Below are 576,716 nucleotides of genomic sequence, written 5' to 3'. Positions count from 1 at the left end.
AGGTTGTTCTGATTCCATTCATTGTTTGTTCGGCAGGTGCTGACCTGAACAGCCGCTGTGGGATTAGCTGAAGTTCGGCTCCACGGCTGCACTTTCGATTGCCATGCTAATCAGCAGGCTTTCTGTTTCCCAATTGCTTTTTCCGCTGGATGGCCTTTGTACACCTACATAGCAATCTCCCTCAGGTACCTATAAGGGTGGACTGGAGGAAGCATAACATTTACATACCATGTGCACTGAGGCTGGAAAATTAGGGGGCAATTATGTAACAATTGGCCATGTATAAGTAAGATATCAAACAATTATTCAGACTAGATATTGCTGCTTTCCAGGTAAAGAACTATCCATCCAGGTCTCATAGGACTTTGATCAAAGAATAGGCAATCTTCTGCTCCAGTTTGCATTGGAACGTCCAGAGTGATTTATCTTTTTTGCTGTAAACAGCATTGCCTGCACTGCGCTGTGGTGTATGAAAGATTCAAGGATTAAGATTAAGTCAAAGATGCAGCTGTGATAGCAGCCTGCTGAGGGAGGCTTGATGCTCAGCCTCACCAGCATCCTGGTCACTGCCAATCAAACCCAGCCATAGGCGATGGTGACCTTCATAGAAAAAGTGCACAGCTTCTTAAACGTTGTAAATGATGTAAACAAACCACAGTACCTGTCAGTCCTGTGTGAAACCAAAAGTCAGCGTTGTTTTAATGTAACGTTACACAATTTTTTTTTGCAGTTGTCGCACACTGGCATCATTCTCATGCCATATTTAGTTCTAAACTTAACCACCCCCACGTAAATCACTCAAACTAGCTCCTAATCCTGACCCTAACCCCCCTTTTTTTTTATCCAAAACATGAACTTTTTTCTAAACCTGACCCAGGTTTAGAAAAAAGTTTGTTGCCCAAACCTGACCACAACCGTTTCACAACATTAACCATGTGTCACCATGTATCTCTGCTGTGTGTCACATAGATACACAAAAGGGTGTCCCATCCGGCGCTGTGAGAGTAGTGGCATAGTGATAATTCACATCTATTCTAGTTTTAAATACATTCTCAACACAAATAAAATGATTCAGGGCATTTTGTATTACAGTGCAACACTGAAAGTGTAAAGGCAACTCTTATTGACATCTACATTAGTGCTCAATGAGCTTGTTTTTTAACCACAGACAGTGGCTATTTTTGTTTGTGTTCTAGTATAAAAAGGTTGACTTGGGTGAAATCTGAATTACGTCTTTTCTCCTCCTTTTTTTGTCCCTTAATGTCAGACTGGTGACATTTCTCTGTAAGGTTCTCTGAAAAGGTTGTTTTGGTCCAATCACTACCCCCTAAATGTTTCCAGTCACCACACAACCTTCTCACAGGAAAAAAAAAAAAAAATTATTTTTTATTTATTTATTTTTTTTTTCCACAAACTTTTTTATACAGGTGTTGGTACTTTCACTCCTTTGTCGCTCTTTTAACACACACATTCTTCATACTTGAGAAGTTGTGTCTGGAAAAAGCAGTACTTAATTCCGTTATTGGCACAGCCTTGAAATAGGAGACACATTAATGTCTCTCTGTGGTTACAAACAAAAGTTTTTCACCTGAAATGCATTAGCATTAGAAGGTTACCATAACAAGATGAAAATATGTGAAAGTGTGCCATGGCAAAATGCTGATAAGACAGTGGGATTAATTTGGATTCATGGTAGGGATGAGCTCTTTCTTTATCCCTTGTTCTACTTCCATCCTGTCTGTGCAGGCCTAGGATGTGATTTTGTCAGTGAAGTACAACTGTGTTCCAACTTTTTCTTTTTCAGCCTCACTAACATGGCTTTAGGTATGGTGATGTTGGACCGTCAGTCTGTATGTTTGACTTCTGGTCCATAAATGCAAATATTTTACTTCACAGTGTAATATCCCAACAACTATAGGATGGATTGGCATTAAATTATGCACAAACATTCACATTCCCTAAGGCGTGTGTACTCAGGACATTGATGATTTTCTGACTTTTTATCCAGTACCAGCAACAGATCATCAACATCATCAAATGTTGATCCCTTTCAGAGTGAGAGTTGAGTGACCAGTTAGAGCCTAGCAGTACAGTGAGTCTCAAAAGATGTAAACAAGTAGCTCTAGCAAAAAGAACTTGTTCAGCATTTTAGAAAATATACTAAGCCAATTTAATTTGTTGTGGCGAGTAAGGTGAGTTGATACCACTCTCACCTCTATTCAGTAAAAAGATTAATCTACAGCCAGTAGACGGTTAGCTTAGCGTAACAAGAAGATTTGAAACACCGAAACAGCTAGCTGCTATACTCAACATTAACGAACAAAAGTTTTTACACTTCAGTTTTTGTTTAGATTAAATTATTAAACGCTGACACCTTATTTAGTAAACTTTAGATGTGTTAGCTGGCAGATTGTTACTTTTGGAAAGAGCCAAGCTAGTAATTTCCCCCAAGCTGGGGATGTGGGCATCTTTTATCCCTTTCTAAAACCCTGATGGTCCAGACTAGACGGCAGGGTGCCACCTTTTAGGTAAAGGCTATATGGAAAAATTCAGCTGAGATGTAGAAGAAAAATTATAAACCTATGACTGATTAAATGATGGCTTCTCTTTACAGACAGACAGAAACGGTGGAGGGAAGCTGGAAATCAAACACACTAACAAACAAATACTCTTTGTTCAGGAAGAAAGCTGTGCTCTTATGTTGATCTTGCTCTGATTGGTGTCTGATGATCTAATAACTCAAAAGATGGATTTCTGATAAAGAAAGTGTGGAGAAGCTCATTGTCACCTTAAGGCAGGGCAGGAGAAGTGACAAAATGTTCTCATTATGAAAAATAAAAGGAAATGACAAAATACACAGCGCATAGAATTGACGGTTCCTTATTAATCTTTTTCTTGGGTGTTTCCTTAGCCAGGGTCATTATTCCATGCAGAAGGAGGGATGGAAGCAGCTCCACAGTGCTGCTGTGCAATATTTCCAAAGGAAGAATAATGGGAAGGATAGGAACAAGCGTATAGATCTAGATCTTGGCACAATGGAGAGCATAAAGACTTGAAAAAAGTTGAACAAAAGCAGCAGACTGTAGCTCTCTGTCTGGTTGTATGCCTAATTGTATGCCCTCAGAACAGCATAGATGAGCCATACAGGAAAAAATAAATTAATTAAATACTATTGCGTTACAATCTGGACTGTGGCTACACTCTCAAGAGGTGTATGCTTAATTTCTTATGGAGCTGAATATATCAAATGCCAAAGTAAGGGTGTGAAGGTTAAAATGGTAGATAGGTGTGTATCATGTCCAACTGCACAGAAGTTGCAATGTAGCAGAATTTGTCTCTCATCAAAAACCTGAAATATGTGTTTTTCTTCACCATAAAATGACCTTTCTCTGATCTTAATCAAAGAATGATCTTGATCTTGATCTTCCTACCTCTTGGTAGGAATGCAAACAACTCAAAGACATATTAAACATGACAGGCAGACTCAACCAGACACTGCTTTCTTGCAAGAAGTCACAAACCCAAAATGTTTATACCAAAAACTCTGCCCTACACCTACCAAACTTATATCAAACAAATGAACTATATTGTTAATAATACTCACCAGTGTAATATGCATAATTTGCATTGGCACGGTACTTTTAAACTGGCCTGAAATCACCAACCTGAAATGATCACAAATCTTATCACATTCCCTAAATAGTATTTGCCCCAGGTGAGCATGGCTTCAAAGCAGCCAGTGGCATGTCTGCCAGGTTGTTTTTGACAGGCAGCTATTGCAGCGTCCAGGTTTTACTGAATAACACTTAAGAATGGGTCCCTTGAGTGACTTTGGCATTTTAGAGCTCATTTTCTGGCAGAGTACAGATATGAACAAAGGTAAATCAGGAAGTCATTATGAGGCCAAGCCTTGTCAAAGTGTTAAAAGTGGGAAAAATGAATAAAATAACAGCAGCATCCTAAGATGGTCAAAATCAGAGCAGCTCTTCTTCAGAAACACCATTAGCCACCAGCTGTTTGCCTGTCTGTTACACCGCTGCCACGCAATCTGCACACCTTTCATGTGGAATAACCTTGTTTATCCCATCTCTTTCAATAAGTTCACAACAGCTTGCCTAATGATTAAAAAGAGACAGAGGAACGAGACTGGAAAAAATTGAAAATGTGTTATCTTGACTGCTTTGTGACCACATCCCCAATTTGGTCTTTCATTAATCATACAGGGTGTAGTTTTTGCAGCGGCCGTGGGGCACCAGTCTTCAAAATCTAGTCAGTTTCGAGTCAGAGAGAGACTCAGGAAACAGCAACAAATATTTGATGGGCAGAATTTCTTTCATTATTAATGTTGGCTTAAATTGTTGTGCTTTTGAAGTGCCTTTGATTCTGAACTGTAGGTTATGGAAAATGATGAGACTATGTGCAGGAATGTTTTGCCATTTTGACTTTGGGCTTTTTTGCTGTCTTGCCAAGAGTTAGATGAAAAGATTGACAACACTCTAATATTTTTATGTTAAGTGCAGACAGCCAATCTGGCTCCTTTCAAAGTTAAGAGAAAAAAAAAGAGAAGAAAAAAACTCACCAGACCCTTTAAAGCTATCTGCTTAACATGTTGTATATTGGTTGTTTAATCTGTACATAATATGAAATCCTTAATTTATAATTTCACACAGAGCTGATGAGCTTTAAAGATGCTGGTTGGAATTTATTTGGACAGAGTCAGAATAGCCAAATTGCAAATCCTATACTCACCGTGCACTGTTCAAGTAACCTGGGCCATTTCATAATTGTAAAACTAAGATATTTTTAAAAAAGGTAGCTCAGGAAATACAATTAAATATAAATATAGTGTATCATCATCATTTTTTGCCTGTAACAAATCTGATTAAAGCAGCTATCATATTCATTTTGGTGCAGAAGAAACAAAGGCTGGAGGCTGAAGATAACATTATCTCAGAGCCTGACAGGGCAAAGAGTCTCTTCCTGCGGGCAGCTACCTCCATCTCACTCACCCCAGGTCTTGGTCTGCAGCTGCCTATACTGGAGAGCGGCGTGAAAGCAAGGAGCACACATTCTGCAGCTAAGTCTGGGGACCAAAACATCCCCAGAAGTACACTGCACACCAACTTACAAGCCACAATAACAACAGCAACGACAGCAACAGCAGCAAAACCCCTGTCTGCTTGACTTGAAGAATTTCAGTCGACTGAGAGGATTCTGACTGATGATTTGAATCCTTGACTTTAGGAGGTAGCTCTAATATTTGTCATCCAACATCTGTCATTCAACCCACATTTTTTTTCCAGTCAGAACCAAAGCTGGAAATAAAATTAAGATAAAATACCACCCACCAACTACCTTTTTGTGGGTCACCCACTGGGTACGACCGAATGCAGGACTCTAAGCCAGGGTAGCTTTCTTCTTTCTTTTTTTTTTTTTTTGTTACCACTCTTTGTGCAAAGCTAAGCTAACTATGTGTAGCTTCATATTTACCATACAAATATAAGAGTGGAATCAATCCTATAAACTAACTCTTAGAAAGAAAGGAAATGAGCCCAATTCCACAATGTCCAAGTGTTGACAATACACTAACAATTTACTAATGCATTAATCACGATGCCATTAAGTTATTAAGCACGTTATTGTACCGTTAATCGCCAGTCAACATTCCCATCTTTAGGAGGCTGCATAAGACTGAGTTTTAAAGCTAGGGCAATGATGCTGGAATCAAACGAAACTAGAAGACCTTCAGAATCAACCATGTCACGCTAGCTTCTCAGGAAGGGGGCTAAATAATGCTCCAAAGTGGCATGGCCATTTCACAGGGGTCCCTTGACCTCTGACTTCAGGATATCTAAATCAAAATGGGTTCTATGGGTACCCATGAGTCTCCCATTGCCCACTTTGTGCTAGTCCCTTGTAGTTTTTATTTGCTTATTTTGACTCTGTTTTAAGACAGTTTTGTTAGAATTGCTTTACCTTGTCAAAATGACTTAATAACTGTTTTGTAATGCAAAACAATTGAATACAAAACACATAACTAAAAAATGTGATCAATTGCAACCAAATATTGAAATTCTGTGATTATTTGTTATTAAAAAAATAACTGTTTGACAGCCCTACAATTTACTAATATGCATTTTTTACTGCATAGCACTGAGGATCGAATGATTCAATAATAAGTGACAGCAATTGTATTTGTATAATGACTGCTATGAAATATTCGAGCAGCGGGAACAGGAGTTACCTAATAACTGCCATAGTCACTAATCAGTGCCTCATTATACACGTGTGCATCAGTAAGGTTAAAACAGAAACAGGATTTCCTTGATCAGCTGTTACTAAAGGCATTAAAAGTTTTGCTTGATCAAAAGTGTTTCTAGAACAACATGAAAAAAAAGACTTCTATGAAGAAAAGTTGTCTGCAGAATGGAGGTGGAATAGAGGAGTCGTCTCCAAGGACCTAAGCAGAAAATAAGGGACTCCTTATGTTGCTCGTGCCTTTGCTTGGCAGCACTCTCACGTCTCTCCCAAAGCACTGAACAGAAGGGGGATAAGAGGTAGAAAGTCTTTAGCTGTGGAAGAGTTTTCTTTTTTTTGTTTTGTTATGATGGATAGTGCAGACTGAGTGCCGTGATGTGTGTCTTTGGGAGTGCTCTGTTGTGACCAGTGGGGTCGCTCATCGATTCCCAGCCATCTCTACTAAACCACTAATAAGACACTTGGCATTTTCCCTAGTGCTACATTACTCCCTTTGTGTGCTTCCTCTACCTCTCTCAGTTATTGGAGAGGCTGGAAAATATGTGTGTGTGTCTGTCTAAGTTTAGCTGAGTGTGTCTGTCTATGTCTGTATCTGTATTCCTGCATCCATATGTGACTGTGTGTGATAGCATTTAGTCTGTTATGTGAAGTGCGCGCACGTGTTCACAGCTTTGTGTACGTGCCGGTACGTACATATGCGCATATGTCAGGAAAAGATAGATTACATCACATGTAGCTGCACCACAACAATGCAGAAACACTGATGGGGAGAGAGAAGTCCACTGTGAGAAGGGAGGTTTAGATGAAAATGTCACCTTGAAAGCCGGTCGGGGGTTTGGTTTGGTGTGGTTTGATTCCCTCGGTGAGACCCAGAATGTCATCTGATGTGGAGGAGAATCACCAGCGAGTCTAGTCTGATGTCTAAGGAGGAGGATTAGATGCAGTGTTGGTGATGAGATCAGCTCAGACAGATGGAGTATTTACTCAAGCGAGAAGTTTGGGAAACCAAGTCAAATTGACATGGAAGCTCACTGCACTGTGTATTCATTCTTAACTTCACTGCCAACTGCTGAGGAGCTGCTGCAAGCTGGAACTGCTGTGACATCAAAGACATGAATAAATTAGGTATCATGTGTTTGATATATTCGGCAGTGTTGCTAAGTTGCATTCGGTAATTCACACTTTTTTCATATTTATCATGCAGCCCACTTAGCGTATTAACAGTTTGTCCAGTGTGACATTTTGTTTCAGGCTCCTAAGTGTTTTAGCGTGATTGTCAGAGAAGCTGAGTGCTGCAATTATCTGTGTTATCACCAAATAACAAAAGTGCAACTACAACAGAATGTCAACGAGTTTAATAGCCACAACATTGGTATTTTTGCTTTGGTTTGCTTTCATTTAATACATCCGCATTTACAAAGTCCAATCTCAAGCAGAGAGAGCCACTGACACGAGCATGAAAAAGATATACAATAACCCCAGGCTGGGTGTCTCAAGGCCAGCGACCTCCATGGTAATAAATTTGTCTGAGGAAAAACGATGACAAATAAAGGCCTTTAAATGTTCCTATTTTCTCTACACAACATGTCAGAAAGAATTGATGTCTCGCTATGCGGTGCCACAAATTACCCCCTGAGAGAAAAACAGCTCACTGCAGACAGCTGAGTGTAGGGGATCCACTCCCTCTGGAGAAGTCATACTCAGACTGATAGGCTTGTGTGGAATTCACTGAACCTGACTGCACCTTCCACCCACAGGGCTCAACTCCTTCCTCATTGGTGCAATGCAGACACCTTAGGGGAATATTCCTCCCCAGCTACCTTTGACGTCTTTTCACTTGTTTCGATTTTAGAGGTCTTGCTGCCAACTCAATTACAGATGGCTTTTACACATCAGCATTGTGCCTCTGTGGTGCCCACTCTTATTGTAAATCTGGGGGGCAATATATTCTATTACCATATATAGGTTTTTCTATTCGGGAATCAAAGATGGACGGCATCAGATTGTAAATTGAAGCTTGATACCCCCAAGCTAAGTGCCTGTGAGTGTTTCTCTGTCCACAAATCCCCTCCTGCTCCTCATGTGTGTCCTGCAGATTGGTATGCTCCACGCTCCAGACTGGGCTTCATTAACTGATAGCAGCAGAGATGGAGATATCATGGAGACATGAGTGTGGAGAGAGAGCAGCCAGATAGAAAAGTCTCCAGGGATGCATCACATTCACATTACCTTACCTTGCACATCTTAGAAGTGGCACATATTCCCTCTCCCACACCCTAAATAAAACCTTAATGATCATTAAAAGACAGATATACAGATGAATCTAACTGCAAAAGGGGGTTAATAAGGCTACTGATCAATACTGGTGACTTGATTGCATAGCACAGTGTTAAATTTCTTGTTTTTTCGACTCACTCTCTCACCTTCTTGCTTGTAATTTACTCCTACTGAGAGCCCTATACGCACAAACATTTGTAAAGCAGCATTATTATTCAAGTGTTTTCCACCTTGACATATTGATGACCTTTTCACCCTCACTTTAGTTGAGCTCCTGCTCTAGGTATCTGCATTTCTTCTCTTTCTTTGGCATCATTTATAGACCACTGAAAGCTAAGAGCAGAGAGTCACTGTTGGCATTTGAACTGATGGCCGAGTGGTTTGTGAATGCCTGCATTTTGACCCACATTAAAAGATTTCTTTATCCAAAGAGCACAATCTTTAACATTACAAGTCAAGATGCATTCTGCCCACCTATCTTAGGCATACAGTAATTTCATCTTGCCACGTCAAGGTCACAACAGCCATGTTGCTGAAAAAAATATTGATTCAAGCGTTCCTTAAAGGGCAGCTTCGACATTTTCCAACCTGGACTCTATTTTCCAATATTTTTGTGTCGAAGTGACTAATGGGAACAACAATTGACCACTGGAGCTGGCAGCTGCACAACGCCTGCAATGTAGCCAGATGGGGCAACTGTGCACCATCACTGTACATCCCATTTAAACAGGTTATTTTGCCACAGACAGGCTCAGATTGTTATTATAAGTGTCTGAAGTATCTTTTTGCTTTTCTCTTTATCAGGACTGTTTGTATTTAAGTATCGGGGGCCAGACGCCTTGTTTTGAAATCTTATAAAACATATACTACGCCTCAAATAAACCATCAGCAATCAAATTCAAAGGCCACATCCATATTGTCAGCTGAATAATCATCCATGACATTAAATATCTTTTAGATAACGGTAAGCCATGCTTTCTGTTCTCCAGGACGACAAACTATTCCCTCTAACTCACATCTCCTGAGTTGTCTTCCTGCAACTGTTCCCCTCTCATAAGATTTTAGAAGGAGACTTCTTGAGTGGGACTAACACACAAAAACCATTCCCTCCAGGGTTTCACAGTGTTGCAAGCACAACATTTAACATAAATTCAGCCAATATCTGTGAATTCTGTGCGACCTTGCAATTTTGTCCAAGCATCACAACTTTACCACCAATTTGACAATTTAAAAACAGTTTAAATCTCTTTTCAGTGGAGCGACCCGCAGGCTATTGATCCACTCACCCTCTCCTTGCTTCTCTCTCACTGTTTATAATGAGACTACTGCTGCGCTTGTGACAGAGTCGCACACAGTGATAGAAATAACTGTTAGCATCAAATAGCTAGCCTTATCTGATGTTTAGTAATGGGGTCAAAATGGCATCAAGCCATTTTGGTGTTGCAATGAGCAGCACTCTAACATAAACACATGAGCCCTGACCAAACATCACTATGTGATGAGTTGGGAGTGAGAATGTGTTGGGCTATCGACTGCCGGCTGCACCAAACTCTTTCTCAATACTGGACCAATTTTAAGAATTGTTGTTCACACCTGTCACCTATACACAACAACTTGGAAAAACAGGGGGCTGCTTGAAAAATACTGGTTACCCTTTAAGGATCTATTAATCTAAATATTTTGTTCTTATTTTTTATATCTACTGTGTGGAGAGGTTCCCCTGTGAATTAATAATAATAATAATAATCTAGTTGTTTTGACATATGTCTCTCATAATCATGCTTAAAATTTGTCAGAAATGGCAACTCAGTGCTGAGCAGAAAACTGCAAGAATTCTGGATGTGTTTTCTTCCCTCAGGTTAAACGGCTGACTGCAACTAAATGTCATTAGTCAGAGAAAAAAAAACCTGACAAAAAACAAATACATTAGAAGTGTTAACACAGTGTATATGATCTGTATTTATGATTGCTCAAAGCATGCAGTCTCTTCTCTCTACAGTCAAACCCTCTGACCATTACTTTATGCAGTTGGGTATTTGTGTGATTTATCAGGTAATTGGTTTGACTCAGTTAGTCTCCTGGGACCATTACAGAGGATTACAGACCATTACCTTTACCAGCTGTAAGATGTTGTGTCATTCAGCTTTTACAGCATTTAAATCAAGTATTTTACCATGCACAGCTTGTTTTAAAGTGGTAACTACTAAGTGTTTTTATGGAAGAGATATTTCCAACTTGTGAAATTTCTCTTTATTAACTGTTGCAGCCTGCAGTGTTCCAGAAGAGCAGCTGATGCAGAGGGCCGATATGAGGCTGAAAGAGGACCTAAGGATGCCTTTATTATGTTCCCAAAACCTTGCTCACTGTTCAGAAGGGGAGAGTTCATTTAGTCAGGGAACTTCAATGTTGCTTTTTATGAGGCCTGGAGGGGCTGCTCTTTTCATTTTCCTCCTGCATACTTAAGATTCCAACACTTTTGTTTAGAGGAAAAACATAAAAACATGCAAAGAAAACGATACAGAGTTTCTTAAAATCTCGATGGTAACACTTTGTCTTAAGTGAACAGGTTAATTGCGACAGCTCAGAAAGGCACTAATTGCATGCTTACTGTGATAATGCCCATTATACTCAGGATTTACTATCTCCTGCTTTTACAAGGGCAAACAGAAGTATTGGCAGGATGATTAGTGTTTGATGTCTTCGAAATGACATTCATCGTTTCAAATATCTTGAGGCAAAATGTGGCCGTAAAAGCAATGATCATAACAACATCTCAATAATGGCGACCATAAAAGCCAGCACCAAATGAAAGGTCAGCGTTAATGGCTGCCGCGCAATATTTTGTGTCACTCAAAGAGCCCAGCCTTGATGCTAAATCTCTCTAATAAAGACAAGAACCTCGTGAACAAATTCCTATTCTCAATTACTGAATAACTTAAAACTGTTCATCTGGAGACAACTCTGGCCAGGAATATATCATTTATGGGAAATGGTTTTGCAATTGGCGAGAAATGCTCAGAATGAGCTCTAAAAGCATCACAGCAGCAATGAGGATTCTACTGGGAGAACGTATCCCCTCTTAATAATTACACAGAAACACAGCAACACTGCAACAGTAAATAGCAATGACATGAGCTGCCTTGTACACCTTTATGATATGGATGGATGTCAAAGCCAGCTGGTAGCCAAACAGCTAATGAGTGAGCCACTGATGGAGAAGCATGAATGAAGCAACTGATACAAGCCAACTAATAAAATGCTATATTTACTTATTTTAGACTAATCTCAGATATCATCAGCCCTGTTTACAAAGAGTTTGCACTGTGGGTCACTACTAAAGCTGCCTTTGCATTTTTATACAGAACCAAACATTGGCTGCATCATTCCGTTCCAGTGTGTGATTTAAGAGAGCATGCTGGCATCATGGAAGCGAAAGAGGAGTGACTTCAGTAGTGCTTTCTAATTCAATAACAATCATTTAACATCTCGGTTACATGATGGCTGATCTCATCTTTTGCTCTTTGGGTAAGGAGCTCCTGAACCTCACTGTTTTCCCAATTTGTAAATATTAATTGCTGCTGGTCCTTTTCTTTGAGTTAGCTGTTAACTGCTGCTAGCTGCTTTTTAAATCTTACGCGTTGGGTCACATAACATGCACATAACATGTTGTCAAAACGTCACACCCATACTGCACGTGATCCCATCCTGCTGGCTGTCCCTTCTACAAAGACCTTGATTTGGTGCTAATATTACTTCCATTGCCAGCTCAAAGGCGAGACAGCTCTCTCCCTCCATTTGATCATTCCTTCCATACAGAATGGCAAGGTGCAATATTGGTGCCTTGAACAGACAGTGTAAAAGGGGCTACTGATGGTTAAATAAATTTAAGGTAATAATTGTTTTACAAACAAATGATAATAATTACAAATAATTAGTAATGCTATCATTAATGTTTTAGCTCTATGTTGCACACATTAAAACATTTTATTTACTACATTAAGTATTTATTAATGGTAATTATTATTAGGATAGCCAATACAAAGTTTAAATTTTTATAGATGCACTGCAAAGAATTAATTAAACATTTCACAAGAAATTGTAATAATCAGTTGCAACTTTATAAAAGCATCCAAATATTATTTATTATTATAATAATAATGTTTACTAAATAACATCAACAAACACTAAATTTTGCCAATATTTAGAAAAAAAAATTGTTTGTTAAAATTAAAATAACTATTGACTAAAGTTAATTAACTATCAATTTTGGTATTGCAATCATTGTGGTTTCAGATTGTAGTTGGAAAATGATCGGTTGCATACAGGTAAACAGTCTGTGTGGAGAACAAAAGAGGTGAAATGAAATCTCAGAAACCATCAGCTATCATCTGATGTTGATTTTGCTTTTCGTTAGCTTTTTTCCAATTTATCTGTAACCATATATAGATGGTACAGATACAGATATAGATATCTGTTCATGGAGATTAGTTGAGATGTTGTCTAGACTTGCCTCAAGCTGCTGATCAAACTGTAATTAATGACCGGTGAACAGAGTAGAAAGTGTTGGCCCAGGTATCCACTGGCTACACTGGAACCACAACAATACTGGACATTACCCCCAGAGGGTAAATCATCCATAGATGATAGCTGATGCATTCTGAGATTGATGTTAGACAAGCGTCAGTGCTATGTTGTCATATTTTTTATGACACAATGTCAAAATTATCATAACCAAAGAGAAAATCAACTACAGCATTTTTTCTCAAAGGGTGTAACCTATTGTCAGAGTCATTAGAGGTAAGGATAAGGTAGATAGAAAGAAAGGTAATTAAGCAGTCCAGGGTGAACAGACAGTGTCCCCATTAAGTTTTTTCTACTAGTAAAAATGTGGCCTAACAGAGATGATTCAGCTATTAAAGATGCCAGTGAATTCGTGCTCGTCAGTGAGGGTTACCACCTGTCAGGCAGATGACAGCCCAGAAATGATTCTAATGGATGCCAATGACTTTTTGGGATTTGTTTTTAATCAACAACAGAGTACACAGGGTCCCTCGGAAGGATGCAGATCTTTTTTCATAATCGTCACTGTTGCAAATAATGGCTGTGTGTGACAGATTAAATAGGAGGTAGTGAGTCCTTGGGCCTGGCAGGAATGCTGCGAGGAAAGTGCCAATTTCATTTTCAGGCTGTGTGCAAGCATCTGGCCACTGACATTCATTACTGACAGCATGTCATTAGAAGGCCAATTTTCCCCACTTTAGGAAACTTTCAAGCGCACGCTGCAATACAGGCTTTTTATTCAGAACACTGCAACAGAGACAGTCATTGAACTCAAAAGTTATACCTGGGAAGAATGCTCTTTGTCTAATTTTTTCTTTAGTTAAAGCATCTTCTTTGCTTCTTTATTTAAAGCTGTTCCATACAATTATATAAAGAGCGCATCTAATAGTGTGTAATATGAAAGGGGTTGCTCTCAGTGACAAACACATAGAAAATTGTAACCAACCTTGTTGATCCCTTTAGCACTACGAAGCTGTTTAGCTTCTTTTAGCTTTTTTTTTTTACCTGCATTGGCAAACAACAAAGTTAGCGACTATTGTGGAGTATTTCGCATCTAATGACATACATAAATTTCTCAGGAGTACATTAAAAAATACATTTAACTAGTACTTGAATAATATTTGACTAACATTTTGTAAGGTTGCCAGACACAACTCCAAATGAATGCTAATTTTACTCTGTATCTACTGGTTGTTTAATAGGTGCTTTTTCCTATTATGTCAAATATTTGCTTGGAACTTGTTACACTGCCCCCAAGTGGCCAAAACATTAAAGCAGGTTCAGTAGTTTCTCATCCCAATTACACAGAAGCATTATGTTGAAAGAGGAGGAAAATTATGGTCTTCTGTTAATTCATCTTAACATTTGTTTAGATGCTGCATACGTACCTCAATACTAAATTGAGGCCTATGAACATCAAATGTGTAATATGTATAGTTTACCGTCAGTAAGTCAGAAATATTAAGCCCATTCTCATTCTGAACACATCAATTGCCGCAGCTTTGATAGTGCTTCCGGCATTTGATCCTGACGCCATAAGGCACCGCTGAATGGCATCAGTTGACAACGCCGTGGCATCAAGTATATACTGCCAGACGGGTGGATGGCCAGACAGACAGCACCTACCACGTCAGCCTTATATACTGACAGGCTGCGTAACTTCAGAACACGGACAGACAGAACTTGTCGTGTGTGCATGATATGCTACATGACGGTGTTGATATAGATCGCTAATAGGGGAGGCAGACAGGGTGGTGGATGGGTCCAACAAACTCAGGGCTCTCACGCAGAAGTCTTGTGTTCACTTCCCATTGTAATGTGATGTTATTTTTCTGCACCTTACCATGAGCCTCTTTCCCCTAATCTAACCATTTGTGCTAGCATGTGTGTTTGATGACATGCAAGAGTTGGTTGCCAAGTGCTTGTGGGGGCATCCCGAAACATAAAGTGCAGACGCAGAAGGACACCTAAAACATAATATGTAGATGCAGAAGTCCATGTGACACCTTGGGATGGCGAACATGTTGGAAGTAATTGAGGAGTTGAGCTTAACCATTATTCTTTTTTTTACCCCCATCTAAGGTCCGATTCACCATAGGAAATGTTGGCGTTGAATATTTCTTCAAACCATGGATACATAACATTAGCATATTACTATGTTGCAAATCCAAATTCTCCATTAGATTAGTTATTGGCATAAAAACACTTGGTTATAGTTCAGAGAAATCATGTTTTGGCTCCCGTTAGATCCCGTTAGATCCCGCTCAGTGCCTAAAAAACACGGCAATGACTCACTAAATCACAACCTGTTTTGCTATTCGTTGTTCTGGAACATTGGTTTGTAGCAGTCTGCAGCTAGGCAGGCATCTCTCCTAGGTAACACCATCCACCTTCCCCTCCACCGCAAGATGACAAAGTCAGTAACACTGTGTCACTTTGATATATGTTGATATATGTAAGAAATTTGCATATGTGACCAAATTGTGGTTTGCAGACATGAACAATGGCAACATTTTCTTCAGGCAACTCAGCTATCAAATATTGAAAATAATCATTTATTCACTCACTACTTAAGTGTGTCTATTATAATAAAATTTGGACAAAAATAATTGTTGGGTTCAAAGAGTTTTTGATGGTCAAAAAAATTGAGGCCTCTATTATAATGACAATGAGGTTTCTCTGCATGTTTCTGCTGCACAATGTTGCTATAAAAACTTTAATATAATAGCAGTGAATAAAATATTACATTACATAACTATCCAACCACTGATCCATTAATTTTCTAAAGCCGGAAACCTGAAAACAAACATGAGTTAATTTACTCTTTATACTATTTATCTTAATAATTAATGAGAAAAAAAAATGCAGATGTTTTTCAATTCTGCATCCTAGTTCTGCAAGTAGAGATGTGACGTTACCCTCCATTGCAGCCCCACTTTGTGATGTGGGCTAATATGTAAGACCTTCTCATAAAAATCTCCCTTAGCTGCTGTCAGTTCTATTTCTGTAAATAGAGCTGACTGTATTAATGTTGTGTATTATCACCAATAATTTTTGATTTTCATTTACCATGGACTGCTGTCATACATTGATTAATGGTTGTGTTTACCGCCTCTGCTGACACACTTTTGCAATATGGGACACCAGGTGGGAGATACAGAGCTTCCAAAATATCCCACATCATACTTTTAATTACCACTCTGAGGCGGAGGTAAATGTTTTTTCTCCACCAGCAGCTTGTGCAAACACTTGATCGTATGTGATGTGAATGTAAGTCTCTGCACGGGTGTTAATTATGAGCTTCTACAGTGCTTGAAATGGTCTTTGAAAAGGTTTTGGGACCTAGTGCGCCTGTGCTCTTTGTAGCATTTGCAAATGACCCCCTCATCTAGATGCTGGCATCTCCACAATGACATTCGAACTGATAACAAGGGGCAGATGCACACACTACACTGTGTCAGGAGTCTTTATTTAATAGCAGAGTCCTCCAACAAACAACTGGGGATTTACAAACAGCTTCACTGGTCTCAGTGGAGGTCATTACAATGGGGATGAGCAGCGTCTCCTCGCAGTGTAAAGAGCATCCATTGACAGAGGAGCAGAAGAAAGTGAGGACAGAAGTAAGAGTGCGTAGAAAGCGAGGACATGAGTGTGCATAGAGAGCGAATGAGGGAGGGAGACGGCTATAATTGGAGACACACATAACAGTGTTGAGAGCACTGGGGACATGAAAAGAGGTACAAGGTTGGCTGATGGAGCAATCAAAAGGACTTTCTGAGAAAGCAATACCAGCTTGCTTTCCAGTTTGTATGCAGAGCAGTGCATCTACTCACATGATCTGGTAATGTGAGTGGAACTGACGCTCATCACCATCACTGTTGGCCTCCAGGAACATAATAGATTGTTTACTGCTGTGTTGTTGCTGGGTTTTAATGTGCTGTGGCAAACCTGTGAGTTATGTTTGCTTGAATATGGGCCAGTTATGCAATTTTCCTTTACAACAAAACGTCACTCTGATATATACTTTGAAGCCCATGCGACTAATAACTTTCTGATGCAGGATTCAGCCTTGTCTCAATTCAGTTCAATTCAATTCAATTCAATTCAATTCAATTCAATTCAATTCAATTCAATTCAATTCAGTTCAGTTCAGTTCAGTTCAGTTCAGTTCAGTTCAATTCAACTCAATTCAACATAGGAAAAACATGCAACAGGTATACAAAGGATATGAAGTGAGCATTGAACTTCTTTTTGTAACCAGTGAAATTACCTGCTGGCCATTGGAAAAAGTGCAGGATTAGGGCACCTACACATTGCCTTCACTTTTCAGACCCAGAGACAAACCCAAGAGTGACACTCAGGGAGTATTGATTGCTTAGATCATTGCTAATATTACTGTACAACGAGAGAACACAAGCAACATGTGCGGATAGAAGAACAGAGAACAAAGACACTGTAGTAAAATAAAATAGTGTTTCCACGTGTTCAATAGTAATGGCATAGTAGCCGCAATAGCCAAAGAATGTAAGCGGGAGTTAACAGTGTTAAAACAACACAAAAGGCTGTGCTGGTGGGAGTGTGTTGCTTCAGAATCAATCAGAATCGGCAAACATTTTATCTCTTGTCATGACAGTTTCATGGTAAACAGTAGAAATGTTCATGTTACAAAGCAATCTACCCAGAATGAGCTTTTGCATATATTTGATTTGCTTTGCCAGATGGTGTGTTGCAGCAAAAGTTGAGCCTGGTTCAACTTTTTTGCCGGGTGACTGCCCTCTGCGTTGGCAACCCTGCTGTGTTGTCAGACTGGTCTCATTTAAATGAGCTGGTCTGAGCTCCGCCTAATGCATGCAAACCCTGCCCACATTACCTCCAGACCTGCTTGCTTTTCTTCATGTAGTGAGTAAAACCGACCTTGCAAATTCTGCTCTGACTGCACCTCAGCTAGATAATTAAAATGAATCTGATATGAGACATCATAACCTTATTCTCAAACTTAACTGAGGTATATTGGTTTCATTTTCTGCTATTTTCTGTATATTGAATATCTAATGTGAAATATGCTTTGAACCACAGACCCTTCCCTTTGCGTATTGAAGGATCTGAGTGTCAGTACCGCTTAATCTTTGTCATATTTCAATGTATTATTCCAACGATAATCCTTTACCAGTTTTATTAATTTGCATGTCATAATTGGTTTGCAGCAGTGAATGCTGTAGGTAATTGCCAGTAACCAAGCATCCGAGCCCCCCGCCAACTCTGAGACACACAAATAAATGAATTGATGGCAGAGTCATCTGATGTGACTCAAGGTGAGCTTTCCACTTCACAGTTTGTGCATAATGCATGTGTGTGTGGAGACGCAGCCACAATCCTATCTGTGTGTGTCAGACAACGATTCCCTGTTGAGGCCTTAATTGCATCTCTCGCTAATCCCGTCGCTTGTCAGGGCTGCTGCTGCCGATGGCCCTTTACAGAGGGATAATCGCCAGGCTGATTGGGCAAAACAGTGCGCACCTGTCTCCCTTCGACAGCAATAGCAGGTTGATAAAAATGCCCTGTGTTTCAAGAACTTTGATGTCACTTTGAATTCAGATATCCACATTACTGAGATAAGACAAACTGTTTAAAGGATCGAAAAGCTGACATATCTGATCCCAGAGGTCGTAAAATTCGAGGCATTTGTACAATGGAAAAATTTGAAATTGACTCTAATGTTTTAACGGTGTTAGGCAGCTATCAGTTGGGTAAACATGTTATCTGATTTCGGCTGTATTTTATTTAGTTTATTGTGTGCAAACCCATCAACTTAACCGAATTTTCATGGTTAGTGAGACCAGATCACTTGGGGAAAGTTTCCCTCTTAACAAGCCATGCTGGTGACTGACAGACACAATCCTTTCAAAGGACAAGAGTTCAAGTTATTTTTCGAGGGTGTTCGTACAAACTTGTGATTCATTTTGGTTCTGCTTGGTTTGGCTCAGAGCTGTGTCTACAGAGACAGTAAATTTACTTCTTTTGCCAGAGAAAAAAGTGTTTTTTGAACTTTAACTCAACCTTGAGAGTTAAGAGAAACAGTAAATACAAAAGACTGAAACCTGCATACAGAATGTCCGTTAACTTTCTCATCCTGAATAACAACTCTTTTGATATGGGACCCATTTTAATGGACCTGATCTCATCTAATGACCCTCTACGAGTGAAGTGGCTCTATCCGTATTGTAGTGTGTCCCTTTATTACCTAATGTTAAGTGAATTTCAATCATCAGTGGATAAGGTCAAAACTGGGGCTTTCGAAAGCCCACTCTGGTCCTGGCGGGGGCCAATCTCCAACCTTTGATAACTCTATGTGCATTCTTCATAAGCAGTTTTTGTACTGTTGATCTACTGTTCCCTGACATGACCATGAGAAATTTATGACTTTAATGCAGATATTAATAAGTACTTTGCCAGACAAGTGGACTTGTTGGCCTTTTCCCTTGACTTAGTACTTCAAAATACTACACAATTGACTCTTTTCAGTATTTTAACAAACTTTTATCAATCTTTTATAGGACTTTTATTGACAACTGGTCCTACTCCTCTGTGAATTCAAAGGAGCCCTTGTTTTTTTTGAGAGCAAACTCTGGCAGGATAGAAATTTGGCCATGCCTATCGATTAGTTTTTGCTTGATTTATTTAGTGATAGTTTTTTTTTCGATCAGTCGACTTACCTAATGAAATTTATTAATAATTCTAAAAATTATTTCTTTATTACTCAATTGATATAACACATCATTTAACCCAAAACAGATATCAACATTTTGTCTCATTAATTTTTAAATAATTCCATACATCCTTTCTAAAAAGAAAAAGAAATATGGTAACAGTAGTATCTTTAAAACTAGTCTAGTAGCAGTAGTAGTAGTACTAGCAGTAGTATTAAAGACCCTATTGTCATATGCCTGATCAATAAAATACTGGACCTCAAACTTAAAACAATTGCTGTGACTCATACATTAATTTAGTCACTTATATCACAGCTGCCCTTTCTCCGAACTGGAGAATCAGTGTGTTATCTTTTCGTACTTGACTTAAAACAGGATTATAACATGGTCTTATTTATCACTGGAGTACTATGCAGTTTAGATAATCACTGGCAAACATATTTTTGCATCAGTGTTGGGCAAGGAAAATCACTGAAATGATTTACAGACTTTCACAGCAGTCAAAGACTGGAACAACAGTCACACACTGTAACAACTATCTGTAACATTAGTTGAAACAGTTTTCTCACTTGTGCATGGCTGTTAAAGTAAATGGAAAATATGAAAAGTCTGAATGATAATGTGACACACTGTACTCTTAGTGGTGGTGCACGAAGTTTAAGTGACTACTACAATCAGAATCATGTTCTGCGTGTTGATAATCCTAATGTATCACACCTGGGTGGGGACAAAAAGTAAACTGGACGGTATTGTCTGCGGCTGCCTTTACAAAGCACTCAGGAATGCTTCCTCTTTAGGTTTCTGTGCAGAGCAGCTGTTCACCTGTGAAAAGCCACTTTAACCACAGCTGTGGGCTGCAGCCTTCTCTCTCGTGGACTACATGCTCTGGCCAGGTGCTGCTGTGTGCAATGTGACATCCCAGTGTGTTGCCATGTTTTGCAAACCAACGTATTCCTGAAACTGGTGATGTTGATAATATCGTTAAATCACCCAAGCCCTAAACATTCAACCTACTAACTGCACTGATGACACTTTTTGATGAGCTCTAACTTCTGTTGTCTTCTTGGGGGATTTTTGTTACTAAATCTTAGAGCAAACACTGTTTCACACCTGCCATGGATCCAAAGAGACTTTATCTCACCCTACTCAGCTGCCTATGTCCTCAACAAGAACTCACACTCTTCCCAGGGCATAATGCCAGCATCTGGTCTTGGCCCTGACCCTCTGGCAGAAGGGTCAGTCCTACAGCTGGTTCCCCCTCTACTGCCAACTCTCTACTTACAAACTGTCAAGAAAAAAAGGCAAACACATAGTCTTCAGCCAAAATGTAAAAGATAAGGAAAAATTCCCACAGATTCCGCTAAACCATCTGGATGTTGACACAGACATTGTCCATGTGGGATCAAAAAGCATTCCCAAACAACAGTCGGAGCTGTTAGAATAGGACTTTATCCTTCTGTTGCAAACATCTCACTTCTTTTGCCCTAACTTGGCTGTGGAAATAGAACTCATATGTGTGTGCTACATTGCCAAGTGTTAACTATGTTTAGCAGATCTGCAGCCCTGGACTCTGCAAATTCTTCAGCTTATTCTTGTATAGCCATGGCTGTCCACACTTTAGATGCCTTGCAATGGATTATAGCTTTTAAGGTGAAGGAATCATTAATTCAGATGCTGCTAGAGATGAGTGGTTGGAGCTGCATCGCAATACAAAGAGCAGAAGTGTCACTTGTCCCTGCAGCAGTTGATCCTTGTTGCTGATAGCCTTGCTATATAAGTCACAAGTGTGGCCTTGCATGAAGCTGCTGACATCTATGCTGCAGGTTATTCCTGTTAACACTGCGGGTTCAGAGAGCTTCCAGTTACTTAAAGACCAAAACAACATCAAGAATGACGCCAATAATGACTCACTGGTCATTTCAACAGGCATTGACCTGCTGGAATATGACTGTTGAGTGTTTTATCTACAGCCATACAGCAATGCATCATATTCTATGAGATCATTATATGTTTGCAGTGCGGCTGTCATGTGAGAACCACATTTCTCTTAAAAGTCAACTTTTAACGGTGTCAGGAGAACAGCTGTGTTTCTAGCTTTGTGAGGACGCAGTTTCAGGTATTTCAGATTTGTACTGGTACAGTACTTGAGCAAGCCCTGTGGGTAGGCCGACATTGGCACGGACCTAGTTAGATGATAAAGAAAGATGAAAAAAGATGGGGGAACACACAAAGGTGATGTTTTAGCAACATGTCTCCTACAACACATTTTTATTGGCCTTGGCTAATAGGCTTTGGAGCGAATATGATGCTGTCTGGATTGCATTCATTGGCAATGTTTTGCTGAGATATACCACAACAAAAAGCACATTTGTTTCGTTTTCTGCACCTCACGATAATCACAACCTTTTTTCACCTATGTGCTTTGAGTTTTCTCAATGAGAGACACCCCAGGTGAACAGGATAAAACTTTTAACTACAAGATGGCACCATGAAACTTGTATAATATGCAAATATGGCCTTATCTAATAAAATATGCACTGATCTGCATACATTTCCAGAATTGAAATTTGAACTATGATACACCAAATGTGTATCTTTTTATGTTTTCTTTCCACTAGTGGGTAAGAAGACATGTTATGGAAGCAAAAAAGACAAAAAATCTCAAAACTGATGAGTGCATGAAAAAACAAAGTTTTCATCTACAATGTGTTAACATATCCAGAAAGCATGCTTTAGATGCCAGGAGTAGAAATTGAAATTAAATGAAGTATTAATGTCTCGCATTATGTCTAAGAATAACACTTTGCAGATAAGTTATGCTGCTAAAAATGTGTTGTATGTTGATACAAAATAACTAGGCATATCGATAAAAATGAGAGAGAGAGAGCGAGAGAGAGAGAGAGAGAGAGAGTGCATATACAGGTAGACCTACATAAAAAGCATCTTTAATGCATTGAGAGCATATCATTTCTGTCTTTACAGTTCTAGTCACTTCAATGCAGCAGTGCTGCGACTGCAGGGCATCACAGTTTGACGTAAGAATTCGTGGTTGTTTGTAGCACTATTCCTATTTAAGGGTTTTATGGTGGTTTGTACCACTGAATGGTAATTTTATGATATTTGGTACTTTACTTTGGTGCCTTCAGTTCAGCTTTATGTCTGTGTTCTTTCAAAACTTTTCATTTTTTCAAAGCAATGTTTTTTTCAGAATTTCCTCCTCTGAATTGGATACACTCACAGTCATTTCTGCCTTTGTTTGGACTTTGTCAGGCTATTCTCTACAGGTAAAAACAACATCATATCCCATTTGGAAAGGAAACATTTTGAAGCAAGAGAGGGAGAGAGGCTCTCAGAGTAAGTCTGCAAATATTCAGCCATTGAGAGAAATTGAACAAGATGAGGTTTCAGAATGGAAAATAATTTGATCTGGTAAATCTACAGTTATTTTGTTTTTGATGAAAGGAACAAGGAAGCAATTTGCTCAGCTAAAACTAAAACAAAACAGCAGGAAAAAACTAGCCCGACTCTGTCCAAAGTTTAAAAAAATAAACTACCAACACCTCTGAAGTTCACAAACATGTTCAGAATAGTCCTTCAAAGCTTGAGTGGTGTGAGTGTGCCTTCGTAAGGGACCATTGGTAAAGGCGGGCCTGGCGTTAAGGGGGGTCAAAGGGTACAGAAGACCCCCACCCAAGGCCAAGGAAGGGGGAGGGGTGGGCATGAAAGGGTCTATGGTTAACCATTAAATGTGCCGAAGTACAACTAACAAAAACTGAGGGTTTTCTGAATAAAAAGCACTAATGTTTACATAAAACTGTTTTTGATGGATCATTTCTAAATTCTATTCTATGATTTATATTCATTTATGTACTAATAATGACAATCACTGACACAAAAAAAAGACACTCCAACTGCCAGTGAGTCTGCTTTCTTTTAGAACTTTTAGAAGTGAAGTGATGTACTCCTGCATGAACTGATATAATACTGTCTGAGGCAGATAGTGTTCTAATGTCAGAGTCTGCTTCCTTTTCGTTTCATTGTCAACACCACACATTTGTGGATATGAAACTTGGCCAATAAAATGATAAGGTTACTAAGAGCCTGAGACATTTTGACCAGTTAAACAAGTGAAGGGATTTCATTTTCCCTTCAAAAATATGGGATGAAAAGTACCCATATAATTATAACTTAACACACCAGACTGATTCAAAATTCAAGATGACTTTTTTTGTCATAAAGATACATTTGTTGCATATAGGTAGGAAACTCTGGTAATGGTGATAAGTCAAAATTAGACAGGAGGCATTTTTCTAGACACAATTTCAGAAATATGTACAAAACAAAACAGGATGGGCGCTAAAAATCTTGGAAAAGAATTCTCTTGCATAGCTTTTTTTCCTGTTTGTTTCCAGCCTCGCAGATTGTGGCCAAATCCAATATGGCAGCGACGTTGATGTACAATCCAGCGAGCACTGCAGCGTCTGCGTATATATGTCTATGTCAGAGACGCACTGAAGATGCATGTGCCGTAGATGCTAAGATGTGAAGTAAGCTACAGCCTGTCTAGCAAATTTAAAATGCCTCATCAAAAAAAGAAAAGCTATGGTACAGAGAGAACAAGAAGATGAAAGGAGAGGAGAGGCAGTGGCCAAATGTCTGGTCAAAAATTGTATTTTTTTTTTAAATAGCAGCAGTTATGAAAGAAAGAGCTGAGGGCGAAGAGTTGGGCAGACTAATGTTAGCAAATAAAACCTGCTGTTGCCAGCTCAGTTTTAGAAGACGGATATATCATATTAAACTGGATGACCAAAAGCATCATTTTGGGGGGGGGGGCATCAGATAACTTTTTAAAACACTAGGAAGTTGTGTTATTTGATTTGGCTTAGAGGAGGGACTATCAACTTTAACTCACAACTTTGTTTTAAAAGCATTTGTCATAGCTTGAAACTATGAAATGTGGTACTTATTGGTGTGGTGAGGGTCATGCATTTTGCCCCAGCCACCCCCAACTCTGATAAATAAAGTACAGTTCCTTACATTTTTTAAACAGTGTATGTATTTCTGTGCACTGGGGTCCGTAAACAGTGTTGGAATTGCAAAAAAAGGTATTGTTTGATTTTACTTATTATAAATCATGCCCAGGTACCCCCAAAGTGCCCAAAATTCCTAATGGGTGGCCAGGGTAGAGGGGTTACACTCACCATTATTAACAGAGCACCTTGTAGAGCCACAGTGTTTGACCTCAAGCATCCACCTTGACAAAGTGTTACAGCTGGACAGTTTGAGAAATGTCTCCAATAGATATTAGTGAAACATTGAGCCTCAGTGGAATTTAAGCTAGTTACTTATGAATGTGACAAATTACCTTCAGAGAGGTCTTGGTCCCTACACATTGATCAATATACACAGCAGGTCGATACTGGCCGTGACCTTGTGATTTCTGCTTGGTGGTTTTTCAAAGGTCATGAGGCAGAGGTCACACACGAGCACATACCTCAGAATTGTGACACATCAAAGGTCAAGTGAGGTGAATTTTACAACAAAGTGACAGTTTTTCAGTCTGCTGCTTGGTTCTATGTCAAGTGTACATATTTATTTTCATTTCTTGAAGAATATTTTTTTTTCTACATTACTTTTGTGATATTTTATTCTTTTATGAGAGCCTCTGTTTGAACCCCATGAGACCGCTATGATGTCCCCAGAGTCTGAAACAATGTTACTCTTATTCAGTTAAACCCAAGAGGATATAAGCCAGACCACTATAGATTTCTAGCCAAAATAAGGTTAGGCCAAATAACAGTGAGGTGCAGTATAATACAATATTATGTCCACCAGTATCAATAACTACAGGTATGAACTTAATATCTGAAACATTCAATATGACACAATGATAAACAACAGCCTTTATAAGCATCTTTGAAGGTAAGATTTATTGCTGTTGTATATACCAAGTGCTCCTTTCCTTGTAAGTGCTATTATAATGCAGAATGACTACACTAATAGCCTTGAAGTGGTTTTGGGCTCATTGTATTGAAGTGTAAAGAGGACCTATACTGCACATTTTCAGGTTTATACTTCTATTTTAAGTTTCTACTTGAACATAGTTTACATGCTTTAATGTTCAAAAACACCATTATCCTCAAACTGTCTGTGCTGGAACACCTTTATTCAACCGATGTCTGAGACACTCAGTTTTGTGGCTTTTGTCTCTTGTCTCCCAAAAAAGCCCAGTCAGTCATTCCCCCAGTCTTTACATCCGGGGGAATGACTGTAACAGAGAATAGTACACTTTCTGCCATGAGAAATCACAGAGCAAAGATTCTTAATACAACCAGACATGCTCTAACAAGAATATGATCTCATGCTACTAACATCTGCAACTAAGAGTGTAGTGGCTGTGAATAATCACCAATATGTGCTTCAAATCACAATGAGATATGTTCCAGCAAGTATACAATCCAAAATACAGGAGAAACTATTAACAACGTCCGCAACCAAGATTACATGTTTGCCTGACGTTATCATGTAGCTACATGTAGCAGTGTACTTTCAGTGGGGGAATAACTGCAACCAAGTATAAAGCCCTTTTGATTGTGAAAAAACACCAATGTAAGCTTCTAAACCTAAATCTTTCAAACAGGACATGTTCCAGCATTAGTTATTTGATACAAAATTGAGGAGAGATTTACAACATCAGCAACCACGATCACATGTTTCTCTGACTTTAGCATGTTGCTACATATAGCATTATTAGCTGCATGAAGTAAACACTTGCAGTAATGTTCCTGGAGCTGATCACCATATAAAAAAATATGTCATGAGTCGATGTGAGCTTGTCTTCAAAGTTGAAACAACACTGAAAACAGAGAATTCAGAATGGTCTGAAGCCTGAGGTTTTTTGCATGCAATCTCATTATTGGAAACTATGGCCACGATTAACATCAACATCCAGCTTGTAACATTTGAGCCTGTGTCCACATGGTGTCTTTTTGTAATTGTTCCCAATAAGATGACAGTGTATGCAGCCATATGCTGTTGCTTATAGAAAAAGCGCCACAACCAGCATCTTTTTTCTGACCACTCTTTTTTTGTGCGGCCGCACCGAGTGCTTTCAGTTAAATATCTCTGAGGCACTGGTGATGTCACTGCCACTCCTATAGCTACGCCACTGTCACATTAATGACAGGAAAAAAAAAAAAAAAAAAAACAAACATATGTAGGAGCAGATTAGCTCCTTGACACTAAGTGTTGCTAGTTACTTTTTAATCAACCCTCTGTTGTATTCGCATCTCATTAACAGCATATGCATAACTAATGTTAATGTCAAGATATTGTTGTCATAGAAACAAAACCCATGCACAGCCATTCATCAAAGAAAAGTGCTCCCCAGCCCTGCTACCGTTTTTCTGCCAAAGAAAAACACTAGGTGGGCAAATGCCTTTATATGACAGAAGACAACAAACAGACAAACAAATAAACAAAAAAAAAAAAAAAGAAGTGGGCCCTCTTGATTAAAAATCTTTATATCTGCCTTCAAACTGTGATGCCACCAGTATCTGCTTTTATAAATAAGACAGCAGTCTGACTTGTTGTCTTTTCATGCATTGCATATTCACAGCTGGTCTTAGCCAGGGGCTAATCTAGATGAGGTGTACATTTTAGTGTTAAGTAGCCTGTATTTGCTGTGGATTAAGTGGCAGTGTGTGTGTCTGTTATCAAAGCCAAATCTTCAAAGAATAAAGACAGAACAGCATATCCCAGAGGCTCAGTGTCAGTTCTTTCAGTCCCTGTCAGCCACTATGAAAACATTTGCAATAACATCATCCTAGTCACGTCTTGTTAGTAGAAAAAAGGCATTCCACCATTTATATGATGAAATAATACTACAGAGATTAAAATGCTGCTAAAGACTGAGAGCGATCTCCAAAAACAGTACCACCTGAGACGTGATTTTGGGGATTTATGACACAAATGTCAAACAATTTCTTGTGTAGTATCTCTAGTGACAATCATGTGTATTTTTAGGTGCAAGTGGTACTTCTTTTTTTTTTCCTTAAGTGGCCATCATTCCTGCGTACATCTTCTCAACCGGGTTGTCAGTCTTCATAAATTGTTACCTCAGTGTATCTCCTGAGAAGCTGCTCATGCTGCTTGAGTGACACCATAAAATGAGCAGCAAAAGCTTTGTGGTTTGACTGTCAATTTTTATGTTAATGGTAGGGTCTTATGCACTACTTACTGTAGACATCAAGCGAAGCAAAGCAAAGTCCCATCTGCAGATGGTGATGATAGCGATATAAACCTTCAGAGATGCACTGACATTATTTACCGGCTCTTAATCACCGAAGTCTTCTGTCTGAAGCTTCACACAATGTGCTGTGTATTTTTTTTTTCCTGAAGGGCTGTGTTAGCATTCTGATAGATTCATAGCAGCCAAATCCTGCTTTAAAGCCTCTGTAATAGCATATAATGAAGCAGCGTTTTGAGTATAATGAGTCCTAAAATATGCCAGGCAAGTTAATAAGGTGTCACAGTTTGTGGCTGCTGGTTTATATCAACCTCGTGTTTTTATGGCTAGTACCCACTGCACTCATCATGTGATACTGATACAGAATAAGAACAAAGAAAACTGCATTAAAGTGTAATTCTTGCCACCTACGTCTAAAGCCTGGGGTTACACACTTGGGCCTCTGCACAAGTCATGACACAAAAGAGGTGAAATGCAATCCGGGAACTTGTAAACCACAACTGCTATAAATATTCTCTCTGGTTGTAATTAGGTTTTGATCTTGTTAACAGTCAGAAAAAAGGACGTGGCACATTACACACATCTGACCGCTTTTGCCATGTAACTGTGAGAAGAGGTGACCTCTCTAGGGGAGCGCAGAGAGAAAAGAGTGGATCTTATTTTTTCTTTCCATTTCCTGCATGAGTGGATCTGAGTGCAGTCTTTGGTCTGCTTTTGTCTCCTCTCTCTCTCTGCTGTTTCTCTCATCTGCTCCCTGCCTTACGCTTGACATTTCTTCTCCATATAGGTCAGTCTCCATAGGAGGAAAGGCGAGGAAAAGAAAACACCAGGACAACAACAGGAAGCAACTATTTAGGCAACCTGTGATGCTGCGCGCAGCCAAGGAAAAGGTGCTAATTGCTTGCATCGGAGGACTATCTATGCTTCAATTTCATTTCTCTCTTCCACACACTCCTGTGTTAGTTAATTAGGAAATGAAGGATCATGTTTTTGTCTGTTGAAGAAAAAAGTAATGAAAGACAGAAACACACAGAGGTTCCCTGATTACACACAGAGGTGTCTTTTAATAGAATAGGAAACTGAAACGCAGACCAGATCAAATGTGATTAGCGGCATGTTCTATGAGAGTTGGCAAGTGAAGAAAAATACCTGTTTTGGAACTAATGGGAGGAAGCTTCATGAATTTTAAGTGAGCACAAGGCAAAAAAAAAAAAAAAAGAAAAAATTGCGACAGACAGAGAGGAAGAGTGTGCAGATCAGATCAGTTCTACACCCTCTCAATCATCCAGCTGTGAAGTCAAACACCGGCGCCTTGAGATAGAGTCATTTGTAAGATAAATAAAGCTAGATGCAGCGGTCTGCCCTCCTGAACTAGACAAAGGAAGAGTAGCTGGGCGTCTCTCTCTGTCATCTGTCGCGGGGCCGAAGCTCAGCCTAGAAACTATCAGGAAGATGATGTGTCTCTAGAGACAAAGACGCCTGGGGAAAGAGGCAGCTCTTAATCATCTGAGACCCACTTCTCTGGCATTTCTCTCATTGTTACGGGACACTCTAGCTTATGCACACATACCGCATCTCCTTCTAATGCTATTTGCATACTTGCAAATCCCGACAAAATGCAATTCTGTGCTCCCATTTATTTTGGACTTGAAGACAATGCCTTCTCTAAACTGAGAGTGTTAGTTATTTCCTTTCAGGGCTCTGCAGCGGCTGTTATTAGGCAGTATAATAGCTCTCCGAAGAAGGCAAAGGCCTACGTGGCTAATTAGAGACGTGGACTCAAACATGGCTCATCTCTTCAAATAGAGTCTGGCATGCTTGAGTGGAGAATGACAGAGGGAATCCATCTCCAGCCGTCTCCCCCCCTCCATTAGGTCTGTATGGAAGCAGCAGCCAGCCACTGTGGGCTATTTCAGCTGGGCAGCGGAGAGCAGCCAGGAGGATGATCATTTGTTACCAGACAGTGAAGAGGCTCCAGACCACACTGAGACAGGAGGTGAGGTGGTATGACCTCAGGCGAATCTGACAGACACCAACTGTGAGAGGAATTAGATGTGATATGTGATCAATAAAGAGCATGTTTTTGAACTGTCTGAGTGCACAAAAACATACTAAAATTGGGAATCTGTCAGGGTTATATATCATTACTCCTATTAGGATGCACTATATGATTTCCTGGAGTCACATGCTTTTACCAAACTTGTTGAGCTGTCTCTGTTTTGTGGTATACTGCTCTTCCTGTGTGCTACCTTGGGGTTTTAATTAGTATTTGTATTGAGTTAGTATTTGGTGCTGATAACACAGGGGTGTAACAACAAATCCTTGCCCCTATGCATAAGCAAATCTCTGCGGGCCCCCCTCTCTTCATCTCTTAATCCCTGTCTCTCTGATGCACCTAGTGACTTTCTTTTTTCTTTTTTTCTTTCTTTTAAAAAACTCAGTTTGCTTTCTTTCCCTTTGCTTTCGTTCTCCCTTTTCTTTTGCAGAACCTTGATTTCCCTGTCTAGAAGATAAACATGACAATACATGCCGGTGATCCAGCAGCATAAGCAATCACTCACATGGCTCTAGCTGCATTTAGAGATGAATTCTAATGCCGGGGTGGACTAAACTATTTTGCGCTTTAACGCCGGGTTCATGTGGCAGCACTGTAAAGCGTGTCTGTTTATGTATGTTAAATGTGATACAAATGATCTGATTATGATAAATGATAAAATATGCATCCTATGCTTCCATATATATACTGGACTTCCTCACATGTAGACCCCAGAGTTCAGATTGGCAGTCACACCTCCTCTACATTAGTGCTCAACACCAGAGCCCCCCAGGGCTGTGTGCTCAGCCCCCTTCTGTTCACACTGTACACCCATGACTGCACTCTCAGACATCAGAAGAAGTTTGTAGACGAAACCACCATCATCTGCCATATAATAAACAATGATGAGAGTTCATAGCAGGAGGAAATCAACAATCTTGCAGAGCGGTGCACAGAGAACAACTTACTGCTCAACGTCAGCAAAACCAAGGAGCTGATTGTTGACTTTAGAAAGAAAGAGGCAAAGACTGTCTACATTAGTAGAGCTGAGGTGGAGCAGGTAAACAGCTATAGGTTCCCTGGAAATCACTAAGAACCTATCTTGGTCATCACACATCACCACCCAGCTTAAAAATGCACAGAAAAGGCTCTGCTTCCTACAGAAACTTAGAAAGGCTAAATTCCTAACTTCTACAGAGGAGCAATAGAAAGCATACTGACTGAAAACATCACAAACTATCATTGTTCATGCACGGCCAAGAACAGGAAGGCTCTATAGCAGGTGATTAAAACTGCCCAGAACACCACTGGTTCCCATGTACAGACTATCAGTGACCTCAGTGAAGTGAGGTGTCTGCACAGAGCCCAAAGGATACTAAAAGACAGCAGCCCCCAGCCACAGTCTCTTCACCCTCCTGCCATCTGGAAAAAGATACAGAAGTATCTGCTGCAGAACCACCAGAATGCGGAGCAGCTTCAGTCCCTGTGCTGTGAGACACCTAAAATCCTCCTTTGACTCCAAAAGATGTAGCAAGAGTTAATGACACAAGAAGTAGAGAAGCAGAATCACTTACTGGTGTGGGGAGACATGCTTCTGGTGTGGACAGCCAGGTGACTGCTGACTGGCGACTGCACAACAACTGACATATCCAGGCATTTCAGTGTCCAGTGTGAACCTGGGGTAAGGGGCGAGAGGGGCCTTAGAGAGCTTTCACTATTTTTTTTATACAAAGTTCAGTCATACTAGGACTCTAGGTAATCAGTCCCACTCTCCCCACCACTACAACGCCTCTACTGATATGGCAAAGCAACATATGAACAGGCATTTTCAACAGACATCACTTATGTCTTAGTAGGAAAGCACAGGTGTTGTTCAGATAATAACATTACCGATGGCTGTGCCCCTTTTTAGGTGTCCCAGGAAACACCCCATGAAGAATACAGATACTAAAACTGAAGCAGATAATTGAAATTCAGTCATTAATTTTATTATTGAAACTGTCTGTGTGTTTGTCTGGCTGCCTGTCTGTCTAACAAACACTTTATTCACGATGCAATTAAGATCTGTATAGTAGTTGTAAAGCTAGAATGATAATATTGCATGAAACTAGAAGATCTGAGGTCAGTGGTGTCAGATGCTATCTTCTTAGGAAGGGGGCTAAATACTGCTCCAAAATTTTGGAGAAAAAAAAAAAAGCGGCACAGTCACTTCACAGGGAACCCTTGTCCTCAAGAATCTAAATGACAATCGGTTCGATGTGTACTAACAAGTCTCCCTTTTAAAGAGTCCACTGCAGATTTTGTTGTTATTACATTCCTAATTGAGACAGTCCGGTAAGAACTGCTTTACCCTGTCACAATAAACTATTCATATAGCAAAATGCATTGTGTTTGTACATTTTTTAATGATACAACCTTGGGTCTATTTTCAACATTTGTTGCAATTCATTCTGACTACAAGGTAGTATTTGCTCACTGCCATTATCTTCAAACACAAAATAAGCCAGGAAATAGCATGAGTCCATTCTCATTCATGTTTTAGTCTTTACTGTGGCGGCCTATTGGGGGCAGTAAGCCCCCAGAAACAGGCGCTATTCAGTTAGTGAGAAGCAAGGATAAGTATAGGGCAACCAGTCTCTCACACTCTTTCTCTCTCTCTCTCTCTCTCTCTCTCACACACACACACACACACACACACACTTACAGGAAAATGACTAGCGTCGGAGAGAGAGGGGAGAAAAATCCTGCATTCATTGTCAGTTTAGGGACTCAATTAATAATGCCTGAGATGAAGCTCCTCTCAAATTCTAACCTGTTAGGTAAACAATCAATGGGTGAATGTGGGAAGGGAAAAAGCTGCCCTCATTTTGGCTTGTTTGGGAAAACAAGGGGATCCAATAAAGGCTCCAGACACAAGGTGGAACTGCAATTAATATTCCTGTGCTGAGAAGTGGGCTTGATTTTAGGCCGGTCACGAGGACCTGCTGGCCGCCTCTCTCCCTCTCTGCCTCACACAAGTCAGATAATTACCTATTTAGATTTCACCCTGACAGCCTTTGTACCGCGAGAGAGGAAGAGCCTCAGTGTGGGGATGATAGTGAGAGAGAGAGAGAAAGGGCAGCAATAAACTCAGGAGAAATTAATATGCCATTGTTGAACACGTGTAAGAAATGACTGTCTGTCTTCACAGAAGTGGATTCTTTTTTCATGTAAGTGACTATGTAGAGGGGAAATTAAATTTTAAACTTGCCAATGTTTTAGAGGACATTTGTTGTGTCACTAAAAGACGGCTAACAGGTGTACTTTGATGAGTGGAGAGCCAGCCAGACCAATTGGATGTTGATGGCTGCTTCATCTAAATCAGTGGTAAAAGAGGGGACATTTGTTTTCAGTAGAGAGGGCTATTTATCAACGGTGATTGATATCCAGCAACACTGGACTGCCTCAGGCTGGACTCATCCATCCAGTGCCAATCACGAAGCTTTGCCAGAGAAATTCACAGCGCCTTCAGCACTTGAGTCTGGCTGCGACAACAGTCCAGGCACACTCCTGAGACTTTACCTCTGTACAACACTGATGTGTTTCATATGCCGCCGTCTGATATATTGACGTTCATTTGAACATACACATATTAAGACACTGTAAAACCTAATAAGTTGATCTTACTTTAAGAAAGCAAAAATATTAATATTCATTGTAATTTATGTTTACTTTATATCTAAGTGTTAAGTTTATTTGAAATTTAGCTGTATTTACTTAATTTTGTTGAGTTGTTGCGACTTAAAGATGACAAGTGAAATCACCTTTTTCTTTCTAATTCTTAGCAACTTCAGTAAACTGAGTTAGTCTAACCTAACTTGATTGTGACAAAGAGGATTTTGTAAATGATGAAGTTAAGAGATCTGCAAGTTCTGTTTTCTTTTTATGTTTAAGAATATACAAACAAGATGGTCTAGTATGCAACCAGCAGAATACAGAAATATAACAACTTGATTTATTGAAGCTGCTTAAACTTAGAAATATTAATTCAATTAGACTTGTCATTTTAAGTCGCAACAACTTCACAAATTAAGTAAACAAGTACCTTTTAAGTAAAATTAAAAATCAGATATAAAGTTAACAAATTGAGATTGATAGTTATAAGTACTTTTCAAGGAAACTGGCACACTAAATGTTTATTTCAAAAAGTAAAATCAACTTGTCAAATTCTACAGTGCAGTTTATATTGAATAAAAGATTTGCAATATGGACTGAAATCATTAATCATGTAAGATGTTGTATATTATATTAAAAACGCTAGTCCAGCATCAGTGTATGTGCTGAGGGATATTGCCAAGAGTGTTAACACAAAAAACATTCTTACAAATTAGTTCATAATTATAATCAAACCCCGTCAAATACAGGCCAGCCACCTAAAGAAAAGAATACAGCTACCATGAAACACAAACTACGACTGACTGTGTGCCGGCCACGTTGGCTGCCACCTGCCAATTAATGAGAAAGAGAAAAGGAGAAAAGAGCTTTCATTCTCTTTTTGTGACTCAGTGTGTGTGGTCTCGTTCTCCTTTGGTTTGCTTGTCTGGTCATTTGTATTTTTCTCTTTATGGTATAGGGTCAGGTACAGTAATTCTGCAGTATGCTCTACACATTTACATGAAATGTGTATTTAAAGGGAAACTACATCCTAGTTTTGGTAAAGCTAGTATTATTTCAGTAGTTCTTTGATTAAATCAGCGTACTGTTGTTTGGATAGCTTGTGGGTTTGTTATAAGTTATTTATTTTGTAATCATATTATCCAACCTCTCTTGCCTTTTATAGAAGTCACTTGGATACTAAAAAACACCCTCTTTTCAACAGGCACACATTCACTTAATCCTCACAAAGCAACAGCTCGAATGTCACCTCTTCGACCCCCTGCTTCAGACTTGTTATTTTTAGAATTCACTTGTTATTGTCTTTTTATATTGGTAATGTAGGTCTGTAAGTCATGGTGCCATAGCATCTAACAATGAACAAACTAAAGTTTCTGAGAAGTACTGCTGTCTATGACCAAAAATGTAGACAACATTATGTAAACACAGCTGGATGCAGACTTAACTTGGACCAAATGCAAGCGTGCTTGTTACATTGATTAGAGCTTAGGGTAAGAAGGGATTACATCTCCAGAGGACTCCTGAATCGATTTTGGCCTTCATTGTGTGTGTTGTTAATGACTGAGAACTTTCAGCTTGTCAGTAAAAAAGAGCCGGGGCCATTTACAAAATAAAACTGACTTGTGGATGATCCATTTTTGTTGCTTAAAGAAGGGTTTGTGTACTGCAGTGAGCTCATTAAATAAAACGTTTTTTTCTCTTTCTTTTCACACAGTAAGGCAGTTAGGCAAGTTAAATTACTTACATGACCTGCATGTTAAAAGACAAAAATGTTACATTTACATATCTGCTATTTTTTCAAACTGAAAGCAGCACTGCAAAATGTGTAGAAGTTGTCCAAAATCCAAAATGCCCAAAATAACTAACATGCAAAGAAACAGGCTTTACATGTTTGAAGGACAGACATTCAATAAAATACAACTTTTAAGAGCCTTATTCAATAAGAACCAACAATATTCTGACAATACACTGTTTTCTTCACATGGTTCTACATATGTAGAACTGCAATGTAAACTGCGCAGCAGAAAACGTGAAAATGAAACAAAGCACAAATTACTTGAGCACAATAATCCAATTACGGCAATTATGGTACAGTAAATGTGATCACTATTGTCAAATAAATAAAGCTGGCTGCTGTGTGACAGATGTCATTTGATATTTTGAGTGGATAAACATCATGAAAACAACACCAACTAGACTTAATAACATCATCTCTGATATAATGTGGTACAATGGGAAATAAGCAAAACTCCAAACACTATTGCTCCGGGAACAATCCTTCAATTTCTTGCCTGTCCCATTCCTTTGAAAACTTTTCTTTTTCCTTTTCTTTTTGCTCTTAATTTAGACAACTATGCAATGAAGGTTATATAACAAAAGTTATAGACCCTCTGGGCCTCTGAGCTGGAGAGTTAGCCACACACACACTTCTTAGGACTCTCACTATTCTTTCCTTCAGTGTGTTAATGATTCACATGGCTTTTTAATGCATACATGTAATTTCAACACACCATGTTTGCATAATGATCAGAAGGTTAAAACTATACATCCACCCGAGGCCAAAGAGCAGAGTCGTAATCAACCAAAGAAAATCCTGGTCGACCGAATTTCTACCTACTCTTCAATTAATGAATTGGTTGATGGCGGAAAAAAAGTCTGCATGTTGCCTGTGTTCAATTAAAAAAAAAAAAAATCTATTATGATTCTACATAGAAATATAAAGCTAAATAAACTATTAAAAAAAAAAACAATTCAGTTTAAGAATTTCTTATTTTCTTTTGTATTTTTGTCATATGCAGATATGCAGTGATGATTGCTGGGTAACGTATGTTTTCCGGTGTCAAGTCTGAACATGTGACAAGGGAATACAATATACTGTAATGAGTTTGGGCACAAAATCTGTCAAGACTGACAAGCTGAGCACATCTTTAAGCTGAGCGAGCAGTCAGGCCTTTAAAAAAAAAAAAGTGAGAAAAAACAAGAAAAACAATGGGAGAAGGTAGCAAAGCTCCCATAGATTAGATTCCTTTGTTGTTGTTTTTTAAAGCCACAGATGACCCAGCAGCAGATAACGATCCAGATGGAACATCAGGTGCTGATAGCTTCCTCTTTGACCTCTCTACCAATACAATAGCCTAAGTTACTTATTAGCGTATCAAATCCAACGCATTGTTGGTTAAATATATAAACTCCTAGTAGAAGGCAATGTGTTTGTGTGTTTTATAAATAGTAACTAGTGTACTATAGAGCCCATAATAATAATAATAATAATAATAATAAATAATAATAATAATAATAATAATAATAATAATAATAATAATAAATAAATAATACATTTTATTTCAAGGCACCTTTCTATAAATTATATTATTTATATTAACATATATTGTTATTATTATTATTGTTATTATTTATTATTATTATTATTATTATTATTATTATTATTATTATTATTATTATAGGGCCCATCATAAAAGCACGTGCCAGGACCTGTTGTAACTTCCTAATGTCACTGAATGCAATGGATTTTTCATCTTTAATGGATAATTCTAAACCATAATATACAGCAGCAACAAGAAGATCATTTTAGGTAGATGTGAAGTTGTATATTATGGCTCAGCAGTACACGTGTCGCATGGAATTAATGAAATGAAGTGCCATTAATGCCAGGTTAGTTCAGTATGATGGTGCTCCCCTCCACACCCGCCATTAGGGAAGTGGGGGGTGGGGGCCAAAGGGTACAGATGACCCAATCCAAGGCCACGGGGGTTAACCATTTAACCATTACAACAATTTATTTACTGACTTCTATCACTGGCAACATAATTCATGTATTTATATGATAAACAAATAAATTGTTTTCATTAAAAAAACCCATTTCAACTTATCATCTGATACCCCACCCCCTGCACTTACTGTGAAATGATGCAGTTCATCTGACAGCGTGTGTCAGAGACGCACAGAAGACACGTGCCGCAGATGTAAAGATGGAAAGCGAGCTGCAGCCTGACTAGCCAAGTCAAAATGACTCACCAAAAATCAGGGGTCTAAAAAGAAAAGCCAGAGACAACAAGAAAATGAAAGAAGAAGAGAGACGATGGTCACATGTCTGGCCGAAAGAAAATGACGAAGCAGATATGACAGGTGGAGCTTGCGGTGAGATGATAGGCAGACTGCTAGCAAATAAAACCTGAGGGACGATCAACTTGGTGGTTATATTTTGTATTCAAAACTCACAACTGGATTTTAAAGGCATGTTTTCTTTAAAAATGTCAATATCACACCATGTATCATAGCTTAAAACTGTGAAATGTATTAATTTATAGTGAAGGGAGGGTTATGCATTTGCTTATTCTGATAAATAAAGTACAGGTCCTTATCATTTTTCAAAACAGTGTATTCAATATTCCTGTGCACTGGTGTCCCTAAACAGTCTTAGTGCTTCATTCATTAGAGGATATTTTTTCGGCCCAGGACCCCCCGCCCCCCACCCCCCCAAAAAAATATGGTGGAAAACTTTGTCCTTCTGCCCAGAATTCCTACGTGCACAGGATGCAATAACTTTAAACATGTATGAAGTGCAATGAACAATGTATCTGTTGGCAAGATGGCTGCTTATTGTAGACACTAGAGGAAGACACTGTATGTTTTCACTAAAAACTCATTACTGCACTTGGAAAGTGTTTTAACAGCATCCATATGGTGGAGATTGAGCATCTGCCCCTTTAATTTGATCTTATTTAGCTTAGAACAGATTTTAAAGTTGAAGTATTTCTTTAAAGCATTTTTTTGGCTTTGGTCCCCTTTTAAAACTCCATCTCTGAATTTTGATCTGTGATCTGCTGTTAGCATCCTTAAATGTGGTTGTCTAAGGTTTTGTAAAATAAACTCAACTTTAGTCTACATAGATGCAACCTTCATCACAGGACACTTCAAGGACTCATGGAGGCTGTGAAGCAGCATTGTGAAAACATGCACACAATTTATTTTCAGTGTCTATCTGCTATGTAGTATAGCAAGTTTAGCAGAATAGGTTTCAGGCATTATCTGGATGATAAAAACAAAAACAACAACAAAAAAAAAAAACAGTAAGCAGGTAATTCTCTTTGCACTGCCTGTATCCAACATAAAACCAACAAAGGAAAAAATTGCCTGCATAGAATCCACGCACAACGCTCCTACAGCCATTACTGTTGTGGCATGTTATTTCTTGAGTGAAATGGACAGTTTTATTTTCTATCACTGTGTTTACTGGGTTTTAAAGCTCCTCAGCAAAATATTCACACAGTTCAAAGCAGGTAGCTGTAGCCAAATTATTCAATAAGAAATAATGATGATGGTGTTATTCATTTAACTTAACATTACCTTATACAAGGTACAAGGTATAAGTTATACTTATTTGTCATTTTTCTTAAACGTGGTTTAAGAAAAAAATGAAATTAAAGTTGACTCTTTAAGTCTATTTACAGCAGCTGGCAGTCTCCCAGCCTGCAGAAACAGATGAGGTGCACACTCCACAGCTCAGCATTAAACGTGTTTTAGCCACTTTAAAAAAGGCCTACCTAAAAAATTAAATATCAGTCTGAGTGGATGCTGTATTTGGAGTGTTTTCTACGTCAAGTTTTGTTTCAGTTGGATTGTGTAACAACCGCTAACAGCACTTTCTGAACAGGTGACCGGCAGAGCGACTAGAGCATCACTGTAGTGATGCTTGCAGACCTCGGCACAAGCGCCTTAGTTCTGACCGCATCACTGTTGTGCTCCAATGACGTTAAAGCATCACCTCTTGTGTAATATTGCTTAACTATTTCATTCAGCCCCACTTCAAAAATCCAGGATCAGAATCAGAATCAGAATCAGAAAAAGATTTATTGCCAGGTATAGTTAACACAATACGAGGAATTTGTTCTGGTGGGTTGGTGCAACATAAATATATAAAAAAAACAAAAAAAAAAACACCATAAAATGAGGACACAAATATAAAATATAAAAAGTACGAGTCTAATAAAATATAAAAAGTACGAGTCTAGAACTATCCCTTTAAACTTCCAGTGTGTAGGATTTCTAAGGATATATTGGCAGAAATTGAATAAAATACAACAATAATGTCTTCTTTGGTGTATAAACACCCAAAAGTAAGAATGGTTGCTTTTTTGTTACCTCAACTTGAGCCATTTGCATCTACATAGAGCGAGTCCTTGTCTATGAAGACCGCTTCTGAAACTAGTCCCCAACAAATGTACTATTTTGTCTTATTTGAGTAACTTTGGCTAAAAACTACAGTACCCAGCAGTTTTAGGAAATTACTAAGCCTTTTTCAAAAATCATACCACATATTTTTGAGCTGGTTTTAAAGATTTATGTCTTCAGCAGTTAGAAATGTGCTTGGGCTTAGTGCCACAGATAGAGTAGACAAGATATTGAGATATGGAGTGAAATGTTGTTGGTTTTGTCTTTCTGTGGAATTTGATAACAAGAAAAATATAGCATAACATTAGTGTTATCTTTGGAGCAGAATTATACAAACATTTTGGTATGCCAAGCAAGCACTGTATGGAGAAAATACAAGGTTATGTTATTCATTTTATTCATGATTAAGGTCTTGTAGGAAGTTGTTTTGGAAGTCTTCCAAAACAAATATGGTTACCAATCTTATAAATTCCATTCGGTTAGTTTCTGTTATCGTCTCCCCAACCATGAATCCACCTACAATTAAAAAACATCTGCAATAATTAAAATCTTGTACTGAGTAACACAGCTGCATTACACAATTTTTTGTGGATCATTCAGATAGAATGAGACTAACAAGCAACATCTGCCCGATTCTGCATCTGCTTACATTTTAATGGGCTAATGGTTCCATTGGAGTCCATGTTATATTAGTTTATCACACTGTGCCTCAAAGTCAATGGGACACAAATGCTCAGATGGGGCGTCATTTCAGGTAATGGCACAGGCACAACACCTACAGTTCTCCTCTGGTGTCCTTGGTATGACATCTGTTTACTCTTGGATCAGTATGGCATGACTATACATAATAGCAGTCTAACTGACAATATAAGTACGCATAAGCAAATGTCAATTCATTCCATTCAGATACGTCATATGAGGAGGAACTTCAAGGTCCATCACCCAGCTTTACCATTATATCCTCAGTTTATTACTGTGGAATTCCATGCAGCTGCCCTCCATGCCTCAGTCCGACACTGACAATTTGCTTGCTGAGAAAATTGAATTTCACTTTTTCTACAAGAGGCTAAATTTCTCTGTGTAGATTATAATGACAGATCACTTCTTTTTATTGCAGAGTAGATTAATTCAAACTACGTACCTATCTGTGAAACACCTTGGCTCACAGATCTTTTGCAGTGTCTGCTTAAATTAGGCTTTATGCATGACTTTGAAGTCCTGATGTTATCTCTCTATTCTTTTGCATACTGTGCAGTGTACCTTGCATGAACTCTGGCTGTGAATATAAAATATTGTTTCATTTCTTTTTATCTAGGAGAATTATTCCCAATACATATTTAATCTGTTTAGTTATTTTGTAAAGCTGTGAAAAATAAACAGTTTGGAATTAGAGAGCTGAAGCTCGGCAACATTTCAGTTTAAATTTGACCCTCTAGCGGGGCATCCTGGTGGCCTTACTATGATACTTAGTTCAGTTCTGGCCTGGGACATTTATTGCATGTCGTCCCCTTTTCTCTTTCTCAATGAGGACATTTACATGCACAAAATATTGTGTTTTTTGCACTTATTACGGAAAAAAGACAATATTCCTACTAAGCTGTTGGCTATTGAAAATAAATACTCCATTAATACTACAGTTTACATGCAGCCATGCCTACTCCGATTAACGTGCCCTCACTTATTACGTCAAAATATGGAAAAGTAGCACAGCTGGAGCTGCATGTGTAGCTGCGTTACATCATAATGGGATTTTTTTCCTAGCAGTCATAGTCTTATTTGACTTAACCTTGTTATTTCATGTTTTACCTCCTTAAAAAGGATTGTGTTATGATATTTGCATATATCAAAAAACCTCTTGATATCCAAGTCTTCCATAATGTTGAAAAGCAGGTGTGCTTCTCCTTCCAACCAGAATTGTGGGCTTTGCTGCATGTTTTTCTACATGAAAACTGTTGGCGAGTTGGTTTGTGTATGTTGTATCCATGACAACGCACAGAGCTGACCATACCATATAAGAGGCTGTGTGTTGTATACTGTGGTAAAACAAGATCAACAAAACAACTAAGACACATATTCTGAATTAGCTGTACATGTCCAAATAATGCTGTCAAAACCCAAATAATACTGGCATATCCCACATCTTAACTGGAAAATGCTAGACTTGGAAAACCGCCTAATTCTGATTACTTTAACAACATATTCTGTCCTGGATCAAATTAGATAATAAAATAATATTTGGAATAATGGAGGATTATTGGTTTGTATGTCACCACAGCAGCGTTTCCCATCTGTCTCTACTATCAATAGAAGGCGGACACCAAAAATATGAAACCAGGAACAGTATAAGGCTGACCTATATATACCCTTGAAAAATAAAATGTGTTTTGGTTTATAGTATTCCTTGTTGGAAAAAAAATAAGATTTTTAATTCAAGCTTCACTCTTAGATTGGCCAATTTAATTTGTTTAGCACGTTCTTTGCTGCGAAATTAATAAATGATTTAGTTTTATTCAAATGGAAAGATCATTAGTGGCCGATGATCCAGACATCGCAGAGAGTGGCTTTTAATTGCACCACTGAAGATGAATAGAGATGAATATCGAAAAGAAAATGGTTAATGTGTAGGTGATAGAAATGGTATTTGACAGATGTAGCAGCCCCCAGTGACAGGTGGTGTGGATATTGACAGGCAGGCCAGAGAGAAAAGACATAGAATTACTGCTGCTGTACGGTTGTCTCATCTGTTCCTCCGAATTGATGCTGCAGATGCTGTAAGTTGGAAACTGAATTACTAATGAACAGAGTCAATAGATTTTAGGATCCAATTTTCCCAGAATAACCTTAGATTGTCCTCCCTGGGTATACTGAATTTAAAAGTGTGACAGTTGTTCTCGAGAGCTGATATTGTATTAATCAAGGCCAATATTTGCTCAAGAGAAGTATTTTTACTTGCATTACCTTTATGTTCTCTGTGTGTTTATATTTGTTTCTCTGAAGCTTCAATGTTTTTAGTAATTTGACAACATGTAAGATGAACCATCAATAGACATTTTAAAATCCTTCTGTGTCCAAAGGTTTATTTCTACTTTGGCTAAAAGCTGACGTCAGCTTGTGATCGATTTCTTTATACGGCCATCTGCTTCAGGCATAATACTGCATGTGTTTACATTATATAGGCTACACTGCTACATGTAGCTACTCATGTTGTGTTTAGAGGCTTTTATTGTTTTTTATTATTGTTTTTTTTTTTCTTTTTTTACAGAAAGTGCTGCTATTCTCTGTAACCATCATTCTCACGGCTACGGTGACAATGCAGAGACACAGAGACACAGGAGAACCAAAATGCTGACCAATCAGAGCAGACTGGGCTTTTTCAGGAGGGGGATTTTAAAACACAGGCACTAAAATAGAAAAAATGCTAAAACTAAGGTAAATACAGGTGTTCCAGCATAGACAGTATCAGGAAATTGAAGTTTTTGACCATGAAGCATTTAAACACATTACAGTGGAACCAAAATATGAATTACCTGAAAATGAGCATAATAGGTTCCCTTTTATCAGATAATCTCTGATAAATAGTGTTCGAACATCTGTTTGCTTTATAATCTATGTAGGGCAGGACAGTATGCATGTTTAATCATTTTAAAGGGCCCCAGAGGTTAAACTGCATATCATTACAATATGATAACCCCAACAATATCCAATAAGTGCCCTTTCAAGAGACATTTATTACCAAACAAAAATGGACAGTTTAGCAAATTAGTAACTTACATTTTAACTATGTAACATTTTTTGTTACCTTCCTGCCAGACTCTTCTTCTACTGGGAAGTTATCAAATATATCACATAGGTGTTAAGGACAAAACCTATTCCGGAGAGAATAAAACTTCTGCGGCCTTTTACTTATTTGGACAGTTTAGAGTTTCAATTTTCAATTTCTGAGGAATTCTCAATCGATTTTCAGAAAAATAGGGCTTCTCAAAGCAACGTGTGGTGGAAACAGAATTCATGCTGCCTTCAATCGCTGAGGGAGAGAATCAAGAGAGCAGGAGTCAGGCGGCAGTGTGGATGTGTACTGATTGAGAGCAGAGACAGCTGATGATAGCTTATCAAAGGGCGAGGTTCCCACCATCCAGCCACTCTGGGGAATGAGCTTCTTCTGCTGGGATTTCTTCCCAGAGCACGGGGCTGTATTGGGATTAAACATTTTTTAATCTTATTTAGGTAGTATGAGAATGAGCCACTCTGATCTTCATTTCCCTCTAAATGAAGTGATAGTGAACGGCAGCCTAGATCATCTCAGAACATTCTGAATATAACAGAGGAGCCATTATAAATTCTGTTCTGTCTGTTGTTGTATTATGAGCAAACCCTGAACTGCAACAGACAGATGAAAGTGTGGCATTGTGTGCTTTTTGTTTTTCACATTTGCAAACAGTAGGATATTAATTGGGTTTGGAATCTAGGATTTATATTTGTAGGAGTTGTTTTCAGTGACTTACTTTGACCTTAAAAAACATTAAAAAAAAAAAAAAAAAAAACTCCTTGGGAAACCTGATCTTGCTGTCGGATGTTCCTCTATGTTAACCAGCTACTGCACTGTACAGGTACAGTCAGTTGAAAGTTTTAGTCCTTAAGACTTTTTAAATCAAACCCTGTCTTTGATATTATTTATGGCCTGCATTATTTCACCAACAGCCATTCAACGTATTTACATTCTGCAATAACCTCTCTATATAGTAGTTTTCATTGCTGGTGGCAGACTCCACCATTCCCAAATGGGACTCAATTTGCCTACCTACACACAAGGGATTCAGTGGCCATGAGGCATGCATATAATTCAGGGCAATTTTATCTCATTGAGAATGTATTTATAACACGGGTCAATGCTAACAGTGATCACTTGTCAAAAAAGCATCTGCAAAATAAGACACAAAATAAAAAAATCTAGACATTTTTCTGCATTTTTTTGATCTCTTTCTTTTCTTGGATCTCTTTTAAATATTGCAGAGAAAATGAACAATAAGGAGCAGCCTCAGTGAGCCATTAGTTGAAGAGCTGCTTGCGGCAGGCTGCACAACTTCAGCTCCTCAGCAAGGTAAACAAGTGCTTTTACTGTGCTTGTTGGAGGACTATTCATGCCGTGTGCTGCATGAAATCAGATCACGGTAATCCCCAGTTAAAAAAAGGTAATTATTGACTGCCATTTTAATCGATTTTTTTTGGCTGCACTGTCACCAGATTCACCAGTTGGCCCTATGTTCTACTTCTGATAAAGTAGTGGCTAAAAGGTGTTGATGCATGTCCGCCTACCTCTCCCCCCCTTGTGCATCTCCCTCTGACTATCAATAAAATCATTAAACATGACGCAAAAATAAAATTAAAATTAAAAAAAGGAAAAAGGCAGTGGCTCAAGGTGTGTGTTCATTGCCAGGAGAATTCCCAGAATTCTTGGACCTGCGTTGTGTGGTGTAGTAAACTACACTTTCTGTCACCACCAGTCTTCTTCAGAACACAGTCCTTTTACCAGACACTAAAAAATGACTATTTTTGAGCTGTGACCAGAAAAACTGCTAATGAGAGCAGGGAGGGCAAAAGCTGACAGGTGCAAAACCAGAAACAACGAGCTGAAAAGTGACTATATACAAACTAAGGTGATAATTCTTCATGGGTAAACTAGAAAAACTAGTTGGGGAGGAATATGGAAAGACTATGTCAGATTTGTCAAGGTAGTGCACAGTTCTGTGTGTATCTAAGAAAGGACAGCACTGTACAAACAGTTATTTGTGCTCCCTGGTCACACCTAGTTTATTCTTGTGTTTCTGTGTTTTGATTTTAAAATTTTTGCATGAAATCTCAGGGGTATTGTGCTGGTGGAAATGGCATTATGTATTCGGGAGGTGATTTGCCTGAAGTACCTTACCCTTGATTATTTGAACAACAAAGTATAATCATTCCACTATCAACAAAAAAGCGGAATAATTTCCATTCGGCAGTCAGACAAAATACTAAGCCAAAGCCAATCAAAGGGATCTGCTACAAAGGAACATAGGTGGTAGTGGAAATGAAAACACTGCTCTACTTTCACAATGTTTGATGGTGGTTAATGAAGCACTAGGGGGAGATGCGCCAGGGTTAATAGAATAGCAGACATTGTGAAGGTACTGCTATCCCCAACATGAGCTAAAGAATGTAGCCAGTATTTATATTAGGGACGAATAAATATTACACGATATTATCCTCACTGTGGACTTTGACCAAAGCACATTGAAAATTATCATGCAGTAATAAGATCTTTTGAGCCTTTGAGACAGCAGTGTTTGATAAGGAGGTTTCCATCATACAGAAATCTTCAAAAAGACAATGGCAAACAGATAATAGATGGCATATTACATTAGTGTCCCAGCACTCTCCATGCCTATCAGCAAAAATCAAAGGTGACCTCTGTATTAGTTTCAGCTCTGTCCTCTGCACTGTTAAACAAAAGACTGATAGTAATGTGATACAGAACATCCAGAGACATCATTGATGGTACTAAATGGAATGTCTGGCTCCGTCCCAACACTCACACTTGTGGTCTGTGGATTCTTTCCAGGTTCCTCCTTGTGTTACAGATTTCCGGTAATTACCAACAGCACTGAAGTACCCATTAAGACTGCAAAGTGTGAGGTGTGGAGGGTTTTCATAACACATTGGGACACACTGGGTTAATGAGGTCAGCCCATCCTTTGTGCGACAACACAGCTCGTTGTCACTTGAGACCCTTTTTTTTTCTTCCCTAAAGAAAAGTGCAATCAAGACAGAGCAACAATAAAGATTTCCTGTTACAGTCAAGCAAAAACAAAACAATACAGCCAGCTTACAATTAGGTTTGGATTCATGCACAGTTCACCACAAATTATACTTTTAACAAAGCTGGATTGAAAACAAACTATACAGTTGTTGTACCCGGGCCAATGGGTTCAACAAGTTCTGCCGAATTACTGCAGAACTGATGGTTTCTGCAACATCTGTGACTATACTTTCTTGCCAAACAAGTTGATAAAGTCATTATTTTAGGCAATGTGAACTACAGTAACATAGTCGTGACTGTGCATTAACCAGTTCGCCTGAGGGGATCCATTTTCCCAAGAAAGTTCAACAGTTGACTAAAATTTTGACTGAAATCAAAACAATCGCCTCATTATATTTGTGGCCTCAAAATGCTTCGCTCTGCCTTTCCACATACCTCACTGAAACTACCATCTGCCGTGCCTTTTCCTGTCTCCTGGCCCAACTCTGGGCCAAACGGCTGCTCATCTAATGACCCACTGTGCGTCTACAGACTCTGCATGATGGGGAGGTTTACTCTGCTGGTGTTTGCGGAAACAATGCAATGCAGTATTCTGCCAGTTTCTGAATCCATTAAGATTAAAACAGCATTTGATCTTTTATTCCTCAGACTTTCAAGGAGGTGCTGTTGTGAATAGTGGGTGAAATCTGCACCAGAAATTTTTAAATTGCATGAGAGCATTTGATGTGGTATAAATGCTTCTGAATGGCTTTTTTGTAGCATCCAAGACAAATGTATTGCACATTTTTTTCCTCTATGTCGATGCAGTTACTTAGTGCTGAGGTAAAGGGACAAATTTCCTCACTTAATAGCACTGTATTTTTTTTTTTAATTTTCATCTTCAATGACCTTATGTTTGAGGGGTGTTTGATTAAAAATAGATTTAATAAAACCTTTGGCCTTTAAAATGTTCTCTGCATGTCTATCAGTGAACCAAATATACGAGGCCTGAGCTGCAGATAACCTTCAACCCTAACTCTTCAAACACTACAGCAAGTCATTCTGTGAAAATAAGAGCCAATGTTAGTTTTTCATTTTTCAAAATATCTGAGGGTCAGTGCTACTTTCAATTTTATTTCCCATTTTGTTAACAGGAAACCGATGTTTGGACTACTTGTGAACAAGCACATTCTTGCAGGGAGCACATGTTCCTGAGGTAACGGCACTGTCCACGCTATCATGGAAGGCTTCTGACATACAGTACATTGCACAGATGGCAACACACTGTGTTACCAGATGATGACCTTGATCCCTGACAAACTTTTCTCGATGTTGAATACACTTGAAGAGTCTTTGGTGTTGCCGATCCCATGACCAAGGTCGTAGTTTGTATTTCTTTCTAATTTTTTTTCCTTGTAAGTCATTCAGACATTCAGCATTAACCTTACAATATCCACAAATGGAACAATGAACACGGCATTGAAAAGTTCTGTGTTTATAAAGCCTCCAAAGGTAGTGTTATGGGACTTCTTTCTATGTCTCAGTTTAAGTAGTAGTATACAGGCCATGAAAATAGCTGTCCATGGTGCATTTCAGCACCATGGACAGCTACTTTTTTGTGTCAATGTCTGCCTAAGGAAGCAGATGGATTTATCTTGTATTTTACTTGCACTGGTTTTCTTTGCCATATCAATTTATTTCTAACATGTTTTCTAGTATGTTGTTTGATCCTTTTTTAATTCTTTATTTGTGGCACAAACCAATGTACATTTGATTCTATCAGATATAACTGTTTAGATGTATTAGAGGACTTAAAGTAAATAAAGAAGTGACTACACTTGTAAACACCTTTTAACTGTCATAACATATTGGACCCCAGTTGTAATTTAAGCTTTTACCTATGATCTTGACCATGGCAACTCCATGGCAGATCTCACATTATGTAGCACCCTGTAGGAAACTGTTGCCCTGAAAAACATCCTAGCTCAGAGGCAGGAAAAGGTGTAAAAAAAAAAAAAAAGGCACAAACACATACCAAAATTGAAAATGTTGCTAAGGCAACTGTGGAGCTGGGCTAGATGAAGAGAGAGACCAGATGTCTCTGCTGCAGATGGGTTTTGTGTTGGGGGAGCAAATTGATTGGCCATATGAATCTAAGGGCTGACATATTTCACTGCTCCATCTCCAGTTTTTCGGTTCAGTTTGGTAGAAACATAGCGCTTCATTCATTTGCAGCATCAGCAGAAGATAAAAACATGTAAGAGTGGACAAATGGATATTCCAGTTATATTATTGGTTTAAGGGAGCTGCGGCCAAGGTACGCATGAAGCCAATGGTTAAATCTCTATTGCCAGATGTTCAAGTGACAAATAGATGATTCCAGTATCTAACTAGATATAATTCTCAAAGTATGCCATGACATATTTAGAAAAGTGGAAACAAAGGTCATACTGACAGTTTCTGCTGTTCATAAATGTCAGCTTTCATTCAGACATTTTTTTTTAGCTGTAGTTAGTAACTAATAAAAATGAGTTTTTGTCATATTTGCTGAAACTGTCACCATATCCACAAAGTGGTACATGAGACAGATAGTCTGAGGGAGTGGTGCCTCTAATGGTGTTTGCTAGAATCTACTAGCCTGGTAGGACCATCCTGATGATGTGATCTCAACATTCTGTGTCTCCCTCTTTCTCAGTCTGCACTCTAGGCCACCCTATACACACTTCACAATTACAATCCAGTCAGGCCAATCAGGAATCCCTACTTTAGCTGAAAACGTAGGCAGCCAATTAGGGACTGTGTTTTAGTTGACGACGCCTATAATGTTTCCAGAAGCTTATTTTAGTGGACTGTTTAGCTGTAAAATAACCCAGCCACCATGTTGAGAAAAGTTGAGCCAAAATTACGCACTGCCCACTGGATGGAACAAATAAATATGGAATATATATATTTTTTTAAAAATAATAAAATAAAATAAGTGAATGAAACCTAAAAGCAGTTGAGGCAAGATATGAGCAATGCAGTAACAAATTCTTGAATTATATTTAACCAGCGTTGCCTAGTTTGACGGACCAGTTCACGAGCACTGATTGACGTGATTGACAGCTGCATTAGAGAGTCCTCTGTTTTGATAAGTTATTTTCCTTCAGCTGCAGTACATTTTAGTATATTCCATTAGAAGCACCACAGGAAGGGGGAAACATTTTTTTTTCATGGCCTGTATGTATAGTACGTCTCATGCTCTACTATATGGATAGAGCGACAGTTTCAGCAAATGTGACCAAAATTCTTTTAGTTGACTTTTATAAAATTTACCAATTTTAGCATTAAGGAGGCTCATGGCAGATTTTTGCAGATCTTGGAGGTAAGCACTCTTGGGGAGTCTCTTGGTTTTATGACTTGCGGCAGGAGCAGAACCGAAGTGGGCACTGATGACCCAAAATAATGGGATCAGAGCCTTCCAGACAGAGTCCTATAGTCCAGCCAATGCATCTCATCAGATGTGAGCCCCCTCTCTCACACAATCACATACTGCTGGGTACTCTCCATGCATGAGGAGAGGGAGTGAGGAGAAAAGGTGAGAGGTCTGGCTGAGGGGGAGCAGGGCAAGGCAGGGATTGTGCATTACAACAGGCCAGAGGAAGCATGGCTTAATGTCTGACAGGTTTACTATTCCAGTGTCCCCTGCAGTAGTCTATCTTGTCCTTGCCCAAAGTTAAAGTAGCCATTGACAATGATGCAGGTAGAACCCTGATGATGGTTTCATTTACACAGAGGGATGGGTCTAATACATGAGTTAAGCAAAACCAAACTAAAAAGATGTACTGTCCTTGAGCTTAATGTACAGTCTGTGTGATTATGACGGCAGTCTTATATCAATAAATATTCTACCTGTCCTTAAACCTGCAACTAGCTAAAATGAAGGGATAGTGACTGTGACACTGGAAGTCTGAAAATGAGTTAGCAATTGTGAAGCTGTCCAACAAATATAATGCCAACTCTACAGTGGTCTTCAAGTGAAATGAAATGCAGCACCTGTGTCCCCTGAGGTTTAAAAGACTGCATTTTTCATTCCAGGCTGTGTGGTAAGGGTCTCTTGCAAAAAATGTGTTGTGCTAGATGTATGCCCTAAAATTCTGTTTCCCTGGACGTGTATACTTGTCTTGACATCAAATCATTGTTGGGGAGATGTTTATTAAATCACTCGCTGGCAGGAAGCTAGATAGATGTCTCGATTACTTTCTTTGAAATTACTTGAATAGTAAAAAGAAAAAAAACAGTTTACCATTTGAACCATCTGTGATAGTTTTAAGGAAATATGAATTGTTTAGTTGGATCTTTACCTTGTGTGGAACTATTGGAAGTGGCTGACTTTACCATCCTACATGATTAGTAAGTTTTATTTACCATACAGATGTGAGAGTGGTATTGATCTTCATTTAGCAACCGTGTGACCTTGAAAAAAGGGAGGTTTCCCTAATTAAAGTGGGGAAATTTGAGTTTCAGAGACTTTGTTTCCTGCATCCTGGTGACTTTTAAAGAATACAAATAACAAAATAAAGGTAGTATCATGATGTGAGTATTCAGAGAACCCGACGGTGTTGATGTAAAATACTGTTAAAAATACAGACCCTAATCTTTCTGTAAACATTATACTGGAGAGGCTGTATTAAGGATGTTGTGCAGTCAGTGCACAGCACCTGCCCTGGAGTTTATGCCCAGGCCGCACTACATGAGTGAGTAGTGTGTATTCACACTGGCAGCGTTTGTTGTTGCTGCACTGCTGCAGAGCTGCCTCCTGTTACAGCTGCTGTATTTACACAAGTAAAAGCACATACTACACTCATTAATGAAGCCCTGCAAGCCACTGCATCGTCAACAACACAGCCCTGCAAATGTTTCACAGTGAAATGCCTTGTGTCAACAACTTAAGTGATTCTGTCGTCAAAAACACTGTCAGATGGCTTTTTACTATTGTAGTCAAGATGTACAAAGGCTTGGCCCATGCCAGGGACTCACACCAGGCTGTCGTCCCGGGCACACACCCCCCTGAGTCCGGGATACCTAAGTGAGGCGGAACAGAGACTCACAGTCTCTGGAGGACAGTTCTGTACCCCACCATGATGAAGTAGGGCAAGCTGGGACCCCACAAACCCCCTAAGAATGCCTAAAACCCCCAGCTAGAGCATCCCGTCAGACATCTGCATGTGCAACGGGTCAGCATGGAAATGAGGTGTCCACTGGCTGCTGCGCCTGACTCATGCTATTCCAGTGGGGCGCCCTTCTCCAGCCCTAGAGGGTCAAAGGAAGAGGAAAAGAGGGGGGGGAAACCAATGGTAGGAAATACTAACACAACATTTTTATACACGCTATACAGTGCCAAAGACAGGTGGTGATAATGAGAAGGAAAAAAAAGTTGTGAAATCTGTCAAAAATCTTGAGAAATACATGAGAATTGTGACCCCAAGAGGAAACCTGGAGAAGGCAATGAAAAACCAAGTCTCCCAGGGAAAACTAGGGATTGGCAAGTATGCTCATTCACCTCGTTGTAAATGTAAAATGAGATTTTTAAAATGTGAACTGTAGAATCCAAAAATGTGTTCCCTTGATTAAATAAAAAGCCTTATCAGGTCTATTTTTCTATCAGCTAAAATTAAGCAAGATCATCCCAAAACCTCTGAATACCTTCTATTATAAAGCAATATCAATTATCACACTAAATGCAATTAGACTCACTTAACAGATGCACTTTGAAAGAGGCAGTACTCGAGTTTTTGTTGGCAGGAGATATTTACCGTAACAGCAAGCACAAGATGTCTTCAGTGGTCAGCATTTGATTAATATTTGACATTTAACTATATTTGGAGAGGCTTTTAGGCAAGAGTACAAAGGAGCAATTTGAGTTACTGCAATTAATGTCCATTTTGAAAATGATTCTCACCCTCCCATACCTATGAACATAATGTTCCAATGGCTAACCTTTAAATGCAAATTCATACAAGCCTTCTGATAACAAAGAATCTTTTTGCTATATTTTCCATGCAGATGACAGCTACCACTTCATCTCTAGATTCACTGTAGAAGCAACCCTTAAATTCTTAATCACACTAATTAAGTGCAATTAGACAATGGGGATGTGAAATATTCATGCAGCACTTAACTTAGCCTTTCCCTCCCAACAGGATATAACTCACAAGTCCTTTAGTGGGAGCTGCAAAGTGGTCCTTGAGTCTGGACAGTGTCTAAATGCATAGTGGACAAGTTTCTACAAGACACTCTTCAAAGCCTGAATGGGGGCATATGGGCTCTTAGATAGTGTGTGAGGTTTCTACATCATGTACTCAATGATAATCAAAAGACAACATGAGACACAAAGTGACAATATGCCACTTGGCAGCGGCAGAACAGAGCGTATCATTGTGTATGCCGTCTTTTCTGCAAAGACTAACTCCCTTTTCACATGAAAGGTGGAGTGGCCATCTGACAATTTTGGCTCAGTACACCCCTCTGCAGTGATGTGCTACTCTCCCAACACAGGCGCAAAATGGATGGATCTGTTAATAGTGCTGTCCTCATATTGTAATACCATCTGTTCCATGGCAGGCCGTCGAGGGGTTTGACATCAATTTGACTGTGTGGAATGAATTTCCATGCTCTCTCTTTTCTTTCCAACCTTAAAATCTTTCTTTGTTTGCATCTTGGGAGACTACGACTCGACAAGAAAGAGACTTCTGTGTGCACGTTGACAAGTTCAGCACTCCTGTTAAGGCCAATTCCAACACATGCTGCAGTGCAAAGAGGTGAAAAACAACTTTAGGTAAGGGCCTGTGAATTTTCTTTATGTTTATATGTGCTGCATAATACTGTGCTTTGTCTAAAATCTGACCTTAGTTGTAGCTTTGAATGCATTGCCAACCTTCGGAGAACGCTTATGAAAAATCTTACAGGGCTGCTTGCATTTTGTGTGCGAGTTTGTTTGTATTCTATTATGAGCCACTAAATGCTTATTATTGTGTCTGAAAGGACTAGAGGTCAATTTTTCTCCTTTTCTGTATTGAATTGAAAACAGCCAGATAATAGATTCTCTCCACACAGTCCTATAAACATAATTTATCACCAGGAAAGCAAAAGAAATTAGGTTTCTGTGCAGGGTGAGATAAACAAAAGCACTGGTATTACATGATTACCACACATATCGATAGGTCGTCTGACCTCATCCTGGGAGGAAATACTAGGGAGGAGTCTGTGGGGGGGCTTCAGTGCCAGCAAAGACATCTAACAAACTCTTTTCTTTCACTTTCAATAGCATCCAGTCTATAACACTTGCTTTCCATAGAGCTGCTATGTCTAAAAAAAGTGTCTCTCTGCATGAGCGGTCTCACTCAAGAGGGGTCGGCTGATGGCTAAACTGTAGTCAAAGCCAACGGTGGAACAGACAGATGTAGTGTATGGCAGACAGGGTGCAGAAGACAGGCAGGTTCATTTCACCAAAACTGCTCTGGGAAATGGCCAAAGACCCTCTGGAAATAGACTGCTTTAATGCCATGATACGAGACACGGACAGATGCACATTTGAAGCCTTCAGCAAAGCACTGATGATAATCGGACTTGCCAAGTTGTCAAAGCAGTGCGCAGAGGGGCTGACATGCACAGGTTGGTCAGAAAAACTATTTTGGGGGAGACTGCCCTGTCATTTCTCTTTTCCAGCCATTAAATCCTGCGATAACCCTCAATTACTTTGTCTTTTATAACTTTCACCTAATTGTCATGGAAGTGATCACACAATACAGCCACAAGTCAACAAGAGTTTAATTAAATGGTGTGATTTTTGTATGTTTTTTTTTCTTTTCCACTTTCTGTCTGAGTATACGTGCCGCGAGGGACAGAATGAGGCAAGCCTCTGCCCATAAGCATTAATTGTAGAGTCTCACAGAGTCTTCCTTGACATGAGGAGGAATATTGCGAGTAGGAGCAATGGACTGTGTCATTTTAATGCCCAATTTCAGCTTGAGCCTAGACCTCCCGCCAACCAAATCAATTTTTTTTTTTTTTTTTTACTGCTGAGCCTTTGTTGATGAGTTATGTCAGACAGAAGAAGCAATAAGCTTTAATCAGGAGCACATTGTGTTCATCCCTGACACATAAAAGGCATTTAGAAGTCTATAGATAAATTCTGTAAGGGTGGGTTTAGTGGTCGAAATGGCCAACCGTAACTTGAAAATACAGTCGCCCTTTCCTCCACTGCAGCCAAATATGTCACTGACTGTTCAACCTCAGAACATAGTTTACAAATATGCACTTTCTTTTTGGTTGCATGCAGATGATGTTAGTGCAGTGCAGTGTGGCTTCAAGCAACTGTAGCGTTATAAAGACCAAAAAAGTACACATAGTGTGGGTGGAAGGTGAGGTGGATGGGTCAAACTAATGCCAGACTTTCATCTGGGAGACTGGTGTTTGTGTCCCAGGTGAAACCAAACATCAATCAAGTTATTTTAATAACTATGTGTGCTAGTATGTGTAGCATACTATGCTGGTGATATATGGAACCTGGCTTAATGTTCAGTTCAACGAATGTATTTGTTCTAATCAAATTATGTTTTCTTTTCTAAACCTAACAATGTGACATTATAGCCTAAACCAAAACCTGTACTTCATTGCCTAAACTTAAGGAAGTAAACCAAAAAAAAGGTTTTATCTTACCTATATTCAAAGGGTGGTTTCATATATAGGACCCCAGCCTGGATCCCATTACACTTGACCCCGAAGTCCAGTTCATTTGATTAGTGTTAACACAAGTGTATTGCAGTTGGACACTGTTTGTAAACCAAGATTTAAAAAATCAAATCAAAGAGAATATTCCATTCACCTACTGGTCTGTTTCTCACCTTACCTCAGTAGTTTTGTTTGTTTTGCTATACTGAATCATACACTGAACCACACAGGACATAAACAAATGTGCCTAGCTGATATTTCAAGTGGTTGCATCTTGTTTGGGTGTATTGGCGGAATGCAAACCCACTACATGCATACCGCAACCTACTGTGTCGGAGTGTGCACATGTGCACTCTGGCACAAAATTATGTTGCTAATGTGAAAGCTTACTGGTATAGAGAAGGGGAGGGGGGAGCAATCGTGCTCGGGCATGGCAACAATCATGCCCAATGTGAAACCACCTAAAGTTTATTTTAGTGAGGCTGTTTACATTTAATGAGCAGAAACTATATATGTCCTGTAAAGACAGATGTTTTTTTTGGAAAGGACAAAATGCATGTAATGAGCGTAAATTGTCACACCGTCCTTCCCTAGCACCTTCTCCCTGAGGGATAGCTAGAGCGTCATAGTTTGACCTGTAGGGCCACTGGCAAGCACTGGTATTTGAAGAGTTGGAAGTGAGAGCGTGTTGACACAAAAGATTGCAAGCAGTTTTCCAAGGTACTCTTTCCTTCATGTGTCGGTGTCAGTGTAAAAGCCTCGCAGTCGTGAAACCAAAGCTTTTCTTGTGTTTGCTCACTAGACGACCCTAGCACTATACTCCCTCTTTCATACATGGAAATTAAGATGCAAAAACACCACAGCACCAATGCCTGCAGGGTTAATGAGAATGTGAACAAACACTTCAACACACATAATGTGACACCCAGTTTTTCAAATGAAACAAAACTAATCAGATTCTGCAGAGCTGACTTCAAGCTGTGCAACCACGGCGAGTTCAGAGCCAAATAAACTCAAAACTGAATTCTCAGATGAGCCAAGTCCATTTTAATTAGACTGCTTGTTTTAATTAGAGCAATGATGAACTTCAAGATTATTGTTACACGTAAACACTGTGTCAGATGAAAACACACAGAGGGGCAATGCATAGATGGGGCAGATGGAAAGATTCATTTAGACTGTGGTCAGCTGAGAATATGTTATATTGGAGCGCTGAGCACATTGTGAGAATACCTATGAATAAAGGGCAGAGGAGGCACAGCGGGGCTGAACTAGGCACAAAAAAAGTGTGCAGCTTCTGGACATTATGGGTAAATCCCACAACTTCTCTCTTTATTGCCAGACAATGACTTTTTAAAGTTTACAAAAGATTTTCAGTAAACATATTTAACTATGCTTGAGAGAAATGTAAAGAATGCAAGTTCTCTAATGAAACTACAAAGTCTGTTCTTTGTCCATGCCCTCTAGACTGATACATAGAAGTCTTTCCTGATCTAACGCATAGGCTTGGTGGTACCTGTTTTTTCATACCTTCCTGGAATGTAGGAATGTTCTGGAGAGTATGGTATTTACGCTATCAGTGTGTGGCGCTAACCTCATTTTAATTATTAAACAGAGAAACACAACCATACACCTTTCTAAATTCATGTTTCTCTCTTTTACTGAAACTATGAATTCTGCATTGTAGAAACTGTTGTTTTTTTTCTCAGCACCCATGTTACCATGTTAGAGCAGCCATGCTCACAGCACATCTAAAAAAAGAGTCTCATAATTTTTGTCCTCATGATGCTCACAGTTTTCAGCAATAACGGGCAGTGAACATGACTTTTTGATAATTATATTGACTCCATACCACCTTTTACTACAGTTTCAAAGTCTTTATCTGTCACAGATATGAGGAAATAGAAATGTATGTGTCTTACTCAACCTTTCCGGTTTCTCTTTCAAAATAAAAGCTGTCTGGCAGTGTTTCTGTTGACAGAATCCCTTCAGTTGTTGACACACAGCATTTTATTTTGAAACATTTGATAGACCTTGTTGTTGACAATGCAATAGCTTGCAAGGCTCCATAATTAAGTGGAGTATGTGCTTGTGATTGTGGAAATAAAACACTCATTGCTCACGCGTGCGGTGCGGGCCAGGCGTAACCTCCAGGGCACATGATGCATACTGCATACAAATCATCTTCAATGCAGCCTCTCCAGTATGATGTGAATAGAAAGATGAGGGTGTGTATTTTTGACTGTATTGAAAATCATTCTGTTGCTTAGCCTGCTGCCCCTGCAAGCCAGCCTCGGATAAGAAGATGACAATGGATGGATGGAGGGACAGGGTTTCTAAATACCATGATACCGCCCATGCCCACTAACCTCCCCCACACACACACACACAAAAAAAAGGACGTGACAACGCTATGGGTAAGGTTTGGTTTCCTGACACCAGTCAAGACCAAGATAGGACACAGGCTACCTACAGGAACCTAGTTGTTTTACTTTCCTAAGAGTTAATATTATGATTCTTAAATCCAAGGAGCAAATTCAATTTAATGCAAGCAGCCAAAACACAGGCAAGGCTCTGTAAAACGAAGATGTCATGTTCTCTCCTGATAAATTGGTGGAGCTGCACAAAGGGAGTATTCTTCCCAGCTAAAGTGAGTTTGATGCACAGTCTTGGGAGTATTCCTCAACTGAAGCTGAAAAGTGCCTCATGGGAATAAATCAGGACACATGGGAAAGCAAAAAATGGGAACTACTGAAAGCTGTATCATCCTACAGAAAGGATGGACATTACACATTGAGCCAGCGGCTATATCTGTGATATATTCTAAAAGCATTGTTTACACAATTTATTCCAGCACAATCATCTCACAGTAGACCTAAACTGTTTCTTTAAGAGAGGCATTAGTTCTTGGTGGAAGTCACTCGAGTATTTCTATTACAGGTGTTGCACTGAAACTCGGTTGTGTTAACTCGCTCTCTTAAATGCATTAGATCAATCAGTGCACTGGCCTGCACAGAAGTTAGAGCAAGAGGAGATGGGTTAAAAAAACCAAATGGTTTACTATGGTTAAGAGTCCTGGGAAGTGTTTTCCTGCATTAGTATAATTGTTTCATTAATTACAGAATTACTACTTTCTATCAGTGTTCTGTTTTCCTTGCAATTTACATATAAATTGTGTCATCCATGTAGGTTTGACAATGATTAGTTAAAACAAAAAAGTGTCAAAAGCGAGCTTAAGCTTATCTGATATAATAGTAATAAGGGTAATTTTTTGACTGTATGGTTTTGTCTTATCATTCTTTTGTACAAGAATATTATTTTTAAGCAAAAAAGCTTCTCTGAGTACACAACTTTTAAATGCTAATATCATATGGATTATACTGAACTGGCTTTTGCATCTAAAATATTTTCAGGAATCTGACTTATTCAGATTTTGTGGGACAAATTATGAATTTTTATTTATTAGCCAACATCAGGTACAAAACTGCCAGCCTTGTGATTAAAGGACTACCTCCACTCTACCTCTAAAACAACCCGGTTTCACTCTGAAGTCATCACATGGTGAGGGTCGGGCGGTGACCATCCATGTCAGCTGATACTGTGTTAACGGGCTGCTTAACCACGAAATATTTAGCAGCACAAGAGCACCTTTAGGGCAGGTGGGTGGAGAGGTAGATGGGCCACTCAAACAACCAACTTTAGTGAGGGAGTCTGGGGTTTGCGTCTCGTGTGGATGTGTGTGTGTGTGTGCAGTTGTTGACATCACGGTAACGGGTTGCATCATCCAATTACTGAAGCGTCATTCTGGCACATTATAGCTTGAAGTGGGAAGGATATCTAAAACATCATAGGTTGACGTGGAAGGTCACCTGACCAAACGTTACTATGTGATAAGTTTCAGAGTGAGACTGTGTTGTCTAAAACAATAAGCTTAACAGGTTTTTGTCCAGATAATTAAGATTAAACAACACTGTGAGACAAAAAATTCTTCAGAAGGGAAATTTTTGGTCCACATGTCCATTCTATTGTTAGTGTAGAGATATACTATGTGTGATATTGTGTCCGCCAGTTTTATATCCTGTTCAGTATGTAAAACCCTTGAAATTCCCATTGGTGAGAAATGTTTATTACAAATTTCACATCGCCAAATCGTTGATAACAATCAATAATACCAAGCCTCTAAGATATATTTTGATTTGTGTAACAGAAAAAAATTGTACTTATTATTTTTAAAAAACAAAATAGACTGCCATTGTAATTACATTATCCACTGAAGAATAATAAAGGTTACACAGATTTACATTATTTGGGATTGAGCTCCCATTATGTTAAGACCCTATTCTGTATTCAGCTTACACTGCAGCTGGACTTAGAACAAGTCATTCCCATGGTGTATTGTATGCATCTCATGCTGAACTGAGACCTTTAATTGGCAGTAGTGGTAACATCCTGTGGAAGCCAGGCATCACTGATACGTATCAAGCTGCAGGGTGTTGGTTTCATCCAGCAGATTTTTTTATTGGAATTGGCTCTGACATGCAATGCTGTTTCATTAGTCGCCAACTTCTGACCATTGGAAAGAATAGACAATCCTGTCAATTATAATCTGATATAAGGCAGATCAGATATGTCTGAGGATGGTGTCAGCAGGGGTTAAATTGGATTTTGATGGGTTTTGGAAGCTGAGGTTCTCTGGGGATAACAGAAATCTATGCCAACATCTGATTATATTATATACGCTTAGAGCTGATAATATTTTTAGTTAATTAATCATAAACATGAAATGAAAAATATCTATTTATATCTCATACTTCAGTGAAAGTAATAACTTTCCTGAATTATAGCAGTTAAATATATCAGCAGAGAGATATTTGACATCAAGATATTTTAAGAAGTATCTTACACATTTCCATACAATGTTCAATTGTTTCTCTCTTTCACTGCAGTATGTACAGGGTTCCTTCAACACAAAAGTCTTTTTTTAATGCCACAATCAAATTTAAAAACAGATTACAGTAGCCAATATTGAGGGAAAAAAACATGTACTAACATCAATTACTTAAGGGAATTTTTTGTTTTTCAAATGTTTTTGTAACAAAAAAAATGAGTATTTGGTGATGTTAATGCAAGAGGGGTTTGTTCTCACCAAGTCATATAAAAACTTGGCAGCATTCTGGAGCAGCCTCGACACAAAGGGGGCTGTTAGCCTTATGTTACTGCTCACTTGCCTCTATTTTTTTGTACACATTTCCTCAGTATAATATAAAGAAACAACTAGAATAGAGAGAGTTGTTCCCTCTCTCTTTTTTTATCTTGTGTGTCTTGTTTTTTATTTTTTATTTTTATTTTTTTTAAAGTTAGCTATTATCTTGAGCACATGCACAAGACATTTTAATTCCAATTAAGGCCTTATTTTTCAAACAATAGATTCAATGCTTTTTAAGACTTCTTACGGATCTGCAGGAACCCTGTACGTAACTCTTTTATAACGGCTGCCTACTTCTGAGAAGAATACCTCTGTGTTTCCGGTTTTATAAATGTTCAAATTTATTTAAACTACTTATTCAATTAAAAATAGATGCAGATAAAATCATAAGAGGGAGCAGACACCCTGCCATAAGTTCAGTATTCAGTGAGCTCTCTCTCATTCACATTTAGATTTATTCATTTGGCAAAGAGGTACAATCCTCTTCCAGACCTGTTTGAATAGTGAATAGTTTTTGTTTGAATGCTGATGTTTTTGACCTGAATGGCATTGAATGAGTTCAAATGATGTTCTTGAGTTTTTACACTTTATTTTTGTCAGTGTAGGTACTCAAATCAAGGTGAACCACTGGCATTTCAGATGATGTGCTCATCACAAAATTTCAGATGATGTGCTCATCACATGCTTAGCTTTATCTGGTCCCCAAGGCACAGACGCATTTACTGCAATGATGAGTCAGACTGGTATTCCTCGACAAGTTGAATGCTCATCAGGTAAATGCCGGTAGCGGCTACTCCAGGTCTGCCATCTGAGGCCTGGCAGGTTTTTCCCTCTTTGATATGCAGTCAGTGAACCATTGGAGATCACCAGCTGTTTTCCATCCTGTGCTTTTGTTTCTTTGTGCCCAGAAGAACTCCATAAATTCTACCACCCCATCCACAGGATGCGTTTTTGCCAGTTGATTTTTGAACATGCTTGGCATTCTGAATTCAGCAGCAGATAATCCCGTGTGTGCGGTGGTGCTTTTGCTCGATCGTATTAGTTAGGCACCTGCCATCAGCCCCGGGGCCTATGACTTATCAGCCTGACATGTTATTGTATTTACACAGGGCAAATAAAGGCTGGACATGATGAAGTAAATACATGGGCACATAGGTGCAGTTGTTAGCTGGATAGGTTGGTAGTTGTCTCCACAAATGTAAAGTAATCATATATATAATCATATGGCTGTAGTTCCACTATAGCTGTTCACCAAACCTTGTATGTTATGTGCATGAATTATAAATGTCAAGTGTCTTATGGATGCTCCTGACTAGTTGTAAACTAGAGATTAACTGAGCTTATAATGCTATCTAAATACACCTGTACTCACCTATGCACACATCAACAATCAACTGTAGTAATGACTCACAGTATGCTATAACAGTCTATGCAGTATCATGAGTTATGGTACATACTGATGAATCTTCAATAATGTATGTTTCATCACTGTTTCATTGATGGCATTAAGTAGAGTCTATGCTGCATCATAAGTGAATAATGCCAACCATGTACTAGAATACTTTAAGATACATTTAAAACACTGAAGTCTGGCATTCCTTCACATCTAAAGACAATGTACCAGAAGTCAGAGAGTTTTTAGTCACAGAATCAGATTTTGCAAACATGGAATCTGGCAGTGTTACTTTTTGTATAGTTGTAGCTCGAAAAAAAGAGAAAAAGTGGACAGAATCTGTTGCAGCCCTTGCAATCCCCAGTGAGTGTGCTTTATGCTATAGCTTACGCTAGCCACTGTCCCCATCTCAAACAGGCTATTTGCAAACTAAGTTAGCCACTGGAATGTTTGCTATTAGTAGGCCAAAACTTGCTGAATTACTCCTAGCCATTCATCACAGTGCATCAGTACAGTGCATTAAATTGATCAGGGAATCAAACTAATGTGTTTGGTAATGCTGATATGGTACTAGACCCTAACCAACCTCTAACACGCCATCTGATAATTTATGGTGATGAATTCCTCCTAATCCTGCGCCATTTTCCAAGTGGGCAGCTGGTTTGATGCATATGAAAATATCAAACTGCTACAAATGACTGAGCTTTGTGTTCTGGCCTTGAGTCATAACACTAGTTCTCTCAGTGGTGAACCCTCATTTAATTGAATCTAAGTGAAGACAAATACAATTCCAAAACACATGTAGCTGGAAAAAAATTAGCAGCAAATTACTTTACTTACTCCCCATTAGTGTGTCTTACTGGAGGGCACGGGTGCATAAAACATGAATTATCCAGATCTCCTCCGTTTTTGTTAAAGCCTGACCTCCCACTCATCCCTTTGGTGCATTGTTTCAGCAAATTCTGACAGCATATAAACCTGTTTATAAACCAAGATCAGTAACACATGACTGCTTTAACTGCTCAGAGCCACCCTAAGGACATTAGAGAAAGTGTGGGGTATAGAAGCAGGAGTCATGGGAAAGGCAGGAGAAAGGGTCAGGTGTTTTAGAAAAACAGCACCTGTGATTCTTTGTAGTAAACAGTTGCATTTTGCTGCTGGCAAAAAAATAACACAAAGACTACCCATTTCCATGTTGTCAGTATTTCCACCTGCAGTATATAAGGAGATTATGAGAAGCGGTGCACATTTGGCTAAGAAAAACAGCACTTCATTTTGAGGACTGATGTGGTTGGCTGCGTTCTGCTCTGGGTGCATTTAAATGAGGACTGTAAGCCACGGCAAAGTAGCTCATCATCACCAATTACCTACATTGACAGGCCGTAGAATTAATTTTGCTCCCTGAAGAACATGACATCTCTCATTCTTTTCTTACAATACAATTAGTTTGAATATAATTCAATTCAACGTGTGATAGTTAGACCTACATATCCTCAATGTCACTGCACTTTTACAACAAATCAAATTTGACTGCAAGGCGAATGTGCGTTCAATAGGATGAAGAAGTAATGAGAGAGTTTCTGGCTGATTGTGTGAATGGTCTACAGGATCCCTATTAGTCCCGTGATCTTGAACAATTTAGTGAGAACATGTCTCAGCTACATCAAGATGAAAGGGAGCAGCGACTCCACACCATTAGACAAAAGTCTCTGGAGATGTTCAGTTGTCAGTAAATAGGCCAATAGAGTGCTGCAGTAATGAGTCTTAAAAGCCAGAATTGAGTTAGCATTTTAGTACTTCCGGTCCCCTTGTCTCTAAGTGTTTTTTTGAATGGGTTCTTGGTTAGATGCCTGAAATAAGGTCTGTGGTTAACACAAGCTGAAAATATTATCATGTTTTGTTCTATGCCATCAAAACACATCAGTCAATACTCCAATCATGAATTTTGAAGCTCTTAAGTGTCTTAAAAAGAGGTTATTGCAAACAAGTGGCTAAATGGGACTACAGAATGTCACCCCACAGAACACAACTTTAGAGCCTCTTTGTAGCGATAATAACCAAGTCATGCAACTGTGTAGTTTGTTTCTGGTCAAATAATAGCTTTTAACTTCTGGCAATTGCACCTAAGCTTCAAAAATTGTAAAAGTGATGTTCATTTGTAAAGATTATCCTGCTAAACAAAACCTGTAAATTATAAACTTTTGTTTGCCGCAGAGCTTATGTTATGCAAAAATCCAAAATTCGATAGAAATCCCATTGGTTTTTCATTAAAGGAACCAAAGCGATGTTAACTTCTGGGCTGGCAGAAAATAAACTTCATCTCTGAACCACTCTATAGACCTGTAGTAATACAGGTCATTGTCATCGTAGAGCTAGAGTGGTTTATTAGCATGCATAAGTACAGCCAAAATTAACATTCTGGAGGTAATAAAGTCAACCACTCACTCACTGCTGATAGACCAACCCCTGAAAGTCCCTCTCAGTTTTATTGCATATTGGATTCTCAATCTAATTGTGCTGTAATATTGTTTTTGCAAACAAATACTAATTGAATTGTTGCTGTAAAATGGCAGAATAATGAAAAATTTGCATGACAGTTTGTATGGTGTGCACCCTGTTGACCTAGTGAAAGACATGAGGCATACATCAGAAACTACGGCAACATGTGGGCTACCTAACCTACTTATAAAAGCTGTTTATTGACATGCAGCATCAATTAGCCTAAACAGTCCTTAGTAGCTGCTCACAGTGTTTTTGCACCATACTATAAGTATTTCCAGTTTTATTTTTGTTGCAGGTCCAATGACCTCTTACTAACAACTACCTAAAGAAGTTTGAAAAGGGGGTGCCGGTGGCTCAGTGGATAGAGCGGGATCCCCATGTACAGAGGCTGAGTCTGCGCCGCAGCGGTCGCGGGTTCGACTCCAGCCTCCACCCTTTGCTGCATGTCGTCCCCTATCTCTCCCCCTTTCATACATGCACTCTGTCCTATCAAATAAAGGCTAAAAAAGCCAAAAAATTTTTTTTAAAATATGTAAAAAAGAAGTTTGAAAGGCCCAAGACACAATCAGACCAGAGAGTTAGCCAAACATGTTTAGAAAAACAAAACAAGCAAATAAAATAAAATAAAACAAATAAAAGCAAAACAACAACAAAAAAAGTGCCGCATAGCCTACTAAAATTCTGTGCAAGTATGACGGTATGAAAAAATAGATACTGTACAAGCCTAGTGACAATTTATTATTAATAGCAAAACCTGTACTGTTTGAACAGTTGTATTATGCCAAAATATCACAAAGCATTACAATATTTTTCAGTTTACTCTGCTTGGCTCTTTCACAATGTATTTGACCTTATGAAACACAATCCTGTTTAGACTCACAAATTCAATTCACTTCGCTCCGCTTTGAGACCTGTATTTATACCACATACTCTTCTTTGTCCCGTTTAGATGCTTTAAATAAATTCAAATTATTTTCACTCCTATTATCATCTATATGAAATACCCTATCTACTCATTACCCTAGTAGTACAAACTTTGCATATAATCTCACAGGACTCTCACATTATATCTTCAAGAGATGCATATTCTATGCACAGCAAGAAATATGGAACTGTCAATTTCTGAAGCACTTTACTCTTGGGAATAACTCCCTTAACCCTCGAAACTGCAGTCACAATTTCAAAAACTAGACAAACATATGGGCCTAAAGAGTCTGGTGTTAGAAAAATGAAATTGCCTTCTGAAGTTGATCTTTTAATCACCAAAGCAACTGATGCACTAACACAAAATCAAGGGCATCTCAAATGTATCATTCAGTTATTGAATGTTATGTCAACCAGAAATACCGTATCACTTGCAGTGTATCCACCATCAGTTAAAAGTTCTTTGCATAATTAACAGCATTAATATAGCAGCATACCACTATTTACAATGTAAAGACACAGTGGACTAATGCCATCTTAAGCAAGGAATGAAGTCATGATACCATTTTGTGTGGCGTAATCTGAGATTTTCTGTGGTTTGTTGTCATAAGCCTGTCTGGCTGCACATGCATGTTGGTTCATTGCTGCTCGCTTTGCACTGTGGTCATATGACGGTTACCGCTAATATCAGGAAATTGTTGTCAAAGCATAGCACCCACCATTTGGTTTCTCCCAAGGTTAACATCATTAGCTCTGTTAGTACTGTTGCTGTTCGTGGAGTTCGTACCATTAGCTGCTGGCTGCTGGCTCAGTCACCTCAATGTTGAGAAACGTGTCCAGACAACTCTGTATTTCACAACCTGTTATATCCTGTATATACCTGTGTTTTATCTGACTACCTGTTATAGTAGTCAGATAAAAACTAGGCTACAGTGATAAAGAGACCATGGGCAAGTGCAACGTGTACCTCAGAAACAATGTCATCACCAATGCATTGAAATAGGGTTTTGAATAGGTTTAAAAAAATTAATAAATACATAAATAGGGTTTGCTATGACAACGGAGGCATGTGTACATAGAGCAGCCAGTAGCTCTTCAAATCCTTGCTACTTTTTTGCTTTATTTTTCTATTCTTTTGATATTTTTCTAGGATAGAGTTAGCACTAATCAATATTGGGAAAAGTTGTGTCAGACTAAATGCAACAGATCTCAAGAGGATCCCCACAAACGGCATATGCTGAGTGGCCAATCAGGCCAGAGGGGAAAAACCAAACCAAAAGCACTTGACGAAGACAGAGAGGAGAGTCGACGTCAGGGCAAGGCTGACCCGCCTTGGACCGAGAGCTGTTCCTCTACCAAGCCTTCTTCTGGATAATGTCCGGTCACAGGAAAATAAAGTGGGTGAGATGACACTGAGGTTGACTCAGCGACGGGAGATCAGAGACTGGTCTGCACACATCTTCATAGAGACATTGTTAACCCCTAACATCCCGGAACAAGCTATTGCACTGGATGGCTGGTCGTTGTTCAGAGCAGACAGGACACAAGACTGAGATGCAAATTCAAAAAATGCAATGCAGGAATTAAATGACGCCACCAGCAGCAACATGCCTGAGCAACCGGATCATAGTAGCTGCTGTTTTTAATCAATTCATTCTTCAACTCTAAAGATGTAGCAGGATCAAGGACAAATGTAATTTGGTTTTTTAAACTTTGTTTAAAAAATGACTAAGAAATCTACCTTCTACCAAATCAGTAAAATCTTCTTGAGACTTGTAGTTAGTACATTCTGTGGTACCTAACAGCATCAGTTAATGGTTCCTTAGGAGAAGAAAGGAGTTTATTTGTGCAGGAAAGGAATTAAAGGTAACATTAAGTGTGTTGTGTTGATACTGGCCTGTCTTAGTTAAAATTGGTTTTCAGCAGGTTCCTCTTCTGCTACAACTATAAAAGATATGAGATCTTAATCTGTGGTTGCAGGTATGCCCTTCCATCAAGTGGTGTTTATATGTTTGTTTGAAATGAATAAAAGAGGACAATGCAATGTAATATGGATTTTCCTAGTTAGTTAGTGTGAAAAATCTTAGACCATAAATTGTTTTTGTAAGGCAGTGCTGGAGAAAGCGCTTACAAAATTGAACTAGTGATGTGTTCCAGTGTTGTGTTGTGACTTGGAAGTAAACATGTAAGGGTGGAGTTTTTTTTGTTTTGGATCTGAGAGTAAAATGTATATATTGCTAAAAAATGGAAGATGTTTGCAGTTCTGTGGTTACTGTGAAATATGTTGACCAAATAGTTGATCTTACTAAAACTCAGTTACACTGTACTATAGCTTATGAACAATCTCTATTGTTGCATTTTCACTTCTTGGAAACCATTTGGAAGACACCACTGCATTCTGGAGAAAAAAAAAAAAAAACAATTTCCTTGACTACTTTTGAAAAGATTGAATTTTCATATGCATGAGTTGTAAATTTGGAAAATGTGAGACTGATATACAAGCACTGCACAGCTGAAATACGGTAATACAGAGTTTACAAGGAAGAGCAAAGAAAATAATATTGTGAGACAGCTAGGCGGTAATCATAAGACCATGAAATGGAACCTCAGCACTTGTGTGTCAGCTGGGCAATTTTCCACTGTCTGAGGTCAGACAAATTCAGAGAAAGCATCCTCCTGCCTTTGTGTAAGAATTTTACAGGAAAATAATTCTTCTGTAGATCACACAGGGTTTTTTTGGTTGCATATGTCATAACCTTCAGTGTCTTATTTGTGTTCAAGAACATGTTCAAAGCAAAAAATAATTTCTGTGTGGGTGTGAGTGTGTTGTGGGTACTGGCAGAATACATATTTATAGAATACTCTAATTGTAATATGTGTACTGTAAAGAGACCATCTGCCCAATCCCTGCATACTGGATCTAAATCTCTACACATTTGCTGCCAAATTATGAAAATTTGTTTTTTTTTTATTCATATGTGACATGAAATGTCTGCCAAAAGTATTGTGTGTATAAGATCAATTGTGTTTGAAAAGTGTGTTTGTGGTTTCCCATGTGATGTGTAGCGCATCACACCAATGGACCTTTGTGGCAGGGATGCACAATACATAACTGGCTGATTATTAGTTGATAACTGGAAATCTACATTGTTATTTATAATTCTGATAATAAAATTATAGCCTAAAGATAGAACTGGTAATACAAAGCCAAATTGCTCTCATTGACTTTACTGGTGCAACACTGACACTAGGCTTGTGACGTACGTAATATTTCATACCTTCATACTTTCCTGAAATTTCACCGGGGTATACAGTATATGATGATATGATATGATATGTGTGTGGTGCTACGCCCAAGAACGAGTGCGCTGCTTACTTTCAGCTTTTCATACTGATAAATACACAAAAGAAATCCACAAAATGTTAAAGATAGTAATATTCTCACACCTATTTTCCTTATTAAACAGAGATACACAGCTGTACACCTTTTTATTCCAACAATCTCCAGCTCCACTTTGGTCAAAATAAGCCAAACCAAGTTCGATGTAAAAAACATGCCGTTGTTCCCCATGGTCTTTCTCTGCAGTTGCGAGCTCACGTGTTGCATGCCATGCACTACAAGACGTTACTGAAAAACACACCTGGATTTCTTAATACCTTTGTATAATGTAATACTGTGACATTACCAAAGCCTAATCTACACCACCAATGAACACAGAGAAGAAGAAGAAGAAGAAGAAGACGACGAAGAAGAAGAAGAGCAAGTGCAGCATGCTAACTAGAGAGCCTAATGCCAATGTGGACATTTTTAATAATTTTAGAGGTAGAAACAACATGATTGTACTGGGGTTAGGACGCAGCGCTGAAATACCATCCCTGGAGCCACTACCTTTCCAGCAAGAGATAAGTTCAATGTCTGCCAGTGTAGCTGCCGTCTAGATCCAGCAGCAGCAACTATCATCCAGCACTGAGTTTTTATATGGTCACAATAAACCACACAGACAGCGTAATGGCACAACTCTGTCATTAAACCTGTTCATAACTGGCAGATTATGTTTTCTGTGTGATGCTAACAGTTAGCCCTGTCACATAAATAAATCAATGTATGGAAAACAAAAAGCATTTATTTTTGTACTGAGAGATGCACTTCACTTACTTACTTATAATTTGTTGACACGTCTGATTTGACAGTTTTGTCTAAGCATTTCATTTGGAATCTTAACGCGAAACCTCATAAAAGCCAAAATAATATGTTTGTCAAGTTTTTTTGATGTACTTTACTACCAAAGGAAAAAAACAAAACAACAACAACAATATGGCCGATAATAATAATAATAATAATAATAATAATAATAATAATAATGATAAATGAACATTTAAAGAGTCAGAACTGTTTTGTTTTGTGCCAACATTAGTGATGTTAGATTTGGTTAGGTCAATAACCATTCAATTCTCAATGAAAATATCAAAGCCCCTATTGCTCTTTGTTGGAAATTCAGGTGGACACGGCTGGCTAGTGACTCTTCCAGCAGCTCATATAGATGATGGATTATTGTGGTGTGGTTTAGGATCGAAGCAATGACGGCTCTGCTGCCAAGAGGAGGCAATAATATTTGTCAGGGTTGTTGATTGATTTCTCATTTTAATGCCACAGTTTCAGGCCTTAATCTCAAGGTAACATTTTGTGGGGAAGTGAAGCTGTGGAGGAGAGCCAGGGCTGACATATTTGTACTTTATCTCTGGGCAAATCACCATTTGTGTCATTACATTACTGCACGTAATGGTTTTACTGACGAGCAGCACAAGATCCTGCCAGCAGAGAGACGCAAAATGTTTTTTGTACAGTAATGGCATTTCAGTCAAATTAACTAGAACTCTGAAGTCACAAATCCAACCAGTATTACTGTGAATCTAAAAGGAGCTTTAAGACAAATCCATGCGAACAAAGCTCTTGTAATGTCAAATGCTACATTTGCTTCTATTTAGTCAAAACTGTGGGGGCATATCTACAGTTCATAATTTATTACTAATCACACCTGTCAGGATCTGAAGGCTGCAGTCATGGAAAAAGGCATGTTGGACGGCTTAAAAGCTAATTACAGTCGGGATTTGTTACTTGAGTCATCTTTGACTGCTCAAGCCTGCAGACCCTTCTTGCTTTATTGCACTTAGAATGACATTTATATTGTACAAAAAGGTTTTAACAGGGTTTTTTTTTTTCAAAGCATGCTACCTCAAATCAGCACAGTTGTGAAAAACCTATAATTTCCCCATCACTCTGATGTACCATTATGATCATAAACAAACTGTCAAAGATTCTGACATATTAAGATTTTCACCAAGTGGCAGCTGATCACAAATATGTTTTGTAATAGTTTTATTTCATCATTCCTGGAAATATGATAAATAAAATTAATGAAAATGCGGCACACTGGTAAGGTTTTGATTTATCCATACTAAAATGCTTTGTTGGGGAAATTAAGTTTTCTGATGACATGTTTTACATTGTGTGATACAGTGTGACTACAGTGGGAAAAAAAGGCAATGAGCAACTTGGTAAGAAATATTACACACATTGGGAGAAATTAGTAGATTTAGAAAATTGCTTTTTAAAAATTTAGGAAAAATGTCTTGGGGGAAAAAAAAAATATATTCATGATGATCATTATTATATATTTAAAATTATGTGACAATATTTTTACCTTTTTAATACACTTTATCCAGGTCATACCTTTGTTTGTTTGTTTTGTGTGTTGTTGTTTTTGCCCCTTTTTTAAATCTAATTTATTTATTTATTTATTTTACTCATTTCTGGCTAAAAAAATTTGCCCCTTTTTACATGTAGTGCAGTCACTGAAAAGCCATCACTGGCTTGTATCCCTTGGTAACCATTGAGAATAGATTGTCCTGCCCCTTAAATTGGGGCCTTTAAAGTCTCTATAACCACTATTACAAAAAAAATACAATTAAATGCAATTTAAAAAAGAACAATGTATCAAATGCAAATGTGAAGACAACGTGGAAGGGGTTATTCAAAACAGAGAGTTTATAGAGAATAACCACCTGAGCTGGCAGCCTCCACTGCTTTATAGAGCTTTAAAGATTAGTTTAGGTTTGGTTAACTTTTGCTCTCTTGGTGTAGCTTTTAGCAGCAACAGCAGGGCCAGAGTGGCATAATAATTCAGGCCGGGTATCTTAACATGATCCCAGGCGAGTGTGCACATATTCATTATGAATGCCTAAATCATTTTGTGAAGAAGAAAAAAAAAAGGAAAAAAAGTTGATTGCACAGAATAAAAGCTACAGGAATTAATATTTATATATTTAATTTTTGTAATTAATTTTTTGAGTCATCATCAACTTTTTTTATTAATGACACTTCTAATTACCCTTGCTTGTGAAAATAAAGCAGCATTTAACTTCACTATCCTGCAGTCATTTTCTCCTTTCAATGCCCTCCCTCCCAGCACTACATTTTCTCTCTCGTCTGCACTGTCCATCTTTTCTCAGCCACACAGTGGGGGTTGATGATCTACAGTTCCTAGTGACTGAAGCTGCCCTTCGTTATTTTCACTTTGATTTACCCATTTCATTTTGTATTTCTAACACTGGCATGATACTCCAGTGAGCTGGCCCGGCCACCGGGAGTTCTCCCAGTGCTCCCAATGGCCAGTCCAGGCTATATAAACAAACACTATCTGCCCGGCACTAAAAAAAAAAAAGATACACATTTCTCTATTTCTTTCTACAACTACCTTGAAATAGCAATAATTTCACTACATTATAGAACAAAGTTTAACATAACAGCTGTGAATTAGTTGTGTTAGTGTAGCATTATTTCTTAAGACCATAATGCTGTTTGAAAAATATTTTTTAAAAAAAATTTAAAAATAGTGTAATCTAAAATGTTATAATACTATACAACTGCAGAATACATGGAAAGTAACATGTCAGCACAAAATGTGTGTAAGATCCTACCCAAGAGCAAATCCCAAATAAGAAAATGTCAAATGTCAAAATCTACAACTGCATACGTGGGTGTAAAGGATACATTTCTCTTAAAGAACAATTGTTAAATGAGGTCCAATGTGTATTTTAGTTCTAAGACATTCTGATGAAAAAGTCTGCAGAAGAGCGGAAACTCCTACAGTGTTACACCTCACATTCTAACTATGTAAAAAGCAATGATGCACCAGCACAAAACACCAATATGTGTATTCATCTCATTGAGTGTTTAATCTCATGAGTTTTATCCCAGTAGTTGTTGTTATTATATATAATAATATTTAATCCTTAAAAAGGCCTCACTTCCTGGCAACCCTAAATATAAAGAATTAGTATCACTGAGCTGAATTTGAAGGGGCAATACACATCTTTCATAGATTATTAAGATTTTTGTTGACCTCCCTTTGATCTCAAAGTACTTTCTGCTCCACTCTTTCTGTCTAGTTCATATTTTTATGCTTTATTTCCAACAGATGCTTTTAAATTTTAAACAGCAGGTGTTGCTGCAGTCTGGGCAAAGCTTTAACTTCCAACACACATAATTGAGGTAAGCAATGGTTTTTCCCAAGCCGTTACCTCACCCACCACCAACCCTTGTTAAATACCGTCTGATCTCCAAGTTGAGCCCCGACTTATTTATGTGAAATTAGTTTCCATGGTGTTTATCTCCCCATTCGGACATGTTTGCTCAGTCACACCCCTCTTTGTTTTTTTTACATCTGAAAAATAGCAAGACTCTGAAAAGAGATATACTACAGACAGTGAGATCTGAATCTAAGAAATGATTTACAAAGTTAAAGCATAAAAGCACAATTTGGTCGTTCTTGTAAATGAGGACAATTCTCAAGGTAATAACACAGCAATTACTGCCGTCCCACATTATGGCAGTTGGCTACCATAATCATAGTCGCGCTTTTACTTTAAATATACAGCTGCTTATTTCCTCCTGATATTAATGCTAAAACCCGAATGTGACTTTAGAGACACACTACAAAGGCAATTAGAGGAAATGACCTTTTCTTAAAAAAATCTGAAGATTTATCACAAATTAACATGTTGCATCGTTCAGTGTAAGCTCAAAGGTGCTTTTCAGGTTCATATTTTTATTTTGGGGTCCTGCTACAAAAAGAAATATGCTTTAAGGTTACAAAAGACAATACTTTTCTCAAACTGTCTGCTGCACCTCTACCTTGTCTGCAACTGTTTAAACATAGTTCAACAAGGCAAGGTTACACGTTTCCCCAACATTTGTCACAAGTAAGATCTGTTATATCTCTCTTTTAAATAATGTTAGCTTGTTTTTTTTTGCATAAATTCTACAAACCATCTTTCTCTGTTTTACATTTGTCTTACAGGTGCATTTGGGACTAATTACTTACACTTACAGAGCCCAGTAAGGACAAAAGCATTTGTTATGATGGGATATAGAGGTAGCGTATGTAGGGGAGACCGAGGATGGTTGTACCATGGGGATGTTTATCAGAGTTCCACTTTCACCAACAAGGGATGACCTAAAAGTAATTTAAGTTATGTGTTTCTTGACCTTCCATGTAAAATTTCATAACTACATGAAGAAGTATGCAAAAACTACCATAACGCTGAATTTCAGATAAGAAAGTAATTTTCTAGACCAGATCATATTTTGATTAGTATAGATATTGTTAGAAATAAGAATAGGGTGACTTGTGGGCAAGAACAGCAGGTTTCTTCTATACGTCTTTCAAACCACCAAGCTACTACAGCTGCTATAATTAGCTTAACAATGGCTGACAGGGTGAGCAATATTTGTAACACCTTTCAAATAATTGTCAGAAGCATCCCTGTAAGTAACATTTTTTTTTTTTTTAATTTTCTGTCTCTTATACATTCTTTTCATGTCAAGACAGTGGGTGTGAAAACCGATGGTCTGTCATGTGACACTGAGCAGATAATACAGGAAATAATGAAACCTCAAAGAACAAGGATCAAAACAGCTGCCCAGTGTTTGCTATCACATCAGTCAAAAGGTCTTTAACGTGCAATTAGAGGGTGTCCTCACTAGTTATTTGACTGAGGCAGCGTACTTTTATCTTGGACTCACTCCATGTTAGGTATAAAGAATATGAAAGGTAAAGAATAGCATGGTAGACTTCAGTGGAAATAGGTTAGTAATGTATCAGTTCTGAATGTGTATCCACGTACTATTTTTACTTTATTTTAGGTCAGGAAGTTTGCATATCAACAACATCAAACACCCCTCAGTTATGGGATGAAAACAACATGGTAGGTCCTGACTGGTTCTCAGGCTTCATGAAAAGACAGCTTAACTTGTCCAGGAGAAGTGTGGAGGCAACTAGCTTGATGCGAGCTACAAGCTTTACCAGTACAAATGCGGAGGAACTTTTCAAGAAGCTTTAGGACATTACTTAGAGGCACATCATTGATTGATGCAATATTTCGAATATAGACAAGACCAGTGTTACATGTCCTGGAGTGCAGCAGGTTGGATCAGTGACTTCTGCTGTGAGGGATGCCTTGATTGCAGTAGCGTGTGCGGGGTGAACACTTGAAAATGACCTCCCACTTTCTTTGTATTCCCAGGTAAGAGACAACGATCTTGCACCTTGGACCACCTGGTGGTGCTGAGAGCTGCATGGCTTCAGACTGGATTCAAGATAGCACTTTATGAAGCATAATAAGGTCAGTCCAAAGAAGATGTTACCTCTACTTGACAACCACAGATCACGTTTCAGTCAAAGCTGGTCATTAATGCAAACAAGATTGTTTTTTACTGCAAAGTTCGTGGTCACTAAAAAAGCTTTTCTAAAGTTAAAATGATCCCCACCACAACTAAACTGGTAATGGGGCTGGTTGTAACAATGAAACTCCTTATATTTCACAACAGTTCATGAACGCTGTAATACCGCTGAAGAAAAAAAGTAGTAGACAGATAAGGGTACTTTACACTTTCAAAATACTGCATAGGAGAAGTCAGCAACCTTTCTGATAAAGAGCGCAATTTTTATTTGTTATTTTTAAAAAGCAATGAAGAAAACCATTTTAGTAACATACTGAAAGTCTGTAGTTCTGAATCGTTACACCGGGCCAACAAAGTTGGAACTGCTGCTCCTTCAGTAAGGTTTAGCAGCTTAACCTACAGCTTTGCTGATATGCAAAGACCATTGCTAAACACAGTGATTTCTATATTAGACCCTAAAATACAAATTGGGTCCACTGTGGTCTAATGTTGTATTTATACCACCACAGCAACAACATACACACTTTCATTATGACAATATGGTTGCTACATTGCAGTCCCTTACAGCCTGTATTCCATGGACCTGCTGAACCTGGAGCTGAGGCCTGGCAGGAAGGTCTATTTACGGACATCCAAGCTGTCACCTTGTCCACCCTGACGTCATCTTGTTGAAAAGTTGTAAAATAAAATCCAAGCTCAGTGTTCACAGCATAATGAAACCTGAGCTTTTGCATTGCAGGGAGCATTTTTACATGCACTAATGTCAAATTTTTGGAACTTTGACTATGTTCAACATGGATAACCAACACTAAAACAGTATATAAATGAAAGAAAATCATATGTCTCCTTTAAATGGTTGAACTCACAATTTAGATCCAATATTTCCTTGACATCTTAGTGGCTTGAAAGGGGTTTGTTCCAAACCCTGTTTGGCTCTACAGTCAAATCAATGAAATAATGAAATAATGGTTACATAACTTGCCAAGGAATGGAGAAACACAAAAGGACTTTCTACAGATCAACAGTTCCCCATTAAATTGCTTTACCATCCAGAGGAGTGATTAAAATACCCAGCAAAGCCAATTTACCCTAATAATAAAATTCTGTCAATAGTACACAAAACATATTGTCTACTAATTATTTTGTCACCACAGTATCTCTTGAGAGGGTGACTTTTTACTGTAAGTTTTAAAGTCTCAACACCAACGTTTTGAATTTCATTCTGCAAGGATGTAAAGTGGTTGCTTGTATCCAGACCTTTGAATCTGCTCACTCCACAGAGCTCTAGCCGACTGATTCATCTAGCATCATAACATGAAACAGAGGTTTCTCGGTTACAATAGAAAAACAACCAATGAACACTACGGAGGAACTAACACTGTTGTCAGGGGCTGTGTTTAGCCCCTAGTGGGATATACGTCACTCCGCTCCATTCTTAAAACCACGGCAGAACAGGTATGTTGGCATGGCTACGCATCAGTGTGGGGATTAAATTACGTTACATTCAGGTGAATACATTGTTAGGGGAAATCGAAACCATCTACCCCACAGAAATCAGTTAGAAGGGATGCAAATTAAGACTAAAGACAGAAATGCTGTGTACAAGTTGGTGGTTAAGTGGTCACGTTCAGCTGAACGTAAGTATATTCAAGCATGCAGACAAATATGTACAAGTATGATGCACTTGTATTATTGTATATGCATATTTGACACTGTCACTCAAAATTACTTTGGAATCAGACTTGTACAAAGATCTGAATATGCTATATTGTCTCCATCCTTCAGGCTCAACAATGCATTTCTATTGTGCTCTGTTCTTTTCTACGTGGCATGTTCAGCTGCCCCATAACGATCAGAAAACTACATTTCAGGTTATCTGAGCTATGGGGAGTAAATTGTGCATCTCTAATGTGTACATTTCCTCATACACCAAGTAAATTACCTCATCGTCCATCTATAATTATGATAAAGATGTGTGTGCGTGTGTGTGTGCGTGCGTGCGTGCATGTATGTGTATGTTCTCTGAATGATTTGGGGAACATTTGTCTGATCCTTGGTATTCCCAAATATACCACCAGCCAGAAGCCTCAATACAAAACAATAAATTAAGAATTAGATGAGGGAGCCGGAAGAAACAAAGGTTTCCACACAAGGAGTAGCGTTGATTTATTGCTGGTTTAGAAGGTGCCCCCCTGAGTTAAACCATGGTAGGATAGAGGAATAAATCTCCCCTGATCTGACTGAGCCTCTAGACTCAAATATAACAGTTCGTTTGGCCCCAAAAGTCGAGTCAGCTAGCCCTGGGCCACTTGCAGTATTTAATCTTCAGCCCTTCGGCTGAGCTTAAGCATGGATAATCCAAGCCTACATGGACATATAAAGTCCACTCACCATTCAGAGAGACTTGCAGATCCAGGAGGCGTTTCAACAGCCACCTGTGGCTCTTTCACAGCTCTCTGCAGTTCTTAGCATCAGGTAACAGTTCATAGTAAAGTAAACAAGGTAAGTCAGAAAGAGATGAGTGGGCAACAAGCCAAGGAATTAACAGCTAATTAATGAATAGCAGCAAATAGTTGCTAAATAATAACTGAAAACAGACTGCAAGACATTTTGTTGAGGATCCAGTGACTCAATGATTAGTTTGTAGATATCTGTGATAGATTGTTCTCAGTTAACACTTAATCAGAAGCTAAATTGCATATAAAGTAGTAGTTAGGCCGACTATTTTGTACTGTGCCAGAACACGGTTGGTACCCCCCCGGTCAGCGTTTAACACCAGTAATGTTGTTCTGTGTCCTAATATACTTGCACATGTACACATGTAACACTCCAACACAGTAAATGGTGTTATGCACATAGTTGGTGGTAGGTGGTTAGTATATATTATTTTGATTTCCACAGTGCCTTTTAAAAAGTGTGGACACGACATATAACCATAACCATCGTTTCAAATGATGGTTATGATGACCTATCACCAGGAATTACAGGGGTTAAATTTTGTAAAAATCCCAAAGCTCATGTAACCCACAGCGATTAAAATCTAGATCTACCTCTGACAGTATCCATAAGCCATAGAATGTTAGTGCATGATATGACACTGCACAGCAGGTCCTGAGCACCTCTGTTACAGTGTTGGTACACTAATAAGGATTCTGTCATGCAGCTGCACTCAAACACAGCGGTGCTTTGAGCTGGCATCAGCATGCTAACATGTTCACACTGACAACAATAACATGCTGATGCTTGCAAGAGTAATGTTTACAATTTTCACCAACTTATTTTAGCATGTTAGCATGCTAACGTTTATTAAAACACAAAGTACAGCTGAGGCTGATGGGAATGTCATCAGTAGATGCGTGCTGTACCTGTGTGATCGAAACTTAATTATCTTAAATAAAGTTCAATGTGAACTGACTGAATCATCGTCACTGACCATATCAGCAGCTTTTAACAATAAAGCTCCCCTCGCTGGTGGCTACGAGCACTTTTGGAAGCTCAGCTGATAGTGGTGATGCATTCACTTATCTTAGGAAAAAAGTGCACAACCTACATAGTGACTGACTACTTATCTTACCATGATGTTAACCATATGCATTTCTTGCCAAAACAAATGAAATAAACAAAAAAAAGTGTATGCTAAAAAAGACTGCATGTAACAAGCAAAAAACATGCAATCCCTGTGATGACAGAAGTGTATTTTGATAAGAAACAATGCATATAACCAGTATAAATAGACAAGCCATCCCAGAATGTCAACAGCAGAAGCAGGAGGGTATCGAGCCTGACACATTTAGACATGAAGGTCCACTGAATAAGCGTCAGTATTTGAGTAGGGATAAGTTGGATTGCCTGACATAAAAAGTTCTTAAAGGTGAATAAATGTGTTCAAAAAATCATGGATATCCATCAAGTAGTTGTCAAAATACATTTTTTAAAAACCATATTTCTCTCAGGGGATCACAAAAATCCATCAATGTCCGTGCAATCCATCCAATAATTGTTCAGTCTGACGAAGTATATGACAGTACCATGGCTAAAAACACCACTGGTTCAACAGTACCATTAACGGGAATGAACAATTGCAACTTACTGATAATATATAATTGTTATAGGTTAAAAGGCATCTTCTCAAAGCTTTTTCTATTTTTCCCAAACGACATCAGATCACAGTGACTGCACATCAGCATCGCCATGCTGAATATATGAGTGACATCTATTTCAAAGAATACACCCACTTGGACATGAAGCCTTTTCACAATGTCTCATAGTGTACGCTCTTCTCTTGACCTCCACTGATAGGATATGAAATACAGTCATCCACCTGTCACTGAAAACCACCATATAATATGTGCTTATTCATGCAGGTATGCTGGCTTTGAAGTCTCCTGCTAATTGCCATTTCCTTTTGAAGCTAGTAGGGCTTATATCCTTGATAAATTAAATTCTCAGCTTAGATTTCAGATGGAGTCATTTCATCTTTGGAGAGCAGCCGGTTGCGGTTTTCGCCCCCACCTTGGCCCCACCTGGGAGGACAGTCCTCGGGGTTTAATACCATCCTTCTCCGATTTCTGTTGCCGTATTTTATGCTAATAGAGGAATGCAAATATGGTGCCTGACAACAATTTCTGTCACAGTCCTCCCAGGTGTTACTCAAGGTTTATGACCCTAATCAAAGTGCGTGCATGTAAGACTGTGTGTGAGGTAGACTGAGGGAGACGGAGAGACAGACGCAGGGAGAGAGAGGGTTGGTAATAGAATTAGGAGTGATTGAGTTTAGTGGCATGCACAATCCTAATCACCTCACATTTAAAAGACCCCTGAGTAATTGCCTTGGTTTGCAGTTGGGCAGATGGATAAGCAGCACAGTCTCACTGGGCTAAATGTCAAAGACGGGCAGAAATCCCTCGAGCATCACTCCTACACACACTCGCTGTTCTTCAGAAGGACACTGTGAAGGACAAACTATGCCATGTTTTTAATTAAAAAAAAAAAAAGGTTTAAAATATATGATATAGTCTATCAAACCACAATGAACACACAATTCTACTTATCCAGTAGTGTACACTTGTACACTTGTACTGTACTGTTTCTTTGAAACATTTGTTTGCATTGCATTTCATCAGATGCATTGTCCTTGTGCACTTGCTGCAGCTGAGAGACAAAGAGCCTTATTGCAAGTTTGCAGTTGGGTTTTGTTTATGAGAACTAACGTGAAATCCAAAATAGGGTAAGTATTTTGTCCTGAATTTTTAACCTTAACACACACCCACTTGTTTAAAATGCAGAGCATCTGCCTCTGCATACAAATGTTCCCATGATTTAGTCTTTGTCTCCACCTCCCACGGCTTCCAGCATGTCCCAAGTGGATTTTCATGCCTCTCTTTTAATTCACCTATGCACCTATGTTGGCGATCACGCTGGTGATTAAAATGTGTATTATTTGCTAGATTGCCTCCACATAAAGGGTGTGCTTAAAAATAAGTAATATCCCAAAAGAGCACTTTGAGGAGAGCGCACTGGCCTGATTATCAGCAGCTAAAAGCCCTTGCTTCGCTCTTATTCCCAGGGAGCATGACTTGGGGAGCTCTAAAGGACAGGCAGAGCCATTATATTCATGAGGAACAAAGGAGAGGCAGAAGGCTGGGATTCATAGCACGCTTTTTAACCACACAGCTTCTCTACGAGAGCCACTGTCTCAACACTAAAGCTAAAAAGGCACAGAGCATCACAGAGGAACCAGCATATGATACAAAGAGATCCAATCACATTGATTTAACATGCTGCTGCCTTTAAGTGCCGCTTATTAGAGGAGATACAACATTCATGTTATGAGGATAAAATGCTCTGCAGAAACAAGAGACTTTGAACATCAACTGAATGGATCATAACACTTGAAATATGACCTTTGAAACCATTCATGCAAACGTAATATTAATACTACATTATGCAATATGCTGCCATCACTAGAAAGTCACTGTAGTGGTCATTTTGTTCAAACAAAAAAAAAAAAACAATGCTTTTGCTTTCCCTGCAAGCGACCTCTTGTGAGAGTTCTCTTTATATAGCAAAGGCAGACGTGGTGTGACACTGTTAGACTTTGACAAAACACCCGAGGGGGGAGTTTAAAGTGTGTGACTTTGTTTGACATGGGTCTTGTACCAGAAGTCTACATTAGTTTCTTTTAACCATGTAGGCAATGTTTTCCTAATCTAAAAGTAAATATTCAGGTTTTCAAGTCTATCTTACAAAATACAGTACTCACAAAACATATAATGTATATTGAGGGCTGGGCAATTAATGAGATTTTACTTTCGATTATGATTGGGGCTTTCCCCCATTTCTAAAACAAGATAATCAAGATAAAACAATGTTGTGCCACATGACGAGTCTGCCAATGTTGCTACCGTTTTGTCTTTTATTTTGTAAATCAAGTACACCCTCTCCCCTTCTTGGCCCGTCCCTCCAAAGTCCAAACAGAAGTTTCAGCAGCAATTGAAAACAGCAAGTCAGAACGCACCGCCTCTTCAGTTGTTTAGAAACTTGGGTGTCTCATTTTGGTTTCAGATTGTGTGTGTAGCAAAAGAAAGCGCAAGCAACGAGTGCGAGCTGGGAGAGAAAACGTGTGCGAGCCAATGATGGAGATAGCTACTGGAGCGGAGAGTTTGACGTTAAACGTAGCGGTGCAGTGTGAAAAGCTTTCATTGTTTTTCAGGTTAAAAGTTCAAAGAAACACAGTATTCAAAGAAACACCACAGCAATTAATGTATGATGTTCTCAAAGCCAATGTGCGATCATACAACATAAACGTGCTTTTAATATCAATCAAAATAATCGTGATTATTATTTTTGCCATGACTGAGCAGCCCTCCTGTATATACATTTAAAGAGTCATAGGCTGCTGCAATGCAACTGCCAGAATGAATGTTAGCATTGTAAATTTCTGCCGAGCATGGGTATGTACTGTTTGTACATTATTATGTATTGGATATGTGGAAACTTTATATTTCTTTCAACAACGCTGTAGTTAACGTGGATATGTTTAGGTACAAAGACTATTTGGTTATGTTTTGAAAAAGGGCTTGAAATATCCAGGTTTGATGACACAATCACGGCTGGATGCAGACAATGTCTGGCTAAAACCAACCGGTTTTAGCTGTTTGTTGGTCTCAAAGAGTGGTCTGAAGCTCGGCAGCTGCCTCACCCAAGGAACTGAATGTTTATTTCACTACCATAAGCCCTCTCCAATGTCATTTCCCTAAATTTGGCAGTACATTAAACCAGTCTCACACATGCACAAGTCAGTTATGATTACAAACTGCTGTTAGGTCAAGACGCTGGTGACGATGATGAGCATGAGAAGCTTTCCTGAGAAGCTTTCTAATGGTTTGTGCAGACATTTTTTAGTTGTTAAAACCATTTGCTACATTAGCTTTATGGGTAGCTGGTCATAGTCCATTGCGCAGGTAAAGATGTTGGATGTGGAGGTCCTGAGCTAGCAATACAGACAGCCTATGACAGTGAAGTATACAGTCAGTTCAAGGGCAACAGCTCTGGTGGACAATGGCACTCTCCCTCAAAACCTGCGACATCTGTGGCATTGTGTCGTGTGATTAAACTGCACATTCTAGAGTGGCCTTTTACTGTGACCATCCCAAGGCAAACCTGTGAAGTAATTATGCTTTTATATACACATTTCTATGCCACACCTGTCAGCTGGATGGATTATCTGGGAAAAGGTGTAGTCACAGACAAATTTAAACAAATTTGTAAACAGAGTTTGAGAGATGCATATATTGAATTCATAAAACGTATTCCATCTTTAACTTGAACCTACGACAAATGGGAGAAAAAAAAGTGTTGTATAATTTTTTGTTAAACATACATGTAATTACAACTATGTCACTTTAGAAACATTAATATGATATGTATAAAACGTGCAAATGTATATCTGTGGTTTGCAGAAAAGTACATTACAAAAATTTTCTTCTAGGGGACTGGGCTGGCTGCTTGACCATTTCTCCTCTACATCTTAACCATTAAGCAATACCTTTGTAACATCACTATACTGTACTGAGCAAAAATACATTCCAAAACTCAACAAAAACAAATACAAAATCAAGTTTCTTCATGATTAAACCATGTGGTTCTCAAGATTTTTCTGATAAGTCCCCCTTTGGAAGCTGCGAAAATAATATTCTCTGTAATGGCTCTCCGTGGGCGCCCACTTGACAGTTTGAGAACCACTGAGTTAAACTAACCAATGATTAAAGGTAAACTTTGGGCAAGCTCTACTTGGGAAAGTGTCTAAATACAAAACTAAATACTAAAGGCTTATAAATATGGAGTCTTTTATTTTAAGATTTCATTAGAAGCATTCAAAGATTTCAGAATTAAATTAAATTAACTGACCCACAGTATCTGTTGAGGCCTTATGGATGCTGGTTACCATCGCTTCAGAGTAGATGCTGCTTCAAAGACAAAATGTGGACAAGATGAGTGCCGAGATGGGAGGTTGGAAGCAAATATATATATATATATATATATATATGTATGTGTGTGTGTGTGTGTGTGTGTGTAGGTGTGATTATGTATGTACATGGATGGATGTGTATATATGTGTATATGTGTGTTTTATAGGTTTGTGATCATGGTTGTGTGTATACTTTATTTGAATTGCGATGGTGGCGGTGGTGGTGTTGTTTTACCTTGCTCTCTTATATTGTAAACGTTGGTATTGTGAAGCACTTTGTAACTCTGGTTTAGAAGAGCACTATAGAAATTAAGTTTTATTGTTATTATCATTATTATTATTACATTATAATCCCTCGCTTTCATTAGTCACTGAGAACAAAGCTGATAAAAGGAATACACTTAATAATTCTCTCTAATTGACATTATGTGACCAAGGGCTGTAAATCTTGATATTAACATACAGTAAATGACTACACTTGTTAATATACAGCTCAGAATTATAGCAATAACAAGTACCACATGCTAATGACAAAAACATATTTTACACATTTCATCAGACACAAAGTTATTTCCACACTTACATACATGCAAGCAGGTCTGAAAGAAGTGTAAAGAAGGGGAGGTATGGGCTGCGGAATAAAGTCACCAATTACATGGCTCATGACATTAAAATGCTGAATAAAACGGCTCTATATTGGGCTTGTCATAGGCGGAACTGACAGAAACTCTAGCAAAAAATGAGCCACAACAAACCAATCATGGGAGGAGTGTTCACTAGAGCCATTGTAAGATGGGTTTTGGTAAAAAGCCACTGTTTTGGTTGCTTGAGTTGGGAGGACAGGAAGAGATGTAATTTACAAGTGAGTGCACCATCGAGGAAGAAAGAGACATCTGAGCAGCTCTTGCTCAGACCTCAAAGGTGTTAATAAAAAATGACCGAGACCTTCAGTAATGTGGTGATATTTTTGGCTATGCAGCATTAACGCTTTAGAACTCCCATAGGTGAAGACCCAGTGGCCACCGTGCAGTGCAGGGAAATTTCGGCCCACATTAATTTTCACCGGGACACCAATGAATCACTTCTGAAGGCATTGTGAGGAAGCAAGCAGTGTTGGACTGACTCATGATGTGAGAAAAGGAAGGGTCAAAGGTTGAGGTTTTTTTTTACTTTGTGCAAATAAGGGTGAAATTTGCCTGGAAGCTCTATGCTGATTTGCTAAAAGTATTAAAAGGAATGTGGAGGATAATTATTTCACTTTCTGAGTGTCTTCTTTTGTACAACCTTTTTCTCCAAGATTGCAGGTTTAAAGAAAATTGCTGCTTGGCACAAAGTCTGTTAAGTTCTTGGAGAAAGTGGTGAGTTGCTTTAAACAATGCTTGCTAACAAGAAATACTTATTACAATTATGAGCTTTGACATTCCCGCTGTAACAAGAGCGAGGTGGTGGAGGATGTATGCCAGGTTTTCACTTCAGGTGGGTTTTAATGTGAGGGACAGCTCACCCTCAAATACAAATACATGTTTTTGGCTTTTCTGTAGTTCTATTTATCAGTCTAGATTTTTTTGGTTTGAGTTGCCAAGTGTTGGAAATGTCGACTGTAGAGATGTATGCCTTCTCTCCACTATAATATAACTAGATGACAGCTTGTGGTGTTCAAAGCACCAAAAAAACAGCAGTGAATCTTTTAAGAAATCAGAACCCGGTTACTCAAGGTAATCCACACAACTTGTGTTCTTCTTTACTGACTGGCCGATAACTTTACTTTATAGCCAATGAAATTCCTAACACAACATTAATAGATGACAAATACGTGTCATCTATTACCCATACATTTATGTATTTGAGGCGGGTCGCAACTATTACAACATCTGCCTTTACAAATACATTTTTTATTTCTAGAGCTGGACCATTCATTAGGAGCGCTGATGTGGTGATTCATTACACCACACACTCCCCCCACACTTCAAAACTTTTCTATGACATGAACCCATAATTTAAAAAAAAAGAAAATTTCAAACATACCAGAATCAAACTCTTGTAACATATTTTACTAGCATACATGGAGGGAGAGATGGAACATGGAATGCCGTCAGCTTGAGAATTTTAACATGGGGGTCTATGTGGATTGACTGGCCTCTAAAGACAGCCTCAAGTGGCCATTCAAAAAACTGCAGTTTTTAGCACTTTAGCATGGGGTTTATTTTTAAGTCCCACAGGTTGCTGCTTGTGTGTAGTACATATCTGTTGCTACGTCTTATAAAGCTTTCTAGTCTAGTGGCTTCATCTTAACCATTCCCTGTACAGCTTGTATACTTACAGCTTCTAGTTGAAGTTGTTGCTGATAGCAACCTTTGGTGCGAATGCTGCCATAATGTTATTGATTTATGAGTATCAGCGATTGGTGTTGAAACAAGCCTAACTTGTCAAGATAGAGGAACATGTATACGGTTCTGACTGCAATCATCTGGGGATGCCACTGTGCAAATTATTGATCATTATATGTTTCCAGCAGTGCATGTTCTCTCTTGGCAGACTGCGCCTTCTATGATTCACCTAACCACTGGCATATCCAAGCCATTATCCAGACTGAAAAACATAGCAGGATGGCTTTCCAAGGCTCCTCTTCCTCTAATTGACAAGACAAGACTTCAGCTGTGTCTGACAATAGAGGGCTGAGAGAGCAGAGGGTTTGTCTGTTGGGAGCAATGAAGTGAAAACAGGAGAAATTTGGGAATCACCATGCAGTACGTGGGAGATAAGGCACACGCTGATCACCCTCCATTTGCTTTAACTGCTTCACATTTCCCCATATTAGAAAACCCGGACATTTTGTAGGATATACTGTTTGGTTAAAATACTCTTCTCAGCTGAACGCTGTTCGTAAGGATCATTGGCACAGCTACCCAGAGACTTCCAACCTGCTGCATGCATCTTGAGCTCAGCAGGGGAGCACATTTTTACCACCCAATAGATACTCTATGTGCGGTATGGTATTCCCTAAAAAAAGCACTAGGTGAAAAATACCAACTCTACAGTCACATAACACCACATCCATCTCTACAAGTGTTTATTTTATAGCTGGTGCAGGAAGCCCCTGCGGTGATTATGTACAGTGGTGTAACCTGAAGCGTATGGAGCACAACCTATTTTTGGGAGTTGACTTTTTTGCTGATGGTGACAATTGCTCAGACAAGCTGGTGTTGAGGTTCAAAGGCCACCATATCTCTCGCTCTCCTGATTCGTCTTGCATGGATTAAATAGGCTTCTTCTCTGGCTGTCTACCCTTATCACAGAATTGTGCTGTGCTTGCATTTGCACAGCAGCACCTTCGTTTATGCACAGCTACGGTATCAAATTTTAAAAAGCAGTGGGTTCTGGAGGTGACAACAAAAGCATTTTACAACCAATTATTGTCTCTCACTTCAGGGTATCACTACAGTGCTTGATGCCAGAGTAAATCTGCTGTTTCATTAGGTGCATGTGTGATATAATCTAGACAAGTGAAATTTAGTACTGCTCTTTGCCAGTGAATTGCAATGTTTATTTACAATAATTTCCGTTTAAACACCGCGGCGACACGTACATATAATCAAATGGCACTGAGTAAACTCTGCCTTAACTGATTAGTTTTAAGCCACTTAGATAAGGTCCACCTTTTAAAAAAATCAATATCAGTTAATAAGTGTAAGTAGTTAATAAGTTAACTATACGCTATATTTAGAATTTTTTCACTGCTTTACCTTGCCATTAGACAGCCATTACCGAAGGGGATTGGAAGCTGTTATATCAAAAAACACCAGACCCCATTGAGAAAAACAGTTATTAAACTCTACCGAACAACAGAGTAGCTGGTCTACCGCTGCCTCGATCAGCTGTTGTGTGAGGTAAAGCGGAGCAAATACTTAAATATAGTGTACACCTAAAATGATTCTGATTTTTTTAAGTGGCTAAATATACTTTGTTGCAGCCCCATCCACAGCAGTACCTTGTTTAGCTTCAGTGTCCGTAGATTTGGTTTATCAAAGCAAAGCAACACAGTTAATGAAATAACACAATAGAAACATCAGACACGTCAGACCACAGTGTTTAACTCTATATCTTTATATGTTACAGTAAAGACTGAAAATGACAACAGAAATAAAAAAGTTTGCCTAATTTAAATATTTCAGTAATTCAAAACAGTAGCCAGTTTTCTAGGCGGAAGTGACTTTTGTTGTATGTTTGACATCACAGTGATTTATTCAATAGGGTTGGGACAATATATACATTTTCAAACTGGTTTGATATTAAGCCGAACACTACACTACACTGGTGCACCAAATTTTACTATATGTTGTCTCACATGACTCACCTATGAATGAGTGTAGAAAACTTGTCCTGCAGTGGTATCAGCTCAGCTGCAACAAAGTGATCCGCAACTTAAAACAAATATCGGCTAAGGGTGTAAAGTGGGGGGTGGCAATGGCCCCTTCACCTTCTTCCTTCCACACTACTTGCCCCCCTTGCCTTTACTACACTCATGTTTGAACCTTGCCTTTAGTGTGATCTCAGTCTTTAGTGTTTCATGATCCAGGGGCATTAAGTGCGAATCGCCCCTTCCCAACTTCCTACCCCACTAGTTTTGGCCCTGTTGCTTGGACCACACCCATCATTAAGCTTGGCCTTCATTGTAATCTTAACTAAACACCAGTGAAGTTTTGTGACTGCATCTTGTAAAGGTTGATTGCTATTGCAGTGAAAAAACCTGTCCATAGACATAGGACACCTGGGGAAATACTCAAACCCGCATGGGTGGTAGTTCCTGCTGTCATATCAATGACACACACATACACAGAGACTCACAATGTGAAAACAATAACAGCCAATAACAGTTTTTTTTCTTTTCTTTTTAATACTAACTGCTATGTCTCATCTCATCGCCTAAAAAAACATGAACTTTCCAGTAAACAAACAAAATGTGTGCTGTGAGTACCTCTACTGAAACTTGATCTCTTTCATGATGCCGGCCTTAGCTCGGCAGTTAATTCTGCTCAGCCCACCAGATACTAGTGGTTCCTTTAGTCAGCTAATAAACAAATATAATATTATGTTAATCACATTGTCAAATTGCTTATTACTAATGCATTACAAGTTGGATTTAGAGCCGTGACACCGTCGGCACAGGTTGCTGATAGGCCACTTTTTAATTCACCATGATGAGTCACAATGACAAATGCTGGTCTGCATAAAATCAATCTGGTTTAAGCTTGTACACTCGATCAGACTGGCAAAACCAAAAATTGACTAAACTCTACAGTGAAGATTTTAAAACCCTAAGTATGAGAGCAAATATGAGGATCCAAAGCAAATATATGTAATACCTTCAGGCATTTAGTGCCAATTGAACTTTCTGTGCTGTACTTGTTGTTTAACACAAGCTGAACTTTAAAGCTTCTTTAAATTGCTTTCCTTGGTAAATTCATCGACCACTGATTTAATCTAAATCCAGGCCTTTGGACCTTCCATGTTCCTTCTCTTTATCCAGTGATTGCTTCCTGGCAAATGATGATTAACACCAATAACAGAGGTGAGAAAAATAATACCTTATAATGACTTAACATACAACTCATGTATCTAATTCAACTGGGTATGCCTGTTCTTAGTCTACAGCTATTGAATGCATTTGATTTTACATGGTTAATTTACTTACTTTATTTATCAAATAGAAATCAATCTGTAATTTTTAACTGTGTAATTCACACAGCATTTGATTTTCACTTAATACATACCCAGCTCTATTCCCTGATGAACACTTGGAGATGTAGGAAAAGATCAGGATAAACTCCCTCAGAAAGACAATGTTGACTTTGAGCTGTGTTTTTTATTTTGTAAACCAATGTAACCTTTGGTTATATCTGGATCTTGACTCATGTCATCAAATGATCCACATTCACTGATGCTCCTCTCTTCACTTTGCTTACTTCAATGAATCATACCACGGCCGTCTCATCGCATTATGTATATGTGCTCAACAGCAGGGTTGTTTTGTGCACCGAAAGAAATTTTAATATGATTTTGTCTTAAGAGGGATAAAAAACTGGGAGATTCTGATTAAATGTGCTACTGACCAACAAAAAATCATCACAATTTTAGCCACTATACAACAAGTTTCTTTCCATTGGTGTTGACCTTTTGATGATGCTGTATTTTAAAGGTCTTCATTTTACTGCTAACTACTGAGAAAAAAAGGTACTAATGCACTGACTAAAACACTCTTCAGTTTGCATCAGTAATTCTTTTTACTGCAAAAACAGTTCTTCGCTTTACATCTTCTTGACTTGTCACACGAAACTATTATAATATTATATATCATTTAACATTTTGAGTTTACTTAAATCTCACTGGGGAAAGCAGCCAAATGAGCAAACATGAAAATAATAGCGCTTAAATGGTTGGGAGTTGTTTTTTCCCTCACTGATAGTAGCAAATATTTAATTTCTAAATCATGTTTTGGAGCTTTACTTTAACAGGCAACATGTCCTATCGTCCATTGAATGAGAAATAATTTCACAGTGAGATACCCGACCAATCTTGTGAACTGCATCGGTGAGGTGGGTTTAAGCTTTAATTAAAGGCATTATGATGAAAACCAACAGACATGATGCTAGTATGGACCTGGAATTTTAAAATAAGTTGTCACACTGTGCCTTTCAGGACAGAGATAACAATGTTGCATCGGCGCGTACTGATGCCACATTTGTTTACACTTCCGGCAAACTACAATGACTTAATCCCTGTTTTGCGCCCTTGCCATCTCAGGACAGCAAGCTGCCGGGACGCCAGCGTCTGGCCATGTTTCATATCAGCTGATCTAGCACAGCTACGGTTTGTTTGCAAAGCCTGCCCTGTGAGAATGATAAATTGAAGTGATACATGTGTGGTCTCACCTGTACGACTCTGGAGTCTCTTGGGTGAATAACTCGACTCTGTTTGTGTGTGTGTACTGAACCTATCTTGTCTCCTGGGGGGAGTTGGGGTACTGGGCTTGGTGGGGCCTCAGGGAAGACATTATCACCCACCCACCTATCCCCATGGGTTGTAGTTCCCTATATCTCTGCCAGAGGGGCTTGAATGTCATTTGTTACTCCTAGCATCTTATTATGTTTCCTTCTGCAGGCGTGGTTCTATTGCTAATTTAAAGCTGGCAAGTTAAAAAAAAATCACATCAGTTTTTCACAGTCTCTTTATATGTGCAGTACACTTTTCTTAAAAGTGCTACATCATGCATAGCTAGATGTACCAACTTCTACAGATGAGCTAATTGCCGTCGACAGATGTTTGGTTCATGCTGAGCAGTTGGAGTCATTGCAGTGAATTATTAATTTCAAGTCAGTGAGCTGAGCATTTAAATTTTCCACTTTTGATTTTTTTGTTGAGTAGTCTGGCAGGCAATGGCATTGTCATCTATTGCTACAACAGCTATTAGCCTATAGGCTGCACACGTGACCAAGTGAGAGAAATGGCATTCCAGTTTTGCAAATATTGCAACACATGGTGATGTGTGCACCTCAAAGTTTGTTGGAAAAATTTTAACTACTGTCTTGCTAGTTGCTTATTTGTTCACAGCTAGTATGAGAGAACTGAACATTAATCAGGTGGACTGGGACTCCCAGTTTGGCTGACTTGACTTTGTATTCCTCGTAGTATTTTATACTAAATTATTTAAATGAGTAAATCAATGGTTTGTTGGATAAGACAATGTCACGCACTGGGATCTAAAGAAGCAACAGCAGAGAGCATCCCTGAGCAACCGCAGACAGTGGAACACATTCTGTGTGATGACGGGAGGAGCAACCTTTCCCTTAAATAGCAGGACATTGCTGTCCTGCAGGCTTTTCACAAAACACTTAAACCAGTGAGTGAATTCACTGATATTTTGTCAGGAGAAAGCTTTATCATCCTCATGCTTGAGCCACGCAGAGAAGATGTGTTATCTGTGTCAGACAAGGACGTTCAGTTAACCAAGAAAATAAAACAACCTTAAGGCTGTATTCAAAAGTAATTCTGTGTGCACGTTGATGCACAGTTGCACTTCCTTGACCTTAATACCATGGAGGATATGTGTCTTAAAAAGATGCGGTTACAGGCTGATGGTGGAACTGAAGAATCAAGTACAACCAGCAGCAGCCGGTCCTGTTGCAATCAGAGAGGACAAGGGAGAGGAAAAATGTGAACAAGAGACAGCTTTGAAAACAGATAACTAATGTTATTAATCTTGTGTTGCTAGGTGTTTTGGGGCTTTTCTTTTTTCTTCTCAGAAGAAAAGATCTCAGAGATCACAGAGGAAGATCTTATTCAGCTGTCATTTCACTGTGGTCCAGGGTGTCCCCCAACTATTTGTGTTCAAGTGCTACAAGCTCATGTTGGAGCGAGTGTTCAAAAAAAGTCTGTCAAACAATATGCTCAAGCTTGATAATGCACATAGAATAATTTTTAGGCTTGCAAGTATGAGTGAATCAAGCCACAATTTTTGAGGCTGAGAAATGAAACTAATGCAGAAGTGCCAAAACCTGCAGTTCATCGAATTGCCACTTGAGGCTGGCTCCAAAACAGAGTAAATCCCCAATGACCACATAGATAAATTAAACATTATAGCCTGGTACAAAAACGGTTTGGACCTCTAATTTCAACATAGACAACAACTGTACTGGGGCTGAATTTTTATATACCCTAACTTGGCTGTTCTTAAGCCCCAAAATACGCATATTTATGGGCAGGGCTGCTTGCATGTAAATGTGGTCACTTCTGGCTCCAAAAAAACAAGATTGTGTCAGCCATAATGCTGCACTCTAGACGCCAAAACAGCAATCCACAAACCAACAGTTTACATCACAGTCGCTACATCCATCATTTATATAGTCGAAGGTTTGAGCAGCCTACATGGTCTAGATCAGTGTCTTAGGATACAATATTACAGCATATTACAGCAGATAATTTTCTTCCACTTGAAGTTAAGGTTTAATAATTTGAAAACAGTGTGATATATAGGTTTTAGAGAATTTCTTTGCACTGTTCAGAGTGTCTGACTGTCCTCAAGTTTTACATTTAATGTCAGTTAATATTCTAAATATGTTGGGTTGTTTTTGTTGTGTTCAGTGTTCTAGCAAATATATTGCTAAATGTATATATAAATAATCAAACTGTATAATTATTTTTTTAATTGTACTGTCTAATATTGAATATTTACCCAAAGGCTCAATGAAGCAGTCACTTTGTGGTGGAAGACCAATGCGTTGCCATTACGCTGCTTATAAAATTAGCTGACAATACTGTATATTGCTGTACAATCTGGGGGAAATTTTAAGGTATCAAAAATTAGATATAGTGAAAAATAGCAGAATGCAGTTAGGTACACGGTTCTGGCAAGGTTCAAAACAAACAAAACACAGGCACTCACAGATAAGTAGTTTTCTCATTTATTGTGGGCAAAGACGAATGCATTGTCAGATAGAAGCCATCATCAGCATTACACTGATAATGGCTTCTAGCTGAGGCGCGATCAAAAACTGGATAGCAACTATCGCTGTTTACGAGCAACAAATCACAACACCTGGTCGTGTCATCTATAAGTCCCACCTCACTGATTGGATAACCTGCCACAAATACAGAATGTTGTGATAATTTAATAAAACCATGCCTTCCATGTCTGGTCGTTAGCCTCTCCATACATTTGACCTCACACATCTCCATCACAGCAGTTTGAACACTTCAGCTTGACAAAGCGGTGAGCACAAAGAGCATCCTGGCAGCTATTAATCCTTTTGCATCACTCATTGTCAAGCCAGAAAAAAAAAGGGTTACTGATGCCTCCATTTAGACAGCAGGGATTTCTGCCCATACAGAGGATTTAAATCAGAGCCTTGTTATTGAAGCCCATTGATTCACTGTCATCATAATCTCACCTCAGCAGAGAGCTGAGCTCCTATTACAACACATTTGGAGTTGTTTGTTTACCCAACGATTAGCCTTCTGGGTGCACAGATGACAGAGTGGGAGCACAGGCATTATTGAACATATCGCATGTACAATACCTGGGAGGTGAAGAGATATTGTAATATACTGATCCTCTCCAAGTGGGGTTGTGGTTGAGTATTGTTCTGTTATTGCGGCTGCCCACTAGAAGTCTGGCATGCTGGAAATGCACACTCTTTTCTATACACAGTGGTTGCCTGGTCTAAATATTAATGTCTCCTTTTATTGCCAAGAGCCTTTTTTTTTTTTGATATCATTTATGACTAGAAGAAATAATGACTCAGTATGTTGGTTTTAATAACGCCGTCTACACTAATTTCGAAAATGCAAATATTCATTTTGACTAATATGATTCTTTTCCATAATTTATATATGTTGACACAATATTCTAGAAGCACTATGATGTAGAGCTTAAGAAGACAAACCTATGACTTAAATAGGTGCTGAGTTATACTGGTTGAATATAAACAGTGAGCATGCTAATCTGCACTGAAGAAGGATGGAAGAAGGAAAATGGAGATGCTGTGATGAAGCATGGCAATGCTTTGTTGCTTTATGCAACCACCCCACCCAAAACACACACACATACACACACCTCCAACTGGATGCATTTTGCATGAGAGCAGATCTGTCCCCTGTGGATGGAAGTCCCACAGTAAGCTACAGGCTTCTACTCCTGTTTAAATACCATTTATGTCTCATTCTCTACCCCCCCCCCAAATATCTGACAGTGTCACATCATATCTTAGTCAACCTGATAAGACACAAGATTATCTTCAATCATCCTGACCTTTCTTTGATTCAGGTCTTGTCCAGGATGGCGTGTAGGCGGAGAGGGGGGAGCACGCGGCGTCAAAGTGCTCGGGTATGCGGCCTGAATGCATGAAGACAACACGCCTGCTCCATTACCCCCTCTGTCACATTCTGTTTCATGTATCAAACTGATAGTGAGGCTCGTTTGGCGATGAGACATGTAGAATTATGCACTCTGCAAAGATGGACAAATAGAGCAGACAGATCTGTTATGCTTGGATATCAGGGGGCTTGGGTTCTGTCAAAACACTGCCTCATTCACTTATGAACTCCTTCAAACTACTGTAAGTTACCACGCTTGTCCAGAGAACGTTGTTTAGTCTTTAAATTAACGTAGAGTGCCGGCTGCTGCATGGGTCTGTGCTTTGAAACCAGCAACCAATTTTAGCACATATTTGCCTCCACTGTAAAGGGAAACACTGGTATTTTTCAACCTGGACCCCATTTTATCCCAGTTTTTTGTAAGTGACTCGTAGGAACAATGATTTTTTTGCCATGAGTGAGAGAGAGTGCTGCAGCCAGCAGTGGTAAAAACAATGTACATTGTAATCAACATATGTGGCAGGAGGCCCTGCCAATATGTGTCCATGTTTTAGCCACTGTTAGGCTCAGATTGGTATTATAAGTGTCTCACAACATTACAGAATGGACGCTACAGAGAAATCAAACCATTTTTCTCACCATTCCCTTGATCCAGTCTGTTTTGTGTCCAGGTCCCGGTAAAGGAGAAGTCTTGCCCTGGAATCTCATGAGGGATAACTTATTGCAGAGAGAAAAAGGTGGAAATGTGAGTGAGAGATGGAGAAAGGAGTGCTGATAACAGTGAGTTGTGTTTGAACGTCGGATTTCTCTAAAAGGTCCATTTCTTAATGTTGTAAGAGGCTCATAATAACAATCTGAGTCCAACAGCGGCAACATAAGCAATTTTGATGGCCGTAAATAGAGAGCTCCAGGGATGAAGTTTCTCCAATCCCCAGAAGTAAAAAGCTAATGTTAGGCTATAAACGAACCATACTACAGTCTCACTGACTTAACATTCCGACCACCACAAGGCGGTAAAGCCATGCTCGGCGTGATAACGTTCTGTCATCTCATTTAATCACTTGTTAGCCAACGCCTTTTACGACATTTTAATCTTCAACTTCTATGAGCGGGATATCTACTGATGTATTTTATGTCACAGAACAAAAAGTGAAAATCTCTTACTCTGAGGGTCTTGAAAGATTATGAATATGATAAAAAATGCTGGTGCTGGCTGGCAACTTGAAATGCCCTAAATAAATACTCAATACTCTGGTAGGGAAAGTGTTAACCTTGTGTTAACCACAGACCTTTTTCAGGCTTCTAACAAAATACCCATTCAAAGAAACCCACTGACTTGGAAATGAGGAAACCAGGAGTGCTAAAATGCTAACTCATTGCTGGATGTTAGGACTCCCAGGGCACTGTATTGACAGGATGCACCTGCCCCGAGTGGTCACATTGTCGCCTGTTTCTTTGTTGCAGCTCTCTTTCGCTCTCTCTCTCAATACTGGGCCCATTTCTTAAACTGGTGCTACCACAAGTTCCTTATGCTGCATTTACAGGGAATCAGGAACACTGTCGACGGTAGACTTACAACACTCACTGGACAGCACAGGAAAAAAAAACAGTCCGAAGAAATGGCAAATTGGTAAAACAAAATAAATGGCGATATGCTGCAATGGTGATTATTTACAAAGAATGGAATTTTTTTTTAAAAGATTCTGCGTTGATTATTGAATGTTATTTTTCTAGTAATGTCCACTATGTCCAAATCATCCTTTTTTAACCATTTTTCAGCTACTTAACATCCAGTCATACATTTCACCCAGAAAAAGGCAAAAAGGCAATTTTTAATCGTCAATGGCAATGCTGTCTACTATTACTGTTGCTGGTGTTCTCTGCTGTCATTAACAACTTTTACCGTCCTGCTCTCATCCACTAAAATGATAACCTGTTTGCCGTCTCCCTGATTCCATGTGAACGCAGTATTAGGCACAAAAACAGTGTTTCCCTTTAAAGAGCTCTCATCCTCCATACTCTGAATGAGGGTCCCAAAAGACATGCTCTTGCGCTCAAAAACCATGAACCAGGTTCATGTTTGCTGAACAGAATAATCAAGTATCCTCACAGGAGTAATTAACTTCTTATGTATAGTGATGAATAAATGATGATATTTGACCCAATTAACTTTGGCCCTAGAGGAATGACATTGAAAGCTCTTGGGTGACCCCGATTACTTATTGAAGTTTTAGATTACATAACATAATTTTCTGTATAATAATTGCGACCCCCCGTGATTCTGGCGCAGTCAGTGTTTTCAGGAGTAATCCTGCCCAAGCACTAGGTAATAAAAGAAAGCAGTCAAACATTTAAAATTCAACAGAAACATCAGCAGTGGGTGCAGTGTTGTGCTTTCAGCAACAGTCATTTGTAGAAAACTGTTTGATGTATTAGTATTCTATGTGAAAGTCGCTCCTCATCCAAAAAGACCACTGTTGTCTTGTATCGAACCGCATGCCTTAATGATGTATTATTCCTCCCCCTCCCTGCAATTGTGATAGAGAACACCTTGAACAACACTGTGTGCATCCTCGTATGTTCACAGCATTAATCTCGCCTACAATTTGGGCTGGAACCACAGCTGTGGCGGACAAGAGATGCACTAGATGGGAGGTTTCAAGTTCAAGTACGTGATTGGCTCCATTCTTAAAATTAAATTGCATTTCAATCAAATCACACAATGAAAAAAAAAAAGAAAACAGAAGTGGTTATTCTACCAAGCAATGATGATGCTGCACAGTGCATTTATCATTTCAATGTATTTATTTTCCTCGAACTTTGGTTGTTTTGTCTGCGTCATTTAACACCAATCACCAGTCACTGTAGTTTGGAGCATATGCTAAGGATGCTCATGCCCCTCAGGCTTACTAAAATTGTTAGACCTAGTATGATTGCTGTCAGGCAATCTCAACAAAACTCCAAGATATTGAAGAGAAAAAGCAAGACTCAATTTGACATCCAGACCTGAAAGAGGATGTGGAACACCCAACTGTCTCCTTAGCTTTGATCTACAGGAGGTTTGAGAGTTGACACGTTGGTCTGCCAGTTAGTCTAGTATGTCACTACAGAGGAATAAAAAAAGAGCTGGAAAGATGCTGTAAGTGTCGGCGTACTCCCCTTGCATAAATTATTCCGACAGCAAATTCTTCAAAAGATTGTTGAAGTGATTCCAGGATAGAGCTTGTCTTTTCGGTGCTTGAAAGAACAGGTACAGTTTCAAACGGAGACAAAACCTCTAGAAAGTTCTCTCTGCTGCAGGGAACGTCATGGTTTTTGTCTGCTGTGAGATGAAAGGAAAAGCAGCAGGGTTTCGATCCAGACTCAGCACGCCACCAGGAGTTAACCAGGCCATTCCTCCAAAGCTCATGTCACCAAAGAGATTAATTGGCTCGGGTCTCTTCAGAGTATTACTGATTGGCTCTCACAAACACAGAGGCCTTTATCTCATTGGCTCAGGCACTGCCTTGGGTAGAATGAAAGACTGGGACCTATCGGCAGCCCCAAAGTCCAACTTAATATCTGACAGCCCTTTCATGAGTCTACTTTGTCTCCCGTCCCTTCTAGTGTTGTCTCCGGCTTTGTTCGTGTCTTTGAGGGGAAATCTCTGTAATGCTATAATTTGAGTTTCAGCTTATTTGCCAGGATACAGATTCTGTAGGCACCGTTTTGCATTTAACTGCATGTCATCTGGTGCTACCAGCTAAATTTGTATTTAACATATTCAGCAATTATTCTCTTTTTTGACATTTCTAATGCACTTGCAACACTTGACAGTTCAAGGAGAAATACTTAATTAGCACTGATAAAGAATAAGTTGACATCTTACTTATTAGGGCAATGAGACAGCCATGACCAGCTTATATGCTGATAAATGTCTAACAGTGCAGGTTGACAGTTTATGCATTTGGAAACGGATAAGTTATTCACCCAGCAATCACAAAAGAGAATATTATTAGCAATTATTATATTAAGAAGGAACAAGTAAACTGCTAACAAGAAAACAGCTGATTTACTTACTATAATCCTACTGATACAGGGTTGAAGGGTTGTTTAGGGTTATATTTTAAGATGAGATACGATCAGCCTTTATTGTCTCCCTTAGGGGAAATTTGTCCTGGACAAATGCCCTACACATATTAATTTCACACATACCCTGCACAGGGTCCATTCATAGCAAGTATTCATAGCACACTCAACACACACACACACACACATACACACCATCTCCTGCTGTTATGTAGTCTGATAGTGGGACTACTGAAAATGTATACCTGTTCAGCTTACAGTTTGGTAACCTGTACCTTTTGCCTGAAGGCATCAGCTCCGTATAACATACTCTGTATTTAGGATGTCATTAATATCAGTTGTGATTTTTAGGCCCTACTTCATCATTTTCTCCTCAAATACAGTAGCTCCTGGAGAGGATGGGGGCAGAATGCCACTTATTTTTCCTACCCTTCTGATCAGGATTCGGAGTTGTATTCTGACTTCATCATTCAGGTCACCATGTCGCAATGCCATAACAAAAAGTAGATTCAATGGCTACTCTGTCAAACAACAAGATAGTATTTTTGTCAACTCCATGGAGTGTAACACATACATTGCATAAATTTCCTTCCTCATAAAACATTTTTTTAACTTTTTCTTTTTTAATCTTTTTTTGCTGTTTGTTTACATCCAGGTTTACTGGCTTGCAGTCGTCTTCTTCACTGCCTTAATTGGCACACTGCTGTGTATCTTGGCGTGTGGCCACCACTGTAGATCAATGGAATAGTATGAAACCACTGGCTGAATGTATAACACGCCATCTGCACATGCATGTACATCCTTGTGTGTGTGCATAATATAAATACAACGACACACACTCACAAACTGCTTCTTAGCACTAGTAGAGGTCAAAGACTCCACAGGGTACTTTCAGGCTGTGAGGAGAGAAGGCTGCTTTGTTTTCAACTTATTGTACTTGTTATTACACAATACATATGGGAGGTAATGTGTCACTACTAGCTGGACTATGAATAACTAAAATGCCAATGAATTATTCAGTATCTGGCACATTCATTATTAACAGTATGAATGATAACACTTTATATTAGAGAATGAGAATATTGTTCTAAATAATGTTTAAATACAACCCCACTCGAAAAATAATATTTAAGCGTACTTAAGCAGCGTTTTTATATTTATTTTTCCAAATTTTTCTTTTAGAGTATAATCAACAGTCATGACATATAGTTAATACAAATTTTATTTCGATATAAAAAAATATCCCCTTGTCTCATAACTAAGTGAGTACTGATTACCTGAGGATTTATTTTTTCAACACAGCTCTGGTCAAACATCCACCAGGGGCAGATGTCCAGCTTTTCTTCTCTTTTAATCTCACTTTACTTTTGTTTTTTATGATCTGCATATTAAAGAAGTTCAAATCTCACCATAATGTAAACGCTAAGCCCTTTGATGGTAGCTAATCATACATCTAATTAGCCAATGAGGTCGGCTACATCTGAAGGATGCTAAACAACTCACAGCCACGTCAGCAGGGTTTGCATTCATTTGGAGAAGTTGTCAACCTACTGGACAAGTCAACAAATATGATGATGATTTAATTTTGCTCCTCATTACTATATAACTCCTTTACAGTGCTATTGTATCCTGTTGTATTGCACAAGTAGGCTATTCAAAGAAATATATATTTCATATTGACTGACTTATTTACTTTGGATGGAATATCACGCTGGCAAAAATTTCCACACACTGCAATAATCACGAAGGTATTGTTAGCATACTCTGGAATGCTTGGGCTTCCACATACGGCCGTTCTTAAAGCAGAAGCTTGTGGCTGTATTCCAGGCAGCTCATCGTCTTGTCAATGATTTTGAAACATGAATTTAAAAAGCTTTATAATGCGGATCTTTTTGTCAAAGAAGCCAGAGTAGAAAAACGCACTGTGTTTCTCCAGACAACAAACCACAGGCACATCTAAAGCAAATCATGACCTGGCTGCATGTTGATTGGATATCTGGCAGACATATTGGTCTGAACCTTTTTTGTTGGATTTGTCATTAAGTTGTTTGTGAAAGGAAGTGAACCAGACATTCTATGTGCCAAGGTACTCCTTTTACAAGAGCCACAGGGATGCGGCAGGTATTGACCTCCACATTGTGAAAGTCACACTCTGAGATTGAAATGTCAGCCCTCACCATCGAAGCTCGACAATAACCATAATGACGACTTTGTTACCACAGCCGTTAAATGTTCATCAGCTGATGGGTGCTGAAATCTTCCCTTGGTAATAGGAGGTGGGGGCAGTGCTGATAAGAGCTGCAAACTGCGATTGTTATTGATGCACAGGCCCCTGGATGAAAACCATCAACCTCCCTATTTGATGGAGATTGCACTTGATGAGACGTTAGGCCATAGGTGAGTGAGTTCACCGACAGGGCATTTGTTGACATCACAAAAAAAAAATCTCACGAAGGCAGTCTTTCAATTACTCTGCAGTAAGAGACGAGCAAGGATTTCCAGCTAATCGATTCTCGTCAGTGATGGCATCCAACTCCAATGATATAAAATGCTCGAATAATCTATTACAGAAGCATGTAAGTGAACTTCCAGTGTTTTTTTTTTAATAACTTTTCCATTTTACCAAAAAGTCCACAATATAAAAGAACAAAAATAAAAAAAGCCAAGAAATTCTGGAGGAACTGTAAAAAAGGAGCAGCTGATGTTAACACACATCAGTCTGCAGCCCTCCTCATGTTATTGGAAAATGGTGGAAAAATACACAAATAGAAAATGACAAAATACACACACAAGAATAAAATAATGTAAGAGCTCTGACAGCAAACGCCCAAATAATGTGATGCTGTGATGATCAAAAAGAAGCATCAGGACTTCCATCAATTAAGACACAATGCTGTGTATTTCTCTTTTGTTTTATCTGTCGTCAAACAACAAACTACAGCATTGTTATAATATGATGTGCCATTCTAGCACTGAATACTTGGAGTTCACCTGTAATGACCTTGGTAAAATAGCAAGTAACAGACAATAAATTTGGCTCAGCACAGGTTGGCAAAAAGCTTTGTGTTTTTCCACATAATTTCCACTCTTATCTGGTAGCAATAATGACAAAAAGATTCGAGCCTCTTTGGAAAAAGGCCTTTGCTCCTTGTCATTCACATCAAGTGCTTTGGGTGGGGGTGCCCTCTCTGCTGGGATAAGGTTATCTTGAATGGAAGAAATCCTAGGAGAGACAATATTGATCCAGCCCACAATTTCACACAAAGCTCTACATTCGCCATAAAAATGTTGGCAGGAATACTGTCATTGCTTCTCATTTGGGGCTTAACACAGAGATCTCAGGAGAAGCTGGTCATCAGCTTTACTTATTCAATATTCGGTCTCCCTTTGGGCCATATCTTAAATGTCATCATATGCAAAGGAGGATTTCTGAATGCCCGGCTGTATAAATGGAGCTGATAGGGATGAACACTCACTTCTTTATCACTCAAAACAACTATCGAATGGATTGCCATGAAATTTCGTACCAATATGTCCCCAGCAGTATGAATTTTAATATCTTTGGTGATCCTGTGACTCCAGTAGTGCTGCCACTAGGTCAAAAAATATAACTTGTGCAAAACTAAACATATTCCTATCATCCTCAGCTGTACTTTGTGTTTGGCAATAAGCTAATGTTAGAAGGCTAAACAAAGACGGTGCACATGGTAACATGGCATGGCAACATTAACGGACAATAGGGCTGCACCTGATTCAGAATTATACCAGTTGAATTGGATTTTGCTGTTCAATATGACAGACATTCACAGTATCGTTGATGGACAAAAGGAGCAGCTGCTGCACAGGTGTAGGTGAAAGTAAAGTTTTAGACCCAGCACAATGAATGGATTTAAGTTTCACTTTAACCACACTTGACGTTGTCCTGCTCCATCTGTGCCCAGATTGTACAATGAATTACCAAATGGTAGGCCTTATATAATCCAAATGAGCTACCAATGAATGCTTCAAAAAACAGAAAATCATTACGGAGCTGCAAATGCTGTTATAATAGCAGGCAGCCACGAATAAATTAATGTGTAGGAAACCCTGCTTTTAAAACATTTTTAAAAAACTCTTGCATACTTATACTTATAGTGTGCCAATGGTTGCACACCGTTGCACAGTGTGCCAATGGTTGCCAAGGCTGCCAACCCCTAAATTAACTCAAAGCACCACTGTGTTCAAATACAGCCTCAAAGAATTTTTATCATGGCTGTACACTCATAGTGTTTTTTCCTCTACAAATTGCACAACTATAGAACAATGAACTCTTTAAAAGTGATGTTGCGATCTAAAAAGCTTTATGGCTTTATTAAAGCAGGCCTTGAAAGAAATAAAACTATGATCAAAAGAGGGAGCCTGGCAAATACAACCCCAGTGCTAAAATGTTGCAGTGAATCAAAACTAGGCCTTGTCATCATTTTTTCATTGTAGGAATATTTATGTGACATTCACTTCAATTATACAATGAAAGATGCATTACAAAAATGGAAAAAATAACTTGCAAGAGCATTGCTGGGTCCCAAGTAAAACGACTGAAAACCCTGGGCTTAAACATCATTGTTAGAGCTTTAAAGCAACACAATGACATTTTTTTTTTCATGGTGGTTAAATGTATGAATTTTAAAACTAAGACAAAAGAGAAAAGGACATCTGATCTGCCTTGCAAATAAGACAGATGAGCCAAAACCTGCATTTCTTATCTTGGAGCTATTAAAGAACATGGCAATAAAGAATTTAATGCCATTTCAACCCCTAACTTTGGACTCCATGTGACCATCTGTCAGTGCAACCAAGCCGTATACCCTCAGGTAATTTTTCAAGGATCTCCCCATGGCCATGGATCAAAGACTCAAGGGAATTTCATATGGAGAAATGTATTCTACCTGACCTTGAGAATCCCGGTAATTTATTCTCAGCTTTCCAAGGAAGTACCACAGAGAATGACATTAACATCCACTGGGTCAAGGATCACATCGCAGTGCATAACGCTGCCTGTGATTTTCTTTCGTGAGATGTATTCAATTGAGATAATCTGTGCGGATGTGTAAGACTAAGGTCAGATAGAACAAATGGAGGCTCAACACTGCTGATCATTTGTTTCAATATTTTACAGCCGCCGAGTTTTACTCTCATGTTTTTCAGTGATATTGTCTCCATTTATAGCTCCCACAGACGTAGGTGTTCACACGTAGAGTTTAGTCTGATCAGCAAATCGTGCTGTCATGCTTTCTTCACTCCAAGTGTGTCCTGCCTGTAGCAAATGTGCTTGTGTGGACAAAAATGTGGGCTGACTGTAAAATAGAAATTACAGCTGCAGGTCATTTTCTAGTTTAACCAGTAAGTTTAGATGATCATATCAAGCCTCGAAACATGGACCCTTTCTTGTTTGGTTTTATTGATTGACTCGAATTTTTTATGGCTACATACAATATGGATAATCACTAACTTTCTGACACAAAAAATGTCATTTATTCAAGCCTAAAACAAATATCACTGAAATATTTACATCAAATTTCTACTTTGTTAAAATGCAACCATGTCATTTTGAGCATTCTTAATAATGATCTATATCGATCCATGTTTATATTTAATACATCAACGTAGCTAACAAAAAAGTTAGATGGGAAACAGTGCTCTGTGGTTTAATAAGCCCTGTGTAAAAAATGCAAGTGCGCCATGAAACATTGTCCACAAAACAAGATGGATGGCTATAGGTATCACACCCTGTAGTCAGAGGTAGTACTTCTTAGCTTTAAACAGTCAAAGACTTTTGTTTTGTTGTCTGGCCAAAGCAGAGACATAATTCAATTGCTGATGATTCAATATGTCAGTAACTGTTATCATTTCAGCCACCAAATCAATTTTACATGGTGGCCAAAAGTGGAATTACAATGACCAGGTCCATCATGTGATGCCATAAACTCACAACCAGGATTGCCATTAAGAAGATTTTATGAATTCTTGTCAGATGATCAGATGAATAAGATATTCTTTTAAGTGTACATTAACTGGAATGTACCTTTCTGACAAGCAATGAAGCTCATGAAAAATGTATGTAACTGATTAAGCAACTACACAAACCAGCAGGCGCTGGCTGTGGCAAAGTGTTTACAGTAGAAACTGTGACCTCCATTCCTAAAAGAATCAGGTGGATCAAGGTTATGCTGTAATCCAGATCAACTACACCAGAGTACGATTTGAACTGTTCTTTCAAGGCAAAATTTGCTCCTCATTCCTCTACCATTAGTTCATGACTGCTTATCACAGATAAGCGTCAGCCAATGGAACTGTGCTTCCAAAAAAGCCAGTAAGCGTGTCTAATCCTATTATAAAGAGCTCAACTGGGGGAGCTGGCTAATAGCCACTCCAGCCAGAACCAAACCCTGGAGATCCTGGTGCTCCAGTAGACCCTGCAGATCTGGACCAGAGAGATGAAGAGAAGCTGAACAGCAATCTGCACATGGTCTCACGGGCTATTCAGCGAGTGCCACAGCGGAGCTTCACTGGAGGCATCAATAGTCTAGTTGTAAATACAAGATGTGTGGCCAACACTGGAGGCTAGGATGAGATCATGGAAAGGCCCAGACGGGGTTAAGAAAATGATAAACAACACTTAAGGCAGAAGAAGGAATTAAAGGACAAACAGCCAAGGCCAATTAGACTAAGACAGCAGTAATGGCTGAAGAGAAAGTTTGAGGCTGGTTCTGTTTACCATCCATCAGCTCAGCCGCCATCCTAGTTCTGCTGGAAAATGCATCAGTACTTTCAGATATATATTAAGCAATTATTTGTTAGAATGTTCAAGCAGTGAATTGAACATCAAATAAACTACCATATTTAGAATAACATACAGTACTGTTGTACACAGGCTTATGTTAAACCCTAATAACTATTTTATGGATCAGATTACTATGTAATGTGAAAGTCCCTCTGATAGCACTTTTCCACCCTAGCTCTGGTTCTTGAACCGGTCCTGTTCGGGAGTCTTGAGGCACTAGTCCTCTTTGGTGAACCAGCCCTCATTTTTGCCTGTCTTGAGTTGACAAGTGGTAACAACATTTCTAAAGACGGCCAATGTGTGTCTGTTGCTTCAGCACTTTCAACATAACTAAAAAGGTATCAATGTATCAATGTTAGGTTTACAGCTTGTTCTGCTCCACCACAATTGGTTAAAATCAATTCAACCAATTCAAGCAGGTTCAAATGCAACATTTCTTATACTTTTTTAAAGCACTGTCACAGAATTCCAAACTGAACCATTCATCTTCACGATATGCACAATGTTTCCTCACATTCTATTACATCAAACAATCAGACAATGTAAACAGGCAGTAGTTTGACCAAAAAAAAAAAAACCTCCAGCAGCGGAATCAGAGCAGCAGACTGTTTGTGCAGTGTGGGAAAGATGAAATTAACCAACCTCACAATGGATATGCCCTTGATGAATTTCAATTGGCCTAAGAAATATGAATTGGCCATTTTAAAGTTCAGACATGCACATGGGGCTCTAATTCAAAATTTCAATGAACAAAAACAAACTTTGGTGCGACTATCAACCGACCTGTCATACCATCAATCATTAATTGTCACTGTAGTACAAAACTAATTCCTGTTCAAAACCTGCATGCGATGAGGACATTGTAATCACAATGGGGTGTCATCTAATGACAAGAAGATAAAATACAACCCTAATTCCCTGGCGACCAACTAACAATACTATACTTATTGCTTGATTCAGTTTTTGGCTCAGCTCCTGTACTGTATCCTGTTACTGTGGGCGACTGCTTCACACAAACACACAGAGGAGAAAGGCCTGAAGCTTTAAAGTTGCAGAAGGATGTCTTCCATTTAATTTTTTGACAATTTGATATGAAAAGTTACTTTTTCATTATTTTAAACAAGGGATAACAAAAATAAATTATTACCAAAAAAAAAAAAAAATATACATATATATATATATATATATATATATATATATATATATATATATAATATTTCACATTATTTCCTATGGGGGATGTAATGGCCTACAGTGGTGTCTCACTTTGGTCTGAACTGAAATTTCTTAACAGCTTTCGGAGGGACTGCAATGAAACTTTGATGGCACGTGATGCGCGCTGCATGCAAAACATCCTCATTACAAACTCTCCAGTAGGAAGGTAATAAAAAAGATGGTCCGAATTGTTGACAGTATTTAAAGTCACACTGTTGGGATTTCTAAATGCAGTGGTACACTATAATACTGGTATGACTACTGCAGAGACATTTTTCATGGAAATGAATTCCAATTGTAACCTTTCCCACTAAAGCACAAAGCCAGATGTTAGTGGTTGTTAGAGGACTTTTTGTCCAGTAAGAAAGGGGCTTTACTGAAGTTACATCAAATGTCCAGTCTTTAAAAACCACAGAAAAGACGAGACTGCACTTTGGTTCACACTGAAGCAGAAGGCATCACTACCTACTCATTAATTACCTTTTATAACTCAGGCCCTGAAATGCCGTACAGTTAATGATCGATTTTTCCTGCTCTCCAAATGCCTTCCTAAATGTCCCTGCTCAAGAGCATCACAGAGATAATGCAGCAAATGACTCTGAGTTTGGAGATAAGAGTTTTCTGATTGGTTAAGATGATAACTGCAGGTATACTGTATGCATATGCACCACCATGTATTTGTGTAAGGCCCTAAGCTATGAATGGGTCTGCTATATTTTCTCCTTTTCATTAGGGATATAAGGAAAACAACACCCACTGATGTTTAGAAAACAGGAAATAAGATTAAGGCAAAATATTTACAGACCTTGTCAGCAGCGAAATGCTACCACTATTTATGCTGCCAGAAGGACAGAGAATTTTACTTTCTGCAGAGTACTTGTCTCATAACACAATGCAAGGACTGCATTTGCATGTTTCAAGGGGTGACAATGTCATTTGCATAAATTTAATGAGTCTTTCAGAGGAGGGAAAAAAAAACGTGGACACCTGCGGAAACAAGCTGACATTGTTCAAAGGCCCTTTTTTTTCCCTTATTACTCACAATATTGGCCTTGGCTTGCAGACAAAGCACTGTTACACAGATAATCAGGAGGTTTGACATCTCCGTCACAGAAAGGTTGTTTTCTTTGGAGAAAAAATGTGCACAGGAGGTGGAATTTCATCCCCTGCTAAATGGATGACATAGATGGTTAGGACGATACAGGTATGAGGACTTGTTTCTCTAGGAGGGGCTCGCAATCACCAGTCACCAGGGCTAGTGTGCTGCCGCCGCCAACCCGAGGCACCTCAGCTTGTGGTATTTTGATGAAAGCAGTTCAACTGTCAGCAAGCAAATGGGCAAACTAATTACGAGTGTAAGCTGATTTCCTGGTTCAGCCTCTCCACAGCAGTTGTTCTCCCCAAGCACTGGGTATGATTGTTAAACTGAGAAAAGGTACATGCTCTGGACAGATACACCAGAGACTGTGTAAATGAATGGGACTGAGTGTATGGAAATGAAATAAATGCGCTCCTCTTAGTGGCATTGGCTCTTTGAATTCCAATGAGGGGAAGATGGTCTCTGTGGCAACGACAGCTGGGATTTACATCCTCTCTGTCAGTCAGGCTTCTAATGTGGATCTATGGCGCTGTGCCACATACGGTAGCACAGACCTTTTGTCTTCATATCGGTAGATATGAGATGAAAGTCTGCGCAAGCACTTAAAGGATGGTATTTGTTAAAAAATTTGGGCTCTACTTTATCATGGCCATTTACATTTTCAACAGCTCCTCCTGTTTGTGCAGCTTTAGTCAGCAGCATATTGTCCTCTCTCCTGAGTCATTTATTAAATACTGATGAAACAATGGTGACACATAAGCTCTCCTTTGTCAGGCCCGAGCTAAGTTAATTAATTAGCAATCCATGCCGCAGTGCCAGGAGGTTGTTGATTGTATCGTTCTAAGCCGTCATCCTGTGTAAATTGACTGAGATTGAGATCTAACAAGGCTTTGACCTGGATCCCTCCCTAACAACATGATGTGTGAAACATTGATGAGGGGATTTAGTTGGAGGAGGCTAGAGGACATGTTATCTTTAGCCATGCCATCAGCTCCATTAGCTTGGAGGAGCGGATGTAGCAGTGGGCGGACACTCATATATGTTTTTTTTTATAGCTGCTGATTGTTGTGCAACCTTGAAGAGACTGACCTTTTTTGTTTTAAAGGGATACTTTGCCAAATTTCAACCAGCTTTGTGTCAAAACAATGTTGGTAGTATATGTAGTTGAACTGTGGTACAATTTTCTTCACCTAACCAGTGCCTTTGTATCCCTCCTCCACCTACATTGAAATGTTCGCCGGCTTTTGGGGCTGTTGCTCAGACTAAAGGCTACATTTCATATTGCCCTCGGTTGCCTGCCACCAGCCGCCGCCTTAAAGTGTACAAAGCTGATCACAAGACACACCCGCCTTTTCTCTCTCTCCCTCTCTCCCAAACTCGGACTGAAATCATATCAAACAATAAAACTAGGTAATACTGATCGAATATGAATCAAGTTCACCTTACTACGCTGCCTATTTCTCATTTTAAATGTTTTCAGAGTTGGCAAAGCGGAAGTGGGTGCCAGACTGCTTCCTGCACAGTGAAAACGGAGGCTGAAAAAAATGGACAACAAACAGTAAAACGTTGCAGCAATGATCAAATAGAAACCATATTCTGTTACTGAGTTGTATATTTTTCCTCCTCAAATTACTTCAGAAACATGTTTTAGCTTACTGTTAACTGTAATAAGACATCCAACCGGACGCCACCAGTGGGAGTGTAGCAGTCTGGTGGTTGTAGGTTTTCGACCCTTTGAGCAAAGCATCCTTTCTCTCTGTTTTCTCTGGTCATAGCACCAATTCGAAAAGTATTTGCATTTTTCTGCTGCAGAGACGAGCTAGTTTTATGTGAGGTCCTTCATCATATTTGTGAAATACTTCTTTAAAGTTGTGCTTTCACACCCTTTGCCTTAAAGATCCCAGCATGCTAACTGAAACACAATTAAACCTGGTTTTAGATTTCATATTTCAGTTCTAACTTGTCTTCCACTGTGTCCTAAGTTTGTTCCCATAGCAATACCCTCCTCTAAAATAATCCAGACAGCAACTCAATGGCTTTGAGCTGTGTAAATTGTCATTCAACTGTAGTAGGCGAGCAACAATATTCAAGAGGCGTCTAGTGACCTGCTCATTCTATTAATGAAAACACAAGCAAAAATGCAAAGAGGCAATTGGTTCTATATCCTCAGCAGAAAAAGTGACGTTGGTGGTCATGAATGCATTGCCACCTCCATGTGCCACCCACTGCTATAAGGCACAGTGACTGTGAGCGAGCGAGCCCCGTGGGCTTCAGAGTGAGGTTAGAAGTCTGTTCACTCTCATTTCACATGCTTTTGGACAGAATAACAAGCACAGCAGCTCGGTTCACATGCTGATGCACGATTTGATGCAAAATGTCATATTGCAATCAAACACTGTGTCTGAATCCAGTGCCTGGTTCCTACTGGTTACGCTATTTAACGTAAGCGAGGACACAAGACATAGCTGTTGTACTTGACAGTGATACTTAACCCACAGCAGACAATGAAGGTGCCAGGTGGCCTATAGACTATTTTCTAATTCACATTGAATTAAAGTGCTTCAAATTAGGATTGCTGGCAGGACAGGGATTGTTGGCAGGATATTTTAAGAAGTGAAATGTCAACATAATGTGGTGCGAGAGGATAGCAGCAGTATCATAAAAGTCAGCAAAATACATTAGTTGGGCACCACAGAAATCTGCACCAAGTTCCATGCCAATCCATGAAGCAGATGTTGCGATATTTGACAGGTAAAGTGACTCTGACCAGCTTGTGGTGTGAGAAGAAAAGTCTGATGTTCAGCAAATTCAAGTGTATTCTATGGGGACCTTACATATCTGCTGTAAATTTAACTGCAATCAAACAATTAGTATAATAATATTTAACTTTGAACCACAGATGTCAACCTCATGGAGGGACTAGAGGAAAAATCATGTCAATCGGATTCATCCTCTGGGGAACATGAAAGTCTCTATAAAAACTATTATGGCAATCTATCCAATAGTTGTTAAAATATCAAAGTCTGGACTAAATTTGTGGACTAACAGATGGCTTCCACAGAGAATGGAGAGAAAACTTACAACAAGAAAGGCACGCAACAAGAGGTTGTAGTTTACTGTAGAGACTATGGCTCTCTGAACGAAGGATAGTTCACAAGTTAACGAGCATGCTCTGACCAACTTTAAATGTAATAGAGAATGAACATATTTAACGTTGTTAGGTCCCATGCACATCCTTCCTAAGGTATGTATACTGCACTACATAGGAATAAAAAGAACAAATTTAGGATTCAAATGGTTTATTCCTGGAAGTTTTTTTTTTCTGGTAATGAAGAAAGGCTTTTGTAAGGCTTTAATAGGCTTTCATTTAGTATGCGACCCTTACAAGTGTCTCTGATTTACTGTGTGCACACATGACACAAGGGGCCAGCGCCTCTGTGAGTATCTGTCACTGAAGTCGCCTAGTAAGCTTCACTGTCTGACGTTAATCATGTGCTCCCCTAATTCATTACAGGGTATACACCTGAGTGATGAATACTCCAGGAAATACTAATGACGGTTTCTACTGTTATTATTTAATGGGCTTGCCTGCCTCACAGAATGCGCTTGCATCGTATTATTTTAGTCAGTGTGTGATTAGCCTCCCATAGGCTCCGGTTTCTAGCTGAGCAGAGGAATTCCCTGTGCTTCCCACTGAGAGACATCAAACTGAACTGGGCCTGATTAAACAGCCTGCTTGAAACTTCACAAAATAACTTGAACAGTTTAACCTCTGAGGAAGCTCCACTGGTGATTAATTCTCCCCCCTTTACACAATTTTAATTGTTCACACCGGGGGGGGAAGTTAATGGGACCATAGGCCACAAACCCAAAACCTTGTTCCATTCAAAGTGATGGCCATGCCTCAAGGAAAACTGGGAAATGATTTAGAATTGCTGCAGCATCTATATATGGCATAATCTCACAGTATCATGTAGGTATGTGATTCGTGTTGGTTTACAGAAATCACACCTCATCATAAATGAAATCTCTTATACAATTTTGACCTTAATGTCTGGCTGTAATCATGAAATTTCTTGTGAGTAAAACAAGAACAAAATAGGAGAAGAAAATGTAAACTCATGAATAAAAAAAAAATGATGTATACATTTTAACTTTTTTTGGGCAGCTGGCAGCACTGTGACTTTATGAGAGCTGGGGACAAACTGAGCAGTGTGCAAACCCTGGCTTCCTGCCATGCTACTCTACAATCAACAGCCCATATGGTGGAGGCAGCTAGTACACAAAACCCACAGTTTACAGAGCTACTTATGACACATTTTGTTGTGAGAAACAAACTGAAGTCAAGATGACATTGTGCTACAAGTGTGTGAGTTAGTATAGTCAAGACTTTTTGGGGGGGTCTCAGTTCTTGACAAGCTTCATAGCAAACACTCTGCATAAGGGAGCATGCTATGATGCTAATTATACAAAATAAACATGCCCGAAAGTTTTAAAAGAAAGTGGGGTTGACATTCCAGGCTTTGAATCTCATTACACTGATGACCTTTCACTAGTACTTTCTAATTATATTGATGTGTCAGCATTGCTGGGAAGAATCAATCAGGTAAATAAGTGTATTGGCTTCATAGAGAAACTCTGAAACATCAAACTCCAATGTGTTTAAGGCTGCAATTAAATCTGTATGTCACGACTGAGTTGGCCGAGTAAGAAATCTCATGACACTTACATCTAAATGTTTACCTTGTATATGTCAATATTAAAATTTTGAAAGTATTGACGCCTTGCCTCAAAACCAGACACCACTAGAAATAGTATGGACACTACAGTGACTCTGAGGTCAGTCACAACATCACCCAAGCGCATAAAGTGCTCGCTGGATCTGCGAACCCCACCTTAAAACTATACACTTTATCTTTTTATGTTTTTGGACACTTTAAAAGCTAGTTCATTTAAAGCATACTGAAAAAAGTTAAATTAACTAATTTACCTAACTAGTTTATTTTAAAAATACTGACATGTTATTCAAATGTAACTTACTTCACGTACAAGTAAATATGTTTAATACATATAATACATAACAATGAGTGCTATGAATAGCTTTGCTCAAGTTTGCACTCTAGTGGCCTAAAAGGTGTTTAATTTAGAACAATACTCAAAAACCTAAAATACAAAAGGTTAATTTGATAGGTCGTACATTTTAAGTAACCAACTCAACATGAAGCTTTCAATTCCCCAGTGTAAATCGAAATACACATTATGTTGTCTATTAATTGGAAACTAAACTTCCAGATGGACAGAGCTCCCACATGTCAGTCCCCGGTGCTGCAGCTTTGCCGTATTAGCAACAGGTGAGTGAGAATGAGCTCCAGATTACACAGGCACTATTTGCATGTTGATGAGTGGCAGGTTACTGGAGTGTGAGCAAGATGAAGGCCTTCCAGCTGGATGCTGTCACATGTGAGAGGACTGTTAACAGGGCGTGAATTCAAACACTAACAACTTGTAAATAAACAGCACACAATGCAGAGGAGGACACTACTTGTTATATATATATGTCACATGTGAGAGGACTGTTAACAGGACGTGAATTCAAACACTAACAACTTGTAAGTGTGTGTGTGTGTGTGTGTGTGTGTGTGTGTGTGTGTTTGTGTGTTTTGTAAGAGGAAAAAAAACTGAAGGAACTGTTGGATGATTTAAGTTACAAGAGCAAAGTGTTGCTTAGTCAAGGGAAATGGAACTGTCAAATCTCATTTAAATACTTTAAAATTTTAAGAATAATTCATAGAGACAGCAGGGCTTTGTAACTGTGGGTTATTAAAGTATATATGACCTCATTTGGAAAAATAATGAATCGATCATGATTGTTCTGATAAAGTCTCCACGGTTTAAACTGACTGCTTTTTTTTTTCTTCTTTGATGTCCCTGGATTTAAAGCTCTGAGTTAACTCTATGCTGACACACCTGATAAGCGGAAGACCTCCACAGAAGGAACAGCCATCAAATACAAATTATCCAGCATGGGAAGTGAGGTATTTAAATAGCAGAAGTTAAGGGCATTATATTTCTCTCTACTGATGTCTAATAAAGACTACATCTCATTTTGCTTTCTTTGTTTTGTAAGTTTTGAAAAACAGGGTGTTGATTGCACTGATTAGTGTGATAAACCTGCCAACTGTTGGGTTAACATTTCATTTAACTCTGTCTTCAGAGCCTGGGTAATTACCATGCATCTTCCCATTGGAAATTTGAGTACAAGAGCACACAAAGCTGTCCTGTATAATAAAAGGTGATGATTGGTTTAGACCAATTAAAAACAGTTAGAAGGCAAAGCCTTTGTGAAGTCCAAAAGCATGCATACATACATGTATGATTTAGCAGCCTTTATGATAAGCACTCTCATTCTTGCAAAGGGTGTTCTTTTTGACAAGGCTACCAGCTTTTTATGTCGATGATGCATTTCAATAAAACTCTTTATCAGGAAACACCATCACTTTAGAACTGTCAAGAACTAAATAATCCTTTAAATTCTGGTAGTTAGTGCTCAAAACGTAAAAAACGATGTAGCATTGACATTAAATGGCATACTCTCATGATATTTTCAATCATTTTATGTGCAATTATAAATTGCTTTTCCAACAACAGCATTTGCAGTATGAATGCATATGAAGAGTTTCCATTCACAGATAAAGGCTGTAGATCAATTTTCTGAATGCCTTGCTATAAATCACAAACAGTGATTGATTAACGTATATAAAAAGGTGCATTTGGATGATAATATTATGTACTTCTGAATTAAAATGTGAAATGTAAAAAGTTACGCTGTCTTACAACGATGTAAACCTCTACAAAAAGGTATTCTGATAATGATAAGCTCAGTACAGCACACATACCAATGACATTACAAAAAAAAAACTGCAGCAATTTCTGTATTCCTATGGATACTGCAGCATCATGATTTGCAGATAAGGATGGGACATATGGACATATGTCCTTAACCTCCTCCTCCTCCTACATACCAGGACTTCACTTAAACTTTGGCCACATTCAGTTGGAACCATAGACAATCTAAAATGATATGGTACAAAATAAGGAAAAATAACAGATCCCCTTTACTGGCTTTAATGAAAATGTATTATATTTCTGCATATACATCTTATTCAATTATGTCTGTTCTGTTGGGATATCTTACATTTACGCATTTCATGTTATCCTCTATTAACCACAGCTAACCATTTTCTTTCATAATGCATCATGAGAAGTGCTTGTCCAGACATATTTGAGTATATGTTTGATAGACCCTGATAGTCTGCAGCTGTGCTGACCTCTGGTTCAAAGATGAAACAGACTCTGGCTAGGATCATTTAAACCTGCTACCCCGGAGAGTCCATCCCAAGATGGTCATTTGGACGATTTTCAAACGGTCGAGAGATGCCTCCGGTTAATTAAAAATTAACTACAGATGATTAATTGACACCATTTATAAGAGGGCCCTAACAGGCCAGAATTTGCGTGAGTTGAGGACTGGTATTTTACTTATAGGAGCCAATAATGATATCAAAAAAATTATGTTTGAGACCTATTACAATTTTAATTACTATTTTTGCCCATGATTGATTATCCCCAACTGCTTTTCATTGTAATATTGGTATCAGTGAAAGGGTTTTACATGTATGTATGTATGTAATATAAAAAAATAATTAGTGCATGATTTCTATCTCCCTTATCTAGACCTACCCTAAGCCCTATCTCTGTGTTACATTCTGTCTCTAGAATTCACAGACTTAATCTTCTTAAATGAAGTTATAACTGCAAAAATCTTATCTGCAGATGTGCACATATTCCCTTACATGAAACGTCGCCATTTTCATTATTATTCCCTTTTATTAAAATTACTATTTTACCGAAACTACATTTAAGGCAGCATAGCCTCTGCCTCTATCTTCTCAATAATTTCACAGATGTCTAAATAAGGCTGATTAATAATTTAACCACCTTCCCTTCCTCCATCCCCTCTTTACCCATCTTCTGTGATTTCTCATCACTGTCATTTTGTTAGTGCTAAACTCTTTTCCTTTTCTTCTTCTCCTCCTGGCTGCATATCTAACATAAGATATACTAGACGATTACCTTGTAGCAGCCAGTCGAACCCTAAAATCCCCAGAGTTCCTCCCAGCTCATTACTGATGTTTTGACACTCAACTGTGAACTGTGTTTCAAAACATCGCCAGCAAGCTTAGAAAAAATTCAGGGATGTTGCTCTGTCACTTAGAGTTCAATGTGATTGCTCTGTCAAAACAAGCACAGACTGAGCTGAACTGCAGCAAAAGTGGGTTCACTATTAAGTTACATTAACATCCCTCACAGCAGATTCATAGGAACACAACACTATGATTGTGTAAGGCTGCTTGTTTAGGTTCATTTCCACCACCAAACAGTAAAACATACATTTTAAATATTTCAAATATACTATTCAATTAATCTCTAAGAAAGCGTGCATCTACTCATGGACAACAGACTTGTGCTTGTGACAGCACAAGATGAACACATGCTACCAGAAAAATTCTAGCCTTTTGCTGGATGTGTCACACACTTACTGCCCCATGTAGCACAAAACCTTCTTTAATTAATGTCTGCAACGTATACTGACAAATACACATGCCTTGCTACATCTGTGTGAATGCAAGATTTAGGTAAAACATTTCAAGCGACACCAGAACAATGAAAAAGACCCTTCATACCTGTGAATCACTCTCTTCCATTTATAAAACATATAGTTCCGGATATAGTTCCAGTCCTTTGTTTTGATTGGCTGAGCCACATTTGAAGTTGATAAAAAAATACTTCACAGCCACACCGCTGTCACTGCATAACAACACACTTGTCAGATCAAGTGTTGATAAGTGGCTGAAAGAGGTGGCCAGGATAGAGGAAGAATATAAAAAAAAATAGGGGATGCTCAAATAAACGAGAGAGGAACTGCAGAGCTGGTAAATTCAAGAAATAAGGCCGGGACCATTAAACAGACCATGTGGTCCATCTACCGCTGGAAATGTAACAGAGAAATACACAACAAAAGATCCCTCTAGCAAGGGTAACGGAGGTAGACTTTCAGAAAACCGAGCCCTCTCAGGCACCAAATCCAGTGTCTTGTCAACAAAGTCTGGTTAGATGCGCAGCTGCAGATGGGACACAGCATTAAGAGGGCAACCATCAACTGAAGCTTGAAATCATTCATAATCCGCCAGGATGAGAACAATCAAAAATATGTAATGCTGTTGTTCAATGAATATACAAAACACCCAAAAAGATACCAGTGGATAAAACAAAGAGAGCCTGCGGGGATTAAAGTTTTAGCAGCCAAGGAACCCGCTGTGTCCTGGCGCTTCCATGAAGAAATACCTGTCATTACTGCGGCCCAATCCACCAGCCTTTTATCTCCATCCAAAGTGGACAAACTACACCAACGATTTATGATAAGTTAACGATGTAACATTCAGTAAACTAGAGCCCCTGGGGGGTGGATTTCTTTGGCTCCATGTTGCCACAGTAAAGCAGTCGGCACTTTCCGCTGTGTCTTGATGTTGCTTGGCAACCATTTTGCTGACCGTTACTACAGAACTACATCACTTGGTGGAAAAATGTTTTTTTTTTGTTTTCAATAAATTACTGAATCTTTTTGTTGCTGTGTTTATTTTATGATACATTGCCAGGTATATGTCAACTCTTTTCAAAAAGCAACAAGCCACATGAGGCAACGGTTTACAGTACATTTAGGCTGATTTAACATCTTTTTGTGTTTTTCTTTCTCCTTAAAACCATAGAAAAGTGATGATCTTTTCGTCCACATCCACCCATACCACAACAACAATATAACCATATACAAGCATGGAATAAAATGAGATGTCCTACCTTAAACCAGATGTTCTTTCCTCAGTAGTTTCTGGTCAGAGGCAGATATTGTTTAGTTAAAATAAAGGTTTCTGGAGAGCTTCGGTTTTTCTGGAAGAAGAACAAAAATACTTCATTCACTCCAAAGGTTATGTTATATTCCTTCAAAAACACACTGACTCAAACAGAATTACTTAAGATCTTAGTGAAATTGCTTGGACAAACACTCTATGCTCCCTTCAACTTCAGAGAGCAATGTGTCTCCATTTTTCAGCACATTGTGAACATCACAGTTATCAATGGATATAATAGAAAAGACACCATCCCCAACTCATTCTTGTTTTAAACTCTCAAATACTCAAATACTGACATCTGGACAGTGGCCCAACACTTTCAAACTATAATGCTCTGGGTACCCCCCTCCAGTGTCCATGCCTTTTCAAAACAAATTTAAACCAGCATATAGGTTTGATTTGTTTTTTAGGTTTAAGAAGCAGAAGTATCATGGTTTGGGTTAAAATCCAGGTTGTTTTCACAAACTATTTGTACATTTTCCCATGAAAAATAAATGCACCCAAATTCGTGCATATCCCATGTATTTGGAAGGGCTGCAATCGTGTGTGCTGACGGGAGTAAACAAAGAAGCGGTCCTGAGCAGTGATGAGGCAAGCTGATGCGGTGGTTCAGTCACAAAACACCACACTTTCCCCCAGGACTTGTCCTTGGAGACGCATGTTCAGATCCATGTAAACTTTGAGTTAACTTTGAGTCTTTTTTTTTTTACAGTTACAGTGTCATATGCAGTATACAGTACACACAGCTTTAGGTCACAAAGTCCAACAAACATCCACTAAGATACCACAGTTATGTTATGCATCCCGGTTATGAACATCCTGGTTTCTGTAACCTTGATGAACCCTAATCCCCGTTTCAAGAAGCCAAATTACGCCTCGGCACTCAGAGATCAACACTGTGGCCCTATCCAGGTTTGCAGTCCCTGTTTGCTTAAGTAAACAGTAATCTGTGTTGGTACAGCTGCTATCAGAAGCTGTAAACATAATTTTCTGAAACACCATGAACATGATCAAAGACAGGATAAGAATCCAAACCAGGAAACTAATGTGCATGTAAACATAATTACTGACTCCACTCTGTGATTGAAACACACACAAATCTTATAACTACATAATCAAATGCAGTACAAACAGGTTTTATAGGTGACACATTTCCCTGAAAACACATCAAGGCAGTTCAGTTTGATGCAAATTATAATCAGCCATAAGTGATGTCAACTTAAGATACAGCCATAAGACAGCATTTAATCATGTATCCACTGAGAAGCTAATGAAAGTAAAAATATAAAGAAATATGCTAACATTGAGGCCTTTTGAACTCATTCATGTCATATCGGTTTAGAATACACTGTGACAAATGTATATATGTATATGCAATAATTCCTTTTTTTTTTTTTTTTTTAGCATTATGATTTTTTTTCCTTCAACTGTGGAGATCCCTTAACACCTTCCAAAATGATGCAGTCCAGTATGCCACCATTACTAATGTATGCCTCAAAAATGACAACCTTGTGCTTTTATTATGCTTTTAAAATAATTTGCAACAGCTAAGAAGATTTTAGGGGTAACGAAACATTGCAAGCAATTACGTCAAACCTGCAGCAAAAATGCCATTTATTAATGTCCATTCCTCTAATATAATACATACGCTCATCATAAGGCATTATTAAAATGTAATTAGAAGTGTGGTTACCTTTAGGCCTGTGATAACAGGTTTTTAAAAATGTTCTTTTTATGTCATCATGACAGAGTTGATTCGACAAAGTTGTGGGCAAACAGTGGCTTTTTTAAACATCCAGGATTTACAGAGCAACTTCATTCATTCTTCATTTGGAGTCCACTTTCATGCAACCTGATGAATATAAGTTCAATATTCACTGCATTTGGTCCCACTTCTTCTTCAGCAACATCTGGCTAAGCTGCTAAATGCTCCGGTATGTTTACCAGCTACTTGCTTTCTTTGCCTGTCTGCTGTTTAATAATGAACAGGTAGACTACAGTGGGTTTGTGGAGCTATTTTGCTGAACACAGCTGTCTGCTGTGGCTGAAAGCAACCCAATAACAGCAGTGAAGATGAAACAAAAACAGCAAAGTCAGACAGCTAAACAATGAGCACTGTATCAGTGAAATGACACTTTTGGAACAGACATTCAGTTGTTGAGGAAAGCTTGAGAACATGTTACTGAGTAAAATTAATATAAACTGCAATTAAGCACAAAACTTTGACTGAAAATGTGCATTTTTTTTTTTTAAAAAGATTATTTTTTTGGCATTTTTTGCCTTTATTAGATAGGACAGATCAACAGTGTGAAAGGGGGAGAGAGAGAAGATGACATGCAGCAAAGGGCCATGAGCTGGACTTGAACACGTGGCCGCTGCGGCAAGGGCAGTGCCATCTTTCATGGGGCGCCTGCTTTATCCAGTCAGCCACCGGACGCCCCAAAATGTGCAAATTTTACTTTATTTTTTATGACATGCAGTGACGCAATAACAATAACAATTGACTAAATAAGTAGACAATTAAAATTTCTCCCACATGCAGTTTGACTGTCAGTGAAGTGATTACACTGGATTCATTTCTGGTGCTCCCCCTCATAAACATTAACAAGACTAGTAATATTAATGACTTAGCTACATCACTATTAGACGAAACACCATTTTCAATGCATTTATTGCTAACAAACAGCACCCCTTCCCTCACAAGGTCTGTCTGAGCTCTACTCAGCAACTGACAAGAGAGAAGATGAAGACAGCTTACACATCACCACAAAAACTTTCCAGTTTTGCTCCACTGGTTGTCTGTACCCATTTTTTTAAACTTTAAAATGGGTCAAGCAACCCGTGAACAACAACTGTGGATGACAAATTGGCCCATTTAATAATGATGGTAGTGGAGCCTCCGCAGGTGAAAACACTTGACTGGGATCAGCCAGTTGAGTTTTCCGAGCTAAGGCGAAGTGTAACCCTCTCACAGACCAAGGAGGTTTATAAGAGAAGTCATGGTGTCATAGACATACACAGTGAACTGGTCTGCTGTTTAAAAGACTCAGTAACTGGCCCACTATCATAGAACATGGGGAATGATTGATCCGTTTCAATGTGGCGTCCCCAGTCGGCCTTGGGTCAGAATATTTTTGAATGAAAAATAAAGATATGGGTGAGAATTACAATTCTGCATTTATTGAAAATGTCTGTAAGAAAAGACCGCAAACAAATGCTTTCTATATGCAAATGTTCTATTGAATATAAGTGTGCCGAAAAGTTTGTCAAAGTGTCAGGTTGAGCACCCCCAGAGAGGGAAAAAAAAATTAAAATAAACATCCAAGAAGAGCTTGAGTGGACATCATTTACAACAGTGTAATTATATCTGTCAGGTGATGCTATGTGGCCCAAAAACACCTTTACCTGTACATTTACATGGCAAAAGAACCATCTGAAAATCAGTCGATACATTTTTTAGGTATCAAAACCCTCTTTCAATGACTTGTGTCACTTAAAGAATTCGATCCATTCAGTTTATTAATGTTGGAAATGTATAGAAAAGCTGCATTATGTTTTATCCCCATTTAAGTTAGTGAACTTACCTAAAGAAGCTAGCATGGCCACTGTGCTTGCTCCATGGGCCAGACAACGCAGAAGCAGTGCCGATCATTAGAGTGATTTTATTCTTAGCGGTTTAAGATTTTTGGTTTCATGTGCCACTGACCAACTGTTTTATATCCATAGAGTTATTTTTGTTGTGCAGTCCATTCCTCGCTCACTATGGCCTTACTGTACTGTCCTGACAGCAGTAAGTTGCTCATTGTTGCAAATGCAACTGTACTGGGTGTTAGAATGAGTCTGGTTAAGGCGATTATCGTAATGCATCTTAAGCTGTTTGGTGAATACCAAAAGTAACATTAATAAACATTTTATTTTGAGATACATTTAACTACTCTGTTATCATTGAAGCCACTTTCTTCCTGTTGTTTTATGACAGAAAAAAATGGCTAATGTTAGTCTCATTTCAGTAAAATTGTTAAATCACTTGAAGCTGACATTATCACTGGGGGCAAGATCCTGGAAGAGGCCATTTCCACACACTGTTTACTGGCATGATCACCTTTAGATGAAATTGAGGTTATGTAAGGAGCTTGCAGTCGGGCTTTTGCGCCTTCATAACAACTGACTTGAAATGTCTCCAATTAGATTTTATTATATGTAACATAATTACCGAATATAAAATGGGAACCTTTATGCTGTTGCCGAGCAACAAGTCGCTAGATTATAACACTATGCCTGGAGTGCTTGAAAATACACCAGAAAGACACTGAGTATTTGAACATGCCTGGGACTGTAGAAGTACCTGGCCAGGTAATGTAGTGGGAAATTATTATTATCATTACCTTCAATAAAGTCAATGCTTTTGACTTCTTGGACATAATGACTCACACCACTACAGAACAATCTAAGGTTGTAGCAGTGACGGAGTACACGTAGTCATTATTCAACCCTGAACTGTTTCTGCCGAGCAGGAAAAAAACACCATGACAAAAGCACAACACTGAGGGCCTGGTGCAGCAGTAATGTTCACATGCTGGCCTTGCTATAAAGGAGTTGGAAAATGACAATATCAAATATGTTAGTGTATATATGCCATAGGGCCCCATATAAAGCATCTAGTTAAAAGTAAGGGATTCAACAAGCACCTTTTCATTAGAGCAATACAAGCTGCTTTGCTTAAGGAGTGAGAGGTTTTCTTGGGGGTGTTTTTTTGAATTTGTAGAACTGAAAACACCTCATCTGCTGTCAAAAACTAGCTAATCACCTCTTCCAAATGTACATGCATCAAAAAGCTTTGTAACAACATGGTTTAATGTCTGAAGCAAACAACACTTTTTTTTACAGTATTGAGAGGAACCATTGCCCAAAAGAGAATAGCTTACCAGCATATTAAAAAAAGTATGCATTATTCTCCTATTACAGTATTTTGTGGCAAAGCAATGACATACTGTGCCTGGCTGGGGAAACGCACTGCAACTTAAGAAAACACAGGCAAACAGACAAAACACTCACTAATTAAGAAAGCATCATCAATTTGAAGACACATGCAGAATTTGGAGAGTGTGCTGCAAATACCACAAGAAAACACATTTAAGAAATGCACTATAATACATCACAACACAACAGAAGTGTTCTCAGAGGAAACTTAGTAGTAATGCATACATGTAAACGTTTCGGCGACGGTTTGTGACTTACGTTACTGGAGTCGGCTAACCATTTGTGGTGTTGAAAAATGAGCAAAAACTTCACCCCTCTGAAAAAGATGGTCTAACTAGCTGCCACCTTGTTCAGTGGTTTGTGTATATGATAGGCAATACAGTAAGAGAGTGTAAGAGCTGACTTCTAAATAAAAGCTCTGTTTCAGTGAATCATATTCATTCAACAAGTCAGCCAGTCTGCCTGCCATATATAAATGATTAAATAAATACATAAACAAATAAATATATGAATGAATCAATGAATTAAAAGAGAAATAAATAAATGCACAGGTATAAATTAATACACAAATAAATAGAAAAGATAAATAATTACATGTAAAAAATACAACATAGTAACAATTGAAAACTGAAAACTGCATTGCATGAAGTCAGATTAATTTGTTCTTTAATGGTAGTAAACAAGCACGTCTGCATGTCCGCATCACTATTGTCCTCTGGAAAAACATTTCCATTGTGTTGTGATGTATTGTAGCGCATTGTGTTGCATGCATTGTGGTATTTGCACCACTTTCTTCAAAATAACCTGAACAAAATCAATAGCCCTATTCTTTCACGGTATGACCAAATACAGGAAAAAGTTGTTCATTGTAATGAATTAATGTAATTGTCAATGGAATATTTCTTGTAAAACCATGTGATTCACACATTTAAATTCCCTTGTTAAACGGAGGAAAATGAAAATAAAGAATAACCCTGTGTATGGTACTGTATCGTGGGTGCACATGTTGAAGATAATTTGTATCTTCATTCTGTCAGTAGACACTCAAGAAACTGTTAGCAAAACCCTCTGCCCAGTAAGTATCGCTTCACTCCACAATCTGATTGAACTTTGACACATGAAAAAAGAAAACTCTCGAAAGTGCAGACAGTTTGATTTTACATCAAAGACTTTGTGTGGACTGCTGTTTTTGGCCCACTAGCCATGCTAGCTCCTGCTGGTTATGTTTACAAACCTACCCACACTATTTCCTTATATATATTGCACAATATAATAAATCACAAATTTGCCTCAAGGGGCTTTAGAAGCAGTACAGTATACAACAACCTCGGCCCTTCGACTTAAGCTCCCCCCTCAAAAGAAAAAAAAACCTTACTAGGAAATAAACAGAGGCAACCTCTGAAGAGCAACGGAGGATAAGTATAGACTAACAGTAAATATTTAGCACAAATGCAAATTTACATTTTTTTGGGCCAGTCTTAATTTAGAATTAAAGATTTGTAAACTGAAATAAAACAATAATAAAAATATACACAAAATGAGATAATACATAATAGCTTGTTGGTAACCAAAATTAAAGGGTCGCAACGTGGTTTTTTTGTGAACAAACAAAAGTCTATATTCAGTGTTACTCATAAAAATGCATTATGTGTATCTTCAAGCTGTAACAAATGTATCGCATTTTTGCCACCACCAAAAAAAAGACAATTTATAATTTGCTTCTATTTGCAAAGAAAAGTTGCAAATACCATTTTAAAAAGTATTTTCAATCCTAGATTTTTTTACATCCATGTTTTGTTGCTTGCCTGTTTGCAAATTGTTGCGTTTGTGTGTGTGTGTGTTACTGCCACTTGCTCAGCAGTGAAATAGTGTGTCACCACTGATAAGACTTGCATGTGCACTCTACAGGGAACCTTTAAAAACAGAAAAATGCAATAAAACGGTGAAAAACTACTTCAGCCGCCATGCTGAAACTCCTTGAGAGGCAAGGATATCAAGATCAAGACAGTAATTTCTCCCAAACTGTGGAAATTAAGTGGCAGTTAAAATCAGATCAGAAAGTTTCCTCTCATAAGATCGGGTCGCTTCGTGAGCGGAGAGTACCTAATTGACCCGCTGTCCATTATTAACGTGCTGAAAGCAATGTAATCACCGCTGATGAGACCAGGAATTCTTAAGAATCTGTTTATTCATCAGCATGTCCCTCAGGGAAGACTGTATTTGATAGTGTCTGTGCTCACTTTCTGATCCTGCATGGCAACCACTGCAAGCTTCAAACAAACAAACAGAACTTGAGATGCATCTGTAGTCACTGTAACACAACAACATCCTCAGAGGGTAAGGATAGAAAGAAGACATGAATGAAGTAAAGAATAAATAAGAGGTACACAAAACTAAAATAAAAACAGAAGTAAATATAGAAAGTATACAAGAGCAGTTTCAGACAAAAATTACTACAAAAATGAAAGTGGTGTGATTAGCAGTAGGGTCAACAAGTCAAGCATATTTAAAAATACACCAGACTCGAAGCCTATGAAGCTGAGATGAAAAGAAAAATGTATTTGTATTCGTTTTTGATCACATTCCCGACCATTTCGTGTATTTGACAATATATGACAAAAAATGTACAAACGATCAATTTTTTTGTATTCTATTTCATCCTACTGTAGGCTAGAACCAACTAATTTCAAGCAATAACATCATGACACCCACCTATCAATCAATCTGCAACTTTGAGCCACACAGAACTACGATGAAGTTAGCCAGCCAGCAACAGCATGCTGAGCCAGTGTCTTTTGTTGAGATACAACCGATGTTATTTTATGGATGCAAACATAGTACTGAACGACAGATTGCACAACAGTGATTCACCTCAATATAATAGCATTAGGAAACATACAACCAATCAACTTCAGCCCTCAACTTCAAATATTTCCTTTGCCTTTTAACAACTTTTAATATTTTAGTGTGTCAGCCCATTATTAGATTTAGCCTGCTACTCATGCTACAGAGCAGTGGTTCCTAACTGGTCCAATCACAGGGCCCAGATTCCTCTTTAGTCATTAATTAAAGGTCCACACATAAACAATTAGCACATATTCAATTTCATATCATAAATGTAAACAACACGTTGGCTTAGAGCACAAATAAATAAAATACTGAAAGAATTAATAAAAATGCCACTTCAAAATAACACTTTGTACTGGAAATTTTACTGCACTTCAAAATAATGTTAGTTTTTTTTTTACAAACTAAACACACTCACATGTCACCTGCGGAGCATTCAGAATGGACACGCAACCCACTTTTGGGACCCCGACCCACCATTTAGGAGCCACTGCCATGGAGGAGTTATACAACGACTGGAAGAAATAACTTCTATTAATTTATCTTTTAAATTGAGTGTGGTGGAGATGTCAAAAACAATGTGCCATAATGTGTAGAATGAATTGTCAATGCTTTAAAACAGTTTAGATTGTTTTTTAAATGGCTTCATTATTTAAAGAATAGAGAAAGGTTTTGGGTGCATTAGGTTTGTACATTTCCTGGTTAGATTGTGAACCAATGGCAGCTGACTGTGCGCCCATGTCAGACAAATGCTTGGACCTCATTCTCTTTCTCTGAATGGGCCCATGGGGATATATGAGACCTTTTTACACACTGACAAGGATCAAACACTGTTTATCAATCATTTAACATGGAGACTGTAAACAAATCCATACAATTCGCTTCATGGAAAAATTGGCACCACTTCACAGATGCAGTTGGTGCTGTAAGTTTATTCAATTCACAGCAGTCCCATTAGATCAGCTGCAGTGATCAATCACATAAACACATTCTTACTGAGGGAGTGTTTCTGTTCAGTAAGACTCACAGGTTAACACACATCTGCCCCTCTTAACCCCTTTGGAGGTCTCTGTTTAATCCACTCTTTTTCTACTCCAAAACACATATGAAGGATTCAAACTAGGGATACACTGTATGGTTCGTGCTCATTTTCAGGTAATTTGTTTGTACTTTTTTTTCATTTTTTTGCTTATTTCTGGGTCATCTCTTCTTAAGTTGCTTATTGTCTTCCTCCCACGTTTTTGAAAGAAATGAAGCCTATTTGCCCAGGTTTCAAAGGGTTAAACAGTCATTTATTTTACAAGTAAAGTATATACGAAAAACTTCCCAAATGCACTTTGGTGTTTAAAGAGCATTCTTCCAAAGAACTGAAATGAAATGCGTCAACATAATTTGTCAAAAAAAAACATATTAATGTGTTTTACACAAGTAATTGAAAAAGGAAGTTAAGCTCTTCCACTTCCCTGCAAGGACGCTACAGACTACTGCTGCGGGTGTGTGAGCTCTGCGTCAGAGACAGTTGGTGAGAGTCCATCCATACACACACAGTGACAGGGCTAACTGTAGCATCACACGGCTAACATTACCTAACCAATAATAATGGGTTTAAAGACAGATTGAGCCTGTTTGGTGTCAGGTCATTGGGACCGTTAAAAGGCTCTGTGTTGGATGTGAGCCTCTGCTTCTGTGGTAGCTCGTGCTAATGCTCCAGAGACGGCTCTTAGGTGCTGCGTCTAACCTTTTTAAAGGCAGCTGGAAAATTGCTGATCTAGCAGGGAGCTGGTCGCTGTTAAATGGGAAATAAAAATGTCCTGTTATCAGCTGATAACTTATCAGCCCGATATATATTGTGCATCCCTAATTGGAACATCGTTTAGGTTGAATCTAGATCAATGTCTGAGCTGGGAAATGGAGGAGTGAGGACAGGAGGAAGCAACTAAATGAAATTAGCTATGGCTGAAAAGGACCCACAAGGTGAAAAATGAGTCTTTCAAACTGAACTTTGACTGAGCTCTATTTGTACTTAAGAAGTCCTTGGAGTGTGCTTCTTAGTAGTTTGTTGCTCCAAGAAACTCAAGCTCCTGCATTTGTAATGCTAAGAAAATCCTGAACTAGTAGCTTAAACAGTGCTGGACTTTAATTCTACTCATCTACAATCCATTTTAGGCAACAAATGCCACCATTGACACATTAACACTGGATTAATGATTAAAATTGATATGCATAATTACCTGTCAGACCTCTACCCCAGTTTTAATCTTTTGTATTGAATGTGTCTTTGTTGACGCGATCATTATCTGCTATTTAGCAACACACAAATGATAACATCTACCCTGGCAACGCCAAAGCATTTTTCTATTTGTCCATTATTGACTCAGTCATGACTGATTGATGAGTGACTTTTCATGGCACTGTGAAAAAGTTGTAACTGAAACATGTGCTTTATCGCAATTCATTTTTTAAAGCCTGAGTCAGTAAGATAAAGATGAGAGGAGCTTTAATTTATAACACTGTGTCAGTGTGCTGTCATGAATATTCAACAGATATTCATCAAAAAAGGCCTTGAGAGCTTCAATGAGCAATCTAAAATTTACTTATTTGAAATAGCCAAATGAAACAGAAGCAAGTTTCTGAATGAGATGCCTCAGTGATGAATACATCTTTCCCCTCTGCTTTACATCTTCAGTGACAGGGTCTGGAGAATTTAATTACCAATGAATTTGTTCATTTTTTTCCCTCTTTTTCTTCATCTCTCTTTGAGTGATTGCTGGTCGTTGCTTTCACACCAGAGGCTCATTTAATCAACACCTGTACTCAAAATGCCAGTGTGGCACAGGGCTACGGGTGTAGACGCTCACCTCATACCATTGTACAGAGCTGCGGGGGCCCTGGGTCCCCCATCAAGTCAACAAATTCTGAAAGGGAGGCATCACAGGAGTTCCTACCTTTGTGCCAACAATACTGTCTTTCAGCTGGGCTCAGAATACAAGATGCTCAGGTCAATTTACAAATGGCTTGCCCCTCCAACAATAACGACAAAAACAACAACAGATGGAAGGAGTGTGGACAGAGCAAACTCTCGAATTGTAAGTCCGCCCAGATGTTTGATTTATTTCTTAACTCGGTGCTGAGCCTTTGAAATTTTCGTCTCTGCTGCCACTGATCCAACATATTTCAGCAGAGTGGAATTTTGGTGGTGGTGCTCAAAACACTTAAAAGTTACATCAAAAAGCAAAACGGCAACCAGTTTTTAGGTTGTTTTTTTAAATAAAATATGGATGAAATGTTGGTTTAAAACGTAGAAAAAAATATTTCTACATCATACACTGTATGCTCTCTTGTATGTAAAAAATGAAATACAAAATTTAGTTTTTTTTCTCCCACATTTAAGTTTATGCACATAAAAGATTTGATTTTACCAACTTTTGGTCTCCCATCACAAATCCGAATTAGTGAGCACTAGTCTTTTTCCAAGATAATCTATCTGCTTGGCAGACGTGGCATGCCAAGATGCTCATTAAACAGCATCATTATTACAAAGGTGTGCCTTGGGATGATCACAATAAAAGGCCGCTCTTAAATATGCAGTTTTATCACACAACACAATGTCACAGATGCTGCAGGTTTTGAGGGGGCGTGCCATTGGCATTCAGCATAGTTAAGGTAAATACAGTAAACAGTTTATAAATATTCAAGGATAGCAGCTATGAAGTGTTCTGTTTCCACATAATACTAATTACCTCAAGCTACTAATATTTAACACCACAAATCACAAGTAATCTAGAAAGCAGGCTGGTTTGTCAAAGCTTTTCTCAGGGGCAGATCCCCTGCATTTTAGGCATTATACTACTTGTACTTGTGCACCTTGTGCCAGGCTTTTATTGGGCAATTTACATTAGATAATACAACCAGGATCCAAGCGCCAAATAAGGGTAGATTTTTCATTCCATGAGTAAATCTCAGAAGACCATCCAACACACTGGCAAGTAAATGTTTGTTTTAAAATAGTCATGTATTAAACTGAAAGTATCTGCCGCATTTTGGTGTCATGTAGGGGGGCACTGCTCTGCTGCTTCTTATCTATCTGTGTTACACAGTCACACACACACAAAAACACACCTGCGGTGCAGCAAAACCTGTCTGCCTGGAGCATTACTACTTACTATTACGGCACCATTTAGGATTTTCGGAAATCAGCTGATCCACTTAGCTATGATTTGTCACCGGTCCACTGCTAGCTAGCATTGTGCACATAGTTAAAAGGTTTATTAAATAAAAACATAGAAGCCCTGTAGTTTAATCCAAGATGGCAAACTCAGCCTCCCGCAATATTAACAGCAGCACATTAGCTCCACTTCCTCCGTTCTTACCTTTCACAGTAAAAGCACTAGACATATGCACAGCATCAGCGATTACCAGAGGGGACTTATTCACATTCTGAGCTGTGGTGATGTGGTACTGCTCTGCTTCAATATTTACAAACAGGAGTCTTCTTCAAATCCACTAATGCCAGAAAAAGAAATGGAATAGCAAGTATATAGCTGATTCCCAGTAGTTTATTATAAAACATACTATTTTCAAAAAGGCTGCAATGGCCTTTTCAAAAGACCAAATGGTGAAAAATGCATAAACATGACAATTTTCCTTTATTATTTCCTCTGTGCTTGGCTTCATGAAATCCCATCTTTCTTTAGAATCCACAATCACACAATAACTCTCAACCTGAGCACTTCCACAGGCTGTGCTGAGCCACACCGCCACTGATGCATAACAGAAATGCAAGCCTAACAGCACAATTTCCTACACTTTCAGCTAAGTAAGGGTTTACATCTGCTTTCCCCTTTTAGTCCCTCTCCATCACTGAAGTAATAATGCATAAGCCAAAGAAAGAATGAGTCAGAAAACCAAAGCACTAGCACAAAACAGAAGAGCTGAAATGTTATTACACCCTGGACAGGTCGCCTGTCAATCACACTGCTGACACGAAGAGAAAACAACCATTTACACTTACACCTATGGGATATTTAGAGTCACCAATTAGTCCTACATGCATGTCTCACATTAAATTTTCGGGACTTGGCGAGAAACACAGCGGAATTCATAATAACGAGGAAATTAATCAAATTCTGTGCTATTCAGCGATATTTTACAAGCTACTGTAGTTGTCCTATTTCAGGGAGGTGAACCATACTGCACCACATGGTCCCTCCACCTAACTCACACCTTGGAGATTACTGAGTTGGGAGGACAGCAGACAGCAGCACTAGAGACAGACTTTCAATTAGCAGCTGTAGCAAACTGAATTCAGCCAACAAAAACCCAGACTCCCCGCCGGCTCGAAAAGCGTCTGTTGCTGCTGTTACACAGGTTAGACCCGGTGCTGCCGTTGGCCACCAACCTGCTGTGACTGGGTTAGCACTTTTCAACTGCTGAAGCAAGTCCGGCTTCCCCTCTTCAGAGATATCGTCCGCACTCCTCATGCAAAAGCAGTCTAATAGGCCATGAGGCAAAGAGGAGCGGGGTAGCAGCTAGCTTATTAGTTAGTAGCTAATGAAGTGAGACCAGCTAATCAAGCGGTAACCTCTGAGGTTGAAAAATGAAGCTAATGGAGAAGCCCATATTTAGAGCAGGAATAAACATTACAGCCTGGTACAAAAAACTCTCTTGGTCTCTATAGCTTACTCCAACATGCATGACAGCAGTATGTGGGGAGAATTCTTTATAACTCACCTGTTTACATTTTATTATAAGGCCCATAGTATATTTGAGGGCAGGGCAGCTTAAGTGACAGGCTGCCTGCCAATAGTGTCCTCGTCAGATCCTCCCCTTGCTGCTCCACAGCCCCAGCCTCTCAACAAACATGGTCACTTCCGGCTCAAAAAAAACCAAATTTGCAATGGCCAAAATGCCGAACTCATCAATTTAGCTATGTTCAATATTTATGTGGTCTATGCTGCGAACACACACTCAAGTTTTACTCTGCCCACCTTGAGCACCACCCCGAACTGCACAATGTAGCAAGGGTCTTCTCTATGCTTCTGGACTATGTGATTAAGCCATTTTGAACCAAGGACCACATTGCTGTAAGGTGACAGTGCTAAACACTGCACCACCATGCCTTCGGAAACAATCATTATTCATCAAAAATAAATAAATAAATAAATAAATAAAACACATTTGAGCTGCATGTGTGTTGCACAGTATTTATTGGATATGAGTCTTGTTCAAGGCGCTCTGGTTTCATCCCAGATTCCAAAGACTTGCAAGTTTGCTTCAATGTAGACTCTTAATTTCCCAAATAGCTGTACCCCATTCCTTGCCTCATGTGTGCTGGGATAGCCCCTCTGCAACTCTGCACAAGATAAGCGCGTTTAGATAACGAATGGATGGGGGGACTTTGAAATGGTGCTCAGCAGTGAGTGCATTGCTCAGTATGTCCATATTCAAGTAATGAAAAAAGCCGGGCATCTCTCCCTCCTCTCCTCATCCCTGACTGTGATGTTAATAATACAGTGTGTGTGTGTGTGTGTGTGTGTGTGTATGTGTGTGTGTGTGTGTGTGTGTGTGTGCGCGCGCACTCACTGTTTCCAGGTGACACAGTGGCAAGCGAAGGCTCATGAGAGTGCCGGTATTCAGTCGCTGAAGCGTCCCCTATTCTTTCCTCAAATCCTCCTCTGAAACACAACATGGGGTGTGTTTTTGGTCACCTGTGGAGAAATATGTAAAGTGGCAGAGACAAAAAGTCCTGCTATGAAACTGATGCAAGAATCCAGTAGCAATTTCATATTAATTTCTGTCTCCACAGGTACTGTACCCTGAAGCTGATATGGTAATGAGATTACACTTGTCTGTTTCTATTTGATGTTTGGAGTGTGATCTGAATCAGAATTTGTTCTTCATTACTGTGCCACTAGTGTAGAAACCTCACACAAGAGTGGATCTGCAACAGTATTTCTACTGACATTGTGTATAACCATTCATGCAATTTAATTAATTCTTTAATCCCAGTAATTACTGATATTGAACAATCCTAAAATAAATAAGAAATGAAAATGCCCCTGCCTCAGTGGTTTTCAGGGTAGTGCAAATATTAGATATTAAACACATTACATTCATTATAAAAGAGAAATGAAGGGTAACATTTGTTTCTGTATGCATTCCATATTAGCTTTGTGTATAGGACTTTTCAAGAGCCAAACCGATTGTACTTCATTGTACTTCACTTCCATTAAGTTAGGGGACTCAAAAGATAGAAAGCCAAAATCAAAGCATTAAATGACTTTTAGTACCTACTGTAACACGGATCAGGCTACTAAAGTGCTGGTTGCATTTGGGGCTTTTTGTTACACTCTCCCTGGTCCAAATGTAAGTTTCTATTGCAAATATAATAAAAACCACAGCAGAAATAACCCTTGGTGACATCATTATGAGTCAGCAATTCGACTTTTAAATGGTGGACTTATAGATTGTACTAGAGGTAAGAGGGAAAAAAAATGTTGTTTTTTTTATACAGAGTGAACTGTTCCTTTAACTTTTATTAAATAATTAAAAAAGGAAAATAAAAGAAAAAGAAAAGAATGTGGGATGAAATGCACTTTTAAGATAATAAATATTGCTATAAAAATGTAAGTCCCAATGCACATCAGGTCTAAGGGTTTGTTCTTGTAAGCACAAAAGACTTACATGCATAAACAACACTTCTGACAAAGTGGTACATGCACACTTGTCTTTCATGACGGGCCATTAAAATTGAGTTGGCTCCAACTCCATGAATGAAAAATGGTGGTTCTATGCAGCAAACACATATTGCATGTTGTAGTCAACAATGTGTGTTTGTGTTTAATTGGCTTTGTCAAATCATTGTAATTCATTCAGCCTCCAACAAAAGGGTGCCATAGCAGTAGAAATGAACTCAAATAAGGCCAATTCATAATTCGCCACTTCATGTGATAATGCACCACTCTATGTGATTATTTCCCAGATGCAATCTGAGCAACGACATCAATCGTTTTCTATAATTTAACACCATAATCAGACACAGTAATCATAAACAATCTGTTTGTTAATGCAATTTTTAAGAGATGGAAAATTAAAGTAAAAATGAACAATAGCCAATCACTTTATCAAATCATCCGTACATGACATTGAGAAGGGTCTTTGAGGCTGCTGAAATGACTGTGTGGATTAAACTAATATGACATACCACATATACTTTCACTTTTTGAAAATCGTAGTGCATGGCATTTATCTAAGAAGAGAAATTTAAGATGTATTCCTGTATTTACAACTTCCATATTATGTTATAATGCTGTTATTGCTATACATCCTGAGAACCATAATTGTCTAATCAAAATTTCATGACAATCCCAGAAAAAAAAAATTGGCACTCTAAGTTTCTGCAAGCCACAAATAAGTTACATTCACACGTTGAACACATATCAGATCAGCATTTCTAAAGTGAAGTAATACAGTTTGTGAGCTGACTTTGTTCAGCAGGTGGAGTGGATGGTGGATGGCATGACACTTATGTGAGTGGCCAGCCAAGCTGCAGACCACTGTGGACTACAGCATAAGACCAACAAACAACAAAACCAGTTGTTTTTTCATCATTGCTGTGTTTCCAGTGGCTTTGTAGGCACAAATGAGTGTATTTGGTAGTGACTCGTGGACTCGTAACTCGTGGCTCTTTTTGATCATCTTTCAAGCCCCTAGTAGAGAGGGTGCCACAGAAACCAGTTGTTTTTAACCAAGACATTACTGTTGTACAGGCAGACTTCAGCCACAAAAGTGCTTTTTATTCTAACCACATTGTATCCACTTCATAATAACAAGCAACTGTAATGTATCTGTGATCTGCTGACATGTAGAGCAGAGATGCAGAGATATTTCAGTCTGTATCAACACAGTAAACAAACCAACCGAAACAACTGGCATGGTCATCGTCACGCCTCTAACTTCTTATCATTTACTCAAATGTCAGCTTAACTGTACGACCATGCCTGCTCTTGATAATTAGCTTTAGGTACGGCACTTTGGAAAACACCAAGAGTAAATCCCTAAAAGCAACGCAGACTGCAAAAAGTTACATATTTTACAAAAGTATTCCATCAGAATATTTTTTACAAAATGCTACAATTACATAAAACTTTTACACAAGGAGTTTCAAGTCCAGAGTCTTAAACTGTTGGTCACTAAAGCAGATCCACAAAAAAACAATGTCAGTGGTAAAGTTATATGACTAAGATTGCAGCAAAACCTATAACTGGATTATTTCTGAACAACTAAAACCCAAAGACCCCTCCTCTTTTAATTAACTTTGTGTGTCAGGCCATTGAGGTGGAATCGCTATCATTTTTAATAACAACTACAAACATTGCCCTGCCACTCATAATTTTTTTTTCTTCTTTTAAGCCTCATGGGTTTTATTTTAAATGGCCAGGATCCTGTACTGTTTGTTGTATTTTATAGGCTGACTCAGGCTAATGCTGGTTTTATTCAATCATTTTCTGAGCTTCTTTCATTTATTATAGCCAAAGAGTTGGAATCCTTGGTGATTTTAACAAACTAGTTTGTTGTCCCTCTATGACTTATGTTACTGCTGATTTAAGCACCCTCTTTAAGTCTTTTAATCTTGAACAGTCTGTTAAAAATCCAACCCATCATGAGGGACATACCCTTGACCTTCTGCTGTTTTATTGTATTGGTGTCTAAATAATATTGAAATGCTAAATTTTAGTGTCTCAGATCACAGGGCTGTGATTTTTCATATCTTGTTCCCTCTTCCTGCCCATAGGTCATCACCCTATCTGCTCATGGTCTTTTAATTTCAAGTCAGCCAAACCCCCCCCCATTACTGGCCATACAAGGGCAGCTGAGTGAATATGAAAGAAAGACAAACTCATGTCATCTCTTGATATCCAAAGAAAGCTTTCTGATGTTGGCCTGTCAGTGTGCAGTTAAAGAAGCAAGGTATTCTGATTTCTCCAGTTTGATTCATAGTAGCTGCAACAAACCCCAGAGTTTTATTTCAGGCAATCATCTCAGTGGTTAACCCTCCCCCTAGCCAGCATACGGAAGCACTGACTGAAGTATATGAGCTCCACCATTTCTTGAATAAAATAGATGACATTAGGCTCCATATCACACCTGTGACCAGAATCTCCTAATCTCCACTGAGCCCCCTGCCAGTATGTCTCATTTCAAGCAAGTTTCATTACTAGAATTAGAGCAGTTAATCTCCCACTTAAACTCATCCACCTGCCAATTAGATATTGTTCCCACTAGATTTCTGATAGAGGTTTTTCAGACTGTTGTCTTTTAATTATCTTACACATATATAACTAATATCTTTAGCAATGACAAACAAGGATTATATGCCATGCACAGCACAGTAAGCAGCTCTACATTATTAATGATTTACTGCTTGTAGCTGATTCTGTGGCTTGTTCAGTGTTCCTTCTGCTCAATTTGAGTTCCAAATTTGATACTGTTGCCTTGCCCCCCCCCCCCCCCCCCTCCTTTTTGCAGTGTTCCCCAGGGGTCAATTCTTGGTCCTCTTTTGTTTTCTACTGCTGTGCTTTCCTTGTAGGAAGATTGTGAATTAATTCATTATCACAGTTTTGCAGATGACACACACAATTTTACACCTGGCTAAATGGTGGTGACATAGACACATTGTCTCATATTATGGCTTGTATCTCTGATATCAAATGCTGGATGCCAGAAAACCTTCCAAAAGACCTCAGAATGTCTGAGGTCTTCTGAGGTCTTTTTACTGACCTATGACTTGAAAAATAATCTAGGGAACACGTCCTCAGATGTCATGCATTCTGACCACAATTTGGGTGTGAACCTAACCTTGACTTGACTTGAGTTTTGTCAAGAAAACCTTGAAGAAGTTATCCACGTTTACATGTTGTCACATCTGGATTGTTATTCCCTGTAATTGTAGTTCAGCCAAAAGGCTCCCTATCATCTCCAACTTGTTTAAAACTCCACCAGACTTTTGGCTTATCTATAAGACCCCACAGAGGTCATACCTGAGGAACTTAGGTTAGCAAAACCCCGCCTTTTTTTAAAAATGTCTCCTCAAAACCTACCTCTACGAAATGGCCTTTTACACACTGTATACAGTGAATCTGTTGTTTGACTAGTTTCTCTCCCTTTTCTATCACTTGTTATCCATCAATGAAGTGCTTCGCACAAAATTCCAAATGCACTGAAAGTTCCACCAAATGCATCATAAATATGTTGGCTGCTCACAACTCTAGTGCAAAAAACACAGGGTAAACTATGAATGTCAGATCCTTTTCACCTCATATACAAACAGTTTTTAGAAATGACTGTATACAGAGAAGGATGGCATGACAGCTCCCCGAAAGTAAAGCCAAAACATCTCGTTCGCCTCCTAGTGGAGGGTTGCAGTAAAGGTTCTAAAACCTGCCCCCTTCATGTTAGCAGATGGAAATGGGTCAAGCTAAAAAAAAAAAATTAAAAAAAAAAGACCTAGCTACACATCAAATAAATGTTTTCCAAATACAGTTTCGGTCTTTTCAGGTAGTTCTTATCAAGCTGATGTATGTAAACGTTAATTTTTTGGAGGTGTTTGATTTTTATTATTTGATGCTATTAAAAGGTGATTTGATGTCACAATTGACAGCTGTGTGTGTCAATTTGTGAGCTTTGTGAACAATAGTCCAGATTGGAACTGGGTCAGGCAGGAAGATGATTCTACACTTTCAAATCTCTACTGTGTAAACTATGTCTCCAAATGGATCCGGGACATTTTGGGTTCATGTTTGCACAACAGGAGGAAATGAAGGTATGTTGTCCATCCTTATATACCGTCCTTGATTTTGAGCATCATGTGCTGTAATCATGTCAAATAGTTTTTAAGTAGTGTCAAAAACAAGAGACACCAAATGATAGGCAGCTGCAGAGTTGAAATCTATAGCTTTGCATTTATGCCAATTTTGCTGTGTTAAGTGTAAATTTATTGCATGATCTCTCTGTGCATGTTTTATAAACTTCTGAACATTTTTAGACAAATTAAACAGTAAGCGTATAAAACACAATATGTTTCACTCACATGAAAATATTTAAACACTCTTTCAAAGCAGTATTCCTAATTGGTTTAATGTCAGCTGAATGTAGCTAGCTAAGGGCAACAAGACACTTGGGGACTTCACATGAAGTAAATAACACATCATTACTGTTTCTTCATCAATTGAAATACTACAATCCTCAAAAGGATTCAGTGGAATGGCTGTGATGCCCACAAGGCAAAGAGGCACGTATCTGTGCAAACTTAATATAAAATGATGGATTGTGAAACAAATTGGTTTAACCAAAGAGAGCCAAGTATACAGTTTTTTTCTCTATGAATTTTCTAAAGCATAACCACCGATCATAATGCCTGCACTGTTAAGACAAATTACTCTGCCCCTACAAAATTATTACCAAAGGCATGAAAAAATGTAAAGGCTATAAGGTAAGATTTTTTTTTAATTAGGATAAAAAACTGAAATGATTAATGTATCTTGTGCATTAAATTGTTTGTTTTTGGTCAGAACATAAATATATTACACACTGTTGAATTGTACAAGTTCATACAAGCTCTTAAGGCTTATATGAAGCCTTAGGAGCAAGCACAGAAAGCTTTGCTTCCCAGCCCAATTACATACAGTTTAGAGAATAAATGTGAAACACACCTACATCTGCCATCAGAAGTCCTGGTTACTGCTAATTTTATGCCCAAAAGAATGAAATAATGGGACTCATTACCCAGCAATTTTCTCTCAAATTTCTTGTGAAGAGAAAAAAAAAAGAAAAGTCAACTTAAGTTTCAACAAACACTCTTAATCATCCAAATCGCTCTACTACGGTTTGCTGAATGATGAACCCCACTCATAAATTGGACACACGTGGCCGACTGTTTATTATCATACAGTAGGTAACACCCCCTACACTCTATGTGGGAAAATGTTGTGCCGTGTGCAAATACTCTAGCATAAGCCCACGAATTGGAAAAGTGCCACCAAAAAAAGGCTGAAAGAAGAAGAACCTCAGTCAAATTGGCACAGTGTTAAAGAAACTTGAGCAAAGCAAAGGTGGTTTTCCAAAAGGTCAGTGCTGGCACTACAGAAAAATAAAAAACCCAGCAATGGCAAAACATTTCTGATGCTGTAAATGCCATGTCAGCAGAGGGACACACAACAACTGAAAATGGTTTGACATGAAAATAGAGGAAAAACCCACATTGCCCAAGCCAAGCACTCCATGACAACTGGAGGAGGACAGGAAAAGGTGGCAGTCTCGCAAGTACACTAAGAATTCAAGAAATAATTGGAGAGGTGGCACTGACAGGTGTCCAGACAGACACTTCACTTGGCAGCTCAGGGTGCATCAGTTTCTGAAGCCCTCAACACAGACAGCGAACCACTGCTACGTCCATAAGGGTCTCAAGCTCCAACTAGTGATGCATTTACAGACTTATCAGTAGCTAAAGATACATTTTCCATGTACATGTTGAAAATCTACTGTATAAATGCCTTAAATTTAAATTGAAGAGCAGTATGTAAGCCATTAAGAAGCCGAAGGCGTGCAGTATCATCCAAAGGTTTCTAAAGTCTTATTTGGGATAAATGGACTAATAGGATTTATTTAGCCTGCAAATGGAATGTTTCAATTATCATGATTAATTTAAAACATATAGTATTCTAAATTTGATTATTATATTCCTCAAATTTTTGAACCTATGTTTCCTTGAGATGGACAAACAATTTCTAAACATAATTTTTCTTTTCTTATCTTTTATTCCATCTCTAGCTCTTGACCACCCATACAGTTTTCACTTAACTCTTACTTCTCAAGAGAAGAGTGAAGCTAAGATAACATTGGTGATTCCCAGAAATCAATAAGTATAGTATAAGTTTATTAAGTATAAATAAGAAATTTGTTCATATATTGCATCCTTTGTTCGGGCCCATATTTTTACACACTTTATCTTAATCTCTTTATCTCAGGTGGAAATCTATGCCCTGGGGTTTTAGAAGCCTTGTGCTGTGCTCATTCATGGATTCTTTGAAGTACTCAATCAGATATACATTTGTAAGATGTGTTTAAATTGCAGATCAGCAAATTATAATTCATCAGAAATTATAAATCTCAGTTGCAAACATTAAAGGAGATTATTTAGGGGGAAATAATGTGAAAAAATACTCTTTCAATGTTCAGTGTTCCTTTGAACCCACCCACTTATACAGAGCTAGCTCCATGCATTATAATGGCAAAATTGCTAGCTGCTTCTCGTATCAAATGGGTTATTAAACTTTTTTTTTTTTAATCTCCTGCAAACAAGACAAATGCCACTGTTTCTTCTTTCAGTGAAAATATACTGAAAATAAACAAACTTGCATGTTTGCTTAACGTGTTTGCTACCTTAGCAGGAAATGTCTGCTGGTAGGTAACTGTTTGTTTATGAAAACACAGTAGTTCTGCCTGCGTTCCGACTTGGTGCATGTCTGCAAACTGTGCAGTGCTGCGGCCATCATGAGGTGATGGGGAAAAGCAAAGTGAACTCGCTTGCTTAACCAGTATTGTGTGGAGAGCCACAGATAGCATATTTTGAAAGTCAAGCTGAGGGCCATTTAAAATTGGTCTGCAGGCCAGGTTTGGCCCCCAAGCCTGACTTCGGACATGCCTGTCATAATTCCTGGCTGTCACGCAAGGAATCAAGAGATTAGCGAGACAAAATTTCTTTTACACGGCTGCAGTCTGTACATCAAAATTAAGTTGAGGACTTGTAGTTTTTAGCTGTGTTACCAAAGGCACTATAGCAACACTTAATATCTAATATCTCTGAATTTGTATTCTTCAAATATGTCAGAAATGTTTTGCGCCTAAGGTCATTAACTCATTTTAAAATGAGCAGAGGCACTTAAAAATCTATTCTTAACCTCACTGGAAGCTGGTGTAGAGAATTCTGAGTAGAAAATGTGGTCAGCTCTTTTGGTTCTTGTTAGAACTCTGGCAGCAGCATGTCTTTAATGTGCTGCAGTTGTCAGATGTTCTTTTTGGAAAGCTCAAACAAGAGACCTTTGCAAAAGTCCCGCCTGCTGGAGATTAAAGCATTAATGGGTTTATTTAAATCTTGTACCGACATGAAACCTGTAATTCTCGTTATTTGTTTTAGATGATGAAAGGCTGATTTAGTTACTGCCTTGATGTGGCTTCTTACGCTGGGATCTGAGTCTATCCAAGTTTTCTTACTTGGCCTTTAGTCTTTGTAGACCTTGAATAAACACAAGCAATAACTTTGAGTATTTCCTTCTCTGTCTTGTCTGCATTTAAAGAAAACACCGTTTGATCTAGTTGTTTACTCTCTCTAAGCACTGACACAAAGTACCACAGTGATTCAGTGAATGTGCTAAGTAAATCGGTGTCAGCTATTAAATACCCTTATTGTCTCGCATGTTTTGGCCAAATGAGAGCCTAGATTTTGAAAAACAGAGGCTCAAAACCTTTCAAGATTACATGGTGATGCAATCACATTTAAATATATACAAGAGTATCTTAATACGTTGTTTTATTTATACACAATTATCTAAAAAAATCATCCAGAAGACAATCAGATTTATCCTGCACTTAGTATGTGTTTCTATTCTGTCACATCCAAAACACTGAGGCTTTTTTTCTAGCCACACTAATGTGAGGCAATTGGACACATGCTGTTAAGCAAAGCAGCAATATATCACCATTTTTTATGTGTCTCTCCAACCAACATTTGTGATGTTTTTATACAGGGTTGTGCTACTCCTCCGAAGACTAAATTGAAGTTAACACTGACCCATTTCTAAAACCTTTTGAAGGACACATTGAGAAACAGACTCAGAGCATTTCCTTTGGAAAATACATGTTCTACCAATTTCACTTTACTTTGAAATCACATGGAAAGTCGCAAAACTCATTTCCAGCAGAGTCAGAACTTGAAAAAATTGGCAGTGGCAAATAACAGTATAGTAAATAGTCTTTTTGCGCAGGCACTGTGATGTTTACATAAACAAACCAACAAGGGAAGATGAAAGCAACAGGAAATAGTTAATGCTATACATTTATTAACACTTTACAAATAAAAAGGGAACAAAGCCCATTTTCAAAATTCATACACGTTATTCCTATGTTCTAAGACAGTCCAAAAATATTTGTGAACATGAAAAACTCTCTCCCAAATATAAAAACTGGAATGTTAAAACATTAATTTGTGATGTCATAAGGTTCAAAATCTGAAGCTCCTCCATAGACAATGAGTTGGGAAATATGTTATGGATGACACTGAGAGCACCTAGGTGAATGTTCTGAGTATATGGGTATGTTTTTTATATCAAAACTAAGAACATGACAATTGAATAGAGCTCATTTTGGGAATAATAATGAAAACAGAAATTCTGTAGGTCCACACAATCTGGCTCCCATTCAGTGTCTAAAGAGCAGCTCCAGACTTAACACTTGACGACATCACAAGTTTAACACTTGGTGTCTGGCTTTGAGAGAGAGTAACTCGCGTCTACACAATTGAACTTTTTCTGGCCATGGAAATATCATATTGGAATTCTTGATTTAGGTGGTGCTCTCCTTTAGCTGCTTATTTCTTTTTTGCTCCACTAGCAGCTGTCTGCTCTGAAAGCATCCGTGTCTCTCTCTTTTTCAACCAGCATACACACTACTTGTGTGCAGCTTAACTGTCGTCATACCACTGTTCTCCATGTATGGTGGCAGAGAGGCACGGTCGCTGCATAAAGAGCAGGGGCGCAGGGGATTAAGATCTGCAGGCCCTTTCATTACCAAAAGACGAAACTCGGCTTTTTCATCATTCCAGAACTGAGATGCTGTCACTGCTGCAATTTTGTTACCTCACTAGGCTAAAGATGCATCTGTGCAAGTAGTCAGCAACTCTAAATAACCAGGATAAGAAGTCTACGTGCAACAATATGATGGTGTCTTCCAGAGTACTCCAGTAGTTAGGGATGTTTACCAAAACCCTTTTAAAAAATCCACGATTGGTTGACATCGAGTCACAGTATTGATAAAATCCTGATGATACCCATCCCTACCCATAGCATATTCAGGTTTCTCATGAACAGGGTAAGGGCTTATCCAGGTTTATGAAAATGGTAAATGGTGTTAACATGCTCAAACACATAAACGGAGTGGAAAATTTAAAAAATCTGATCCTAAATGGGGTATTCATGTCCATGTAAAAGCACTCACATTATTCACATGAGCTTTCTCTGAAAAGATTTTTGTTTCAGTCAAATGACAGTAAAATATAATAGCAGGCCCCCTTTTAACTGATCTAGCTATGAACCTCTTAGGAACCCTTATGTTTAGTGTGTGTAACTCTCCTGTCTTGAAATGTGTAAATTGACATCATATTTCTTGTTCTGCTGCCTCAATATTAACACAGTGGTCTACTGATCCTCAAAGGATGATGGGATAAGATTCATCTATTTCACCAAAAACATAATTTTCAAGGTTACTGGCACATAACATCATGATCCAGCCGATTCACTCTTCAAGAGTGCACTTTCTGGATAGTCATCTCCTTCCTGCAAATTAACGCCATCCAAGCATGTTGTACCTTTTCAGTGCTTTGCTCTCTGAGGAACCAAATGCCCTTGATAATTAATCTTCTCTTCAGACAGAAATTTTTACTGATTTGAGGTGGGTATTCTAAATACCAATGGGCTTTTAAGGTTTGGTTCTATCAAGTGGCTAGCAGATTCAGAAGTGGGCTGATGTGTGAATTGAATATGGAGTGTTAATGCTCAAAGGAGAATATGCCCTAAATTTTGACATTGCTTGCTGAAACAGTTACCAAGCAATAATAACTAGTGTGAATACCATTGTGGGTGTGTCAGAAGTGCCAAACCCACACTATCTCTAATGTTTACTACAAACTGCATTTCCATTTAATGTATATTTATGTAGGAAAACTGTAGTCATCAAACTGATACATGCAACAAACAGAAACGTCATATTCACCATATTTCCACACATTGTTTTGATGTCACACTGGCCGTCCTTTAATGACATCATCTTTTTGTGACGATTTCTTTTGTAGTGGTTAAAAAGCACCAAACTATAGGGTTAGTGCCAATGTTCATCTCAATGTGCTCATCTCCTCACATTTGCATAACAATAGTGGATGCAAATGCACATTCATTTGCTTTCACTTTTTGCAGATTTCCTGAAAATCACGTTAAAAATTTGCACTTAATTAGGATGGAAACTAAACTTAAAATGTTGTCTCCAGGATAACTCAGGCTGTATTATAATAATAAGTGAAAGTAATTTATCTGTGTCGTCCTGCCAAAATGAAAACACCTGCCACCACAAATAAATTCTCTATTTTTCGCTGTTGGAATACTTATACTGTTTGGTTATTTATAGCTCCACAGTCTCGCAGCGAAGAGTGTATTGAGGTGGACACAGACCAGCAGAACTTCAACCACATTTAAAAAATTAAACTTAACAATTCATTCTGCTTAATCAAAAGTTTGCATTCACTCACAAACAGCTGCTCCTCATTTATTTATTTGATCAGTTCCGTCGCGAACGTATCGACGGATCAATTATCCACCCCACAAGTGACAAATTGCTGCTGAGCAAAGAAAGGACTCATGGAGAGCTCTGCCTGCGCTACATTCATGGACCCACAATAACCTCCAAATTAAGAGAGGTAACACAGAATGACACAAAGGGGCATTTAAAAGAAAAGGAACAAAAAAACTCTTTTTGGGAAAAAACTCTACATCCTTCTCAAATGTGGAAAACATCACTGCCCTCATAGTTTCCTGATTATTTTATGATAGCATAGCTACAGCAAATAGAGGGCTTAAGAGGGCAGAGTTGAAAGTTTTACATAACAACAAACATGACTACGGTGGAATAGGTCATAATAGTGTACCTTTTAACAGAGGCTGCATTACAGACAATGCGTGGTCTGTGAGGCCATTTAGTACATCCCAACATGTGGACATGGAATTCTTTTCACCATATTACTGATTCATTCCATTCCTCCATTTTTAAAATGAATTTCTCATCTCTTACGGTCATATCTTTTGAACTATGCTACTCTGCCTTTGTGATTTCAAGTGGTAGTGCTCCAGTTTGTATCTATAAGCTTTCAGAAAACATTCACAAACACTGACTAAATGAACGCAGATGGAACAGATGGAAGGTTCCATCCATGTCCGTACACACTTCTAATGTTTGGCATAAATGAGCCCTTAGAATGAACCTAGAAAATGGTTTGCTGGTTTTTCCTGCCTTCAGCAAGCAAGGCTGTCTTTCACCCCTCTGTTGAGGATTAGCTTTAAACTTGGGTTGGCTGTCAGGTGTGGTGCAAGACTACCTGCAAACAGCCTGAGCGCCCCACACTTATTGTGTCAGACACACACATTAAGACACATACACACATACATACACACACACACACACACTAACACATACACACACACACACACACACACACACACACACACAACGCCAAACAAAATGGAAGAATGAAAGCAGCACATTAACTTGTCCCAGCTTTCAAAAAGAAGCTGGTATGAAATTAGCTGTTTTTGATGCAGGGACCTTTTCAAGCACGAAGGTGCTAAAACCCTGTATCAAGCATTAAAAAATTAACACGTGAGAGCATTGAATGCAAGCCTTACAACACCTTTGGTCTAAGCTTCTTATTTGAATCAGTCAACTTTTATCCACTAAGCAAAAGAGGATACCGTTTCTTCCCGCACTCTCTACAGCAAGGTCAACAAGCACCTTTGGGTAACTTCTCACAAAGCAAAAAAGCTGTATATATCAAGGCTTCTCTATTACCTTGAAATACACAGGTGCTTGTATCTCTGATTCATGAATCACAAAAAAATACAGCTTCATGTCACTGCTGCTTTGTTTTTCTTAATTCATTATAAATCTGCAAGAAAGGGCCGGTACCTTATTTCTTTTTGAACATTTAATAAAAGGGTAATCATCTAGATTGCCCCCTTCCTCTTCTGGCTTTTACTCCCATGTGATTTGACATTTACAGATATTGCCTCATATTGAACTTTGATTTAAAAAAATAATAATAATAATAATACTCGGGTCATCGAGAGCAATAGTTGTGATTTCTCTCATGATGCTTTCACTATGAGATGCGTTTTACAAAATCTTCCCTCTTGGAACAGAAAGAGACTATTGGCATTATAGACATTTGCTAATTAGTACTGACTAAGCACAGCTGAGGCTGATGGATAATTTTGAAAGTAAAATATTGGACAAACTGGGGCGCCCTGGTGACCTACTGACTAACCAGGATTGCCACCGTGGTTGGAAACTACAGATTAGATTTTGATGAACCTTATATGTATTATAGGTATGTAATGTACCAATATGTTCTAAATGTATCTGAAGTATGTTCTGGCAGTTTCAGGGTTACATTTCACAAACAGAGGGCTACATTATTTGTTTGTACATCTACGCAGTGATGCAGTTTCTCTCTCTCTCTCTCTCTCTCTCTCTCTCTCACACACACACACACACACACACACACACACACCACACACACACACACACACACACACACACACACATACACACACACTTTGAATCAGACTTAAACAAACATAGCATGTCTCGCTTTAATATATGGGCTAGTTTAAGTACAGAGCCAAAACAGACCATTCCTTATGAATTTCTCTCTGTATATTAGTTTTTGGCCCAGAGGAGGACCATATCACTATATGGGGAATGTTTGTTTGGTGTTGTCTTTTGTCTTGAAGAAACAGCCAGCATTAGAGGTCTCATGTCCAGACACAATGTAGAGAAACTCTCTCAATCCTTCATTTCCAGCAAGGTGGATTTGTGTAACAGTCTATTCCCAAAAAGGCTGTTAAGACCTTTAGAACTAATCAGCCAAGAGACCTGAGTACATCACTCCTGTTCTTAAAACATTTAGAAATTACTTTAAAGTGCTGTTAGTTTATATTTCACTCAGCAATCTCACACAAAAATATATTTCCGATTATCTCCTTTAAGAGCATAAATCAAATAGGGCCCTCAGATCTTTAGAAAGCAGTCAACTGGTGGTGCTTTAACTAAAATCTAAACAGGGTAAAGCTGCTTTTAGCTTCTGTATGCTGAACACAGATGTACAACTTACTGATGCATACCCCAGCCACTTTCAAATATAAAATAAAAAGTCTGCTTTTCTCTTGTGCCTTTGATTGATTGGTTTCTTTACTGCACTTTTACTATTCCTTTGTTATAGTTGGGGCGACTTATAACTTCATACTGCTTTGTAACTTCACAGTAACTGGATTTCTGATCCATTACCTTTTGTCTATTTGTATTTAAATTTAATTTATTATAATCTTAATTTATTTCATTTAGGGTATTATTATTATTTATTATTATTATTATTATTATTATTATTATTATTATTATTATTATTATTATTATTATTATTATTATTGCTTATTGATTTTGAAATCCATTGTAATGATTTTCTTTGCCTATGTAAAGCATTTAGAACAAGTTGAAATAAAGTTGCCTTGTCTTTGTCTCATGCTTCATTCTAACCAGACACAAAGTCAGCATTTGCATGTTCTTAGGACTAATTCAAATGCATTATTATGTCATTCTACGTATTTACAAGTCAACAATGTGCACTATATAGGGTTCACTATATATGTAGGTAGAAATAAAGTTGGGTTGTTTTTTTTTTGTATATTTGACTATATTCACGAGGGTTTTTTTTTAACTTTTTAAATCAAGTGAGATTGCCATTGCAGGTTTCAAAGTTAAAGCTCTGCAAATCTCAGTGTTAGTAAATATGAAAGAAAATGCCTTACTTTATATACTTTATATTTACTATAAAGCAGCTATAGGCTCTGTTTTCAAACAAACTTATGTGATTAAAATCCAGCTTAATGCAGCAGAGCATCTTCCCCTAGCTGAAAATGGCCATTTACTATACTCATCATAACACTGAGGGAATGCCCAGTAAGAAACTTTCAATTATTCAGGTCCCTTGCAGTTTTTCTTTCTATCATTCATATTTCAGTTCATATGCCAGTCCATGAGTTCAGATTCAAATCCAGATTCTTGATCTTACTGACTTTTGCTAGATGTGAGTAAAATATAGTGCCAAGTCAAATGCAACTACACAATGAAAAAAATTCCCAAGATCATTCATGTATCCCATATGGCGCCTGCAGTGAGATGAAATATGCCATTTATCCAAATGATTGCCTTTGCCACCATATGCCTTGGTTGTCATGGTTACTAAATTAATTGCAGTAAGTGTTGTATGCTTTCACTCTCTGTGGTAGGGTGTTAAATTAAGTTTTAATATGGATAAGTGTTCGATTCGGAAGTGGTGTTGCAAATGGGCCCATATTATGATTAATTGGGGAGTTAAAGGTTAAACTAAAACTTAATTAAAGGTTATAGTCTAATAGAAATTCCTGGAAAGAAGTTGTGAGCTTCAACAGATGTTTGTTTCCTGGTCAAAAAATGCCCTAGTTAAAGGGCTACTTATGTTTCCTTTGCCCCAAAACAAAATTACCAGGTTTCTGCCATTACTATGACTGATTAATCATTTTGAAAATTTCATCAATTCATTAACTGTAGATCTTGATGTATTTTCAGTTTACCCAGAGTGCAGCTGTTTAATGGTTTCAATGACTATTTTGCTGTAAAAGATTGTTAATTAAGCAAAAAACAGTACAATAACGCAATTTTATTTTTTATGTTTGATTTTTTTTATTAATATTAACAGTGTCTCATTAAGAAATGATTTTTCTGACTAAACCAATTTGTGAATATGAACTGTTCTGCAATCACAGGGACAGAGCACAGTGGGACTGTAGAAAAGAGGGCATAATAGCACCTCTTCTTTGGGTCACAGGATGCTAGAAATAAAGTGCAACTGACTGCAGTAAAAAGTTGAAACAGAGTAAACTTTTGAAGAAACGCAACCCAGCATTAGCTGCTGGTCAATCACCGGCAAACAGACTAAAAGGGGCCTGCAGTCCACAGGGAAAAGTTAAACAGTTCTTGACCATATACTGTAGGCTGAGGCCTTTGTAACCACCAGGGTTTGATTCCAACCTGCCACTCTTTGCTGCATGTCATACCCCCTCTCTCTTACAACTTTCCCGTGTTGCTCCAGCTACACTATAATGAAGGCAAAAAGCCCATTTAAAAATAAGTTCCACGGTTTTTCGATTGATAATTATTATAGTGAGTAACAGAAATTAAGTATTTATTAACAGCTCATGTGTATTATCCCACAAAAAAAGTGCTTGCGTTGTTTGCGTGTACACGTGTGTGCACGTTAACCAATTTTGCAGTTCCCACTAGACATGCTCCATGACCTGCAATCAGCAGCAATACTATGGTCCTCTAGTTAACTTTCTCCATGAGCTGCAAACTAGGGGTGTCAACGTTTACAATTTTTTCTACACGTGTAAACGGGACTTCTAACCGACGTGTACCCGGTTACACGATTTATGATCTTTTTCTATCGCAGTTGCGCTATATAACCACTAGATGGTTCTGTCTCCGTTCAAATATCTCCTAATCTCATTAAATCAAAGCCATTCCAGTAGTTAGTTATCGCACAAAAACGTTTATTCAGCGAACAGAACTTAAAAAGTAGGCAATCCATCTCACCATTTAAGGCTTAGACCTACTTATGACAGAAAGTAAAATGAGTTGAAAATAAAATCATCAATTTTGACAGACAAGAAAACGTACAAGTGAAAGCTGGAAAAGGTTTAACCTTCTTTTTCAATCAATGTTTTAACTATTGCTCACTTTTGTACAATATATTTTTTTAAGCTCCGCTTGTTCATCGCTTGTTGCTTGTTGTCCATGCGGCCCCGAGTCAACTTGAAGTGACGCGACACTGGCTGTGGCTGCGTTTTTTTTTTTTTAATATCAACGTAACATTGCCACCTGTGCATCTATTATGTATGCGGATAACTGCATTAGTGGGAACATTTAAGTGTATTGTTAGTTAATGTTATTATCTTAAGCTTTCAGGCAACATTATCACCCCTAAAAATACTATTGCAGTGTTTCCTCTAGGATTTTTTTCAGCAGTGGGGGCAGGCTCTCCAGGGAGCCGTGGCGGCGTAAACAAATGACACTTGACTGCAGATTTTAGTTTTATGCCCAGCATAATGCCCCTTTTTATTGAATGGTTGGCATGAAAATCGCTTTTTAAAGGCTGAATGTAAAAATACATCATGGCGTGTATATCGCTTAATGCTATCAATTAGTTTACTCACGTTAGCGACACTGAGTTGAGTTGGCACCGGGCCCAATTAACTTAAGCTACGTAACCTTAGCTGGCCATCAATATTTTGCGAATGTTTATTTAACTAATAAAATCTATTATAAGTTTTCTTAAGCTAATAAGTCTACCTTTTCTCCGGTAAGTTTCATGCTGTTTTCAAGCCGACACTCCTCTGACTCTCCGACCTGATGCCTGGATGCGAGTAGCTCATTAACGTCGGCACCAATTAGTTCTGTTGGGGGGTGGGAGGGGGCGTTGGTATCTACCCCAAAGAGTAGATACGGAGCAAGATAGTTATCTGCATCAGCACTCGCGACACCCAACGCAGTGCAGGACTGTGCTGTGATGCGGCGGTGGTGTATTTGCAATTTAAAAAAAAAAAAAACAACCAAAAAAAAAAGACATTTGAAGGAGCGGCGGGTAGGATTTAGGAGTGGCGGGCCGCCACTCTTAAATGAGTGTAGAGGAAACACTGTATTGGTGAGAAATGAACGAGGAGGAGGAGAGGAAAAAATGACGTGTAAACGGTTATTGATTTTTCTGAACGGTTATGATTTGTTATCCGTGTACCCGTTTACACGTGTAGATGTTGACATCCCTACTGCAAACACATCTGGCAAAAAGCACACTAATAAGCTACTACAAATACATCAAGGATATATCATATATGAAATTTGTAAGCTGTGTCAAAACAGAGAGCCAAAGAGTGAGAGCGCGCACGCACGCACGCACGCACACACACACACACACACACACACACACACACACACACACACACACACACACACACACACACACACACACACAAACACAAACACAAACACACACAGCCGCAGTGCCTGATATGGCGTGAATGCCTTGGATCATCAGCTAAGAGCTGACTGTGTCGTATGGCTACTAGACTGCCACCAGACGTAAAGCTCCACACAGGGTGCTGCAGATGGATCAGCACATCACTGAGGGTAAACATTTGTACCAAGTGTTGCTTGAGGAAGGCCCAGATGATCAAAGATTGCAGTCAGCAGAGTTACAGACCTGCAGGCTTCAGGTCAGCTAAATGCCTTACAGCTGCTCAGTGGAACAATACGGCAAAGACTCTTCCCATCACAAACATCCCGATTAATGCAGTTTACTGCTCATATTCACCACGCTAGCACACTTATTTGGTGTGTAATATCATATTTCATTGTTCTTTAATATTCCATTGTACTGCAACCGTATTATACACCAGCACGCACTGGGATTTGCATCTTATTTAAAGGCGAATTTAAAAGGCACAGTGTGTATAGACTGTTCTATGTGTAATGCGTATTTGTTCAGTACCCTGAGCCTCATCCATAGCAGATCAGTTGGACCCTCTGTAATTTGCATATAAGGCACACAAGGGGACAGATGGCTCCACCCTCACCATGATGAACATTGTCTCTGGCCATTTGCTTTTCATTAACACTTACAATTTTGATTTTTAATTTTTTTTTCAGCTCTGCTTTGAATGGGGTGCAGACAAATTTCTCAAAAGCCACCTGATTTGACGACCCACAGCAGGTCTGCTTTAAAGATGTTAAATCTGAGGACAACAAAGATGTCTTCATTACCATTACTATTATGTTTACATCAGTGCAAACTAACTGCATTTATTTTGTCCAGGTCTCAGAATTAGAAAAATGCTGACAAAAGAACTCATTTCATTCACACTATCTATGGAAGTTACCAGTTTCATGAATCTGGGAGCATACACTGAACACAAACGACATTTTACAAACAAAAAGAAAGCCTGTTAGAGATGTAACAATGAGGTGAGACAAAGACAATTCCTGCCCTTGAGGGACAGCACAGTTTATTCTATATTCCTGGCCAACAGCTTTAGGAGGGACCTGTCAGTGGCTAAGAAGTCCAACAGTGGTGTGACTGTTTCGCTCCATTCAGCAGCCGTTTTTCTAAGAACTATACAGTACAGATGGAGCGAGCTCATACACTGAATGCGCCAAGTATTCATGTCCCTTATCTCTCTAAATATTAATCCAATAAGATGTTATGTCCTTCTGACAGAACAACAAGAAGCCGAGATAGATATGTAATTGTGTTCAGAGTAATGCCATGTTTTCTGACATGTCATCATGTCTGCCACTTTGAAAATTTAACAACTACCAACTTGACAACTAGTTTCTGAAGTTTAAGCTTTGATCAGTTTTCAATCAAAAACAAATTTGAGTTGAAATTTGATGTACATAATGCACCTTTTAATGGCAAATGGGATTTTAACATTTTAATCTTATATAAGTAATTATACAAACATGGATATGGAAATTCTGTGAACTAAATCAACAATTGAATAATGCCAATTTAAGAAAAAACCTAAAACATTATTATACAGGCATAACATGATATAATCACGATAATCTTTTAAATATGGTGAGACAATTTCAGTTTGAATAATAGAGACAAAATTGAGTAACTGACAATGGACTGTGAGTAAATTACTGGATTAGAACAATGTTAGGCTTCTCTGCTTATTTCGTCATTTGAAAACACTGCAACAAGACTATACAAAACATCTTTTGGTACAGATTAATCCATGCCTGTTTTGTCCAGTATTGATCTAATCTGATGCTTTATGTGGAGCTCAGACGTCCTTCTTAAAAACCAAGTGACCTTCTGTCCATATTGAGCCATTAAAAAAAAAAACCCTCAAATGTAGAAAATTGAAACTTTAGGGAGGCCACTGAAGGCGTATTTGTGAAAGAATACAAAAAATAAAGTTTTTCTGACCATGAAGCTCTTGTGCAGGAAAAATACATCTGGAATCTTTCATTTCATGCCACAAACAGCCATGAGATGACGATGTAGTACACTACTTTCTAAATCATCATTTGTCAACCAGGCCTGTCATTTCGGTGATTCTTCTGATTAGCAATTTAGAATATCAAACCAAGCACACCAAGCTGAGATAACAAGGCTCAAAAGACACCAGACAAAGCAGCATTGCTTCTAAGTAGCTCTTCAGAAAGGATGTCGTCACTGCACTATGGAGGTAGGCAAAAATAAAGCCATTATCCCTGAACGTGCAATTTGATACTTATTCTTTCCAAACACAATGTGATCACTGAAACTTGTTTGTTGTTCACTCGGTTCATATTTCCAGGGATACTAAATGTGTGGACTATTTTCATGTGGCAACAATAGAAAACACACACACACACATTAAAATACTGCAAATGGAAAAAATGAGAAGACAACACTAAGAGTCTGGTGTACATCACATGACACCAGCAGTTAGAAATGTCTCCTGCCTCCTGCTGCATGTCAAAATGCAACTGCAACACTGTGCAGCTCTTTAGGGTACATGTAAGTTGGGACAATTTATATTACACGTCTTCAAGCAAAATTTGATTGTAAATTATACATAAGGTGGGAACGTTTTGGGAAAATTCACAATATAATGTATGAAAAGCCTTTACTGCATCTTTTTGCATAAATATGACATAAAAGCTAAGTAGCCTACATTAAAGTCTATAATTATTTCTACCATGTTTTCTACCAAATTTTGATATATATTGTGCATCGCGCTATAGTCTAAAAATATAGTGAAATTATTTTAAAGCTGTATCGCCCAGCCCCAGTCTGACAGGGACAAAACACCCGAGCAGCAACTTAAGATGAAAAATACAGCTGAAGATTTCAAATATATGGGTGAAATCAAAGACACAGAGACATGATTGTAATCGGATCCAGTAGTAATGTGGTTGCTGATTTGCACTTGAGTACAATAATAAGCTACTGTAGAGCATTCAGTGACTTTATCTCAGCTACTATAACAAATGTGGTAAATTTAAACACTGTCACTGCAATGCTGTTAAAACACAGTCAGTCTATACGAAGCCTGTTTAAAATTATTTTTTAGAAATTCACTTTCACATTCTGCAGCTGCACCACCAACATGTTCACTTGCCCTCTTTATTCTACACTTAGGCGCATGATTGCACCTTCAACTTTTGATTAGTGGAATATTACAAAATCGGCAGTAGACTTGTCTAATACTTTGCAAGGTTGCAGGCACACGTTCATTTATGTCTTTGTGCAAACCAAAGGGAACTGGCACTGGCAATGCTGTAATGGAGGGCAAAATGGATGCAGTAAACAAATGCAAAAAGAAAGGAAAAGAAACTCGACCAATACATATATTTAAAATTCTATATGGGACAAAACATTACCTTCTGCAAGTTGGTGAAAATATGACTGCAGAAGAGTATTTCTGACACAACACAGAGGCAAATAAATTCATATATTGTCACCACTCAAGAGCATCCTGGACACAGCAGGTTAGAGTGACTCAAACCACACAAGTAGGCATGGATTCAAAATGGTTTCTCTACTGCTGAGCCCTGTTCAACACAGCAAAAATAAAAAGGTGTCTGCTTCAAGCTGATGACAAATGGGGACAACAGAGGCTGGCCTTTTTAGCAATTTAGCCCCTTGTTGTTTTGAACGAGTACTGGACAGAAACACAGGTGACTGGAATCAACTCTCTTGGCTGATGTGACTCAGTAATCACTCCAAGTTGTTGTCCCTCACCACGCATGACGAATCAAATCAAATCACCAAGTTGAACCAAACACAAGGTGGCTTCACCTGCTGTCTCTCAAGTAAGTTGCAAAAGGCAAAGGTGAGTTTAGCCGCCGTTAATAACCTCTGCTTGCTGTCTGGGTCCTTGTGCTAGACCAACGGTTTCCAACTGGTCCACTCGTGGAATCCAGATTTCTCCTCAGTCAACAGTTCAAGGTCCTCATATTAGATAAATTACCGCATTTTTTTTATTTTTTATTTTTATGAAATGTAAACAACACATTGGCTTAACACAAAGAAATATAACGTATTGCAAGAATACACATAAATGGCACTTCACACATTCACATTCACATTCCTTTCTTTCTGTCTTTCTTTCTGCCTTTCTTTCTTTCAGGTAAGAAAATTAAGGGATATGTCTTTTAGGCGTGTAGCCATCAGCCATGACAATAAAGGCAGCATAAAGGAAACTACAGTGAACAACCCCGAACAAGACAGACATCGAAACTCAGTGGGCTTTAAAATGAAAATGTTCACATTCGCATTGACAGATCCCACCAGATCAGAAGGAGAATCCTGAGTTTTACCTGTTCATTTAAGCCCAACGCTCTAGAGACAGATCCTACGTGCAGTGAGTTCTACGATTTCGAGGAGTCATGGGGAGGAATCACAAATTATCTAGTATCTACGCGGCCACGCCACAAAATTGAGCTGAACTTCCTCTGACCGTCACCCCTCATTCCTCTCACAGCGGAAAGGGTCAGGGGCTCAGGCGCTTCCTACCATGCTGTGGGGCTCAAATAACACAGAGACGCCATGAAAAAAAAAAAGCTAACATATCATTTCCTCAACATCTGCCGCCACAGCAGGTTTTCACCTCCTGTAAGCTGGCAGGGCCTTGTGCGACTGACATGAAGTGGATTTAAACCAATAGCGCGATTATTGCTGCAGCCAGACAGAGCTGGGACTTGCCAACTGTGACTATGGCACAGAGAGGCAGGCTGCTGTTTATGATCAACTAGACACTTCGAATGCACTCTACTTCAGGCCACCGTACGAGGTTCCAGATCACACCGCAGACAGGCAAACAGAAAACGACCAATTTGGCGCTGAGGAATAGAGAGATTAGGGCAAGCTCTGAGCCACTTTTGTGTGTTAACATTACTTTTTTTTCTGTTTGGATGAATTTGTTTGTACACCACACACTATAGTCTGCTAGTACGTATCCATCATGCATAATGGTCCATAGAGGTGGTGGTCAGTCTGTGACTAATAGGTCAGACGTGTCCACTATGAGTACAAACCCTCCAGCCATGCATATCTGGCTGTATCAGAACAAATAAGGTATACCGACTCCTCTGTTCCAGTCCACTCTTTTTATTTCCCACCCACAGACCATATTGCTGAGGTAGCGGACCATTGTTCTGCTTCATGCCCTCCTCCTCTTTCCACTTCGCCTCTCTAATTCAGTACATCTGAGAGGCAGTCTACAGGGAGGAAGAAAATGAATAGAGAGGTGGAGACGGGCTATTTTCAAATGCACACCATGGCTAATGGCTGCAGTTAAGATCATACTGGGATTAAGTTGGTGACATAACCCTTTCATATCCCTATTTCCATAAATAAGAGTGTGTATACAGTTTCTAAGTGATCTGACACAGCAAGGTATGCTGATAAAAAGGGCAAAGTGCTGTGTTACACAGAGTGTAGTCACTTACTCAAAACCACACAAAAAGGGAGAGCTGTGTTCAAAAGTCATTTCACTCATAAAGTAAAAGTTTCTTTGTAGTCAGTTCATTCCATGGCTAATTGCACCAATGAGAGCTGCTCTTCAAGAAGCATAGACAGACATATTGTTGCTATGGCGGCTTGCTTTTTTATACTGCTCATGATTGATGATGAAAACAGTGTTTAGATTGTTGGCTACCATATGATTTAAGTTTAAGAGACATCTACCATTATCAAAGATCAATCAAACAAAAAAAAAGAAATCAACTGTACACGGTCAAACTTTCTATTAAAACCAGTCAAGGTTTGGCATTGTCAGTACTCCAGAAAATTGTGGAAAGTTGTTTCCATATTTATTATTGAGATTAGGGATGTCAACATCTACACGTGTAAACGGGTACACGGATAACAAATCATAACCGTTCAGAAAAATCAATAACCGTTTACACGTCATTTTTTCCTCTCCTTCTCCTCGTTCATTTCTCACCAATACAGTGTTTCCTCTACACTCATTTAGGCATCACAGCACAGTGCTGCACTGCATTGGGTGTCGCGAGTGCTGATGCAGATAACTATCTTGCTCCGTATCTACTCTTTGGGGTAGATACCAACGCCCCCTCCCACCCCCCAACAGAACTTATTGGTGCCGACGTTAATTAGCTACTCGCATCCAGGCATCAGGTCGGAGAGTCAGAGGAGTGTCGGCTTGAAAACAGCATGAAACTTACCGGAGAAAAGGTAGACTTATTAGCTTAAGAAAACTTATAATAGATTTTATTAGTTAAATAAACATTCGCAAAATATTGATGGCCAGCTAAGGTTATGTAGCTTAAGTTAATTGGGCCCGGTGCCAACTCAACTCAGTGTCGCTAACATGAGTAAACTAATTGATAGCATTAAGCGATATACACGCCATGATGTATTTTTACATTCAGCCTTTAAAAAGCGATTTTCATGCCAACCATCCAATAAAAAGGGGCATTATGCTGGGCATAAAACTAAAATCTGCAGTCAAGTGTCATTTGTTTACACCGCCACGGCTCCCCGGAGAGCCTGCCCCCACTGCTGAAAAAAATCCTAGAGGAAACACTGCAATAGTATTTTTAGGGGTGATAATGTTGCCTGAAAGCTTAAGATAATAACATTAACTAACAATACACTTAAATGTTCCCACTAATGCAGTTATCCGCATACATAATAGATGCACAGGTGGCAATGTTACGTTGATATTAAAAAAAAAAAAACGCAGCCACAGCCAGTGTCGCGTCACTTCAAGTTGACTCGGGGCCGCATGGACAACAAGCAACAAGCGATGAACAAGCGGAGCTTAAAAAAATATATTGTACAAAAGTGAGCAATAGTTAAAACAATGATTGAAAAAGAAGGTTAAACCTTTTCCAGCTTTCACTTGTACGTTTTCTTGTCTGTCAAAATTGATGATTTTATTTTCAACTCATTTTACTTTCTGTCATAAGTAGGTCTAAGCCTTAAATGGTGAGATGGATTGCCTACTTTTTGAGTTCTGTTCGCTGAATAAACGTTTTTGTGCGATAACTAACTACTGGAATGGCTTTGATTTAATGAGATTAGGAGGTATTTGAACGGAGACAGAACCATCTAGTGGTTATATAGCGCAACTGCGATAGAAAAAGATCATAAATCGTGTAACCGGGTACACGTCGGTTAGAAGTCCCGTTTACACGTGTAGAAAAAATTGTAAATGTTGACACCCCTAATTGAGATTGTATACTAAGACTTTTCATTAATTTAAGAGCATTTTATATGTGGATTCTCAAAATTATTACAATGAATTTCCCCACAAATTCCCCCATCAGCATTTACATTTTTATATATAACAAAAAATAAATACATAGATACATTTTATCCAGTGACAAAATTAGATCCATTTACCCTAAAACAATTCTGCTGAAATGAATCTCAAGAATGCAGCCATCCAGATGAAAAGTTACATGTCAGTAGACTGGAGCACACTTATTCAATATGTGTTGAAAGTATATTTATCGTCATCTACTGGTTGGCAGAGGAATACTGGTGGAGGGGGGCATCTAAGCCCCATTCATGTTATATGAATTGTAATGTGTGTATTTTATTGTGTATTTTAATGTGTTCTATTTCATTATATTTTTAACCCCTGTAAAGTGTCTCTGAGCTTCTTGAAAAGCGCTCTATATATAAAATGTATTTCTGTAAATAAAATGTATTATTATCATTATCATTATTATTATTATCTTCCCTTATGTATTCTCTTGTCTGGTGGGTGAATCAGAGCTGTTACCCAATCAGCAGTGACATGTATATAAATAAATGTCTGGCTCTTTACTAGAGGTAGACAGATTATTGGCCTGACATCAGGGCCGGTATTTGGTATTTTGCTGATTATCTGTATCAGCATTTTATTTTAGCCGATCACCAATAAAATTAATTAAAAAGTGCAAGAGAGTGTGATCATTGATGGAACTTTTACTTTGTAAAACCTCAAGGACCTGTTTTTTAAATTCATTTTCCATTTATAGTTTAACTTGAATTCACAAAAAGGTTTATGGGAACCTGCTGTATATTAGGTTGGAAGTCTCAGTTTTGATTAAACATTTGACAAAGGCATTGAAACAAATGTGTTCCAAATTCCAAATATTGACAGAAAGATTTTCATTTTTATAGTAAATGCATATCAGTTCCACATATTGGTTATCGGTCTCACTACCAATAACCAGTATCGGCCCTGAAAAACCAATATCTGTCAACTTCTTCTCTTTACTTCTGTATTTTACACTTGCTTTGGTAATATACTCATAAGTTTCCCATGCCAACAAAGCTATTTTAACCAAACGGAAGTAAACCTTCAAACGCAACATCATATTCAAGGCACCACTGTTTCTGTTTAAATAAACGTTTAGTTAGGTTTGGTTGGGCTGAGGTAACATACCTGCCGGCGCATCAGGGTCTCTGCAGTCCGCTTCGGTGTCACTGTGGAGCCGCTGAGCGGCCGCCTCCGCCTCGGTGTGGGTCTCGGGTCCAGGTGCGAGGGGAGGAGGCGGTGAACAGGTGGCTGTCGCAGCGGGGTTGTGGGTCTCGGCCTCGGTGCCCTGCTGATGCTCGGGTCCTCAGATGCTGCTGGTCTGGTTCAAGTCGAAGCGGTAACGCTGGGCTGATAGCTTCTATACTCCTCTTCGCTAGCAATGCTACCACCGTCGTAGCCAGGTTCTTTACTAGCGTGCCAGCTTTAGAAAAAGTCGTGATATTTTGTACGCTGTATTTTTGCAACGTCTCTGCTATCATTTTCTTTTAACATTCTCCTTGCGGTTCCGCTGTGTTTTTTATGTATGGCTTTTGTAATTTGGCTTTTTTGGGGGGGGTTTCTGTGGCTCCGCTTCCTTAGCACGCTGGTGCGTGCCTTCGGTTAGCGTGTAGACTACATCCGCTGTGTCCACTGCGTGTACGCTACGTCATCACGTCCACATGGTCCATACAAACATAAACTGTCACGGCAGATTGATGAGACAGAGAACTGATGAATGTCGTTGAGACACACTGTTAACATCACTGTCAGTGCAGGCAATCATCTGTCAACTTGGAAGGCTCTCCCGGTCCTCGCCGTTTCTTGTTGGACGGTTGAACAGCGCACTGACAGGATGCAGACCAGACCTATCTTCACACTTTCGCACCGTTTACGCTCCGCTCTCCAGAGTCCCAGGGTCACCTGACTCATCGTCTTCATCATGACACAGACACAGCCAGCAAAACAATTTTTTTTTTTTTTTTTTATTGTTATTACTTTTTATTGACAGACATACGTACGTACACAACAAACTGAGCATGCCAGGATACATGAATACAAAAAAAAATGAAGAAGAAAAAAACAAAAATGAACATAAATAATAAAAAGTGATACCCAATCAGAATTTTGCCTTTTCAGTTCATGTGACTTTTTTAAATATATATATAGTTTCTCATAACTCAATTTCCTTTTTTTTTATGTTTTTAAGGCATATTGTTTAAGTTCTTTTTAAAAAAAAAAAAGTTTAAAGTCTGGTCTGGAGTCCACCCATCTCCTTTTCTGGATGTGGACTTTGCACAAAAGTAAAAGATATTGTACACAAAAAATGAGGTCTTTATCCATGTCCAGGCTTTTGAAATACATAAAAATGTCTTCATCTTGCAATGGAATTGTTTGTTTAGTTTTTTTTTGTATTCCACCATTTTAACAACTTCTAAACTTGTATTTTGTCTCTTTCCTGCAAGAAAATAAATGGACGTCAATGTACAGTTTTGGAATTTTAAATGCTCTGCTATCTATATGGAAATTTTCCAGAGAGAACTTCTAATTTCTAATTTCGTTATCACCACTTATGCATAAAAGGTTCATTAATTCTACCTAATGCCCGCCCAGGAAACACAGCCAACTGCAACTGAGACAACGTCCCTTATGCACCTACTCAGAAGCCAATTGCCACATAATGCATCCATATGGAGAATCCACAGGAGAGCGTGGAGTTACTTCAGCCCTCTCTGATATACTGTTTTGTTTACATTCTTAGAAACAGCAGCAGCAAATAATAATAATAATAATAATATGTTGGTTATGAAATGCCCCCCCCCCCCTTATTGGTTTACTGCATACCAGTGTATGTTGTCCTTATCTGAAGCTTTGTGACCAAGCACAAAATTGAAATTACAAATTTTATCTTAGCAGCTTTACTTCTGGACTATGAAACCTGTAGACTAAGAACCTATATGTTCAGCTAGAGCAGCCAACTGCTGTATCTCACATCTGTGTGCATATCCATAAGTTTATGTATAATTATCTCCGCTAGGCGTAAACCCAGAGGGATCATGTGCCTGGTTGTGTGTGTTTGTGCAATAATAGGGCTACAGATATATGGGGCACACAGATCTGTATTTTTGTCGAAAATTGATGTCAACTCTTGTTTCTTATTATTCATATTACCAAGGACAGAGATACATTTATGTATGAATGTATCATAACATATATCGTCATACGGTATGTGTGTATTGTCTCTATAAATTGTTTCAAATAATCTTTTTTTATGTCCTTGTGTCCCCAACAAATGAAACCAATACGTCATGTTTTTATTACAGTTATTCGTATGTTTCTTGTGGAAAAACAAATCCCATTTTATATTCTGGGTATGAGGACCTCTGAAGTGTCTTTGTGTGGTCACCGTTTACATACTGCACATGGAGGAATTTGTGATCACAAATATTTAACCCTATAAAACCTGGATCTACATCACTTTTCTTGCACTGCCTTCAGATGCTTTTCAAGTATATAACCTTTAAGCTCTGAATAAAATTGGTTCAGTTTCTTTCAAATTCATGAAAAAAAAGCAATGAACAACTTGTTAAGAAATTTAAAAAGATTAAAAAAATTATTGTTTTAACATTTCTTCTCAAGCTGCTCATTGCCTTCCTCCCATGTTTTTTTGAAAGAAATCAAGCCGGTTTGCTCAGGTTTTAAAGGGTTTAAGGGCAATATCCAGGACAGCTCTCAAACATGTTTTCTTTTTTTTACATAACAATATTCATAAGACTGGAGAATCAGTGAAACGCGAGAAATACATAAGACACCAAAGAGCCTCCACAAAATCGACCGTAACTACATGTTTTATTATTGCTTGACATTTTGTTGTGTTGCATTGAAGTTGAGAAGAATTGGTTGAGTAAGGGTCTTACCATGTATTATCATTGTTTGTTTTCATCCACTTTGTCTTTTGTTCCTTTTCTTTTGCTTTCTAAAAGGAGCTTAATAATCTCTTTATAAAAAGTGCTCCATAGTCAATACACATGTCAAAGTGTAAGGATGAAGGTGAGAAAATGTGCAGTACCCAATCAGCATGCGGTCTTTAGTGCTGCAGGCGGCTGTGATCAGGGACAGAGTTGTTGCAGAAAACACAAAAGCTGCCAAAGAAAGAGTGGACCCTCCCACAGATTTATTGGCCAGGCTTACTGAAAGTGCAGCTTTCACCGTGGGGATTACAATTCAGGCCCATTTCCCCCTTTAATCCGGTCATTAGTCAAGGTTTGTGAGGACACGGAACATCCTCCACTTCGGGCCGTCCCTGCTGCATGTAAATACAACGACTTGTTGACCAACATTTTCAGAACAAAAGACCCATTCTTTAGTAATCAGCCTTTAGAAATGAGATAGATGGGAGCAGGTCGTAAAACTACAGAATGCATTTTACAGGTCGTTTCAGGACGGAGCAGACTCATTCTAAAACGCCCGGTAATAAAACTGATTCATGAACCATGTCAATGATATAATTTGTCACCTGTGATTTCAAAATTATTTCTACAAGGCCAGCTCATCTACCTTTCACACCAACCCCCCTGATATACGATCTCAGCTTAACGTAACTCTTGGTTCTTACTGTTCTTACTATTTGTGCTGTACTGTCATATTGAAAATCGTGAAATACAAAATGGCAACATTCATGACCCCAGAAATATTTGGGCTCTGTAGTATCCATGAATTGCTATTTTGTAGCATAAAACAACTTTAGAGGTTTGGTAATTGTTGTTGATAATGTGAGGTTAGGTTTAGGCACATAAACTACTAGTTGTGGTGAGGAAAAAATTGTGTTTTGCTTATATGATCTTACATGCCCTCAGTGTTGGGGGCACAATCCTTACACGAAACAGTAATGTCTCAGTAAAAAACAATCACTTTTCTTGCCACTATATGACAAGAAACACTATAATGTATTGGTGAAAAAAAAATCACTTTTTGTGGCACTACCCACACTGAAAACAAAGCAATGTCTTGGTGAAAAAAAAAAACAACTGCATCTTATGACACTATCCCAGCTTGACAGCAATGTAGTTTGTTAAAAATAACCACTTTTTGTGCCAATCTCCTGACAGTCAACAATTGGATATCACAATTAAAAACAACAACAACAAAAAAAAAAATGCTGTGAATGTGCCACGTTAAAAGTTGACCGTATTGATAGATGCTTAACTTAAGAAAGAATGACGGTTATATGACATAGTAGATTCCAAATCTTGTTCTAATATTCAGTCTTCTCTAGTTTTTAGTTGATTCTAGTCATGCAGCATAGTGCTGATGTCAGTCAGGTGACTTCATACCACAATCACACATTGGCCATCACCTTTCTTTGAAAATGACCGTAAAAAAGGTAGCATCACCTGTTCTTCACTGTCCAACTGTATGAAGTTCAACACACTGATGTGTGAGGTTGTAGCTACATTAACTGGAGGTAAGTTTGCAGCTGTTTCCATCAGACCATTCTTCTTTCCTCTAACAGTCTCCCTCCCTCTCACCGCACACAGAGAAATAAGCAGCCTTGCTTGGTGAAGGCTGTAGCATGAGTATGCAGGAGCTGTTGTTTATAATGTGAATACGACTCCTGCTGTTATTGATTCTGTCCGAGAGATGAGCCCTCTGGGTTTTTGTGATGTTTATGCAGGAGAATGGTGATGCTTGCTAAGTGGAAAAGAGACAATAAATCAATAGGCAAGGTGAGGGGAGGGGAGAGCCAGGCATCTCTTAGTTCAGGACGAGTTTTCAAATTTCAGTTTTTCTTTTCTTTTGATACACTTTAGGGGCTGAGTGACTGGGCAGCAGCCCTTTCCTCATTTACCCAGTGCAGCTGAGTTCTATTACTGCCAAGATGAAGGTCTTCATTAGCCGAAGACTGTTGTGTGGAGAGAGCCTTGGGTGAATTATAATGTACTACATCCCAGAAAACTTTCACTCATTTACCCTACAAGAGTTTTTTGTTTGTTTGTTTTTAAACAGATTTAGACCACTAGTGTAAACAATTAACACAAAAATGCAAAGCTGATGAAAACAGAAACATAATTGGGTTATCTGAAATGTTGTGATCCAATACAATTTTTAACACCACACATTGCTGACAATAGAATTCAGTGACATAATTTTTAGCTTTTTAGTTTATTCTTGACCCTATGTGTGACAATAGAATACGTTTTTGAAACTTTTAACATCATCTAGAAGTAGTACTCATCAGCAAACAATTTCAATTTGAATGCATTTGACTGAAAAACACAAAATGAAGTTGAATGGATCTCATGCAACAACATTTTGGGACGTTTATTCTAACTTTTTTCTGAAAGGTTTGCCTGCTGAGTGTTCCAAGTTCATAGATGGATTACTGAACTAGCCTACTGGGCACTAAGGCCCAAGCCAGGGGCCCAAAGTGTCAAGGGCCTGATGGCCTTAGTTCACCTGCAAAATATAAAAGAAATTAACATGTCCTGACCTGGAGGAGACTTAACATGCCCACACAAAAAAACAAAAATAGATGCAATGGAACTGCAAAAAGAAACAAAATCACTATATAAATAGGCAAAACAACCATAGAGTGACTATAAAGAGACACAAAATGATTAAAAAACTACAAGGATACACAAGATGACCTCAAAGAGACACAAAACAACCATGAGGAGATACAAAATGACCTTGAAGAGATACAAAATGACTACGAAGAGAAAACACACAAACACAAAGATACACAAGATGACCTCAAAGGGACAAAAAATGATGACAAAGAGACACCAAACAAACATAGGAAGACACAAAATGACCCCAAAGACACACACAACTACCACACAGTTACACAAGATGACCTCAAAGAGACACAAAACAACCATAATGAGAAACAAAATGATCTTAGAGACACAAAATGACTACAAAGAGACACCAAGCAAACACAAGGAGACACATATGACCCCAAAGAGACACCAAACAACCTCGATCCACGAGACACAAAATGACTACAAAGAGACACCAAATGAACACAAGGAGACACAAAATGACCCCAAAGAGACACAGAACAACCACGAACGAGGAGACACAAAATGACTACAAAGAGAAACGAAACAAACACATGGAGACATAATATGACCTCAAAGAGACATAAAATGACTACTGTACATAAAGACACAAAACAAATCCCAAAGATACACAAAATAATTACAATGAGATACAAAACAACAAAAAAAGAGGCGACAACCAACACAAAGTCTGTGTGTCTAGTTTCTATGCGTGAAAGGTGTAGGGCCTTTTGCATGTCTGTGTCTAGGGACCCATTTTCTCAATACACCCCCATCAAAATCAGATTCTCTTAACTGTTTGAGCTACACAGACCTCCTGTAAAATCACTTGTTGAAACCTGCTAAATGTAATTTGTTTATAAAGAGGTGGCATTTATCAGAGATTTCATCAACAGCATATAAACGCCCATGAAATTGCTATAAAAGTCTGCCCATCCTGCTGGACATTTGAATTAACAAAGATATTACCAAGTAATATAAAAAGGACCTAACACCATATTGCTTTAAGTCCTACTGCTGGAAATCCGCAGGCAGAAACAAACAAACAAGCTTTGAAAATATTCAACACAGCTGCCAATGTCATCAAAGCAGAGCTGTGACAGACAAAAGGAGAGGATGGCTTGACATCAAAAGCCCAAAAACCAAAGTGTTCAAAAACTCAATAGGACATGGTCAGAGTAATCTAGCAGACAGAAACATAGACGAAAAATAATTACATAGCAAATAAGATTAGACTGCATATGGAGGGGATGTCCCTCTGACAGAGACCTGGACACTAACATTAGAAATTACACGCATTGTTAGTTTAAAAAGCCCCTTTTACTGATATATTTAATCTATAATTTAACTCCCATCTATTAGTGACCAGAAGGAAACATGGAGCCTCTAGCAGTGCTCTGTAATTTGCACAAATTGGACCATAATCAAATCACACGTTTAGTAAAAATGTAAAACTTGTAATTATTATAATTGTTAGTATCAATAACTCATCTGCAGCTTATCAATTAATGCTTGGGTAAGTAAAAACATTATTTGGAGCATTCTGCATTCTTTCCTTGACCTGTTTCAATATCAAAGTCATGTTTTTTTGTTGTGGAAAAGAATAGAAATGTATATTGCTTTGAAAAGGCTTTCAGGTTGGTTTGCACAATATATTTAAGCCCTAATGGGAAACACTGACATCTGTAACCTTGGAGATTGCTGCTGAATAACCATTTTTTTTAAAGCTATTATATCCACATTGTCATTAGCATTTTCACATAAAATATTTACTGGTTTCAGCAGAGTTTCTTTGACATCAATCACTTTGTGAACTCTAACAAGTATAAGTTTACTATTAGAGGAAACATACAATTCACTGGTGGTCCTTTAAATGAATGGATGGAAGCAGAGAACTTACCAGCAGTGAAACATACCTGTAGTATCTCCACGATAATGATGAGATCATCAGGTGTACAGTATCACATTTACAGTTTCATCATCCTATGCTGCACAACTAAAGTTCAAACATAGTTCATAGTTTGTAGACACTCACTGATGACATGTTCCAGGTATGACCTCTTGATGATGTCAATTGGCAGTTTGCTGTGTTCACATCCTAGATGTAAAGTTAAGTTAAGTAAAGTTAGTGGAAAGTGCTGCTGGTTCCTGGAATACATACTGAAGAAAAAAATAATGCAGCATTTTTGTTTCTGTTCCCATTTTTCACAGATATAATTCAAAGATTTCACATCTCTTTTTCCAAGATAATCCAGCCACCTGGCAGGTGTGGTATATCAAGATGCTGATTAAACACCATGCTTACTACACAGGTGTGCCTCTGGATCCTCACAGTGAAAGGCCACTTTAAAACATGCAGTGTGATCACACAATAAAATGCCACAAAGCTTTAAGGGACTGTGCCATTGGCATGGTGACTGCAGGGATGTCCACCAGAGCTGTTGCCCTTAATCCCCAATGTTGTTTCCCTGAATTTGGCAGTACATCCAGCCAGCCTCGTAACCGCACTAGTTGGCAACAATGACAACTACGGTCAGGTCAAGACTCACTTCAGGGTTTGCAATCAGCTGTTTGGGTGGCTGGTCTCAGATGATTTAGCAGGTGAAGATGCTGGATGTGGTGGTCCTTATCTGATGTGGCTACATGTGGTCTGGAGCTGTGAGGCCGGTTTTATTGCCAAATTAACAGAAACGACATTAGAGACACTTTATGGTAGTGAAAGAAACATTAGCTTCACAGGCAACAGCTCAGGTGGACATTCCTGCAGTCAGCATGCTGATGGTACACTCCCTTTACACCAAGACACCTGTGGTATTGTGTTGTTTGATAGAACTTCACATTTCAGAGTGATCTTTTACTATGGCCATGCCAAGGCACACCTGTGTAGTAATGGTGCTGTTTAATTAACATCAAGATATACCAAACCTGTCAAGTAAATGGATTATCTTGGAAAAGGAGACGAGCTCCTAGAGAGGAATATCTATTATATCTATATCTACAAAAAATATCATATCTCTATCTATAAAATGTCCAAGGTCTTTAACTTAAACTTGTGAAAGATAGTAGGAAAAGCAAGTGTTGCATTTAACTTTTTGTTTAGTTTACCATACCATACCACTAAATTACCATTATAGATGTTTCTTTTACTGATATCCTGAATGTTAATCCTACAAAGAGCAAAACAGAAGTCTCCTGGATAGTTTAAATAAACTTAAAGTTTATGTCATAGTAATCCTTTATAATTCTTTCAACTTTTGTTGCATGGGTCTTTTCATCAGTTTGGTATGGCAGATGGCTCTGAATACTATGAGGACCATCAGCCCTGTTGTTGCAGAACAGAGAATCAGAATTTGAAGCTCTGTGAACGGATGTTTCTCTCACAATGCTCCTGGGGTGTTGTAGCTGACTTTTCTCCTTATGTTTTTATGAAGACAGGCTTGTACTTCTGACTTTTTTTTTTTTTTAAAGAAGAACCAGATATTTTCCAATGCCTTAATTCCTCTTTTGTACTGGAAATTTAACCATGAGAGTTTCATGTCCATCCAGGCCTTGAAACCAGCCTTCACCTAGTGACAAACTACTGCCTCCCAAACTATTCTTATAAAAGAGACTGAGATGAACTTTGAAACAAGATGCTCACATGTTGAAACACAATAAATCTCACCCAGCGCAGGCATATTGAATATTTGATTAGCACTTAATTTCTTAGCTGCAGTTTCAGCAGAGCCATCCACATTTGTCTAGCCATTCCTCTTTCTTTTATCAAATTGGCTTGTCTTTATCTGAGAGACACATGTCCAATTACCACATAACCTTTAATAATAATGTGGACATTTAACATTTTGTAAACATCCTGTGTCATCACAGCACATTTCACTGAGTTTACTGTGGAGGACAATTAAGGAAGCTGGAAACTGTGGCATCTATTTGTACCATCATCAAAATGTGGTGGGCTGGGTGTGCTGGCAGATCCAGCCGATAGCACAGACAGATGGAGAAAGGGCAGGAGTGCTGCTGCCTCCTCTGGTTGCCATGGTGAGGGAGGAGGTGAAGTGTGTAGAGAGACAGCCATTGTAAGTAAAGTAAAAGGAGACTGAATTATCATTCAGCAGGTGGCACAGCCGCTGTGTCACCACCACCAGGTAATGAATGGTGTTGGCCTTCCTGCACACACAGGGAGGGCAATAATCTCCCATCAGCCACCTTCCTGTGCGCAGCAAGTAAAAGACCTCACACTGTTGATTGACTTGTCAGGTCAGTGGCATGTGAACCGCGGAAATATAACAACTCTGCCAGTTTGATTGTGGGGTTGAATATGCTATGTTGTCATCTGCCGTAGCCTTAGAAAGAGATACAAAGTGGAAATAAGCCCCCTTTATTCAATATCGATTTACATTTTATATAAAAATTACTTACATTTAATACATTTCTTCAAAATACAAGCAGCCAAACAACATACAAATCAAATACAAAATTATAAAATTTCTTATATTTATCATCTTCCTTTTCTGAAGTAACAGATGTGTTTATAACTCTCAATAACCTTTTTGTAGCTGTGGTAAATCTCTTTCGTGTCTACATCTTTAATCCATCTGTTGATATATGAGACCTAGAAAAATATGGTATTCACTATCTGTCTTTTCAGTGTACAGTACGGGATCTGGAATCTGATCGCAGAACATTCAAGGTGGGCTTCAATCTCTTTCACCAAAAGATAAGTTCCTGTGGTTTATTACTGTAGAAAACAGAGCGGATGGAGCTGGAATCCACGGAAATGGAAAAAGACACAAGACCTATGGAATTACATATTGTGTGAGAAAAGATAATGTTGATAGTATGACCTTCACTGGAAATCCAGTCAATAGATCTGTTGGGTAGCGAGGACAAAAAAAAGACAAAACCTCAAAAATATCAGGCGTCATTGCTAAGCTGTGAAGCTTTGTGGTCGGTATGTCATATGACATATGAAAAAGAAAAAGGAGAGAAAAAAGCCTTAGAAACAACCCAACTCTTCTTTACTATACTTACATTTGTTCAGAAAAATTGAGCCAACCTGCTTTCTTAACCTTCACAAAACGACACGCTGTCCGTATTCCACTTGAACTAGAAACAGGTATGGGTACAAATTTTAGCACTGCATTTTAAGGTTTAAACTGTGCACAAGTGTGGCTTATGGTGTTAATAAAGTTTTTGCAAATCAGCAGCTTTACTTTAGTGTCACAAAGTATACAGTGTAGTGCTGTATAACTTATGTTTGACAAACATTAGAAAGCAAACAGTAAATGGAAAATAAATCTCTTCAGCACACCAACAAGGACATTATGCTGATGCTAAACCGGTAAAACCTAAGAGCCTCATAGGAAATAGAAAACTTCTTCTTTCCTCCTTCATATTATACATTGTACACTGTGGTAAAAAAAGAAGTACAAAGTGTAAAGTTAGGCTATGCGGCGGTTTCATGAATTGTCCCCTCTAGTTTCTTTGGGAGTAGCTCTCTCCTCTCGTCAATACTGATGACTGGCTTCCGGCAGTTTTGCCCGTCGATATAGATCTTTGCATACACTGGGTTAGAGTAGTTCATGGGCTGTACAGGAAGGAAAGATGATGGAGAAACATTAATATTTGTTGACACAAATGACTTTAGAACAGTGGGAGTCTTAAAGCTGCATTAAAAGATTTTTGTTGTTTTGGAACAAGCTGAGACGGACTCTCATCCCAACTCGTCATATACTGCCACTTTGTCAGTCGACTTACATGTCAAAGTATTACACACTAGGTAACCTTCTGCATCAGTTTTGAAACTCCAGGCACAGTGTGACAATTTACGACATGGCCATGGTGTCCTTTTATCAAGACAAACTTCCTTTTTACAGGAAATGTGCAGTTTCTGCTTGTTATATGCATACAGTCTCTTTCAAAATAAACCTACAATGTACATAAAACACTTTTTCTTGGGTTTATTTCTTAAAGTTTAGGCAAGAAATGTCTTATTGGTTATGTTTAGGATGAATTAAACCCTTGGCTTACCTTAAAATAAATATGGCCGTAAGCAATGTTATGTAACGTCAAGTAACATACTTCATAAAATGCTACCCACCATACATTATTATTATAATCATTCTATTCATTTTTTTTTGTTTCACATGGGAGGAAAACAGTGGTCTTGAGGGTTTAAGCCTAAAGTTTGATTGACCCATCCACCTCACCTCTCTATCTTTCTCATCATTCATATTGCAGTAGCTGCAGGCTGCAATACGAAATGCTGCTGACTGTTTTTTCATACAGCAGTGAAGGGTGCCCCTGTGTGTCAGTGTCTTGCTGTGACATCCATTGACAAAGTGCCAGTAAGTTGGGTTGTTGCCCACTGCGTCAACAACTGCTGCTGTTCGGTGTGTATCATACCACCACAGAAGGTGCCTCTCGCGTTGGTATCTCACACCGAGATCACAGACAAAGCAGCAATATTTGACGAGTTGGGTGTGAGACCGCCTGGCTGAGAACAGACAGATCATCCTACAGTGTTGCTATAGCAAAAATTACAAAATACTTCTAAAAAGCCAGCAGATACTGAACAGCAATATCATTTATCTGGAGTTGTGTTCTGTTCACCTGATGAATTGTAATATTCACTCTTTAGGCTTGTTTTTGGTCTCCACCATCACGTCAGACAAACATCTGGCTCTTTAGCTGCTATATATACATTTATAACTGTCACTGACTTTGCTTCTTTGCTGTTTAGTGCTGGGCGGATAGCATCCAGTCAGTTTACCAGCTGCTGTGTCTGAAGACAAGGTTGCTAAGAACAGAATTTGCTGTCCAGTTTGCAAAAAAAGAGAGAAAAAGTAATGAGCTAAAACAGACTTAATATCTTTATAGCTGAAGGGGACTGCAGAATTGGAGGATAATTCTCTGTGGGTTCATCACTACAGGGAACCTCTTGTTAAAATTACCCAGGGCCATTCAAGCCAGTGTTAATATCAGAAAAATGCTGATTAGCGCAGCTTTAAGGAAAGTCCACTGTGATTATCAAGATTTAAAAAAGTGGGCTAAACATCTGCGTATAACTATCTGAAACAGTACAAAGAAAAGCACGTCGGACTCATGCATACTGTATTAGTGGATTGTTATTCAGCAAGCAACAGTACACAAAATAGGGCTGTCAGGATTTTGAGTACTGGTTGATCTAAATGAGCTTTGGATTCTGATCATTGTAATCAAAGCAGGATTGGCAAATTTCTCAGTATTCTGTATAGCCGACTTTGACAGAAAACTTACAGTTTAAAGGCTGTGCCAGCGAAGTGAAATTGGTTTTTAACAAGTGAGGGAACTCATGCTGTTTCTCTAAAGAACCATTCTACCATCATGTGCATTTTAAGTGTTTTAAGTTTGTTCAATTAACTGATGAAATAAGTTATTGCTATTTATTACATTTTAAATAACCTAATGGATCTGATCATATGGCCTTAGTGTGGTAAATTCCATAAAATGTATGGTAGTTATATATCTTTTTAAATGAATTTGAAAATGTAAATGACAATTGTCACAGCGTTAAACCAAAGATCTTGACCTTCACGAATCAATACATGATTTTTCTAATGATGGCATAACCTTTGGCGCTGAAAAAACAGTTAAAATCAAAATTGAATCAAATCATGACCTTAAAAACTAAATACTAATGGAATCATGGATATGGAAAATCGTGACAGCCCTAACAGTAACATACAGCACAACCAGGAGATATAAAGCCATGCAAGCCCACTGTCTAAATAGCACAGTAGTAGCTTTAAAACAAACAAACAAACAAACAAACAAACAGTATAAATGAATTTAAGTGCAGTAGAAAACAGCCCTAGATGACTGTGGATGTTACCTTGACTCACTCTGTCCTGATTCACATTTGGTTCAAGTAATCACATCAACTTGTTTAAAATGTCTGCCAGGTAACTGCACAGTGCACACTGTTTGCCTACACAAGTGAATTTATTTTCTGGAGGGCAAACACAAAGTGAAATTTAGAAAATTCACCTGTCCAGGGATTACCTCCTTGGGCACATTATTCATGCCCAAGGTGTGAGGGTCACTGGATTTTACACACCAGCCCTGTAACACAACAAGCACCACCTCTGTTTACACTGTAACGTTAAGTATACTAACACAGCAAACAGTTTGATGCATATGCTGCACGGCCATCTACTTCTTAAATCTATTTACACATTTTATAACCATTTCAGTTGTTCAAATTTTGCATGACTCAAAATGAAAAGCACTGAATTAAAGAAGTAGGGAATTGTAGGGGACCAAGAGAGTGTAGCTGAATACAGAAGCTGGTTGAGATTCAAGCCAGCGTGCCTCTTTGGAAAATACAGCCAGATTGGACTGACAATAGCAGATGTCAAAGTTGGCAGGGCAAGAAGCAATAGCATTAGGCTCGAAACTCTAGCAGGTAAGTTAGATAACAACATCAGTGGAAGTGTTATGATTCATTTGATATGCCGAGTGTTAGTGTAGGGTTGAGGGCCATGAACAGAATAAATCAGCGGCTGGATGGAAGTCCCACTGGTTCATACCACTGGTACATTCCTGCACACTTCTGTAGACAGCTGTTACTAAATCTCTAAACCAAAACCTGATGTAATTTCATTTGATTTATACCAAAACTAGACATAACATTATCACAGTTATTGTACCAAAGAACACAACACAGAATCATTATTATAATGTTGTAAAGTAATTGGTTGGAGTCCTTTCTCCTTGCTGCAATTCAACACAGAGTTAGACTGTGTTTTTTTTTTCAGGTTACCAAAAGTTTATTGTATATCGTCTCATACTTGATTCTTAGATGCAGATGTAATGAGTTAAAGCACAGATAATTATGCAGGTTCAGCTGGGGCGTCGCTATTTTCTCGACTAGAAATGCTGGTGCAGCAGTGACACTTGTGCAACAAGTTAAATAATTAGCAAGTGTGATAAGGATTGGCATCAATCAAGGCCAGTCACATCAGCCACGCTTCTTTCCTTCTCAAGCACGGCATTATTTTTCAAGGATGTGTTAAGAAGTGATTATACTTTCACAAACTAGCTTCACATACATACAATTGATGCTTTGTTTTTATTCCATCTGACTCAAAAAGGTTTGAACTTTTAACATTCAACTCAACTAACTGCAATATTTTCTCCAGGTATCTCTTGTATATTGAGTAGGTTGTATGGCAGTGTATTGCTGCCACCTGATTTATTTATTTTTTTCAAAGTTAGGCATAATAAAGGGTGGAGTCTATTGAGTAACAGGCTGTCTATGAGAAGTCGCTACAGTCTGTGTCATTGCCAACCTCTCATCCAAATATGGTTACTTCTGGGACCAAAAACCAATATGGCAATGACTGAATTGCCAAACTTGAGGCTTCAAAAGGGCAGTCCACAAACCAGTGGGTGATGTAATGGTAGTTTGTCCATTATTACTACACTATAAGTGTTTTATTCATATATATGTAATTATAGCGTGTGAGTTTGGTGTAAAAGACTGAACAATGAAGTTTTTTGTAAAAACTGATTCATTTGTCAGAGTAATATTAACAAACAACATAAATAATATCCTGTTTTTAATGAGAAGAATCTTTTTTAAACAATAAACTCTTCAAGTAAAAATCTAAAAATGAGCGTGTATTTTTTGTCATTGTGGCAGCAGCCGTTTCTTGCACTGCATAAAACACCCAAAGAGCTAAGAAAAATGAAAATTAAATTTGTTCTGAGGCAGATGTAAAGCTTTAGTTTTCTGTTGGCACTGAGCCTAATTTAATTTTGAGTTTATAAAGCCAACCTTGTGAGGGTCCAGCGTGAAGTTGGGTCTCAGCAGGCTTCCTGCATCAGCATGGTTGTCATGGTCCACTTCATACATGTTGTATGACGGGTTCCCAATCTCCACGTTTATCCCTCCGTTTGTCATGGGCTGCCTCTGAACACGTTTTCCCCTGAGGTGATGCGGAGCCAGGAGTCATTAACATGATACACAACATGCAGGTCAACATGCTGTACAGCTTTGCACGGCTCCACAAAACAAATCATATCAAACTACTTGGCACACTTGGAGTATATAGCTTTGCTGGGCAGAGCTAAAAGCTGAATTATAATCAGAGGCTCAGTGCAGAGGTTGTGTGTCCTGCTGAACATGCTGGAACAAACAAACTTTTTTATTTATAAAGCAAAGATGTTTATTCATCTTCAGAGCTGTGTAGTGTTGGATCTCTCATCATCTGTTGCCACTTAGAAGCCTCTTTCTTATTTGTAATTTTTTTATTTATTTACTTACCTTTGCCTCCGTCTGCAGATGTAAACACCTGCTACCACCATCACTATCAAGATAACCAGCAGGACCAGAGGCACAATGATAGCTATGCTCCCTGAGAGACAGACAGGGGAGAGATGGTGTGGAGAGATGAGTAACGATTGAAAAGCACTGAGATGGGCTCAGATAGTGACATATTGTATGGAACCATCCTTGACTGTCACCTCAAAAAAGGCCTTGTCTTTTCCCCTTGGGGTTGTTTGACTGCAAAGTTAACTCTATTTTCAGAACAACTGTCCATTACATTTGGGCTATAAGTAATATTTGAACAAACCCATGCATTCTATAAAGATGTGCATTTTTTTTTTAACAATTGCAAAGATCTTAGTTAGAAAATGGAGAATAGAAGAAGTCCCAAGGGTAATAAGGCTCACAATCATAATTATTATCTTTTTACTTTACTTAAGAGATTTCAATGTATTACTGGGCTGGCAGCAGCAGCTCCTCTTATTCAAAGGAGGTAAACCTACTGATTGAAGGCTTTTTCTGTTCAAACACAGCAAACTGGCTAGGTTGGATGGAGTACAGGAATTCTTTAGTTACGGTGCCAATCAGCATCATGTCCAATTGTGCGGCACGAGTTGGATTAACTATAAACCTGCCTGCAAGAATGTGTGGATGTTTTAAAAATGTGATCATTCTGATAAATTTGACTAAAATGGAATGGGGAAACAGTAGAAATTTTATGCTTTCCCAGCCAATTCCCATTCCCAGGGCATCAAATATGGCAGCTTGGTCAGTGGCCATCATGTTTGATTCCAGCACACAAGGCTCCCTGTAGTGTCTGTATGACATTTATGGGGCTTTCAATTAACTCCAATGTAAAACCATTCATGGCAATGATGTAGTACAAAAAAGCAAGAGTGTGCGTGGGCTGAGAGAGGTGGCGGATGGGTCAAACAAACACAGGACTTCCACCCAGGAGACCGCTGTTCCTGTTACATGTGAAATATTGATTTACAAAAACAAAAAAGTCACGACATACATGTCACAAAACAAAAATCACGTCTCGTGATATACTCTTTAACTTACTTGAGTTCCACAACATACATACTTATTTTAACCAAAACTATGATTGTCGTTCTAAATGTTACCAAGTAGAGAGAGTATAGATCGTAATTTGAACATAAAGTAGGTCAAGATACCTACTTTTCCTGTGAACTTGGAAGTTTACTTTGAAAAGACACTGCATGTTATGAGCTGAAGTTGACACACCGCCCCTGACCATCTAAAACTAACGCTAGAGTAGGATACTTAAAATGTACCCAGCTGTGACTGGGCGACAATATGATGTCACAAAGATGTTGGACTTTTACGCTGGACAGATGGTAAATGTTGTTTGGAATGACAATCAAGTTAACAAAATTTGATGTTAACATCATAATGTTTTGCAAACACTAGGTTTTGGTCACCATACCTCATGACTAAAGGTCATTATTCTGCCTCAAGAGGATGTTGGTATGAGACATTCAGAAGATATCTGATGCTGGTTACTGATTAACCTTAAAATATCAATGTCATCTGTTCATCAGTATTCTACGTCAAACTGATGATGGTATTTAGATGTTGTCCTGACATAGAATTTTGGTCACCCGGCATCACAACCTAAATTCAACCAAATATCAACATTGAACAACTGTGAGCTGGGGATAGACCACTGATCAACCTGCCATATTTAAAAGTTGGGAGTGAGAATGTGTTGAGAGTTCACACAGGATATCTTAAGGTTTTGTAATAAGACTCGAAATTCCCAGAACTCACCTCCGCTGGTGTTGTCTGATCTGCTGCTTTTAGGGGCGGGTCTCTCACACTGTGTTCCTGCCCAATTGGCTGAACATCTGATGAGGTCAAAAGAGAGTGAAAATAAACTGTCATTAGAATACGTTTTCCAGCAGAAAAACTGCTGAGAAAACACCTTTACAATGAACTACATTATGATGTGACCGTGGCTTACATAAACAACACATTATGATTCAGTCTTGCTATGGAGTGCTTTGATCCAACACAAACAAAACACCACCTGGAGAGAGAGCACTATGTATATACATGTTGTGTCCATAAACAGTGTGAATTAACATGTTGAATATTCAGTGTAGAAAATTATCAAAAGGATGACAGCGGGACAACAAGTCGTCATCTCATTTGTGTTCCAATGGGATCCGATGGGTGTGATGTATGACCCTTGTTAGAGGAGGTGATATCTAATTTCACACGACTGACGCAGATGGGTCTGTAAAGCATGAGTGATCTGGTGGGTGCGACTGGATGATGACAGAATGAAATTACTCTAAATTACATGCACTCTAAGAATCAGAACATCAGGCTATCAAAAATAAGAATGCAGCCCCATACACAGGGAAATGAATCACGCCCTCGTTGAACGAAATGTCACAGCAGCATGAATTTTAATGGAGAATTGGGAGCAACGGGGAGTTTGATCTCCTTTGGGAGGCGTAAACCATGAAAAGACTAATTCTTTAAGAAATGATGACACTCTCTTAACCTGTGTTGAAGGCACTAAAGATAAACACTGATTACTGATGAGATGTTCAGCCTAGGAAGTTATACGCATATGTGATGCCTGGTCAGTAACGAACATATTCAACTTGCCATCATGCAAAGGTTGCAAATGCACAGACTGAGTACCACATCACACAGACAGTGTCACGTTTTAGTCCCCCACTCGATCTCTGTGTGCTGGGTGACGACTGCATGAGATGAGTGAATGGGTGGCAGTGAGGGGCAGCAAAGGTACAAAGTCGTGCAGCAACTGATAATGTAATAACTGCCACATCAGCTAAAACCTGCTCATAATGTCCTAAACAATGTCAAAATTAAGTACGTTAGTTTAATATAAATAAAAAAAAATGGAAATATTTTTATCTACTTTGCCTAACTGCTGCTACTACCTCCAGTAATAATAATTATATAGATTTAAAAGGAATAGTTTTCCATTTTGTAGGGTAGGCTTTCTTGCCAGCAGTTGGATAAGAGGATCAATATCATTTTCATGTCTGTGCAGTAAATATAAAGCTGCAGTCAGCAGCTGGTTATCTGAGCTTAGCACAAAGACTGGACAAAGGGGGAAACAGCTAGCATGACTCTGTCCAAGGTAACAAAATCTACCAACCATCACTACTAAAGCTCACTAACATATCTCTGAATCCCCCTTTATTTCACCTGTTTACGGCAGGAATATCACGCCATCATGCTACCTCACCATTCTGTATAAAAGGTACAATCAAAGAATGGAGCGACAGAGTTGCTGTACCTAGATGCTGGCAACGGAGGCAGTAATAGCACTGCACTGACGTCTGTGTAAAAAGGACAGGCAGCAGGTAGGACCATGGGCAGGGCCGTGTTCTGCATGCCACCCACCACTGAAGATTTAAAAAGCAGCTACCACCAGTTAGTGGCTAACTTAAAGAGGAAGAACAGCAGTCGGAAATGAAACGAACGCAAAAGAAAAAACAATGACATTTGGGAGCTGGTTACCCTGCGCGAGAAGACGAGATCAGCCGCCATATAACAGGGAAGGTAAATGATTATTATTGCCACATTATGTCATTGTTATAATTTAGAAAGTACTGTCTGACACGTTACCATGTCACAGTAGTTTTTTGTTTCCGTGATGCCGGCATGCTGTCTAAAATCACACACTGAAGAGGCATAATGGCGTTGAAATTTAGTTCTGTGTAAAAATCCAAAGGTGGTATAAAGAAGGGATTTTGTAGAGGCCTTATAGCATAATCTATGTGTAAAAGGGGTTAGAGATTTCCTGCCTAAATAAGGATTACCTAAAAACTTATAACACAAATGTGATGTAATAGCATGGCTTCTAAAAATTTAAATAACAAAGTCAATTTAAGTTAGTAAGTACTATAATTTTACTTGAACTGAATATTATTGCAACAGATAAAATAAAGGAGTGGGAACACATTTCTCCCCTGGTAAAATACAAAGCTGTGAGCATTACTGGTAAAAAAGAGAACAAAAACTCAAAGGACAAGAAAGTGTTTGACAACAACTTTACAAGCTTGCTAATTATTGTAGTTTGCTGTCCTGTTGTCCTTGGGGCCAGCTCAGTGTGACTAAACACATTTCAATCAAAATCAGATAGTAATAATTTACTAAGGACACACTCCGGTCACATTCAAATGACTGGAAATAATTTAAATGAAGACGCAGAGCTGTCCAGAAAGAATGAAATGTGATGATAATCTAGTGAAATAATAATGCCATCATTATGTCTTTCAGTTCACTACTTTATTTTTAACCTATTTTAAATTACTTTTTGACAAGTCATTACTTTATCACACTTATTACATGATAAGTTGCTACAAGGCGTCATTGCGACAAAGAACCCATGTACTGGACTGAGGCTGAAATGGAGCCAGATGGAGTCGGGGTGGGGTGTGGACAAAAAGGGGTGAGTGGGCTCTGAATACAGCTGGAGAGGTGAGAAGGACCTACTTGCAGCGTGGTTTGTTAAGAGCTGTTAATGTGCACATCCCCTCATTCTGACAGAAGTAATCGCAGGGGTTGGCCAGCTCATCACAACGTTGGTTCTTGAACCCTGACGTGCAGCTGCAAAACATTGTGTTGGGAGTGATAAAAGGGCCCAGAGAATGTATATTGTTGAACTGTTTGCTGCTTGATGAATGGAGACTGACAATCTAATCCCTTTCAGCAGCTTCAGTCATAAAATGAGGTAAGTCAATGTTGTGTCTGCATCAAGCAAATTAGCAAAATAAATAATATGAACACAAATCAATTTCACTGCTCACCAAGTGAGAGAGGCATCTGCAAGAGAAGAGTCTGTTACAGTGGTAACACCTCTGAGGTGTGTATTTTGGAGAAATTGCAATAAGAAGACAAATAAAAAAAAAGATTTGTGGTCAGTTGATTACAAAAGAGAAAAAAAAGAAAAGAACACAAAAATAAAACTTTCACATAATTCCAACTGTTTAAGATTTAAAAATACAATCATACATGCTGTATAGAAAATGCTGTATTTTGAGGATTATATCCTACCACAAACACAGAAAACACAAACATAATCATACAGTAATGTTGACAATCAGTCAACGGTCTTTTAACTACCTTGTACTTAAACACAATCACAAGCCTTTGGAATGAACAAAATATGTGTTTATATAGAGAGCCAAAAATGAAACCAGAACTTCCAAGTTATGTTCCAGGGAAAAGAAAAGCTCATTCAAAATCCCCCTTGACATAGGTACCAATACTAATAACATAAAATCCATTCTTGGAAACAGAGCCTTTTATGTTTACATAACGACTGTAGCTTTTTGAAAATAACTGTCTATTAATTCAGTTTTTCTTTATGTCTTGGAATAAAGAAAGTTATCCCCAGAAATATGCTTCATTATAAAAATATTTATAGACAGAACGATAATAGAAATGTTGAATGCAAAATTGCACCTAATAACTAAAACTTGTGCAGGCGGGGAGACTTACTCGGAAGTTACGTGTCATTACCTCAGCTCTCTATAATTTCTTTGCAGTTTGACAAATAATATAGAAAATGTTGCAACTTGTTGAAATGTATCAATGAAGAAAGAGTTTGTGGTATTTCAAAGTGGAGAAATGTTAAAAAGAAAAATCAAAAAGCAACAGAAATTTTAGGTCTTTAAAGTTACTACTCAATGAGGACTTGAATATGAAAATAATAATCCATACAGAGAGAGAGAGCAAATTCCTATGCACCTTACCCAACAGTAACAATGAAACCATATTCTATATTTTAATTTGAGAAGAATATGGGACCTATAAAGTGAGGTGTATTGGATACTGTTTGGCCAGCCTGAAAAGCCATCCTTAAAAAGCAGTCATAGTTGGTCTGGAAAGAATATTATTTAGGAATAGAGTGAGAGAGAAAAGTGACACATAAACAGTATGCCAAGTCAACACACAGTCCAAATCCAGCATCAGAGATAAGTTATACCTCAGATGAAACTACCGTTGTGGTTTTTACTACTGACTGATGCAAGTTTATTGATCCAATGGGGCGACACAGTTGCTGAAGTAAGTGAGATTTTCTGCATTGTAGGAAAAAGGAGCTATTGCATAGTTGAAATGCCTTTCAAGAAGAATATTTAAATATTTCTCAGTGAATAACGTCAAGGGCTTGGATGTTTACCATAGATATCTTGACTCATGCATTTTGAAAATCTCTTTAACCTTTTTCTTAGTATTTAATGCAAGAATTATCTTTGCAATTGAAGAAGTTCTGCCCTGCAAGGTTTTTGCTTTGGGAAGGCCTGATGAAATATGCATTTACTCAGAGTATTAAGGGCAAACATTATGATTTCTTGACACAGACATATCCATCATCTCACATAATCTCTGTTCTTTGCAGCAAATAATAAACCACATTATCAAGATCTGTTAACCTCATCGAATAAGATGGGATCATTTGCATAGAAATTGATTCTATCCCCTGGAATTTCTGAGTGATGACCGCGAATTTCAATTTAACTAGTGTGGACAATGGGCAGTTAAAAAAACCGAGTTTGGCTTTTGAAATGGATTTCCAATTTCCTCCTTGGAGAGATTTTTAAAATAGCACTGCATGTGATTACAGTTGAGGTGGTATTAATCTATGGGCAGCGCTTTGAGTAGTCTCTCACAATAAGTCCCTCGTGTCTGCCAGTCAAGCTTTTGTCTGCTACAAGTTTATGTCGTTGGATTTTATTGCGTGTTCTGCCACTGACACATACCTCAGCTTCTTTTTTTAGAACTTCTAAAACCTACTACTGAAGAGAGTCAGAGAGGCCTGACATCAGCTCTTAACTGCAAGGAGGAACAGTATGATATGTTCAGTATGGCAAGCTTTGAAGGGGCTTTGAAACCATTTTTTATCTGCCTAAAAACCTTAAGCCACAGTGAGGTGTCACACAGCATAAGATGGTGTACTGGCACTCAGCCTCCTGCTGTGCTATGGCCTCCACATAGTGACATCAAACCTTCCCTCAACTTAAGGATTTCTTTTCCAGAGGAAGACATCTATCTTGTTCTCCAAGCAGGGAGATGGTACCCCTTGGTGAATATCAGTGTTGCGTCGAAGGCCGGGCTTTCTGGGGCACAGAGCCAGTATTTGAATGGAAACAGTGAGTGTGAATAATAGTGGAGAACATTTAAAAAAGAAAAACTTCCCACTTTCCTTCACCCATTAAGCAGTGACTTACTGACAGAAAGGCAGGTTGGTGTCGGGGTCCAGGTGACAGGTGCCTCCATTGTAGCAATATCCGTCACACAGCTGACAGCTCGGTGCTATTCTGCCATTTGTGCAACTGGAGGGTGAAGAAATAATGGATGCTAGCGACAAGCAGAAAACTACACAAGAAGCAAAAACGAGACCGTGGTGGATTTGTCAAACACATGCATAATTCATATAAAGCGGGAGAGTTCACCTGGCTTCTAATTCACTGACATTACCAGAACCTTGATTGCTGTAGGGCACGTGGCCCAATAAATTTTTCAGATTTAATCAAATCAATTCATTCAGCCTGGAGCCTGCGGATACACCAACTGAGACCTCAGGAAACACTGTAGAACTAATGCTTCTCCATAAATGCAGAAGACTATATAAAGCCTTGGCGTTACAGCAAAAGGCATGAGGGACAAGAAAAGCAGGCAGATACCAAGCACTCACTTGCAAACCACATCTCCTGTCTCCTCGTTAATGAGGCAAGGAGCGCCGTGGCACCGAAGACACTTGTCCACCTCGCACTTGTTCCCCTCAAACCTGGCAGGGCACACACACTCCACATAGCCGCTACTGGATAGCGTGCAGGCCTTGGAGTTCACACAGTAGTGATGACAGATGTCTGTTCCACAGTCACAGAGAGATAAACAGAGAGGGGGTAGTGTGTAATGAGCAACTGGGAACATAGTTTAAGCTGGTTTGATTGGAATTGTACAGGGCTTTAATGGGACTTAATTATCCACATCAAATGACATCTTAGCCACAGATGAAAACACATCGCCCCTTGGGCATGCAATGGTAGGAAAATACTAATGATGTGCAGTTGAGATTGTTTTCCCACAACCCGTTATAACAAAGCAATGCAAAAGAAAATAAATTATCACTTCCATGCAGAAACACCCAAAGGTTGTTTGATGGGACTATTTTGATTCTGATTATCTGCAAATAGAGGCAAATGTGGTGTTTGTGGAAGGAAAATACTTTAGGGGGTTGTTTTTTGTTCCACACTCTCGGTGTGTGAACTTTGAAATGCTCGGTTCTTTAGATTTTGTGCAGCACAACTGAATTCAGATCAATGCTTTGTTGTGACTGTTCTCGCGGCTAGACTTGAAAGGCTAATGTCAATCATATGGAGGGCGAGTGCATGGCGATAATCGCTTGTTGTGTTTGCTGCCACCGAGTAATGTGTGCAGGACTCACGGTAAAGACAACGGTCCCCGGTATATTCTGCCATACAACGGCACACTGGCTGGTTCCCCTGAGTGACGTCACATGTTCCCCCATTTAAACAGTAGTTGTCACAAATCCTCCTCTCACAGAAAGGCCCTGAGAAACCAACAGGACAGCGACAAGTGGGCTTACCTGGACAAAGACAGGAAAGAAAAGATCATGAAAAAAAAGAGCATGAAAAGACCAAAACCAACAATGTATTGATTGTAGTCTCAAGTGTTGTCTGTGTACCATCAATTAAACACATTAATGCATACGCCTTTGCACTGTGTGGCAGGTTTCATTTAGTCTCTCTCTCACATACACTGTCCTGCTGCGATAAGGACTCTCTAGCACTTATAGCTAAAAATAGTCCCCAACAAATGCACTTCCTGTTGACTAAAGCTACATGACCAAGCTGTTTTGCAAAATGACTGACTGACTCTTTGAAAATGAAATGACAAACTCAAAAACAATCTCACTCCCAAATACAGACACTTAGTCACTGCCCCTACACAAAAAACACTGACACTCTAGGTACTCCAACAGCATCAGTTTTGAATGTTCAGGGATGGCGTGTCATTTTCTGTTTGTTACATGCATTATGACTTTTCAAATAAAGATCAGTTTTCACAAGAAATGTTCAGTTTCCCCTTGTTAAAAGTCTCTGTTCAAACGAAACTTTTTATGTAGGTAAAAAAAAAATCCTTCATTTTAGGCAACAAATACATGTAGTTAGGTTAAGGGAAAAAAGAACATCATAGTTTGGCTTAAAATGAGTTTGAAAGGTTGTTGCTAATGTCAATAGCATAGTATGCTACAAATACTAGCAATCTACATAATTAATAAAATAAGTTGATTAACTTAACCTTTGGTTTTACACAGGTTACATACAGCTGTCTCCTGGCTGAAAGTCTAGAGTTTGTTTGACACATCCTCTGCCACTCCTACCTGCCCTGTGCAGATTTCTTGCCCTTTATACTGCAGCAGTTGCTTATAGCCCCCCCAAAAAGCCAATGCCCACTATGTCTGACATGGTTGCTAAAGGGTGTCTCAGTGCGACAGTATCTGACACTCAGGGCCACTGACCAAATGCTGGTATTTGAGAAGTTGGAAGTGAGACCAAGTTGCATTCTCATGACCCATTTAAAAAAAATAAATAAATAAAAATTTCTAGAATTGATATTAGCTTAAATGATTATACTTATATTGGACTAAACTATCCAGCACTTTACAGTTTCTGCTCAGCTCCAGTGCACAATTGGCTGTCAATCTGTCAATCATACATTGTATGAAAATTATACTCCCACAGCCACCTGGACAGTTACTAAATAGAAGCAGTAAAAAGCATCCAGTTTTTCAATGAAATAAGGCAGATTCGTCCACCCATCCATCATTTTTCGACATATATTCATGTATGGGTCAAGGTTGCTGCAGATTGGCACCTATGGAGAGCAGCTAAGGTGCCCTTAGTCTCAGTTCTGTCCTCGAAGTCCATCTAGGGGATCCCAAGTCGTTCACAGGCCAGACATAATATGCATATAATTCCTCCAGCGTGTTCTGGGTCTGCCCACGGTTTTCTTCCTTGTCAGACATGTCTGGAATATCTCTAACAAGGAGGCGTTCAAGAAGCATCCTAATCAGATGTTCAAGGGACCTCAAGTGGCTTCATGAGGAATCAGTGGTTCTACTTATTCTTTTTTAAAATACATTTTAGAAATTTCTTTAGAAGTTTTTCTATATTTTTCACCTCTCACATATTCATATACTGCACACTTGAGAGGAAAAGCCAACCCTTTACCAGCAAGGGCACCTCCAAATTTATACAACCCTCATTATTGTGAATCAGAACTAGTAACATCTCTCAAGTGATTGGCAGTCCAGCAATTTGACTGGTCTAAAAAATATTTTATGGTCACATATGATTTATTTATGAATACTCTTTCCCTGCTTTTTAAATTTGCACCCATAGGCCAAAGGTTTTACAATCAAGGTTTCAGCGGTGACCCCAGACACCCTGCAAAAGCTTGCTCCCTCTTCTTGTATAAGACATCAGAACTTGGTGTCTCTGATGTCTGCTGCATGTACACTCTTCTTCTAGCTCTGTTTTGGTCCTCACCAACTCCTGAAGGAAGGTGCCAATGTTCACCCAAATGGTTCTCATTCCAAAGTCAACAAATACTGCCACTTGTTTATATCATCAGTTTATAACCTTGCGGAATAGCGTCAGTTTGAAGCGCTGCTGGTCAGCAACATAACTTAAGGAGCTGGAAGTAAGTATAGAGCAAGCTGGAGGGGTGATGTATTCACCCTTGAGTCTGGTGTTTGCTTCCTGTATGAATGAAAAGCCAAAACTGTAGGGTTTTTTTTAACACAACCACATGCATTGGTTGCACAAGGAAATAAAAAAAAAAAAAAAATAGTAAAAAAAAAAAAAATAATAATAATAAAAAAATAATATAAAAAGATTGTGCATCTGGTGATTAGAAAGTGTACATTTCCCAGAAATGTATTTTGAAAAGATGTAATGCATGCAACAGGCATAAATTGACACGGCGTCCAAGAACGTCAACAACAGACGCAGCCAGCATACTTAGTGCATCATTATGTAGATGTCAAAAGTCAGCAGAACACGGGGCAATATGTGATGAGTCGAGTCAGAATATGTTGGTTTACCCGCTAATTAACTTAGTCTGTGTGCCATCTGTTGCTGGGCTGGTAGTATGCAGAGGACTTATTAGAGCTTTGTTGCTGAATACAGCTTTATGCTGTGGCTGAAAATAAAGTTGATAAAAGTGGCAAGAGTGAACCAAAAAAGAGTTAAGTAAAAACCAAAACAATGTGCTGCAATGCTGCATAGAGCTGAGGAGTCATTACTGCCAATATAAAAGTATTGATTAGCAGTTTTAATGTCACAGCGCTCATGCCTACTGGTGAAAGACTGATACAGGTCATATAGAGCTTTAGCTTCAGGCTCAGCTCCTCAATAACCACAAAGGTCAGAAACAAAATCTAGCTGCAGCAGAAACCTTTCTCTCATCTCATGCTCCATTTTAGACGCTGAGATAGAAGTAGAAATGCAAACCACAAGCATGTGCCACAGGCACACTTACGTGTGTCCCACTTATTTCTGCAGTTTTGGCGACCATAGTGCTAAGCACTATAGAAAATCTACTTTGATAAAAGCTTTGTGCTGCACCCCACTGTTTAAGTGAAATTGGTGTGATTGTTAAGAGTGACACATTATCAGTCGGTAGAAACGCTTCAATCAAATCAGCTTGTCATATTCCCTCCAAAACCAGAGCACTCCACGCCTTCTGTAACTCATGCTTTCATAATGGACAGAAGTATCAAGGCTGGTTTAAGGCAGGTTCAGAAAACACAACAATTGTCACTACCCAGGCGCGACTGCTTGCATAGTATACAACCACGTTGCCATGGATACAGGTCCTTCCATGTAGGTCACACTACACTACTTGGTAATTTCACACTCTGCAACTCTGTGGCTGGGATAATCTGGGTTTGAAATGTCCAAAAGACAATCATTCTGCCTCCAGTCACCTCTCTGTTAACTCAGTGGCTGCTGGGGTTTTAAGCTCTCTAAACAGGCTATGCTTTTAAAGCTATTAATCGCTATTATGCTCCCCCTTTTATTCTGTCTTATATATAATGTTACAATTTCAGATTTTTGTACAAAAGCCAATGTTTTAAATAATGGAGTTCATTTACATAATGCAAAAGTGATTATTGAGAGCAAAAACTTCAAGCTTCAGATAGTCCTGAACACTCTGTTTCCAAAACGTTTTTTTTCCAACTTCGGGACAAGCTGACGTGTGCTCACGATGGATTTTTTTTTTTTATGGTAATCTGTTTTAGGCACGCTACTGCAAGTGTTTACCAAGCAGCAGCCTCCAGGTATGAAAAATGAAGCCAATGTGGAGGTGCCAAGATCTGTAGTTGTCTGGCTCCAAAAACATGGCAATCCCCATGGACACCCATTTTAAAATGCCCAACTTTACAGCAGAAATAAACATGTTTACAGCCTGGAAAAAATCATGATTTTGGTCCCTTTAGTTAATTTTTCCAATCCTTTAAGCCTTTTTTATGCATAATTAAATGTGTGGAAGTTTGGAGTCACAATCACAATCAACCAGTTAATAGGTGTAGTTGTAGCTGTTGCTATTTCAGTGTGTTTTCACTACTGGTTGACCAAAAGTCTTGTTCAGCATTTGGTTATAGGAGTCAGACATGTCCAGTAAGTAGGCTACACTATGTCTAATGGTTTTAAGCCTGCAACCAAAAACTTGCATTGGCATGAGTGTTATCACAGTTAACCATAGCTGTAAATGCACCACGCTGACCGAGCTAGCTTTAGTCTTTGGGTAATCTCCACCCTAAAAAAATCCAAGATGACCTCAGCCAAAAGGCCAAAATCAAGGCTTCAAAATACCAGTCCAACTGTTTTTACATAGCCTTCACTGCTATATGCAGCTACATGCTAATATCAGGGCAACTGCTGAAGATGGTGCACAGATGCTGAGATGTGAAAGACTCAGAATCTCTGACCAATAAGAGAAGACTGGGCTTTTTTGTGAGGAGTTGCTTGAAAACAAACAGACTAAAAGAGAACATCTCAAACTGAGGGTGAATACAGATGTTGCTGCACAGACAGTATGAGTAAATAAAACGTTTTTAGAACATTAAAGCATGCAAAAATGTACGTGGGGTTTCTATTGTAACAACAATGAACCTTAAAGCATTATAATATTACTCTTAATCCAAAAAAGACAAAAATGAAGCTGAAGGAGCAATTTAGCAGATGAATAATGGAGGTTTTCCTGGTCCAGCAAATGTTATATCAGTGCCATCTTTTTCTACAAACAGTGGGCACATAGACTACCATACATTCCACACAGATGGGCCATGTGGAGAGTTTAAAGTCCATGGATTACATCTGTATCATCACTATCTCCCATCAGATGCAGTAGAAGACACTAATAGGCTTCATGTCATATCTGGTTACCTGACAAGGTTTCGTAACCTCATTTGTTCTTAGTTGACATCACTGCTAAAATAAAGGGATGAACTAGAAAGACACAGGACCATCTGTTTTCACTTTTTTTTCTAGAATAAAATAATTACTGTTATCTACAGCAGGGCTGGTGGCTTTGGCATGTTTTTAAAGCCCCTACTGTCAGCAACAATAAAATGTAAAATGGCAAAATGTTATGACTATGAGGACTTTTGCTCTGTATTTACTTTCATACATGGGTTTTTCTATGATTAATAATTTTCTGAACATCCATTATTGTCATAAAAGCATTGCAAAATGAGAACTGTTGTTTGTCTTTGGTTAAAGTGTCTTTTGTTGCCAAAAGTTCCATTAAGAGTGTAAACCAGTTAAAGGGACTGACACCTTGTGTTTTTATAGATAAAACTGGATTATTTCCATCCTCTAATTGATTGTGAAGTTGCCGTCAGCCCCTTTTTTTAATCACCAAAGCAGCGACTTTAAGAAACCCTGTTTGACTATATCCGCTGCCTTGCTCATCTTTGGTTGCTCATTTAGAGCAATTCTTTTACCTCAAGGACATGTGGTCAGTGCAGCAAGACCCTATAAGAAAAAAACAAATTGCCAAACATGAATGAAACAAAAGGCACTGTGTTCCCAGCAGCACCACACATATCACAACACTTTCATTTCCCTCTCAGCTGTCCACCATAAACAGAAATACAATTCATCATCTAGTGTAGCATGTTGGACTACATCTACTGAGCTGGTAAATGAAGACCAAATAAGACCGATTGTCACCAATAGAAGCCCTGCCCTTCACTTATTCAGTCCTGAAGCCCCCCCAGCAGTGATCCCACGGCAAGTTAAATGATTCTTCTGCTATCTTGACAGACAGACTCCATTTTGTTTAATGAGCAGCAGTGATTATCCTGGCTTCTGTTTATGTCACGTACAGCTGTTTAAAGAATCTAAACAAAAACAGGGGAAACAAGATAACATGGATTAAAAAAAAAATCTCTTTACTTTCTGCTGGGTGAACATATAATCCAAAGGCTAAAGAAAAATTAAGCAAAGCTTCAGGAGGGAGTGAAACCTGGTCTATTTGAAGGAATAAACATTTAATCAAAGCCATTTGCATAAAAAAATCAAAAGCCCACATTTTTATCTCTCCAACTTTGGCAGAACGACTGTGACTCACATAATCATACTGCTTGGTTTCTAAGTTTATTTACTGGATGTCATTCAAATGAAAGCATCTTTAATAAATTCAAAACCACCACTTGAATAAGGCTCTGCCATTATCAAACATTTATGTGGGAACACAAACCATACTTTTTGCATCAAGGCAATTGCTCTGGTGAATCTTTTTCTTTTCATGACAAATGGAAATGAAGATGTTGTGGGTAATTGCTATGATAATAAGATGATGTACAGCCTTGTAAATCAATGATAGCATTTTTAATAGGGCTGTACATCCTGATTCAATTCTGCAGTCGACATCTCAGCATCACACTCATCCACTAAATTGTGGGTTAGAACAGTTTGTTCCAGAAACCATGAAAGCATGAAAGAAGACCTTGACATGGAAGAAGGTTGATATTTGAGGCTTGTTCGACAGGAGCGTCAATGACAAAAACTGCTCAACTGGCAGCTGTAATGTGGCAAATGTGAGCTGGAGTGAGAAAGGCGTGGAAGTTTAGAGGAAGACAAATGTGGTTGAATGCCATTATGCGCTGGGTCAGTGTGCAGGAGGAAATGGGCGGGCAACTCTGAATTGAAAATGTCTGTCTGTGGTAGCGTTTTCTCAGCAAGTCTGCCCAGAGGTGAATATTAAAGATTACAACACATGAACCATCTTTTCATACATAGTGGATGCTTCGATTTTAGTGAGGAGAATATCACAAATACCGTAAAGCTTCAATTAATGGCAGGGGCTATTATTTACTTAAATCACTGAACTCAATAGGTTTATATTTGGGATTGGCATTGGGAGGGGTTTTTATTTTCTTTCACATAAAACTGCTGCTCAGCAAAAATGGAAATATAATCAAATTGTTTATTTAAACCTCTTTTTTTGGATCTCTGTTGTTAAACTCTGCTGGTATTACTGTCTTCTTTGGTGCTCATGGTTTCAGTTAAATGAACTGAATGAGTAGCTGTAGAGAATCTGACACTATCTCTAGCGTCAGATTCTCTCTTCCCCATCTTAAAATAACCACAAGTGTTTCCATATTCACAAAAGTTGAAACATTTATATTGGTGTGCAATCTAAGCAGCCAACTAACATTAACTTCAGCAGGTAGCCAAGACATTTCTATAAAAATAAACCCCATGGTGAGTGCAGCTTTAATTGAGACAGGTGTGTATTTGTCAAAATATGTAGCCACACCTAGGTAGTAAATGGGACTGGGCTTTTAATTGGGGCAGGCTATCATCTGAAGTTTTACTGTATGTCAACATAGAGATGAAACAACAGGGTGGACACAAAGACAGCAACACCTGTGAAATATACTGCAGTTGCAGGTAGGAATCAGGCTGCAGATGCTTTTCGACAATATATTTCTAAAGTAGACTTACCCAGGGGTGAGCCCATGCAGGTGCCTCCGTTTAGGCAGTAGTCTGTACAGTGGTTGACCTCACAGCGCTCCCCTGAAAAGTCAGGCCAACAGTAGCACCTCCAGTCTCCTTTCTCATTGGCTAAGCAGCGGCCTCCATTCTCGCAGGGAGGACGGCACAGTTCACCTTCACAACAACAAAGCCCATACTGATTACTGTGCAACACCAGTTCTATGCTGCTATTGTCAGACAGTAACAACTGGAGGAGGTGGCTTTGTTCAACTATGGATGTCTGTTCAGATTTGATGTTGGTGCTTCATTTTGACAAGCTTCCATAATGATCAGACCTAGTTCACACATGCATGGGTGTTTTTTGAAATCTGGATTTCTCCCTTATCTGATCCAAAAAGTAAAAAAATCCCATCCACACAAGCACCATTTAAAAAATCTCTGTCCAAATGAAAACAAACTGATACAATTGAAGTGTTATCAAGAGCATACCCTAATAACAGAAAACTCCCTGGAGCAGTGACCTCCATAGCGCAGTCTGACACCCTTGATATCCAATACAGGTGAGGTGATAGTACATGTATGTGTAAACATGTGAAAACACCTGTTAGTAAGTTTAGAACCAGCACTTTTTTGGCTACGTCCACCACTGCACAAAATGTTGCCTCACTTGTGACGCCTCATAAAGGAGATTATTGTGCACACACTGGTTTAACAGACCAAAAAATATGGTTTACACAGTTTCTGAAAATCTTCCCCCTGGAGGGAAAGATCCAATTTTCAGTGTCCTAAAATGCAATTTGTGTATATGGCAGACTATAAGAGGTTAAAATGATAGAAAAAGTTTTCAAATATACCTACATACATGGACCAGACCTAGGAGTGTCAAGTGTATATCAAATTATCTTGTGTGTTGAATATTGTTTCTACTGTCACAGTGTGAGCAAGGGTTTCCATTAGAACTGCACAATATATGTATATATGTATATATATTTAATTGTCATCACGATATCAACTTGTGTGATAAACACATTGTAAAACTCAGCAATATTGCACTTTAAATACTGCAGCAACATGTTAAATCATATTCTATCTATAGGTACTATTTTGTCTGATATGTGCCATTAAGGTAGTGGTGGAAAGTAAATACATGCATTTACTGTACTGTACAGTATTGTACTTAAGTACAATTTTGACATGTACAGAAGTATTTCCATATGCTATTTCATACTTCTACTCATTTTGTAGGCAAATATTGTACTTTTTTTCTACCACATTTATTTTAAAGCTTTAGTTACTAGATACTTTGCAGATTCAGTTTATTAATACAAAATATTAATAAACATAGAAACTATAATGTATTGAGCCATTCGGCACTATATAAAGCAATTAAAATTAGCTTTACCTTTGCCAACTGCAGCATTAAAAGTGATGGATACGTTAATGAATCAATAATTATAATCAAGTAATGTAATATATATGATTCTGAAATTTGCCATTCTGCATAATGAATACTTTTACTTTTGATACTTTAAGATTATTTTGATGCTAATACTTTAGTACTTTACTAGAGAGCTTAAATGCAGAACTTTTACTGTAACAGAATATTTCTTGGCTGCAGTATTGCTACTTCTATTTAGGTAAATGATCTAAATACTTTATTCACCATCTGATTAGTCAGAATCTGCATTGAGGTTTATTAGGTTAGCGCAGCCTTAGTGCTCTGTATGGTTGAAGGAGTAGAGTGTGACAAGATGAGTGCAGACAAAAGCACAAATGCCCGAGTAGAATTGGTACCTGAAAAAATTAGCTTGTCAGCCATGTGGTGATATTTGGCTGAAACATTAAAATTGCTGCACAAGTTTAAGTACTCTGCAACTCAAAAATTGGGTACACTTTAATATCTATTTAATCATTTGCTGCATTGCCACAATATTCAATGTTTTTGCATATTTTCCTCATATCGTGCAGCTGTTGTTTCCAGCCACAAGCCACACCGCACCAAAAATCATAACCGCTGCCTACAGATCATCTTAACTATATGGCATGAGGATGTGAGAGTAGGCCTACCTGAGATGATGGTGTCACTACAGGTGCCATTGACCAGTACCTTCCCCTCTGGACAAGAACATCTGGCACCCGTTGGGTTGAGCAGACACATGAAATCACACGACATTCTCAGGCATGGATTTGACGCTGTGAAGAAAGTAAGAAAACAAAAAGAACCCGACAGATGATCTGTCAGTCTGGCCTGAGATGAAAAAGACCTGTTTGTTTGTGTAAAAAGTGTGGGTTTTTTTTTCATTCTCAGAGTAAAGCTATTTATTTCAAGTGTTTTAATTTCTGTTTTGAAGAGTGTTATTTTCTTGAAGCCCAAGGAGGCACAAGGCTAAAGCGTATGAATAACTTCACACAGGCCCCCGTCTCCAGATTGAATAATCAAGGATTGTGGAACGTGTTAAGAATTTCCCGTTGTCTAATTGATTAGCGGCACTTTGAAGTGCTGTTCTCACTGCCGCCCACAGTTGGTACACAAAATCATGTAAACATCTTATAAAAAAGTACTTTGAATTAATCAAAAGTACAAACACTTTCACAAAGGTGGGTTGTTTTAGGTTCAATACAGTGTCTCTGTGAGCCATGAAAGAGGCCAGTTGCGTCCAAACTGCAGATGCATTACACAAAAAAAATGGTTTAAAAAAAATGCTAATGGATCTGCTACTGTAATTTAGATATATTTAGAGGTAAAGTAATTTGTGGATGATGTTATATACTTATGTCAACCCGCCTTATGTCTCTGACAAGTCATTAATGGTTACACAGTATACAGTATATAATAAAGATAATCACTGCTCTCATTTCTTACACAAGCAGTGAAGGGATGAAAGCCCTGAACAAATCTAGATGGATGTTAGGGTGTTGCTGAAGATATCAGGCCGTCATGTCATTGCTTTTTGCAGGCTGTGCACATCCTCTGCCCACAGACTTCACAGCACACACACTACACGGCTGGCCTAATGAGTCTCTGGGGAATGGAACAGCTGCCCTTTAAGTGAAAAACTGACCAAGACTGAGCTGTCTGATGTTCTATACCCATTAACACCAGAGATGGAACAAATAACTGAAGCCGGTCTACTACATGAAGGAAGTGAGAGGACATGGTATGTATTGATTGAATGCGTCTCGGGAGACAGATGGGGGATTTTTATGGCGCACACCTGAAACAGTAATATGGCTCAAAGAGAGATTCAATTAACCTTAATTTTGACAGCGCATGTACGGTATTTTTAAAATATATTATTAAACCAAGAGGTATAGTTTAAATAAATGCAATGCATTTTTATACAGTTTATACAACATTTTTTTTTTTTAATTCTTCATTCTTCATACACCTATACACCGTAACTATATCATATGTTAACTACACAATACAGGGGATTGCCTCATAAGCTATATTTAGTGTGGGATAAACTGCAGTTCTCTCTCATACCCGTTTTCCACCAAATTAGCTCCACTTCTTCAACTGATTTGTGTCAGGATTATTTTAACCTTGGTGCTCATTCACAAACCAGGATTGTGCTTGCAGTTTTAATCAGAACTATTGTTATAAATGATACATCAATTGTGGATAGTGTTGTACAATGGTAGTAAACAGTAGAAGCAAGACGGCATATCGTATTGATTACCTGCAAACTTTTTGCTGATATTACAGTCATTTTTTATAGTCATATTTTTTTTTTCCAGCTGGTAACCATCTATTCAGGTTCAGAGCCAATTTATTTTTGGTCAAAATGCTCTGGAGTGTACAAAATTAGAACGGCAATGGAACCTGTTGCATGCTGGTGGAACTGGATTTGAGTTTGTTCTGGCCTACATGGTCTTTCCTCACATTATGGCATTCCTCAAATTACCATTTGTACATAAATGAATCACCCTATGTTACATTTGCATGTAATTTGTGAAGAAAATGTTTCTCTGCTGAACAAATGGTGGCGCTCTGTGGAACAAATGATCCAAAAACTGAGAAACTTCTTGAGAAATTGAAGTCTTGGGGGTTTGTGCTGAACAACAACAAAAATATATCAAACCATCTATGAACACAGTAACTTAACATGTTTAGTATAATCCAGATCTCATTTAACCAGTCGTATGCGCAGTACAAACAGACAGCACTTTCTGACAAAAGGAACTGAACTAAAAGCTAAGCTGAGCAAATGACTGGATAAATGGGACCTGAATTATACTGTACAAGTTGTGTGCGTTTTTAAAAATATATCATGATATAGTTTTGCTTTTGTTGAATGCAGACCCTTTCAGTTAATCAAAAACCATCCCTGTTTTAGGGATTTGTAGTTCACTGAAAGCCTGTGAGAAAAGTACAAGTTTTTTTTATGAATCTCGGGGTGAGTGATTGATATCAAAGTGGTCTCAGAGTGTGAAATACTTCTTTAAAATTCTCATTTTTTCAACAGCAAAAAAGCCTTTTTTGTACTTTTTATCTAGGTATAGCTCACTCTATTTTTCTATTTTTGCATTTTTCATATGCAACTTGAATCCTAACATCCACAATGGCCCTTAATCCACACAGAGCCATTGCAACCAGAGGCCATTGAGTCAATGAATCCTACATTAGTTTACTGTTTACAATAACCTTCAACAAACCCTTTAAACGACCCTTGTACAGGCTTTGAAAGGCTGTTATGTACACACTTCAGTGAAAAACCATCATACATACAATAATGTTCCATGGCTTTCTTCGGCAGTGAGTTATTGCTGTATACTGCATCATTATTTGTTCTTTTGACAGTGATGCTTGATGGATCACTGCTGCATTCAGTCCAATATATGTGGCTGGCTTCAAGGTTGAATATGACATGTATGCCTGTTTTGTTCATTGATTACTGATGAATACAGCCTTCAGGTCAGCGTATAAATAAACTTCACAGGCACTCTCTAAAAGAAGAATTTTTCACATTTTCACATTTTACTTAAACCACGTCTGAGAAATATCAATGGCGACATAACTCTGCCTTAAATTGAAACAAAGTAAGCAGTTAACAAAACAGGTATTTGCAAGAAAATAAAAAGTGAAACTAATCTTAAAAATAATAACAAAGAAACATACTGTAGGATCCAAATCTAACTTAAATCAATTTAAAAAAGTAAAACAATACCCTGTCAGGAGCCATCATGATTATGTAAATCTCTTTTATTCCTCTCTCTAATTTTCCACAATAAAAAATATACATTTAGCATGAATCATTATTAGTTAAAAGAAACTGACTGTCAAGACAACTTACCATCTTGCTGTTTGTAACGATGAGAGATCAAGACATTAGTGGCCTTCTCCATCCCCAAATTGAGAAATTCCACCGATTGTTTGCCATACTTGTGAATCTTGAATACCTCGTGTTTCAGTCCAGTTCCGTAGATGTAGTCTTCAAATACATCAATTCTGTATGGCTGAGAAATCCCTGTAAATCCAGCAAACAAAACAGAAAACATGAAATAACCCTTTCAGAACACTCCCAGCCTTGGTATAATCTAAGTTGTTATCCTGTGGCAGACACAAGGAAAAGAACGTGCAGTGTGGGCAGACTGTTCTCAACAAACATTGTTTTGAAGCTTACCCTTCTGAGACACACAAGCAGTGCTATTGCTATTATTTGATAAAAAGTTGAGGAGAGCAAAAGTGCAGCAAAAATGTCATGTATTTGAAAGAAGAAGTTGTGCTTTGTTCTCCTGTTGTCTTTACCGTGTCTGTCACTGATTGACACAAGAGGGTCCGAGCCATCCAATCTCACGCTCCCTATCTGTGAGAGCTCGGGATCTGCCCAGTATAATCGCTGGTTGAAATAATCAATGGCCAGCCCTGTGGGAGGATAAAGAAAAGAGATTTATTTACCTGACAAATTACACAAGGATCATCACAGAATCCCTGAATGCAGGAAACCCTCAGGTCAGCATACGTATGTAGCAGAGGAACAAGATGTAGAGACAGCATTTTTCTTGTTTCTATCTCCCTCTGGCTGTTTGCATTCAACGTATGTTTTTTTGTGTCAAAACAACCAGAAGGTATATACTATCTCGGCATGCTTACATTACAGTTTCAAATCAGTGACTCACTTTTACTTTCTCCCAAAAGTCTGACTGGATAATTGAGCACCTTGCCGGGGTGTTTAAATAGGTTTGCGTTTTTCCGCAGATGATGAATTCCTCTTTCCGTGACCAAGACAGAACGTGGGTCCCTTGAATTAAAGGAGGCCAAAGCAGCTCTTCAAAACTAGATCAGCACTAAGTGTCTCCCTATAGACACACCAACAAATTCCAAGTGGCTGTAAAGCATTCCTTATATATTTTAAAGCTTTGACTTTAAAGCGACTGCACTGGCTGTACAATATTAAACACACAGTGTATATGTGGTGTGTTTGAAATTCACCACGGCTTCACAATAGTATATGGGTCATAACATATTCCACACAGTGGACCTGATGGCTGTTGTTCCTATGGGTATCCATCTGGCACTATAAACCAATACCTCTAACGTCATTTAATGAGATATATAATTAAAAAGCAGGTTGCATCTTTCTGTGGCATTTCTTTGGTTGAAAGCATGAACTTGCTCTCATGGATGCAGTGTTAGCTAATTAGATTGTCAGCCAATTTAACATCTTACAGCGCTTTGTATATTCAGTGGCTTGTTATGATTTATGGGGATGTGCATGCAGTGCATCAAATGTATCACAGAGGTTACCATGGTTTCATTACTTCCTCTGCTGTGCTTGTTATGGAAGGACACACTGGCTGTGAATGACAATTCTGTTTCTGTGGTATAGACATATACTGTATATATGTTGGAATTGTTCCTACTTGCACAAATGAAGAATTTCAATATAGTGGGCAATAATTCTGTAAAATGCAGGTTCCAGTTTTTTTTTAAGACAATTTAACAAACTTGAGGAATGAAGTATTGATCCACACTGAACCAGTTAAACATGACAAAACAGTTTCAGTCTGAAGCAAACAAAATGTTCCTGTTAATGGCATGCATTTATGTTATTTATTTTTCATTTTTCTCTTAAAGGTACACAATGCAGGATTTGTTGACCACTGTTTGTAAAGAATATCACCAGAGAAAGTGAAGGTGAATCTTAGATCCACTCTTGTTCACTATCTGTGCTTCTCAAAGTCAAGGACACTTCCTTGGTAGTATGTGTCCTTTCATCTTGGGTCCTACAGAGGCTAGGAGAGACTCCTTTCTAGCATTTGGTGAACACGCATTGGAACAAGCCAGTAAGTGCCCACACGTGCATCATAGAGGAGGCCCTGCCTTCAATTCAGGCAAATCGTGCAATGATGAATGATGGGTTCTTCATGCCTGCTGAGGATACACACATGTATACTTAATAATGCTCTTAAGGAGGGACTAGGTCCTCTGTGGAATCTGAAGGATCGTTGACATTGAAACAGTCCTTTGGTGGGATTTGATGACATAGCTTCCTGAAAAATCAGCCATTTAAGGATCCTTTCTTGACTTTGATAGGCACCATTTATGTGTGGTTTTTAGCTCTTTGTTTTCAATTTTTGTAGTTTCCTCTCAGATGGTTGCTGCTTACAGTCTAGTACCTGGTCACTACTTTTTTATAAAGACCTGACCTCACCTGTCAGCTGCCGTTGTACTGAGGAAAGTATCGGACATGGTAAGAAAAAAAAAATTAAGAAGATACAGGCCGGGGCATGGTCTCTACAAATAACGTGATGAGCAAGTGGGATTATTTTTGCATGAGTCGATTGTGTTTTAAGAAAATCTTGCTTTGTATACCTATAATTTTTTAGTAAAGAGAACTTTCAGCTACATAATTACCTATGCAATCATTAAATTGACCTCAAAGTGTACTGATATGCAGACATGTTTACCTTAAAATGGAAGAGTGTCATCTTTACATGTTTTATAATTACAAATATCAGTGTGAATATTAGGACAGGTCATAAAACATACATGTGAATACATGGGCTTAAATGTGTGTGTAAATGCAAGTACCCACCAACAAAAGTATCCTTAGACATTTTGAGAACCACCAGCATTATTTAGCAATAGTTTTGTAGGCATGTCCCTCTTTTGATGGCTTTTCATAAACTTACACAAGGACGCATTTAAATGCACATGAGCCTTTGATGACGCAACACCAGCCAAATGTTTCACACTATCCCACTGACTGAAGACCGGTGGGAGTATCATTGCCAAGTAACATTGCAAAGGCAGAGAAAACGACAACTACTAGCGGATGTAAAAGTGGTTGTTAATGATGAATGTCTCAAAATATTTTTAAAAAATCACCTCACAAATGTTTTATGAGAAATGAAACACACTGAACGTGAGTATTCAGCCCCAGAGATACACACACTGAGAAATGAGGAACAGTGAATGTTTATATCTGTTGTCATGAAAATACAGATACTAAATAACAGAAGGAAAGAAATACATACCAAAGTTACTAATTTATGGACTTCAAAATGAAATACCTACCTGTGGGTCGCCTGAGATTTTTTTCCAAGAGCACTCTGCGTAAGGAGCCATCCATGGCTGATTCCTCTATATGAGAGTGATCACCTATGACGCTCCAGTACATCATCCTGCAACAGACAAAGAAAAATGCTGTACATCCGTGACACCATCTTCCTATAGACAGTGAGCATAAGGATATACCTTCGTTCCTCCTGTATATCCAAATAAATGAATGCATTTAACTTTCATATAACCTTATAATGTCCGATTGGGACAAAGTTACTGCAAAACATTTTTGTGTGTCTCAGTACATAGAAATCTTTCTGTCCTTGGTGATGATGTAATATGCAATTCCAAAACTAATGAAAATTGCGAACAAATAACATTCTTACACCTTAATTTGCCAACTTGGGAGTATTAAATTGTGATGTGGCTGATGAGAGCATGTGGAAAGCCTCAAGATCAATAATGAGGATTACAACCACATGTGGGTGTGACGGCTTTGTTGTTGTTGGAGGGCACCTTTAATGGAGCTGGTGTGAGTAACATTAAGGGATGTGATAGGTTACTAATTAAGCAACTTCCACTGAGGACGAGTAATTAGTAAATGCTGAAATTTCAATGATTATTGAGCGACGGGTACATTTTCCAAGTAACGCTGGTTTCCTATTGAAAAAAGCTCTGCTGACAACAAGTGCACAGAAAAAGGTCCATGACTTAATGTTGCAGTCAAGAGGCACTTCTTGTGGGTGCTTCACATTGCAGTGCATAGCCAGTGAAAGGCTTTAATCATTACAGCAAGGCATTTTTGGCAAGACATGTTACCTAATTGTTGATAGGAGGGATAATATCCATTGTAGAAGGAAGAAAAACTGAATGTCAGATCTAACAGATTTTTTCGAATACAACACACGTCTACAGGGCACAAGTCTTGAGAAATATCTGTAGAAAAGAAACAGCTATGTGCAAAACTTACCCTCTGGCTGGGTTGACAGCGATGGCGTATGGCTCTCCTGCAATGTCAGTAATCAAGCGGGTGCAATTTGGCCCCTTAAGTTGCCCCACATTTATGGAATACCGTAATTTAGTCCAGTGGGCTGTGTAATAGCTGAACCAGTGCATCCGAGAGTGATCGGTCCAGTAGATGTTGCCGGTGATCCAGTCAGCAGAAATATCTCTGGGTCGACGGAAGTCTGAACACTGCAACCAATGATATCCACAAAGTCAAGCTCTTGGTGCATGCATGTCAAATGTGTCAGAAAAGGCTCAGCAAGGAGACACTTGGTATAATGCAGTCTAACTGTATGAAAGAACTCAACATATACAGTAGTCATTTTTAGCACCTTACTTTGAATTGACAAACAACACAGACCAGTTAACTTAATGCTTATAATATCTTAGAATATAAATAGACATTCTCTGAAACTAAATATTTGCTGATATTTGGATAAAAGAAAGTTACACATTAGAAATACTTACAATGTTTCTGACATTTGTTTTAGTTTGACTTCTTTCTAGATTGTCTTTGTAAAAAATCCCACCAGGGTTAAATTGAGTCGCCCAAATAAACTTCTGGTGGTGAAACAGTGCATCCATTCCAATAATGCGGGCATTATCCTCAATGTGAGTGAGCAGTTTGTGTCCTTGGCTCTGGTTAAATGGATACACAAAACTTCTGATTTCAGTATCATTAGCTATGTAGAGCACTCGATCTTCTGGTCCTGCCCGGTGAGTTATTAATATGCAAAAAAAGAAAACAAAAGAAAATTGACTAAATTACATTTTAGGTAGAAGACAGTTTAAGCACAGCACATTCAAATGCAGTTTAACCTTGTACTCATTTTACACCAATTTCATATCACCAAATTAGCACGTATGCAGAGTACACCAGAAAATATTTGATATCAAACTTTAGGATCCTACCTTTTGCTACACAATTGCCATTGATCTCCTTATAATTTCGATCACATGTGCACTTAAAAGATCCTTTAGTGTTTGTGCAGTAATGAGGACACGTATCAAAATGCAGGCATTCATTTATCTCTGAAAAAAACAACAACAGAAAGATAGATTTTATTAGGAACAGACTGCTTCAGAAAAGGTAGAAAACTATGTATATTTTCTCCATAATTGGTGAGACATTTTATAGGCATTGAGAGATGATGGGTAATAAACAGCACAGAACAGTAAGGCCAGGCCAAAAGAGGCAATGGTAAGGACATGAATATGAATAAGATAGAAATACAGTATAAATCTCTTTTCTCCATGATAAGTGGAGCCCTCGACCCATTAGTAAAGAGGATATTATATGCACGCAGCCGCTGACACTTTCCCTTTGCATACATTAAATTACTACCAGACAAAAAGCCATCAAACTGAGAAACAAGAACTCCGTCGAAAGGTTGACTGAATAATCAAAACTATCATCTCATTAGACTTGAATAACTGTATTCAATATTCTTCATCTTAATAGTAAAAGTTGAATGTCAGCCGACAGTGGGTATTACTCCATCATGAGTTAGCAACATATATTCTGTCATAGTTTATTAACAGATATTTGATGTTTTTTTATATCAGCTTAATACAATGGGGCTGTCTGTCTGTGTGTCCCCTCATGAGGTTCTCTACATACAAGCAAAGACTGTCAGTTTAATGTCATGAAACTAGAGGCCCTATAGTTTTATATTTTGCGACACAACTTGACACAACTGAAAGAGCCACATCATTTGTTTATTTAAACAATTAGCATTGCTGAGAACTGGCCTGTCTGCTCTGAGCAGATCTATTTTACAACTTACTATTTGTTAGAACTTTTAACGAGTCTTTACTTAAAATAAAACCAAGAGGAAAAACTTTTTATATGCGACTCTTGACAGTATTAGCAATGGGAGAGTAGTAATCAGGATATCTTAACCTGCCTGAGATAAGGAAAATAAATTGTTAACCCAACAGTCTGATACAAAATGTTGTTGTGATTGAACTAGCAATTACTGTCGGAGCTCTGTATGATGTTCAAAGTGAATCTATGAGTCAGAGGTTGTCAGCGCATGCCTCTTAACATGTAGTGCTAAAAACAGCAATACTCCTGACAGAGCTAATGATGTTAACTGGGGAAGGACTAGAGGATGGGAGCTACGTTTCTGCCACGATATCAGCGGTAATCACAACAACAGAGAAGCTTGTATTAAAACACACACACACACACACACACACACACACACACACACACACAGGACAACTTCATTTTCTGCTCAGGGCACTATCACTCTACTCTGTCTGCTATATTAATGCTCAGAATATTGCATAGAGGTCCTTTAACTGTCAAAATGGGAAAAACAATAAAACTGATCATGCATTACCTTCACATTGGCCTGTGTGTTGGTTCCTCTTAAAGCCAGGTTTGCACTGACATATAGCAAGAGCATTTGTCTGGTTGCAAATTGCATCCTCTCCACATGGATTTGTTTTCTTTCCACATACATCTCCGTTGGAAACTACAAATAAAAACAGGACTTTGATTACACATCAGTCCTCTGTGTCTCCGACACCTGCTGTGTCTTTCTTTTGATGTGCAAAAGCTGAGAGGGCATCATCTTCTTTCATATATTACACAGCAATGCGTCCAACGCGGGCATACATATATTACCATAAATAACAAAACATCACATTTAAAATGAGATGAATGCTGAGCTTCTTGATAACGTCATGGTGACATTCGGAACTTTTCATCTTTATCGAATGTCTCTTTCATCTGTTTCCTCGAGTCAACTGGTGCTGTACTTACAGGCCTTGCAGTCTTGCTCGTCCGAGCCGCCGTCACCGCAGTCACTGAAGAGGTCGCACTGCAGCTGGATTGGGATGCAGCGTTGGTTACTGCAGGTGAACTCTGTCTTCCCACAAGGCCGAGGTCTTCCAGCCACCACCTCTGCTTTGATACAGACAGTGACAGTTGAAAAGACAACGAAAACTGATGATCTATCTTGTGCAAATATTTAGGTGCAAATGGGGACAGAGCTTGTTGTGAAAAATGATTTACTCTTTCTTTGACTTTACTGCATTTTGAAAATAAATGTGGTGTTCTAAGTTCCCAGATTATCTTGATTACTTGCTGCAAAAGGGATCATTTTGGAAACAACACTTTAACATTTTAACTTTAGTAATCAATCTATAATTGTCAGCCGATTTGTAGCAGTTCTCAAAATAAAGAATGAATGCTATTACAGACAGCTATTTCGCAATTATTTAGCCCACAAAAATGTTGAAATATTAGCTCTGCATATTTGTGGTCTGGTTTTTGGCCTTCAACTTACTTGAATCACCTGTACAGTTTTCATCTCTTCCAGAAAAATATACTAGAGAAGAATGAGAGTTTGATTTCCACCCCAAGCAGAGCGGAGAAAAAGAAGGAAGGAACAAAATGAAGTGAACGGATGGAACTGCAGGATTAAGGTGAGATTGAAGGGATGGATGGAGGGAAGAAGCATACAATGGCGAGAGGTAATGGAGTGAGGTAAGAGATGGATGGACGTATCAATGGAATCAGAGAGGAAGATAAATTGAGGACAGAGGGAATGAAAGAGAGAAGAATGAGCGAAGTGATTTGTCCCTTCCTTTCCTGTCTGCTTGGTGTGATCGTTCAGATCAGGCTTTTGTTGAAGAAACATGCCAGGACACTGTAAGAGAGTCTGCAGCTGTTATGCCTTTGGGTATATCAGAGACAATAAAATACCACTTTCAGCACAAAAATCCCTCTGAAAAAACAAAACAGTATTAACTAAATCAAATATTTCACAATGCAGCCTCTCATAACATGGAGTGGCTGTTAAACCCTTTGCCTTCCATTTGTAAGCAAATCATCAACTTTGAGGTGATGATGTGCTGCACATGCAGCTGTCTACTGGTATAAAAAGAAATGTTAAATCGCAAAATGCTTTCCTATAATCCTTAAACTGTGCAGGATTGTATGATTGCAGATACAGCTCATATAGTGCATTCAGTACAAAGCTCAGATCAGTTCAAGGAAAATAATCTTCTGATGCATTAGGAATCAGGCCTAAGCTTTGGGCCCGGGCAACTATAAGACCACATTTAACATGTCATCAGAAAACTGCTAGGCAAGCTAACATTTATTAACCTGGCCAGTGTTTGATGTTATACACCACAGGATACCATCTGGGCATGAGAGGTGTAAAATGTAATGCTAACGGTGCAGAATTTGTTGGATGCAGCAGTTGCTGCTTTTTTAAACATTGGCTCACAACCATGAGGTCAGGACCCCGTAATTGGGAGTCACAGAATGACAAACAGGTTAGAAAAAAATAGTTAAAAAAATAATATCTATAATATCTACTCCACATATTTTCTTTTCCTGGAATACACTGTCCTCATCAGCCCTTTAGAATAATTTGAGTTACACCACCTAACAGTTTTTTTTCCCAGTCACAAGACAAAAACACTGTGGTAAGTTTAAGAAAAAAAAAACATGATTGGGCATTAAAATTGATTTCACATGAGACTCAAAACCGTGTGTGAAAGTCCTGTGTTTTACACATCCACAACTACTCCTTCCTTCCCTTCACCTCATTCCATCCCTCAGTTTCACAAGAAAGCCAGTTCTGGCAGAAAGTTTTATAATGGCCTGATAATTGCCTTCTCAATCTTATAGTAGGTGCAGCAGGCCCCTACTAACACATACCTATGACCCTTATCACCACTGATTACAGGCATTTAATGGTCTGATAACAGCCTAATCAGCTGGTGAAACAATGAGAGACAGAAAAATCACTCTTAAACACAAAAATCACTCAGCTCATACGCAAGCAAAATGTGATGACAGGGTCATATGTAAGCAAGTAAACACTGCTCCATTTCAGGGGTCATTAGCTAAAAAGATTAGGAGTCATTTCAGAGGACAGCTTGGAGTTTACTGAAGTTTGGTTATATCAAAATCAATAAAGGTCATGGTCATGGCCAGGCTCTTTCCCATCCCCAATTAATGCTTTTAAACTTTTCTATCAGTATGAAACAATATATCCACTTCTGTGGGTCAAGGACAAATGCAAGGGGAGCATGGTTATCAAATAATAGAAGGAGAGCTCTGCCCTCTGTTTAATAAACCGACCATAACTTTAATAGTATTTTCACAGGAAAGTTTGCTTGGTGCAGATTTAATATTAGATCTTTACAGGCGCATTCTGTGCTCACCACACTCTTCTTCATCTGAGTTGTCACCACAGTCATCCACTTTATTGCAGACCTGGTCTGTGCGCAGACACACGTGATCGTTTCTGCAACGGAATGGCCTTGTAGGAGGGCAGGGAAGTTTTGCTGGAGATGAAAAGACATGAGAAGTTAATGGATATGTCTTTCAAAACAACAACAACAACAATAAAAAATCACCTGCATGCAATCTTGTATGAAAAGACAATGAAATGTTCCCTCTTGGAAATAGAAAAGTAGTGTTTTAAAAAATATTTATCAACTGTCTTCAAAGCGAAACCTTGTGAGTGACATTTTCAACCCACCACACATGTCTGTGTCTTCGTCAGAGTTATCTCCACAATCGTCCTTGCCATCACACACCCACGTGTGAAGTTTGCATAACGTGTTGTTGCAAATGAATTCATCAGCCCGGCAGAAGAAAGCACCTGCAATTACACACAGATAAGTCTCCATGACTTTTAACTGTCTAAATGAGAGTAGAAAAATGCTTTCAAAGTTGTCGAAGATGTGACTGAAAAACTGTCTCTGACAAGATTACAATGATAGATCATTTCACATAATGATATGGACAGCCCTGGATTATTTTGCCTCACAAAAGCAAAGTTTGAATCTATTCATCTCATCTCAAACCTTTCATTCTCATTGTATTCAAAATCCTTACCTCTGCCACTCTCACCCTACCTGTCATATATTATTCTCTGTTGTTCTGTCATCTTTATTTGACATGCTTTACAATTGACTTGTTTTTTCCAATGATAATGTCTGCAGTGCAAAGATCTGAGCTAGCATATTAAAGGATTTTTGCCTTCAAGGTTGGAAAGCCCAAATATAAATCTTAAAAAAGCAAATTAACAGACTCGTGTGAGGTCAGACTCACTCCTACCCTGACTGCAATTTTCCTCATCACTGTGGTCCATGCAGTCCAACACATCATCGCAGCGCCAGCGCCGAGGGATGCAGTGGGCACGATTCAGGCAGAGAAACTCATCTTCTCTGCACTCCTTCACACAGCCAACCTGTCAGCGAGGAAACACCGTAAACCATCAAAACTGTCCATTGGAGCGATGTTGTCAGCTGCAATCAGAGGAAACCAAAACAAATTATTTTTCGGTTGCTTCCTGTGAGTCATGTGAAGCTGCACTGACCTCATCTGAGCCATCCAGACAGTTGTCATGTCCATCACACCGCAGGCTGGCTGACACACACCCTCCGCTGGCACACACGTACTCGTTCACAGAACATGAAGGGGCTACTGGAGGAGGGCAAAGTACATCAGTCAACAACCTGTCTATTCTCAACTAGAAATCATTCAGGTGAGATTTTTTTTTAGTTTCTTGTACAACGAACAAGTGGAAAAGTCCACATGGAGCTAATGCTGACAGGGAAATGCAGTTTTTATGAGAGGAATTATTGGAACTTGTCACTCCACTATACAGTATGGTGATGTCCTGCAGGTCAAAGAGCTCGCATTGTGTACTACTCTCTGTTCAACAACGTGCTTTACGGTACTGAACAGCCAGTAATGGACAGCAGAGTATATCAGCATAACTGAGGCCATTTCTATTCGTCCACAAAATTAGAATGAGAACATTTTATTTTTAAGATCTGCAATTAGCATGGGAGTCCATAGAGATAATAGAGAACATTTCTGAAAATCACTTTCACATTCAAACTCACATTTCAGACTCTTTTTCTTTATTCTGTTGGGAATGTACGCTGTTCAGTATCAGGATGTCACACTGATCATTTATTCAACCACTTCCTGAAGAGTTTATGTGGTATTATCATAAAACCAGTGTTGAAGAGGAATGTGCCTCTTTATGCCTCTGAAATAAGGGCTGAATTCTTTTTTTCAATAACTAACCTTGATACAGGGTCATTTTTATTTTTATTACGACTGCTGCTTTGACCTCGTTAGCTCTTTAGGATAGCAATGACCTCACACAGGAAAATACTCAGTGTTTCACTGAATCGCACTCGGTGCCTCTTCCAGCTACTGGCATTGACATGATCACCCTTTATTTTACCTACAGCAGATAATACAAACTACTGAATTGTATGAAATCCGGTCTTATCAAAAAGAAAAATATCACCCTGAAAACACAAGGTTAACAAACAGTTAATGTTCCTTCCACCAAGTGCACAAATATTAAACTCAGTAATGCTTCCTGATATTCTTTTACAAACGACACGTTTGTTTTTCACCTGTTTCCTGGCAGTTTTTCTCATCTTCCCCCATCTTGCAGTCTTCTTGGCCGTCACACAGCCACTTGAGTGAGATGCAGAGGTTGTTGTGACACCGAAACTGGTCATCTGCACAGCGTGCCTCGCAGCCTTTCTGTAAATGAATAGAGTAAAACATGCTGTAAATATATGCTGTCTTAACAAGATTATTAAACAGTGAATGTTGATCTGTGAAATATCGACAGTGGCACTGATGTTTGTTAAGTGCTATTCTTTACTGTTCAATGTGCATGGTCTTGGGGACCTCAGTGCTTGAAAAAGGTTGATTAGGTGAAGAGTCTATCATGCTTTCTGTGATGTACTGAAAATCCTGTTTTTAAATTAAATTATTTAAGGAATTATCATGTACTTTTCTGCCCACTCACAAAACATCAGTTGAAATTCATGACATGTTGGATTTAGCATGAATAGAGTGGTTAGAGTAAAAAAAAAAATGGTACTTAAGTAAAAGTATTTTTACCTTATGCTAATTTTGATTGATACTGATTATATTGAGTAAATTTACTACTTGAGTAAGAGAAAAAATTATTTTGTCACTTCATTAGGTGCAATTTTTACATAAATGTATTACATTTACAACAGGTCCTCAACAGGTAATTACAAATGTGAAGTGCACATTGATTTTAATTTTAGTATCAAGAACCAGACAAAAAACAAAGTCATGTCATGTCAATGTGAAACTTCTAGCGGCTGTCAAAGTAGTTGGTGCATTTTACAACTTGTTGTTCCCTGTCATTTGTAAGGCAAACAGTGTTTGGATGTAAGGCTGGGGGAGTGCATGTCCCTGATCTGAAGGAGACAAAAGTGTTTCATCTCCTGCCATCATCTTCAAACGTAGTCAACTGAAGGGTCGTGGAGGGGGTACTGCCACACCTCCTGTCCATCTTCAGTGCTAGTGGGCAATCTAATCTCACTGTCGGACATTCGCTGCCGTGTGTGTGAGTTCAGCTAAACTAAAAAAATATTTGTAGCTAAATGTATCAGGAAAAATAACGAGAAGTGTCAATATAATAGAAGTGCATGTATACATATATATATACATATACATATACATATATATATACACATATATACATGAAATGCACCCGAGTAAAAGTAAATGCATTCTTTAAAACAACTACTCTTAAAAGATACTAATATATTTAAGAAACTTACTCAAGTAAATGTAACGTAATGTAAGTAATGTAAGTGTAATGCATTAGTACCCACCATGGCCAGTGGACATATTCACCACTTTTATATAGATAGATAACAATGGTTAAAAATAAATAAATTAATAAATGAAAACAAATCACTGGCTTTTGGTGAACAAAACAACCACAAATAACAGTAAAACAGAAAGAATATATAAACTTTCAACAATATTTGAAAGCAGAAGACATTCTGCTGGCTGCATCTGTTAATGAAAGTAAAATCAATGTTTTAACCTTTATGATTACCTCAGTGGAATAAAATGAGTTTTGCTTTAGTACAGGACAAAAAAAAAAACAAACATGTATCCCAGTGTTTTTTCCTGTCAGGTAAATATTTAAGCCATAGCAGGGTGGCCAATATACTCCATGATGGCCACTATGAATAACTAAATTTAATAATAACTGTGTATTACAGTGGTGATTGAAAGGCAACTTTCCCTCCTGAAACTATCCGCCTGCACTGACCCAGAAAGTTGGCAGTGGGGAGACATAATAAAGGGTTAATTAGGGTTGCACTGCTTTGCACGGAGAGGGATTACATATAAAAATTGCCGTGCAAATTTTGAACGGAGCAATAATTTAACAAGAATAATGAATGGTAATAACAAGCCTTTGTCCTTGAATTATGCATTGCACCGCATCATTACCACAGATTGAGCATTCTTTGTATGAATCCTGCAAAAAAAATCTCTTTACACCATGCAATGCTAGATAAAGGCACATTTAAGTTAATTTCTTCACGTATTACAACAGCGTTAAATTACAAAGGCAATTTGAAGCTTCATAAATTAAGATATTCAAGCATATTTATAAACAAAACAAGCTGCCTTTGTTTTGCTGAAAGGCATGGGGGATTAGGATTTTCAGTGGCAAATAAACACAAGGTATTTCATGCGCGAATGTACTTGAAGGTACAATAACTCATCACAGTGATATTTTCTGTCCAGCATTGTTGGGATGTAGCGACCATGACGGGGAGATTTGGATCGACACAATGAATCGTGTCTAGAATGGGGTTATTTTCTTTGAAAGTGGCAATATACTTGGCCAAATTTATCTCCCTTTCCAATTGGGATATTTCAACTGTGCTCGGGCTGCAAACTCAAACGTTAGGACACACTTCTAAGAGATCAGTTACAGACTACATCACAGTATCCATAAGTGATTATTGCATTTTCCCCCATGTACATTTATTATAAACTGACCTATTAGTTACTATATAAGCTGGCACTGCCACACTAACAATATAATAGATTGCTTAGCAAGTTGTTATATCAGCAAAAGGCTTACTGAGTCAGAAAGGGCAAAATGTCCAAAATGTTGGTGTTTGATTTAAAAGGATCACTCTAGTGGGGCTATTCTGAGGTGTGCAGTATTTTATTATTTACATAGTGTCTTGCTAATATCTGCACCTCATTAACAACTCGCATGGGTTTACGTCCCGCTTTCATTTCTAAGTAAGCAGTACACATATTTAAAACACTGGCCTCATCTGAATTATCCAGGCAGTCGTAGTCTCCATCACAGCGGAATCTGGAGGAGATGCAGTCTCCGTTAGTGCAGGCAAAGTCCTTGTGGTTGCAGGTGACTGGCTCTAAGTTGAGAAAAACAGATAGAAAATAGTGCCAAGCTGATTCTTTATTCCAGCATTATACATAACAAACATACATCCCCTGATGCAGCGATCGGCCAAATGCTCTGTGTTGGCAAAACCATCGTTTTAGCTAATTAGAGTCATTTTGTATCAGAAGTGGAGAAACTGGCAAAGCTGATCAAGATGTAAATGAATTCATTGCAGCTCTGACAATGGAGGGGGGGCAACATACTTTCTGAAGCCAAAAAGCTTGTATCTGCCATTTAGTGCGAGTCTGTCCCCGAGGACAATATTAGGGCGCAGCTAAACAGCTGCATCAGACCCAATGTCTGGGCCCTCCCCTTGTTATCATGGACTGTTAGCTAACGTGCGGTGTGTGTTATGAGTTTGTGCTGCAACAGAGACTCCCAGCAGGCATTGCAGCAGAATCTGATTTGCAGCCTTTCCACTGTCTGCTGGTCCACCTGCTTAATTCTTTGCCATCCAACACTTGACTGGCTTTTATTTGCATTTTAAGTGACATTAATAGGTGTGGGGAATAAGCGTCCAATAAATCACGTAAATGATGCATACTCAGCAAAAAACGGCATGTACCTGCTCATATGACGTACAGGCAAACAATCCCACGCCTGCGCACGTGTGCGCGCACGCACACACACACACACACACACACACACACACACACACACACACACACACACACACAAACACACGCGCACACACAAACACACGCGCACACACTTGAATGCACGAACAAAAGATATGGAATTTAACGAGGTGAGTTGCCAATTTCATTTCATGAGTAAATAAAAGTTTTCTTTTTAAAAGTGATGATGGATATCTAAACAAAAGGGAATATGAGCTCGGTAAATTACAGTGAATAGATGGTATCAAGAGCTCAGGAGCCTCACATTATTCTCAGAGAACGAACACAGATAATAAGAGTAAGCTTTAAAGAGAGAGTTGAGCCTGGCTGAGTCGATAGTGGGAAGCATTACCCAGGGTGTAGAGATACAGGGGCGTGTGTGCGTGCGTGCGTGCGTGCGTGCGTGCGTGCGTGTGTGTGCGAGTGTGTGTTTGTGTGTCAGAGACAGAGAAAGGTGGAAGATGGTTACGGTGGTGGGAGGGGCACTCAGGTGTCTTCTGAGAAGCCCTATTCTTCACTGCTTAAGTGCGTGTAGGACGTCAGCAGTGTATAGAAACAAACTGAGCTGCCAGAAAGTGAAGGAGTCAGGTACTCACTGCAGTTCTCCTCGTCTGAGTTGTCTCCGCAGTCATTCTGGCTGTCACACCTCCAGTGGTCTGGGATGCAGTTGTTATTCTCGCAGCGGAATTCATGAGGTCCGCAGGTCTTTTCATCTTTTTCATCAGGAGCAAACAAACATGAAGATGAAAATGGCTTCAAAGAGCATGAATATTAATAGTGTGCTAGCTATCATATTTTCTACGTGTAATCATCGTTTCCTCAGGGTTTCCCTAAGCAAGTCTGACACAGAGTTCAAAACACAGTACGCACTCCAGAGGCTAACACACCGTAAGATGAAATACCTGACTGTGCTACCAATCATCCTCTACAGATTTTGTGACAGGGAGTTGGCAAAATTGAACTTTCTTCAAGAAAACATCCAAGAGAATTTCAGAACACAACACATGCTGAAGCATTTGATTTTGGCTTTGCTATATACCGCACTCAGACTATTTCTCTGTTTCAGTGCCAACGAGTACCAGCATATATGACAGATACAGTATCTATTGATGAATGCCATCTCTAAGACAGTTAGAGGTGCTTCGATACGGGTTTTAGATATCAGCTCATCACTTCTTTGTCTTTTTTTATGTTATTAATTTGACAGCAAGCTTTTATATCCAAACAAGTCCTCCAACCTCATATGACCACGTAAGTTGTTTGTTCCAACCCTCTAATATGACCAGCAGCATCATTGTCTAAAATAATACCCCTACCGGAACTGTCGCAGCTTTAAACACATGGTAAATGTTGTGAAATGCTCACAGTCTCACCATAACTACGTGGTTAGACTTAGGTTACATAACACATTGGTTTGCTTTTGAAAAAAGGTCATGGTCTGACTTAAAATGAGTATGTTTGTTACTAGCACAATGCAGCGTGATGTATCTAACATGCCCTACAATATGTACATTATGTCAAATACTACACTGGGTTGTTAAAATAAATCAACACTGAGTTTTGGTATCACACGGGACACAAACACTGGTCTCCTGCATGAAAGTCTTGTATTTGTTTGATTCATACATCACCAATTTTGTGGTGACGCATCATTGCATCTCACCAGTACAGGTGCTTCAATGTGCGTTAAACCGGGTGATGTATATCCATTACTGCTGATCAGAGCTGGAGCCGTTAAATACTACTATGGAGTCCTTTGACTGGGATGTGAATGCCAATGGTAACCTTTCACATTACATACAAAAGCTAGATGTTAGCATGTGTTGGTGTGTTTTCTCTGCAATGGGATAGGGGCTTTGGATCTTCTTGAAAAGACCATACCCCTGATTTTCTCACAACCGTTTTATAACATGTTTCCCGCTGCAAGAGGACACTGCTCTCCACTGTTTACAGTAAAAAAATGTCCTCCTCTGCTGGAAAACAGATGAGAAAACTTGAGCCCTTATCATCTTAAACACAAGGTGTGAAAATAGAGTACACCCTTAACATGTGAGGTAAAGGTTAAGTCAAAAGACTGGAGTTGAGACTGAGGTCACGCTTCCTACTGAAAATACCAAGCCTGATAATGAGATTAAGCGATGTGGGCAGTGATACAGAGGTCTGGATCCAAGCTACAAAATGTCACTCAAAAAATTCAGTAAATGTCATTTGAGAGTCTGTGTTTTGACTGTTTTTTTATTTACTGTATATGCTGTTTGAAGTGACTCTGCCTGGGATTTTGGTGCGTGCGTCAGTTTGTGCATTTGCCTGTGTGGCTTGTAGTTGTTGTGGGTAAAAAAATTATTGAGGGCCCTGATGTATTTCAGCCTAAACCAGGCATTCCAGTGTTAAACATTAATGACCAGAGATAGAATTATCCAAAATATCTGCATTCATTTCAGAAAGAACAGATGCTTTGATATTTACTCCAGCAATACTTCCTCAGAATGGGTTTTCAAAGTCAAACTGAGAGCTTCCTTTTAAAAAGTCATTTCAGTGCAGACATCATCAGGGATAATGGCCAAGGTAACGCTGTTATCAGTTAGGGAAGAGATGCGTCAAAAGAGGAGGGTGGCAGATTCTGCCTGGATCTCTTTCCAACATGACAGCAGGAGGAGAGAATCAGGAGGGAGAGCTGAGAGTAGCAGCGGATGACACAAGGCAGCAATTCATTAGGAAGCAGCTCAGTCACTAACAGCATATAAAAGATGTGACATGGAAAAAAAAATTGTAATATTTCCCTGCTAAGTCAGAGCTCATTACGGTGCTAACAAGCAAAACTTCCTTAAACAGTCTAAGGTAATTCAAAGAGAAAATAAAAAAGCTATGAAGCAGCATTTTGTCTTTTAAGTGCTATGAAGTATTGAGAACTTTTTAGGTGATGAATCATTGGACGGCACTGAGAAACACTACAGATGATACAGTTTGAAGGCCTAAAGTCAAACATCAGTAAACTAAACACAGTGGGATAAACATTTACTCAATATTGCATCAGGGTCTTCTCAAGTTAATTGACATTAAAGCACCACATAAAACTACCTCAAAGTATAAAGGACGCTATTGAGAAGAGGTGTGAAAGCTTAAGACATCAAAGCATGAATATTCTTTTAATTAAACCCAAACTGTAATGTTGTGCAAGCTGCATATACTGACAACACTACCAACAATATTTGTTATTTTTCACTTTCACACCTAAGAGGCAGCAACACCTGGTAAAAACAAACACAAACACACACCATGAAATTCAGCCTTTTTACATTCGAATAATATATAACAAAACATAAAATTCCTGCATTGACACAAAGTAAAGAGAACCCCCAACTCAAAACAAGAATACTCTCCATGTATTCATGTAGGGTAATCTATACAGCACATTACTTACAACAGATGCAAATATTTAACAAGTATTTAAAAGAAAAAGAAAAACTCTAAAAGCTTGGAAACTGTGTCTTCTACAGAAACTAGTCATTCACTTGATCATCTGTTATGTCAAAGTACCTCACATCATTAATAAACAGCCTCCACATGTTTTCAGATATGCTGTTTAGTTAGTATACAAGGCTAGATAACACTGGTCTGGTCTGTGAATCGTCTTCCTTAATAGTGCAATACATTTTTAGGCTTAAAGCAAGCTGAGGTCTATAAAGACTCATTCAGTTTTACTATACTTAAGTTTCTCTGGATACAAATCCAGAAGGAAATGTTTAGAGTCCTTTAAGATTTCTTTTTGCAATTTTTTCACTATAGTTTTTACCTTTTCCCAGAGGGTTTTACTTTATGCACTGCCAAATACAGTGAGACAATATTCCTGTAGTTTTTTTGTGCATATTGTGATACTGTAAGCAAGGTGATATATGATGATATAATTTTTAAAATTAACTTTAGGAGCTAGTGGCATGCTCTAAAAGATAATATTTTCAAAATTTACTTATACCCCTATTTTATTTATTAATATATTTGATCTCTTGACAGGGATCAGCTTATTTCTATGTAGTGAAATTGTCTTAATTGAAGAATTCTGGCTCTTTACAGAGGCATGTCAAGCAAATATAATCTTGGTGGGACGTGACACAAGGTAGAAAAAGTTCCCAAGGTGCCCTACTGTAGTAATAATGTCTTTTGTGTGTTGCGGGTCAGCATTTAAACACTGAGAGCTGCTAGAAATGCAAATAAAACTTAGATCATAATGCAGAGCTCTCATTGACGAAAGGGACAGCTGTCCTTCATGGCGTTCTCCCTCAGCACACCATCAGATAGGCGTAAAGAACGCGCAGGACTAAGTCAAACCAGAGTGAAGCCAAGTGTGAAATTAATTCAGATTAAATCAGATTCTTCCACCCTTTAACTGAAAAATAAGTGAAGAGGTGTGATTTATGGTTAAATGGGTTTCCACAACTCACCGCAATTAGCCTCGTCTGACCCGTCTGCGCAGTCAGGGTCCTCATCACAAACCCAGAGTTTGGAGATGCAGTGCATGGAGGCCTTGCACTGGAACTGGTCTGGGGAGCAGGTGCTTTCAGCTGTGGGTAGATAGACAGGCAGTGTGTTTGGATTTGCACAAATAATCAGAGTGCTCATTAGACCACAGTGACATAAGAACCAGCGAGGCGGTCATTAAAATCCCCAAAACACTTGCAAACCTTTCCAGTGTTTTATTATAGCAAGTAGTTGTTTGTTATAAAACCTCACATTGTTTCAGATAGCATTTTAATTCAGTGGCGCAGCGCTTATTACAAAAGTGCATTCAAAACCACATCCAATCATTGTGGAAGTCTAAGAAGGGGTGAAGTAATTAGCTTCACTTTAATTAAAGGCTTTTTTTTTCAAGCTTCTCTTTCTCCTCCTTACTTTCTTGCATTTTCTTTCCCTACTCTGACCCCTCTTGCAATCACATGCAAGACAAATGCAGCCGTCTGAAAGACTTGAATGGGCTGTGATATTCTGATGAGTTACATCATGGCAGAGAAAATCTGTTCTTATCCTCTGTGTGATTCAATATCTAATCCCTTTTCACAGGAACAGGCCCATGACAAGGGCTGCCTTTAGAATACCTAATGAAGACTATGTAATGTCAATGTCGTCATAAAGTCTGTTCAAGCAGAAGAAATAAATGAACCGTGCAAAAGAAAAAAAGACAATTAAGGCGATTTATCTTAAACCACAAGATTATATCTTTAAAACAAAAATATAAAAAACCTTAAAATAGTGACTTTTATCTAGGTTTTTGCTTCAGTGTTGGGGCAGACTGATCAAACGAGGGATAAATTCAGACACTACCCCGTCTAAAAGCTCAGTAAACCTATTTCTAAGACAATGAGTCTGACAGTAATAATGCAGTGTCTTACGACAGTCTGTCTCATCCTCTCCATCTCCACAGTCATCCTGACCGTTGCAGCGCAGGTTAAGGGGGATGCATTTCTGTTTCCTGGTGCACTTGAACTGGCCTGACAGACAGATGTATGTCTCTGAAAGAGAAAACAGGCAGGAGCAGCGGGAGGTTGCATCAATAAGAAATGAGAGTTCAGACAAAGCTAGGCATCTATTTTACGACTACGGACTGGTAATGAGTCAGCCTACAATAGAGACAGCTTATGCAAAGTCTTACATTCATGTTAAAGGTTTTGGAAATGTACAGTGTCTGCTAATAAACTAATGAAGGTTTTTACATATGCAGTTTGTAATGCACAAACAGAGGCAGATAAAGATAAAGACAGTGAGATTAGGGCTGCAGCTATTTACCATTCTCTTTTATTAATAATATACTTTATCAACAATTTTTCCGACAAAACTAGACAATTAAATGTTAAACAGTGCACCCATCATGTTCTAAGATCCCAGGGTGACATCTTAAAATTGTTTTGTGTGACAAACAACCCAAAAATTGCCAATTAACATTATTTTGCGTGATAAATTATTCAAACAATTAATCAATTATTAAGACTGGTCTTGAGTCATGTTCTGATGATCAGTTAATTCATTCATCGACGGAGTGTTTTAGCATTAAATAGCACCATTGACAGAAAGGACATAACAGCAGTGGATGCATGGTTTAATTGATTCGCTAATGGAGACAGGTTTTCTGGTAATTGCAGAAGCAGCACAGCATTCAGCAAAAAGCAGTAAGTAAAAAAAAGTTCAAACGAACAGAAAGAAAAGATTTTCCACTTTAACAGTAATAGTAGCCCCATCCTTACCACAGTTAGCCTCATCGGAGTTGTCACCACAGTCATTCTCGCCATCACAGATGAATGGAGGGAGAGCACAAAGGCCAGTGCCACACTGAAAACGCCCAGGCTGACATTTAAATTCAGCTGTTGGGAAGGATCACAAGTGTATCTCAGGGTTTATACAGTGAGAGTTCAATAAGTAAACATAGAAATCTGACCAAAGCATTGTGTAAAAAAGGGAAGAATGCTAAACACATAAACAACAACGGCAACAAGAGGGCATTGACGGCAAATAAGAAGCAAAGACAGGAACAGTTCAAAACAGTGCCGTGCGCAGGAGGGAGGTGCTGAAGTCAAAAAAGGGCACTCCTCTCATAATTATTGATTACAAAGTGATGTTGCATACAGTAGCGCATCTTTAACTAACTTACATAATTATTGATTTCAATACCCCCACACTCATAGTAATTTAATTTCACAACAGTGACAAACGATGCTAAGGCTTACAAACACGTGCTCCCTGGCTGGCTGTCACCAGTGAATGTAGGTCAGAGATGGGGACTTGAGCAGCAGAATTAAAACTCAAATACAGTATTCTGGTATAACACACTGCTAGATGAGAGTTGATTCCATTGGCCAACTAAAAAATTAAAATAAAAAATACAATAAAATATAATATAGAACTAGGAAAGGGTATTTAAATGTTTTTTGGTGAAAAACACATAAAAGGACAAATATATTATTAAAGACCAAAAGGGCAGGCGCTTGAGCACTACCTGAGGTCTATCCCGACATGCGTCTGGTTCACAATTCAATTTTAATATCACTCAAAGCTCACCAAAATAGGAGTTAGCTTTCCACTGGAATGTACTATGTTAGAATTTCAATAACATGGTACTCACGGCAGTCGGCAGGTTCATCTGATCCATCCCCACAGTCATCCACCGTGTCACACTTCCACCAGAAAGGGATACACTCATCTGTCCCGCAGCGAAACTATTAGCACCACGGACAAATATTGGAATAAAAAGAGAGAAAAAGAACCCACAGGATTTGAAGTAAACATGAATATTTAATTCCCAGTTTAAGCCTCAACATTCTTGAAAACCAGAGTCGTAATCAATACACACGCATTTCCCTAAACCTACAGTACATGTCAGATGAGGAAAACATGTGAGAGTAAAGCAAATTGCCCTTAGGGGGAGGGAAAGTACTGATCAGGATAGAAAAGCACCAACATGCTCACATTAAACTTAGAAGTGGGAGGGGATGATTGCTGACCTGACTGGAGGTGCAGTTGGAGAGGCAGGTTTTATTGTCAGCAGCCAAGTAGAAATTAGTGGGACAGGCACATTTGTGTTCCCCTCCGGGAGACAGAAGACACAGGTGGCTGCATCCTCCATTTGCAATCTGACACTGGTGCTTGGGTACTGCACAGAAGAACAGAAGTACCTCACTGAGTTCAAACTGTACAACACTGTACAAATCAAATTCTTCTTAAAAATAAATAAATGAGGCCCGCAACAACTGCACGGCATGGGAGGTTTGAATGAACACTAGTGCCAGATGGACTTGTTACCTTCAGGCTGGCGCAGGGAATGGTAGACCTTGATAGATTTGATGGCTTGCCAGGAGTTGAGGAGCTCCATCCCTTGAGCGCCGGTTGTCTTGTGAGCACGTCGTAGTGATTTGGTCTTCCCATCCGTCCAATAGACAAAGTCCTCAAACAGAGTCAGAGCCATTACCCCTTGGATGTGATCATAGGACACTGGAGAGGGACAAATGGCCATGGCAGGCTTCAGTTAAATTCCTTTTTATGTAATTTAGCAACCAGGGATCTGCTAACTGTGTGGCACAAATTTCCTTGACAACTGAAAGCAACAAAGATTGAAACTTCCAGTCAGTCACACCCACACCAGATGGGATTATCAAATTAACTGATGATTTGATATTTTCACTTTCTAATATCCTTTTACAATTATGTCATTTTCAGAATTTACAGCTGTAGTCGGTAACTTTTATTTCAATAACTTTTCATCATATCCACTGAGACTGTCACTCCATCCACACATGACAAAATCATATTCCTCTTTGCGCTCCTAATGCTTCCAAAGTGGCATTTGCTAGAATCCACCACGGCTAAATGAAAACAAACAACCAGAGTCGAAAGTCTCTAACACAGCTGTCAATCATGTCAATCACTGCTCGTAAACTAACTGGCAGATTGGGGATTCAATCCCCGGCTCCTCCTGTTTTCATGTCGAACTTTCCTCAGGCTAGAAACTGAACCCCAAATTGCTCCCAATGGCTGTTTCATCAGCGTGTAAGTGTGTTTAAACTGACCAGCAGGTGAAACCTTGTATGGTAGCCTTGGCCACTAATGGGTGAATGTGACTATAGTGTACCAGCGTTTATTGTGGTCGGGGGACTACAAAGAAGTTTTACAAGTGCAAGTATGTCTGTCATTTACCACTCAAAGCAAGAGGGGCGAGTCTCTTTGCTAAGCTTAGCTAACTAGCTGCTGGCTGCAGCACTACATTTAAAACACAGCTATAGGATGGTATCAAAGTGTACTTCCCCAAAACTATTCCCTTAACATGAACACCTTTAGTCTCACCTTTACGTCTTTGGGTGCCATCCATGTTGGCAAGCAGGATGTGGTTGTCGTCTGCCCAGTAGAGCCTCTTGTTGGTGTAATCGATAGTGAGAGCAGTGGGGCTATAGATCTCTTTGTCAATGATAACCGTTTGCCCTCGGCCATCCATGCCAATACGCCCGATGTGAGGGGGTTCACAGCAGTCTACCCAGAACACGTACCTAGTCAGAAGTATAACACAGTTCAAAGAGCTATACTGTACTACAGCAGGCAAACATGCTGGGAATAAAATGACACAAAATAAAACTCCTCAAATGAGAGCTCAATCTGGCAATTCCCAGGTTAATCATCTGAAAAGAGTTACTCTATACCTGTTCTCCCTCAAGCTGTGAAACCAATCTTTATTAGGAAAACACTTAAGCATTACGGTGAGTTTTACAGTAATGACAATATGCTTACCCTGTCTGGGGGTCCAGAGCTAGATCTGTGGGGTTCTTGAGGCCAGAACTGATCAGGACGGTGGGGTACAAGCCATTGGCTTTGGACACTTCCAGCGTCTTCCTTTCCGCATCACACCAGTATAGATTTTTTCCTATCCAGTCTACAGCTAAGGCGCTGGGCACTGCTGTTCTGTGCACTATCTAGTACGCAAGAAAAGGAAGATCAGTTTTAGTATGGAGGTTTGTCTGTTGAACATTAATTCTCTAAATTTCCGCATGAATGAATGCAAAGAAATAGATAGCATTTCAACAAAACTTGCTCTTTCATTAGTTTACTAAAACACAAGAGCATGTACAGAGGACAGGTCTTCCTCTGTCAGGTAGAAGCAAATTATTTCAACCCTGACAGAAATAAAAAGATCTGAATCACTCAGAACCCATTTGGTTTTTTCACAGACACAAATCTAGAGTGTTGAGTATTCGCTCAGTGAGTCACGACATTCTCCTCCATCAAATCAAAGTGCCTCTATTCTTTCAACCGCATTACACACAAGTCCTATTAGCATCCAGAGCAAAAGTGAACACTGTTATGATGTCTTTGAGATCCCATCTACACATGTTGCCATAGCAATGGCAACATATGTGTTTCCTCTGTTGCGCACAGTGGCTGAAATGTAAGTCAGGGCGATTATTAATGACTGCAACTGCAGACCACAAAAGCTGAGATTATCTTAAAGAACATGTGCAGAGAGCACTGTGTTGGTGTTATTAAATATAGTAGACATTTTATATATGTGTAAAATTTGTATTCTGTAGTATGCAGTATGGCCATAAAGTGTGTCGGTTAAATTTAGTTATATTTTGTTGAGGCCAGGATTTGGCTAGTGCCTGCTCACTTGGACTTGTTGTGAGAGAGTTTACGAGAATGGTAAAGTAATTTGTGCACATGTTTAGTCAGATGGAGGAGCTGTGTCTAAAGACTTAACCAATTAATTAAGGTACCAGTGTAGTTTGACCCATGCATAATTATGCAGAGCACATTTCTTAAATTAGAGGCTACAGATGGAGGGCACAAATCATTCCTGCTGCTATATGACAGCTTCGGTATCTGCTGACATTGGTAAGAATATAATTAATCGCACTCAGCCAGTACAGACTTGTAGTTACTCTTAATCACATACAAATTATATTTTGATGTGTATTTACAACTGTACTAGCCACTTATTTAGATCACATTGGCAAAAGTTAAAATCAATGTGTTTCATGTTTTTTTGTGATTTTGAAAAGGCCTAAAGCCATGAAATTTGCTATTTGCACCAAGACAGATAAATATGTGGATGCAGTTTTACACAGACTTTAGTACCAAAATTGCATTGCATTGCCTGATCTGTGCAAACACGTCCTACACTGCCCCAATTCATCCACCTCAGTGCAATCAACAAATAGGTGCAAGTGTAAACAAATGTTAGCATAGAACTATATAAATTTCATCAGAAAACACAAGTTAATTTGCAAAAAAGGAACCCATTGTATGAGTGTCTGTTAACTGTAGGATGCAGGGCAGCAGAGAGAGGCTGCCATTAATGATCTTATTCATCTTACTGCACTATTCTCATCGAGAGATTTGGTTGAAATATCAGCAAAGGCTTTTGACTGATGTAAATAAAATCTAGTAACTATCTAGGAACTCCATCAATATTCCCAAGGCAGTCTAGCCTTTGAGCTTGAAAAAGCAGTTGTTCAGAATAAACAATCATTGTGCCAGCTGGCAGATAAAGCCAATGCCTTGAAACCCCCCTTTTAACAAAAATAAATAAATAAATAAATAAAATTAAAAAAATTCCAGCACAGATCCAATCTGTCAGTAAGGAACACGATTTGCTTTGAGGCCTTTTCTGCCTTTTCTGTCATCATTTGCAAGGAAATATATAGTCTTGGCAAGAGACAAGGCTTTCTCATAAGCAGTAATTTCGACAAAACTGAGCTTAAAACAGTCACTAAAATATTATACATTGTGCAATATTTACCATCCTGACAGCTTCCACCAAAAAAAGGGAGCTGAATCTCATCACGTCTTTCTGGTTGACTGTATCACTAATATCTCACTATTGATCAAAGAGATTGATTTACAAGGCACTGAAGGTTAACTTCTCCTCATTTGGATTCGGCAAATTGAAACATAAAGACTGGATGAATCCGCCAGATCAATGCAGAAAGTTGTCTCAGTCATGTGGCTGTGTTGGAAATTTCATACTGACATGCTATTTAGTGTATCAGATTTTTTTTTTTTTTGGTATGTCCATAACCTTAGTTTGAAACCAATACTATGTGAATTGCACGCTATTTATGGAAAAACTTTACAGCATGCAAACACTGGAGACTATGCGGGCATAAATATCCCACAGTGCAAGGAGACAGATGACAATGTGGCATTAAGAATGTTTCCTGCAGAATTAGAGTGTATGCGTGGCAGTAGTGGACGACTGGGGAGTGGGGGAGGACAGCAAACTTTGGTAGTTTTGGTTTTTCCTGTTTAAATACATGTCTCTCTTTGAATTATTCTGTGTCCCCTCTCTAAAGTCAGAGGTTTTTGCGGGCCCTTGAATGCAGCGCAGCTCTCCATGAGTTCAGCACTTTGTGAGTTGCGGGTTGGATAATTGATTTGTCAATCAGCGCTGATCAGATCAGATCAATGGATGAGAGGAGCAGCTCTGAGTGAATGTAAACTTTCAGATCCAGCAGAACAGTTAAGTATTACTTCCAATGTGTCTGAATGCAATGCATAACCAGACAGCTCCAAAAATAGAAAATCAGATTGTGTTGGCAGATGTTTTATTTATGGCTGCTTGCCAAAAATTAATGAGCATGTGGAAAACCCTGGAATGAACGGGGACCAAGACAGCTTTGTCACGTCAATTATGCTTCTGTTTTAATGTGACTACATGAAGTGCAGATTTATTTATTTATTTATTTTTGTTAAATATAGTTTCAAAATTATTTTATCAAAATTAGTGGTTAAGCTGAGTTTGGGATCTGTTACTATGGTTGGTTTCTAAAACTGGATAGGAGGCTATGAGGAGGTGACATAATTACAGCTCAGTGCATACAAAAAGATCATTACAAATAATGTATACAGAAGTATGTTGGACATAGTACACATACTAGGTATGTGGTGCATAATATTTGTCTATTATTAATAAATTGCTTAATCTAAAGTGTTTTCCCTTAAAAAAGGCCATTCTTTGGTCTTAGTTACAATAAGAAGAGTTGTATGAACCCTGATACATTTACCTCTGGATGTTGATCATTAATGTCACTGTAGATGTTTTCTTTCATCGTATTGAAATACCTGCTGTGACATTAATGACTGTGTAGTCAGAGGTGTAACTGCAAAATTAACCTAAAGAACAAAGGTTTACTCTTTAAAATCAGGTGAAAAAAACAAAGTATGTTATAAAATCTATAATTATCCATTGTTTTAATTAAGCAATAGATTTCAATTAATCTCTGCCTTGGTCAGATGAACTATCTTGGCAGAGAGAAAAAATCCACAGAAATACTCACTGCTCCCCAATCTTTTTCTCCTCATATAGCACGGCTATAGGAGCAGCACTGGATATCAGTGGCTCTTTTAATTAACCCAATGTGAGAAACTCCGCGATCTGTGTCTCAGACAGTTTGTCCTCTTGCTAAGCTGTGGCAGTGGCTCAAACAGAGACTGTGGGAGTAATTGAGCTGAATGAGCCTAATGCCCCCACACACCAATGCTAATGAGATGTGCAATTGGGACTCAGCAGGTGTTCTGCTGACATCCCAGTGTCCCCAGTGTCTGGGCTCCTATCCCATGACCCGAACAAACCTTGGTGATTACACCAGAGAGCACCATTGTGTCATTAGGCTTATTACATTTATCTGAAAGCCATTGATAATATTCCTATTATCACTGACACACATTCATTGTTGTTAAGCTAACAGGCCGTTGGCTGCCGACAGAACAAATCCATTATGTTGAGTATATAACAGGATAAAGGGCCCCCATCATCATCTGAGCAGTGATAATAAGCCACTTCAGCAACATACTTAATGTTTTAAATTTAAACGATACACCTTAGCTTGTTGACATGCATTTTGGTAATTCAAATAAATAAAAAAAATGCATCTAATAGAGCGTTGAAGGATTAATAAATACAAGTTGAAAAGGGACCAAGCAAAGTAAAGCCAATGAATCTTGGATAAAGTGGCACAAGGCACCATATGGCATGCAGTCACAGCAACTAAATCCTGTGGTACCTTGAGGTCGCTCCCATTGAGGCGCATTCTGTTGATCTTTCGACCACTTGGCCTGGTTGAGTCCACCCAGTAGATAAATTCTTTCTTATAGTCAAAGTCTATGTGGATAATGTTGTTGAGGCCCTGAGGAGAGAGGGAGATAGAGAGAGAGAGACAGAGAGAGAGAGAGAGAAAGAGAAAGTAGGTAAAACATTCTCATTGGCAACAAAGGTTTAGAACAAAGTAAATATTAAATTATCAAATTCCATTATCGCAAAAGTTACATTAAGTCTGTATGTAAGTCTATAAAATAAATGTCAATTTTTCTGTTGGAGCATATCCATGATATGTTTTAGAAGCAAGTGTTCATAGTGATATGCAGAACCCAAACACTTTAAAAGGAATACTTCACCCACAAAATTTTTACTTGTAAGACAATAAGTCATGCCGTGTTACCTGGAAATATAAAGAAAACTTTTCTTTTTTTTTTTACTCACATGCCTTTGTGGAAAAATAGTGAACATGTTTACAATGTTTATAAAAAGCAAAACTATATTAAAACATCACTTTACAAAAATAATTTTAGAGTCTGGCTTTGAAGAGAGCAGATAAGTTTTACTTTCAGTTCATTTTTAAGTAGTAACTTTTTGGCAAAAATGTATGTGTTTGGTAGATACTGAGCATACAACTGGATAAAGGAGACTTTGATTATACTGCAGTGCACACGTGGTGTGAGAGTTTATAAAAGAATGTTTTGATGCAGTTTTGCAGTTGTTAAAAGTATTCCTAAATAAATCAATAGATCAATATGTTCACTGTTTTAAATGGAGTCATGCAAGAAAAACAGTTTCCTTACAAATTTTAAGGAACTCAGCATGACTGATATTTACATGGTCATTTTGTGGGCGCTGTACACCTTTAATAAATAAATATTAATGCTAACAGCTTCAGTTGTGTTTTTCAGTCATTCATATGACAGATACACTCCTATTTTATTAAAGCTGTCTACGCGGGTGGTGTAAAAGCTCTTTTTTTCTTACATTATGCGTGCAAGCACACCTTTACGCTTCAAGTCTATTTTCTTCCATTTTACACATGTAACAACTGTGATGAGTTCTGAGAGATACTAAAAACACAGGTTCCCATCCTGTGTAGACACTGAAAGAGGACATAAACGGCTTCTGTGCTAATGTGCTGCCTTTTCTCTGTCAAAAGCAACACTTGTCAGCCGATTAAACCAATCCAGTAAGGTCAAGTTTAATTAATTATTTGAAATACCTAGAGATGGAAATGCCAGCAGGATGAGAAACAGAATAACATAGCCAGCCTCTACAGTATCTCTGTGTGATGTGGTATTTACTGCACAAGCGGTATTGATTCAGGTGGTTTTCCCATAGGTTCCGATGCTTTCAGCTATACTGAGCATTTGAGGAGCCAGTGAAGTCTCACATCTTCTGTGAAGTCAAAGTACTATCAAAGCTGAAGAGTGAGGTACTTCCCTACTCTGTCATGCTCACAGGACCCCACTGTCAGTCAGACACAGCCGCTCACCAAACAAGTGCCCCCACCCTGCTGTCTCGCACTGTGGGTGCCGAGAAAAGGTGTCAGATAATCTGACAGGCGAAATGAGACATCTTCATCAGATCATCAACACCCTCACAGACAGGCGCCAAAGTGTCCTGGGGGAACCCTTCTCCACTCCAAACCATCAGCAATAGACTTGAAGCGTGCATGCTCCTTTTATCAGTGTCTATATCCAGAAATATGTCTCCCATTCATTTTCCCTGTGGACTGTATAGACCACAACCAACTACAAAAACAAGCCTAAAAGCTTCTAAGAATAGATGATAAAAAAATAATAATTAAAAATATTGTATCAATTGTATCAAATTGTGTGTATACAGGTTTTTATAGTGCAAGTACTCATATTTACATCACTGTCAACACACCATTGATTTCCTGCTCTGCTACTTTTCTCTCTAAAATAAGTATCTGACAGTGAAACCTTACGGCACTAAATGCAGTCACCTAAGTTTTGGCCTTTGGATACCGACCCAAGCTTTAAGGTGATACTTTATACTTGTAGATTTTCAACAAGCTTTGTATCAAAACATTGTGGGTTGTAAGTGTATATAAACTAGGTAATACATCCCTCCATCTTACCAGCACCAAGATCTTTCTGCTTATTGCCAGCAAAAATCTGCCAGATGACACAAAATGTATCATTGGGTGGATTTTCGCTGGCTCTTATGCTGTTGCTGGAAACACAGATTGTTCTTCCTCATTTTTGCACACACTCCACTACAGAAAAAGGTAAGCATTAAATTCAGGCCAAACTCAAGCAGACTGAATATAAATAAATAAATATAAATAAAGATTATGTTACTGTGTTCTCCATTTCTCACCTAAAATGTCTTCAGCATAATATTTTAGTGCACTGTTTAGCTGTAGTATTAGAATTTGTGAACAGTAAGTGTGTCATACTGTTTCCTGTACTATGAAAACCAGGCTGAAAAAACTGAGATGAAACAGTAAAACTAAGCAGTGCTGATCAAAAATGAACCAAGATTCTGGTACTGTGTTGGCTAATTCTGTGCTGAAATGTTTACAGGAATGAATTTGAGCTTACTGTAAACCATATTGTTTTAAGACAAGCAACATGCATTATGTCATCAAACAACAAGAGTGTTCATTGGCCACAGTGAATTCTGGAAGTTGAAGTTTTCTACCTCTTGAGGAAAAGCAAATGTCACAGCCCTATCCCTCTGTTTTTTTCTGGTCATGTAGCACCAATTTCAAAAGTATTGAGTCTTTCCACTGCCATAAGACTTTCCATAAGACTTTCTTTTCAACAGTGAAATATGTATTTCAATCGTCACTTGTCCCAACATTAAAATTGTAAAAGTTGTCATTTAGAGTAACAGCCACAATCTGGTTGCAACATGCAAAAACTTTTTGATATTGTACTTTATGTAGAACTCTGGCATAAAGTGATTTCTCAATACTACAACTGCTAATTTATCTGAGAATATTTTGTTAAAATTCACTGATTGCTTTCCATGAGACATTTATTGTAACTGGATAGCTCATGGAAAGCCTAACTTATGCAAAATGTTATCCCAGGTAATCACATTTCCTACTGTACTGGAGCCAAAGCAGATGTTTCACCTCTAATTAAACACAGTGAAAACATTTGAATTAAAGACAACAGATACAGCTCTAAAACACATTTAAAGCTAGAGTTGGTAACTTTTATAAAAATAGCTTTATTACATTTGCTTAAACTGTCATTTTATCCACACAGTAGTGCATGAGACAGAGTGTGACAACATAATGTTCCCCCTCTCCCTCACATTGCTTCTAATGGTATTTGCTAGAATCTACTGCAGCTAAAGGAAAACAACCAAGTGGGAGCTGAGGTGTCTCTAACGCAGCCGTTAATCATGTCAATAATGTCAATCGTGTAAATCACTGCTTGTGAACTGCAGTGGGCGGCACTTTGTTTTGGCCCGTTTGTTTTCAACACGGTGGCCGAAGCAAACGCTCATTTTACAGCTAAACAGCACACTAAACATGTTTTGGGAAATATCTGGGGTGAGATATAGGTAATGCAGGACTAGAATCTTGATTTATTTTTGATCTGCCTATTTTCAAGAGCACTGATTGACATTACTGACACCTGTGCCATTAGAGGCACTGCGAGGAGGCAGAGGAACATGACATTTTTTCACATAATGTCTATCTCATGTGCTAATGTTTGAATATAGTGTTGAAATAATGAAAATGTATTTTTAGAAAAGTTACCACCGACAGCTTTAATGGGTTTAAACAATTTGTGAGGGTGATACAATAACATTGCAAGTAGATTGCATGTGTGGTGGGAGGACACATTTATGCTAACAGTGAGAGCACAACGTAGGGAAAATTGATCGTCCCACTTAAAATTTACATATCATGAACATATTATCTGAAAAAGGTATATAATGGTGTGTTAGAGTGATATGAGGTCGGTGAAGTGTCGAACCACCACTCAGTATAGCCCATGCATATTCCCCCTTCCTAGCTTCCATTAACACTAACACGCAGTGATTAAGGTGAGTTGTGGCTGATGAGAACTCTGATACAGACAGTAGAGCGCATGGAGTTGAGAGGTTAATACGACTGTGAGAGGAGACTGTGGGATATCCCCTGGGTTGCTTTACAGTAAATCACAGCCAACCATTAGTGGCAATCAACAGCCAAATTCAAGCATTGCCTGAAGCAGCTGTGTGAGCTAGGTATGATTAAAATAGCTTTTCCATGGGGTCCTCTATAGGATGATTTTGCTCTCTGCCAATCAGAATGGCATGTTTCCTCTGGTCATGGGGAGGGGGTTGGGAAATGATGATGAAGGGTGAACATCTCATTAACACAGAGCAATACTTTAGTAGTTGTGTCACACAGTAGTTTCAGGTGTAATCACAAAACTTGCCAGGGAAAATTAACCCAGCAATGCTGAATGCCTTGAGGCAACACACAATTTCCAGAGAAAAGGGGGCTTGTGCAGCTCAATCAGATGCTTCTCTGATCACTGAGAGAAACATCAGAGGGTACGTAGACCAGAACACACTGATTGATTTGAGTCTGACTGCAAACATTCCAACATTTGTAGATCTTTATCAAACTCTGATATACTTTTTGTTTACCTGTCAAAATGTCACAGCTTTATCCTTGGACATCATACAGTAGCAAATACCCGTTCTTTTGCAACTGCTCACATTTTTGTTCATAATTTCTGCTATACAAAACGCTGCATTCACTATTCAATAAGGTATCGCTAGCATTATCTTTTGCTGCTCTCTCCAAAGGTACTATTTCCTCTGTATATTTAGCAGGTGGACGTTATTACAGTCACTAAATTTTACATCGTCAATGTGATTTCAAACAACAGCCATTTAAACCCACACTGACTCCATAACTATCTGACAGACTGGTTACAAAGAGCAAGGGAGATTCCAAATTAAACATAAGAAGAGGACAAGATGGTAGTTTGACTGAAAATCTGATGATGCCTCTTAAACTGAGCTCATGTTACGGGTGTTTTAGGCAGAGACCTTGGTTGGAACTAATGTTCAGCCCAGATTATCTACCAATGTGCAAGTTTATAGATCTAGTCTTAAGGTTAATTTATACACCTTTCACGTATCAAAATATATAAATCTATTTTAAACGTAAATGTCACTGTCCTCATACTTCAATGTGTCCTTTGTGATGGTCTCACAATGCAACAAACTAGGCGATGGTGGAGGAGGTTGCAGTATTGTACCTTTAAACGGTGGCAGACTTGTAGACAGTTGTTTCTACAATTGTTTTCACTAATTTCACTATATATTACTGTATATAAATATATACTACAAATTTGTTGTATTCCACCATTATTTGAATCTCATCATCATCCCCGACAGTTGTATCTTGCTTGAACTATGCTACACTGCCTCCACAATCTCCATTGGTACTGCTCTGATTCGTCCAGACCTGTAAACTTTCAGGAAATGTGCACAATTATGGAGGGAATGAATGCAGGGTACAGACTAAAGGCTGCATCCATCTCTGTATCTCACACTGAGCATAAATGAACCCTTAAACCTCTTGAACTGCTCGTAGATACATTGGGGCAGCACCAATAAACATCAAACATTCAAATATGGTTGATATTTAGGATTTAAAAGTGATGATCGTGTTGGGTAACCTTCGCTGGCAGAGCGACTGATATGGATGGTGTAATTCCACTTTTGGCCACTATATAAAATTTGCATCAGAGCTTGGTGCACTTCCTGGGGGCTTGGCCAGTATAGGGGCAGCTGACAGCATTGCCAAGCAACGGTAAACATTCTAGCTTGAGCCTAGTTTACATACTGTGTTTGACAGGCATTAAAACTGACTAAAATCTCATCTCTACTGTAGTTCTCGCTGAATAACAGCAATGGAGAATGGGTTTTGATCCCCTCTCCAAAACCATTTTCTTCATCCAGAATAATTAACTATTAACAGTACAGTAAGCTGTCACACTGCGTCAGTCTCTTTTTTTTTTCTTTTTTTTTTAAATCTGCTTCACCATGAGATCACTGGAAGTGGTGCACTTATCCTCCTTTGGTATGATGAGCTTAATAATATCCTGTAGTGTGGGCATGTTTGAGATTAGAAAGAAGAACATCTGTGAAGTTCCTCCTTATGTGTGTGATGCAACCATATTTCAAAATCAGTCAGGATTTTGAAACCGCTGTAGTCTGAGCCAGACTTTAGCAGGATGTCAATCTGATAATGGTGAACACTCATCCTCTTCTCTGTATAAAATTTCGCTTACCTGTTTCAGGATGGTGTAATTTGAGCCATCCACGCTCAGCTTCCGGATCTCGTGGTGGTCCGCCATAATGAGAAAGGGCTCTTCAGCTGAAACAAGGAACATGTAGCGTTAGAGGGCCGGCAGGACAGACTGAAACACTGCAAATGGAGAGATGAAAAATCACCCCTGACCTGACAGAGCCTTGCATGTATTGGGGTTGCGCTCCAAGGCTTCGTAGCCATCCACACACAGGCACTTAAAGGAGCCATAAGTGTTGATGCAGCGCTGGCTACAAGGAAGGACGGTATAGCATTCGTCGACATCCACACATGTCTTACCATCGTCCTTCAGGTAGAAACCAGGCCAGCACTTACACTGATGACATAAAAACACAAAAATGGTAGAGATTTAATCATGAATGTAAAAAATGCAACATGAGGCAGACATTCTGACACCCCCAATTAGCTATTAAAAAAGTGAATTATAAAACATATCATTCAAGTTTTATGTTCTGACTGGAGTTGGCATGTCTGAAAGATCTTGATTTCCTTTTTTGTGTCACTGCAGCTATGTTGTAAAAGCAATGCACTTAAACAAGCTGTGCTTTTCAAGTAACTGTACGTCAATCTCAATCCATTTTTCTCAAAGTAATGCAGTTCAGAAATGAAAATGCAGCATCCAACATATATGATGACATCAAAGTCAAGATAAAGACATGCTGTTCCATGGCTCAAAAATTCCATTGCACTTCAGTGAACAGCCCCCCCTTCCAAAAATAACTCAAAGTGCTTGTATCAGCTGCTATGGACCCACAGCAAATCCCTTTCTTATCCACAGTTATAACCTTGAGGGCCTTTCTGCTGATCTCCCTGTTCAGGCCACAAATGGATGAGCTAAGGGCCTGCATTGATGTGCTCTCTGTCCAGCTCTGCCCCTGACATGACAAGGAGGAGAGGTTTTTCTGTGCTTTCAGCCAGTTTTCTGATGCAGTGAGCACCGTCTTATGGAAGAGTAGAGGAGGGGAATCCAGGGACGAAGGCATAAACTGCAGCAGTCTGACAACAGTGACGGCCACCGGAGCACTCCAGCGGACGTGGCCTTGACCTGAATTCAACCCTAACATCACATGCCGCCGTTGCCAGGCACGGCAAAATCGCCTGGCACAGTGAGGGAGCGCAGACAGTAGTTGGCATATCATTTGACCCTCCTTACAGCGTTCAAGGTTATCCAAAAAAAGGGAGAAACTAAATGTATGTATGCTCATGTTTATTGGTTTAATTATGTGCAAAGTTAGGCTTCATTATTGGCCATTAATCATTAATGTTCACACTATTATTTATATAACCTGCACATCTCACCAAGCAAGAGCTAAGAACTGTAGTTCGGTAAAATCTATGAATTAAATGTCAGACTGTGGTGATATAGCAGCATTGAATATTATGATGCAAGTCACACTGTAGGAAGTAGGACACATTATAGCTGTGACTCATGTTTACAAATGAACGCTCAGTGCGGCGGGTTCACTGAGTCTGCATTTCTAGAGCTCATAGGTTGTTCTACATATTTTCCCTATGTTTTGAAATATTTCAATGTGGTTTAAGCTTTCACTGGATACATTTCTGCTGTAAAAAGGGATAGTGCAGATATTTTGTAGTGGGTTTGGTATGGGGTACTTATCTTATAGACAGCATATTAGCTACAGTAGATGTTAGTCTGCACGCCCCCAATTTGAAGAAGCAGGCTGGAGTCTAACACAGAAGCTAAGCAATACACTGTACTGAATGGGGGTCAAAAACATATCTTAGCCACCTAAAAAAGGTCTATATCAATTAAAGTGTACACTATATTGAGAGTATTTTCACTGCTTTACCTTTCCGTCAGACAGCCTGTTTCGGCTAGAGTGCCATCAACAGCTTTAGTTCTCTATGTATCCTCTTATCAAAGCCACCCAACTCCATAGACAAAAACAGTGATTTTAGCTCACTTATCAGAGCAGCTACTGGTCTACAGTGGTTTCAGTCAGTTAGTTAGTTTGTGTTATTGTGGTAAATCCGAACCAACCCTTTTTAATGCCAAAGTAACACAATAACACAAACACAATAACTGACCAAAGCAGTGGTAGACCAGCAGCTCCTGTGTTCACCAATGTTGAATTGATGTTTTTATTCTGTCCTGTTGGAAATCATTGTCTGGCATCAAGGTAAAGTCATGAAAAATATTCTACATGAACCATACACTGAAATATGTTTGTTACTGACCCCCATTCACAGAAGCACATTGCTAAGCTAACATATTGTACTCATGCAGTCTGCTTCTCCAAACTGGGCTCATGCTTACTATCATCTACTGTATATGATATACTGTCTATGGATAAGCGCCCGATACATCTCCACTTAAAAAGATCTGAACTAAGTGAATCTGTAAATCTGAACTGAATCTGACTAAGCATAGCCAGCAAGGCATTCTTAGAAGGTATGCACTTCCATGAACTACTGAACTGTGACTAGTTCACTGGTCACTTACCTTGTATCCCACAGGAAGATCTTGGCAGTCCTGTGTGCACCCACTGACTCTGCGGTTCAAGCATTCGTTCACATCACAGTTCCTCTCATCTGACCGGTCTCCACAATCATCTCTCCCATCACAGAGATTCCCCTCGGAGATGCAGCGTCCATTGGAGCACATGAAGAAGGAGCCATTGCACAAGCTTCCTGAAAGTAGCAAGACATGACTGTCACTGGCACAATGCCCTATAATTTCCCCAACAAAAGTTGGGGAATGCTTTTTGACCTGATGACGGATCTAGACAGATTCATTTCTTTCATGAAAGCTCTCCTGGTTGTAGCACCTTTTGTTTCCGCCATATGTCCCTGCCGGTTTCCTGGGCAAGTGGTGCTGCTTGTGACACTGATGAAGAGATTCCAGTAGCGAGCCAAACAGCAGCCTTACCTGCAGCCAGACATTTGAGGTTCAGAGGCAGTTCGTCAGAGTGGTCGGGACAGTCTGCGTAGCCGTCACACTCCCACTGAGAGCTGAGAAGACAGCGGCCATCCCCGCAGCGGAATTCCTCTGATCCACAGGAGCGATAGACTGAAGACAGCGAGACAGACACTTTTTCATCAAGTTGCACCTGGGCTTAGCAATGACACAGCTTCAGTTTCCAGGGTTAACTTTGGAAGAGTTAAGAGCAAAATAAACCTTTCTATGGTCATTATTTATTTTGCTGTGAAGCAGCCTCATAGTGTACAGAGTCACTGCTGATTAACAAAGCAAGCCATCTGGAGGTATAATAGTGTGCACAGCTGCACTGGACTATATTTCAAGTACAGTATAAATGTTTCATCAGCCCAAGTCATCACAAATCAAGGCTGTGACGGAGAATTCCCCCTAGCTGAGACACCAACAATTAATTATGATCAAATAAAATCCGGTTGTCCGTATGTTAACAAGTATAATAATGTCAAATAATCCCCCGCCCCATATAAAATTCAAATGAAAAAAGCCAAGTATAATATCAAATTAAATTACATTTAAGTAACCAAGAAAAAATAAACAAAATAAAAAAACAAGTATCATAATATAAAATAAAAATGTATCAGTAATATCAAATGAAAATATTTTTTTAAAATAAAAAAGCATGTATCATAACATCAACAATAACAGCAAAAAACAAGTGTCATAATATCAAAAACCAACCAACCAAACAAAACTAAATAGAAACTCAGCAGTCCAGAGAAATATGGCTTGATCTATAATAAACTAGCCATATACTCAGACATACTACAAACAAACAGATTATAGCAAAATAAATGATATATAACCCCTAAAATAGATAATATTCTATTATTTCAAACAATGTTATTGTATTTAATAATTTGGAAACTGGCTAAGGTCCAGGGAATGCAGTAGCCATATCCAACACAGTGTCCCAATGCAAACACTTTTTTTTTTCATGGCAAGTGTGATCCCCTACAGTGTTCATCAATCTTCTGCAAAAATAGTGACTTTTTTTGGCCCTTTGTGTAGGTTCTCTAGCAAGCTCACTAAGGCCTCATGTTTTTACTGAACTGTATTCTGGACTTTTCTTTCCTGTTGAAACTTATCAACTACCACAGAGATCCCCTTTTATTTGAGGAGAATGAGCAAAAGTGTACAAGTTCAAACGACAGAAGTAAGATGAGTTAACTAGTGACCAATGGTGTAAGAAAACTTTTTTTTTTCAACCCAACTATGCAGTTTTCAATGATGGCATATTCATATACCACTGGTGAATAGAGAAAGAGCATGATAAATCTACTTGCCACATTCCACTGACTCATCAGACCCATCTCCACAGTCGTCATCATGGTCGCAGACGAACCTCTGGGGGATGCATGCTTTGTTGCGGCAGCGAAACGAGCTGTCATCACATGTGTTGTTGGGTGCTAATGCATCAACAGAAATGGTTTCAAAGGCTAATCAGTGAATAAATACATTTTTAGCATGGCATGCAAAACATGTAAAATGTCAACATTAGTGAGTATTATGCCACTCCTCTGGTCTCTGTGTTGTCTAATTGTTTTCCCATTGTAAGCTCTAATCAAAGAAGAAAGAGCAAAGTTTGAATGGTCCAGGAACCATTTTTGGAATTCAGATTACAATATTTAGAGAAGACTGCAATTGTGCAAAAAGAAAAAAAAAAACTTGCAAAGGGATTTAGCAAAGGCATTCAGTGGGTCTCTATGGGCTATTGTTTTGCACAAATACATTTAAAGTTCTGTGCGTAAGTGTCAGTGTAAATAAGCAAAGATTAATTCTGGGTTTCTTTTATATTTTGCAGGAAGCTACTCGAGTTTACCACAGCCAGCTGCAGAAAGTTCATCACTCCCATCAGGGCAGTCCCTTTCACCATCACAGAGCCAGCGTTTCGGAACACAGGCATACGACCCGGGGCAGCTGAACAGCCCTGGAGCACATGTCACTGAGCCTGAGAGGAAAACAGGACCACATGTTCTACTTCCAAAAGCCAAAGAATACAAATGGTCAAAAGCACCACAGAGGAGAATGAGTACAAAGGACACTGAGCAGTAGCAGATGTATTTTGTCTTGTTAGGATGGTACCTTCTGTTATCAGCAATTCCGCTAAATAAAAGTACTTAATCTGTCCTTATAGTAGATATCACAGTACATTACAACTCATAGAATAAACTTTTTGGTTATGGTTTTCAACTTAACCTTTATGACCTAAAGAAACTTTAATTTACATTGTGCAGCAGCTCCTCTCATGCAAGCTAACAAATAACGACTGTGCTGCTGCAAGTAACAATTATTTACTTGGATTCTGTAAGTCAGCAATACTCTCCGTTATCTAAGAGTTGCCCTTTAAGGCAAAAGAGAACAGCAGGAATAAAAATGGCTGCACTGAGAAACAAAGGTAAATACATAAGTTCAATTAGACATGTATAGCTAAAACGCATATCTTGTTTTTGTCAAGAATTGTGCCTGGGAAAGCTTTGGGCCATTTCATTAATATTTCCTTGACACTCCATTATAATCCAATTACACAAGAAATGTTCACAGCAATTCCTGTTTCTTTATTGTGGTTGGATCCTTTATATTTTACTCTAGAATTCATTACACACACATCTCATTTGCCCATTGAATAAGCTGTGCCTCTTGGGCCTAAGTGATGAAAAATTCTATTTGCCTCAGTGCCCACTTGAATCATCAGAAATGCCTGCGGTCTCATTTGTTGTCTCATTAAGATTGTTTCATTTCTGTCCATTCATTTCCAGCTCTGCTAGGGGAGCACATGGAGCTGTCACATGTAAAGTGGCGGATGCGACCTTTTTACACCAACAGCAGATTTCTCATGACATCTGAAAGGGCACTAACCGCAGATCTGCACGCTCTCGTCCAGGCCGTCCTCGCAGTCGTTCTCCCCATCACACAGCCACTGTTTGGCGATGCACTTGTTCTTTGAGCAGGCAAACTGGTTCCACAAGCATGACGAGTCTGCAGAAGGCAGTGGAAAAGGAATTTCAATGCCATAAATCAAACAAAGTGAGGAGGAAACAACAACAAAAGCGGCATGCCCTATAGAAGGGGCAGAGTGTTTTTAATCAAAATACTACAAGTGGGCTGGCTTCTGTTTGCCCCATGGCTTGCTTGTTTTCCTCTGTAGTTTCTCTGCTTAGCAGCACGCATGAGTGAAACTGCCACACAAAAAGGACTGGAATATGTTTGTTTTTTTTCCTTTTTGTCTCACATAAGACATTTTGATGAATGCTCCCAGCTTCTGTGCGGGGAAATAAAAACAACTGAACACAAAACAAGTGTCTAGATGAAATATCTTATCAATATCAAAGCACTTAAGTATTAATTATTAAGGCTTATTTCCTGTTATCATGTTTGAAAAGAAAGTTGGCTGCTAGGGGTGACAAGAAACAGTTGGATGTTAAGAGAGCACTCCACTGATCACTGCGTAAAAGCCATTGTGTAAAATGTGGATATATTCCTAATCTGTGCTGAGTTTGTGTCACTGAGACACCCTCTCTCCCTGGGGAGTCGTTCTGTGGTCTCTTTCTCTCAGATGTCAGGCTTGGGAAAGTCTGCCAGAGCTTTGATGAGATGTTGAGAGGAGGAAGGGGGATGTGTGCTCCAGGTCACACCACAGTACAAGAAATTATGGATCAGGATGGAGGAGGGACGAGGGATCTCTCACACAGCGTTGCTTTCCTTCCTGTCAGACTTTGTACATCACACCAGCTTTACGTGCCTTGATACAATGATGGAAGATTAGGATAAGATAAACATTAAATGTCTAAATCTGGAAACTGTGATTATTCAGGCTTTCTGTATGTGATACTAAATTTGCACTTCAAATGTTGCTTTCACAGCTGCTTCAAGTGTCTAACAAAATAGCAGGTCTACAGCACATTAAATGTATCAAAGAAAGTCTTTCATGTCTCATTTTCAATAGTGTTTCACACAGCAGAGAAGGGCATTATGCATTGTGAAGTGACAAATGACTATTTCCTCTAATCAGATGTAGAATTTGAAATTTCTGGATGTAATGACATTTTCCTCAAACCACTTTGCCTTTGTAGTCTGATTATCAGTGGCTAGAGCTTTTTATATGGTAATTAACTGAGAGGAATGGGAATATTGTCTATTTGTCCTGGAAAAGCTATTCAGAACTTCTCAAAGACTTGTGGCATAATTCATATCAGCTCTGATAGAAGCACATTTCAAGCATGAGATGTTATCATTCCACACAGGCACAAATAACATTTTTATATAAAGACATGGAAATGGTGTTCATGTGTTATGCAGCTCTCTAACAACATTCATGGCCAATTTACGAAATACATCAGCTAACTGGAAGAGCATTAAATATGAAAACTGGATTGCACTAAACTGCCTTCTTCTATCTGCTGCAACTGAAATGTGAACAAGGTGCTGGTTAATTACTCAGGAAGAGCAAACCAGACAAGTAAGAGATCTGCAGCATCTAAGGCTAACATTCTCAAAGGCAAAGAGACGATGGTTCTATGGTCTCAATTTATCTGTGTTATTTCTTCTTCTTGATATCAGTCCTCGATGTCATCAGTCCAGATCTGCTCGGGTCTGGCTGATTTGGAGGCAAATAAATGACACCTAAACAAGACGTGGCTCTGTGAGGCTGCACTTAGGCAGAGTGATGCTTTGAGCTAAATTCTTGTATCAGTATGCTAACATACTTATAATGAAAATGTTAGCGTGCCGATGTTTAGCAGGTGTAACGCTTAACGTGGCTACCATTTCAGTTTTATGTAATAGCATGCTAACATCTGCATATTTGAATTAAACACAGTACAGCTGAGGCTGATGCCATGAGTGACCTAATGGAACATGAATGTGTGTACCAAATTTTATGGTGATCTTTCTAATAGTTGTTAAAAGATTTTACTCAAATACACGAATGTAACCTCATGGTAGCAGTAGAGAAAAAGTCAGAGGAGCTCAGTTTCAGTAGGATACATTTCCAGGGAACACTGAATGTCTGTACAATCTTTTGTGCAAATCCTTCAAGGTCCATCATGTTTGGATATTTCACTGGATGAGTGAAATTTTTCATCTGTTAGTGGTTCCAGTTTACAGAGCCCTTCTGAGGTCAATGGTAGAAAAAAAAGAGGGTCAAATGAAATTCTGTAACATCTAATTAATACATTTTAAGGCACAACACACCTCTCTAGCATGTTACTAAAGGTTACTTTTTTATCAGATGTAAGATAGGCTAGGCAGTTATTTGTATTATTTGTCTGTTTTATTCATAGAGCTCATTGTAAATACAGCAATCACAGTTTGCGTGAGGGAACAGAAAAGGTTCCATTTCAGGAAATCAAATGAGATCTGTTTTTCTAACAGAAATGGGTTCAAATAAAAGATGATAAGTTTGTCTTTCTTACAATAGTTGAACATGCATGTTCATAGAGATAACAAAATTGCAAGTTAACACTGTTTTAGATGTCAGTGTCAATTATTATAAGTATGATGGTGTTTTTTTTTTTATAGATAAGAAGAACAGTACAACATACAGATTTGCAAATACAAGTTCAGGGTTTACAAATGTGTTCGCACAAATGTATATATCAAGGGTTTTTTGGTCATCCATGTGACCCCAGATGGGCTCCATGCTAGTATATAAAAAAATCAAAGGAGCACCAAAGATATTAGGATTAATCCTTTGAATATTGTGGATATCTTCCCCAAATTTTATAGCATTCCATCCAACAGTTATTGAGAAATTTCATTAACAACTTTAAATATCAACAAATATCATAGTGGTGCAAGATAAAAAAAAGTCAGTGGCTCATTAAAGTCATGAAGACTCATCCCCTGGGAAACATAAATGTACAAAATTTAATCCCAGTCAGTTGAATAATTGAGATATTTTAGTCCGGAATGAAGTGGGGATCTGACTTGACCGTCAAACCAACATTGCCAGCAGTAAAGCCAAAGAAAAAAAACTGTTGAAACTGTTGCAAAAAAAAGAACCTCGTTAGGTTTCCATTCGTGTATGTGTGTGTGTGTGTGTGTGTGTGTGTGTGTGTGTGTGTGTGTGTGTGTGTGTCTAGTATAGGATGTGTTTGTTTTCCATAATTGCAAATCGCATCTCTCTTACCTCATAGAGAATGCAATGCAATACCTTCTCCAATTCTGCACACAGATGACAGCACTTACTGCTGACTGCTTCATGACTTCTTACACCCTAATAGGCTAGTTCATACAGTCTAGACGATACAATAGGCTGACAACTTAAATATAGGCAGCCAGTGTTTTGACACTGTGTGTGTGTGTGAACTGGTGCATCAGATCTAATTACCTTGTGCATGTGTGTGACGGTGATGAAGCCTAACAGCTCCTCTGACCACCTACATTAAAAGCACCCAGTCCGTTTTGCTTTGATGCCAAAAGCAATGACACGTGAAAGGGTGTGCGTGTGAGCTATTGGTTTTGAGGGCAAATTCTATTAATCCATACCATTACTTAATTATGGCCCTCCTATTTAATTGGGGAGATCTTGACTTTGTCGTGGTGAGTTCTGCATACATTAGCATGGATCAAAGCATAGATAAGAATGCTCTCGCTGCCTCTGGTGAGGGAAGAGAGGAGTGGCATTGTAATGTGTAATCCTTTCATATGTCGCCGCTTTCTACTGAACCCGCATTGCCATCTTCAGCGTAAGCGTTTCAGTGACTGATGGCTCATTAATTAATTGTTACACTGGAAGTGCTGTATATTATAATTCAAAGAGAGAAGGGGAAAAATGTGTGTCCTCAACAACCAAACTCTGAATTCAGGGTCGGAAATTAGACTTTCAAACAAGTAGCAACACCCACTTGAGAAATCTCAAACACACATAAGGGGGAGTAAAACAAAGTGAATAGAAATTGCCTTATGGCATGATAAACAATCATATTTTGTCTTTCTGTCTCCTCTTTATATGCTGTATGTAATATTTGTTGCAGGCCTGGATCTATTCAAATGACAAAAGCATTACAACAAATAGCTTCTTGTTAATGGAAAATAAATATTCTTCCAAATGCCGACAGTGTTGTGCACTGCAAACATACCGCATCCATTTCTACCAGAGAATAAAAAAATCATTTCAGTTTGTTGTGTAGAAACTCTTCTGTGAGAGGTAAGAATTGCTGGTTTACCGCACTGGAATTCATCTGCTCCGTCTTCACAGTCTTTTTGGCCGTCACATAGCCACACGCTGGAGATGCAGTTCCCACTTGGACATGCAAAGTGGCCTTCTTCGCACTTCTGCCCATGGGAAACTGGCACGAATAACAAAAGCAAGTCAGTCCTCTGGGCATTAGCAATGATTGAGGTCATTATCTTTTCTTAAGCTCTGTGAATCTCTTCTTCCACCGTCATTATCATCTCCGAATATGAGATCTGTCTTAAGTCTTTTCTAATTGAAGTTGGCTTCCTTAATCTGTCTCTGCGTGTGTTTGTGTTGGGTGCTCACCCTGGCAGTTGGTCTCGTCGGCGTAGTCTCCACAGTCATTGGCACCATCGCAGATCCATGATGGGTGGATGCACAGTGAGGTGGAGTTGCAGCTGATGAAATCCTTTTCTTTTACCCCCAGCTTGTAAAAGTGAGAGCAGTCGGTGTGGTCTGAATACAAAACACAGCACCACAATGATTGTCTTGACACAGTGGATGTCACAGTGGAGGTAAGGGTGAGAGGGGAAGGATTCAATCTGATCTGAGCAGTTACTGGATCCATGTGATCTGCCACAGATAGAGCTGTTTACATTCTCATTGTACCCTAATTGCAATGGGAAAGGACTTACTGCAGCTTTTTTCATCGGAGGCATCGGCACAGTCAATGACCTGGTTACACCAGGCTGAGCTGGGTACACAGCTCCCATCCTTGCACGACGATTCTGATGAGCCGCACGTGACATCTGGGGGGAAGAGAATTAGCATTTCAAAAGATAACAGAAACAGCACTCAGAGGCAGTAACAGGTACAGCTCACAACAATACTCAGAACGTCTTTCTGGGGGTGGGTTAAAATTAGCTCCAGGTTGCAACCTGGCTGACAGAGAAGAAAAACAGGTCTGTGATGAGTTGGAGTATCTGAGCAGTTGGAATGCATGTGCTAATAAAGCTGCCAGAAAGTCACGACCCTGTAAGTGTTGTGCAAGAGCAAATGACATATAATATGCAATATGGGCATCTCTGTTTTGCTGTTCGTCTACCAACTACTGCACAATGGCTCTGGTCCTTTCATCTCTCTGCATTGCATTATCAGCATATAGCATACATAATACTATAATTACATTTTCGAATGGCAATAGAGAAAGTTATTGTTAATGTCCTTTTAAAAACAAAATGCTGAAGATGATTTTTCTTCAGCATTGCACTGCTTCTCACCCCAACTCCTAAAATATTGCCGCTTATTCAGACCTGTTCATGCCTGTTATTGACATTACCAGATGGTGTGTCAATCTAGGCCTGTTAAATGCATTGTGTCATTTCAAAATACACTTCTGTTTTTACATGCATGAAAGTCTTTTCGGAAAAAAAGTTACAACACTGGTAAGAAATCTTATATTTACACTTTTATAACTGTGCAACAAAGGTACGAGTTTAGGTTAAGGCAACAAAAGCAAGTGGTTAGGTTTAGGCAACAAAAGGCAAATGATAACAATAAGCAACAAAAATCATGGTTTGGCTCAACATTCACATGAACAGCAAGCTCCAGGGTGAAAGTGCAGGGTTTGTTGGCCCCATCCACCACCTGCCTGCCCCACAGGGACTTTATAGCTCCTTATATTATGTTGAAACTGACAGCTTTTCAGACTGATGCCATCCGGTGGTGTATCATGCCACTGCAACAGGTGGCTTTTGGCTTCAGTTTGATGCAGAAACCACTGACCAATTGGCTGTATTTGATGACTTGGGAATGAAATTCAGGCTGAGATGACACACCATAGTGAAATAACCTCCTTTCTGAAATCCCAGACTGCTCAGTTAGAAGGTCCTCATTAATTATGAGTACACCACAGTCTCCTTGTGGGCTCAGTCAGCTTGATACAGTATTAGTCTGGTTTAGCATTAATCGTACACCTTGATGTTTTCCCACTGTAGTTCAATTACAGCAGGGAAATGCGCACAACTTTACTTTTAACTTGATTATTTCATCAAGGTTAAAACTAAATCAGACCAGAAGAGACACAAAATATTGTCCAGGCAGCCTTTAAGGAGAGGGGTTTGAAAGCCTCTTTGAATATCTGCACTCTTTATGATCTTGGGGCTCATTAGACAGTGAAGGCTTAGCGCAGCATGTGGCCTAGCGTGCCGTATTAATATACGCATTAGTGTCGCTGGATCCTGCCCTCAGAGGCAGGACGGATTGAACGGGAGATCAAACGGCTGTGACTCACTGCTACAGAAAGCCTCATCAGAGTTATCCCCACAGTCATCGATCCTGTCACAGAAACGACTGTTGGCCACACACCGCTGGTTGTAGCAAGGCCTGTAACCCTTCCGACAGCTCCTGTTGTCTGAACACAAGTGAAATTCATAAATATGTAAGAAATGACCAAAAGTTTGCCGCTGTTTGGTACCAGATCAATAAAAACAAACAATTATTCCTACAACAATGCTGCATCAAACCACCATATTTTTCGGATGAATTTTATCTGGATATGCTTCAAACAAAGTTTCTTACCACAGTACTGCATCTTCTCATCCGATTTATCTTTACAGTGGGCTATTCCGTCACAGGTCAGCTGGTAGTCTATGCACTCGCCATTCCCACACTCAAACTCAGTGTGGATGTTGCAGGAGGAGTTTTCTGCTGCAGAAGAGGACAATGAGGGTGATGAACTATGACTGTCAAAATCTCAAAGCTCGGCTGTGCATGTTGATCAGGACTCATACACACAGGTGAGCTCAGAGGCAACATTTCACTGCCTACTGAGGTGAGCAACTGAGTTGCTCCAGCGACCCAGTTTCTGGGTCAACATTTGTAAATGTCATAACTGCATACCACAACCCCATTACCCTTAAACTTCAAGCTGAGGGAAGTCTGGCTGTGAAATATGTGGAATATTGTGATATTTATTTGTAAGATGATTCTTATTTGATCTAGAAGACTGATTTAACTATTTGAAACCTGAGCAAATTTGCTTTATTTCTTTCAAAAACATAGGAAGAAGGCAATAAGCGATTAAAGAAAAAGTGACCCTCCCCAAAATAGCAATAAATTAGTACAAGAAATAAGCACAAAACAGGGAAAATAAAAGTAACAAGCAACATGAAAATGACCTGGAAAACGTGCCTAACAACAAAATAACTCTGTAAGATAATTTTAAATATGTATTTATTATAATTATAAATATTTTTTTCCTGGCTTAAAAAAAAAAAATCTAAATGTACTAATTTCTTACAGTCACAACACTGCCCCCCGTTTTGGAAAGAAATCACAGCAATCATTAGGGTTCATAGGTTTAAACACTTGGGGAACGCATTTGAAAGCAGCATCAGAAAAGTGATGTTGCATTATTTCAGATCAGTGACACTCAATTTAACAGCCCAGTTGACAGGGTGCTAGTTGGTCTGCTGACAATTTTCTAATTCACAGTGAAAAACTTATGCACACTTTTCTTTTTTACTTTGTATGTAAATAAAGTGCCTGAGTGCATAAAAACATCAAAACAGAACTTGTTTATCCCCCAAAATGCCAGGGGAGGATCCCCAGACCCCCAACAGAGGTCTGGACTAATTATTTATATATGAATTATTAATGTTTGTTTAATAATTGGCCCCTGGCTTACTGTCATTTTGCAAAAGTGGCCCCCAGGCAAAACAAGTTTAGTATCCCTGCTTTAGACCAATCTTTGTCGCTGCTCTGCTAGTCACAGCTTCACAATCTAAAAATACAAAACTTCTTGTTGCTCTAGTAATGAGGGGAATCGGGGCTGCAGTAGAAAAAGCCTGTCGTCCTCTACCATGACATCCAGGCTACCATCCAGCTCCTCTGAGTCACTTGCCATGTTTAGTCTGGCCAAACCTCCCTCGTTTGAACAGCTCCTCCCACCTTATGGTCTGTCCTCACATTGCATTTCAAATTCAAATAGCAATCTGTCAAATTAGGAAGTGAGACACGATTGAAATGCTTTTGTATTGTGACTTTAGGTAGGTAGCTCTGACACCCTGTGCTTTCGACTTTGTTTTCGCCTATCTGCTGGCACAAACTTAAAGTCGCGCAACATTATAGCTTTATTTTACTGAGCCGTATTGACCATGACTACTGGAATCATTACAAACTTCCTGCTCAGTCAAAGAGGAACAGACAGCATCTGTTCATGCTTCCCTGTTTCTGTGTGGTTATACTCAAAGGAATCAATTCAAAGATATCAAAGGTTCATGTAAACAGCACAAGTACAAGCTTAACCTAAGTGTGGACAGAAGCCAGGTTACCAATGCATATCAATGTATCCATAAAGAGTGGCTTTACATTAAATATGTAGTACTGAGGATGTTCCAAGGGTTAAAACGTGTGGTTTAATTAAATCTGAAGCTCCTTGTGACTTACACACACATCTGTTGTCGTCTAACAGCACACGCTCTCCGCGGCAAGTGCAGTTGACCCTCCCATCCGGGGTCAGGAGACAAAGGTCGCCACAGCCTCCGTTTATGTGTCGGCACGGGGACAGCTCACCTTGAATAGAAATCACAGAAAACTGATTTAGCGGTCAGAGGCAGTCAAAGGAAAAATCTCCCCTTCGACACTCTCATCATTTCATCATGTTCAATACACCCACAATGTTATCATCTGAGCTCTCCTCATGAACTGCATTATTAGTAAGTCTGGATTTCTACATGTATCAGACATTAAAATTTAATGCTTTTTAAGATCTTGTCATGATAAATCTTATTCAAATTTAAGACAGATTTTTGGTCAAATCATTTTATTCTTATTCAAGGATTGTAGGTAAGTATAGGAAAGTAATATATGGCCCTGTGCAGAGTTCAGTTTTATGTGGGAATATGGTTATTAGAGAGTAAGGGTAGTCTATATTTTGCCAGCAGGTACGTGCAAGTATAAAGTAAAAAGACAGCACTAGGTTAAGTGGTCAGTTTAAAAATTTCTAACATCAGAAATGTGGACTTTCATAACATATTCTTTGTAATAAGGAATGTGTTTGCTGGTTCGCTGCACCCATCCTTACCGCTGGAAATGTAATTTATGCCTTTTGCTCTGTCTGCTTTGATAATTAAGGTAAATGATACGATTCATTGAGTGCTGTAGTGGGCCTCTTGCTTACAACCAAGAACATGGTATGCCTGTTATCTGTAAAGAATGACTGTCACAAAGCCTTGCATTTTTCTTTATGTTTTATTTTGAAAAAAAATGCAAAAATGACTTTCATGCAGAACAGCTTAACTCATTTTGTTTTTATTTAAAGACTTAGCAGTAGTCAACATATAAATAAAGGAAGCGGTTCTGTTTATGAAGGCTACCAGGTAGCAAATGTATTACACTGCTGCATATTTTGCCTCTCTTGCCTGGGGTGTTGTGTGAAGAATCTGTGTGCAGCTCTGTGGGAATCATGTGTTTTACTAAATCACATGACAAAACTACAGACCTGACCACTGAAAGAAAATGTGAGTGCTTGTGCAGTTCTGAGAAAAAAAGGAGAAAAGTAGCTTAGCAACAAGAGAAGTAGTACTAAGTGTTCAGAGACACGCGTGTCCAGTGGAGAACCTCTGTGATTAGCTGCCCTCCAGCCAGGAGTATTTTATTCATGAGAGAAGAAACCGCTCCTCTGTTCTGCTCAGGTAAAATATTTGTGGGATTATTTTTCATCAGGATATTCATGAAAAGGAAAATGCAATAAGAGGTTAACAATGTAAAGACAAAAAAGATAAACTGATTATATTCAACCATCATCTGCACATTATGCTGCAGACTCGCAGCTGTGTCCTCCCAGGTCATAGGATGCGATAATTTCCCATGACAAGATAAACGAAGAACAGCGTGTCTCTCAGAATCAGAGTCTAACCAGTGTGACATGCTTAAGCCCACTTCCCTTTGTCCTACTTGAAAACAAAACTTTATAAGACACTTAAGAGACTCCCTTTACAACGCAGGCTACTTTTTTATTAATTACCTCTGAAACTTAAGTTTCTAGCCATTCTAAATAAGACTACCTTCATTTATCATACCTGCTGTTTCTGTAAGCTTTTTAAATATATTTTGCTTTTACTTAGTAGAGCTTGTATGATGTGCCAGCCGGGCAAAATTATCTGCCAGTATAGGTATATTTTTATTATACTTGTTTATTAATTTATAGCTATTCATTATGATTTCATTAAGGTTAAATATAATTTACTGTTCACTTTTTTATACATCTTGATCAAACTTTAACAATAAATTTTTTGTTAAATTTACAGTATATAAATATCATATAAATATCATGCCTCAGTGCATATCTTTGTTGCAATTCTTTTATTAAATTAATCTAATCTTTGCCAAAACAAGTTTGTTTTTTTTTTCTGAAGCTATGCTCTTGTAAAAAACAAACAGAATTTCAGCTGATATATTGCCCTTAGATTTCTTTTATTTGAATTTTGATTTTCTTGTTTATTTTGCAGGACTAGTTCTCAATAAATGCATTGCACCAGATAAGCTAAAAGCTCATTTCCATCTGTAGTCCCTGATTGAGGTCATCAGTGATGCTCAGGTTGATAAAGTAAAAAGATAACAGTCAGCTGTGGTGAATTGAAAAGCATTACACTGTGAAAACTGTTGATATTAATACTGGCCACAAATAGCAAGAATTGATCTGGTTATTACTTCCCCACAGGGAGGGAGTGGGAGCCCTGAATGTTTCTTCAAACCCAAATCTTTGCTTTTCCCAAGGGAAATCTCATATAATTTATTTAATGAATTATTGTAGGACTAAAATTCAGAGTACTAAAGACCACATTTACTTGGATCTGATGTGATCCTTGATTTGCATTCAGATCAGCTCAGGTTATTATGGCATGGATTTAAATGTAGCAGATGTGTCAGCTAAACCTTCATTCTGTGAACTCTATCATAGTAAAACAAAAATAGGTTTCAAGATTGGTGATTCTGTTTATGTCAAATACCTTGTCTAACCATGTTTTTTTTTAAATTAAAAATAGTAACATCAGACTTTTTTTTTAGATTAGTCATTTTAGATATAAATAAGTTTTCCCCAAATGTACACATATTGAGGCATTCTAATAACTCAAATTGCTAAAAAAAAAAAAAAAAAATAACTACTTCTGTAAAATCAGGAAAAAAAATCTCCCAAGGGGAAGATGTCTGTGGACCACCGTAGGTCCGCTCCGCTTCTAAAACAAGCGCTTCCAAACTGTAGCAGTGGCACAGATACGTGCAGTTCCCTCTATTATTCTCACTTTGCTGTAGTAAAAAGTATACACAGCAACATATTTATTTTGGTCTATTGTCCTAAACCACACAACCACACTAACATAATGAATATGCACATATAAACTGCTGCCCATAAGCACACATCGTCACCCAGGCACCTGCACACACATAATACACAAATATTTGCAGACACAACACTGCATCCAACGGCCATTAAATCAAGCTCATCTCCAGGTGTTTAAATACTCACAGTTGTTTGTGTCCCTGGCCACAGCTATGATTCCCATTGGCTGATGAGGTATATCTGCTCGGAGTACCTTGGTGTCACCGCCTGTGTACTTGTTTGATCGCAACACAGACCTGCGGGCCCAGTCCGACCAGTAGATGAAATCTGCATAGATGGCAAGCCCGTAGAAGTTTCCAGCTCCTGATTTAACTATGACCTAAAATATTAGAGCAAAGCACTCATGTTAGGACTGATTTGCATTACGCTTTTCAGACTTAAGGCTCGTGCTGTAAAATGCCACTCACATGCTTACAGCAAATGTGACTCTACAAGCCAGAATAGATGATACAGCCATAACAGGGGATTCATATATTTCACATTGTCAATATTTGCACTTCATCTACAAACCAATAACTCTTTTCAAGATCTGGCTGGAAGGAGCATCGACAGAATTTTGAGCGCAACCCGTGGAAATATGTGGAGGATAATGTTTCGTGTCATTAATCAACACATCACCCCCGCCGCCCACATGACTGCTTAACCCAGATGTTGGGGGAGTAAATGACAGTGTCATTGGCAGGGAGGCAGGAATCCATCAGATGCCTCCTTGTGGGACTCTCCAGGCATGTGGGGGGGGGGATCAGGGCCTCCAGCTTCTCTGTAGTCTCAGCCATTAGTGGGACAGGCTTGTAAGCAGCATCACATTAGCCCTGTGCCATACTGGGATTAATAGGACAGGTGTTGATTAAAGGAGCCCAGCGTGTGGAAGCAACAACTGGCCATCAGGCGAGTGAGAGACAGAGGCAGAGGGAGAGAGGGAAAGATAGAACGCCAGATGGGGTCGGATGGAACATATTGATGAGAAATTAGATTTGGGAGACATTAAGTGTACCGCCAGCAACATACTGTGCCGAATTCGTGTTTTGGATAAATGTGAACATATTTCATATGTTCTGATCACTTTCCCTATTCAGCTATGTTAAAATAACTTCCATCAATTGCATTTTCGACAAACTCCAAACTGATGACCTCAATGCGCCTCAGTTTTGCATGAAAATATAAACATGCCCAGAGACACTGCAGACATTGAACTCAAATGACACTAACTATTCCCAGACAGCTCTCAAATTATATTCCCTCTGTTCATGGTTTAAAAGGGCATTTTTTTGCCCGCTAAACACGCTGACATCTTCCCTTATCATGTACCGTGCTGCCCTTTGTGAAGCACTGCTTTCATTAACAACATGGGTCTCCACTCTCAAAATGGCACGGGGGAGTGAGCCCTGCCACAGCTCTTGTTCTTTTCTGCCGCCAACCACACTGTCAGCATGTAATGGCGCTGCTGCTGCAGAGAAGAGGGGTAGCCGCACGCATGATGACACTCCACCGCCATCCAAGTCTATATTCATATGACTCAGTACAAAAATTGGTGTTCTATAATGTGATATGGTATCTATTCCAGAGCCTAACACATTTTTCTATTCCAAAATGATTTTTTTTTTTTTTTTTTTACAAAGCCAGGACAAACGCGATAAAGAGCCTTAAGCTTCCATCTTCATGGTGAGCTTCTTGTATCCAATGGATGGGTCGTCTTAAGACTTTCACAAGTGCTGAGCTTGACAATCGTCTACCACTGTTTAATTTACACATTTTAATTGGAATGGTGAATCTACACCCAGCGGTCTCACTGCAAAGCCTTCATTAGCAGCATTGCACTGCAGCAGGGGTAGGTGGGGACCCAAAGGTGAAGCCTTTCTGAGCCTTGTGACCCTGCTCGGCAAACATATGGGTAACTAATTGAGATGGGCCAAGGTGCTGAGCTGTTGGGGTCGTGTCAAGAAGAAACTGAAATCCATAGCAAAAAAAGGCCACATTGTGCTGTGATCTTTTATATATTCAGCTGGGATTTTATACATTATACATGCAACTTTTCACGGACAAAATGAGAGCTTCCCTCACTGAGATTCTTTACTTTAGCAGGGAGTGACTTCTGTGATTAGAAAACCATCTGTACCCTCAGAGCTGAAAAATCAGAAAGAACATCAAGAGGAATTTCAGATCCTATCTGCTGTATAGAGGATCATGTTTCAGGAGCTCAATAGGGATGGGAGATTAAATGGAAGGAAAAAAAAGTGTTTCATTTCAGGAGAAAAGGGCAAACCGATCCTTATTTCTCTTATGTTTTGTCAGGAAACATATCCATCACTAAAAGAAAAATGTGGAAAAAATATTCTAAATAGGGAGACACTTTTCATTAAGTTATTCTTTAGTCAATGGGAATTTTGAGGGTTATGATACAAAAATGTGGCACTTCAAGTAAAACATTAATACCTTGTATCTCAACAAAAATGTATATAATGAAATTCATTTTTACTCAGGCATAAAATCTATTGTTTGAAATTAGGCAACCACAATTAAAAACGTTAACTCGGGGGAGCGTTATTTTCATACTCACATATCTGCTGGAACCATCGTAGTCACATCTCTCAATTTTGCCAAGGCTTCCATCTGAGAAGTAGAGCTTCTCTGCTTTGTGGTCAATAGTTAGTCCATTGGGCGTTAAGATATCAGAACTGATGAGAACCCTCATGTTCTTGCCTGCTAAAGTAGATCTCATGATGCTGGGCCGCTGCTCATTCCAGTTGGTCCAAAACATCAAGCTAACATGAGAGGACAAACAAGCAAAACATTTAAACAGATTAGTGGAGTAGTATACAAAAAACACTGCATCTTATCATGCAATAAAATGAAAATGATCTTAGAATTACAATAAAAGACCTTGTAATTACAACATTGGATATCTTCAGTATGAGAAAACTGGAAATGCATAAACTTATATCCATGAAGCATCCTGGATTAGTTTAACTGCTCCTGCAGAAAGAGAGCAACTTTCAGCAGGTCAGACTTGGTTTGCCACCTGAACAATCCCAAAGACTTGAGGTGCCTGCTGCAGTGTTGACATACTAATATTAATGCCATTTACATCAAGTAACATTAATATTTCCCAGTGTCTCCTACCAAGAATAAAATAAAAGCAGATTGAATGCTTTAGTGCCAATGTTTCCCACTGTTGTTTCCTGTAGCCTTGGTTAGTGATGACACTACATAACCTCCTGTAGGCTCAACTTTTCTCAAATTTTCACAAGATCCTTGTGCTATAATTACAAGGTCTTTTTTTTTTTTTTAAGTTTTAAGACCTTTTTTGTAATCAGGAAATAGTAAAGTACATTTACAAGATAAGGTGACAATTATGGTTTCTTTTGTGAATCCATGAGCTTCTGTAGACTAGTCCTTTCCTTCTATGTGCCTCTCTCAAAGAAGCACTACTTCACCCTAGTACTTCTACAAATTCACACCACTTGAGCAAGAACTACAAAAGGATTATGAGTAGCGTGGAATTAAATCAGGGACCAGGAATGATGCCTTTTTTTTTAATGAAAGCTGCTATACCAACATGACAACCAGGGAACTCTCTGCCATTCTGCCATAACAAACTCTAATGAACAGCAAAAATGTTTTTTCCCTGAATTAAATTGTTGGATGTTTATGCAGTCGTGTCAGTCAGTTATCAACATGTTGCCTAGACCTCCATGGCCTGTCACCGGATTTCCATTTTTGCCTCGAAGGAGCTCATCACCGATAAAGTGTAGCTACCTTTCAATTTGATAGATCGGATTAGCATCACACATCGTGAGATAGAGGTCATTTATTCATATTCTCCCCTGTGAGGACTTCTAAGAATATGAAAAACACAGATAATAGCAATGGAGTAAACAAATGAAAGATTTATATCTTAGTTTATATGAGTTTGCAAGATGGATGGTGCATGTTTTAAATCCACAGCTATATGCAGATAAACCACTGGAAAAAAATGTTGGATATGTTTTAAATTGTATTAAAAAAAACCTTTCTCAGCTTCTGGGCTCTCACTTCATACTCTGATGGAGTCATGGAAGTCCACTCTAGTGCAATAATAAAGATTCTGGTCAGAAGTCACAACCAGGGACTGCTAATTAATCACTTGCGTTTGAATGCTAATTATCAGACAGTGCTTCTGGAGCGGAGTGGATATGGTGCCAAATTGCCATCCAAGGATACAGTCTGAGGTCAAGAAATTAATTTAGTTAGTACAACAGGAGAAGCAAGATACTCACTCTTTTCAGACTGCTCACAGTCACATTTTTAAATTCATGAATATGCAAGTGTTAAAGCTGAACTAGATGTGACAGGAACATTGAAGTGTTAATTTTTAAACAACAGTAAACACCTTTTCTGAGAGATTTCTTGTAAACTGGCACTCAAATTAAACTGTTAAATCAGGTATTCAAAAAGCTATGAGTGCAGCTCTGAACAGATCAAAACTTGAACTACACTTGAAGTATAAAAATGCTACACAGAACACAATTTGCATCTCAGATTAGGGCTCAAACAAAGGCATCAAGTTAAAAAGTCGCCAAGAAGATTGTTGAAAAATAATCGCAGTGTCTTGTGGGGCATGAGAAATCCAGTGCCAAAGGAAAGCTGTCAAACAGTAAGGTAAAGTGGTGAAAATATTCTTAATATAGTGTCCACTTAGACCAATATTGATTTTGTTAGGTAGGTCTTTTTCTTAAGTGGCTAAAATACATTTTTCTGCCAACCCCCCTTGAGAGCAATTTACTGCTAAGCTTTTTTGGTGGTACTTGCATCTGCATCAACTGGGAGCGAGCTGACTGTAATCCATTGTATTAAATGCTGCAACTTTTGATAAGGATCTCACACAGCCCGTCTTCAAAAAATCTTAAATATTCCATTAAGTGTAATTTATTTATAAACTTTCTGGGAAATTCTGCAAACAATGCATAGTAAATGCTAATATGCACCCACCTAACAGAGTTTTGTCCTGGTCCGGCCTACTGTGTTGTGACAATGTGCTGTGTCGTATTGAGGTCAGAGTGTTAGGGCAAAGTGGTCATGGTTAGGGTAGCACTAGTTATGTTAGTTCTTCTGGAGCGTTACATAGAATCACAGCTTTTTCCTATTCCAATTTTAAAATAAGTAGGGTTGAGACGATGGAGATCAAAAGCTATATAGAGTATGGTGTCATCAGTATAGCAAAGAAACAATATCGTGCTTGAGGATGATGACCTCAAGAAGTAATAAAACTGAGATTAGCTGAACTTAGATTCAGACCATTTTGGTTTAACTAAAATGATCTGGAAAGACACTCACAGAGAGTGTTTAAAAACTTAGAAGAGTTACTGACTTCTGACACTCATCCAGGGCCAGGACGTGTGGATGGTCTTCCTCCGAGAGGGTGACCACAGCCTGTCGACTAAAGGCACCAACTCGTTTCTGGTCCACAGTTTGTCTGGTGATGGTGGAGGTCGTGGAGCTGGTCCAGTACAAGGTGTCCCAGGCCCGGTGGTAGGCCAGGCCCTCCACTGAACCCACATCTTAATGAAAAACAAAAAACAGACACATAAGACCTCAAGTTCAAACCAAGTAAACCAATTCATACACAACAAAGCCTGAAGACTACTTATGTTTAAGATTGCACTTGACAAAGTTTTAATGTGGAAAATACATTTGTCTGGTTAGTCTTCATCACAAGTTCTGGCTGCAATAAAGTGTATTTCTTTGGATATTAAAAAAAAAAAAAAAAACATTATCAGTGCAACATAAGAGACCAACTGAAACTTGACAGTAAATACAAAACATGTAACAGGATTTCTTTCTTCTAAAAATTTAGGCCTGGGGAGCATGTATCATATAATTTGGCTTTTGGGTAATGAAATCAATTGAAATTAAAACATTTAAGTTATCTGCCACTGCCATCTGCAAAGTTGGCTAATGCAAATGTAGGTAAAAATATTGACTTTGCTTGTAACAGATGGCAGGCTCCAATCGTGTTAGAAATGGGATTATGTTTCCTTGGTGATTGACAGGCACATGACTTCATGCCTCACTACACTGGACAGCTATTTGTTGATGCAACAGTCACTCGGAGACTGAATATGTTCTCACTGCGAAACAATTTCCTAAACAGAGAATATGAAAAGGACTTTGCAGCCTCCCAGGGTGGTGCAAGAATGTGACTGACAGGGAGACAACCTCCAGAGAGAGACAGTGATCACAGACAGAAAACCTTGCCATATTCATGTTTGATCATTGACTGCAGATGGTGTTTTTTTTTTGACCTATTGAATATGACCTCCACTGTTTCAATAGACACAAGCGTCATCTGAATAAATAAGCCATCTGAATAACTGTAGTAATACAGCATCATTGATGTGCCAAGTACTCATGTACATGAATATGCCTACTGCTCCCCATGGACCACTGTAGGGGATTTGTGGAAGCCTCAGACTGGTGGATTGTTTTTATTATGTTCTGGAAGACTAAAATTTAAAAAAAAAAAAAAAAAAAAAAAAAAAAATTTCGAGGGGAAAAACACACACGCACAACTGTACACACTCTAGCAGCAAAATAAGTTGCCACCATGCAAAAAGCAACAAAAAATACCAAACAAGCACAAAAAACAAAAATGATATAAACTCCAAACATGAATGGTCCTTCTGAGTACAACAGAGCTCCACAAAGTTGAAAATTTCCCTCCAAAAATCAAATAAAGGAAGCACTAAATTTCCCTGGAAAGAAGAAAACAATGTTTATTTCTCACCCTGATACAGTCTGTTTATTAAAATTCAATATAGCGATGCTCTACAAAGCCACTGGCCTCAAAGCTGTCAGATATAACAGTCTGTCAGCCAAAGAGGAAAGCAGGTTTGTTTGGAAAGATTACCCGCATAAATCCGATTCTGTGTGTGTGTTTGTTCATGTGTAACTCTTGAGTATATTTATTGATCATTGACAAAAAAGAGATTATCTTTTCTATGTAAAACACACTTAGAAAGACCAGGGGAATACCCTCTCTATTTTAACTCAGTGAAAGCAACACTATTATTACCAAGACAATGAAAAAGAAACTAATACATTTAACAATGGGTTAGAATTCATTTCACATTTGTGTCCACAATTTGGCAACACAGTTTCTACTGTCAATGCAGCACCTAATTTGTCTTAATGGTGAACATGTGGCCGATGCTAAGGAATATGGCTGTATCCTTTTATCTAAACCCATAAACTGTACTCTAGAATGTGTAAGACACTACCTGAGTCAGCCAATCACTAATTAATAGTTTGCAATAAAAGGTGCCTGGCAGCTTGGAGTTTCTTACAAATTGTTGGCAGGGCGAGAGAGTAATTAATAAGGGACATGGAGTTTAATTAGGGAAATATGGATGATTAACATCTTCACCTTTCCTCAATGACGTGATGCAGGCAGAAACTTTTAGAGGAAAACAGAAGTGTCTTGCTTTTATATACAGTGAAGGGTTAGCAGAAGCATGAGGGTGGTGGTTTCATCAAGAGGACCCAATGGACATGCTGCTTTCACTAGAAATCAAATAGGCTAATTGGAAACATGTAAGGTCATGCTATACTGACACAGTTGTAAGCAATATAACTGCATACAAACAATTTGTTGTCTTTCTCTAAAATATACTACACTGGCATGCATTACGAATTCAAACATTTAAATTGTACTCTGATTAATTCTTTGCACCACTCTGATTTTGCATTTCACAAGCACTGAAGTGTGAAGGACACTTACAAATCTCAACAGAGGGTTCTTATTAACACTTGCTCATTTCTAGTAGATAAATAAATAAGCAGAGAGCTCCCTCAGCGGGGGTGTGGGAGATGGGTAAGGGGGGATGAGTGGGAACACTCTGCCAGTCTCCCAATGCGAGGAGGGGGCGGGAAGGTGCTGAGCTCTACTCCCCGCAGAAACTTCACAGTATGGCATAGGATGCCAGCCGAGCAGAACAGAGGGTTTTGCTGTTCATCTGACTCCAGTCATGCTTATCAAGACAGGACTGACTGAGATTTAGTGAAGGAATAGAAAGGGATTGGTCCCATCATTCAATCTGTGACAGTCGGTAAGCAGAATCCTTTTAAACATAGGTATTATACCCTACTGATTTAGTATTAAATGGTCTTTTCAGAGGAAGAACGGCAGTGAAAAATGGAAGAGTGCAGGAGGAAATGAGTGTGTGGCGATAAATGCTATTCATGCTATGCCACCCACAAACATGCTATTCGTGCTATGTGAATGTGGTATTCTTAACAAGGCAGTCCTATATGGTTACAACTGACATGAAAATAACACTGAATCTACACAACTGATGTAATGAGAGTAGAACATCCCAACAGTGGTAGCTGAAGTCTTTGATCAGTCTACAGATGCATGTTGGCAGTGTTCACATCCCAATCCACAGTCAATGCTGTTACACATAAGGAAAAAAAAGTTGCAGCTTGCAGACTTTTTTTTTTTTTATCATCCTGATTGTGATTGTGGGCCTGTAAAGCTCTTTGACATGACATACTAAGATCTGAGGCTCCAGCTAGCCACATGCATGAATTAGCCACAGCTGTGAGCCTTTGGCTACGGTAAGCAGAAGGCTAAACTATTATCACAAACAGTGCGTATACACAAATCTTTGCTTAAATCATGCATACAAACATTTAAAATAGACACCTTTCAAGGAAATTAACATATTAAACCGTAATTATTTAAAAAGACTAAAATAGACAATATTCAAAGCCATCATTTAAAAAAAAAAATGCATTGATCAAATGTATTAAATAACTAGGAAATTGACACCCTTTAATCTTCATTAATAATTCATTTTAATTCATTTAAATTCAGATATTTATGGAAATCACGCCAACTGGTTAATTGGTAGCCAATTAACAGGCTTGCAGGGTATAGAATTCTGATTTTCCTCCAAGCAGGTGTTAAGATGTCATATCTAACCTTAATGGGAGAGACTGCAGCCTGTGACTTCAGGAGAGTACACCAGAGACCGACATGTTTCAACATGTTTGAGAGTGACGAGAGGCTTATCAGCTGTTTCTATCTGCTGCTACATTCACAGACACTCACTGACACTCACTGACCATCTGACACTGTTGTGTCAGCCCCTTAATATGTGTGCAGAAACAACTTCTCTGCTTTCGCCATGATACACCTTGTGGCAAACCTATTTCCTTATACAGAGAAATAGGGGCCTGGCCGTGTGTTGATTGCAGACAGCAGGCATGAGCCAGTCAGTTTAGAATGATTCTGATTCACCAACATTCGCATGAAGGTAAGACTAAAATCAGCTGGTGCACACATGACATGAATCCGAGGGTAGTTTTATGGGCACACCTGTTTCATGTGCAGAGCAAGAATGTTACTATGCACATATTAGGAAATGAGGCTGATTGTCTTACCATCTCTAAAACGCATCGCAAATATTGACACATTATTTACTGTCCACTCTTTTAGACTCTCTTTTTTATGAGTCTCTGTTCTTTTTTTTTTTTGGGACGCGTTTAGGGTCCAAAACTAACACCTGCCAAGCACCCAAATGCGGGTAAATTTTCAGATAGGCGAGTTAATCTCAGAAGGCCATCTGCCACACTGACAGGTAAATGTTTGTACCAAAACAGTCATGTAATTTATTACAGTGCTCAGTGCTCATGTTTTGGCGTCATTTATTGGAGCGCAGCTCAGCTTTTCCTCACATGTGTGACCATATGGGACATCAGCTGATCTGCTTATCTATAACTTGCCGCCATTAGCTACTGTGATGCTGATGTATAACTGATGGTTATGGGTTGTTCCCATATATATGAAGGTAATAAAATAATTTGACAGGGACTCTGTAGTCTACACTACGACAGCAATCTCTTCATTCCCTCCCACACTGTAAATAGCAGCACATTACTTCTTCACTGCTTTCGTTTTTACCTTTCACAATAAAAGCCCTAAAGAAATACACTGTATCACTGAACTTATACACATGCTCAGGCTGTAGTGAAGTTTTTTAATTTCTTTGAAAAAAATTTGATCTCTTCTTTAACTTTGTATTCAACATAATACCTTCTCATCTCAATGACAAGTACAGACATAAATGCAGGCTATATGTAACACAAAAAGGCCATTTATTATTTTGGCCGGTAAGAATATGCTTGGCCAGTGGACTTTCACATTTACCAGGCCTCTTGGCCTCTTGAAGTCAAAAAGTTAATTTCAGCCACTGGTTGCTTTGTAGTGTAGGCAGCTGTTGCTAATGCTGGAATTGCAACTTTTTATGCATAATTGTCCACCACTGAATCATTTTTCCACGACCTAATGGGACGTGGACATTTATATACATTTGAACAGCCAATTGGAGGGCCTTCTCTCAGAAGCAACCTGTGATTGGCCAAAGTCTCCTGTCACAGGCTATTTAAAAAAAAAGCTGGAAACAGTGCCAAGAAGAGGTGCAGAAGTCTATGTTTCTTTCAGCCCACCTCAATTACGAGTTTATACATTGAAAGGTTATTATGGAATTTTTGCCCAGTGACAGAGAAAAAAAACTGCCTACCACAGCTTCAAAGCACAAGTGCAGTATGAGCAATTGGCCACTCAGACAGGTGTATTGATTACAACTGGTGAAATGGTAATATAGTTGTGCAGTCAAATCTTGCCACCATGACACTTCTTATACTGTAGCATTAGAATTGTGTATATGTGTGTATGTGTAGTGTGGGAATGTTAAAACCACTATGGGAATGTGAAATTCACTTACTTTCTGCAATAATAGATCTTCCTGTCCAGTCATCATTAATCATCTGGATGTTTCCAAAATGGACATCACTGAAAAAGATGCGGTTGGTCCTCGCTGTCTTCTGACTGTAGTCGAAGGCCAGGGCTATGACATTCTTGAAAAAAGCGGGATTCTCAAAAGGCTGGACAGGTGAGTTGAGGTCACTCTCATCAGAAAGGTGGATGCTTTTCAGTATGGTCCTCTCAGAGAAGAGTAGATAACCTTCATAGCGCTCACAGGCAAAGCCGTCCTCTGCCAAGCGGCCGTGGGCGCATGAGCAGGTCCGGCGGCCACTGCCGAGGTGGAAGCACAACTGCTGGCAGCCTCCATTACTCCTGGCACAGGGGTTTGTGCCTTCAAAACAATAACAATATGTTCAATTACTGATTTGCCTCAGTTCTTGCCCCACTGCAATCATTGCGTGACTATACATTACAGATGCAAATCATAGGTGTTGTGGAGCAGCCGTGTACTATTGCAGCATGGATTTTATTATAGACTTTCAAAACTAAGTAGAGGACAAAGGACATTATGTGAATTTGTAAGACTCCTATGATGAAAGCTCTACCTTTTTCTCTGCCTCTATTGAAGACTGTCACATCCTTCAAATTGACCCCCAGACCACTCCTCATGGTCACAGCCTCACTGGTGTCAGTCTTGAAGCCACGTCGGATTGAACCATTGGAATGAGCCCTGAAGTACACCCAGAGAGACAGGCAGTAAAATAAGTGGTTGAAGTTTCAAAGAAGAAAGCATACTGAAATTTGACTTTTCACTGGAGCAGGCTAATGACAAAGTCAGATAGATACAAAGACAGATAATTTCATTTGATAATTGTAAAGCAAAATCCAAGACAGCAGTCATCTAGTCCTGACATACAATTCAAGCTGTTGAAGATAAAAACACAATAAAGCTAACAGCTTCTTTCCATTGTGGTCTTCGTTGTTAAGGGGACAGACAGAGATGATTGATCTTCAAGTCACGCAAGCGAGGTTAAAAACAAACAAACAGACGACCAAACAAAAGAGACGTGATTAATTATTTAACAACCATTTGTTCGCCAATAATTTAAAAGAGATCCCACAACACTGTTTCAAAGACCTGCAAGCGTACAAAAAATACAAAAAACCCCCACCAATTTCACAGAGAGAAATAGGTCTTGATTAAATTTAACTGTGTGCTTGAATTTACCGAAGGGTTAGTAGGCTTTGCCTTTGCTGATGACACTGAATTCTGCCAAGAGTATTAACAGAAATAGGTGGTGACCCTCACAATGAGGAACCGCTGTTTTTGATATTCCCACATGAGACCTTTGAAAGGAAGGGTTATTGTTGGGTTAGTATTGCAGGCTTTTCAGGGCATTGCATGTGTGTGCATTTATGAAAATAATAAATTACCTGTCAGACCAGTAGATGTAAGGCCCAAACACAGCCACTGAGAACAGGTCCACGTTGGCCACTGACAGTACAATCTCCCGGCTCTCACCTGTCTCAAGGTTGATCCTCTCGATCTTATCTGTGCGGGCGTCGCACCAGTATAATGTATTTTCCTGGAAGGTAATTTTAAAAATACATATCACATCCTGAACCTCTTAGGAAAGTCATATTTCAGCCACAAAAGAGATGAGGCAGGAAGTATGGTATGCAGGCGTGGAGTGGAAGGGGGGAAGGGTTGGTGATAGTTTTCATGCATCCATGTTCAACTTTACCTCATAATCTATTGAAATTCCATTGGGCCACATGATGCCCGAGTTAACCAAGGTAACCTGGTCTGAACCATCCAGGCGGGAGCGGCCGATGCAGGGGTTCTGACCCCATTCAGTCCAGAAGAGATACCTGGTGAGTATAGCAGCATCACACAAACACATTGATTTCTATACATGAACAAAGAGGTAATATAATGAAGAAAGAAATTACTCATTTGGCCAATATTAACAATGTTTCCCTTAAATTTAATTTGGTTAAAGACAAAAATTTCTATTGGGGTAGATGTTTTGAAGCTGAATGATAAACCCATCTCAGATGACAGTAACAATTTTGGGCGCTGAAAATGTGTAAATAATTCTAAATATGAATACAAAAACAAATGTTTCAAAGGTAGGAAAGTTAAGGGACGGAGATGAAACGCAGATTTGGCTAATAAACCCTTTTTGTCTGCATCAGTCACATCTTTTAACCATCTTCGAAATGTTTTTTTCTTCTCAAAATAGATGAGTCTATAGCACAACATACATAACCAAGAGGAAAAGAGGATAGAGATTCTGCCTTCTTCAAAGCTTGCTAAACTGTTATTAAGGCAAAGAGCAAAAATGGACGGCGCTAAGGAAGGGCTACTTGTCCACCTGAATCTGACATCAAAGAGCCATCTGACAGCAATGATCATAGAGTGCCCCAGGGATGAAGTTTTCTAGAGGCCAATGTGGACCTTGTCTTCGCCCTGGTATCCTTGTCAATAGCTGATGGGATTTTTCAATTGGATTTTGGATTACTGTAGAGAATAAACTCTGTGGCAAACAACATTCATGATACTTACATGTTCTCTTTAGCAAAATAATCTTCACAAATGAACACAATTGTCAGGATTTCTGAAGCTTAAATGTAATCACCAGAAGTAAAAAGCTAATTTTAGGCAATGAACGAATTACAACAATGAGGGTAAAGCCATGCTTGGTGCGATGACGTTATGTAGGTATATTTGGCCACCTGTTAGCAACTGCTTTTTTAAAAACACATCAAAGCTTCAGCGTTTGCAAGCAGGGTATTTACTGTCTTATTTTATTTCAAAAACCCATTCAAAAAACCATTGAAATAAGGGAGCAGGAGGTATTAAAAAGCTACCTGATTCCTGGGTTTAAGGACTCATCACTGGGGTATTGTCTGTGGTTATTGCCTGGTTTGGTTTGACTGTACTCATTAGAGTTTCTAAAGGCAAATATAAACATGTCTTTTGTAGACAATAAAATAAAACCACTGTTAATATGCGAGCTACTTATCACAACAAATAGTGCTCTGAAATAGTGAAAACACAATAAACACATGACCTACCCCTTTTGTGGATGTACAGCGATGGCCCTCGGCTGATCAAGTCCTTCAGATATGACCACTGAGCGGTATGCACCATTCAGACGGGAGATTTCTATCAGATTGAATCCATGGTCTGTCCAATACAGGTTTCCTGTGTAGAAAAAAAAAACAGCCAGGCGTGAAATACAGTAGTTCTTATTACTCCTCATGGGCAACCTACTATATGAGAAATCCCTCCCATGAACTCATACATATACAACTAATACATTATCTTGCACATGCATGTGCCCTGTGAATGATTTTATGTGAATGATTCCCAACTCTGTCACTAAGGCTTGATGTTCTTTAACAATTCAAACCAGAACATATTAATGTACTTAATGCAATAACTTGACACATAAGGTGAGATTTTTGATCAATCAGTATCAACTTGATAACGTACGGTAATAGACTCCAGCACCCCGGGAGTGACGATACTAACCAGCAATCCAGTCAACAGCAATGCCTTCCACCCGGCTGATGCCGGTAGTAATGATGTCCTCCCTCCAGGTCTGATCACGTTTGGCCCGGGATATTCTGTTGAGCCCCATGTCTGTCCAGTACACTGTGTCATTTGCTGCAAAACATACAACATACAGTTAATGACGTGAGAAAATGAGATGATGAATGAGGCTGCCACAAAAATATTTATGCCTTCAAACAAAGCAGCTCATGAAACTACATTTTACTGCAGCACGGCCCATTTCACCAAATGTTGTGGGGGGACTATAAAGTATGATGGCAAAAATACCCACACAGTTCATCTACCGCTCTGTGTTGACATACAGTGCCTCAACAGGAAAGGCAGTTGTCGGCCAAATTTTACAATGCAGTATATTGCTTAATGCAAAACATGGTGTTGGTAAAACTGTTATGGACGCTTTCTGATTTTAAAAGCCCCATTACATAAGCATATAAAACAGTACTTAATTTATTTACAGCGCAGTCTTCAAGTGCATCTCCGTGCGTGCCTGTCAGTTCAGTTGTCTACAGGTTGTTAGTAGGTTAGGTGGCGTTATATGTTTATTTGCACTTCTTGTTTCTGCTGCCTTCACACTCTGTTAACACGTAGCGTACATATGACAGAATACAGCTGTAGGGGTTTCATTTGCTCTGCTCTGGCAGCCTGGCTTCTGTGATGACAAGTAAATGTTGTGCGTGAGCTATCAGCGGCTGCTCTTGGATGAGGTTAGTATTGCATTTGCATTTTCACCTGCATAAAGATTACACAGGGAAGGCATTCTTGTTTTTTTATTTTATCAATTTCTAGTTTTTTTTCTTGGACTCTGCTTATTTTCTTTTTTCCAAAAGCTGTGGTCACACATAATCATTTATATCAACATAAAGTAAACACTAGTGACCTGAATAACCCTAACCCATTTAAGAGAGAGAGTCACTTACATTCAGAATCAAATAACACCATCTCTTTACAATTACAGGACTATGGACTGACTCATGACAATTACTTTTGTAACAAAATGACTGAACCTTGTTCTCCTGAACTCTGCCACTATCTGAAAGAGAAACTGACTTACGGGAAGTCCTAGTACAGTAAATTGCGATATTTACATATTATATTACAGTGGGAATGTACATTTATCATTTAATGGCCTTGAAGTAAAAGCTAATTTAAATACCTTCTTTCATGACTGAAGGTTTATAGCCATGCCAGCAGTTAGCGAGGGCACACATAAACATAGCTGCACTTTGAGCTAAATGTTTACATCTGCATGCTAACATGCTCATGATGACAATCCAACAAGCCCTCCAGCCCATACGACCACATAGGTACTATTTTCCTACCCTCTAATAAAGCTCACAGGAGCATTTCCTAAATTAGCACCACTACAGGTGGATGTCAGGATACCTTGGATTAGCTGTTAACAGTGGCAGTTTTAAACATGTGGCTCTCACTCTGAAACGGCTGCAGATGTATTCAAACTTTGTGGGAAAAAAAGAGCATAGTTTGTCTTAAAATAAGAATGTTTGCTACCAGCTTAACACGACATATTCCATGTGAAATTAATCTCAGGTATGTCACATGATACGTCACAATGGCATACTACTTTAAGTTGTTAAAAAAACAAAACAAACAAACAAACAAACAAAAAAAAACAGACTTTATGGTTAGACTCCTGGGTGACAGTCCTATGTTTGTTTGACCCATCCACCTCCCCTTTCTTCCTACACTAAGTGGTCTGTATTTATTCCTGTGGTGGTTATGCTTCTAATGATTTTATGGATAACCTCTGTGGTTGAACTTTGGAGGATAGTCCCTGACAATGCCAGCATGCTAATGTAAAAGGTCCAGTCTGTAGAATTAAGTGGCATCTAGTGGTGAGGTTGTAGGACTGAAACTTCTCCTGTGTGCCAAGCGTACAGAACTACAGTTTTGATGCTTGCATGCTAAAGTTATTAGCTATTTGTTTATTACTTAGCTAGGTGGCAAACATATTACTTTACAAGAGAACTTTTAGCTAAGGCTTGGCAGCTCTCATCCATAACAGAAACAATAAAGTACATTGGTGAACTGAAATTTTGACCTTATGATTTTGATAGTTTATATTTTCAACAACCTCTGTTAACAGATACATCGAATTTCATTTGTGCCATTTATTGCATTGGAAAATATTTTTTACCGAAAAAAATCAAAAACAGTACAGTAATTCACAAGAATCCCAAGACTTTTTTGTGAACAGTGTTGTGGTATTGTTTTTTACTTGGATCGTAGTCAGTCAGTCAGCTAGGAATGGTAAATCTGTTTCAGTGATCCATTGCCTTAATTTACATTTTCAACTCTGACTCTTTTCAAACCTACACAGGAAATACAAAGAGTGCATGTGGAATTACCCGAGCATGCTTTTTTTTTCAAATTGGATGGTGTTTTTTTAAAAGATCGCTACAAATCCTTAGTGTATGAACCCTTGTGTGTATGTAGTTTGTTTTCAGTTGCGAGTATGCAATTTCCTTTACATGGCTATTGTTATCATGCTTCAGTGGCAACCTATTACATATATGGAGCGCTACCAGCGTATAGTATATTCATAGCATTTGTTGTTGAAATAAATCTATCATTTTTATCATACATACAGTATAATGTGGTGGAAGGAAGCAGGGATGTAACAAACGACAGCACAAGCTGCTGGGTTCATGTTTTGTAATGCGTGTTACGGTACCTTCATTTGATACAATATCTTGGGAATTGCTTTGTATTACGATTGTTTCAGTGGTTCTGAGGAAATAGTCATTCATGCTGAGGTTTCCCTTTAATGTTAACTTGTCACTCTTTCTTCTACGCTGCACTCCACAAACCTATAGAGCAAAATTCAAAAGGTTTGAGCCCACTGTAAGAGGACCTTTTTATCCCCCTTATAAAAGTTCACTTAAGTATTGCTCTTCTGAGCAATATTTTTTCATGTTTAACATCAACCAATAAAACAGTATATGTTGAATTCAATTCAGTTTATTATGAGTGGCAACATGAATGGTAAATGGTGAATGAACCTGCACTTGTATAGGGCCTTTCTTGTTGTTTGACCACTTAAAGAGCTTTCACACTCTCGAGTACATTACATGCATATTCATACACTGGTGGCCGAAGCTGCCGTAAAAAGTGCCACCTGCTACTCAATTTCTAACTATTCATATACATTCACACACAGATAGAACAGCTATCAGGAGCAGCTTAGGGTCCTTGCCCGAGGATACTTTGACATGTGGATTAGAGGAGCAGGGAATTGAACCTTCAACCTTCTGATTAGAAGACGACTTACTGGGACAGGCTGACAACCTGAAAACATAATGCCTCTGACCACAGCTATCACCAGCTCAGAGGCATAATAAAAGTTAACCATCTGGAAAACAAATGCAATTTCCCTGTTACAATCAAGTCAGAGAATCATCTTTGCTCTCTAGGTAAACCAAAGGCCATAGCTATTTATAAGCTTGCAAAAAAAACTTCTCATTTCTACTTTAACACTTGAAAAAAACATGCATCATGCACAGTACATTCCGCCATATCTCTGACAAAAAGAAATTCTTCAAGCTTCATGCTGCCTTATACTCAATATCACATGTCACCATGAGTGTTGCATGATATCATACCTGCATGAAAGTCAACTCCCACAGCAAACAGTGTCCCTGTAATGGGCATGAGGGCTTCGCTGTTGTCATTCGGGTCAAGAGCGATTCCCCGGATTCCCTCATGGATGGAATACATCAGAAATGAGTCAACACCTAAAAAACGACAAATGACCTATTAATACCCTGAACAAAGCGATTGAAGCATTGTAAACTGTAAATGCTCTTTGACTTTAGTATAGATAATTTTATAATTGTACGCATTGTTCATTGCCTCACATCTAAAATCATGAAGGCAGAAAGATTCCAACAATGTGTGTGAACTAAAAAACTGATAGGAACACATTGGCAGCTCTAGAGAACATATTTTGGGAAATGTACCCTCGCAAGACATGCGGTCGCTACGCAAGTTGTAGCCAACAGTGCAGGAGCAGCTACGGGTATTCTCGGAAGTGGGGAAGCAGAGCTGTGAGCATCCTCCGTTGTTTATCTGGCACTGGTTTCTTCCTGAAGGTTAAACACAAAAAGTAAAAGGCAAATAATAAGGAATCATAGGTAAATATATGCAGGTAGTGTGTGTTTCTGTGTCTTTTTCTGTGTGCTTGTGAGCATGCCTACCTTTCTGACCCTCCCTGTCGTACACTTTCATATGAACCACCCCACTTGTCTTGTTTCTCAGGATCACGGGGTTACGTCCATCTCTCTTGGTAACCGTTCCCAGCTGTGCTGATTCCTCATCTGCCCACCAGAGTTTGCCGCCTGCAACCATCAGTGTCATTTGTTGATTATGGATATAAAAAATGTATGGCCAGAGATGCAGATTCAGTAAAATTGCAGTGCGAGGGCAAATTGTATTATTTGCTTCAGATAATACTGCAGCACTTAAGTCTTATTCACTATGAAATGTATGCAAATCATGTTGTGATGTAAACAAGCATTCAAAAACACTACAGCACAATCAAATAGCAATTCCAAGTACAAATGGAGTGCTTCAGCTTTCAATCTAATCCACCAAGGCTGGCTTTCTTATGCCATAAAGCCCCTAAATAATTGTAGCATTCTCTGAGATGATTTGAGATTAAAGATTGCGATACCTTGCTCCCTGCTCTGCCCACTTGCTGCTGCCAACGTGTTCATCTTGCAGCCTTGAAACATAGTTGATGTTAGGGAAAGGTTGTCACACCAACTAAGACTAATATGTTTGAAATAGTTGTCATTATGGAGTGATTAGGGCAAAATAATATCTTTTCAATGCAATGACATTTAAGAGTAGATTTAAGACTTTCTTCTTTATAAAACGTATAGTTAGGGCTGCTCTGGCTGTCCGTGGACCAGCCCCTAGTTAGGCAAATATAGGCCTAGACTGCCAGGGGACTTCTTATGATAAACTGAGCTCCTCTCTTCTTCTCTCTCTTTTCATTTGCAAATATTAACGTCCTATTTCTGCATATCACCAACTCGGTTCCTTCTCTGGAACCTTTATGCTCCTTTGACTCATAGATTTCTTGGATACCAGCTGCACCTGGATCGTGGGTCGTGGTAGTGCTGATGCTATGGTCCAACCTAATGCAGCCTACTACTGCCATTATTATTTGTCATACTTCCACTATTATTATACACATATGACTATAAATTTATGTAGAAAAACTATAATCTATGCATGTAACATACATACTATTACAAACTACATTTATTAGTATTATTATTTTCCATTACTATTGTTATATGTTATGTAATTGTAATTTCTCTCTCTTTCCTATGTATCATTCTATCATGTATAACTGTTATCATCTATTGCACATGTATTATTTAGTGTTGTCATATATATATATATATACATATCTGACAATACTAAATCATGCACAAAGATTTTCTGACCATTTATATTCAGCAGATTCCCACTTATTGTGTATGAACAGAAGTAACAAATGTTCACCTAATTTGGTTACTTTGGTTAAAGAACACTTAAGAACATTTTTCCAAGACAGCACCTTCTTATCTTTGATTTTGTACTTAATAAGACTTCATGAGGCTTAATTCTCTTTCATGAGCCAATCTTTGAGTTTAAAACCAAAGCGCTTGGGCAACGAAGAGCATGCACTGTGGTTGTTCTGTTTCATCATGTTTCAACATCTATTCCCTGACAGAGAGGTTGGCCTGTCTGGCTCTGTGTGACAGTACACCCCCAGGCTTCAGTAGTGCTGCCGTCGTAAGCATAAGTGATGAGTGTGTCTTTCTAAGAGGCACATGCACAATAGGCTCCTGACCCCAGCACACACAGCCACCACCACTCCATCCTCCAACCCCCGTCTCTGTCCTCAGTAGAAATCAGTGATGCACAGTCCAGGCACTTTGCCACAGACTCTACAGACGTGACAGGAACTCTCAATTTTAAAATCCCACTACAGTGCAAAGTGGAGAAGAGTCAGGTGGCTCCTCTCGCTTGAAAATAGACATTGTAAATGGGGTGGAGATGGACCTGATATTAGTCCGTTCTGAAAGGGACAAAATTGCAAAAATGAACCACTACACAGAGGAGTGTGCTTTAAAAAAGGCAGCATAATGGAAAAGGAAAAAAATCAACCATATTTTTAAAGAAACATCAAAATCTGCTATTTCGAAAGGTCATCTCCCTCAAGCAGTAAAGAAGAAATAAAAAAAAGACCACAGATTAGAAGCATAGCAAACATTCCCAAAGAAATTAATTTTCGAGGCAATGGCAACAGCGACCACTTTTACCACTAATTTCAAGGATTTAGCGGTAAATACAATTCTTTATGTTATGTTCTAATTCAACCCCTCTAAGCAGCATTGTTGGTGCAGTGGATGCAGCATTTTACAGTAGCTGCAATATTAAAGAAGCCTAATACAGATGAGAGAAGCACCATTTTGCAGTCAATATAATATGTTGTATTGAAATGACTACTTATCAGACAGATTCATAACATATTTGTATAGAGAAGAAACAAATAAAACAAGTGCCCTTTAGGTTTGACACCAACCAAGTCCCCAGAATGTTAGTGCTGTATGTTTCTGCAAACCAAGGATGCATTACATTTGTATGTTTTATATGTCATGTATGTGCTAAAACTCAACTAACGCTATTGCTAATATCTCTCGCAGTGGTCTACTGCTTGGCAGTAGTTATGCCAAAGTCTCACTCCATCAATCTTGCCCCTTTACTTTTGATTAGAAAGTCATGTAATCTGCACTACATTCCTTTGGAAATGTTTTTTTTTAATACAAATAAAACATACAAATGCAACATATCTTGAGTTTTGCAGGAAAACATTAAATGCCAACATTTCATCTGAATACTGGGATGTTCACAGCATCAATACCTTAAAACCATGACACTGTTTTGTTATCACATCCCTTCTTGATTCATTTAGAATAAAAATAAAAACAAAAAAACACACACAGAAAAACAATTCCCACTTGAATAACTGCTTTGGGCCCAATGTCTTCCCTAAAGGGAACGCAAAACTCGTTTTCACAAATCAGACAAATTCCCATGAGTGAGAATGACAGACTACATGCAGTTTACAAAACATGTGACCCTGGAGGGCATGCTAGCCTAGATTAGCTTTGCACCCTGTGTTAATTTGATGCCGTAGGGACCGCTGGCTAGCTGTGATTGCTTGCTTGTGGCACATCATATTCAATTTCCACCTCAACTGCTTGTTTGATTCCAGGCAAGTCAAAGCTGATGGATCACCCACACCTTCTAAATAGAAGCCCTCACCTCTCCCCCAAGCCAATCCAATTATTATGGAGCCCTCGGATCTGAGTGGATCGACCTTGTGTCACTAACAGTGCCTTCATTATATCTTTTCACAAGCAGTTTGAGCAATCACTAAGACATGTGCGCAAAATGAAAAAGCCAAAAGGGAAACGAGCACATCAACATGTCGGTTTCAACACACTGCTGCATGCTCTTCAAATGAATCATCAGTTCGATCGATTACAGTCATTTTGCTCTCTGGAGCTGACAGTCAGGGTTAAATTTAGCTGGTCAATTGTGGATGTATTATCACAGCACCTTCACAGAAGAAGGTAATATTTGATTCTGCAGCAATACGAGACAAAATGACTGCCCAATTCCTCCCTAAGGGCTGCCCTCCAAAGATTCCACTGCAGTAGAATAACCTTTGCCTCTTTCGTGGTTGTGTGCCTGCCTCTGCCTCACGCTGTGAGAAAGCTTCAGATCCTGATAGAACTCAACATTTCCTAATTTACACATGACGTAATTTAGAGTAACCTTAAGCACTTCAAACACAACCAACAGATCGATCAAGCTATCACAGACCAGGAGAGATCTGTACAATTGTAAGATTGATGCTAATTAATGTTGATTGACTAAATAAGCACACAAGACTTAAGAGCCTTTAATTACCCATAACCACATAGCAGTGCCTAACATGTTATTTCGCTAACAATGCAGGTTGCACATGTATTCACCTGCATATCGACATTGCAATCCGAACACCACTATTACTATTCCATTAGGTATCTAATCACATTTTGCTGAGCTACTAAGACAAAGAAGAAACACAGAGGAGATGTTGAAAACTAAGTGAATGGTCAGCAAATTCATTAAATTGCATCTTTCACCATGGCGACAAGACAACAACATCTGCAGAGGGTACATTTCTCTGTAATGGGCATCACTAAGAGTCTATTCACTTGTCAACAAAAGAAGCTCAGGGTTGGAAAATGACATGTCTGGTTGCTGTCCTGCTGTCTTCCCCTGCCCTTCTTTTTAGCTGATCCTATACATTTTACAAGTATATGCTCGATGGTATAGCAAGGGAGGCAGGCGTGTTAGTGCAGGATGAGAAACTAAATGTCTGACAGACAGCAAACAAGTGGACATTACACAAAATGCTGAATATAAATCCCAAGCTAACAGGACGCGTAAATGAGCTCTTTGCTCAGCAACAGTATTTGTAGTAAAGATTAATTTTGTAGTGTTAAATTGGTAAAATTAGTTTGAAATACATGTAAATATAAGCACATAGTAAACCACTGTAACACTCAATGAGGTATCTTTATTCATAAAACAGTAATACTTCGTGATTACTGTTTTATGAATGCTGACATATAATATGATAAAGAGTCAAAAGGGAGTATGAGTTGTTTGTTGTGTTATTAACCACTGTGGCACATTACAAACGTAATATCTTTGATAGATCAACATCTACAGCTACCAGTGGGCGAAGCCAATCATCTCACGCCGAGATTATTAAAAAAGATGTGATATCTCATTAAAAGGGGTCTTAGGAGTATTAAATACACTTTCATGCTCGCATGAATCCAAATGTTAATGTACAAATCCACTAGATTGCTATTTTCTATATATAGTAATTCATTACCATGCGATAAATGTACCGTTGAACCGCTGTGAAATTTCTCTATTTAACAAAGTATTATACCAGACCAGGACAGAGCTGTTCATTCTACCATTCTAAACAATTTTCTCAACATAACAAGATGTCATTAATTGTGATTGATGGGGACGTGCAAACATCATTTCACTGTTTTGCTGTACCTGTTACTGTGCAGGAACCAAGCCATTAGTCTATGTCACCTCCAGTTTTATCTCCCATTTATGAAATGCAATAATGAAGTCTCCATTGTCCATATAACAGCTCTCTACAGTCTAAGTCTTTACTGTAAGAAATGCCTAGTATGTATAAAAATTGACCAAAAAGATGTGGCTCAGAGTTGCAGAATGCTAACAGCAAACAAAACAGTGGGAATCCATTCTGCCTTTGCTGTATTATTCTGTAACAGTGTGTTTGTGCTTTCAGCACATTCTGACAGATACCCACCACACATGAAACTGAAGCCTGCCATGATTAATAACAAGATTTAAGAACATAAAGTATCACCCTGAAAACACTTCTAATTTAATTTTTCCTTTAAAAAAGACTTTGGTCCAGAAACACACACACACACACACACACACACACACACACACACACACACACGAATGCACGCACGCACGCATGCACGCACACACATAACCACCAACTCTCTGTTCAGTATGTTTGCCCCCTTCTCATTACTAATCTTGGCAAGGGAAATGCATTCACATAGCTCACTGGGAAGCTTCCCAATTGTCAAGATTGCAGCAGTGTGGAAGGGAGAGAATTTAAAATTCTAATCCTGATCTGTAAAAAGAAGAAATGAATGAAATTGTATTTGTTACACATTTAAAGTATACAGGTAGAGCTAAAATGCCTGTTTGGTAAATATACCAATGGGCCTGAGCACCATAGTTGCAAGGACCCTATTGAAATTGCTTGGGTTATTCTTATTTATATACCTTTGTCAGAATAGATGCACTAAAAAACTCAAGAAACTTGGCACACACATCAAAAATGGCAAGAATTTAAATCTCATAAGGGTCTTCTGCAAAAATAGCTTACAAGATTTCAACAAAAAAGCCTTACGATATGGTTCATCTAGATGTACAGGATTTGGTAGGCACATGTATTAGCTTAAGTTTAAAAAAGTGACTTGGGGCCACAAGTTTGTTTTTCCTGGTATGGTTAAGGCTTGACCTGCCTTACTCTGCCTTATTTTAGCTCTGATATTCTTACCTAACTCTAAGCAGCCCCATCTTACCTAACCAACCTAACTAATCCAGCCAACAAAGGCAAGGAGTGCTAGCCACTCTGAGGGGGAGTAGGAGAGGTTATGCCTTGGATGTCTTAGGAAAAAAAATGACTTTGGGCCATGCCCAAACCCAAAAGAAAGTCAGCCTTATGTTGCAAACATCATCCAATGATGAAATGTATATTGTGTGGCCTACTCTTGACATATAGCAACAAATTGTATACTTGGTGCTTTGTCTTTAGCACCACATGCTGGAAACAGAAAACGATACAAAATTTTCAATGTCATTTCCAGCACCACACACTTTACAAAGGAAATAATGTCTAATGGTCACAGAAATGCCATTACCCTGACAATGCTGGAGGATGGGAGGGTCCATCCATTGCTGCTTGCAGTTTTAATAAGGTTGATTTTTGTACTGAACTGTGTCCAGTGTCACTGTTACCGTACAATGCTGCTACCTAATTTCAGCAGCTTTGCACACTTTCTGTATGGTGTAATATACGTAGTATATGTTTTGGTTAACACTGTCATATAGTGTTTTTTGGAAGCCTGCATGTTTGTGGAAAAACGAGGAAGAGCTGAAAAAAGGTAAGAGCCAGACCTTGAGAGCTAAAGACTGTTTTATTGTGAGCTACAGGTCCGTTTTTTTTTCCCAAGACATGTTGACTTAGATTGCAGGAGATTTCTAAATGAACCTATGAGTTGATGGATGATGTGACACATTGGATTCAGCACTGATACCAAGAATCAACACATAATGAACATCCTCCTCCCGTTTCATTACGAAAGGGGTGAGAAAATCAATCATCAATCACTGCTGCTCTCTGTTTTAATTATCTAATGCCCCTGCTACTTCACACAAAGTGAAGCACAACTGTTGCGAGGGCTGGAAAAACAGTTCCATTCTACAGCCACTTAACTGGTTAAACACGTAATCCCTCCACACTCTCTGACTAATCCTCAATGGCAATCTGATGCACTCGTGACAAGCTCCACTCACCCATCACCGCCAGAGCTGTGCCTTTGGCTAACTCCCTCTTTAGAGTCTCCAGTACTTCCAGCCCATTGCCGTCCAGATTGCACCTGTTGATAGTGCCATTGGCTGAGCTTATCCAGTACAGCTTGTTGGCAGTGTAGTCTATTGAGAGACCTGAAAAGGACAAGTGAAGAGAGGACCCCTTGTTAGCACTCATTGTGCTAGAATAACATGCAAAATACTAATTAGAGACAAACAAAATAAGCATGAAATCCATAACATAATCAGAAAATAGTAAATCAACGGTAAAGAAAGGAGTAGATTAGATCTGCTACATGTTTGTTTTTACATTTGAGACATTACAGTAAACAAACAAGATTATTGCTGAAATAAAATTCTGACTAAACAATGCTTTATACTGTATTATGTTCCATCTGATTGGGAAATGACTATTTTCAGTTACAAAGCTGACTACATTAAATAAACAGCAAAAAAACATTGAGAAATTACATTAGAAATATGACTTTCACTTTGACTATACTTTAACAGTATTGCAACAGAATATTTCAGAACTGCATTACCATAACACTTAAACACTTATGTTACTATGCATTAGGCTGAGTGAGGGCTAATAGAAAGGTTTATGTGTTCGCTGGCAAATATTTGTGGGGGATCTGTTTATAAGAGCTCCAGCTGGCATGGAAAATGAACAAGCGTGAGACTGACTGCTTTTAAATCCATTTCCTGGCTAACATGGTGGCTTTTCATGGAATACCACCGTTAATGACAGAAAATGAAAGCAATTTCTATTGTGGACCCCTGGACAACTCAATGTCTCCCACCATGTGTTGGATTTATGCCTGGCAGATTCACAGTCACAATGCGTCGTTAATTTACGCTTGTCCCCAGGTCTACCCCATAATCATAAATGAAGCGGGTGAAATATGGGAGCACCCTGCTATCTGTATTGCTGACAGGGCGAGGAGAATGAAGAAATACAGTGAAGACAATGGTGCTGTTTGTGTGACAAAGTGGGGGTTTGACCTTGAGCTGTGTGACAGCCGCTTGAAATGAAGACCAGCTGATTGGTTTTGCTAAAAAAAAAAAAAAAGCGGTGACTGCTCGCTTAAACAATTTAATGGATAACTGTTTAGTTGGATAGTCCACCTACAGATAGTTTAAAGAGTATTTGTAACATATCAACAGCTGTTTAGCTGAGATAGATGTTTATCTATATGTGAAAATTTCAGGATTTCTACAGCTTATAGCAGCTAAGATTTAAGACTTTTTAAGACTTTTTAATGTCACTCAGAATGACACTTAGGACTAGTTCTACAATAGCCAAAATTTAAGGTAAAATAAAGGAAAAGACCAACATCAATTACTTATGGTTAGGAACAATTTTGCTTTTCAATCTGATACTTTTTGCTTTGAATCTTGTATGTAATTCTCTTTCTTTCTTTTTTTTTTATTTTTATTTTTTAACTTTTTTAGGTAATTTCAAAAAGTTAGATGACCAACTTTAAATGTTGACAAAAAGGAAAAAAAAATAAATCATACTTTCCAGAATGGAAAACATTCAAACATGTTAACCCTCATCTGCATGATGTTGATGCGAGGCACATCCTGTTAATTACATTAAAAAAAAAAAAAATAGGTTGTATGTTGCAAAGTCAAAAAATATGAATACAACCCTACATTCAATGTCTATGTCTTATTAATACCAATTAAGTCCTTATTTTTACATGAATGCATTAAATTCCTTCATGAATATTTTTTATATTTTTTAGATTTGTGAATATTTTAATTTTACTTAAATTATTCACTGAACCTACATGTGTTGTGCATGCTAGGTAGGATTGCTATAGTATGTAAACATTTGCCTTATCATATCAGCAAGTTGCCAAAAAAAGCTTCACATACCTGTCGCCTAAAATGCTTTAAATTTCCCTATATTCCCTGAATATGAACAGATATGGTTGCTTGTGGAAATTAAGCACCCTGAAATTCAATAAACAGCTACAGGAAAATCTTGGAGCGATCACCTCTCTTCCTGTCTGTGCATCACAGCGGAGGATGCCCACAGCCACTGCTCAAGGATTTTGTTCAGTCAGACACCAATAGGCTGATCCTACTCAACAGCTACTTGAGGAAATTTATGTGGCCAATTGTCCTTGTTATTGTCCTGGTTACATTTGTTTTTAAATGCAAGCTTTCTCTTCCTGAGCCTCTCTTCTGTATTCTGCGTTTACATCAAATGAATGGTAATTATGTTTTAATCAACAATTGGATCTCAGTAATAGCTAACTGTAAATGGTGTTTTGATTGAAATGACAGTACTATAAAGTAAACATATAGGCATGCATATTCTAAACCACAGATGTAACAGCAAGTGTGCAGGAAAATGTTATCGACCACAGGCTTGATTCAACGATTTAGACGGAGTTACGCAAAATCTGGATATTTAATCCAGAGAAATCTGGATTCTGCAGAACTGGATCTGTCTGCTTGGTTTAAAGTCTTACTGATAAGTGAAAATGGCACATGTCTGCTGTGTGAATGCACTTTTTAAGTATACACTCACAACAGAAAAATAGGAAGCCTATCCTCTCAGAAGAAATGAGCCTTAATTTTCTTTTTGCACATATGTCACTAGAAACAAAAACAACAGCACCTTTACACGCACGCACGCACGCACGCACGCACGCACACACAAGTGCCATAAAAGATCATCCAACAGGCAGGGAGAGAGACATAATCGTAGGAGCCAGGAGGGCGGGTTTGAGCATTGCTGTAGAGCTGTTGAGCTTTTCAAAGACAACAATCTCAATGATGTACAATAGGTGAACTAGAACACAAAATCTCATCATGCACTGTGGCAGCAAGCCCTTGGCAGATGGAAGTGCGAGACAGTGGGCTAGAGCAATACACAGTCCACAGTAACACCATTAACATTACAAAGCATATGTCGGGTCAAACAACGAATTTTGGATATGACAATGTGCCATAGCGGATCCGTCCACTCTGTACCTGCAGACTGATGTCGTGAGGAGAACATATAACAAACCAGGTTCATTCATTCTGAGCTATTATGTTCCTCCAAATGGATAATACATTCTGTTCTAGAAATGCTTCTTGTTATTCTACAGAATTCATCCAGGACTTGATCGAGGACCGTTTTGCTGAATACATAAAGAACATAACTGCCATAATCTTTATCAATCCATGAAATCAATCCTGCAAACTGATTAAAAAGTAACAGATTATTAAATGACATTTGGTGAAGCATACAAGTGTGCACAGGTATTGTGCTTTCCAGTTTAGCTGTGTTTTAATGTTTGTCAAGGTTTCCAGCATTGCTTGATTTAGCAAGCCTTGCCACTTTGAAACCTTTACCAGAAAAAGTCTGGTGACTTTATTTGACATTGCCTATTGCGATAACATCACCACTGAGGAAGTGGGTGTTTATCTGATTCTTGTTGACACTGTCAAAACTGGGAAAATCTCAACATCACTGCTTCCATTTGTTACATTCAGTGTGTGTACATGCATTGAAAGAAATCATTTATAAACACATTAGTGCAAACTGAGATTAATATAACTTTCATTTAAACACCTCTATCGGGTTATCTTTGTCAAATTACGGTTCAAAAAGGGGAATGACTTCAAATGAATTTAGAATGAAGTGAGCATAGATGCAAAGTGGTGCATGCAGCAGCACAGCTGTTGATGCTGGGAAATTTAATTGAATTAAATTACCATAAATTGAATCCATAACCAATGAGTACTGACAAATTCAGCTCAATTTTCTGTCTTGTTTTGTGGTAATAAGATGTTTGCAGTGGGCTGCCACACAATCTTCCACACAGTAGCCAAATAACAAATCAAGTGCACATGGATTCTTGTCGTGTTACTGCAAACCTTGTAAATGCTTAAATGTGGTCATTTATATCATGATTCAGTCACAGTGTGAATGTGAACATAGTGAGTTTATGTAAACTGTACAGTCAGAACTTGACAATAATTAGCATTTCACAGTTTTATTTTAAAAAAAATGGCTGGGTCACATTTAAGGTCCAGCTGAGAAGGAGGTCTAACTCAGTATGTAATCTAAAGCTCTCATACTGACCTACAGGATCCCTCTGATTCTGGTGGAGGACCTTGCTGTTACTCCCGTCCATGTTGGCCATGTTAATGGTGTTGCCATCTGTCCAATAGATTTTTCTGTGTGGGAAGGTGTGAGATGAATAGTTAGTGGCCTAGTTAGGCATGAGAAATAATGAGGTTTAAAACAAAGCCAGTGAATGTTACGTTGTTATTAATTGAAAACTAAATATAAGCCAATACATTTTGTTCCACCTGACAACCTTGTAAAGATCTGCACAAACAATGCAAGCTTGTATAACATGTTCTCTTTACAACAACAAGGCTTTGATCCTTGGTACAGGTGAGGTCTGTAGTCAGGTTTCATAATACTATGCATAGAGAGTGAGCTGCTGATGAAGTGCACAGACTGCTCTAATCTACTTACCCCTTGGCGGGGTGCACTACAAGGCACCTTGGCTTATCAATGCCGTGGATGATGGAGGTCTTCAGGGAGCCATCAAAGCGAGCCACATTGATTTGCGACTCGTCATTTTCGGAGCTGAGCCAGTATAAGTTCCTGGAAAGCCAGTCCAAAGCCAGACCGCGGCAGTTCACTATGTCTGTCAGGAAGGAAAAAAAAACAAAACATTGCAACTGTGAGCTTTAAAAAACTAGAATGTGAATAAGCTTGGAATACATTGGGAACAAGCTAAATAAAAGTATAGAAGGTCTTCAACAAATGACCGCTATTACTCATATTGGCACATCGCGATCATGTCAAAGAGGAAATAATTCAAAATTACATAGACTCCATGACCAAGAACAATATGCTATTTCACTCTTGCAGCGAGAGTATATTTGTACCAACTCATTTTTAATTGGTACACCCATGCACTGTAGTACATACTGCTCGCAGCTTTGTCTTTGTTAGGATATCTGCAGTGTACCCACCTGCAGATATGATGGTCTCTAGCTGGGTGCCATTAATGAAAGCCCGTTTAATGGTTTGGGTTTTGATGTCAGCCCAGTAGATCCTCTCCTCCTGGGCATCGTAGTCCACCACTGTGACATCATCAATATCCGGCACCGTTAGCGCCGTCATGACGTTCATATAGGGGTTGTCAATGTCCACGCCCCGGATTTCTGACCGCCGCACGTACAGGAGGAACCTTTTCAGCCCTGGTGAGATGATTAAGAAATCAATCATTCCAGAAAGTGCACCAGTTTGCTGAACTTTTCAGTCAAATCCAAGTGAGTGTGATAAAAACAGCCTGATGTAAAAGCTGACACCAATCAAAATTCATATGTTTAGCAAAACACCTGTCCTGTTGTTTACATAGTTCCACTCTGATAACATAAGGCAAAAGCATGAAAAATGAGGGAGGTGTTCTGGCTCACCAAAGCAGGATTGTTTGTTGGGTGAGAGCTTCATAAGGTGTGGACAGGTGCAGGACGCAGTGCGGTTGTAATTGATGAGACACAGATGTGAGCAGGGACCCCGTCCATCATTCTCTTCACATGGGTTAGAGGCTGATGGGGAGGGAGGAAAGAGGAACATTTCAGAATGCTCAGCATGAGAGCTTGAGATGGCAATCAAAGAGAGGAGAAATAATAAACACTGAATGTGGAAAAAAGAGTAACCGCGTTTTTAACATGGCATTTACAGGCTTGTGTGATTGTGCCACTGACAGCATTCTTTGAAACTGACAAAAAGCACTGCTTAAAACAACTATAATTATAATACTGTTCTTGCTGTATAATGGCAGAAAAATAGATACAGCTTGAAAGCATGACAGGTCCTAAAAGAAATATGAAAACCCTCACAAGAAATGCATAACAAGCATCACAGACTGAGTAAGAGGCATGGAAGTGTTGACTGTTTTAGAAGCCTTCTTTTAGGGGACCACTTTTTCTAAGGGAACAATTTTCAATCAACTTTGTATCACAACGATGGAAGTAGTATGTGTAAAAAAAATATTGTAAACTTCCCTACATCTTGACAGACCCAGATCTCCCTAATTTTTCCACAGGAAATTTGCACATAATGCATTTTCACTGGCTCTTGTGCTGTTTCTCAAACTACAGATTGTACCCTCTCATTTTTGTGTGTCCATCACCATTACACACACACACACACAAGAGTATAAAAGCGGATTGAGAAAGTATAGATGATGATCAAGAAAGTGTATAGAAGTGGATTGAACAGAATAGCAGATTGAGAGAGTGGAGAGGCAGATCAAGAGAGTATGGAAGTGGATCGAAAGTCTCTCTCTCTCTCTCTCTCAAATCAATGGCTAAAACCAGGCATTCCTAAATCAAATTTATACCAAGGTTTTGTTACTGTGTTGCCTCTTTCTCACTTAAAATGTTTTCAGAAACATGTTTCAACTTAGTGTTTAACTGTAGTATGAGTTTATTTGTTACCGGCATAATATTTCCTGTATCAAAATAGAAAAAACTTGCATAATGTCAGCCTCCAGGAAGCGTTTATTGATCCCGTGCAATCCCCTGTAGTTGCAGGTTTTCTACCTTTTTTAACAAAAGCAAATTCCAGTCTTTTCTCTGGTCATGTAGTGCAAATTTAATAGTATTTGCCTCTTCCTACTGCATAGACAGGCCCTTTTTATGAAGAAACCATTTCTCCAATCCAGCCTCAAAATACTTCTTTAAGTGCAAAGAGAAAAAGTTGGATTTGGAGCAGTTATGCTGAGTTTGATTTGACGTTCACTTGTGTTTGGGGGTTTTTAGGCTGGTCTCATGTGGAATTGGGTCTCAATAGGTTAAGAGACATTGAAATAAACTATAAAATATCAACTTTATTGTTTACTCTTTGTCACTTCACAGGCATTAAGGGTGACATTATCTCAGTTTCCCTGTAGCAGAATATCCAGCTCGAGACCCAAAGCTGCTGACAGTTTCGATGAGACGAGCACAGCAGGCTGAATTTTAACAGCTTTCAACTTAACAGTGATCTTATAGTGGCAATACATTTGAAGAAATCTGTTTCCGTGTTTTTTTTTACTCTACCCTGTTGAATAATAAATCACCTCTGCAAAACTAAAGAAAGTCACCGGCAGTTCTATTATTTCCTGTCATGCTGCAATCGCATTTCATGCGTCAAACACATCCATTTCTCCATCTACCCTGGATGATTCATGTCAAACAAGCTCATTCAAAGTTCATTTCCTGGGCTCCTTCAGCAGCACACTGGAGAGCCCCAGTGCATCACAAATGTGACTTATTTGAAACAAAAAAAAAAAATCCAACTCTGCATCTCTGCGAGCTGGAAACAGCACCCAGCTGACTCGGTATGCTAATAGGGAGACATCTGAACAGCGCTGCATTCACCTGAATCATGCTCTTGAGGGATGACAGGCAGCAACAGCAGAGCCAAGGTGTTTGTTTGCTTTAAACTGTCACATGTATTGCAACAAATAAATGAAGAAATGAGCCCACCGCTATGCCAAGGCAGTGGATATGATGGCACTCCCTTGAAATTAAGAAAGTTGATGAAAAGTCATATTCAGGGAAGGCCCAATGTAGTGATGATACAAATTAGTATGTGAGGGCTTCTTTCTGCTGAGAGGCCTATATTTGTTGCGCTTATTTGTTTCAGAGCCTATCATATTTGTCATGATAATACTGCTGACACAATTACAGTGTGGTTTGTCTGCCTGCAAATAAGTGTGTTCGAAAATCGCATAAATATTACATTGCTTATGTAAAGCTTTGCAAACACTGAGGACCACAGTGATGATGTATGTTAAAAGATCAGACTGAATGATCCTCAGCTACATCTCTTTTTCTCCCTCATCACTTAAGGAAACAGGATAAATACACGGAGAACTATAAGCACCACCTTGCAGTTGTATGCTTCCGTTAACCACTCAAGTTGCAGTTTACATCCATGTCTTTCTGGCTAGATTTTAAATAGGGACATGTCACTTCATGTCAGCTTTGCTACCATATGATTTTGATTAATTTTCTCATATCATGTTTTGATTTTATTTTTGTGATGTTTATATAATAACATTATTTTTTTCTTTTACTTGTCTGTTATTTGTAGGTGTCAATTTCGATATTTTTTACTTTAAGACATACATTACTTATTTCCTATGTGCTGTTGTGTCTGAGATATGTGGGATAATAACTTTCTGTTTAATGTGCCCCCTCTGCAGGTGGGGAGTTCGACCACCTTTTAGGAAGTGCTGAGGCCCATAGTGGTGGCTTTTGGCTGGGAAGCACACAGTCTTTAGACCTTGCCTTAGTTTGCAACTGGTAGTTTATTTTCCATTTTGCTGATCAGATTGCTTTATAATTTTGAGAATCTAATACATACATTTTGACCATCATCATTTTTGTAAAATATGGAACAATAAATATTTTTTTATGTCAGATCAACAACCTTCTTCTGGAAATTCTGTATTTTGCAAGCGTCTACTATACCCTACCCAGTCAAGCGCCGAAGTGATACGACAATAGGAAATGTTGTAGTCACTACAGTCTTCATTACTGTTTGCATTTTGAGGTTTTTAGGTGAGGCATCTTTATAACCCTTTATGGGTTTTTTTTTAATCTCACCTGCACCTGTTTCAATCTGTTGTTGTACTTCTGTTGTAATAAATAAAATAAAGTGAAAAAACTACCTTTAGACATTAGACAATCACACTAACTCCATGCTATAGTACTCAATAGATCATAGCTGCTAAAAGTGTGGCCTGTGGGCAAATAGCAGCGGTCAGAAACATTTTGTGCATGCCCCAGACATAAAGAGCATGCAATATATTTTAATCGTCTTACATTCAATGTACTATTCAGCTACTGCATTAAACAGTGTGCTCTGAACAAGTGTCTGTCAGGTTAAGGATGACAACTTGCAGTGAGCTACTGGTTGCATGGCAACTGATGGCTGCTGAAAAGTTTCAAGAGGAAAATGTTGTATTAGTGCAAAAAGGGACATTAGGAAAAATTGATACATTCTTACTTTGTGGAATCTCAGGGGAAAGACAAAATCATCTGGCTTGTCTGCAAACAGGTGAATTTGGTGTTCAAGAAATATAATGTTGAATGGTATTACAATGAGTCCATGGGTGAAGAGTGCAAATAACTATTTAGATAAAACAACAGTCAGTCTTTACAAATCTTGTGAAAATTTGTGAAGCTGTGACACAGGCAGGGTATATGGCATCCAGCAAGTGATTCGTTTGTTTTTTGACAACCCACATACTGGATATCCCAGTGTCTAAAGTCTAACTTGTGTGATGATTTAGCACCATTTCCTTGGAGTTGTACCTTAATGTTTGACTGATTTATTGAAAATATTATATTTTATGTTCCCTCAGTCTGGATTGAGTGAGTGTGTTTGCTCTGTGCTTTGTCTCGTAGCAGCGCTTCACATTGCCACTTTTAATAATCCCCTCGGAACACATGATGAGACGTACACAGTTTTGAACTGCCTGCGGGAAGAATGAACATGTAAGAGTCTATCCATTCTTTATTAAAAGCTCTGTTTTTGCTTTCTACTTTTCCCTTTGGAACATGCCATGTCAAATAACTTTTCTCTGGTTTACTTATTTTTGCGACTGTTGTCTTTCAGACACAGATTTGATTGGCTGAATACCAACATGTAGGATGAGTTAGGTCATTTTGCTTTACAGGGGGATCATGTCCCCCCTTGTACCCTTTCAAATTGACTACTGGTGGTATCTTAAAAAAATTGCTGAGCGTAGTAAGTTTTTTCGAGACTGCTTTGTGACATCATATAATATATATTACATAGCATATGTCCTAAATCTTAGTGGCCCACAATCATATGTTGGCCCCCTAAATTGGTAGTCTCAACACTTGAGAATGGCTTCAACAGAGTTTACACAGAACTGAAACCAACAGCTGAAAAGAAAACTGAGTGGAGCTATTAATGACTATGGGAGCATGTGTTATTATGTTGTCTTGTTAGTCAAAAGATCTGAAAAAGTAATTTTCTCTACTTTGTGTTATCTATAATGGTGCAATGGATATACATGTATGTTTCTTTGTGATACTCTCTCTTTAATAAACCAATTATCTGTTGTAACTGTGAGGCATTGGGACTGCCAATCTTTATCCTAATTTGCAAACACTTGTTAACCATTCTAATGTTAAAACACAGCCTTACCTTTCAAGTGACACGTAATGTATTTACAGGCTGCTTATGCCGCCAGTGGAGCTCCAATGTGGCACCTACTGAATAGCTCCAGAGACCAGCTGCATATTGGTGCTCAGTTCTCCCTTCTTTATCCATCCCTCCTTTTCTTTCCCTTCTTCTCTGGTCCAGATGTTCGAGGTCTAGTGGAGTATCACATCTCTAGGCCTTGGTTCTGGCTAGAGTGGATAATAGCCAGCCCCCACCCCTGGTGAGCTTTTTTTTTTTTTTAAATAGGATTAGGCATGCTTTCTGTCTTCTTTGGAAAAGCAGTCCCATTTGCTCACACTTATCTATGGTGAACAGCCATGAGAATGCAGATACAGGAAGGAAACAAGCAAATTACCTCGTGACACTCTGGAGAAGCAGGGGAATCACTGAATAGATGCAAACCCGATTACCACCATAATAATGCCCAAATAAGAATGGTAGCTTACGTATGAAAGAAGCTAAGGAGGATAAATTTGAAACTTGGAAACCCTGAAATAGGCAACAGCGATAGAAACTGAACCATCAATCAGGCAGTCTCGGCACGCATGGCCAAAATGTTCCACAATCCAAAGCTTTATTTTCTGGAGATCTGCTCTACAAATTAATCAAAAATCAATTTTAAAACAACTAATTTCTGAATGAAAAAACATAATAAAGTAAACTGAAAACAGATTTCATGTTATCAATTTGAGCTTGGCAATAAATCTTGCAAGCTGATCTGCATATCAAATAAAGATTGGCTTACATATGTAGGCCTTCTGTCAGGCAGCACATTAATTCAACACGTTGGTGTTTGGCTTTGTGGCTCCTGACAAAATTGATCACCTATTCCACTGTGACAGATATGGATTCAGAGGAATTCACTTAAAAGAAATTGCTGGCAATATAAATGAAGTTTAAGAATTACTACATATATTTCATGTCACCACAACACATTATTCACATCACTAATTGATTTGATAATTGGATATGCCACAATTATTCACTGGCAGATGCAGTTCTCATTCTGCAGCGCTCTTTATAAACATGTTAAAAAAAAAAGGCTTAATATAGTGGTATGAGACAATTAGCATAATTTAGATTGCGAGAAAAACACATTCAGGGGTACCATTAACTCAAGCTAGCTAATCCTCTGCATGAGTACCTTTTTCATTCAGGCACATGCTCGCTGATTGACAGGCCAAATGAAGGCAGAGGCAGGAGCTGAAATTTATATTATGCTGTATTTTTTTCCTTTTTTGCAACATGAGAATGAATTGTGTTTTAAAAGATAATGTATCCTCTGTCAGCACCCAGTAATACTGGAGAATTATACCCAAATTGGATCTGAATCGTTTTTGTTTACCTATTGAGTGCAAGATAATTGAACGTGATGAATCTGTACTTCAATTTGCACCCAAGGAAGCACCCCCTTCACTGTGAACAAGCCGGAAGATGACCCAAAGTGAAATGGTTGCTGCTCTTGAACCTAATCAATTGAAGTTATGATCCTGGTCTCTAAGAAATGACCATTCTTTGGAGTTTACAACCAGCAAGTCAGATTTTTTAAAATTTTGCTGAACAATGTTTGCAGAGGCCCAAGTATGGTAAAATGTTTTACATTACCTTTCTGCTTTCTATGCACTCCTGTTACGAAATGAGAAACTGCCAGTAGGATCTTAAAATGGTTTATATTAACCCAGGGGACAGAAAAAAATAATGGCATTGCACATTTCTGCAAACCACAGATACATTATATTTGCAAGTGATTATGTAGCACATACAGTAAAACTTTATGTTTCAATAATGCTGTTGTTAACATACAAATAGGTTTATGCACAAAATCACATGGTTATGGTTGGGAAAAAGATGCTTTTAAATACCTGGTTTGAGGGAGACATGATTCTGGCAGGAAAAGCAAGCAATGTCTGGTTAAAAAACACCTGCTATTCTGCCACTATTCCAGTAGAAAACACAACATTGTCAAAGTAAAAATCAACTGCTTCACATGCCAATTTCCTGGCAGTAAAGCAGCAATGTCTTGGAAAAAACAAATGCTTTGCATGCTCAAAAACATGGTGGAAAAACAGTGACAGATTGCTACAAAACACCCATATTTGGTGCCACAAAAGCTGCTGAAAACACAGCAATGACAGCTGTCTGCAGCTTGACATGTGACTCGCCTAGGTGTCATGCCATCCACAATCCCATCCACCTTACAATGACAGAATCAGCTCATATATTATGTCACTTTAGAAATGCTGATATGGTACATATGAAATGTGCAAATATAACATACTGGTGGTCTGCAGAAATTCACCACACCAACATATTTTTCTGGTAACTGGACTGTATAGAGATATAATTTTGGGGCTTTTTGCTTTCAAAGCATCTATAGTTACAGCTAGTTCCTATGCTAAATAAGGTAAAAACCCTTCAAAGCCAGTAGTGACCGCAGTGCTTATGGGGTTAAATGTCCCTGCTGTGCATATTCCAGTACAGCAAATCTGACAAATTATACATAAACCTGGTTCCAGCTAACACAGTAAAATGTCCCTTTTCTGTGAGTGTCTCTTCTTCAACAGTAAAGCCAGAAAAACTGCTCTCACCTTGTGGCTGCCTGCTGGGGTGGAAGATCTGCAAGTCAAAAGGCTGAGCACTCGTCTTCTGGATGACTGTGACATTGCGCCCAGTCCACTTATTGGCTCTGGCTAAAGTGTTCGTCCTCCAGTCCGTCCAGTAGACGTTGCCTCCAAAGAGAGACACAGCAAAGGGATGGGACAGGTATTCGTGTCCCCTGAGGATCTCAATGACCCCACTTCCATCATAGAGTGCAGAGAAAATGGCATCAGACCTGTTCAAAAGAGACCGACACATAGGGCCGTATCAAAGTTTAAACTGCTCTCCAAATGCATATAAAAAGGAACAGGAGAAGTTAGCAGATCAAAGTGCGACCACTGATGGAAGTATTAAATTGTTCAAGACCCACTTAAAACCAAATATGGCCATTGTACTAAGATCTCTAAATATTACATATCTTCCATTATTTAATGCCCACTGGGGAAATGGAACTTCACGTACAATTTTTACTCAGGGACTTGTGAATCTTATATAATATCATATGTGTATTAGAAGTTCTAGAAAGTGTGAATGCTTCTGCACACAAGGTGAAAATGCTAAAGTTACCGTGCATCTGTCCAAACAATCCTCTTTTCCAAATGATCCAGAGTCAGTCCATTAGGCCAGGCGCCGATTTCCATATCCTTGAACACAATGTGTCGACCTCCCCCACTCATTGATGCAGCTTCGATTCGGGGAAAAGTAGCATCCCAGTCAGTCCAGAAGAGAATCCTTGGAGCAGAAACACAAAGGCAACACTTAGTATTTATTATCGACTGTTTTTATGAGCGCAAGCAACAATATACACAATGCACAATTTCTGATAGATCCACTAAAAAGGGCTTTTCAACCTCATAACCACCTAAGAACAATGCCTCAGCCTTTTGTGCTTTTCAGTGCTCTGATACTGCAAACACAGTGTTTGTATATATAATGCTGTTGTAACTGTAAGCATTAGTGGCAGTGATGGCTGTCCAAGAACAGCACCAGCGATCCAGTGCAACCCTCAACATCTGTGACATGCCTTGAAATGGGAGGCCATCTGTTTTATTATGACTTTTCACAGCTCAATGAGGCCTGAAAATGAACACTGTCATTGATGTGACCATCGGCGATATCCTGAGTCCTACTCTAACTCAACAAACATCGCCTCTGTCCTGCCTTGGTCCACAAAGTCAGCTGGAATGAAGGAGAAAATGGGTGCTCAAGCTTAAATCACATACTGACGACAAAGAAACAGTGTTAGGAAGAAATATCCTTGTCCGGATCAATAGCCTTATTCACTTGATAAGGCCTCCCTGATCGATGACCCACTCCTTTGAGTGGATTCAAGTAATTAGATTAGAATTATTGCCCTGGAATGGAAATGCGCCTTTAGGCACCAAAAGCACCCATTAATCCTACTCTGTACGACCATGAAATGTAGTCATCCCCACAAATGTGAAAGAGTACTATAGGGGAGAGTGCATGAGCAGATTACTCATTTCTTAAGAGTGTTAAATTGATTTCAGGAATGCTTTAATCTGAAATATACTGGCCACAGTATACAACCACTGGATAGTTCTCATATGCATTAACTCAAAGTACCTAATGTGAAAAACTAGCAACGCACTGACAACAGGGAATTTTCTTACATAATTTACACTACAATATATCATCAAAAGACATGATATATTCTGTAGATGGAAAAAAAAATGGGGTGAAATCTCCAAAATGGGTTTTCTAGCACTCAGAAAAAGTAAACAACTACTTGTTTCAATCAATACTTTGTCGTTAGTCTCTGATAAAATCACACCAATTCATGCATTTAATTTGTATCTTTAACAGATGTAAATCTATCAAACTGGAAAGTACCTGCATGGACTAAAATTCACCCTCTATGTGATTTTTTTAAGCAAGCATTAAACTTTGTTACATAGTCAATAAACAGTGTTACATTAAGTCACATATGGGCTGATGCAACACATTTGGGTGACATTGGGAGTTCAGCTTTTGAGATGTTGAGATGTGCTGAGAGGTTTCCACAGGGGTGAACCCTTTGTGTTGTTTTTCTTTTTCTGTTTTTTTTTTTTGTTTGTTTGTTTTTCCATACCATAAAATAAAACCTACATGCATGAGGAGAGAAGCATGGCAAAAATCCGGCTAAGATAAAGCTAAGATAAAACAACCCTTTGACAAAAAACTGTGAAAACCATGAAAAAGCTTTGCTTTAGAAAAAAATAATTGGCATAGCCTCAAACAAGATCAAAGTACATAGTATCTTTGACACATTATTAAGTACAGGCCTGTGACACCCAAAACAAAGACCAAAAACCAAAAACTACAGCGTAACTGTCATGCAATCACTCCACTAAATATTTATTTTTTCTTCATATCAAAAGCAATATATCCAAGTATTTTACCAATATAAAGAGGGTACTCACATAAAACTAGTCCATCTATGCAGAAGAGAGGTGCAAATACTTTTGAAATCGGTATTAAATGACCAGAGATAACAGAGAAAAGGGACTGTTGCTTTGGCATTTGTTCAAAAGGCAGAAAACTAAAATGCATCAGACCAATTAAAGCTCCCACTGGTGGGTGACGTAATGCGACCGCGTCCTTTCCACACAATGGTGGCTTTCTTGATCTCATGTTACAGTTCAAGTAACAGGTAAGCTATACATATTTCTGAAAACATTTTATGCAAGAAATATGCAGCACTGTACCAGAATCATGATTTATATCAGATCAGTGCTGCTTAGTTTTACTGTTTGATCTCTGTTTTTTCAACCCCTGTTTTCACTGTGCAGGAAGCAGTATGATGCCCACTTCCTATTAACAAACTGTCACCATTGCAATGAATGGGGCAATAAAATAAATTTTTTAAAAACCTTTTTGTTGAGAAGAAGGCAGCGCAATAATGTATTCTTAATTTATATTAAATCAGCATCTGGGATGGGTGTGTGTCTTAAACAGCTGTATACTCTTTGAATCCGTTATGTTGGCGGCATGGTTGGTGAGCAATACAGAAATGCGGAAGTAGCCTGTGGTTCTATCAACAGCCAAAAGAGCCAGCAAAACACTGCCAACTGATGTACACTGCATCATTTGGTGGTTTTGCTGTTGGGTAGGAGGGATATCTAGTCTGCTTAGATGGAGGGAAGTTAATCACAGTTCACCTACACATACTACCCACACTGTTTTAATACAAAGCTGGTTGAAAATCAGAGAAGTACCCTTTTAAGGCTTAGTGCAGGGCAATTGCAATGGCAATGCAAGGTTAATGTAAATGTACCTTCAGGTGTATAAAATATCATGTTATTCCACCTAGATCCCACCCGTGTCCACCCAGGCTCTTTGACCAACTAGTAGAGTCAAAGTGCATTAATATGGACATCATCCTTGACTATCCCCTATCACCTGTTTGCACCGGCAGACACTGACAGCTGTGTTTGAGGGGGCGCCAGGCCAAGACAGAGGCATAGCTGTTGGGAAGTGAACCTGGGTCTCTGCAATGGTGGGTGAGTACTTTTTCCCCACCCAACTTAGGTGCCCCTGAATTTTTTTAAATCAGTGGGCTATCTATCCTTCTAGAGCTCATTTCTGCAACTTACAGAAGCTGTTGCCAGGCAACAATTCGTTCCTGCATGATATAGTAAAACAATATTCAATCGTCAACAAAAGGGATGAATCTCAAAACGCATTCTAACGCTATTGATTTTTTTTTTATTGTGTGCAAAGAAAACTTTAGGAATATTAACATTGTTGAACATGTGAGAACACACACTACGCACACACACCACGCACACACGCACACACTCCATAAACCTTTCACCACTCAGTAAATCTCCTTAACAGATTAAAAAGTAGGGAAAACATAAATGGTAAAAGCACACATAGAGAATTAGAGAGGGCATACATGCACACACACACACACACACACACACACACACACACACACACACACACACACACACACACATAAAACGATCAGAGGAAGAGAAAATACTGAATGAAGTGCAAAGGAAAAATTCTATATAATAAACAAGAAAATGGCAATGCCATGTAACAGCCATGTCAATAAATACAATTTAAAAAATAATTTAAAAAAAAGTCCTTGACTTTTTTTTACACTGACACTGAAGCAACAGCCTGCATACTGGAGAGAATGTCAACCTCTGTGCACATCGCATCGATTTTGGTTTAAATACATTCACTCGTGGAAACAGATTGTATGATAGCAAGTGAAGCATTGAAACAGTAAAAACCCTACAAGAGTAAAATCTACAACAAGCTAACAGCTTGTTAACAACCTCAAAAAAATCTAATAACTCAGATCAACAACTCAACTCCAAATAAGAGCAGACTTTGTTATTCAACATATTAGTACTAATGCCCCATGTCTGTATAGTCTTTCTGCTCCACAAATCAGCATCGCTTAGTGCTTTTGCTGCATATTTGTTTTATCTTTGCTTTGCACAAGTGGAGAGTGGATCGATGGCTGCTCTGTGCTCACGAGGACATCGGGAATCAGTGGAGAAAAAACATCAAATCAACCAGGACAAAGGAAAAAGTGTGAGACACTGCATTGATCCATGTACCTGTAATCAACTAAAGAACAGCTTTGAAGGCTGTAGTAGTGTACACATAATATTTTATCCAATTTTCCATCTTTATACATATCTATAATAGAATACAACAAGCACCTAAAAGTAAGTTGTTCAAATCATTTCATCAGCAACCCAGTTGCCAGAATGAATGTTGGCATTGTACTTTTCCACAAACCACGGATATGTTATGCTAGTAGGTTTCATTTTTAGTTGACATGTATACATTTTACATTTCATTATGTTTCAGTTTTAAATTTTAAGTTGTGACATCACTGGGGTTAACGTGTGGGTTGTTTTAAGCTTGGTGACGGTTGGGAAAACATCTTGGTTTGTCTTAAAATACCTGGTTTGATTGCTAAGAGCATTTCAGGAAAAGTCTCAAACTGTCATTAATAATACCTGCTTTTGACACTAAAAATACAGCTGGAAATGTCCAGAACTGTAGTTGAAAATACCTGCTTTTGTCACAACAAATGCATCAGTAAATGTCCAAAGCTCTCATTAAAAATACCTGCTCTTGCCACAACAAACACAACTGGAAATGTCAAAAACTCTTGTTAATAACATCTGCTTTTTTTGCTACAAACACAGCTGAAAATGCCTCATCCTGCCAGTACATTAAAAAAAAAATGCTTTTGTTGGTCTGGAATACTGGTCTACTGCTTGGCAGCTGCTCATGTAGGTGACAGACCATCCACCATCCTCCTGATGAGACAATCAGCTCATATATATGTAATCTGAACTACGTTATCAGAATGAAGAACAAAATAGTAACATATCCATGATTTGCATAAATCATGTACATGTACAATGTACATTTTATTCCGGGCTAACATCAGAGTTATTTTTATTGCCCTCAGCACTTTTGTTCCCAACACTGGATTAAAGCAATTCCAGTCCTGAACTTTCTGTGATTTGAGAACCACAACAGATTTAACACGCCACGCAAAAACTGGTTAACACTGAAACAAAATCCTCACAAAATCCACTGTGAAATCTTGCACAAATTGAAGGCCATGCCAACAGTGAAAAACTCAGAACCGTTTGTTTTCAGTTAACTACAATGGCAAAATGCTGAACAATTATGATGCATTTTAATGTGCTTCCCACAAGGCTCCATAAACCTTTCACCACTCAGTAAATCTCATTAACAGATTAAAAAGTAGGGAAAATATAAATGGTAAAGGCGCACATAGAGATTAGAGAGGGCACACATGCACCCGCACACACACACACACATACACACATGCACACAAACCTTGTCAAATAAAATATGCTTCTTATTGTAAAGAGATATGTTGGCTTGTTGCATTAAGACAAAATGCCATTATAACATAAGAAACATGTGTGTTGTGTTAAGCTTCTGGAAAGCCATGCCTCAGTCAGTTTGTCCCCCATGAGCGTTTGTTCTTTAGGCAGTTCAGTTTCATTTCAGAAAGGCCGGATGAAAAAAGTCCAAATTGTTAAAGAGTCCAGAGCAACATGCACTATCAAAGCCTCCCAGGTGTATTGCATCAGTGGCTAATAACCATCCTGTCACCCCCACTGTAACGTCATCCAACAGCCTAATTCAACAAATCAAAAAGCTTATCATAACACTTGTCAGGCCAAGAAAGAGAAAGTGTAATCAATGCACTGCAATGGATGTTTTCAAGTCTTGCTTGCTGACTGGGCAAAGTAAAGGCTGCCATTTCAGAACCACAGATCAGTCTACAAACAGTCTCTGCATGCATCCCAGCAGGATAAACAACCATGATTTTGAAATAGCCCCAGGGGGAATGATGCACAAATAAGAACAGAGCATATTTTTGGCTTTTTATTTGAAGGTCTTGCTTAAAATGTATTAAAGAAAAACATTGCCTGGGAACAAGAGTGAAAGGGCAGTAAAGCGTGTAAAGTCGGAGCAATGGTTGGGGGGGTATTAGCTACATCAGTTGTCATTACTGGAATGGAGCGCACAGCACTGTTATTGATGTACTCTATATCTGCTGCTTTAATGGACCTTAACACAGCAGACATCTTCATACATCAAGGCAGATGCAGAAGTGAGAAATACAAGGAGGTTGTAATTTTACTTTATTCCAATAATCTCAGTGTCTGATGGATAGCACAGCTGCCAGCATGCTCTGTGTGTGGCAGTGAGAGTGAACATACCCCTGCCCCGGGTCGAGAGCGATGGCCCGTGGATGCTCCATGCCTCCTGCAATCAGGGTGGTGCGCATATCTCCGTTAAGTTTGGCCACCTCAATCTGGTCAAGATTGCTGTCGATCCAGTACAGTTTCCCTGTGATCCAGTCCACAGCCAGGCCCTCTGGGGTGGCCAGACCGTGCTGCACAACCACCTCAATCCCTGTCACCCCTGAAACAACAATATCAACACAACAATCATGATTTAGCACTGACTTACGTTGTAATAATGGGTAGCATTGCTAGTTGGTGTCTCTTTTATTTGCTTATTGCTGATTTTTTTTTTTTAGTATTTTGCCTTTATTTCATAGGGCAGATGAATCTTGAAAGGGGGCAAGAGAGGGGATGAGATGCAGCAGGTTGGAGGGGGCCGCAGGTTGGAGTCAAACTTGCAGCTGCTGCAGCGAGGACACAGCCTCTGTACATGGGGTACACGTGCAACCACGTGAGCTACCAGGCACGGGCGGTTATTGTCTCTTAAAAGTGCTCAGGAAAACCTTCTCAAAGCAAAAGGACATGCTCAGAGAACTCTTGAGGAAAGCTCGTCCACGTAAAGAAGATTGCTTTCTAGAGGGTTCCATTTCGCATGGTAAAAGGGTTTTCCCACAATATTTATAATGTAGCCATTTACAATTATTCTCAGATGGTGAGGCTTTTATGTGCATCTCACAAAAGTGCGGAACAGGTACAGCTAAGAGGCGATTTCTGCTGCACCGCAGAGGGAAATAAAAGCAAGTGAACCCAGTGAATGTACTGCCACCCACAAAAATACCCAGCGAAGGAGAAGTTCTGATTCATCATTTTATGAGGGGGAGACTCCATAATACAACAGCCCAAGACTTCTGGTCCTGCGGTATTTTTCAACTTTGGACAACCTGAGATAAATTTACAGGTAAGGACAATATCAACTTGCTGCATCACAACTAAGAATGTTTACAGACAGTGGTGCAAAACAGAGCATTATCACTGGCTGTGTTTCACACTTCCGTTACAGCTGCTAGAGCACAGATGAGCCAGACATGACTCTCTTTAGCCAATACATCACAGCAGTCTTTAGATGTATACTGTAACCAATGTTTGTGTGTGTGGGTGGATGTATGTGCTTGTGTGTGTACCGCCAGACTCGGAGAGCCTTCCTCTGTAGATCTTATCCTCCACCACATCTGTCCAGTAAAGGAGGCTGTGATTAAAGTGGAAGTCTAGCGCAATGGTGTTCCTTAGCCCCGGCACAAGTAGGCTGTAGTCCCGCTTGTGGAGGTCTATTCGTCTTATCTCATGCCGGATTGAGAAAATGATGAAAGCCTCAAAGGGATCTGGCCAAGAAAAGAGACAGGAAACAAGCAACATATATTTTTTTAGGAAGGCCACCTCTAAGGCTGAGTTGTGTTGAGTGAATTGTTAAAACAGGACAATGTGCGATACCATGTACAAAGATTTGCACTGGCTACCAAGCTGTAACGGCCCTCTTCTTCTTTACCAGGAGTGTGACTGGAATGTAAAAAACGACTGACACACATAAAGCTCTGGCACATTTTCTAAAAAAATATTACTGTCAAAATTGAAAAAAAAGAAGAAAAAAAATTACCAGTATATCTTGAAAACTTCTAAAAGATCAACAATGAATGTTAGTGCATTAATAGATAAATACCAAAGCTGGAGGTTGGTGTTTGATCTAATCATTGTACATCATGTTAAAACACTGACATTTCACACGTAAATTTACACACGCAGACATACATGCAAACATTCAGTCACATACACATATTGCTTGATTTACTTTGTAGAAAATATTTGTAACAGCCAGAACTCTAACTCTTAGAGGACAGGCAAGGCCTCAGTTAATTATTACTTATACAGTATTTGACCAGCCCTTACAGGATTGTAAAAGGTGAAGAGAATATGACCTGAACATTAGTTGTGGGTGATTCGTAGATATCATCGAAAAAAAACCAAAAACAAATATGGAACTAGGGAAAAAGATCAGAAAATAAAGAGCTTATAATTTTATTTATAAATAATTACAAAATATATAATTTAATTATACTTTTTTTTTCAACCTAAGCATTGTCTTAAGGTGTTTTTTGTTTGTTATTGTTTTTTTCTCACATATTTTCCATGACCTTTTCTTTTTATTTATTTTTTATTATTTTTTGTGAATCTTCAGCCATTCCTTTTAAAGTTGCTCATTGCCTTCTCCCAAATCCTTTTGACATAAATCAAGCCAATTTCCTCATTGTTCAAAGGGTTAACCCAGCAACCATCAAAGCTCTAGCTAATGCTAGCCAAAGAGAGAAAAAAAGTGGGCACATACAAATTGTCCTCCTAATTGAACATAAAACATGAATTCCCAGAGAGCTTCCATTGTATTAAAATAAACCCTGTTTGCAAAATGCTGATCCCTCAGCTTGCAGGCTGAAAGATGCTGAATGAAGTTCAGATGAGGTCCTCATACATACAGGCATGCGTCTTAAACATCTCTTAATCTCACCCCTGGCAGGTGTCCTTAAAAACACTGTTTTGTCTGTTGATTCATAACCTTGGCGAGTCTCTTTCTGCTCTCCCTGAATTGGAGGCCAAATACTACAACTTTGCTTCTAATAAAATTGGCCAGGAATTTGAAGGCTAAATACCATAACTGCTAGTACTCCTAAAAACATTTGGTGTGACGCAGCAGTTAAACACTTCACACATAAAGGAGAAAAAGACAAAAAGGCGGAATACAACTCGGTAAAACATAAGCACAACTGAATATGGTTTCAAACGGCTAATGCACATATTTAGTCAATAAATAAAATGTACTTCACTTCAGTCTGTATTATAGAAAACACAGGTGGAGATAAATTATCGATTGCTGAGTTCAGTGTGGAGTTTGCATGTTCTTCATGTCAGTTTGGGGGGTTTCACAGTTACTGAGCTTCCTCCCACAATCTAGATACATGCTGATGTTAATTGGTGACTCTAAATTTCCCAAAGGTGTGAATATAAGTGTTGACCCTGTACCAGAATGAGAGAATACAGCTAATGAATGAGTGTTTGAGTTTCAGGATCCTGGTATTGTGCATGCAAGCTCACCGTGAAACTGTCATAGCTGATTGGGGTACTTGTATTAGAAAACAGCCATTGTTAATGTTCTCAGTTATACCTGCATACAAGTACCTAGCAAAGATACATAAATAAATTAAATACAAAAATGGATGGAGGGCAAAAATATAAATTAAAAACCAATAAAATAAAGTGACAGCTTAGACAAAATTTGGATATGCTTTCCGATAAAAGTTAAATTTTAGAAGGGACTTTAAGGAAGACCTTGACTCAGACAGCTTTATTTTCTTTGGCAGGTTGTTCGAAACCCTCAGGGGCCCTGGCTCAAAAAGCATTGTCCCCTTTGGTCTTCAGCTTGGACTCTGAACAAGACAGAAGATCACTGCCCGAGGATCTCAAACCATGCAACTGTGTATGAGGGCTTAAAAAGTCGAAAATATAAACTGGAGCCAGGTCAGGAAGAGCTTTAAAGGTTCTGTATGCAACACTGGCAACATTAATATAGCAGCAAATCACTATTTGTGATGTAAAGATATAGTGGATTAATGGCATCCTTAACAGGGAATTAAGTCATGTTATTTATGTGTGTTTTGTAATCTAAGCTTCTCTGTGGCTTGTTGAGGTAATTCAGTTCAACTGTGCGTGCATGTTGGTGCATGTGCATATCCCAATGGCTACTTCATAGCTGCTAGTTTGCACTGTGGTCACATGGCATCGTTGCAGAAGCTTAGCACCCATCCTTTGGTTCCCCCCAGGTTAACACTATGAGCACTGTCAGCACTGTTGCCATTGTTAGCCACCTCCATGTTAGAACCATAATTTATATGCTCTGAATTTTGCATAGAGCGCCTTTAAAGATAATCAATACAGTCTTAAAATCAATTCTAAAACAAACAGGAAGCTGATACAAACATGTGAACATACCTCTTGGTTCTGGTTTAAGTCTAGCAGCTGAGTTCTGTACCGTCTGTGGTTGTTTCAAAGTTTTTTGATTAAGACGAGAGAATTTTTTAGTGATGTTCCTTTCACTGAGGTTATACTGGATGACTGTCCCTGACATGCAATGTGTTTTCCATCAAAATAAGCCAAGAATTTATTACAGTGGTTTGTTTATATCAAGTAAAATGTGCAGGGGAATTGAAACAATTGACCTTAATTTAGTTCCATATATATTTATATATTTATTTCACTAAGCTTGCTCTTTCCCTGTTGATCCACTGTGCGGAGGACATACTTTCAAATATATCTCACTGGTTTATACCACCATGTAGTGCAAAAATATATGCATCAGTTGAAGCCAAACCAATTTACTGCCAAACACTTAGGGAATCAACACATTACATTTTTCCATTTTCTGAAAAAGTAGATACATTTGTAAGTGAAGTCTTATGAGAAATACATTTTGCAGGGTCTCTAAGAAGTCGCTAAATCTAGTGAGAAGTCCTAAAGTTGGCAGCGGCGCTTGTATACTGAACTTCTCTGGCCTCGCCCACTGAGGTTTAGTTCAATCAGTAAGATTATTTCTGCTTCTGAGAAATGTTTGCACAACTAAAACTCTCTTCACAGCACTCCAGACTAAATCAGACTTTAGGGAACAGAACTGTAAAAATGCAATTAAAATGGTGTCCTTGCTTCAATGACACATTTCCGTGTTGCAACCAAACTAGCTACAATGTTACCGCAGAGAAGATTTGTGCTTGCAAATCTTTTATTCCTGAGACGTGCAAAGGAAAAGGGGGAGTGGATGTGTGCTCGGGACTTCACAAAGAATCCAATAACACCTCTCTCAAGATTAAATTGGAATGTTAGTGTTTGTATGCAAAATTTGATTTACGACGAAGACGTAGAATTCTGATCGGCTTCCAGAGAAAATTGTGTATTCTTTTCCTGCGCTAATGTAAGATTAGAGCTGCAACTGCCATCAATCTTAAAGTGAAATAGAAAAGCGAGTAATCAAAACGAGGTCCATAAATCTGAATGTGACAAGCAAACAGCATGCGTGTGTAACTATTGTATTTCAAGCACTTACAGAGGGGTCTCATCAAATGGATTATTCAATAACAGAACAGCGGAAAGTTTGAGTTTATGATGTGATACTACAGTGGTGAGACATTTGTGTCTGTTTGGGCTGAGGCCTGAAGTAAACTTGTGCAAAGCTGAATGAGGTAACAGAGCTCTGGTGGGTTGAGGAGGGATATAAGCTTCCTTTTCTCAACATCAGTAATCAGTACAGATATAAACAGACAGGACTCATCGCCCAGATGCTTCTTCACATTTGAAACTGATTGAATGTGATCTGACGGTACCCTGTATCAACATCTATCACTATTCTTCAGACTGGCCCTCCACTTTCTCAGCACTCAACACACCAACACAAGAACCCTCCAATTCTGGAGTTTGACTTTTATTGTTTCCATTCCAGTTTTTTCTGTGCTGTGACTCTTGCATTAATAAATGATTCTTAAAACTTTTTCATTAAAGGCACCAACATTGTCGAAACACAGTCAGTGATTCCAACTCAGAATCCAACATTTTCGAGGTACTGGTACACACTGGGAAAAACTTTAATTACTGCAAACACATACAGCACACACACCCACGGCAGCCAGCTACATCACTAAAAACAAAGATTAAAAAAAAAAAAAAAAGCCAGGGTCTGTTACCTGTGCTGTGACAGCTGTCTCCATCTGGGTCGAGTGTCCATCCTGGATAACAGGAGCACTTCACTGTGGTCTTGTACTGCTCACACACCTGGCTGCATTTTAGGTGACGGCTGCAGTAGTCCACCACCTCACATGTCTTGTTACTGGAGTCCAGGTGAAGCCCGGGGGGACAAAAGCACACAACCCCTTTCCCGGGTGCCACAGTGCACTGGTGACTGCAGCCCCCTCTGGCTACGAGACACATATCTGAGGTGAAAAAAGGCCACAGACTCTTCAGATTAAAAAAACAAAACAAAACAAACTTTTGAAAAATACATTATGTGTTGTTGGAAATTCTTTATTAGGCTGTCTTTTTCACAAGGGTCCTTCAACTAAATGAAACAATGCAGAGCTGCAATGATTAAATCACTAATTAATTACTTGTCAACAACTAAATTAGTAGACAAGTAATAATTGGTTTGAGTAACATTTGACAAAAAAATAAAATTCCTTGCCTCATGGTTGCATGACTCTGTGCACCAGTCAATGTGCACTTACAGTTTACATCCATGTCTGTGAAAACATGGATGCATCACACACATCGTCCCCCCAGCAGCACAGAAGATCTATACAATCAACACAGTTTCAAGGTGGACACCCAAGATTAGTGTCACCAATTCAGCATCTGACCAAATGTCTCCCCTAGCCAGAAAAGTGTTTTTGCAGAACATTTCGATGTCACAAGAAAGTTGACCTTCTGAATACAAAATGCACGCACTTCATAATTTTATCCTATTAAACATTTGTGTACAATTTTGTCATAATTAGTGTATGAATTCTTGAGTTATGGCCAAAAACATTTTTGTGAGGTCACAATCTACCTTTGAACATCAACTTTTAATCATTTCAATCTTGAGGCCAAGAGGACGTTTGTGCCTAATTTGACAAACTTTCCCTTAAGGTGTTCTTAAGATATCATATTAAAGATATCACACAGAGTAATAATGACAAGGTCACCATGACCTTGACCTTTTGCCTGTCACTACCAAAATTTAATCACTTAATCACTGAATTCAAGTGCATGTTTGTGCCAAATTTGAAGAAATTTCCTCAAATTGTTCATGAGATGTTGTGTACACAAAAATGGGATTGACCCAAGAACATATCGCTTCTGTCCATGGCTATCGCCATTACAAAGGCTTAAAAAAAAGTCCAACTTCTTAAATGTGAATAGTTTCTGGTTTTCTTTACGCCTCTAAAACAGTAAAATAGATATTTTTGGGTTGTGGACAAAATAATTGATTGACTGAATCGATTAATTGAGAACATGATGAACAGTTGATGAAATGAAAATAATCGTTACACAAGTCAAGTGTGATAGATCATCTAATCATAATTAATAGAAGTGTTAATGTGGCAGCTCTGTAAGAATGTAGTATCTGAATTAGGTGATACATACCCACTCTTTTCCCAATAACTACATGAAATCTAAAAGCTTTTATGTTTATATAGTTTGACACAAGGAAGGATAACATATTTTCAACATAGAGCTTAAGATCATAAAGTTCACCATCTAATGAAGATAAAGGTATTGCCTTCATACATCAGGTTCTCTGTATTTCCACCTAGGGGACAGTGGTGTTTATTCCACCACTGCTTGAATATTATGTACTGTTCCTTTCAAAAGTTTGCTAAAGACATACATGTCTTAACTTTTTGTTCTTTAATGTTGTTATTTTTTTGTTTACAGTTGCCAGGGCAAAAGGTATATAAATTGAAGATAAAACCGATCCAGTGTCTCTTTTCCCACCGTGATTAAGACTGTCTCTTCAAGGTGGGCAAGAATGGCATTGAACTCTCTCAACAGGGGAGGAATGGAGTATGTGGTCACAGTTGTTAATGGGGGGTGTGAGTCCTGCTGAGCTGGTGCAAATCAATCAGACTCTCAAGGTCTCTCTGAACACATAATTGTCTATGAGAAGGCAGAAGCCCTCTTTTCAGCTATGATAACACGGACACTCAAAGGTCCTGTAGGGCCCCCCTGAGGCTTGGTTAGTGACGCTCTAGAAAATGAACCTCCATGTTTACACTGCTCACTTTAAGAGATGAGATGGCTCGGTCTAGTCACATGAGATCAGTGTCTTCCCTCTGAAGGCTGCTGGACAAACATGTCCACACTCACCATCACTGGGATGTCTGAGTATTACTTCATGTTCTGTCCCTTTGGTCGCTGAAACAACACACAGCGGTTCCTAGTAGGGCTCTAAGCTGCTTTATGTGATGGAAAGGATGTAGTAAGGCCCCCCAAGGACAAGTTATTCAGCAACCATGATATAATATCAGATGAAAAATTAAAGTGTGAGTTAGCAAGAGTGCTGTGAGGTGCCACAGCAGGTAGCATGCCCCGAATTGGTACATTGGAAATTGGAGGATGTGACAGCACTTCAAGTTTTCCAATTAATTTTTCTGCAACTCTGCAAAGCTGATAAAAAAGTAAATTGTGAAGAATAGAGCTATATATAAATAAAGACAAAGAATGTGCTGTCATTTTCATTTGCAATGTAAATGTGGTTTATTAATATGTCTCTGTTTTCTTTGTTTTATTTACTCTTAAACCAGCGCCACCAACTCCAGTGTGTCTGTCCTTGCAAGAAATGTCAATCAAAGAATTGCAAGCACAGTGGGAGCGTTGCAACATCCAAAATGCCTAAAAGTCCCCGGGAGTCATTATTTTTGACAGTTTTTGTTGGGTCTTTTCACTTTAAAGGGATTCTTCACCCAAAATATATCTTTTGAGAATCAAAAGCTCACCCCCTGTAGACTTGAAGCATGGCTATAAAAAGCTCCTCTGGAAGTACAGCAGATATGGTCAGCTTGAATTTTGTTGCTAACAACCGATTCCAAGTTTTTATAACTTAACGCTAAAAAATCAATGTAAACTTCTCAAACTTCTCAAAGTCGTACTTGTCAGTATATCATGCTTCTCAGAGGTCAGAAGTTCAGGAAGTAGTTGTATATTCAGCCAAAATTGTGACTGGCTGGGACATGCTGACTTCTTACAAACTTTCAAACCACCAGGGAATAAATGTTTGATTATCTATCCACATACTTTTGTGTACTTTTTGTCAGAGGCTGTTTTTGGAAAGCCCAAAGTTCCAAATGTTTCTGACGATACAGTACCCCCTAGTCTGCAAACGGCAAAAACCAGCCCAGTTGCTACAATGAAACATTGTCATTGTACATTTCTGCAAACCCCCGATTTGTCATGTTTGTATGATTCATATGTTTTAAATTAACTTTTCTAACATGATGTAATTCAGATTACATATGAACTTAGTTTCTAATTAGATGGAGCAGGGGATGGTGGATGGCGTAACACCTGCCAAGCAGCAGACAGCTGAAGTCTAATGTTTGAGACCAACACACAACAAAAGCAGATATTTTGAACAACACATCATTTCCAGCCATGTTCCTGCTACAAAACTTTGTTTTTTTTAATGACACCAGTGTTTTGAGCAGAACTATAATTTATGTGTGGTGGTGGCTGACAACAGAAGGGGTTCTTTGTGTCTTTTTGTGATCATTTTGTGTTCCCTCTCAGAATTTAGAGGTTTTCATGAGTCTGTCAACATGTGACAGGAGTTGTTTTTTTTCCTCAACAGCAGTTTATTGAGATTGAGCTGGAGGGTGCAGAATGAATCAGCCACTCAGTCTGTGGTCAGATGGATCAAAATTCATAAGATTAGATCAATGGATTAGAGGAGCAGCTGCTGCAGAAGTGAGTGAAAGCAAACTTTTAGACCAATGGAGTTAATAGTTTTCATGTGAATAAAGCCTGTTTCACCTAAAGTAGTTTCCAAAAACAATGGCCAATACTAAATGAGAGCACTGTAGATGTTGTTGCGGACACCCACAAATAAATGAATGTGAGGGAATCCTGGACACAATTCCAGCCATGTTTGTTTCGACCGAACTGGTTATTTTTAGTAAAAACATGACGTGTTCCTAATCCCAACAGTGGGTTTTGTGCTTGAAACTTGAACCGCATTTACCACAGCATTGTAACAATGTGAGATTGAAAACTGAAGGATAAAGAAACATCAACTTTCAACATATCCACTACATATGATGTGTACAAATGTAACATACACCTAGTTTGCAGAGAAGTACAATGCCAACATTGATTCTGGCATCTGGGTTGGTAAACAGAAGGAACCACAGTGTGGGCTACCTTGCTTAGCCTTCTGCCACCCCAACCCAGACCTGAATTAGCTGCTGAAATTAGACAAAATCGGGTCTGAAAGATAAGTATTTTTCAAGGAATGGTGGAATTTGATGGCACAGAGCCCTGACCTCAACCTCATCACACACCTTTGGGATGAAATGCACCTGTAGGTCAATGCTTAACCTTCAAAATCTTTTGGACAGCCTCCCCAGAAGAGCGGTGGCTGATACAACAGCATGTTAATGCCCACGGTGGTGGAATCACGTTTTCAGTGATTAATTCTGCTATACACTTTAATACGTGCTTGGCCATATAATGTATTTGAGTACATATCATTTAAACAAACAAACAAAAAGAAGAGAGATGAAATGCACAGACAAAACAAACATACCACAGATGGGTCCTTCATCCGAGCGGTCTGCGCAGTCCACTTTGCCATTGCAGATCTTATCAGGTGTGAGGCAGACAGAGGTGTCGTTGGCACAGGGGTACTTGGGTGGTTTACAGACAGCAGACTCACAAGATTCTTCATCTGAGCGGTCCTCACAATCAATGTCCCCATCACACACCCAGCTCTTTGTGATACACTTGCCTGTAGAGAATGAAATGTGGAGAAGCGCAGAGTTTAACTTTTTTAAGCACTTGCCGTTATGCTATATAAATAGGCTAAGCTTTACTTAGTAATTACTTGATGATATAAGCTTCACAAAAACAAAAAAAAAGTTCTTCTAACTGAAATTTCACTGGTACACTCAGTGCTTGTGTTTTCCAGTTTGGGATTAGACAGTTGTTTCGTTAATTACTTAGTCCCTTAGTAAACAGTAGATAGCAAAAATGCCACGCTTTATTTTTCTTTATTTTTTCCCCTGGGGGCCTAAAACATCGACAAAGCCATTCTCACATCTTTGCTAAATGTTCAACAGATGCCTGGATGTACCATTTTTTGCATGCTACCAGGTGAAGCCTGAATCGCAGCGCATTCCAATTTACACTTTTTCCATCAAAGCTACATCATAGGGTTTTGGGATCCCACTGGTTTATACTTGGTTCTGGATCAGTGCAAACCAACGTGGGAGGCTGAAGCGACTGCTGTGGGTGTGTGGATTTTGTGTGAGATAGGGTAGGTGTGTATGTGTGTGTGTGTGCTTGGCTTCACATCACTTCTAAGCTTTCCAGTTGTCCCTACAAAAACAGTCAGATGACACTTTTGATTTAGGCCTCCATTTTCTAAATGCCTAATATGATGCCAGTGCAGCTGCATGTGAAAATGAAAGCTTATGTGCTATTCAAGTACAACAAGCTCTTCATGCGTAAAATATGGATGACACATGGGGCACAGAAATGTTCATCAAAATGTGTTTGTTTGTGCTAATGCACACAGACAAGGAGGTTAATCATTTGTATAACTGAATTAGCCAGTCTTAATTCCGGCGATTTCACCTTGAATGACACAGCAAGAAAATTTTACAATACTACTTGAAGTTTTAGGAGTGTATGAATCTGTTGAGGCAAAGAGGGGAGAAAAGGATGTGGCTGGAAAGGGGGAGAAAAAAAACAAAAAAACAACTTTTTTATTCAGGGAGTAGGAGGCACAAAAGGGAGAGAGCTCTTCTGAGTGGGCTTATTAAACATAACCATCACTTATTATTTTGAGTGGGAAATATATTTTTCATATTTTCTGAATATAGAAAGGCTCAAACATCTAAAAGTATCATATTTAATTCAACAAAAAAATGCTGCATATCCACAGACAGATTTCCTACAGAGATGGTAACTTTTTTTATTTATGTTGGTCCCTCTTCTACGTGTGGCAGAAGATTTATTTTAAATAAGTGATGAGTAAATTCCTTGTTGTCTTACTGTCCTCATCATTCCAGTTTTTATACTGATAAACTTTGTATTTATTGGCATCCCACATGTTGTTTTGTTTTCTAATTAAGTTTCTAAATAAGAATTTGCCTAAAACAGTACCATGGTTTAATTGAAGTTCATTAGAGGCTGAAGGGCTAAAACTTGGCTAAATATTTTTGGAAGTTGTGACTAAATGCTGCCCAAGAAATATGACCCCCATTGGCCTGATGGGGGTTCTTAAATGAATTAAAAGTATGTGAAAAATTTGGCCAGGAATCAATGAGATCTCGTACAAACATCCGCAGTTATCATTCTGCAGGTGTTGTGAACTGTCAAAGGTCCTTCTTGCTTGAACCTAGCAAGAAACTTGTGGCTAGATGTATTTTTATGTTGCTAATTTCAGATGAATTACTTTGAATTTCATGTTAAGTATAAAAAACTGGAGGTTGACTGACAATGGATTTTTAAAGACCAATAACAAGAGTTTGTAAAGTGATAAAATAAACTGTGGGACTTAATGCATCTGCAGATGTTTAACTGAAGCACTCTGTGATAAAATGGGACTCTGGAGCTGCAGCCTACATGCAACTTCAATATGACTGAATAAATACTACATTTACTTGACAGCCCAGTATAAAAGGTTACATATTGTATTGTGAGTTGTACGAGCACAGACAGAGCCTCCTAAAGTGCTATAAAGGCCCGACCACTCACATCTGCAGAAGAGTGCGCAATACACAAGTGTAATACATAGACATGAGTGGAGGCATACTCAAGCCAACCTACTAGAGACAGTCATTAGCTGGAGACACTGAATATTCTAAAACCCTAACCACTGCGCCTGAGGCAGTGATCCTGGACTGAGCCTGTGAACATGGGATGCTCTACAACCCTGAGAAAGACACTGCCAGACTGAACAGTGAGCACATAATTGAGGACCTGAAACATGAGTTGCTTCTCCAAGAACTGACATCTGCCCTATAGCCCCAGTTGCCAACAACATGTCCTTCCCCGTTTTAATTTAGAAACTTAGACAAGATGGTAGTATTTGTTAATGACCACAGAAACAAAACAAACAACAAAACAGCCACCAAAATTAAAATCGTCAGAACATTGTTTTTACAACACAATACTTCCTCTTTAGCCATCATCCAGTAAACAGGTTAAACTGGAATACCAAACAGTAAATATTATACTCTTTAGTCTGATTTGTTCAACACAGAATATTCAAAATCTCTACCACTTATGGATGACCCAAACTGTCAATCGACAACTGACTTCACCACATCCTTCCTTTAACTAAACTGTAATGGAAGCATCTGAACCAAATCAGCATCAAATGGAATTTCTCATTTGACGCCCTTGGGCTTAAAGTGCCTTAAAATATCTTCTCAGTTCTTGTGCATTTACGGGGAAAGATGGATGGCCCATTTCTATAATATGAGCAGCTTGAAAAACTTTTGGACTCTTACTTTGTGTTAAGCTATTCTTTGTTTTGAGTTTTCCTGTTTTGTATTTTTTTTTTCAGTTGAATATGTTCAAAAACAACCTGTGTGTGGGTGGCTAAACCCAGTTTGTTAAGTTATTGAGCATTGAACGCAAGCACCACATTGAAAATTCCCTCTCCTCTAATCTTTGTTTGCATGCAAACATCCCCAAAGGTGGAATGAGCAAGGAAAATCATCCGTATTTCCAGCATTTAAATTTGGATCTACAATGAGTCCCATATCTTTGTTTTATCTCCAAAGTTGAAAAGAAAGGAGAGAAATGCAGCTCTTTAATCCGTCAGAACTCTTAAGATGGCCCCCTTACAGAAACCCTTTTGAATATAGTTGGAGAGGGCACTCTGTTCTCCTGAGGAGGACGGAACGAGCTGCACCAGTGCACAGGGGTGTGACACTGCAGAATTAGAGTGAATAATAATTGTGTGGTCTAACCAACCCTTCACCACGCAGCATTGCCTCCGTTCTTGATAATACTGTCAAGGGATGAGTGGAAAGCTGCGCAGCTAAAGACAGAAAGCAGCTGAATATTTTCCGACCTTCTCCTTTCAGCTGCAGAAAGAAAGTGGATGCTGGGTTTGGGTACACGTGGAGTTTATACAGGCCATTTAAATGGTCTGTCCTAATTGGTCGAACAAGTACATGCAAACTTCCCTGCACTGCTCTAAAGTGGAGAACGGTTAAGCCTCTGGAGCCTGTCAGAGTGAAGCCTTTATGAAAGGGTAGAGAGCAATTTGGCAGCTTAATTTACAACTGATAAACAAATGAAATGACTGAGATACTTTCCTCCTCTCTTAAGACCCGAGAAAAATGCTGAAGTGAAAGTGTTGCGGAGATATTGTTTATCACAGCTTTCAATGTGAGGGTTAAGAGCTGTGTAAATCCAAGCAGACAAACTTATTTGTTTTTATAAGGACTAGAGTTTGCCATTTATTCATGAGAAAACTTGAGACCTTCATGTTTCATTTAAAAGTGAAATTTATGATTGTTTCAGAAGATTTTATCATGTACTGTAACTAAATGAGGAAAATATGTCAGCATTGTGTTTGACCTCACATCATGTCTATATTGCCAATAATCAAGTCAGCTGATTTTTCTTTTTCTCTGCTGCTGTGTGTTACTGTCCATGCTCAAATTCGTTCCGCCAGGCAGCCGCGGTGCTAAAACTATAACATCTGTCTCAGGCGAGTGATGCAAGATTTACTCGCTGAACTCAAAAGCTGAATTTAGTTTTCACGCCTCAGGATCAGATTTTATACCAACCAACATTGTCAGCGTCAGTTGACTAATGAAGTGTAAAAATCAACACCACCACAGTGTTTGGAAATGTCAGACTTTATACTGAACTTCTAGAGGAGATTTCAGCACCCTATAACATCTGTAGCCATCAATTATTAATTCACTAAGTCTTGACTGAAATGGGATTACGACTCACAGTTAAAGTCAAAAGGAAGCACCACCTTCAGCGCATTTTTACGTCTGACCTCAGTGTTGTTTTGCAGTGTACTGTATTCACTACCTGTATCTTTGCAGGTAAACTTGGCCTTTGGGTCACACATCCTCTTGGTACCCTCGCAGTCTTTCTCGTCACTGCCATCCTCACAGTCCTTGTCTCCGTCACACCTCCAGCGCTCGGGGATGCAGGTTCCATCTGTGACGCAGTGGAATTCCTCTCCGCTGCACTCGATCACAGATGGCAGCACTGGAACAAAAGGCATTCAACAATTACTGTTTTGCAGATCTACAGCACACTGTTATGAGCAAAGGCACCACGGTATAAGCTATTATTTTACAAAATGTCTTTTGCTGTTTACAAATATTTATCTGTGCAAGCAGGGAACGTGGCACCAATAACAGGTCAGTTAGTTCCAAAGACGGAAGTTATTTCACTTCCAGTCAGTCGGATGTTTCTCTCTTGTTTAATGACTCTGATTACTATTTCTTTCTCCAGTGTGGGTTCATTACAAATAAAAAGAAAAAAAAAAGAAGAAATTGGCACCGCTACACCAGTATGTTGTATGTATTGTGCTGCAGGTCTTGGAACCACTGGACTTGAGAGAGAATGAATGCATAAACTAAATGGAAGTGTGAAATACATAACAATGTTTTTGACAACAATGTCAACTTTGCAAAACGACATGATTGACTTTCACATTTGTGACAGGTGGCTACGATGTTGTCATATCGGTTGTATAGACACCTCTTTAAATTAAGTGCTGCCATTATATTCAAAGCCATTTTAAAACAAATGGCACCAAAACAAACTAGAATGATACCAAACATGTTCTCATCAGTGTTGTGATACATTCTAAAATGTTCAGCAGAACACAATAAACGGCAATAAGTGTTATTTATATCATGGCATTTTGCATTCAGTATAGATGATTTGCTTAATACTTAAAAGTCAACCCTAAAAAACATTCCCTCAACAGCCGAGGCAAAGCTAAGACAGATTCAATCCCCCGGGGTAAAAGCAGAAGCAGACACGGGGGAGTGGAGAAGCCTGCAGTTCCCATCAGGAAACGGTTTGATGAATAGTCTACACATTCTAGTGACAAGCAAGTGAGCTGTGAGTTTCTAGGAGCTTTCTGTGGTAATTAGATTAAATGATTCAACTCCTGATGGTAAAATTCCCCCGAACAGAGACTAGATAAGATTAGTCACACGTGAGTGTGAAAACAAAGTTATTGGACTCAAGCTGATTAATTGTTAAACTTGTAATTACAAGACCTAAATTTAAACATGATTTGAATTGCAAATAAAATAATTAGCCGCTAAAGCAGATATAAAAAAAAAAGCTGCAATCTCATAAAGGTGCTACCAGACAACTTTGCTGTGAAGCAGATCTTTTAAGACATTATGAAAAGTGTAAATCCTACTGATGACTTATATATATAATATGGTGATTATAAATACATTGTCTTTATGCGACTAATGTTTTGACGCCAAACTTGATTAAAAACAAGTGTTAGGGAGGGGATGTTATTCTACCCTCTTTTTTTCTGACTCAACACTTCACAGCATTTCAAAAGGTAATGGGAGCGTTCTTACGTGCTGATCCACCTCTGCAGGTTGTGTTCTCATCACTGAAGTCTCCACAGTCGTTGTCACCGTCACAGGCCCAGTGATCTGGAATACAGCGTCCACTGGTGCACTGGAACTGGGTGTTGGCGCAGGACTTGATGCAGCCTGCTTCATCACTTCCATCTCCACAGTCATCATCTACACACAGACACTCATGAAAGATTTTAGCTCACAAACACAGAAAGATATAGCTGTTAATTGTAAAAAAAAAAAAAAAAGCTTCCATTTTTATGATGAGTTATCCTGTTCTCACCTGAATCACAATGCCACTTCACGCTGATGCATCGTCCATTGGAACAGCTGAACTGGGTGAGGGGCTCGCAGGTGGGGAAGCCTGAAAAGGTTTAGATACATGTAGATATTAAGTACAATCCCAAACCCCAGCTAAACAACCATGCAATCTCTTCAGGTCAGCCGTCTTATTTAGAACAGAGTTGACATTCGGGTTATTCTCTCACCACCAAACAGATCATGGTGGATGAATAAGACAATAAAACTTGCAATGACAAATAAAAAATAAGACTTTAAGTCTACAGCTGTGCTCGTGGCTCTATGGGGCTGTGCCAAATATTTCAAATTTCATAGAAATCCTACACGTAATTGTTGAGATATTTCATGTTAAAACTACAAATGTCAACCTAACTGCGACGCTAGAGGAAAATTGAAGAATCAGCAAAGTCACTGCGATTCATCACCAAGGAATCATGAATTTCTGTTCCATTAGGAGCGCTATCAGATGGAGGGGAGAGGACGTTGTCTGTTGGCCACGTCTCCTTCAGAGTTACAACAGTTAACAAAAGTATTTGAGTATACTGTTGCTGTTGCTACTATCGCTACGGACTGTTTTTCAAGAATGTAACAGCAAAACTTCTGGACATTTAATATGGATTCTACCAAATTTGGCAGCAGAACTTATGACTTTTAAGTAACTTCTTGCTTCTTGCTCTACCTGCTTTTATGCTCTTATTTTTTATGACTTTGAAATACGCTTCTATTTTGGTTGTTTTAAACTGTTTTTTATGCTCATGAATTCATCCTGTGGCACTTTGAGATTTGTTCCAAATGTAAAATGCATTACAAAAAAATTCTGCAATTATTATTATTATTACCAAATTTTGTGTCATGTAGATGTTGATATTCCACAGAATAAGTGAATAACTGAGTGCTATATCTTTAATTCTTGTCATCATCAGTGTTACAGGCCACCCTTGATGGAAGAGGAAAATAAAAGAATAATGTGTTCTTCCTCATTTGATAAATGCTCTGTACTAAAGGGAGCCATACACAGCCATGTTTAATTTACAACAAGTTCTGTTTTCATGTTTCCTCTGTTGACCAATGACTCAAATCATAAAACCATAAAAGTAAAAACATACTTGGCCCCGGAAAAATATATAATTCCTCTCTACTGGGCTTGCACAATGAGCTGAAACAGCCTCATCAAGGTTCATTTCTATATATTTTTAGCTCAATGTCCCTGCAAGCTATGGAAGCGAATGTCATCTCAAGTGTTCTCCGCTTTCCCTATAATGATACAACACCCTATGTGCTGAGGGTTTTGAAGATTTTGCTGCTGATGTGGGCCTATACAGAAAATTGAGACAATATGCATATATATGATATTGTATTATAAATATCACATATATGTACATCAACTTAACTTGACAGGGCAAGCTAGTGAAAGCAAAAAATCACCGTCGACTCACTGTTGTCAGCCGATGGCAGATCCACAATCCATCATTGCAGTCAAAGAGACTTCGTAAACTATATTGGTCTACATTATAGCATCAATATTCTCTAGCTTTGCTGCAGTAGGAACAGGAGCACGGACTTGCAGTTTTTGGACTGACAACATTGTCAGCATTGACATTTGTATTCCCACCTGATATGATTCTAGTTTCTGATTTTAGATGCTGTATATACAGTACTTTTCACATATTCTTACAGGATGCCCGGAATTTTATTGACTCCAGTATGAAATACAAGGCTACATTTGCATTGATTTGTTGGCATCTGCTGCTGCTTCTGCTGCCTGGAATACCTAAGGCACTGTCAGGAAGACATATTGTATCTTTATCAGACAAGTGTCTTCTATATTTCCCACCAATGTGTTAGGTCTCACTGACAGTGCATGACTGGTTGGAATTTAACATTCATTAAAAATGAAGCACGAACATCCATAAATAATGAAGGTTTCAAGTAAACAGTGAGCCTGGCAAAAAATGGAACACCGGCATCCATAAATAATGACGGCTTCAAGTGAACAGAGAGCCCAATATGAGACACTGTGTGACAACTACTAAACTACTGACAAACAAAATCCAAATTAGCATCAATCTCCAAGGCGGCCACCACTGAGCTTCAGGTGTTCCAAAACCCACAGTAGTTCCACTGAAGCTAAGTGAGCTGCCAGAGCTGCACAGTCGAGTGCCTGCAGAGAAGTAATGCCTGAGGAAGCTCAGACAACAGTAAGAGAGAGAATATGTTTTGCTGCACAGCTTGATTATGATTGAATGAAGCCGAGCATGAACTTTAATTACTGCTTACACCCTGGCTGTTTGTGAATGCGTATTGAACCAGCTTAGGACACACAAAGGAAGGCTGAGGCGATACAGCACAGTGCAGCATTTGGCAAACATCTATCACTGTAAGAGGATGATTTAATACAAATAGTGATTAAAGGGGAACCCTAAAACCTTTACCCCCATCTTTTAAATGTATGCTGCTAAGTCATCCAGTTCAGCTTCACTGCTCAAAGCATATTCTACTGCCTAAAATGCTCTTTTCCGTTACATAAAAAAGGTTAAATACATCTTCAAAGAACTCCAAAAAGCTCAGGCCATCATGGCGTGCCATGTGTTTTTCTCATTTATGTTTTCCAAGATTAATCCAGACTGCCACTTTTACTAACTGAAGCTGGCAGTTTCTGTAATACCATCGAGACACGACTTAAGTACAGTGAACTGCTGCACAAAAGTATTCAGTTTACTCAGCACCACCCCTCTAAGCCGATGCCATCAGTGAGGGCATGTCGGGCTCTTGGTCCAAAGAACACACCATCAATAATTCAACTCCTAAAAAGTCTCTCAATGGAAGAAAGTAATGCATGCTAAAGAGACTTCGAAAATATTCAAGAAGTCACAAATTAGTGATAAGCAGCTGTGAAGAGAATTCTTTGTGTTATGGCTTTCATAAATAGACGACTTGCATTTGTATTGTGTCTTTCTGGTCTTCCCACTACTGAAGGCACTTTAGGACTACATTCCACATTCAGCAATTCACAAACACATTCATACACTGGTGGCCAAGGCTTCCATATAAGGTGCCACCTGCTCACATAAACATTCACACACACTTACACACCAATGGCACAGCTTTCAGGAACATGTTGGTTTCTTGGTCCAAAGAACACAGCATCAATATCAATCATTCAATAATTCAACTCCAATAACTCTCAATTGAAGGAAGTAATACTTGTGAAAGAGACTTGCAAAACAGTCTAAAGTCATAAATTAAATATACACGTAAGGAGCTGCAGGTGGCGTTCTTAGTTTGGCAAGTGGGCACCATCAAGATCTGTAGCAAATTTCATGGCAATCAATCCAATAGTTTTTGAGACATTTTGTCTGAGGTACAGCGATGGACAGACAAAACAAAGCGACCTGCAGATATGTCACTATCTGGCTAAAACCAAAACCCTTTGCCTCTTCTCTGTGTAGCAGTACATACTGTTTTGTGTCACGGCTTTCTTAAGTGGACAACTGCAAAATTTATGTAAAATGGTAATAAAAATAGCAAGTGTACAGGACCAATTATTCCCATTATTTTAGCCTGCAATAGCATTTTTTTGCAATGTGCTTTTAAGCACATTATGTGAAAAAACAGGAGACATTTTATTACGATGTATAAATTACTTAGAATTATCCAGTGTGAGTGCTGCTCAGAACATATTTTCTGTGCATCCATTAGAGGTGAAACAGTAAATGTTGACAAGTTTATGGCAGAGTCGACTACATAAATTATGCAGTCACATTTTTTAAGTGCAGAATGGCAAGTGAGTTTTGAAATTTCACTGCCTGATGATGCAATCATTGAGTCAACAGTGTGAATTGACAACCCTATCACTCCAAATAGATCTCTTCTAATACAGAAAAAAAAAATCTTACTTATTGCAGCTTTAAATACACCCCGATTAGGCATTACGTTTTTAACTGTGAGGGGTTAACTACTGAATGCACTAAATGCCCTTTTTAGTATTCGATTCATTCACCCAGCTGGCCTATTTTACATCTTGACCGAACAGAGCAACAAAAATAGCAGGAGCAGAAGAATTTGCGCACTTGAATGGCGTGGTAAATAGCCATGCATGACTCACTGCATGATATTTCATCAGACATATCCCCGCAGTCATCCTCCCGGTCGCAGCTCCAGGGTCGGGGTATACATCGTCCATTTTGGCAGGAGAACTGGTCGGCCTGACATGGCTGGGCTGAAAAAGAAGAAAGAAGCTACTTAATTCAATCACATATGAATAAGTCAATGCGGGATGTGCACAACAACTCTAATGATCACTACATCACCAGGATGTCAATGTCCGCCCAGTGCGAACTTTTTATCACTCAATCAACAGTAGCACAGGGAAGGTCTGAAAGCCATGGGAAATGTGCTGTTGCTTGACGGGCTGTCAGTTACATGCTGCCCGGCCATGGTGAGCATGCATGGACAGCAGACAAGGGGTGTCTTGCTGAAGCGGGATACGCATGTCAATCTGACGATGAGGGACCATTCATCATCCTCTGGCTAATGTTCACTGATTGATCCTCTAAGGATAAAAAGCTCCTGAGAGGCCCCCACTGAGGATATGGGAGGCAATGTGATATACTGTAAGTGTTCCTGACATACTGTTGCCTCTCGTAGGTACTACAACTCTTTGATACTGGAGAGTGCTTTCCCACAATGAGATTGATTGCTTTGTACTGAAGCTACTGGAGAGCCGCAAGGCACAATGGTGATAACAGCCTTGACAACATACTTTTTATGAATAAAGTAAATCACACTTGTATGAAAAGATGCTCAAGACAAATGATTTATGCCTTTCTGTATATGAGAAGTTAAGAAGTTTTAAAGTCTTAAAGTCTATGTAACCTTAATTGCAATTTATAACTAAATTAATAACAAAACACAGTTTATCCTGGAAAATGTTCTGATATCACTATTTCAGGCTACATTTCAGCATTTATTCACAGAATACCAGTCTTTTTTGAGATAAACAGTGTAAACAAATTGAAAATGATGACAGACTTTGCTTAACTGCTAAAATTACACAAGATTTTCTTTAATATGCAGGTGATATGATTTTAAAAATGATCAAACTGAAGCTGAAAACAAGCATATAAGTGGTAGCGTACATACCTGAGCATGTAGTATTGGCTTCATCCTCATTGTTTCCGCAGTCATTCGTTCCATCACAAAGCCATCTTTTGGGAATGCAGCGATTGTTGCTGCATTTGAACTGATCAACAGGACAGGTGTGATTGTCTGCCAAGAGTTCAAACAGCAAAAGAAGTCAGTCAGTGACCTTCTAGCTCTGCCATGAAATATAATAAAAAAGCTAATCAAATTGAGGAAAAACAGAGTACTTCACACAGGCTTAACTTGAAGTATAAAACATCACATTTTCCATTTTTAAAGCCAAAGCTAAGGTAGCTAAGGTAGCTGTGGTGCTGCGTTTTCTATTATTAAAGAGACTCGTCATCCCCAAAATCAAAAAAAAAAAATACTAAAAAAAAAAGATTTTTTTGGTGTGAGTTGCCAAGTGTTGGAGATATTGATTATATTATTATATGTGTTTCTTCTCTCAAATACAATGGAATTAGATGGGACTCTTGGCTTGTGGTGCTCAAATTGTTTAAAAAAAGACAAACATTTGAAATACTCAACAGCAATGTCTCTGTCCAGAAATCATGACACGGTTACGTAAGACAATCCACAGACCTTATTCTAAAAAAACTTAAAAGCTAGCCTCACTAGTCTTTATGTCAGTGAGGACAACATCACACTTCACTTTTATTTATTGTGATTTGAGCCAAATAAATGAGTGCAATGAGAGTATCTTGTCCCACTTGACTCCAAGACTTGAGATATGTTACCTTTTCAATTTTACAGAATAAGCCCACTGGATTTTGGGTTTAGCACTCCACTAAGAATCCCATTGTTGAAGCACAACCTTTTTTTTCTAAATCCACAGACCTTGCTGTGAGCAGTTTCACATAAGAACTATTTCCTTTCTACCAAACTACATCTATCAGATGTATCACCACCAAGAGTGCATCCACTGCTAGCTCACCTACCACTACTGAGCTTGCTGATATTATAATCTCCATAAACAAATATCTGCATATGTTTGCAGAATCAAGATGATACAGGATAAGATTTGTATATCTGAGGTGTTCTGATTTCCATTTTTAGTACATTTGCAGTATTGACCAATCACATTTGAGCGTTAGGTAAATGATTTGTGTGCAAAAGCGGGGCACATTTGTGGAAATGCAATCTCGGAGTCCATCAGCTATCTTCCCCTGATGATTTATTGAAAAAAAAAAAAATCAAAAAATATATTTGCATTCACTCACAGATATCCGTTTATTGAGATTAGTCAAAATGACTGGCATGGGTAAAAGGACATCTTGGCTCAGATATCCGCTGGCTCCACTGGTTCTCCCAAAAAATTGGCTGTAATTGTCAGACCAATAGCTCATGGAGTTCCAAGTCTGGCAAGCATTACAGCTCACCCGAGGAGGATGCCATTTATGTTTATATCTAATGTTTTTGTAAGCATAAGCCTCTTGTCCATAAGTAGATGCACTTTGCATCACACATTGCTGTCTGTTTTTGGTGCTTTGAGCACCACAAGCCCAGTACCATCTAGTTCCATTTTACTGGAGAGAAGGCAGACATCTCTATCTGATATCTCCAATACTCAGCAACTCGCATCAAAACAATCTAGATTGATAAATAGCACTACAGGTAAGAAAAAAAATATGTATTCTTGATTTCTGAGTTAACTGTTCCTTTAAAGCTCTATTAATTCTCTGGCCCTGATCTCCCCTGCTCCTTTGGAGAGAAAAGTTCCATGTTCAAACAGAGTATATTCACAGCTTCTTAGCTGGATTTCATTCAGTCCATAGCTCAACTAATCTCACTCTGATAGACCGCCATAAAAGGGAATGGTGTTTTAGAGGAGGATCTCTGTCATGTTTCTCCTTGGTGGTTTGTTCTTTAATTAAGAGAAATGGAGTCTGCAAAACATTTTTACAGTGGTCTTAAGTATATTTGTTATGTGGCTCTAGTGCCTTGATTTTAGTTTTATATAAAGCCACTTTCACATAATAACTTTACTACAACTGGGAGCAAGCTCCTTATTTTCTTTTTAATCATGTCATTTAACTTTAATTACACAGTGTCCATTCAAACCCATTCATTCTCACCACCCATAAATCATTTTAATAGCAAATTCCTGTCCAGATATTGTGACTCCACTGGATGTGCATGATAAATTACCTTTGATTTTGAGACAACCGGGTTTTAGAAATGCAGCAAGAGCATGCTTCACTGAGACCAGTATTTTGGTAAAATACCTTCAGTTATACAGTGTCTTATCATAGGCAAAACTTTCACCATCTGAACTATATCTTGATGGGGCCCCAAAATGAATTAAGAGATTGTGAGAAAGCATATTACATATAACATGACATTTCCTTCATACAGCTGACATACACATTCATCTATTTTTATCGGATCAATTTTCAACTGCAAAACCACTAAAACAAACCAAGTTAGCAAACGTACTTGATATCTCAGGAGGGAAGATAATTGATTTTTCATTTCTGATATTCTGTCAGAAGGTAAGATTAAGGTGCTTTAATTCTAGGAAAAAATGAACCAGCATCCAAGCGTCTCACATGGTGTTTGTCCAACAAATTTGATAAAGAGCAAAAATGCTTCAGCAAGAGCAAAAGGGGAGACAGCAGTGAGGAGGTGGAACACTTTTCACCCTTACTTCAGTGACATTTAAGAACATAGAAGTTGACAGCAGGAGAGAATGAGCCTAAAAGAGCCTGTACTTTTTCTTGCTTGGTGCGCGGTGGTTTGTGTACATCAACATGTACGGTATCTGTGTGTTTGTGTGTCGGCCTATAGCGTGGACAAATTTAAACATCCTCACAGCAGCTGTGGCTCTCCTCGTCACTTCCATCCAGACAGTCATCATCTCCATCACACTTCCACAAGGCCCGTATGCAGCGATGATTATGGCACTGGAACTCATCGCTTTTACATCGCTGTGGCTCCAAGCCACTGCCGGAGGCCTCTGAGAGAACAAGTGGTGTGAAAAAATCAACCAGAGACTTCATATGAAGTATGTGTTTAGGGAAAATTATTGGCATAACTATAATGGAACATAAGATACGTCAATAATGTCTCATGACCCAATATGTGACTACTGGGAGTTGGCTTACACTTCTGGAAACCCACTGGGATAATCTCCCACCTGCGTATATTTGTTTATTAGCAGATTTACATGTGAAAAGATAAGGTTATTATTTGATATTTGTCCCATAGGATGAAGCCAGGATTACAGTATACTGGAGCAGGATGATTTTGGGCCTCTCGCTCTGTCTGATTCATTATGTCCTCCTACCTGCACAGGTGACATTGTTCTTCTCCAGAACCTGGTTGTCAGCGCAGGCACACACTCTGCCTCCTGGGATGGCAAGGCAGAGGGTACTGCAGCCCCCATAATTCACACTGCATGCGTTGTCACCTGGAGAAACAGATCCCAAATAAGGTGTCTTGCTCATTTAAAGCTACATTTTCTGAAGCCCATCTTAAGTGCCACAGGGTTTCTGCTGTTGTTTTTGTCTATTTTCCCTTCATACAGTAAACAGCAGGAGTGCAGGGGTCACTTTAAACTCTGCTAAAATAAATCATCTCATTGATACAAAACCCGTTGCCTGTCTTGGAGAGACATGTACCACGTGATCTATAACCACATGTCAAGTGAATTATTGGGAACACTGTCGGTGAGAGACATTTGACATTTTTATCTTTCTCTGCAGAATAATTTGTCTTTCTGGACAAAGAGGGGAAAAATACTGTCACATATAAAGTTAAGGCATAAGACACCTTTGTCACTTTCATTTAACAGGGAGCCCAAAGGCAGCGCCTGAGCCAATGAGATAAAGCTTCTGGTTTTGTATGAGCCAATCACTAATACTCAGAGGATTGGACAGCCAATTAATCTACTCTGTGACATGAACAATGGAGAAATGTCCAGTAAAAATTCTGTATGCTGTGAACTTGGCTGTGCATGCAGTAGCCAACTATTTATCTGCATTTTCATTTGCATGTTCCCACTCACAAGCCGTGACTTTAACGTCAAAGGAAAATTATTGTCTTTAGAATGACACAAACTCACGTCATGAGTCAAAACCACATTACTAGACTGTGTAATATGATATATTTCTACATTAAGGGCAAGAGTATCGACCTCCCCTGATTGTGGAGTGGGTGTCTAAGCACTGTTTTTGACTATTATGGGATAGCAAGATACTCCTGCTGTGAGGGCCAATGCAGTTCTCCACTGTCAGCCGTATCCGGCTCTTCTCCTCCCTGTTCTTTTCAGCTTTCTAACAGCATGAATCCATCATCATTTGTTACAGAATCGAGCAAACCCCTTCAAGCCTTGCTCACCTTATTTAACTTTATAGAAAAGAGCCCCGAGAGATTTTAAAGTCACTGTCACTGTTGATCAATGCACTGGTTTACGCCATGAAATTTGACACCGATAGGCATACAATCTCAAGAGTATATATCGCATTAAGTGCTCACCATTAAACAGATGTGTATAGGGGATACAAATGCCTGGACACACACCACAAAGTGCTTCTTTTTCTGTGTAAAACTTTCCCTGTTAGGGAAGCTATGGTTCAGTGGCACTGGATTAGGAGTAAATGAAGGAAAGCAGCCAACCTTGCTGACTCTGTGCATCGTATACACGCAGGCCAAATAGTGGTGGCCTCTCGCTCCGCAGCAGAGTGACATCGCCGGTGGTCAAGTCCAGCTGGAAGACCGAGGCATTCATGTATTCCGTCCAAAAGATGAAATTACGATGATGAGAGATCCCAAATGGATGGTTCAGCTCTTTTCCATTGTACACCACCTGGAACATGAAGCAAACATGCAGTGTAATCAAAAGATTAGCGGGGCTATGGAGAGACACTATCGGCAACAAAAAAAATCAATCATCTCTAACAGGGTTCTAGCTGTTTGAATATGGGCTTAGAAATTATTTGATCACAGTATATGATGAATGTGATTCAATTTCTTTGCACAAATTTATTCACGCCGCTCTGTCTGCTTATAATAATGTTTGCTAGAATCTTGGCGTTGATTAAATAGCATTTGCAAATAATTCATTAGCTTATGCCAGTAGAACTACAGTAGAAGGGAGCAGTTAGGGATAAAGGGCTGTCTTGTTGGCAGTTGTGGTGGCAAGAGGAGCAGTTTTCAATCATTTCACTGCTTTGCAGATAAACACTGTATCATTGCTAAAATACTGGAGTCAATTTTGGACCCTGAAATGATCATATAATATTTATCTGAATCTGTCAACCACTGTCACACACTTTTCTGGTTTGCGGCATATTTGAGGTTGTTTCTTTCAATTAGGGATGTGGCGACTTATTAGACAAACATCGGTATCAGCCCATATTTGTCATGTTGACTTCCATCAGCCAATCTGCAAATAAGATGACATTCACCAGTGGCAGTGGTGGATGTTTTTCTGCTGCGTCAAATAAATTTTGCACAGGCTAAAAAAGCAGGGCTAAGACTAATGGTGATCCAGCATCCTGGGAACAAAACATGTTTGTGTCTACGAACAATAAATGTTAATTAATATGAATAAATATTAATATTAGGAGGAGAGCAAGTTAACATCATAGAAAGTATAAATAATGGGTTGAGGTGTCACCATGTTGTTTTTTGAAACCAGAAGTGACTATATTTAGATGAGAGGTTGGCGCTGTGCAGTAGCTAGGGATTGATCTGTCCAACAGGCTGCAGTCACCAGTAGGGACAGCTCACAGACAGCCTGTCAGCCAATCAGCCTCGCCCTTAAAAAAGTGTAATTTTGGCCTTAATATAACATAAAACGAATGAGTTATAAAAAGAAAGAAAAATCCCCCCTCAGACAGTCTTCATGGATGTACAGGGCTGTAAACATTTTTTTTTATTTCTGCTGTAAAGTTGGGCATTTTAACATGGGTGTTGATGGGGACTGACTCTGTTTTGGAGCCAGCCTCAGGTGGCCGTTAGAGGAACTGCAGTTTTTGGCATTTCTGCATGTGTTTTATTTTTCATCCATGGAAGTGGTGCTTGGTTAACATTAGCAGTTAAAGGCCAGTGGCTGAAACGATCAACTCACGAAGGTTGCATTCAGATACATTATAATGCATTCAAGTTCTAAAAAAAACTTGTAAAAACAAGAATCAGGCAAAGTTGAATTTCAACGTTTACATGAAGTGTTCAATGTAATACTGTAAAATGTAGCTTTTTGCAAGAACTTGAAAACATAGTTATTTTAAGACAAAATACAATGATGTTTCCACAGCAATATCAAATATATAGGAGAGGAAATTATGACAAATTGCTTTTGTTTTATGAATTTGTACAAGTAAATGTGTGCTTATTAAAAGACTGCGCAGTGATGGGCTAAATGAATATAAAACAGTTCAATTATTATTATTATTATTTATATAAAGAAGATTTCTTTGTTACCCTGACACAAAGGGCCAAAGTGTTATGTAAACATGTGTATCGGTATCAGCCCAGAATTTCAAAATCAGTTCATCCCTACTTTCAACATGACAATAGGTGGGATATGACCCCTCAAATGAACAACTCTGATAAAACAGCAGAAGTTCCTCTATCAAACAAAATTTTAAATTTTAACCAACAAAATAAAAGAGTCAAGGAAAAAAATAGCCTGTAAAAATAGAAATTACTTATAGTTTAATGAATGATTCTGCTTTCTGTGTTTAGTGAGCATTTGGGGGTGTAGGACTACTAGGACTTGTGTTCAGGCAATAAAATTAACACAATCAAATTAACATGTTTTTTTGGTGTTGTTTATTCATTTGGGATCTTGAATCCCACCCTCTGGCCCTCTATTAAAATCTCATGAGCAGACTAACCCGCAAGTCTACCAGAATCATAACTAAAATTATTCCTGCAAATTAGTTTCTGCATCATTTAACTACGCTGCATGATCTCTACATATTTAAACTCACCATTCTTCCAGTTCCATTGAGATGAATCTTCTCGATGTGATCATAGTAAGCATCACACCAGTACATAGTGCTGGTGCTGTGGTCCAGAGTCAGACCATTGGGCCACAGCATGTTGGAGGTGACGAAAATGCGGCGGTTAGATCCATCCATCCAGGCTTTCTCTATCCGCCCTATGCTGTCATTGACCTCATCCTCCTCCCAGTCGGTCCAGTACATCCAGCTATCACACATACAGATACACACAATTATGGCACCAATAAATTGACATAATAAAGCATTGCTCTAGGTCAGGCAAGATCTATAAGTCATCACCAGATCCAAACTAACACTGACCATATTCCACATTCAATCTAAGGCAGTTCATTTCAGCTGTCTCCTCATTCATCCCTGCCCTTACTTCTTGACACGCCAATGCTGGATGGTCGTGCTTGCTGCTCCCTTCATGAGCTTCCTCCTGCTTTGATTTCTTATCAATCAATACACACGTGACAGCATGTTTCTGCAGGCTTCTCTCAAAATGATGTATTCCATATCACAGTGAAATGTGTCTTGTGTGTTCGGTTCTGCACACCCATGGGAAGGCATGACTGTGCTCCCCAGTGAATCTTACACATGCTGCTTTGATTCATACAGGAAACTTTAGAGGGAACACAACCTGCACTGCCAAATACAACCACATCACCATTAATTCCGAAAAATATAACATCATGACAAGAGTGTTCCCCTCTGAAATGGAAATAAACTGAAATCCAGATTTCCCATATGTAAAACCAAATAATCAAACATCACTGGAAGTCAAAGAGAGTGCATCGCAGTCTAAGAAATTATTCAGGCTTATCAAGTTAAAGTGTTGCTTGACTGCACATCAAGGCAAAGTTGGATGTCTCATATTCCCCACCAAAAAAAGGAAAAAAAAAAGTTTCAGTGTATCTCGTGTGTGCCGAGACTGCAACTCTCAGTGGGCCTGTGGTATTTGAAACGTGATTGGGTCAACGATTTGACGTGATCTGTTCTCTAGTAACCATGCCCGGGGGATTTGCTCTGTTTGAGTGTTGCTGACTGAGCCATGTGCCCCCCTGTTTCTCATCAATGATAGAGGGCTGGCTAAGGGAAGATGAAACAGAATGGGATATGGAGGTGAATGAAGACTCCCTCTGTCTTGAAGTCATCTCTGCGACCTTGTGAATTATTCAGTGATCCTCCACGCTTGCATGCAGACACACAGACACACACACAGCTAGAGCGTGCACAAAGGTGTGCACACCCACCAACTCAGATGGACTGATGGACACCATGCAAGTGCACTGTCATGATGAACAACATAAAAATACTTTGTCCATTCTATGAATAATAACCAATATGACAAGTGATTACTTATTTCACATTTTCATGTAGTGCTGCAATAATTAGTCAACGAATCAATTAGTCAATCACCACATCAAATGAGAAGGAGTTTTGGAGTGTTGGTTGGACAATACAAGACCTTTTAAAACATCACCTTGGACTCTGGGTGGCTGTGTAGCCATTTCTTCCAATACGACTAACATTTTATCGCCTTTTATTTAATGCAATCTGTTTTTTAATCTTCAAGGAGTTTTTTTATGGATTCTACTAAATATGAAATGTGTTCTATAAATAAACTTAAATTGGAGGCACAAAACAGTGAAAAAAGGTAAAGAGGAACACCGGACTTGGTATCAGCCCACCTGCGGGAATAAAATGTAGGCATTGTACGTTTTGGCTTGGATATAATAACTTTGTACGTTTCATACATATTTTTCTGATATTTCTAAGTAGACCTAGTTTTGACAATGTATATGAGCCAAATTCCTCATTAGGAGGAGGAGGAGGATGGATACCTGAGACAGCAGTGACCACTGTTTGAAACTGACAGAAGAAGGTGCTTCTTAACCACAGGCCAGGAAATTTCCAGCTGTGTTTGTAGCAACCAAAGCTGGAATTTTAAAGGCCCAGTGTAAAGGATTAAATGACACCTAGAGGTGAAGTTGCAAATTGCAACAAACTAAAACTTCTACCATTAGCCAAGCAAGAAGGAGAACTATAGTGGGCGGCACCAAAATCAAATGGATCCATCTAGAGTCAGTGTTTGATTCTGGGCGGTTTTTTGGGGGGGGCTACAGCAGAACAACATGGAAGTTTCCACATTTTTAACACTTCTAAAAACATTTTTTTATATATATACCATATTCAATTTCTTCTGAAATATCCCCTAAATTCTATATACTTGACCTTTAAACCAAAATGATTTTTCCCAACCATAAACAATTGGTTTATGTGCCGGAACCTAACCACATACAGTATTAACTATAGCATTGCAGAGACATAAAATTAAGATTTTAAATATGAAGAAATGTTAAGTTACAACAGATATTAATGTAACATATCCACGGTTTGCAGAAACATAAACTGCCAACATTTATTCCGTCTTTAGGGTTGCATATATACGTTAAAGCCCTTTGTATAAAAGTTGCTACAAAGCTGTCTATCCCTATACATGATAGCATACACACTCAGTCTCATCCAGGCATGCAGAGGTGACCAAAGGCTCAGAAAAGCACCGCTCCTATCACTATTTGAGTGGATTCTTTTTATATGAATACATGTATGAGATTCCTAATGCAGCAAAGATAGAGAGGTATGACACTGTTAAGTTGACACTAGTAGTCCTTATCATGTCAACACAGACTAGAGGCAGCAAACAGAGCAGAAAATGAGGTAGCGAAAATGCAGTCAAAAAATCAGTTGGAGAGGTGCATCCATTTTACCTGAAGAGACCCTTCCAGCAGAGCAGATAGAGATCAAAAGGACTGCCGGGTTCAAGCTGAATGCTCCCTCTGAAACCAAAAACTGGCTTTTCTAATCATTTGTGCTGTCAGCAGAAGGGTCGGAGTAAAAGTTATTAATCCTTATACAAAAAAGTGACGTGATATTCATGCTATGGCATATCTGTCAGGGCTGGAATTCTGACAGAAGACCGGCATGCTATTTCCTCAATAGACACAAATGGATTCTCAACACAGTTGTTTCACTTCATCCTCTTTTTACAAAACAGAGGAATATATTTGATTTTTTTTTCTGATCTGTGCATTTTATTTCATTGGATATATAGTCTGCACCACTGTGACATACTGTATATGTGAGTTGAATTTATATGTGAGTCTGTCACTGAGAGAAAAGAAAACCAGACAACGATACAGAAAGGTAAATAGTAGACTTAAATCTTAATTATGGCTTCATAAATGTAGTAGAAAATGAAAAAAAAAAAAAAATCAAAACCGAGTATGAATAAGTTTGGGATTTTCGTTTGGTGTATTTACCTACAGCAGTGAAACAGCTGTGTATGGCAAAATGTTTGGAACAACCCTCTTGAGGCTTGAAAACTAATCTCTGACTGCTATGGATTTGGTGTGTGCTAATACGATTTAAGCCTTAAAGTGTTAATCCTTAAGATCCTTAAGACGCTCAATGAATTTGAGCTTTGCAGCATCTCCTCTATATGTTAAATACCATCTCTGCTTGTGGGGTCCTACATATATAAATTCGTGCAAAGGAGATGATGTATCAGGACTACAGAGAAAGAGCTATAAAATAAGTCAATTGTGGCTAATAAGCTGTGGCTCAGGTTCGAGCAGAACATGAGCCATCACTTTCTCTCACCAAAAAACACCAGCAACGTGTACTCATTAAAACAGCAGATGTTCTCTCAGTTTCACCATGCTGGTTTGCATGTACACGTTTTCTTTTAAAGGCACGTGATGTGATCATCAGTCAAAGCAGATGTCTGCTAGAACAGATGATCTTCAGGATTAACATTTGAAGCAAACTGATATTTATATCTACAAAAAAGCACAGTGGTCTTTGCTATCTGAAACCATACTGTAGTTTATGTATTCATAACAACAAGGCAAGAGGGAGCTCAAAGCAGATTTTAGTATGCCACTAGATCCACTGTCAGAAATCTGGATGCTATGAATCATCCCATGGTACACCACAGATGTATTCTCCCTTCAAACAACTTTTTTCCTACTTCATGCTTTATAGACAGCATTGGTTGTGCTTGAAATCTGGCTGTAAAAAAACTGATTAAATCCCTACATTGCTATCAGAGGTAAAGAAAAAAAAAGATGCATAAACAAATATGAGAACCTCTGCAGCATATATTTTACAGCAGTTTAAGGATTTACATGTAATCTTGAATTTGTTAAGCAAAAGTTTGACTTGTATTTTTTGTTTATCTTTAACTTTCAGTTGTAAATTCAACCAAACCAATGCCTAAAGCATGAAAACAGAGACATGTGCACAAGTCCAGTTTTACAAGCATGTACACACACCACACCAGCAAAGGTTAGTACCAGAACCAAATAATTATCCAAAATGATTACTAAATCACTTCCATGCCCGACCCATACCAATAATAAAATAATAATAATAATAAAATCTCAGAGCTGGCTGTACTGGTATAAGCAGTACACATGTGGGCAATATCTATAGTCAGGGTACTGTGGGGCACACAATGGTCAGGTGAAATGAATAAATGCAGCATGTGTACCCTCATTAATCATTTACATCTAACGCGGATGCAGCTACACCCAGCATGTACAACTAGATGCAGTCCACTGCAACACACTGGTAAGCCAAAGTGAGATCATTTAAAGCATATCAACCAACTTTTGTACTTTGAGAGAAAAGTTGACTGGCAAGATAATTGTTTTCCCATTGACTGTTAGGGCAGTAAGTGCACTGGTAAAGATTATAATAAAAACACTGCAACACAGGACATTATTTTCTTTGTTTTTTAACCTTTTTCACCCACAGCCAGCCCATAGCTGGTTCAGCTTTACCCACACATTACCTTACTTGACCTGTACCTCTGTGCCTACTCTTTAGGGATTTTTATCTCCTCCGTTTATAAGCAAGTTTTGCTTGGAATGGATTCTAGATTCTACTAACTAAAGGATCTTTGAAGAGTCTCTCTCATACACCACAAACCTTCGTCTTTTCCTAACCTGTTAAGAGGGTCGACCACGATGGCCCGGGGGTGTGACATATTCCCTTCCAACAGAGTCTTCCTGGTCTGGGAGGCTTTCTCCAGTCTGGCGACGCTGATTGTCTTCCTGTAGCCATCGTTGGTCCAATACAAGTTATTCCCAATCCAGTCCACTGAGATTCCTTCAACATTGTCAAGTTCTACAACAGAATGACCACATATATATTTCTAAGGTTTGTATATATGTTGACTTTGATTGGTTCTAAAAACAGGAACATCTGTATTTAATGTAAAATAAGACTACCGCAATGAAAACATTCTGATAGCATTGTGCCCAGGGAGCCTATAAGTGAAATCACTATGAATTCATATAAATAATAAATGAATATAAATAAAATCCATTTCCAATTGCATAGTACATTTCTGTGGTTGTTTTTTTTCCATTTACTCGCTTGAACAATTGTTTGGTTAAGACATGTTAATAACATTAAGCAACAGTAAATATGAATTGTATGCTGCTGATTCATTAGTGGGAAAATGTTTTTTGTAAAAATAATAAAGTGAGAACAGTATGTCCACAACACTTTTTCAAAGACTGCTAAAAAAATATTTCTCTTTTCTTCTTAAGATGAGGAACTATAATAGTACATTTTGGGTCTGTGTGTGTTCTGAGTAGATTAAGAGTGTGAAATGGCTCTAACCTTACATTAATGTCAGATAAGAATTACTCATATAAAATATTGCATACAGCCAGTGTAATTTATTCAAGGGAAATGCTGCAGCGAGTATAGGAGGACAATTTAGACCTACCGTCTTTAAGTATTGTTTCTCTACTGTTTCCGTCTATTTTTTGTCGCCCAATAAGGAAACTGGTGGTGTCAGCAAAGTAGATGTGTCCTGATTCTGCGTAGTAATCGATGGCTCGTGGGTTGACCAGGTCCTCAACTGGAACAATGTGCTCATCGCTGGACTTGATATTCATATCCAGGCCTCTGATGACCCCTGGACGCCCCTTACCGTAGAACAGGAAGAGATCGTTTTTGGGCTCTGCGAGGCAAGAAAGGAGGGAGCCTCTTTTTACTGTTATTGTCAATTAATTGGTCTAATTCATCAGTGCTGATCCCAGCATTAAACCCTCTTACCGGCCACATTGTTCTTATATGTGAGCCAGAGCCAGGGCCATCTATTCACCTTAATGGAGCCAGTAATCAGTGCCAATGACTTTACTCTCCCCCTTCAATCACGCTCCTGCTACAAAGCTGCCTTGACAGTAGGAGAAGGAAAATGCTTGAGCAAACAGACAATGGCAATACTTACCTTGGCTGTGAACACTGCTTCTGATCTAAAATAACACGGTGTCTGTGTAGAAAGGCAAACAGAGAGGCCTAGAAAGCTGAGGCAGCTCCTCGGCGGCTCGCCAGCCGCTCAGGGGGCTGTATGTTCTCGAACCCTTTGGGATCCTCCGAAGAGGCGAGAGGAGGAATGAAGGAGGACTTCCAGGTAGAGAAGCAGACCTCTCCCTCGCTCTCAGCCCCTACCCAAGAGACTGGGATGCTGGGGGTGAGGACCACACATGCCTCACTTCAATTTATCATTTTGTGAGGGAGAGACCGACTACCCAGGAGACAATTAAGCATTGCAAGAGACCCAGATATCAAACCCCACGGTGACTGCTGTATGAAGAAGCACTACCATTTAGCACCGAATCTCATTATGCTTAGGGAGACGGAAAGCGCGAGCAAGAGAGAGATAGCTGGTGTCATCAGAACATCTATGAGGGGGGAATAAATCAAACGTGTCATGGCTAGCCTCCCAATGCTTCGTTACCCCGATCGAACAGTTGTGGGCCCTCAGATTGTGTCATCAATTTGATCTTCTGCTTTTATTGTCAACTACACAATGTCCAGCAATTGATCAGAGCAGCCAACAAATGCAGACAAACTTAAATCCTCATTATGGTGATAATCAATCAGGCTTGCGACAGGTCGATAGCGGAACGTCACTTTCAAATGGCTCTGTGTCTACCAGCGCTCATCTTTATCACTTTCAGTCTACGGCTAAGGCACTAGTGGCACACCCTTGGCTGTAATATGACACATGACCTTTACAGGCTCATGTTAATATCAAAAAGAGTACTGGTGCACAACATCCTTTTCGGGGATAAGTCAGGATTCTTGTTCATTAAAACCTGGAAGCACTGCCAAAGACATGACTGTTTAAAAGCATATAAGCACTAAAATTCACAATAATTCACCTATTTAAGGCAAAACATGTACTGACTTTTACAGGACTGTCCATCAGAGCCCAGGCTGTAACCGGTACGACAGCGGCACGTCCTGGACTTGTAGCTGCCGCTCAAGAGGCAGATATGGGAACATCCACCTGGCTTTCCATATGCAACTTTTTCACATGCGTGACTCCTGACTGTGGGCAAAATCAGAAAGGACACAGAAGTCATTAGAAGTCAAAGAAGCATCCTCATTCATCACATACACACACTCCATCCTATGAGTCACAAGATAGAGAAGATTCTGACACATACTTGCACATGTTAACCTATCTATAAAAATGTCCTTTACCTCTTGGCTGAGTGAGTTTGTGGTAAACACGGAGTCCTCTAGTATTCCCCAGGCTGGCTAGTGTCCTGCTCTCCGCTGTGATGTTGAACCTGTGGATCTGTAGCAGCTCCACGGTAGAACTCCCTTTGGAGGGGTCAGAGTGGGTAGCGTACAGGTAGTCCTCAAATACAGCTAATGCATAAATGTACGACACCTGAAAAACAAGGAGAATAATGCTGTTGTTTTTCCTCTCAACATAATCCCTAAAGCCAAAAATAAGTAAAACCACAAGAGGAACGCAAAGAAAACAATAACAAAATTGAATTAATGAGAGGACTTTTATCTTTAATCATGCAGCAAGCATGAGGAGGGGTTGGGGGAGGGTGATAGGGCTGTCATTTGGCAGCCCACACGGGGTCAAAAGCTGGAGTCCACGGGGAGGACACTGGTCCTGACACCACAGCCTGCATGCTACATTTAGCAGGCTGACACCCACACAAAGCGACATGGCTGGATGAGCTGTGTTCACAGGAAGTACACCTGAGCTCGCTGGGTCACACCTTGACGTCAGGAGCACCAAGAAACATGCGTCAGAATAAATAAATAAATAACAAAACAAACCATTCAACCGTTTCCCTCTATGGAATTTGGCCTTGGCCTTGTACTTGCATCTTTACCTACAGCTTATGTAATGCCTGCTATTTTGTATGTGCTGGATTGAATATAACAGCATCAACCTTGTGAGAGGGAAAATATAAAAGTAGGATTGTGCCAATTAATAGATGAGAGTTTAATTGAGCAGAAATGAAGTCTTGCATTTCCACAACACTGTGCGACAACGGTGTACAATAATATCATCATATATTAAACGTATTTTCAAGCAATTTTTACTGTCAGGAAATATAGACAATATAGGAAAGTGATAAAAATTTGCACATTATGATCATCTTCAAATGTGAAAATCTTGGCAAAATGTAAAAAAAAGGATGTACTTGAAAATTAACTATATTTGTAAAATAACACATTTCTTAGTCATGTAGTGATTACAACTGCAAGCAAAGTTTTTACTTCTGACCACTGATACCATCTGCTGACAGGAAAAAAAAAAACATTCTATGGTCTATGCAAAAGATTGCACAAAGGGCATTTGTCATTGTAGATGCAAGATCCTCTAACAAGGCTACAAGCTAGTGGAGGAGGCAATATTATGCAAAGAACACCTGCATACAAAATAAGGTTGTTTGAAATGTACTTTTTTTTTTGTACTTTTTTTTTTCTCCCTCATAAAGTGTGAGTATCTAGTCCAAGTTGCCTGAAAAGGCCTCTTAATGAATAGTCATAATCTGGGATGAAAGGCTTCAAGAGTGTACTACAGGAAAGAGACTATTGATAGGCTCATTTGGAAGACAGTCCCACATATGCCTCAATTCCTTCAATTTAATAAACCATCTATTCCCCATTCAAAGACCTTTTCTATTAAAATGAAGAGTGAATTATAACAACAAGCAGTGAATAAACCACCTGTCTTGCAGTGATAAAGCACAGTGCCCTAAATCAGAAAATTAGAAAGCCCCTTACATGTAACAATTTGGAGTCTCTCAAATGAAGAGGGAGACAGTACTGATAAGAGAAGCCAATTGTCTGTTCAGATTCCCACTGACGTTTGTCCACAATGGCTCCTTATGATGTGGAGCCCAGGGAAGACAAAAAGCAACGCTGAGAGTGAAATGTGACACTCACTTGGCTCCCATGGATAATGGTGTGCCTGTTCCTGCCACTGTAATCCACCACATCGATGTAATCCAGGTAGGCATCTGCCCAGTACACCAGCTTCTTGACCACGTCCAATGCCACAGCAGTGGGCTGCTCAATTTTATAATCCACCAGCCTGGTCCGGTTGGTGCCGTCCATGTTGCAGCGCTCCACCTTGGCCACGTTCCCATAGTCAGTGAAGAAAAGCATTCTGCAGGGGGTGGGAGTGTTCAAATGATTAAATGCTGTAAAGAGTGTTGTCTACTGTGCAGCACAGTCTCATTGTTTCCTGCAGATCTTGTAAGACCTATTTCAGACAAGAAGCAAATCACCACTCAATGTTTTTCCTTACAGTACACATTTGTGAATTTCTTCTGGATCGATTGATGTCATGGTGCAGTTGCCTAGAGCTATTTCATTGTGACTGTTTCATTGTCATCTGTCATCATCATTCTGTCAGACTGAAGTTGGCATTAGAAGTCCTGACATTAAATTTTGGCCACCTGGCATAATAACCTACATTCAACCAAATATCATCATCTAATGACATTGATGGCCGGCTAAGGTGCTACTTGAGCGTTCCATTTGCCAAAAACATTGGTAAGACCACATATGCATAGCCTTTTTTACTTGGAGGATTTAAACTGAAACAAACTGTTGTTGACCAATTTATAAAATGTAAAACATAACTTGAAGCTTTTCCAAGTATTTACGGAGAGCGTGCGTCATAATAGTGCTAACCTGCTCTGCACTCTAAAACGAGCAATGTTGTTTCTTTAGCTCCATGTCTTTCACGTTTTTTTCATATAGTCATGGAATGCTTGTTTAAGACCCCAGTGACAAGATTCTCATTTTAAAACAGCAGCAAAATTTACATTCCAAAAAAAAAAAACCAGAAATGAGAGGCCTGACTTTGTCTACCTTCATCCCTAATCAAGGACCTATTGTTTGAAAATTATCAAGACTGAAGTGGTAAAACTGCCAGCCATATTCATACATTACGTTATTATACAGTGACAAAAATTAATAAGCTATTTATAGGTCTGTTAACCCTTGGTCTAATCTTCATACACTGTGGTTTTAAAATTAACATCAAAATTTTTTTAATCTCAAAAAAGAATCTTGAATAAACAGATTACATGTGCCAGATAAGATTCTTGATCAAGTAAGACTGGTCACATCACTGGATTGTGAGACTCCTAATTATATTTGCTGATATTAGATCAGTACCGATGTCGACACAGCTCTACCCACAGTCAGTCCCAAGCATCCAGCCACAAAGGTTCCAAGCTTACACTTGTCTCTCCAGAGGAAATGAGAGAACAGCATGAAACTCGTGCATGCACTTCTGTCTCAACTGCACTTGCTGTTGGCTCCTTGAAATGTGATAAAGAATAGCCTCTTAAACACCCAGCACCATTTTTATGCAAGCTACTGTATGTGGTGCATTTACATTATTCTAGATCATATAACTCAAATTATTCTGATGAAGCAAGGTTTTATTGGAAAAAGGCCTCTGTTTTGACAATCCCCCTAAAATATGTTGCTTTCAGCCCATTCTTTCTCAGTACAAACAAAGTTGCAAGGTTCATATTGTCATTCTACAGCACAGGGTTACACAACAAAATGCAAGTTGTAGTCCTTTGTGCTACACAAGAAGAAAAAAACAACATTTTTATTTTGGAGTATGCAGCCTAAAGAAAAAAGCTGCTCTGTTGTCTGGTGGTATGTCAGCTGATACCTCTGTATTGCTTGCCAGCATTGTATTGTAGGGTGTGGGTCACCCCTTTCAAATGCCATCACCCAATTATACTGCTGTTATCAGTTGTTATCACTACCATTATAATGGTTTCACCAAGAACATGGGCAGCAGTTGCCTGGCTAAAAGTCCTCGGATTGTTTACCCATCTGTTCACCCTGATTACATCCATTCGCAGACTTTGTCACTCAATATACTTCATCAGCTGACTCCTTCCTCTGCTTCTGTTATTATTACTCCAGCCACTAGTGGTTGCCGTCTGTAACAAAATGTAAATGTAGGAGTTAGAGGAGGACGTATCAACTCTATGCTCCCAATTACAACTGATAATGGCCATTTCATGGGCTGATAACATTTGAAGCAGGTGGGTGGGTATTGTCTTTGAATACCCAAATTCGGTGCAGTGCCGTCACTTACCACTGATGCTTGGTAGATGGATACCAGTTTTAATCACACACTAAAAAGCCAATATATAATGAAATTAAATAACAATGAAAGGAGTGGATAATGAGGACAGTTGGGGGTGTGGTTATCCGAACCAGAGCTTTAAGTGAGTACTTGTCTTACAATCATGAGGTAGCACAAACAGTCCAGTCGTGCTGAGTTTCTGCTCGATGGGGATTTTTGTTAGTGCCAGCAGGTAGTGATGGAGATGCTTCACCTGAGCACAGGTTGTGCATTTAAAATACTTACCAGTGCTCCAGGTGGCATTATGTCACATTTGTTTAACAAATTAAAAGTCAGTCTGCAAAGTACAATAAATGGTAACAGCTGCAGTTGGAGTAAGATTAAATACAGTACTGTATGTAATGTACTACATTTTTTTCAGCGATATGTTCACAGATTAGCAATAATAACTCGATAATACTACAGAAAATCTGGACTAAGCTTCGGAAAATGTGTTTTGTATTCTCTTTTTTTGCCCCCTAGTGGTAATAATTTTCTAAATTAAGCTGCAAAGGAACATTTTGGGTTGTTTTCTTCAGATGCACCCAGTTTTGTGTTGTGCAAATGTTGAAATCTCAAGGCTCATTTCATACTTATGTACAAATATAGATATGCCCATTTCAAATCTTGTAAACATCACTGCTCTGATACTTTATGCGTTCTTTTTGATAGCATATATACAGCCAATAGCATATATACAACAGACTCAAAAGTTTCACACAACTATGATGTAATGCTGGAGGAGGTTGCACTAATGTGCCTTCGAAGAGAGGCAGTGTTGTAGACAGCTGTGGTATGTGAGGCCATTGAATTCATCATAACATGTAGACCAAGGATTCTTTTCACTATATTACAGATTAGTTTCACCCCACCATATTTGAAATGTCTTTATTATCTCCTAAAATTTTATCTCATTTGATCTATGCTACGCTGCCCCTGGAATCTCTGGAATACTGCTCTATTTCCTACATCTCCATGAGCTTTCTGAAAACCTGCACAAATACTGACAAAATGAACAAAGAGTACGCACAGAGGGCTCCATCTGTCATCGTATACTTATCTAATGTTTAGCAAAATTGAGCCCTTAGTTTCCCTTTGGGGGACTCTGAAGAGGCTGTAATTCATGTGGTATTTAGTAAAAGCACCAACAGCCAATGCATGATGTCCTTGACAAACATATGATTGCATTGGTTGTGTTTTGAAATACCCCAAAAGACCAATACATTTACCACAAGAGTCTCTTGTGAACACGTGGATTATGGCTCTTGTTTGTCAAGAGCCGAAGAGGAAGTAGTCATATTTGAAAGCAATGCAGCACAAAATAATTTAGTCATTTAGATGTGGGGGATTAGACTGAAATTAGTGCCTTCTATGTAAACAAAAGGTCATCAGCAGATAATTCCAGAAAAAATATTTTACGACAGTGGGCACTGACTAATAATCGGAGCATAGGAATACAAAGGGCAGTGATGATAATGAAATTTAATGGCATTACATGAAAACTATTTGTGTTTACAAATCATGTTTTATATAATGGTGCCACTCAAAATAATAATAGGCAAGGGGATAGCCATTAAACCAAATAAATTAAAGCAGCACATAAAAGGAGTCCTGAATGAATGTTAAAATAAAGCATGATTTTAAAAAAAAAACTGCATCAGAATGTTTTGAAATATCATCTGAAAATGCCCAGTGAGGCTGCCTCTCTGATACATATAAACTCCATAACCTGGAGGCAAAAACAATAAAAGTAGCATTTCCCATTTCCTTTGTGGTAATTTTGGGGACATTTAGAAGGCATGCTGCAGAGGACCTCAGGGTATGTGAGTAGACATAAATGATAGACAACATGTGATGCACAGAGGAGCCAAACCATTTAGTACCTCAAAAACCACAAGGAGGGCTTGAAAATCAATCCTAAAAGACACAGGGAGCCGCTGGAATGTTAGACCAATACTGAGCAGTCATGGAAAACAGGTGTTAGGTGTTGTCTAATTTGTTTCCAACAATAGGGACGAAATAAAATCGGACAAATAACTGAAATGTCCTTTAAATCTCACACTGTCACTTTAAGTATTCTAAAACTGCTCAGGTCTGCACATACAGTAATTAACATGGAAGGCTTGCCATGCTGTCTTGCTGTGGCTCTGTGAGGACGGAGCTCCAACAATCTCCAATGATAACGAGCTACAGCCTGAGAGCGGCAGGAAGCCGACTTAATCTGCACAAGTCAAGTCAGGGGAGAGATGGGTTGCCCTTTGAACCCTAGACCAGGCTGCACTGAAAAACTGTCAGCGTCAGCAAGGAACCCAGCTCCCCAAACAGGTGCACCTCCACGTGGCATACAAATGATAGCTTTCTGGGATTAGGATGGTGCTGATGCTGTACTTGTGCATTCTGCAGCTACAACGAGATCCATGTTGGAATTCTGGAAATGAGCACCCCTGATAATATAAACTGCAGGGGACCAGGGATAATAGGAAGTGTCTTACAGTGAAACAGAAGACTGAATATAAAGTGTTACAACTTACGATGGAAGCTGTTTTGTGAGTTTTCGTTTGAGTAGTAGCTCTCTGTCCATTTTGTACAGCAGTGGCAGGAAATAGTTAACTTGCATCAGCTGCTTTGTTGAGCGTTGCAGTTTTCAGACTTAGATGCACCTTTACAATGAAACATCTACAATAATAGTCTCTCTAACCTGGTGAACAACTATAAGTATCAGCTGTAAGTAGCAAATTGCATTTCAGTACAAACAACGGAGAATAGCTGCATTTTTTCCTCTTGAGGGAAAGGAAGCCATTATATCGACTGTAAAATGGTTAAAATGTTTCCCTCAAGATGAGTTGTAATGCCCTTTGGTCATTCCTTAAAAGAAAACTTTACTCCCAAAATTCTCATTTGTATGTCAATTACCCACTGTATGTAATGTTGAATGTGCGAAGAAAATGTTTTTCTAACATGAACAAAGAATGCAAAACCAAAGAAAACGATTATAAAGGGGACTGCATGTAACCACAGCAAAACTTCTTCAAAGCATCCATTTACAAACTCTGACACAACTTGTGCGGTATAATCAGTTTCCTATAAACTTTCACTAAAATCTAACACCTTTGCAACAGCTGTGCAGGTGCACTACTCAAATATACTTGAGACTGTAAGTTTAAGTGAAAATGTATGTGTTTAGGGAGTATTACGACTGGATAAATAAGACTTTTAATATACTGCACAAGTCGTGTGAGAATTTGTAAATAATATGTAGTTTTCCTGTTGTTAAATCCCCAATGATTTAGTTCATTAAGAATGTTTGCCTTTTCTGGATTCTTCTTGCATTGACAAGGCATGCAACATAAACAAAAGAGTTTTCTACCAGAATTCAACTTAACAAGGGACTAAGCAATTGATATACAAATGATAATTTGAGGGGATGAAGCATTCCTTTAATGTTTGATCCAACTACTTCTCTTATCATCAGGTCAAAATTGATCAAATACCCTCAAAACGAATAACATTCCCATCGGTAAGATGGCTTGACAAAACATTGCTACACAACATCATCCAGGTAGTCATTATCTTTTCCCCAACAGGTATTACGTAAAACAAATTAGTATTAATTAAACGTAATTTCCAAGGGAAAGAGTTGACACAGTAGCATAGTGCAGGATCTTGAAACTACTTTTTCCTCACATCTTAAAGGCTTCACTAATCTTGAACTGAAATGGGACACACAGGTAGCTTGAATTCCAGCTGATGAAAAATCCATACCATCAATCAAACTCTCCTCCAAAAAGGCAATTTTTTTTAAAGAAAGAAGAAAGGCTTGTCCATCAAAAAGCTTTCCTATAGCAAAGTAAAAATGCCTTATCTGATAGTAAGAAAGGCAGAGAGACAGAATGAGAATCAAATAACAACAACAATGGAGTGCCAAACCGGAGCATGTTCTATAAACACTGTTGCTCACACTGTGCTGCTATCTAACACCTCCCTGATTTCTTTTGTTTTCACTCCATTGCTCCAGGCTGACAGACCTCTCTCAGGCTCGCCTCTTCAGAAACAGCTGTACCCATATCTCACCAATTAGAGGCAGGAAGAGGCCTTGGAAAAACTTCTGTGTCTCATACAGACAATCTAGCCAGCAGCCCGCATGTCCAGCTCCCTTGTGGGCCAGCAGACTCTATAGCCATAAAATCATCCCTCTATACACACATGCGCGGGCACGTCATGTGTCATTACTACAAGGGCACTGAAAAACCACCCACCACCCTTACTTACAGCGTGTCTGAGGTGACTCAGACGAAGCAAGCTTAAATAGAAACTTTAACGTACAGTTTATTCACCATAAGTCATGTAGCTTTCCAATAGCGGACCAGTATTTAATGTGAACGAAACGTACAGAAACTGGCAACGAGATCCAAAATGTCTTTGTCATTAAGAAACCAACAGCTAATTATTTTGATAAGACCCACTGGCTTATGGAGGTAATGATAGCTGTACAATTTATAACTGGAAACTCACAAATAAGCAATGTGGTTCAGCTTCGATCATATTAATTATATGTTAAGATTTTGTTTTGGGTGCTGAGCACGATGCTGTTTAACAGAATTGGTTCACAACAGTGAGATGCTTCATTTCTTACTGGTGTTTTGAAGTGGTCATTACCTTCTTACGAGAGCTAAAGAAAAGGGTGCATCACTAATATTAGTGTATCATGGTTTCTAAAGTCTGTGTATCATTACAAATATGCTGCAAGCTTGGTGTCTGTCTCGTGTCCTCGCTATATAATGGCCCTGCCCATCTCTTGCTCACTCGAAATAAGAGGGCAGAAAAGCTTTGAGCTACTGAATCTGGTTCACATTCTGTTATAGCTGCTGCATGCAATTTATTTAATTTCTTTTTCTGTTTGTTTTGTTTTCCTTCTTGATGACACAGTAAACTGCTAAGGAACCTACATAAGTTCTGTGTGACCGTCAACACCATGCTGTAAATGTTTTAGTTTTCGCTGTGAGTAGTGTGGCAATATTTTTTACTCCACAGTTGCTCAGCTTTTTTTCTTTTTTTTGTGATCTCTACAGAGACAAAAATCCTGTAATGGAAAGTCCTGCAGGGGCCCATTCTACTGAGGGATGTGGGGTGAAATCAGTGAATACAAATGAATGTCTCGACAGTAGAAGCTGTCTGAGGCATCACCAGCTATCCACCAAATTACACAGCTCAAAGAGAGGAGGGCTGAGTCGAAGGACAGGGAATCATTTAAATCCCTTCATTGTAACTCACTCACATTCTTTCAGACAAGTCAATTGTTATGCATAGTGATTTTTTTTCCCTCTCCGTCCATTTTTTTTTCTTTAACAAAAGATGCATGATGATAAATGAGCCTTGCAGTACTTTTCAGAGATGGGGTATTATATAGGCTGCAGAACACTTACCCCATGAGAGGATCCAGAGCTATTCCTTTAGGATTTAGCAGGTCTAGTTGTAGGATAGTAACACATGTGTCCCCAGCGTGGTTACAGACAAATATCCTGTCAGTGACGCGGTCGACAAAATAGAAGTTGCCTGTCAGCCAGTCGATGGCCATGTGCTCCACATCTGCAAGTACAAACAGCTGTTAGATTCTTGTGTAAAAGTAAGATAAATATTCACAACACATTTGAGAACATTTGTTAACACGTTCCACGAGTACCAAACAAACGTATTAAAAAGAATCATCAAAATCGGAGAAGCAGAGGCTGCGATATTCCACATTTTAGTCAGCGGCCCTGCCCCAAGAACACTTGACCTGTTACTTGCCATAAAGCAACTCAGAAGCATAGTTGTAGATTTTGGAGAGGGACGCAGCTGACACATCTCTCTCTTAATATCTGGAACAGTGATTCCCAACTGGTCCAGCCACAGGGTCCAGATTTCTCTGCAGTTAGTAGTTTAACGTCCACAATTATCCCATATTGGGTTTTGTTTCACAAAATATAAACATCATGTTGGCTTAAAGCACAAAAAAACAAAACATATTTGAAGAACAAACAGTAATGGCACTTCTATATAAAAGCTCTGTGCTGGAAATTCACTCTACTTCAAAATAAAGAGGTTTTTTTTGTTGTTGTTTTTTTTAAACAAACTTCTTATGTTTAAAAAAGTAAATTAAAGCAAATTCTGAATGGACCTGCAACCCACCTCTGGACCTTGACCCACCAGTTGAGAACCACTGATTTATCTGTTCTCAACAAAACAAAAAAAACCCATAAAAGTAGCAGTAACATGATAAATTGATACAAAAAGGCAGAAATTGATGCATATAAATATAAATTGATGCTTATAAGTCGTGTGCCAAAAAAAAAAAAAAAAAAAAAAAAAATTGGCACAGGACCCCTAGTCACTGCATTTCATATTTGCCATCCCTCCCCTCCCTAAAAAATGATGAAACCTTCGCTCTTGTTCAACCGTATATTTTTGTAAGATCCTCCCTGCCTGGGCAATGTCTCCACCTTTCAAACTCCATGGCCCATGTTTATGAAGGTCTCTGTTGAAAATATCTAGTCTCCAAGCTGAGATAGCCTTTATGACATAGTTAGTTAGAGTTATTTTAAAAAATAGTCTTTATGGCTAAAATTGGTGCAGTACCTCTTTATTTATTTATTTATTTTTTTACCATGGCCACTGGGAATTCTGATTGGCTGACAGCTTTCCATTAAAGGACAGTATAACCTGACACCTCTGACGCAGGTGTTCTAAATGAAAGCACCACTATAAATCTGTGGGCTTGACATTAATAGGTTATGCTTTGATTAAAGGCCTGTAAAAATAGCCAGTAAAAACTACGCCCATTATAACAGGTCTGATATTTTTGAGTATCTTGACAAGATCAACTAAAAAGAGTGAAAGAGAGCACTTCTGAAGAAGAGAAGCTCGCATAGCCTGCAGGTTTGAAGGACAACTGTAGGGGAAAGGAGAGCAGCCAAAACCTCTGAGGTTAACCTGCCTTCAACTGCACTGATAATGAAGAGATATAGAAAGACCTCGCAGGTAAGTGTGCAGGATGGGAAAAAAGGAGAAGGAGAGCATTTTTTTGTGTCAAACAGCGCTGGGTGATGTGTATCTCATCTCACCATTATCCCCCTGTATGTGAGAGTTTTTACAATATGAAAGCAGATAAGCACTCAAATTCATCAGAAAAATAAGGACATGTAATGTAGGAAAAGGGAACTATGAACAGCTGGAAACATACGTTGCAAACTTTGTTGTGTTCTTATTTCGTGTTCCCGTGTGAATCCCCGCAGATTCCTTGTTTCAGCACAGCGGAGTTGCCCAGAGGACTCTGTAGACAGAGCCCAGCATACGCTTTCCTGGTTGTGCTGGAAATCTAATGCCAGTGTTCCATTTACACTCAGAGACCTCAGGGGCTGGAGGCCGGTTCCATTTAGATGGGTGATGACAATACGATCTGAACCTCCAATGACTAGCATTGGGCGGCTGTCACCAGGATCTGGAATGAAAGGGAAAAAAGGGAAGGTATTATTTTATTTTGCCTTGGTGAGAAAGACTATTTCATCATCAGAGGTAAAAGAAATGAAATGCATTTAGACTCAGAAAGATAGGGGGGAGAGAGAAAAAGAAAAAGAAAAAAGACAGAAAAATAGAAAAAACAAAAAACAAAAAGAAAGAAAGAAAGAAAGAAAGAAAGAATGAAAGAAAGATTTTACTCTGATACTCGGTAAAACAGACCAAAACAATCTGACAAAACTGATTTTCAGAGCTGACTGATTTGAACTAAAAACAACAAATTGAGAAGCATAAGTCAAGTTTAGGCAGGACGGTCTGTGCTGGTGAAACTAAGATAAGCTGCTTTATGGGCTTAATTGAGCGTGCACATTCTCTGACATCAGGTTCACCCCCTAAAAAGGGCCCTTATTTATCCTGATCTTCCACAGAAGTTCAAGTTAAGGGCTACTTTCCTAATATAGGCAATAAATCAGAATGTCTGCTAACATAACTGCTTCCTCTTATCCCTCTGAATCAACTTTTAGTAGTCGGACATTTTTCTCCCACATTAGGGGTGGAAGGGGTTTTGACCAGGCTCTGTTACAGTGGTCTAGCTCGACTTTTAACCATGGAAGACTGATGTAGCAATAATGGCAAGGCTTGTCTTAAACAGACCATCAGAAAGTACTTTTCTAAATTCTTAATGGAAAAAAAACTATAAAGGTTTGTTTGTGTAACCTTAGTGTTTTGGGGTTTTTTTGCTCACATGCTTAAAGTCCCACTGAATCTTTTTTTTTTGTTGTTGTTGTTGTCAAAACGAATGTATATCTATATATATATATATATATATATATATATATATATATATACACACACATATGAAGGATAAAATGTGCAGTGATGCCTCTGTTTGGAAACATGTTCCCTGCCATTTATTATATTTTTGTAAATACAATAATGGTATTTTATGCAACATGCAACAACCCCTCTGTTTCATAATCTACAATTTTCACTTATCATGAGTCAGTGAAGTGCATTATCAAACAGACATAAAAATCATCAGGGTGAAGTAGAGTCAAATTCGTGCTAGGAATACAAATAGAGTTAAAAAAAATAATTAAAAAAAAACACCTTTAACTTTAATCTGAGCCAAATGAGAAGAGATTGAATCAAGATTAAATCCCCAAAAAGAACATTTGTGCTGCAGAGTTTCAACTTCAATCTTACACTCAACACGTTAATATGTTTTTCATTCCCTGCTGCTCCTCATCTTCTAGCCTCAGAGAGCTCTATCTGAAATTTATATTCATGAGCTTTTACAACTAATGGTAACCCCATAGTTATCCCCCATACCTCTATCGCTCTCTGCTAAATTAATATTAATGCATGTGAGCATTGGGTTCAGTTAAGTTTATGGGTAATCATATTCAGTTTATTCCTGGTAGGACACCAGTCACATTGATTAAAAGCTGCAACTGTGGTGTTCTCCCCAGCAAGGTGTGTTGGGCCTCCAGCTATTTGCAACCCATATATGCCATGATGACAACAACACACACACACACAAATCTGCTTCACTTTATGGTACAATGCATGACATAAAAAATATACCACGCAAGGTTAAGTTTGTTTATTTGAAGATGGCGGACCACCAATACACAATGCCTCCTTTGGTTGTTTTGTTTTTAAGTAGGTTGTTTTACTCATCGGGACAGATTTGTTAGCAGCATCGGGCATTAACATAAATCAGAGTGACGCTTGGCATTGTCTCCGTGCAAAATACTCCAGACTGCTCCCACTTAAAATCTCATGCTCATTAATTTTATCATTATCCTGCCTGACCATGTCTACCCATTCCCACGTGGGTGATCGATGTGGTCACTACTAAACCACATTAATCCTCCCCTACCAAAGTTACAGAGCACCAAAGCTGATGATAAGCAAGAATTTCACTCTGGTTGGACAAAACCGCCCTGTTTATTATTAGAAATGAAACATACATACTATGCAGATTATGTTGTTTGCAATGCAAGTGTGCCGCTCACCTTGTCTGGCTTTGCAAGATATCCTGTCAGGCTGCAGGATGTATCCCTCTGTGCAGCTGCATCTGTATGACCCATAGGTGTTCGTGCAGGTTTGGCTGCATGCGCCATACATGGCACATTCATCATGATCTTATGGAAAAAAAAGGAAGAGAGTCATTTGTAACAAATTAGGTGTGCTCAAACATGACCCAAATACATAAAGTATACTTAATGTGGCCTCACTCTGGCACCTCAGGCATAATTACTTTTATAACCAATGAGCCTTTTTTGGAGCTGCAGTATATAAACCGCTCTTTCTCCTGTCTTCCCGAAACAGGATCAAATTGAGGGAGGCAGTGCTACTTTGTTAAACCCCTTCCTCCAAAATAATTATGCAACTTCTGTGCCATGTTGTTGGTATAAGGTATGTGCAAAGTCCAAGTAAGACACTACAACTCTAGAGGCACCTTTGACAGCGAAATACTGTCTTCCTCGCTCGCTGTCAGAAACCAGGCCTTTGGCACATATGAAGAGTGTAGAAGGAGAGAAAAAGAATCAGAAAAGCTGTGTGCCATATAGTATAGGTGTGTATGCATGTTTGGGTGTAATGCACGTTACACAATGTCCTGCCTGCAGACAGATGGTTCTCATATACCTAGAACCTCCTGCTTATTCATCTGAGGGAAGTCTGGCCGAAGGCAAAAGCTGGGATTTGTGTTGGGGAGAGGGAGGGAGAGGTGGGGAGGGCTCCGAGGCAGGAGGCCCCCACCAGCGCAGCTGAATCCTACCTCTGCAGCTCGTCCCGTCCTCGCCGACCTCAAAGCCATCAGCGCAGAAACAGAAGGTGCCGTTTCTCGTCATGACGCAGCCATAGCGGCACCGGAGCTCATGGCAGGCTGACAGGAGCTCTGCAGGGGGAGAGAGAAAGAGAGAAAAAGTGAAGATTGGAAGAAAAAGGTGGGAAAGGGTACCTGGAATGGAAAATTACTTTTTGAATTGGGAAAATATTTTTTTTGATTTCTGCTGCTCCCCTGTCATTTAGCAATAAAACAATAAATAAATATCTGACCATCACAAGTTTGAAATTCTTCTAGGACAAGAGTTTCTATGAATCACCACATGGAAAGGAAAATGGTGTTTGTTTTTATGTAACTCTTGACCTCAGGATCAGTAAAGGATGGAACTGAAAACAACCCAAATAAATGTCATCATTTTAAATACGAAATGCCACAGGAGAGAGAAAGGAAGGGAGTAAAAAGTCATTTTTGCACTATAAAGTTTAAATGCCCAGCAATCAAAGACTTCTGATGGGAACAATTAAAAAGTATTACCAGCCTTGCATTCTAAAAGCCATTATTTGACATATTGATTGATTTGTTACAGCCAGCAGGATGTGCCAACATTGTCATTTCCCATGTATTTTCTGAAAGTTGTGATTGGTGATGACGCTCTGTATAGCACTAATCTTTATACAGGAGGGAACAAAGAACAGCTAATTATGGCATGATGAAAGTTCAGCAGAATAAATAGCACAAGAGAAAGTATAACCCTCAACACAAAGCTTTTCTCTTTTGCACAAAGATTGATATGCCACTGCTGAACATTAATTAATGTCAACTTACTACACAGAAGATAAAAGCTCGCATTGATTGTACTTGGTCTTTCCTGTGCTAACCATTTCAAGACATTATGAAATGCTGCGGCAGCGGACCAAATCATTTCTTGACAGGGTGTATTTACATTCAACAGTGTAGTGGGTACTGAACGACAATCAAAGCTTCAGTTAATATTACTTCCTGAATGAAAGTGCAGTCTTTGGTTTTGATCTTTCAGAGTTGGAATTATGTGACACCAGTGGATCAGACACTTTTTAAAACTCACTGAGTTATCACAAGTCCTTTTTTCATTAGAGTGTCTAACTTTCTTGCAAGCTCACTGACACACTGAGAGAAATGGTGTGGTTGTCTTGTTCGGAGAGCAATAATATAAATACGAGTGCTTGTTGGAGACCAGACCAATAATCATACAAAAACAGTCTGTAAGTGATGGATATTAAGCAATGAAATGTATTGAGTAACTATTGACCAAAAAGCCAAAGGCATAAAACATTTTTTCACTGAAGCTGTTTATTGTAATCTCAAAAAGCGAGAGCAAAACGCTGTTATTGATATTTAAAAAATGCAGGCTGTAAAACAACAGCTCTTTTTCTTTACATAGCTTCAGAGAGGGCTGAGATGGAACTGCGGGGTTAAACTTTCAGTGTATTCTGCTTACATAAAGCCCTCAGAGGAGTTTTGACTGACGGGGCTGAGTGGAATATGGGTGAATTTTCATTTTGGGGCAAACTACTTTTTGAGGTGATAAGAGATCAAGCAAACATTGAAGTATTAAAATGGTGAATGCCCAGTAGCTTTTGGATTTCATTGACCACAGAGAGGCTGTTTGGATATTTATTAATACTCCTCACTGGCTCGTAGGGGTGAAATGACTCTTGGGATAGCAAATAGCTGGAGCTCGATAAACTTTAAAGGGAATCTGGAAACAAACTATTTCAGAGAGGTATGGTATTGCTTTTCTGTGTTTAAAGGATATGATGTAGACATTAATCATTTGGTGACAATTCTTGACTCCATTTATTCAGCCATTGGAAGAGTGACTGTTAGGCACACCTAGACATTTTGCTGTACTATAAATGTGCAAACATTTATCCAAAGTGAAGGTTTAAGACACTAGGCAGTGGTAAAACAAAGACTCTACACTAGACAAAGTGACACAAAATGATGAGTTCAATCAGAGGCAGACAAATGGATTTGTCATACCAGGATACTTCCTATTTAGGAATATATGCTATCACAAATTTAATGTTTAATCTTATATAATTGAAATAAGGATGTGTAAATAGTATAGTATATATAGTTTTAGAAAAAAATGAAGAAAATTGAGGAAATAGTATATATATAGTTTTAGAAAAAAAATGAAGAAATTTGTCTTCTTTGTCAGATAAAAAAAGCATTTTCTAATTCTGTGAATTAGTAGCCCCAGAATACATTAATCAGCGTAAAATGTAAAGATTTGGTCAATAAGTCCTCCAACCAGTACAACCACAAAGGTGGTGTGGCCCCTAAAGGTGGATGACAGAGTAGCTTGTAGATGATAGTAACTGTCAGAGCTTAGTTATTAATCGTGTGAAATAGTCACAGTTCCACCAAAATCACGTGCTTAGGGAACAAAACTCCATGGTTAGGTTTGGAAAAAAATGTCATTCTATGCTTAAAGTAAGAGTATTTGTTACTAACCACATTTGTTACTAACCCATGCTTATCTCACATGTCGTTACATTGTAAAATAAGTATATGTTAGTAGATTGTATCGATAATGTTAGATGATGTTAGACTACAGGAAAACATGAAATATACTATATTGTAGTTTTGGGTATTATTCAGTCTAGGTTGCCTAGACAAGCTTTTACAAGCTTTAGTGATAAAACAAGCTTTAGTGAAAGTACTAGCCCGTACTTTGCCACTCAGTCCACCTTCTCATTTTCATCAAACCAAAATGATTCTGGATTATTGTTCTGAATTCTTACAGAAATGCAAACAGGTTATCATGTAAAGTATTTACCTGGACTCAGAGTATGGGTTGAGACAGCACGGTCAAGAAGCTCTCCAAAAGAGTGCACTGCTACATTTTGCAAAACAACACGCATCCGGATAATTGTGTTTTTAGGGAGTCCCATTGTGTTACGTCAGCTGACTTCTTTGCTTTTGTAATTATCGCCATAGCCCCTAGAGGCTAACAACAGAAATACAAGTCGTAAGTCATGCATGTAAAACAACTTACGTGGTCTTACTTTGGTGGAGGACTGCTGCGCTTTAATTAACGATTGTCATCATTTTTGAGTATCATTTCAACCTGTTTCAACCTCTAAACCCATTTATGATGCTCTTGCTCAGTGTGATAAAAAAAGAAGAAAAAAAAGCTCAGTGATATTGTATGGGGCCAAATTGCTTTCAATCGTTCTCTTTACTACTTGAACTCCAGCTTCAAACTGCTCAGAAAATCGAATGCATGCTAGAGAGATTTTCACCAACCAAGTCATTTTGTCCCCACCAAGACACACAGGCAGACCTTGAGTTACCTTTTGGAGTCAAGCTTACATCCTTACTAGAGAGAATTTTAAAAGCACCAAACAAGTCCCAAAGGTAAACAAGATCTTGATAATTCCAAAATGTCTACATGAAAGCCTGTGAGGAAATCTCCCTACACATGAAAGTTCCTGTTGGGAGCTTATTATACTCATATGGGTGATATAACCCTGTCTCCTAAACATTATGCACATATGCAACTAATTTGCATTGGCTAATAGGTTTTGCAAGAAATGTTATGCTGCCAGATTATGTTTTTATTAAGGTACAGACAAAACCTCTATGTGGTAGGTGGGAATAATATTTCAGTGCAAAACAACTGCAAAAGTTACTTTGATCCAACTTTGTAAGAAAAAACAAACAAACAAAAAAAAAAACCTCAAAGGTGATAGGGCATTCTGCTGATAACCAAACTTAACTGCATCCCTACATCTGCACTGCCTTGCAGCTCTCCTTATGTTGTCTCCACACCTATGGAAAAAAATTGCACATTTTCAGGATTCATTCCTTTAATCTATACTTTCATGACAGCAGAGTCCTTGTACTAAATATATGTCAAAAGGTAAAAATGTCTTCACATATACAAATGTGACAAAATACATAAATGTATCACCTATGTTCAGTAAAGCTGCATGCAGAAACACAGACATGTGACTATATGCATTGCGTACATACATGTATACAAAAATTTCCGAGTGCTCAGAAAACATGACTGTCATGGTCATGGTCATGGTCATGGTTGTATCTGCCATTCCAAAATGCATTTTCAGCTCGGTTTAACAAGAGATCATTAAAGTTTTACTCCGAAAATGAATGCAACAGCCTGTTGGTTAACACTGTTACACATTTCTTAATGTGGCCAGCACTGACAAAATATGGTGCTGATTATGACATAACATAAACTGTTGCATCTATCTTGTTTTGCTCAGCTCTGAATTACTCATGTTTTACTAGTAATTACTAAACAGCGTTGAACTAAATGAGAAACATGCAGTGAAAAAGCACTTTTCCGATGTAAATGGTTTTCTTCCAGATCAGAATCCAACTGCATTTTCAGCCCAAGCTTGCTTTTTGTACAGAGTCAAACAAGGTCTGAATTAAAGGTATAATTACACTTACTTTCAACCTAGAACACGAGGTGTTCAGTAATTAGAAAGTTTAAATGTTTTTAAAGTTTATTCACTGTTGAGCTATTCTGTAGCTGCAAACAATGAGAGCTGCCAGCCAGTCATGTTACCAAGGCCAAGTGTCACAGCTGAAAAGAGGTTAGGACAAATACTTGCACAACAAGAAAAGCCACATATACACATTTAAAGCAATATTATGCAATATTTTATATGTCTTCAATTTGGCACCCCTATAGATTTGGAGAAATACACCACTTTCATTAATATGAGCCATCAGTTACAGAGAGCAAGAGTGAGGCAAGTAGAGGCTGAGTGAATCAACATACTGTGCACAGCTCTACGGTGAAATAAGATTTTACCTATTTTAAATAGAAAAAAAATGTCAGAAAATCAACATGTGGTGGTCAGTGTTGATAATGGTGCACGACACCACAAATAAATTAATGTATGGGAAACACTGGATATTGGCAGGGATGCACATTCTAGTGCCGGATTGTCATTTTTCTGTTAGACTTGAGACAGATCACTATAGCTTACTTCAGCTTACGTAATGAAAGAAGTGCAATGCTATTTTTTACAAGTCACTGACCATCAAAATTATTTTGAAGCTGTTATTTTAGGGGAAAAAGGTGCATAATGTTGCTTGAGCCCATAGTGTTCCTACAGGTTGCTTCATCTGATCCAATCTCCAAACTACATTTTCTGCAAACACAAGCTGGGTGCCTGAAAAGCAAAACATTCATGTCAAACTAATTCAGAGGATGAGGATATGCTTTTGTTATTGTGAGGGTAATATGCACTGAGATTCTGCCGGACATATTGAGGTGAACTCACAGCACTCCTGGTAAAGTACAGCCACATAAAACTCTATGAAATGACAAAACACTGAATACAATCAGCCATCATGATGACAATGGCCAGGGAAAAGGCGCAGGTTCAAAGTAACCAGAATTACACACACCTACAAAGAGCCACATGCCAGTAAAAATTGTCTGCTTGGGTAGATACATTGTCATTGGCTGCTATCTCCTTTGAGACATTAGCATTTGAATGGCTCAGTATAAACAGACTTTCTCTGCCCCTTCTGACTGCCATACTGTATGTCAGTCAAAAGAAAAACAATGGCTTTGTGTGAAACAGGTTCCTGAGTGGCTGCCTCTTACGATGTCCATACAAGACAGGGGCGCAAACAAAAGCTGCAGTTTTAAAAAAAAGTAACCTATCTCATAACTGACTAAAATCTGCCGGCTATTTCTGTTTGAATTCTCATGCAGAGCAAAAACAGGATTTAACAGGAAGCAGGCAATGACAGACTACAGAATGTCTAATAATCATATACATGTATAAGTTTGCCAATTTTATTATAGCTCCAGTTAGATCCAAAAAAATGTTTCTCAGTAAAGTTGCATCTCAGCATAATATTTCTATATGATTGAAAAAAATACAGCATCATTATAAAAAATGTGTATTGGAATGCTGTCTGATGAAAGTATTTTGAGGTAGAAGGTACTTTTAACATTTTCAGCCCTTGACAGGTGGGTCAAAAACTGACACTGCTTCCAACCATCTCTGTTTACTTTCACTCAAGCTTGTGTGTGGACCCCATGTGACCTCTGCATTATTATTCATCGTATGGTACGGTAACTAGCACGCTTCCCTGTTGTGAGGCGGTATGCAAAATGACTACATGCCGGGCTGAAGACATTCAAAGCTAATCCTTATATCTGCTCAAAGACGCCAGATGATCAGCTTTCCCTTTTGGCAAACAGAGAGTGCTGCAGGGTTTGTATATCTACCACTGAGCCCGCTTGATGCTTTTCACATATCTAGAGCTATGCAGCGCTACCTCTTAGAGCATGAGTCAATAGTGAAGTGCATGTAGTAGCCTTGATACTATGGTTTATCAAATATACTGTATGCGAAAAAAATATGCTTTAGCTACTTAGCAAAAGCTTTTCATTTTCTGTGAGCTGTACTCAAACTTAATATTATTAAATACTGGCATTAATGGAAACCTCTCTTCTATATGCCGTCTCCTACAAATAAGAAGTAATACAGCTGTAAAAGATGCTCAAACACGCTCGAATTATGAATTGTAATCACGGATATGGTGTAAGAAGCAGCATGCTTAATTTGTTCTATTATCATGACTGCACCTTAAAGACGTGACTGCTGAAGTTCAGAGCACATGCAGAAATTTTCATGAGCTGCTGGGCAAACAGATAGAAAACAGTAAACAATATGAGCTACAGTATAGAAACTGAAATTCCTGAAATATATGGTCAAATGTTACTCACACCGAAACAGAGGCATATGCATTCACAACAGTAAGCCCAGTCTAATTTGCAATCTACTGCAGTCTAATTTGCTCTAATCAGATGTATCAACAGAATGATTCTAGCAATTGCACAAAATTAATTCCATCTGTTTTCACATTATGCCTAGGGAAAAAAAGGCTGGTTGAGATATGTGAGGCTCAGAGGAGGGTCTGTTCTTTGGTATAGGTTTGCTATTTTTATTACATATTTTAAAAAGAGTTATGATTTGCTTTAATTCTATCTGTGATCTGGAAAACTGCAATGTAATTATGTTTGGAAGACTATATGGACTGCAGAAATCAACACGACCTATAAGGTGCTGTCTTCTAAATAAGTGGCCTATTTAAAGCACAGGCACTGTTCACAGTTTATTATTGTAGATACATATCATCAGTATGTGCCAATGACTCAGCAGGTGCTGATATACTATGATCTAAAAGGTACAGTCTAGTAAGGAGGGTTAATGCTAGCAAGCTTGGGTTCCATTCTCTGGCAGCTGATTAGGGTACCTTGTGGGCCTCCTCATTCCAAGGGGAATATCAGCTTAACCATAGAAATGGTCAACCAATCAATTTACAGTTTACATCCACGTCTGTTCAGACTCATATGTAGCCAGTGGACACTGTTTTAAATGTGGATGTTACTGCAAAGATACCACAAATTCTTAAACATTGATGACTCACAGACACCTTCAACCCAGCGGTGCAGAAAGATATATACAATCAGCATAGTGTCAAGGTGGACACCCAAGACTAGTGTCACCAATTCAGTATACCACAAAATGTAAGCCCTTCTGTTCCTGAGATATGACGTTGAATAATGGCCAGAAAGGTGTTTTTGCAGAACATTATGATGTCAAAGTGAAGCTGACCTCTGTCCCTTTGGATATAAAATGTCATTACTTTATCATTTTATCTTATTAGACATTTGTATCATAATTGTATATGTGGACATTTGTGCCAAATTTGAGGAAATTCCTTGGACGTGTGCTATGGATATAGAGTTCATGACAAGTGGATGGACGGATGGACAGACAACCAAAAATATAATGCCACTGGTCGCTGCTGTTTCTGGCACAAAGACATAAAAGGGAGAAAAACACATCTTGTATCAACCTTCATAGGCTGTACACAGCTATGATGTACTCTAGTCAGTAGTGCGCCACAGAGGTTGACAGAACGTCTCCTGGCAACACCGGCTCTCATGTGTCAGTCAACATGAGGGATGCCCACCCAGAGGCCTGAATCCTAGATGCTGTCTTTACAAATACATTTGAAAATGCTTATACATGCTTTAAAAAAATAAATAAATAAATAAATAAAAATATGCACAACAACAGCATATCCACAGTTTCTATTACCTTACACAAAAGTGAGGGGAATACAACTTTCAGTTTAATTTTAAATTTTCAGTTTTTATATCAATGAAAACACCACAGAAGCACTGAATTTCTGCCTCTGTGGGACAAAAAAAATCACTCTACAGCATCCCACTAAACAAAACTCACACATCTTTCTGGCAGACCACTAAGAAGAAGTTTCATAGACCTTTCACATTCAGCCACACAGATGGTAGAGTATGAATGGTGAGTATGGCACTGTTGCTCTGCCAGTACAAACAAGAGGCCTCACCATGGGCGAGAAAAGACTAACCCAAGGCTAACACTCAGATTGCCCCATCTGGCCTAATTATGGCTTCCCTTTAGGGATGGCTGTGGCCTTTGTCTTTGAATAGCCACACACTCCCCAAAACTCTGTTTGCAGTCAAGGTCTGTAATTAATGTGGGACAGAATTAAGATGCAAACCCAACAGGAAGCTACACCCATGGCTGGCTCAAGGACCTTCAATGAGTCGATTTCCCACCCATAATTTAGGAGCTTAACCCGCTGTAGGTCTGTAGCTGTGGTTGGTATCCTCTGGGTGGCAAGAGTGACAAGATTGATTTCACAAAGATGAAACTAGGTCATAAATTCCCTTAGGTTCAAACATTCAACAGTTTCGATAAGTGTGTGCAGGGAAATATTATTTGTACAAGATGAGCGATGATTGCAGTGACACAATTTATTGACAAGGCTTAAAAAAGTTATCTGAGAAGCTTAAGTGTGTCAGCTTTGATGTGACACAGAGCTGTCCGGATGGTCTAGAAGGTATAATTTTCCCAAGAAATTGAGAGATACATGCACGTTTACATGTAGTTTTCAAGAAATGTAATCCTGTAGCTCAAACTGGGGCTCAAATGTGACAGTAAATGTTGTTAATCCCTCAAAGCACAATTCGCTCAGGGATTTGAGAACTGGTGCAGTGCCAGGCTTCTGACATGCCCTTAAATATTGGAGGAAATATCGTGGGTGTGGGTGTTGAAATCTCCCAGCAAACAATGAAATTTTAATTCTAACCACTCCTGAGGAGGAAAATCCACTGTAATAGGATTTGATGTCACCAGATTGTTTCCTCATATTAGGGAGAGTAATGATATGAGTGACAATATCTTGCCAGACTGTGGAACAACAAAGTAAGATGCATGAAATATTGATTGCCAGTGTCTGCTGTTATTTATATAGTGTGTAGTGGGGCCTGGCAGTCAAATCTAACCAGGATAACAAGACCTGGAACCTCAAGTCCTCAAACAGCAATGCAAAATCTGACAGAAAAATTAGAAATTATGTGAGTTAAATCAGTGGTGTAGTGGCTGCAGACTAGGTGGGTGTACTACCAGGTAGATGGGTAGGTTACAGGGGAGGAAGTGGGTATACTCCTCTACAGACTCCAATAGCTTTTTTGCTAATGGGTGGGAATGAACAGCCAGAAAAAGAGGTGGGTGTATGCCAGACCCAAAAGCCAAAGTATCAGTGCCCCCCTGGCTTTCACCTGCAAAATGTTGCTCAAATAAACACCTACAAATCAGGAGAAGACCCAAAAAAGACCACAAAGAAACACAAAAAGACACCAAAAAGATGCAAAGGAACTGCCAAGAGACGCAAAATTACAAAAAGGGGCAAAACAATCAAAAAAGATATCAAAGAGACACAAAGTAGCTACAAAAAGATAAAAAATGACATCAAAGAGACATGCAATGATAACAGACAGGCACAAAATGACCTAAAAGAGACATGAAATGAAATGACTAAAAAGACACAAAATGACCTGAGAGGCAATAAATGACTACAAAAAGACATAAAATGACATAATATCAAAGAGACACAAAAAGACAACAAACAGATGCAAAAAGATCTGCAAAGACACAAAATAATTGCAAAAAGGTGAAACGACCAAAAACCACAAAGAAGACCTGAAGAAAGAAGATACAAAATGACTACAAATAAACATAAAGACCAAAGAAAACATAAAATGAACTCAAAGAGATTCATAATAACTGCAGACACAAAAAGGGGGGCACAAAAAGAACTCAAAAAGACACAAAATGACTACAGACACAAAATGACCTCAAAGAGACATGAAATAACTACACAAAGACAAAAAATGCCTTCAAAGAGAGACAAAATAACTTTCGATATAAAATGACCTCAAAGAAAGACAAAATAACCATAGACATAAAATTGCCTCAAAGAGATACAAGGGGACTACAAAAGGACACAAAATGGCCTCAAGGAGACACAAAACCACATCAAAATGCATAATGACTACAAATAAAGACAAACAACAAAAACAGAAGCAAAACCACCTGTGTGTCAGGCTGTGTCAGGCTACTTTGAAGGAGAGGTGGTGGGGTCTTTTGCATATCTGGGCCCATTGTCTTATAACCTGCCCATAGATACGGCCCGTATACCTACTGTACATATACCCTACACTACACCACTGAGTTTAATATGTGTAATACTTTGACAAATTTCTTGGATATGACCTTTAACTCATCAGATGCATCTGTACTGAAAGCAGAGGCAGGAAACACAACATTTTTGGAAATTACAACCTCATCTTTTCTGGTGAAGTGACTGCAGTGAGGTAGAATAACATACTAAAAAGCACAGCACATTGCAGAGCACCACCGGAGAGAGGAGAGCGATCACTTTGACTACTTACTGTAAATGTTCCATCCATTAGAGGAGCAAAAATTTAATAAATATGCTAATATGTTACAGTCTACAAGGCTGGTTGGCAGCACATTTTCAACCTACTGAGAATCACTAAAAAAATCATTGAGCTGTATTCATGGCTAGTCACTTCGGAACAAGAGCCTCACTTATCACGGGCTCCTTCACTCTGGAGAAAAGTGTTTGTTTGTTTGAGTTGTTGTAATGAAAAGTTAATCAAGTGAGATAATTGAATGTTGTTCAGAGACAGGGGGTGGGAGGGAAGGTGCATGTTTGACATTGTTTATTTTTCAGAGGCTTCATTGTTAGAAAATATATACTAATGTTTTTTGTATTATTTTTCAGTGTCAGAGTCAGAGACTATTAGAAAAAAAAATGATTAAGGTGTGTGTTTGCCTAAGAAGATAAACCAGGGAGACAATGCTTTCTCACTTGCACGTCAGTAATGTTTTTTTTTTTCCTGCTACTTTGCAGCCAGTGCACTCACAACTATAATTTAAATCCCCAAATAACTTAAATCAGTGTGTTCTCTGCAGAGGGCAAACACATTGCCTTTGACAAATTTTGCTATGACATGGAAATCATCGCTGCATAAAAGTCCAGATTACCCTTACGTGGCAGAAATAGATCCACATATTTTGGAATCAAATACATTAGAGCGCCTGTCAAAGCAGAGTGCTGGGAGAGGCAGCCGCACCTCATCACTGTAACATTCAGCCACATTCAGAGGACTATTTTTGCTGACACTTTTCTATTGGAGTGAGTCAGACTGGCACAGGTTGACTCCAATCATATATTTAATCACAACCAACTATGCTCTCTAGGAAGCAATTTGTGACAATGTTTGCTCGTTCATCTTTCCGCTTTGCATCATAAACCCTGTCATTAACTTTACAAGTCATTTTTTTGCAGCACCAGTATATATCCTGCAATATTTAATTATCAGTGAAGAAACAAATTTATAGTTGCTTGACTTGACTTGAATCTCTCGGTGACTGGATGCTTTCATCTGTATTGGTGCCTGCCCATAGACAGCTGAATCTGTGTTTAACCATGTAAATTCAAAGGGGAAAAAAGTGTGCTTTTGTTCCAGATGTTCTTTTTTTTGCCTCTAAAATTAGTTAAAATGTGAAGCTATTTCACTTTTTTCCCATGCTAACAAGTAATATTTTAAAATGAAAAGAAATTTGATGTGAACAGTTGCTGTAAAGATTCATGGTGGATTATATACATTTCTTAGGTTGCCATGTATTATATCACATTACAAAAAAGTACTACAACTAATCAATACCAGCTGCAACAACATCACCAGGGCTGGTATTGTTTCACCTTGTGAATCTGTGTTTGTGTGTATAATAATAAGAATAATAATAATAATAAGAATAAGAATAAGAATAAGAATAAGAATAAGAATAAGAATAAGAATAAGAATAAGAATAAGAATACACTTTATTTATATAGCACTTTTCTTAAAATTACAAAGTGCTTTTCAGGATAGAAAGAAAGTGTGTGTGTCTTCAGGATGAAATGTGTTCCTGGTGGCACCTGTTGTAGTGAGAACTACCACAGAAGCTGTTTGGAAGGCTGAGTTTGAGGATGGGTTTTGTCTATAGCTTGTATGTAAAGATGGACGATAACAAAACATCCTGATCGCCTCCTGATGGCTGGCTGCAATATAGGTCATAAACCATGCCCCCTCCATGTTAGTGAATGGGCCAAACCAAAAACTCATGTGTCAAATGTCGCTGTTCTCATTCGGTTGGACAAGTATATGGGCAGGAACACAATATGCTGGAGATCAGCATGTATATTCACACACACACACACACACACACACACACACACACACACACACACACACACTTTATATTAAGTTGCTGATCACAGTATCGCGGCCAGTGATCCCAGCTGAAATTAGTAAGATGTTTGGAACTCAAACCATGGTGCTAATGATTTGAGGAAAATGTTTTGCTGAAAACCAGCAATTCTTGTCATAATATTGTGATTAACATTAAAATTGTATTCATTTTCTACAAAGTTAAAAACAGGCCTGTATGTTCAGTCGACTGCAAAACAATGAGCAGGCGTACCATAACCAACTTATCTTGAAAAAAATCTAATAAAGTAATGCAGTTTCCTTATGTTAAAATACCCTCAGGGTTCTCTGTCTTTCTCCCTCTCTCCTTTTTTAATCCAGTCAGCCAGAAACATCAACTACTAAGTGAATTTGCCTGGTTTTCAAGAATTCTTGACCAATTTAACACACATACATGTAAAAATGATGGTGGTACTAGACATTACTCAGATCTAATCAGGACATTCAAAAGTGGCATTAGGCTATATTAATTTTGACAGCTGCATAGTTGGATGGTCATAACATAAGTGCTGGCAAATCATGTCTGACAATATTTTGAGATCCAACTGTCAACAGCTAAAAATAATGTTGACAGCTCCGCACTGTAGTGACTTAAGCTAATGTTAGCTTTACAGACTGACAGGACAGGCTGTCTCACAACTCCAAAACCACGAGTTCTTAATTCAGAGCAAGTAATGTGATAAGCTATAAATGATGTGCTTTAAAGTTTAACTCAGAGTTTCTGAAAAGACTTTACACTCAGCAACTGTTGAACCACCTGCCATCTGCATGAAGGTTTTACCCAGGCCATCATCTTAATTGCTTATGTTAATTAAAAATAAATAAATAAATTAAAAAACACTCATAACTCCGTGGGTTATTTAAAGCAAAGTATAGACACTAAGCCCAATCCTTATTTTTTCCAACCTTCAAAAATAATAGAGTGGTGGTTCCTCTTCCACAAAACATCTTTGGCAAATGATGGTGACACCAGAATGTGCAAATCATAACACCAGAAAACAGCCAAGAGGTTCTTTCTTGTTTGGCTGACTTACAAGTCAACATTAATTAGCTGCAGCTGAGTCAATTTACATAGACGGTTGTCATTATAGTGGCAAAAATTAACAGTCGCTGGCCTAATCTAAAACTTTTACTTACTACAGCCTGTTAAAACCGAGCTGGACTGTTCATTAGGGTCGTTATATAAATATATGTATTCCATCCAGTTGTTTATAATGCGCTTGGGGAAAAGATGAAGCAGTAGAATTTCAGGCGCATCTAAAGGGAAGCCTAACCATGCATATTCTGCTAGGTCTGAATGTTTACTTTTACAAATAGCTGCTCCTCTCATCCTCAATGTGATCTGATCAGCTGTGAATGGATGGACAAATCAATTCTCCACCATGTGAGTGACAAACTGCTGCAGAGGAAAAAAAAAGAAGTCATGGAGAGCTCCACCAGCATTGTGTTCACAGACCCACAAAAACCTTAGATTCTAGATAGAGGACTCTCATTGATACAAAGGCACATACAGGCATTTAAAAGAACCCAAAAAAAACCCCACAAGTGCCCTCTTTGTCTCCATTTACCACCACACATACACTTTCATTCTGAGGGAAACACTGTACTGATGTGATAAATGATACAGCAGCTAGTTCCTGCATGACTTAAACAGAGAGACTGATTTTGGTGCAAATCTTAAAATTTTAACAGTTCTAGCACATGCAGAACATTATAGCTCATTTGTACAATCCACGTGAAACAAATTTAGACGGAGTGGATATTAGGTACATACAGAACATTGATCGATTTTTCTTAGAGAGAACACGCTCGGAAGCCTAGCACAAAGAGAGAGGAGAGAGATCAGGGAGCAGCAAACTTCCCCACTGGGGGAAACCTCAGACTCAGAGCCTACAGGGGGATGAAATGGAACAGCGAGCGGCAGCAATAACTGCAGCAGCTATGGTTGTACTGTGAGCAGTGTAGCAGCTCTTTCATTGGCAATGAGAGAGTGAACACATGCGTGACAGCTTAAACAGAACACTATATTAGAATAGGGCTCTGGATATGTGTATACAGTGTATCCTGTGTGATTTTACCAGTGTGACTCAAGCTGTCTCAACTAGCTTCACAGGCCTCATTCTTTTTAGGCTGGAAGGTTAACAAAACATGAATTATATCTATAATGTTTGCTGTTTTTTATATTCAAATTGACCCATTTTCTGTCTGAGTACGATTTTTTTCTACTCCACGCTTCACCACCAAATGATGCTGACCGATTCTGCAGTAAATGTCAAGTTTTTATGAGCTATTACTAAATGAGGCTTTTAATAATGAATGTAATGGTTTGGGTCAAGCTCAGTCAGGTATAAAACGTGTATCTGAAAAATACCACAGTACTTATTACTGTGTTGTCTAAATGTCACTAGAGGTGAAACACTGTGAACTGCATGTCATTCTCATGTTAGTAGTCAGCTTCAACATGCTGCTCACCAATGTTATTGAATTAAACATTCACCTATAACTTGTAATAACTACAGCAAGAAAATAATTAGCTGCATTTCAGTTCTAATAAAGATAAGAGGACAACCTACGCAGCAGTGTTAACTGCCATTTGAAAAAATCAATAAGTAAAATGCCTGGTGACTAAGGCTTTGTGCTATTTGGCAATGAACACTAAGGCATTTGCATACATCTCCAAAGATAGTATTTGAATCCCTTATCTTAAGTATAACATAAAGACATATTTGTATTCCAATGACACTTGCTGTGCTCTCACTTTGAGGATAGCACACACAGTGGCACCACCATAGCAGTAGCTAGTAGGGGCCTCTGTGTGGTGTTTTTAAACTTAAGAGGACTTGCTCGCAAGAAATGCTTTGTTCCTAACAATCAATGTACTCTTTCAACTTAAAACTGTCTCTTAAAGAAAAAGGAAAGAAAGAGAAGAAAAATAAAGTGTCATCTAATTCCCTACATATGAAGCATAGAAATGTATCGTGGTTTGCAGAAACGTGTACTGCCAACTAGCACCTGGATTGTATTTCTTGCTATAATCATAAGTAATGTTAAATTTTAAATTGTGACTTACATGCAATAATTGGTTGTTGAGCTACACTTTACCAGTGACTCCCATTTTATGACACGTTCTCCTTCCTTTGCACTTTGTGCCCTGTGAAAGGCATAAAAATACCATATCAAGTACTATAGCGCAAGGTCATGACAACAATCTCATAATTCTGCTTATGCCAATATTCACACTGCCATGAAATCTGAGCCCAGACTATGATGTTTTTTTATCACCAGTGTCTGACTCATAAAACTTAATGCTGATGATCTTTCTGGGCATTCACACAAAAAAGACTGTATTCACTCTTTGCAGTATTACAATATCCACAGAAAAGATGCCAAATATGATAGACCAATGTCAGCACACAAGTGATTAAAGCCAATATGTGGAGTCTTTAATGTGAATATAGCAATATTTATGATACATACATATAGCTAAAGGGCATATCCTGATGGCCAAACGTTTGGCTTGTAGGAAAAGTAGTTACAGTTAAAACTGCAGTCTGTCCACCAATACTGTCATAATATCACTACTGGGGGAATCCAATGTCAGAAGAAACAATAGCTGGAAGATAAAATTCAATCAGTAGAGCTCAGATGTTTTAAGCAGTAAAATAAAGGATCTAAAATTAATCAAATGCCATAATTTCTTTACAATTGAATGCAATATTCATACAGAAATTAAGTCTATAACTATAACTGCTGTGGAAATGGATAGTAAATTAAGTGCCAAGCAAAATATCACTGGGTTTTTATCATTAGTTATATAATTCCCTGCACTATATAGTCAAGGCTGCATTGCTGATACTCACTTTGAGACAGCAACGTGACAGCATTGAGTTTGCTTCAATCTATCAATGATCTTTGATGACACTGCTGAAAATGTGCTGTCACAATACCATCTCCAGCAAGATTCCACTGCTGCCCCCCTCCAAAAAAAGCAGAATGCAAACCCAAGAGATTAGTACCGACAAATATTTCCATTTCTTTTTGATTATTCCCTCATGATGATTTGACCCCAAACCGACTGTATAAACCAGTGTGACTTTCTATACAGGATGACAGCACATGCTCTGGTTTCGAAGTGATAACACTACTTTAATGTGTTACACATTTTGGTTTGAAAGTGAGAATTTTGAGTAAACTGCTTGAACAAACATGGATTAAGCCTGGTATCAAAATTAAGCTTCCATTTTCAAATCTAGAAGAGGCCTAACGCCAAGCCATACGGGGTGACAAAGTCTCCAAATTCAGTTTCTAAGTAGCTCTGTGCTGTTCCTTTTATCCCCTCATGTCCATTTGGGAAATATTTGTTTATGTTCACTTGCTGGGGCTGCCCTAAAGATAACATATGAAGTCTGAAGCTGAATTGTGTTTATTTAAGTCTGACATTTGTCTTCCTCAGCGCAAGCAGTAGAGACTACAGAGATCCCACGGCACAGCCATGAGCCGGCGATTAAGAATGAGCAAGTTTCCTGAAGGTGAACGAAAAGAGTTTGGTGGTTTTCCATCTGGGCACCTTCATATCAAGGCCTCTCGGGATGTTCAGCATGTATATTCATAAGAGGTAGGGAGAGAGAGAGAGAGGGGGAAAAAAAGTTTTGTGAGAGACCCAGCTGGTTGCCTAAAACTTCTCTTTGGTGACCTCAATTTCTCCTGCTTCCCAATGAGTGTGGTCTGTCCATGTGGGACTAAGCATACTGTGCAGTGTGTGTCCCTGAGTGAACTTAAGCAGAGGGTTGGCAGCACACAGACTAAAGTGACCATAATGTGTTATCTTTAACATCATATTAACAAATATTTAGAAAGACAACAAATTATTTTTTTTTACACACACTTTAAGTAATTTAGTCTTTAAGACAGAATCAATGTTGCTTCAGACAAGGAAGTCAAAGCTGACAGCAGTGATGTATTAGGATTTCTTGCATTCAGGTCACACATTATTACACATCCGATAGTGCCTTTTAAAGAAATTTAAAACACAGTGGTGCCATATTACCTATTCATTGACAAGGGATTTGTGAAATGACATCAGATGGAAAAGGAAAGTGGATGTATGCTGTTCACAAGGTTAAGGCTGGACAACAAAGATGAAGCCAACACACTGTAGAGAAATCTGTGATGAGGTAAAATCCCTTCTGGTCTTTAAAAGGCCAGTGTTACTATTTAACAGGACTAATTATGAGACAAATATGAAAAGTGAAGACAAAAGCAGATGTTCTTGGAATTCTGGCAGCCATAAAGCCATAAGTAGCATGGTTAAAAATCCAAAATTTGTACATGGCACATGATGGGCCAATAATATAATATTTGGGCAAGACAATCTGGCTTATTAATTCATCCTCAAAATTCAGACTGGGATTTAGATTTAATGCTCTATATTCCTTGTGTGGGTGCATCAGCATCTATTAACAATAAAAAACATTACAAACTTTCACAGTTTCCATGGGAATATTTTTAATGTTTTCTACACAGCCTAAAAGAGTACTGGAAAAAACAAGTCTAGAAATTTACAAATGAGTCAACAGTTTTTGTATTTTCAATTCCATTGTCTTGAGGTTTATGTTTTGTTTTGTTTTTGTTTTTATTTTATTTTTTTTCCGTCAAAGAGGCTTTTGGTTAAATACATGAAATATGATCTGTGGTTAAACAAGCGTAAAATACTTTCACATTTAGTTCTACAATATCAAATCTGTCAGCTAATACCCCACTCATGAATGTCGAAGCTTTAACACGTTTGAAAATAGCCGGTTGCTAACAAGTGGCTATATAAGACTACAGAGGTTGTCGAGGACTTCGAATGTCAACACAACAAAAATGGAAACTCATCTACTCACTAGTCGACCTTTACAGGCTCATGCAATTTGTTTTTTATAGCCCAGGGTTAACTTTCAGCTTCCAGTTATTGCATTTACATTATAAAAATCATAAACTTGGTTTTAATTTGTGAGGATTATCTTGCTGTACAAAACATGTAAGTACTTTTTTTTGGCACAGAACTTTAAAAAAGCTTAACAGAAAATCCCCCTAGCATTTGATTTAGATCAAACTTATGGTGGTTAATTGATGGTGAATACTGCAGCGACACATCAAGGTATCCTTACTGTGAAAGAAAATATGGGATGTGACACAGAATGAAATATGTAGCAGATCTCCTTCTTGGTAGTCGTGAGCTTTAAAAACACCTGACATCCTAACCCTGACACTTTGAACAAAACATTTTAAATGCAAAGCAGTACACCCAGCTGATGCATATGTGGTTCTGGCTTCACAGCTGATTCAAGTGTTGCTCTATCCTTTATTTAACTCGCTGCACTTTAAATTAGAGAGAAAAGTCATTTTAAGTGGAGATTGGAGGTCTTGAAACTGTGGTTTATAAAACCACTTAAAGCTTCAGGTTCACTTGTGGAAAGACCAAATATATTATACCGATGAGTGCAGCATACACAGCTCTTTACAAAAGCAAACAAAAAAGGGGGAAAAAGCAATCTGGTAGCTCACTGATTAAGAACTGAGATACCAAGTAATAATATAAAGAGATTTTAGCACTAATTATAACATACATGCATTCCATTTCTAAAAAAAGAACATGTTTTATAATAAAAGACCCAAAAAAAGATCATATCTTTTATTATTTTATTTTAATCATGGGTCTTTGAGATATCTAATATAAGGAAGGCTTTTAAAGTAAGAAGAAAAGGTATTTTTCTGTGTAATGAAAGCCTTATTTTTCTGTACTTATTCTCCTTCTTTACTCTTGAGTAAGTTGCACTGATTTATTTTTTGAGGAGGTTCGAGGAAGTCTTTGTGATGTTGCTTTGTCTCCAAAATACAAAAATATTCAAAAGAACAGAATTCTGTCTAAATTTTTTGTCTGAACTTCTTTCTTCCTACATCTTTTTTACTCCCTGCGGGCGACTCTGGCTAATGGATTGATTCCTCTGTGCTCTCGGTAAGATAAAGCAAGGTGAGACTTACTTCTATCATATTTTAATTGTATGCTAGAACTATTGTAGAACAGTGTCTAATCATTTTTCTTTAGGGGATCTGTAATAGAGAGTCATTTACAAGTTGGCAGCAGTGTGTATGTATTATCATGATGGCTACTTAGTATTGCTGTATGTGTGAAGGACTTCTTGCCATGGCCAGATAATAGATTTTAATTACCTGGTCCTTCCAGCATCGGTGGATGCACCAACATTTTTCTGCCTACTTTGAAACATCTTTGCAGTATGGCACATGGGATGGAATATTTAAGCATACAAATACTGCCTGTGTGTTCTACCTCGACTGACTTGATCGCATTCCCAGGTGAAGTTTTGCATTTTTGTTCTTATGAAATAAACACTGGAGCACAGCCGTAACTATAACATGTAAAGATATGTAGTTTTACATTGTGGTCTGACCTGTCTGACATACAGTATCTGCTCAGCTTATTTCATGTAGTTTGCTGCTTTTCTATCATCTTTGATATATAAACTCTACCAGCAGCAAGGCTAGGCAATGTACTGCTGTGGATGAGGCCGCAGCAGCACGTATTTTAGCCACCTAAAGAATGAATATTGGTGTTATATAAATATTGGCTCTGCTTTACCTTAGACACCAACCACTCACAATTTGTGACAATCTCGCAGTGATATGGGATGTTTGGGACAAGTGGGTCCAGACTTAGATAACCCATTCTTTACCATCAAGGCCCTCACTAACTGTGACTTTGGAGGAATGTCTGACTGCATTGCAATTAATATCAAACAAACAGGAATTATCGCAAAAAAAAAAGACAGCATGCAATGCACAGCCCAACTTTGTTTGACACATGCAAATGTATATTAGAAAAAACCCTGAGGAAGCACCTAAGGAGAATAAGGGCATGTGGGTGGTATGAGGCATGACAGAAGAACTACATGGTCATAAAATTACACGGGATCACATTTCACATTGTACTCCCTAGGTGAGAAACTGCTGAAAAGGCAGCTTACCATGTTGGGGAAAGAGAGAAAGAAAAAATAAGCCTGAGCTTCTGTATGAAGCAATTAAAACATCAAAATGATCTTTCTTTCCAACTTAGGTCAATCACTGATGTAACATAGTTAAGATAATAGAAATTTTTATTATTACTGAAGTTGATTAATATTACAGTCATTTTGTGAAGGTTTAAATTACTGGGCTCAATTTGACCCTGAGGATAAAAAATGTCAGTAAATTTGAAGATGAGAGGGTTTAAGAACGTTCTGTAGCTCTGAAGCAGTTCAGCAGATATGGAAAACAGCCAGAGTAGGATATCAAATGTATGCTACATTACAGTTTCTCTGAACCACAGTTCTCACTGTAGCCCTAAGAAAAGGAAAAAAAATAAAAAATAAAAATAAAAATCAGTTTATGCATATGCATTTATATTTTAGGTGATCTATAAACTTAAATGGTAATTTTCAAACCAAACCAGAGACATTGCATACTGTTACAATGCCTTTCCACTTCAATCAGTCTTGATTTAATTCCATTCTCTGGTTCCAGGCATCCTACCAAGTAAATCCATCAGTGCAAGCAGTAGTGTAAGGAGAGAGACATCCTAGCAAGAGTTTCTTTACTCAGTGCCAACAAGCAGGCTTTCGGACTCTTCACAGCTGTGAATCAGAGGCTACCATATCCTTGCACATAGCACTCACACAGAGACAAAGCCCAGCATGACTTTTACTGTCTTACAGGTCAAAAAAGGTCTTGATGTCTGCCAGACAGGGGCTACTGTGGTGCCAAGACCGCAGCAATCACGAAGCAGACGCTACCTTATCACAGAAGCCAGGTGTCCAAAGCAGCTTGGTATAGCTGCTAAGAATGCGAGCAACAACAAAAACTTGTGTACAACACAACACCTGGTGCTACTGTCCTGCTGAGTCTCTTGCCTGCTTTGACAGAAAGGATGATGAGAAGTCACCTTGGCAACCAGTTCAACCAGAAAAGTTTGAAAGTGACAGCTCATGCTACCATTACATGAGTTAGCATTTATATCATCAACCATCATGCATTGGCAGCTGAATTTAAATGTAACAAAAGAAAGACAGAATAAGCAGTGCTTATCTAAGAGAATGTGGGAACGATCGCTGAACTCCTATAATCACCAAAAAGCAGGCTTTAGCTTAAATTTACTCAACTAAAGTTTGGAATAATGAATATGTCTATTATTAACAGAGAATAAAAGTTAAGCATTTTCCACAGCCATATATTTTACAAATGTAATACAGATTTAATATGTAAAATAAATTTCACAATCTTAATAAGCCAAATAAGATGAGCATAATCTGATTAATTAACATAATAATAAGAATACTTATTAATTTATGTATTCTAAACCCAAGGCGAAAAAAGAATCAGCGTCATTAACTCTTACCTCGACAGTGAACTCCTTCATCATAACCGTCTTCACAGTCTCTGGCTCCATTGCAGAGTTTGTTGAAATGAATACATTTTTTTGTCCCGATGCACTGTATGTGATTGAGGGGACATCTGATCACCACCTCCTGCGCACCTAAGAAGAGAAACAAAGTGTCTTTTTTTTGTTGTTTTTTTTAAATTAATAATTCATGTATCATATCAGTTCACTGCAAAGCCACATCAGCCTTAAAAAGGTATTTTTTCAGCATACGGAGAAGCAATTACATTGGGAGTCCATATGTGAAATAAATTTGCATTTTTCACTCTCATTATCGTTTGTATTTTTTGCAGGTAAACAAATTTCTTGCAGTTTTGTTTTGACCGACCTCTCAAAGTGCTGATACTTCAAGACCTCATTTAAAGGAGGCAGAAGAACCTATGCATATGCAAACATATTTATACTTCACACAGCATTGTTCTTTACACACAACAGATGTTCGCCACACTACTCTGCAGACGCACTGGTGAAGTCCTGTAACAAACTGCCCGACTCTCCCTGCCAGCCAGGCAAACAGCGGAGAGCAGCTGTTTAAGGATTCATGAGGCACATAGGTGACCCTCATTCATGTGGCAACCACAAGAGCACATAAAACACAGCTGACCAGTGCACCAGCACTGTAAATGTGTCACTTCTCCACCTTAACTACATTGATATCAATTACCAATGTGCCGCTGCAGCCACTTAATGGAAAGATTTATTGCCCACGCGATGGGGTCTGTAACAATCCCCGGAGTTCTCCCACCCCGAGGAACTCACATCCAAGCGCTCTTGGACCATCTTGATGTGGCGGTTACTGATTCACAGCATCCATTTCTACTTTGTAAGGTAAGAGATGCAGCAATTAATGTGGCCATTACAAAGAAGGCTGTCATCCGCTGCTGATTTACAGAGGGGATATGTCGCAGCAGTTGTGCGTCTGTATTGACACAATAATGACTCATATTAGTTTCTCCTCCCAAGCATTTTTATGGCTTTAAAAGGTGTAGCAGGAGAGGCTTCTTCTTTAATGAATATTTCTTGGCTATCTCTTCAAGCCCCACTGATTCACACTATTTCTTTGCCATATTTAGGTAAGTCAAATATAAGTGACCTTGTCTCTGAGAGTTCATATTTCACACATGAGCAAACTGGCAGCCTCATCTGCTGGGCTCCGAAATGTCTCTTCATTTCTCATCCAGCTCTTTTAAGGTTGGACTTTTTGATATTGTGCTTTTTCAGACCTTGTGTACAAAAATATATTTGCAAATCCATCATACTACATTAAACACAGTATATATTTTTAAAAAGTATATTTTAAAGGCTTGACTTGCTTTCTTAATAATTATTACTAAGTAGAAAAAAAATACACCCTGAGGATTCCATTTTCAAAGTATCGCCCTTGACTTTTATGTCAATGTTCACTTTAGAAAAATATAAAAAGGAAAAAAAAATCCTTTTTGAAACTGCTAGCATTTCACACATCTAATACATTTAGAGATGTCAAAGTCAAATATGTGCTGTTTAACTGCCATACATTTTAAAATTCAAAGGAAATTTTAACTTTCTACAGAGGCAGACACACTGTCCCAGAATATCTCACCCAGTGTCACACCACCGTACATGTCCATTTGGCAAAATGTGCTATTTAACACAAAGCCGTAAGGGTCTCTGACGAGGTAACAGCGTTGTCAGCCTCTCCCCTTGCTATCTCACCACATGGGTTCTAATCTAATGTGATAAGGGGAGGGATGGTGCATGAATATTCAGTGGCTCTGATCTGTCATGCAGGGGTACACAGATGGTCTCTCAACGGCTGAGGTATTCAGAATTCCTCTGTCAATTCCCAAACTACTGTACTATGTTGGATGATCGCTCAAAGTCGTATAAGCAGGATAGTACACCATGCCATGTAACAAATCCTCCGACAGCTATACAGGAGCCTCTCTCCCATTAGTTTTCAATTCCAAGGTGCAGAATGATGCTAACTGAACATCCTGCATGTGCCTGATCAGTTCACGCACACATACAAGATCCTCTTAAGCAATTCACAGAGCACTGAGGCTAGAATGTCTTGTACAAGGAAAAGTATTCTGTAAAAATTAGGCAAATGCACTCACAATTACAACTCCCTACAGGCCGCCAGAGAGACGAACTGTGAGATGAGCTTCTTCCGTAACAATTACATATAATGTTATAACTACAGTATGCGTTGCACTGAATGATCTGATATTTCATTAGTGCCATAGATAAACAGTGTTTCAAGTATGAAAACCATGAAAATGGACTCATATAAACTTTTTCTTTCATGTTTTTATGCATATTTAGTTAAGGAAGTATTTTATTACAGGAAAGATGATCCTTTCTTCAAACTGGGCTGTCTATGCCTTAGAAAGACAGAAGTGTTTTTTTAATTGGTGCAACACGACCAGAGGAAACAGAAAAGGGTATTTAGCATTTATTTTTGCTCAACAGGTCAAAAAAATCTACAACTACTAGAATACACTGTGCCACACAGACCAATAGATGCTCCTACTAGGTTGATGACGTAATGCTAATTTGTCCATTTGACGGCCATCTGGTAACAAATAATCTTATGGTACAGTTAAGTTACCGGTAAGCTAAATCATGTTTCTGAAAACATCTGAGGTGATAAACAGGCAATGCAGTGACAACATCAGTTTTTTCAGCCTCTGTTTTCACCGTGCAGGAAGCAGCATGGCACCCACTTCCTATTCTCAAATTCTTGCTATTACAGCTAAACAACGCGCTAAATTATGTTTCTAAAAACATTTTAGGAGAGAAATAGGTAGTGCAGAAACATAATCCTGGTTTCTTATTTTGGTCCATCTCTTGATCCACTTCTGTAGTCCTTATGGCAGCATGGGTGGTGGGCAGTTCAGCCACAATGCAGCCTGTAGTTCAAGCAAAAGCCCTTGAGCAAGAGAAACTCTGTCGATGACACGTTGTGTATCATTTGGCTGAGTTTTGCTCGGAAGAGAGAGGGGAGATCTAGGCACTGAAGGAGGACAGTTTACCATAGTTTATTTACATATTACCCACAGTGTTCAGTACAAAGCGAGTTGAAAATTGGCAAAGTGTCCCTTCAAAGTTACTAATTATAAAATGTTTAAACCTTAACACACAGTGACTGCAATTGCTCTGAAAGTGTAATAATCCATCTCAGTGTTATAGAATAGGCATTTTTCACAGCAGACAATTTTACTTGTTTGTTAACAATGGTTGTGATTTATTCAAGTGTCCCAGTAAGCTATGACAGTGTAACAGTAAGCCAGCATGATCAATACCAGGACTCTGAGACTTAAGCAGCTACATGGATTTTTTGTTTTTTCTCAATATTTTCTGTTAAAACATGCCAGCGCACTCACAAGTTTTTATCTTTATTCTGGTTGATTAATTTGGCTGCTCATGTTTACTTTAGACTCTTTCTTCTTTAGATACTAGAATTTTGGAAGGTGACCAATTATCATGACTTTGTAAGAATGATGCAGCAAAACTAACTACGTGATCAATGTCAATCAAGCAGTTTGTGCACACCCACACTGTCCTGTGCGGAGGTCAAATCAGCCACAATTTAAGTGAGAACACTGATTTAGGTGCACCATGAATATATTGATGCTTTAACGTAATAAATTGTATCAGGTTAACAGTCATCATTAAAAATTCAAAGGAAGCACAAATTGCAGACAACGTTAATGGACACATGATCAGAGGCAAACAAATGCATGCTTCCTAATGGAGGCCTAAAGTGGGTTGAGGATGCATTTGTTAAACTGAAAATGCTTTGTGTATAGCAAATGTTGGAAACAAATAAACAGCCCCAGGTCCCTGTTGTATTAAGCAATTGCTGATGTATAAATCTTAAATTATTTTAGATGACATCCGCACAGTCTTGGTAATGGCTTGATAAATGAATAATGTCCAGAGATGAAATGGGCAAGCACACTTAAATACCAGTTTAATCATAACACCTTGAGTGGAAGACAGATGTTCCCCTGGTAAACTAGAAAAAAAAATCATAGCATGATGTGCTTATTCAGGTAAAGTGGGAAGCATTTAAGTTCATCATCAATATTTATTAACGTCTTATTTTGTGATAACACAACCATAAATTAAACTTAAACATCCCCATCTAGTCTTAATACTACACATTTATTACTGGAACTACTGCAAGCAAACCTATACTTAAGTGTACCAAATATAAGCTTCAGACCTATAACGATTTGCTGCATAGAACTAAAAGAAATGACTTGTGGTGGTTTAAAAAAATGATTTGAGTAGGTAGAATATTTTCATGCTTTCCAGATGATGAACCTTTTCAATTTTGGATAATTCAGGGATGTCTTCTTGCCTCACCATTAGGACGAACTTTACATTTTGGGCCCTACAACTTGTAATTATTGCTGCAGCAGATGTTCATTATGCTCAACACTTTTGCTTTTTAATGAACATTGCAGACTGTAGGTGCTGCTGCAAGATTTTAGATTTTAGGACGTGTTAATTAAAAATCCTGCCGCTATTTGCCCACTTTGAGGAGTGACTGAGTAAAAATCAGCTGGGCCAAAGTAATACCTCTATTTAATGTAAAATGAGAGGCTTCTAAGGGGGAATTGCAGCAGCTATGTTCATTATGATAATCATGTTAATCTGAGCTGGTGCCAGTTTGTGTGGAATAATGAATTCCTAAAAGAAAATAACAGAGAAGCTATCAGCAGGGGAAGCTCCTTGAACTTGTACGTACAGGGATTCATCATATCTCTAAGAAATAATGATTTCATTTTTCTTAATTTATGGTTTGAATCGTTGATCAAAGTGGCATCCTGATGCCTGACCCAAGGCAATGCCAATGTAGACTTCTCATAATAGCTTTATAATAGTAACAGGCTATATTGTGGTGAATCACACAATTACATTGACATTAGTTACTGCGTGCACTCTTGCTGTTGTTATTATTACATAAAGCAGTAATCTAATCAGAAGCATGATGACAGTGCAAAATCATTTTGGTGGTTCTGAACTGAAGCCAAAATGTCAGAAACAGCAGAGACAGCAGTAGCTTTCACTCGCTGCACTGTGATGGGTGCAGCAACTTTGCCTGTGGGCCAGTACAGACTTACCATTTGACATATTGCCTTATACTCCATTACAAATTCACCTGGGTAGATAGAGAGTGTATATTACGCTCCTGACTTTCACAACATTTTCAAACGATCAACATAAGCAGTGATTATTACCGTTTGCGTGATTCAGTTAGATACATATGCATGAACTGAAAGTAAACACCATATTCAAACATGTGATTACTGTACTTTGCCTTTGGGAGACAAACATTGTTAATTACTTCAGTAACTAGTAGCTAAAGTCTTGTTAATGTTAACAAGCAGCTCTGAAAAACAAACCATGACAGAGAAAGAGTTGCCAGAAGTGGTGCAATGTTGTTAACATTAATCGCTGGGCTGATAAGCTGTGTCACTGGTGTGGAAGAATACATTTAAAGTGTAAAATGCATGAATATTTTAGTTATTCTGCTTGTGTGCCTCTTTATGTGTGTGTGTTTATGCATGCTCAAGCATCAAGATCTCACAAAAAAACTGTGAACTCTTCACCTGTGAATGTAGTCTGTCTATTGTGGTGTCACTGTTGCTGTCATGCTTAAAGCTTGAGGATGTTTGGGTTATAAGATGTCTGGGCTCTCTGATGCTGTGGCTTAACTTGAGTAACTGATGGAAGGGGGTGATATATTTATAACTGTCATGTAATAGCACGGCAGGCGAGCCACTTTCCCTGTATCTAACCTTGATTTCAGTACATGAGCTGTTTGTACCCCGAGTGTAGGTTCATATCTCAAAGGCAAACAATTCTTGGACAAAATTCTGGGTATGTGGCGGTTCACTACATATCTTACTTGTCATGAACAATGTGCGTCATCCAAAATATGTGAAACCTCCATGGCAAAAAAGTGAAATGCTGAAATGCATGCAGATAAAGCTCAATGAAGTAAACAAGAGCAGAGTTTCCTAACATTACCGATGCATTTCACCAACTGTAGACTAGAGCTCTCCACAGCATGTTCTGCTTTTAAAAGGTGCAGTGGTCTCAACATGAAGGGCTCTTTAAAAGACTTATTTTCCTCTGTGACCTTTACATCCTTGCCATTTGAAATGATGTAGTCAGCCCAAAGAGCTTATTTCGCTGTATTTGTCTGACCCCAGAAATAGAGGCAATATTTTCCAGGAGCTGGAACCTCCAAGGACTGAGATTCTTTACAGACAGTGAGAGGAACTTACTGCACAACCACAGCATTGAATGTTGTGATTTTCGATACATTTAAAGAAAGATATGGATGTCTTAGATAAACTACTATGTTTAGGTCCCGCTCCCTTTCTCAGCATCAACAGGACATCAGCATTCATTTGACTCCTGTCTAATAACATGGAGCTGCTGAGATGCAGCCAATGGCACAGTATGAACTGGACAACTCCCTGGTGGGAAAATGTGTATGCCTTTGCAGGTCTGTGGATACACATGGCCAGCATTTGCCGATGCTCTGCCAGGCCTATCCTGCAGCCATTTTCAGTTCTTGCATGTTTCGGCATTTTTACACCTTCAATCAGGTCTTCAGCACACCAAACACATGCTGACTTGGATCAAAGCCAAACCGACTCAGCCAATCAAGAACATTTCAATGTTTGGCTCTAAAACAACCCAAAAGGCAGAAAAATGTTGGCATTGTACATTTCTGCAAACCATGGGTATGTTGCACATTATATTATCGAGTGGATATGTTGAAAAACCTGCAGTGGTTGGTTAACATGTGGTTAGGTTTAAGGACAAAAATGCTTGGTTATGGTTAGGAAAAGATTATGTTTGGGTTAAAAAAATAACAAGTTTTGGAAGCGCAGCCCCCACTGAAAATGCATCATAGTCTAAGTGAAAAACAATCCCTCCTTTTGTGGCATTATCCCTACTGGAAAACAGTGATAGGTCGCTGGAAATCACCCATGTTTGGTAGCTTCTGTAGCAATCTGTAGCTTGGCAGAAAAAACAGCGACGGGCCACTGCAAAACACCCATGTATGTCCCTAAAAAGCCACTGGAAACACAGCAATTACTCTAAATCACAAGCAGTTTTTGTGTGTTTGTTGGTCTAAAACAGTGGTCTGTAATAGTTTGTAGCTTGGTGGGCTTCTCCCCAAAGTGACACACCATCCAGCATTCCCTCCACCTCCAAACAAAAGTTAGCTCAGAAACTATGGCAATTTAGAAGCGTTGATATGATCCGTATGAAAGGTGCAAATGTCATGTATTCATTTTTTGCAGAAATGTACAAAACCATCATTTTCCTATGGCAACTGAGCTGTCTAAAATCTTCTTTGGTTGCCTTATCTGGTAAGGATCATTGTGTCTCTGAACTACTGGCTTCCACATTTCTTCTTGTCCTATGTGTGAATTCCCTCAAGTCCCTTCAAGTTTCACTTCCAGGGGCGCTGCTCTGCAGATAACCTAGAGCTTCATATTTATAGCCCTGAGAGGCTAAAAGCTTCATTTCAAATCTCTGCCAGCAAGTTTAATTTTAAATCCAACTTGCTAGCAGTGTTGATCAATTTATCTTAAAAAAATTACACAATTCAATTACTAATAATTATTTGACAGTTAAGGGCATTACTTGACCTGTAAATTACTAAACAGCAGTATTAACTGTATTTACAATACTTAGATTAATTAGATTACAGAATTACAGTACTTTTGTTCCTTGGGTGTCATCTAACATCTAAAATCTGAAAAGGCATGACGCACGAGACTAACATCATGGCTTGTTGCATGCTCAATAGCAAACAACAACAAAACAATATGGACATACTATGCAAATATATTGCATTAAATGTGATTAACTCTAGCAAAAGCAAGGATGTATTATATATGATTGCCTTTATGTATAATTTTTCATCGACTCTAATACAAGCAGAATACTGAGAGAATAAAGTGATATGTTTCTGCATAGTAGTCAGCACTGATGTTGGATTTGTGTCAAATTGTCAGTGTATTCCATCTAAAAGGCAGCATTCTTCGGATATGTGGGTTATTCTACAAATACCAAAGAAGGGACTTGCTAGTTACTTCCTACTGATGTCAGCCCTTACCATTTAGCCCCACTTTGTTGCATTATCATTTAAAAATGATTGATTTGCTCCTGCATTATACATGATATCACTCAAATCGATCAGCCACCTCAGAAATGCAAACTATTATTATTTGCTACATGTTAAATGCAGTTGCTGCAGTAAATGAGAGCAAAATCAGAAAAGTAATATGTGCAGAGCCCCTCCGACACCTAATTTCCTGTGTGCAATAGCTTATTATTAGCTGTAAATTATGCTGAGTGTTCAATCAAATATATCTGAAAGAGGGGAAAAATGTCGCCACTGTGCAGTGGAGTGAAGCCGGGTGTTGGCATCGGTGACAATCTGGCTCTACCGTATAATAAAGAATCAATGCATCAGTCTGCAGAGAGGAACAATGGAGTAAAGCTGCACTTCAGAAACACCACACGCAAAAACACCCAGCAAAAAGCCAGTTTATCAGTATTTGGTAAACAACGACATAATTAGTCAATAGAGATACTTTTGTGACCAACCATTATGCAAATGTTCCAATCTAATTGTTCTGGGGCCGGCTTCAAATGAATAATACATACAGTATATTGTAGTCAGCGAGGCTAAAACCAATATTCACAGAGAAGAATGATCTCATTAGGAGAATAATATACAGTGTTGTTTTTAATGCTGGCATTCTTTCATCAAAGAAATAAATACACAATTGTCTTAATGTCATCTGAATTAATGACATTGACAATTGGATTGTGACGTATAGGGTTATGTGAACTGAGTGAACCGCATTATTTTTCATCATCAAATCCACACATCTGATCTGGGGCTTTAAACTGTTGGCTCCTTAAAATATATTGTATAACAAATGTTCCCAAATGCACATACAGTAGTGTGCAGACCCCAACTTGAACTCTGCTTGATTTGATTACCTCTGACTGCTGAGGCCTTATTATCTTTAGCTAACCCTAAGACTGCATTTGACATAAAAAAGCAAACTTCCAGAAGACTTCTTTTTGTTTACACATGACTATAATGAGTTTTACAATCAATGAGGCATTTGGCTTTAACACAAGAGATTGATGTCCACATTACATCCCTAGCCGACTGTCAGTATTTCTTCTAACCACTCTTTTATACCCCATAAGCAGCTCCAAAACAGATGAAAAAGTTTTAAACAAAATATTGACATATCATCATTTTATAAAATTGTTATGGATAACTGGCTAGCATACATTTGCCAGTAAATTTGTCTAAGATTCACTCTCTGTCTAGCTCTTCCTTTGTCTCTACCAACTCCTGAAGGAAATATCTGGCTTTATATTGCTTAATGCTCCACTAATTAGCTGCTAACTTTGTTTCTCTGTTGTTTGATGCAGAAAGCCTGCATACAGACAATGGACAAATTATGCATGTCTGTTTACTGCATTGCCATGTGCAAGCTTAGCTTAGCTCTGTGATAGTCATGTGGTACTCTCACTACCTGGGGCTCGCGATTACAGAGCCTGGGTCTCTTGAACTGCACTACGCTAATCCTGTTGCCTCTCGGGAGCGTTCCTGCTCCCTTGTTTCCTAGTTTCCCTGGATCCTGGCCGTAACCTTGACTGTGCCTGACCGTGGTGATAGCTGTGCTGATGCCGCGACCCTGCCTTTGGTTGTGCTCGTGCTGTGGCTGTACTGATTCTGTGCCCCCCCGCTCGCCCTGATCGTGGTCTGGTCCTGGTTGCGCCGATGCTGTGATCTTGCCTTTGGACAACTCCCTTTCACATATGACATGCATCTGTTTCTATTATTCTGTGCCCCCCCCCCCCCCCCCCCCCCCCCCCCCCCCACCCCCCCCCCCCCCCCCCCCCCCCCCCCCCCCCCCCCCCCCCCCCCCCACTCCCCCCCCTCTCTCTTTCTCTTTCCTTTTTTGCCATGATTGTATTTCACTTGCTATTTACGACATCTATTGCTCGTCTGTCCGTCCTGGAAGAGGGATCCCTCACTATCCTCTACCGTCTACCTCCTGAGGTTTCTTCCTCTTTTTTTTCCCCGTTACAGGGGTTCTTTTTGGGGAGTTTTTCCTTGGGTGATGTGAGGGTCTAAGGGCAGAGGGATGTCGTACACTGTAAAGCCCTCTGAGGCAAACCATGTTTTGTGATAATGGGCTATATAAATAAAACTGACTTGACTTGAAACTGACTTGACATGGACCTGCATAATTGGAAGATAACCCTTTGTTGCTACGTTACTATGGGCGACCCCTTATACCAAAGATTGGTAATATGGTCTCTAACCAAACCTTAACCAAGTAATTAAAGGGTAACTACGCCCATTTTGAAAGTTTATATGTTATTCCTATGGTCTCACGCAGTCCATAAATATTTAGATGTTGATATATATATTTATATATAACAAGCTACAGAGTGCGAAAACTCAAATCTGCGATGTCATAGGGTATAAAGAGTAGAGCTGCTCAATTGTCAATGAATGATGGAAGATGTTCTAGATGACACTGAGAGCACCCAGAGAAATGCTCTGAGTATATGGGTTCATTTTCTGTTTCAGAACTGAGACTCTTCAGGAAAATAAAGTCCAGTTGGGTATTAAAAAAAAAAAAGAAAATCATTCTGTGGGTCCACAAAATCAGGCTTCCATTCATTGACTATGAGACTACTCCAAACTTTATACCCTATGACAGGGATACTTTTGTAAAATGATAGGAGGCCAGGGGCCAGTCGTAGCAGTCCTGCAAAGGTCAGGTGTACAAAGGGGCATTTCTAGGATTTTAGGATATATAGGACTTAGCTCAGACGTCTGTTTGGAGGTCTGGCAAATCCTCCCCTGGCACTTGTAAACACACTCTTTTATGATGTGTGTGGATCAATTTATTATTACTGTGAATAGAGTGATGATGTAATGGGTCCTACAACGCGGAAGTCCCTTAGCAGTCTTGCACTTCTGGTTCCCTCGTCTCAAAGCCTATGCATTCTTTGAATGAGTTTCAGTAAAAAACCTTAAATAGCATCTGTGGTTTACACAGACTAAAGATATTTAGATGTTTTGTTCTGCAACATAAAATATGTCTGTATAAACCCAATTTTAAACTTTAAGGTTTTACAAAGGCAGGCTAAATTGGACTACAGTGTTTGTCTTGGACATAAGATGTCATCACACCGGACACAGAAACTACGAGTGAGACTGGCAATTGACATAGCCATGATCATTAGCTGGATCAGGCCACGCTAACAGGAGAGAATTTTGTAGAAAATGAAGTGCGCTAAATCAAATCAGAAATTCGCCGATTTGGGGTGGTGACGTTAAGTTTTGCAACCATGATGTGGTTCATTGTAGCCTAACAATAGTTTTTTACTTCAGGCGATTTCATTTACACTTCATAACATACAAAAGTCTTGCTCATCTGTGAAGATCATCATGCTGTCAAAAACGTGTAAGTATCATAAACTTGTGTTTGTCACAAAGCTCATTTTTGGTGATAATCAAAAATCCCATTCGGTTTTTGATGAGGGAACCAGTGTGATGTTAACTTGCGGGTTGGCCTACAAAAATATGTCATCCCTTCATACCTTTCTGGAATTTCACCAGAGTATATGGTATACCAGTATGACGGTATCAGTGTGCAGCGCAACAACAGGCAATTTCTACCTAAAATAACAAATGACAATTTGTTTAAAGCACATGTGATACAGTAATACAGTGAAGTACTTTCAATAGGGGTTAACAGAGACAGTGGTAAACAGACTGCATTTATGTTTGTCAAACAGTTTTTCTACCCCACTACTTGAACTAATTGTTTTGTTGTTACTACAATCAAGATTTCTCTGATCAAAGCAGAAGGAGGAGCATTTCAAATTGTGGCATGAATTTTATAGGATGATGACACTATGACCCAACCCTATGTCTTTCAAATAAAATGGAGAAGCTCATATATCTCGTGGTCTTGGATTCCTCCATTAAATTATAATAATTTCATTGAAAATCATTGACCTTTCCTTTTGTTTATATACCCCACTATGTAATGTGTTCCAGGGCTCAAACTGGTGTGCAGGCCCATAGTGTAAATCAATTGATTTTAGGCCAGTAAATAAGTCTCTTTTTTTGGCTTGAAGGCATCTTTAATGAGGACCATGGTTAGAGTATAATACCGTACACACAGCGAGTAGGAGGGCATGCATTTTTCTCTAAATATCCTCTGGCACTAACCCAGCTCCCTTGAAATAATCATTGGACTATGACCATGTTTATAGAGTGGCTATAAGAGAAGGCATTTCACTATCTATTAGAGTACCCATTATTTATTATTAATAAATAAATAAAAAGCCAATGTCAGTGATTCATGCTCATTGAGAGTCAAGTCCTGGCTACTGTGTAACTGTGAGATGAACAGCACTCATCACAGCGATGGTGCAGGCTATTATTCTCATTGGGTGTCATGGTAAGTATGTGTCACTGTGTTTGCTTGGAGTTAATGCTCATATCGCTGCGATGCTTTGTTCTCTGCTGCAGCAGTAGGGAGATAATGTCGACTTCTGTAGTTTAATGCCACACTGGGTCCATGACAGCTAGCATGTCAAGTTTTAAAATATGCTTCTTTTTTTTCCTTTGGTTTTTCAGGTGACAAGCTGGGGACGCTGTCCTTTACAATGCTCATACTAGGAGGGAATACAAAAGGGGAAATGTGTCAGTGTGGTTTAACTGTTGACATGGGGGCTGTGAGAGCAAAGACAAAGCCGCGATGTGCTCCTCCCAGTGCATCACTTCTGACACGGATGAGACATGGCGCGTGTGCACGATTGTCACCAGGCAACAAAATTCATTCCCACACTAATGGTTTCGCCTAAGATGAATGCTCAAACGCACGGGAATGTGTTAAACTGCAGAAACAGGGGCAATGCAGCAAGCAGAGGGATGAATATGAGCAAATGTTATGCTGAGGGCAGAGATGATGACTTGCCTTTTAAATAAAACTATCACATTTTGATAGAGGAGACGGTCTTAATCATAGAGACATAAAAGCGCGCAGTGGCTTCATGGGAATGAATGTTTCCAAGCACACAGACATACAAGCACACACAATATTTGTTGTGTCTGTTCCCCGCCTACTGAAACTACTGGTTAAACAGATGGCACAAGCCTGAGGAAGTGTACATAAGTTCTGTTCCAAATGTAGAGAGGAAGAGGGAGAGAAACAGTAAATTAAAAGGCTCATTTCAAAGCCTCCTATTGCAAAAAACAGCTGACTACGATGCCTACAAACAAGATGCATTTGCAGGAGGTTAAATACCTTGATAGAAAAGTAAAATGTGGTGCATTTGATCTTGACTCAGATGTCAAGACGCAGGGCTGAGGAGCCAAACACAGTATCCAATTAACTTCTGTTGCACTAGTCATGTTAAATGTTGTAGAGACAGCGTGATGACAAAATAACTTGTGAGCTTTTAATAACTATAACAGACCATCTTAACAGAGATGACGATGTGAAGGCAGAATCATGCAGATTTAATAGTCTCATAGACGTTCAAAGAGTCTTACACTTTCAGTGAATAATTCTCAAACTATGCAGAGGTGATGCTTGACAGTAAACATGCTGCATTTCTAATGATGGCATGTTTTAGGTTTTTTTTTTTTTTTTTGATGAGTCAACACAAGGGTTATGAGTCAGCAGGGAGGGAGAGACGGAGTGGAGGGAAAATAAACGTTACATAATGCAAAAGGCCCCGTCCTTCAGCTCAATAACAAGGTGCTACGCTACATTACCCCCTAAACCTCCATCCTACTGGCGCCAATTCTCACGGGAAGCCAACACATTTGTGATACATTTATTTCAATATGGGACTTGCCAGATAAAATACCCTGCAGGATGTTGATAGGCAGCCTGAAATACATTGACTACAGTTACTGCAGCTTCATCACAGACATACAGATCAAATACATTCTCTGTACTCCTAAAGCAGAGCTTCGAGAGGGGCTTTGTCAGCTACTTCCAAATATTTAAAACAGCAATGTGAGTTTAAAATTAAAAAAAAAAAAAAAAACATACTTCACAATCAGAATTAAGTTTTCTGGTTGAGTGTGGTAAGAGGAGTCTGGCTGTGATTGTCAAAGGATCACACTACATGCCGAGCCAAAACATACGGACAAACATAAAGCTACCAACCCTATAAACACACATGAAATAGAAAATTCAGGAATACCTAATATGATTTTTTTTTTAGAATTCTTATTTTTTACCATGACTGTACACAGTAACAATGGTTTAGTAAAGGATAGGGAAAGGTCTCCTGCATTATTGTATGATGCTGTACATGACCATCAACCACCCCAACCTCCACACACCAACTTCCTGCCTTGGCATGGCATACTGCTCCCTGCATTAGTAGTAAATGTATATGTCTTACACTAGTGCTGGGTATTGTTACTCAGTACCATTAAGGTTTGGTCCAAAACCAGTGAAATGAAACCTGCATTTAAACCTTTTTGCAGCAGGGGTCTAATCCCAGACCATACCAGCTCCCCACCTGATCAGCAAATTTTCTGCTGCTGCTGTCTCTAGAGCTGCTTTCCTCAGTGAATCATCACTTCAATGTCTGCATTGTTAGCAAGAGCTAATACAGCAGTAGCTGCTAACATTCAACACAGAGCTTTTACAGGTCTCAACACACTCTCATGGACATTAAAACTGTTTGACTTAATAAGCATTAGGTAACATTAGCCATGTGATGCTGACAGTTAGCCTTGTCATTATGTGTGTTTGTGTGTTAATGTGTTTATGTCATTTACTTTATTTACTCTATTACTTATTATACTTATAAAGTATTATGTTATACTTTATTTTATTGACTTATTCCTTTTTTATGTAGTACATCAGGGCACAATAATTTCGTTATCACATTAGCTATGGGACCCTAACAGAAGCAGAAACTGTAAAAAAAAAAAACATTTTAATATACACTTTTAAAGATTCAGTGTTAATTTTAGCTTAACAACTTTTTATAAAGCTGTTATGGCCAAAATTTAAGCAAACTATTGACACATTCAGCAAGGTAGTTTACAGAGTCTGGGGCGCAGGAAAACGAAACAATGAAATGGACAGTTTACCCCAAAATCAAGAATGCATATTTTTCCTCTTATCTGTAGCACTATATATTAGTGTTGGTTATTTTGGTGTGATTTGTCAAGTGTGGACGATTGATAGATTGCTCAAAGCACCACAAGCTCAGGGCCACCTAGTTTCACTATATTTGAGAGAAGCCAAACATCTCTGTGGACAATTTCTCAAGCACTTGCACCAAAACAATTTAAATTGATAAAATAGCACTACAAATCACAGAAAAAATATGTATTTTTGATTTATGGGTGAACTTTCCCTTCAAAGATGTTAAAACACTCTGTAGAGTGGAAATCAAGTATTTTCTATCACCTTGAAATTTAGGAACTCTAAAAAACATTTGATGTATAAAACAAGTGTCAAGATAAAGTAGGTTAAGTAGAAGTGTTCTAGCCTAACTAACATATATTGTGAAATATAAGTGGCATCACCCAGACATAAACACACTGCACTGTTGTAATGGGTCATTGAGCTGCTGGTTTTCAAGCTCGTTGTAGGATACTGATGAGCTCAGTATAGAGAATCTGGGGACTTAGGAGGAAGGCATGGGGAGACAGGCCCTCCCCTGTCGATGAAGGGGAATGAGTGCAAGAACCCCAGAGAGATCTTTCTTTCAACATTTCTCATCCCCAGTGCCTCGAGGACACTGAGATCAACATCAGTGTTGATTGGGTCAAGTCAAGCTACAGCCATGAAACACAGCGTCTGTGACCACGCTTTTGAAGTCAGCCACTGACCCCTTTTATTGTCTTTTCCTCTGGGAGTGACAATTCAATCAAAGGATTCACTGGTCTCCACATCCACCAGATTCACAAAGCTCCACATGGCAGCACTACTGAGACGAGCCAAAAGTCCATGAAATCCTCTCCTGAAGGATTCATGAAGGATTTAAGTTCTAAGGCAGTGTTTGCAAGTGTGTAGCATCAATACATGGACAGAGCTGCAAGTTGACAGCCATTAACACTAACAGTTTTCATAATATTACACCGGAAAAGATATTTACAGATCATGAATTATGGCTGTCCCACTTTATCTCAAATGCACAGCAAACAGCAGATCAGTATGTCCCCAGACAGCCTTGACATTTAGACGTCCTTGCAAGTATGATGCACAAACTAAGAATGTGATTACCCTACTCTAGGCAAATTCTCAATCTTTCCACTTTAACTGTCACCACACAAGATGATATTTGGCCCTATAACACAACATAGATTTGACCCTATATTGCGCAGAAAGCATTTGCTTGAACTGGACACAGGTGGAGAATTGCTATTTTGCTGGGTTTTCTTTAGACATTCCTGAAGGCATGCTGTTTTTCTAGCTCCCTGAATAACTGTCGTCAGCTGTCCAGTCCCGTGAGGCCTGCGGCGGAGCGGATAAACCGGTGCCTCCTTTTGGTCTCTAGGTATTGAAATCCAAGGCCACTTTCCCTTCCCTTCCCTTCCTCCCCACAAGCCCTGAAGATGCAGTGATTACATCTCCCTGACCGAGCCAGAGCCAGCAGGAGAGAGGCCATCAGTGGCACCAACAGTTTTATATTTCTGGACGGAAGTGTAATGTAATACCTTGCCTTTTTCTTAAGATAATAAATTCTTCTATATAATGCCCAAAATATTCACAGAGAAATCAAGGTACTGATGGCTTTACACCATCAATTTCTTCTGCTTCTATTTTATTCCTCTATGGCTTCGCTCACTGTGCATCATCCCATATAAAGGATCTTTTTTTCACAGGTTACTGCAGCCCTTGCTATCATTCAAGAAGGCAGAATACATTCCAATCTCGTCTTCTGTTTGCAGGGCAAAGCTGATCTAATTCCCTTTTCTATCAATACATAATCCATGATAATAAGCTGTGCCAAATTCCTTAGATGAATATGCAAGGTCTTCTTTCTGCAGGCATTGTAAATAAAATGGAGCCAATATTAATCGAAGTGATAATTAATTGCCTTCTGGAGATTATATGACTTGGCCCACAGCTACCGTGAAGAGGTTATATTATATCTATTATATTTAAAATGTGTTTTACAAAGGGAGAGTGGCAGATCAAAGGTGACAGAAACCAATCAGAGAGTATATCAAAAATTTGCTAGGAACTGCCATCAGGACCCCTTTGAACCCAATTCTACATACAGTAAAACTGAAAATGACACATATGTTTCTAAACTATCAAACAACTTGAGCGGTACTATTCCAGTCTCATGTATTTAATCATATGCTCAGTACTTTCAAACACATGTATTTTCAAAACTTGTTTTGCTAAAAGAAACCTTAAGAGCCTGGCTTTGAGAGGAGCACAAATATATCTATTATTACTGTAATAATAGGTTCTGTTTGCACTGGGTAGTCAGAATTTCTGAATCCCTAGTTGGAAATTCTTGCTGGAACCCCCCCAAAGTTGGATTTCGAAATCAGAAAGTCGGAGGAACCTCAGCATTTCAGACAACAAAATCCAAGACAGCTGTTCTGTGCACAAACAATAATGAAAGCTGAAGTAATATACTGTTTATTAGCAATTCTGTGTGGTGTGCTGTTATTACCAGTGTTAATCCAGTGTGGTATTACCAGTTCCAACTTTCAGTTTCCAAGGCAAATGGAACAGAGCATGAACCAAATTGTAATGTTTATACAGCACATGTGCCAAACTCATGTCACAGCTCTACCTTGTTTTTCAGGTTGGAAAACAAATCTGCAACTGTCTTTTACACAGAAAATCTACTATTATTTTTTGGTAATGTTTTGCTTAGCCTATTGTCAGCAATTCAAGGGTTTGAAAAAGGGACTCAAGTGACTGAATATTGTTATAAGTAATAATAGAGTAAAATAAAATAGACATCTGAAACATTAACAGTATGTGCAGTAAGATGGTTAAGAACAGCATGTTGTGTCAGACCTGATACAGCTTTTTAGCAGAAGAATTTTTAGTAGCATTATCAATTACCAGGTCCATTAAGTAGGCCCGAGATCTGACATGCACCTGGTAGGTTCGTAAAATGCTTTGACCAAATATATTTTTAAAACTGATTAGGTCTAATCAGACCTCTGAATTAATTCCCAGGGTCCATAAGTGTTTGGGTCCATCATTTTGAACCTGTGAAGACCTCTACCCCCCTCCCTTATATATGCTCACTTCTACCTCCAATTTGTTACACAAGCTTATGCCCAAGCAGATCTCATCCTTAAACTTTGGGAAGACTCTCCAGAAACACAAAAGACATACAACTGTTTTCACAGGCTGTGTAGAACTCCTCAAGTCCATGTGTAAAATCAATAAAGTGCTCCTTTCAAACAAAGCACTTGCTCTCCTAAACACACCTAGACAGTCTTTTATGGGAAAACAATCTGGCCCACAGGAGGCGACGCCTGTGGAATCACAAGAGAAAAAAATGTGGGCATTCAATAAGAGAAGCACAAAGCACAAGATATTCAAGGTGGACTGATATACGTAACAGTGAGTATAACCTGCAGCAACTCACTTCATCAACAAAGCATCCATGGGAAAAGATGCAACAGGACTTGGCACAATATCTATGTTTGCAGTCTTGATGAAAGACTACCCATCACTCCGTCTCTTTTCTAAACCTCCTGACTCGCATCTGGGGCCACAAGGTTGTGTTGTCTCAATATGCACTCCCTCAACAAGCCACCACTCTATTGCATCCATACATCAGAGAGCACGCGAGCAGCTATGATCATGTCAACAGCTAGCGACTGTCATTATATAGTTCTGATATAAGCACTGAGCATTCCCACACTACCACAAGTAGCCTACTTGATATATGACCTCCTGCACGGGGCATTAATAATTATTGTGCACCATGGTCAATTTATGCACAGATGTCACTGCCAAAACTATAAAGTCCTAATTACACTGAATAACTCACACTGATGAGGAACCTGGAGTGAATGTTAATAATTTGGTGTTGCTGCCTTCTTTTGGCTGTGACAGCCTGTGTGACAGCCTCATCATGATTTACAAAGGCTAATCCAGCTCATAATAACGTGAAATTACTGCTCTGTTTATCCATTAAAGGAAATCTATGTCCCAGAAGTGTGTAAATAACAATACCCGAGAGCATGCATGCCACAGTCTGCTCTGATGTGAAGGGCGAATGAAGGTTTACATGACTGCAGTCGGATCTGCCAAGCAGATCCTTCACAGCATAATACATCACTTCCACTTGTTCGCTGAATAATACAGCACAGCCAATAAAACCCCATTTTCAACACGACTGGCTGTCTTCTGCGTGATTCTGAAATGATGAGCTTTTTTTTGTGCTGTCCTGCCCTTGGAGGTAAGCAGTAGCCAAATAGAGTCTTGCTGGATAAATAACTCATCCCTCCAAAGTGCAGTACAGAACACCATGGCTTCATGCATTTTGTACCAAAATTGAAAGCAAATGAAAAAAGGAATTTGCAGGTAATCTATGTAAAAAAATGACTTCTATATTCAAGAAAACACAGTGTCAAATACCTTGCAGACACTTTTTAGTTTTTACACATTTGAATATCTAGAGATCTCAACTGAAGCGTCTACAAAAATTTTAAGTAAAGTACATTTCATATCTATAACTACAATAACCTAGCTCTTGATTCCTTTAGTTGGTAAATCTAAAACACAATCAGTATGCTAAGTCATTTATATTTTATTTTCCACAATCACAATTAGGATATGAAGTTTTCAAACAAGTTTGGGATAAGAACACATACAATGTAAGTCCTAGGTAACTGGCATGTCAGTTTCAGCTGCTCATCACGACAAATTTCCAGTTGCTGGAATAAGTGTTGGAGTGTTTTATTCAAGTACGAGTCCAAGTGTCAGCATGGTGTTATATTAAATGTTATGGCGTCCATCACTGTTTGACGTTATATTTTAAATTAGATCATTTCAGTGTACTGGACAGGAGGCACAGCCCATTTTGCTGAAAAATGCATCATAGTGGCAAGAGAACAAGCACCTCAATCATCATACTCCACCAAGTAATGACACAAATTAGTGACTTGTCAATCACCTTGTAAAATATCACATTTAGTGTCAAAAAACCCTGTGCCCTGTAGACTATATAGATCCCTACTAGATAATATAACAGCCTGTATGTGTTGTGTTATACACTAGACAAAAAGAATAAAGCAAAACCTACATGTCATGGTTCTCTATTACAATCAATAGACACTCGAATTACAGTTAGATAGGGTAAAACTTCTAAAACTTCTAATAGATTTCATGGTAAAACTTCCCACATTGATTGCTAACATTTAGACAATCATTTTTTTGTATTAAATGTTTTCTGAAATGCTTTGTTTGAATTTAAATGAGGCATTATCTTATTCAGTACGCACTATTTGTATACATTGCCAGATCAAAACTGAACATTGTATGAAGGCAGGTTCAAAATTCTAGCTTTATTTGGTTGACATATTAGATGCAAAAGGCTTTTACAATTTTAGATTTCTCTTTTAATCACTTCATATATCATAAAATGCTGACAACAGCCACAAAAGACTCAATTTTCACCATGTTTCTAGAAATAAAATATTTAATTAATCACGGTGTGAATAATATATGAAAAAAATCTTATACTTACGGATATAAATAGAAATAAAACTGGAAAGTTTAGAACATGTAAGTCCTACTGAAGTTAAGATTTTTGTCTCAGTGTCTAAGAAAAACTCCATTGAGGTAAATTTACATTGAAATATAATAATATAATAAAATTCCATATATTTTTAGACCCAAAACTACAGGTAAATAGGTTAAAATATTATCTAGTAGTAGCATAAAGCTACTAGTTTATTATTTGCATTAAGATGTTTTTTTTTTGGGGGGGGGGGGGGTGTAATATGTAATTAAGGCATTAAAGAAATGTGAATGAAAATGAAATAGGAAACCATAACTAATGAAATGTTTGTGGAAACGTTTTAAACTCTTCTTGCAGCAGAACCCTGTTGTACAGCTGGATACCGAGTATATTTCAACACCCACCTTCACCACAGTATACTTAAATACACTCCTTCGTTTGTAGGCTGCTTCCAAGGCAGCTGCGAACAAGATGTGAGTGAACTTCATGTCTCCAAAATGACCACAGGCGTGTTCTATGTGAAAGAGGAAACTACAGCCTTCTAACAGATTTTAAGCCTATAGGGAGAGGGGGAGTATTTTAAACTAAAAAGGACACCTTTTAAGGAGGAACATCACTGAATGCATGTTAACATGAATCTTTAGAAAAGGGACACTTGCTTACAAATGAGGCGCTATGGCACAATTCAGTTTTGCATTAGTGAGCAATGAATGGAATGAGTGACTTACAAGTCCTGTCAGTTTCGTCTGAGTCGTCGGGGCAGTCGGGCTCGCCGTCACAGAGCCAGGCCTCTGGGATGCAGGTTTTGAGGTCGTGACAGTGAAACTCCCCTACGTCGCACAAGATGGCTTCTGGGTGGCGTGAAGAGAGGGTGGAGAAAGAGACAGAAAAGATGCAGCATGAGGTGATGGTAGTGAACAGGTGGATCACATGTTTCACCAGGAAAACATGTGAGGGTGAGTGGACAAGAAGCGGCTTCTCTCTCTTTAGAACTACATGCAGTAAATGGATGTGAAGAAGCACTGACGTCAAACGATCATTGTATTATCAACGGAAAGCATGACGCTGAATGAAACATAGTTAAAGCCAATGATTGTGCAGCTCTATATATGTGCATTTTTAAAGGCTGATGATCAATATAGTGCTGTGTGTCCTTTTGACAGTGCCATGTCTTTGCAAATCACAATTCTTTGAGAATAGGAAGCCATGCATTTTTTTTCCCTCACAAGATTAAAATGCTACCAAAAGAGGCAGACACAGATGCTGCCCAGGCATTGTGATTTTGACAGCTCCTCTCCTCTAACAAAGACATGATGTCCTTCGCGCCTTGGCAAACTATTACAAAGCAGTTTGGCAAGTTTGTTCTTATCTCTTTTGCCTCCTTGGCATTGTGCTTTCATTTGATGGTGGGACTGGGGGAGTTCAGTGAAAGCCCAGTCAACTAAAAAGTCATCATAGCTTTTCAATATAGCAAGCATCCGTCAAAGTGTTGACATGTTTCCTGCTGGTAGCTGTCAGAGACTCGGCTCGATCATTCTGCAAAATGACACCGGCTTTTGCTAAAGATTTGACACCACATTGTGACCTGCCGCTACTTCTCCTCCGCACCGAGGCGAAAACGGTAATTTGTTTCTAAGCTTAACCCACAGACAATCAGACAAGCTCTAACTCCCCCTCCCACTCACTGACTCCATCTCCATCTTTTTTTTTTTTTCCCAGTGTGTTCCTAACCCATTAGTGGTGGGAGTGGAGCAAGTGGGAGATCAGGTCTGCAGCGTTTGAACAGTGAGAGTGATAATTCAACGCACCGCTGCTCCCTGCCCCAGCACCCTCCAGCAAATTCACTACCCAGGGACAAATCTGAAAAGGTCAAACATCTCATCCATTCTCCCTCTCCTATTCCCTCTGATGCAATATATCTGAAATCTTACAATTTAAATCAAGGTCCCTTTTGAAATATTCAAAGGCTTCGCTTTTTTTCAGGTTTAAAGGGGGACATTCTTAAAAATTGCACACCAAAGCCATCAGCTCTTTAAAGAAAAAAAAAATTTAAAACGCATGTAATGTTGAGGGGTATCTCAAGGTAGCTTCAGACGTGAAGAACAGGCTTATCGTGATCATTATTTTGCCTCTAAACAGTGGAACAGCACCAACATAAAAACTGGTTCTTGCCAAATATTTCTCAAAACACTGTTCACTTCATAATAACACAGAATATTTTTTATGCTAAGCCAAGATACTTGGCTGCAGTCAAATGTGCTTCTTTTAACCACCATCAAGCAACACAATATAGTGATCCTCAGCAAAACATGCTGTCAACCTCGATGCATACTGATTATCACTGCAATAAATATTAATGCAGCACCGGCGTTTAGTAATATGATGAAATGTGCATGGTTTGACAGTTAAGTGGTAAAAAAAAAAAACAAAACAATTAAGGTCACACTATGCTGCAACATTAATTACTACCCAGAACTATTTTACATTTAATTTTATGTCAGAAACAGAAGTTTAGCCTGAACTCGAGCTCCTTTAAACACAGCGTCTGTAGTAATGTATGAGAGTTGAATATGTTGACTACATTATTTACATTTTCTCTCAAAAGATAGCAAGGCATCAAAAAACACATGCTGGGTTTGAGGCTGGCAGTGGTATGCTCGGCTTGCTCAAGTCTCTAAAGGGATATCTCCTGCGCCTTTAAAGCTGAATTGATTGCCATTGAAAAGCAGAGGGTCGGTGGCAGAAGGGCCATTTCCTCAGCTTGCGATGGAAGCCATGAAAGAAACTGCCCCTGGACCTCGGAGCAGCCAAGTTACCTATTGATGTTCTGCCTCCTTTCATGCCACTTCACCTTGAAAGCTAAAGGGCCAAAATATGAGGCAACCAAATGACCTCTTACGTCAATTTATCTTTCCTTTCTGCTTCTCCAAAGAGGCTTCTCCTTGACACAGACTGCGCTGTTGCTGCAGCTGTAGGAGGACAATAATGGGACAAACACACGAGTGAGGGAAAGTAACTGCTCTGCTGTTCTTTTGTTCCTCTTCCATATAGCACTGGATTTGCATGATAGATACATAAAGGTGTTGTATTACACAGCATTTTGTATTTTGCAGATAATTCTATACAAACATCAAATGAGAGGAAAGAAGGGGAAAAAATGTGCAGGAGGAGGGAGGAAAAAAACCCAAACTGGTTCCATTACCATAACAGTGGGAAACACACAGTGGCACTCAGCCGGGCACATTATCATGAGCTTCATTCCTGACACCCAACAGCCACCACTGGCACAACACTGTGGCTCATTAAAGCCACTGAGTCTTTGAAATGTGCCAGATTTTCAGAGGAACAAAGAGTTATTTGGAGGCGGGCAAACAGGGAAGACGGTTTGCAAACCTGCTGAAGAAGGACCAGCCAGCACTCCTTGCAGAATAAATTTTGATCAAGTTTGTTTTGCTTGAGATGAGGTATAAATTCTAAAGTGCTGACCCAATTACTGAACGCGTCCGGTACACCGCAACACAAGCGCATAGACAGTGCAGCAAATCTCTTCATCCTGCATTTTACAATATTACATCCACTCTCCTATTCGCTCAGTCCCATTAAACTCTGGATTACAAGAAAGCCTTGGTCTTCATTTATCTTTCTAAACAATATTATATTCCAATGAGGTAAGCTACAAACCACTAAGGCATTACAATCCCATGAATTGCATCAGACACACAGTTCACAATACTGTACAGTGGATAAGTCGTAAGCCACAGGCCTATTCAAACAAAACCTGTGTTATAAAAGCAGCAGTGTGGTACACGGTTCAGAGTGCTGAATTAAACTTTAGCTATGTTGTAGAGCTGAAAAGAAAAGCTGATCTGAGAATATGCCACAGTAAGGCCTATCTTACTGCTGCAGGTTTAGAAGGAGCTGCCTCTTGAAGAAGCTATTTGCAGCTCATCCAACTTGTCAGGACATTGATAGTCCAGTACAGCTATGATGCATGCAGGGTGCTCAATGTCACACAACAACCATTTTAGGAGAAAAGAGAAAATAGTCATTGAATATATCTGAAAACCACATAAAAATGTGTGTGCATAAACAAACACATAGTAACACACACAAAGATATTACAAAGGGGGAACTAGAAATACTATCCCACGGCTTTATGCCTCTGTGCACTAGTAAGGTTGCAGTTTACAGTTTACATTCATGAGAAAACATGGATTCTTCACATGCATCCTCCCCCTGGCAGCACAGAAGAGCTATACAACCAGCATAGTTTCAAGGTAGGCACCCAAGATTAGCGTCACCAATTCAGTGTCCGACCAAATGTCTCTCCTTCTGTTTCAAAATTATGGCGTTGAGCAATGGCCAGAAAGGTGTTTTTGCAGAGTGCAACATCATCACAGTTAACTTTGATCTTTTGGATATAAAATGTCATCACTTCATCATAATATCCTAAAGACATTTGAGTGACATTTTGTGTTTTGTGAAGTCACATTGACCTTTAACCACAAATTTATAATCAGTTCATTGTTAAGTCCAAATGAAACAAATTTCGTGCCAAATTTGAAAATCTTAATCTAATCAGTTAATTTCTGAGTCCAAATGGACATTCATGCCAAATTTGAAGAAATTCCCTCAGAGTTACCGTATTCACAACAATGGGACAGACGGATGGGCAACCCAAAAACATAATGCCGGACACTGCTATCAACAATGCAGAGGCATGAAAATGACCTGAAAATGATTGAAGTCAGCTGCAATGACGCTTGATGGCATTTGAGACAAAAGTCTGCAATGCCTCAGAATCAGAATCATAGAATAAGGACCTCAGGGCACCCAGTAGCTCACCTGGTATAGGAATAAGGACATCCCTCTAGAGCTGTCACTTTGTACACAAAGCAAATGACTGCAATATTTTGTGAAATAAATGCTGGTAAACAAATAACAGCCAGTTTTCAAATAATGACTGAGTATGTGGTCTCCATGAAAGAAAGTTTGGCCCCAAATACAGGTACAAGTGGAAAACAAATCAGGAGTGGATAAACTCATCATGCCTGTTATTGACATTTTGGAAAAAACACATATATACTCTGTTAATGAGAATTAGATGAGACCAGCAGCATGTTAGCTTAGCTTAGCACAAAGCCTGAAAGCTGGGGTAAACTGCCAACCTGGCTCTGTCTGAATAACATTTTCCCTCGTTCTCTGAGGTCTTATTTAAAAGGTATTTGGGGGGAAAAAAATGTGTGAAATGACTGTCTCTGAATATCTGAAGTAGATGTAGACAGACAGGATGGGTGGGGAGAAAGTGGGTGCTCCAAAAACAGTAAATCAAAAATGCTAGAATAACAAAATAACCCAGCGCAAGCACTGATGTCAGACCGATGATATATAACAGTCTGAGTATATGAGGGTGGAATATTCGGCTCAAAGTTACATGGATTGTGTAACATAAATCAAACACACGGGTTAAAATACATCACGTATAAATGTTTCACAAGTTATTGAGGCCAAGTGTACTGGGGCAAAAAAAAAAATATCAAATATACTTGGAGAGAGTTTCTGTCTGCACACACACACACACACACACACACACACACTAGAATCCCACCTTCATCCACATACATGCACGTAGATTAGTGATTTTAAACCCTCACACACTGTCAGAGCAGACTTAGTGTCCTGGCCAGCTTCAGGTCAAATGCATTATGGATGAGCATGGGGCTATGAGCCAAACTAAGCAGGTTATTAAGTATAACAACAGTATAATGCGGTCTCTCCCTTAATCTTCATATCTTTAATCTGCCACAAGATGCAACGTAGTGCGATGCATCTCAATGATGCCTCGCACCTGCATAATGAATCTTTATTACACCCCGATCTCTAGAAGTGACATGTGCCATGTGGTATTTAGACTTAAATGCCATCCACGTCAAGTCTGATCAGAATATGAAGACTAGAGAGAGAGCCGTGACTCTGCTGACTGATGAATGATTTGAGAATGTCACAGCACTTCTGGACGCATGCCCACAGATATATGTGCACGCCAGTTCTGCAACACTTCCAACACCCCCCCCCCCCCCGCCCCCCCAGATCCTAGAAAAACTTTATTAGAAATCACCAAGCCAACGCTAGATAGTGAGCTGTGAAAAAAAGACATAGAAAATAATGATGTACTAAGAGAGGGAAGTAATTGTGTTTACAGAATCCGAGGTAAAACTGGCACTGGGAGACACCAGCTAGTACCCGGGGCCATCCCCCATGGCAACGCTCAACATCTCTGCATTCTAGCCATGAAATGGGTAAGAAATCAATGCTGTAAGACTTTGGGGCCTTCATTAGATGCTGCCTGACCTACACCACAGAGCCAGGTCACTTTTATTTTCTCTACAACAGTGGGGGCATGTCAACAAATTATTAAAAGGGAGCACTGTATGAAAAGTTTCAGAAGACAATGGTAGGTTGGCCTCCTGCTCCTTGGCATAAATCCCTGCACCAATAAACAATGAATGATTCATAAGACCCATCTTAAACTGTATGCTATTTACTGCCCTTTTACTCCACATGCAAGGTTCTTAAAAGTCCTCTGGTGTGCTCTTGTGCCGAGCTTGTCCACACCTGATCTAATTAAGGCGTCAGGTTAATGTGTAGCTCCTAATTGGATCAGATAGCAGAAAAGTCTGCAGCACCATGCTGGACAAGTGGGTCTCGAGGACTGAGCAAATAGACAACGCTATTGAGCATATTTAAGAAATAATTACCAGGTGGATTTGCAAGTTGTTGGCTCGGAAGGCAGTATGAAGTAATCTTACCCCCCTTGTTTTCTCAGCATTTGTCATTATAATGGTCCAAAATTTTAATACTCCTATTCAAGTGCAGCTGTTGAATACGCACATGCATAGGCAATTCCAAAGTGGATAAAAGCACATCTTGTCAACACAGACACATTTGCACTGCAGTTACACGTGTTTAAATAGCAACATTTCTGCTACGACTGTCCTTTTGATACTTCCTTCACATTTTTCAAAACCACCTTGTTTACCCTGCTGGCTGCTGTTCACCCTGTTCTTCTGAAGAACAGCATGTAAGTACCTGTGATTGACAGGGTTTTACTCGCTCTGCTTGTTGGTACAGCACGCCAACATCAGAACTCGTATGGATTTATAAATTTATAATCAACCAGAAACAAACTATAGCAGACATGCCTTACTTTTTGCAGTTCACTGTACAAGCAGGGAGCTATAAATAGTGACATTTTTTTGTATCTGACACCTGATATCAGATGATTTTGTGTTATGTTTACTACTTGTGTTGACACATTTCTGCAATTTGTGATGCCAGTTGAGATATCAGAGTCCCAAAAAAAACTATGTATCTGTCTGTGAAACTAGTTGACATGAACATGTATCCCTCAGCCACTTGTCCAACAAATGCATCACCAGACCGCTTAAATAATCAACTTGAGTAGGCGTGCAATATGTTCTACCACAATATGCACATTTCAAATGAAAAGAGAAAGAAAATGAAAAGAAAAAAACAAAAGCAGAAATCCTGTGTTGTGACATCAGTAAACTAATCAGTCATGTTTATCACATTCCCTATCCCTCAGAATCTTCTCACTGGGGGCTGTTCAAAGCAGCAGGTTCAGAGTTATCTGATTAGCTCTGCTGAGTAAAACATGTGACTTCAAATCAAGAACTCGGGTATGAAAAACATGTTCCAGGTTTCACTCTACGCAAGCTGACAATCACAGGTGTGTTAGAAAACTACCAAAAATATTTTTAAGGTTGGCCACAGATTGGAGTAATAGTTCAAAAACTGCATTCAACAAATCTACAATTTTTGACTATAGATCAGCGCCGGGTATACTCCACATAGAACCATGGAAGTTACTGTAGTGTTATATAGATTTCATCTGAATTTGCACAGGTGTAGGAACCAAATTACAGTTACTCCAAGGGGTGCTTTTCATTATAATAAATTGTGCCTCCTTCTGCTTCTTTCCTCCCGTGACCCAGAAATCATCCCCCCTCCGCAATCATGGAGGATCTTCAAATGCACCTTGAGGAGACAAGGAGCAAGGAAAGAAAAGGCTTCTGGATGAGCTCAGAGCAAGGAGACACAGGTGTATCCTACATGTCTCCTCTTCACATCTCTCTCTCACATCCTCAGCTCGCTGGGAGGACACACATCAGCATACTGATAAGTACCCCAGGTGATTGGACATAAATACTTCTATAAATAAAAGACCAAATATGTGTTGACTTTACAAAAAAAAAACCAAAATCTTTTATCCTATTAATGTAAATGGTAGAATGACTATATATCCAGAATGTTTTCAGATAGAGTCATTTATTTGCAGGGTTTTTATAATGTTGAACCCTTGAGGTTGTGCTAATTTAAGATTTGGGGAGATTTAACTCAGTGTACGGGCAGCCATTCTTTTAACTGTTTTTGAGTCGGAAAATGCAGTAAACTTGCTGCTTGGTGCCAGATGCCACAGTGTTCACACAACACCACTTAAGCAGGAGTATAAATCTGTGGCATCTCATTTTGTGCATATAAAATGCATCATGACGGAGGCTGATAAGGCCATTGACTCAGCTGTAATGTATACTTCTGTTAGAAACCATTCAACACATTTTGAAGGGCTCTGAACTGTTCGCTGATTCGAGTGTAGCCGACGTATGTGAATTTAATTTGCATGAGAAAGTGTCATTATACTGCCAATAATAGAAAAGTACATCCCCCTCAGTCTCCCCTCGCCTGGCCCCCTTTCCCTGCTCCATCCAAGGTCACCTAATCACCGTGTTCCTTCAAAGACCTCTATCTTAACCAGCAGCAGTCTGAGGGATTTATGCCTCACTCCATGTCATGATTACCAATCAGGTGGAGTAATAGCTGCTTAAGCAGATGGGGGTTTTGTCATCACTGAGGGGTGAAGCGCCAGTCAAGGTTTCCACTGAGTTTGTCCAACGCAGGCTGATACTCTGTGGGGCATGTCAGTGCCTTGGGTGTAGCCTCCAGATTAAACTACATTATCGCAGTGGAGTGAGAGCTGTTATGGTGAGGGATCTCATCCTCCCTGGCTACCACTGTACCACACTGCAGACACTGAGTGAGCTGTCCATTATCTAACAACTCCATACACATCCACCTTGAAACCTAAGAACAGATTACCCCATTAAAACTATACAAATAACTTTATATCTAAACTCGAATACAGAAAGTTAGTCAAATCTAAATTACTACAGTATTATAGCTAACAGAATTAACATATACTTATTAAATTAAAGCACATGAACAAAGATCATTTACATTTGAAAATTGAAAAATAAGAACACTTTGGCACATATGGGAATGGATTGTAATAGTTTCTATAATATAATCAAAATCAAGTGGGGGAAATGAAAGAAGGAAAGGATGGTACAAGTGGGAGATCTTCCAAACCAATAAAATAATTATATTCTCCCATATCAGACTACTACTGGCTAAAAAAAACAAACAGACAAAAAAAAAACCCACAGAAATTAAAACAGCACCAAACAAAAAAGATTTTGTTACACTTATAGTTTATTCTCCACTTAGCACCCACTGGAGTGGATTATAATCAAGTATAAATACTGAATTCATCATGCTGCAGGCTGACTTATTTACGTCTTCATGAGGCTCTTCACAAGAAGCAATAAAGGAGCTAAAACTTAAGAAATGGCTGAATGGGACTGACAAAAGGATTTTCTTTGAGACCGATTTGCAATCTAAGATATTTAGCTATTTGCTAAATCCACAGGAAGGAAACCGTTGGCATTTTTTTCAATGCAAAACTGTCTTTGAATAAAAAACATAAGAAAAGGTATTCAACAGAGATTAACTGACAAAAATGCAATATTTAATAAAAGGCCAAACAGCACTCTCGTTTAACTGTCTATATGGTGTAATAAACCACTTGGCATTGCTAATGTGACATTTCTGTCTCATTGCCTGCCACCGAACCATAGAAGCATGTGATCAAGATGGACTTGCCCTTTATTTAAGTTTTTCCACTTTACTCCTCAGTGAATTCTGCAAAGTTGCACAGCTGGGAGTCAGCTCGCACAGATCTGATTAGCCTCGTTCCATTAGAAAAGGGGAAACATGTCTCTTTCAATGTGTCTTATTAGCCACGATAGCAGGGTGACTGTTTAAACAGTGATATGAACCAAGAGACCATTGCATTGTTATTGTCATGAGTGAGCCGGAATTTGCCAAATAAATGTAGTGTATACTGTGATGTATAGACTGTCATCCTCTGTAATACATGTTAACAATTACTGAGTACTGACTTTGAAAATATTTTAAGTATTTCCAGAATACATCACTGGGTAAATTTATAGTAGACTATAGTAACTTGTGCCTTATTGCCTCATACGGGCAGTGCCAATAGTTTCACAGATTCACAGACTACAACACTTTAGAAAGTTCACCCTGTATGGTCTATGTCACTCTGTACTAAGTGCCCTTACACTTGGATGAACATAGAGCTGTACTGTACGTTTATTCCACTGGCCTCATTAAAGGCTCAGGAGGCTCTAAAGTGGCTAATTCAGATATAACAAAGAAGCAGTTTTTACTGCAGTTGTCTACATAATACCACAGCTATATGTTTGCACCATCAGCACAAGCAATTGATTAAAAACTTGCGTCCAGCAAGCTCTCCTTTTAGTACCAATGGGTGACAAAAGAGCCCTAGTGACAAGATGTTTGAAAAAAAAACTTTCTTTTAAATTAGTTTGTATAATTTCCACAAAGCAAGTAGAGACATGGAACAAGTTTACATTTAATGTAATTATTCAGCATCTGCTTGAAACTAGAAGAACATTGTCAAAATACTCTTCAACAAATCAACCCCTGTGTATACAGCATGTTATAGCAGTAGATTTCCTTATAGCTGCTGTGTTCACACTGTATGTAGAGCCAAGAAATGTTTTTTTTCATAGTAGCCCATGTGCTGATTTAGTATAGCTTGTCGTACTCCCACACATACATTCCCCTTAGATTTGTCGAATTTAAATTAGATTACCTCACAGTGGACTCAGTAGTGAACTTTCATAAAGCAGGTGATGCATATGACAGCAATTTGACATTTACAAATATAGAAAAGTGACTTAGTGCTGCAAAAAAATCAAGCATAAATGTCAGATGCTTGCTGAGTGACTCTTTAAATCTTCAACAGAGTGGAAAAAAGCACATTTCATTTATATGCCTTCATTTTGTCATATGCATTGATATCTGACAGATATAGTCATAGCTTCAATTCTTCAACAAATCAGTAGAAGTTTGGGCTTTGATGTAATAATATCACAATGTTATTTCCTTTAAAGGTCTAGTGTGTAGGATTTACAGGACCATATTGACGGAAAGCGGATATTCATAACTGTGTTTTCATTAGTCTATTATCAGTTGAAAGTAAGAATCTAAATACACAGCGGGTCGTCCTCCATGATGTTGTTTCTACAGTAGCCCAGAACAGACAAGCTAAACTCTAACTTTAAATTGGGCCATTTGTGTATTAAATACTATTTTTTTAGGCTTTTTGCCTTTATTGACAGGAACGGGTTTTTTTCAAGTGTGACGGGGGGAGAGAGAGAGAGAGTGGATGACATGCAGCAAAGGGGCAAGGCCGAAATCGAACTGCGCTGCGGCGAGGACGGAGCCTCTGTACACGGGGCGCCTGCTCTACCAACCAAGCTACTAGGCATCCCAGGCCATTCATGCATTAACATAGTTTTCCTACGCACTTGGTACATGGAAGACATTTCATTTGGTTGCAATCTGCAACCTCACTGCTAGATGCCACTACATCCTTCACACTAGACCTTTAGGTGGTTGAAAACGAAACTGACGCCATTCATTTTTTCTTGGTCACTTTCATTCAAGTAAATAACCTCGCTATTTTGTTCACTGATGTGAAACTAAAGTATCTGCTTAAGGTCAGCACATTAAGTGCAATTCCTTGTAATGGCTTGATGCTGATATCAATGTAGAGTGTATGTAGTTCAGAGATTAAACACCTGAAATATCTGAGGGGATGAAGAACTCCAACATACCAAAGATAAAGCATTGGACTGCTCATTTTGACAGCAGCCACTGAGGTTACAGAGGTGTGATTGATCAGTAAAATACATTAGTTTGGGCTTGCTGGTGCAAGGTTTATTGCACTTTATGTAGCTGTATTGTAGTTATGTTGGTTGAGGTAATTTTGCACTCAAAGTAATTGCTAAGATCTCTGAACATGTCAGAAAATCAAGCTGTAAATCAACTCAAAGGTGAGTCACATTAGGTTGGTTGTGCATGCTGACGGTTTTCACAAACAGGGAGGAATTACAGTATTAGCAGCAATACTTTAGGTTTGTCTTTTAGTAAAGGGGTAGCTAATCTTACAAATTATTGGCTTGTTTAGAACCTGTATAATAGTCTTTCCTCTTTTGTTTGCTGCCCTGTGGGACCTTTTCAATAGCAAAGTTTTAGATCTACCCCATTATTTTGGCAAGTGCATTGTTATAACTGCTGAGAAGCAATGACAATGAGTAGTCGTAATAAACAGAGGTTTTACTTAAACAGTGAACCATGATAAAAATTTAGTTCCTATTGAGACGATCCACTAACAGTCACCATTTATAAAATAACATTCAAAGATCCACACCACTAAATGGATGCTGCTGTAAAAACTGGACAGCAACTGTACCTTTTTCCTTACGTTTCGAGCTCTCACATGGTAATTTTCGATGATTACTGTTCATGCCCACTAATGTCCTACAAATTATAAATTGAAATGGTGGTGGTGTTTGCACACCAATACATATGCATTATGTATTAACATGCATATGGGTATATATGTGTGTTTAGTATCCGCCGCAGGTCCCAAAGCTAATGAAAGTAAGGAAATGATAAGCAACACATATTACTTGTTAAACAAAGCTGAGAACAGAGTGCTTTCCACATCTCGGCCTGAAGCAAAGACTAATCTGGCTCCATTAATACTTCCTAAAAGAGAAAATATCTAAATTCCTCTCCAAAGCGGTGGAACAGGAAGAACAGGCTTTTTGCCCTGCAGATATATAATGTGATTTGTGTTATAGGCTTATATGCAAGCCCTTGTAGAATTCTGAGTGAACTAAGGATGTAAAAGCAAAACCAGACATTTGTGGTTTTGATCATGAACTATGACCGCTCATTAGCCTTTTTCACAGTCTTTGTACAAAGCTACCATGGGCTTTCTGAACACAATGGAAAATTTATTCAAATAGATTTTAATGTGAAACTATTGTTGTCAAATTCAAAGCGCTCACTGCAGCAGTTTGATCACCACTGGCCATTATTTTTTTTGCAATATTCAGGTTAGGAAAACATTGTTAAGGGAATTTTAATCTTAAAAGTGATCTGTTACAGGAACTATGATGGACAGAGGACAGTAAAAAGATGGCTCTGAAGGGTGTATCTGCCCTTTAACTTTGCACAAAGGTCACATTTTAAAAAATGGAGATTATGCACCCATGAGGGACTGTGAATATCGCAGCTTTGGGGATTTTCTGTCCGCCTAGTGCATGCAAGTTTGCTAAAGCCTTTAATTCTGCAACTTGGTGCTTTTGTAAAATAACAGAGAGATGGAATGTAAGTGATGACTGGTGGCACTATTTTCCCTGTTTTCATTGATTGCTCAACAAAAACAGAGGGCTTTGCTTCAGATCTGGTACACAGCTACAGTTTCAATTAAATTCTGCTGTTACATTTAAACTCAACAGATCCAACTGTTCAAAAGTACAGTAGATAAAAGAAAACTATTTACAGTTTCATTTCAAAGAGTTGAAAATTATAGTCCTTCTCTGTGGGGTACTTGTGCTATTCTCTACTTAAATAAATATGGGAAATAGGTATAGGCAATACAGACCCTTAAAAACATCCTAAAATACCACCCCTAGTGGTATTTTTAGTATTTTCAACTGGTCAACAAGGAGTGGGACAGAATACAACAATATATTGTTATACTTGGTTACGCAATACTTTATTGATAAGCTAGTGCCAAATATTAGTATTTATATTGAAATGTGCAGACTCTTTTCTTAATAAATTCCTTTGTTAATTTGACTTACCAGAATCACTATTTCATGACTCCTTGTGGTGATGATTATTAAATGAATGAGGCAGGGTTTTCCACACATTCATTTATTTGTGGTGGGACATCACGACTAAAACATCTGCCACCACAAATAGATTTTTTTATTTTTGAAGTTGGACCATCAGTAGGAGCGCTATTGGAATATATATACCATTATGTTATTCGTAGCACCACGCTGCTGGAGCACAGAATGAACTCTGGGCATAGAAAGAGCAGCAGAATGTAAGACAAAGTAAAACTTAACCTTTCATTCGGCTGGGTCTAAAAGTTTGCAGCTGTCCCTCTCATCCATTCATGTGATCTGATCAGCTGTGAACAGATCCACAGATCAATTATCAAACGCAGGTAGACTGATTATTTCAGTGTGTCTTTGTGGCTACTGTATCTTTCCGAACTTCCATCAAAAAAGGCTTACACTCCCATTTTCAGACCTACACATTTTTTTTAATCTATTTTTGAGTGGCTCAGAGAGACAGGAATTAAGGGATCAAAGTATCTAATAAATAAACTGTTGAAACCTTTCAGTCAACACCAAGAGAGCATCAGTCTTCTCCGAATGCTACTAAAATGAAAGAGACTGTCTGTATTGAACAGGGCTATAGGCAGTTATGAGTGAAATCCATCAGGAAAGTCGATCAGGTCAGCCTCTTGGGGGTATGAAAGTGAGTCAACAGAGGGAGGATCAGATCTACTTCACTGCCTGATTAAAATCAATTTGGTGTGTCCGATGCTGAAGGTAGAGGCATGGATTGAGCAATGTGAGATTGTTAAGCATCTCCTCCTCCCTCACTACTGACTGAAAACAGTGTGAGGGTGAAAGCAGGCTGTGACAGCTCCATGATTCTATGATTCATGGCACTGGGAAAAAAACACCCAAAAAACAAAAAGGTCATCAAATGTGCCCTGTCATGCAAAACAGACAGATATGATTAAAATATTATGAGATGACTATTTTGACATGGCCTGGTAATGATCACTCCCATATGAAAATGAATAACCTCTCATTTTGTGTGCTGCATGCAAAATCAAATTCACTTAATCCAATTTCATGTTTTCACTCATTTTCAACAGCACTGTAATACTGTTATATGCAATGAGCTGTCTAGGCTTATTACATTCTTTATGAAAATGATAAAACACAGAGAAAACAATATGCACTAAATTTGATTTGGTTAGCCTGTATCAACCAGATGGAGAAATATGGTAGTACTATTCAGCATAAATACTAAATTATGTCAAGTGAAAGCTGTAATTTGTCATTCGTTCTACAGTCTAATTAAGTATGAAATAGCAGTCCAGCATTACCGCTCCAAATGACCAAGAACAATGTCTAGTTGTGGTGGAAACACCCTTCATTACTTGGTATATGACCTTTACACAGCTTATTAACAGGGTTGTCACCAACTTGCGGATTTGGATTAATATGTACAGCACCATACATACTCTCTTTGCCTTGTTAAACATCCCCATTAACATAAACACAACCATGCACTGTACTGTAGCAAAGCACTGTGCAGCCACAACAGGAAGAATGTCATTTTCCTGAACCATAAAAAACCAAGCAGCAAAAACAAACCAAACAACAGAATGCGCTCACTTGCTTTGCCATATGGAGACCCAAGGTACCTGTTAGCAATTTGCAGAATGAGAAGTGTGTGTATATACATCTATGGCACATTGAGCAAAATCAAAGTCTACCTTTTTGTTTGTCTTGATATTTTAGAAAGAAATATAATGAATGCACATAAACACTAGAGATCATCTTGAAATGGAATAACTCAAGCTGCGACACAGGGATTCGTAACTTAAAACAAATGTGGTCCAGGAGCATAAAGTTCCCACAGAATTTGAATTTATGTGTAGCAGTAAGTGTAAGGGAGTGGAGGGCGTCAGCAAACGTGTGTGTGTGTCATCCTGTGTCCTCTATCTTAATTCTGACATTTTTGCTGTTCAGTGAACGCAGCACAAACAGAACTCGTCATGACTTGTTTTTTCCTCAGCAAGTCTGATAATTGATCTATCAGTCTGGTCAAAGTATATCAGATCAAGGGATGAGAGGTGCTGCAACAACTTTTTTAGAACAAGCACAACAGTTAAGTTTCACTTTAACTGCGCCTGTCTCTGCTGCTCCGTCTGTGCCCACATTAAACTGCACAGTGAATATATTCCATCAGTGCTCTTAATGAACGGCCCAACTCCAAAAATATAATATATATACATGGTATTAGATGCTTTAATCATGGCAGGCTGACAGAAGTAAATGAAAGTGAGGGTAACCTTGTCCTTTCCCTATTCCCTATCCCCCAACTTCCATCCCCTTTGCTCAGACCGCAACCTTATTTGAACCTGGCCTTCAGCTTGAACTGGACTACACACCTGTAAAGTTTCATGACTGCATTTTGCACAGCTTTAATGCTATAAGGGTGACAAAATCTGTCTCACTGACAGACATGAAAACACCAAACACAATACTCAAAATGGTTTCTGTGATAAATCATGCAAGGTGTCTGCAGGACCACATTTTGCCATGATGACATACACACACGCGCACACACACACACACACACACACACGCGCACATACACACACACACTCAGAATCAGAGAATGAAAATAATACTAGCCGTTGTAATGTTGTTGCAGCTGGTAATATATCAGACCAATCATGTTATTGCAATCAAATCTAAACTCATAGCAATTAAAAATTTGCAGTCCCCCAGAAGTGAATTATTTAACTTTCACCATATCTTTTAACAGTGCCTGGGGAGGAACCATGGAGGGTTCTCATATAGCAGCAATGAGTTGTCATGGTAACATAAAGCACATATTTGTGGAAGCAGCAGTCCATAAAATCTGGAGTGGTATGACCAAACGAGAGTGATAATCTATTAATGCTGGGGCTTAAGATATAGCTGTGAATTACATAGTAGGGACGTGATCAGAAACTCTGAGGGGCAGTGGATCAATTAAAAAAAAAAAATATCCTTGGTATCTCTTCATACACACAGACATGCATGCTTCTGTGTGCTAATTATGTAAACTGATCTAAAGATGTGGTTAGAGAATATAACATCCCCACGTAGTTAAGTTCTGACACTTAACCAAGTGTTTTTTTTTACAGTTCATAAACATGCTGACTTCCAGTTTGAACAAACGATATAGATCCATGATCATTCAGCTTTTGGCCGACATTGCTTTGAAATCAGCGTGAAGCTCTTCCTTCATCAGCTCTTTTTCTCTCTGCATCTGTCGTTTCTCTATAAAGGGCACCGTGAGCTTCACTCATAAAAGTGCATTAAGTTTAGCCATCCAAAACTGATTACAGATTACAGATTACAGTGGTGACCAACAATGTTCTCCAAGATGTCTGACCTAACATGATGACATCAGGAGCAAACGTGTTTCACTGTGGGAATCAACACTTCGAATTACACAAGGAGTATTTAATATTTCCCCAAATACTAAACACGTATCAAAAAAACAAATCATCGCCCTCTAGTGAAATAAATTATACAAAGTCAAGACTATACATGTCATCATATACCAATGACACTAGCGAAAGCGTGAGGCTGATTGAAATAATAATCAATGAGCTTAACTGGTTGCTTACAATTTAATAACAAAACATTAGTTTAGAGTTTACAAAAGAGTCTCCTAACACTGGGTTTAATATGATCTTAAATTAAGGATCCTATGCTATTTTAAGATTTGCATTTATGGCATTTATGATGTTGTGCTTAATAAATAATATTTAAGTGTAAAGGTAAACTTTTTCTTAATCAGAATAACTTCATTCAATTACTTTTCCATGTATGACATTCCTGCAACATTTTTTGACTTGGAAAGTACCTCAGTGTTAAATAAACCCATTCGCATTACAAATTACACTATCAAAACAGGCAGCGTCATTAAAATTTAAAAATATCTCTATGGTAATTCATAAAATGAATTCATCCAGCTTTATTATATCTCTCTAAGTCATCTCCTTTTGTCAAAACTCATTAAGAATTCTATTTGTGAGTTTTGACTCTGTCAGTGTTCTGTTCAGAGGTTTTCTCGCTGACAGACATGTTTACCAGTTGGTTGCTGTCATGGGCTAGTCAACAGTGTCCAAAGAATATTCATAACACAGCCACATTAGGATTGCAAAATGCCACTGCATATCAACTTCAGGTGTTATCACTCTGTTAAATAGGTGTTTATAGAAGCTATCGCTTATTAGTAATATACATAGCTCCACTTCCCATTCCTCCACCTACACCAAGTAGTATACTCAGAATGTTGTTGTCAGCTTGTTAATGGCCTTTGGCAAAACTTCAGATTTCATTCCTTTTAAACAATGCTGTGGTTAATGTGTGGTAGCTCATATACACATTCCATACAACAACAAACACAGCCTTTAAAAATCTGATAATGGTATCCTATATCTAACACTGATAAACAGCACTAACGTCTATTTAATAGAGTGGTAATGTTCGAACCGGATGTACAGCAGCACTAATGAACAGTGCAAATGCAACTACCTGTTATCGTTGAAGTGAAAACTGCAGCCTATCATTTATAACACACCCACCACAGAACCATACCAACATGTAGTCACAATGCTACAATCACTTTACTGTAATAAGAATCTATTAAACTATCAGCATAACAAATGTCTGAAGGCATGAGCTTTAGAGTGGTTTATTACAGCTCCTTCTACATTCAAATCAATGAAAACAAACACTAATGTAATTGGCTGACTGATGCAGATAGGCTTTCCAACTTATGTGCGCCTTTTTGCTCAGCTTGAGTACTCGATTTTTGCACATCAGATGTCAGAAGCATTTTCATTTTTGCAGACAAGGTGTTTTTAAAGGTGTTGATCCTCTCTTGTTTTTGTGGAAGTCCTGTTCAGCCACTGCATTTTAATGTAATCCAATTAGGAACTAGAGGGGCACTCAGAAAGCACAGATCTCAGCCAAGGCCAATCGTCCAGTCTTTCATGATATGCAAATCTGCAAGTGCAAACTCTTTGTCTGGATATATTTCTAAAACTATTACAAGGATAACGGCTGCTTTCTGTATGAAGTTAGAGCAACTTCATGTGTAGGCTGCCCCAGAGGATTACTGGTATCCGTAAAGGTGGAAGATTGTGACACTGAATCACTGTACTTCTACTAACGGTTGTTTTGTCGTTGTCGAACTTTACAACTATTGCCTGGATTTTAAGATGTATGACATTTATTCTGCCAAAGGCAAATGCCATATTTGCAATGTTAAAGAAAAGGTAACTAGGTGGTCTCACAATGAGCTTGGTCTCAAATTTCACCTGCCTGTGATGGACAATTAAGACAGACGACAAGGAAGGAAAGACAGACTACTCTTATTCATAAGAATTATTTTGTCATGGTGTTCAAAATATTCTAAAGAGTGTGACTGGATATTTCATATTTTATATATCTAGGGTTCACTGTCCATGACTGGACACAGACACTCAGACGTACTTGCTGTCATGGCATATACGCCTGTCCATTCCCCCTGACTGCGTGGACAGCTCCTTTAGGGAGAACTAAATGTTCAGCCTGTTTAGCCAGCTTGCCATACAGGTAAATGTTAAAGCAAGATATTGATTATTATCTGATCTCATTTTTTTTTCCTCTTCTGTACTCTTAACACTCTGTGGAGAGGCATTCCAGCTTTGTCTCTGTTATTGTTCACTGAATTATAGCAATTCCTTCTTGGAAAAAGAAGCTGAAAGCTTTAAAGCTCTGCAAGACAAATGATAGCAATTCCTGCTCTTGAAAAGATGAGAGGCTTTCAAGCTTTCAAACATGACAGGTAAAGAGAGGGTTTTGTACTTTAAATGGGTACTCAACTTATTTACTGAGTGGCAAGCAGAAAAATGCTATAATGGTGCTTTGATGCAAAGTTTGGAGGACGGCGTTAGGGCCTGGCTCTTTTTGAAGATTCAATAATTACTTTCCTGTTTCATGCAGAAAGTCATGACAGCAAACCTTGAGTGGCTGAAAGAAACTTGTAGAAATATGATTAAAAAATTCAACCCATTTTGATTAAACATACATCATTAGGCCATATCTAATTAACAAATTGCAGGAATAATTCCAAACAGAAATGGCAAAACTTTGTCATGAATTACATTAATTCTTCATTGAAATGTAAATTTAAATTTGTTGCATGCTTCTCTCAGCGTCTGCCTTCTTGGGACTGTTTAAAGCTTGGCTGTCAGGGATGTCAAAATGTAAGCCATGGGTTATTTCACGGCAGCTTTTCAGAGGTACAAGATAGCTAGTAGCTGTTTTGTGAGGCTTGAATGAGGGCTGGCAGTTTGCTATTCTGCCAAGACACAGTTGCAATGCCAACGCAGCGCAAGCACAGTGGGGTGTTGGAAGCAGACATGAAATGGTCATTCAAAATTGAAGTTTTTCAAAGTGAATCAATGTAAAAAAAAAAAATAAAATAAAAAAATAACAAAAATAAATAAGCATTCTCAAAAACAGGGGAATGCTGGTGAGCACACATAAATCCTCCTTGTGGGCGATACCGCCTAAACAAGAACGTGATGATGTAATATGGGGAGATTCAAAAGGAACACAGTTCGATATTAAATGGTTCAAGCACATAACATATTCTTCTCTGAACTCCCAAGGCAACATTATGTCAACACCTGATTTTAAGCTTATACATATTTAATAAAAGGCTGTGGGAATGTTGCTTTGATAAAGACCTCATTAGGTACAAGATGTAAAAACCATGTTACAGCTCGTGTGCTGACAGTCTAAATGATTTTGGCACAGGGAGCTGTCTCACTTAAATCCTGTAGGAAAAAAAAGCCCTACAGGTAATATATACTCATTTCAGTGTGCAGAACAGCAATGACTCATTTTCACCAAACGTCTGCACAGGAAACAGGTGTGGTGCCACCAGACGCAACACATGACTTCATTTCATGAATAACTTTGGTTTCTACCACAGACTTTCCAACCTGTAAGCCAGTGTAGCTGTGAAGTGAATATTTACACATTGTGCTGTTGGGATCCTGCAGATACCCTCTACCCAATTCCAGATTCAGTAAGAACAATGCAGCGATGGAGATTATTATTGAAAATTTTCATGGCCCCTGCACCCCATGGACTTAAATATACAGTACACTGTGTTGTTTGGTGTGTTTCTTTCAGATACAGCATCCCCAACATTTTTAATTAGCCAAATATGAATGATCAAATTAACCTGCAAGCTAACAGTGTATACGAAAACGTGATCCTTAGTTGTCACAACAACAACTGAGGCATTTGTGAGGCATGAGGATCAAATTGCAGTGACTAAAAGAAACATCTCTATAAGATGCAGGTTTTTGTGGGATAAAATAAGATTGATGTTTACAGCCAGAAATGCTTAAAGCGTAACAAAATTTGAGCAGGAAAAAGACAACTATACTGGAATTAAATTATTAAAGTATAGGTGTGTGATCATAAATCAAGGGATTTTGGACATGCACTTAGAACTATATGAAAATAAATCAGATATTATCTGGCTTTTTTTTTTTCAATTCAGCACTAACGTCAAGAGTTTCTCTGTGATTCATTTGATGATTTGGTCAGGCAGATGGTGATGGTTTTAAAGCTGCATTAAACTAAAGTGCTAGCCGTGCTTTCCTTAAAAGTTTCTGTGGTTTTGTCTTATTTTATTAAGTGCAGATGACATCATGGATTTTTCTCAAATTCTGCACCATTCTCCGAGCAGAAGCAGCCTGTGCAGCTGTGACATCAGGTCAAATCGATCCATTGATTCATGCAGTTTATGCCATAATACAGCCTTACAACTTGACCAGAGGCTGTATTGTACATATGTGACACAGTGGGGAGGAGGAAGCTCCTGGAGATATGGAGGTGTACATTTAATAAAGTAATTGATTTCTATATGAATGATACCATATTTTATATATATATATATATATATATATATATATATATATATATATATATATATATATATATATATTATATTAAGTGCAAAATGTCACTATAGGTCATAAATCCCAATTTCAGACCACTGGAAAAAAGCTTTTGTTCAGTTCTGTTCCAGTGCAAAAAAGTTAAACGGGGTAAAAACGACATTTATCCAAATGCAACTGAACATAGCTCATGCATATAAGCTAAAAATGAGTCATGTTAGTTATTAAATGGATGATGGATAAAGGACTATTTCTTTGACCTCATCTTAGGCAGATGGTGCTCAATACCAGAGGGAGAAATTCATCATTGGGCGGATAGTCAGTCTGGAAAGTGTTGTGCATAGCCCGTCTATCTCCGAGCTTTGACAGAGATATCCGCCTTGCCACTCTGATCTTACAGGCCTGGTCAATAATGCAGTTTGGGGCATTCCTGCGTTTGATATCTGTGGTTGTAAAGCAAACAAATCGTAGAAAAACTCACAGCCAACTCAGTCAGAGACATGCGATCAAAATTTGGTCCATTCTTAGGAAACAGAGTTTCTTTAGGCAATACAATCGCTGTTCCTTCACATGAGGAATCAGTGTGTGCTTTAAATAACAGCTTGTTGTGAAGTATGAAGCCAGGATACTCATTTAAAAGGTCAACATTCAATTCCTTAAAAACAATCCTTGGCTGGCATTGAGCTTGTGTAAAAAAATAAAATAAAATTGATATGATAAGATTGATAGCTGATGCCCAACATCATCAAATGATGAACAAAGTCAAATATAGTTATGGAAAGACAATCACAATTGCAGTAATATATTTCTACTTCCACATTCATCTGTGACAAAATATGAATCAAAAGGGAAATAACAGCACTGTAGTGTTGCAGGCAATGACAATAACAGAGTTATAGTTCTATGAAGACACACATAACTTCTCAGTTATATTCTGCACAACACTTGAAAATAATGCAATCACTTTAGTTTAGTTTAGTTATCACAATTGTTAGTTAATAAAATTTGTTATTGATGGAAGACCACACAGCTTCTTAAAAACACTTCAAGTGTCTGCATCTAAAATACAGAGCAAGAAAGTGCTCTTTTGGGTGTGGGGAAAGTTGATGCAGGGTTGTTAATGCACAAAATTAGTCAAATGGGGGAAAAAAAGCAGGTATCCATCATGTTAATTGTATTTGTCACTAAACTTGCTGGATAAAATGTGACATTCAACATGTGTTTTAGGAATTTGAAAATATAATAATACAGCATGCATCAGTCATAACATCCAGCAGTTCACTTCGGCTAAGTTAAATATTAAATTTTGCTCTACTCTTCACAGTCATTGCATCATCAGTTAATGAACTAAAGGGATGAGCCCTCCAAACTCTACAAAACATGCATGCAACAGATACATTATAAAGTCATAGCCAAGGTTGTCAGATACTGTGATTTCCCTTTTACAGCATCTATTCACCCGTCACTATTCACCTAAACCATTTATGAGGTTGTTTATGGTATCATTGTAATCATGGAGCATTAAAACACAAGGGTGGACATCAACTATTCTGTGACATGATGTTTGGTTCAAGAGATTTGATGATGCAAAATATATAATTTGTTTATAGAGTAAAGTAAAATGGCCACAATGACCGGCACAATGCATTTTTGCAATGGCATTTCTGAAAATATTCATGGCCCCAAACTGTGTTTGTGTGTGTTTAGTATCAAGTCTCATGCTCTCACAGGACAGTCAGCATAATTCAAACATATCACCTGCTAGTACAAAGAAAGTAGAAACTACATAAATTCATAAATAAGAAAGCTGTTGAACTTTGTGTCTAAAAACCAAAGGAATATAGTTGAATTGACAGGAAATTGTGGGTGGGTTGCACCCCTTTCTCACAGTATTCTGGGGGTCAGCACTGAGTAGCATAACATTAGCTTGCTCGTTAATAGCTCCTGTGGGAATACTGGTGATTTAACAATTCCATTAGGTAGGGAGCTTGAGGTAAATCATGCTATGCCAGTTGTTAGACTTACATAATTAGTAACACTGTTAGTGAAAGCAAATAAAAACCAGTTAACCAAATTAAGTATTTTTAAAAAAAGATACATATTTGCCAAAAAAAAAGTTTTTTAACATTTTGGCCAGCTATCGGAATCCTCTTACAACCTGACCCAATTTCAACTGATGCATTTTTGAGTTCTCAATTTGAAGCTTTTAGTTTTGCAGTAACAATTATTTGAGCTAATAAACAATACTTTGGCTGTCTTAAAGCATAACAACAAAATATGTGTAATTTTACTTTGCATTCATGTTTTTTTAAAGAGAAGGATTTTCCGCAGAAATTAAAAACTTAAATCCCTATTGTGTTCCAGGCCATGCGTGTTCTAATTCCAGTTGTAGTTTGAGCCACAAATGTGCAAAGACAAAAAAGGACAGAGGGGAGGGTAGGAAGACATGTCTAATACCTGATTGGATTTGTCATCCATGCTCATGACCACAGGCCGAAACATGCTGTAGTAATTTCACACCAAAGCGTGGCTGATGTTATGGCACTTTGTCACTTTGGTGAGGGGTAAGGGAGATTTCCAGTTCAGCACGACCATGCTTACTACGACCAAATCTGCCCTATTTTCTCTTGCCTAGTTGCGCTGACCTCACATGATGAATGTTTCCCTCAAGAGAGAGAGAAACAGGGCCTGTTGTTATTGATGTTCTCAATTAATAACCCCACACACCACTGAGGATTCACACATGCTCTGTTCAGCTCACTGCAGCATCTCAAAAACAACAGCTATCAGACATTGTGTAGAATCTCCCTCAAACACGTATCTATACAGTGAGGTGAAAAGTGAGAAAATCTGTGTTTTTTAATGCTAGAATGGCCTCGTTTATCACGAGTAATAGCTTGTAATTATCAGACACTATTCATATTCATGATCTCAAGTCAAAAAGCGATGACACTGCTGCACATTGCAGCTGATGCTCTGAACCGTATGTCTTTTGTTCATTTCTCAGTTCTTAGCCAGATTACCATCTGTTACTGTAAGAAGTCAATAATCAATAATACTATTGCCACCTTGCTTTTAGGCATCAAATGTCTCAAACGCCTGCCTGTAATTAAAAATCAGTTCAGTTGAATGTCCTGAATGCAGGGTAGAAACATTCTGATAAGATTTCCATGTTTATTAAAGACTGAAGCCAAAAAAAAACGTCCCTGTTGGCAGCATGTTCCTGCCACCTGCTCTGTGTATGAGGCCGAGCCTGTGAGCACCAGCAGTCAAAGTGTCTCTCCACCAATGGGCAAAGGGCCATCTGAAGGTGATAGACTCTGGTGGCCCTGGGCCAGCATGAGTCACTGGCTCTGTGTCCTCAGCACCTAACACCAAGCTACTCCAGAAACTGCGCAAGTTCAGCCCCTGAGGCAAGGTGACTTTCGTTTCCATTCTTCCCGCCTGAAATGTTTTCCCACCTGGCATCTTGAACCCTCAACGTCCCCTCGCCACACTCTGAGGAGCAGGGCCACTTGTCACAGTTTCTTACTGACCACAGCACACAGCCTGAATAACACAAGTGTTTAAAGGAATGCTCCACTGTTTTTACTGTGAAAATCAGGCTCATCTTGGGGATTCAATTACCCCCGGGATTGACAAACAGAAGGCATTTTTTCTGTACAGCCAGACTTTTATTTAGGTGGAATATGGTGATACTGAGTTTTTTAAGCTAGAGAGCGGTCAAGGGATGCACAACAATATCGGCACGTCATCGGTATTGGCAGATACTGGCTTTCAAATGAAATATCGTAATCAGCCAAACATGCTGTTTTTTGCTGATATCGTAAACCAGTATCATTTTTTTCATTTTATTATTAACAAAGTGGACTTATACAAAATATAAACCCTAAGTTAAAGTATGTTTCTTCTTTTACATAGTGAATATTTATTACATACACTGAGAAGCATTGTATTTTATGTGTCCATCTGCTGGCAGGTCTTCACAATAAGAGTATGCATAATATGACAGAGACTTGATAATCACTAAAAATAGGTGGTGAAAAAAGTGGATATATCTATATTGGTAAAATGAGTTGTTATATATCAGCATTTCGGATATCAGCAAAAAATCCAATATTGTGCATCCCTAGAGTTCACCTTTGTGTTTAGATTATTTTGCTAAATATACTTCCACTTGTTTCAATTATTGCAAAAGAATCCAAAAAAGAATCCAAACAAAACAAGCATGTGAAGTACAACCCCTAGTGGTTTATATTCGAGTATGCTAACATTTGTGTTTGAGCAACTGCCTCTATGCGTTTGTCCTACAAATGATATTCAGTGTTGCAGTGGCAAAAATCCTGATCCCTAACCAGAATAAAATTCCCACAATAGATCAGCTGATGTTTCTGTTTTGTTTATTCACACACGCTTGCATAGTGTTAATTGGTGACTCAAAAGGAGGGTGTAATGCACAGATCTCTCCAAACGGTGTACTTTTACTGCTCAGTCACCCCCAGATGTGAAAAGCTCAGAGTTAATTTAAAGAAAAGGAAAAAATGCTCATCTAGTTTGCCTTCAATCATTACTGCACTCGCACAGAAGTAAGCTTAACAAGCAGCAGCTACTGCTTATGGACTTTATCGCCCTGTGTTTTGGCTCTAAGGCTGCAGGCTCAAGAATTACCGTGACCTCCTCTGCATGCCTGACTTTCTGAGATTTTCAGGGTGGAAAATGTCACATACTAACAGACATTTTGACATCGCTGTGTCTTCCTCAAAGTCAAAGGTTTTAAAATTTTAATTCCCCTGCATTTTGAAAGGCTGTCAATTGTTTTCCACTTTGCAGGCCTTGTAGCTGATTCATTTTAACATTATTTAAAAAATGAACAGAGATCTTTTCATTTTTTATATTTTTTTATTTACAGTTAACTTTTAATTTGTAATTGTAATTATCTCTTAACTTAATAGATAATGCAGTAAAGGACAGCGTTCTTTTAAGCAAAGATGCAAAGATGTTTTCTGTCATTGAGTCTTCCTTTACTGAGTTTGTGCAATAACAATTTCCATCACATTTTTAACTTTTTTTTAATTTTTGATCATCATTTTTTTGGAAAGCACAATCATGTATAGGTTCAGTTTTTACATTATTCATGGTTAAACCCTGGCAATGTGTCTGAAATCAATACTTCACGCAAATGGAGAGCAACAAAATGTACATTTTAATTTTTAAAAAAAGCATCATATTACTTTAATGCAGGAGCACTATTAGTGTATGGTGCTGCAGTATGTTGTAATATCACATTAATGCAAAATAATAACATTAATCAAACCTTCTTTTTTCCCTGCAGACTTTTGTTTAAAAGCATTCACCTGAGTTATCATAAAATTTTTGTTGTTTTTGTCTGACCCCTCTTACATGATTCAAGGTACCTTGGATGTTATCATTAAGCCACAGGATTATTCATACTGTAATTCAGGTATTTCTCACTTATTTGGTTTTCTAAAGATTGTATTATAGTTCCCAAGATCATCAAGGTGTTTTCTCTGCCAGTACTACGTATCCCTGAATAATCCTCCTAACAGACAACGAGTGAAAGGGAACCCTGCAAAGTCTGAGTGCACTTATTCAAGTAACCTTAAAAAGAGACACTTGCTGCAAAACTTGAGCAGGATATCTCAGATGTTGCTCTACCTGACAGCAGATGTTAGCCAAACATAGCAGACAATCCATGGAATACAAAATAATGCTTTCCGGCGTAATAATATGACGGCATATCCAATTTTCTCCCCATGCAAAGCTCCATTTGGCCTTTCACTGCACATACATCAGACGTACTCGAAATGTGCAGCACAGGCAAGGCTGAGATGAAAGAAAAGCCCTCCAGTCTTAACAAGGAAAATGTAGCTTCAAGGGCAAATTAGCTATGAGCATCCTCAGAGGGATGGATGGAAATGGAATGATAGAGGTCTAGAATTAATATATTCTGCATGTTTTAGTTAATCTCTAACTGCACTAGTCCTGCGAGAAAACTCAAAGTGCTGAGACTAAAGTGACAATGTGTTGTTTTGGTGCCTAACAAAATTAGTTTGAATGGTTTTTCGTGGGCTAAAAGGACTCCAATTCAGTACTAAATGAGTCATTTGGACAGTATTGCACGACATGAGTGATGGGTTTGGTAGAGAAGGTCTGTCAAATGCGAAGATGAAATGAAGTGTTGAGACAAAACACACTGCCCAGTTTGGTAATCATCGCTATCCACTCCACACATACTTGATGAATGGTTCTAATCAAGTGACATCCTCCACTGAAACAGCCCCACACAGACCTCACCTAATAACAGTGACAGCAAACAACTCCAAATGGAATATTTATATACTCAGCACTCCTCTCTGGTCTTTCTTGTTTGGTTGCCATCAGTGTCGGTAAAATATAAGAGATTGTGTGTTAATTTTGGCAATTTGTAAATCTAAGGCCAGATGTGTTCAAACATATGAAAACAGCTCAGTGACCAAGCACTAATTCTAGCTTTCTACGTTTCTGCAAACTACAAATACATCGCATTTGCATGTTTCATACGCATCACATCAACTCTTCCAAAATGACATAGTTTATGAGGCGAATTGGCCATCGGGAGGTTGAGGCAGAGCTGGATAGCATGACACCATTGCTGTGTTCACACAATGAGTGACACCACAACAGCTTAATGTGCTATATTATCGCTGAGCAGTCATTGAAGGGTTGTTCAGGTGCTCGTTAATGTATTTGTATGTCGTCACAGGCCCTGCGTTTATCTGTTACCTGCCAGAAAGCACCTTAGCTGAACACAATCTTAAGTTTGTATCTGGTTAAAAATATATTTGTGCTTTTGTTCATTGTTTTAGCTCCATTTCAACATCACCTTTCACCACCCCAATGTAGTGCCCATGTGCAAAGCAATGCACAGAAAACTAGCATAGCATCAGCTCACAATTTGAGCACTGAAAAAAGTAAAGGCCAGCTAAAGTTTTGTTTGTACTGCATCACACTTATCAGAAGTGTCAGTTTGTAGTTTCATGTCACCAGCTTCTATTGAAAATGACTTGCAGCCTGTTGCTTTGTCACTCATAGTGCAAACACTATTGGTTTAGACGCCTGCCAAGCTACAAACCACAGCAGACCGCAGCTGGAAACTTACAAACAAGATGGCAATAAGTCAGTTAAAAGCAAACTGTTTGCTTTTAACTGACTTATTGCCATCTGTCCAGCACCTTTCTAAGGCACCAAACGTGTCTGTTGTTTAGGAACCTGATGCTAAAAAACACTGAATGAATCATAAAAGTAACATCCTAAAGACAATAGAAGTGATAGCAAAAACAATATTTCACATGCAAATTGAGCGAATGTATGTAATATCTGGCTGGCATCTTTGTTTGGATTTAGCAACTTGGGGGAAATGAATTTAAATAAAGGTTTGCGTGGCGCTAAAGGAGCACATGCACACGTTCTGAAGACTGTCAGAGAATTCTGGAAAAACCTGAAGAACAGCAGTCAGTTTTGTTGAACTTCCACTTTTTTCAAAAATTGCATTTTTTTTTGTGTGTGTGTTTTTTGCTTTGAAAATCATTTGCTTTGCTTGGCAACTCAAATGTATGGTGTAGTTGTAAAACTGTTAGTTGCTGTTTTTACTGCAGCTTTTCAGCCCCTGATCTAAGGTGCTATATTAGCCACCTGTGGTTCTTTTTCCAGCAGGTTTTGTTCCCCCAAATGTGGCTCATTTTAAGTGACTGGTGTTTTTTTTTTTTTTATTCAACAGCTTTTCAGGCCTCAAACATCGATGTGTTTAGTGGAAAGGGCCACAAAAAACTTTTTTACTGTGGCATCACTGTTTTCCTACTGGTATAGTGGCATAAAAAACGTATCGTATCTGCTACACAATAACATGCAAAAGTAACATATTTGTAGTCTGCAGAAATAGCAAAGCCAACATTTTTTGACATTGTATTGTGCAAAATATATGACTAATATCAACCAGTAATGAATCCATATATCTATTACCAGGAGTCAGGGAACAGCAAGCAAATATATGGTAGTTTGTCGAGGAAGAGACCACAGGGTGCTTCAATGCCATCTTTATGAGCATGTCACCTGTTTTACCATAGGAAGTCAGCCCATCTGTCACAAAACATCTGGAGCATCTGCAGAAGCTCATTCAATGCTAGTCATTCCCTTACCCAGGGTCCTTGAGGGCAATGGTTTACGCGGGGAAAACATACATCCATACAAAATATTTTAAAAATAAGTCATAGTGTTCAGTAAAAATTCAGCAGCTCTATAATTACTACTATACAACCTCTGCTGGAGGAATAGCTCCAACACTGAAAGACTCCCTCCTCATCCATGACATGCACCCTGCCCATTCCTCTCCACTAGCATCCACCATCTGGTAATATATTTCCATCTGGACCACTTGCCTACTTGGCAAAAGTCGGACTGTCCCTTATATTCTGATGTGAAAATTGATCCATTGGTGGAGTTTTATTCTAAGTTGTTAATATAAGATTAAGGATGAGGCGTGCCATCTGCTTTTAGCTGCCCTACCCTTGAAATGCATGTTTCTTGGAAAATGAACTTTAATATCTAGAAATCCCATAACGACGTCAGTAAACTCCACACAGCTCACTCGTTTCTTTACAGTGCAACTGCAGGGTTCAAAATAATATTCAGTGCCCACTTTTCTTTGTATGTTTCAGATTTTTTTCTGAAATTCACAAGGAAATAGCATTTCAATGCATTCCCCAATGCCTGCTTCTACTCCACAACTCTGTATGACTGAAACATCCAACTGTAAGAACAAAGTGTTCAAAGGCAGACAAGATAAACTGGAACAGTGATGAGAGTATAGAGGATGTAATATTTTATGTTACCTTGATGTGCCACATATACAACATATACCACATTACTGAAAATGAAGGCATTCCAGCCACTGGAACAGTACCACAGTGTCTAAAGAAAGAGGGTTTGTGTGTGAAACAGGAGTATCCTGAGCTTGGAATTTCTGATTTGTTCAGGGTCTTTGTTCAAATAGCTCTGTTTTTGTGCCACTGATGGCCATTTTCACCACATGGAGGAGTTGTCTACCAGACAGAGCTTTGTTGGTGGGTTTAATTATGGGAGAGTTGTCTTCCTACACAGTCAGCTACATTAATGAAAAACTGTGACAGAAAAATGGCCATACAAAAAAAAAAAAAAGAGAGAGAGAGAGAGAGATTAGTGTGGATGAGATCAGTGGAGCAATAGGTCAACGTTAACTTCTCCTGAATGGTAGGACCCATACCCCCAGTTTCAACATTTGGTCATTACTTTGAAGTGAAAGAGCTATGCATTTTTCTCAGGCTATTACTCTGTTTTCTATCCAGGAGGCTGTAAATGACATCTCGTTGCCTTTTCTATATATAGAGCAAGAAAAAACTGACTAAATAATGAAAGTAACATCCCTAAAGAAAATATAAGTGATAGCAACAAATTATTTCACATGCAAATTGAGCAAATATATGTAATTTCTGGCTGGCATCTTTGTTTTATATTGTTGCTATATTTATATTTTTATTGCACAGCAGAACGAAAGGTAATTTCCATGCACATTGTACGAAGACTATTAAAGGATTCAGGATTCTAAACTAGATTAATCAAGTCTGATCTGAATAAGTATTATCAGTTTATCTCAGCTTTGAAGTTCCTTGAAAGTACTCCATTAAGGCAAAGTGAAAGCTCTGTTTAGGGAATATCACCTTCAATAATTTACTATGCTAAGAGTGTCCTTCCAAGTGCAACCTATAGTCAATAATTCAAAGATTAATTATTGTTATCTCACTCATTACAACTCCTCGCATGTGTGTGATGATTAATGTTTGTAACAGCGTATGGAAAAAAAAGGACATTGTTTACTCAGGTAGGCCAGTAATTAGCTACAGATGATTAGTATCACCCGAAGGTCGGTTGAGCTTATGAGAATGCTAAAAGGGACATGATGAAACCAGCATTTGTAAACACCTTTTCTTTTTGTTTTCAGAGTACTTGTGTTTTGTACTCAATGATTAGAGTTATCTCTCAGTGCTCCAAGGATTGTATCATTCAGGACTTTAAAATGCAGTTGTATAACGGAATGCATTTATATGACAGTAATAGGAAGCTTTTGTTGCTGTTCAGGTGGTTTTGTGGGGTTTTTTTTTTGCCCTGGCTGTCCGCATATTCAGGGACACCCAGCTGTGGTGCATGACAGTGCTCACCAAGCCACTGCAAAATAAAGTGATGTGTTGACGCAGCAGCCAGTTCCCCACCACGAGATCAACCTATGTGTAGGATAAATGCATCAGATGTGGGCAAACCGCAGGTCAGCTTGCAGTGTGTTAACTCAAACAGAAACTCTTTACAACTTCACCCCCTGGTGTGGAGGGCTAGACAAGTTATGTTTCCCCACGCACTGCTGGAACTCGCCTGCAAAATGATCTTCCTTAGAGAACCGGAGCACACTGTTTCAAACAGTCTTTAATGAAACTCAATGTCACCTTTTTCAGCTGATGTAATAGCACCTCATTAAAATAAGTTCTTAAAACTCTTTTGTCACTTTTATTTGACTATGGTAAGATGATAATTGGTCACACAATGTTAAAACAGCTTTCAATGATAAACGAGCCTCATTTGCCTTTTGTCAAGATTGAAATGTATTATGTGGAATCCTAAATGTGAATCAGAACTAGGACCTTTGTATGCCTTCAACTCTCTCAAAAAGAAAATAATTTTCATTACTATGAAACTAAAACATAAAGCAAAAAAAAAAAAAAAAAAAAAAAAATTAACAACACCACCCTAGTATTTGTTGTCTGCATCCATCAGGCAAACTTTGCCATTAAGGGAGTCGGGAAATGAGCCATGCCTAACATCGAGAACTGCACCCAAAAGCCTAAAAAATGCAGGTTGTTTTCTACTACTAGAGTAATGTGCCTGTAATTTAGTTCATGGTAATTCTGCCTTAGGTCTCAGTTGACACATTAAAAATGCACCCCACGTCAAAAGGCATTTGCACAGCCCAGCGGGTCCATAGGAATCAGCAGAGCAGCAATCAATCCCTGCCACGGGGTTCTGTTGTGGAGATGGCAAAAAAAGTTACCCTCTGATGTTTTGGACAAAGACAAGAAATGTGCTTTTAGACATACTGTTTTACCACTGAGAGAGGAAGACAGAAAAAGGGTGGATATAAGACCAAAAACAAGGAATTGCAAAACTATTATGAGTAAGGAAGAGGGTCAAGGGGGTTAATCCTTACCCATTTTGCTCAGTTATTCATACTTAAAGAAACTGAGCCAAAATATTGAAGAGAATCTCCGGTTTATGATCTCAATGGCTCCAATATCAATAGTGTAATACGAGGGATTAGGTAGCACGTCGTAACATATTCCCTAATGCACAGTCTCACTGCACTTGGGTTTGGCATATGGTGTGATTAATGTGCAGACGGAACAAGTCATTGAAAAATATATCTTTCCATTACGGGATTGGATCACTTCCTTTTACTGAAGACCAACGGTTGTACTCAAAGTCACATTGTAGCAGCATCTAAGAAGAATAAAGTCGTCACACCTCTTAGCAAGTCCCCCGGGTATATTGTAAGGAGTGCACTGGTGCCTTGCGGGTGTGGCTGCAGGCTAGCTGGGTCTTGGAGGCTGCTTTGGGCATAAATGTTTCATCCTGGCCTCCCTCTGTGCATCAGCACTAATCACTGCTGCTCACAGACACAAACAAGCACCCACACTCCCAGCTTCCTAACAATCTGATATCACTTTGGCTCCAGAATTGCTAAAGTGCAGTCTTGATGTTTGCTGCATTAAGAATACCAATCTTTTTGATCTGAGATAATAGCAGCGAAACCATTTTTCAGTTCAGCCGCAGAAATCGCCCATTACCTTTGTCTTATAAGCAATCTGTATACAAACATATCAAGGATTTAATACAGTCACCATCTCAGTAAAAACAACTGGCCACCTATTTAAAGTGCTTACAGCTCTATAACAAGACTTGGAAGACAGAAATCTCTAAGAGATATGGAAGATATACTGCCATTTTTAGGAAAGTGATGGACAAACGGCAATATCACTTGATGTTACAGTGGAGACAAAGTGGGCTGTTGAAGGGCCACTCAAACTCTAAGCATTAAATTGTTGTTTCTCTATATAGCCGAAAAAGGGATAGATGGAATTATTGTATGAAGCACACACTACAAACACAGAGCTTCTCACCCTCTCTCTTTCATGTATTCATACTAAGGGGAGCTGTAGTTCCTTCAGTGGTCACTCTAAACTGCCTCCAAAACAAGGGTAAAACCCCATAGACCCCTATGTCACAAATCCCAACATTACAGCAAAAATGTTTACAGCCTGGTACAAAAGAAAAAATGTTTTGGTCTCCATAGCTTATTTCCCTTTTATGGCACCTGTACAGACTTTAAATTCTATTAAAGTTTAGTTCAAGCTATGAATAATTAGGGACATTGCCATTTTAGTTAGCATGGTGCATTTACGAATAAATGAGAATGCTAATTTAAATTTTTGCAAGAAAAAAACAGGCTTCAACCCTTTCAAATGAAATGTACATTGTAGAAAAACTGAATATTAAACTTGGTTAGTACAACCAAACCCTGAAAAACATTTTTTTAGGTGATAAAAACCTTGTACCTTCAGACTTATTGATGTTTCTAGCATCTTGCAAAGACTAAAGTGGGTAAAGCGATGGTGGTCAGGCATCAGGCAACCTTAACATTACAAATGCCTTTCATGAAACCACAGAGAAATAGCAACAGCTATAGCCACACTGGGATTATGCCATAATCACATTAGTTAACCACCATGTCAAGATAGTAGGGAAGTATCAATGGGAGATAGCTACATGTCACTCAAAGCACAAATTATACATTACTTCATTGCAGAGACCAAAACCAATTTTGTACCAGGCTGTAAACATGTTTAAATCGGCTGTAAAATTTGGAATTAACGTGGGGGTCTTTGGGGAATGACATAATCTTGGAGCCAGCCTCAAGTGGCCATTCAAGGAATTGCAGTTTTCAGCACCTCTGCATTGTATTCATTTTTCAGCCCCAGGTTGATGCTTGGTCACTCAACCACCCTCGCTCATACCGAGCTCCACCCTTTCCATCCAAATATTTGCACCTTAGGTCACTTCTGACTCCAAAAACCCATGATGCCAAAATGCCAAACTTAAGGCTGCAAATCCTGACTGTGTGACGTCACATGGTCCGCGTCCATTGTTTTTATTGCGACTATGGTTTAAACACTCAAAGTTTGACTTAAATGTGTGCTCTGGACACTCTTCTAAGATCATCAGATGGCCTTCCCATCATGCATTGCATCAAAAGAGAGAGGGGAACCTATGTCACTAGCAGGTGGGAAGGTAGCAACAGTTGCAACCTTGGCACAACATCCTTCATCATGTCCACCATTTATGCAGCAGTTGGCAAGGTGAGCAGGCCATGTGTTGGCTTTTAATAGGCTCAGCACAGAGACCAGCAATAGAAATAAGGTTCAAAGCCGTTACTTCAAAACAACATACAGTCAAACTCGTTCAGTGAAATGACAATAATGTCAGCTATACTGTGTGTAGCAATGACAAATTTGCCGCAATGTCAGATGGGTTTAATACATTTTTAAAAAAATAAAGCAAATGCAGTTTTATAATTATAGGACTTTCCGGGGATTGTTAGTAAATCCAATGTTTTGATGATGGTAGTAAAAATTTTTTTTAAAAAAATAGGTAACAATATCTGTTAATTTTCATTTCAACATCTGAATGTCAAGATGCTATGAAAGCCTTACAAGGAAAGGTGAAAAAAACATTAATGAATTGTGTAATGAATTGTTTAGATGAATTGTCATTTCTTTTAGATGAGGAAATACATAATATATAAAGAAAAAAACTGCTAAACAAAATCTTCCTATCCTTTCGCAGGGGAGCAACCAAATCCATGCTTCAGCACCATGGACAGCACCTTTATCAAAGCAACCAACAACTGACAAAGGGTGAGCTCTGTGCTTTCTTCATCTACTCCGTTCATTTTCATGAAGCAACACCTTGAAAACACACTAACTTCATTCAAATTCATCTTTGATCTTCGTTACAAGATATTAGAAAAGCGGTGACAAGTAGCAGAAACAAAGGAAACAAAACAACAGAGCAAACAGCAAAGATCAAATTGGAATTGTTTTGGAGAGTTTTGAAATTTGACATTGGTCTACATGTACACGGATAATCCAATCACTATGTGATTAATGCAGTGATGTGAGTAAGATGAAGTCCATGTAAACATCAGCTTCTGATTATGTTAATGTAATTATACTCCTAGCTAGTTGGATTAAGCTTCAAGATGTGTGCACTCCCATTAAAGTCACATTACTGAAGGGCATTTTAACCATGTAAATAATTCAAGCATGAGTCTTTATCTGAGTTTTCACTGCATTTGGTGACACAGCTGAGCACACGTGACAATGATGTCCTTTAAAGAAACTTCACTTATTCACTCATTTATGAATACTCAAAAAAAAAAAAATCAATCAACATACAGAGCTCTGTATTTTGAAACTACTGTTAAATAATACTCTGAAAGTATGAAACTGCACAAAATGCTGTTGGAATTATTAAATAATACACAAAAAAATATTTGCCATTAGAAGGACAGAAGGATTGGGTTCAACGTTGGCAATTGGGAGTGTAGCTGATGTAATGAAGGAGACATTTGAAACTATTTATCTAAATTTTGTTCTGCAGCATTGAAGCAAGAATACTCATGAAACCAAGCTAACCACTACCCTTCTAATGGTTGTATTGTTGCAAATGTAGGCTTTCAGACTGTTTTCAAAACATGCATTGAGGACTATAGAAGTTATTTTTCTGTAGAATTACTTGGCCTTTAACTATTTTATAGCATCAACAGCCCAGTTGAGACTATGGATGCCTGAGGCTCTGCTAGTATACACAGATGTTGCAACTTCTGTTCGTTAAGTGTCTCAATTCAAAATCAGACCACAGATGTCTCTCAAAATGTGAAAGTTGGCAGAGACAGTTTCACAAGATTTTAGCTTTTTTTGCCATTTTGCATCCATCTAGGTTCTTTTTCTTTGTTTTATTTTTTATCGTACAAATAACTTAATCCAACAAGTTTTTGAAAATATTTTTGTCAAAAAAAGGATGGTTAAAGAAAGTGGTTAATTTGTATTCCCCCTATATATAGTCATTCAGTTAGTCAAGAACACTAATTTGGGCCTTTACTAGTAAACATACAACTCTATAAGGGTGAGTAATTGGTAATCAGCAAGTAATTACGTCTAAATTGTAATGATCATTAACTCTTTATTTATGACTTATCAACAATAATGGGTCATGGGTTAGCAACTTTAATTTTGCTTTCTGCCCATCTTTGCTGAACAGGAGCTAATTTACTTTTGCCTTATCTAAAGAAACCTCTCTTGTTTCCTCTCAATACAATTAGCTCTAATTCTGTACAGATGGTCTTAAAGATATACGCCTCACTGCAAATTTCAAATAATGGCGTCCACTGCAAATGTGACTTTATGTGAAATGTGATTTTATATACCTCTTTTGGTAAGGATAACAATACAATCCACTTAGCCATCCATTTCCAAAATCGATTCAAGAGGGTTTTGTTTTTGTTTTCTATTGCCATGAATATGCAAGCACCAAGATTGCCATTGTTGGATCATAGGCACACTATGTAATAGGAAAGCCAATGGAGCGGTGGTTGGAAGTAACTAAAAATGAAAATTGATCATTTCGATCATCATTGATCATTGAAATAAAACTAAATGTTAATTATAATTTATTGCAACTGATATTAGGACTTGTTTTTACACATTTAAGAGTTTTGCAGTAGGAATTTGCCATTACAGTGATCTCAGCCAATCTCAATAATCACATTGACTGGCTATTACAGACCAGGTTCACCAGGGCACTGTCACTGCTGCAGCACTTAATGGTTTGCTTTCTCAGCTGGAAGGTTGTTAGATATTATGTTTAAAAGATGCTACACTAATCCTTGTTTAACAGTACAAAATTAGTTATAGATACTATAAGGGCCAGTGAAATTAAATGCCATTTGTCACCTAAAATCTATTAAAAAGTTGTTCTGGTACCAATTCAGTGAAATATCTGAATTGGCCCACATGCTGATTTCTGCCAATATCATAAAATGAACATGTACAAAACATCAACCTACAACTTAAGTATTTGTCTTATTTTGCACAATGAATAAATATTATATACACTGAAAAGCATTGTATTTTATGACTATCTGCTGGTGGGCCATCACAATAAGAGTATACATAATATGATATTAATTTCACTACAGAAGAGACTTGATCACTAAAATTGGATGGGAAAAAGTGGCTATGTTAAATTCGGCATCAGTTATCAGCCAAATGAGTTGTTATATGTTGGTATATCGGATATCAACCAAAAAACTAAAATTGCGCATCTGTGTTATTAAGACTACAATTTTCTTTTTTTTGTTTACAGAAACAGATGCATTCTGTAGTTGATAGCATGTACATAATTTTTGTGATGATCCAGCTAGTTTAATCACATAAAGCCATTTATGTAAATCTGCAGGTCTACCTTCATTCTAACAGGATGAGTCAGTAGATATTAGGGGCACATTTAGGTGTCAGTGTACCACCTCTACATCCTCCAAGACACAATGGATTCTCATGCCTTTGTTCCGCCTACTTTTAAAATTGACTCCCTCCTGACATTAATTCCTGCTCCAACTTGGTGTTTTGTATGGAAATGCGCAAGAATGTCAGTCAGTCAATCATTTTTTGTAACTGCTTGTCCTCGTAAGGGTCGCGGGGGGGCTGGAGCCTATCCCAGCTGTCATTGGGCAGAAGGCGGGGTACACCCTGGACAGGTCTGCACAAGAATGTGACAATATCTATTTGGCATAGGTTACCTCCTTTTAAAAGGAGGTAACCAAGAAATCCCTTTCATTTGGACAAAAATTGCTTACATTTCAAAAAGGTGCAAAGATGCCGGCATTTAGTCGGAGGTAGCTCGGCCTTTTCATTAAAGTATTTGCAGGATAACCAATTAAGGTCAAAAGCATGTCCTTTGTCTAACACCTTCATTGTAAGGAGGGCGTCTATAATAAGACTATTTATACAGAAAGAGAATCAGAGCTGCATGACCATGTGGTAAATGTCCCGCTTATCGGCCTGAGGGTAAACTGGCTGCTATCAGGAGGCAGTGTTGGGTGAGTGGGGGGCAGTGGCGGAGATGTGGAGGGGAGAAGCAGCACAGCAGGTAGCAAGCTACCTACTGTTCAGCTATGTGACCTCTGGAAACAATCCAGCACCTCCTCTGCAAGACACAACATGACCTCACCTTTCACGTCATTCCAAAAGAAAATTCCACAGCCACCATCCGCAAGCCAATTAAAAAGTTATGCATAATTTATCATGTCATTTGCAAGCACAATCAAATTGAATATGATTTACTGTTAATTCTTGGGAATTTTCATTCTGCAGGCAAGGACATGGGAGGAACCTGTAACCTGATTCTATCGCTCACCTTAAATGTTATCCTCCGTTCACTTAAAAAAAAAAAAAAAAAAAAAAAAAAAAAACATCACAATTGGCTGGACTCGACTGCTTTTGCTGATATGATGAATGCAACCCCTCCAGAAATGTGATGGTAATTTTTAAATACAGGGCCGTTAATGACAAAGCTGAAAAATCTCACATCCCCATTGTGCAAGGCCAGCACAAAAGACGCATCATGCCTGTGAAATGAAAGTAACCTCAATGGGAGTGCTATCCCTGACTATTAAAATTGTGGCCTAGGGGTGAAATCATATTACAGAGGCAGCTAGAGATTCTTATTCTTTCCTGCTCTATTCTTAGCAAGCTGAAGGCAGGTAAAACACATCTCCTTCATCCTTGGTATAAAATGACTCCCCCATTCCTCCAATTAAAAGATAGCGGTAAAATACAGCAGACGCGGAGCTGCGATAGCGTAATTGCCCACTACAGTCAGCGCGGGTGCAGGCAAAGCTTGTCCATTTAAGCCTGGAGGGGCACAGCAGACAGAGGCAGGAGTGACACGCACAGGGACATTAGCGGACATCTCTCATGATCCAAATCCTCTCTTTTGCTTAACAGCTACAGTTTAATTGTCACTAGCTCTGCCAATCATTCGGCGCACATACTCTTGCTCCTTCTCGTCCTTGCTGTGGAGATAAAACTGTGGGCCTAAAGCCAGACATCTCAATAACTAATGCACCTGTGGCTATGTACTACTAATTTTTTTTTCTGACACAGAAACACAAAACGCACACAGACACAACCACTCTGCAACAAGTGTCATACCAATAAACACTAATGTGAAATTCTGAATGTCATTTCAGTATGTCAATCTTCCTTTGATTGTTTTTTTTTTTTTCTCTGGACAATCAGACAGTAAATGGCATTCACTTCAAGGAATAGACAAGTCTGGGGATACAGTAGATTGTGAAGGGCTAAGCAATGTATCATTCCTTTAATCTGTGTAAGGGCAGAGAGCAAATCATATCAGCTCACACAGCAGCAGTTTCACTCAGTCAAAAGTCAATTTGAGTAAGTCCAGCTCTGTCGGGTAAAAGCAGTGTTTTGCAGGCTGTTTGTATCGAATGCCCTGAGCCACCTACAGCTTAATGATGAGCTAATCTCACAGGAAATCAGCTAGCGGTTATTTGGCTCCTAAAAACAACCTCCTTAACTCCTCTGCAATACACAGTGGATGACATTTTGCGACAGTTTTGTGCTATTTAGCAAATATGATGTCTGATACCACTAAGACAAGCATGGCTTCTGACAGAATCTTTGAAAGTTTATTGCGACTTTAGAAGATTCACAGCATGGTGGGAGTCAAAGAATTCTCACTACTTTATTGAATTACTCCAGTGTTCAGATCACACCCAGTGCCCTTTGTAGACATAACAAGCCTGCTGTCTAGTCTCCATCCCTCTGTAACCAGCATGTTGGCCACGTCTCCTCAGTCAGTTCAATCTTTTTCTTTGCCTCATTTTACATCTCTCTCTCTCTCACGCTCTCTCTCTCTCATTAGCACATTGGTACCCCAAGTCAGCCACGCCACATTTAAAGCAATTTTCTCTACTTTGGTGGAACACACTTCTTTTCTTTTTTCCTTTGTAATTCTCTGTTGAGCAGTCATAAAAGTTTGCCCCTTAAAAAGGACACACGATCTTCTCTGTATTCTCATTTTCAATTATAAATGTTAGAGATGAAAATTACAGCCAAAAAGAAATGACATTTAAGTTCTAAATTCAATCAGGCACTTGTTCCATTGTCTGTATTATATTGTGTTCATGCTGTAATTGTTCAGTGAGTAGGGGAGTCATTTAATTTGATCACCCATATTTTATTTCCTACAAGAATGAGACCCATCAAGGACCATCAAGGATTGGCAGCATTCCTGTATCTAAACATGCCATCTCACATGCCATCTTATCATTATATGGCATTATTTTGATGAAAAAGTAATTAGATTCCCTGAAGAATATAGTTTGCTTTCCAAGTACATTTTCAATCTAATTTGTAATTTTTTCCTGCTGCGAACATTACATATTCCAAGTTTGTGATTATCATCTTTGAGAAAGGAAGTTTATGAAATTGAAAAATAAATGTGGCACAGAGTTGATGAATTTTGCTTTGCTGATTCTCCAATGTCCACAAATGAGCCTTTCAGTAGGCATGCTGTCAGTTAGTAGAGTTTTGTGGGAAGCTAATGACCATGTGTTTTTCCTCCCTCAATGCTAGAGTATATTGAGAGGGACACCCAGCCAGACAGTAATTGAGCTGGCCAATTGACCAGTGTTTTCACTCAGGCAGCAGAAGCACACGCACACACTTAACTGCCTCCAGCCAAAGAAAAAAGAAAGATGCCATTAACATATCCTGACGACAACATATCCTTTAAAAATGTTTTAAGTACGGAAAGAGAAGCAAAGAAAGAAGCTACCTTAGTCTAATCAAGGTCTTCAGCACATCAAAACAAAATCCCAAAACAAAATAAGAAAAGAGCGGGGCATTAACATTGAATGCCAAAAGCAAGGTCAGAAGTTCCATTCCCACTGGGTCGATGTAAAAAAAAAAATTAAAAAAAAAAAAACAAAAACACAATTAAAGTACTCAGAATTTGCAAGGCGCTTTGGATAAACACATCCACCAGCTGGCATTTGGCATATCGTGAAAGATTTTTACCTCGTCCAAAAAACAATCAAAAGTTAGCTTGAGTAAGGTACACATTCTGGCTACAATCCAAAAAGACAACTGAATGAATTATAAACTTTTGAGCCAACCTTTTATTTTTGGAATCTCCAAAGCAGGAAAAGTCTGTTTAAAATGTTTCCTGCAATTTCAGCATAACTGACAATGACAATTCCTTCATTCACCCACATGTTCTCTGATACTGTATATGTATATGAATTTATGCATTGCTGCCCCAAAGCACTTTGTATGCCAGACACAAAGCAATCTAGTTTCAGTCTTTACTTTGCCATGTCCCATGATGAAACTCTTTATACACATACACACTTTTCCCCTGTGTAAAGGTAGAGTCTAAAGCAGTTCTGCTATTAAGATTATGTTCTGTTTGTGCCTGATAAAATACAGATATAGCAGGTCTCCTCCCTCTGAAATACGACCATGTTCCATTGTGGTGCCCCAAGGCAAGACACTTATTGAATCTGCAACTGCTCCGGTTGAGCCTCTCCGTGGCCATAAGTACAAGAGTGTGGTTTTGTTGGACAGTGTGTGAACGTGTCCGATGGATTTAATTTAACAGGAGGAAGAAGAGAGCTAAATCACCATGGCATGTCCACGGTTTTAATCCAAACCAAATCTGCCGCAACACATGAGCACAATCTCAGAAACTAAGACCATGTTTGGTGCATGACAAGGGTGCAGAAAAAGAATTGGGTTTCTGTCTCACACTGTACCTGGTTCTTTTGGAACCTGCCTTCAACTGGATTTAATAATAATTTGGTGAGCTTCACTTTTATATGTCACATGAAGTTGTTACCATCATTACCTGTTGTTTTACAGTTAATGTGTGTATAATGAATCAGGCCAAAGCATATGGCAACAGCCTGTATTACAGAGGTTTATCTGCAGAGAAGTCTTGCATGTAAATATATGTGCAATTATTGTCCTGATTCATCATGGCTGTACATTCACAGCAACAACAGCAGAAGATGCCAATGCATTATACATGTAGTTATTGTCTATTATACAGGTAAGATTGGAGAGAAATTAGAAGTAATCACATTTGTAATATTGAAAGCTGTATTTACTATACAAGGTACTGCAAGACTGCGGATGTAATTGCGAGATATTTTGCAGCTGGAAACAACAGTAATTGAACAAAAAATGTTTTTATTAATATGCATTCCTGGATGATGAAGTGCCATTGGTACATCATAGTATTTCAGGCCATCAGTGAACAATACATTCTACAAACTTGGATTTCACGGCAAAATGGATGTGACATTTCAATGTGCTGGTTACATGGAAAGGTCATGTTTCTGCAAGAAAAACTATTTATAAGGTTAAAAGAAGCTTATGGTTACGCTAAAGGAGAAAATCTTTTGCTGGAATGACAAAAAAAATAACTAAACTGACCTGAAATTTAACCTAACTTGCCTAGATTCAAGTTAAATGCATGCACCCTCTACATCGTAATATATAAACATGTCAGTTCAGTATCCATCCATTAGTTTTTTTCTGGTGGGAAATTATTTTAATTTTAATGTGCACTTGTTGAGAAAACACGTTCAGGGAGATGCTTTCCTCAAAGGTAATAACAAAATGGAATTTTGCCTGGTTTAATATTAAAAAAAGGAATGTCCCTGGTGGCTAAAGTGTGTCAATTTGAGACAGTCTGATGGATCTCTCTGGAGCGAGCTGTATGGGGAAGCCTGGGTCACCCTATTCTTCTCAACCAAGACCACAACTGAATCCGACAGTTAATCCGTAATGAAGAGGCGCCCTCCTTAGGCTCCAGGAGTGGCTGTGGAATCAAATCCATGATGGGCCAACTCTATTCCATAAGTGTCTGGGGGCGACCCAAAGCTGGATCAATATTATTCACATGTGAAAATGCAAAAAAGATTAATCACGTAGACATAAAAATAAAAACACTGGAAACATAGAGAAGAAATTATGTTCATACTAATAATTACAAAAAGGTTTCAATAACTCAATACTGTCAACTCATCAAGCCCGACCCTGCTGACCCACTCTGCAGTTCCTTGATGGTGCTGTGATCCCCTGCCAGTGAACTGGGGCAGATGTGCTGCTAGCCCTCTCCCTATCTTTATCATAGTAGTAGTGGCAGTAGTGGCAGTAGTAGCAATTGTAGGAGTTGTAGTAATAGTAGGAGTAGTAGTAATGGAAGTAGTAGTAGTAGTAGTAGAAAAGGTCTTCAAATTATCATTACTGGTAGCGGCAAATGTAGTATTATCACCTGTCAGACTGTTCTTATTCACTGTTCATACTAATATCTACAAAAAGCAATAAGACTATAAATTACATAAATATGAAGACCCATGTGATCCTGAGCAAGCAGGTTGTGATCACTTGACCAGTGCGGTGCAGGGTGTCCTCCATCATATGATGAGAGCCAAGAAGACAGACCCGTAGTATAAAGAGAGACAAAATCTGTGTAGGAAGGGCTGCTCGATTATGGCAAAAATAATAATTGTGATTATTTTGATTGATATTGAAGTCACAAATAATAAACGATTATTTAGCATGATTACTCATTGGCCTTCAGAACATCATGCAGTTATTGAACATTAACTCTGGTGTTTATTTTTAACACTGGATGTCCTTTAACTTTAAATATAAGCAAACTGAAAAACAATGAAAGCTTTGTGGTGCAGCCATGACTATAACACATCTTGCACATTACTGCAGTTTGTTCACATTCACATAGTAATAAAACCTCACTAATATAATGTAACAATACATAACTGTTACTGTATCATGTAGCAAAATAAATATTAAGTAAGGAACAATAATTGTTTCACTAACTCAGGAGAGACTCAGCGGACAGAAATTTCTCCATTATCTGTTTTCAGCAGCTGGGGGTGTCACTAAAATGAGAAAAGCTGGTCCACCTTAACAGTCCACCTTAAGGGAGCCTGGTCAGTTTCCAGTGGGAAGCTAACTTAGCTTGCTAACTTCAGGGCTAACCTCTGTCACTTAAATCAGCAGCTGGCGAGCTGGACATGGGAACATGTCTCAGGTCGTAAGGAGTTGTAGCATTTATTCTCTTTAACAGCCTAAACTGTTCACACATCACACAGCTGCGTTTCATTTAATACCCTTTTGCTTCTCTCACTGTAGCCTCACTAGCTGGGTTTCCATTACAGGTTTCGCAAAACATAAGCGATATCTTTGAAATTAATTTTTTTATTTAAAGATACGTAAATACTGTAACATTGTGTTACATTATGTGACGATGCCCAACCATGAATCTTTTCCTAAATCTAACCAGTAGGGGCCCCGGGTTTGTAAGATAAAAATGTGTAAAGATATCATTCAGATCATTATATGACAATACGTTGCATGGAATTAGAATATATTTACTTCTTTATTATACTTTCCTACCTCTCTTTCTCTCTATCCCCTCCACCTATTATACTTCTTTTTATTCTACAGTGTGAAACACTAGTGTGCACGCACGTACACACATACACACTGTGACATCAAATCAACACACCAGACTACTGACATCCCTTTGTTCTTTGATTTAAATTTTGTAAAAAAAAAAAAAAAAGTAAAATGTTGTAATTGTTCTATGTTTATTGATTCCCTGTCCTCTATTTGTCCTGTTAATGATCTGTCTTTTGTTTTGCAATGAAGGAAAAGAAATGAATAAAAAAGCTGAATGGGAAATACACCAATAGCTGTGAGATATATACAGGATTATGTGTAGAGGCTTACATTCTGTTTGATGATAACCTTGCATTTATTAAAGACAGAACTGCTGGTTGAGTGCACTGAAAAATGCAAAAACTGTCCAGTGTGTGTTTACTGAAACAGTTTCTCTGCAGCATGAATTGGTAACAACGAGGCAGATGGAAAATTGGTAATGGGATGTTAATCTCAAGCCTACCTGATTTTCCTCCCAACAGAGCAACAATCTATCACACCACCAGCCTTACTAATGATCTCTGACAGATTGACAAGGCTTCTCTTCTAAGAATTCTCATGAAAACAGGCACGAGTATTGATCAGCGGGCCTCCAAATAGCATCCAGCTGATGCATATTTTATTAGTTTGCACAAAACAGAACAGACGTAGAACAATCTCATTTCCGAGTGCTTACACACACTGAAATTGAAATGTCTCTCAGCAGAGATCGCAAAAGGCCTGGACAATGAATGCAAAAGAAACAATACACAAAGGTTTTAAGTATAAGAAGTTGTTTCCCTTTAAAGCTTTGCTTTGAAAGGGGGCAAATACAAAGAGGCTACTTGCTGTTGGACATGAATTTAATTTTCCTCAAAACGGTGCTTCATTCCCTTACACGAATCTCAAATCTGAGGTCTGACATGACAAAAAACACCAACAATGACAACCACATGTTTACATAGTAGCTAATGGAGGGTAGGTCGACAGAAATCCAACAGTAAATATGTAGAATTTCCCTTCATACTTGGTACCTCAATACCTGAGCAAAGTCACTTCAAGGTGATACCTGGGAGAATAGGATCCCAAGACCTATTGACTTTGTTCATTATTAATTCAGTTTCGAGCTTACAGCAACAGCAGCATCATTTTCAGAAGCAGAGATGAGAAATTGGAACAGCTGGAAGTGTAATACTGTGGCTTTTCTCTCTGGCCTACCTGTCAATACCTACACCAAAAAAGATGGAGGTTGCAGCCCACATGTCGGGTCAAGACAGAGTGCTGCTGGAATCCAAATTCTTTCAATGCCAACAAAAATAAAGTACAAAAGTATTTTTTGAAAAGTTGTCACTCAAGTAAACAGAGCTCAGGAGGGGATCCAACTACGCTTCCTCTCGCTGTAAGACATCTTATTATTTACCATTCTTCACACAGAGGAAGAGACTCTGAAAAGCAAACAATGCAATATGGCTGAAAAAGTTGATGACAGACAACTATATTATCATTGTGCAATTACATATTTTCTCTTTTGGGGGACTGAGGGATTTTTGCCAGAATGTTTGGTGCCAAGGCGTTATTAAAGACTGTAGCAACAGCTGCCACCACAAAAATAAATGTGCCATGCAAAGCCATAGCTTTGATGTTTGGAATTGAAGTCTTCCACTGGCAGCATTGATTTCACGCTTTATCAGGGGAAACATATCACCGAGAACTGCAAGACACTGGCTCACTGCAACCTGTGGCCATAATGCCCACTGAACAGAAAGCAAACATGAATGCAATTTCAGCTGGCTGTGATAAGAGAGGAGAAGTGTGCAATGACTGCCTTGGACAGTCCATCAACAGATCTATAAAATGTTATTACTGCTCAAGATAAAGTAATGTCGATGGAGGGGGACAAATGTGCTGCTGTAAGAACGTGCCGGCTTTAACCCACACACCTATTTGTCTGACAGGCCTAACCTTTCACTGCAACTCACCTGACAGCCTAAATCTGCCTACTTTCCCTGTTTAATCTGATGTTGCTGTTTTTCTACAAGAGACAGTAAATCACTAACACGCTTGGCCTGCAGGAGAGTCTTGAGAAACTACTAAATCATTTTGGTAACACTTTACTGTAAGTCTCCCTATCTGCAGTGTAGGGGAAGCTACTTTGTTACCATAGCTTTGCAAGCTACTAACTAGGCTACATCACCAGGAAAAACCTGAAGCCACCCAAGGGAGGAATGAAGTTTGGTTAACTAAAGCTGCTGAGAAAAAGCAGTTCAAACTACCCTGTTAAAATGATCAGATTTACAGTATATATACATGTGATACACAATAACAAAATACAATGCAAACAGACATACAATTAATTGCATAAAAGTGCACACTTGTTTCAGGTCAAACATAGGCCAACCACTGTTCATGGGAAAGAGCAAGAATGTCAGCATTGGTTTTATATACAAGGTACATTCCAAATCGTATACTTTTATGTTTTACTTTTAGCAGCTTTTGCAGCTGCCCTTAAAAAGTACAAACTGTTTCATGCAGTTTGCACACAATTGGGAAATGCTACTTTCTCATTACACCACAAACTTTGACTCTCTTGTTCATATATCCTGCATGGAAGATGAAACAAAACGTCACTTGTTGAGCTCCCCAGAGACTGAGATAAACCTTGAGAGCTCTGCTGTCACATCACATCTGCATTGTAGATTCTAAATTATTATCCATACAACATGAAAATAACATGCATTTCTGTCAGTTATTTTCATACCCTTGTCCCTTTGTTGTTGGCAATCTTTGTGATTATTTTGTTCATTTAAAGAATTAATATTCCTCTTTATTTGACTGATCACCAGTCTTTTGAATGCGCTGTCATCCGTCATTGCTGCCCCTGACAGCTGTCAATAAGATGTCAATTAGCTGTCTACAAGCTGTCAAGCTGATATTTGGTTGCGTCTCAGTCGATGTGACGTATCTTCCGCTGTGCAGAGGATCGTAGGAAAAGCAAGCTGGCTTGCATACTGCGACTATACAGTAGGATATTCTGGTTTTTGGCATACTGAAATATGAATTATGTATTGGGGCATATAAAAATATTTTTCTGACAAACCAAACAGTATGATAGTATGGGTATTGGAACGCACTTACGATGTCCGTCAGTCAGACACCTGCCTTCCATAAACTAGAGTCCAGATGGGGTTCTGCACCAAACAGGATCACTCAGTTAGCCAGTTAGCCAACAACTTCTCTGCACATTTGTTAATAAATAACTATAATCAGTACTTATGACTAATTGATTATTAATATTCAAGTTTAGTTTTACAAACTCAGATGAATGCATTGCCTGGGCTGCCTTCACAGAGGACAGGATGAAAGAAAAGGGGGCTGGGGCTGGTAGTAGTTTCGGTATTTAACTACACAAAAAAATAGCAAACAAGTAATTTAACTTTTTGAATTAATACGCAAATATAAATATAGTTGAATTACCAGAAAGCTTCTGGAGTTAAACCACTAGCTTCATTTGTTCACTACTCCTACTGTAGCTGTAAGCAGTCATTTGTCAAAATATCTTGTGAGGATGGGTGTGTAATAGAAAAAAAAAAACACGTGTCATTTTAAAATGCCATTAAATACCTTTAAATTGTTGGTAAATATTGTACATCAATGTATTTTTTAAATGTCCCTTTATGTGATTATAACTGCATTATAGTGTAAAATAAACTGTTAGAAATGTATTTATTGCTTAAAAATGTTAAGTAGGGGGACACACTACACTTTACAAATGTGAGCAGCATATGAGCCATGAGTTTGTAATACTGTGGTCAGTATTAAGCAAAGCAACACAACTGTCAGGATAACTATTAAATGCTCTGTTAAGATGGTCTGCTGCAGAGGCATTCAGAAGTTGTCAGTGATGTTAAGATTACAGTCCTTGTAAGAGGATGACACTTTTGACAACTCTGAAGAGACTCTTTTGTCAAAACACATCTCATAAATATTCACTGAATAGCTAATCTCTTTTGAAAACTATTCAACAGCAAGGTATAAAGTTCAGCCAAGTAGAATTTTATGGAAATTTTTCATAACAAATAAATATTAAAGAAACAACATGGTGTTAAAAGAGATATGATAATGTTTTTGATAACTTTCTGGTGTGCACTGCTTTTGAAAGAGCAACTTAGTAACACAAACAACTGATCATGCTATTGTCACATGTAAAATTATGTTTTTTTACTTTATAAATCTTAGCCTGCATCCTTTTCATTATTAACTTGATAAATTAATTAATACTGCTTATTGTATGTGTTAATACTGTATTCTTTTTCTACAGATTTACCAGCAGTGACAAAATACAACTAAGATGTTCAACACATTTTTTTGATTAATTAAAGTAGAACAGAAATTGGACTGTTAACCTTTTTTACGACAAAAACAAAACTAAAATGTCATAAAAATGTAAATGTGACTTTTGAAAATGAAAAAAATAAATAAATAAATGTGAAAAAAATACAAATGAACATCTGACCTAATTAATGTTTTATGGAAAAAATGCATCCACCATCACTCTGATAGACAAGAAGCAGCAACAACATAGCTGAAACAAACCTCTAAAACCTGCAGGCCAGCCTGGCGACATTTATTAAAAAAAGTAAGCTTACATTAACATTACATTATCCAGGACTGTGGCTGTAATGTTAATTCTGCTTTCAGTCTGCTATCTTTTGTGTTTATGCGCTATCTGTAGGAATGAGTCAGCAAGAATGATAGTGGGTGAGCAACTGTTTTTAAACAGCCAGAGTTTTGGAACGACGTCTGCACTTTCTAAGGCGTGTGAGTCAGTGCCCATGTCACAAGCTGTGATGCCTTTTCTGCTTACCTGACAATCAATAGTCATGACCATGGTAACTGCAAACATCAACGAAGGCAACAGCTGCAGCCTCAAAATGCCTGGTAGATAGAAAAATGCACTGATGATTTCATTTACTAAATCTCACAATCAAAAATGTGATAAACTTAATCAAAATGCAGTGCCAAATTACCAATCGTTCAACATTATCAACAACCACTCAATTAATCCAGTTAATATCCTGAAAAGCATCAATAACTCAGCAGCGACCTCACAATGCGGCCAATTGAATCAAAGCTAAATTTCATCCCAACATCACCACCACAGGGTTTCCACGACCCCTGTGCCATCTAGAAAATGGTGCGACATGAGCACAATGTAACCCCAGAGAGGTACTCCATCACAATACGTCTGCAGATTAATGGCTGAAAATGTCACAGGGAATAAGGTCACGCACCAAGAGACCTGGCTATGAAGAGACATCTGAGCACTTCCAAGTCTGACTTGCAGTTCCATGGTCCGCTGAGAAGCCAAATGTGCTGCTGTCAAGCCCTGCCTTGCAAACACACACACACACACACACACACACACACACACACTTAACACCAGCAATGTGTGGCCTCTATGATGAGAGAGGACAGAGACAGGGTAGACTCTTACATGGGACATTAGACATGATTAGAAACCATTCACTGAAATGCCCATTGGCACTTGGTGGGCACAGTGTTACAGCCAAGGCACCAGAGATAGTGAGCGCATTCCTCACTGCAACACATGATCAAACAAAATCTAAAAACTTTGCTGATGACATCATGAGCCAATGCTTTTTTGTACAACACTGGGCCTTATCAAAAATAAGGGTGTGCACAAAAAAGCAACATATACCAAATTACAGTATTCAATCCATATTTTTCCCAGAAAGTTTGGAAATATGTCCCACTAAGTACCAGAATGTAAGTAGGTGATGATTAACAGTCTGTCATTCATTCAACACTTTGGTCCAAACAAAGACACCTCCACAATAACTGCAGAGCCTATATTCTAAAAATGGTAGAAACCAATTAGCAGTGGAATTTCTGGAAAAAAAAAAAAAAAAAAAGAAATACTGTTAAAATTGAGCAATTATAGTGACTTAAGACTTTCCCTGGACTTCACATTAAATGTTTGGTGTGATGTGACATTTACAGTATTAAAAAAGCAGCAAACTATATGATATATAAGGATATGTCATCCTGATTTAAGAATGAAGTCATGTTGTGTGTGTGTGTGTGTGTGTTGTAATCTGAGCTTCTCTGTGGTTGGTTGTGGTAAGTCGGTCCAGCCACTGGTGCATGTTGGCCCCTTTGCACTGCGCTCAAATGGAGACTGCCACTGATATTGAGACGGTCCCATCACTTAACTGCAGTACGCACCCTCTGCTTCCCCCTGCTTTACACCATTAACTCTGTCAGAACACATGCAGTTGTTTAGCAAGCCGCCGGCTCAGCCACCTCCATGATGAGAACTGTGTCCAGACAATTCATACACTCTGAAATTCGCATATGGCTCCTTTAAAAATTTGCACTCTGTGACTGATGATCTTATTATTACAAATCATAATATTCCCTTACAATGCTAATGTAAATTAACAGCCAAACATTACATGTATCAAAAACTGTTCTAAAGGTTCTCTCTCATGTGTCGCTTATAACCATCGCCTAGTTATAATATTGCTGTAGCGCCTCGAAGCACCAGATTAACAAACACTGAGCAGAGTGTCCTTGCTCTTGTCAGATAATAATGAAAATGTGGGTTTTATTTAGGAACTGCGCAGCACACATACACCATGTGACACTTGACTTGTAACCCTCCTGCAGGTAGTATAAATAACCTTACAAGGCTTTAAAACAAGGAGAATGTAAGCGTTTGCCTCCAACTATCCCTGACTTAACTTAGCATTGCCTTTTGTGTTACAGTGTGTGTCCATGAGGCTTACAGCAAAGTTAGAGCAATACAAACTGCCAAGCTAATAAGAAAGTGTGCTCACAGTGGAGCGAGAGTAGCAATATTCTGTGTTTTATTTGGCACGAAAAAGAGGCCAAGACATACAGGCAAAGTTTGGAAAAGAGAACAATTTCAGTCCAGTGTGAAAGAGTGAAAGTCGGTCTGAACTCTTTCACACTGATTAATATGCACTTTCCTCTAAGTCAATGTTGAAGACTCCTCGCCACCTGCTTCTGTCCTTATGGCATGCCACCTGGGACATCTTACAACAGGCTTCAATGTCAGCTGCTACTGGTTTCCTTCAGAAAAGCACAAGAAAAAGACAGAAATGATGGACAGAGACGAGGAGACAGCTTTAAATAGCTGGGGAATATTTAGTCAGTATCAGCAGTTTTCAAAATTTGACTACCAGGGCAAGAAATTACTAGCGGCCATTCACTCTGTGCATCATTTTTTTCCTTTAGAATCACTTTCATTTATACATTATATAGAATAAATATTGATGCATTTTATCAAATCACATCATACAATGGAACCCGCTGCTTTGAACTGATCATATCAGGTAATATTTTAGGAAAGACAGACTGGGATAGAAGGGGAGGAGAGGACAATCTTATTTTTCCTAAGAAAAAACATAAAGGTATTTGATTTGTAGTAATTATGTTGATGTTCAATTTGACAAATATCTTTCTGTTGAAATATTGTGAATTGCTGTTGAAGAGCAATTTTCCAGAGCCAGAGCTGTAGCTTTATCAATAGTTCCTCTTTGATTGAATTCCAGCCTCAACAACCTGCAACAAATCAGCATTTGCAGACACCCACTAAGCAACACCATAATCATGTTTGGACTGAGAAAATCAAATTCTCAGTCAATTATCTTGGCCTCAATGGAACTGATAATGGTTGCTCTTAAGCAGTAAATTGGCACCGTTTAAATGTAAACTCAATGTTTCACACTGAATGTGTTGGCTCAGTGTATCAGGTTTCCATTTTCTGGTCCAGGGCCACTTTTTCATTGGTGGGCACTGGTGGGGGTGGGAGACAGGCCGCTGGTGTACAGAGGGGTTCTTGGACTACATTAACATTATCAGTAAATCCCATCATAGACACAGAGCAGTAAGCCGGATGCTGTGGCAAGGCCCCAGCCAGGCTCTCCGCTGGCATATTCTGGAGCCAAAAATGATGTGATGAAATCACAAAGGCTGTGTCACAGCACAACTGAGGACGATATGTTGTCTTCCAGTCAGTCAGGATGACAATGGTATATAGCAGGACACCTACACAGTCTTAAAATACAGTGCCTCGCTGTCAAGCGTAGCAACAGAAATCATTCCATGTCAGAGTTTTCTGAATATGAAAAATTTGTGGCATTGCTGCACATGAGGTAAATGTTAAATTCAACTGGTAAGACAGTAACAGAATAGTCGAATTCAGAGGCTAAGGCTCAGCTTTTCCAGTACACCTCTTTTGTTTCTTCAATGCTGTTCCTCCACATACAACATAAACCTTAAATATGTTTCTATTTTTGCAATGTTTTAACGGAAATAAAAACTACTAGGAACAATGAAACAGCAGCAAAAGTTCACATATTTTTAATTACTTTTAATATGGCTCCGGGATAAAACATAAAATCAGGTATCATATTTTTGCAATTTTGCATTACAGTTTTCAAAGATACCATAGCTTCTTGTATATGTATTTTTTATTTCTATTTTTAAAAAAATAAAACCTTGCAATGAACCCTAATGCAAATGGATTATATTTGAATAAAAGCCCCAGCATAGCATTTCCACAGCCAAGACAGGATTAAATAATATGCCAATGCTGTTATACATTGAAATATGAAAACAAATATTATGACATTTGTTCATGCCAACAAAGAGCAGCCCTTTTTTCAAGAAACACACATGCAGTGCCCAATGAAGATGTATAAAAAAAAATAAACACACTGCTCTAAGGTCATAAATAGTTGCTGCAATTATTGTTTTCCAAAAATGACAGATTCATCTTCATTTTTATTAAGCCTTCACTAAATTTTACAAGCTATTTTTTTGGCCATTTGATTGAAGTGTTGTTCCTGCTGTTGCTGTATTCTCTTCTGAAACACTGTTCTGATCTCTCTTTCCTAAAGCAGCAAACAGCCTAAAGCTACAAAGCACCATCTTTTCTTACGGTCAGTTTTCACTCGAAATAATGAGGCTTATACCAGCCAGGAAGATGGCCATTTGACTCATCTGTCAATAGTACAGCCTGAGGATCATTCAGATGTTTTTTCTTGCCATGCTCCTCTGAGTGTATGTGCCTCATTTTTTCTTTCAAATGACCTACATCTTCAATAAATGACCTGACAGAGTTCAAAGAAGGAATGCCCTCAACATGCAGGCAATGAAATATCAAACAATGCATACATACACAAGAGCTGTTTGGTATTTCAGTGACTGGGTTCTTCAACCTCTCCTCAGCATGGGTTAGTGTTTTGTGCTTTTCATAGAAATGTAGATAAGTACTACTCATGTTGAAAGCATAAAACACTATCCTTATTCAAAGAAATGTGAAAAGTTCAGACATTTCATGCCAGCAGCAGGGTTTTGCATGATGTTGTTTGTTGTTATCACTGCTGCACATATTGCACCGATCTATGACCATGTTGAATGTGGAAGTTGCAGTCCCCTGCTGCTCTGGGCTGATTGAAATGGTTCACAATGTTTCAGTGCTCTGTCTTCTGAGAGATTTTTCACCCTCTAGTTTTCCATTTTACAGCTTGATTCCAGCTGTTCTAATGCCTCTCGCCTAGTCCTCAGAGTCGCTTGGTGAGATTAACAGTTGACTGCACATCCTATGGAAATTACGAAACCATACAAGGAGGGTAGGACTCTCCTGAGCTTATACTATGCACTCGTTTTGCAGTCCACACAAGCATTAAGTGTTCATGCCACCACACAGCAACCACACAAATGTATCATGTATGAAACAAATGTGCAATCACTGTCAAAACATCCGCCTTAGCAACACTAGATGCACCGAAACCGTGCCTTCAGATCACACCGTGTACCAGACATTGTGAAAGACAAAGTAAAAATTCAATTTTCTCCTCAAATGACTGCCATCTATGATCGGTACCAGTCAGAGGTGCCAGGTGAAGGTCCTTTGTGAAATACAAGCAGCTATTAAAATTAAATGTGAAATGGTGTAGCTCCCCACGGGGCAAGGTGCCTTATACACTCCCGCATGTTCTCCTTTAATTAAAAATGCAGCGGGACAAAGACTGCAGCAGAGTTTCTTTTCTCCAGGTAAGAACTGCTTTCCCCCTATACAACCGTATTTCCATGAATGATAGCATTGAGATATGCTGTTTTCAGGGCTACCCCTGGCCTAAAAGTGACCTTGAGTACAATCTGATTTATACTAGGGCTGTATAATAATAAGAAAATAAAAAATGCTATATTTCTGATAAAAAGTACCTCAGTGATAATGCAATAATATCGAAGGGTTGACTAACAGTGCTTTCATAAAATATTAACACAATGAGATTTTTTTGATAAATAACCATCAGAAATGTGGATAGAATGTACAAGCAGGTAGAGGCAAATAATGCGATGGTAAAAGACCAGAAAATGACATCACTTTTTTGTAACGCAGCCTTTAAAACCAGGAAAAGACAACAGTTACAATACTTTGATGTCCAAAATCTAAGACAATATCTATTGCTACATACAACATCAACATCAGTCTCATATCGTATAAGATAAGATATATTCACCACACACACAAAACAAAAACACAAGTGAGCCCATATGACTTGGGTACCACATGGTGCAGTAAGCCACACTTCAATAAATAATAAGAAGTAATCATCAGGTAAATGAACAGCTCTTTGCATTTAACTTCACCCAGGTTTTTTTTGTTTTTGTTTTGTTTTGTTTTGTTTTGTTTTGTTTTGTTTTGTTTTGTTTTGTTTTGTTTTGTTTTGTTTTGTTTTGGGCCCAGGATCTAAATTTAGCTTTTAAAAAAAATAATAATAATCATACACCTAACAATAAAAAAAACTGTATTAATAACCTGCCATTCTGTTCATGCTTGAATAAATGTACTGTTCACCACTGTTTACAAAAATACATGTTTATCTATTTTCCAACTCTAATCTATACATTTTTAATGATAGCATTTGTAAAGTACCCTGAATTCAATACTAGCCTAACAACTAAAAACTAATATTTTTCCTCATCACAATTCCTAGATAATCTGGATAAATGACGTGCAGATATTATCGTGCAACCCTATAAAAAAATCACCCAAATAGCGTTTGTTCATTAAAAGGAAAAATCCCAAAAAGGATCCCCCTGAACCCCCCTACTGAGTTCCAAGCTAAGCCCCCAACTGCCTCAAATCCCAGAAAGGCCCCTGCAGCAACAGCTATCATTGCACAGCATGAACTGTCATGGTGCTGAGTTAATTGTTTGCAAACATGTTAGCCAAAACATCTCACACTGCAAAGCGAAACAGCTGCCCAGAGTTTTAGAAATTTAAAATCCTACAAAGATTGAAGACGTAAATATACTCTCTCCAGACTCAACACTCATCACTCAGCTTCCAGCGGCAGGCAACTGTTTGTTTGTTTTTTACCACAAAAGTTCTGAAGACCTTCTGGACTCTAACGTTATCCTCCAGACACCAAACAGTAAACAAAACAGCCTAAATAATAAGCTAGTCCAACAGCTATTAAAAGACCAAACCAAAACAGAGCTATGCAGTTCGAGGAAAAGTGAAAATTGGACTTACATTTGTCATCTGGCGACAAAAATCGCTCCAAATGTATGGTAATGTTGCTCCACATCTGCTTGACGTTTGTGACCATTCGCTATTGCGTTTGCAACGACAACTTTATAGTGCAACTAAAGTTCTGTGTGTCCTAGGTTATAAAATATACAAGTCCTCCTACTAATAGTAATGTTAAAAAAGTAAAAATAATGGAAACGACAGATAATTGCGAGCAGTACACAGTTGTCCCTGTTTCCGCACAGGCTCTGAGCCACACAGGTGTTTTACCTCTGCAGCGGCCAGTGCCATGATCACGTGAGGTCATCAAAGCAAATGCACCAATCACAATGATGAAGGTAAATGTTGTCCCGCCCTAAGGAGCGCGAGGGAAATGTCAATCAAACGTAGCCTCTGCACACATACAGAGTTGCTTATTAGTCCAAGTGAAAACATTTGTATGCCTATACATTGCCATGATAATGCTAACAATATGTTGTTGTTTTGTTTCTTTAGGCTACTAGATGCATGTTGCTTTGCTAGTGAGCATTTTAAACTGGATTAGTCCTGGCCAAAACTTTCATATCATATTTATCACCTCACAACTAATACTGGTAGCCTAGTTTTTTTTTTATGTGCTTACAAAACAACATCCCTGTTGTGTTTTCACTTTAGCAAAAGTAAGGGACTGTACTGTATTTATCAGATGAGGGGGTGGCTGGGGTGAAACTTCTTTTTTTTCTTTTGGTGAGCAAGCTTGAGTGACTGTGGGGACTGGGGAAATAAATGACCCTCCCTCCACCATAAATAACCTTTTTTCTTCTCTTTTTTTTACAGTCACATCTAATGTAGGTATTGGAGTAAAAGTTAAGGGAGTGAGGCTAAGTGAGTGTGCACTTAAATTCTTAAAATTTTAAATGAGACACGTAGGATAAATTCATTTTGATGTCAGTAGTCTTTATTATGCAAGATGTGTTCAAAGACTACTTCAAATTTGAAAATCTGATAATAAATCATCTTCTTACGTTTTGTGGCTATGATAAATGGCGTAATTTGGCAATTTTTTAAAGAAAACTTGCCTTTCAAACTTGGGGTTCACAGAGTATTTAAGAGTATTTAAATTACATACAAAATACAACCATGTAAAACTGTATATCCCTCTCCTAAGTCTTAATAAAAAACACAGGTCCCATACCAGTGCTCAAGACATTATTTGACATACTTCCCCCATTTTACATAATCCCCTCTCCCTCATAAATAACAAACATCCCTAACAGCACTATCTTTCCTAGAGGCAGGGTCACTTTTCACTAATATTATGATGATAACTTTTCCATGTACTCATGAGTATAGAAAAGGGTCTGATGTCATTTTCCAGACTGTAAAACATGTCAAGTATGCGGCAGATATAAAACACATGCACATGACCTGAGGCACCCTCCAAGGATGTGGGAACTGACATTAAATATTGACACTGAAAGCTTAATAATATTGCTTCATACACTAATTTCATTTCATACAAAGTCTGTGTATGTTACCTCTACATGACAAAGTGTTCCCATGGTTAATATGAACTTGCAGTCTGTACTATTATCTTGGGAATTTCTTTATTTTTTACAAGCAATTGCCAATATGAAGCAAACACAGTAAGCAAAGGCTAGCTAGACCAGTCATAATCTCAAAGTCCATCCAGACCTACAAAGACAAAAAAATTAAAAAAAATAAAAAACTTGATTGAATAGATTATTGAAGACTAATCATAAATTATTAGAATATTTCTCATAAAAACATCCAATGTAGTCACAATTCACAATCTTTAAGCACAACATGCATATTTATGCTATGCTCTGTCATGACTGTTTCATTTACATCAGGTTTGTATCACAGTCGGGCAGTGTGTGATAGGTAATATCATACAACGTACTGTGCAAATATCAGGTGTTGGAATATTAAGATAGGAATCATAATGACAGGTGTTGGAGCCACTGTAAGAAAAACAAAAACTATAATAAAATCATATTTGCAAAGTAATAAGACAGACCTTTCTGTATCTTGTCTCATCTCATTTGGGGATAACTATCATGGGGTACTGCTACATACAAGTACTACATAAATAAAGATTTACTTAATACCAGGATGTTCAATTTCAACATTGTGAACAAGCTCTGGAGGCCTCTGCGCTGTGCCTCTCCTCTCAGTAATAACATTTCTCAGCCACAGTTGGACAAGAGGCTTTTTGAAGAGTTATGGTATTTCCAAATAACAAACAATATCTTAAAAAAGAAGACATAATGGCAGAACAACTCCAGCTATTTCTTATTTTCATGACCACTGACTATTACAGCTACTTAAATGCTGCGTATATGGTTGTGCAGCCAAGACTGTCCTTATATCCATTGCAGAAAGTGTAATGCAGACATGTCTCATTACACAGTGTAGAGTCATTATGATGAAAATTACATACACTGCTTCAGGGATTGATTATTGGAGGATACATGCAACCACACGAGAGACAATTAAAAGCTTTATTGTGCAAAGCGAATGAAACCGCTCTGGGTGCAACACATTGCAGCAGATATGAAAGGTGGTGCATATGTAATGTATTATAAACCTGGCAATGAAAAAAATACAAACACAAAACTTTTTCTTAGCAATAGAGCATATATTTAAACATTTCAAAATAATACTAATGAAAACAACAATGTTTTTTTAAACTTTCCTTTCCTTTTTTTTTTCTTTTGCTAATTTTTGGGCCAATCATTGCCCTCTTCCATTGTTTTTGTAAGAAGACCAGCCAATTTGTTCAGGTTTTAAAGGGTTAACAACTTATATAGTTTCAAAATAGTCTTTCTAGAGCAAACTTATGCCTAAGCATAAGAAGAATATGTTCAAAGACTTTTATTGTTAATGTTTTTGCAGTGTAACATATTTTTCAATCGATCTTTGGCACCACTTGTGTTGAATACCTTCACAAAGATAAGCTCCGTGTCCCAAATGCACCTTCTTAACAATAACAACATTCAATAGCTTCCTTCTGTCAGCTTCCACTTAAAATAAGACTTCCCTTCAACAATTAAATGAGGTAACAGGATGTTAACAAAGAAACTCAGACTAAAATAGATGCGGCCTCTTTCATGTTAATTGCACATTCAGTTAAAAGAAACTCATAGCCTTTCTTTTGTCTTGTTCAACTTAAGTTCTCTGCTGCGTGTGTGAGAATACACATCAATATTTAATGCAGCGAAAGGCCAATCGCATTTTCTCATCCTACCAATTGGTATAAAAAACAAGGAGACTGCGCCATGGCTGCCGTTCCAGGAGAAAACGGAGAAAGAGCAAAACAGGCATGAGCTTTAAACTGTGGCTCCGCTCTCCAGAAAGTCATTAGGTCAGAGAAGTGTGGAGGATGGTCGGCGAGGGGCCTTTAATAATGAAGAGCTTGTGTTCCACAGGGAGACACTGCCTGAAGCAGACATCCGCACTGAGGCAGCTATGGAAATGAGAGATTTTTTGAGGTGCAGAAAGGTCCCACCACGCCTGTGAAAGAAACTGGCTGGCTAACACTCCTTAAAGTGATCGTTGTTTGATTTGGTTGACAGCGTTTTTTAATATCCGACAGAATCACACCCCTAAACTTCTCATCCCTCACTGTCTAAAGTCACAGATAATGCAGATGCAATTTTAATTTCCGTGTTTATGGAGAGCTGTGAAACTTATCAAATAAAACCTGCTAATTATTGCAAAAATATAAACAACACTCTATATGCACCAAAATAGCAAAAGTTCAACATGTAGCAGAAGCGACTTCCTGCATTGGCAGAAAGGAATTGGGCACACCAAAGTACTGGGCAGATGCAAATCCACCCCACCCCAACCCCCCGACCCCCGGCCCCCCATTGTGTGTGTGTGTATACCTTATCAAAAAAAACAACATAATATAAATATACTCCCTAGTATATAGTAGATCGATATAGACTATAATTCCTCCTCAATAATACACTCATAACCACAACCATCGGTGTCTTGTGGTGGTGTGTCAGTGTGTGTGTGTGTGTGTGTGTGTATGCTAAGCACTCCACGATAGAGCGCTGAATCAGTTCAGTGAGAAGTTGTCATGGTTTGGAAGCGTGTCGCGACATGTCGACGCGTAGTAGTTGAGAAAAAATCTCTTCACAGATAAAGATCCTTAATCCCCACAACAATCATATTGTGTGATGTGTATACGCACTGAACACACACACACCTAACACCGAGAGCCCTATATTATCTCTGTGTCAACAGCATGACATCTCCTCGCACAGATGCACATCTCCGTGCTTGTAACGCCCCTTCACCACCCGCCCGAACAGCCTGGTGCTGTACCGGCCGACCGTGCCATCCGCGCGAACACGCTCTATCAAATAAAACATAGCTAATTATTGACAACAACAATAAACAAAACACTGTCGCTCACACTGTGACATGAATTTAGTCCTGCTGTAGAGCTGTTTGAGAATGTACAATGTGCCGCGTGTGCAGCAGCCAGTGGAGCCGCTAGTTTTCTCCTCTCCGAGACTCCCAGGCTTTGAATGAACATCCAAATTTAGGCCTTGGTAGCAATTTAGATGAGAAAACTAGCGGCTCCACTGGCTGCTGCACACGCGGCACATTGTACATTCTCAAACAGCTCTACAGCAGGACTAAATTCATGTCACAGTGTGAGCGACAGGGCTTGACTATCAGATGACACATTCATAAGCTTCTATCATACTCCAGCTGACCTGCGCAATATGCTTCTTTTTTAGCAATAAGAAAGCCACACCATTCTTCTTCCTTTCAGTTTCATATCTTTGACAATAAACCCAGCAACTTGTCAAAGCATTCAGATCTGCAAAGAATACTGTTATATTAATATTCCAGTCTTTGTCAGCAGGGATGCACCAATCCCACTTCTTCTCTTACAATACTCCCAGGTTATTGCCTTTACGGAGCGCTGACCATTTTCTTTCAAATCTGTATCTCTCTATATATCTCCCTGTCTGGAACTTATTAGTGTTGCTGTAAGTATCTGAACATCATATAGTTGTAAAAATACTGCTTTTAAAGGAGTAGCTCCTTTGAGAAATACACCTATTCTTGCTGAGAGTTGGATGATTAATTTTTGTCAATTAAATATGAAGCTGCAGCCATGATGGTTAGTTTAGCATATCGGCTAGTAGCTTTTTTCTAATTTGTGAAAAGATGTAAATAGAAAAGTATAACAAAGAGCAGCTATGGTTTCACAGGGAGCTAGGGGCCAGACTATTTCTTGGTTGGGTGCAATAAATTCCTGGAGTGTTGTCAAAACTCTGTGAGGTGTTGCTTTGTTTCTTTTTATTTATTTATTTTTTTCACTATTGTAGTCTTAACGCTAAGCAAAGCTATCCATCTCACAGCGAGCTTATTACAGTTATCTAAAAACTAAAGAGAAAACTAGGTGTGACAAAACATTTTAATTAACTGAAAAAAAATCGAAGACTTATGGGGGAAAAAATTACTGAAACAATATTGTGTACTTAGACAACTAACTAAGACAAAAATGTCTTTAGGTTTGGTCCTTGTCACTTTGTTCATACAACACAACAAGCATGAGAAGTCATTGCTGCATATGTTTATCCTGAACTGGATGTCTCTGTGACTGCCAATGGCCCTTATTAAGTCTTGTGTTTGCATTGTAATACGTATTCTGATCTTCTTAAATCTTTACCCCCAAATAATAATATTTATAATAATAAAGACAACAATAAGAATAAGAATAATGAAACTAAAAAAATAACGATAATGCTAAAAATAAATGTTTCTGACCAATCAAAACTTAACTGCAACAAGCAAACTCACTCTGTTCACTGACTAAAACTAAATGATATTGATTAAAAAAAATGTCTAAAGAATAAATATTTAATGAAAAATACAAAAATAACAGTTTCACAGCCATGGCTAATATTTACCAGACAGATTTGAGAGTGGTATTGATCATCCCCTACAGTAAGAAAGCAAATATGCATATTTCAATCAGGACAGACTTTTCTTTGAAAATGAACAATAATTTATTACATTGTGCACAAAAAAGGCAAATAATGAAACATTCTTTGGCGATTAGACCCCATTGTCACGCATTTATTTAGGGTGTAGAGATGTCAGAGCTAGTTTAGCAATATTACCTCTGATGGAGTCTCGACAGTGGCGGTGGAGGTGAAGAGAAGGATGGCTGAAGGATGAGGATGATGCACAGCAGGACTGGGCAGTGATGTGCTGAGACTGGAGGTGAATGGGGGGAATGAGTCACATCTACTTGTGCTGAAATGACAACTGACAGCAGCAGAGAGGAGAACGGTTTTAAACTTGACTACAGTGATATAGTTGGCTCAAGGAGATCGTTACAAAATCTGGTTGGATTAATTTAGACTGAAGCCCATAGAGTAGAAGCTGGAGTGTGAAATTATTCTTTTAACCCTTTGAAACCTGAGCAAACTGGCTTGATTTCCTTCAAAAACATAGGAGGAAGGCAAGAAAAAAAGAGAAATTATATATTTTGTCACGTATTTTGAATACAGAATTCTAATTATCATAAATATAGTTGGACATTATAGTTGGATTAGTTGGATATCATAAATATGGACATTTTTCTATATTTTTTTATAATTGTCTTCTAATTCTCTTTCTCTCTCTCCTTTCTCTAAACATTATATTCAGTTTATTTTCCTGTCACCTTTTACCAATTTCTTGCAATTTGCCCATAATTTTCCCATGTTTTAAAGAGAATTCGACCATTTTGCTCCGGTTTCAAAGGTTAAAATTTGTGAAAGGCATCTGAATACAGCACAAGAAAAACTGATGCCCAGCTTTCAAAGGGTTAAAGGTGCAGTGTGTAGGATTCAGTGGCATCTAGTGGTGATGTTGCAAAGCTAAAAAATTTTGTCGCTATGTAGAGCTAGTGTTTGATTTGTCTATTCTGGGCTACCGTAGAAACAGCATGGCGGAGTCCATGAAAGAGGACCTGCTATGTGCATAGCTATAAATGGCTCCTCCTAAGGTAAAGAAAACACAGCAGTTCTTAAATAAAAGTGATTATCAACCAATGAAAAAATAACTATGAATATTCTGTACCATTTCCATCCTGCACACTGGACCTTTAACGTGGATCTTTCACATCTTTATGCCTGATCCATTATATAAGGTTATTATCGCTGCCAAAACCAAATAAATATAATTTCAGATCTCCATTAAGCTGCTGTCAAGTTCAAATCCAATTCCAGCAAAGACATCCCCCTGAGACCTCCTTAGGGATACTGTAACCACGACGACATGTCCTCCTGTGTGAGAAGTGTCTTGGGGCAGACAGATGCTGGAGCCTGACCTCTGATAACTGTGTCATGGAGCTTGGTGCGATGGCAGAGAAATCGAAAAAAAAAAAAAAAAAAAAAGGTTCACTCAGAAAGCTGCCTGGAAACATCTCCACGGACTCCATTTCTGTATAGCAGCTATACACCAAAGACTTGAGAGAGCTTATGTGCCTCATCTTGACCGACGGTTATGAATGATGAATCAGAGCACTGAGGTAAATTTGAGTCAGACATGAACGTGTTGGTTAGCCGAACAAGACTAAGGTCAGGAAGAGAGTATCTAAAAATGAGAACTGTCATGTCATGCTTGCCACAACTGACGATGACAGCCCTTGAAGACACTCTTTTTGCAAGTGTGTTTATTTTTAGAATTGATTTTTCTTCTTTTTTTTTATGTAGTCACTTTTAAGGAGCTTCACAGAAAAGACACTCCTGACAAGAAGACGTACTTGTCAACACAGTTAATAGGCTGCTTTGGTGAGCTGTATCTCAGGAGAGGTCGCTCAGTTATAGAAGCCACTTGTCAGGTAATTTCTACCTCTGCATGAGAGATTAGGGGAAGAGTCACACAGCCAATTACTGTCATTACAATGTCTCACGACGCTAATGCGCAGAAGACAGATCCATCTTGATTGTTGTACGATCTCGGAGGTTAATAACAGGGGAGCAAAATGTAATTGCTGTACATTTGATTGAGCCAAACTCATGAGTCATGAGATGAGGCTCTTTAAGAACAATCACCACTAAATCAAACACTCTGTCACATTAGTCAACTTCGTCATTTAGGCTTTGGGATTTGTTGCTCTGAATAATATGTAAATGTGGAAAGACGTTTTGGAGTGTTGTGATTTATATCTGCAACTTACTCCAAGATATTGATTTGAAGGATAAGCTTTGTCTTTGTTCTGTGTGCTGGTTTGCTTTAATAAGTCTGAAAAATCAAGCTGAAACAATTAGCCACCGAATCGATTAGTTGATTGTCAGGAAACAAATTTTTAGTAGGTGATTAAGTCTTTTTTTTTTCCCAGGCAAAAATGTCAACAGGAAATTATGACAACCATTTCCCTCTATATATTGACATTTAATAAACCAAGCATTTACCAATTTATAGGGAAAACATAGATTAATCATATCATCAGTGATAACATATTATATATATGCTGTAGGCATGCATGATGCTTTCTTTAATCTGTATAGTTATGTTTCAGTTGTGCATAATGCATGTTGCTGAGACTGCTCAAGGCGTAAATGCTGTACGTTTGCAAACTCAGCTGCAGCCTACATTTTATTTATGTTGTTCATTAACCCCATGTTTGAATGATTTATTAATGAGTACAGAGTGTTTCAAACTGGATAAAAATCCTTCAGCTTGAACTTGAACTGGCTATGCGTGTTGCTCTGTGCGGTTCATGAGCATTCATGTCAGAGATCGAGGTTCATGCATCGAGTTTGCCCAAGTCCTTACACCCACCCTGCCACGGCTCACATTACAGATGCTCTGACTGAAATATTGCTGCTCTGACTCAAGGTTTCACCAGTGTTTTTCAAAGTAAATCCCTTCAGGTTTACGCTCAGGTCTGAGGCAACCTAGGATTGAGCATCTTAATTTAGTCATACGGCCTACTATTTTACTGAGGTCTATGATTGATTTTTGATGATTTAAATCTAATCCATCTGTCCAAGTAAAGCCACTTTGCAATAATAAAGTGTACTTTACTGTAAATGCACTTCCTTTAAAGGGATACCCTAAAGAGTTACGCTGGCTCTCAGGCTGTTACTTAAACTACAGGCTGTACTTCCGTATTTTCGTATTGCCCGCCACCAGTGCTGCAACCACAAACTGATTGAACAGTGCTGAATGAATACAAATCAAGATTATGTTACTGCACTGCCTATTTCTCTCCTAAAATCTTTTCAGAAACACTTTTTAATGCCCTGTTAAGCTGTAACAGCAAGAGTATGTGAACAGGAAGTGGGCACCAAACTGCTTCCTGCACAGTCAGAATGACGTAAAATTGAGATGAAACGGTGAAACTAAGCAGCGCTGATCAGATATAAACCAAGATTCTGTCACTGAGTTGAATATTTCTTGCTTTAAATGGATTTAGGAAACATGTTTTAGCTTATTGTTAACTGTAATATGAGTACCTCTTAAGCTAAAGCAAATGCCACAGCCATTTTCTCGGTTTTCTCTGGTCACGTTGCACCAACTTCAAAAGAATTTGTGTCTTTCTACTGCATAGAAGGCCAAATTTAATGTGAGGACTCTCATTATGCTGGTGAAATACTTCATTAACATGACAATAAACAAAAAGCATAAGAAATCATAGACAACAAAAAATGTAAATAAAATCTATCTAATTTGTATATGTTGTATGCATTATGAACAAAAAACAAGAGCTAATGAGAAATCAACACAAACAACTAGCCAACAAATACTAATAAAATAAAAATAAACAATTAAGATATTTAAAGGAAGATACATCACTGATTTGGGGTGTCTAATTGTGACCTTGTCACTTTTTTATAGGACCGTACTACCTAATGGCATTTCCTGGTTAGTAAAGTTAAAGTAACTTTCTAACTCATTACATATAATTCACAAAATTTACTATTAATATTTGTCCACCTGCCATACATTGTATATAAAAAGTGTATGGTTACACTTATTCTAGTTTCTGGAAGTCATTCATGGTCACACTGTTTCATTGCTACACTGTTTCATGTCTAATCTCTCTAAAACTTAAACATATTGTATTGTTTTGGTCTGATATCTGTATTTTATTTTATTCTTCAGTATTCTTTTCATTAGTTGCTTTCTGGAGCAAGGCACACTGCATGTTGTACTATGTATGACTGAGTATCCGACAAATAAACCTGATTTGATCTGATTTGATTTAATGATCAGAGCAGATGCAACATCTCTGCTGGGACGTACTCAACACAGTCTTTGGCTCCGAGGGCTCAAACAATCGTGCCTGACAACGATACATCAAACATCAAACTTTTTTTCAAACAGAAGAAACTGCACAGTAACTGCCGTCTGTACATCAGTGTGGGCTGTTTCAAAATGCTACTTCAAAAAGCAAGCGCATAAACATGGAACAACACCCACGGCAACAACGATAACACCTATGTTACCAAACAACCCTCGTGCAATCTGTTGCTTCAAACAAGTGCGCATACATTATACGCATCAACATAAATGTCAGAGAGACGCATTATGAAGGTTTCCATCACTTGGAAGTGATTAAACATTTCCTAGCACTCTTTCATTGCTTTCTCCTACCCTACAATACCTTTATGAGTGCGGTCTGTGCTGCCTTCTGTTCAGCTGACCCCACCAAACTGTAAAATTTGCTTTCCTGGAATTATGCTACTGACTTTTATCTACTGACGGCTATTAATTCCTTGAATGGGATTTAAAAAAAAGGAGCAGAGCATGAGAGAGAGAGAGAGAGAGAAAGAGAGAGAGAGAGAGAGAGAGAGAGAGAGAGAAGGCAGACAGAATAAGATTTTGCATATTAAAACAATAATAGAAGCCTGTAATGATGAGACAATAATGTCAATTGGTCAGTCCGCAGCATTAACCTCACAAGCGCCCTGGCTAAATACAAACCAGTCTGCACTTATTGGATTACATAAAACAGGTCAAAGTTGGAATGATGTTTGGTCACTGACTCTACAAATGTTACAAACCAAATTAAAAACGTTTGACAAGAGCAACACTCAGCATAGCTGTACAGCAATTTTGTTTGTGGCACATAAGACTATACCACACTGTGATGAGTAAGTGAATATTCTGTGCTTTCCAGTTATAATATTGTACAAGTAATCTAATAACAAATCCTCCTTCCTTCAACACAGCAGGACTTTAGTGACCCTTTAAAACCTGAGCAAATGGCTTGATTTCTTTCAAAAACATCTGAAGAAGGCAAAAAAAGCAAGAAAAGAGGGAATAACCCAAAAATTGGCAAGAAATTAGAAAAAGTCCAAGAAAATTGCCTAAATTACCTGAAAATTAGAAGGGAAAAAGAAAGGGAAAAGGAAAAAACAAGGCAATTACTTGGGGAAAAAATAATTCTGAAACACAATATTAGATATGCAATTATAATATTTACAAATCTATTTAATTCTGCTAGCTTTTTCTTTTTCCCCTTCCCTAGCTTTTTAAAAATAATTTTCTACATCTACTAATTTCTTGCAATTTGAAGAACATTTTTTACGAAGTTGCTCATTGCCCCTTTTTCACATTTTTGATCGAAATTGCACCAATTTCCTCAGGGTTTAAAGATTTAAATACTTGTGATAGACAACAGAAAGCACCACAAGAAAGATGATGTTGCTCCAGGTTTCAAGGGGTTTGCCATGACATCATGTATTAACTCCAAATTTTAAGCCATCATCTCAAAACGTCTGTGACTATGAGCTTATGTGTTTCCAATGGTCGAACAATATCCTGGTGTGACCTTTCCTTGATCATTTTCTACCATAGATTGGCCCCCTCCCTCTGCATGAAGTCCAATTTACACCTAATTACAGCTGCACACCTTGCCTTAAACACAATAACAGATTGTCACACATGTATGAGCACACTCATGCATACCTGGATGACACACACAGATGGTTGCCGATACTTACACAGACACATTTATTTCAAGGTTAAGCTTTTTTTACGTAGGTCAATGCACTCTGAATATTTCACACTGATTTCTAAATGTGAACCTTGCTTTGTGACTCAGTGGCTGGCAAGTTTGAATGTTTTTCATATTTTCAAGTCATTCAGATGCCCTGCTAAGATAGGTCTGGTGAAGAGAGCAAACTAAATTACTCCTAAGTGTGAATATACGTCATAAGTGTGATTGTGCATGTTAGCCTGTGACAAACTGCTAACATGCTGGTATATGTGTTATACTGTTATACTGAATTAAGCCATTAGATGTCACATTATGAGACATCTTAAAGGGACAGTTTACCTTAAAATCAAAAACACATATGTTTCCTCTTAGCTGTAGTTCTACTTCTCAATCTAGGTATTTTGGGTGTAACTTGTCGAGTGCTGGTGTTATTGGCTGTGGAGTTTGCCTTCTCGTGAATATAAAGGATCTAGAAGGCACTCAGCTTGTAGTGCTCAAAGTGCAAAAAACCGCAACAATGACAAACATTAACAAAACTCAAAAGAAATTATGACCTGATCCTCCAGAAAATCCATAGACCTTGTTGTGAGCAGTTTCATGTAGGGAGAATTTTTTTTGTGTGTGTACCAAACTACACCTGATAAACATATCACAGTGCAAAGGGAAGCATGTATCCACTGCTTGCTCACCTTGCAACACTGAGCTAGCTAACATTACAGCCATGCAAAGTAATGTGGTTGGCAGGTGTAGTTAAGTAGAAAGAAAATAGTCCCTACATGAAACTACTCAAAACAAGGTCTGTGGATTATCTCAAGTAACTGAGTCAGGATTTCTGGAAAGAGACATTTCTGTTGAGTTTTTGAAGTATCTTTTTTCTGCACTTTGACCACTACAACTCAAGTCCCATCTAGTTCCACAATTCGAAAGAAGGCAGACATCTCTACAGCCAATGTCTCCAGCACTCAACAATTCAAACCATTAATGACTGATAAAATCCACCACAGGTAAGAGAAAAATCCAGATTTTTTTTTATTTCGGGTGAACTGTCCCTTTAAATTAAATAATATATGAAATGCAGTCACCATATTGGTCCGATTATTGAAACAATTCTATTATAAAGTGAGAGGTAGTAAGATGTAAATACTTCCCATTGCTTTTTTTTTGTTTGTTTGTTTGTTTTGTTTTGTTCTGATATTTAGTTTAGAAAGGATATTTGTGAATTGGTCACTTTAACCATTAATTCATGACTTGCAATATGCAGCTAGAATGAGCATCAAAATATTAATATTGTTTGGAAGGTAGAGTTTGGAAAGCCTGCTTTGGTTTGCACCACATTTGAAGTCTGTTTATCAGTGTTCTCCTGCTTTGTTGTTCTTTTCCGACTAAAACCTCCCACTTTTGTTCTGACGTTTATTCGCAACAATTTAAAAACAATTGCCAGTAAGCATGGTGCTGTGTCTTGTTGGCAGGAATTGGTGATTCCACTGAAAATTTAATTTGTTTTAAAATGTAGACTAATAGCAAAACTGTAAGTCTCTGTGACAGTCACTTCAAAACACATTTTCGGCTTCTCCTTCTTGGCATTAAATTGCCCTTTCTTGCCTGAATTAAAAGTTTTCCATTATAATTATATAGAATTAAATAAGATATGGCGCAGTTTACTAAAAAGTTGCGTATAACCCATAGATTGCATAAATAATGGATGTAATGCACGTAACTAACATGATGTCATTGGTTTGTGGTTCAGCATTTCAGCCGCACCATCTTGGTTTTTTGGGGGGGGGGTTGAGCCAAAATTGACAGAATTTTTACTAGAGGTTAGAGCTGTGGAGGAGTGAGGAGCGGATCTAATTCATAGATTGCAGCGATGCCTCACAGACAGCCTGTTACTCAAGCTGCCCGCCCTTAAATATGCATAACTTTGGGCCATAATAAAATGTAAAGGGGTGAGATATTAAAAATTCATCCCCTGTATGAATGTTGACATTAGCTATAGAGAAAAAACAGTTTTTTGTGCCAGGCTGTAAACATGTTAATTTCTGTTGTAAAGTTGAGCATTTTAACACGGGGGGCGATTTGGGATTGACTGTCTTCAAGTGGCCATTCAAAGAACTGCGGTTTTTGGCACTTCTGCACTGGTTTCATTTGCCGCTTGGCAAACCATGTTACATAAATGTAAAAGTAGGCACACTCAGCATTTAATGGAAAAACAAATATAAAATGAGCAAGAAAAATCCAATCATTCTCCGAAAAAAAAAACCAGCAAAACATGTGGGCACTAATCTTCAATTGTTGACTTGTCCAAGGCCACAAAAGCAATCATAAGAATGTAGTCTCTGAGACAAACATATTAAATCTCAGTAAGTCCAGAGGGCTTTTTATTTCTCTGGTGTTTTCTTCTCGGCAGGAGCTGATTCAGGAACAAGTGGCCCTTATCAGCCACTGAGCAGTGAGAGATACCTGTGACAGCCGACATGTTTGAGGCCCAAGTGCTTAATCTCTGGTCTCTGCTCCGGAGCAGTGAGGCACATCACTAAAGCGAGAGGGGAGCAACTGCACGCATTTCAAATCAGCCGACACAAGAAATGGAACGGGAGGAAACCACGTAGCACGAGCACGGGAGCACTGCTCTAATCGTATCAAAGACTTCTACAAACAAACATGGGTGAACTGTGATTGATGGGAACGCAGTTAATAGGACTCCCAATCCAACACTGTGTGAGAAGGGAGGGTGGCGGGGAGCAGAGATCAATAGCAGCTCGGAAGCATGTTAGGGAATCATACTGAATCAGATTGATGACAGCTGGTGGTGATGTATTTGGCAATCTAATTTTAACACCAAGTAACTCAGTGATAGTGCTGCCACAAGACTGAACTCAATCCTCGTGGGCCAACAGTATCACAGCTGTTTAGAGTGAAGTGCCTGCTGCAGGTGTAAGCAGGGGCAGCTTTTTTTTTTCATCTTTGATTTTCAATTCATGCACTATGCCATGAAAGTGCGTTAAATTATTCATCCTTAGTGGCAATCTCACAAATATTTTAGGCTCAAAAATCTCTTTTAGTGCAGTGTCAGACTTGGACATAGACTCTGGCTCCTCCAAATTGATACTGAGAGAATCAAACTGGTGGATATTCTTAGTGCAGCCCATAGCAGTTGACAATAAACCGGCTGCACATTTGATGTAGCCACTCGTTGCTTTGCACACAGGCGTGAAAATGATGCCAATAATTCCCCTTTCTATCCTCTATCTGCACTACAGTGAAGTCTGCCCATGGAAGCCAGCCACAACACAGACAGGGCACACACATACATTCATTTTCAGCAAAAGCTTAGTTTGTTTTTCTGTGTGTTCACACGTTTGTGTGCATGCTCTACAAAATATACTGTTTGTGCCTTTGGCAAGCTTGGTAGCCGAGAAACCCGTGATGCTGTGTGTCTTATGTAAATACTGAACACCATACACAGCCCTGCATCTTTATTAAAGATCATTTCATTCTGTGTGTTCATCTTCTGGTTAATGGCTGAAATATACTGCAGCTCTTTAAAAGCCAATGGCTTGTGAGAATGACTGAAAAACAAATCAGACAAAAGGGAAAATATCCCCTGTTCTGTGGTTAGCGGTTACTGTATAAGCATTTTATGTTTGAACCCATAAAGGAGGATGATAGATTATCACAGAGGTGTACATTAAAATGAAACACCTCGACGGCTCAATATTTCTTAATTGCTCAGTGCGCCAATTTTTCTTTTAAGAAGGACACGGCGTAGAATCACCAACTGGCCTAAGGTTTGTCTGCTGAATGAAGCTTGTTGGGGGATGGATGAATCCCTCCCCTGTTCTGGTTTTCTGGGCCAAGTCTGCATGATGGAGCCCTGAGCCTTCGGTCTGTGCCAGGTGGCAGCTGGGAGAGAGAGTCCCCGGCCAGGCTTCAGCAGCCCTCACTCTGGTCCTCTGGCCACCACCGTTGCCACTCGGGGCTCGACACCAGCACTTCTGACCTGCAGATTGGTCACGGCCCGCATGCAATAGCCAGTTTGTCAGAGCATCTGCCTTTTGTGTTAAATGTATTTGGCCGGCCAAAAACGTCAGATGTGTCCTATTCGCAATTTTCTGCTGGATAAGATTTTTTTTTTTTCTCCTGCAGAAATTCCCAGAGCTGATCGCTTTATATCACAAAGTAGTGCTGCAACACGGCAGAGCATCCATCTCCAGTCTATTCACCTAAATTAAATTCTGTTGTGTCTGCGTTGGACACTGGCAGGAAATGTTCTCAGCCCACACAGAGTGATGAATCAAATCTTAAAGTATTAATCAGCGAGATGCTTGTCGTTGGGGCTGGGCCATGGGCTCATGCGCATACAAGCTCCGACATTAACCAGGGGATCTCCATATTGCCAGTTTAATATTTGGATGTGACTGTGCCAAGAAATATAACAGCTTCTTCAAACAACAATGAGCAAACTCTACATGCAGGGCGAATAGCTCCCTCCAGAGAAGGCTACTTTGTCGCAACCTCACAAATGGAGAAGAAAAAGCACCTTTTTTAAATTAACAGTAAGCTTCATTGTGTTAATTTTGACAGCTCATAGCACTAATACAACATTTTCCGTGTCATTTTGTCAGTCTGGAGACTTCAGTGAAGAACAGAACAATGGAAAAAGACCTTCACCAAAATTACTCAGGTCAGCCAACTGCATGCCAACCAGCCTGCTCATCAATCAATGAAGCTTTGTCCTTTTCAGAGGATAGACGACAGACATCAGTGACAAAGACCAGCCAGTAAAGTGTGAGGTTAAACTATAAAACAGGGAGGTTAATGCTCCAGCTCCCTCTTTCTATATATTTGATCAGTGCTTTACGCGACCTATTCCCATGGCACGCAATCTCTGCAGGAAAGGGCCCTGCTACCTGAGGATTAAGGCAGGCAGTGCATAGTCAGTCGAAAAGTTAAATAAACAACAGCTACAGTTGCAGTTTCTCTATGCCAGTCTAGACACAATGGAGGAACTACATAGGAGCCATTGATGGATTACTGTCACAAGCCCAGGGGCCCAAAGTGGCAGGGGCACTTAGGCATTCACTTAAATAATGTAACTCAAATTAACACAAACCGACCAGGAGACACAAAATGACCAAAAGGGCACAAAAACACCACAAATAGATGTAAAACTACAGCGAAGAAACACAAAATGACTGCAAAGAAACACAAAACAGCCACAAGTAGTGCTGGGCAATATGGCTTAAAAATAATATTGCTATATTTTGGGCTTCATCCTGGTATAAATTATGTCTCAATATTTTGAAATCTTGTCTAAACTAATATAGACAACTAAAATACAAAATTATAAGATGAACTACATTTGCAATCAATGTCAAGTAAAGTGCCTACTGTCACATAATAAAGTTAAATAAAGCACTGTTGTAATAAAGTTCAACAAACGCTGTTTCACTTCAATAAATTACTTTCATATTAAATTTGTAATTTTTCTCTATAAGTAAATACATGAAATCGGAATCAGAGGTGTTGATGTTTTTGCTGTGAACTTGAAATTTCCAGTCAACAGTTAGTTGTGAACAAAAAGTTAAACTTGTTACAGCAGCTCTAAAGATTTATTCACTGTGAGCTGGAAACAAACTAACAACTGGCGCTTCATGTTTGCAATATGTGACTAAATAGTAAAGTTAGCAGTCTGGAGCCCTGCAGATACAAAAAAAGTCTCGCCCACTCACCGATAACAGCTCAGGAGAGTGGTTTGGATGGCCGGAAGAGTAAGTGTGACATATAATGTTTGTGAGTCTTATTTTTGTATGTCTGCAGAAGGGATAGAGTGATAGAAGAGAGCCAGAGAACTGCAACTACAAAGCAAGTCTCATGCCAGCTTAAATAAATATGACAATATGATGTTTGGGGTATAGTCATTTTGTATATCCCATGTGGAACAAGCCGTGATACATCAAAGATATTCGATATGTAGCCCACCCCTAGCCACAAGTCAACTACAAAAGGACCACACACAAAATTACCACAAAGACACAAAACCACAAAAAGATGCACAATGGCTACAAAGAGACACAAAACAGCAACAAAAAAAAAAGACGCAGTAACTTAAAAGTCTGTGTGTTGTGCTTCTTTGTAGTGGTGGTGGGGCCTTTTGCATATCTGTGCCCAGTGGCCCATTGTCTCATTATCCGCCCATGGTAGGACCAACAGTATAGTCTACAAGGATTCACTGCTGTTGCATTGAATGGCGGCAAATGCTGAGCACACAACGCTGTGCAGAGGGGCATCTCCTCGGGGTGCTGCCTCCATCCAGCTTTCAGTGTGACAGAAAGACTTTTAGCCTGAGACTGAGACACCCCCTCCTTCCTTTGCGATACTTCCAGAGAGATGTTTGCTCAATTTAGGCCTCACTTTTCACACCCAGTTGCATACTAACTTTAACCTTTGCTGTCCAGACAATTGATGCTCACCACACTTAGACAATATACAGTGCAAAACTGTGTCATAGTTTGAATTTGTGTTTCAGCCAGCAGATGGTCTAACTTGTGCATGTGCATAGATTTTTTTTTTTCAGCCTTGCACCCGGTGCATTACATCACCCTTTTATTTCATTTTATGATGCATTCTATCTTATCCATCACCCGCTAATGACCTCTTGTTCAACTCAACTTGTGAAAGGAGCGGTTTATTCCGCCAGTGCCCTTATGAGCCCCATTTTCATTAGCATATTTGGCAATAAAACAGTTATGCTTTCCTCTATTAATAATTTATCTCCACTTTTTTTTTTTTTAAGCAGCCATTTCAGTTTACAGCTAAGCCTAGCTCCAACTCCTGCAAGATGGGGCTTCTCTGAAGAAAGACTTATTGATTCATTATTCACATTCTAAATTATGTAACATTTCGGAAATATCTAATAAGAAATTCCCATGCCACCCACATAATTAAGTCTGCCTGGGACATCATAACAAATCAATCATGTGGGTCAAAAATTTTGCTCCTCCCGCTATTGGTAATCGATGCCACAAGTCAATTTACAGCCAATGGCTTTCACAACCTGAGCAAATCCATTACTGATTCAATTGTGACCCATTAAGACCGTGAGAGGTGATACTAGAAAGGTGACACTATAAAAATCCAATGGCTTCATTCAATAACTTTGTTCTACAGGAGTCAGCCCGGCTCCACCATCACAATGCGTACCATAATGAGACGTGTAGGAGGCCGGTTCACCGCTGCCTGCTTTAGCTCGAGGCCACACTTCACCTCTGCCCTGAGATAGATGTAAGAGCTCAGTGACAGCAACACTTAGCTGACATCACCAGATAGATGTGTCAGCTGTTCTAATGTCTTTTCTTAGCTTGTAAAAGACTGAATGCAATCCTGCAAAAATGCTGTCTAAGCAAACCACAGAAAACCAGCGATGACTGGTGTGATGTTTGAAGTATTTCTGGGGAGAAAAACTAAACACTGAGGTTTGATAGAAGTGCTTAATCTGCTCATGTGCAGACTGAAGCTGACCTTCTCAACGTATAACCAGCTGTGGGGCTGTTTTGACGACTCGTCTGGTTTTCCAGACAAGGCAAACATGTGAAGCAATAGTCAATAAAATGCACCCAAGTGCATAACATGGGATGTGAATGCCAAAAACAACACCCAGCCAGCGCCCACTCTACAAGTTTTCCTTCCCTGTGCTGAATCACCTCCTACTCACACCAACCTTCCCTTCATCCTTACTTTATTTACTCTCTCCAAAACCAGCTTTAACTGGAATCCACATGTGGTTTCCCAAATCACTTGGTGAAGACAGCTTAGCCGGGTGAGTGCGAGCCACCTTCCGTCCCGAGGATCACCTAATGCTGAGGTGGACGCTTTTGCTGCCGTGTCAGAACAGGATGCAGAAGTTAAAAAATGAAGCTACAAAGACTGGCCTCACAGCTGGCGGGCTCATTTTGTGTTAATGCCTTCCAGAAAAAGACGTGAAACAGCTATGAAAACAGACTTCAGTCCAACCTTTGAAGGTCAACTGTTAGTCACTGCCCAGCAGTTCTGTTATAAAAACGACATCCCGATCTTCATATAACACCAACTCAGCATATAGGGTGAATGTCGCAGAGAGGCCTCAGGAACATCAGGAACTGTATGCAGTTTTTGGTTCGGTGTGGCCAAAGGCGAGTGATTTACATAATCCCCATTTGGTTGCGATTTATCATGTCCAACTGCAATTAAGTGACCAATTTCCTGCTTCCAAGCTATCTATTAAATGAGCAAGGATACAATGGTGACATTAAGTAGAGTGAACATTTATTTAACTCAGCAGCACTAAGGAAGTAGAGTTATAGATAGTCATTGTGCAGATGTCAGAGATTATTAATGCCCAAATCTCTGGAATGTGGCATGGTGCCCCTTGCTGCAACACCAACACTCTGGCTTTGATTACAGTGATTCAACAGAAGGAGTATTTTAACTGTAAAAACTAAAGACTAAATATGTGACAATTATGATGCAAGGAAAAGAGGATCCTCCTGTGGTAGATAAATACTTTGTATTATTAATAAACATTGAGTTATCATTATGATTATTATTAATCCTTTGAGGTATTTGTCACTATTTTATCGTCATCATTAAGTGTGGTTTTACCTTTTTATCTTGTCTTAATGTTTTTACTTTGCTTTCTTTATTTAATGCTTTATTACATTTATATACAGCTGTCAGCCTGAGATTAACCAAACATGATTTTGTTGTGCGTCTCCAGTGATAAATAATTATTATTTCTTATATTTACTAATACTACTAAATTACTTACAGTCACAACACTATTACTAGAAGAATTATTATAGTTGTTGTCTCTTTTTTATTTCAATTTTGCGCCAAACATTTGGCCCATCCTTCACAGGATTTAAAAAAAAATAAAATAAATTGTAAGCCATCTTCTGGTAATAAGAAAAACATCAGTTATAACATTATGTGCACTTCTTTACACTTCAGAATAACCTATATTTATCTGCAGAATTTCAAAACATTGTACACCACATAGAAGGAGACAGAAAATAAAAGCTACAGCCTAAAGTTTACCCTGAGGCTTTTTTGCTCTCCTCTCCCAGGCTTTTTTTTTCCAAGTAACTGGCTGAGTTAAAGCAGTACTCCAGTGATGCACTTCCATAAAGTTAGAGGACTCACAAGAGAGGGATTTGAAAAAGAATGGTCAAAATCGAAGCAGCACAGCCTGAAATATCCCGACATCTAATCCCTGGTATAGGTCAAGTTCCAAAAACACTGGATCCTACAATTTCCATAACGCAACCTGAGGCTATCTGTCAAAAGTTTGCGGCTCAAGCGGAAGCACAGATAACCCGGATGACATCAGAGCTTCCAGAGTTTACAAAGCTCTATCGGAGCCACATAAGACATTTAAAAACTGTTTTCACAGATTGAGCCGTGCTCATCATTGAAGTGCCTTTTGAAATGTTTCATATGCGAATAGCCGACTCAGTCATTGTGCATCACAGAGGTTTGAAAAATATTTGTTTTTGTGTCTTATTGCATGCTTCCCAGTAAAACTGAACAATAAAAGGACAACAGAGCACAAAACTCATTTTCTGGATCATTTAGGTTGTACAATGAACAAATCAGAGTTTCTTGCACTGAGTGGTGAAGTACCAGATTTCAACAGGGCACATTAAAGTTCCTCTCCTCTTGCATTGATTAAACCAATAAAGACTCATCTCTGTTCATCAGAATTACATATTAAGACATTTTTCCAGAGAAAAAAAACCACTTCATGCCTTAAAATTTCTCAGATGTAATTTTAATCATTTGCCTGATTTCATATGAATAGACCATGAATATGCAAGAGTCCCGCCTCTATCCACCCACCCTTCAGCCATTCACCTGCAGCCTGAGCATACCTGCCTCTTACCCGTTTTCTACAAAAAGGGGGGGGGGGGGTTGGTATTTGGTATGTCACGTTTGATGTCATGGACAGGCCAGAGAATAGGTTAGTAAACAATACAAATTGGCATAAATGCTGGCCTGGAAAATACATTCAGAAGTAACTTCGATGTTTGAGTGCTGCTTAGACAGAGACAGACCATATTATGCGGTGGCGCATGTTTGCATCTCACCGCTTAAGCGACTAAAATTAACATGCTCACCCGGTTGTTTTTCCTTCAATGCCGATCAGAGCTTGAACCCATAGACATCAATGACTACTGCGGCATCTTAATGCTAGCTTTGACAATCTGAAGCTAAAGGGAAATTTAACCTGCAAAATACTGATACAAAGAAACACCTGCCCTCTCCTTTGATAGCCGTCATCTTCAATTAACAGGTTTGGTATGTGACATATGTTACTCTGGCTATTTGAATCTGTGTTTTTGTCGTTGGTACACGGCAGTTTGAAAGTGAAAATGCTCAGCCATGGAGTTGACTGCTTGTTTTTACCATGATATGTCTTGTAGCATTTTTTAAAAAAAACACCATATGGACATGTTAACAAGGTTAAAACTTGATTTTCATCGGAGGGCCTCCGGATGTTTACTTCTTGAATAAATTATATACTGTACAACAAAATTCTCTGTACCATATTTACAGTGTTTGATCCTAACTGAATGCAGTTTCGGTTTAGTCCATATTTTGTATGGACTTAAATATGTAGGTTAATTTGAACACAATATCTAACATTGAGGGCTTTAAAATTAAGAAAACCCATTCACTCCCTTTTATTTTCTGCTTGTCAACGTACTGGGTATAGACATCACACTGTCATCCAGATTTTGTGCTGGCCTTTGCACACATACACTAATGCACACCGACACTCATACACTTATCCGATACTATCTCACTATCGGGCCTAATTAGCACCTAAAGGCCGCCATCCCTACATTAGTGCATGGACCTATCGGTGTGTTCCACTATACTATCATCCTTTAAATGGGCTATACATTGCAAACAACCTTGGGCTGTTTGTGCTAGGTGATGCTTATCTGGCGCTGGCCAGGCCACTGACTGAGATCAAGGGCATGTTGATTAAAAAAAAAATACATGTATACATATAATATATATATATATATATATATATATGTATATATATATATATATATATATATATATATATATATATATATATATATATATATATATATATATATAAAAACAAGCAGCAGTCTGTTGTGTCTAAACTTCTAAAGCCTGTCTTTCTATCAGATCAGCAGTGTGCTGTCATGCCGGCGCAGCCAGGTCAGCCTGCTCAATGTTAGATGGGACACAAGTGATAAGGTGTGGGACACAGTGGAGGCATTTCGAAAAGACTTTGCCATTCTGTGAAGGAGCTCTGGAAATGCCTCAAATTCACGCAGAGAAAAACCACGGGCTCACTACTTGGCATTCAACGTAACAACGCTGCAACCACAAAAGCAAATTAATTTTGGACTAATTAGCCTAACAGTCAGCTTTGGTGTTGGAAGAAATAAGAAATGCTATTATCATTAGTGTCCATTTAGACACGGCTACAAGAGTTTCCATTTATTCTCAGTGCAAATGCAGAGACGAGCAGGACGGCATCCAGACAAAGATGCAGGTCCCAACTTTCAGATCTGCGCGTGTGTGTGAATATATCTCAGCTTAACTGTCCTCAGCTCATAGGAGTACCAGCCCATAGGAGACTATCCAATGGCACATAATTCTTCACTTTGATTCCAGCCACAGTAATAAAGCTCAGAGCTGCAATGCTGACAAACAAAAACTCAAAGAGTCTTTTAAAAGATTTCAGGTTTTGTTCCTGCCTCCCTTCTCTCTCAGAGCCGGGGAATCCTCAGGGACTTGAAGAGCCAAATTCATCTGTTCATTTCATGCACAGAGAGAGGTAAACAGTGGTGTTCTCGCCTACTGTGATTGCCAGGCAAACTCTCACTCCCTGATTACCACGCTGTGTAGGGAGGGCATTTGGTGACATTTGGGACGGCCACACAAACAACCAAGCAGGTCTCGACAGTGATTGCAATGCTGGAAAATGAAGACTTCGAGGCCAATTTTTCTGACACTATACAGTAGCTAGGTGGGCTATAGTATGCTCATAATTTAGCAGGTCTAAAATAGCAGCCTTGAAAAAAAGAAGAAATGCAAGGGCAAAGAAAGTGAAGTTTAAAGGTAACTATGCTACAATTCACATTCCCATCATATATTTTGAATTCTTGTCCTTTGAGCATTCACATACTGATAAAACTTTCTGTAGCTTTGGAAGATATATAGGCAACATACATTTTAAATGTGTTTTAACTATTAAAAAAATGCTGATAGGCCACCTTTATATTTCCTATGACACCTGAAGGAAGACAGCTGATTGAGAAAACCTCGTAAAACAGCACTCAGCAGGCACACAGACATGCTGTAATTATGTGACAGAAATTCAGACGTGCAACAGCCAATATGCTGCTCAAAAAACGAGTTCCGCGACATCACTACACAAACCGCACGGTGGATCCAGAGTTGCCCGTGCACAACTAGTCCTATCTACGGCGTCTTCATCCGATGTTGTGATGATCCCACGGCAGAAACACAAGCTACAGCTCGGCGAAGAGACAAAACACACTTTGGCACAGGGGCATTTTTCACCTGCTGCACTGTCGGATAGCGCTGCTACGCGCATGCAGTCACTGAAATCTGTTCAAGCCGCAAGAATGTTCCTGAAAATGCACAAAAATGCCAAATCTCTGCTAAATGCGCAGGGCAAGTTCAACGTGTTAGAATAAAGGTGGTGTCTTTTTTTTATCAGCTGACATTATAATGCAACATTTCCCCTGCATAATAACAGAAAAGACTTCCAGAGCATCACTGGACAAAAAAGAATGACGAGCAATTTTACATGATCAACTCTTTATCATTCATGAATTGTGGCTTTCAGAGAGAATTGAGGTTTATATCCAGCAGCTGCACACCAGACTGCACTGAAACGGCCCGTGGTGCCAAGTTTCCCCGGACTGCGCATCCCCGACGGCCCGGTTCTTCCTTACCTTTCTCCTCTCCCGACACTGCCGAGGGCTCGGCGCACGGAAATAATCCCGAGAATAGGGCTAGAAAGGCGAGTAGAAAAAACTCGGACATGTTTTCGGAGAGCGGGCTATAAAGAGCCACGGTGCTTCTCCCGGTCCTGCTCCTGCTCCCGGTCCGGGTCCAGTCTCCCCCCTCCACCAGCACCCGGTTGTCGAGCGCCGTTATTCGGTTGTGTCCAGTGGAACCAGTGCGCAGAACAGTGCAGCGCTCCCCCCCGCTCCGCGACACATGCACACCGCCGCTCTGCACAGCGAACAGACGCACCGGAGGAGACGGCAGGCAGGCAGGAGAGATGAGAGTCAGAGGCAGAGGGGGGACAGAGGGAAGGCGGGGTGGGAGTGGAGGAGGATAAAGAATGAGTACGTTTCCTGTCTTTTCTCAATGATTAAATGCCGTCAAGGTGGCGCAGCTTGCCTGAAATTCATCATAGTGGTTAGCTGTGGAGTCGGTGCAGTGGGTGTCAGTTTGAGGTCCGAGGGTGGTTCGGAAGGGGGGGTCCTCAAAAAAAGAAGGAAAAGTCAGAGAATGTGGGATGTGGCATGAGTAATCTCAGCTCTTACCGTTGTCTCCAGCACACTCAAGTACAGAGTTCAATAGTCTACAATAAAACCCGAAAGAATTAGCTTGGGGGCTGTATATCTCTGAAAATAGTGTGCACATATGACATCAAGGAGACCTCAACCTGTAACCCATAGCACCACACAGAGAACACTGCAATCTGGTATTAAAGAAAGCAGGAACACTTAAATACCTAACAATAATTTAAGACAGCCCTCTGGATAGTAAACTATTAGATGATTGCTGATCTGTGTGAGTCATTTTGGTGGTTATGTTTTAACAGTGCTGTGGCCCGATGCACCAGCAGTTCAACACTTTATTGTTATATTTATTGTTATTCCGATTGCTGTGCTTTGCAAACCTAGGCAGTAATTCTAAAATATATATACACACACACAAACACACACAATGTATTGATAGAAAAATATCAAGAAAAAAAGTGCTATGCTCCCAGCTGGCACCTGACATCAATATTAAGTCAGAAAGATGTTGGAGTCTCACTTTGGACGGTCATTAAATTTTTATTGAAATGAAAATTGGATTGACGATACTCTAAATGTCTAACGACAGCAGAATTTCACATTGCATGGACCTCAAGATTATGAGGTTTTGCAGACATTGGGTTTTATACCACATACTTTACTAAATGTCATTTTTCTTTGTCAAGATGACATTGGCATGAGATATTTCAAAGACATCAGATTTTGGTTACTTCACAACAGAACATAGAACCAACAACATATCAGTGTCATCTATTGTCAATATTAATTCATTTATGAGCAACTTATTCTCTTAAGGGTAGCGGTGGGCTGGAGCCTGACTCAGCTGACATTGGGCAAGAGCCAGGGAACCAGACAGCCATTCGTACACCTTTACACCAGTTTAGAGTCACCAGTTAACCTAACCTGCATGTTTTTGGACTTTAAGAGAAAGCCAGAGAACCTGGAGAAAACTGACACTGACACTGAGAGAACATGCGAACTTCACATTCCACACAAACTCCCCCACCCAAGGTACAAACCCTCCACCTTGGGTTCGCATCCAAGACCTTCTTGCTGTGAGGCAATGATGCTAACCACTACATCACTGTGCCACTTATTGTCAATATGCTACGTCAAATTGATGTTGGTGTTAGACGTTGTCCTGACGCTGGGTGACATTTTGGTCACCCAGTGTCACTGTATTGATACAGTCTGTAGTCACAACCTGAATTCAACCAAATATCAACCATCAACCAATGATGTTGGTGACCAGCTAGGCTATGACATGCAACCTTCCGCCACCATCCAAAATAATGCTTAGCAAATGTAATCTCATGAATAAACTTAACAAACTGCTATGATTATTAGACTGCTAGTTCTAGTTTTCAGTGCACTGCTGTGGGTTGTTAAATCAGTGTCAAACACTGTGCTGTCTCTCCATCTCGTTACTTTCAAATGAACTGAAATAGGAAAACAAGAATGTAATATGAGTATTACATAGGCTGTATCACTGACGATTGTGATAGTTTTTGTAAAGTGTTCGCATTTTGAAAAACAAAAAGTCATAGTCATTATCAAAAAAAACATCTTAGTATAATGCATCAAAAAAAAAAAAGTCAGTGTGTGCACTTTCCCAAAGCGGCTCTCAGTCAGATGCTGGCTCCGTAAAATGGCACTCAAGTCATCAAAACTTTGATCTAACATTTCCAAATGCTCTGAAACTGTCAGTTAAGCCAGTAAAGTTTTAGATAATTTCTCCTTGGGGTGGAGATTTCAATTGAAAATGGTCCCTCCAATGCTGAATAGGTGATTACAACCCTGTTAGACAATCAGTAAAGTTCAAGCGGTGACTGCCAGACGTTGAGTACACCATAGGAAAAAAACAACGCTTTCTTATGTCACATCGACAAACGACAAAGACACCCAGTCACACTTGCTGACATAATGATGATGATCTCGCAGGAGGTAGGCTATGCATTGAGCACATAAGCAAAAGGTTCAGCAATACCAAAAAGAACATTTTAAATGTATTATTAGGTTCCAATGGCTCACTGGAGGTCTTACAGACTATTGAAAGGAAAGGTTGACCCTCACCAGCACTTGCTGAAAGAAGCTTGAGATATTTTCCTCACAAATCAACAAACTCAGAAATGATCACAGTTCTTGACAGTCTAATATATTTAATAATTAAATCTTTTTGAAATTATAAATTGATTTCAGTGCTGTTGGACTGGATGGTATTTAAGTGAGACTTTGCCAAGGTTAATAAGCCGTTCTATGATTTTATCCAGCCACTGTATATGTTTACTATGACTGGAAACCATAACCAACACTATCAGTATAATACAGTTCATTCTATCATTGTAAATTCTGCTTAAGTGAATTAAAATTCTGATCCTGCGGACTTAATTTATAGTAGCGTTTGTAAGCATTGGAAGGGTGTTTTTTTTTAAATTTATGGAAGAATTAGGTTTTTGCTTTCTGGAGAATATAATTTATAATAGTCTTCATTTACAAAGAGTAAGTAAGCCTTATTTAGAGGTGAGTTATTGCTTTTCTTCAGGCACATCCAACGGCCATAAGCTATTTAATACATGTGGTTTTCTTGCAATACCTCATTTCTTAGAGGCTCACTGCAGTCTGTAGAAAGGGATGCTCACGCTGGTATGATATACACTTCAGGGTTCACAACTCCACAACATAACCAGTGGGTAAAAGCTCACCATTCCTTCCAGGTCTCGTGGGTTACCTGTACGATTCACGTTTTGTTGCATGTTAGTGCCATGAGATGAAAATCTCTTTGTCACAATGTTATTGTTCACATGTTATCCATGGCATTCATTCATTGTACAATCATGGCCTTGCAAACAGCAGCTGACCAAATGATCACACCTCAAGGTCAGTTAAATAGCTTTTTGAGGGTCTTAATTGTTGAGAAGAACCAGCCTGGCAGGCATTATGAAGTAACCTATTTAAAAATAATTTAACAACTCATTTTAGACCCATAAAATAGATCAACTAAACAAAACACAATATAAACTGAATACAACTGAACAGACGAAACCAACCTAACAAACTGAATCCAAAGGGAAACATTTAAATAATGGCTGATCACACCAAAAGAATCCCGACTGATAAATAGCACGAAAGGTGAGAGAAAAAAATCTGCATTTTTAAATTTGTTGATAACCTGTGCCTTCAATGTAACTTTAGTTTTAAGTATTTACAGATCAAAACCAACAAACCTCATGTGCTCATGTAGATAAATATGAAATTGTTTTGCCATCTGTTAGCAATTGAACATTGCTGCATTTAACATGTATGTTAGAGCTCGTGAATACTCGTTTTGGTGAGAGACAATGTTCATTCACCATACCACAGGGCACTTTCTATATCTATTATAAACTAGGTTTTGTATCAAAAAAGAAAAAGACATGTTTGGTGCATCAGTTTGTAGTATTTGGAACATTACAACAATGAATTGTAGAGAAGAAGAAAAGAAAGAAATCTCTGTGCTCCCCACTGAACTGGTTGAGTGAATCAGAGGTGAAAGGTAAGTAAATGTGCAGCCTAGTGAAGACTGCCCACACAGCAGACTGCCCACGGCTGGGCCACAGTACACTATCATCCTGCTAACGTCCTTCTACAAGCACTCGCTGAGCCTTTTTGAAGGTTTGTTGCATTCATTAATTTATGTTGTGATTCTTTTCAATGACAATAGACTGTTTTTCAGTGGAGCTACGGGGGGTGGGTGGTGGGGGGCTGGCTGTTGCTGTATAAGTCACAAAGCATCTGGTAATAACTATCCCCTTGACCTAATGCCCCGCAGACACTAGGAACCACAATGACTGAATACATGTCTAGTGGATGCAACACGTATTCATTACCCACTGATGAACCAAGCTGTTAGTGCTACTCAAATATAAGCAGCCATGTCCTGTCACACCGTTATGAATTCATTAAGCGAAACACTGTTTACGGTGACAAAGAAATGTATCTCAGATGAGATGGCAACATGCCTGACTTTCATGCGAAACGATCTGTCGTGTTTTATTATTGAGTTGTCACAAAGAATGAGGAAGTCCAAGTCTTCAAGGACATTTCACGTCGAGCCTCTGCTATTTCCCTCTACCAGGATTGCACTGTTTTCTATTTCCGAACAAAAAAACAAAACAAAAAAACCCCAAAATGAATAATTTCATGAGGCTTTCATTTTTTCCCTCCCCCTTGAATGCTGGAAGCAGACTGCTTTTTTTCCTTTCTCCCCATCGCAATCACAGTGGCTACACTTTGATTGAACCGCTTCAACTTTTTTTTCGGACCATTATAAAGTGCTCTTCTTATGTTCTGAATGATTCATATGCACTAACACTAGAGCTGTGTTAGCTGTGGAAATGGTGTACTTATCTGCCTCTTCTTTTCACCTTTACCCTTAATTAGCAAAAGCCATCCACCTATACACAATCACTTTGGCTCACATTTGACACCCTCTCTGTAAATGTGAGTGTTGCCATGCACAAAAAAGGCATGCACCTGTCAATAGGAGTGATGCTCAGTGTGCTTCAGTGGTTGGCTACAGTGCAGATGTGTCAGAAGGAATCAAGAGACAGTGGCAGTCGTATCACTCAGTGGCATAGGCTAGGGCAGCCTAATAGCCACTCATGCATTGCGTGTCACTCATTTGTGGTACAGGTCCTGACATACAGGACTGGATGGGGCCTGTCCGCCTGTCATGGGTACACACTGACATGCAGCTACACGGTGACACGGCACACACCCTGCGTGACCTCTGGGTCATACGTCTGTGTGGAGCGACGCTCTGCAGGTCTAGCACCGTGCCCTTGGAGCTCCTCTCACTGACTGACATGAGTGATCACCATGCCAGCTCTTGAATCCATGCCGCTGCTTTTGTTTCAGATGGTGATGCCGTCCTCCAGAATTAGCAGCAGCTATTGACCCTGTTTGACCCTGTCATAGTTGCAGGCTCATTATCAGGCTGATAGCTCCGCCGCTGTGTTTTTTTTTTCTTCGCCTCAGCTTATAGGCTCAGCATTCTCCCCAGCTGGGTAAGATCCCCCTCAGAAGTCAAAAGCAATTTTATAAAGTGAGGAATGAGCAAGGATCGGCCAGCAAATCCGGTCTGACGTGCGTTTTGTTTCTTTTGACAGTTATTAGTCGGAAATGCACTCAATGGAGGTTGGTTCCGTCTTGTTGCGGAGGGCGAGCGCGGTCCTCCACCAGGGCCATAAAGTGATGAGGATCCATGGGTGTCCCCCAGGATCTCTGTGCTTGTTAATCAAGCGGTGGGATGACAGGCCATTTGCTGCATGAATCACTGCACTCTCATCATGCTGAAAATGACTTGCATTTTTTTTGAAAAGGCGAATGTAAACAGCACCTTTTGTTGCACTCTGTCAGGATAATGTGAGGGTAGAGCTGTTTGGCGTGTGTGTGTTGCAGCCGGTTACACCGCCATCAAACTGATTTATAAGTCTTCACTCTCATCAGTTGGCCATAACTAAAACAACAGAGTACCAAATATGTTTGTTTGTTTTTTTTGGCTTGTTTGTCTTACACAGAAGTCATAATCAGCCAGTGTCACTGTAAAAAAAACATATGTAATTGTGCAAGAGTTGATTGTTCCTCACTGCAATTTCATGCACATCTCAGAGGAGATGAACATTGTGCATTTAATTCTCACAAACAGAGTAGCTGTGATGCCATTTCCTGTGCTCATACTAAGCTGTTTGAGGAGCAATTTCAACAAAGCAATTTCAAGTTAATTGCCTTCGTGTGGTAAAAAAAAAATAAAATGAAAAAAAAAACCAGCTTCCACAATCTGTATTTATTCATGAGTGAAGGAGACACCCCGGTCCTGTAAGTGAGGAACAGCATGGCACAGAGACTATTTTGAAAATACTGTATCTTTTTTTGTCTATTATTACTCGTTTTTTAAATCTATTTTTGAAATTATACCAACACACTTTATCAACCTCAAGGGAAAACAAACAAGAAGACACATGCTCACACACATTCAAAGACACACTCTTGTCTGTGGCAGCAGTGCACTGACTTACTACTGCCATCTAGGGATACATAAGGATTCTGTGCTGCTCTCTGTGTACATCATATTCACATCGGGGGCATTACATAGCATTTTAAACCAGTAAAATTACAAAAATGAAACCTTCCCTGAGTAGAGAGACCCAGCCTTCATTATTAGGCAAAAAAGAGCCTTACTGAATATTTCTGTGTGACAGTTAAAATCTTCCTCCTTTGCAATATTTTGTGCTGGTTCCCAGCGGACAGCAGGGTTGGAGGAGCCACAACACAGACAGAGCAGCTCGCCATCTCTCTCTCCTCTCTCACAGCTGGAACCCACTCCTACTGAATAATGAACTCAATCTCAGCTCTGCCTCAGGGGGGGACCTTGGAGCCGCCCTCAGCTTAGTGCAAGGCTTTGTTGCCCGTATGCGAGTGCTCGCATGCACGAGCACGCACACACACACACAAGCCCCGCTTGCTGTCACTCTTTCCTTCCACAAGTAGCTCTGAGAGAAATGCTCCACTGATTGGCAGTGGAGGAAAAAAAACACAGAAAGAGAGAGAGAAGCAGAGCCGTGAGACATCCAAGGATCGTGATAGTTTCAGGGTGGAGGAGGGTGATATGGAGGCAGCAGGGGTAGAGGCGGGGAGTGTGTGTGTGTGTGTGTGTGTGTGTGTGTGTGTGTGTGTGTGTGTGTGTGTGTGCGTGAGAGAGAGAGCTGGAGGGGTTCAATAGCAGTTTCCCAGCAGTTCGACCCTTGTGCCTCCGGGGGTCCACGGAAAGTGTTTCTTCTGAGGAAGGGGAAGATGGATCGGAAAAGACGGGGCGGCGGCTGCATGGCGGTGGGCACGTGAGGTGTTGAGATGAAAGAGACAGCCGCTGGATACCAAGTTAATGAATGGCCACGCTTCCCATTCCCTGATTGAGACTAAGGAGGAGTGAGTAGGTAGAGCTGATGGTAGGGTAAGCAGCAGTGGTGAGTCAGCTGACCTTTCAGAAAGCTCTGCACCTCAGCAGCCTCCATGTGGAGCCCATTAACTGCAGGAAAATGACAGCTTTCCATTAAATCCTCCCTAATTACCTAAGACCCTAATGAAATTTGTGGGCTGTCTTATGTGGAATCTCAAAAACAGCAACCGCAACATGAAATAGAAAACCCACATTGACAAAGTGTGAATCCCTTTGCACAGTGTTTATCTTTCTGTGGTTTAGTGTCCTGTGCTTCTTTTTTTTTCTTTTTTCTTGGTGGTCAGCCATCCTGTGTCTCTAACTCATCATGACAGATCCACTTCATGGTGCTTCTTTTCACAAGCAGTGGCAGAAGGCCAACACACACACATACACACAATTTCCCCACCGACATCTAAATAGGTAATTATCTGACTCCTAAGTGTGGGGATGTAGCAGCCAGTGTGCTCCACGTGATCAGCCCAAAACTAAAGCCTCTACTCAGCAAAGGAATATTAATTGCCTTTTCCAAGTCGACAGGCGGTAAGGGGAAAAGAGAGGGAGAGAGAGTTGCCTATCAACAAGCAGCGGCTACCAACTTCCCAGCAAGGTTACTGAATAGTGTCATTGTTGCCGTCTCCTTGTTGGAAGGAACAGCACGCCAATAATGTCGGCGGTTATGTGTGCTCCAACATTGGTTTTCTGTCTGTCGTATACCTGTAAAGACATGGGATGTTTGTTCAGGTCTGAATAGGAGAGAGAAAAAGAGCCAAGGAGAGAGAGAACAGCAGGGGAGAAAGAGAGAAGGAGGAGTTGGGGGATTTTGGAGGTGGAGAGGAAATAATCCATTATACTGCAGGTTGGGTTTTTTTATCATGCCTATGTGAAGGGGTCAGAAATCGGTTTCCTGTGATCAGCGGGGGAAATCAAATACAATAGTGATCTGGAAATGTCCTCCCACAGAGCTCCCAGGTACTGATATCAAAACAGCCTGGCACTGTAGAATATTAGCAATTTGCCGCAGGAACAGGATTTTTACTTTTTTTTCTATTCTTTGCCTGGGCTCATTGATATGCACCGCAGTTCTTACACTGATAATTGCCTGCTGAGCTCCAGATCAATTCTGTAATTTGCTATCAAAACTCCATGATATCATGTGTGTGCAGTGTTATCAGACTTAAGTAAAAAGAAAAGCTACAATAGACAGGGACGAGGGAGAAGGTGAAAAGCAATGACTATAGAGTAAATGGGAAAGTAAAGCTTTTTCTAACTGAGTTTTTTTTTTTGTTTTACCTTATTACCTACCTGTGCAGTTTGGAGTTTAACTGTTATACAAACATTAGAGTCACAATGGCTCTGGAGAGTGAAATAATGCATTGGCAGAGAGGCTGGTCTCGCAAACAGCTGAAGCCTGATGGGTCTAAACTCAATATCAGGTTGCAGGTTGCCTCAGGTCATAATAACTTCATGCTTGGTTTGAGTGTGGTTATTATTGTCCAACAACAATTCACAAAAGGTGGAATGATGTGTAAAATGTACATAAAAACAGAAGCAATTATTTCCAAATCCTTTTTAACCTATCTTGAATGCATTACTGAGAAGAGAAGATATCTAATGTAAGAACTGGTTTATTTTAGTGTTGTTGTTTTTTTTTAAATATACACTGATTCTGAATTTGATTCCTGCAACACATTCCAAAAAAGTTAAGACAGGGGCATGTTTATCACAGAGTGACATCACCATTATTAATTATTGGGAACTGAGGACAGTAATTGTTGAAGTTTTGAAAGTGAATTCTTTCCCCTCTTGCTTGATCTGTTCTTGTTAAATCTTAATTTTTGTTTCATTTGATCAAGGTGTTTATGGTACATATTGGGGCAGGGGCAGAAACGCGGGATATTCATGTTTGAAATCAAGTTTGTTTGGGTGCGGGGGGGGGGGGGGTGGTGGGTGTTTTCTCACTTATATTTTATTTTTATTTTCCCACGTTATTTGGCAAGTTCGAAATAAAGATCTAAACCAAACTAAACTAATCTACACAAGCTTGATATACAACATAAGTTGTCATATTCTGTGCCAAAAAATGTGCCAAATTCTGGACTGACTAAAAAGCCACATTGTTTTGCTGAAATAAGCAGGACATCCGTTAAAAGGGTGTTGCCTGGATGGCAGCATATGTTGCTCCAAAACCCATATTTCAGCATTCATGGTGCCTTCAGAGATTTGCAAATTACCAGTGATGCCATGGGCACTAGTACACCTCATACCATCACAAATGCTTTTTTTCCCACAGTGTTCCAACATTTTTGGAATCAGGATTGTAAATGTTGTTTTTTTCTCTCTCTTACTCTCTTTTCCCTGTATCCATATATGTCATGTATTGCAAGTAGGAGGCAAAATTCCTGGCAGCAGGGCAGCTCGGAGACTGAGAGTGTTACTGTAGATTTACATTATTCTCAGAAGCTAACAGGCAGTAAGGAATGAAAAGCACTTACCAAAGGAAGACTCAAAATCTCTTGTGATTATGGGTAGAGCTTCTTCAATGTGAGAACATTATGACCTGGTGTGACCCATGAACATTACCTGCTCTCTAAGTAGTTCTATACTGGATTATGACCATTGGAACATTTTAATGGCTTGGTATTGGTCCAACAATAACAAAGAGGCTGCTACAGCTGAGTATTTATCCATCCTTTTAGCCATGACATGCAGTGAATTGAGTTATTATAGTAAACTGAGATATTAAGCATAATGGACACAAGGTTATTTATAATCCCCATACTGTACTGGGAAGACAGCTAAAGTACATTGATATGGATAGGAACCAGTGTGACTTCAGGTCTATTAAATACAAAGAACATCAAAGAACAGTATATTTTTTCAGTGCAGCAACTGTTTTGCACCAATGACTTTAACGCTCATCATTACCCACTGCAGAATCCTCTACTTAGGAAATGAACGGGACTTGAAAGTCAAAATTACACCTCACACTTTCCTTTAAAACTGCATCTGTCAATCAATTTATTTTGCCATGATGTTTTCTTTTATTCACTTTTCTTAAAAGCTTGAAGAAAGATATTAGGTTTGTTTTGAGTATCTCTTCAGTCTTACCAACATATAACAGTGTGTAAGCATTCAACAGCAAGGGCTTCCATGAGTCTTACATATAAACAGGCAATGTAAACGTCATCGGAGCTGTCGTTGTGGAATACCGAGAAAACAAGGTGATGACCAGGCCGAGCCAGGACACAACAAAAACAAAAACTCTTTACACAATGCATGGAGGTCTTAACATAACAATCAGTGAACCCAACTGGACTTATGTTACACTGATTTGCTCTCTTTAAGGGATAGTTTTTTTTTTGTTTTTTTTAAAGTTGAGTGATACAGGAACTTATCCATAGTCAATGTATTACCTACATCAGATATCAGTTGGCCCAACGCCAGTTTAAGAAACAGGCTGGAGTCTAACACAAAAGCTAAGCAATATACTGCTGCTGAGGGGTCAACAATAAAACGCATATTTGCCACCCTAAAAAAAGTCCCACCAAAAAAAAAAGGCAATATCAGTTTAAATGTAAGCTTTTTTGAATTTTTTGTTGCTTTACATTAAAGTTAGACAGCCTGGTGCAGCGGGGAGGCTATTAATGGCTTCAGTTCTCTAGCAATGCTCTTGTCAAAGCCACCAGGCTCCATTTAGAAAAACAATCATTTTTTTGTTCAGCTCGCTGAACACGTGAGCTGCTGATCTGCTTTGACCAGTTAGTTAGTTAGTGTTATTGCGTGACTTTGGTGGTTCTGAACTAACCCTTTTACATGCCAAAGTCACATAATAACACAAACTAACTGACTGAAGTATATACTACGTTGGAAATGGTTGTCATGAGATGTTGTCATATGTAATGCTCACTGAGTTATTATAGGCCTTATGGAGTTATGGTGGACACTTATTAATCTGCTCCTTTGGAGCTTGAATGTGTACAGGTGCAAGTCACTCTGTTCAGGGATTAATATCTGGTGTTGCTGCCTTTTCGTGTTTAATATTTTTTGTGCTTTTATATGTTTTTCCTGTGTTTTTTACACTTGCTGCAACATAAATTTCCCTACATTTTGTTGCTGACCCCTCCACAGCAGTATAATGCTTAGTTTCCATATCAGACTCCATGCAGCTACTATATGTAATTTATTGTCTATAGATAAGAAATCCATACAACCCTACTTAAAAAAAAATCTGAACCATCCCTTTAAGGCAGAGGAATTCACCTAGACACTATTTTAAATTATGAACATGGGTCTTTTTCAAAGCAGACATTGTGATTTGTCATAGTCTGGTCAGGAAAGCAAAGGTGTTACTAAAAAACAAGAAAAGAGACTCTGTTCTGCTGAAGTGTCTCACTAAACCACGACTCAGCCATGGCTCTAAAACTGAAGTATACCCACAAGTATGCAGGGTTCACATTCTCCGGCTTATTAGACCTCTGCTCAGGTTGTAGCTGGGTGGAGCTATCCTGGGGGTTCACTAAAGGTTACCCAACTCCATTAACCTGAAAGAATGATAAAGGTTATAGTCCCCGTATCCTAACCGGAGCAAAAATAAAGGCTCAAAGGACAGTAAGAAAGATGTCAATGAAGCACAGGGTCCTTTTCATTAGTATGCTTCCTTGTCTGCTCTCTCCTGACTTGGACCCAAAATCTGCTCCCTGTCCACCATCACTGAGGATCTTCCAATCACATAAATGCATCTTGAGAAGAGAGGAGGCTTCTGGAGGAGCTTCAAGCGAGGAAACACTGGTGAATCCCACATGGTCTTTAAGTCTTAAATCAAGTGGCATGACTACGGAGGCCCCAAAGGATCAAGTCAAGATTGTTTTTCATTCCGTGATGTATAAATACACACCTCCAAATGTTTCTCTAGTCATAGTTTTTTCTCACAACATTTACTTTGTGGTGTCATTTATAGGAATCTACAGATGATTTAATAAAAGACAGTTTCAGAGTGAGATGCTCTATAAATCACTAAGCATAAGCTTGTGTGTGACAAATCTAACAATGTAGAAAAGAAATAACAATTTACAGTAAACTGCAGTAATAAGTGTGGTGACATCACACAGAGCAGCAGATTGTTTTTTATTTCACAAATGGCACACACGCACATGATTATGCAGCTTTGTGGTGTATTATTGTGCAGACAACAATAATGCACAGCGGCATCACCGCGGGGGTTAAAGAGGGACCGATTACTCAGGGCCTCAGTGGGAGGGTCCATTAAAAAGCCTGGACTGAAAAGTTTGATTTTGTTTGCAGTTATTTATTTATTTGTTTAATTTAGTTTTTATTTATAATTTTATTTTATTGTAATTGGTAAGTACTGCTATGAGGAAATTAAAATTAAAATCGACCAAAAGACTGAATTTTGTGTAAAATAAATAGTGGAAGCGGTCTGAAGCCCGTTTTAACTTAAATTTGTGGGTCATTTCTTCTGATCATTGCCTTCTTTCCCATGTTTTTGAAAGAAATCAAGCTAATTTGCTCAGGTTTAAAGGGGTTACCACTTCAATGCCCAAATTGGTTTTGTCCACCCCTGCACTGGGGTTTGTCCTAGCCTGTGACGGTCTGTCACTACTTATGCTGCTGGAGCACCAACAAACACTATCATGCCTCTCCCCAAAAAAGGGAAAACAGGATTGCCCAATCAATACTTCGAGTTTTGGACTTAAACTTGACCAAAACTGTGCTTAGTTGTTGATGACGAAAGCCCCTTTATACTGCCTCTTCAAGGCATTTGGCATCGTTTTCCCTCCTTGCTGTTCTGTGTAAAAGGTACAGTTGTGGAATTGGGGGACAGAGTTGTATCGCAGTTAAGCCAGCATTGGAGATATAAATGAAAACAATGTAAAGTGTTGTGAGATGTGGAGCAGGTGGACCCAAATGCAGGAGTAAGAGGTGACAGGAACTAAAAAAAGATCTCCTTTTACACAAATGAAACAACAACTGAACATCACACAACCAAAAGGTCTAAGAAAGACTGAAGTGAAAACCAGAACTTAAATACAAACTAGACTGACGAGGGGATGAAATGTAGGTGGAGAAAAAGGGAAGAGAAGCTCAGGTAAGGGGAAATTAGGTGATGAGGCAGAGGAGCAGGCAGGGAGCTGATTGGCTGGGAGGAACTGAGGAGCAGAGAAGGACAAAGGAGGCTGATGCAGGACAGGTGTGTAGGTGGGTGAATGAGGGAGGGGCTGCAGAGGAAGGGAAGAACACAGAAACTGAAACCTCAAAACCAGATGAGATTAATAGCTATTTTTCCTTCTTTAGGGCAGTCTGTTTCCGAGATGATATTAAGTAAGTTCAACTTGTCAGATTCTACAGTGTAAAGAAGGCCTTTCATAGCACCCCTAAAGTGTGATCTCTGTGTAAAAAGGCCTTAGAAAAACACAATTTTGTTATGTTCTTATACTGTTAGGATGATGTCTGCATTGTATAAAGTCCTTCAGACTCAAACAGGGCTAAAATTTTATTTTAAATTTTACAGTACAGTAAATGAATGCAATCAAACTAGTTTGTATTTTTTCTCATAGGCTACTAAGACTAAAATAAGCACTTAAGAAAATATGACAAGAGGCTTAATTATTTAGATTAGCTAACTAGCCTTTTGTTGAAATTTCAACATTTTATCTATTGTTATTTGGCTAAGAGAGCTACAGTCAAACAAGGTTTTTTTTTTTTTTTTTTTTTTTTTTTTACCTCAGCAGCAGTTTAGCCTCTTGGGAATGTTTATGAAAAAAAAAACTACAGTTGGTCTGCACAGTTGCTATCATCCAGGACGCATCTGCAGACAGGCACCATCTGTTTTATTGACATTCATGCCAAACTTGAAAGTCAGTCAAAAGGAACCCGTGAGATAAGAAACATGATCTCTATGTTGCATCAGCAGTAGTATACACAGTGGGTCATTCATAGAGACTTTATCTAGATGACCACTTCAAATCCAGCGTAGCCATCAAGACCCTGTCTGGCTGTCTTGGCTCAGTCTTCTCCGTTGCTGCTCTCTCTGTTGTTTATCTTGCATGAGTTGTGTTATAGCATTTATGGAAGCTGACAGTTTTCGGTTGTGGCTTGCCGCCTCTTCTAATGGCCAACTACTGTATGATTGATGAAAAGCTAGAGGAAAAAGTCGACCATTTCTGGTGTTTCCTCTCCCCACCCTGTCAAGCTCACCCTTTATGCAGCATTAACCTGACTCTGAGCAAGGCTAATATATCAAAAACAGTATTGGATGAATATTTAGATTCGCCATTTAACTGGACTACTGTCCAGATATAGATTTTTCATTTTCCAATGTTTCATGTTGTCATTATGTACAGATCCGATTAGCCCTCATTGTGCAGATTTGCTGCAGGTTCATACTATAACATGAGAAAGAGAACTGCTGGCTCACACCTCCATATGTGCTTTTTAGCTTTTTATATTTCCTTTATTTCTCTCTTAGACTGAGGTCAAACAAATCAGTTTTGACAAGTGCAGCTAAGACTAAACAGCCGCTCTTGAGAAAATGCTTGTTGTGCTGTCGTGAAGCAGCGCACACAAGACAACAATGCTAAGAGGAAGATGCGAGATCACAAAGTACCTCCTATAACATTCCCTCATCTGCACCGAGCAGCTAAATACTATTATAATTACAAATGCATTAAAGAATTATTTCTTGCTCAGTGGTGCAGAAACGACCGTGTACACACAGCATTTCTGTTTTGACATCATAATGAGAAAAGCGATGAGAAACAATTCTTCATCAGACTTCTCTCCCTTTATGTATAATTGCATACATTTCCTACATATTCCAACAGTTTGGGACCAAACACCTTACATGTATGAAACATTAGCCTCTTTCACTTTGCTCTGAGTCTGTAATGCATTATATTAATAAATCTCTCCGACTGTTACCAGCAACTGTTTGTTGGATAATAACGTTTGGGTTTATCAAATAGCCATCATGCAGCAGCAGGAACAATACGCGGTCGGTCCGCTTACCAACACAGCCAACTGTTGCAGCAGCGGCAGTTGTGACAAACAGCTCATGGAGGCAATTAAGCTACTTAAGCTTCTTCTCAGGGTGCATCAAACCTAACCTGTTTGTTTTGATTAATATGAATGCAGGCCTGTTAAGTATGGATCATTTGGCCTAGTGTGAAAGCTGTCAATCGAAGCCTGTTAAACCTCGTTTAAGAAGCAAACGAATGACCCACAGGATTTTATGACAGCAGATATGTGACTTTAGCATGATTTAAGGTCAGACTAGGAGACATTTCAACTGCTGGTTATAAAACCTGACTTATAATAGATTTATATAAGGCTATGTAGATAACCTATTTATGCTAATCATTTGGTAACCATGGTGACACATTGGCACATTAGTGTGGATATGAATAGGTCAAAAGCTGTTAAAAATGCTGTGCTTATGTCCAACTGTGTACTTTCCACTTCAATGGGTCCATTATGAAGTGTGTGACAGATCCCACAGTAACAAGCCCCTAATCATCACTGTAGACGCCGCCTTGTCAACCTGTCTCAACCTGTTAGTCATTATTCATAACATGCAGTCAATTCGCAGTCTAATAATACTAATAATGATTATATCAGTTATTTCTTTGTGAACTCTTTATGGCACTAAAGAATATAAATATACACATCAGAAGCATGGATGGATTATTGAGCGGACTTTCTGGGCACAAGCCCAGGGCCCCCTGGTTTTCATTTGCAAAATGTCACTCAAAAAAAATGACGTCACCAGGAGGAAGATAGTAAAAATGACAAATTCTGAGGAAAGAAATAATACAATGCATGTTTTATGCTTTGATGGCTATGGGATCGAACATTGCAGTTTGAATGGGCTTTAATGGTGCATTTTTTGCAATTTAGTTCACACAGTGTATTTTAGATTTATTGCGGGAGCTGAGCAGGAAATTCCAAGATTAAACAAAAATACACAATCTTGCCAAAATGTATGCCATATGCATGAACACAGCCAAATTTATCAAAACAAAAGAGGAACGTATTGAATAAAGGCAAAAAAAGCCAAACTTTGCCCAAAACATTTTACCCAAACATTAGCCAACATTTTGAGATCCACTAACTCTGTACTGACTGTGGCTTTTGTATCTGTTCTCAGATGTATAGTCTGCTGATGCTGGAACTCAAATGATGAATGGCAGATGATCCAACTTATGTGAGCAGCCACAGGGACTCCACAGGGACTCCACAGGGAGGCCTGTTATTTTCCCTGTTGCAGGTGGGTAATGCCAAGGGACTGCCAAAATACCAGTGAAAAACTGTACACTTAAATAATGTTCACACAGCCATAGTCAGGGTCATTCTTAAGATTACTCACATTGAAACTTTCAGCAAATCTATTAAGGAAAAAAAATAGAAAAGTTTAAATATGAGGGAATGGTCGATGAGTTGCAATGTAAACTGAGCAAACATTACCTTTAATTTCGTCCATAACTATACTGAAAAATAGCATCAAATAATACATGGTCATAGTTAGGGTTATACTGAACAAGATGACACTGAAAATTTCTTTATTAAATTTATTGGAGTTTAAAAATTAGGACATGGACAATGTACTATGATATTATTGTGGTGGACTTTCCCAGTACAGTAATGTGCAGTGGAACCACTTCAATGTATACATTCTCATGGTAAGTGACATTTTGAGCAGACATTTTAGCAAAACTATTATTGAAATTTGTTTTATTTTTATCAAATTAAGACTTGACGATTTTTGGCATTTAAAATGTGAGAAATTATTTTTACAGTATGGTGTAAAAATAACAATATATTGTATAATTAGACCAACCCTGGTTAGCTGTGGGATTTTCCTGTGTGATTTGGTTTTTCTGTGTGGTTTTACATTTGGTTACCTGGTGTTCCACATCCTGAGGTGGCCTCCCATGGGGTAACTTCCCATGCTGGCTGCAACTTCCTGCAGCAGCGGGGACAAACTCCTGATCTGATCCAGGATGGTTGTCAGGAACTTGTCAGTGTTCACACACACAGAGAGGCACAGAGGAGAAACTACCAGGAGGAGCTGAAACACACAAGAATAATCAAAGCAGATGCCTCAGTATCTGGTGGTGATGTGAAATTCAGGCACTGAAAGGAGTAGTTCCGAAGAGTTTCAGCTAGTGTTCTTATATCAGTTGGTCTCCAGGACAGTCTCTGGGTAGCGTGTGTTTTAATGTGATGAGCATATGGCTTTTTACAAAGATAAATAAACAGCTTTATTTTGTCAGTCTGTGTGTTTTTATGTTTTGTTTTGTTTTTTTCTCCGCTAAGCCAGTCAAACTGCTGCTGTGTATGTATGAGGAGAAGAGGGTACAGCGATGGCGGTTGGGCCCTGTTCATTCCAATGAAAATTTCTTAGTGGCACATGAAACAAAAAAGGTTTGACTTCCTTGGTATTAAATTACTAGGATCTTCTGCATCGTTAGACCCATAGGGCACAGATCCTGCCCCCCACTAGGTCTGCCCACGCTTCACAAGAGGTCGCAAGGTCTCTTGGATTTTAAGGGCTACAAGAAGAAGTTTAGACTATTATTCAAGATATAAACTCTGAAAAAAAAAATTTAAAGGATAGGAAGTGAAGACCTGAAAACTAACTTTATTCACAGAGCTTTCACTCTCCAATCAGCCTTGCTCTAAGGTGCTAACAGAACAATAAACATTAATAAGCATCATGAAGAAGGAAACACTTTAAATAATTTGTTCAAAAAAGACACCTTTTAAGTATGTGTTATTGTTCAAATTGAAATATAGATATATATATATATATACAATACAAAGAATTGTATAAAAAATGTGAAAACTCATCTCTGATGCAATATTTATTGGGGATAATTTGCTCAGAATTCATCCAAATCAGTCATTTTACACAAACTTCTTTCAGTTATTAAGTTCACTCTTAACTGTGCAGTTTATCAGCTGTCCTGTGCTGTAATTGTTATGCACTGAGTTTTATATGAGATATCTATAAAATATGCCATTTAGTCAGGGGTCATTAGTTTACCCATGGTGCTTATGAAAAAGGCTGAGAGCCACTGCCTTACAGCAAGCATGCTAGAGAATTTTGCAAACTGAGGGGCTAATGTGAATGGGGATAAAATTATTTATTTATGCAGATCTTCAATACTTTTGATAAGTTATCAGACCCAGTGGATTAAATCCCAACAGTGAAACTAATCATTTCGCAGGGCTTGTGAGACTAAAAAAAAAAAAAAAAAAAAGTATTCACTGTTTTCTGTTCCATAGTCCCCACGTCGGGATTTGACCCAGAAGTCAAACAGCATGAATTTGTAGAAGAAAGCTGGGAAAAACAAAAGAACAAGAATGGAAGAAAACGAAACAAGCGTAGAGTACGTACAAAATGTGCAGTGCCAAAAAGATATCCATGTTTTCATAGTTTATCATACAGCCCGTTTGCCTCATGTAAACTTGTTTGGTGTGTGACGTAATAGGTCAGCCGGTAGAATAGCAAGTAGCTGAAAGGGGGCATATCGCCACCTACCATGGCAGAGTTGGGCATACTTGGACATAGCTGCTTGTATACTTGGACAAGGACAGTAGTCCAGTTAAATGGCGGAATCGAGCTATAACAGCAGCCAGACTTAACAGTGCATGTAAATGTGCTGAGTCTGTACTCTTGATATGTTCATTGTTTTAAGTAAGAGGAATAAGAGGAATTAGAAAACATGACTGTAGTTGTGGACTGACCTGACCTGAGGACAGGTCCTGGTTGGCCAGTCTCTGGCACACTGCCACTGAGGCAGCAAGAATGAGCAGCTCGTCCTTCTTCTCATGCCGGCTCTTCTCTTTGCAGCTTCCTCCTCTTCTTCAGAGTGAGCTCTGACATCCACCACTTCTTCAGCCTCCTCTGCAGTCCCGTCTGGAGCTTTGATAGGGCTGCAACATGGAGGCAGAACAGGCTGTAATTCTTCAGCTGATTTTATTTTTGGTTGACTTTCTTTCTTCATGATAAACAACTGTCAGTGGTGTGAAATGAGTTCTTACCTCCTGTGAGGTTTCTGAGGGGATCTCTGCTCTCTCCTGCCGTTAGCTGCCAGAGCGTTTTCTCTGTAGGAGAAAACAAAAACCTTCAAGGTTCAATAATACAGTGACACACTTCTTCTTTACTGGTAAATGTGTGGTTAATGTGAAACACTGACATTTTGAGTGAAACTTACTCTGCAGCAGTCAAAGACTCTGCACCTCCAGTGAGTCTTCTTCTCCAGCTGTTGTTGTGGAGGCTGGAGTGTGTGAGGAGGCGATGCTGCGGACAAACACCAACACTGGTACTTATTATGCTTACAACTAAGTTTTATCTGTGGAAAAATCACCTGAAGTGATTGTTTTAAAGGTTGAATTCATCTCTGCAGGGAACTACAGAGTTTGACTAACACTATCAGGATAAAGACCTCTGCTGTGAGCTGGAGCGCTGTCAGCCTTCGTCCCCCATATATATCTTTATTTTTTTTTTGGACTTGCATCTTTGCTCTGTAGTGTAAAACAAAAACAAAGATGCATTATAAACCACGTCAAACATATTTTATTTGAAGTCTGAATAGGTCAATGTGAAGCACTTCCTATGAAACATACCACAGGATGCTTAAACAGTGTGTTCTGCAGAGGTGGTGACAGCAGGGGCTTCCAGACTCTGATGATACACAGAAACACAATCACTTCTTTTCTCCTGCCAAAGCATGATTGGACTACATCAGACTCCAGTAAAAAGGATTTTTTTGGGCATTGGAATTATGTTATAATACAATTTGAGTTGACTTTCCCCACACAGATATGAGTTGCCAAGTGTTGGAGATATCTGCTGTAGAGATGTCTGCCCCTTCCTGAATAAAATTAAACTACATTGTACTTGGCTTTTGATGCCTCAAGCATTTAAAAAAATAATTTGAAAATAAAAACAGAAATATATCTTTCTAGAAAAAAAGTACACACTTACTCAAAATAATCTACAGACCTTGTTGTGAGCAGTTTTATTCAGGAATTATTTTCTTTATACCAAACTACACCCACCAACCATATTACTTACAGAGGGTTAGCTTAATGACCTTGCTAGCTAAAGCAAATCTGCAAGTGACAGTTATCCTTTCAGCTGTCAGACACACTGTGCCAAAAACTACTATAAAATGTAGTGTTAAGTCTGCCTGCGGTATGCTGTGCATGAACGGAAAGCTTAAAAAGGTGTAGCAACATTTAGTGTTTCTTTGTCCCCTCTTCCCTGCCCCTTCCCGATCTCCTGCTTTTCAGTCTTAATTATCAGTCAGTGAATGCAGAAAGTGTTGACAAAATCCTCACATGCTGCCCGCCTATTAGACTCAAATGATCAACAAATGATCATCCTCCTGGCTGCTTCATGCTGCCTGGCTAAAAGAGTCCACTGTGACTGGTTGCTGCTTCCATACAGACCTAATGGAGGGAAGAGGCAGTTGGAAATGGATTCCTTCTGTCATTCTCCACTCAAGCATGTTTTGTCCACTTGCCATGTTGAGAAAAACGGAGGTCTTTAAAGAGTTCAATCTGTAACCCAAGTAATTGGTTAGTCAGGAATCTGCTGGAGCTGTACAGCAATCTTTTCTCTCCTTTGTAAAATTTGAACAGAAAACGTTTCTCAAGGCTAAATCACCATTGTAAATGGTGCATAAAGAAGCTGAAAGGATTTAATAGGAGGATTTTCAGAGACACAACAGCACAGAGTCTGGAGTTCCATCGAGATGTATCCTTAACTAAAATGGTACAAGAAATACACAAGCACTTTCAGTGGAACAGATGTCTGCTGCTACTCAGCTGTTATCTTTAGCTGTTTTCATCCAGACACAATATTGTCAGCATTGTTTATCTGATATTCAATCCACAAAGCAATTCAATTGAATGAATTCCTCACAAAAATGTGTTAAATAGCTTACAAAACTTTGGATTTTTAATCTTTTTCAGACACAAATTAAAAACTGCAATAATATTGCTAATTGAAACACATTATTTCTTGTAAACAGGTTGCTTTAATCAAATTATGATGCCCTTATAAAACAGTAGCCTGCTAGTATTCAGTCGGTCAAGAAATGAGTCATTCTGTTAGGGCCATTGGTTGTGTATGAAAATTATTAAAATGAAGAACTTTACTGAAGATGTAAAGATGTTAAAATGTCACCTAGTGTTGTTTCTATCCCCTCACCATCTGCCAGATTCAAAAAATGTAAAAGCTTTCCTGTCCATCCTTTGTTTTGTGCTGTAGAGCACATATGCCTCGCCCAGTTCTTCCTGGAGAAGTGCTGTTTTCAGCGTAGAACTGGGCAACAGCCATTGTCATAATAGCCGTCACCCAGCAACATTTGTCACTTAAATTGGCCTTAAGTGTTTGTAAGTCATAGTCATGCACCCAGCTCTGCATACGACAGGTGACCCCCTTCACTATATCAATGTGAGCTGAGCATGCAACAATGAAAGAAATGCCAGAGAAGTGGGTCCCTGAGAGCTGCCTCTCTCCAGAGGCTTCATTGTCTCCAGAGACACATCATCTCCCTGATCGTTCCTAGGCTGAGTTTTGGCCCTGCGACAGATGATGGAGAGAGACACCCAGCTACTCTTCCTTCTGTTTGGAGGACAAATGGCTGCATGCCTTTTATTTATCTTGCATGTATGACTTCATCAGTGGGTGTCAATATTTGATTTCACACCTGGTAGTAGTCACTGTCACAGCTGAGCTCCATATAGACTTGAAGTTACCACAACAAAATCTTAATAATATTTTATTCTCCCAGGTTTTTCCTCTTTCTAAAGCTCCTTTAAGGTAGTCTGTCTTATTGCAGTTCTGAGAATCCCATGGGTTTATAATCAAATCCCAGGCATCCTGTGGAGTTTTTATTATGTTTTTTATTATATCAAATCATACTTACACTCCACTGTGGTTGTAGATATGAAGTGGTTTTAAAATTCCTCTAAGAGGCCTCATTAACTCCACTAATTGGTGGTGGTGATAAGGGTCCCAGGCATTTACATTTTTGCAGGTCATTGATCCCATGCAGTTAAGCTAATGTGAGTCCTTAAGGTTATGGAAGTGGTGGCAGTCACTGGTGTCACATGACTTAAGGAATGAATTGGTTAATACTGTTGACATGTTATGGAGCAGAAGTTCAGTTAGCTCTGCAGTCCCAAGGCTGACACCAGAACCAACGGAGGTTGCGGGCTCTTGGCATAGGCGATATAGGCAGTTGCCCAGGGTGCCATCTGCTGGAGGGGCGCCGCCACGCCGCCAGTCCCCCTTGGCCTTGGGTGAAAAAAATAATAAAATAATAATTTTCTATGCCCACTGGCGCCCTCACTTAGTGTTTTCTGTCTAGAAAAAAAAAAAAATTAACATTACAAATAAATAAACAGCGACATGTTCCTAAATTATGTGTGAGCACGTGATGTGTCGTTATTGGGTGCGGAGTTGCGGGTTAGTGTTAGGGCGCCTAGGGCACCAAATTGGGTAGAGCCGGCCCTGGTTGCGGGTATTATTATTTGTAAAGGGCCAGGACACTCCATGGCATTAGCAACATTAGTGCAAGGCAACCTACAAACACACTTTACTTGCCAGTTAATACTACATTATAGTATCTTAAATGTCAAGTGTTTGGTATTTAGTGTCATCTATCGCTGAGGTTGCAGATTGCAACAAACTGAATACCAATTCTCTCACCCCTCCCTTTCCAGCAACCCACAATGGCCTTCACTATAAAAATGCAAAAAGCCCTCCCAAGAGCCAGTATTTGGTTCGTCTGTCCTGGATTACTGTAGAAGCATCGCATTGCAACGCATGCTTATCACAGCCTATCACATGTTGCAGCTTGGTCAGTGGACTATTGCGTCTCCATAATATGAGTTCGGTATCCTTCTGCATCTGTTGTTTAATACCGTGATGTCAACAAATGAACCTGTCACTTATGACACGAATGGTCGTGTCATAAGTGAACCCTTTATTTGAACAAAAGGGTTAGCTGAGGTTACAACACAATATCCAGTTCAGTAATGGTAATGAAAAAGCTGGTGAAAATCTTCATGACTTCTCTAAGGAAGAGTGCATTAGCAAAGACCCTCTGAATTGAGAGCACTATTTTTTGAAGTAACCAAGTGTTCTATTTCAACATGAATTAACAAACTGTTAAGTTCATTACACATTCACTCCACTTGACACATTGCTGGCATTCCAGTTTGTGCCAGAGTGCATGTTGGCACTTGAAGTGAGTATTTCCAAATGCACCCAAAAATTTAACATGCTAAAGATAGGTTAGCAACTTAACCTACCTCAATATGCTAATATCTGACAATTAAGCAAACTTTTTGATTGTCTATCCATTTTAACACAAAAAGTGCATGGGAATCTTAGTAAATAACTCTTTTACACCGGCCACGGGTTGCGGCTCTTGTTTGGTGGTGGCCTCTTCTGGACCCCTTGTAGTTACATCTGCTCTTGATAGGAAGGGACTTTCTCTGACTGACTCAGTGAACCGATTCCCCTCTCGCTGTGGATTAGCTTTTATTAAAAAAGAGAGAAAGAAAGAAAAGACAACAAGAGCAATGTGACTTAAACCTGTAACAGAATACAGTGTATACACGAAGAGTGGAGAGTATATTTGCTGTGAGATGTAGTGGAGTAAAAAGTACAGATACAAAAGGATATACAGAAATATATTACTGTCACTGCCCAATAGCAAAGACATGAATAATTTTGTCTGACTGCTTCCCAGAGCCAAGGACACCCCAGAGAAGGACAAACTGGAAAGGGAAAGTGGGGATCAGTGTGAGATGTCAAAGAGAGAAGAGAGGGAAAAGAGGCTACCCAGCTGGATATTGACATTGTGGCCAAAAAAAAAATTCAAATTTGCCTTTGCATGAACTGATGGCTGCCATTGAGTCGGTCATCCACAAAAACAAAACCCCTGCCACAACTGGAGAAAGGAATTTTTTTCCAGCAGTACCTACTCCAACCTGGTTACTAACCAAACAGCACAAGAGAAAGGGCCTTGACTTGCTGCAGATCCAATCAGTGAAGCCAAACACTGAAGCAAGACTGGACCAGTATCTACAACAAGGTCATTTTTAAAGTTATTCAAGGTTAGCTTGTTCATCAATACAGACACTTCTTATGAACTCACTTAAATGCATTATGATTCATAATCGCTCTTATGAGTCATGTAATTTTATGTCCACATTGTGTGTGGACTGTGCAATTATGTTTTTTATTTTTGTTTTTCTCAAAAGTTATTCTGGCAATTTTCCAACTCACAAGTTTTCAGCTCAGGTGTGATAAACTCAACGGCATTAATGGATCATAAAGAGCAAGGTTATAGAATAAATTTCATTTAACTGAATGTGAACATTCAACAAAATATTTGTCCCTTGCATATATTCTGATTTTACCTTTGACACTCATAAGCCTTTACTGGCTTATGATGGCTTAAACCTGTCTTGAGCTTTCATGAATCACTTGTGCATTGTTCCATAATTAATACAATAAATCAAAAGTCTGCATCATTATCGTTTGTTCAGTCGTAAAATGTTGATGCACCACTGATGACCCTTCTTGGCTTCAGTTGATATGCTCTTTAAAGCGCTGTCAGCTGAAGTTACCATTACTTCACTACAAGAAGTGCCAGAGTATTTCATGTTATTGGTGTCAATCAACTTCAACTTTCTTGTTTCACGGCTCTGTATCAACAAGGACTACCCACTGATCAAATGGCTCACAATTCCAAAGCCCAAGTTGTCCGAAAAAAGGTCTCATAGGAACCAAAGCCCATTGTACTGTACTGTTATCCTGAAAACAAACACCCATCACTCCCAAGGGCTGTTTCTTCAATGCCAACATCCAAATAGAAGCACGTGAATGATTATTATACGAAATTATGTCAATGGACCATTCCACTGTGGTAAAGGCATGATCCACTCTACTCCACCTCTGATTGACTGGTACTCGTTGCCTTCGTTGGCTGGGTTGGTTAGGTTAAGGCATGAGGTGTAAGACTGATAAGGATAAAGGTAAGAATATAAGGTTCAGCCATTCAGAATCAGAGTAGGATGGGTCATGCCTTAATTGAAGAAAAATCAGCCCGCAAATCCGAACTTGAAAAATGCAATTTTTGGAATGGCCACTTGGAGGCTGGCTCCAAAACAGAGACAACGCCCACAGACCCCAGTGTGAAAAGGTACAACTTTAAAGCAAAAATCGCCTGGTACCAAAAATGGTGTCGGCTTCGACAGCTAACTTCCCCATTCATGAAAACTGTATGCGTTAGAAGTTGTTAGCTGTTTAAATGCACTGTTTGTGAATTTTCCTTTGAAAGTAATGCACCAAAATTTGTATTCCATGTAATGATGAACCAGTAATTTCAGCATAACCCACCTATTTTTGAAGTTTAGTGACCAATGTGGTCTTGAGCAGTCATTTTAAGGTATGTCCTTACCATGTTTCTTTTCGTAAACCTAACCACAAGATCTTTACTTGTCTAAACATAACTTCCACAACTTTACATTGTATGAGGACACAATGGAAATTTTATATAATTCACCTGTTCACATCTTAAGGCCTAAAATCCTAAAATACACATAATTAAGTTGTGGCTGTTTTGACTGATAGGATTGTTTCTCAGTCAGATCTGCTCCTCGCTTCTCCACAGTTCCAGCCTCTCGACCCAAATATGGTCACTTCTGGCTCAGAAAAAACAAGATGGCGACAGTCAAAATGCCAGACTTAAGGGAAACATTACTTAGCTATGTCCTTTATTTTACACAGTTTATGGCTGCAGCGTGATGCTTCAAGTGAGAGACATTGATGTTTAGACTGATTTCTGTAAAAACATTTTTTTATCACCCTCCCCCCTGTTTCATAACTGCTAAGTTGACAGGTCTGCTGTGGGGACAACACAGCCATTCAACCGCAAATTAAATTCCATCACTTATGCATTATGTGTGAGATCGAAGAATCCTCTGGTGTCGTCACCGCTCTCACACAGCACTGCCACTATTATGAGTCAAAAAAAATAACAATCTACCTTGAATGGTCGTGTCATAAGTGAATTCTTTCATGTGGGAGATCTGATGGTGAATGCAAGGAGCCACCAATGTGGTGAATATTTAAACCTGGCAAGGTTACAAAGCACTTCAAACCCCCCCTCTATATGTGCTATGTCCATATTTTTATACAATCTATGCTCTCACTGGCATTATGACCTCAGTTACAGTCAATTTAGACAAAAGTATTGTTCGGTTATAATAGCGTGGCATCATGAAAAGTCTTCTAATTGGTGACTACTTGGAAATCCATGAGTGCTTTGACGTCTGTGCCTGTCCTTTCAATGCTCCATAAAAAGCTTCTCGTAGATTATGCCAAGTTCTGCGCACCTCTCTGACATATGATAAAGAGCCTTCCCCTGGCTGCTGCGTGCATGTGAAAGGAAGAAGAAAGGTTTAAACATTTCCTGCTCTCAGATGAATCACCTGTGCATTGTTTCATAATTAATTAGTCCATAAAGAGACTGAACAAAAGAAAAGGAAGAGGCAGCATCTTGTGAATCCACCAAGGTAATTAACATCCCTCCCTCAACCTGTAACATTGCAGCTTTCTCCAAATAATTGCCTCTCGCATCCACAGGGGCTCGGTGGTCCTGTGTTTGCCTGTTTACTCACAGAAAGGTAAAACTGAGTGAGTTATATTTAGACCAGGACTTTGATTTCAAAGGCTCAGCTGTATTTAACCACCTTGTGAAAAAAGGTGAAAAAGAACTGTAAATCTTTTGCCTGTGCTTCTTTGTGTAAGTTTTGACCAAAACATTTTTAAACTGAGGGAGCTGGATGTCCTAATCATATATACAGAATTCCAAAACACTTTATCATATTGTAAAAAAGGACCATGGATGAAATATCACAGGGCTTTCTTGTCCAATATGTTCATGTATACAACTATCCAGCCTCTGAAAGTTGTATTTGTCAGCAGCCCAGGGAGAGTTGTCAGAATGAAATGGTTTAATGCAAAATAGATGCATCCCCCATGGTTTGTTTAAAATAGCAGCAACCATTACCACGTAGGATACAGCCGTGGAGCCAAGCCAAGCAAAGATCAAGGGAGTTAGCAAGTTATCATCCTTGCACCGCATTCTCCATTTGGATACACATGGGGCGCCACCCAATGAAATATGGCATAACAAATTCAATCTAAAAATATGAGCTCCAAAGGCAAATTTGATGTAGACAAATTAAATATTGATGGGTCATTGAAAAAGCTGTGCTTTCATATTTTTAAGTTGAATGTCTCAGGGTGTGATTTCTGTATGAATGATGGGACACAAAAAGAGATAAATAATGTATTTACTGATTTTTTTGATGGGGAGCTTCATAAATATTAAGGGACTGAAAAAAAATCCAAGTTTAAGTGATTCAGCTTTAACATCTTTGGAGCCTTTAGATAGGCGCTAAGAAAAGAAACACTTTGCTGTCAGACACAGACAGGCTATTGAATGAGGCCTTAAGGGAATAGTTAAAATAGTTAAAATGCCTATTCACTGTCATGTCTGTATGGTGAATACCAAGCCACTGTCAGCAGTCAGTTAGCTTTGCTTAGGTGAGCGCAAAGACTGGAAACAGAAAAAACAAATAGGAACAAAATCAACCTTTGAGGTTCACTAATTAAAAAATAGATCTCATTTGTTAATTTTGTATGAACCAAAAAAAATGTAATTTTGTGTTTTTTTATGAGGAATTATCTGTGGAATTATTGCAAGATAACCAGCTGGTGGTTGTGTCTTCACACAGGAGGTGTGAACTCTCTATGAGAAGAACTGAAATTTGCATGCAAAAAGCATGCAACTTGACTCGACTTTAAAACTGATGACTCGTGACTTCACTCTGACTTGAAAATACTTGATCATTTTCCCCAAGCACAAGGAATAAAAATACATCACATATGCTAAAGAGTGTGTCACAAATTAATTAATTTCCCTTGATTTCCCAAAACAACTCACATTAATGCTATTCAAGGTGAAGCTTTGTTTGAACCAATCCAACAGCACCCCGTTGCAGGAGGGCACTAATGTTCCATTACTGAGTCCCTGTTTTAAAAAATTAGTAGTGGTTAACCAAAATCAATAAATACTCTGCTGTTAAAGTGGCGCTATACTTGGTGAAGGGTTATGACTGAAAACTTAAAGATCAGGACTTGTGATGTGACTTGGAACTTGTGAAACTTGATTTGGGACTTGACTCAGGACTTGCCTGAATTTAAAAGGGACTTAACTTGGGAATTGAGCAGGACGTGAGAACCATATCTATATTCTAATTTACATATTGGTTATTTTTTATTTTAACTCATTTTAGGCTTGCTTAATGATTGTTTTTTATGTCTTTGTTCATGCTTGGCATGATTGAAAATGAGTGTCTCAAGGGTCATTTGAATGAATGAATATTGGCAAAAAAGCATATTGCCCAAAATTTCTTTCTGCTTCTTTGTTATGCAGAAAAATAGTTCTTAAAACTGAATTGTAAAGTTGGACTCAATGCATATTGAGCTGGCCTTATTACATCTGGGCTTCTGTGCATACAGTCCTTACCCAACACTCAGAGTATCTCGACCAGACTTTTAATGGGCATACATGTTTCTTGCCTCAATCCCCTGCCACCCCTTGCCATACGCAAGTGAGAGTGAACAGTCAAGGTCAAGAGCTGGTAACACTCTTAACCTGAGAGTGACCTCATGGCGGCTTGTTTCACTTGAGGGACCTCGCTGCGGTAGAGGCAATTTGTCATGTTCGCAATGTAACCGGCAATTACCCTGCATCCTTATAGGCATCATGTATCATTGACTCTCAGCAACTATCTGTGGACCTCACAAATCCCATCTGATCCAAATAGGCCAAACATAGCCACCATATTAGAGTTTGACCTCAAATATGGAATTTTTTTTTTCTCTGAATGGAAAAATTAGGAACACGCCAGACTGGAGAGAGTGTATTCAGCATTATACCATACCCCAACAGTGACTGACAGAGATTTGATTTTAAATAAATCTAATATTGAGTCTTTTTTATTTGGACCCAAGGGGCTCAGGATTTGGTCAATAATTCATTGCTCTAAGTCATTACATTTTTAATATTTTATTACTATCATTAAACCACATTTTTTCTCTATGTGCTATAATAAAGAGCATAAGTTTAACCATCTGTTTTTTAGAGCTGCTGTTGATTAAGAAAGAAAGAAGACGATGGGCTCGACATGATAATTATCCACTGGCAATGAACTTAAGCAATTAAAAATGCAGGGGGGAAATCCGGACAGCACACCTTCACACTGCGCCCCGTTCCTTCCTCACGAACATTCTCCATACATCACCTTCACATATGGGTCTAAAGTGGGTCAGACCATGCTTCTCTTGCTCAGTGGGAAAGAGCATCCACATTTATCATTGTGGTGTAAGCTCTTTGTTTCTAGACACAATTATCCCTAAACAATGGCACTTGGACAAAGATTTCTGTGGCTTTGAAGCATTTACAATTTCCAGGACATATAAATGCGTGGCTCAGAGTGAACTACTTCTTGACTTTTGTACAGATTCAGATATAAAAGTCTGAGGTGGGTTACTGAAGCATGCAGGACATAAAATCATGAACAGATTGCTGCAACTTAATAAAATCTGAAATAATAACACGGGCCACTTATTGACAAATTACCATAGTTATGAATTTACACCTTTAACGCACAGTCTCAAAAAAAAGCAGCATTTTAAATTTCATTAAAGGAGCTCAACACAATATTCTAAAAATTAATATTACAGCAAACCACTATTTGCTGTGTAAAGATATAGCCTAGTGGAGTAATGCCCTGAGCAGAAAATTAAGTCATACTGGGAACTCGGGAACTCCTGCTTCCCAGTACAAATGGAACACACTAATAGATTCACTCTGGATGTCGTATAACACTCCTTTAAGGTAATTTTTTTGTATTGATTTGAATGCTGTCTATTCATTGTGTCCACCCTGAGAGCTGCTTGAGTTTCTGGTAGCCTGAGTTTCATGAGTGATACCTCAGAGGCCACTGGTTGGATTAAGACACCTGCAGAAATTATGCCTCTCTCAGCTGTCTCCTATGGTAGCACTGCTGTGAGGATCAAACATGAAAATATAAAAGGGAAACTGAATACACAGTGTGTTTTGGTTATTGCACAAAACAAATTGAGTATTCAAAAACCTGACCTGACCCTAAATTTTGTCTGTTTCTCAGCAAGACTCCTGCAAGATTATAATATAATGCATACATACATAAAGAAATAAACTTGTCTCCTTAGTTTCATCAGAGATGAGCCAGCAGGCTACCTGTGCAGCTCTTGGAAGGGTGGGGGTTGTGTCTTATCCCCACTGTCGTCATGCCTGGCTGTGAGGGAACATTTCCTCCTAGACAGACAGAGATCCAATCTGAACTGCAGGGGGAAAGTCACCCCAAGGCTACAACACCACAGACAAGATGACAACATGGCGAATGTGCATCCACAGTGCATAGCATTCTATTTTGAGAAACAAATGATACAAGTGTGCCATGACCGGCAGACTTTGCTCCGTTTCCTGCTCACACTGGCCACCCTGGCATTGTGTTTTTTCATTTCCTCTGTGGTGCTTTGAGCAGGTCCTGCCTCGAACAAAGAGCTGGGGATTTTTTTTTTTCAATTAGATTTCTGACACAAACGCCAGGAGCATTTTAAACGTAAATGTGTGAAATGGAGATATTCTGACAGCTTTCATTTGTGACCTTCATGCGCCCCTTCTAATTAGTGACATTCAGTCAACATTAACCTTTGTGCTCAAGACATGACATAATTCTCAGTATTAAATTAGAGGATTCTGTTCGCATGTGATATCACGATTTCATAAGGCTTGTCAGCAAGGCTTGCCTGCAAGTTTCTTTTTTATTGATAGTTACCATGTGCATATGTGTGCTTTTTGCAACATCTGTTGGAGCAATGATTAATTATTTCTAATTTTATTATTGTTCTGTTTAATTGTATTTATTTAGCACATGGCTAAATATAATGGTTTGATATACTCTTTTTTGATTTTGATTTTGTTGTTGGGCCTTTAATGACAGCATTTTATGAGTTCTCACTCGGAGTTAGGCCTCTCTGGGTTCTAATCGCCTCCAAAAATTAGTTTCAATACATACATCAGTTTTGAACCATACTTTTTTTTGGCAAAAAAACAAACAAACAAAAAAACTACAACTATACTATATACTGTACTGTACTATAAATTTGGTCATAAATAGTCCATTTAATGTCATAAACATGACATTTTTCCTTATTTTATGGCAATTTCTGTATTTTTGCAACTCTGTCCAGTTTGTGGCAAAGGGAAGGTCACAACTTCCCTTATTGTGTTTTAAGGAAAAAAAAAAGGGGGGAAGTATTATTGGAAAAAAATGGTTTATTATTGATGGCTGTAAGACCCTAAACTAAAGCCACTGTCCATAAAACACAAGGGTTAAATCAATGTTCCACTTTGGTGCACTGTTTGTAATTTTAAGGCGGACATGTGGGATCATAAACACTGAGCCACTGGCATTATCCTCTCACTCAATTCTTTATTGAGTCTTAAAATCCTTCCTTTTAGATACAGTAGCTGTATCTCAGTGTGGCGATAAAAGCACCTGTGGTGTAGCTGAAATTTAATATACATCGTGGAAAACATAGTCAGGAGAGGAGCAATTGCCATACATAATAAAGAATGTCGTGTTTTTTGCAAAGCAGTGTCAGAAACTAATGCAAAAATAAACTGAGCCATATTGATCAAAACAATGTTCTTAATTTTCTCGAGACATTAGAGATAGAATTTAAAGCTGACTCTTATTAAAATTAAAATTAAACCAGACAAAAAAAAAAGAGGCTGACAGCCCCATAATAAAATCTGATGTTAATTGTTTAAAAAAGAATATGCACCTTCAGGCATTCTCATGCAAACTGGGTACAATAATGAGGCTCGACAGTTATTTATAGTAACCAACTTATTCAGAACCATAAAAAGTTATGAAGAACATCATTTTCAAGGAGCCCTCTAATAATTATTCGACCTATTTGCACATGGTTGCATCAGACCTTGAGTGACACCTTAGACTTCTGAAACACTCATGCATTGGATTTATTCCAAGAAGTCAACCATTTAAATAGACAATGCAGCTCCGGAAATATAAAACAGGTAGTGGAATTTGGTGGCAGTAAAGACTTGCAGTGACAGCTTAGTCAGTGTGCGCTGTGTGTGGAAGGTTCAAGTAAAGAATCAAAACTGTATTAAAACAGGAAAATTGGAAAACTGGTTCTTAATGTAGAGTCATACTTTATTGTGACTCCAGTTCCTAAACAGCAGCGCACACCTAGAATAAAATTTATTCAAACAGTCTCATTCAGTGCACATCAATTTGATGCAACACTGCAGCAATCATCCCTCATTGACATTCAGACAGTTTCACGTTTCCATCTCTAACATCGTTGGCTCTGACAGTTGAAACCTATTTCTGTAACAGATGACATCATATGACACAGATGACTTAACTCCCCAACTGGGGGAGTTCAGCATGCCGCCAAACTAATGCGCTGACACATTTACACCCGCAATATTGGCTTATATCTGTCCATTTATTCCGACTGTAAACAGGTCGGTAAGTGAAAGTCTGTCCTAATGGGGTTTTATGGTATGTCAGTCTGAGCCTGACAGTGCAACAAAGTCTCACGGGACCTAAATGTGTTAATCCACATGATTTAAGATGTCATCAGCACTGCCCATGGTAGACAGAAATGCCTTGAAATGTAATTACAGGGTTATTGACAGACTGGCACCACAGTTATCACTGTTAAACTACCTTAAAAAATGTGAGATAAGCAGCAATTTACTTGTCATTTAGGAATCGACAACATCATTTGCAATAATAGCTTTTGTCCTAAATCCAGTTTAATGCTTAAATAATGCTTGATTTATGTTAAATCATCTTCTGCATTGAACACATTTGTTGATGATGGGTTTATAAGGTGCGTAAGTCATTAATGTTCTAAAGCTAGAACTGTCCTCAGGCATAACAATGTTGTGTTAAAGATGCATTCATATGTAGCACCATAGAGAGGATAGGTTCTGGGTAAAGACAAGAGGTCACCTTGAACAGTGAGTTCATTGAAAGGTAACAGGTGTGCTATCAGCACTGTGAGAGACCCATACATTTAGTACTGAACAAGCAGCATTACTTACCGTCTCACCACATTCTCTCAAATTGTATAACCGTAATGGAGGTGTCGAATCGGTGGAAACAAGAACAGCACGATAATAACCAAGCAGGAGCACAGACAAAAAGACTTGGGTCCATATGTTTGACTCTGACTCAACTGTTTGGTAAGGCAGCCCTTACTTTCCCTTGGTATTGCCTGTTATTATCAATCTCTCCAAGCAACTATTACTGGCTCACTTTTCCTTGAAAAAGGAAAGTGAATCCGTGAATGACTCAAAGTTTCTCCCATTTTTTCCAATGTCATATTTTTGCTTCTCTGAGGGTATGGGGTTGGCAAACCCAGGCAGCGCTGTTAGATACAATTGGCTGAATAGACCCACAATAATGACTGCAGAGTTTAACGAGTCCTTGTGATATACTTTATGTTTTTGGAATAAAAAGCCGCAGAAAGAACAATAGTTTAGTGGATGAATTTCAGATTCTATATGCTCGTCAACATACAACCCATAGAAGAAAATGATGGCGTACTTTTCTGCAAACCTCAAATATGTTACATGTCAAACATATCACCACATTTCTAAAGTATATGAAACCATTTTGTCATTGGAAGGGTATGGCAAATGGCATGACACTTAGCCAAGATAAATGCCAAGCTACACATCTCTGTTCAGGACCAACAGACAAAAAAGTGGATTGCTTTTTGGCAAAACATTGGGTGGCATTCCCAACAGCTAATGTCTAACCAAAACTGGGTGTTTTTAAGCAAGGTGTCATTTTGGGTGGCGTTTGTACCACTAAAACCGAGTGTTACATCAGCGGCATTTGCAGTGGCGGCTGTACCACCAAAACCAGGTATTTTTCTTAGCAAAACATTGATTAAATTTCCAGTAGTCATTATGCCACCAAATGCAGGTGTTTTTTAGACACACATCAGTAGCATTCCCACTGGCGACTGTGCCACCACAAGGGGGTGATTTTAATAAGCTTACACAAAAATGTTCATTAATCTTGGTTGATAAAACATATTTCAAGTGAAAGTGACAGCATTGATCTGTCTTTAGAAAAAGAAAGTATGATCGCATTTCAGTACACACGTAACCACACATAACAAACATATCAGAATGAATATGTATGCACTTAAATTGGCTCTTCTTGTTTAGTGTACATCATAGAGGAATTATTCTCAAAGTCACAGTCTGGTACTTGCTCAGGGCTGGTGTTTAGTCTATTTTAGGAATACAGCAGGGAAACAAAGTGGCACATAGGTTTTTTTTATTAAAGCTTTGACGTAAGGTCATTATATTGTCTTTCTCTGATATGAGGAAGATGATGCTGTTAGAGTAATACATATTGACTGCGTCAATGAGTGCTAGAGTGGGAAGCCCTCGATCAGATCTGATTCTGGCACACCGGATGCCACAGCAAAAAAGAAGACACAAAGCGTCGAGTCATTTGTGTTTCCACCCTATAGAGAGAAATGACAAAATATCATTAAAGGCAAAGGCATGTGTTCAGTGCAGATCGAACAGGGGGAAGAGCTCTTCAAGGAGCTTCCTCTATTCTCACACCAGAGATCTATGAACATGAGAGACTTTAATCTTTATCCTCATACGCCCTCAGGCCAACTCTGCGGGTTATCTGGATAACCTGCAGGGCTTCTTCCCATTTTGACAACGGACAAAATGCCCTTATTCAAAAAGCACAAAAATATTCCAGAGCTCGGTCACTTTGAACATGCCAAAAGATGCCCAGAACATCTTAATACAATGTTATATAAAGGAGAAGAAGTGAGAATGCTGTGAAATTTTATGGAATTGAATCATGCACTGTACTCTGCCATTTACAATTTTACAAATCTATAACACTGCGCAGAGCAAAGAATCTGGACAGCATGTTACTGAGACCAAAATATGGCTATATTAGATTTTTTTTCTTTTAAAGAAAGAAAACCTCAGGTTCCTGAATACCTGCAGTGTCTTTTGCAATCAATAATTTTGCTCATCTTTCAAAGTCTGCTTTAACAGATTTTGCTCTCTGCTCTCTGGTGGCCCAAAATGGGTAATGTTGTTCTTAAAAATGTAGTGCTATTTTCTAATGAAATGGACTGTAAGTAAAAGAACACACTGTACATAAACTTGTATCAGAACAAAGTTTGTCTCTAGAGAAGTTAAGTCACATTTCTCTAATAAAGGGGGCCACATCTGTGCACTTCCCCAAAACAAATGTACCAGACAAGCTAGATCAGTAAGTCACAAATTCGAAAGCCGATAACTGTCTTACATAGTGACACAGATCGATGGTGGAACAAACTCTGACATAGCACCAGCTAGAAACCCGCACCTCAGCACAAAGGGGACTGTCAGTACAGAGAGCACAGTTAGCATTAGTATAGCAAAAGTTGTGACAGCAAAAATGATAGAATCAGACCCATCCATCTATTCATCCATCCATCCTAATCTGCTCATCTGGGGCAGCAGGCCGAGCAAAGTACTCCAGATGTCTCTCTTCCCAGCAACGCTTTCCAGTTCCTCTTTGGGGGACCCAAGCCATATATGATACATGATCCTTCAGCCAAAGACCAAAAAAAAACTGATCTACTTGGCCGCTAATCCAAATCGTACTCAGTCTAATGGGGTGCGGGAAGGAGGGAGACGTTGCAATGCTGCAGGTCTCAGGTCCGTGTGTCAGTGTGTCTAATACCTGAGTGGATTACAGCAGACACGCTTTTTACCCCTCCATCACATGACACATCATACTCGTGTAGGAGCGGGGGGGGGGGCAACTTTTTTTTTTTTTTTTATTAATAGCTTATCATGCTGCTCTCATTCAATGTTTTTCTCTAATGTTGAATTTATTATCATTATTTTCATTTTCACTTTTTTATTCAGAAATTATTTTATTTATCTTTTTATCAGTTCTTTTTCTGTTCAAATGTCTATTTAAAAGGTCTTCTGCAATTCTATGTTTCCACTATGAGTCGATTGAATGGACAGTTAAAATGAATGTAGAAAAATGAATTCACTATTGATACAAATCAATTATGATTTTGTAAATTCATTCTTGGCACAAAGGCAGTTATCTTCCCAAACTGAAGGATAAGGTTAGCTGCTGTCTGACATGGATCTTGACCCTAGAAGAATTTCATTATTCTGGGTAAATTAAAACACATAGGCCCTTCATACAAATAAATATGCAAACATACAAACACACACACACACACACACACACACAAACACAGTTAATATTCAATTAATGCTTGTGTCCATCTCCTTCCTTTTTTAAGGGCTTAAAAAATAGAATAGCTGTCAACAACAGCCTTGTTGTACTGTAATTTCCTGTTGAAACAAAGCTGCATATCTGCGTCTGCCTTCCTGTCTGACTAATCTAACCTCTATCAACAGAATCTGCTGCTCATACACACACACAGACACACACACACACAAAAAACAGTCACCAACCCTAAGCAGTTTTGAAATGGTATACTGGAAGCATAACAGTATCACGCAGCCTGACTGTGGCTTCAGACTCACAGAGCAATCTCCCCTCACCAAATCCCTGCAGCACAATTCAATTCCATATACTGTAACTGCAGGCCAGGGCACCCCGACATAATCTGACAGCCATGAAAGGTTGGCAGGGCAGCAAGCATGAGGATACTCATTCAAGTCCATGAAATAAAGGCAACTATATGTATACGGATTGTTAGTTTGTTGAAAAATAATAACTAATTTCTGTCATAACAAATGACAGACAAAAACAGAAAATGTAACAAAAGAAACAGAAGAAGAAACAAAGACCTTGCAAGTCAAACATAGCAAGAATAATAAGCATGTATTAAAAGTGTTTTTTTCGATAACACAGCTGTTGCTACTTGGATCTCCTCAGATCCGGCTTTCCCACATGCTCTGACTGTAATATCTCAGTCACCTGTGGTGTTTCCTCCAGACTGGACTTGCCAGGAGCCACCCTGAGGACTGGAGTCTGCATGCTGTCTTGTGTGATGTCAACAGGAGCCACTTTATATATGTATTAGCTCAAATTAAAAATTCACATTCAGTGCCAGTGGGGTAGACGCTTAAAAAATGGTAATTAAAGATGTAGAAGTAAATCTGAAAATAAGGTGGCATAGTTGTATTTCTGCAAGAGTTATAGTTAGAGAGAGAGCTTTGCTTGAGACCAGAGGTAAGAGAATAATAGGTTTCCCGAGGCGAGCCATTGATGTGAAAAGCTTATTGTAGGACCAGGCACATGCAGAGGAGGCAGGTGAGGGTGCTCAAGCACCTGCCCCTGTACCTCTTAATGTCCAAAGTGCCCTTATGCCAAGCCCTTTTGTTTTGCAAAGGCCTGTCAAGTAGGATATTTAAAATGAATAATAATTTTGCAATGAATAAAATGACCTGGATGCCGTCAGTCATTTTACATTAAGTGATGACTTTTTACATGCGGCAGGTGTATGGTCATACATGAAGTGCCCACTGTTGCGAAAGAGGATGACACAAACACTCAGCCGCGACGTTTACATAATGAGTTTCATTCGTGTGCTTGATTATCACGTTATATTCATGGTAATAGCGTAACACATCATCACCTTCAAATTGTGCATTAGTTGTGTAACATAAGTTATACAGTAGTCCTGACTGCTAGTTCTTAGAAACCGTTGTTTTAGAATTCCTGCTGATCATTATTTTTCATTTTTATTTTTTCATTAATGCATTTTTTTAAAATAAGGTTCACATTAAGCGGGTAAATTGTGTGATATGATTTTTATCCAGCACTTATTCCCTGGTCTCACAGAATAAATAAATACTGATTGTACTCAATGCAAAAACATGTATACATACGAAGACTAATTAGTGATTAAATATTGCTTATTTTCATGAAACCTCCATACGAGTCGACTGGGAGTCTCCAAATAATTAAGACCCAACTAATAAATGAGTGTATTAAAAATGTAACGCCTCTAAAGGAAACTGCTTTCCTGCAGACACACAGCTTTACCTACTTCTACCTCTGCCGTGGCTCAGATGTGGGGCGTGTTTTAACAGCACTTCAGGGCTTGGTTTGGAGAAAATCAGGAATATTTCAAGCATTAATGTGTCTCTAGTCCCACCAGAGGTTTCCCCTGAGCAAGCTGCCCACAGCCTAATAAGAGCAAGTTTAAGATTAAAGGATGAATATTTAATGTCTGAAGTGCCCTCAAACTTTAAATTCCTGTCTGACCTCACATTTTAGATGATGTCATGATGACACTGGTGAAAGCAAGTTAATGTAAGGGGAGTCCTGAATTATTTCTGTTTAATTTTGTTTTTGACCCTTCAGCACTATTTGCACTGTTAATGGTCCCCCTTTACTTCAAAGTAATTTAACTTTCATGGGAATGACAACCCCAAACCCAAAACAGATTCATTTTCTACCAGTAAGCTATCTGAAAGACTGTTAATGCAACAAGTTGTCACACCACAACAAAACTGATGCTTGTCTGTATCATATGTCTGATCCTAAGGACTCATATGAGGGTGGGGGCACATGAAAATGGGGGGGTTTGAGGGTCCTCTGCCAGAATTCTTGGAGCATTAAACACATAATTTCCTGTATTGTGTTGGATTTTTTGTGCACCAATGTATGCCTTTTCTGTCAGGGTTTGGGAGGGCAGGTAGCAGGCATAAGTGGGAAGACACTAATTGGGAAGTGAGAGCAGGTGAGTAGACTGCAGGACTAATATTGGACAGGTGAAAGTAATTGGGGCGGGGCAGAAAAACAAAACGGGGGAAAAGCACAAGAGCAGATAGTGAAATGATCTGACATCCGGGGGAAAAGGAGGAAACACTAAAGATGACTGAAGAATAGAAATAAATATGAGAAAAAAAACATACTTTCAAGTTATTAATAATAATAATAGTTATTATTATTATTAAAAAATATTTTCCTAATGAATTTAAAGCATACAGGAGTGCTCTCCTGTATGCTTTAAATTGTTCATTTCTCAATGAAATTCTGAAATCTGGCTACTATAACAAAATTAATGTTAAGCTGTCTGTTTTCGTGACCTATAATTTGAACTACACTAACTGGCGGCACTGTTCAAAATCCCTTAACAGGCAGCTGCCCACAGTGGAACAGGCTCACGACGTGCAGCCAAATATTGTTCAAACTCGTAGAACTTCATTCTAAATTTTAGCAAAGATTCCAAAGTTTTCAAAGATACCAAATTTGACAAATTGAATTTTGGCAAAATGTGTATAAAATGATGCACAATAATTTGAAAAATATGGAGATTTGGGTTTGAGAATTTCTCTTAATGAATATATAGTAGTGGAGTTATTATGGTATATCTAAAATACTGCAAGACTTGGGACAAAGATAAAGTTGTAAATTGTACTTGATTATTTATAAGGTATTTTTCCTAAGCGGGGACCTCGGCTGAAAAATGAAGCCGAGGGGGAAATGCCAAAAACTGCAATTAATCGACTGGCCACTCGAGGCTGGCTCCAAAACTGAGTCAATATCCATAGACCCCCATATTAATATGCCCAACTTCATAGCAGAATTAAACATGTTTTATTTTGGGTTTGGTCTCTTTTGCTAAATTTACATTAATCACAACTTTTTTTTAAATTTTGTTTTTTAAAACGCATCCATTTACATTGTATTAAAGAGCAAAGCTATGCAAATTTAGTCTATAGTTATTACTTAAAAGGGGGTTTCTGCACAACAATGTTCAATGATGTCTTTTAACACCATGGTGACTATTAGTGCTAACACCAACACCCGGTTTTGCTTTTATTTATGTAAAACAAATTGCAAATAATTTGCATAATTTCTGTATTTTTCCACTCACTCAAGTTCTAATAGACATTTATCAGCGCATATGTAAAAAAAATCATATAATCACACAAAAAATACTACCCATTTAAACTTTAACTACAAAGGAAGTCATTTACATTTTTATAGGTTTAGAGTCTCAGAGAGATATTCTTTTCATATTTGTTCAACTGGAGGATTGCTGATACAAGCAAGATCCCAAACTGTCAAAAGTTTCTTCTTTAACGGCAAGCTGATCTATTTCAACTCAGCACATTCCAATTTATATTTTTCCACCCACATTGTGTCCTGTCCTCCCCTGCTGTCACTCTGCTGTCCGTCTTACGGTGCTTCTGAGCTACTCATCCCTGTCGTAATGACCTCCTCCGGGACCTGGAGGCACTGTCTGCAATCCCCACGCTGTTTGGTGAAGGACTCTGCCACTTCATGTGAAACAATAAAAGAACGGTGACAGAGCGTGCTGCTGACTGCCCTCTTGTTAAAAGCTCTGGTGGCAGAGTGCATACAGAACCTTCACACCAAGATGAAAAGGACAGTAACTTGCAGGGTGAAGCCCTCTCTTGGTGCGATAATGGGGCGGGATGGGGAGCAAAAAGTCTCTTTGATAGCAACTCTCTTTGACAGCCACTCATGTTAGCCTGTGAAATATATATCCTTTGAATAGAAATTTGAAGCAAATTATAGAAAAGGGAAGCAAGCTAAGACACTACTGCAGTATTCAAAGTGTTAGTGAATGCACCCTTTGACTCTAGTGTGGAACAATAAAGGATACAGTCTACAATGAAAGAAAAAAAGGAAAAAAAAATGGATGCTTTCAGTCAATGCTTTTAGTACATCAAGCTATAAATACATAAGTTTATAAATGTTTTGTAGATTTGGACATGAGGCTAGAGGACATAAAGACAATTTAAAATATTAAAAGCAGACTGTGGGTTTCTACTGTATGTGGCAACGCTCAAAAACAAAGTCCTTCACTCAAGCACTATTTCATCCCAAAACTAATGTTTCAGTGCTGCAGGCCTTGCACTCTGTGGGGAACACTAAAACATTGCATGTCTGCTGAAGTATAGTTTATGCAAGAGCGGTGTGTTGGAGATTCCTCAATTTATAATAGGCGACCTCGACTCTGGTGCACTTAGATAACCACTTTGGATGTGCAAATATTTCCCCAAGTCTGAGTCTTTGTCCAACAGCAGCACCCCGACTTTCGAAAAGTGGCAACTGCAGCAAGAAAACACACATTTTTGTTCCCTCCTCGCGGTGCACTTCTGTGATGATTAAAATCCAACAAATCATTGAAAACAATTAGAATCACGTCCAGGCTGTCATGTGCCTGACATGTGGCAACCCCCTCTGGCTTCAGCTCCAGATCGACTGGTTTCTCCTATGGTGATGAAACTGTCTATTTTGGGATAAGGTTGTGACAGTGGCTCTTCATGTGACTCCGTCATCAGTCTGCTGGTTTGGTATTAATGGGTTTGGAAAACAACGGTGGTTTTTCAGGTGTCTTTTATGAATTATTGCTGGAGGTAGCTGCCCCTGCAGATGTGCTTATTTGTGTTTGTATTTGACATATTTTAAGGGAATGTTGAAACATGAGATTTATTGGGATAGTTGCGATTCTGCTCCTGTTTGACATTAATAATGCCTAACAACTGGTGGGAGAAGTACTAAGATCCTTTACTTAGGTAAAAGTAGTGATTCAAAAGTGTTTAAGTATTATCAGAAAAATGTATTAAAAAGTATCAAAAGTAAAAGTACTGGTTCTGCATACTATTAACCATGACAATATTAGATATTAGATTGTTAATGCTGATCCATCAGAGTGTAGCCTAAGTAGCATTTTACTGCACTCCCTGGTCGATATGATTCCAGTTTTATAGACTTAAGTATCTGGTCCAATGGTTTCCAACTGAGGTGTCCATAAGCCACAGAGCGCGGAGGCTTGTTAAACTTATTAGGCTTCATGCAGCACTTAACAACTTTCACAGAAATGAACAACCCCACCTCCAATGCTCTATCCAGTTTACTTTAGCCATCTATGGACAAACCCCCTCCTAAGCGGCAGAAGATAAATTTAAGTCAAGAGATTTGAGGTAGAGAAGACAAAGGTTGGACAGAGGAGCATATCCACAATGATAAATGTAAGTTACCATTCATTAATTTATTCTTACTGATTTTACTTGCTAGCTAACAGGGCAAACCTAGCTAACTAGCCACCTCATATTCCATATAGCTATCTGCATCTGTCAAGTTAAAACTGTTATAACCCCAACTATGTGTTTGATCACCTGAGGCTGGGCGTTACGCCTTTGTTACAATGCCAAGGATCTTGCCTCTGAGCGTTGGTGTTGCGACAACTTACCAGCATCACCAACAACCTAACAATACTAACAACGGCAACAGTGCTGACAGAGCTAACAGTGTGATCATACGGCATATCATCCAGTATAAAATCTCTCCTGTGCACGCTGGCAGGGATGAGCTTGCCAGTGAGGACATGAAAAACATAGTTTGCTGCTAAATTAATGTTGAGAATGTTGTACATTGCACCTTCAACATTGCAAGATAGGACATTTGGCCGTGGTAGGGGACTGCGCTCTCCAAGAACCTTTCTTGCTCCCTCTGAAATGTAGAGCAGTAAAGAGTAGTGTAAAATTATTACTCAAGTACAGTTCAAGAACCTCAAAACTGTACTTTCGTACAGCACTTGGGTAAATCAGTTCATATACTGCATGAGAAATTATTTAATGGACAAAAATGTACAAAGAGTAACTGATGAAATGCAGCATATAAAAAAAATAGGCTACCAGTAATAAATTAATACTATTGATGTGTCTATTTTTTATTTTTATTTTTTGTAAGGCAGGGTCCTTTAATGTTAACACTCGGTAAGTAATTAGTTTATTATTAGATCTACATGCACTGTGTGGTACAAAAAATAGCCAAGATTTGGATGTCTTAGCACTGTACCTTCTGTGTTTTGGTCTTTTGCTGAGATTAAGAAGTATTGTAGTTCTATGCAGGGGACATTTTTCTACAACCAAACTCTGAGAGCTGTGATCTGGATGCTCTTTTTTTTTGGTCCTTCGGACAAAACAGGAATCATGAATATGCAGATAGCAGAGGTGGAGGAGGATGGGAAGAGCAGCCCCTCCAGGCCTCATAAAAAGCGGCATTAAGCTTCCCTAATTAAACTGAACTCTCCCCTTCCGAACAGCGAGCATGACTTTGGAGACTTAATAGAGCCTCCTCGGGTCCTCTCAGCCTTGTATTGGTCTCCTGCACCAGCTCCACTGCTTCAACACTGCAGGCTGCAACAATCAATAAGGAGCAACTTCATGAATAGAGAATATCTCCTCCATTATAAACAGTTACTATTTTGAACAGGCTTGCCATGGTCGAATGGCTTGATTTAAATGCATTGAATGCTGAATGACACTACAGTTTACTGCTGGTAAAGGTAATCTGTAATCCTCTGTAATGGCCTGAAGAAAGGACCAAGCATACGCTGATTAAATGAATTACACAAACATCCCGGCGCATGAAATAAGGACCATTATTCAACTCTGGCAAAGTAAATATTTCTCAGAGTGGCATATCACATTAATGTTTGCCGTGTTCCAGAGAATGCTGCTTGTTTTCCATTCACCTTGTTGTGCTGCTGTGCTGCGGGGAGGGAGAAATCAACCCAAATTATGAATAAGGTGCCACATATGAAAAACAAAACTCTCAGTAACAATGCCGTATTTCAGCGGTGATTTCTGAGATTCTTTGACAACTGTGTAAAGATACTGCTTTGTGTCCCATTAGAATTCACATATAGTTGTGGATCCTTAATAAATCTGCAGGTAAGGCCAAAGTGCACAAAGGCTCAATATTGAGGATCACAATGCACTGAAACCTAGATTTTAAATGTCACTGAAATTTTCATTGGATTGCATCATTAGATGCTGCTTGATAAACAAAGCATCCTCTGACAGTTTTTTGTGAGTTACTCCTTTATTGTCAGAAAATAGGAAAACATTATTTCTTGTCATCCAATAAAAGCACTATGCTGTCAACCTTTTTCCCCAAATAACTGTCTAGTTTTTTCAAAGAAGTGCATGAAGTGATTTTTTTGAGAACATAAACCACTTTAGAGATTTCCTTGTGTGTATCTAAGGATCAGCTCTTATTAGCTAATCTGTGGCAACATTTTTGCACTCCCAATCTGTCAAATATAGTAGCTTGCTCAGTGGCCCCATGCTTCCAACTCTGATGCTCTACGTACCCTTCTAGTGTCAGTTTCGGACGGTCAGGGACAGTGTGTCAATCTATCCTTTTAAAATAAACATACGTGTTCACCTCTTAACATCATATTATGTGGTGTTTTACCGTCAGTAAAACACTGACCTTCCTTTCTCAAAGCATTATCATATGTTTCAGCCTCTATCAAGCTGCTGAATTCATCCAATATTAGTGCAATAGGGCAAAGTGCAACAAACACACAAGCACTTTAGCACTCACACTTTATTGTTAAATCTAGTGCAATAGGGGGGTGTGCAATTTACAACTAGCACTTGCACTTTCAATTCAACACTAAACTGTTGTTGTCAGTAACTGTCATGTTAAGGCGATGTCTTGTGTGGTGTGATGTGTTTGTATGTTACTGTGAAGCCAGCAGCACTGTGTCCAAGACAAATTTCCCTTCGGGGACAAATAAAGTATAATCATTATCATAATCATAATAAGCAGTGCTCAAACACCGATCAGAATGAGTCTGCACCGAGTTTGAAAGAGAGACTGAATAAGTATGATATAGGAAAAGGATTAACCACCACAAAGTTTTCACTGGCCTCCATGCTTATTAATGTTTACTAACCTGTTTTCCAGCCTGTCCCTGACATTAAACATGATTCAACAGAAAAAAACAAAACTAAAATCAAACAAATGCAAACACACAGAAAGTCATACAAGTCTGCAGCAAAGCTATGTTCACAGCTGTGGTCAACTATTTTAAGCATTTCCATGTTAGTGCATCCATGCACTAATTTTGTTGGAAAGCAGTTTTAAGATACCTTGCTTGTCAGTTCACCAAGGTAAAGGGCCAAAGGCCACTGCTGTAATTGATGCCATTGTGATAATAATGGGTCGTCAAAGGTGGATATTTCCACCAAAGACACAAAAATAATGCAGAGGAAAAATAATTTTTGATAGGATATATATAATAAAAGCTGTGGCACAGACTAACAAGAAAAAGTATAATAACCCTACACATTTAGGATATTCCAAAGATCACTTTAACCCCCCCCAAAAAAAGACAATAATACGCCACACAGCTAAGCTGCAATACGATCAGACAAGAACAAACACTGGATGACAGGGGGTCAAACTGTGTGTCTTCACTGGATGAGAATAATTGTGAGCCAAAGGAACTGTTTCTGTCCATCCTGTCCATCTCCACTTGCCAGAGGCACCACCACTGGGACTTGAACGCTGGTCTCTGTGATGCAGGGTGAGTGTGTGTCATTTAATGCACAAAAAGAAATCAGTCCACACAGTCTGCATTTACCAGCCCCGCAGCACAAAAATTTTGTTGGATGACTTCATATTGTTTCACCAAAGTGATTAATAATGTTGCATTCAAATTACATTTAGTTGCATTCAGTTGTGACAATAATGCTGTAGTGCTCTAATAAAATGAAAACTATTAAATGAATCATAGGCCTTCCCGTGCATCTCAAAAACTCATCATTATCTAGCATTATTATTTTCTCATTTTAATTCAGAGTTATTGAGGAGTTAACTGCTAATGAGCACTACTCTCCAAAAGTCATGATTTCTAAATTCTTGGTAAGATAATAAATTTATGTTTGTTATTGTTAAGGTGGGAAATAACTGTATACCACAGACACACCATAACGGCTTTAACAGGGTGCACAGAGACAAACTGAAGCAGTATTGCTCGTATAATCCAATCATTTATTAACACAAAGAGAGCAGCATGGCAGAAGAAAACATAGTGCTTGAGTCATAATTCAGATCACTTCCTTCTGCTCACTTATAGATTTTTCTTGTCATTGCTATTTGGAGCTTTTTGCATTGTAACCTTGCATGGAGAGTGCTGTTAGTAAAATGAATTGGTTTGAGTGATGCTGCTGGTTGTCACTTTGGTTAATTCACTGCAACATGCTGCGCAGCAGGTAAGCACATGTTGTAGCATAAGATATTTTCTATCTGCTTCCCTCAGTGTCTACAGGAGCTGCTTCTCCTGCTGAGCTGTCTGATGTTTCCAAATGAGTCGCTGTCACTGAATCAAAGTTCATATCAATTTGCCTGTACTGTTGTATATAATGTAATCCTGCCACCCATGAACAGGACTACAGTGCGAAATGCTCTTGGCTATGTAGTGATTAGCCAATAAAAATGAATCATCTCAGCAAGAGCCCTTTCTGACTGGGACTAAAATTTAAACTTACCGATGCTTTCACTTTTATCCTGGCCAGAATGCGCTGAAGGCAAGACAATGCAATGCGTTTTGGAACCACTGAGAATACAACTGCATACTTCAGACTAGGATTACAGTGCAGGAGTTGTGTGAGAGATTGTAAATGGATGTTCTGGTGTAGATTTGGTGCTGCTAAACATGCTACCCAGTGACTTAAATTAATGACAATTATGTTTGAAGTTTTTCAGTTCTTCATTTAGCAGAGGCATGGGAGAAAAACAGAGTTTTATTCACAAATTCAACAAAACACTGTATGAAAAAAGTCTATATTAAGGGTCATTTTGAGGGTAAAATGATCCTTTAAGTGATATTTATACCTCCACACATGCCATCATGGTGGCCAGAGGGATTATATTTTTGGGTTATCCATCTGTCCCATTTTGTGAACGTGACATCTCAACAACACATTGAGGGATTTTTTTTTTTTAATTTGACATCTACCTCTGAATAAATTCCAAACTGTCTGTCAATAGCGATGGGGCAAAGAGCCCTGGAAATCAAGTGATTATCAGTGAAAAAAAATCAAAAATGTGTTTCATATAAAAGCACTTATACAAGTCACATTTCACATCTCACACACAGGAGTCACAAAAGAGACATGAGCTTGTCCACTACCCTGATGGGAATCTCACACCTTCAAATAGGATATGTATACAGCAGGAAGAACAGAAACCATCTATATCTACTACTCCAGTTCTTTGTGTGCTTTGGGACTTCCAAGACTGTACTTTGTGGTGGTGTTGCATTGGATTGAACCGGATTTTAAATGTAAACTCAATCATTTGTCACATCATCACATTGACATGTATGGAAGAGCAGCTGGGTTAACAGCAGGAGAATATGAAAGAGAGCAGGTAAGACTGGCAGACAGGCAGCAACTCAAGCTGCACCTTATAAAGAAAAAAACAGGAAATCACATCTTGCATCAAAATTCACAAATGCCCTAATTATTGATATTAGTCCATCAACCATTGACTTCTCTGTTTGCTATGGTTTTCTCCACCAGCACCTTATTACCTGGGCTGATTGTGCTATCAGGACCCTCGTCTGTCTCAATTGTTTGATTCATCTTTAATTTTCTCAAGGTTTAAGACCATCTTTTATTCACTGAGTTTTTTCCTTTGACTATCCCTTTGTACAATTACAGGGTCTGCGTTTGATTCTGAGTAACCCAAGGCTAGTTTAGCTGTTTGTTTTTTTATTTGATTTTATTTGATCTACCTGTTTCTGAGATTTTCTTGAGATCAAGGGCTACAAATATGAACTAGGACCAGAAATGGCATGTTTCTTAGCAGTGCAATTACAAAATAACAGAATAAAATCTGGAGTAGCATCATTTTCACAGTTTTGTAGCTTTGAAGGAGCCTTTCATGCTGAAATGTCTCAGAATAACCCCGACCCCGACTTTTTCATGCTTACTTTACACCTGCGATCAGGGAGCTTCACTACATGAAAAAGAAGCTCAGTGGGTCAAAGCAAAAACTGTGTGTGACCAGAAATTTATGGCACATAGAGGCCAGGTTTATCAGCAGTGCATTCCTTCTGCATGTGCTTATCTCACCCTCCTGCCCTGTATCAACTGCCAACATCATTTAACTGTGAAAAAGGGATTTCAAACTATTCCCATTGCTAATTATATTATTGGATGTTTATCTACCAAAATTGAATTCTTTTAGAAGCGTGATGCATAGCAGCAAATTATTAATTCTCACCTAGAATTGTTTGTATATGTGGAGCCAGGTTCCCACCTAATTAGGGCAGAATAATTACTTTGAAAAGTTATTTAAGTGTTGACGCTGGATCTGTCTCCAGTGCTCAGGCTTCATTAAGAGCATGGTCTCTTTGTGTGAAGAGACAATGATAACATTCTGTAATTAAAACAAAGAAAGCATCTGTCAACTGTTTAACTTTCCAACACTTTCAAAACTTTTGTTATGTTTGAGTCAAAGACAGTATTTTCCATAATGTGCAGTTTAATTGTCAGGTCAACACTGCCAGCCATGCTGTTTGTCACACTCTGTGGAACGCTGCATTTTATTTTTATTGCACACATGTGTTTTCCACCCATCTACCTGCTGTTGTAGACTACACTGCAGCTACTTTATATAGTAGCTGTGGTGTATAATATAATTAGTGGGGGAATTTAAGTCAAAAGGTCAAGAAATTGTACTCTTGGTAAGTGTGACTGCTTCTGAATTTTTACTGAAAATCTTTTTAGAAAACTGTATATGTTATGCATCTTAGTTACATGTTAACTAGCTATTATACAACAGATTATCCCGACCAAGCAATCTGATTGGTCCACAAGACATTTCGAATGTGCTCAAATTTACATGACAGCACGCCTTCCTCATCATCAGGAGAATTACTATGCCATTTCTTAATCACCGCTCTTTAAGAAACTATGTGAATATTGCAGCATTTCAGGCAGGGAACACGGGGCATTTTAGAACATCAATTACTATTAATTTCACTACACTGACGAGTGGAAATTTCCTGAGGGAAAGTACAGCTGACCATATAAAAAGAAATGGCCAACTAATAGTGTAAACTATAAACCAGCAAGAAGAGGACAATAACCAGCAGTAACCTGTTTATGAACAGACACATTCTAAACACTGATAAAAAGTGACAATTGGGTGTATGAACATAAAACAGCAAATTTTACTGCAAACTAAAAAACTGCTCACTCCAGATCAAGGCATGATGGGAAATATAGGCTAAGTGATTGGGACCGCAGTGAAAATGTTGTTTTTGAAAGGCCAAATGCCATCAAGAAGCAGAATGTAGCAGATTGCTTTGTTAGATGGCAACATGTTGTGAATTATGAAAAATAATCTCTCGTTTTTTCATTAATTGCAACTTCACACCTTCATTTTCAGCCAATCAGGCATCAATGAATTACTACCATTTTGGAGCATCAGGCCATCTCTGGAGCCAGATATTTTGTCTTAGTAGTCGGTGGAGACCAAAACAGAGCTTGAGAGCTGGAAAAAGGATAATTTGTTCTTTGTCTGCAGAATATGTTGATAATAAGGAACAATTTGCCATCACAGCACCTTTACACCAAAGAAGACAATACAGTCGTCAGTGGCATTTTTGGTCATCACTGAACAAACAAGCATGGTTTTTTTTCTGTCTGTTATACAAAACAAATGAATCCATTACCTCTTTTTTTAATGCATCTTGTAGGAAAGACAAGCCCCTTTGGCTACACTGTGATTTAAAGTTCAAAACTTCTCTGGCCTGCAGCAAAAAATACTCAAAAACATATTCACCATCATCCTGAAAAGAAAACAGCACATTACCTCAGGGGAATATTCAATCTGGTTAAGCCACAAGGCAAGTGTATTCTCTACTCTATATTCAGTTTTTAATATTTTGTACTTTTCCTTTCAAGTGAAGTATTTTCCATCCTGTCTTTTATTGTCTCTGAAGGACAGGGTGTGCAGTGTGTATGATGTGCAGCTGAAGATGGAGAGACGCTGTCTGTGCATAAATCATTTTGCATAAATAAAATGTACCAAAAATTTGAATGAGTTATGAATGTACAACAATGTGTTGACATCAACAACCCCCTAACCTTAAGACTTTGAATCTCAAGATTAGGGAAAATCTAAAAACTAATTCCTTAACTTCCTTTACACCATTAAATATTGTCCAGTAAGCATATGGCATTTGCATCTTACAGGTAAAATACTGAGTTTGCCAACAGTTTAATGTTGACACACTTGCTAATAAGGATTTGCTCTCCCTCACACCAAAAATCTATTGGCATTTATAAATTGAAATGGAAATTAACACAGTGAGGGTGCAACATTTTTTCATGCACTGTGTACGGCTTTTTGAACATATCCCTACACAAGCCCTAACTCCTCTGCCAACATTTCTTTTATACATACATTCTTTTGTACACTACAGTTCAAAGAGTAACATGGTAGACCTTATTTTAATGCATCGCAGAGAGTGGTACGTCAGCACAGCCACCTGGTGTTTGCAATAGATTTAATCAAGTTAAACTCAGTGGACAACCTTGTGCAATGGCAGTGCAGCAATTCAAATGGGAGGTTGGAGGTCTAGAGTTACCTTTCCTTCAGCATTTAAATGCAGCAGGGATTTATTTAACTAAAAGAGAAAGCTTTTCTCTCATAGTAAATAATCTACGGACAGAAATCACTTATTGATTTATGTATCAATGATTTACCCATGTTCCTGTTAATCCACAGTAAACTCTCATTGTCTGTGTTTTGAAGCAATTTCTCAACGTGTTTGCCCTTGTTGACAGACACAACTTCTAAAACCTCATCAAAATCTAACTTATTTGCACTGCTCTATGTGATGATTAGAGGAGTTTTAAAAACCCTAATAGACTTTGAAATTATGTTGCATCACACCACGAGGGTGCCTGCGCAGGCGCATGCGTAAGAGCAGGGTTCAAACATGAGAGTGTCCAGGCGTGCTACTTGGCCATGCATTAGACTGTTTGTAATGACATGTTTTAAATTGTCCCTTTTTTCAAAAAAAAATGTATGTGTTAGGGAAGTACTGAGCATACCACTGGATAAAGGAGACTTGGATTTTACTGTGCGAGTTGTGTGAGAGTTTGCAAACTAAAGTTTTGATAGTTTTTTTGTTAAATGTCTTCTATTACCGAAGTTCATGAAGAATGTTTTTCTTCTTTTTTTTAGATTCTCTGTTCACCACAGAGCCATACTAAACAAAGTTGTTGTTTTTTCCACGACAGGACCACTTGCAGGGTAAAATATTCCTTTAAGCAACGCAAAAGTATGAACATGACCTGCTCTACTCTCACTCTGATTGGCTACTACTTGTTGCCTTTGTTGGTTTCATTGGTTAGTTTAAGGAAAGGGGAGTGGGATTGGGCAGGGTTAGGGCTTGTTTAATGCTCAACATTAAATATGTATGTATATGGAAACGGATAGAGCCTTCTTTCTGTATTCTGCATTCATTTTGTCCATATTTGTTGTTTTCTGAAAAAAATATGGATCTGGACAAAACAAAGCAGTACCCCATGAGATTGTGGGGGCAGTTTAGCGTTGTTCACATGACAAACAACTATTGGAGATGAAAAAGACATTTAAAAAATCTAATGAAACAAGAAGATAAAGTAGCGAAAACAATTCTTCATCCATATGTTGCAATGTATTTAATGGCCTGTCAGACTGATAGAAGGTAAATTATTACAATTATTATAATAATAAATTATTATTATTGTTATTATCCACTAGCAGCTTGGTTGTTGGTGTCTCAGACTTTTGACTTTGCCCTTTAGTGCCATCTATTGGCTGTATGTATGCCGTCATAAAGGAACATGCGAAATATGAGGGCAGTGACTTTTAAAACATTTGAAGAGGACATATCTTTCTGTATGTATAGGGTGTATAAATAAGCCTGAAGGATGTCAACGTAAGCCAATTAGAGGCAGAGTAGGGCAGGTCATGCCTTCACCATCCTAGGAAAACCACATTTGCGTCCCTCTGAGATGACCCTTCCAGTCTACTGTCTTGAAAGTTGTTTGGCCAATAGACCTTATGGAATATATTTTAACTTGTCACAGCAAGAACAAACACAGGTGTAAGTAATAACATCCATGATGGATCCATTCAATTTTACTATTTGAGAAAGTGTGACATTCAAAATATCAATTTTAAAAAACTTAAAAGTAATGCAGTCATCATTATTGTTGTTGATTAAAGCTGTCTTTTCTGTAAAACTGTCTGCAGTGAAAAGGTCTGTTTTAAAACCCTTGCTTTAGCCTGTTTCCTACCAATCATTTGTACAAGATTTTTACCACATTGTCACATATTTTCTTTAAAGCAAACCCAAGTCAGAGCACTTCCGAGACATAAAGTTGTGCATTGATGTGCTGCCATGTAATTACACTAAGTGGAAGAACATTCGCTCATTGAAAGTTATCATCTATTTGTATCTTCAATGCAAATAGATGCTATTTAACAAATGCAACAGAAAATTTTCAGGTCTCAAGGGGGACCGCTTTGTGCAACAGCTTGGTTTTTCATCCCAATTTCCTTATGGGAATGTTTTGGGCTGTTGTAGTCACGCCCCCAGGAAAGCAGCTTAGCCTTGCAGATCATTTTTTTCCCAGTGGGCACCCATGGTATTACAGCAAAAAAAATCCCATGTGGCCCACATAGCATTTTCCCGATAGGCCAACATTATAAAGAGATGTTTGCAGACAAGACAACTCAAACTTCAAACAAGGTCAATTTTGACCTTGTTTGAATTTTTTTTAATTTTTGGGATCCATGGTGGCTTTATATTTGTAAAACTTTCCTGGAACTGGGAAAAGTGATTTAAAAATCCACGGCAAGATCATGAACGTGATCCAGCCAAGCAACTCCATCAGAATGAATAGGCGCAATCATGGCATCTAAATTCAGGTATTATTATAAATCTGTGGTTGTAGCCTTTTGCCCTTGCCAGCCACAGTAGAGTACCCACTTAAAGAAGGTTTGATTTATGTGTTGCAGTCACAAGCACTGCCGCCATTGCTGCAGTGGTGAATTAGAACTGAATACATTTAGACTATCAGTAAAAGCAAAGATGTTTGGGTTAATCATAGTCAGAGTGATTAAAGGCAGTCTATGTAAATGTGAAAACGACACAGTTTCAAAATACTTGGTGGAAAATGGTTATGACACAAGCATTGGTAAAATATAAAAAAACATGTCCGAACTGATGTATGGACTTGAAAATGGATTAAACCCAGCAGGAATTACTTGCTAACTGAAGGGTTTAATTCATCAAACTCCATGAGCCCTTGCCTTGTAATGAAACGAAACGCACCATTTAATAAAGAAATTAATACAATATATATTGCTGGAGCTGCTATACAAGGCTGTTGAAACTTAAAACTGTTGAAAAGTTAAAATTTTGTAGATTGTAACTTATTTTACTTATTTACATTGCATATGAGTATATTTTTAATATATGACGAGTTCTTCTGACCTGCTGGCCAGATTTCTTGGCAAAAGTGGTTTAAAAGTGAACTCCTTTACATACTTTACAGTGCTATGTGTGGGTTTACAAGTGCTGTTCCACAGTGGGAGAAGAGCCTATGAATCACATCCTTATTCAAATCAAATACCATTCCCAAGTTTAACCCACAAGTGTCCGCTTGTGCCCTGCATGGAGTGCTTGCATGTTTTATAATAAGCAAAACATTCTTTTTCAAAATCACCATTGCTGTCCACTGTCACTACTTTGACTGCTTTCATGTGCCGCCAACTGTGTATTTCTGCTATATTAAATGTTTGAACATTTACTGGAAAGCCCTAGACTTATCTGTACTTTTCAATCTCCCGGCCTCACTACACCAAATGAATAGCATTATCTTGTCTTACCATTATTATAAAAGTGGCAAAGTAATATGTGAAATCAGTGCTTCCTATTTTACATTAATTTTCTTCACTATGGCAACTCCATTGTCTCGAAGCCTGCAAAAAATGCTGATAAAAACTCAGAAATGTGTTTTTTTTCCCCTCAGAAACTATGTCATTCTTTCCACTGTGTATTTTCTTTTTGAAAGATGTGTATATACTTATGTTCTGTATTAAGGAGTTCATCACTAACCTCACATTGGAAAACCATTCAGGTATGACAATGTCTGCAGTCTTGCTGATTGCACTAATATCCATGACCTCTAAAACAGAGGTCTTTCCTTTCCTGTCTCTTTTGCATAATGAATGTGTCCACAAAAAATAGTGATCATTTAATTCAGTAGCTTTTAAGGTCTGTTATTATGCGAGACTTCTTCCAGCTAAGGACTATAATCAAAATAAAGTCATTTCATCCTGAAGTTATAACACCAATACTTGGGGGGAAAAAAATAGTCTAGTCCTTCACCTCCTCCTGATTTGCAGACTTTAATAGACCTTACCCAGCCTTCAGTAAGAATACAATCACACACTTTCATTTGTGTACTGCACATGACCTGGTCATGTGCCTAGCTGGACACTTGACTTTCTAGATGTCGTATACCACAGCAAACTATCCTCATACAACAGTTCTTAGAAATTACAAATTAATGCCCCCACAGATTAGGTCAAGGGAAAGAATTATGGTTGTGACGTGACATAACGTCCCACATAGCAAGGAACATTCTCACAACATTTACTGCAATGATGTTTTTAAGAAAACATTTTAATTTAATGATCAAAAAATGTTTTAAGGATGTTTATCATTTCATATAATGTTCCTGTAAGGTCCAATGCTGACTAAGCATTTTAACTGCAACATTCTATGGATGTTTTGGTAATGCTGAGAGCTGACAGATCGTAAAATGTTCTTTTATAAAACGTTTCCCCGATGTTGCATGAGAACAAAGGAATAACGTTTTTAAAGCAACATTCAGAAAAAATGATTGAGGACTGAGATTGTGATGTGGCGTGATGTGACATGATGTCATAACTTGAATGTTCAGTGTGTGGGATTAAGGAGCATCCATTGGCAGAATGGTATAATATCATTTTTTAATATCATTTTTTGTCTACAAACAAAGTAGCTCTCTCCCGTTGCTCTACAGTGGCCCAGAACAAAGTAGGCTGATACAAACATTCGAATGATATCTGTCGAATTAGTGTGCTATGAATGATATTATGTCCTTAATATTAAGTTACATAAATTACGTTAAGTTAAGGAGGTTAAGTTTAGGAAAAGAAATGGTGAGAAGGTACCATAAATTGACTCAAAGTCCACATCAATGAGAACATCTTTAGAGTATGTTTTGGGACCCATCCACCACCTCGACCTACTTCCTAATTTGGCCACTCAGGATTGCTTCCTTCTTTAATGCCATTAGTGCATTGGTCACGTGACAGCAGTCTTTCAAAGTACATAGGTTATGCGTGAATTACTGATTCATTATTTTGTGGGTTATGTACTAATATTGGTATAATATTGGTATATTACTTTTCATAGGATAATGTGTGAACAGTGCATGAGAACAGCCTGCCAAATTGATAAAATCGCACAGATTCTAGATAAGCTTTGCATCAGCTGCCGTTGTTCAGAAGTTTCAGTTCTACATACTGTCCCTTTCAAATAACTCACACTGAACACAAACCCCAGCATCCTGGGTCGAAGTTCTGTGTTTGTTCCATCGAACAACTCAACCACTTCCCTCTTTGTACTGGCTCACTTCATGTCCTTTGCTCCCAACATTTGAGGGAGGCCAACCTGCTGCCCATAATTCAGTGATCACAGCCTCCTGGCTCACAGTTACGTGGGTTATATAGGAATTATAGTGAATTACCTTTTGTAGGTATAACTACCAAAATTAAATGAGCCTGACCACAGTGCACCCTCAGCTCAAAACATGATTCATGACACAATCATGCAGAGCAATCAACATTCATTAAAGCTTTTACTACACATTGATTGTAATATATTCGAAATATATTGCATGTACTATATTATGTCAAACTGTACGTGTAGAGCAGATGGATCACTGTAATTCCACAGCTTTAACCAGGTTAACAAGCATCAGTTGATGAATGCAGCCCTGACAAAAACACACGCAAACATTCACCAGAAGTGATCATCACATCAAGTCATCACATTAATATATCTCGTGTCTCGTAAACTGATGATGAGAGTCATGCATTCAAAATGTCCCTGCAGTCAGTGGTTTCTCAGTTCTATATTAAAAATGTGAAAATTGCTCGGGTACCTTCAGAGGCACCTCTATGGTGTAATAAAATATGAAATGCAAACTTCAGTGTTCATGTAAAATTAAAATTGTAATGGTATGTTAACGTGAGATGAATTTATAGATAGCTGGATGTGCGCTCTGAGATCCCACTTAATTAAAACTTTATTCACTTGAATTATCTATCTCCAGACTGACCAATGAGGAGCAGGCATCATGGCATCACTGACTGCAAAACTCTTTACAGTCTCTAAACTGGTGGTAAATCTGTGCTAACGTGAACAAGACCTCTTTTCCCCTGTTGATAGTCAGCATGTTGGGATCTCTACTTTAAATGCAAAGCTCCAATGAACTCTTTTATACCCCCATCTATGTGCAGAAATGTCATCCTGTGGTAGTCATTATGCTTTGGATTCAGGACACTTGTGTTTTCTCGTGAAAAATAAATGCCACATCTAGTCCCTGAAGACGAGGGGCGTGCCTTTAATGTGGAAGTATAACTCCAAATCCTGCCGCTAATCCAACTTAATTCCACATTATAATCAATACTTTGCAACCGGTTGTTTCCGTGCAAATTCATTCTCATTCTGTGATAATCTTTTAATACGGTTTTAGAATCTCACCAGTGTACCTCCTTTGTTCTCTCCCATGTTGACGAAGTGAGTCATAAACTTTTGAATTTGCGCATTAGACACTGCATTTCATTGAAAATGGAAGAAATAGTCTGAAGCTTACTGTAATCACATCCTCTAAAAATGAAAACAGGACACCTTAATCTGCCTGTAGATGTCAAATTTAAAACCTCAGGTACTCAGACTAAAATGAACTTTAAAGATGATAGCAAAAATCCAGAGCACCATTGTAATGAAAAGGCTAAAACTTTCAGTCAAATTGTTCTCAGAGGACACAACTGTCTCTTCCCCAGGGCCACTTGGCCTATACACAGTACACATGATGCACAGGGCTTCATGTTGCCTCTGTAAAGTGACACAGCATGAAAGTATGGAATCCACACAGCGAATTCCCTCAGCTGTGCAACAAAGAAAACATTTTCTGAGAATAAATTAGCAGCCAGCAGGTCAGCTTGTTTTGCTTTCCTCTGGTAGAACAATGTTGCTCAGCCTTTTTCGTGATTGTCTGCGCTTCAGCACACAGGTGATTTTAATTATTTGGGCTGTTTAGACCTCCTCTCAAGATTGTGTAGGCTTGTAAAGAGTAACACTTAATTGAAATCTCACTCACTCTCTGGTCAGCTTTGTTGCATCTGTAAGGGTGGGATGAATTACATTTTTATTATTCTTGTCAGTAGTCCAGTGACCTCACGTAACTCCCGTCATAGCTCCATCCACCGTCACCCTGAGCGAAGGCCTTATCAGCCAGGATAGGACCTGTGTGGCAGTTCAGTGTCTTTCAGTTGTGTTTGAATTTAATCTGGATTATATTAAGACTAGAGGAAAAATAAACAGTAACACATTCTTGCACTGCCTTTGGAGGCGTACTGTCGGCTGGAAATCAACGTTTTTGCATGTGCTTAAGCTAATTTCTGCAGCTTGTCATATTAGCTTTTATTACTTTTATACAGCCCACTCGCCAAAAGAAAATGTTACGTATCATATCGTTTCTAAAGTGACATACCTCTGATTAGATGTATATGAGCTGACTGTTATCGAGAGGTGGAGGGGATGATGGATAGCATGGCATCTTGGCGAGATGGCTGTGACAATGTTTTCTTTGTGAGAGGTTGCTACATTTCCAGCTGTGATTGTACCACAATGTGTTTTCTTAGGGAGACAACGCTGCATTTTCAGCAGTGGTTGTGCAACCAAAACTGGGTGGTTTTTTTGTGAGATGTGGCAGCACTTCCTGCAGCGATTGTGCCAGCAAAACTGGATGTCTTTTTAGAGAAACATTGTCACAATTACAGCTGCAATTGTGCTACCAAAATTATGTTTTTCTTTTCTTTTCTTTTTTTAGTGAACGTACAGATTTTTAGACAGCACTGTGCACCAAAATTGGGTATTTTGCTATTGAGACAACGGTACATCTCCGATCTCTCTCAGATTGTGGCACCAAAATTGGGTGCGTTTTTTAGTGAGACATCACTGTGTTTCCAGTGGTGATTGTGCCACTAAACTGAGTTTACTTAGTGAGACATTGCTTCATTTCCAGCAGCGCATATGCCGCAAAAACGGGATGTCTTGTAAGTGACACATCACTGGTTTTCCAGCTGCAATTGTGCCACAAAATCTGGGTGTTTTTTTGTTTTTTTTTTATGAGACATCGCTGCATTTCCAGCAGAGATTATGCCACCAAAACTGGTTGTAATTTAGGGAGACATCACTGCATTTCCAGACACAACTGTGCCTGGGTGAGCCAAACAATAATGATAAACTGTACTCTCCAAACAAATTTCAGCATTGTCATTTGTTTAAATGTCCTACAGTATGTTTACATTCAGTAGTAAAATTGGAGCTGGTGTGACATTATTATTCTAGCACAAAAGTATTATGTCTATGTATGCTTCTATTTTAATAATTGCAACTGTCACAGCTACTTTCTTCCATTTTACATGCTGTAATTGAATGACTGTGTTGGGCTATGAGCACTGCCAAATCCTGGGTGACCTCCGCTCAACACTGTGCTCGAGTTTATCCTGTACAGACACAGATCGAACACTGAAGCTGCTGCTCTGCTAATGTGTTGCTTGTGCTGCATCACCTGTGAAGACACAGTGTTATATCTTGTCTTCACAGGCTGCAAAGTGAAAGCAACACCTCGGCAGCAGATTCAGTCTTCACTGTCAGTGTCTACATTCACTGGATGCATTCAGCCACTGTACTGCTGTGTAGGCCTCCCACAGTTTGACAGTGCTCAGGAATCCACCATCGCTGCAGTTCACGTAAAACAAATTAAAATGAGGCAAGGCTTAAAATGACTTTTCCTGCTTTCACATACTTAATTCAACAAGTTGTTCGGAGGCAAATTAAGGTAGCTAGGCCTGGACTACCAAGTGTAAGACTTTTACACTAGAGACAACTATATGTGTTCCACCATTAGTTAACACTGGTTTCTATTAACTATAACCACTATCTTTCGGTTCACTAAAGTTGATCAAGTCATTTTGGTTGCCTTTTTAACAAATCATAGACTAATAAACCTGCCATTTTTTTGATTGATTGATTAGTTTATTTACGTATCATGCACTTCATAGTGCCCAGCCCACATGGGCTTATAAGACACTATATACTATAAGTTGCTACCATGGCCACAATGTTGGTCAATTACCATGGTGAAACCCCCTAGACGTAGCTTTAGCTTTTACTGTTTTCATAATTTCTAAGTTCATAAAAGACAACTATAACATTTTGGTAACCTAAAAAAGCCTTGTTGAGCGTTTGGTTGTACTAAAAGACCCTGCTGTAAAGAGTAGGGTGTTTATTTTTTAAGGCAAGTTCAATTGGTTTTGTTGGTTTAAAGCCTGTTTTCCATCAGTGGAAGTTAGCAGACATATCTCTGAAGTGCAGTCTGAATTACTCACAAGAATGCCAATTCCAATCAACACATTGTTGGGTCCCTCCCACCTCATGGGCCCCAGTGCATCTGCACTGCCTGCACTGTCCATATTTACACCTCTGGAAGTAACACAAACCAAAGGATGATGTCCTGGTGCCTATGTCTATTATTTTCCATACAGTCTATGGTATTGGCACTCTCATTAGCATCATTCAAAGATGTAGGGGCAGCTGTTCTTGGTAAAAAGCTCTAAGGCAAAGTCTGTGCTACAAAACAGCACCAAACAGCAGACAGATGGTTAGTAACTAGTTGGTTAGTAACTAATATCTCTACATCAAAACAGAGATAAAAGGAGAATGAATATTGGATATGCATTTGTGAGTTGTCCAAATACAAAACTTAAAATGACTGTTATAGTTGCTTCTTCTATACTGGACGTGTTGGTAGGGCAACTGTTTGCTAACAAGTTGACTGTATGAACTTCTAAGCGAGTCTTGAGTTTCCAGACTGTTTTAGCTGGCCACTATTGGTCAAAATCTTTTTTTTAATGCACTGTAAATACAAAAACAACAACAACAAACCCCTACGGGATATGGTCGTTAACAACTAGAATCATTTACTGCAGGATCCCAATTCCATTCCAGCTCTGCTTGATACAACAGTAGCAAGAACTGCTGTAAGTGCTGAAATTAGTCTGACACACACACATACACACAAACACATAAATTAGGTCATTGTATGTTGTTAGCCACAGTGCAACACATTAGTGACATTTTAGTTGTTTGTAGTTAATGAACATGCATGGACTGAAAAAAAACCCCAACAACAACCAGTGGGCAGACAAAAACCCACTTTTCTCCCTTTTGCCTGGAGGTAAGAAGCTAGCTTTTATGTGTTGTTGTTTTATTTGACTAGTAAATACTTAAATAGGAGTAGCTTAGGTGTATGCTGTGCTATTGCTCACAAATGAGAATGAGTTTTAGGAATGTGTCTGTCAATCATGCATTGTCAGGTTGGTTTACATTGAAAAATGGCCTTTTAAACTCAGGAGCAAAATAAATACAGCATTATAGGAAAATAAATTTACACAGTGAGAGTTAAGTCAAGCATTTTCCTATATGTATTTAATAGTAGACCTCACATCAGCACTGGGGCACAGAGTGTGGCTTATGACAAATGGCTTACTGAGTAGCGGGGCCCCTCTGGCAAAACCTTTCTGAGGGCCCCAGAGAGTCTACAGTAGCCTCCATAGAGAACAGATGAAAAACCATTTAAAAAAAAAAAACAAACCCAGTTCATTCATTCCCCCTACAGACTGTTTTAATGCCCAAATGATGCACTTGTTTCCATCCTTTTATGGACTGAAATCCTTTAATCAGAAAACAGAGGCGATATTAGAGCATAGCTCCAGGAGTGAGCTGCATGCTAAAGGAGTGACTACACAGTGTAGTGACTTGGTGTACCAGGTAGCTTGTTCTGTTCTGCGCTCATCCGCTTCATTTGCATTCACAGCGGAGCACATTCCTTGCCAAGCAGCTCACACAGCAAGGCCAAGGTCAGGTATTGTCTTGCTCATGCACATCAGACTTCCCAGGTCCAAACCCCTCACACCTGACTGCCCCCACAGCTAAATGTCTTTGAACACCGCTGATGCATTGGCCATGACAGATCAACAAGTCTCACGGGTGGGACTCACAAACCTTATCAGCACAAGAGAAAAGCCAGTCAAGTCACTGTGCAGAGGATGAGTGAAAATATAAATTTCAGTCCAATTTTCCGCAGTCTGCTTGCAGCACAACCTCTATGCAATACCAGCAAATTACAGACGTGGATGTCTGCAAAGCGGAAAAGAACTCGCCCGCATAAATGACTGTACATCCAGACTCTTTATTGTTCTGACAGTATAAAATAAGTAGCTTCACAAATGGAGCCATCAGTTGGCAGTGTATAGCAATCAGATTCCATCATGTCTTTGCAAGGAGCTGCTCAAATATTAAAATGTTTTTTTGCCAAAAGTGACACTGCACCATGCTGAGGACTGATTTTTTTTCTGATGTCTTCTGTCAACACTTTAACAAAGTAATACCCCTAAAAGTTTCTAATGGTGTCAGAGAAACTTCGGAATGACCTTTGCACAAAGCTTTACAAGGCGTATATTGTCAGGTAAGCTTTCCATGGCATATAAATGGCACATTTAGAGTGAATTAACGTCTTGAGCTGTTTTTAATGTCACACTTGCTTCGCTGTGACCTTGCATGAAACATTTCCTTCTCATCTCACTTTGATGATAGACTGCTGCATTTTGGTTTATGAGGATTTCATGCTCATCTTCTCCCTCGTATGTTATACCAGGTGGCAATCTGACAACTCAACGATTTTATCTCCATTTTTCAGACGCTACAGCTTTTGCTACAGCGGATACTTGCCAACATCTTTTCCCTTTCTCTGTGAAACTGCAATTGTTTTACTTTCCAACTTTGACCAGTTGTATAAAGTCAGAGCTTATGATGCAGAGGAATGCATGAATGTGTCAATGTATGAATATGTTGCCGTGGTATTTTGCATACATTATAGCTGCTTTTGTGCTAGCATATGCCACCTATTTTAAATGAAATGAGAAAGTGATCCAGATGACTTACAAAGGGAAACGGGAACAGAGGGATTGTCAGAGGCTGGGATGCATATAATTGTGAATGCAATATGCCTCTCACTCGCCTGTTATGCCATCTGGAATTGTTTGGGGAAATGCTGCAAGGCACATTTTCTAAGCAGTAAGTGAAAATGAAAATTTAGTGTTTTTGTCCTGATCTTTTGCACTTCTTGTACTGTGTGTAGCTCATGGAGTACAAACACAGCCCACATCGCCTCTAGTACCGTGGGGATTCTTTCACTGTTTACTGTTTCTGCAAAGGTGCAACGTTGCAGAAATGAATCATATATGCACTGAACATTACATGTTTTATTAAAAATGTAATTGCCATTTGAATCACAACAAATATAATGCATGTTAATGGGTTTAGGCCAGCTTAGACAAACAAAACAGAACTGAATAATGGGCATATACTTTAAATCTGTCCCTTACACTCGCTCCTGTAGGTAAAATAAAATTACATTGAACTTTCTGTGAAACTGTTCCATCATTATTCATCAGTTTCAAAGCACACCAGCATGGTTGAAGCTTACTGCATACTAATTTTATTGTAATAACTTGCAATGCAACTTACTGGCTACTAATGTTGCAAAAAAAAAGATAATTAAAGATAGTTTCGTTTGTACACTTACACCTATGGACATGATAACATGAAGCTTTTTGTGTGCCCGTCTGGGGCTATTTAAATTTTTTGGGTTAAACCCCATTGTTTTGACAAAGTGAAGTCAATGTTATGCTATGCAATATAAAGATAGTTAAGACAGTGCACTTTTAACGCGGTGGTAACAGTTATGGCAACCCCATCCAACACTTCTGGGATGAACTGGTATGCCATCTGCTGGCCAAGCCTTATCACCCAACATCAGTGGCCAACCTCATGAATGCTATATAGCCCAATCTGATCAAATACCTGAAGCCAGGTTCCAACATGTTGTAGAAAACTATTTTTAAAAAAAGTGGATGCTTTTATAGTAGCAGATCAATGCTCTTGGCTTTAGGTTTTAAAAGCTATAGGTGAAATGACTACATTGCGTAATATCCAGTTAAAATAGGGTGTGAAATTTAAACCTAAACCTATTCTCAAAATTCTTACAGTTAATCCTGTAGAGTACAACATTTTTTTGGAGCTTGTCCATAGACAATGACTATTACACATGTATCTCAATTTCTTGCCTGTAGAAATATCTTACCATTGTACTAAAATCAGGTGATGACACCAGAGTAGGGATTCAGATCGATTGTGAAATAATGTTTAAAATAATAATTTGGCTGAAAAGATGTTTTTTTCCCTTTTTTGTTATTATTGTATATTTTGTTTTGTTATTAGAACACAAGGGTGGAGCAAAAAAGACTAAAACAGAACAGGTGTGCAGGGAAGACTAACAAGGCAGGAGAAATGAGACTGATATAAGACAGGAGTAATTAAGAAAAAGAAAACATGAAGAAAACGCTCAAAGACAAGAGGTAAAATCAGACATGATACATGAGGAGTGATAATTCAAAGAAAAAAAACAGGAAACGGAACATAAATACACTGCAAAAACTGAAGTCTAAATAAGATGAAATATCTTAAATCAAGGCACTACATGCTTATTTTTTTGGGGGGGGGGTATTTTATTTTGACTTGTCTTAAGCTGTTTTGTTCTCATGTCAGTCGGGGGGGGGATTATATTATTTTGAGTCTTAAGCAGTTTTGTCCTCATGATGGCCGCATTCTGAGACAATGGCACTAGCATTTGCCAAAATGCAAATTGTTTCTTCACATTGAGGAAATAACTCTTAAATCTTGTATCTAGATGGATGTGCTTGTTCTTAGTCTGGCTGCACTAGTTTTCAGATATCTGTGATTCTTTGTAATGAGGTTGTTTTATTTTTCCTGTTTTGTTGGCAGATAATTTTGCAAATCTTAAGTAATAGTTTCCGTGCTTTATTGCTTTTTTTCCCCTTGTTTTTAGAGCTGATGTTTTTGCAATGTAATAAGAAAGAAGGAAAAGACAAAAACAAAAACCACTATATAATAAAAAACCAAAGATCGCGACATGGACCTTGAGGTTAGAATATTTCACTGTACTTCTGCTTCAGGCAATGACTGCCATGATGGAAACAAATGCCATTGTGAATCATTTGACTGTTACTGACAAAAGATGATGATCTGAACATTTACTCTCTGCCTCCATCTTGTTTGTTATTTACAATGCCAAGACACTTCCTCTTCTATTAGTGCTTGCTTACCTTTGCACAGACACGATTGATGTTATACTTCCTGATGTGCAACAGTAATATTCATGAACACTCCATTATACCGTATGAAATTCAAATCATCTGCAAGACCTTTAAAATGCTCTGCAACATCCGCTCTATGAGATGACTGACCCACATCTTAATAACCTGAATTAAATTAAACTCCATTCTTCAACCTCAGGGTTAAAACATACTGTGCTTTTGATTTACTGATCCCATATTTCCAAGCTTGAATTGCTTTAAATTTATGACTGTCATAACATGGTTTGAATCCTACATGGTTGCACAGTTGAAAACGACTTTGTGTTTTATAATGACGTGTACTGCGGATTTTCACTCCACGCTATCGTGCACTCACAGTCACATTTGTACCTCAGTAATCTGCTTGGCTATATGTTGCTACATTATTAAGTTATGCCCTTGGTCTGTGGCCTTTTTGAGCAGCAGGGAGCTACGTCGTGAAGAGAATGGTGTATTCACTGTACCATCAGAACACATATTACACATATTAAAAGTACAGAGACATGCTTACAGTTCAGTAGCACAGAGACACACAAACAGAACTACCTTTTGTGTATCTTTGCCTTGGTGAGCTAACAACTAAATTACAACTGCAAGTTTCTTACAAATACAGAGCGCTGAGATGAGGTTGAAATAGCTGACATGCTTGAACATGAATGGGAGATTTAGACAAAGCACATCCATCAGAAAGTGACTGAACGTCATGTCTTGTGTGCCAAGGCTACCAGCATAATGAGGCCATGATAAAGTGAATACAGCTGACAAGACTAATCAATATAAAGTTATTACTTTGTAAAATCTCGTGTCAGAAATACTGCCTGGTTGACCTTTTATTTGACGTGCATGGGAGGATGATCCCTGATTTAAATGAAGACATCAGCAAATGCTTAATTTGAGGTTATCAACAAAAACTGCAAGGCTAAAATCCTGCTACCTGTACAACAGACTCAATTTACTGCCACGGGGAGTGGACAGTGCGATGTGCAGCTTGCTTTAATTAAGAGCTAATTCCTGTTGGTCTCCAGGGCTTTTACATTTTTGCCTTTAAGAGCACAAGAAAAAAAATTACTCCATGATAAAAGGTCAGCATGTCTGGAGCTTCTAAGTTTTACTCGCACGTGGCCGGAAGCCTTTATTAAAATGAGCAGCATGCACTCTCTGAGGAGCTCACTGCGATCAGTGGTTTGCACAGGGAAGTCTTGGGTAACAGATTTCGCAATGAGAAATCATCCATTACCAGAGCTTAAAGAATTCATGTTTGGATTCACGGACTGGGGAATATGACATTGGACAGGATAAGGTGTCTAAACATGATAGTAAATTCAGTCAAATGAAAGCTGCTCACCCAGGATATTAAAGAAAGCCCCTCTCACTTTCAGTTTCCATGCATATAACCATTCTGGGTCCTATAAAAAAGGGGAAGGTGCTCCCCTTCTGGTGTCCACTGTGGGACTTTATTTCAGAAAAAAATATCTACAGTAGTCAACGTCGAGAGACTTTTTTTTTTTTGGTCAGTATGTCATGTAGACTATAAAAAAATGTACATAACTACCGATTGGTTTCTGGACTCCCATTTTGAAGCCTAGAGTTTGGCATTTAGGCCATCACTATCTTGGTTTTTGGAACCAGAAGTGGCCAAATTTGAACAAGAGGCTGACGCTGTGGAGGACTGAGGAGTGGATCTGACTGAGAGACAGAGGACATTATTGGCAGACAGCCTGTTGCTTAATGGCCCAGCTTGTTCGACCAGCTTAAGGTGTGTTTTTGCAGAATTTTTCACGGTTTAGCTGCCAGGTGGTCACTCTAGCACGTTCCCGTAAGTTCCTGTAAAACTGAAACCAATTCAATGTCCTCGAGTATGGAGAAATAACAGTGTCATGAGGGGAAAGTATAAAAAAAACGGGCCATGCCATGACATGCATGAAGAGATTTTTCTAAATATGATGTAAATGATGAACTGGCAAATGACCATCAAAGAACACTTGAGCATGACCAGCTTGACAGGCTGGTCACACTAGCATGTTTGGCTGGCGGCCAGGACCATCTAGGGCAAAACCAGTTACCAGTATAAGCTGGTTTTTAGCTGTGTGAGCAAACAAAAGCTGAATATATGAAAAACAATCAGCCCTGGTGTCATTACTCATGTCACTCTTAGCTTTGGATGCTACACTGTCCTTTTTCAGATCATTATAGCTATATCTTAGAGTACAACATACAGTCTACTGTACATTCAAACATCAACATGAAATGAAAGAACAAAAGTTATTTCAAATTGAAATGCGAGTATGAAGTCAAAACTCTCACAGCACAACTGTGCCTTTTTAAGATGCTGTCAGCACTGCAGATGTCAGAGGAGCTCCACTTTCATCTCCATAAATGAAACTGAACAATGATAACAACGATCCCAGCAGATCAAAAACTGAGATGAGCTCTAGGAAGTTTCCTGCATATTTCCCTGCAGTATCTCACCTTTTGCTGTAGCTGTCTGGCATCGCCGCCAGAAGGGAAAGTCATCACTAATTAACACATCACTGTTGGCTGCTGCCATATGAGCTCCAAGACACTGATTGACTCATGGCCTCGGGCCACTGGCATGAACTATTCAACATGCACTCCAACACATCTTCAGGCAGAGACAACAATGCCACAAGGGCTTATGTACTATTGATAGCACTTGAGCCATCTCAGTGTGCCGTTGGTGACTCTGCCCCGTTTTGCTGGGGTGCAAGATCAGCGACAATAGTTGAATGGGGATCAGACAAAAATAAAAGAAGAGTGGAATGTAAGTAGCAAGGTGATCCCAGTGGAAATATGGCTCATGTGCATCCAATCCTTCACCTGCAGATTTGCTTGCACTGCTCATCTCCGGGTCATTTCCATTTAAATGGGCAGAGCTTTCAGTGTGAACTTTCTGAGACAGAAGACATGAGTGGATTAGCTCCACACATGGTTTCCTCACTCCCACTGAACTATGCTAACATGAAGGACACACGTGATGAGTCTCATCAATCTGCATCCCCCGCCCCCCATCACAGCACATCATCTGCAGACATTTAACACAGCCCTGATTAACCCTCCATGTAACAATGTGACACCCTCACTGCTTGCGTATGCAACACCACCGTGGTGTGTGCAAGCAAAGTCCTCTCACCTCCCCGAGTGCTGGCCAAATTAACAATGAGCACAAGTTCAGCTGTTAGATTTGATTGCGATATAAAGAACAGTAAAGCCATCACAGAAACCCAATGGAAAATATTCTAATGCTTAGCTGAATATAAAGCATGGAGAGACGTGCAAGAGGAGACAATATGTGCAGCGGCATGAGGAAAAGTGTTTTGATTTCTGTTCACACCATCAGGATTCTCCGTCCATTCACGGTCTACACAAAGACATGTAAGGACTTTTATTATATTTATAAATGTGCAAGTAAAAGCCTAATATGTATTTCAAATAACTAATTTTCTACCCTTAAACAAATAATTGTAGAGGATGAGTGATGCTCTTGAACTCTACATGGTATACAGGCTGCTGGTTTCAAGTACTGGTACCTGTCAAGCACCGAGTTACTGTAATTACGTATCTTACATATGTGTTGCCAATAAACCAAAATACATGATGAAAAATATGAAAGCAAGACACCTAAATGCACAATGTGCCCTCTGCAAAAGAACCTTTTTTGCAATGAGCTGGTAGCAAAAGCCCCAAACCGGCACCCTCAACAATGGTGGAAAATATGCCCATGGCCGTCTCTGCCCATAAATATAACTATTCATATTTCATTACTTTCAACATCGTTAAAAAATATTTTATTCACCAAACAACCAACAAATTTATCCCGACTGCTACATCAAAGTAATTTGCAATCAATATTATGCATATGAATGCACATAAATCCAACACCATTATGTAGCAAATTTAGCAACCAGCAGCATTAGACATCACAGTATGCAGGCAATAAAATCCCAACAATTCATGCTATAATAAATCGATTCTCAAGTGATGCCAGCAACAAGCACAGCATAAAAATACTACGACTGAGCAAATAGCCAGCAGCAACAGCAGCCTCAACGTTAGCAAGTCAGCAAGCGAAAGCAGAGACATCACTGACTGCATAGAAGCGCAACCATAATGTGAATCTGTATAATACACCAACTGTTCACATGCAAGATTATCACTATAACTGTGCAGTGTTGCTATTTTCCTGCCAGATATGTCTGATCTTAGCTCAAAAATATGTTTATGCTTTTGTGGATTTTTCTATGTTGAGAGTGATCAGCTATCACACTCACAACAAATTAGAAAATGGGAGGTTACTCCCAAGTGCCCACAAATGTGCATACTGCATACAAATGGAGCTGTGCACAGCACATTTATTGTTTTGCCATGATTTAACATTAGATATGTAGTCTGCAAAGCACACAGCTGTATCGAATATTAATATCACAGTAACCTATGAGCATTTCATGCATACAGCCACAACTGTACGGTTGGAAGACCCAAGTGCTTTAAGCAGGATTTATACTTCTACATCAAATAAATGCCCTACTACACCGTACGCTCTGTGTAGTCATGTACCCTATGTCATAGCATACACTGTTGCCTGAACTCTCCATTAGTGTAACCAGGCCTATGCTGTTTGTGTAAGCTGAAAACCATGTCCCTCTGTGGAAACAAAGCTTTTATTTACTTGTATTTCAAAGACAATAAATTGTGAAGAAAATAAAGCATCCACACAATGGCATTTTAAGGATTGTATGTAGAGAAAATGTGTCTAGTGTTGTTTTGTTGGTGAACTTTGTGAGTTGTAATTGAGATGAATTTTGTAACATTATATTTGCTAAATGTTGCTGTTCCTGGCTTCATACACAGGGAAACACAGCTGACTGCTGACAATTTGTGTAGGCCTACTTGTGTTTGAAATTGTCATTAGTAACCGATGTTTAATATAGTTTTATTTGTGTTTTGAATCAATCAGACTTAACAGCACTTAACAGAAGATGTACAGAGCTTAGGCACAACTATAAATCCACCATAAAATCTGAATCAGAAGAAAACTCTAATAGTTTGGTATTATATTAAAGTTAATTTAATGTTGATAATAAATTCCAAATATATATTTACAGATTATTATGGGCTTATTTCATAGTAGTCAAATGTATGTTTCATTATTATTTAATAGTGCCTTGTTTTTCCATCTCCAGGATTTATTGTTCTGCCAATCTGTAACTACCTTGATTGGCTAAAATCAGCAGGGACATTTTAAAAACCACAAATAAAGCTGAGACATCCAATACTGTGACTTAACTCAATAAATCCTAGACATGTTGTTGTTTCTTAGTTACCATGTTACAGTTAAAAGGCAAGACCTCATCAGATGCTAATGGGCTAATTGGATATGCCTGTTAGCAAAGGAAGTTTTTTCTCTGACTTTTTCACACGTCCTATTCAATCTGATGTAAGTGGAACAGCAACGGCAGTGATTGTGAAGGTCATCCAGAGCCGCTGTGCACATATTAATGAGCCACAGTTGTTGCTAATGGAGCTACAGTAATAAATATTGACACTATTGAATCATTACGATGAATCCCGGGGTCTCGCGGCGCCTGTGTACTCGGTCAAGTTCATTTTTCCTCATCTGTTACTTTTCATCTTCTCCACTTTCACACTCCATTACTGCATGTCTGTGTCTGGCACACAGGCAATTGCAGATCAATGTGGATACTGTGTCGGCACCTGCCCACTGTTGTTCCTCATCCTTCACACCCCTACAATCAATCAAGCTTGGATACATGTTAGCCATCAATAAATATACCATAATTTAAAAGTTTAGAGGTCACTTACAGGGAAACAACCTGAAGAGCAACACTTTCTGTTGCAGAAGACTGACTTCACATACGTACTACAGCCTATCTCACCATCATTTTGGTACAATAACCATTTCAATAATGATTTCCCAATAAAATGTGTTGTGTTATAGACCTGATGCTTACCCAGTGAGACCTGTTTCATCAAGGTAAAATCTATACAGCCTAATTACTTCAGCTCACTTACATTTAGATGATAAGCTGTCTAAAAGATCTCAGCATTACAAATAACAAATGGTGTGTCTGCAATTAATTGACAAATGCTCTATTTCAACAGCAGTCTCCATGTGGCTGACCCATATACTTCTGTAACATTTATAGCTCATAACATCAGTGGAGGGAATTCTTTGATTAAGCCTGGGTAATGGACAAGACAGAAATGCATTGTAAAGCACTATCGTGCTGGCTTCTAATTGCCTGATGGCTTTAATTAAACTTCAGGCTCTTATTCTTGACTAATCACACAGCCTCACAGATCCCATCCCTCCCTTAAAATGCTACTTGCGTGACTTTTTGCTGATGTCAGCATTCTGTTAAAAAACGAAGTCGGTTCAAAAAGTGGCACTTAACGGGATTCATGCACTGTACACAGATGAAGCCCAAGAGTAGTCGAGTGAGACAATCTGTCAGTGCGACCATAACAATTTGTCACCAAGCAGTTACCATGAGGCATAAATCAATATGCTCTCAAACAGCCACAAATTGCATTTCATTTCTCAAATTAAGTATCAATTTACTGCACATTACTGTCACTCCATAATATCTCCGTAACATGTGCGGACACAGTAAAAGCCTCTTGTTCTGTGCAACTCCAAGAATGTGCCAACTAAAGGCTACCTAAATTCTTACCACACCTACTTATTAAAAGAGTATGTTTGCATATTTTAATGATTTGGATACAAAGTGATTGCAGCAGGAGCTGAGAAGGCACTCTAAGGAGAATCTTTTATTTCTGGGGTCCAGGAGTTAATGCCTTACTTATATATTTTCTAACCTTTAAAATGATGCCAGCTTTGTCACAAGCCTGCACACAAATATATCTGCTCCGCCTGTAACCTTTAGAAAATTGCATACTATGGGCTGAAATAATTCAAGTTGCTTATCAAGTACAATGTGAATATTATAATAAGTTTAGTGCTGGACAAAAATACACAAGGTGCTTGAGGTCATATTATCAGAGTATGTGGACAATCAACTGTACAATAATTTGCTTTAACAAATTAATTGAACTTTTCCCTATTGCATGCTCTAGTGTTGTACCCTCTGGATTCAGCAATATACAGGAAATGGAAATGAAATAAGTCATTTTTACTTCCAATCAAAATGGCACTGAGAAAAATGTATGAATTCAACAGGAAAATCTACTCACACCAGCAATCCCAGGCTTTGAAAAATAAGAAGTACACTTAATTGAATCTGTAGGGTAGACGGTGTGCATACTGCTGAACATCCATACATTTACAAGTCATTTTAGAGATGGGAAAGTTACATTCATAAGGTTTATATAGGTGAATTAACCAAGAAGGGCTATGGAATGATCAAAAGTAATGATATATATGATTCATGGTTATAAAAAAATATACTTCTGTTTCCAAAGAAGAAATACCGGGAGCAATCAAACATGACACTTAGTGATCGGTGAATTTTAATTTGTTCAGAGGGCAGCAAAAGTTGCTTTTCATTTGTAATTTCATCAGCAATCCAAATCAGCCTCGAAAGTAGTTGTAGCATGGATTTATGTGAACCCAAGTGCTTTGGCACTGTTATGTGGTAGGAAGCTTTGACACCAGTTACTGCATTTCACTAAAAGAGAACGAGCTGAGATGAATAGTAATGTGTGTTGTGAATTTAAAATACGGAAAACAGACATTTTTTTTACAGGCACAGGTGGTAACAGTGAGTAAAGCATCCACCCTACAACTGGATGCTGGCGCAGGTGAAGAGAGATTTGGAAAAATGAGGTTTTCCCAGCTGGAAATATATAGTAAAGATCAGTAATAGTGATAGGAAAAGTGGTGCTTTGGGCAATGCTCAACCTCAAAGACAAAATGATACACAGCTACAACATTTAAAGATCAATATCAACCAACGGTTTGGTTTCATTGAACAAGGAAGACTAACTGAATGTTTATAAATGGTGATAAGGTTCTGGGCTTTGACGGCGCAGGAAATTGGAAATTATGGAGATTCCAACTTAGCGAATGGTACTGATGGTGGAGAGAGTTGGAGAGAAATAAACTGACAGATGAGGCCTGAAATGTGAGAGAAACGATCTTCTTTATTGAATTTTTGCAAAGCCACATGACAAACTCAAATGGTGGCAGTCTGCACAAAAATGCCGTGGGATATCAGAAGAAAAGATCAGGAGTCTGGGAGTCTGTGACAGAGATAGTGAACACAGGGGCATCAAGGTGCCTTATCTCTCCAGTAAAAGGTGGGACACTGAAAATGAATTGGAAGATTTATATAGGTGCGTCTTCATCTCCATGTTTACATGTAGTGCAAAAATGTGCATCAAGTAGAAATCATGGGAAAATATCTTTAAAGTGAGGGTAGGCAGAAATCTGGAAAAGGCAATAAAAATATACACCCTCCTCCTGCAGCTCGGGGGCTGTCTGGTCCCGTGTCGCTAGGGTTTCCACTGGCTAGACTTGGGTTGCTACAGCTGTTGACTGGGTGTCTGTCTCCAGAACTGCTGCCAGCTCTCCTCCCAGTGAGGTGGTCTTTAGTGGTGAGGAGTGAGGCAGAGGACACACTGTGATTTGAGGCTCTAGCTAATGTTAGTTACATAAACATAAATATGAAGCAACAGGGTCGCATTGACCCCTTTGGGTTGGAAGGAGTTACTGCCCCAAGCATAGGAGTTCAAGCATTTTGGGGTCTAGTTCACCAGTGAGGCTGGAATGGAACAAGAGATGGATAGGCAGTAGACAAGAGCACTCGCAAGGAGAAAAAGATCATCAACACCAATGATAAGGACCACCTCACCAAGGAGAACATTGAGTGTATGGTCTAGAAAGCTGAGAAGAACAAGGCTGAGGATGACATCCAATGTGACAAGGTGTCTCCTAAGAACAGCCTAGAGTGGTATGCTTTCAACGTGAAGTCAACTGTGGAGGATGAAAGGCTAGCTGGCAAGATCAGTGAGGACGACAAGCAGATATGACGCAGATGCCGCGCTGGACTGTCATGGTGTTGAGGGAGCTGAGCCAAAAGGCAAAGCTTTCAGTTTACTGGTCCACCTCCGCTTCCAACCCTCATCTATGGTCATGAGCTTTGGGTGGTGACCGAAAGAATAAGATCATGGATACAAGCACCTGAAATGAGTTTCTTCCAGAGGGTGGCTGGGCTCAGCCGCCACTGCTTTGTGCCAAAAGGGGCAAGTTAAGGTGGTTCAGGCATCTTATCAGGATGGCTCCGGGCATGTCCAACTGGTAGGAGGACCAGGGGTTGACCCAGAATGCACTGGAGGGATTATATATCTTATTTGGCCTGGGAATTCCTTGGGGTCTCATAGGAGGAGCTGGAAAATGTTGTACGGGAGAGGAATGTTTGGAGTGCTTTGCTAGGTCTGCTGCCCCCAACCCGACCGCGGACAAGAGGATGAAAATGGATGGATGAATGGATGGTTGGATGGAGCCATAGTCTTTGGCTTTGGTTTGCAGGAGGCTAAACTATTAGCCACATTTTCTCTCCATCTCTTAAACGCTTTGCCAATATTTACAATATTTTACTCTGTTTATTGTCAGACTCTCTTTGTGATAAGTCCATCTTCTTTTTTGGGGTTGCCTTGCAGTGCAGGCAGATGTCACCAACACTGGAAAAGCAATTTTCTCTGAAAGATTCTCTGTCAGGCTTTCACCCAAGCCCTCAGGAACAGTACCAAGGTTTGAAGCAAATATAACATAGTGGCCAAAAGTGGAATTACACTGTCCATGTCTGTCACATGATGCCATGGGGCCCAGAAAGACTTTTTCCCATAGACTTACATTGGCAAAGAGATGTCTGCAAATCAGTACATTTTATTGAATGTCACAACTCTAATAAAAATTACTTATATAACTATCAGGGTTTGATCCATTAGAAAGTCTAGAAGTGCCAAATCATGTTAGCTGAGTGCTAAATTGTGAGTTTATAGTTCGGCTGATGAAAAGTTACCTGCTCAGGCACACGTGGCTCCACACATCTCTAGTTTATCAGTTTATTTGGATCTCCATTAGCAAATGCTTTAACATTAGGTAGTCTTCCTGGGGTCCAATTCTCTACAGCACATGCCTTATAGGCTTCATCATAGGTAAGATCCAAGTAATTTAATATTGTTGAAATAGAGCGTTTGGCCAAGTGTCCTATCACAGCTTAGATTTTCTAAAGCCTGAAAAATGACCTTAGGGGAGCTGCAGAAGTCTAGTTTTCTCAGTCCACCTGAATTGCAATATACTCAAAGTTTATTACCAGGATATTTGCCTAATGAAGTAAAAGTTAATGTGCCTAAGTGAGTTTTAACTACATGAATCATATTTACTGTAGCAGCCTGGTGCAGTATTACACTAATGCTTTAGCCTGAGAACAATAATGATATTAATACGAATGTGAGCACACATAATGGCCTGGTAAACCAAAAAAATAATGCCTTTTAATATTAGATCATGTTTTTTCTTAAATGTCAAGGACACACTGTAGTTCTCTATCCAAAAGGATGGTCGAATCTATGCAGCTTGGAAAAGATGGCTTTCTCTGATGTTGTTTGTTTAAGAATAGATGCTCTGTCTCATCAATCCTACTTGTTTTGGGGGTTCAAAGGGACATTTTGTTGAAAGCATATTAAGAAAAACAGTGTATGAAAGTCCTCTGTTGAAATATCCCCTCATTATTTCAATCTCTTTTTCAATACTTTCAAACTTTTCTTCTTATGTAGACAAAAACAATACAGGGGGCATTCAAGTTCTCTTTAAAACATATTTTCTGTACGGAAACATAATTTCTGGGAGACAGGCTCAAGGTTCTGTGCTGCTATAACCTGTAGTTGGAGGATTATCTTTTGTTATGTGCTGTACTGTTAATGCCCATTCTCCTGTAAACATCAAGCATTTTGTTACCGGTGCAGAAAGCCACCTCGTTCTCCAGCACTGCTGTACCTTTTTTTTTTTTTTTTCTATTTCACCGTGAGCACAGAAAAAAAGATCATTTATATCAGAACTTTTTGAATTGCTCATAAGGTTCTGCAGTCAAGGCATATGATTAATGAACTGCTGCTGTGTTTCTCTCTTTATACAGCCAAAAATGTGAAGGTTGAAAGTCAGGTTCGAAAAAAATGATGTAAAGTAAAACCTTTCAACTCAGCTCAGTAGAAGACTCTGTGATTCCTTCAAGCTTTCGAGCCCCCGGAGCCACACAGCAGCAGATCAGTATGGAAGGCAAAAATGAGAATTTTCCAAAGCCGGGTGATTACTCTCAGCTAGCCAGTCATTACTGAAAAGCCTAAAGAAGAATGAAGCACATTCATTATTCGTGCCATAGCATAGCTCCTAACATCTTGGAGCGACGTATCACACGCAGGATATATACCCTACAGCTTGCATTGAACACTCCAGCAGACTGGGCACATTTTCACTGTGTGAAGTCGTCTATCATTCTGAATCTGACGGACGGTTCAGGTTATTGATTTTACGAGAGAGGCTTGGTGGGAGATATCTACGGGTGCCATCAGAGACCAAAGAAGCTCCCACTGTTAAACATTTATAGGTTCACTAACTCACTGAAACTTCCTGTGGTTTTTTCCCTGTTCAGATTGTAAGTGTACTGTATGAAAAATCCATAAAAGACTTCAGGGAGGATTGTTAAACCTGTCAGTTGTGAACTCATGAACTTAATGAGCAGTTTTGCTAAGAATTTTAATTCTCATTTATAGTGCTTATTGTGTAAATGGGAACTATGAAAAAAAAATCCAATATTGTTGTACATTCTAAACCACAATAGACAAAGCTTATCAAAATCACTCTAAATCAAATAATATTTTTATACCTGTACAGATAAAAAGCTATAGTTTCTATTATTTAATATATATATTCTATAAAAGATCAACATTATCATGGTCACTGATACTCGCACAGTTAATTTCCTCACCAAGATTTTTTTTTTTTTTTAAACAGACCTTATAGTTTTTTTTAAAATATAGGCTGCTATCAGACATTCAAGATATGTCTCCATGGTGAAACAGATAAAAAAAAAATCAAAATTACAAACCCTGTACTAATTTTAATGAGCTAGTATTCCAACATATATCCATTTGGGACCAATGAATTAGAATAAAAAAAACACAGCAAAACTATTAAAGAGCAGGTTTTTTTTTTTGTTTTTTTTTAAATGCTAATTCTAACAGTCAATTTTAATGACATTAGCTTAGCATCACCACCCTGACCACATAAGGACAAATACACTCTTTGGTAGAGCACGTTTTGAACCTTATTAAACTGTTATTTTTTGTTAAAGTTACATAAATCTGTTCAGTAAGACCTTGAAACTATAACATGAAAAAAGATATGCCATCACTTTGAAAATCCCACCACACAGAACCCTGAAATGACTTTCTGTATGTAACCTCCTGTAGGAGGTGAAGTGAAAAGGCAAACTAATTAGAAACACAATGACATCTAGTAATTTTGTTTAGCATAACATACCTACAAACTCAAGCAGGTTGAGATAAAATTCAACACATCTTTCAACAAATATAGTGACTCAAAATGTGCTCTACCAGTTGAGCAGAAGGTTAAAGGGTGAACATGCCATCTTTGGAAATTATGTTTGAGAGATTCTTTCCTGAGGCAGCTTCAGTCCATCTAAATTAAGACTATAAATAAGTGTATGACCACGACTCTGCTATCTCCATAACATTCACACGTGGTCTATTTTTCTAAATCCAGGGGGAATTTGCAGGTGAGAACCTCATTCCAGAGTGCCTTTGAGCTGTATACTCATATATACTAGACTCAGTATATCAGCTCCTCTGTAATTTAGTTTATATTTTCCACTCCCATATCTTTAAATCTTGTTCTCTATACAATGTTTAACATATATGCAATATTAAACTATACATTTTTAAAGTCTCTTAAATAATTTAGCTCACTTTAAGATTAAAATCTACATCACAGTGTTTTGTTCTAGATCTGGTTTATTCACATGTTCATTAGAGATGAAATCTGAAGGAGACTGGAAACACAACAAGGTCCACTGGCCTGCAGACCAAAATACAGTCAGAAAAATCAATAATTTATGTGTTTCAGAGTGCTATTTAAATGATGAAAACTCAACCTGACAACCAAACGGCTACCTCAAACTGTTTAATGAGCCTGCACTGTCAGTGATAGCTGTTGTTGACATGGATATGCATTAATACACACACACACACACACACACACACATCACAAGGCTGTTACAGGTAATTATCTGACAAGGCAGACATTTCTCATCTGTTTTTGGGGAAACAATGAGCTGTAGCATAGTAGGTCTCATAAAGCTGCTATCAATCAAGACGGAGGGATTTAAGTGGACTTAGGTTAAGCTTTGATTGCCGTACACCAGTGGTGGATTTACTCTGTGGTCTATTTCTTTACTACATACTAAAAAGCGATGGACTCCCAGAGGTTGGATTTAAATAAAAGTAGTTGTTTGAATTAGCTGGCTATGAATTATTAATAGTACTTGTAGTAGAAGTGATGCTGTTTTACCACCTTGACCCCTACCAAATGCTGAGAATGAGATGGTAATAAAGTCTCAAAATTAAACCAGCTATCTGTCACTGCACTTGAGGTCATTAAAGTGTAAAGGTGCAGATTTAACAGTGGAGATATAAAACTGTGGTCATCCGTGAAAATTCCTGATGAATTTTCATGCATTTCCTCCACAGTGCAGTGACATTTTCATCACATCTTTTTTCTACTTTTATGTTTTTTGTTCTCTTCACTGCAACCCTTGTGTAAAAACATTGGCTAACTTGATGGCGGTCAGCTTGTGGGCTTGATGTCACTGGCTGCTGTTATAAACAATCAAATGTTTGGCTGCACACCGTGGCTTCTTGGCTGGTGTGCCAGAATGTTCTCTGAAAGTAGTGACAGAGTGATAGTCGGAAAATATAAACAGCACTTGTGACAGCCGGCTGAATTCATAAGCCAGAGCTTTTAGCAGCATGGTGCTGGGAGAAGCCACGCTGCTCACAATATTTTGCACTGAGAGGTTTCAAAAATATAATGAAACTAAACCATGACGCTGTCAGCTATACGGTTGTGGACAAAATAATTACAAATACTTAATGAAAAAAGAATTTGACTGTCTGATTATTAATTTATCCATTTTAATGGCTCTCATATTCTAATTTAACCACTGACCACTATTATTACTGAAATGTCAGTTGTCTCATGTTGCACACATATACTGTACATATGCTAATAATTCGAGATAAACCCAGTATGACCCTCCTACTTTTCCAGCAATGATTGTGATTTATTAACATCAAAGTTAAAGCTGCTCTGTTAACTGCAGGTGAAATGAATAATTCACAAAAAATGGATTGTGGCCACTGATAGAACCATGAATTGCACATCACTTGCAATCACTATCAGCCCAATCTCAAGGTCAATACCCCTCACTCCAAATTCGTCAACTACTGCCACTTTGTCAGAGATGTCAGCATCAGACACTGACACAAAGAGGCACCTTTTGTGGTGGTACAAAATGCCGGGTGGCGGTAACTATCCTATTGCAAAGAGCTAGAGTCCCAGATGAACCGAGAGGAGAAGACTGAACAGCAAAACAGAGGAGGGGACTTTCTTTTTGTTTAGTCCATGCACAGCATTTTTAACACCACAAACACATATTTTACAGCAAAGCAGTCTGCTGTCTCTCACACTCTGTCACATGATGTAAAATTTAGGCAAAAGGAATTATGCTCATTGGTTAATGAGATTTGATCAGTACCTCAATCTATGTGTGTCTGACCCAGGAGTCATTCAACAATTATCATCACCATAGCAACCATTAATTGAAAGTGGGGACACAGCTGATTAATATTGGCTGATTAGACTCTTTCTCAGTAGCTTAATTACAGATTAACACAAAAAAGTTAACATGTTAAAGTGTAATTGCTATTTCAGCTCCTTTCATTCTGCCTCTTGTGAAGTGACCAGTTTGACCTGGGAGTCCCTCGGCTACTAACTGCAGTTGTTTGATTCTTAGGTGATGTGAAACACACACACACACACACACACACACACACACACACACACACACACACAGAGAAACACACACACAGCTCCTTTCTGGTATGCAGCAGTGCTTTATTCCAACTAAGACACATAAATTGCACCTCAACTCCTCCGTACAATTAAGCTCAAGTCCTGACAATACAACTCTGAGCATCAGCTTTTCAGCAGCCAGCTTTCTTGTTGCAATTTCTTCAGATCATTCTTTCTTTAGATTGACTTTTCATAGTAGGAAAAGCACAAGTATTAATAATGACATTAACTGTGGCTCTGCTCTATTGTCCCTTAAGCCATGACACTGTGCTGTTATTAGTGTTGTTTCAAGAGTAAGGTGTTTTTAATGAAAAACATCTGATAAATCCACTACTGAGCACCAAACAGCAGAGAGACAAAGTTAGCAGCTATGGGTGCGTATAGTGAAGCAACTAGCAGTTAAGCCTGACATTACCAAGCCACCAGCAAGCATGCCGGGCTTTGAAGTCATTTCTTATGTAGTGGCTAAACAGTGAAACTATAACCTCTAAGTCTGTCAATTGATGCAAGAGGGCCCCAAAAGACCCTTTCTATTAGAATTACATTGGGAAAAAAACATCTGTAAATCAATGGATACATATTTTGAGCGTCACAACCCCTGCCTAATGACTCGCTTCACTGTCAAGGTTTGATCCATTTGGTACAAAAACTTTGAAATGTCTAGCAGAGCCTAATGATGAAATTGTTTGTTGCCCATTTAAGTTAGTGGAGTGCTAAACTAAAGCTTGTAGTGCAGGCTCAATGGTGCTGGAACAATGCCGATCATCCGCATAATTTTATATGCCGCAGTTGAACATTTTTGTCTTTGTTTACCGCTGAGCAACTTTCATAGTAATCAAAGGGGTCCTGCCTTCAACTTGTATTCTCTTTATAAATCCATAGATATTACCCCACAGGAGCTGGTGCACACCAAACAAGAGCTAAAGGAGAGTGGCTTGTTGCACTGCACATAAGTGTCCAAAAATGATATTGCAGTTTAAGGTCCTTTTAAGGTAAGGTTAACTTTTTTTTTTTTTTTTTAAATTAGCTTATTTACTTAATTTCAGAGTAAGACAAACAGATCAGTGTTAACCTTATGCCCTTCATCTATCATCTATCTATTTTATAGATGTGTGGATCTTAGCTTAGCATAAAGACAGGAAGCTGCTAGCCTGCTGCAAAGTGAATGCCCATGGACACCAAATGAATTCACATTTTGATAGGGGGCACATGCTGTACTTATTCTTTGGCAGAAAAACTGCTGCATGCAATAGTGCACACAGCCTCTCAGAGTCTTGTTGACACAGTGAGTTTGCCATGTTTGATTGCATACTGCCTATACCCATTGTGACCTGCACCAGAGACAATAACCCATGCTCAGTGAGCAAATCTATCAACCCAAGCCATGTGGGTTGATAGATGCTGGAAGATACTGCACAAAAGTACTGCATGTTGGACAGATAAAACTGGAATTGGTTGTTTTCTGGGTTTTTTTGCATGAATTGAACAAAACATAACACAATATATATTAGATGTAACACACTTTGTGGACCCAGTCTAGCTGTTTCATCTCTTTCTCAGACAGAGAGTGTCTAACCTATATAATTTATAAAGGCTCTTATCTAAGTATTATTTGTATTTAGACCAATTACTGAACGTCACTTACCATGAGACCCGCCTATATTTTTTTTAGAATTATTCAATTTAAATCTAGTACTCCTTTTAGATGGAGGTCTGCTCACTTAACTTGAACCATTGAACCAGACAGCAGCTAAAGGTCAAGTGTCCAACATTATCATTTATACTGAAGACTCTCTTTCCACATAAAGTGATTTACACAAAGAGCTGAGCAACAAGGTCAGTTTGTGTATTCACTCAAACCTGCCTCTTGTTGTGGTTCCATGTATTAATTGTTTCACAGATAGGGTAGAAATGTATTTCCTCTCTTCTATCTGATGGAGATCAGAATCCCGCAGCGGTGCGCAGGGTGTATACATTTTAAAACCTTCGGCCAAGCCTGATACATTCATTGATACCGGTTCAAGCTCTTCTCACTTCGGAAGGAGAATGTTTTATTCAACGAGAAGCGAGTCTCACCTTTATAGTCATGGCGGCTGGCTGATGAGGGCATGCACTACATCTTTTATACCTCCATCTCATTCTTCATCTTAGGCATGATATTTTCTCTTCTATTCATTTCACCCAGCTGCCAGGCTCTCAAGAAAAAGACTACCTTTTTTCAGCAGCTTGGTGATGACATCATTATCTAGACCTGTGTAATGTGTGCTTTTATGAGGCTCCCACAGATTGCTCGCTCTTCTTTCCTTGTACACAATCTTAGACACAAAACAGACACCTTCAAACCTGCTAATGTCACTAGGGTGACACATATGTTTGAAGAGGTATATCCATCTCCATTTCCATCCCATTTCATCAGCAGCCAAAAGTGTTTTCTACAAGAACCTTGGATGGGCTGTGGTGCCTCTAGAAATATTTTATATAGTTTGCCAAATTGAACCCCTGAAAATCTTGGGGTGGCACACCAAGACCAAAAGCAATGACTGAATATCAGAAATTCTTTAATGCTGTTGCAGTATGTAAGCTAGATAAAAACTACATGTATGAGAGTGCAAACCAAGCCCCCAGAAAGTGTGCCAGGCTCTGATGCAAATTTTGTATAGTGGCCAAAAGTGGAATTACACTGTCAGTCATTTTCTGTAACCGCTTGTCCTCGTAAGGGTCGCAAGGGGGGGGGCTGGAGCACACCCTGGACAGTTCGCCAGACCATCGCAGGGCCGACACATATAGACAAACAACCATACACACTCACATTCACACCTAAGGGCAATTTAGAGTCACCAAACAACCTGAGCTGCATGTCTTTGGGAGGAAGCCGGAGACCCCGGAGAGAACCCACACAGACACGGGGGAGAACATGCAAACTCCGCACAGAAGGGCCCCCACCTGGACCGAACCCCGTTCCAACCGGGATTTGAACCACGGACCCTCTTGCTGTGAGGCAACAGTGCTAACCACAAGCCACCGTGCCGCCTGGAATTACACTGTGCAGATCCGTAACATGATGCCCACTGACCCAGAACGACTTTCCCCCATTGACTTACATTGGGAAAGAGATGTCTGTAAATCAGTAAATAATCTTTTGTGTGCATCAAAACCCCTGCAAAACGACTCATTTCACTATCTAGATTTAAGCCATTCAGTACGATAACCTTTGGAAAGTCTAAAAGAGCCACAAGACTACATTTTTTAGACTGCCAGTCAAACTAGCAAGGTGCTAAAACAGAAGTCAGTTGCTCAGCCATCAGAAGTTACCCGCCTGGGCACACTTGGCTGCACTCGACTGCTGTGAGTCTCTACTACACATACTCTATGGGCCAGTAGATCTGGGTATTTTACACTGATTCTACACCCAGGAAAAGAGCTTCTTCTGCATTATGAGTGGCTCTCATATAATGAACGCGCTCCCACCCCCATGGTTGGGGCAACAGCTGTGGTCCCTGTTTACTTCCTGTTAGTTACTGCATTAACAAAGATTCTGACAGGAAATACAGAAAGACCCATTTAGAATGTTTATTTTATCATGTTTGAAAAGTGATATACTTTAGTTTCTTATTTTACAGTTAATGCTATAACTTATAATGTGCATAGACTAATACTGGTGCAGTTAACATTTTGAGTTCCACAACAATCCTGTTTTAATGTGTTTTGTTTCTGCATTTGCATATGTAAGGTGATTCATAGATTTTAAAATAAGCTGGTTGTCCTTTTCCTTACAAAGACAAATATACAGCTTTTATTTGAAATTGTAAATTGAGTGTAAGGAACAAAAATGGGCACAAGCCTACTCAAGTTTAAAAACAGAACACAGACTCCAATTATTTTTTGATTATTGTGATCATGGCCATGGCCCCTCCTGACCATCCATTGGCCGTGCCACTGTGGAATACGAGGCCTCGGGCATTCACAAGCCCCATTTATTAGTTAACAGTAATAAGCAACAACGGATTAACAGATAATGATTTGTTTATTTATTCATATAGCCCTGCAACTGGATGGGGACAAACTGTTTTCAGGCAACACGGACATTCATGCACACTGCCTATGATATTTTGTGTAGTTCTACACAATACCGCAGGCTAGCTGCTTTGGATCATGTACATTTATGTGTCTATTTATGGTGCATCCAGTAAGATATTAGTCTGTTGACGGTCGCTTTGGTGGCATGTTTGGATTAAGATGAACTCACAGCTTTTTTAGACAAAACTGCCGCAACATCCACTGATGTCATATGAGCATGTCTGAAGGTTTGCAGTGACGTAAGCTTCTCTCCTTCCCTTCATCCTCCTCTGAAGACCATTTTTAATGGTCTTTACAAAACTGTTATGACTACGCTTAATCTAGGCTAATTAACGGTTAATGTAATTAACCGTTTCAAACACGTGAAGCAGAATGGTTAAATTATTTTTGGTTAGCCCCCCACCCCCACCCCTTGGCAGTGCCACTGTAGATGTGTAGTATTCACAACAATTGCGTTCTGGTGTAATTCTTTTGGAAAAGCATAAATCTGACAAATGTTTGCTTTACGGTAAACACTTCATGATTAAATGCCTTATGTCATTTTTATTCAGTAAATGAATGACTTTTGCTGTTGAATGTTTGTGCTTGTACATCAATAAATTCCTGTGCATACCTTTGCATGTGTGTGTGTATGTGTTATAGTTGCACTGATGCTTTTTGTGTGGTTTATAGAGTTACAATGCAGCTGTTTTAATACACACCGTGTGCATGACTTAGTCCCACTGTCTCCTATCAGCCAGCAGAGATAAATCAGGGCTTGTTGGGTGCCTGCTGAAGCACTAACTGTGCCGGTTATTCTGATTCTCAATACATTTACCCAGCTTACAGCACTGCAACAGTTATTCTAATTCAAATCCCTCATCCTATGGATGATGGAAGAGACATAAGATTTTTTTTTAAGTCTTTGTTTGACTTAGTCAGACCCTCTGTGGTGCAGCTGATATGGAAAAAAAGGCTTGCGTACTTTATTTAGGTAGTGAACAGGGACGGTTTTTGAGAAAACATGCTACTTTCATGCTCCATGTTGTTTAAAAAAAGTGCCTATGAAAAGCAAATAATGTTCATAATGCTCATAATTCACAGCTGTACTGTTTTCATTTTCATATTTAAACCCTCCTTCCCATTACAGTCTGAATTCTGCACCTTGTGTGCTTTAAAACACAAAATTGAATCAGCTACATATTATTGCCTAATTACACAAAATGAAGTGTTACTAATTATGCCAGTCACAACACTCCTTTGTTTGTCTCAACGCCAGACTCAACACTTCTCAGTCCATGCTGGACTTATTTTGGAATAATTTCTTTTTAACATCTGCCTGTTTTTTAAACTTCAAAACATCATCAAAAATGCCTTCTGATTAATGAAGTGAATAGAGCAGACTGAAGTATAACTACTGAGTTTCCTCTTACAGAGTGATTATCACATTGTGACTACAACATCAACTCATTCTACAGGAACAATCAGGTGATAAATTGGTTAATAACTATTTCCACTACAGTCATTTTATGACAGCATTAGTATAAAGTGGCACTCAGATGGCAAGTAGCACCTGCGTTGTAGGTTTACTGATGCAGGTGAATAGACAAGGCAATGCAGAGTCAGGAGCCAGTGTGACCTCACCTCTGCTGTGATTGTTTCGGGTACACACCTGTGTTAAAGTTGAGACACTCTTAACTTCTGAGATAATGACATTGGGAGGGAGACTGCAGGTGACACTCACCGCAGTTAACCATTTTTAGGGGATTAAAAGGTTGGTGATATGGACTTTAGCTAATGTAACTGTACTGGAAAATTATTCAATATGAGAGTACTTGATGTCATCATGTATAATATTAACTTCAAGAAGTTTCCACAAGTCTCAGAGTCCTTCACTGTCTGCAGGCAGGCATGTGTGGAGACTCCAGGGTGTCTGAAGGTTAAGATACTGCAAGTTCAAGACCTTGTTTTTGGTATGTCTTTGTCCATGTTCATGCTGTAAAAGAAATTATCAGATCTGATTTTTGTTTTCACTTTAACACAGTGTGACCTCACCTCTGCTGTGATAGTTTCGTATATAAATATGTTTAATGAAAAAAACACTACACTGTAGTCATGCATAGCATATGTTCTATGTACAGTCTCCTTAACGCCAATGATTTGGATGATCACTTATCTAAATCGGGGACGTACCCTTCATTGAAAACTGACAACTTGTGAGAAAAAAAATCTGCAGTCACTTTCTACAGTAAAAAGAAATGATAGGGAGTCTAGATAATTAGCCTTTTGTCAACAGCTCCCTTTACACTGCCTTTCAAGGCAAGACTATTGCACCATTATGCTGCCTTGCCACTCTGTATATTAGGGATTTGAATGGGGGTACAGAGTTGTCTCACCTCAACCCATTCACATCCCCCGTACATTACAATGGATATAATTTTTGTAGGCAGTCAAAATCTATGATTAGTGTCATCTGATACCACCCAAATGCACAGACTTATTTGATGGGCTGTCTTTAAGTCAATCACTGTGTTCCACATCATCTTATGTGGACTGCAGTAGAGCAGAGCCCCCTTTTTCACAAATGTGGCTGACTGTGAGGAAAGAAGGAAGTGCATGGCACATTACAGTTAATAAAATATATTGTTAATATACAAAATTTGTGTTTAATCTGTGTTTAAAGTAAACATCAAATGTTATATTACTTATACATGTTAAATATTATATAAAAGCTTTACTTTTACACAGGATTTTTTTCAAAAATGTCTCTCCATTGGAGTGGACAGTGGATCTGAATGTCACTTAAAAATGAATGGGGGAAACACAATTGAAACAGGGAAATACTGTTCAGATTTGAATTTCTAATGATACATTCTGCTTTTAATGCATTTCATTGACTGTGTTCACAGAAAATTCATCATCTGGAGGTGTTCACACACTATTTTCAGGAGATACTTCAGAAAGTGAGGTTATTTTGACGCATGATGACACACACATTAAAAATATATATGTAAAAAGCAGCTATTAGCAGTTAGTAGCTAATTTCGAGAACAAGAGAGAATAAGAGAGCAGTACATGTCTGTAAAGTGGGAAAACAATGATATCAAGGAGCTCCTTACCGTCCAAACAGAGGACAAGACCAGACACAATATAACAGGGATGGTAAATGATATCTATTGCCATGTTATGGCATTGTTATTGTTTAAAAAGTGCTGCCCATCCATATCTTATATGTCACGTGAGAGGCAGACACTGTTGTGTTAAATGTCAACCTTCACGCCTCTTTTGGAAGGCATAAAGAAGGGACTAAGTAGCAGCCATATAGTGAGGTCTCTATGTAAAAAGAGCTACTGATTTGGCAGATATTTGCTTTTACTGTATACCACCACTGGATACCACACTGGATAAAAAAACAAAATTACTACTATTACTAAAATGGTGAATTAACCACTAACTAAATACATATCTCAAGCAGTGAAATATAATGAATATGCTAGTATGTAAATCTTTTTATTTTCTAACATGACTCCAGCTACTGGACCAGCTGGCAAAACAGGTTGCTGTTGTAAGTTGCAGTGTGAGGTGTCTTTATGAGCCAGTGGGATGGTGGGAGCTGGGGACACAGGTGACGCTGGAGCTGGGAGCATTTAGTATGGAAAAGATTGTGTCGTTGTAACCTGTGTTGCTAAAGCTCCTTTTACTTTCCATACTGGGTTGTATTTTATATTTGTACATCCACTTCATATTCTGGTAACTGCTCTCTGTGTAAATGCAGCTTATTTTTGTACAGCGCAAAGAAACTCTGGAGCTACGACAAAGAACAATTAAGCATCCGCTAAACTTTTTAGTAACCTAAAAAAATATGATAGTTTGTTGGGGTAAGTATATGTTGTGCTGGTAATTGATGATTTCATGTTTAAATTTGTGGCCTACTTTACTAATAAACAGTCACTTGTGCTCTCAGAAGAGCTCTTAGGTGTCTGCTACACTCTCAAGATGGCAGAGGAAGAGTCGCACCTGGGGCCTCCACTTCCTCAGACATGATTCATCTTTGACATTTAGGAAATTTCAAAGGTAAAAACCCCGAGAATTCAAATGATAGCCAATGAGAACTCACATCCATCCAATTTGCAATGTTTAACCACAACAAGGCATCAAACTGCCAATGTTTAAATGAATATAGCATGTCTGAAGAGTTCATGGGGAACCACTTGGCAAGTCAAAAGAAATAAATAAAAATCTTAACCTTGCAACTAGGGAGATGCACTGTTTTTATTTAGTTGCATTTATGTGTAATTGAGTTGTAGCTACATTCATGTGAGGGTGTGCATTGGTTCCATTCAAGAGCGGTGCCATATCTGTTGTGAACAAGGGTGAAGAGGAGCTCTTGTGAAAAATCCATGGGGAAAACTTTCAGGGACCAGCTTCTAAAGGCTTTCTATGTACTCAACATCGAGAGCCTTACTAAATCATGTTTGTTAGCACTTTTCTGATACACGAGGGCCACTAACTGTTGAGATCCTGTAAAGCTGGGCATTCACTGTATGATTTGAGCCTGACTCATTTTAGAGTCTAAAAGAATTTCAGCTTCGTCGGATGTCATATGTCATGCAGTGTACGGGGGGGAGCAAGGATCAATAATGGCCCAATCAAATGTTCCCAGCCCGTTGTCGGATATTTGGATGTTTTACTAATATTTCTGACATGTCTTAAATTTTGGTCAGCCGTCATCAGGCGTTCACACAGTTGAAGCAAAGCCAGAAGTCTAATCCAGAAGACCAATGCCTTTATAATCACTCAATCAATTGTACAGTGTATAATCAGTTTGTTTGTTGCCGCTGCTAACTTGTTAATTTGTGTATGTGTTTGTTCATGTCTATCTGAAAGAGAGATACTGAGAGAAAGAAAATAGCAAGGATGTCTCTACATTATGATAAACTATATCTCTGCAAGCAAAGAAATTCAATTTTTTAAAAATTAAAAAACATTTCTCATGCCTCCACACACCAGTCAATTGAACTCACAGTTTACATCCATGTCTGTGAAAACATGGATGCTTCACACACATCTTTCCCCCTGCAGCACAGAAGATCTATATAATCAGCCCAGTTTCAAGGCGGACACCCAAGATTAGTGTCACCAATTCAGTATCTGACCAAATGTCTCCCCTTCTGTTCCTGAGTCATGCCTCTGACTGATGGCCAGGAAAGTGTTTTTGCAGAACATTATGATGTCACTTTAAAGTTGACCTTTGAACTTTTGGATATAAAATGTCAGAACTTCATCATTACATCCTATAACCCATTTGTGGAAAATTTTCTTGAATTCTTGAGTTATGGCCAAAAACATGTTTTGTGACCTTGACTTTTGACCCTTAACTACCAAGTTCCTTCTTGAATCCAAGTGGACATATCAGCCAATTTTGAAGAAATTCCCTCAGTGTTCCTCAGATATTGAGTTTACAAGAATGAGATAGATGCAAGATCCCCGTGACCATGGCTTTTGAACACCAAAATCTAATCAGTTCATCCCTGAGTCCAAGTGGATGTTTGTGCCAGACTAAAAAAATAAAAAAAATCCCCTGAGGCATTCTTGAAATATAGCATTCACAAGAAAGAGACAGATGGACAGATGGATGGGCAACCTGAAAACAAATGCCTCCAGCCACAGCTATCACTGCAGCAGAGGCAAAAAAACCAAAACAAAAATGGCTCAAATTGTACAGTGTATGTCTATCTTTAGACTCTAAAACTATGTAGGGCCTAATGAACATGTTATAGTCAGATCACTGCATATTAAAGTCCTTGCTGTGACTTTGTATGCATAACATTACTTGTACAGATCTACTTTGATTTGCATAAGCCAGGGATAAGCAAATATCAAAGCAGGGATGCACTATGAGGTCAAGACCTACAGTTTGAAACCCATTTCTACTTTGTGTGCCCTGTAGAATTGGAATCTGCTTAACAATGTTCCATCTTAGAGTATATTTTACTGCATGATTAATGGCTTCTTGGTCATAAAAACATGTCTACTAAGACATACTAGATGTCAGCATGAAGCTGGTTTAATTGGGATGCATTTGACCTGCATGCCCAGTGGTGTGCAATGATGCATGGAGAGCAGAAAAGAGAACCTGTATTTTTCATGTGTGCTGCAGGGAATAGCTTGTACAAACATGTTAAAATGACATTATTTTTTTAAATCGAGTAATTAAGCTGACACAAATCAGTTTGAAGCCACTAATTATGTTAATTATCTTGTTGTTGTTTTTTTGTTTAATGTTTTGTGTAATTGTGCTAATATTGTGTTATTATTACTGAGAACCCCCTTGAAAATAAGAGGGTACATCTCAAGAATTTCCAACAAACAGTGGAGCAGGTTATATGACTATGACTTTGTTGTGAAATCATAGTTGAGAAAAGTGGGTATTTTTATCACTAAAATAAAACCATATATTGACTCTTTGGATCCAGTTCAAAAAGTGCACACTGACTTTTATGTGCTGCACAAAACCACGTGTTAAAATAGGTCTGCCGAATGTACAATTATGAACACGCTCCTGCTATTGAGCTGCAGTCCACCCAATCTCAGCTGTCTCTTAAAAATCTTTCTCTGCCTGGTTTATTCCTCTTCATCTCTTGCTTTGAAAAGCAAAATCAATAAGGCATGATGGCTCTCACCTCTCTTTCATCTCATCAGTGACAAAGACAAAATGTCCTTATTGTATAGGCCTACATTCTGTGCAATACGTGGCAATAACTAGATCCTGGAGCATCGCATGAAAGCAAGTCAAAGCAGAAGGTTGGAAATCGACATCGCTGCATACAGTGTGTGTGTAACATAGAGTTGTTTAAGTAATCAATTTCACACACTTTACTCTGCCTCCAAGCAAATTGTTTTTTTGGTGTTGAGCATGTTTTCTTCACCATGTCTTTCTATAAGGAAGTCTGCTATAGAATTTAGAAGAATTTGTGTTATGAAAGCAATGCATATTGTTGTGTGTCACACACCAGGGGAACTGTCCACAGGAAAAGGCAGTGCTTATAATAATTATATGAGCATGCACTCTGCTTGTGTTTTCTCAGGTAGAAAGTTAAAATGGTGGTGTGTGAAATCATACAAAATAATCTGCACAGGAGCAAAAAGTTCCTGCGATTTTGGTATAATCACCTCTGTCTCTCACAATGTTGTGCACCTTCCTGTTGCTTGTGATTGCGACCTTAGCTTGAATAAGCACAGCAGATTAGATGTGCAATTACGCTTCCCTCATCTCAGAAAAAAAGCCCTCAATGATTTGTCCTGAAAAATTACTGTTGCTGTCACACATACTTTCATCATGTTCCCTCATAAATGCCTGCTTGAAATGTTTCTTGAAAAGCAAAAAGTCAATCAGAGAAGTGAAGAAGAAAACTAAATGTTCACAATGGAAGTGCTGTTAGCTGTTGCCCCAAACAACGGCTAAACAACTGTAAAAATAATTATCAAATGCATGAATATTCATGGTGGTGTTATGTTTAGCACTGTCACCTCACAGCAAGAGGGTCTTGGGTTTGAACTCAGGCTAGGGGTTTCAGTGCAGAAGTGACCAGGTGAACAGTAATGCAGAACTGTGACATTAAGCAATGTGGTAAGAGTAAGAAATATTATTATATACTATACATCGTTTTGCATGCATTTATGAGCAGAGGTGAGATTCAATATGAACAAACTCTACATGGACACACACACACACACACACACACACACACACACACACACACACACACACACACACACACACACACACACACACACACACACACAGCATATTCCTGTCAACCAAACACTCTAATGGTTTCAGAAGTAAAACTCATGGTGGATTAGAAGCACCAAACTTCCTTCATTATTACCCAGCAAACCAATTATAGTACCTAATTAAACAGATTCATCAGACTGACCACAATGTCCCCAGAATGGAATTAGAACACACCTGTTGTGATAACATTTTACGTTCAGAATTACCAGGTCTCAATCCAACCATTAAACAACATTACTGTTTCAAAAACCCCGTAATCTCCACACCTCTGACAGATTTCTCGGTGGAAAGTCAATTATATCATTAAGTCAACACGTATTCCTTTTATAATGCCACCTAACTTCATGGGCTGAAAAAGAGATTACAAATCTTCTTTACCACTTTCATGACAATCACTTCAAATCCTTCAAAGACAGACTCCCATTCCAAAGGGTCCATGAGTGGTTCAAGATGGGAAGGGCCACAGTGGCCCAGTGCCTTTCCACTTGGCAGGTGAAAGAAATGCCACTCTAAAAATAAGATTTAACGGTACAGTATGCAGGAATTGACAATTACTTTTTGTAAAAAGAATTGCTGAAAGGGAAAGTGAAAGCCAACCCTAGATTCAATCTCGCTTTGCATGCTGAGCATAACGCCTCACTGTATTTGCATTTTATGGATGTGATTTTCATAGCTTAGATACATGCTGCCTGTGATCTGGCACCTGGTTGCTACCTTTTTATAAGGTGTTGACTTCACCTGCGCGCTGTGCCCAGGAACATCCTGAACAAAGCAAAAATACAGGCAGATTCTCTGTAGATAAATACACTGCCACACACTCTTCTAGTGGGGCAAAAGTGACTACTGAGAGGAATTACTTTTGAATAAGTTTCGGTCTCATTCACAAATCTGTGCTTAAATCGTGCGTACAAACGTTTTATTTGAAATCCGGGATTTAACAGTATTTTCTCAACTGAAATTTTTCATACTCAAATTTAGAACTACCTCAGACCATAAACACAAAAGATAAAGACCAGGTTGTCTTAGAAACAGAAAACAAACATTTTAACAACATATTAAGAACATATTAAAACTGCATTCATTAAAAATAGGCTTAAATAGACAATATTAAAACCATTAATTTACTAATGCATGCACTTATTTCATCCTCGGCCTTTCATCCTCATCAATTATTGTCATAATTAAAATACTCCACAATAAAAACCAAGTGTCTCCGTTTTACCTTACACTGGACTATATGAGAATTAAATAGGGTATATAAATATTTAGATCTACCTCCACGCAATTGTTAAGATATCATATTTTACCTTGCAGTCCGCAGTCTGTGCCTTCAGCATAGAGCGTGTCAGAGACAGACATGTTTGAAGATGACGAAAATAAGCAGCATGATCCTAATGTTTACACAGCAGCGCTGACCGTCACAATGGTTGGAATTAGGCAAAAAAAAGTCACGTATGGTTAGGTTTTTGGGACTAATCCACCTGATCACCAACCCGCCATATAAGCACACTCGTGCTCCTTATACAGCACTGTCTTTCAGCGCTTCACGCGCACGTGACTGGTTCTGTCCGACTGCATTCTCAAGTGACACCACCTGTACGCGTTGCATGTGGATGCACCTGCTGCCCTCTGGCCTTTCGACAGCGTATCATAACAACGCTACTGGTTCTATCTGAGTGCGCTCTCATCTGTCGCCTCCAACTGCATTCCGGTTGGACACAGAAAGTACCTTTTTGTTCCACGCTTGTATGCCAAAAGCACTTACAGAGTTGCGCTATGGGATGAGTTCTAAGTAACAAGAGGCTGGCCTGCCAGTTTACAGTTCTGATTCACCATCATACACACGGACGAAGGTAAGAACAAAATCACTCAGTGTGCACATGTCATGAATCAAACGGTACTTTTATAGGCACACTTATTTTATGTGCAGAGTAAGAATGTTTATATGCATATGTAAGTAAATAAGGCCCAATGACTGTAGAAAAAATCCTACAATAATAATAACATTAAAAAAAAGGTCAACATTCATATGTTCATAGAGAAAAGCTGAAATGACTGTTGCACTGAAGAGGAAGTCTTGGCCAGGATATCCACTTGCTAAATCAGATCTGCTAAAATATTGGTGGTTGCCCCCAGAGGCTTATCATTGTCAAATCTATGGCTGCTGTGTTCTGAGATTGCTGTCACTATTTCTCCTTCTTAGTCCATTTCATATTCCTCACACTATACACTGACCTGTCCAGTTCCTTCAAAACATACAATGTACAATGTACATACAGTACATACAAAACACTGAAACATTTCACTGCTCTCCTAACACACACGTACACATGTAGCCTACATGACTCCAACTTTATTTTTAGACTCTCAACATGTCCCAACCTGCATCATTATAACTACTTTATCTTAAAGTCTGTATGTACGTTTTCTGTCAGTGTTTTGTCACATGATTTCACCTGGGCTGTTTGAGGAACTGAGTCGTCTTGGAAACAGGAAGTCTTTGCTTGCTAAGTAAATACAATCATTAGTGATCTTCTCTGCACTTCTTTCCAACAAACACTCTCCTGATGGAGTACCCCTAACAATTTGTGCATGAAGCAAGGGATGCAAAATCTGAGGTTGAGTCAGTACCGTGCCATCTCTTACTGCTTAAAAGTGTTTCTGTAAGTTCACCCTGACTTTTACTGTCATGTTACGGATTTGTAGAGCACAGATGTAAAACCATATGCGGTGCATAGACCTTGGATGACCAGGTACAATAAAATGATGCCCTCGGCAGTAACATAAACTTGAGAACACTGATTTGTGAGTATCTTTGATCTGGCTCTCACACCATCATCACACATCATATATCTCACGCATGCCATATTTTGCTGCTGCAGATGTCTGCATTAATGCCCATGAAGTTTATCTTCGTTTATCTATCTTCCTCAGGCTGCAGACACGCACCTGGTCCAGGTGTATAACCTCACCCTGCTGTGTTCAGAGGAGTACATCATAGAGCCCCAGTCAGATTATGAATTTAACTCTAACAAGCAGTACGCCAATAGAATCCCTTACTGCAAAGGTAATAGTAAGGTGATGACACTAACATGCTGATCTGTGTTGTGCTGTGTGTTCTAAGCCCACCCTGATCTCTATTTTACCTGTCTACCTCTTTGTTGTGTGAGCCACAAAAGACTTTATCAACTTTTCCCCCAACATATGCTTTAGTACTCCCAAAGACCTGTAAACAGACTTTGATGTTTAAAATCAGTGAAGTTCCCCTTTGAAATGATTTATGATATGCTAATCACTCCGTGGATTGCACTACATTAACCACCTTGCAATAGATTATTCCTAAATCGGTGCTTATCCATTATTTGACTCTTTATTTTAATCATTCTTTATGTAGTGCCTCTCTAGTGCTCTGACCACTCAAAGTGGTGTACACTGCATGCCATGTTCACCCATTCACACTGACGTTCTTCCACTGATGGCAGAGGAAGCCATGCAAGGTGCTAATCTGACGCACAATTGTATACCTATGGCATAGCCTTTGGGAGCACTATGGGACTCAGTATCTTGCCAAAGGAAAATTTGTCTTGTTAACCGGAGGTACCGGGAATCAAAACGTTGTTCCTTCAGTTAATGGATGACCTGCTCTATCTCTTGATCAACAACCCTGTTTTGTTTCATTCGTTGTCTCTTTTTCAATTTCATCTATTTTATGTACAGACGGGACCCACCAAATAGATTTTACCAACTAATTGTTAAAAACTGTACACTTTTTGTATATAAATCAACTGTAACTTCCCTAAAATGATGATGATCTGTGTTTGAATAAGATGATATAAATTAAATAACTAATAATGGTATGAGAAGAAATAAGGTAACATTTTGCTATGATGATTATTTCATAGTTTTTTTTAGGGTCCCCAGGCAGTAATCCTTGTATGTTAATTATGTTGGTAGGATGATGGTTAAGAGACTGCAGGCCTTTATATTACAGTCTATTTTAAGTCTCTTTCTTTGCAAGTGAGACGCTGACCTGTAAAATATGTGTATGCTAAGTCACTTTGTGTCTGATACTTGCACTTACCTTCTTTGTCCATATGAGCTGAATGGCTGTTCAGATCCAGGGTTGGATGGTTGATCTCCAGGTCCAGTAGGGTAGTGTGGGACTGATTTATGAACAATTCTGAAGAAGGACGATTGTTTTCACTCAGTTTTTACTAGTCTTTTTCTCAATGTTTCTGCCCTCTCAGACACAAAGACCAGTCCTCAGGATGAACAAAAAGTGGAACTAGCCACCATGCCTGAAGGTGGAGACAACATAAATGGGCCCCAGTGCAAGGCGCTACATGGGGTTTCTTCAGGCCTGCCAGACTCAAAGGCTTCCCCTGAAATCACTAGTCCTGCCAGAGGCAGCGGCCAGTCATCAGTGGTAAGAAGGGTAGCTGTACCTTTCCTGCCCGATGCTTTGGTGTGATACCGGTGTGATATTGAGGAAGGCAAATGTGAACATACTAATGGCTCTGATGATTCCAGGAGGATTGTCAGTCATGTCAGCCACTAATCGAGGGTGAGGCCCTCTCATCAAATCTCCTCAGCTTCTCAGCAGCAGCCTGCTCCTCTTTGCTCTCTTCCTTTCTTCTCCTTGTGTAGGAGCTCAGTCTGGCTTCAGCTACACCAGCAACATCCAATCCAGGCAGGAGCACCATGAAGATCTGGATTTTTAAAAAGCAGGAGGATTGACAGGAGGAGTATCAGAAGGAAAAGCATAAGAAGCATCATAAAGATAAGCAAAAGGAGCAGCAAGCGGAGGAGCATGAGGGGTTGTATAAGGGGGAGAGCAGGAGTAACAGTAGGAAAGGCATTAGGAGCAGCAAAATTGGGAGTATAAGGAGCAGAGGGGGTGCATAAGGAGCAGCAGGAGGAAAAGCATGAGTAGGAGCATAAGGAGCAACAGTAGGAAACGTGAGGAGCTGCATAAGGGGTAGCAGAAGGAAACGTGTGAGGAGCAGCATAAGGGGCAGCAGAAGGAAAAGTTAGAGGAGCAGCATAAGGAACAGTAGGAGGAAAAGCATGGGGAGCAGCATAAGGAGCAGCAGGAGGAAAAGTGAGAGGAGCAGCATAAGGCTGAGCATAAGGAGCAGCAGGAGAAAAAGTGAGAGAAGCAGCATAAGGAGCAGTGGGAGGAAAAACATGAGGAATAGCAGGAGGAAAAGCATGGGGAGTGACAGGAGGACTGGCAGGAGGAAAAGTAGCTGGAGGGAAGGTGTGAGGAACAAAATAAGGACCAGTAGGAGGAAAAGCATGAGGAGTAGCATAAGGACTGGCAGGAGAAAAAGGTGTGAGGAGCAGCAGGAGGAAAGGCTTGAGGAGCAGCAGGAGGAAAAGCATGAGGAGCAGCATAAGGAGCAGCAGGGGGGTAAGTATTGAGAGAAAGATAAACGAAAAGAAAGCATAAAGGTCAGCCTGGGAAATAGGATAATAAGTGGGGATATGAGCAGCAGGATCCTGTCGTCTCCTCCCAATGGTTGGTGTTGGTAACTGCTGCAGTGGAGGAGAGGGAGGTCTGGCATTTCTGTCAAGTCTGTGAGGCTCAGGGACCCTAAGCAGATCCTCGTCATCCACATCGATGACGTCTTCTTGTTCATCAGGGGGACCTGAGGGGAGAAAAATGTACAAAAAGGTCACATTCACATTTTACTTCCATAAAAGAGGCTTCAGCAGGAAGCTTGAAGGCCTAATTAATCATTTTTAACCATGTAAATTGCATAGGTATATATATTCATATATATATTCATATTTTCATACATCTACACTAACTGTGAATACTGTCCTGCCCCAGGTTAATCACAAGTGCCTTGTAGAAAAGCCAACAAGTCACAAGGTGCTAACACTGCATTTAAAGTTAGAGCGATGCTGCATTAATTCTAGAGCCACTTTTTGCACCACTTTTTCAGTAAAATCAATAGTTTGATCTGCAAGGTCTTAGGAGGCAACCATCTCTGTGAACACATAGCAGGCAATATATAGGTGACTGAGGTAAAGCCCATCAGGGTTAAATCTTTGCAAATCATTTCTAAGCCTATTACAGTGGATGTTTTCCATACAAGGGTATATCTAGAGGAGGGTTGACACACAGCAGCAGTGTAAACATTTGTCCAACAGAGTCTTGCAATATTCCTGCATCAGAGATACAAACCCTAATTTACTTTATCACCCCTGTGTGAACTGTGTGTTTCCAAGAAGATGTCAGTCTCTAACACTCTCTGGTTTACAATAAACTATGCAAATTATGAGATGGCCAGACAATCAGACTAGAAACAGTGGTGGTAGAATTATTCATATTGGTTTCTTAAATAAATAGAACACTTTCTTGATTTAAAAATACTCCATTACATATAAAAGCACAGCATCCTAATTATTTAAGTGAAAGTAAAAAGTATTCTCAGCAACAGTTTCTTAAGTATTAAAAGTCAAATGTATTATTTGGCAGGATGGCCCCTGTGAGTGATCATCACATATTGTATTATTGGATTATTTGACATGAAGCAGATTTTGCTAAATGGCTACATTTACATAAACCTTAATCTGTGGCAAGGAGAAGGTTTTGTAATCTGATCACGTCTTTTATGCAAAATTTGCAAAGTAACTGGTGATTATAGCTCTTACATAAATGTGGTGGATGATAAGTATAAAATAGCACAAAATGGAAATACTTGAGGAAAGAAGGTATCTCTAAATTAGCTATATTTAAGTAAATGAGTATTGTACTTATATTCCACAACAGTTCAATTGTCTATTGTCACTTCATTCATAAAGAAATGAATTCTTCATTAATTGAATCATCAAACAAATTGTAGATTAGGGCATCAGGTTGTTACGGATGCAGAACTGTGGGTGCCTTCATTACATCGTATGCAGCCAACAACGGAGATTTAGTAAAATGACAACCCAAACATCCTAAACTAGCCATTTAAAACTGGTTACTGTCACAGTTTGTCTTTACATGACCAACTGCTCCTCTCAAAACTAAAATACTGAATCATAGATTTCTGGCTAAAGATCCATTAACACCTGCTTATAACACCATTGGTCTGTAGCTGCATTTCGAATTATTTCTGGAAAAAAACAACAACAAAAAAAAAACAAAACAAAACACAGCTATCAACATTAAAGAACAGGCCATGGTTTGCTTACACTTGCACGTCCTCACATTATCAATACACCATTTTTAAAACATTCTGCACCTATTTTGGGAAAATCTGTACACTCCTACTACCTAATACACCAAAAACATATGTGTGTGTGTCCAGTGCCATCCAATAGTGTTTGTCACCCTGTTTTTTTATTTTTGTTTTAACAGAAAACTCTTTTAAGGATCTCAAGAAAGTTCAACTTAAGTGTGATATTAGCAGCTGTCTTACCTCCAGAGTAGTTGAACCAGTAGTTCAGCAGGGTCTCCTCCATGGGTTGTCCATTGAAAGCCATTTACACATCAGCAGGTTGCTTAAACAATGAAGTTTTCTTCTCGGTTCTGGTTCAGTTCCAACAAATGATTTCCAGGCAATCAGTTATTCAAGAGTTGAGCTTTCTGCATATAAGTTTTGCATCGGGTCAGCTTGAGTCAAGTCCAAGTGCAAATGAGGAATTGCAAAAGCCTGCAGCTCTATAAAACCTTGGATCAAGTCACCAGTCTGTTACCATGAGGTTCACGATGAGATGCTTTACAATAAAGGAGCGGTGTTAATTACTTGACCTCCATGTAAGTGGTGATGTGTACGCCTTTTTGAATTGCCTCTATCAACTTTCAGAAACTGTCAGGTACCTTCATTTATCATCAAAATGTTCAGACATATCAAGATCTCAGAATCAACAGATTGTTTTTGCTTTTGTAAGAGCTGTTCTACACAAATAGTAGGTAGTAGTTAACTAGTTTATACACTTGTTCATCATGTTTATAGTGGCCAAGTTTTCTGCATTAAGAAAATCTCTGGATCATCAAAATGAATTCTGTCTATCAACAGTATTATTTTTTGCAATAACCATATTAGTGACCGCGCGCTGCCACACATTTATGCAGGTGACATGTTTTAGTAGTGGTGATGTCACGGCAGTGTCGCACGGCATCTCTATGATGACCAGATACGGTGGGTACTATCTTCAAATGGAAAACGACTCCCAGAAAAGTCCCTGATACCAAAGTCGAGAAGTGTAGAATAGAGCTGGTACCATGTAGTGGAAAAGCACCATAAGAGAGAAGTGACTGATGCTTAGGGCAGGTCTTCTCCTCTGTCTATCCCTGAAACAATGTGAAAAGTTCCTACCGGTGCAGCAGGAAGGGGTCTAAGTCTGGGACAGACTTTTGCATTTAAGGGCTGGCCACTGTATGCTGCAGTTCAATATACAGTAGATTAGAATACACTTGAAGCCAAAAAGAAAGGATGTGGTTGCAGTTAGACCCCAAAATGTTGTCGTGATGACAAGAAAAATCACTTTTGGGTATACTGTTTTGAATTACAGAGATATGTAAAATCAGCAGGCTTGTTTATTTCTGTTATCAGCAGTGACTACCATTTGAAGATATATAGTTATGTCCCTTGCTGGGCTTTTTTATGAACTGTGTTGCTTTGTTTACATCTTTAATAAACTAAATCTAACACCACAAACGCTAAGCAATGTACTGCTATGGTCAAGGCTGCAGCAAAATATATTTTAGCCATCTTTAAAAAAATCAATTTTCGAATATCTGTCTCCACCATTCAACTTCTGTGACTCTCCCTGCTGCGGCCATCTTGCGTGAAGCAGTAATGTGGTCAAATTCCTACATTTACTTAGTCACCTGTATTCCTCATCATCCGACAGAAGGGACAGGGAGAGAGAGGAAATATTGCTGGCGTTGTTAACTGCTTACAGTGAGAGAGTCCTCAGTTCTTCTAGGTGGTCAGACTGTTGTCATGTTTACAGAAAAGCAGTATAATGCACTTGTATCCTAATACCACTGACTGAATCATCCTTTTTAATTCACTTTTAAAAACAAATAAATGGTCAAAAGGTAAAAAGATGTGTCAGATTAAGGACTTTTTTTTTTTGTTTGTTTTAAATACAACTTCGTAAACCTTCTGTACAAAGTGACAGGTGTGTTAGTGTGTCTATGTATCCAACATCCAAAATGTCTCTCCTTACTTCACTTGACTGGTTAATTTTAGATGTAATTATAGGATCTTTTTGCTTTCAAAGCTTAGATGAGCATGGTTACATTTCCAATGTTGTGACTACACATGCAACCCTGTGTCCTAGAAAGTACCTCTGAACATAATCCAGGAAGCGATTATGTTTGTCTCCACAATGTAATTGGGCAAACAATTTAGTACTGCATGAATGTAACTTCTTATAGAGGGTTTCTGATGTTTGTCTGACAGCATATGTGCTGAAGGCTTGTTCAGTGTGGGATAATGTTCCTTAATGTATGTTAGGAGTTATATGTGATCATAACAAGGAAACTGTTTTCTCTTGTGGGGCTTTCCAAAAGGTTGGAGCCAGTGCCAGGCGGCCCTAAAGAGTCACCATGCAAGTTGCGTAGGCGCCGCAAATTATACAAAGGCCCCACCTCGGACCAACGTGATACCTTAACAATGTAATGTTAGCTCACACCAGCTATGTTAGCTAAGCAGTGTAAAAAAAAATCCCAAACATTATTGAGAACTGCACCTGAAGTTGTCAAAGTAACATTATATAGAAAGTTAGGGTAAAAGTACAAAATTGTAGGCTACACCTTTTAGGACAGCTTGCATGTGTGATGTGTGCGTACTGTAGGGAGACGCCAACACATTAATGCAAATATGTTTATGTCTGATTCTTCACTGGATTCATCTATAAAGCACTGTTATGTGCTGCATAAAATAGCCTTGCCTTCACCAGTGTCAACCAGGCCAAATGCAACATGAAGAGAATACTATTTTTCAGTGACAGAAAATTAAGACATGTCCAACCTAAATCCAACATGAAACCTAAACTGCAGGTGTGCTGTGCAGGCTATACTTCACAATACATTGGTTCAGTATTTCCAATATATTGATTAGAACGCATCTTTAAACTTGTACAGTCAGAGGTATACTCTAGAATCACTCAACATCACAGGCCTCACAGATGAAGACCAAGTGCTACATTTTGGGGTACAGAAAACTGATGGTTTAAAAAAGGTGTGAAGGAATCCATTACTGACAGGCTACAAAAACCATCTCTCAGCAGATGGGGAGGACTGTGACTTCACCTATCCACTTTTTAAAGCTTTGTAATAATATCTTTGCCCTAAGATTTCACAGCAATTTATACTCTTACATAACTCAAGCAACACTTACACAAGGGTGTGACCACAGAGGTTTAAATGAATGATCGCTCCATTCAGTGGAGCTGATAAAGACTCTCAGATGAACTTAAAGTTTTTAACAACACATATTTGGAGGCAGGACTCCATGTGAATAGGAAGAACCTGCATTTCATTTTGATTTTTTTTTCTGAAGAGTCCATCAAACTAGACTAAAAATAAAGAAACTGATCTAGCTTCTCAATTAGACTATACAGTTACAGTAATATTTATGTCGACAACCAGAATGAATTCCCACCCCCTCCTCTCTGTGGCTGGATTGCCTATGAACTAAAATAACTACATATATGGTCAAAACTGAACAAAGACTGAGATTGTTTGAACATTTTCTGTGAAAAAAAGAAGATTAATTTCCACAAAAAATGAGCTGAAAAAACAAACTTAACCACAATAACTGCACTCTGGTGTGTTCATCTGTGGGCCACCATTGCACTTACTCTCACTGACTGGTTGACATACTTATTTAAAAGGTATTAAATACCAAATTCTTTTTCATGTTGATTTAAAAATTAATATTGAGGTATACATATTATACAGTAGTAATACATATGGTAGAATACAGACAGTGGAACAAATAAATTGAATTCTTATGAACTATGGGGCTTAAAAAGGGAATTAATAAGGGAATTACTAAGATCTTATTGATGGCAGTGACATTATCAATTCTGCTTATCAGTCAGATAATAAAGAGATAGAAGACTAGATATATTGCACAGTACTGTATACAACTTATCAAGAGCAGCAGGCCCTTGCTAGAACAATTGGCCCAATAGCCAAAAACAATCCATCATATCAACCAATGATTTGAGAAGCAAAAGGAGAGGAGAGAGGCAATAGGTTGCAGTCCATGTCAGAGCCAACATTTACCTCAACCTAGGATCCATAGGAGCAAATTAAGAGGAACGCAGATTAAAAAAAACCCAAAAAAACAGGAAGCTCAGGATAATAACAAAGAAAACAACTGGGTAACAGTAAGATATTTCATAGCCTTGTGGTGAGATATGGATCAGTCAGGACCCCAAATGTCCACTCCCTGACCTAGACTACTTTAAATGTTTAACACAGTTAGGACCAACATTCAAATGTCCAGCCAAGTCATCTGCAGATAGACAGCAACCCTTGCACACTGAACTGGAATTACTCAAGTGCTTAACAAAAGAAGCATGCAGAAGGTCGCCCACACAATTGTCCCTAGATGCACAAAACAAAAAGGAGGCAGAAGCTAAAACCAAAACTCACCAAACCATGGCGTGAGTTAGCACTCTCCACCAAAACAGATAGACTTGAGCTGCGAAACTCAACATTAAAATGTAACCAACACACTGCAATATAACCCCATTTCCACACATGTGAGCACTGTGTGCCAAATCCCCCTAAGGTGTTCCTGACTCACAAATTCTCCACCTCCGGAGCTCTCAAAAGCCCTCCAATCACACCATGACTGACAAAACTTAAATTAACTGCCCAAAGCATACAACAAAACCAGTTCACAGTTTATATGCTGAGTTCAAACAGCCCCCATGCACAGCCAAAACATCACAGCAGAGCCGTCCCCCTAACCAAACCCTATCTAATATTCACCCCTAGTCTTCATGTGGCTTGCAGCAGGTATTTACACATTTTGTTAGGCGACCTGCAAACAAGCAACTGCACAAAATTCTGGGGAAAGCTTGGTGGCACAAAACTCAACCCTCAGAACTACACAGAAATTTGTCTTTTATTACAAGCTGCTTACATTGACCAAAAATAGCAAACTTAGTAAACTTGTCCATGTCTCCCAGCAAACCAGTTACAGAGCAAAAGCAGAAACCACAGTGGAGCACACTGCCAAACCAGCACACAGCTGAACCAAATCACCTAATCAACGTGCCATCAAGCCTGTCTCTGCTGCTACCCAAGGCACAAAAAACTTCACAAAAAACGGCCCAAATGGACAAGCCCTCAGTTGTCACATGAGGCAGCAACCAGACCATATCAGGCTGGATCACCCTAAGCTTTAAAACTTTGTCTTATCAACATGGTGCACTCAAGCTTCAGATGAGCCCTCCCTTGTTACAACCCGGCTCAGAGGCTGCAACAAAGACAGGAGACCAGCGGAATTTACAAACGCTACTAGGGCTGCACCTAACAATTATTTTTTTATCAATTCATCTAACGTTTTTTTTTATTGATCTAACTATTATTTTTTAATTACTCGATTAATTTAACAACGAATTTACCAAAAAGTAATATTTTCAAACGCTGCAGGGCATTATTCTCCAACAAAAAATAGCCCAGTCTTAACTGGTAATCTGTGTTTTACAGTCTGATATAAAGTCTCTTCAAAATAAAATTAATGCAAGAGCTTGTTCCACTCAAGTAAAAGAAATGTAGTGCAATCTACATTTAGCAATATAACAGCAAAATAAATGAAACAATGCAAAATTCAAGTCACTTAACAAAACAGTTACTCTTTGTTACAGTAACAAACCTCATATCTAGCAGTCCAAGAAAACATCTTAATAAAATTAGTGCAATTTGAATAACATTATAACTTTTCTCTAACAGAAATAATTATAACTAGTACATTCTTTCTGCATCAAAATAGTCCAGCCTTAACTGGGCCTTAAGGCATATTGCTGCCTGCTGATATTAGTGCTGTATTTTCATATTTATAAGCACATATTCCACTCATTTATGAAGTTATACAAGCTCCTGCAGAGCTGACAACCCCGTCCTGTAAATTTTTCAAAATAAAATGCATTGTATCAGCAACTGATGTCAGTAAATATCCAATTTGCTGAAATATAACAACTTATTTGGCCGATAACCGATAGCTATATATCCATTTTTCCCCCCAGTTTATTTTAATGTTCATCAAGTCTCTTTTGTTGTGGAATTAACATCATATTATGCATACTTATTGTGATGGCCCACCAGAGGATAAACTGTAATGCTTTTCAGTCGATGTAATATTCATTTCCTGCGCAAAATAAGAAAAATCCTTTAGCGTTGGAGTTGATTCATGTCATGTCATCTCTCTTTATACTGAGTATATATATATATATATATATATATATATATATACACACACACACAGTATATATATGTGTCGATAATATCATGCATCCCTAATAATATATATTTTACAAAAAGTATCGGTAAAGAACATAATTAATGTGTAGGTCAGTAATCTGTTGTGTATGCATGTAAGAATGTGTGAAAATATGTGTCAAAACCAAGGAAAAAGCAGCTGTGTCAGCGAGGGAAGAAAGTCAACTGCCAAAAGAGAAGGGGGCATTTCTGGGCAGAGCACCAGACCAGGTGGGGCTCATCCCGCTGATGAGCCTCCATTTAGCACCTGCAAAACACAATCAGAAAGCAGTGCCACAATGCAGGGACCCCTAGTGGAATGAAGGGGTCATCAGACTTTATTGATCCCCGCATTGATTCCTGACCAGTTTTCTGGGGCAAAAAGGAGGCTTGCGGACTTTCAGTGTCAACACAACATTTTTTTTCATCTCTGCATCTGAAAAAAGTGTAGCAACAGTCTGCCATTATCTAAAATTAATGAAATGAAAGGATTTGATTTCTTAAAAAGTTAGTCAAAGAAAAATATCTGCTCAGCCTGCCTTTGTGGTATGCATGCCATTTCCTAAAATTCAAAAAAACAAAGTTTGTTTTTTGTTTGTTTTGACGTTTTTGCTTATTTATTTATTTTTGGTTTGGCATTCACTGAAACACATCCTGTTCATGTTTAATAAATCTGCTTGATGATCTGTTTAAAATGGCAGTGTTGACCAATATTTTCATTTGTGTGTTCACTGTTAATTATATCAAACAGGGCCTCAGCTATTTTCTTGAAAGAGCTGTATATGACAATCAGAGCATATCTTTGATTCAGAGTCTGGGCCAGGATTGTTTACACACGGTTCTCAACATGGAGGTGCCTGAACCAGGTAGCAGATAACAGTACAGTGCAAACAGTGCTAAAGTCCTGATGGAGCTAACACTGAAATCCAGGGGGGAGGTGTTACTTTTCAGTGACAAAGCCATCAATAGTAACTCCCATATGAGCACCATGCAGTACAATATCATTTAGCTAGCCAGACAAACACAACCGCAGAGACTCTCATGCACTAACATGCATGCTCAGCCGGACCGTCTACCTCAACAAAAAAAGGGAAGCTCAGATTACAACAAACACAGACTCAGAGTGACCTCAGTCTTTGTTCAGGACACCATTACTCCACTTTATCCTTACATAGCAAATAGTTGTTTTAAATGCCATATAGGCTTAAACATAAAAAAGGTCACAG

General features: G+C 38.8%; 1 protein-coding gene and 1 long non-coding RNA gene across 2 annotated transcripts; both read right to left on the bottom strand.

Annotated features, from left to right (window-relative positions):
• Nucleotides 1-131,819: 131,819 nt before the first annotated feature.
• LOC121949529 lies at nt 131,820-159,498 on the bottom strand. Its single transcript, XR_006106243.1, has 3 exons — nt 159,103-159,498; nt 132,098-132,222; nt 131,820-131,867 (listed from the first exon to the last, which is right to left on the bottom strand). It is a non-coding gene; the product is annotated as an uncharacterized LOC121949529 (long non-coding RNA).
• Nucleotides 159,499-169,891: 10,393 nt separating this feature from the next.
• Nucleotides 169,892-563,399, bottom strand: lrp1bb (low density lipoprotein receptor-related protein 1Bb). The gene is made up of 98 exons (XM_042494695.1): nt 563,348-563,399; nt 489,577-489,637; nt 489,379-489,441; nt 489,087-489,270; nt 487,233-487,399; nt 486,698-486,716; nt 469,740-470,022; nt 388,048-388,170; nt 366,485-366,622; nt 344,322-344,441; nt 343,555-343,683; nt 341,259-341,516; nt 339,463-339,625; nt 331,822-332,044; nt 330,103-330,295; nt 329,804-329,947; nt 328,334-328,570; nt 327,543-327,723; nt 322,516-322,735; nt 320,195-320,384; nt 318,864-318,986; nt 318,390-318,533; nt 315,578-315,703; nt 314,541-314,654; nt 310,419-310,499; nt 310,133-310,303; nt 308,601-308,783; nt 304,120-304,320; nt 299,525-299,770; nt 294,935-295,132; nt 293,787-293,991; nt 287,608-287,772; nt 287,031-287,275; nt 279,669-279,800; nt 279,222-279,449; nt 278,716-278,890; nt 278,314-278,408; nt 274,209-274,358; nt 267,200-267,340; nt 266,963-267,088; nt 266,606-266,737; nt 262,944-263,078; nt 262,484-262,613; nt 261,148-261,274; nt 260,837-260,988; nt 260,008-260,132; nt 259,422-259,793; nt 254,003-254,192; nt 251,213-251,417; nt 248,782-248,974; nt 245,700-245,825; nt 243,831-243,959; nt 243,544-243,663; nt 241,946-242,059; nt 241,617-241,766; nt 241,300-241,422; nt 236,990-237,109; nt 235,953-236,081; nt 235,417-235,539; nt 234,065-234,205; nt 233,639-233,826; nt 231,307-231,490; nt 231,137-231,222; nt 224,815-224,937; nt 220,544-220,725; nt 220,106-220,305; nt 219,068-219,256; nt 218,770-218,918; nt 218,391-218,484; nt 217,516-217,632; nt 216,667-216,786; nt 215,722-215,841; nt 211,879-211,995; nt 210,530-210,636; nt 207,811-207,943; nt 206,751-206,857; nt 206,489-206,621; nt 205,908-206,030; nt 205,588-205,710; nt 203,168-203,308; nt 202,743-202,877; nt 201,307-201,426; nt 200,863-201,104; nt 200,360-200,583; nt 199,405-199,511; nt 196,633-196,749; nt 196,178-196,351; nt 192,948-193,073; nt 190,890-191,054; nt 183,290-183,451; nt 182,537-182,711; nt 182,070-182,174; nt 179,332-179,445; nt 176,620-176,696; nt 174,823-174,913; nt 174,334-174,484; nt 172,542-172,616; nt 169,892-170,100 (listed from the first exon to the last, which is right to left on the bottom strand). Exons 1-98 carry the CDS (start codon nt 563,397-563,399, stop codon nt 169,960-169,962), a joined length of 14,670 nt encoding a protein of 4,889 aa, XP_042350629.1. The 3' UTR covers nt 169,892-169,959.
• Nucleotides 563,400-576,716: the final 13,317 nt, after the last annotated feature.

Source organism: Plectropomus leopardus, chromosome 10, assembly GCF_008729295.1.
Source record: "Plectropomus leopardus isolate mb chromosome 10, YSFRI_Pleo_2.0, whole genome shotgun sequence".
NCBI classification, from domain to species: Eukaryota; Metazoa; Chordata; class Actinopteri; order Perciformes; family Serranidae; genus Plectropomus; species Plectropomus leopardus.
Note: the sequence above shows the minus strand (reverse complement) of the source record. Positions and strands in the feature narration are given on the sequence as shown.

Coding starts and splice junctions, on each gene's coding strand:
- lrp1bb (XM_042494695.1), bottom strand. CDS start 563,399: ATGTCTGTCTCTGACACGCTCTATGCTGAAGGCACAGACTGCGGACTG. Junction 216,787..217,515: donor CTCCGATGAGGCTAACTGTG/GTAAGGATGGGG, acceptor TTTCTCTTTCAG/AGACATACATCTGTCTGTCA. Junction 174,485..174,822: donor ATCTGCAGACGGAGGCAAAG/GTAAGTAAATAA, acceptor GCATCACCTCAG/GGGAAAACGTGTTCAGAGGC.